General features: G+C 46.9%; 1 protein-coding gene across 11 annotated transcripts; it reads right to left on the minus strand.

The window, feature by feature from the left end:
• Positions 1-84,680: 84,680 nt before the first annotated feature.
• Positions 84,681-461,742, minus strand: USP19 (ubiquitin specific peptidase 19). Of its 11 annotated transcripts, none has more exons than XM_078661825.1 (26): positions 461,607-461,742; positions 426,917-427,193; positions 409,933-410,055; positions 408,211-408,344; positions 383,412-383,909; positions 376,824-377,190; positions 361,418-361,568; positions 339,855-339,926; positions 328,075-328,190; positions 327,071-327,279; positions 325,355-325,544; positions 325,140-325,273; positions 323,736-323,894; positions 292,483-292,593; positions 286,441-286,551; positions 284,760-284,861; positions 260,719-260,859; positions 260,030-260,148; positions 237,208-237,345; positions 209,393-209,733; positions 166,615-166,725; positions 166,110-166,326; positions 150,058-150,210; positions 142,816-142,979; positions 141,761-141,939; positions 84,681-86,259 (listed from the first exon to the last, which is right to left on the minus strand). In XM_078661825.1, exons 2-26 carry the CDS (start codon positions 427,056-427,058, stop codon positions 86,125-86,127), a joined length of 4,317 nt encoding a protein of 1,438 aa, XP_078517951.1. In that variant the 5' UTR covers positions 427,059-427,193; positions 461,607-461,742; the 3' UTR covers positions 84,681-86,124. The 11 variants fall into 11 exon arrangements, with proteins under 11 accessions (XP_078517951.1, XP_078517950.1, XP_078517949.1 ...); XM_078661824.1 differs by having other exon boundaries at positions 327,071-327,285; XM_078661823.1 differs by lacking the exon at positions 461,607-461,742 and adding an exon at positions 422,512-422,559 and having other exon boundaries at positions 327,071-327,285; positions 383,412-383,906; positions 426,917-427,189.
• Positions 461,743-489,271: the final 27,529 nt, after the last annotated feature.

The following is a 489,271-nucleotide window of genomic DNA, read 5'->3' on the forward strand; positions in this document are numbered from 1 at the left end:
CGAGTCATCCCAGGGAGATGTGGATTCACATACCTAACCTCTAATGAGGGAGAAAAGGTACCAATTGCATTCAAATCACACTTGTACACTAAGGCTGAAATGAAATTTAGCCCAACGGAAAAAATTCTTACAGCAACACAGACAGCTATAGCAAAAGAACGAGCCCTGGCACAAGGTAAACGAATAGTAATCGTGACACCAATACCAGCCTTAGAGGCGGTAACAAAGGCCAGCATTCCAAATGCTAAAGCACTCCATCCGAGATGGATACAATGGGCTAACTCTCTTGCTGCAACAGACGTGGTGTACGAATTTGATCCTTACTTAAAAACACAAGAATTTCTCCAATATGAATTTGAATGTCCTCCGCCAACCGAAATTCTGCCTCTAGATCACTACGGCTGTATAATATATACAGACGGATCAGCACAACCCGCAGTAGGGGGTAAACAAGCTTACAGTGCTGCGTGCGCGATTGTTAAAGGTCGTTGGCACGAAGGAAAATTTAAACCAACCCTCACTAAAACACAATCCCTAGGAGATTGTACAGCTCAGCGAGCTGAACTACTAGCATTCAAGATGGCGCTTGAAAATACCGATCGAGAATTCCCCACACTCATAGTGTGCGATTCGTATTATTGCGTTCAGTCTTATAATGAATACTTGCAGATCTGGCTTCAGAACGGTTTCAAGGATGCGAAAGGTGGCACAATCAAGCATAAAATGCTATGGGAACAAGTAGCTCTTTTACAAAAAGAACTACCAAAGACTCACGTGATACATACACTGAGTCATCAACGTGATGGCGTTCACGTTGCAGGGAATTCATTGGCTGATGAGGCCGCGAAGGCAGCTGTGCAAACGGCTTCCGTAGCCGCCGTCACCCGGTCAAAAACAAAAATAGACAGCGAAATATTACAGGCTGTTAGCGCTTCAGAAAAGGATTCAATAGAACCACTCCCTAAAGGCTTTCCAGTAAAATACTCATACATAACTGATGCAAACAATGTTCCTTTTGCTCGAATCCCTGGAGTGGGGGATAGGGCAATTCCAAACATGGAACATAGGTTAGGACTAATAATAGCGGCACACAAAGGGCTTGCTTCTATCCATGCTGGCGTCTCAGCCACAGTATCATTATTAAAACAGAGATACTGGTGGCCACAAATGCGAAGACAAACAAGGAACTATGTTCTAGGATGTGAAATATGTCAAAAAATGAAAGTATCAACGGTGAGACGTCCAGCTCAGACGCCCCTTCTAATCTCGGATAAACCATTAGCCTGTGTTTATCTAGACCACTGCGGTCCCTTACAAAGGGATGGTAACTATAAATATATCTTGGTTGCAGTGGACTCATGCACGAGATTCATATGGATGTGGCCCCAGCGAACGGCTGACGCCAGAACTGTTATAAAAGATTTGCGAGTCTTTATCGGCACATACGCAATTGGCATGCTGCATTCGGACAATGGTCCTGCTTTTAGCTCTCGGGCTTATAAGGAGGCCATGGTCAGCATGGGCGTGCAATTGCGGTACTCTTGTCCATTTCACCCTGAGGGGAACGGAATTGTTGAAAGAAAAAACCGTGACATAAAGCAATCTATAACGGCAAAGGTATTAGGTTCGGGAGCTGGGTGGGTCAAACATCTAATAAGTGTCCAACGTAGTCTAAATAACTTGCCAAGAAATTCTCTGAAGGGATTCAGTCCGTACGAATTATTATTTGGAACTAGAATGATTATCTCTGACCTCGACAGTCAGACTTCAGTGGTTAAAGAAAAAAGCTTTGATGTCAAAGACCGTTTGGCTATTTTGCAGGACTTAAACAAAACAAGAAAAGACCTGAGCAACATACAGTTGAAACAACAGCCAACAACCACTGAAGAATCACCACCTGTCCCAGCAAGACCTGTCTGGATTCCAAAAGTCGGGGATCTAGTCAGGGAGAAGATCGCGGTAAAGAAGGAATTTGGGCCTTCTTACAGAAAAGCAGTTCCTGTCTTGTCTGTCAACGGGACAAGATCAGTTGTACTACCGCCACTTGCTGGTAAAAAGGAGAACCGAGTTGTATCCATCGACCTGGTAAAACCACAACATGTGGCCGATAACAAACAGTAGGCCAAGTGGACTCCCAATAAGTAGCAGAACACCAAGGTTTGCTACCAGTACAGAGGTCCTATCAAAAAGGCTCATCACATTCGAAACGCCTACAGAAGAACAGCAAGGACTATGCAACAATGCAATAGAACTCAGACCTCTGAAAACCCAAATAAAAACATTTAGCAGAGACACACCAATCTATACTGAAGTACCAAGGGACAATGCAAGAAACAAAAATCCTGAACCAATTGGAACAATTGACAGAACTGCATCCGGTTACTTCATAAACTTCGATGATTCCTCTGAAGGCTTCAGTGAATCAAAGACACAGCCATCATCAAAATCCTTTAAAGACAAAGCGAAGGAACTTTTGAAACAACTGAAAGAAACATATCTGGTTTCTCCATGGATTGAATTTTGGGTGGGTTTTGGTGCATTTATCCTCATACTTTGGCTCATCATGGTATTTACTTTGGGACGCTTCATTGAGGGAAAATATGCTAAAATGGACACAGCAAGTCAGAACATCAACTTGATCCTCAAACCACACACATCTTCACACGTCGAGAAAAGAGAACTTTCTTCAGAACTTTCTTCAGCCAACTTCACAGCCAATCCGATACCTGGTGGGGTAGCCTGGGACAACACTGACTATGAAATTTATGGTCCGGTCGAGATCCTGAAATATCCACACCAAATCAAGATCTCCTTGAGTGACTTTGCAAAACCAAACTCATTTGCTGATGATTGGGACTTCGAAAGCATTAATAATATGATGTCTGATTTAGTAATGTCTGCTAAATTTACAAAACATGATTATTTGCAAGGTTCTACAAATTATGATAGTATGTACTGCTATAACCATTATGGTAACCATTTTTTACATAAATCTGCACAACCTAGAAATGTTTTAAATTATAATCAATGGGAACATTGTGCTACACCTCCAAAAGGGAGCTCAAGAACCGTTTATGACAAATATTCATATTTTTCAGGTTTTAACATAAGTAATGCTGAAACATTTTATTTTAAATTATCAAACAAGACAGGGATGAAAACCATGATAACCAACACAAAGTTGATATATTCAGATTCATTTTTCGAAAAAATGAATACTTTTGGATTTGATTATTGGGACAAAAATGTTGATTTGAAAAGTGTTTGGGGTACAAAAGAATGGCAAGTACAGGGTATAGAAGCTTTGTTTAGAGCCTGCATGATCCCAGAACAAATGATATTTTTAAATGACACTGTTCAACAAACCACCTGTCTTGGCTTAGCCAAAATCAAAGACTTAAATAAACCGTCTATTCCGAAGCCAACAATGTTTAGCAATAGCTCTGATACAGATGAAGAGATAGACGTAAACCATATATTAAACCAAAATAGAACACATCCTGATTGGAAACAGTGGTTGATCTGGCCAACAGATACAAATAACTGTCAAGACAGATTCCTGAATAAAACACAGGGGTTCAAAATGACCAGGCCAGACCCTAGATATCCCCAAAGACATCACCCAGGGATAATAACAACCTACAGTGTGGGCAAATTATGCCTTCAATGGCTTCAAACTTCCACACTGCCTGAAATTAAGCAACACCTAACTTTACTTACTGATGGTGCTGACTTGCGTGATTTCATTCTGGGACCACGCAAACAGCGTCAAAAGCGTTTCATAGCAGCCTCTGTATATGCAGCATACAATGAGGCCTGGAAGGTTACTCAAATTGAAACAGCAGAAAGAATACGGGAAATTGACCGTATCAATTTGGAAAAATCACTTTCTGTAGTGGACAATGGGTTAATGACTCTGTCCTCCAGAATTTTTTCATTGGACAGCATTGTGTCTTCAGCAATCGATATATTATCGCAAGACTTACTGTTATTACAACATGGTCAGTCACATTTGCGTTCTATTGTACAACTTGGCTGGACGTTACAAAATCTGCGTTCAGGCTATGTGCCTTGGCGTTTAATCAACACAACGTCACTATTCCAAATCTTTAACCTTACTGATAGACAAATCGGTATGGCGCAAAAGGGTGCTGATTATACAATCTTGAGCATTGAAAAACTTGAAAGATTACCAATGACAATGTCAGAACGACCGGTCAGTGAATGGATAATCCACGGAATCATAAATATTCCTATCTCAACCTTCAGGTTTCAATACTGCCAAAAATATATACAGGCTGGCATGTACGAGAAATTGGGAAAGGGGTACCTTAAAACAACTTGGAACCTGCCCTATTCACATGCATGTGTCAGTAATAAAGGACAGAAAGTGTTTCTTAGTGGCAACAATTGTGCTATGTCACTAAGCGGCACGCTTCTGTGTAACGGTATTAGTTTGCACGGAGCCTGTGAAGGGAATTCATACAACCTTTCATGTCACCAGCAAGGCGCACCTGCAACTGAAATAGAACCATTCTTTCAAAGACTCTATAATGGGAGTTACATTCTTATTGTAGACCGCAGATGTTGTAGTCTTATGCCCGGGACTCCTTATCTAGTCACTACGACGGCGAAGGTCAAGTGCTGTGGACGTTCTTTGTTCCCCAGCTCCTTTCCAGACAGGGAGGCAAGGGCATGGCCCAATTTGAAAATTACTTCTATTCGAATAGATACTTTAAGCAGAATGAAAACAGTGCTTCTTCAGACGCCTACAAGGCTCACGTCATCAAAAGAAACGTATGATCTACAAGTCGCAAGGACGACTGCAGAGATACATACATTATTATCAACTAATTCCCCCGTACATTTCGCGGAAATCCTGAGCGAAATCTTAAATATTTCTGATACCAATGGGATCTCAGGGGTATTTAAGACAGTATTTTCGATGGCATTAACACCATTCAAAGCCATACTGGGTATTTTTCCAGATTTCGTCCATTTGATTTTTGGCGGACTTCCCCTGATCCTGGGACTAATTGCAGGAATCCTATTCTTAGTCCTTATTTTTCGTTATGGCAACCCATGTCACAGATCAAACTCTCGCGACAATGGAAGATACGATCCTAGCCATTGGATACCGGGACCGGATATCAAAAATCCTGGGACTCTCCCGGCTTAGAGACCTGAGCATGACTTGGTTTCTATCATTTCGACCAATGTGGCAAAGGTGTGTTTTACCTGTACTAAGGTGTCTGCTATGCGGAGAAGAGTGCGTGTTAGACACCTGTCTGACACTACAATCGGATGCGCCAGTGGATGCAGATACACTGTTGGTTCCTACCAAGGTTCACGCTTTGTGCTGCCCTCAAAGGCTGCCAATCCTGATGACGGCATTCCTGGAATCTTCACCACTACGATTGAAGAGTAGTGAAGTTCAAGATGAAAGCAGCATCGAACAGGTACGACCTTCTGTCAGCAATGCGAATCAGAATGTCAATGGAGACAATCATGCACATGAATGCATGGTTACACCTATTTCCGACTTAGTGGAACTTTCCCATGAAGCTGTTGACAGTTTTTTCGAAAGCCTGAATGATATGATGTTCTCACCCGAACAGAAATAGAGACTTTTGAGTAAACTCGCACACGGCGTTCCCTGAATTCGGCCTTCAACTTTAAAAATAAAGTCACATGAACAATTACAATCCAGTTCACGGACAGCAACTTTTCAGCAACCCCTTAAAATATTTTCCCATATTTTTTCCGGGACACTGATCTTCTGCTTAAAGTAAGAAACTATTCCTAGAGAACTAAGATTTCTATTTTTTGGATACTTTTTAGACTTTAGCTGCCCGCTGGTATGTTCACAAATGTTTTGTTATGTGATGAAATGGTCTCGAACTTTCTTTCTGTATAGCCATATTAAGAGCCATTTCATGTGTATTTCTCAAATACCAAATTAGCAATAATGCATACAAATGCGTGTTTACTTTTGCATTTAATTCATAGCTTAAGTGCATACAATATATATGACTGCAATTTTTCAGTATATTTGAAAATTTCAAAATGCTTTTATGTATTTTGGGGTGGTAAGGTATACACTATACTCTATAGTATGTTGTACTATGTTATACTATGCATAGATTAGTAAATATGACCATAGTTAGCGTGGAGTGGGTGTCGTGTATTCCTATAGGTTCTGAATCAATCCCCCTGTTCCTGACCCTATTCTGGTTAAACTAACTATCAAGTTAACTAACAGTCAGCCCATGAGGCAAGACAAGCCCCCATGATGCAGATACCGTTATCTGACGCAGTCACACTACGGCACAGGAACGTGTTATCTGATTAGGTCATAACGCTTGAGATCTAATTAGACAAGCGACATTCCTCCAGCCCCTGATAAGGCATACGACGTTCTCATAACAAATCAAACCTATGACAACCTGGATAATCCGTGCGGCCATTGTTTTGATTTCACAGAGAACTTTAGTAAAGAATGTGCTAACGAGCAAGTCGTATGACCATCCTTACGTCAATCTCGGCACCTTTAAGGTATAAATATTGCCGATCTTGCCCTATGCAAACACACGCGTGGTGACAAGACGGAGCAGCCATACTTGCCGAAGCCGAGAGCAGAAGCAGACCCCGCTGGCAGCAGCCCCGCCTTCCTGACGCGCTGAGAGACGCGCTGCTATCTCAAGCCGAGAGACCCAGCACCGGCGCTTTCGGGCAGCCCTCGCAGGCGGCCTGGAATATCGAGAGCAGAGAAAGAGATACCATTCCTCATTCATCCTAAATTCCAGGTACAGAACTGAATAACCCCTCACAGAGAATTCTTTAGTTATTCACTTGGCAAAAACAAACTTAACTTAAACTGTAACTTTCTATTCCCGCCCACGCATTAGACTTAGGTCAGGTACACGGGGTAGGCGTATTTAGAAACACCAGTTGAGTACGTTTAGTCAAATGTATATGTGTATGTAAATATATTTTAATCATTTGAAACATCATATGGCTCAGAAACCATATCAATGTTTTTACAGTATTATTTTATACTATTGCTTTTAATGTATGCACTTTACTTAACTATAAGTATTGCAATAATATCGATCCATTTCTCATGTATGAGAAAAGAGACTGATCAATAAATAACACCTTTTTATTGAACACGCCCGTCTCTTCCTTTTCTCTACATTCTGATGAGACTAAGAATGCACGTACTGACTGAGTAAAATAATTGCCTTGTGCTCACACGACTCTGGAGATTGACTCTTGATTAGGGGAGAGCAAAGTTGTCATGTTCTATGGTTGTCAGAAACTAAATCCCTTCTTGTCTAATCAGGGAAGTTAATTCCTCCTTGAACATTCGAGAAAGTTTCTAGCGAACTCTGAGCTAAGCTGGCAAACCCAAAACTTAAGTCTAGTATCGACAGTATTAGACCTAGTTAACGTCTGGCCTAGGCCTTTACTGCTGTAGGTATTATTCCAATGCGCAGAGCCTATTGGGAAAATAGGAGCTACACTACAGTTTTTTAAATGCTAATTCCTAACTATATAAGGCCTGAAACCTATGTTTTTTTCAGTGAATATATATATATATATATATATATATATATATATATATATATATATATATATATATATATATATATATATATATATATACACACACCAAGGTGTATTGGTGAATCAGTCGGTGTATGAGTGACTGTATGGATGACTCAGTGGGTGCCTGACTGACTGACTGTATAAATTAGTGATTAAGTGTCTCAGTGAACGTATGGGTGAGTGACAATGTGTGCATCTGTCTGTCAGTTGATGTCTAATTGGGTGTATGAGTGTCTTAGTAGGTACGTGAACGGCTATATGGCTGATTAATTGGTTGTCTGACTACGTCTATGGTTTTACGTGTTTGTGGGTCAGAAGGTGTGTGACTTCTTGTATGGATCAGTGAGTGGTCGGATCAGTGAGTGGTTGGATCAGTGGCTGTATGGGGTACTGTTGCATGTGTGACTGAGTGTCTGTATGGCTGTGTCGGTGATTGAGTGCATGTGCCAGTATGGTTGAATAACGGAGTATGTGAAAGGCAGTATACGTGAGTATCTGATAGAGACTACTAGCTGCAGATTCCTTAACGTAGAATTATCCCCATGCGTGAGACTTGATCTGGAAACTTTTTGCCACAGCATCCCTGCGTGCCAGGGGGACGGCATCACGCGACTCCGCCCAGGCGTTGTCCGCGTACGTGACGTCAGCAAAGTCACATAAGTCCCACCCCGGCGCGCCTACGTCAGTTTTTTCCTTTTCTGTGTGCAACGCGGATCCAGTCTTTGCTCAGGCCTGTTTTAGGCCCTTTTTCCCTTCCTCATTGTGACTATTTTTGGTGGAACAGTGTGCGAATGCCTTCGGGCTTCAAGACTTGCACGTCGTGTGGGCGTTTTATGTCGGCGACGGGCCCTCACCTCATTTGTATGTGGTGTTTGGGGGAAGATCATAGCACCATTGATTGTGAGGCGTGCCAACAGTTGAAGGTGAAATCGCGGCAGGAGCGCCAGATGAAACTACTCTCAGCGCATCTTTCAAGATCAGCTTCATCCCCTCGATCTTCCTCGGCCGATGGCTTCAGAAGCGGCCGTTGTTGTCGTCCTCGCCCCTCTCCGATGTCCCCGGGGGCTGGTGTCCGGCATGCCGGAGGCGTGGACTCTCCCCGGGTGACACGGCCCAGCGTGTCGTCCTCCTATGCACTGTTTCCCGGTGAGGGGGCATCGAGAGTCCAGATGGAGACATATGCGGCGGCTTTGCAAGCCTCGCTGGCATCTCCTCCTCCTCCTCCTCTTTCCCCTCCTGGGGCATCAGCGGATCCCTTGCCTTGCGTTGGGCCCTCCGTGGTGCCGCCGGTGGCTCCAGCCCCAGAGCTGACTGGTTCGGATCCAGGCTTGGAGGATGTGGTGCTGTTGGGATGCAGCTCCTCTGGGGTCCCTCCTTCAGGCCTCGGCGCCTCTGCCTCGCCGTAAACTCCCATGGGAGTCCCTGTGGTGTCGCGGGGGGTCACTGGGGCTCGGTCGCATCCCCGAGCCCCGCTCAGCCCTGGGGCACTGACTGTGTTTAAATTTTATTATTATCTGTTAGACATTATACTATTGAATACATGTGCACATTGTGAATAAACAACAATGTAGCAGTACTCCTAAAGTTTGATGAAAAATTATTTAAATGATTGTTACATATTATCCTTGACTTTGTTCTGGGACCACTTTGTTTATACCACCCGCTCAGCCCTGGGCAGGTGGAGGCCTTGTCCACGACTGAGCTAACGGCGCCGGCACCTGATGGTCAGGGCGGTGCCACAGGGGTCAGTGGGCCCTCCCCGTCCTGCTCTGGGTCGAGGTGGGGCGGCGATGCCTCGTCCCCCTCCGGGGCCCTCTCGTCTCTCCCCGCAGGCGGCTGCCTCGTCAGAGGGCGAGTCGGAGGTTGAATCATCCCTGGTGCCGCGGCATGGGTCGCCGGGCCACTTCTGTTACATCCTGGACAGAGGCTGGCGGAGGGCTTCGTGTCACTCCCGGGGTCACTCTCGTTCCTCCATGAAGGCGGCAGCCTCGGCGGAGGTCGAGTTGGCGTCGTTCCGACGCCGCCCCTTAGCCACTTTGGCTCCACTCTGGTCCCCGGCGCGGTGTGACTTGGAGGAGCCCTATCTGGCGTCTCCCTCGGCGCCGGATGATGTTGATGTCCTGCCTCAGGCGGGGGACTCTACGGCTCCACACAGAGATCGTGCCGCGGATTCTTCTTCAGATGCCCTCTCTTCTCTAGAGGTTAGGTGACTCCTGGTTTCATCTTACCCGGAGACGGGCCGTTGCGTGGTGTCTTTTTCCCCACCCTTTCCGAGGTCGAGGTGTTCGCCGGAGGAGCGGCAGGTTCCCCATTTTTTGGTCCCTTCTGACTTCCAGGTCTGGGCTTTGCCCGCCACGATTGGCTTCGGGGACGGCCGCCTTAGTTTGCAGCCGTCACCCACGGAGGAGCTGCTTTCTCCACCGCGGGGCCCAAAGGAGGCGGGTGTAGCCTTTGCTCATGCAGTGTCCACGGCTGTGGGTATCCTGCGCATGGGTGACCCGGTTGCTCATTTTCCGGCAGACCATCTCTTGGAGGTTCTCCATCAGGGCTCTGGTGGGAGGGAGCTGTTGCTTCTCTTTGAGGGTTCGCTCCTTTCCGCCCCGATGGGGGCTTGGAGGCGCCCCACCTCAGGGGACCCGGTGCCCCAACACATTCTCCACCGGCACCTTTCAGCGCCGCGTGATCCGGGGGGGCTTTCTTTCCCCCCTCTGCCTCCACTCAACTTTTGTGGACTGCTTTTCCTTCCTTGCCGCCCCTGCTGACTCACAACACGGGAGGCCCGCTGGCTGGAATCTTGGGGGCACAACATGTTCGCCTCAACCAGCACTGCCCTGCGGGCCCTTAACACCTTATGCGTGTTGGCTAGGGCCTCCGCTTGTTTGTGGTACTCGGCGGAGTCCTCGGGATCCGCAGTGTCCCAGGAGTTTATTCTCCGCTCCGCTCTGGACATCTCGGAGGTGCTGGGCCGAGCCATGGCTTCCTCAGTCGCCCTCCGTCGCCATGCTTTGCTACGGGACGGAATGGTCCCTGAAAATGTGCAGAAGAGACTGATTGATCTTCCGTTCAATGGTAGCCTATTATTCCATGTCTCGGCTGACTCCACCATACAACGGTTCCTGGCAGGGCTCAGTCCTCCTCTTCCTCCGCCTTCCCCTCCTCAGTAAATGCTGAGTTGAGCTGGCTCTGGACTGTCTTTTGGGCCGGTTGCCATTGCTGGGAAGTGTGTTTTATAGCCATTTGACTGTTCCTTGCTAGGACTATGGCGTTGTTGGCTGCTGGACGGCCCTTTTGTTGCCTGTGCGTGTTTTCGCTGGAGTCTTCTACGCAGACTTGGCCCTGAGATTAGGCCTTCTGTTTTCTCTTGGGATGCTTGACAAGCCTTCTGCGGGGGCTTTTCCCCGTGGCTCTTTCATTTTTTTTCCTCTGCTGCGGAAGTTTCTTCCTAAGAGGGTTCCCAGGTCTTGGGACTTAACGTATCCTATGTTGGGTAGTGGTAGCTGTTGTATAGCTTACGCTCTACTAGGGATTTCTGGTTGCCTTTGGGCCTCTGCTCTCCGTGGTGTTTATGTATGTTGCTGATGCTTCTTTAGTGCGCGGACCTCTCGTAGTGGTGTGTCCGGGCATTTCCTCGCCTTCATGCTCCTGTCCTGGAGGCTGGATTGGTTCTGCGTTTCTCCCTTATTGCTGCTGGCGCCGCTCTGTCCGGTCTGTTGCCTCATTTCCTTGGGCCTCTAGGCTTTCTTCTTCTTCCTTGCTTGGCACTGGATGGAAGCTCTGTTGCCTTGTAGGAGCGTGGGGTGCTTTGGCCTCCCTGGCCTGGCCCTTGGTTACTCTGTTAAGAGTGAACAGGCTTTCTTTTTCTTTTTCCCCACACCACTCTTGGGGTCGGTGGTGTTCTGCTTGTGGAAACACCCTCCCCATTTTTTGCCTGGGAGGTCAGGGCTCTTCGCCCGGTCCATTGGACTAGTCCCCTGTTGGACCCTCTGCTATGTCCAGGCTGGTGGGGTCTTTCGTAGACCCTCCTTCCCCGTGGGTATCTATTCTACGTTAAGAAATCTGCAGCTAGTAGTCTCTATCAGATGTACGGGTTACTTACCTTCGCTAACGATTTATCTGGTAAAGACGATTCTAGCCGCAGATTCCTTCACAGCCCACCCTTCCTCCCCATTCTGCGAGGACCTTTGGCTTGGTCTCCTGCCCTTGCCTCCTGGGGGGATGGCTATTTCTTCTGTGGATGCATTCTTCACTATTTTGACAGGTGGATTGCCCTGTTCCTTTCCTCCTCTTGACACGTGGAGGGTGGGTCTTAGGGTATTCCTATGCCCCTCTGCCTGGTTGCTCCGGGATGGGGGCTTGCCTTCCCCTCGTTCCTCCCCTCCCTCCCTCTTGTTCTAAGGACCTGGCCCCTCTACTACTCTTTGGGTTGGGGTTACCTGACTGTGCCTTGCCTTTATTCCTCGGGGGATTGTTGTACCCTGTGTTAGGGTTGCCTTGGGGGGTTGTCGTTCCCTGTTTATCTTGGAACTAGTTCCCCTTCGCTGTTCTTGTTTGAGTTATCATCCTACTACAGGTTGTCATGACCTTTAGCCTGTGTTCTCTGTTTCAGGGGGGGGCTGTGTATATGGTGGCAGGATGGCAGTTCAGGGCTGTGCTTTATTCTTTCCCTGCCTTTGGGTACTGCAGAGTCTGGCACTGCTCCAGGTGATGGTATTCTCACCATCCCCTTTTCCCAATGTTCTGCTATTCGCACACCGTTCCCATGTCCCACAGTTTGTCTGGTGGCTCCGCATTGTGGCGCGGAAAAGTTCTCAAAAGAAAACTGACATAGGCGTGCCACGGTGTGACTTATGTGACCTCGCTGACGTCACATACGCGGAACACGCCTGGGCAGAGTCACATGGTGCTGCCCCCCCCGCCCCTCAGCACGCAGGGATGCTGTGCCAAAAAGTTTCCGGATCCAGTCTCACGCCTGGGGATAATTCTACTTTAAGGAATCTGCAGCTAGAATCGTCTCTACCAGATACATTGTTACCGAAGGTAAGTAACTCGTACAACGGGGTATATGAGTGACTGTATGCGTGAGTGAGTGAATGTGAGAGTGGCTATATAGATGAGTGCATGCTTCTGTCAGTGACTGAATAGCTGAGTATGTGCTACTATTTGTACGAGTAAGTGGGTGGGTGTATAACTGGGTGATTAAGTGGCTGTATGATTGACTGTATGGGGTGAGTGTCTAGGTGTGTTAGAAGTTCTATTGGTGACTCACTCTGTGTGTGCGCACCTCTATGAGTGGATATGTCAATGGCCTTATTAGTGAGTGGGTCTATGAGTGGCAGTATGGGTGAGTGAATGGATGTGTGTGTATAGAGCAATGAAACAGTGAGTGGGAGTGTAAGTACTGGTAAGGCTCTGTGAATGGTTGTGTGGGAGTGGCAGTATAAAAGATTCTATAGGGGTGTGAATAGGTGCATCGGAGATGCTGTGGATGATGTCATTACTGTTGTCATCAGTGGTGTAATTTGAGAGGTCATCAGTGATGTCACTGACCATGTCATGAGTGTTGTAATATGTGAGGTCATAAGCAATGCATTGCGGGGGCGCGAGTTATAGATAGCACAGCTACAGCTACATACCGGGCGTGAAATCTGATGCCATTTGTTGTCTGGAGGTGCATGTTGCAGCATCTCTATGTGATTGTCACCATATTTGTGCCTCCAGCACAACTAACTATAACAGCAGAATTTCTCTGGTTTTGTATGAGTGAAATGTCAGCCTAACCAGAACGTCCCTGTAACCTTTGTTTTTTAATGTGAATTTCTAAGGTTTTTTTAAATGCTAATTTCTAACTATAACATCCCTGAAACCTGTTGTTTTCAGTGAATTTATATGGTTTTTAAAATGTTAATTTCGAACTATAATGTCCCTGAAACCAGAGTTTTTTTCAGTGAATTTCTAATAATTTTTTTTCTTAACTAGCAGTCATGTTTGCGGAGCGGTGGAGAAAGGGGTCTTGGCCTCCGACCAACTCTCAGGAATTCTGATGCATAGGACTTATAGGAGGTGCCAGAAGGGCTTCCTGGCCCCCAAGGTCCCTCTGGAGTAAAGTGGACTTTATCTCCCCACCAGTAATGTGCCAGGAGGCACGTTTGCAAAGTGGTGGACAAAGAGGACGTGGCCTCCGAAGACCTCTTAAAATCCCACTGTGTGAAACTTACTGGAGGTAACAGAAGGGGTAGTTGGCCCCCAAAGACGTCCTTGGGGGCCAACTACCCCTCCTATTACCTCCAGTAAGCCCCACACAGCAGGATTGCTGATTTCTGATAGCAGGCCATGCCCCCTTTGTCCACCACTCTGCAGACTCGCTTCCTGAGATGCTCTTGGTTGGGGGATGAAGTCCCCTCCGCTGATGGGGACCGCAGCCGCCTCCCCGCCTCCTGCAGGACCCGGCGTTGCTTTCATGCAGACTCCCTCTGCCCAAAAGCAATTCTACTTCGCTTCATGGAAGCGAGAGCATTTTCAATGGAGTACCAGCAGCTGGTCAGGAAAAGACGGCGGCAGCAACGGCCGATCCGGGTAAGCTCGCATTGCCGGTGGCGGGGGAGGGCTCAATACCCTCAAGGCGGGAAAAGGTTGCACAGCACGTTCCCATGGCCACGAAAGAGTTAATATGGGGAGACAAGTATGTCAACATGTTTTCATTGTTAACTGACCATCGCGAGATGGAGTATGCTAAAACGCAGAAACGCAGAAAGATTTGTGGCACCCGAGCGTCTGGCGCGCCAAGATGGCCGAGTTCAGGGTGGACGAGACAGTGACGAACTGGGTTAAGGCCTTCTCTATATTTACCGCAGTTATGGGGGAACGTAAACCTGAGGTTATGACTGAGTTGATTTGCTATCAGAATCGCATTATGGATTTTTATTCAATGTATGAGGGAGAAGAATGGAAAGGCTATGACATGAAGTTCCGTAAAGCAAAAGAATATGATGCTTCTTTGTCTTGGGATTGTTTGGACTCGGTGTCCTGGCACAAGCAACTCCTGCCAGGGGCGACAGGTACGTCCTCGCCAGGCGGGAGCGGGTCCGGAGTGGTCCGCCAAAAGCCCGGGGTGCCCTTTCGAGCAGGCACAGGTGGGGGCTACCAGCCTAGAGTTGGCGGGAATGGCGGAAAAGGGGGGGTCTGTTGGGGCTTCAATCAAGGCAACTGTAACAGACCGCAGGGGACATGCAAGTTTAAGCATGTGTGTGCCGGCTGTGGGAATTCCTCACACCCAGAAAGTGCATGTAGATCAAAAAATAGCGGGACGGGGGGTAAAGGTGGGTCTAAGCAGGAGTGAGGTAGACTTTTGTGACCGATTGCCAACACCCGTTGATCTCATGGTTATGATTCCGTGGTTAAACAAATACCCTGATCATGTATCCGCTGGGGTGTTGAGGAAGGGATTCTTACATGGCTTCCACATCCCGGCGGGGGATTTTCGGGGGAACTCCTTTTGTAGAAACCAGTTATCGGTACAGCACAACCCAGGCGTGGCAGAAAAGAAAATAGCAAAAGAAGTCAGTTTAGGGCGAGTGGCTGGGCCCTTTCATCGCCCGCCGGTGGCTGAGTTCATCTGTTCCCCGTTGGGGGTTGTCCCGAAGAAAGACCCAGGGGAGTTTAGACTCATACATAACCTTTCTGCTCCTAGGGGTTCCTCGGTGAATGATGCCATTGACCCAGAAGTTTGTTCAGTACGATATGCATCGTTCGACGATGCCGTGGCCATGTTGAACCACCTAGGCCCTGGGACGCTGATGGCGAAATGTGATATCGAATCAGCGTTCCGGTTGCTTCCGGTGCGCCCGCAGGATCAGCGCCTGCTAGGTTTTGCATTTCAGGGAAGTTATTACATGGATAAATGCATGCCCATGGGTTGCTCCATTTCTTGTGCGTATTTTGAAATGTTTAGCTGTTTTTTGGAATGGGCATTCACCGAGGCTACAGGGCATAGACATGTTATGCATTATCTGGATGACTTCCTGTTCTTGGGGGCAGCCGGTGATACGAACTGCGCGCAGGCGCTGTATGATTTCTGCATCCTCATGAGTGAATTTGGGGTCCCATTGGCACCAGGTAAGACGGTTGGACCATCTACTTCACTGGAGTTTCTGGGAATTGAACTCGATTCTGTGGAGGGGTGTTTCCGATTACCGATGGAAAAAATGGTCAAGTTTCGGGCTTCCTTGATGCAATGCCTGGGTGGGGAGAAAGTGACCCTGCACCAGTTACAACAAACAGTGGGTCAGCTTAATTTTGCCTTGAGGGTGATGCCTATGGCCCGCCCCTTTTCGCACTCTATCGCGCAAGCTATGGTAGGTCTCAAAGAGGGTCACCACCGTACGAGACTGTCAGGGGAGGTTCGCCAGGATATGCGTATTTGGTTGGCATTTCTGGCGGACTTCAACGGTCGAGTCATGTGGAACTCCCCGCCAGAGTCTTCAGATGAACTAGGTCTATGGACCGACTCAGCAGGGTGCGTGGGTTTTGGCGCCATCTTAGGTAATCGATGGTCGGCACAAACATGGCCAACATGGTGGCACTCCAACGGTCTCACAGGTAACATTGGGTTCCTGGAGTTATTCCCCATCTGGGTTGCTCTGATGACATGGACCGACGACTTCAGGGACCGCTCAGTGGTGTTTTGGTCTGATAATATGACTGTGGTCGAGTGCATTAACCAACAGGCAGCACGCTGCAAATTGATCTTGAGATTGTTGAAAGAAATTGTGCTGCTTTGCATGAGATTGAATGTACAGTTCAGGGCGAAACATGTGCCAGGTGTACTGAATCATGCGGCTGATGCACTCTCTCGTTCACATATGCAGGCATTCAGGGGTTATGTACCCACAGCGGACCTAGAGGCAGCACCATTCCCCGAAGCAATATGGCTAATCGGTGCCCCGGATTACAAGACCTCGTGGCAGCGAGTTTAGCCCCCAGGACAAGGAAAGCATACGAAGGAGCGTTTCGTTCCTATTGCACATATTTGGGTCCCACAGAGAGTCAGAACTGGGGTCAGGAGGAATGCTTCCTGGGGTACCTGGTAGCGCTGCACAGAGAGGGCCGATCAGCGGCAACGGCCAGTAGGCATAGGGCGGCCATTTCCTTCATGGCCCAGGTACACGGCATAAAAGACCCTACAGGTTCCTTTTTGGTGAAGAAAGCCCTTCGCGGCTGGCAGTGCCTTGAGGGTTGCAAGCAAGATACGAGGCACCCGATTGGCTTAGACAGACTGTCTCTGCTTTTAGCAAAGCTGGATGAGACGTGTTCCTCCCATTTCGAAGCAGTTCTGTTCCGGTCAGCGTTCACATTGGCATTCCATGGGGCTATGAGGGTTAGCGAACTTGTCGCAAGGAACAAGAGAGATATGGAGGGAGGCTTGTGCAGGGATCACATCCAAATAAGGGGTGATTCGATGGTAATCGTGATAGCCAGGTCCAAGACTGACCAGGGGGCTATGGGAAATAGTGTTGTCGTGCAGCGCAAACATGGGTCCCCCATCTGCCCGTTGAAGTGTGTGGAAGACTATTTGGCGCTAAGAGCGGCTGCATGGGGGGGGGAGTTTGCTCCGACACAAGGATGGCACCCCACTGACGAGATTTCAGTTTCAGAGGGTACTAGCACTGTCAATCGCTGACGCGGGCATGGACCCGTGCGATTTTGGGACCCACTCCTTTAGGATAGGGGCTGCTACTGAGGCTACAGCCAGGGGTCAGAGTGCTGAGGAAGTGAAACAGTTGGGCCGTTGGTCCTCGAATTGCTTCAAGAGGTATGTGCGATTGCACATGTTGTGAGTGATCAATTGACGTGCACTCACGTTTTCTGTCTTTTGTTTACTTACAGTTTCGCGAGCCTGCCACGCGGGGCGGAATTTGAGGTCGACCCAGCATCAGGAGACCAGCGGTCAGAGGCCACCGACTGGAGAGAGGATGGTATGGGTCGCGGGCCACTCATACGTGAGGCGCGCCGGCGACGTATTCAAGGAAGGTGACGCGATTCACGCACCTGGGGAATACGGGTTCAGAGTGGCCTTCCATGGGAAGGATGGGCTCGTTTTTGACCACTTTGAGTCATTTTTCGAGGGGCTTCTAGGGCGGCATGGGTCACCGCCATCTGTAGTCATAGTACACCTGGGAGGCAACGACTTGGTGACACTGGGTAGACGAGTGTTACTTGAACGAATTTTGTCGGCTGTTAGCTGGTTGGCTAAAAGAGTCCCGGGGTGCACGATTGCCTGGTCCCACATGATTCCTAGAAAGATGTGGCGGGGGGGCCTTTCGGTGTCAGCACTGAACCATTCAGTTAAACGGGTCAATAATAAGATTGGTAGATTGTTCCGTTCTGCACAGTTGCATAACATTCCTCATGGGTGTATTCGGGGTGATCGAATGTATCTGAACGATGGGGTTCACCTGTCCAGGGAGGGGAATTACTTACTCATAGGAGACTTTGTTGCATGGCTAAGGGGTTTGAGGAAGCATGACCTTTAGGAGGAGTAGGGGGGACCGGATAGTCGGTCAACTATCCGGTCTGTGGCGGTAAGGTCATGATCGGTGAGCAGTAATTTCAAGGTCCCTAGAGTGGGGCGCCACCCACAATGGATGGGAGCGCCCGGGGGAAGACGGCCATTGGCCCCTTCCACGGGGAGGCGGCACCCACTAAGGATGGGGCGCCTATGGGGAGATGGCCATGGGCCCCTCCCAGGGGGGGAGGCGGTTAGATGCCCCTCCTACTAATTTCCCGGGGCCGGATATCCGCGACGGCGGATAGAGAGTGTGGGGATGGGGGGAGAGTCCACGCTGTCCTTCCTACAGAGACCTCATACGGGAACTCGGACGACCCTTAAGATGGCGTCGAGTAGAAAGGGGGCCCCCACCACGACAAGGGAAGTTACAGTTGGCAATGAGGGTAGAGTCCTCTGCGCATGCGCTGCTCACACCGTGAGGGCGGGAGTCTGGTAGTAGGGATCTGACACCGGTTAAGACCTTGCCGTTGGCCCTTAATGCTAGGATGTACAATTTGAGTTAGAGTGTATGCATTTTCAGGATGTTAGCCAAAAGTACATGACTGCATCGAAATGTGATAAATGACAAATTGTACATAATGCATAATGATGAAACTTTTATTTAATGTTTTAAATTTTGTTTCATATTTTAATAAATACGGCCGGGAGGGTGACTCCCTCACGCCTTCCAAAAGTTCAACCATTGTCCGACTTCCCATCCTTGGGGATATGTGTTGGGAGGGGGTGGCGGGCATCCCGGCCATATGGAAAGGGGCGACCACTCGGTCCCCCCGAACGTATGGATGGGTGCCCCGAACCTCCCGGGAAACCATTTTGGGCGGGGTGGGCGTAGCCCGGCTGGTATGCCCGAAGCGGCGTAGCCGGGGCGCGCCTTCCTCCGCCCAAGAGGGGTTGTCCTAGACACCTCAACGGAAGACCACGCCCCGTAGGCGTACCGGTGACGGGTACACGCCCTCCCGCAGAAGAATAAAGGAGCGGGAATCCAGAGGAGCGTCCTCTTGTTCCTCGGATCGGAAGGCTGCACCCACTCGTTGCTCGTGAGCCCTCGACGGAACAAGCAGCAATTTTGACCCACCCACCAGCCCCTTATGGCAAATGTTTGGGGAAATAAAGTTTTGCTGAGTGATGAAAGTATAGGCCTTTTTTTCCTTGGTGGAAAGAATGAAGGAACGTTGAGAATAAAGATTTGACTTTTTGCATTGCAGAAATGTCTTCTTGCAGGAAAGAGCAGTTGATAACACAGTAAGATGATGTGGAATTTTTTCTTTCCTTAGTAGGTAAACAACTGTCGTATTTATTTGTCGGGCGGTAAGGTCATGATCGGTGAGCAGTAATTTCAAGGTCCCTAGAGTGGGGCGCCACCCACAATGGATGGGAGCGCCCGGGGGAAGACGGCCATTGGCCCCTTCCACGGGGAGGCGGCACCCACTAAGGATGGGGCGCCTATGGGGAGATGGCCATGGGCCCCTCCCAGGGGGGGAGGCGGTTAGATGCCCCTCCTACTAATTTCCCAGGGCCGGATATCCGCGACGGCGGATAGAGAGTGTGGGGATGGGGGGAGAGTCCACGCTGTCCTTCCTACAGAGACCTCATACGGGAACTCGGACGATCCTTAAGATGGCGTCGAGTAGAAAGGGGGCCCCCACCACGACAAGGGAAGTTACAGTTGGCAATGAGGGTAGAGTCCTCTGCGCATGCGCCGCTCACACCGTGAGGGCGGGAGTCTGGTAGTAGGGATCTGACACCGGTTAAGACCTTGCCGTTGGCCCTTAATGCTAGGATGTACAATTTGAGTTAGAGTGTATGCATTTTCAGGATGTTAGCCAAAAGTACATGACTGCATCGAAATGTGATAAATGACAAATTGTACATAATGCATAATGATGAAACTTTTATTTAATGTTTAAAATTTTGTTTCATATTTTAATAAATACGGCCGGGAGGGTGACTCCCTCCCGCCTTCCAAAAGTTCAACAATTGTCCGACTTCCCATCCTTGGGGATATGTGTTGGGAGGGGGTGGCGGGCATCCCGGCCATAACTATGTTGCTGGCACCCATTACAGGATTGGAGACTTAGTCCCCTGTCCTAAAAAAATGAAAATAGTAAAAGGGGGAGGGCATGGTTACCCAGCCCCCCCCTAGACCCCATGGGGGGGAGGGTTGGGCTCTTGGGACTAAAAGAAAATTTTAAAAAAGGAAACAACAAAAGAAATTGTCAAAAAACGCAGCAATTATGTGAGACTCTGCAGGAACGAAAAACAAAACGGCAGCCAGGCCACATTTAATTATTATAAGCCCCATGGAGCTCACTTCCGGGGGCTGTATTCATGATGGGGTGGCCCAACACAGGCGCAGAGCCGCTTTATCCAGTGAGGGGGTGGGAGCACGCAGACCCCCTTTCCTGATCCTCAAAAGGACCTGAAGAACCAGTCAGAATTTTTTTAAATTGGGAAGGGAGTTGTGCAGCCCTTTTCCCTGAGACATTAAACACCTTGTGGAGCCCACCCCCGAGGCTAAAAATGTTTGAAAAATGGGGAGTGGGGCTGTGCGGCTCCCCTCTCTGAGTCATTAGAAGCCCCGGAAAGCCCACCCCAGGGGACGATCACTTTACGGGAGGGGGCGGCACTGCCCCCCTCGCTGAGCCATCAATGGCCCAAGGACTCAACCCCGCCCGCTTTCTCGCAATTCCCTCAAGGCTGGCTCAGTAGCTGTGCCCCGGGGAACCCACATAGTGGTTTCCCTGCCCACACCCGACCTGTGTTTTCTCTCATTTGGCGGGAGCATTTGTGAATTTCCTACCTAGCAGGAGCAAACACCAAGTCCGCTCCCAGCGGTTGGGAGCTTTGAAAATGCTCCCACTCCCTGGGTGCAGACATTTGAACTGCTTCCCTGCCCGTAATGATCCAGCCAAAGGAGGGGGGGCGCGTGCTCCCTCCTCCTGAAAAGAACATTGGGCTTGGGGGAAAATGTGCCCCTGGGCCAAAATCAACCCGGGGAGGGGTGTTGCATGCCCTCCGTTCCCCCGAAAAGAACGCCGGGCCCTGCGTGATGGGGTTTGCGGGACCTAAATCAGCTTGAGGAAGGGGGCCGGGTGCCGCACTTCCCCTAAAAAATCACAACGGACTTTGGGGAATGGGGTCCCTAGAGCCCAAATTGGCTCGGAAGGGGCCACATGCCCCCTCCCCTTGAAACTCACGAACGGCCCTGGGGGATGGGGTCTCTGGGCTCAAAATCAGCCTGAATATTACTTTAAGCTAAAACAACCCTCGAAATTCACTGATAAAACCAAAGGTTAAAGTAAAGTTATAGTTAGGTGAATTTGTCAGTGGCATTAACTGTTTGAACTAAAAAAAAAACAGAAATTCATCTATTATAGACAGCAGAGCTGGCTGCCCTGCTATGCACAGCCTATGACCTCACATATGGCATCACTCATAACATGTTCAATCCCATCATAAATGACATTACTGATGACATCTCCAATTACATAACGGAAGATATCATCCAATGAGTGTATTTGCAGAGCTAAAGACTAGTACATTTGTGTTTTTTTTTAGTTCAAAGTGTTAATCACTGATGACATTATCCAAGCTTCTTTTGTACACACTGCTCTTTAAACGAGTATATCAGTAGACCTATGAAAGTAAGAGCAAAATAACTCAGAAAAATATGAAGCGTCTTTACTGCTCCTCAGAGAATAGATGAAGCCAATAACTCCTCCCCCGAGATTTTTAGATTCGTCGAAGCTCTCACATACTTGGATGCTGTGTCCTCGGTTAGAGCTCCTACTGTCAGTAGCTGTAATCAGATCGCTCATTTTCTTCTGATAAGATATCGTCTCTTTATGCCTCTTTCCCGGAAAAGCGCTTAGACTTCTAGACATTCTCCTGCGAGAATGATTCCTCCTCCTTCATCACAAAGTCCTTCCACTTTATAGAACATCTCAGTGGGAAGAATGTGCCTCCTTGCTGCCAAAATTAAATCTGGCTCCCCTCTAGACCCAGCACGCCCCTGGCTATTCCAGTCCGAGGACTCAACGCCCTCACTCCTTCACGATGCGCTCTGCTTAATTCATCTTTCGAAGCAGATCAACTTCCTGCGGAATGGAAGCATGCTATGGTTGTTCCCTTTTTAAAGAAGCCTTCTGTGGACTACTCAAAACCAGGGAACTTTCGACCTATCTCTTTGCTTCCATTCCCTGCGAAAATTGCTGAAAAGCATGTAAATTCTCAACTTATGAAGTTCATTGATGAGAATAGCCTCAATCATTAGACACAATCTGGTTTATGGCCACTGCACGGAATCAGCACTCCTTATAGCTTCTGAGTCACTAAGATGAGTGGCTGATGAAGGCAAAACTGCTGCCCTTGTCATGTTAGACGTAAGTGCAGCATTTGACACTGTATTGCATGATTTGTTGCTAGAACGGCTGTGTTCAAAGGGCAAAAGGGGAAGAGCTCATGAATGGCTGATTGACTTCTTACACATGTGCTCTTTTCGGGTGTTTCAGAAGCCCTATAGCACAGAAATTATCTCCCTCCAGCAGGGAGTGCCACAGGGATCCGCTCAGAGCCCTGCCTTGTTTAACCTGTATCTCTGTCCCCTGGCAGACGTAATCGAACGCCATGGCGTTAGGTTCTTGTTGTACGCTGACGACACTCAACTGATCATCACTCTGGCACAAGATGATGGCAGTGCTGCAGCAAACTTAAAATTCTGTTCGGTAGACACTGGTTTTGTCTACTAAGCACAGTGAACACTCTTTACAAAACAAAATCTGTCCAAAGAACGACTATTCACTTCACCCCTTCCATGCTCATGACGGAACGGTTCCGTCATCAGCGTCGGTGCTCCGGTGCTGATGACGGAACATTTCCGTCAATGTGATTTATGACCCTTCAGCACTGCAGCGAAATTCGCGCAGCACTGAAGGGGTTAAAATAACAAAGGTCTGAAGGTGCTAAAGATCATACTGACCGCAACCTTCATACTGTGGTGAAAACTTTGCTGATAGCCCATCTTCTGATGCAAAATAAGTACATAGTACCTGTGGCACACAGTCTTCTATGTTAAGTAGAAATTGTCACGCTGAGACGATTCTGTCTAATAACTCAAGGCTTCTTACAATTCTTAGTATGTAGTGTGTAGCATCTTTGCCTTGCTGGAAACATTTTCTGCGGTACCCTAAAGCTTGTGTGGGACATAATGAACACAAAACAACTGTCACCTGCACACAGAGTTATTCTTCAATACAAAGATTTGACACGTTCAATACCTTTACACACCATGGTGCACTAGGAGCACATGCATTTTGTAAACACTTACACTGATTAGCTAAACACAGGCTGTACAAAATTAGGTAGAATAGTAATATGGTAGTTAATCACCACTATGGAGACTATAAAACAAACTAACACAATCATTGGATATCATTAGTGATATCATTTGAGATATCTTCAGTGAGCAGGGCCGGACTGGCCGTAGCGGGCACTGGGCATTTCCCCGGTGGGCTGCCATGGTGGGGGCCAGTTTTCGGGCCCTGAGGGGCCGTTTTTGTTATCGGGGTCGGCAATATCGGCCCACTGTAACAAAATCAGCCGAAACCGGCCCTAGCAAACAGCTCGGCTGCACCCCACCCCACCCCACCCTCCCCTCCCATGGGAGGGGCGAGCAGTTTGCGAGGGCCGGTTTCTGTTCCTAGTCCGGCCCAGTCAGTGAGGTCATAAATGATGGCATTGAGCATATCATGAGTGATACCATATGTGAGGTCATAAGCAGTGCATGGCAGGGCAGAAAGATATAGTTGGCTCTGCTGACTATAACTTGTGAATGTCTGTGTTTTGTTTGTAGTTCAAAACGTTAATGTTGTCACTGACAAATTCACCAAACAATAACGTTACGTTAACCTTTGTTTTTTTCAGAGGATTTCTAAGGTTTTCATAAAAAGAAAAGAAAATCAGATCTTATCACACCTAACTATAATGTTACTTTAAAAAAGTTTTAGTAGGGAAAAAAAATATATATGTATTCACTGAAAAAAACCAAAGGTTATAGGAACATCACAGCTAGGCTCAGATTTAACTCGTACAAAACCAGCGAAATTCAGAAGTTATAGTTAGCTGAGCTAACTAGAACGGCACTCCTGGAATGCACTGCTTATGACCTCACATATTACATCACTGATGACATGGTCAGTGACATCACTGATTACATCATCCAGTGACAACGTTTTTAAAAGGGGTGTGTGTGTGTAGATTTATGTGTGTATATTTATGTGTGTGTATATATATATATATATATATATATATATATACACACACACACACACACACACACCCACACACATATACACACACACACACACACACACCCCAAGGAGTATTGGTGAATCAGTGGGTGTATGAGTGACTGTATGGATGATTCAGTGGGTGCGTGAATGACTGTATAAGTAAATAATTAGGTGTTTCGGTGAATGTATGGGTGAGTGACTGGTTATGTGAATGTTTGTATCAGTCTGTCAGTTTGTGTCTAAGTGGCTGTATGAGTTTGTGAGTGGCTGCATAGGTGAGTGATTAGTTGTCTTGAGTATCCGTGTGGGTGGGTGAGGTTGTGTGTGTGACTGCCTATATGGATGAGTGAGTCAGAGGCTGCATGGGTGGGTGTGTGTGTGTGTGTGGCTGTATGGGTGAGTGTGTGTATATGGCTGTGTGGGTGAGTGAGAGGATGTGTCAGTGGTATATGGGTAAATAACTGGGTATGTGAAAGGCAATTTAGGTGAGTGATGGGGTACATGAGTGACTGTGTGAGCGAGTGAATATGAGAGTGGCTGTATGTGTGAGTGTGTGCTTGTGTCAGTGACTGTATAGGTGAGTGAGTACATGTATGATAAGTGGGCATGTGTAACTGTATGGGTCAGTGTGTAGGTGTGAGTAGCTCTATGGGTGACTGACTCAGTTTCTGAGTGGCTGTATGGGTGGATATGTCAGTGGCGTAATAGTGAGTGGGTGTATGAGTGGGTGTATGGGTGACTGACTGGATGTATTTAAGGTTCTATGGGGGTGTGAGTGTGTTGGTGATTTTGTGGATTATGTCAATGATGTCAATTGAGATGTTACCAGTGACGTCACTGAGCATGTCATGAGTGATGTAATATGTGAGGTTATAAGCAGTGCATTGTGGGGACGTAAGTTATAGTTTGCTCAGGTAACTATAACTGCTGAATCTCACTGGTTTTGTAAGAGTGAAACCTGAGCCTAACTATAACATCCCTGAAACCTTTGTTTTTTCAGTGAATTTCTACGTTTAAAAAAAAAAATTATTTCCTAACTGTAACGTCCCTGTAACCTTTGTTTTTTTACGTGAATTTCTATGGTTGTTTAACTAGTATTCACATTTGCAGAGTGGTGGGGAAAGGGGATGGAACCTCCACAAAGCTCTCATAAATCCAGCTATTGGGGACTTACTAGAGGTAACAGGAGTGCTTTTTGGTCCCAAAGGTCCCACGGCAGCCAAGGGGACTTCATCACCTAAGCAGTAGTGCATCGGAAGGTGCATTTGCAGAGTGGTGGAGAAAGGGGGCATGGCCTCCGAAGTCCTTACATCAATTGTGCTCTGTGGGACTTACTGGAGGTAACAGGAGGGGACGTTGACCTCCAAGGACCCTCCTGAACCAAGAGAACTTCATCCCACAACCAACAGTCAAATCAGGTGTTTGTTAAGCACGACTACTCACCCGTAAGGGTCTCAAGGCGCTGGGGGTGGGGGGGTTCGCAGGTTCCAGTCCATCAAGGAGGGGGTCTGTCGAAGAGCAAGGTTTTGAGGTTTCTTGCGAAGATGGGGAGCGATGTTATCTGTCTGAGGTGGAGCGGAAGGTCGTTCCAAGCACTGGCTGCGCGGAAGGAGGAAGAGCAGCCTCCCGATCTGGTCTTTCTGGTGCGGGGGACCACGGCGTAGGAGAGCTGGGCTGATCCTAGGGTCCTTCGGGGCGCATGGAATTTGAGTCGGCTGTTCAGGTCCGGTGTCGTGGAGGGCCTTGTGAGCATGGGTTAGCATCTTGCAGGTGACTCTAGTTTCGTTGGGGGAGCCAGTGGAGTGTGCGCAGGTGCTGGGAGATGTGGCAGTGTCTTGGCAAGTTGAGGACCAGTCTTCCGGTGACGTTTTGGATGTTCTGTTGCTTGTGGGTGAGGTTTTTGTTTATTCAGGCATAGAGTGCGTTGCCGTAGTCGAGCCTGCTGGTGACCAGGGCGTGAGTGACGGTCTTTCTGTGTTCGAGGGGGATCCATTTGAAGGTCTTACGTAGGAGGCTGAGGGTGCGGAAGCAGGAGGACGAGACGGAGTTGATCTGGCGGTCCATTTTGAGCACTGAGTCCAGGATGATTCCCAGGTTGCATGCGTGGTCCATGGGGGTGGGCGGGCTACCGAGGGCGGGGGGCCACCTGGTGTTGTTCCAGGCATCTGGGTTTGGGCCCATTATGAGTACTTCCGTTTTGTTGGTGTTTAGTTGTAGGCAGCTGTTTTTCATCCATTTGGCGACAGCTTCCATGCCTTCTCGAAAGTTGTGTCTGGCGGTGTTGGGTTCGTTGGATAGGGAGAGGATGAGTTGGGTGTCATCTGCGTATGACAATGTTGAGTTCGTAGGTTCTGAGGATGGGGGCGAGCGGAGCCATGGAGTGCGCCAGGAGGCGCTTTTGCAGAGTGGTGAAAAAAGGGGGCATTGCCCCCTATAATCTCTCAGCAATACCACAGCGTGGGAATTATTGAAGGTAACAGGAAGGCTTGTTGCCCCAAGGACCCTCTGAACCCAAGGGGACTTAATCACCCCAACCAGCAGTGTGTCTGGAGGCGCGTTTGCAGAGTGGTGGATAAAGGGGAAGACTCCCAGGTCTTTTTTTTCTTTATTCAGGGCGGGGACCACGTGGCCCCCTTTCCCTGGGCCAGTTTTTGTCTCTGGGACCCCATTCCCTGGGGCCAGACCTATTTTGAAAAGGGGAGGGGGGCCGCATGGCCCCTGAATCCAAGTGTATTTCATCCCTGAGGACCACATCCCCAGGCCTTTTCTTGAAAAAAAAAGAATAATAATAATTTAAAGGGAGGGGTGACCAAGCGGCTCCACTCCTGGACGATTTTATCAGAGTACCCTATCGCTGGGTCCCGGCTCTTTTTTTTCTCAATAGTGGGTGGGGGGCTAGGCCCTTTTCCTTGGCCGATTTCGGCTCCTGGGGCCCGGCCTCTGTTGTGTGTGTGCTCCAGCCCCACCCAGGGAACCTATTTTTTAGTATTGGGGACCATGGGGGAATCCTCAAGGCCCCCGCGGTCCCTGCCTGCTCCCCGCCTCTTACGGAAGCCAGCAATGCTTTTTTTTGTGTTGAAATTGTTTATTAAGAACATTTTAAATAAATCACAAATGCAGATATATATGCAGAGGAAGAAATGGAACAAAGTATAAATGAGGAAACCATTCATAAAATATAACAAAGGCATAAAACAACACATCCTCTAGTATTCATAAGGCGAAAATTGGGGTAAAAAAGAAAAGAAAAGAAAAAGAAGCGTAAGAAAGGAAAAAGAAAAAGAAAAGGGGTCCCAGACTAACAAACTAGTTGTGAAGAGAGATGGAAGCAAGAAGAATGATAAGGAGCGGAAAACACAGGAGGAAGAGAGAGTAAGCATGTTACGAGGAAGGTGAAATTAAGGAGGGAGAGTAGCCGTGAAAGAAGAACAGGGAGAGACAGAGTCATTATCCACTGTGGTTTCCAGGAATGGGGACCAAACTTGAAGAAAGATGGAAGCTTGGTCCTGCAGATTATAGATTACACGTTCATAAGAAGCTGTTTGTATCATTGCCACCAACCACTCCTCCTGAGAAGGAGGTAATGAAGACTTCCAATGACGCAATATACAAATTTTTGCCGTGGCTAAAGCAGTATGGAGGAGACGGGCCTGTGGCTTAGTAAACTTGGAAAGGCCACAAAAGTCATGTAAAATTATATTTGCAGAGGTAAAGGGTAAGGGCAATGACCCAAAGTGTTTCGTACAAAAAGCCAAAATGATCTGGTACGAGGGCACTCACATATAATGTGCGTTATATCACAGCCGGAAGCAGAACATCTCCAACACAAGGAATGCGAAAGTAACTTAGCATGATGTAATTTGACTGGGGACCAGTGCCATTCATGGAGAATTTTAAAAATACAAAATTTAAGGCGAGCTTCTCGAACACCCTTATGTAATCCTTCCAAAATGAGATCCCATTGAGTACCTGAGCATGTCACAGAGAGGCGTGTTTGCCATTTCAATTGAAGAGCTTTCGAAAGGGGTTGCGAAAATAGAGGGTGCAGAAAGGTCTTATAAAGACCAGAGGTGACACCCTTAAAAGTTCCCCATAAATTCAGATAAGATAAAATAGGAGAAGCGGACAACAATTCAGGTGGGGAACCTAGATGTTTTGTGATAGCTTGTTGAAGATGAGAATATTTACAGGATTGTGTGGGCGGTAGATGGAATTCCTCGCTTAATTGGGAAAAGGATTTAAAATTATCACCATGGAACAGCTGTTCTAGGGAATGAATACCAGCTTCCTGCCACAGAGGCCAGGACACAGTGCGACCTCGAACCCGAATAGGCGAATTAGACCATATAGGAGCATTAAAATGAAGCCGCGAGTTAGATTTAAGGAGACGTGACTTCGTTGCCAAGACTTAAACATGGCGGATAAAATAGGATTTTTGGGATCAAGAGAACTGGAACCCTTGCCATATAAAAGGGACAAACCAGGGCCGGAAGCCAATAAATGGCGTTCAAGTGGAACCCATTGAGGGATGTCCTTAGACTTAGGTAAAAAGAAAGAAAGATGGGAAAGATGAAGGGCAAGGGAGTAGTGCTCGATAGAGGGAAGACCCAAACCTCCCTGCAATTGGTGGGATTTTAATTTTGCAAAGGTGAGACGCGGCTTAGCTGTACCCCATATAAAAAGTTTAATTTTTGAATCATTGGACCGAAGAGTAGCCAGAGGAATAGTCAAAGGGAGCATACCCAGAACATAAAGAAAACACGGTAAGGTGACCATCTTAATCGCCTGAACCCATCCCCAAAGGGATAAACCCAGGGCCTTCCATTTATCGAAGTCCCTTTGCATTTGCGCAATCAAGGGAGTTAAATTGTCCATGACAACGTTATCCAATCCCCTATGGAGGAGTATCCCTAAGTATTTAAGCCGAGAAGGTTGCCAGTGAAATGGAAAACCAGAGATTGCATCCTTTGTAGTACCAAGAGACATAGGTAAGGCTTCGCTCTTGTCCCAGTTTATCTTATAGCCAGAAAAAGAAGAAAAATCATCAATGACACGGAGAAGAGCAGGGAGAGAGCGGGGAAGATTAGTAAGTGTAAGAAGAATATCATCCGCATATAGATACATTTTTGAATGACCAATTGGAAGAGGAACGCCCACCACAGCAGCCGATTGACGAATTGCAGCAGCCAGTGGTTCCATAGCCAAAAGGAAAAGAAGAGGGGAGAGTGGACAACCTTGACAGGTACTTCGCCGGATAGGAAATGGAGTAGAGAGAAAACCTCCACAGTTAACTTGGGCAGATGGGCTATCATAAAGTAGTCGTACTTTAGCTATGAACTGATCACCTAATCCAAATTTTTGCATTATGGTAAAAAGATATTCCCACTCAATACGATCAAATGCTTTTTTAGCATCTAAAGAAAGAAGGAGGGCATCATCGGTAAGATGTTTAGCGGACCATAGGGCATGGGAGAGAGTACGCAAATGATTGCAGGAGGAACGACCGGGAACAAAACCCACTTGGGAGTTATGGAATAAGGAAGGCAAAACCTTGCGGAGTCGTGATGCTAGAATGCTGGCAAGAATCTTAACATCAACATTTAAAAGAGATATAGGACGATAACTACCACACAATAGAGGAGAGATAGAACCAAGAGAAGACTCCTCCACGGCTTCCCCAAAGGCAGCATGAAGGGTATCAAGCATACTCTGACCAGCCCATTTAAAAAAATTCAGGAGGAAAACCATCATCTCCAGGAGCTTTATGGTACGGTAAGGCAGATATAGCTGAAGAAATTTCCTCCTTCATGATAGTTCCCTCAAGTAGTGCCCTGCCATCATCGGAGAGCCGCGGAAGATGAACTTCATCCAGAAATTTAGACATCGCTATCGTATCTACCCGAGTGCTTGGGGAGTATAGAGATCTATAAAATGAGGCAAATTCCTCAACTATCTCTTGTGGCCGAGTAAGGATATCACCACCACTCGATCTTATTGCTGGAATCGCCATAGCAGCCGCTCTTTGACGCAACTGTGCAGCCAATAACCGACCAGCTTTCTCTCCTTGTCCATAATGACGGCCTTTCATCCTTTGTAAGGCATATTCCGCCTTAGAAGTAAAGAGAGTATTGAGGGACATACGCCCCTGTTCTAATAAGTTTCGGTTTTGGAGAGATGGTTGCGAAATATATAATTGAGAGAATCGACGAATATCCTTTTCCAGATCAATTTGCTTGGCAGCATTCTTTTTATTATAAAGAGAAGCGTCCAGCATAAGTTGGCCTCTAATGGTTGCCTTAGCAGCTGCCCAAACTGTTCGTTTGGAGGAAACCGAATGTGCATTATTGAAAAGATATTCACGTAAGTGGGATTGCAAATGAAGTTTACCCGCTGGCGTTTTATATTTGTTGATATTCAAACGCCACGATTTGCGCCCCGGACTCCTAAGACTCAAATCTAGAGACAAAAGGACAGGAGAATGATCAGATATAGCTGCTTCTAAAATCTTGGAATCAGTAACCAGTCGGACTGAATCTTGCGAAAGAAGAAAGTAGTCAAGACGCGAAAACGTACCGTGAGTAGAAGAAAAAAACGTATATTCTTTATCCTGCGGATGACTTAGTCGCCAGTGATCAACAAGACCAGTGTCAGCAAGAATGTCACCGAAGATGGCTCTGTCCAAAGCGTTGAGAGTGTCAATGCAACCTGTTCTGTCAAGAGCAGGATCCAGTGCCAAATTCCAATCACCATCAATGAGAAATTGAGAAGCATTTATTTCCGTAAGAAGACGATTTAGTCGAAGAAAAAATTGCTTTTTGGAACCAAGCGGAGCGTATACAGAACCAAGACAAAGGAAGGAATTGCCAAGCTTCAATTTAACAAAAACATACCGACCTTCCGGATCCGACCATGACTTTAAAATTGTGAAAGGAAGTGACTTCCGAAAGAGGATGGCGACTCCGCATTTACGAATAGAGTTAGGATTGGTGGGATCAGGTTTAGAGACTGAACTATGGATGACTTTACCAACCCAGTCTCTGCCGAGCTTACTAGACTCAATATCATCCAAATGAGTCTCCTGCAATAGAGCAACGTCCACATGCTTAGAATGTAAATAGGAAAGAACTTTCTTACGTTTTATGTAATGGGTGAGGCCATGGACATTCCAAGGAACCACGGACAACGGATGGATAGAAGGCATGATAATAGGATTGAGTTAACTAGGAGTGAGGAAAAGCAGATTATGCCACTCTGGGAGGGAAAAGGAGAAGAAGAGAAGGAAACAGAAAATGAAAAGTGAGTAAGAACAGTAGGAGAGAAGAGCAACCTGAACTGTTAACTGCGGGTCTGGGCGCACTTAGAGCAACGCCAGGGGGAGCCGGACCCCCTTCGAGTAAAGAAGAATGGCGATCCAGAGGATAAATGATAACATGAAATGCATAATGCATAAGAGAATAAAATATCATCATCAAAGTCAGGACCAACTCCTGTACGTCTCCACAGGAGACTGTCACGAAATGTAATAAGAAGAGTAACCAACACATCAAAACCCCCTGCATCCTAAAGATTACATGAAAAAGACATGAGAAGAGTGAATAAAAGCAAGAAGGATAAAGCAAAAGGAAGATAGGATACAAAAAAGAAAGTGTAAAAGAGGTAGAGTAATAGACGCAGAAGAAAATATTAGAACCTATTTAAAGAAATATGTGAAACCATCCATATCAGAATAAAGGGAATAGATAATGTCACATTTAACAACAAATACAAAATCATAGGAAGGGGAATGCATTGGGAAAGGTACCGCCATAAAAGAGGTAAAAACTTTAAGGAAATGCTGCGATCAAATAAATACTCTGAGGAGTTCAATCGCCTAATACAAAAACGTAAAAGAACAAGGAGGCATAAGCCACAATATGAAACAGAGAACTAGAGTGATCACACCACAAAGAGGAACACACCGTTAGAATAAAACCTAGACGAGAATAATATGACAAGAAAAAAAGAGAAAAAACATAGCTGGTAAGAAGAAAACAGGAATGGGGAACATAGCAACATTGTCATATAAAAGGAGGGAAGGAGATATGAGGTATAAGAAGGAGGGAAAACCCTAAAGTCATACAACAGAGAAGAAACAGAAGAAAAATGATCAAACACAATTTAAACCAAGAAAACAGTAAAACAAAGAGACATCATATGTTCAAGTTCAAGTTCAGGGATTTGTATAGCGCACTGCTCACCCAGAGGGTCTCAAGGCGCTTGGGGAAGGGGGGTTCAGTTTTTGTCGAATAGCCAGGTTTTGAGTTCTTTTATGAAGGAGATGTGGTTTTGTGTAAGGCGGAGGTGAGTAGGGAGTGAGTTCCAGGTCTTGGCTGCAAGGAAGGAGAAGGACCTGCCACCCATGGTGGATTTTCGGATGCGCGGGACTACGGCGAGGGCTTGATAGGACGATCTAAGTTGGCGGGTGGGTGTGTCGAAGGACAGTCGGGTGTTGAGGCATTCGGGACCTAATTTGTAGAGGGCTTTGTGTGCGTGGGTGAGAAGACGGAATGCAATTCTCTTGTTGACGGGAAGCCAGTGGAGGTCTTTTAGGTGTCCGGTGATGTGATCTTGGCGGGGGATGTCCAGTATGAGTCTTGCTGATGCGTTTTGGATGCGTTGGAGTTTCTTCTGTAGTTTTGCTGCGATTCCGGCGTAAAGTGTGTTACCATAATCCAGTCGGCTCGTGACCAGTGCGTGGGTGACAGTCTTTCTTGTTTCGAGGGGGATCCAACGGAAGATCTTTTTGAGAATATGGAGTATGTTGAAGCAGGAGGATGAGACTGCGTTGACTTGTCTGGACATCGAGAGAGAGGAGTCTAGGATGAAGCCCAGATTGCGTGCGTGGTCAGTGGGTGTGGGTGCTGTGCCCAGAGCGGAAGGCCACCATGAGTCGTCCCAGGCAGAGGGGGATGATCCTAGGATGAGCACCTCCGTTTTGTCTGAGTTGAGTTTTAGGCGGCTATGTTTCATCCATTCGGCTACTTCTTTCATGCCTTCGTGAAGATTGGTTTTGGCGGTGTTAGGGTCTTTGGTGAGGGAAAGAATTAACTGGGTGTCGTCGGCGTAAGAGATGATGTTGAGGTTGTGTTGACGCGCAATGGAGGCGAGTGGACTCATGTAAACGTTGAAGAGGGTGGGACTGAGTGATGATCCTTGTGGTACTCCACAGATGACTTCAGTGGCATCAGAGTTGAATGGGGGAAGTCGGACTCTTTGAGTTCTCCCGGCGAGGAATGAGATGATCCAGTTCAAGGCTTTTCCTTGTATGCCGATGTTGCTGAGGCGTTGTATAAGGGTGTTGTGGCAGACTGTGTCGAATGCGGCGGAGAGGTCGAGGAGGATGAGGGCCACTGTTTCTCCGTTGTCCAGTAGTGTTCGGATGTCGTCTGTAGCTGCGATGAGGGCGGTTTCGGTGCTGTGTTTGGCTCGGAATCCGGACTGTGAGGGGTCGAGTGAGTTGTTGGATTCAAGGAAGGCGGCGAGTTGGCTGTTGACGACTTTCTCAATAACTTTGGCGGGGAAGGGGAGGAGGGATATGGGTCGGTAGTTTTTTAGTTCAGTGAGGTCTGCTGTGGGTTTCTTCAAGAGGGCGCTGAGTTCGGCGTGTTTCCAGCTTTCTGGGAAGGTGGCAGAGTTGAACGAACAGTTGATGACATCGCGGAGATGGGGTGCGATGATGGAGTCAGCTTTGTTGAAGATGTGGTGGGGGCAGGGGTCGGTTGGCGAGCCAGAGTGGATTGAGTTCATTAGGCGGCTGGTGTCTTCGGTGGTGATTGGGTTCCAGGCGCTGAGGGTGTTAGTTGGCGGTGTGGGATCTGAGGAGGATAAAACCGGAATAATCAATACATGAAACAATTGATGATAAACGTAGAAACAATGACAACACCATAGCTAGGGGAATGAACAGTAGGAGAGAAAGATCTCTTGTGGGATGGGGAACAGTCTTATAGTATACAATAGGCAAAACCTGAAAATAAATAACTGCAAACTGTAAATCACATAGTAGTAGTAAATATAGAAGAACAATAGAGCACAGAATACTATATAGAACACTAAGGAGAATGAATCTTATTGTACCATGCATTACAATCTCGGTGAGCTAAATGAGCAGTGAAAGCATTATGAACAATAAACACTGCTATACACTTATAGAATAAGAAAAAGTAATCAAACATTAAAGCATTGAGAAAAAAATTCAGTCAGCATCAGAAGGTGTCTTAAGAGGCGATCTGGACTTGTCCCTTTGCTGCGTATTAGTGTGAGAAGAGACAGAACGTAGAGCCGAATCCTTGCCATCCTGAGAGCGAGACAGACGAGTGAGATCTCTGCCACGTTGTCTAGATTCTGGAGAGGAATGTAATTGAGATGTTGAAAGATTCATAGATGAGGACTTGGACTGAGAAGATTGAGCATAGGAAGTGGACTGCGTTTCCATATCGTCGGACCTGATATCATTCAGAAACTGCTGTAGAAGTGCAGGATCATAAAAGTCTTTGGACTCTCCATTCCTAGTAATACGAAAACGTGCAGGCTCAAATAATCCATATTTGATGTCCATTTGACGTAATTGGGGTCGCATGGAAAGAAATGCCTTCCGTCGTTCATTCGTTTCTTTAGAGAAATCTGCAGCCATATGGATGGTATGACCCTGAAACAGAAAGGAACCACGGGTACGAGCCAATGATAGAACCTGTCTGGTTTGCTCATGTCGAAGGAAACAAGCAATGATTGGTCTAGGTCTTGCAGAAGAGCCAGGACGTGGTGGGCCCAATCTGTGAGCACGTTGGAGCTCAAGAGGAGGAGTAAAAGAAATTCCAGTCAAAGTGGGAAGGGCATCACAAAGAAAGGACTTCATGTCTTGCTTCTCAATATTTTCAGGAAGAAAAAAAACGGATATTGTCCCTACGACTGCGATCTTCCAAATTGATGATCTTACTGTGTAGGAAAAGAAAGTCTTGATCTGAACCCTGAACAGAATCCAGACGACCCTCTATGTCCATTATTTTAGAGTCAATGACATCAATACTGGAATGAAAAGTAGTAAGTTCTGCCCTGATAGACTTAGTTTCTGCAGTCAATGAAGTCATAGCAATATTCAGACCCTCTAACCGCCGGTTGACCCCAGAAAGTTCTTGCAAAATGCGTTGCATAGTGTCAGATAAGGATTTGTCGCTCTGAGGCAATGCAACTTGCGAAGGAGGTGACGTAGACCCATTACCTTTAACTGCCACAGGAGAGGGTTGTTTTACCACTCCATTGAGAAGTGGCTGTTTAGGCCCACGACCACCATTTCTATTGTTAGACATGTCCGTGCACCTTTTCAATGGGGGTCTGCAGTAGCGAATGGAGGAGATATTATAATATGAGGCAATGGTGAAGCCAGGAATATAGCAAATAACAATGAGGTAATAGGGTGTACGCAGTAAGAAAATAACCAATACTAACAGCAGACAAGTAACTCCTGAAATCGGAAAATTACTACAATATTGTCATAGAAAAGCGAATAATATGTCACGAAACCAATGAAATATCGGAGTAACCAATCTTGCGTACGTAAACTACCTCATAAGCAAAGCATGTAAATACAGTAAATGGCTGCAAAGAAAAACAAAGCACGAGCTCACAATAGAAAATAGTGATTGTAAATGAGAATTTAGCCGACAGTCTTTTCCGTCTGCCTCTCCTTGTAGTAGTGTAACTGGTAAGGTACCATATTGGGAGAATAAGACCGAGAACAGAAATAGTAAAACTGAGAAGGTCAAGTCAATCTGACACAAATATCACTTATGGCACATAAAGCAGCTAAGCAAAAGTGCCAAAACCAGTTGGTGAAAGTGAGAGGGAGAAATGGACCAGTACTCCTGCACGTGAATCTGCCAGTACCATTATTTCTGCCCTTTCAAATGATAGTCACTGTTTGCTTCCACATGCAATAACAAATATTAGAAGTGATAATTCAGGCAATATTAGTTCTGCCAGTACTAATAGAGCCACTGGGCACATGTGCATATTTAATTAAGTAGACATGTTTCCGTGGAAGAACAAGTGTGCCAGTCTGTTAGGTTTCCCTTCATTCCTGTTTAGGTGCCTTTCTTATTCAAAAAGCATTAATAGCAGCTTGTGAGGAAAACTAACATGAGAGTAGCCTGAGGAGGGCGCTGCTTACTGTTCACATTGGCATTGAGAAATATCGAGAGGCAACTTGCAGCGTTTATAAAGCGCGCCCCCACCTTCTGAGGAGGCGTGGCCCTGGTTTTGAGGAGGCGCGGCCCTGGTTTTAAGGAGGCGCGGCCCTGTAGTAGCGCAGGCGCCGCCTCGGCTGAAGAGAGGCGCGGCCACAGACGCGCGCGAATACCGAGGCGTACGCTGTGGAAGTCGTCCGCCTCACCGTCACTCCGCTGCCATGGGAGTTAGAGCCGCTGTCCAGGAAAGGAGAATACCGCCGCAACCCTCACAATTTCTGGAGCCCTGCCATCGCCAAAAAGACGTCCCACTCGAGCAGGTAAGTTGGAGAAGGTCGTCAGGGGTCCATCCCTCGGCGGAGCTCTCCTAGCAGGCGGCCATCTTCCTGCGTGGCCAGACCATGCCCCCCCCAGCATTGATTTTACACATAGGTGTAATAGCAATTGTGCACTGCTTTGAGCACGCAAAAGCAAAGTGCATAGCAGTTTGCTATGACTTGGCAGGAGCGGTAGAGCTTCCGCCGAGCCGCACAACCCCCACCCATTATTTCCAATTAAAGTCCCAAGGAGGTGGGTGCTCCCCGCATTCTTTTCAAGTAAAGTCCTGAGGAGGTGGCGTTCCCCGTGGCTAGGGGAGGTCCAAAAGGGTGCCCCCCATTTATAATATTATAAGCCCTGGGGAGGTGGTGTTCCATGGGGCAGCAGGACCCACATTTCTCTTAGAAAGCGTTGAATCCGCAGATTCTGTCGAAAAATAAAAAATGCTATTTTTGGCCCTGCTGGTCCCTCCCCCCCTCCCTCAAGCCCCAAGGAGGTCTAGTGAGTCAGAGTGTTTCTACCCTGCCCTCTTTTCTGGTTTTTAACCTTTTTTTTTGTGACTCGGTTCAACCGAGTCCCAAGACAGACCGCCCAGGATATTGCGGCATGGATTAGCAAATTTAGCGGCACAAATATGGAAATTCAGCAGCACAAATATGGAAATTTAGCGGCATTTTTGCGGCACTTTATTTCACTCAAAATCATCCATTTTCAGCCTGAAATCAATGGAAACTGTTTTAGCAGAGTATCCGACTTTGCAATAGGCATGTTTAAAGTATCTGCAGCCCTACAAAAGCACAGCTTTTTGTGGGAGGAAGCTGTATTTTCCCCTGGGATCTTCTAGTGCCCATGTATACACCACTGCCGGGACACCGCTGCCTCCCGGATCTGTGAGGCAGGACACCTCTTCCTCAAGCACCCTAGGGCGCAGGATTGTAGTGGCTGATCAAATAAGTGGGAGAGACTGCATAGGGAAGTCACCTCCTGCTTACCTGGTCCAGTCCTCATAGGTTGAGTTATGTAAATGTAAATGTCATGGTACTTATAGAGCACACTGTCACCAGACGGTCACCTTGCGGTGTCGCCTATGCGGTTTCCTGGTGCTGATATTCATACCGCTGTGGAACCCCTCCTGGCTTTCCCTGTGAAGTGTCCACTCCTGGGCACCTCCAAGGTGAGGCCAGGCATCCTTAGCGCTGTTGGGGCCGGTGTGGAGGTTAAGCAAGCTATTGCCCAGAGTTGCAGCGTGGGGCCCGTGATTAGAATAGGCACCGAGGCGAGAATTATCAGGTTCGAGGAGATTGAGCCGGAGACCCCACCGAGGCGGGAATCGAACCCTGGTCCCAGGCCAGAACTCTGCATCAGGGTCTGCCGCTCTAACCATTGAGCCACACTCCTCCATGCACCTAACACCCTGGTACTGTTCCTTGAGCATAAAACACAGAGGTATCTTAAAACCCAAGAGGATGTTGTCAGTGTTAAGCAGAATACCAAATTGCAATCAATTATAGTGTCTTGACTGTGTAGAAAGAATTAAAATCTACCCATTTACTGCACGAGATGCAGTGCAAGAAATTGGGACACAGGTCATATGGTCGGAGGTCCACAGGCACAGTTGTTTGAGCTGTTTCTGATTTATTTTGTTTCAGCAGCCTACATATTACACAGGAAACATGTACCCCTCTTTAGGATCCGAAGACTGAAGGTAAGGTGGGTCCAGGTTTTCAATTTCCGAGCTGTCACCTCATGATCAGTCAAATGATGTCAGTAGATTCACAACCCAACTAAAAAAATGGGTGGTTATTTTTGGGCCTTACCTTCTTAAGAACTGGATAGCAATGGGTATCAATTATTTTTTGCTCTTATGTTTTATTGCAACAGAGAAACGGCAATATGCAAATCTGTCTGGGCCATGTCCCAAAAAAGGATCCTGTCACCAACATAAGTAATGTCCCCACTACACGGAAACACAAGCAGCCTTGTAAATTCCTGCTGGATAAGAAGTGTATGCTGAAGCATTTCCATTCAATAATATTTCGATTTAATGCAGAGACAGAATCACTATTCCTGTCGGAATAGTGGGTTATTATAGGTAATCTGTTCTTTCCACAAATAATCCTATTAAAGTGTATATTATGTGGGTTTAATTAGTAAATGTAGCTGCCTGAAATCTCCTTACTAGTAACCGTGTTTACACAACTTCTATAGATTTGGAACCTCTTCCTCCATGCAAATTACTACAATAATATAGCGGTTTCTTTTTGCCCAGAGACACCAGCAAAGAGTCTGGCTGCGGCCAAGAATGGCCTGGCCCACCAGTCTGCTCATTTACTGTCTACACGTTGCAGACTGGACGTTTCCACCCATGTTAACCTGTCCATTGCAAGCACCAGCGACAACCACATGGGTCGAATAACAGTGCGAAGCAGCCTATGACACTCGGCGGAGCATCTTCTGGCGGGAGGGAGCTCGGCTCAATGTGTTTGTACCATGCAATTGGCAGGTCACATGTATGTAGCATACAGCATTACGCATGTTTATCTTTAGCGAGTCAGCTTTGTGAAATAATGGCTCACACATAAAATGGGCTTTATTAGACCAGACATTATTTAAATTTCATTACTGAAATGTAGGTGTGGATGGTTATTTTTTTAATTGGTACGGATTGTATTCCAGGAGCAGGTTGGAGGATTGTGCCTCACAGATGGGGAACCCCTTAAGAGAACAGCATCACAGGGAAAATACTGAAGGCAAAATAACATACTTTGCTTGCCATTGATTTTGGCTGCAAAGCTCTCGTAAATTCATCAAGGAGATAGAAATCAGTGATTGCTCTGCTGAAATCGCAAGCAGGGGAAACAAAAAAAAAGCAGCATGTGGTATGGAGGCAAGTACTAGGGGAAATCTCCCTCAAAAAGGTTAATTAAAGCACTAAATAGGCAATTTCCCGTTTCGATGAAATAACATGCAAAGAGCACCAACGTTTTTGTATGTGAAATTATCACACAGACAGGCCGACTGCCCCTGCGTCTGGTGTGCTTGCCATACACCCCTTGCCGAGTGCACGCTGCTCTCGATGCCTTTTCCCTACCTCCTTTGTCTTCGAGTCTAACTTCAGCAGTTTTCTCTTTGCTCCTGGGACCTGTTCTCTCTCAGGCTAGTGAAAGTTCCTGTTGTGACTCTCTCCTCTGTGGTTAGTAGGGAAAAAAAGATCGAATTTTCCGAATTTCGCGGGCAGTTATGTAAAAATCGCAGCCTTTTAACAAAACTGCCGATTTCGTGATTTTTTTGCAAATCGCGAAATCCTGGAGGGTCTGCCAAGATGGTTGCCAACACTTCCTGGTTGAAGTGTTGGAGGCCAATCAAATTACAGTAGGATCTCCAAGTCCAATGCAAGGACTCGCATCCTCAGATATCTATATTTTTTCAACTTAAATATCTCTGGACCTAATAAACAGATTTACACCAAATCACAACAAGCACACTTTCTGGACCAACAACTAGCTTTCTGCCAAATTTGGTGCAATTCCGTTCAGCAGTTCGGCTGTAGTATTGTTAAAAACGATACAGAAAAGGGGGTGGTGATGAACAGAGTGTCTGAATTAAGCAGACCACTCTTACCCAGTCCAAAGATCAGGGCTTGATCCATCACCGTTATTTATCTCACTGCCCCATCCCAGCTCAGAACCTGGCTATATGCAAATTAGTCTGTCCCTGGCCCAGTGCATCATGGGAACAGGGCAGACCAAACTACCAAGCCAATTCTTCACCAGAAAGGAGACAAGCTACCGGGGACCGGTTTCTGGCATTTCAGCCTCTTCGGCCCGGCTTGCTTGAATCCTGATGGAGCAGTGAGAAAGGGACTCATGTCTGAGTATACCCTGCCACACCTATAGTGGCCAAAAACGATACAGAAAAGGGGGTGGTGATGAACAGAGTGGTCTGCTTAATTCAGGCACTCTGTTCATCACCACCCCCTTTTCTGAATCATTTTGTCCACCATAAGCGTGGAAGGGTATACTCAGATGTGAGTCCCTTGCTCATTGCACCATCAGGATTCAAGCAAGCCGGGCCGACGAGGCTGAAATGCCAGAAACCGGTCCCCGGTAGCTTGTTTCCTTCCCAGTATAAGAATTGGCTTGGTAGTTTGGTTTGCCCTGTTCCCATCATGCACTGGGACAGGAACAGACTAATTTGCATATAGCCAAGTTCTGAGCTGGGATGGTGCAGTGAGCTAAAAAACGGTGATGGATCAAGCCCTGATCTTTGGACTGGGTAAGAGTGGTCTGCTTAATTCAGGCACTCTGTTCATCACCACCCCCTTTTCTGAATCGTAGTATTGTTAAAAACATTTTTTATATCAGTGTGACGGGGTGGGTCCGGGGAGGCCTGGCTTACCTGTCTCACCTCTCTCTGAACAGCATGCAGGAACGCAGAAGACACAGACGGTCCGGACCCCGAGGAGGCTGGAGAGTCCTGCTACTTTAATTGGGCGGAGCTGGACAGGGAATACGTCGCTGAACACGCCCCCTATGTGCAGGTAAAAGCCGCCCACGACTCCGCACAGGTGTGTTACACACCCGGAGGTGAAGAAGGAGAGTTGGCGAGGAGAGGACGAAGGCGAGAGGAGTACGAAGGTGGAGGAGAGCCGAAAGCTGAGGAGCGAGGGAGACAGAGGAGCGGAGTGGAGCCGGGAAACGAAGGAACATCGGAGGGCAGAGGCAAGAGCGGGAGAACGGCGAGGAAGCGAGGAGGCGGTCCCAGACGAGGAGAGTGAAAGAAGCACGGAGAGTCGACAGCGGAAGGGAGAAACCGACAAGCCAGGAGGCCACCAGGAAGGCGCTTCGCCCAGCCACACTTCATCGAGGGAAGTGTGGCTACCGGAGGTACGTTCACGGCTTCCAGGCTGGGTGGGCTTTAAGTGGATTAGACCACGAAAGTAGTTTGTCACTCACACCCTAATGCACTACCCCTCCCTCACCTACCACCACCGTAGTCCATAGAAGGAGTTGTGCACGTGTGAACCCTCACTCCCTTACCCGTGATTCAGACTCAAACAGTCAGCTGAAACGCTGTTCTTTTTTCTCCCCTGCACGGCGGACGGCTCGACATCGTGGAGGAGAGCTCCAGGACCCCCAGTCCCAGAACCCACCGGGACGTGTGAAGAGCAGCAGCGGAGAAACGCCTACAGAGACTCTCAGAAGAGGCGGAGACAGCATTACCGTACTACAGAAAGACAGTTCCCCGTAAAAGAACGTTTAAAGCAATAAAACCTGCATTACCCCGACTACCGGTCTCTGTCAGTCTGTTTGAAGGGACTGTAGTCCCGACCCCTGCCCCGCTAGACGTACATATCGACCCCGAGGCGCCACAAGTGGTGGAGAATGCGGGCAGTCCGATAGCCATCTGGGATCCAAAGATGGAAGAGCTGCTACAACGTCTAGTGAAAGGACAGGAGCAGCTGGGCTGGGCCGTGGAACAGCAGTTAGTCACCGCCCAGGCCGATAGGGTTGCACTCAGAGAAAGCGTGGTAAAGACAATTGAGGAACTGCAACCGCTAAGGACCGATCCAGCCGGTAACCCAGTGAGAGAAGTAGTAAGACAACACACCCCCACCCCATCCGGCATCTCCTTACAAAAATATGTGGCTGGGGACGATCCGGATGCCTTCCTGATAAACTTTGAAAGAGTTGCCCTGGCGTGTGGGTGGCCATTGGAGAAGTGGCCGTTCTTTTTTGCCCCGCTATTGACAGGAGAAGCCCAGGCCGCATATCAAGTGGCCAACGGAAATGGACAGACCCCGTACGCGCAGATAAAGACTATCATCCTTGATCACTTAGGGCTGGATGCAGAAGCCTATCGCGCCCGCTTCCGCAAGGAGAGAGGAGAGAGGAACCCCGGGCGAAAACCCTAAAACGCTGTTTTTCCGGCTGAAAGCGGCGGCTGACAAGTGGTTGACCCCAGCCCTGAGTACAAAGGAGGCCATAATGGACAAGATCTACCTAGAGCAATATCTGGAGGCTCTGCCGTTGGGGACCCAGCGCTGGTTACGACAGCACTCCAACCTGACCACAGCTCAGGCGATGGAGATGGCCTCCACCTATTCACGGGCCCAACCCAGGTTACACCCGACGGAACCCGAAAAACCCACAAGACCACCGGTTCGAGTAGACCGGAAACCCCGACCTCCTCCAGGGCTTCCTGCACCCAGACCTCTGAACCCAGATGTGTCTACTGCGAGAGGCCCTCAATGTTTCGATTGCGGCACATGGGGCCACATAGCCCGGTTTTGCCCAAAGAAGAGAATACAAGAAGAACCCATGGAGGTTGGCTACTTACCTCGTGCTGTTCTGTTTTCAGCGGAGCTTGGAGGCGCTTATCACGTGAGTGTCCTAGTAAATGGCAGGATGGTAAAAGCCCTGTTGGACTCTGGGTGCAAACAATCGGTGATACAGGGTAAGTTTGAGTGTGACTCCCAGGTAATGCCCAACTCCCTGGTACATATTAAGTGCGTGCATGGAGACGTAAAGAGCTACCAGGTCGCCAGCGTCCCTATAGAGATGGAGGGGGGGCGGCAGGTGGTTGTAAAGGTGGGGATAATGGACAACCTTCCAGAGGAGCTCCTACTGGGGACTGATAACCCCCACTTCCTAGACCTGTTTGCTGAGAAGCTGAACAGAGGGAGGGTGGACCCAAAAACAGTGCTCATAGCCCCTGACCCGTGGGAGGGCGACCGGAGTTTCCAATTTGCGCAAGCCAACGACTCAACGTTGTTCAATGCCTGGGAACAGGCCCATGCAGAGCAGGACAACCCGAGCCCCCGATACCCTCGGTTTTTGATACAGGAGGACCGGTTATACAGACAGGCGAAGGAAAACGAACCAAAACAACTTCTGGTCCCGGTATGCTTTAGGGATCAGATTCTGTTCTACGCCCACGCCCACACCCATCTCCTAGCAGGACACACCGGGAGCGAGAAAACCACCCAGAACATCCTGAGGAATTTCTACTGGCCAGGAGTCTACCAAGACATCAAGACTCACTGCCAGGTCTGTGACGTATGTCAGCGCAAAAACGTACACAGACCCCCAGCAGCCCCCCTACAGCCGCTACCGATCATCGGGACCCCCTTCGAGAGGGTGGCAATGGATCTCATCGGCCCGCTCCCAAAAACGACTAGGGGAAACCAATACGCCCTGGTCATTGTGGACTACGCCACCAGATATCCCGAGGCCTTTCCCCTGTAGTCCCCCACTTCCAAAGATATAGCCGAGAAGTTCCTGGAACTATTTTCCCGAGTCGGTTTCCCGAAGGAGGTGCTTACCGACCAAGGCACCCCCTTCATGTCACGAGTCATGAAAGAGGTGTGCCACCTGTTTAACATGCATCAGATCAAGACATCAATATATCACCCACAGACGGACGGTCTTGTGGAGCGATATAACGGGACCCTCAAGACCATCCTAAAGAAAATGCTGACAGCAAACCACAAGGACTGGGGCCGGTTACTTCCTCTTGCTCTCTATGTCATTAGAGGCCAAACCCAGAGCAGCCTGGGATGTTCTTCCTTTGAAATGCTGTACGGAAGACAGCCACGGAGTCTGTTAGACATGACAAAGGAGTATTGGGAGGCTGAGCCTACCAGAGACACGAAAACGCTCCTTGAGTATAGCCAAACCCTGAAAAACCAAATAGGGAAAATACGGGAGCTGGCTTATTCACAACTGGAGAAGAGTCAAACCAAACAAAAACACCACTACGACAAAGGAAAGAAATGGAGAAAGCTGGAAGCAAACGATTGGGCACTAGTGTTGTTACCCTTCACCTCGAAGAGGTTCCAAACGGAGTGGCAGGGACCTTATCAGGTCATCGAAAGCATTGGCAACACAACCTACCGGCTACGGTTATCGGGGAGGAGAAGCCAGGTTTTCCATATCAACGTCCTGAAGAAATGGCTCGGAGCCCCTCCCGTCATAGCCTATTCTCACCCCGCTAAAGACACCAAGAAGGAAAACACCGTACAACATCTTGTTATCAATGAAGAGCTATTCCCTGAGCAGCGAGAAGGGCTACAAAGTGTTCTTACACGACGGGCGACCATTTTTTCCGACCTCCCGGGATCCACGAACCTGGCCGAACACAGAATCGACACACCAAGGGGGACCATTGTCAAGCAGCGTCCTTATAGAATACCGGCCGCCAAATGAGAAGCCATAAGCAAAGAGGTGAAGGAAATGCTCCGCCTGGGAGTCATCCGCCCCTCGAGAAGTGAGTGGTCATCCCCGATCGTGATGGTACCCAAACCGGATGGGAGTAGCAGGTTCTGCATGGACTTCCGGGCCTTGAATGCTGTGTCTTCTTTTGACGCCTACCCAATCCCAAGGATAGACGAATTAATCGAAAAGTTGGGCGAAGCCAGATACATCAGCACCCTAGATCTCACCAAGGGATACTGGCAGGTGCCACTACGGGAAGAAGACCGCAAGAAAACAGCGTTCTCAACCCCGGACGGTTTATATGAGTTTACTGTCCTCCCGTTCGGGCTACATGGAGCGCCCGCAACATTCCAGCGGTTAATGAATGAGGTGCTACGAGAACACCAGGCATACAGTTCAGCTTACTTGGACGACATCATCATCTTCAGCCCGGACTGGGAAACACATCTCCGACACCTAGAAACCGTCCTGCTGCAGTTAACCAAAGCCGGGCTCCACATCAACGCAAAGAAATCGAGGATCGGATTCCAAAAGGTGAAATACCTGGGCTACGTGTTGGGACGGGGGCTCATCGAACCCCAAAACGAAAAAGTGCGTGCCATCGCAGACACCCCCTTTCCCACCAACCTCCGCGAGATGAGGGCCTTCCTGGGGTTGGTGGGATACTACCGGAGATTCATACCCGCCTTTTCAGACATTGCAGCCCCCCTCACAGACACCCTGAAGAAAACCCCGAAGTCGGACTTCCGGAATCCCACACCAGAGATGAGAAAAGCCTTTTTTACCCTCAAAAAGACAATCACTCCCGCCCAGTTCTCATATCCCCTGATTTCACCAGACCCTTCGTTCTGCACACGGACGCCTCCGATTTTGGGATCGGGGCTGTCCGGTCACAAATAACAGAGGAAGGACTTGAGCACCCTATCCTCTTTATCAGCAGGAAACTGTTCCCCAGGGAGGTGAGGTACCCCACCATCGAAAAAGAGTGTCTAGCGATAAAATGGGCAGTAGACAAGCTGAGGTATTACCTGGAGGGTCACACATTCAAACTGTACACAGATCACGCCCCGCTCCAATGGATGAGCCGCAACGCCTCCAACAACCCGAGAGTCATGAGGTGGTTCCTGTCGTTGCAACCTTTTTCCTTCCAAGTACTGCACCGTAAGGGGAAAGACAATGCCAATGCGGACTTTCTATCCCGGTTTCCTCTCCCCGATCGGGAGATTCTAAGGGGGGAGGGGTGTGACGGGGTGGGTCCGGGGAGGCCTGGCTTACCTGTCTCACCTCTCTCTGAACAGCATGCAGGCGCCTGGAGGAACGCAGAAGACACAGACGATCCGGACCCCGAGGAGGCTGGAGAGTCCTGCTACTTTAATTGGGCGGAGCTGGACAGGGAATACGTCGCTGAACACGCCCCCTATGTGCAGGTAAAATCCGCCCACGACTCCGCACAGGTGTGTTACACACCCGGAGGTGAAGAAGGAGAAACGGACGGTTGGCGAGGAGAGGACGAAGGGGAGAGGAGTACGAAGGTGGAGGAGAGCCGAGAGCTGAGGAGCGAGGGAGACAGAGGAGCGGAGTGGAGCCGGGAAACGAAGGAACATCGGAGGCCAGAGGCAGAGGCAAGAGCGGGAGAACGGCGAGGAAGCGGTCCCAGACGAGGAGAGTGAAAGAAGCACGGAGAGTCGACAGCGGAAGGGAGAAACCGACAAGCCAGGAGGCCACCAGGAAGGCGCTTCGCCCAGCCACACTTCATCGAGGGAAGTGTGGCTACCGGAGGTACGTTCACGGCTTCCAGGCTGGGTGGGCTTTAAGTGGATTAGACCACGAAAGTAGTTTGTCACTCACACCCTAATGCACTACCCCTCCCTCACCTACCACCACCGTAGTCCATAGAAGGAGTTGTGCACGTGTGAACCCTCACTCCCTTACCCGTGATTCGGACTCAAACAGTCAGCTGAAACGCTGTTCTTTTTTCTCCCCTGCACGGCGGACGGCTCGACATCGTGGAGGAGAGCTCCAGGACCCCCAGTGCCAGAACCCACCGGGACGTGCGAAGAGCAGCAGCGGAGAAACGCCTACAGAGACTCTCAGAAGAGGCGGAGACAGCATTACCGTACTACAGAAAGACAGTTCCCCGTAAAAGAACGTTTAAAGCAATAAAACCTGCGTTACCCCGACTACCGGTCTCTGTCAGTCTGTTTGAAGGGACTGTAGTCCCGACCCCTGCCCCGCTAGACGTACATATCGACCCCGAGGCGCCACAATCAGTATAGGCATAACAAGGGGAAAACGCATTGTGGGACCCCCTTTATCGGCCCCCACTTGACAGGTCACCCTGAAACTTAACACAGCAGCTGAACCAAACAAGCATTGAAAATGCAATAGGTCTCGCAATAGAAAAGTTTGAGCTTTTGGTGTGGTAAATGTAAATATTTTTTAATTTTTGTTTATGTTTTGCAAATTATAAAAGTATTAATTATGTTATTTGAAATGCCAATAGTTATAAATTTAGCAAATGTTATGATGCACAGCAGCTACGCTGCCATACACCATTGTTAAATTCATTGCCAAAGCTAATAGCCGAAATCCATTAAGAATCTGCGTTCAAGTTTCTGATAACAAAGTCAGCATTTTGGACACTAAGGTAAATGATAATCTATACCGGTGAGCAGTTTTTTTTGCACAAAGCGTACGACCTGTTATTGTGAACTTTACAGACAGACAACATAAGCAATATCTGCGTAACTATAAAACCTACTTTCGAAAGTTCAAGGACGCTAAAAAGCCTCATTCTGTCATCAACATTAAGAACAAGTACTAGAGGGGGCGGGAGAGTCGCGGGCACACGTGATGGCGTGCGTCAGTGTTCTGTGAAAGACGGACTACTTTTCCTGTCGCCAGCTGCAGGTGGGAACAGCCTCCCGGAAGTGCCTCTGTGTCTCGAGAAACTAAGTAGAGAGTGGCGCGCAGCAGGAGCGTCACGGGAGTTGGCGGGGTTTACATAATGACTGCTCACTGGACCCTCCCGCCTTCATTTACACTAATCTTCTTTTTAAAAGGATGAAAACGTTGCTCCAGTTACAAAACTTTCTCCGCTGAACTGCTGCTAATCGGTGTAATCGCAAACTAATCCTGCATCTGCATTCAATGCTTGCAACGTGTTATAAAAGCAAAAGGACGTTGCAATGCATATTCCCTGAGCGCGAAAAATGCTCTTGGTGTCAAATGTGTCTTGCTACCACCTAGCAAGTAAGTACACCTTCATTTTAAAAAGTAGTTGTTTACATTAATAAACAAAACAAGCTCTTGGCATTGCTGTGGGGAGGGGGGAAGGGGGAGGAGAAACGAGAGACCCGGCCTAGCGGCCGTGAAAGTACGGCCGGCCGTGAATAATTAGGGGAGGAGAAATGCATTGCTGTGGGGAGGGGGGAAGAGAAACGAGAGACACGGCCTGGCGGCCGTCCGTGAATAATTAGGGGAGGAGAATTGGCTTTGATGAGGCAGATGGCTTTGATGTGCATAGGGGAGGAGAAATGCATTGCTGTGGGGAGGGGGGAGGAGAAACGAGAGACACAGCCTGGCGGCCGTGAATAATTAGGGGAGGAGAAATCGCTTTAATGAGGAAGATGGCTTTGATGTGCACGCGCTTTGCTTTTCACGGGCACTGCATGGAATCGCCCGATAGTTAAGATCTGGATAAGCCCCTATATTCTCGCAAGCGCATTGACAGGCGAGACCTAAAAAGGGGAAGGTTTTTGAAGATTCGTCAAGCGCGCCAAAGTTATTGGCAAACAAAAACGCTTTTCCTATGGAAACTTTGGTCCCAACTATATCTACCTCCTGGCAACCACCAGTAGGAGGGAGGGGGGAGGGAGGGGGGGGGGGAGTGAGAGGGAGAGAGGGAGAGAGGGAGAGAGGGAGAGAGGGAGAGAGGGAGAGAGAGAGAGAGAGAGAGAGAGAGAGAGAGAGAGAGAGAGAGAGAGAGAGAGAGAGAGAGAGAGAGAGAGAGAGAGAGAGAGAGAGAGAGAATATATATATATATATATATATATATGTTAGGAAAAAAAAAAAAAACCTTAGATATTCACTGAAAAAAACAAAGGTTACAGGGACGTTATATATTTCTCCCCACCCAACCCCTTCTGTCTTCTCGCCACTTTGTAGCTCTTGCTTATTCACACTTCCCATTGAAAATACATTTTTTGATTTCCTACAGTGGATTGCTTTGCAGAGATTTAGCAGTCACTTACCTTTCTCAGCTAAGGTCCAAGATGCCAATTTTTGTGAAGATCCGTGAGTGTGAAAAAAAATGAAAGGGGAAGCGACAAAGGGTTTACCTATTTTGGCTCCATTAGGGCAATTTTCTCTGACCTACATTCCAAATCACTGAACAGATTTACACTAAACATGGCATGAAAGTAGAACTTTACCCAGAAATCGTTCTTTGGTGCCTCAGTAGTTTTTCAGTTACAAATCAGAATTTAAAGAGTTAACACTTGTATTTCTGGTTAAGAATCATGATTGCCTGGTACTGATAACTGGAGGTTGACTCTTGGCACTTACTATCCAAAAGTCAACAATCCTTAAAACTTGATTTACATTGAGTATATTGTCTTGTTAAAATTATTAGATGACGTGTAGGTAACTACACCAGCCAGGTCCCACTCTGAGCCAACAGCAGTGTGGAGAAGCAGCTGGCTTCCGCCGCGGTATACCAGAGACGAGCACCTAACGAAGAAGGATTTACTGAAGCATGCACCAGAGAGGAGTCCCATTTAGTTTCAATCAATGTTATTGACATTGATGTATTGAAGCACAAACAGAGTTCCAGCTGTATTTGTACTGTGTGTGTTAACAGCCGCTTACTCCAGACTCTGCCTGTCAGCCTGATTGTTTACTCAAGTTAGTCACCTCTCATGCCCACTTTAGCACCTTAGGAGTTCTCGATCTGAGGTCCCTCCTGATGGTCCTTTGGGATGTCCATCAGTCTCCCAAGCCCTGCAGATTCTCAAATTGTTTCTTTGTCCATATTTTCATAAACCAGCTTTTCCATGGCCGTATTCAACCATAATGTTTGTATCCACCAATTAAATGCTGGGCATTTCCTTTTTGCCACACATAAGAATCACTGGTTTTGATGTCACAGTAACAGATACAGTTTTCCCTTTCTTACCATGCAGCGGATAGATTTCTTCCGATGGAGACCACGAATGCTCCCAGATGGACGTCTGACCAGCTCTTTACCCATTATTAACCTTGCTTTGCCTCTCCGGGGCTGTGTGTGTGGTGCCACCTGTATGAGATTTCATATAGAGTTTCTTTCCTCTGTGCGTTTGCACCAATCGATCATCCTCAAGAGTTATCTTTTAATTCTTTTTCCCATTCACTCTGGTAATGGTGACACTTGGGAGTTCAGAATCCATCAACATTTGATACATTCGGGATATGGCCGGTATTTGGAGAAGTGCGCGTCTTAAGGTTTTCGAATGGAATGCCGAGCATGCAAGAGAAGATCAGGAACCACTACCAGCAGCTCATAGGCCGCAAGGGCCAACCCAGAAGACCACATTATGCTGCAACGTCTGTCCATCATACTACGGTAGAAGAGAATTAAAAAGCTAAGGTGGCCATGTAGGACCCAGTGGTCAGGATACCAAGGATGGGCTTAAGGAACTTGAAAAATGGAAGTGGCCATGACACCTAGCAAATGCAAAATGTATCTATCTGAGTTGATGTTGATATTGATATTGATATTGATATATATATATATTTTTTTTAGTGGAAGAGGTGTGGCGCCGCGGCCAGGGCGACTGACTCCGGAATCTGGGGATCACGGTTCGATCCCCGGCACCGGCGGCAGATTAGCCCAGCACCATGTGACTCTGGGCAATAGCTTGCTTAATCTTCCCGACGGCCCCCAGCGCCTAGAGACCCTTACGGGTGATTGTGCGCTTTACAAATGTGGATTTATTATTATTATTATCCTCTGACGACAGTTCTGAAATCTGTCTGCAGAGGAAAAGCTGTCCAGGTCTGAGTGTCCAGGATCACTCAGATAAATAGGAGTCTTGGAGTTATTATTAAGACTTCCCTTCGTTGACAGAGGATACTATCGCTTGCAAAAAGGTATTGGTAATGTGCGAGTGCGCTCGTGTCCGCTCTCGAAAGGAAGCCTTCACAAACCAGTCATCCAGACATAAATGGATTTCTTGCAGTGCAAATAGGCTTCCTCCATAACTGTTGTGAACACTGTGGAGGCCAACCGCAGACTGGCAATGTGCACCCCACACAACCTTCAGAAATTCTATGTGCTCCTCTGCAATTGGAGTAGGTATGCATCTTGGAGATCCCATGAACCAGCCTGTCTTGATTCTGAAGTGAGTGTATCTTAGAGTGCGATTTAGATTTTTGCTGACTTGAGAAACCTTAAATCCGGAAGCGGTCTTTAACCATTTCCATTCACTGAGAATAAACTATCTGGAGCAGAAACCCTCTGTCAAAACAAAGAACTTTCAGAACAGCCCTTTTCACCTATAGAGAGACAACCTCTTTCCTCAAGATGTTTTCATTGGATCAGAGAGATGGGTCATAGCCTTCCCAAAACATGAAGAAAACAACTATCTTAACACCTAGCATGGCAATTCCCATAACTCGAAGCAATACCTGAGACAGCTAGCACTGAGAGGGAACACCCAAACTGCACGAGGCTAAATCTTTGTTGCCCTTTGTGTCTAGTCACTTGGCTTCCTGATGGGTATACACTATCCTAAAGATAGGCAGGTAATGCCGAGCAACCAAACGCTGTGCAGAAGACCGTGCATAAAATAAAGATGGAACTGAACGGTCTTTCAGTTTCCTGGAGGCTGCTTGAAACATGGCTGGGCAAGAATTTGGCTCATTCCATGGCTGGTGGAAGGGGCAACTAAGCCCGCAGGAGGTTGCTTCTTAGCCAGGGTGTAGCATTTCTTTTAATGCAGATTAACAAAACAGTGCAAAATGATTTGCTTTTGCACTGCCCGACCTTTTTTTACCTCCCAAGTTACCCACAAGGAGTTGGGCGTCCACCGGAATTCTTTTGTGCAGTCAAGGTAGAACGACAACACTCATTTTGAGTCCAGACGATGGAGACGCCTCCTCTTCCTTAGAGGGATGAGGAGGAGCAAAAAAAGGTGGGCACTGTAACCGACTGACCCAGATGAAATGGGGTCACCACTTTTGGAAGGAATGAGGCACGGGTGCGAAGCACCACCTTATACAAGAATGCCATACAGTAGGGAGGACAACACCGCCTGCACCTCACCTACCCTGATGCGATTGCCACTGGGAAGGCTGTCTTGATGGTAAGCAACCGGAGGGGACAATTGTGTAAATGCTCAAAGGGAGCACACATGAGATATGTGAGAACCAGATGGAGATCCCAATGTGGCATGATAAAGGCCGTTGCACAAGTTACTACTTGTGTAACGATATATCTGTAAGAGACATTAGTTAGTATTAGATTCCTTACCTTAGAATATCACCAGGCGTACGACTGGATCCGGAAATTTTTGCGTAGCAGTACCCTTGCGCGTCGGTAGGCGTCGTCTGCGGCTCCGCGTCCGTCGTCGTCGGTGCCGTGATGACGTCGTCGGAGTACTTAGACGCCGCCTCCGCGTGCTGACGAACAAGTTACTTACCTTCGGTAACGATATATCTGTAAGAAACAGTAGTTAGTATTAGATTCCTTACCTTAGAATATCCCCAGGCGTCAGTCTGGATCCGGAAACTTTTGCGTAGCAGTACCCCTGCGCGTCGGTAGGCGTCGTCTGCAGGCGTCCCCTGCGGCTCCGCGTCATCGGCGTCGTGCGCCGTGATGACGTCGCTGGAGTATATAGACGCCGCCTCCGCGCGCTGACGTCAGTTCTTTGCACACAGCTTTTCCGCGCCAGAACACGCAGAGCCATGTGAGAACTAACACTGGTGCCATTTGAAACTAGGGCCCTGAAAGGGATGTCCTTAACCCTAGGTATCAGTTCGCAGAACGGGGAGGATGGGTGGGGCGGTAAGGAATCTAATACTAACTACTGTTTCTTACAGATATATCGTTACCGAAGGTAAGTAACTTGTTCATCTGAAAGAAACAGGTTAGTATTAGATTCCTTACCTTAGAATAGATACCCCAGCAATACCAACCCCGGTGGTGGGTCTGCGAACCAATACAACCTACACCAGAAAGTCCTGGAGGACCGAACGGCCAAAGAAGCCATCCCTCCGGACTTGACTGTCCAGGCAGTAGTGCCTCGCAAAGGTGTGCAGCGAGGCCCACGTAGCCGCCTGGCAAATGTCCTGCAAAGGGACTCCCCGGCCCAGGGCAGTAGTAGCCGCCGTAGCCCGAGTGGAATGGGCCCTCAGCCCAACAGGAGGCTCCTTCCGAGCCAAAGAGTAGCATGCTTTGATGCACAGGACGACCCACCGAGAGATGGTTCGTTTCTGTACCGCCCTTCCCTTCTTCTCACCCACGTAGCCAACAAACAGTTGGTCATCCACCCGGAACTGGCGTGTGCGATCCATGTAAAATGAAAGCGCACGTTTTGGGTCCAGACGATGGAGCCGCTCTTCATCCTTTGAAGGATGCGGAGGCGGGAAGAAGGAGGGCAAGGTGATGGATTGCCCAATGTGAAAAGCAGAGACTACCTTGGGCAGGAAAGAAGGTCTAGTCCTAAGAACCACCTTGTCAGGATGAACAGACAAGAAAGGAGGTTTAACAGAAAGGGCCTGGAGCTCACTCACTCTCCTGGCAGAGGTGATGGCAACCAGGAAGGCCGTCTTTAAAGTGAGAAGACGGAGAGGACAGGAATGAAGAGGCTCAAAGGGAGCACACATCAGGAAAGTCAGAACCAGGTTCAAGTCCCACTGAGGCATCACGAACGGAGCAGGTGGATACATGTGCGTGATGCCTTTTAAGAATCGTAATACAATAGGGGACTTGAATAAAGATGGCTGATCAGGTAGCCTTAAGAAGGCGGAAAGGGCAGAAAGATAGCCCTTGATAGTGCCCAGAGCAGAGCCCCGCTGGGCAAGGGAAAGAAGGAAGAGGAGAACCTCAGACAGAGGGGCAGAAAGGGGGTCCACAGCCTTTGCTGTGCACCATGCCACAAATCTGTTCCACCGGCAGGCGTATACCGACTTTGTGGAGGGACGCCTGGCTGCCAGAATAACATCACAGACTTCAGGAGGCAAGTCAAATGGCCTCAACTGTCGCCACTCAATCTCCAAGCATGGAGGTGGAGACTGGACAGGTTCGGGTGGAGGACCGTCCCCTGCTGCTGCGACAGAAGGTCCTCCTGAAGGGGCAGGCGGATCGAGGGACCGACTGTCATGCTGAGTAGCTCGGGATACCAGTACCTTCGAGCCCAGTCCGGAGCCACAAGGATAACTTGGGCCCGGTCGCGCCTGATCTTCTTCAGCACTCTGGGCAGAAGTGGTATAGGCGGAAAGGCGTACAACAGACCGCAACTCCACTCGCGCCGAAAGGCGTCGCCGAGCGAGTGCCGTCTTGGAAACTCCAACGCGCAGAACTGATGACATTGCGCGTTCTCTTCTGTGGCGAATAGATCTAACCAAGGATCTCCCCATTGCTGAAAGAGGCCTCTCGCCACGTCCGAGTTCAGACGCCATTCGTGATCCACCGAGCACCGACGGCTGAGTTCGTCCGCCCTGGCGTTCAGAGAACCTGCCAGGTGTTGAACCGTCAGAGTCACGCCCTGACGTTCCAGCCATTGCCAGAGACGCAGAGCCTCCTGGCAAAGGGTCCACGACCCCACACCGCCCTGTTTGTTGCAGTACCACATGGCGGTGGTGTTGTCCGTGAACACCTGCACTACACTCCCGTTGACAAAGGGGAGGAATGCCTTCAGTGCTAGGTGAATCGCCCGTAGCTCCAACATGTTGATATGGAGCCGGGACTCCGCCGGAGACCAGATGCCTCTGATCTCCGCCTCTCCCAAGTGGCCACCCCAGCCCTGGAGGGACGCGTCCGTCACAACCACGTGCTCCGGTTGGGGAAGGGAGAGGGATCTGCCTCTGACCCAATCGCGGTCCGGAAGCCACCACTGCAACTGTCTCGCAGTGCCCTCCGAGATCAGGACATGGTCGGATAGGTTGCCCTGATGCTGGGCCCACTGAAACTTCAGGTCCCACTGCAGAGCCCGCATCCGCCACCTGGCGTGATGCACCAGTAGGATGCAGGAGGCCATCAGCCCCAGAAGCCGCAGCGTCAACCTGACCGAAACCCGGGATAACGGCTGAAAGATGGGAATCAGAGCCTGAATATCCCGGACCCGCCGTTCCGGGGGATAAACCCGAAACTGCGCCGAGTCGAGAACCGCTCCGATGAAAAGGAGCTTTTGAGAGGGACACAGGTGTGATTTCGGCACATTGATGGAAAACCCCAGCTCGTGCAGGAGGTCTGCCGTCGTCTGAAGGTGGTGGACGACTGTCTGGGGCGAGCCCGCCTTCAACAACCAGTCGTCGAGGTAGGGGAAGACTGAAACCCCTAACCGGCGCAGATGAGCTGCGACCACCGCCATCACTTTCGTGAACACCCGTGGGGCGCTGGTAAGGCCGAATGGGAGCACGATAAACTGAAAGTGCTCGTGGCCTACCGTGAACCGCAGGTAACGCCGGTGGGCCGGCAGGACGGGGATGTGAAAATACGCATCCTGCAAGTCCAACGCTACCATCCAGTCTTGTGGGTCTAGAGCAGCCAAGACCTGAGCCAAAGTCAACATCTTGAACTTCTCCTTCCGGAGGAAGCCGTTGACGTTCCGCAGGTCCAAGATAGGACGCAGGCCTCCCTTGTCCTTCTTGGGTACCAGAAAGTAGTGGGAGTAGCAACCACACCCTACTTCTGGCCCAGGAACGCGCTCGATGGCCCCCTTGGCCAAGAGGGCCGTAACTTCCTCCTGCAGAAGTGTCAAGTGGTCCCCCGACACACGGTGGTTCTGCGGTGGCATGGCTGGAGGAGTGGACTCGAAGGGGAGGGCATAGCCCCTTCGAACGAGCTGCAGCACCCACCTGTCCAATGTTATCGCGCGCCAGCGGGAGTGGTGATGGCGAACCCTGCCACCCACTGGCGTCACGTGAGCCCGAAAGCTCGGACTAGGAAGGCTTGGATGCAGCAGCGGAGGGAGGCGTGGACTGACCACGCCGCTGGCCTCTACCGCCACCACGGCGGAAACCACGGCCGCCACCGCGCTGGGGAGCGTTCTGCGGCGCGTGGCTGGCAGCACGTGTGGGACCGCCCCTCCCTTGGCCACGAAAGGGGCGAAACGAACCCGTCTGCTGGCGCTGGGTCGAAAGACCCAAGGACTTGGCCGTGACCCTGGAGTCCTTGAAGCGCTCCAGCGCGTGGTCCGCTTTGTCACCAAACAGGCGACTGCCATCAAATGGCATGTCCATGAGTGTATTTTGGACGTCTGGCGAAAAGTTGGCAGATCTCAGCCAAGCATGGCGACGAATCGCCACCGTCGTGGACATGGCCCGTCCCAGGGAGTCGGTTGTGTCCAGACCACAACGGATCGAGTACCGCGCCGCATCCCGGCCTTCAACCAAGGCCCGGGTGAGCTTGTCCCGCACTTCCTGGGGGCATTGCGGCAAACACTCTTCGACCGTATCCCACAGGGAGTGGGTGTAGCGGCCCAAGAGGCACGCGGTATTACAAGACCGCAGTCCAGCGCTCAAAGAGGAAAAGACCTTTTTACCAAACTGGTCATACCGCTTTGATTCCCGATCGGGCAGAGCCGACGGAAATGCGGACTGCGAAGTGGAGGCCTGGATCACCAGACTCTCCGGGGAGGGATGGGTGGATAAAAAGGCAGGGTCGTCCGAGCATGGACGGTGACGCCTTGCCACATTCCGGTCAACCGGTGCACCGGAAGCGGGCCTGGACCAGGTGCCCAAAAGGACATCCGTCAGGGCCTCATTAAACGGCAGCAGAGGCTCCTGGGGGCATGACTGCGGTTTAAACACTTCGGTCAGAATGTTCGGTTTGACCTTCGCGACGGGGAGCTCAAGGTGTAAGGCCTTGGCAGCCCTCATCAGGACCACTGAATAGGCAGCACCTGCCTCAGACGCCACAGGGGACGGGGAGACAAACCCAGGGTTGGGCGACTCGTCCAGGCCACTGGCATCACCCAGATCACCTACCCAGTCCACATCATACTGGCAGGCACGGGATAAAGGGTCCTCAGACCCCTCCCAACCCTCTCCATACTCATCCTCATCATACCCATATTCTGGGTCGACGATATAGACATCGGGGTCAACGGGCCCCATCGGCGTCGGATCCGGCGTCGGCCGACGCCGGTCCGACTCCGTGTCCGGAGTCGGGGAGGGAATGGGGGTGGTGCCGCGCGGCGTCGGTGCCGGGGACCCGACGCCGGCCGGAGCCGACGGCGGAGTCGCTGCACCACGCGGAGGCGGTACCACGGGTTGGCCCAAAGGAACCGACGCCGGAGAGGCCGGGAGACCAGCCGGCGACGAACCTGAGGGACCCAGCGGCGCCGGGACCGGAGCCACCGGCGGCGTCGGGGCAGAAGCACCCGAACCGCTCAGGCCCCCAGACGGGACCGACGGCCCCGCAGGCGCCGTAGGCCCCGCCGGAGGAGACCTCGCCCTCATAGCAATGAGGAAGGCCTCGATCTCATAGCAATGAGGAAGGCCTCGATCTCCTCACGCGACGCGCCTTCCCCAGGGACCGACGGGTATGGGGTAGACGGCGTCGGTGACCCACGCGGGCCCGCGGGGGTGGGGCCACCCGAGCCCCCGGCCGCATCACGCGGGCGTCGGGGGGGAGTCGGGGGTGCGATGGCGATGCCCCGACTTCTTGTGCTTACCTGACGAACCGGAGGAATGGTGGCGACTCCCGGAGCGCCCATGGCGGCTCCGCGATCGTTCCCTCGACCGCTCCCTCGACCTCCGACCGGACCGGGACCGCTCTCGACGCGGGGCCGACACTCGGAGCTCGAGAAGCTTGCGGGACCGCTCCCGCCTAGCTTTTCCAGTCAAGGCCCGACAGTCGACGCAGGACTCCACGTCGTGGTCCGCGCCCAGACACCGGAGGCAGAGTCGATGGTGGTCGGTGACCGACATCATGCGGTCGCACTCGTCGCAGCTCTTAAACCCAGGCATCCTACCGGCACCGTAGAAAGATTAAGTTTTACAAACACTTGGTCAAAAGACCGGAGTACTGCTCTTCGGATCTGCGCTAACTGGCGCGGAAAAAAGAAGAACTGACGTCAGCGCGCGGAGGCGGCGTCTATATACTCCAGCGACGTCATCACGGCGCACGACGCCGACGACGCGGAGCCGCAGGGGACGCCTGCAGACGACGCCTACCGACGCGCAGGGGTACTGCTACGCAAAAGTTTCCGGATCCAGACTGACGCCTGGGGATATTCTAAGGTAAGGAATCTAATACTAACCTGTTTCTTTCAGATGTCAGTTCTTAGACACAGCTTTTCCGCGCCAGAAACGCAGAGCCATGTTAAAAACCAACACTGGTGCCATTGAAACTAGGGCCCTGAAAGGGGATAACCCTAACCCTAGATTTCGGTTCGCAGAACGGGGAGGATGGGTGGGTCGGTAAGGAATCTAATACTAACTAATGTCTCTTACAGATGGAGTAGTTTCTGTCCTGTAACTCCAGTTCTGTAGTAGGGGTATCTCTGTTATAGTCATAATCTAGTGAATAGTCCCGCCCATGTGCGTGGACCCCGGAGCAATCAAAAATAATCTCTTACAGTGTCAAAAAATGCAGAAAATGCATAGACACTTAAGAGAGAATTTAAAGACAGATAATGCAGCCAAAAGGCTACACTGTCCAGTACTTCAACTAGAAATTTCCACCATAAAATCCACAAAACAGCAAAGCCTGTACAGATTTCCCTTGCTTAACAGCAAAATCCCTCAGGAATGATAGAGAGAAGAACCTGGACAGACAAGCCCCATAGGCTGCCATTATGTGGCTTAATTAGGATACTGTGCCTTTAAGAGAACCTTCCAGAACCTTCTCTCAGTATCCCAGAATGCATAGCAGGTCCAACTTAGCCTCAGTTCTTTTCGAGGGCGTAGGAAACGCCAGACCTGTAGCATTATGATCATGAACAACACTCCACCGGGGAGGCGGGAGGGCGCTTATGACTATAACAGAGATACCCCTACTACAGAACTGGAGTTACAGGACAGAAACTACTCCTTCTGTAGTAGGGGATCTCTGTGTATAGTCATAATCTAGTGAATAGAATGGCAAGCCCATCCCCACACCAAGCGGCGGTGGAGAGTAAAATAACGCCACTACTGTGCGAACAGATTCCGCAGCGAAGCCTGCCCAACCTGAGCGTCTGCCCTGGCATCAGTGTCCAGGCAGTAATGCTTAGCAAAGGTATGGACCGACTTCCAAGTGGCCGCCTTGCAGATCTCTGCAATGGGAACATTACGGAGCATAGCTGTCGTAGCAGCTTTGCCCCTGGTGGAATGAGCCTTAGGCTTACCTCCTAAGGTCTTATTAGCTTTGTAGTAACACAACTGTATGCAGGACACAATCCACCTCGAGATGGACTGTTTAGAGGTAGCAAGACCTGTCCTGACTGAGCCATAATTGACGAACAATTGGTCTGACCTACGAATATCTTTAGTCTTATCAAGATAAAACTTCAGCACCCTCCGCACATCCAGGGAATGTAAAGACCTTTCCGCCGGAGATGAAGGATTCTGAAAGAACGTAGGCAAAGTGATAGTCTGATTGATATGAAAATCAGAAACAACCTTGGGAAGAAACTTAGGGTGAGTACGCATAACAACTTTAGCATTATGAAATACAGTATAAGGTTCTTGGCAACACAATGCCTGAATCTCACTCACCCTGCGGGCCGATGTAATGGCCACGAGGAACGCCGCCTTCCAGGACAGGTGCTGCAACGAAGCCTTATGAATGGGTTCAAAAGGCTCCTTCATCAATCTGGACAGCACCACATTCAAGTCCCATGAAGGCGAAGGAAGCCTGACAGGAGGGAACACTTTCTTCAAGCCTTCCAAAAAATCTTTGATCACAGGGATCTGGAAAAAGGAAGTCTGTGAAGGGCCTTTCCTGTAGGCAGTCAAAGCAGCCAGATGAACCTTAATGGAATGGACATTAAGGCCCGACTGCGCCAGATGAAGCAGATATGGAAGGATGACATCTTCCTTGCATGACGTAGGGTCATAGTTCTTAGACTTGCACCAGATGCAAAACCTCTTCCACTTGTAAGCATAGGAAGTCCTAGTGGAAGGCCGCTTAGCCTCCTTCAGTATGCCCATACAATCCTCTGGGAGATTCAGATGGCCATATTGCACTATTTCAGGAGCCATGCCGCCAAACTCAAAGACGAGAGGTTGGGGTGCACCATCCGCCCCCCGAACTTCGTGAGAAGGTCCGGCCTGCACGGCAGCTTCATGTGAGGAAGGAGAGATCGGTGAAGCAGGTCCGTGAACCACCACTGTCTGGGCCATTCCGGGGCAATCAGAATCATTCTCGCCCTGGATTGAGACAGCTTGATGAGAACCGCCGGAATCAGGGGAATTGGTGGAAAAGCGTACAGAAAGCTGTTCGACCAGTTGATCCATAACGCGTTCCCCAGCGTCCCTGGCTGGTAGTACCTGGAGGCGAAGCCTCGGCATTTGCTGTTTTCGGCGGTGGCAAACAGATCTACGTCTGGAGTTCCCCACCTTGCGAAGACTTCTCCTAGTACTTCGTCGTTTATGACCCATTCGTGGTTTTCCTGCACGATTCTGCTCAGCTCGTCTGCCTGAACATTCTGCACACCTGGCAGATGGGTGGCCGTTATCGACAGTCCTCGAGCCAGAAGCCAGTGCCAGAGCGCCTGCGCCTCCTGCGACAGAGTGCGCGATCTCGAGCCCCCCTGCTTGTTGAGGTAATACATCGTAGTCGTGTTGTCCGTCTGAACAAGCAGAGAGTTGGTCTGAAAGGACGGATGAAAGGCCTTCAGTGCCAAGTGAACAGCTCTCAGTTCCAGGAAATTGATGTGGTACGTGGACTCCGTCGGGGACCACGTCCCTTGAATTTGCAGATCTCCGGAATGCGCCCCCCAACCTAGGAGAGACGCATCCGTCACGATGGTCTGTGTGGGAATGTCCTTGTGGAAGGGAACGCCTCTGAGGAGATTCTCCTTCGAGCACCACCACTTCAGAGACTGAAGAGCATGTAGAGACAGTCGTATCCTGTCGTCCCAAGAACCTCTCCTCTGGTCCCACTGATCCTCCAAGCACTCCTGCAGAGGACGCATCTGTAGCCGTGCGTGAGGAGTGAGAAAAATGCAAGAGGCCATCGATCCCAGTAGAGAAGACACGGTCCTCACCGTCGTAGACGGAGTATTCATGAGAGCCTGAGCCTTCCGAACGAGTGATAAACGTCGCTCTTCCGAAGGAGACACGCTTGCTGACAGCGTATTGATGGAGGCCCCCAAGTACTGGATGCACTGCACCGGAATCGGGACCGACTTGGACATGTTGATGTGCAACCCCAGCCTGTTCAAGAGAACGCACGTCTTCTGGAAGTGTGCTCGAGCTTCCGAGAAGGAGGAGGCTTTGATCAACCAATCGTCCAGGTACGGGTAGACAAACACCTTGTTCTTCCTCAGGTGTGCCGCTACCACTGCCATACATTTTGAGAATGTCCTGGGTGCAGACTTCAGTCCGAAGGGTAGCACCGTGTACTGATAGTGATTGGTGCCGACTTGAAAGCGCAGAAATTTTCTGTGTTTGCATGCAATGGGCACGTGGAAGTATGCGTCCTGTAGATCTATGGCACACATCCAGTCTCCCCGTTGCAGCTGAGGGTAGATCTGATGCAACGACAGCATGCGAAACTTTTCTCTGCGAATCCACTTGTTTGCCTGCCTCAAATCCAGAATGGGCCTGAACTCGTTTTTGTCCTTCTTGCGGACAAGAAAGAACCGAGAGTACAGACCTCTTCCTCTTTGAGACAGAGGTACGTCTTCGATCGCCCTTTTCCTTAGCAGAACGTCCGCCTCCGTCTGAAGCTCGCGCAGTTGATACTGCGAGCTGACGGGAGGAATCGATGGAGGAGGGCTGGTGAAACGTAGACTGTATCCATTGCAAACAATATTCAGCACCCACTTGTCCTGAGTAATTTTTCTCCACTCTGCCAGAAAAAATTGAACGCTTCCCCCCACCGGAGCGGGTAACGGACGAGGGGGAAGTAACAGCTCAGGGACGGGACCCGGCCGGGCCCTTGGTCGCGGTAGAGGACTGTTGACGACCTCTACCACCCTGTCGCTTCTGGAAGGGCTGCCTGTACTGCTGCTGCTGCTGCCGCTGTTGATGTTGACCAGCAGACTGCCCCCTTCCACGACCCTGCGCCCCAAACCGACGCTGGTACTGTCGGAAGGGTTTCTTTTCCTTGGGCTTTTCCAGGCCCACTGCCGTCAGGGTCTCCGCTTCGGCCTTCATCCTGGCCATCTCATCATCCGCGTGCTTCCCGAAGAGGGTATCTCCGGAAAACGGGAGATTCGCCACGCGTTGCCGTGCCTCCGGTTTCAACGATGTCAACCTGAGCCAAGCATGGCGTCTCTGGTGAATCCCGTGGCAATATCCGTGCGCGGACAGCAACGATATGTCTGCCGCAGCGCCGATGGCCTGATTAGAGACCAACATCCCCTCCTTGACGATCTCCACAAAGTCCTCCTTGCGGTCTCGAGGGACGAGGTCTGCGAACTGCTCCATCGAGTCCCAAAGGGACCGGTCGTAACGTCCCAGCAAAGCCGAGTCACTGGCTGCCTTCATGGACGAGGCGGATGTCCCACACGCCTTGCGACCAGCAGAATCGATCCACCGGCTCTCCTTGTCCGGAGGCACCGTGGACGCAGGGGAGGTGGAATGAAGCTTCCGAGCAGCAGTCACGATGACTGAATCCGGTACCGGGTCTTTCCTCAAGAAGGCTGGGTCTGAGTCCGGAGCCCTGTACTTTTTCAGTATCCTGGAAGGGACAGATCTCACCGTCGCCGGCGTCAGGAATAGCTGTTCGGCGGGCTCAAGGAGCCCCGGCACCAGAGGTAACAGGGGGCGAGACAAGTGCCTCTTGTGTAGAGTCTCAAAGATTACCGAGGTAGAAGCCGTAGGCGCTTCAACCTCAATGCCCAACTTCGCCGCACCACGCAGGAGAACCTCCTGAAATGTGCTAATATCGTCTATCGGAGACACCCTAGTCTCCGGCGAATCGGACAGCGTGGGCGAGTAGGAACGGGTCCCAGAAGGAGAACGTGACCTGGACCGACGTCTCTTGTGATGATGCCTGGATCGTGATGAAGATCCGCGGCCACTCCTCGATCTGTCCCGTCTCCCCGAGCGAGACCTCGACCTCTTGGGCCTCGGACGCTCCTTCGGCCTCCCAGGGTCAGGAGCTCCAGGCTTCTTAGGAGTCTTCTTCGGAGGCGTCGGGAACTTAGGCATCGACACCTCCCTCGGTGGGATCGGGGGTGGAGGGGCAACCGGACGCGGGTCCCGCGGAGCCGGCTTCGGAGGCGGGGTAGGGGCCTTCGGAGGAGGACCCTTCGGCACAGCAGGCCGCGGAGGAGGCGTAGACGGCTTCATCGGAGTATCCACCCCGGAATGCGCCGGTCCCGGCGAGCCATCACCTCTACCAGAGAGTGGGGAGCCCCCCACAGTCCTGGGCCTGTCCTTAGGACCTACAGACGCTGAAGACCGGTGTCCAGACGACGACCGATGTCCCCTCGACGTCGAACGGGCCTTCGGCGTCGACCGAATCACACTCCTCGACGTCGAACCGTGTCTTCGTCTCGACGTCGACCCCGACCAGATCGACGAGCCACGAAACCTCGACGACGGGCGATGGTGCCTCGACGGCGACCTCGACCTCTTCGCCGGTCTCGACGTCGACTTCCTGGATCGCTTCGACGGCGACCCTTTGGATCTCCTCGACGTCGACCTCTCCGACCTTCTCGACGTCGATCTTCTCGACCGTCTCGACGTCGGCCTTTTTGAACGCTTCGACGTCGACCTCTTCGGCGCCGGAGACGCCTTTTGTCTCGACGGCGACCTTGACGACGAGGATCCCCTCGACGACGATGTCCTCGACGGCGAACGGCGGTGTCGCCTCGACGGCGAGCGCCGACGCCGGGCCCTCCGATGTCGATCACTCGACGCCGACAGCGACGACGAGGATATCGACACCGGCTTCGACGGCGGCCGGAACACGTTCCTCGACGTCGACGGGCGACGTTTTCTCGACCCAGAGCCCTGGGGAGACCTGGAACTGGCCGTTGACCGTCCCCTCGACGTCGTGGTCAGCGCAACTGACCCAGACGGAGACCTTGGGCGCGGGCTGGTCTTCCTGCCCCTGGGGAGCCCCCCAGAGGCCTCAGCATGGGTAGAAGGAGCCCCTCCTGACCCACCTCGTGCCTTCAGCTTCCTCTCCTCAAGCCCCTGAAGCCTGATCTTCTTCCTCTCCTTCAGGGTCCTTCCAGAGAAGCTTCTGCAGATCCTACACTCCTCAGGGATGTGGGAAGAGGGAAGGCAGAGAATACAGACCTCATGGGAGTCTGTCTTGGCCTTCTTTCTTGAGCACTCAGGGCACTTGTCGAATAATGCAGGCATTATTGGACAAAAAAGAGTGCAGAAACACAGAAAGAAAGTCACCAGAGTACTTTAAAAGTACCAAAAATCGAAATCAGTGTAAAACACCAACAAAAACCCTTGAAAGGGAGAGCTCAATGCTCCAGGGTCCTGCTTGCAGGAGCCGGAAAAAAGAACTGAGGCTAAGTTGGACCTGCTATGCATTCTGGGATACTGAGAGAAGGTTCTGGAAGGTTCTCTTAAAGGCACAGTATCCTAATTAAGCCACATAATGGCAGCCTATGGGGCTTGTCTGTCCAGGTTCTTCTCTCTATCATTCCTGAGGGATTTTGCTGTTAAGCAAGGGAAATCTGTACAGGCTTTGCTGTTTTGTGGATTTTATGGTGGAAATTTCTAGTTGAAGTACTGGACAGTGTAGCCTTTTGGCTGCATTATCTGTCTTTAAATTCTCTCTTAAGTGTCTATGCATTTTCTGCATTTTTTGACACTGTAAGAGATTATTTTTGATTGCTCCGGGGTCCACGCACATGGGCGGGACTATTCACTAGATTATGACTATACACAGAGATCCCCTACTACAGAAATATCGTTACACAAGTAGTAACTTGTGCATCTGAAAGAGACACGTTAGTATTAGATTCCTTACCTTAGAATAGATACCCCAGCAATACCAACCCCGGTGGTGGATCTGCGAACCAATAATCACACCAGAAAGTCCTGGAGGACGGAACGGCCAAAGAAGCCATCCCTCCGGACTTGGCTGTCCAGGCAGTAGTGTCTTGCAAACGTGTGCAGCGATGCCCACGTAGCTGCCTGACATATCTTGTAAGGGCACTCCCCTGCCCAGGGCAGAGGTAGTCGCCGTGGCTCGGGTAGAATGAGCCCGCAATCCAGCAGGGGGCTCCTTTCTAGCCAAGGAGTAGCATGCCTGGATACACAAGATGATCCACCGGGAAATGGTCCTCTTGTGCACCGCTTTCCCCTTCTTAGCGCCCACCTAACCAACAAAGAGTTGGTCATCCACCCGGAACTGGCGTGTGCGGTCCAAGTAAAATGAGAGCGCACGTTTTGGGTCCAGACGGTGGAGCCGCTCTTCCTCTTTAGAGGGATGCGGTGGCGGAAAGAAGGTAGGCAAGGTGATAGACTGCCCGATGTGGAAGGCCGTGACAACCTTGGGCAGGAAAGAAGTTTTGGTACGCAGCACCACTTTGTCCGGATGGACAGAAAGGAAAGGTGGAGTACAAGAAAGGGCCTGGAGCTCACTCACTCTCCTGGCAGAGGTGATGGCAACCAGGAAAGCAGTCTTCAAAGTCAGAAGGCGAAGAGGACAGTTATGAAGTGGCTCAAAGGGAGCGCACATCAGAAACGTAAGAACCAGGTTCAAGTCCCACTGAGGCATCACAAACGGAACAGGAGGAAACGTGTGCGTGATGCCCTTAAGAAATCTATTTACAATAGGGGACTTGAACAAAGAAGGTTGATCAGGTAGCCTGAGAAAGGCCGAAAGGGCAGAAAGGTAGCCCTTGATAGTGCCCAGAGCAGAGCCCTGCTGGGCAAGAGAAAGAAGGAAGAGAAGAACCTCAGAAAGAGGGGCAGCAAGAGGATCCACAGCCTTTGCTGTGCACCATGCCACAAATCTGTTCCACCTGCAGGCGTATACCGACTTTGTGGAGGGACGCCTGGCTGCCAGAATGACGTTACAGACTTCAGGAGGCAAGTCAAATGGCCTCAACTGTCGCCGCTCAATCTCCAAGCATGGAGGTGGAGACTGGACAGGTTCGGGTGGATGACCGTCCCCTGCTGCTGCGACAGAAGGTCCTCCTGAAGAGGCAGACGAACCGGGGGATCGACTGACATACTGAGTAGCTCTGGATACCAGTACCTTCTCGCCCAGTCCGGAGCCACAAGGATGACTTGGGCCCGGTCGCACTTGATCTTCTTCAGCACTCTGGGCAGAAGTGGTATAGGCAGAAAGGCGTACAACAGACCGCAACTCCACTCGCGACGAAAAGCGTCTCCGAGCGAGTGCCGCCTTGGAAATTCCAACGCGCAGAACAGATGACATTGCGCGTTCCCTTCGGTGGCGAATAGATCTAACCAAGGCTCTCCCCATCGCTGAAAGAGGCCTTGCGCCACGTCCGAGTTCAGACGCCATTCGTGATCCATCATGCACCGACGGCTGAGCTCGTCCGCCCTGGCGTTCAGTGAACCTGCCAGGTGTTGAGCCACCAGGGTCACGCCCTGGCGTTCCAGCCATTGCCAAAGGCGCAGAGCCTCCTGGCAAAGGGTCCACGACCCCACCCCGCCCTGTTTGTTGCAGTACCACATGGCGGTGGTGTTGTCCGTGAACACCTGCACTACACTCCCCCAGACAGAGGGGAGGAATGCCTTCAGTGCTTGACGAATCGCCCGTAACTCCAACAGGTTGATGTGGAGCCGGGCCTCCGCCGGAGACCAGAGTCCTCTGATCTCCGCCTCTCCCATGTGGCCTCCCCAGCCCTGGAGGGACGAATCTGTCACAACTACGTGCTCCAGTTGGGGAAGGAAGAACAATAGTTACTTACCTGTAATCTGTGGTTCTCCAGTATTGGTGTCTTTCATAGATTCACATGCCTGAATCATTCCCCGTCGTCGGAGTGGGAGTCCCACGGTATATAGAAAAGCAATAATATGCTATAACAACATTGGAAAAACCAGTAATTCCCAACCAGGAAGTAAAGTAGCTCAAGCTACAGTAGAAAAAACTTCCACACTCATGACTATCCTAGTCATTTTGTATAGTCCAAACTAGAGCCAATCAGGCGACAGCACCCACCAGAATGTTCTCCCCAGAGGCTCAGGCTCTCAGATTTTCTCGCACAGGAGTGTAGCTAACAACGTCCTAGCCTAAAGAGCCTCTGAGGGGAGGTGGGCGGGTTGCATGTGAATCTATGAAAGACACCAATACTGGAGAACCACAGATTACAGGTAAGTAACTATTGTTCTTCTCCAGTATTAGGGTGTCTTTCATAGATTCACATGCCTGAATCAGAGTAGATAGCAGTACCGAAATAATGCTTGGAAGACGCTTTTTGTAACATAAGTTTGTACATAGCAAGTATATACATTCACATAATAAAATGCCAACATTCACATATGCATGAAAAAACTTGCAATCACATGAGAATGCACCAAACTTAGGCATGGAATAAGCGTCTGGAGAGCAGTACAGAGGAGGAGGGAAAAAACAGAGGCTCATCTTATCTGAAAAGATTGCGTAGAACCGCTTGACCCACTGACGTATCAGCCTCGCTGGCAGTATCCGAACAATAATGCCTGGTGACAGTATGTCTGCTGGACCAAGTCGCTGCTCTGCAGATTTGCTGACGAGGAACTCCAGCGAAAAGAGCTGTAGAGGAAGAAACAGCTCTTGCAGAGTGAGCTCTTGGAATGGTCTGTAAAGGTCTTCTAGCTTGAAGATGGCAAAAGTCAATAGCTGCAGAAATCCATCCAGCTATGGTTTGTTTAGACACTGCTTGTCCTTGCCGTATCTTTCCATAGGCAATAAACAGTTGATCAGATTTGCGAATGGCAGAGGTCCTTTGCAAATAGAATTTTAAACATCTTCTGATGTCAAGGGTATGTAATGCCCTCTCCGCAGGGGATTGCGGATTAGGAAAAAACGTCTTTAAGATGACTGGTTTGTTCAGGTGAAAAAAACGAAGGCACCTTAGGCATAAACCTTGGGTTTGTACGTAGCACCACAGAATTGGACGTGAATTGCCAGAAAGGTGAATTGACGATGACAGCTTGAACATCACTGACTCTTCTAGATGAAGTTAATGCTACCAAAAAAGAAACGTTCCATGTTAGGAATTTGAAATACACCCTGTGAATTGGCTCAAATACAATAAAATGCCATGATGGAGGTTGACGGCGTACAGGAGGAAACATTCTGAATAGTCCTTTAAAGAACTGTTTTAGTCTTGAAGAATAAAGAGAGGTGGATCCATCCTGACGTTACCTTGAAATGGCTGCCAAAAAGACCTTCAACGTTGCATGAGATAAGCCTGATCTTGCCAAGTGCAAGAAAAAAGGTAATATCTGGTCCGGCGTTGCATGAAATGGGTGAAACCCAGCAGATTAACACCAAATGCAGATTCTTTACCAGTAAAGTCTGTATGACTTTATTTTAGCAGGTGCTTCCGCGTAAGACAGTACCTCCTTACAATCCGTCAAGATATTCAGATGAGCTAATTCAAGGTGCTCAGAACGCCAAGCTGCTAATTTTAGAGAAGCCGGATCCGGATGGCAAATCTGACCATTCTGAATGGAGGGGAGATTCGGTATTGGTTGAAACTGTATTGGATCGCACGCAGAGAGGAGAAGAAGTTCGGTGGACCAGAATTGGCGAAGCCACCTGGGGGCGAAGAGAAACAAGCGACACGGCTCTTTCTTCATCTTCCGGAGAACTCCCGGAACCAACGGTATCGGAGGAAAGGCGTAAGCATATATTTGAGACCAGTTTATCGAAAATGCCTTCCCTTGCGAGTCCCTGTGGGGAAGCCAGCTTGCAAAGAAACAGGCATTTACTGTTCTTTTTTGTCGCAAAGCGGTCCAGATCGGGATGACCCCACTGCTGGAAGATTCGATCCGCTGTTGGCTGATGCAATTCCTATTCGTTGTTGGACACCGTTGACCTGCTGATGGTGTCCACCAGCACATTTGTAACTCACGGCACATGAACAGCCAAGAGATTGATCCTGTGTCGTATCGCCCGAGCCCAGACCCCTGGGCTTCATGAGATAGAAGAACCAACCTCGTTCTTCCCGGTTTGTTTAAGTAATGCATACTTGAAGTATTGTCTGAGCGAACCAATACTGTGACACCTTGAATGATTGCACGAAAGGATTTGAGGGCTAAGAAGATGGCACCTAGCTCTAGCAGATTGATGTGACAAGCCTCTTGTTGAGGGTTCCAGATCCCGCTGACCTTCAGCCCTTGAAGATATGCTCCCCAACCTTCGAGGGATGCGTCTGTGGTGATTGTGTAATTTTGGCGCTGCTTGAAGGAAACGCACACATCTTCTACAAATTTCTTTCTTGGACCCACCAAACAAAAAGGCCTCTTGCATCCGAGGAGTGATTAGAATGAGATCTTCGATTGAACTGGAGACCTGCAACAACGTCTTGTCTAGCTCCTCTAGCAATTTTCTCATGTGTAATCTGTAGAAGCACCACCAAGTGGGAGCTGTAGGCCCGTCGTTCGTGTGAGACAAATACCTTTGCTAGGTGTGTATGGATTGATGCTCCGAGAAGCGTTCATTTCGGAGCTAGTACTAGCTGGGACTTGTCATGATTGATTGGAAACCAGGTTTTGAAACAGTGACTGACAAGTCTGGGTGTGCTGGACTGCTTGTTAATAAGAGCGAGCCCTTATTATGCAGTTGTCTCAGTAATGATGAATTTGTATGCCTTGCAGACGTAGCTAGGCTGCCACTGGTGCCAGGATCTACATAAAGACACGTGAAGCCGACCTAAGTCCAAAAGGTAGGACTTAAATTGAAAATGTTTTGTACGTATTGTAAAGCATAGCCACTTCCTGTGCTTAGGAAGAATTGACATATCAAAATAGACATCTTGGAGGTTGAATGTAGTTATAAAGTCGTTCTGGCATAAGAACTTTAGGACTTTCTTGAGGTACAACATTGGTAAAGTTTGCGCAAAGATCTAAAATCCTGCGCTACTTTTCCTGATTTGCTTGTTGAGGAGGAACTGAGAGTAAACCCTAACGCTGTTGGAGATTCGGAACCACTCCGACGGTCCCTGTTTGTATCCATATAGACACTTGTGCAAACGACTCCCATAGATGAGAAAGGTGGAGGTCCCCTTAGAGGTGTAGAAAAAAGGGAAATTTGACAAATTCTAGAGTGTGCCCTTGGGCATGACGTTTAAAAAACCAAACGGTCCTCTGTCACCCTTGACCAATTGGAATAAAAGTGAGATATTAGACCTCCAACGTTTTTGGAGGGAATAAAGGTGGGTTCAAGGTAATCCATTGTTTCTTAGAAGAGTTGCCTCGGCTGTACGATGATTTTCTATGTAGGAACTGTTGGTACTTTGCCCATATGACTGCGTTTGATTTGAGTAACGCAGTGGGTTCTGATTGTAGGAGCCAATACTGGATGGAACTCCCTTGAAAAAAAGGACGTGGATCTACGTCCTCGGCACCACTAAAAGGCTGCGATTGTATATCGAGAGGGTGCGGGCAGTATCTGTGTGCTGGCCAGAAGGGATCCTCAATCAAAAAGGCCAGTAAAGTATTGAAGTCTGAACCTCCTTGCGAAAGACGTAGCATTGAAGCAAAAATGTCTTCGCCAGACTGCCCCTCTTGCGAGCTATCGAAAACCTGTACACGCAATGTCCGCTGCACAGTGTATCATTTCTGATGCACTTCTCTCTCTCGTTCCTTCCTGCAGGATCTTGAAAGTGTGAGGCTTGGAGTATTCTGAAATAAGTTCTACTAGCGCCAACATGTCAGAGCACATCTGGCGGCATACCTGCCCACTGGCTTGCAAGATAATCGCTGTACCGCCCAAGTAATGACTGAGTCAGGGTAGGCTGAGAGATTAGAAAAGCAGGTGAATAGTGGGGAGCTTCACACGTCTTGTCAAGGCATGGAAAAAATGCCGGCACAGAGTTTGGCCCCTGCATGAGTTTAACACCTTCTTTCTGAATAAGGTCTATGATAGGAAGTGAACGAACTTGTTTCTGTGGTTTCCCCAGGACGAGGGGAAAGGGGAAAAACCGATTCGCCGCTCTCTTCATAAGGAGGGTAAAACCTCCAACATTCACCGAAGGTGAATGCAAAAGAACTCCAGTTGTAAGAGAAGTCGTAATCCCGCCATGGTACAGGCCGTGGCAGTCTTGCTGTCAGAAATACCTAATTCTGATCTGAAGAAAAAACATGCTCATACGGCTATGTGCTGTCCAAGAAGAATAATGGCGGAAGTAAAAAGCCATCACGTGGATGTAGCGGAAAGCTGCCGTCAAGGAAAGAAATCGTCTATAAAGGCACTGTGCATAAAAGTCAATAGTGTGTGAAACCAACTGTCAACGGGCTCAACCTTCGACGAATTCAACAGTTGACAGGGTCATCCGTTAACAAAGTCAACTGGCGTCGAAGCTGAATGTTGACAAAACTCACCGTCCACGGAGCTCACCGTCTACGGAGCTCACCGTCTACGGAGCTCACCGTCTACGGAGCTCACCGTCTACGGAGCTCACCGTCTACGGAGCTCACCGTCTACGGAGCTCACCGTCTACGGAGCCCACCGTCTACGGAGCCCACCGTCTACGGAGCCCACCGTCTACGGAGCCCACCGTCTACGGAGCCCACAGTCTACGGAGCCCACAGTCTACGGAGCCCACAGTCTACGGAGCTCACCATTTACAGAGCTCACCGTCTACGGAGCTCACCGTCTACGGAGCTCACCGTCTACGGAGCTCACCGTCTACGGAGGTCACCGTCTACGGAGCTCACCATCCACGGAGGTCACCGTATATGGACCAGCCTACCGTCGACGAGCCTACCGTCGACGAGCCTACCGTCGACGAGCCTACCGTCGACGAGCCTACCGTCGACGAGCCTACCGTCGACGAGGCCACCGTCGATGAGCCCACCGTCGACGAGACTACCGTCGACGAGACTACCGTCGACGAGACTACCGTCGACGAGGCCTACCGTCGACGAGCCTACCGTCGACGAGCCTACCGTCGACGAGCCTACCGTCGACGAGCCTACCGTCGACGAGGCCACTGTCGACGAGCCTATCGTCGACGAGCCTATCGTCGACGAGGCCAACTGTCAAAGACATTTACCATCGACAAAACTTCCAGAGGTCGACGAGCCTGCAGTCGACAAGAGGGCACTGTCCTCACTGTCGTCGACGAAAGCCTGGAGGCGCTGTCGTTGCAGAGCACCAGTGACGGCAGAGATTGTCCTTAGAGAGTACATCGACCGTAACGTCGACAAGCTGGCACATTTTCACGTAGAAAAGTGCGCAGAGTGAGTCTAGACGCCTGAGAGTAAATCTCGTGGGCGTAGATGTGGGAGGCACAGACTCAAAGAAGGCCAGAGACCCCTTTATAGTGATGTTACTTCAGCTGGTGAAGTAAAGGAGAAGCATCACTTAAATCCTTAATGTGCAGGACAAACAAAAAAATCCTCCCACATCAGAAGGGGGGTATAGTCTAAGCACAAGAACAACCCCTTCTCCTCCTACCATGTCAGAGACAGGCAGAGTGCTGGTCCATATACTCTTCATGAGGGTTCACAGGAAAAGGTCTCAGCTTTCCACAAGTGACGTCTGAAGGTAGACTTCATGTAAGAAGACATTACAAAACTGATATTATGAAGAAATATTGAAGAAAAAGTAAGAACATTGAAGAAAACTGAGGGGAGATTCCCTTCACACGACGTGCGGTAGAAAATCTGAGAGCCTGAGCCTCTGGGGAGAACATTCTGGTGGGTGCTGTCGCCTGATTGGCTCTAGTTTGGACTATACAAAATGACTAGGATAGTCATGAGTGTGGAAGTTTTTCTACTGTAGCTTGAGCTACTTTACTTCCTGGTTGGGAATTACTGGTTTTTCCAATGTTGTTATAGCATATTATTGCTTTTCTATATACCGTGGGACTCCCACTCCGACGACGGGGAATGATTCAGGCATGTGAATCTATGAAAGACACCCTAATACTGGAGAAGAGGGATCTGCCGCTGACCCAATCGCGGTCCGTGAGCCACCACTGCAGCTGTCTCGCAGTGCCCTCCGAGATCAGGACGTGGTCGGACAGGTTGCCCTGATGCTGGGCCCACTGAAACTTCAGGTCCCACTGCAGAGCCCGCATCCGCCTCCTGGCGTGATGCACCAGAAGGATGCAGGAGGCCATCAGCCCCAGAAGCAGCAGCGTCAACCTGACCGAGACCCGGGATAACGGCTGAAAGATGGGAATCAGAGCCTGAATATCCCGGACCCGCTGTTCGGGTGGATAAACCCGAAACTGCGCCGAGTCCAGAACCGCTCCGATGAAGAGGAGCTTCTGAGAGGGGCACAGGTGTGACTTTGGCACATTGATGGAGAACCCCAGCTGGTGCAGGAGATCTGCCGTAGTCTGGAGGTGGCTGACGACTGTCTGGGGCGAGCCCGCCTTCAACAACCAGTCGTCGAGATAGGGGAAGACTGAAACCCCTAACCTGCGCAGATGAGCTGCGACCACCGCCATCACCTTTGTGAACACCCGTGGGGCGCTGGTAAGGCTGAAGGGGAGCATGGTAAACTGAAAGTGCTCGTGGCCAACCGTGAACCGCAGGTAGCGCCGGTGGGCCGGCAGGACGGGGATGTGGAAATAAGCGTCCTGCAAGTCCAACGCTACCATCCAGTCTCCTGGGTCCAGGGTAGCTAAGACCTGAGCCAGTGTCAGCATCTTGAACTTCTCCTTTCGGAGGAAGCCGTTGACGTTCCGTAGATCCAAGATAGGGCGGAGGCCCCCCTTGCCCTTCTTGGGTACCAGAAAGTAGTGGGAGTAGCAACCACACCCTACTCCTGGCCCAGGAACGCGCTCGATGGCCCCCTTTGCCAAGAGGGCCGTAACGTCCTCCTGCAGAAGTCGCAAGTGATCCCCCGATACACGGTGGTTCTGCGGCGGCATGGCTGGAGGAGTCGCCTCGAAGGGGAGGGAGTAGCCCCTTCGGACGATCTGCAGCACCCACCTGTCCGAAGTGACAGTGCGCCAGTGGAGGTGGTGATGGTGAACCCTGCCCCCTACTGGCTTCACATGGGCCTGAAAGCACGGACTAGGAGGGTTTTGAGGCGGATGCTGCGGGGGAAGGTGTGGGCTGACCTCGCCGTTGACCCCTACCACCCGGACGGCGGTTCCCACGGCCGCCACTGCGATGGGTATTGCCCTGCGGAGCGTGGCTAGCGGCACGTGTGGGTGCACCCCTTCCGTGGCCACGAAAGGAGTGAAAAGCAGCCGATTGCTGGCGCGGGGCCGAGAGGCCCAAGGACTTGGCCGTAGCCCTGGAGTCCTTAAAGCGCTTGAGCGCATGGTCTGCTTTGTCGCCAAAGAGGCGACGGCCATCGAACGGCATGTCCATGAGTGTGTTCTGGACATCTGCCGAAAAGTTGGCGGACCTCAGCCAGGCGTGGCGTCTGACCGCCACCGTCGTTGCCATCGATCTACCTACCGAGTCGGTGGTATCCAGTCCACACCGGATGGAATACTTGGCTGCATCCCGGCCCTCCACAAGGGCTTGGCCGAGTTTGGCCCGTACCTCCAACGGACACTCTGGCAGCACTTCCGCGACCGTATCCCACAGAGAGTGGGTGTAACGGCCCAAGAGGCACGCGGTGTTAGAAGACCGCAGGCCCAGACTAAGGGATGAGAAGATCTTTTTACCATACTGCTCATACCTCTTGGATTCCCTGTCCGGCGGAGCCGACGGGAACGCGGTCTTGGAATTAGAGGCCTGGATAACCAGGCTCTCGGGGTAGGGTGGGTGGACAGAAAACATGGGTCGCCCGGGGCTGGGCGGTGGCGTCTGGCCACGTTCCTATCTACGGGCGAACCCGTAGCGGGCTTGGACCAAGTGCCCAGAAGAACGTCGGTCAAGGCCTCATTAAAAGGCAGCAGAGGCTCGGCCGAGCTTGACTGCGGTTTAAGGACCTCAGTGAGGAGGTTAGTCCTCACGGCCGCGACGGGGAGATCAAGGCCCAAGGCCTTGGCAGCCCTCATCAACACCACACTATATGTAGCCCCCTCCTCCGAAGCCACGGTAGGACGGGAGACAAAACCAGTGTCTGGAGAGGTGTCCAGACCACTGGCCTCCCCAAGGTCTCCTGCCCAGTCCTCATGAGACTGACACTCTCTGGTCAGAGGGTCCTCAGACCCCTCCCAGTCCTCTTCATCACCCATCTCCTGAAACTCAGGGTTCTCAACTAATGGGGCCTGTTCATAGAAGTGAAACTCACCAAACGATGTCTGGAGCGGCGCCCATCGGGGCCGTCCCGACGTCTGAACAGGAACGAAGGTGGAACCGGGGACGGCGCCGCCCGAAGACGGCGCCGGAGGCGACACCTGAGGGTCCGACGCCGGGGAGGTCGTAAGGTCCACCGGCGACGAACCAGATCCCGAAGGAGGGCCAGCGGCGTCCTGCGGCGCCGGGCCCGAAGGCGCCGACGGCGCTGAACCCTGCGGCGCCGGACCCGAAGGCGCCGGCGGCGTCGGGAGAGTGGGGCCTAGCGGCGCCGGGCCCGAAGGCGTCGGCGGCGTCGGGGCCGAAGCCCCCGACCCGCTAGAGGCCCCAGACGGGTCCGCTGGGCCCGAAGGAGCCGGGGAGCCCGTCGGAGGAGAGAGGTTCCTCATGGCCATGAGGAAGCGCTGGATCTCCTCCGGCGTCGCGTCAAGCCCAGGGACCGTAGGGTATGGGGCTCAACGCGGTGCCCGTGACTCCGACGGAGCCGCGTGGGTGGTGTCACCCGAACCCCCGGCCGCATCGCGCGAGCGTCGGGGGGAGTCCGAAGAGCGATGACGCCGCTTGGACTTCTTGTGCCTCTTACCTGACGACGACTTCGACCCGGAGGAGTGCGGCCTACTCTCGGAACTGTGGTGGCTCCGAGCCCGCGACCTGTCCCTCGACCTCCCATGGGATCGGGACCTCTCGCGCCGCGGGACCGACTGCCGGAGTTCGAGTCGCCTGCGGGACCGCTCCCGCCTGGCTTTCGAAGAGAGGGCCCGGCAGTCGGAGCAGGCCTTGTCGTCGTGGTCGACGCCTAGACAAGATAAACACACGCGGTGAGGATCCGTGACCGACATCAGGCAGTCGCAATCATCGCAGTGCTTAAAGCCGGGCATCCCTACGGCACCGTTCGGAGTCGAAGACTTTGAGAAACGATCAAAAGCGATCAAAAAAGTTAGTCACAAAATGACTAGGGTTACTGCTTTTTACAGATCTGCGCTTGCTGACGCGGAAAAAAGAAGGGGGTGACGTCAGCACGCGGAGGCGGCGTCTAAGTACTCCGACGACGTCATCACGGCGCCCACGACGGACGCAGAGCCGCAGACGACGCCTACCGACGCGCAAGGGTACTGCTACGCAAAAATTTCCGGATCCAGTCTGACGCCTGGGGATATTCTAAGGTAAGGAATCTAATACTAACGTGTCTCTTTCAGATAGTGGAAACATATGCAACCCTTTTAGAAACTTATTTACAACAAGGGATTCGAACAAGGTGGGTTGGTCTGAAAGCCGCAAAAAAGCAGACCGAGCATAAAGATAACCCTTGAGAGCACCCAAAGCAGAACCTTGCTGAGCAAGAGTAAGGATAAAAAGAAGAATAATAAATAGAGAAGCAGAAAAATGGTCTATAGACCTTTCTGTACAATATTTTACAAAGTTTTGCCAAGGGCAGGTGTATACAGCCTTAGTGGAGGGCCACCTGGCCGCCACGATAACATTACACACTTCGGGAGGAAGGTCAAAAGCTATCAACTGCCGCCACTCAAGCTCCATGCAGGGAGGCAGAGAGTTGACAGGTTCCTATGGAGGACCCTTTCCAGCTGCTGCGACAGAAGATCCTCCTGAAGGGGTAGCCTGATCGGAGGATCGATGCTCATTCCAAGAAGTTCTGGATACCAGAATCTTTGAAACCCAGCCTGGAGTCACAAGTATGACTTGGGCCCAGTCGTTCTTAATGTTCTTGAGAATTCTTGGCAGCAGTGGAGGCCTGAGTGCCACTCGCGATAAAAAGCGCCACCGAATGATAGCCACCTTGGAAACTGCAGCATGCAAAACTGCTTACGTTGCACGTTCTGTTAAGAGGTGAACAGATCTAACCAAGGCTCTCGCCACTGCTGAAAGAGACCTTGCGCCACCTCAGACTACAGACACCACTTGTGATCCGCTAGGCTTCGACAGCTGAGTTTGTCCTCCCTGGCATTCAGAGAACCTGCCAGTTGTTGAACCACCAGGGTCACACCCTGCTGTTCCAGCTATATTGAGAGGAGTAGAGCCTCTTGAAAAAGGGTCCAGGACCACACCGCCCCGCTTGTTACAGTATCACATGGCTGGTGTGTTGTCCGTAAACATCTGCACCAACTTCCCCTTGACAGAGGGAAGAAATGCCTTCTGTACTAGCCGGATCGGCTAAAGCTCCAACAAGTTGATGGGGAGCCACAACTCTACCTGACATCAGTGTCCCCTGACCTCCACCTCTCCCAATGTTATATTCCCGAGTTAGGCCCAAGTAGCGCAGCAGCTTATTCCTTACATTGTCCTAGAAAATAACATTTCAGCAGTGACCTCTTGCATAAATTTGCATGCACAACAATGTTGGATTAGTTTCTCTGAAACTACTTTGTTTTTACATCCAGCTACGCACATTATCACGATGCCTTGAACATCATGTATTAGGCCTCTCTACACACTAGCTACAAAAGAGTCCTATCTTCATCCACAAGGCGACAGCGCTATCTGCATATCCATAACATCACTAATCTAGTGCGCACATAGCGAAGGCTGCTTTTTATTATAAATAAGAGGCATCCCAATACATTGGTAGAGGAGGCAGTTCTGCTGACACCGAAGGTTCATGCCTGCTGAGAAATCCTCACGCACCGGTCTGACATTCCATAAGGGGTGTCCAACCCGAGAACAAGACCGAGTCCTTCACTCTCTCCCATCAGGTAATGGGGTTGGATCATCCCTTGGAGGGATTCTTGGCTCTACAACTACACACACTCTAGGTACGCAAGTAGGGTCTGCATCGTAGGAGTACGTTAGATTACCATATTGCAAATATGCCTGCATATATTCACTGCTGATGCACCATGGTAGAAATGCATCTACTGTTCACTCTTTTGGTGCTTGTAATCTCCTTTATCTGCTTCTGTCTTCTAATTATTGCAGCACAAGTATTTTATGCAAGAATAACACTGGTTCAATAAATATTATTGAAAACGTCCCAGTGTGTATTCTCTGTATATTTCTCCGAGGACAAGTGAGCACAAGTGACTGAGCGAAAGGTTCTGTAATGTTTCCACTATTCCTGAGGAATCAGGGTTGTCATGTTCAGTGGTTGCCAGAAACAGTTCGCTCCCTGGTAGGTAGGGGGGAGTGGGGGGGGGGGGGGGGGGGATGTGAGTACAGTGGCACTGGGAGCAAACTGATCTATAGGCCAACATATCCTGCAGGGGTGTCCGGAATCAGTCTTGGCACCAAGCCCTTAGTTTATGTTGTTCAAACAATGCACAGATTCTACAGATTAGTAGGAACTACATGACACCAGATGGCCACCTCATCCCTCGAGTGACACATCTGTCACTAATGAGCTATCTGGTTTGGGAAGAGAGATCTGGACCATATCTGAGAGATTCCCCTGATGCTGTGCCCGGGAAAATGGCAGTTTCATAGAATGCTTCGGATATGACTTCATTCTCAACAGGGTGGTGTAGGGTCCCAGAGGATTTCTGTCTGGAGCCCCAGGTACATTATGCACTATGCCATGACTGCCAAGAAAATTTGCATAGGCCCCACTCTGTTCAAGGATATTGAAATACTGAAGACAGAGAACGAAGTTAGGAAAGATGTAGAAAGAATGAGGAGAATACTAGGTGACGTTATGAAAGCCATATATCCATTCCCCAGCGACAGTTAAAGTTAGGACCATGTTTCCAGAGGAAATGTACTTTTTGGGTTGCTAATAACTTTGGCACAGTTTGACAAATCTTACCAAAACTTTCCAAAAAAAGAAAAGGCTCATCCACCCTACCTCCTTCCTGGAAACATTCGCAGGGACCTAGAAAAAGGAGGGGGGGAAAAAGTGTTTTCCACAGGAAATTTGCCATCGGGGAATTCAACAGTGATTCAGAAAAAAGCTGAATGACTCGCACCAAATTTAGCAGGAACCTAGACTTAACTCAGAAAAGTGATTTTTGTGTGTGATTTGTTGTGTGTGTGTGTTCGTTCTTGCCAGACACGGCCCACATGTAAATTGGCGGGGAAACCGCAGCTCTATGGCATCAAAGAAAAGAGGGGGGGGGGGGCGGCGGCAGGGGACTGCTCAGCCGTGGAGATTAGTTGCCCCATGGGGATGTTGGGCACAGGGCTGGGCCACAGGATAGACTCTACACCTGGCCCAAGGCCGTGTGTGGAGTTGTCTGCCCATAGGAGAGCATTAGGTAGAGGGCCAACCGCACTGTGGGGTTGGTATAGTAAGGTAATGTAATAAGCTATTACTTAGTTACAAAAACCCTACATATTCTTTAAAATCAACCCAAATGTTAAAGTGATGTTATAGGTAGGTAAAAATGTCACTTACAAAAACATTTTAAACTAAAAAAATAAAAAAAATAAAAACTGAAATTCAGCAGTTATAGTTAAATGAAGTACCTATAACTTGCACCATAAAGAAACTATAACTTGCCCCCTTGCAATGCACAGCTGTTACCCTTACAACACTCATGACATGTTCAATGACAGAATTGATAATTCAATCACTGGTGACGTCTGAAATTACATCATATAACACCACTTCAACCATTGTTTTTTTGTGAATATATTTATATACTTTTTTTTGGATGAAAGACCCAGAATAATTCTATTTCTGCTGATTTAGTTGTCTTTTGTTGTAACACACAGATACAGCACCAATGCAATACAGCACGGAGAACTAACCATTTTTGGCAGCTATTTTATAAAGTAGGGTAGAAACAGAATGCAGAACATGGTTGTACTAGGTGAAGGGCACCAAATCCTACCATCAGTTGTCTATACAATGGACACAGAAGCCCAATTTCAGTACACTTTCCTATTGCGTGGGTCGGGCATTCCTCCCTTTTAGTAAATATTTGAACCTATACACACCCTCCAACGCAGTTTTACTAGGCCACCAATTTGTTCACACACTGCCGCTGTATAGAAGGGATTTGTAGTAAATTTTCGAATCACACTTCTGCTGTGCTAACCAAATCGGATTTGTGCTGCAGCACAGGGCGCAAGAGCAGTTTTTGTAGCACAATATTAGGAAAGTCTCAATAGCTTTAGCACAAGTTCGCAATCAACCAGTGTTTTCAGGTTAGGCGGTACGGCAATTGCGCTGGAACTTCAAATGCTAATCAGGCATAAGAGAGCAGCACCATCACTGTTCACTTGTAGACCCACAGCACCTTAGTACTGTACTGGGGAATCTTTCATCAAAGTCAAAAGTGGGTGGGATTTGCATAATCTGAGATGGACACACCCTCATTCCAGGCAGTGCAATCCCCTTGAATCCTGACCCGGAAGTACATTACCTTCCATCATGCTCCTGCCTAGTCTTTTGCTAGATCCTGAAAACCACATCTGACTCATTAAGTGCCTGGCGTTAAAAACTACCTGAACAGTCGGTAATCGGTAGATTAGGGAAAAAGTTAAGAAGTAATTTATAATTACATTAGCTGCAATTTAGGATCATTTTAAAGGGTAAAAGGTTTAAACCCTTTCCTCTAGAGATGGCAAAATACAAAGAGTAGTGTATATTGGAGACCACCACAACCTAAACATACAACACAACCTACATATACTAGCACAATGATGCAAAGCAAAATCACAAACCTGCAGCAAATAGCATACGAGGAAGCGTGCTGACAAGGCAGACAACATGTGCATACATCACAATTAAAATTTATTTGTTATTAAATACATTTTAACAGCAGCAATCAACGACCCAGTTGCAACAAATTTTACACACAATGTAACAGAATTAAAAAAAAATTCATGTGACTTGCCGGCTCAGAGCCGAGTTGTTAAAGCACAACTAGAGCGCCGGGCCAACATCCCTTTTTGTGGTTATCGAATATAAAAAAGATCAGCAGTGCCTGAACATTCCCACACACCGCTATATTTCGTGGCCCACTGTTTACAGCTATATTTTCTACAGTTGATACTGCATGGAAATAGGCAGCTGATAATCAAAAGTGGGACCAAGTGCTGCCTATAAGCACTCACCAATGAGCCCTCTCCGATGAGGGAGGCGGCCGGGGAGATTTATTTCACTATACAGATCAGCAATTTCAGCTACCTCATATATACCAGGCATCAGCTTGCGTTTGCTCCATGTGCGCATTTTTCTGCACGGTCTACCATGGGTCAGAGATCAGGGTCTTGCATACTGAGGACTCAGTGAAGAAAGCCACATTTTATGCTACGTCGTGCAGCTTGCATAAGATTCTGTAGCTTCTAAATTCATATATATATATATATATATATCCTCTGTACTCTGAACCATACGCACAAGTGGAATGCTGCCTTCTGCGGCACGCAACTGTAGTCTTGTAGTCTGGTTATGAGTTTCTATGACTCAAAACATCAAACAAATGGCAAATTGAAAAAACCCATGGTCTTAGCTGAAATAAAGTGGCTACAACGGTGCTACCTTTTTAAAGCAATAATCTTTAGGATTTTTAAAGGGCAACATGAGGTCTCCAGTTGAAATATTCATTATGGAAAAAGGTCAGGCGTACATGGTCCTCTCTCTTCCCAATAAGGACTATTCCAAAATCTCCTGCTGCCACATCACGAAAACTTGTGCACATCAAAGTTGTATGCAGAGTGAATAGACACAGAGTGGCACACGTATGTACGGGAGCCCCTGACTTCACACTGCGGAAGCTACAAGTGATCCAAAATTGTGCAGCCCGGACTCTACTCCAAATCCCTCGTAGGTCCTCCGCTAAACCCGGATTGACAAGACTGCACTGGCTTCCTGTGAGAGACAGGATTGCTTTTAAATCCCTTTGTATTGCCCATCAGTCATTTTGGTCAACTGGCCCTTTGATCAGTCGTTCCCTAATCACTCCATATCTCCCTAGAAGACAGTTGCGCTCAGCTAGTGCCTTCCTGGCTACGGTGCCCAAAGTCAACCGGGCTAGATCAGGAGGCCGCTCTTTTTCCTTGAACGCTGCGAAGCTGTGGAACAGCTTACCCCTTCAACTAAGGTCCAACCCAGATCTGACTTCTTTCAGGAAACACCTGAAAACTTTTCTGTTTAATAAATAAAAAATTTTGTTTGTTGGTCTTATTTGGTTTTTTATTCTCTGTTTAAAACTTCCAGCAGTCTTAGCGCTTGGACGCCTCCGGGCAACTATTTCGCGCTTTATAAATCGCATTTTCATTTCATTTCATTTCATTTCATTTCATCCAAGCCGGGCCAAATCCTGTGGTTGAGCCATCAATTTTTCCAAAGACAGCAGGCAAGTATAGTTTACGTGATCACAATAAATTTACACTGCGGGTAACATAGACCTAGTGGATCACCAGAACATAGAAACCTGCAGACAATGCTAAGGAGGATTCATATGGCAAGGCTCAGGTGTGACTTGCCAAAAACATGTCAGTCAACACAACCCAATCTCTAATAGCTTTCGGAAAAACACACTGGATTATTTCTGCGAATCATAAATTCGATATCATAAAATTTTATAATGAAAACTAAGATCCATTTAAGATACACTCCTGCAGTTGACACAGCAATGCTGAATGGTTGGCCAGGAAATAAGCAGCAGATAAGCTGCAATAAAACATATCTCACCATTCAGTTTCTGAAAACAGGTTCAGTTGGCGGTCAAAGTGCAGGACCGCAGTCCCTGGTGAGAACAGTAAAAATAATTTAAAACTAATGGGATGCAGAGGAACACTGGCAAATGTTTTCCCTAAAGGCAGATGAATGGACTTAACAACACACAGGCCTGGAACACAGACACAAACATGCCACAGAATCCCGAAAGGCCAAGGACAAGTCATAATTTTGACTACACAACGCAGCAGTTTTTGCGCCAAGGATATATGTATAACTGAGCACTGCATTAAGTGGGCGAGGGGGTGTCTTCATGTTCTTTTTAAAAACGGGAAGCAGCTTCAACGCTGAAGGAACTGGGCGTAACAGGAATTGCTACATTTTGTGTAACACTTCGACTATCCAAGAAGAGCCAAGCACCATAGGAAGATTGCCCATATTATGTTTTGGAGAAGGGCGCTGGTTTCGGTCGGATCACAGCTACCGGAGAGTAGCCATAGACGAGGAATCAATTGAGTAAACACAGCAACAGAATCTCTCATTTCCTGAACTGTGAACCCCGGAAAGAAATTGCAGAGACGTAGCAGAACTGATTGCAAGAAACCGTTGAGATAAAATAATAATAATAATTTAAAAAGGTCTATTCCGTCAGACCACGCTGTGCGGAAACCCTGGCAATTACTCCCTATTGTATTTAATAAAGGCTGTGAATAGTGGGACTTTATTTTTTTTCCTGTTGAAGTCCAGAACTTGGTAACTTTATTGAAAGAGATCAATTGAGGATTGGTTGTGTCAGATTTCAGGTATTGGTAGCGACAACCACCCTGGCACAAGCTCCTTCCCCCCAGGAAGCTTACCACTGCAACTCATGGGTGTGATTATCAGCAAGAGATGTCCAACCAACGACAACTACCATCAATGAGATACCTAATCGCTTCTGCTTCAGATAATTGTCATTCTGAAGTAGTCATGACATCTGCAGTGTTGTAGGTAAGGTGTGCGCGGGCAAGTCATGCATCCATCAACATTGCAGCACTTAAGACCCCACACCTGTAAACGGTCTTCAAAATGGCAGCCTTTTTGAACGGGTTAAAAAAAAAATCTTACTCAAGTGGTGAATTGACCAACTACTAGAAGCGTGTTGCATGGAGAGTGCAAATTGGGAAAAAACATTTTTCTTAATTTAGATATGATTTAAGAATGGATCTTTGGCCATTTTCAGAATCTGACAACCATTTTATTACTTTAAAGTTAACTGGCGCGTCACAACCAGAGATGCACATTATCTGTAAGACAAAATGCATGCACATATCATCTGCGTCATACTCCTCCCCAGTGCCACATCATCGCCTTCCATGACACAATATACTATTTTGCTATCATTTCTTATCTGGAATTTTTGGGGCTTTTGCTAAACTCTTGCAGCTGGTACAAAGAACACACCATCATTGCCACTGGCCAAACGAGGACGAGGTCTTCAATGCTTGGCTGATGGTGCGCGCATCTGCTGTTGCCTCTTTACTCGTTCTCGTCCATGAAACCCAGCATGGTCCACAAGGCAAAAAAAACCTGGAACAGACCATCCACGTGGTGATGCATCATCCGTGCAGTATGCATGACCGGTGCAGCATGGTCGGACAGCACGCAATGAATCCATGGTTGGTTCACACCTCATTGACAGCGTCTTTCAGAAGGAAACACAAGAACATCACAAAGCATCACATCTTCCCCATAGTGCCAGGCTCCAAAAAGGAAAAATAAATCTCATCTTGCAGAAGGCAGGATACACTCCTAGCTTGCCCCACACTTACCACAACTAAGAAACAAGAAACTTTTGAGGTTATACCTCATCAATTAGCAACAGGTCCTTCAAGAAACCACCATCTCACCATATTTCATTAAACGCCAGTTGGTCTGCTGAATTCTGTAGTGCTTTCAATATAGTGCAATTGCCCTTCGCTCCATGCCATGATATCCCCCTCTTGTTCGGCTTTATTTCGACTGGTGAAAATGAATGCAGGGCAGATTGTTTGAAATCTGTCTCAGACACTCAGCGTTGTCCCTTTCAGTAGCACTCAACCTGGAGAGTGCAACCAGTAGGAACAGAAGTCCAGGAGCACCAAAAGGTCCGCGTAGTAGCGCTGTAGCATGGATTTGGTGACCTCTCACAAAGTCAGTCACACAATTTACTAAGTTGTGCTCTCTCCTAATACAGGTCACGCAGAAGCACCAATGGCAGAAGAGAACACAAATAAAAAAAAATGAGAAACAGCAATGCCACTGATTACATGGATACCGTGAAGCTTCCAATACAATGGTGACGGGTGGATGGGACGAAGGCATCGAGTGCTCTCTTGAGTGTATCCATGGGATAAAACGAGGAAGGTGAGGCAGAGACAAAGCAAACCATCCACGCCGAGTGGACAGCGAACAAGGTGCTTGGGTGCTCTTAATGACAAAGTATAGATCAATACATTTTTACAAAGCAGCGCCGTCCCAACTCTGAAATTGGACAGGTCTGTGTGCGTTGGAAACAGCTGAAGTCTTCGGAAGGAAAGAAAACAAAAATCAAACAGTCCAAACTTCTATGTACAACTGTCCTAGACTTAGCCACTTCGGATTAAAGCCCGATCATAACAACTCCATGCCCGCTGCCTTTTCAGTCTACTTCTTCCATGTTGCTGTAAGGGGGATCTTGGTCTGAAGTATGGGAGAAGGGCTCTGGGACAACCTCTTCCAGCTCAGGGGGTGCTTCGGGGTTCAAGCCTGGTACGAATGGCAGCTGCCCGACACCCTGCAACCAGAAGATGCCAGATATTAGTCAATAAATATCCACACGTTTTTCAATAAACTTACCTACTGCTAAATATGCACCTGAATTTTTACAGTTCTTCCAAACAAAGCTTCATAACAATCTAACAGAATAAAGGAAAAATGCAGAAAATACAAACTAAGGGAGAAGCAAAGATAAGTCAGGTTTGCAGAATCTCAATATAAGACGAATACCTGGTTTTTGAGGGGGCTTTCCATATGTCTGGAAAAACAATCAAATCTTCTCAGCTGCACGTGTTCAGGGGAAATCTCTAGGAGAGGCAATCAGCGACCCCTCCGAATGCAAGGAAGTCCTTCCTCCATGAACCATGGACTAACTATTACTTTAATAGGAATCCATTACTTATCTGGTCAAAACTTTATCTACTGACTTGACCCACAGAGATTGCTAATGCGATCACTCCCTTACTTATCTTGATAGAAACAATGCCATTGTCACAGACAGTGACAGGATGCAAAGCTTGATGTCCCTTTATCCAAAAGTACAGGGTGAAAATTGTGTACAAGGGATTTTATTTATACTCAATGTTCAAGTTATTTGTTGACTTTAATCACTAAGTTTGTCATATACGATCAAACTAGAAAGTGTCCACAGGACAACAGCATTGGATGTGGATTTTGAGTCAGAAAAGAAAGAGAAACACACGGAAAATCCTATTAGTATGAAAATATATACTGTATTTTATATATCAGAAATTAATTCAAGGGGATACAACAAATAAAATAACATAGGCAAACAATGTCATGAAAAAATGTATAAATCCCTTGTAGACAATTTTCACCCTGTTCTGTACACTGCCTAATTCTACAAGGGTTGATTGGGTTACCCAGATTTCCTAATCCTTTATCCAAAAGACATATTCGAACACTTGCCATTGAACGTTTTAGTCCGAGTACGAAGACATGTCTCCATATTGCATGTGGTCGTGTCCCACACCCACAACAGAGAATTTAATACAAAGCGTGCAATTTGCCATTAAAAGGGACAGGATGATCCAAGATGTGAGCAGAAGTGTTACCTAAGCACTCCTCAGGTGAAGCCAATTCACTTCAAGGGGGCAAACAACATAACTAGTTCATGGGGGAATGAAGCAGGGTTCTGAACAAGAAAAGCGAGTAATTGAATGTACTTTTAGATGAAGCTTCAACTACATTTAAATAATGGAGTTAATCATTATCCTACCCAGAAACTAATTTAATGGCAACCAATTTAATATTGTAAATATTGATTCAGTGGGAAAATAATATTGTTTGTGGAATAGGACTTCACTGTCAAAGAACACAGAGCTGCGTCCACCACTGACCAGGAATACCGCGTGCAGAGTTTTGTAGACAATAAAAGTCAATTTGTACCTGCTTTGGAACATGGATAGAGGCCAATGCAGATAGTTTGTGGCAGGTATGAAACGGGGGCTCTGGGCACAGAATGTTACTGTAGCGTAAACGCGTCAGGACGAAGGGGGTAGGTAGGCAATATATCCCAGGTGCTGACAAAATACACTGCCTCCTCCCCCTAGTGAAAAGGTAATAACCTCTTCCACACAAACCTCTTCCACACAGTCACCATCTGCCATAAATAAAGGAATACTTGGTAATAACTCGCTACTTGAGATGATTTAGGCTAACACGGACTCTAGAATTAAATATAATCAGCATTGTAGGGGTAACTGGAAAGATGGCATACAAGGGTGGTTGCAGGACTGTAACGGTAAAAAGGCTGCTTTTAGAACATTCAATAACCTTTCCCCCTGCACAGTCAAAGCAATTATAGAATTGTTTCTTTCTTCTTAAGTACTTTTGCTCCTCAGACTACCTAATAAAGCAGATCTAAAACTCCCTAGCAATTTTTAAACATGGCATACAGGAAGTAAACTATGATCTGCTACTTTTCGAAAAAAATATATTCGACCAAGAATTTCCATTGAATCTGTCCTTCAAAGGTTTGCACTATATACTTCGGTAAATCTTCCCAAGGGCATCATTCTCAATGCTTTGAAGTGGACACTGGGTGCACCCCTTATCCTGATAAGTTGCACTGGATGTTAGCGCCACTGTGATTCCTACCTAGGCACCTTCAGAATGGCCTCTATCAGAAAACTGTGGTAAAGCAAAAGAACAAGTTACTTACCTTCGGTAACGATATATCTGTAAGAAACAGTAGTTAGTATTAGATTCCTTACCTTAGAATATCCCCAGGCGTCAGTCTGGATCCGGAAACTTTTGCGTAGCAGTACCCCTGCGCGTCGGTAGGCGTCGTCTGCAGGCGTCCCCTGCGGCTCCGCGTCGTCGGCGTCGTGCGCCGTGATGACGTCGCTGGAGTATATAGACGCCGCCTCCGCGCGCTGACGTCAGTTCTTTGCACACAGCTTTTCCGCGCCAGAACACGCAGAGCCATGTGAGAACCAACACTGGTGCCATTTGAAACTAGGGCCCTGAAAGGGATGTCCCTAACCCTAGGTATCAGTTCGCAGAACGGGGAGGATGGGCGGGGCGGTAAGGAATCTAATACTAACTACTGTTTCTTACAGATATATCGTTACCGAAGGTAAGTAACTTGTTCATCTGAAAGAAACAGGTTAGTATTAGATTCCTTACCTTAGAATAGATACCCCAGCAATACCAACCCCGGTGGTGGGTCTGCGAACCAATACAACCTACACCAGAAAGTCCTGGAGGACCGAACGGCCAAAGAAGCCATCCCTCCGGACTTGACTGTCCAGGCAGTAGTGCCTCGCAAAGGTGTGCAGCGAGGCCCACGTGGCCGCCTGGCAAATGTCCTGCAAAGGGACTCCCCGGCCCAGGGCAGTAGTAGCCGCCGTGGCCCGAGTGGAATGGGCCCTCAGCCCAACAGGAGGCTCCTTCCGAGCCAAAGAGTAGCATGCTTTGATGCACAGGACGACCCACCGAGAGATGGTCCGTTTCTGTACCGCCCTTCCCTTCTTCTCACCCACGTAGCCAACAAACAGTTGGTCATCCACCCGGAACTGGCGTGTGCGATCCATATAGAATGAAAGCGCACGTTTTGGGTCCAGACGATGGAGCCGCTCTTCATCCTTTGAAGGATGCGGAGGCGGGAAGAAGGAGGGCAAGGTGATGGACTGCCCAATGTGAAAAGCAGAGACTACCTTGGGCAGGAAAGAAGGTCTGGTCCGAAGAACCACCTTATCAGGATGAACAGACAAGAAAGGAGGTTGAACAGAAAGAGCCTGGAGCTCACTCACTCTCCTGGCAGAGGTGATGGCTACCAGGAAGGCCGTCTTTAAGGTGAGAAGACGGAGAGGACAGGAATGAAGGGGCTCAAAGGGAGCGCACATCAGGAAAGTCAAAACCAGGTTCAAGTCCCACTGAGGCATCACGAACGGAGCTGGAGGATACATGTGCGTGATGCCCTTTAAGAATCTCAACACAACAGGGGACTTGAACAAAGATGGCTGATCAGGTAGCCTCAAGAAGGCGGAAAGGGCAGAAAGATAGCCCTTGATAGTGCCCAGAGCAGAGCCCTGCTGGGCAAGGGAAAGGAGGAAGAGGAGAACCTCAGATAGAGGGGCAGAAAGGGGATCCACAGCCTTTGCTGTGCACCATGCCACAAATCTGTTCCACCGGCAGGCGTATACCGACTTTGTGGAGGGACGCCTGGCTGCCAGAATGACATCACAGACTTCAGGAGGCAAGTCAAATGGCCTCAACTGTCGCCGCTCAATCTCCACGCATGGAGGTGGAGACTGGACAGGTTCGGGTGGAGGACCGTCCCCTGCTGCTGCGACAGAAGGTCCTCCTGAAGGGGCAGGCGGATCGAGGGACCGACTGTCATGCTGAGTAGCTCGGGATACCAGTACCTTCGAGCCCAGTCCGGAGCCACAAGGATAACTTGGGCCCGGTCGCGCCTGATCTTCTTCAGCACTCTGGGCAGAAGTGGTATAGGCGGAAAGGCGTACAACAGACCGCAACTCCACTCGCGCCGAAAGGCGTCGCCGAGCGAGTGCCGTCTTGGAAACTCCAACGCGCAGAACTGATGACATTGCGCGTTCTCTTCTGTGGCGAATAGATCTAACCAAGGCTCTCCCCATTGCTGAAAGAGGCCTCTCGCCACATCCGAGTTCAGACGCCATTCGTGATCCACCGAGCACCGACGGCTGAGTTCGTCCGCCCTGGCGTTCAGAGAACCTGCCAGGTGTTGAACCGTCAGAGTCACGCCCTGACGTTCCAGCCATTGCCAGAGGCGCAGAGCCTCTTGGCAAAGGGTCCACGACCCCACACCGCCCTGTTTGTTGCAGTACCACATGGCGGTGGTGTTGTCCGTGAACACCTGCACTACACTCCCGTTGACAAAGGGGAGGAATGCCTTCAGTGCCAGGCGAATCGCCCGCAGCTCCAACATGTTGATATGGAGCCGGGACTCCGCCGGAGACCAGAGGCCTCTGATCTCCGCCTCTCCCAAGTGGCCACCCCAGCCTTGGAGGGACGCGTCCGTCACAACCACGTGCTCCGGCTGGGGAAGGGAGAGGGATCTGCCCCTGACCCAATCGCGGTCTGTAAGCCACCACTGCAACTGTCTCGCAGTGCCCTCCGAGATCAGGACATGGTCGGATAGGTTGCCCTGATGCTGGGCCCACTGAAACTTCAGGTCCCACTGCAGAGCCCGCATCCGCCATCTGGCGTGATGCACCAGAAGGATGCAGGAGGCCATCAGCCCCAGAAGCCGCAGCGTCAACCTGACCGAAACCCGGGATAACGGCTGAAAGATGGGAATCAGAGCCTGAATATCCCGGACCCGCCGTTCCGGGGGATAAACCCGAAACTGCGCCGAGTCGAGAACCGCTCCGATGAAAAGGAGCTTTTGAGAGGGACACAGGTGTGATTTCGGCACATTGATGGAAAACCCCAACTCGTGCAGGAGGTCTGCCGTCATCTGAAGGTGGTGGACGACCGTCTGGGGCGAGCCCGCCTTCAACAGCCAGTCGTCGAGGTAGGGGAAGACTGAAACCCCTAACCGGCGCAGATGAGCTGCGACCACCGCCATCACTTTCGTGAACACCCGTGGGGCGCTGGTAAGGCCGAATGGGAGCACGATAAACTGAAAATGCTCGTGGCCTACCGTGAACCGCAGGTAACGCCGGTGGGCCGGCAGGACGGGGATGTGAAAGTACGCATCCTGCAAGTCCAACGCTACCATCCAGTCGTGTGGGTCTAGAGCAGCCAAGACCTGAGCCAAAGTCAACATCTTGAACTTCTCCTTCCGGAGGAAGCCGTTGACGTTCCGTAGATCCAAGATAGGACGCAGGCCTCCCTTGTCCTTCTTGGGTACCAGAAAGTAGTGGGAGTAGCAACCACACCCTACTTCTGGCCCAGGAACGCGCTCGATGGCCCCCTTGGCCAAGAGGGCCGTAACTTCCTCCTGCAGAAGTGTCAAGTGGTCCCCCGACACACGGTGGTTCTGCGGTGGCATGGCTGGAGGAGTGGACTCGAAGGGGAGGGCATAGCCCCTTCGGACAAGCTGCAGCACCCACCTGTCCGATGTTATCGCGCGCCAGCGGGAGTGGTGATGGCGAACCCTGCCACCCACTGGCGTCACGTGAGCCCGAAAGCTCGGACTAGGAAGGCTTGGATGCCGCAGCGGAGGGAGGCGTGGACTGACCACGACGCTGGCCTCTACCGCCACCACGGCGGAAACCACGGGCGCCACCGCGCTGGGGAGCGCTCTGCGCCGCGTGGCTGGCAGCACGTGTGGGACCTCCTCTCCCTTGGCCACGAAAGGGCCGAAACGAACCCGTCTGCTGGCGCTGGGTCTGGGTCGAGAGACCCAAGGACTTGGCCGTGACCCTGGAGTCCTTGAAGCGCTCCAGCGCGTGGTCCGCTTTGTCACCAAATAGGCGACTGCCATCAAATGGCATGTCCATAAGCGTATTTTGGACGTCTGGTGAGAAGTTGGCAGATCTCAGCCAGGCATGGCGACGAATCGCCACCGTAGTGGACATGGCCCGTCCCAGTGAGTCCGTGGTGTCCAGACCACAACGGATCGAGTACCGCGCCGCATCCCGGCCTTCAACAAAGGCCCGGGTGAGCTTGTCCCGCACTTCCTGGGGGCATTGCGGCAGACACTCCTCGACCGTATCCCACAGGGAGTGGGTGTAGCGGCCCAAGAGGCACGCGGTGTTACAAGACCGCAGCCCAGCACTCAAAGAGGAAAACACTTTCTTTCCGAATTGGTCGTACCTCTTTGATTCCCGGTCGGGCGGAGCCGACGGAAATGCGGACTGCGAAGTGGAGGCCTGGATCACCAGACTCTCCGGGGAGGGATGGGTGGACAGGAAGGCAGGGTCGTCCGCGCAGGGACGGTGACGCCTGGCAACGTTCCGGTCAACCGGCGCACCAGAGGCGGGCCTGGACCAGGTGCCCAGAAGGACATCCGTCAGGGCCTCATTAAACGGCAGCAGAGGCTCCTGGGGGCATGACTGCGGTTTAAAAACTTCCGTCAGGATATTCGGTTTGACCTTCGCGACGGGGAGCTCAAGGTGTAAGGCCTTGGCAGCCCTCATCAGGACCACCGAATAGGCAGCACCCGCCTCGGACGCCACAGGGGACGGAGAGACAAACCCAGGGTTGGGCGACTCGTCCAGGCCACTGGCATCACCCAGATCACCTACCCAGTCCACATCGTACTGGCAGGCACGGGATAGAGGGTCCTCAGACCCCTCCCAACCCTCTCCATACTCCTCCTCGTCATACCCATATTCTGGGTCGACGATATAGACATCGGGGTCAACGGGCCCCATCGGCGTCGGGTCCGGCGTCGGCCGACGCCGGTCCGGCTCCGAGTCCGGAGTCGGGGAGGAAAGGGGGGTGGCGCCGCGCGGCGTCGGTGCCGGGGACCCGACGCCGGCCGGAGCCGACGGCGGAGTCGCTGCACCACGCGGGGGCGGTACCATGGGCTGGCCCACAGGAACCGACGCCGGAGAGGCCGGGAGACCAGCCGGCGACGAACCAGAGGGAACCAGCGGCGCCGGGGCCGGAGCCACCGGCGGCGCCGGGGCAGGAGCACCCGAACCGCTCGGGCCCCCAGACGGGACCGACGGGCCCGCAGGCGCCGAAGGCCCCGCCGGAGAAGACCTCGCCCTCATAGCAATGAGGAAGGCCTCGATCTCCTCACGCGACGCGCCTTCCCCAGGGACCGACAGGTGTGGGGCAGACGGCGTCGGCGACCCATGCGGGACCGCGGGGGTGGGGTCACCCGAGCCCCCGGCCGCAGCACGCGGGCGTCGGGGGGAGTCGGGGGTGCGATGGCGACGCCCCGACTTCTTGTGCTTACCTGACGAGCCGGAGGAATGGTGGCGACTCCCGGAGCGCCCATGGCGGCTCCGCGACCGCTCCCTCGACCGCTCCCTCGACCTCCGACCGGACCGGGACCGCTCTCGACGCGGGGCCGACAACCGGAGTTCGAGAAGCTTGCGGGACCGCTCCCGCCTAGCTTTTCCAGTCAAGGCCCGACAGTCGACGCAGGACTCCACGTCGTGGTCCGCGCCCAGACACCGGAGGCAGAGTCGATGGTGGTCGGTGACCGACATCATGCGGTCGCACTCGTCACAACTCTTGAAACCGGGCATCCTACCGGCACCGTAAAGAAGTTAACAAAAAACTTGGTCAAAAGACCGGAGTACTGCTCTTCGGATCTGCGCTAACTGGCGCGGAAAAAAGAAGAACTGACGTCAGCGCGCGGAGGCGGCGTCTATATACTCCAGCGACGTCATCACGGCGCACGACGCCGACGACGCGGAGCCGCAGGGGACGCCTGCAGACGACGCCTACCGACGCGCAGGGGTACTGCTACGCAAAAGTTTCCGGATCCAGACTGACGCCTGGGGATATTCTAAGGTAAGGAATCTAATACTAACCTGTTTCTTTCAGATGGGACAAGTTGAGTTACTTCCTCTCTACACAATTATATACATATCTTAATTTTGCAACATACATGTTGGTATGCCATTGCACTCTAGATAAAGTGAAGAGCATTGTTACAAACCAGTCTCTCAAAAATGAGAACTAAATGTAAAGGCATGGAAAGAAAGAAACCTGGGGTCACTGGTGCCAGCACACCCTTGATGGTCTATGCTGACGTCATTATCGGAGTTTGAGTGGCCTTCATTATGTCAACTAGCATTACCTAGTACTCTGCTATCGCAGCAAAAAAAAAAATAAGGAAAAATGCGGGTGGAGCCTGGGCCTGGAAAGGCTCATGTAAGAAATCTGTGGGAGCAACCATTCATTAGAACAATTTATTTTTAAGGTTAAGGATACCAATATTTATATCAATAAACCAATCAAAGTTAAAAGCATTTCCACTTGTTATATCTGCACCCAACTCTCAATATAATTAAGAGTCCAACATTCACACCCAGAAAGATGTAGACCTGCCATTGGGAACATTACTCAATTACCATTGTTTCTGTTTCACCCCACACACACACACTTCATTCGTAACATTGCTACACGGCCAGTACATTTCAACGATATAAACGATAAGCGGTTCCGTTGGGTAGAACCAAAGATTTCTTTTATGAGCTCAATAATTCTTGAGAAAGATTCAAATGATAAATCAAGTACCATAGTCTGCACACAACAAGAATTCCCAGTAAATGAAAGTTCCTTATTGCCTTTTAGTCAAAAAAGATTTTTTATATATCAAATGTTCAAATCAGCTGTCAAACACAATTCAAGATATAACGTAACAATATAGCCCAGCAATTGGTGACTGCTGTGACAAGTGGTGAAACAGACCAGAATTATATCAAATTCATACAAAACAAGACAATAACAAACATAAAAGGTCTCGGTCCTATTTTTAATTTCAACAGTAACCCAAATTGTCTATAAATATTTGATTACAATGACTCAGGACATGAGAGAACACTCGGCACTATTTTGCACTTCCTTTCATAGCTCCAATGCTATCTCCATTTATATAGCAATGTGTACAAAAAAAGCTTGGATGATGTCATGAGTGATGTCACAAAACATGTCAAGGAGTGATGCAATATGCGAGGTCATAGGCACTGCATGGTGAACTGGGGAACTTCTGTGGTACTTTCAGTTCAAAACGTTAATGTTGTCACTGACATGTTCACCTAACTATAGCATTACTTTAACCTTTGTTTTGTTCAGTGAATTTGTATAATTTTTTTGTAAAGTAATATTTTACTACCATATGGAAAGACAACACCCCACCGCACAAGGGGGATGGGTCCTTGTCATCCCCCCCCCCCCCCCCCCCGCCACCCTTTTTAGGTCCTGGAAACCCCATCCCTCAGTTCTTTTTTTTTGGCCACCCTCTCCCAGACATGTTAGGTATTTATGAAAGTAGGGGGGAGGCCGCGAGGGCCCCCCCCCCCCTCCAAGCCTTATTAGGCCCTGGAGACCCACTTCCCAAGGCCTTTTTTTATTTTTTAGAAAGGGGAGGGCGGGCCTACTTACCCCCTCCCCCATTAGGCTCTGGTGGTCTCATGCCCAGGGCAATTTGCTTTTTTAATTAAAGGGGTGGGGAGTTGCGTGCCTGCACTGTTAAAGGTGGGTGTCTTGGTGCCCACGCCCTAGCGCTCCCCCGCATGCAGGCGGAGCTGGCTCTGTTCTCACCCACAGGGAGCAGCTACTAATGCTGCTCCCTCCGGGTGGGAACAATATTTTGATCTGTTTCCTTGCCTGCATCAGTGTGGGCAGAGAAACAGACCAAACGCTTGCTCTCAGGTGGCAGGAGTCTTTTCAAAGCTCCCGCCCGCTGAGAGCAGACTTTGTTTGCTCCTGCTTGACAGCAGATGAAAAAAATGCTCCTGCCAAGTTGGTGCAGACAGGGAAATCACCACTGTCCCAGGGTGGGCTCCCCAGGACATTTTATGTGAGCTGGCAATGCGGGAGATGGGGTACCCGGGGTCCTTAATGGCTCAGGGAGGGGGGGGGGGGGGGGCGCGCCAGCCCCCACCAGTTTCAGTAATTTTGGCCCAGGGGTGGGCTCCCCAGGCCTTTAGAGGCTCGGGGAGGGGGCCAGGCAGACCCGCTCCCCCTTTTTTCATTTTGTTTTTAGAAATGTCAGTTCCAGGGGTGGGCTACCATGGCCCCTGATAGCTTGGAGAGGGCCCTTCCACCTTATGCACCAATTTCAGTCCCAGGGTGGGCTCCCCGGAGCCTGTCTTGGCACGGGGAGGAGGGCGTTGTGGCCCCCTCCCCTCTATTATTGAAATTGGCCCCTGGGGATGGGTCCCCCGGGCCTCTGAAGGCTTGAGAAGTGGGGCCCAATACCCTTATATTAATTTTTAGTTTTTACTTCAGGACAGGAAACTAAATCCCTTAATTCTGTAATGATAGGCTGCACATTTTGAGCTCGCTCTCGCAGTAGTCGGACTCCTGCAGGAGCGAGATGGCTCATGGAAACAAATCTCAGTGAGCCAATCAGAACACTCTAGTTTTAAATTGCTGCTCCAGCAAGAGTCTCTCAAGCCTCTCTTGAACCTAACCGTCGAGACATACAATTTTGTTTGAACCTTAATTTCTCAAATACTAATGAACTGATTTAGATCAAATAGCAAAATCTGTGGACAAAGATCTAGCTGCCAGCCAAATTTAGTGCAGTTCTGTTTCGCAATTTCTGCTGTAGCACTGCTTAAAGAAGTCTATGGAAAATGCATGGGGATTTTCAATTTTAGTTTACCACCCTTTTTTCTGCCCTCTTTTGATGGATCACCCAGAAACATGCCAAGTTGAGACTAGTCAAAAAGTAGACTCTTTTTGGAAAGTTTAGTTGTGATTCGGCAAATGGGGACAAAGTTATTAGCAACATAAAAACACTTTTCCCATGGAACAGCCGACCTAACTATAACAACCCACATTCATTACCACCCACAGTGCAAAAGTCAAACGCAAATTTATTACTATAGTACGGCAAAACTTACATTAGAAAAACATGGATTAGTGCCTCAAAGATTGCACAAGACAATTGGATCATACAAGGAAACTACTCTTCTAGCAGCCAGGAGGCCTCTGCAATGAGGGTACACCGTATTTCACAAATTTAATTCTTTGAATCTTGGTTTTGGTCAAATATCTTTTGCTTAAACAAATACATATGAGAAAATGTCATGGCATTAACAATACATGGATATGCTCTAGATATAATATGCTATTTATTACCGTTGTTGAGGGAGGCGTGGGGTATCGTGACCCACTAAAGGCTTCCCCTCTTGCGAGTCATGGACCACCCCCACACAACAATGGTAACTGATTACATATTACACTTTGCACATCTGAATATCTACTATATAGGCTGATGCAAAGGGTATGAGGTGCTAATTACTACTATTAATGAGTGCGGAGAGGGGCAATACCTCGCGAGGCGCAAAGCCTTGAGTGGGCCGCGATGTCCCGCTCAACTCTCTATGATGGTAATAGCATAATATATGGTTTATGCCGTGGTATTTTCTTGGGTATTTAAGAGACTTATTCAACTGCAACAAAAATGCAAAGGCTACATCTCTGTAGTTAGGTAAAACCACAATGAAGAGGTTGTGTGTAATAGGAGAGTTGTGTCCCCAATTAAAGTAATTGTAAGATGCAATCTGTGCTGCAAGAAACAATGAATTTTCATGGCATTTTGTATTGCTACTGGGGTAATAAACTGGAATTTAAGCTTTGCACTGCAGTAATAATTAACAAATAACATTGCTGCTTCGCAGAATTCCTCAGCATTTCTTTAAGATCCAATATAAAAGGATGAGACACATTGACCAATGGAACATACTGATACAGGAACAGATAGCTACTGGCATCAGGCCCTCTTGATAGAATATTAACACAAAATAGGCCCACATCACTGTAGAAGAGTCGCAAGCTCCGTCATTTCTCATCCCGATTACACCATTTTGAATGTTGGCCACAGCAGTCTACGGTGGGTGCAAGAGGCCCATGCTTTAACTGAAGAGGATTTCGAGGACTGCCTGGCCACAGCAGGACATAACTGTGTGGTGATAATATACATTGAAACTTTCTGGACACATGCGCAGAAGGCACAAATACAAACTTTAATCCACTGGCTCCCTATGGAAGAATGAGGTAGATACCTTTCCCTTAGATGAAGGTGTCCTCAAGTCTCGACGGACGAGGACTCCGACAAACTCCTAGCGATGCACGGCAGGTAGCATTTAGAATGAGCATACACTTCAATTACATTAGGTACACAACCCGCATAACTTGAAGTGGACACAGGCAGTCCTTTTTATGTAAAGATTAAGTGCCCTAGGACAGGTGGTGATGTAGAAGATGATGTACTGTTGATCTGACGACAATATTTCTTACTTTATTAGATCACAAACTTGATTTCATAAGGCACTTGTGAACACCTAACATCCCCTCTACCCCCAAACAGTTTTTTTACGGTCTTAAACAGCTGGGTCAAAGAACAGGGAGGGTATAGCTGGGCCTATAGAATCAATATTCACAGTTTGTATTGGTGCTGATTAAATACAGCTGGCTGCATTCAACAGCAAGCGACTCCTTCAGCTGACCAACAGTAGGATTTAAAGTTGAGCACAAGAATTAGGATTTCTAAAAACAATATTACAACCTGAAGTTTGTGGTAATTTGCGATTTCTTTAACCAAAATCACACAACTTGGGGGCTTCCTACATTGCATTTAAGGAATCGAACATTGCGATTCCTTAACCCTTTGTGTGCTCGTGACGGAACCGTTCCGTCACGAGCCTCGGGTGGGCTGTGCTGGTGACGGAACAGTTCCGCCACGGCCCGCTCGCCGCGCCTGCTTGGCGCGAATTCCGCGCCTGCGCTGATGTTCTAAAGAGCGGGCGGGGCCGTGACGGAACAGTTCCGTCACAAGCACAGCTCACCCGAGGGCGGTGACGGAGCGGTTCCGTCATGAGTACGTGACCTCCGCGCGGCCCCGCCTCCCCCTTAGCGCTGCGGCGGAATAGCCGCCGCAGCTAAGGGGTTAAAAGCATTCGCACAATAGGGAATCGCAAATATTGTGATTCCCTATTTTGTGAGGGCTTTTTGAGATGATACATCCCAAAAGGCTTTTTCCCGTTCGTAAATGGGCCGATTCTGAAATTGGACCGTTTGCGAACGGGAAATGGGCTCGATACATATGCCCCAAAATGATTCTACTTGGTGTTCCCACTACATTCAATATAGTGGCCCACCACAGTGCAAGACCTCAGAGATTGGTATTGGCGATATTCTTCACCACGGATATTCATCCTTTTGTGAAAAGATTTTTAGTGCCCATACATGGCAGTCATTTTAAATCGAACACTGTTGTCTATTTAGAAGTTCCGTAAAGGTCTTCCTTAACCACACTGCTTTTCACATTTTTGTACTCCTACTTACCAAAATTAGTAGATCATTTGGATGTAAACGCTTTCATATGCGGATGAGCCCCAGGTCTTTATTAAGCGGAATAGTTAAGCACATCTTCCTCCACAACTGTCTGGTGGCCATACAACAGTTTATGAGGAACAACAAAAGCAATACACTGAATACTGGGCATGTGGGTTAACAGAAATGGAAGATTTCCCAGCTGCAGAAGGACCGCAGAAGATGTCTTGCCTACGTATAGGACTTAGGTCTACTAGCGGACAAACAGACCAGTTCTTCTATTCAGAATGATTAACACATTCTAAGCTAGGAGCTAGGAAACTGAAAGACATCACCCCACCCAGTAAAACATCAAATGCATCTTTTTATTTTATATGCACAAACAGATAATTTGACGCCTCCCCCATCAGTGAACAGGCTGCTAGCACTCCTGTGCACTAGAGGTCACCCAGGTAGGCATTAACATTAAAATAGCTGGTCACGCTATTTATTTTTACATGTATTTTCTATTTTAATTTGACAGAGTTCCTAGAGGTCCGTGAACTGGAATTTTAAGGTTCCATTTAAGGTCTGCTGCCCTTTTCATGGGATGAAGATGAAGAGAACCAAAATGGCAGCAGTCAATGAATTGACAGCTGCCAGCAGAACTGCAATGGCACAGACTGGCCTCCACTGACTGGGTGATGTGACAGTATGCTGCTCCAGCCCTGGAAGTTACAAAACGGTTCATTAACAGTCAGCCAATGTGGGTCATTCTCCGGAAGCACAAAAGCCACCTGTCAAAGAATTACTGGGACATTAGTCTGGATTCACCCGGATTCACCCAGACTCACCCGCCTTATATGGCTTACCATTTTCTGTGCAAGTATCTAAACGGAGTCGGTCGACTGTCTGTCTAAAAATAATCCCAATAACTGCAAAGGGCTGAAATTAAAAATAGTTTCTACTTTTGTTTCATACTTCTTGTTGTGATCATCTGTAGGCTCTACACAAAAAGGATGAAAACATGCTTACCTTTACCTCCATAGCCCTTTCATTGATAATCTTCTAGGCACCCACATCTTGAAAAGTTACACCTAATGTTGGAAAGTTCCCTGTACTCAGTTAAGACCATTAAAATGTCAAGATTGACTCCAATGTGGCTTTGCATGGAAAACAACATCAACAGTGCTTTAAATCAAACTTATTGTGGTAAAACAATAACCGAAAGAGCATAATAGATGGCGCAGTAAACTAGTCCAAAAAGCAAGAGCACAATCACTAGCAGCCCTTGGATATCAACAACTGCCAAGCAAGATCAGAGATTGGGTGGACATTTAAGAATGTTTTACCTGAAAAAGTAACAGAGGTACTGTAAAGCACACCTTCCTTCTTTTGTATAGAATTCAGAACCACTTCATACCATCAACATGGATTGCACAGCAGCCTCTATTTCATCGGAAGAACTACAGTGACATTTCAGAGGTAAAAACGCGTGTGACAAATACATTCTAAGCAATATCTGCTGAAGCCACAAACATTGTCATCAGTGCCAGTATAATAACAGTGCTTGAGACTAAGTCAGACTCTAGTCCTGCAATTATGAAACCCCTTCTACAACCAGATGAGCTCCAATTGGAGGCCAGTAACCAAATGAAAGACGGTCAATAAAGCAATTCCAATGCAGACACTTACAATATAGAAATCAAGAACACAGCCACCTTAAAAACGCGTGTTTTCCACTGCAAGGTCCTACACCCACAATTTAATGCCACTAGCAATCACTGTCCAGCCATCCTAAAGTCATGCTTTCAGAAGCAGAGCAATTGGAAATCAACTCAATACAAGAACCAATCTACATCAGAGCCTTTGTAGGGCTGAAAAATACAAAGGCAATGATCTATTCAGTCAAAATGTAACCGCCTGATACTGGCAAAAAGACAAGAAGAGTCTTCCAGACAACTTCACACTTACAAAAATGCAAATGCTGCTCTTCAGTTCTAAGAGCGGGCAGCAGGCCAACCCGGTTTGCAAACATGATAACGACAACAAAAGAAGAAAACTCTCGATGAGCGACTGACAAGTACTAGCCTTACCAGGATTGGTCAAATCTGTTCAACTGAAAAGACAAAAAGAAAAAACTGTCAGTTAGTGCCTATGGAGGTGGGGCTGTTATCAGCTTCAAACGTTGGGTAGCATGCCAGTTCCCTGGCTCTCCAAGCATTACCTAGAAAATGTTGAAGGACAGAAACCGTATCCGGTTTCCTTGAAGCCATTGTACTCCTGCTGAAGTTAAATTATGTTTGGTAGAATTTTCTTTGCAACAAGTGCAGAAGACAGCAGATAAGGCATGTAGCAAAGTGATTTTTCAAGAAGAAAGTGACCTGGTGCCTGCCAGCCAGATGGTAACGGTTATCACTTACCTGTTTCTATGGGCAATGTCTTTTTAAGACATTATGAGCTGCCATCTGCAAACACTTGTAAGGTAACAGGGTGCAGAGGTAAAGTCAGTCACCTTACCTTGATGTTCACTATAATCAAATGCTGAAAATGTGTCATTTAGAGTAAAGTGGCATAGGGCACAGTATAGTTTGGCGTCATCTGACCTTTTCTGTATTTCTCGAATTTAGTTCTACAACAAAGGACAATAACATAAGAAAACAGGGACAGCATTTAAATAGAACTTTACTTCCCCACAGATGTACTGTCATCACCAAAATTAACTTGGTAAAGACCCTTAGTAAGAATGTCACGCCAAGGATAGAGTGGCCAACGGGTAGTGCATTCCAGCCACAGTGCGCTGGAAGAATTGCTAGTAACCAGAGATATGACATTGGGCTTTCTGGAGTCAGCCCTGCATAGCCAAAGCTTGAATCACTTGAGCAAGGGTAGACAAATTATATGTCATTACCGAGGTCACAGACAATCTCTCATGGATCAAGAAACCTGCGAGATAGTAGCCAGTGCAAAATGGCTATTTACCTGTAGTTGCAGTTTGCAGCTTGAAGAATTTTCTAGACTCAAATTATGGTCAATATTCCATTATTTACTGGTTGGATCTGGAATTATCTTGGCAGTCCCTTTTGGTTGTCTTCTGGGCGGTGTCAACCATCTGGTGCCTTGCCCTTCCGTCTGTGACGTCTAACACTCAACTTAGAAGTCCCTTTGCGTGGTATGATCTTCACACTCTTTTTTTCCAGAGAGACTTTTATCCTTGCGGTGGCATCCCCATTTTTTCTCACTCCTCTTTGACCTTCTGTTCATTAACCTCTTCAGATGGGAGGGTCGCATATAAATTCAGAAAATTTCTTTAAGCAGCAAAACTACTCCTACAGGTAAGGAATATGCTACTTACCAGTATGCATCTGTTCTTGGCATAGAGGGCTGCAGAGTGGTACATTTATGAATAGATCGCCATCTGGTGTTGGGCTCGGATGATTGCACTTTGTTTTTCTTCTGGAGAAGTCTTTGTCGTCATAGATGACTCCTCCTCTCGGTGTTAGTGCGCATGGGCATCGGCTCCATCCTTAGATTGTTTTGCCATAGTAGGGTTAGATGGAGTAGTGTAGTATAGTACATAAAGATATGCCCATGTAAGTGTATCTAAATAAGATAATGTTGGGACAGACACAGGTTTCCGGGGAGGCCGGGAGGGCATGTACCACTCTGCAGCCCTCTATGCCAAGAACAGATGCATACTGGTAAGTAGCATATTCCGTTCGAGGCATATGGGCTGCAGATGGTACATTTATGAATAGATTGTAAAGCAGTTACCTCCCTAGCGGTGGTCACCAGTGTCTGTCGCAACTGTTTGAAATAGAGTTTTTAATACAGCTTGGCCCACTCTGGCTTGTTGTGCAGCCTGTACATCAACACAGTAGTGCTTTGTGAATGTATGTGGTGTAGACCAAGTTGCTGCTCTACATATGTCATCTAGGTGAATGTTCCCTAAGAATGCCTTAGATGCTCCTAGTTTTCGTGTAGAATGAGCTCTAGGAGGAACAGTTAATGTTCTCTTTGCTTTAATGTAACATATTTGTATACATCTTACAATCCATCTAGCGATGCCTGCTTTAGAGATAGGATTGCCCTTATGTGTTGGGGAAAATGCTACAAATAGTTGTTTAGTTTTCCTGAAGTTTTGTGTTCTTTCTATGTAGTACAAAATGGCTCTTTTGACATCTAGTGTATGTAGAGCCCTTTCTGCCACTGTCTGTGGCTTTGGAAAGAAGACTGGTAATTCCACTGGCTGATTGATGTGGAATGCTGAAATTACTTTAGGCAAGAACTTTGGGTTTGTTCTAAGAACCACTTTATTCTGGTGTAACTGTAGGAATGGTTCTTGTATTGTCAATGCCTGTAATTCACTTACTCTCCTGAGTGAGGTAATGGCTATAAGGAAAGCCACCTTCCATGTAAGGAATTGTATTTCGCACCTATGCATAGGTTCGAAGGGTGGCCCCATTAGTCTGGTGAGTACTACTTTGAGGTTCCAGGCTGGGGAAGGTGGTAATCTTGGTGGAATGACTCTTTTAAGGCCTTCCATGAATGCTTTTATCGCTGGTACTCTGAACAGTGATATGTGTTGCCTGTTTTGTAGGTACGCTGCTATAGCTGCTAGATGTACTCTGATAGATGTGTATGCTAGATTACATTGCTGTAAGTGTAATAAGTAGCAAATAATCTCCTTTGTTGATACGTCCAGAGGGTTGATATTGTTATTAGTACAGTGTATAGCAAACCTCTTCCACTTAGCTGCATAACATGCTCTGGTGGTTGGACGTCTCGCTTGTTTAATTATCTCCATGCAATTTGGGGGTAGATCTAAGTACCCAAATTCTAGGATTTCAGGAGCCAGATCGCTAAGTTCAATTGAGTTGGATCTGGGTGCATTATTTCTCCATGGTTCTGTGTAAGGTGCATGGGTAGAATTTGTAGCTTTTGATGTGGCACTTGTGAGAGTTGCAGGAGCGTGGTGAACCACGGCTGTCTTGCCCACGTGGGTGCTACTAGTATCATGGTCATTGAATGTTGTTGCAGCTTCCTGACCACTAATGGGATTAGTGGGAGAGGGGGAAAAGCGTATGCAAATTTGTTGGACCAATTTATCCATAACGCATTGCCCTGCGACAGGTGATGTGGATACCTGGACGCAAAGCTTTGGCATTTTGCGTTCTGATGAGTGGCAAAGAGGTCTATCTCTGGTTGTCCCCATCTTTGGAAGAATGGCTGCAGTATTTGTTGGTGCAGTTCCCATTCGTGTATTTGTTCCGACTGTCTGCTTAAGATGTCTGCTATCTGGTTTTGGACTCCTGGTAGGTGTTCGGCTAACAGATAGATGTTTTGAGGAATGGCCCATCTCCAAATTTCCTGTGCTAGTGTGGATAGTTGGAGAGAGTGCGTCCCCCCCTGTTTTTGAATATAATACATTGCTGTCATGTTGTCTGTTCTGATCAGGACTGCTTTGTTGGTAACATGTATTTGGAAGGCTTTCAATGCTAGAAACACTGCTAGTAGTTCTAGATGATTGATGTGCAGTCTTCTTTCCTGCACACTCCACCTTCCTTGTACTGTGTATTTGTCCATATGTGCTCCCCATCCGGTGAGCGATGCGTCTGCTGTTATTGTCACCTGTGGAATTGGTTCTAGGAACGACCGCCCCTTGGCAATGTTTGTTATGTTCCACCACTTCAGAGAGCGGTGTGTGCGGTCGTCTACCAACACCAGATCTGTAATCTGCCCTTGAGCCTGATTCCACTGTGTCGCTAAGCATTCTTGTAGCGGACGCATTTGTAGTTTGGCATATGGTATTAGCAGTATGCAGGATGACATCATCCCTAATAGCTGCATGAACACTCTTGCTGTTAGTGAGTGTTGTGGCTGAAATCTTTGAATGACTGTAAGCATTGTTTGGATCCTGACTGGGTTGGGGTACACTTTGGCTTTTTCTGTGTCTATAGTAGCCCCCAGATATTGTTGAACCTTGTTTGGTTGTAGGTGTGACTTTGTGTAGTTCACCGTGAACCCTAGCTGGTGTAGTAGCTGAATTGTCTTTTGTGTGTTTTGAAGACATTCCTCTTGTGACCTGGCCTTTATTAGCCAGTCGTCCAAGTATGGGAAGACATGAATTTGTTGTCTTCTTAGGTGAGCTGCCACCACTGCCAGGCATTTTGTGAACACCCTTGGTGCCGTTGTGACACCAAACGGAAGGACTTTGAACTGATAATATTGTCCTTCTACCACAAACCTGAGGTATTTCCTGTGGGCTTTGTGAATCGGGATATGAAAGTAAGCGTCTTTTAGATCCAGTGTAGAAAGAAAGTCCCCTTTCTTCAGTAAAGGAAGTACTTGTTGGAGCGTGACCATGTGGAAATGTTCCGAATTTATGTATGCGTTGAGAGGTCTTAGGTCCAGTATCGGCCTTAGAGACCCGTCCTTTTTGGGAATTAGGAAGTATAGGGAGTATACTCCTGTTCCTTGTTGGTGCTGTGGAACTTTCTCTATGGCATGCTTTTGTAAATGTAAATGTAGTTGAGCTTATATAGCGCACAGCTACCCGCAGTGGGTGTCCCGGCGCTTGCTTAGGGAACCCTTCCTGGTATTCCCCTGTGAGATAGCAGGGTATCCACAAGGTGAAAGTCAGGCATCCCGCCGCGAGGGGCCGTTGTGGAGATTAAGCAAGCTATTGCCCAGAGTCGCAGAGTGTGAACCCGTGAGTCGAGGAGGCACCGGGGCGAGAATTATCGAGTCCGTGGAATTTTTAGCCCAAGACCCCGCCGAGGCAGGGAATTGAACCCTGGTCCAGGACCGATCTCAGCTTCCGGGTCTGCTGCCTCTAACCCCTGAGCCACACTTCTCTCACTCTCTACATCTTTTCTAGCAGTGATAGTACTTCTAGTTTTAACAGTGTCAGGTGATCTTGTTTCATTGGACGCTGTTTGGGGGGGATGTTTGGTGGGGTAGCTGTGAGTTCTAGGCAATAACCATGTTGGATAATTTGTCTCACCCACCTGTCTGATGTGATGTTTTCCCAGACAGGTAGGAACTGTGATAGGCGTCCCCCGACCGGTGTTATATGGTCTGGGGGGAGCTGTATGAAGTCACTGTTTTGGGGTTGGAGAGTTGCGGTTGTTGTTGTTTCCGCGACCTCTACCCTTGTTGTTGTTACCCCTGTAGCCACCTCTAGAATTACCTCTGGGTGATGTAGGTGTAAAAGAGGTTTGCTGCTGGCTTGTACCTGTATTTTTGGATCCTCCTCTATAGGTGGATCTACGAAAGGAACCTCTTTGTGTCGGCTGTTGCAATGCTCCCATTGATTTAGCCGTTTCGGTATCCTTCTTCATCTTTTCTAGGGCCTCATCTGTCCCTGTGCCGAAAAGTGTTTTCCCATCAAAAGGTTGGTTCAGTAACGATGTTTGTACTTCTTGTTTGAACCCTGATACTCTGAGCCATGCATGTCTCCTTAACATGATGCTTGTGTTTGTAGACCTTGCTGCAGTGTCTGCCGCGTCTAGAGCGCACTTTATGGAAGTGTTAGTAATTAACTTCCCTTCTTGTATGAGTTGATCTGCCCTCTTTTGATGTTCTTTAGGGAGATGTGTGATGAGTTTTTCTAACTCATCATAATGCGCTCTGTCATACCTTGCAAGTAGTGCTTGCGTATTAGCTATGCGCCAGCTGTTTGCCGCTTGAGATGCCACTCTCTTGCCAGAGGCATCTATTAGTTTAGACTCTTTGTCAGGAGGTGGAGCTTCTCCTGTAGATAAAGAGTTTGCTCTCTTACGAGCGTTTGTGACCACTAGTGAGTCTAGAGGAATTTGCCCTTTAATGTATATTGGGTCTTTTGGAGCTGCCCTATATTTTTTATCGATTATTGGGTTCAATACCCTAGCCCTCACTGGGTCTTTGAATATCTCTGATGTATGACTGAGAAGGCCCTTAAGCATTGGTAGTGTTCCTGATGTTCTTTGTGCAGTAGGTAGTGTTTCTAATAAGAAGTCCTCTATTTGAGGTTCTGCATGTAGTTCTACCTTATGATATGTTGCTGCTCTATTAATGAGTTGTGCAAACCCAGTATTGTCATCAGGAGGTGAAGGTTTTGAGGGATACAATTCAGGGTCGTTATCATTACCTGACCCTACATTATACTCTTCCCATGGGTCTGCCTCCTCTGGGATTGTGTCTTCATCATCCCCAGGATGTTCCCCCTCCCCTGTGTCACTCTCTACATCTGTTGTAGGTGTAGATGGTCGTGTGGGAGGAATATTTGGCCTATTGTGAGGAAGAGGAGAAGATGGTGTGTGTCTAGGTTTGGGAGAAGAGGGAGGAGTTGTATTCGTCCCCATTGTTCTCTTCTTCGGATGAGTCTTGTCGTCCGAATGTTCATTCTTCCTCTTTTTAGGTAGTTCTGTGACTACCTTGCCAGTCTTTGGGTCAATAAACAGAGTCTTTTGTTTAGGATCATTCCCGTGTTCCTGTGTCGGTACCGCAGTTTTCGGGTCCGAAAGGTGTTTTTTCTTTTGAATGTCCATTTGTATTTTCGGTGCCGAGATTTTATTCGGATCTGATGTCTTCGGTATCGAAGATGTCCCCGGTGTCGAGGGTGTTTTCGACGCCGAAGCGTGCTTCGGTGTCGACATGGACTGCTTCGACTTCGAGCTTTCCTTGACTTGGAGCTTCGGTGTCGATGTGGTCCGTTTATCGGAACCGGAACCACTATGATGGGAGACCGAGTGTTTCGGTTTCTGTTTCGTTGCCGGGCTCGAAGGCGGGGCGTTGGAAACTTTTTTCGGTTGTCTGACCGGGCTCGAAGGCGGGGTCGATACCGTGGGGGGTCTGTTTTTTGGTAAAGGGACGTCGTCACTCACGGTTTGTTGGACGTCGATTTCCTCGACGTCAGACTCGTCCTCTTCAGACCCCGCCTCGTCTGCCTCTTCTTCCTCCTCTTCTGGGTGCTGGTCCTCAAACAGCTCCGGGATTGCTTGTGACTGCATTCTCGATACCTCGTGTCTTTGGGCTCGACGGTTTCTAATCGTCGATTTTGAAGAGAACGCTGCACAGGCCTCACAGTCCCTGGATTCGTGTTCAGGGGACAAGCAGAGGTTGCACACCTCGTGTAGGTCCTTGTGTGGGAACTTAGCACCACACGTTGGACATTTTTTGAATGGAGACCTTTCCATGGAACCCGGGCTGGACTACGTCGAGTTTCTCGTAGTCGTCGTCCTTCGAACCGCGTCGGTATGGAGTAAAGTCGCGTTCGATAACGATACCGTCGATTTGGAAAGGAATACGCGCCGGTTATAACCTTCTTTGTTGAAGTCGGTCCGGAGCGCTTCGATCCTCATCCGAACCCGATGGCGGAAAAAAACAATCTAAGGATGGAGCCGATGCCCATGCGCACTAACACCGAGAGGAGGAGTCATCTATGACGACAAAGACTTCTCCAGAAGAAAAACAAAGTGCAATCATCCGAGCCCAACACCAGATGGCGATCCATTCATAAATGTACCATCTGCAGCCCATATGCCTCGAACATAATCATTTCGTTTCGCAGTGTGAATCTTTTCTAGATTCACAGCTGTACAGATGTAGTAGTATTTCCCCCTCTGGGAGTTTGGGTTGAAATGTGTTTGAGGATGGGAACAGGTGCTTTAGTACTTTCTGTAACAGACGTGCCTTTTTTTTGCTTGTGTACTAAAGCACTGTTTAGTGAAGGTGTATGGAAGACCATGTGGCTGCAATACAAGTGTCTTTTTTGGAAACTTTCAATATGAATGCAAATGCGGCCCTTTTCTTCCTTGTATGGCGCACCCATGGTCTCTGTGCTAGAGATAAGTTGTTTTTTAGCCTGTCTGGACTGTTTGAGCCATCCACCTTGCAATCATCCCCTTGCAGGTAGGCCCTTGTTGGTTGCAGAGAATGAGATGATGAACTGGTTTGTTTTCTTCATGTAAGTAAAACAGGACTGCCCTGCTTAAATCCAGTGAGGCCGTGCATCACTTTTACGCCGCTGGTGCGTCACTTTTTGTGACACACCAGCAGCGTAAAAAATGTGCCTCGTTGCACCATATTTACAAAGTGACGCATCTAAGTAGATGCGTCACTTTGTAAACCCCTGCGCTACATTATACCTACGCCAGGTATAATGTATGAAGGGGGGGGCGTTCTGAGGCAAGAAAGGGTCATAGAAGTGACGCAGTGAAATGTATAAGATTTCACTGCGCCACTTCTAGGACGCAAATGCGTCAATTTCTTACGCCTGCCTCACAGCAGGCGTAAGACTGACGCAGGCCCTTTCACATGGGGCTTGCCCCATGTGAAAGGACACTTTGCTGGAGTTGCGTCACAAAAGTGACGCAACTCCAGCAATGTGTCACTTTTGCCCCATACAGATACGTCAGAAATACGGATGTATCTGTAACTCCTTGCGCAATGATGCATCATACTGTAAATATGACGTATCATTGGTGTCGCAAGGAGGGCGCAGTGAAAAGTGATGCATCGCTGTTTTCACGCAGCGATGCGTCACTTTTCATAAATGAGGCCCTGTGTGTTTAGGGCACCTGTGTTTTTTTAGCCTGGAAAAAGGCTGGCAGCCGTAATGCTTCATTAACATAGAAGTGTGAAATGACCGCTGGGAAAAACTGAGTTAGTCCTCATTACTACTCTTTCCTGGTGTATTTATAAGTAGGGTTCTTGCATTATGAGTTATTACAATTCACTAACATGACAGCTATTAAGAAGACCCTCTTGCGTGCCAGGCATTTGTGCATTGGGTCGAACGGGGTCTTCATGTGTTGTGTTAACACCAGGTTCAGATTGAAAAGCAGGACAGGCACTGCCCTTGGTGGGATGATCACCCCCTCCCCCGCTCTTCCAGGAACCTCTTATTTACTGGGGCTTTAAAGAAACGTCTTCCCAGGAACCCTCTAATGTGTGCTACTATGGCTCACAGGGGGACTCAAGATAGGTGTATGATAAATCCTCGACTAGAAGGTGGCTGAGGTAGTTGTCCTTTATACTTGGTCTGTTACATCAATGTATGAATGTGTTCCACTTTATAAATGCCTATACATACACTTTGCCATATTGACCTTTCATGAGCTCCCTCTTCTGGCTTCTTTGAGGATTCCCATGGTCCTCTCTAGGAGACCTAGGTTGGCAAACAAAATCCTCAGGAACCATGCTGCCAAGCTGCGGGGTGCAGGCTCTAGGTGGTATATCTAGGCTCTTTTCACGGTTAACAAATGTTGATGAGGCGGAAACATCATCACCCTGTCCTGTGCCATCTCCACCAGCTCTGAAAACCATGCCTGCCGGGCACACTTGAGCAGCGATGAGCATCAGCCTCTTGGGTCCTGTCTGCACTTGCTTAACACGAGGGGTAGGTTTGCACCGAGGGGAGGCGGGGGTGTTTTATAGTATTTACTGCTTTAGATCCCACTCGTGTGAGGAGCTTGTCAACAATGTGTCTGCTTCTGTGGTTTGAACCACCAGTAGAAGGGCTAGCGCGGTGTTATTCTGAAAGGACCATCTCCATATGTTCAGCATTAACTGAGACAGTATATATGACCTTGTGTCCCTGTTTTGTTAGGTAAAACATTGTGGTTGTGTTGTAGATTTGAATCTGGACTGTTCTTCCCTTAATATATTGTTGGAAGGCCTTCATTGCAAAAACAATGTCTTGAACCCAGGTATGTTTGTGTCTTTACTCCTTCTTCCAAGCTCTGTTGGCCACTGTCACTTAAATTCTCTAAGTGCCCTCCCCCCACCACACCCTGTGTGGAATGCATCTTTCGTGATGATCACTGAGGAAGTTGGATGTTAGAACAGCCTGCACACTGTGATATTTTTTGTGTTCCACCACTGTATTTTTAGTGACAACCGCTAGATCTTTCCAACTTCTGGCTCCCTGTAACCACTGACGGGGCAACCACCCCTGTAGCGGTCTCATGTGCAACCTTGAGTGTGGTAATAGGGCGATGCAGGATGCCATCATTACTATTATGTTCCTGACTGTCCTTACTGTCAGAAACAGTCCCATTGGTAAAGTTGAGTTTGCTCCATCAGTGCAAAAATTCTTTTACAGGCTGGGAAAGCTTTGCTTCATTTGAGTTTAGTCTTGCCCCCAAGAACGTCTTTTCTGTTTGTGGCATTGGTGATTTTGTCTAGGTTTAGGGAGAACTCCAATTTGTGGAGTGTTTGTATGACTGTATTTATACCTGACTGGCAGAGGGTGAACAATCTCGCCTTTACTAGCCAGTCATCTAAATAGGGGTAGACATGTAACCCCCATCTTTTCAAGTGTGCCGCAACAAAAGCGAGGCACTTTGTGAACACCCTTGGAGCCGAATCGATCCAAAAGGGTTTAACCCTGAACTGGTAATGTTGACTGTCCATGACGAAACTCTGGAACTTTTGGTGTTGTTAGACCTGGCATCATTGGCATGAGTCTCCCTTCCATTTTTACAGATTGCCTCCTTTGTTTTGATATGTTTTTGCTGGGTTTATGCTTTGGGCACTGTGCCACTGCTAATCAGTGCCACAGTGCAAGTGCTCCCTTGGTTAAATTGATGTACTAATTGGTTATTCCATGATTGGGTTATTTGATTTATCTGTCAGCCCCTAGTACAGTGCACCATGTGTGCCCAGGGCTTGTAAATCAAATGCTGCTGGTGGGCTTGCAGCACTGGTTGTGCCACCCACAGAAGCAGCTTGTAAAGTGTGTCTCAGGCCTGCCATTGCAAGGCCTGTGTGCAGTCTAGCACTGCCATGTCGACTTGGCCATGTGCACCCACTTGCCAGTCCCTAAACCTTTCCTTTGCTTCATATCAGACACCCCTATGGTAGGCCCAAGGGCAGGGTGCATTGTAAGTATAAGGTAGGACATGCTCTGATGTGTGTAGCAAGTTCTAGTAGTGAATTACAGCCATTTTCGTTTTTCACTATTGAACGCTACCTGTTCTCATAGGCCAGAATGGGCAGTTAGATTATTACATTCTTATAATCCTAACTGACTCTGGGGACATGGTAGAAATTCGAATTTAGTATGCCTGAACTCAGAATAATAAAAGACATCTTTTAGTAAAGGTGGTTTTAATATTCTGTGTTTGCAAATACCACTTTTAGAAAGTAGGTATTTTCTTGCCTAACTATCCAGGCCTGCCTCTGCTGGGTTGTGTATTCCTTCTCAGGGTTTGTGAGTGACAGGGCTGGGGGATTCCAGGAGACAGGCTGGGGCAGCCCAGTGGTGAATAGAGAGATCTGCATCTAGATGGGAGGGAGGAGTTGCACCTGGGACCTGAATAGGGCTGGGCCTTCCCTCTACAATGCTGGCTCCACCCCCTGTGGTTTGTCTGATGTCTCTGCCCTGCACTGTGAAAGGAGAAAAGGAATCATGTCAACAGAGTGCTCCAGAGCTGTATCTTCCCTCCCCTGTGCTGGCTCCACCTCCTGTGGGGCGGCTGATGTCTCTGCACAGTGAAAGGAAGAAGAGAGTCATGTAAACGAAGTGCTCAGGAATTGGTTTGGACTAGGCAGAGGCCTCTCTGCATTCAGAGAACAAATGATTTTGGGGTATAGATATTGGGATCCTGATCCCAAGAAATTAGATCACTTCTGGAATAAGAAACCTTTCTGCCAAGGAGAAGAACCAAGGAAGCTGCAGGAGTTTGGACTGCCCCTCTGCCAGTGTGCTGTTTGCTGGGTTGGCCTGCAGTGGTTGCTTCATTTGCCAAAGGGAAAGGAGAAGGAACTTTGTAAGGACTTTCATCCACAGAATATTCTCCAAGGGCTTGAACTGTGCGCTTGCCTCCTGCTGAAGTCTCAGGACAAAAGACTTCACCTCCAGCTCCCTCCTGAATTTCCTTGCTGGGAATTTTGGCTCCAGACACTGTTGTGCCGCTAAGAGCTGGAAGCACGACGCATCGAGAAGAAGCGTGTCGCAGCCGCATCTGAAATCGTCGCATCCCCGGAGGAAGCGTGTGTTCATTGAAGCTGCCTGCTGTTGCATCACCGGAGAAGCGTGATGCCTTCGTGAGAGCCGCCATCGCATCACCGGAGAAGCGTGTCGCAGGGCCTGTCGTGGCTCCAATGTACAGAGCCGTCGCAATGCTGCCAGGGCGTCATCGCATCGCCGCATCAAGGGCGCCATCTTCTCGCATCGCAACCGGACCATTGTATCGCATCAAGGCGCCATCTTGCGCACCGCAACGGGCCCGCAGGCCGAGAATCTACGCATCACCTCCGCACCGGTAAGGATCACAACGCATCCCCTACTCTGCGCAAGCATTTAGGCACGAAGCATCAACTCCCCCGGATCACAGAACCGATGCATCTCCCCTTTTGGGAGCCTTTTGTTTACTTTGCGTTACGCATCCAGGTACTTTGTTGAGAACTTTGTCGCATTCATCATCAGCATGAACTAAGCAACTTTAATCATCTTTTAAGTAATCTTAAGTGTAGTATTGTGGATTTTTGTCGTTTGTGTTCTTGTGTTTAAGTCTATATAAAGAATACTTATTTTTATAAAACCTGTGTTGTGTCCATTTGTAGTGTTTCCTCTGTATTACTATGTATATTCACAAATGTTTAACACACTGCCTCTGAGATAAGCCTGTCTGCTTGTGACAAGCTATCAAGGGGGTGAGCAGGGGTTATTAAGGAGTGTAATCCCCTTATCCTGAATTAGAAGTAAGGGTCCCTATTTGGACAAAGGTGAATACCATTGCCAACTAGAGACCTTCAGATCTAACAGGTGTCCATCGGCATGTTCACATAGGAGTCTTTGAAGTCTCGGTTTGCCTACAGTCTCCCTTTCACAGGCACAAAATGACCTCTTGCTGTGCTACCATCTCAAACGTTTGTGTCTTTATGAATTTGTTCAAGGTATGCAGAAACAGGATGGAAATGAGGGTCTGGTTTTAGCATCCGGAAGTAACCTGGGTGCTCCTTTTGGTTTTCATGTCCTTTTGGTATCGCTTGTTTGTTTACCAGTTCTTCGACCTCTAGCAATAGTGAAATGTTCTGGTCTCTGTTGCAAGATTTTATCTTTACTCTTACGTTTGGAGGTGTTCCTAACAATTCGCTATAATATGCCAGCTGTACTATATTTCGAATTGATTTGTCAGAAGAGGTTCTTTCCTATTTTTTTCCTAAAGAATCCTCCAATTGTGCCTCCTGTATCTGGGTAGGGAAAGTGAATTCTAATATAAATTATGATAGGTAATTGAAAGTAACCAGCAGACCTTGCTTTTACTTGTATAAGGGAGTTTTGAGAAGGAACCACAGGACTTCAGCTGGTCTGCTAAGCTCAAGAAAGAGTTTGCTGTGTTTGTGAATACAGGATTCTCGACCCCTACGATGTACTACGGAACATTTCTGCAATTGCATTGCTGGCTCCACATCATACGTAGGAGATGGAAGACATCGCTCCAAATACTATTAAATTATAGCGTTTCCAAGACGAATGGTTGATGTGCCGATGATAAAGGGGATTAGCAGGAGACACTTAGCTGGTTTAGAATGACAGATATTTTTTGATCTTTTCACTGAAACAAGTGCCACATGATAAAATTGATCCTCAATTTCTCAACATCAATCTGACAGGAAAGACAAGAGACGGTTGTGTTTTGAACACTTATTTAATTGACAAACCGAAGACAAGTGGCAGTTTCGTTAACAGATGATTCTCCTATGAAAAGGCGTAAATGTAGCCCTCTAAGCGGGACTATGCAGTGCCACACACAAGGGCATTATCATGTGCCAACAGCAAACCAACACGCACCGGAGGGCATTCATTTTAAGACTCCCTCAAAGACGAGTGTTGCTTTCCAGATGCCATAACTAAATTTAATTTTGCCCCTGCCACTGGAATTATCAACATAAGGCAAACTTGTGCTTTCAACGCGTTTTACACATAACACAAAGGCTCTGTATTAAATATCATAAAATAAATATCTTTTGAAATGTTAAAAAATATTATTGGAGTTGTAGTACTGACAAGTTTTAAATACATTTCTTTGAATATAATAGATTAAACATTACAATTGTATGCATATAGGTACAAATTTATAAGCATATATATATATATCTCCATATAAATATACACATTCTTTAAATTAATACAATAGACACTTTGAAAAATAACCGTCTGCTTTGCCTAGGTTTGTTATAAAACCACAGTGCAAATACAGTTGTTGTGTTGCAATACAACTAAATGTCGACAAGCGAGGGAATGAATGCAAACGGCAGTCATAGTGCATATCCAATTCACAAGTACAAAAAGTCAATGGAGCAATTAATCACGCGTCAACAGAAGATGGGACTTTTGCTACCCAAAGCTGCAGAACCACAGCCTCAGAGATCAAAGCCTCCTGGATGTGCCCTGACCTGGGCACTTCCTCTAGGCTGCAATTAGTGGCTCTGCTGTAACAGTATTTTATACAGGAAGGAGTGATATAATGTTCCATTGTAAGGTGCGCAGACTGCACCCAGTTGCTTCTCCAAGGTTGGAACAGGTCCTTGAGAACAACGTTCCAGCTTGGATGAAGTCAATGGAGCCTCTGGTACCCCATCACCGGGTAGTCGGTCTGCTGACCAAGCTAATTTGCCCAAACATGCTTCACTCTACCTAAATGACCCCTAGAGAGGGGAAGATCACATTGGCTATACTTCATCACTATGATCACATGGCTTTCAGGCACAGGTTTGAGGCACTCCTCTCTCATGGTTTCTATGAAGCAGAGTGTGAAGGTCTGATATGATCACAAAATGTTCACACTAAAAATGTCAAGATGAGTTACATATTTGGCTCTTTCAGAACCACATCGTCAGCTTCCGAGGTTACAGCTGGTCGAAGAACTCAAAACGCAACCCAGACCAAAGGTGGTCCAGGGTCATCAAGAGAGGACAAAGACAGGTTTGTGATAAAAGCAGGTTTATGATTGTGCGGAGCCATCTGGGATGAAAGAGAGAACCACCAATTGAGCAAGTGACATTCACATGCAAGATGGCTGGACAGTCTGCATACAGCTCATTTTAATTCACCACACTATTGTTGTACTGTAATCGTGGAGCACAACGTACCCAGGAGTGGCCTCTTGGTACTGGCATTTTAAAGATGCATAAAAAGGGGTAGATGCGCTTCTGAAAGACCGCAAGGCTCTTGACTAGTGATCATTTGGAGACTCTTGTGCCAAAATTGACCTCTCCTCAATCAGAAATGTGCATGTGAAGACCTCGGAGTATAGTCAACACGGCAGTGGTTTCCTAGAAATGACAATGTGTTCGGAGGGCTTTGAAGATAGTCCACACATCAATTTCCAGTGTCTGATGGCAGACCAACAAACAAACTCAGCCAGAATCACCTGCTGAATAAAAGGTAAAGCTAGCAAAAAAAAAGATAGACTAACAGTGGAAACTGAGACCGTCTCTAGGCTAACCGTAATCGCCTACTGAGGCCTCAATTCTTCACCCACCACTACGAACTCACTCCCTGTAATCTAGAATAGAGATAGTAGACTGGAACGCACTAAACCCTGCTCCAGTTGGTCTGATCCTATCGCCGGTGCTGAGGCACAATATGTGCAGCTAGTTTAACCCCTTTATGTGCTGAGACAACGGGCTGACTCACTTCTCCAAATAAGACAAACAAAAAAGTTTCACCGATCTTACCATGTCCTGCCAAAAAACAACCTACCTCTGCTGTTCGAAGCAATCGAGAAATTCTAGTTGTGGAACTGACACTATCCCACATCTTTCACTGACAAAGGATCACTTTCTCGTTACTATTTATGATTTTTTGACACCATCAAATCTGTGAGCTTCTGTAAATGCCTCAGCTCAGTGGCTTAAAAAACACAAAATGTTCAGGCCTTTTGTGTATTGCTGTTCCTGGCTGTTCGGCTTCACTGGGACTAGTAACTCCAAATGTAAGCTTACTGTGCAATGCCACCCATTCCAACCACATCCAAATATATGCAACACTTTTAGCGGCAGCCCCTCCCTCTGCCCCCCGCGCCAGCATCTAAAAAACGTAAAAAATAAAACGATAATAAAAATGGTTCGAAACCCGTTTTATTTTTCTTCTGAGTCTAGGTGGTGGGCCAGTGTGAGTACAGGCACTGAGGGGAGTGATAGGTGCACTGCCTTCACTGCGCATGTGGGTTTGGCCGGCCATCTCTGGCTGTCCAAACCCACATGCGCAGCGAAGCTCGCTCCAACCCCAGCTGCATTGTTTGGGTTGGAGAGAGCAGGCACAGGCTCCCAGTTGGTCCTAGAGCGCAAATCGTTGCCGCTTAGGCCAATCCTGAAGCTGCTCTCATGCATGAGAGGAGCTTCAAGATTGGCTGCAGGGCAGGCTGGGAGCCTGTGCTTTCCTGTATGAAGAGGAGAGGAGCAGAAGAACGCAACGTGATGTGATGTTGCAGGGCGTCGGGTACGTTTTTTTTTTTATTTGTCTCAGTCGTCGCCCCCTGACCCATCCCCTACCTCACCTCTCTTCCCTGACACACACTGGTCCTGAACACTTTATGTAGGACAGCTTTTACTCATAACCATAAAAAACAGACTACTTTTACCTGGCTTCACTAATCGACAAATTGTCTAGTTCCTCCTACTGTCTCGCAATTTGTGAGCAGCATCCATTTAATTTCTACCCCTCTCTGACTTTCCAGGTCCAGTCTCACAGTTCTTGTAACCTATCAAATTTAGATTTAGCTTTTGCTCTTATTTGAAAATGATGTTGCAAATTAATGCAGCAATGTGTCGGGCTTCTGTTAGATCCGCCAAAAGCAGGCTCACATGGGTTTCAATTAATGTGCTGATAACTAAATACAGATTTACTCAACTTATGTTCACCTTTAAAACTTCCCCACCTTCCTCCGGAGTATTCACAAAACAATGATTAGGCCTTTTCTGAATCTTCACCATGGCTCGGGGGGCTGTTTTCCTTTCTAGGAACCTGAAGGAGGCATGCATAAAGTCTAAAGGCTTATGCTTGACTGAAACGTGTAACAACAGCCAAGCTGAAGCTTATCCCTCTGAAACAATTTACAAGCAATCGCAGAGCTACTTATCTGGGCGCATCTTTCTGAGCATACCTTGTCCCTGGCGAGCAGTACTCTGGTCATTGAAAAACTCGATCAAAATGACACCCGTTCAGAGGTTAAGTGGACAGACCCTGCTCAGGACAGACCATGTGGAGGAAGTGGATCATGTCAAATAATGGTAAAAATGATGCTGCATCCTCCATACAAACTCATGGTAGAAGACGCTTTCGTCACTTGCAAGAACTTCAAGCAGGATGGACAAAAGAAGTTCAAAAGCAGCATGACATATGGCAACAGCATTTGGATTACTCTGCTCTTATATCACATAAGATGGCTTTCGTCATCTCAGCACGCAACTATCAAAGGTGACAGACTGGCAGAATATTCTGGCTTTTTCAGCCTGAGGCACCTACCGTCTTTGCAATTATCTGTAAAATATTTTAAATCACCAAAAGAAATGGCCCGACTGGACATGGAGACTTCGGTTTTAACTGTAAACAAGCCAGTCATACGCAGATATATTGCACATGTCTTGCATCTAATAGCAGAGCACTGTGGCAAACATCAGTCTTCCAGTTATTTCCAGTTGTTCTTATATACTTACAAACTAAGACTAGAAACAACCTCATCTCTAAAGTTTCCTTGAAATAAAACCTCCTGTCGGGCGTGAGACAGATAATAAGAGAATATTCTTTCAGCATTATGTGGCTGGCAGTGGTGGAAACTGAACCCTTCATGCCCCTATGGCACACGATGAAGGCGAGAAGAGCAGGATTATTCTTAGGCCAGAGTAAGATGTTTACTGCCCCGTCCCTTTGGGTACAGAGACAGAAGAGGCCACTCTTTTGGACTGGTCTCCAGGGAAGGAAATGATGGCGGCTGCTTTAATCTACAGAAGACTCCTCCAGCACATCTGCGAACACGTGGCGATAGAGGACGTTTGCAGAAGGGTACTTGTCCGTGGAGTTTCCCCCATTGTCCAGTAACACTCAAAGGATCCTGGTACTTTCTGTTTCCGTGGCTAGGGACAACCTTAATGTTGCAATGCATGGTAAAAGATGACCTCGCTGAAGCTTGACATTTGTTAGTTCCATGTAGCAAGGTTCCTTGTATATTGCTGCTGTGGCTACCGGGTTTTCCAAAGGCTTAGCAAATCCTTTTGTTCATGTTCAATGCGATCTCTAACAACCACTGTCCTTGTTATGGCTGCCTTTTGAGCTTCTCCACTCTCATCGATTAAAAGTGGTCATTACCCCCTTGTAACAATGCTGTCCTCCTTAGCAGTGTCCTCAGAAGTGCTGCTGGGAGTATCATCACCAAATATCTACTCGCTGGTCTCTAAGATGAATCCCCTGGCTCTTTCCCAGAATTTCCTGAGTTTCATTTGCTGCATAATGTGATGCAGCACCAAATACCAAATTAGGAGTAAGTATAGTGAACTACATTAAAAGACATCCCACAGGACTGAGAGGCCCTTTGGAGACACTGCAAAGCCAGGATTTCGTTAGAAATCACCCATCAACCATCTTGAAAACTGAGTGCAACCTGTGCACAGCGGAGGATGCTTAAGATGAGAAGCCTCAGAACCCGCGTACACCCACGGCTCCTACTGAAGGGAGCCTGAAGAATACTGCCATGGGACACCTTGTCCTGTGGCATGGCCCACAGAAGCAGATTCCAGATGAAATAGGTCTCGGTGTAACTCTACTAATAGACCAAGAAACCTCGGCCCAGAAAGACACACCAGCCGCCTTGAAATGGCACTCTCTGAACCCACTTGTGCCGGCCTGGCAGATCACTGCCCGGATGGCAGTGCCAGAAACTACACAAGCTGCCACTTAGTGCTGGTTCATACCATGCAGGCCCCATGTGTAGAGGCATGCAGCCTCCACTCAAGCCACGCGCGGACTCAAAGAGCAGGTTTTTGGAATGAATTCAATACTGAGGAGCATAGTAGGATTCTGGGACAGTGGACGGTCCGCTCCCAGATACGGATTCCAGGTGTTTGTGTGCGAACAGAAGCCTTGTATGATGAGTGACCTATGAGATTGTTCCATTAAGGGTCCAAGGTCTTGCGCCACTGCCCGAAATATGTTGCCCTTTTACAATGAGTATGGGGGAATCCTGCAATTGGAAAAATTATTTATATACTCAGTCTCACATGAGAGAATGCATGCCACTCTCTGGCCATGGAGATGTGTACAGACATTTCTCCTAGGCGAAACCTACTCTGTGGGGAAAATCAAAAGCGGTCTCTTGAAAAACTGGAAGATGAGGGTCACGGACTCAACTGCGACGCATCTGCTCCACCGCTCTGTCTTGGCTCAAGCCCAGCTCTCCTCACCCAGCGGCCCACTCAGAAAGCCTTGGCTGGTAAGTGCTACATAAATAATTGCATTACATTTTATCAAGGTCATAATTATTATTAACAGAGATGCTGTTTACATTTCGATTTACTTTCTACACGTCTGAAATTACACGTGCTAAGAACGTGCGGGGCTTCATTTATCTACCGGAACTTCATTTACTCTAGAAGTAGAAATTAGGAAAGCAGCAGATGACCAATCAGTCACATTAGGCTACGGAAACTAGTGCCATACAACAGAACTAAAGTGACAGGAGCTATCGGAGACAGCTCATCGTTATCAATTTAGCCTCCAGCACATTGCCGGCGTACAAGAAATAAATACCAATAAAAAGCCAACAGAAGGAGGCTATGAAGAGGGTGCAACCATCTATTACTAAACTGAAGCAGTTTATGCAATAAAGAAATACTTGGAATAAGCATGTGCCTCCAGATTTGCAATTATACATAAAAATATGGATGAAATTGTAGTTTTAAAGGCAAGCATGTCTGAGTCAGATGGCATATTCTTGTACCATACCATTCTATGTACAAATACTTCCATAATAAGGCTACAGAAAAACGATGAGTTCTAGGAGCATACAGCAATACGAGGATGAAGGCTGAGTGCTTTTAGAAGGTCATGAAAGTTGACCTGTGAGGTGTCCTGTAGCATCCTTCTACATGTTGAGTGTTATCCCACACAGTGAGAAGGATCTGAATGGTCCAATCAAGTAAATCTGGCCATAATCTGCTGCTGGGTCTTTACCGCATGCAGACAAGTCTGTCGATGGCATCACTGGCCACCTCCGCAGAGGTCAGCGGCACTTCGCTGATATATCGTCCACCTTTGGCCTGACATGGAGGCTGGCTCGCTCCCAGACACTGATCTGATCCAATTGCAGAGGTAACACTGACCTTACTCCATACCGGAGGCGGAGTGCAAGGGCATGTTAGTACTCATGATGAAACTAAGTGCGACTTATCCCCTCCCTCACTGGCTATAATCAGAGGGACGAGAAGCACCATATCTCAACAGTGGCAAAGATTCGGCGGCGTGGAAGTTCACGGGTGGCTTGCAATAAGTGATGTAATTTTCCAATTAGAAATGCATTAGGACTTAAGAGGGTTCAGTTAATGAGAACAATTACAGGATTTCATACAAGTATAATACATGTATTTAGTCTCTCACAGATCTATAAATTAATAAAACACGTACAAATTAATCCGAAGATGAAACCCAAAAGAGATGGGCAGCTAATACCTAGTCCTTCCTACTGCAGAAAGTTTATTCAGACACTTGTCCAACATGTTAAATGCATTTTTGTGTCTCACCTTTCTTAAAACTAACCCTCCTTTTCAATCGGGTGAGCAAACAAGTCAATCGGTGCACTGTGAATTGGGATTGCTGTTCTCAGGGCCAACACCTTTGGCAAGTCCTTAAATAAACACGGGTAGCATGGCTAGACTAATGAAAATAAGTTTTGTTGTGTGCTGTGTAATTAATGAGGCTAAGGTGTTTGTGTGACCTCACTAAAATGCAGAATTGAATTTTACGGTCATCTCATGCGCAAAGAATACGTGATCTACACAAGAAACCCAGGAATGCACTATCCTACAATAAACTCACTGTAGGGTATACACGTCACTGTCCAGGTCGATTAATATAGCAGCAACTATGAGCTACAAGTCGGTGCACAGTCTAGAGTCCCCATGGGTTTTTGGGATCCACTGTAAGTTACTCAAACTTGTATTTCCCATTATTTTGCCAACTACAGTAAAGGGACAACAGGGCAAAGAATTCCAAACCTGTATGGCAAACCCAGAAGACAAATTATTTTTTTTCAGATTACAGACCTATTTTTATCTGCCCATTCTTGTACCAGGATCCAATAGGCAGATCAAGGTTCTGACCAAAGGCACTTGTGGAATGTCTGTCCCCGAGGATAAGAAAGGGATCACTTTGCAAAGTCTGCCCAGTCTATGTCTCGCACCACCCCACCTACAGACATGCTCACCCACCAGCTTCCAAGCAACAAATCCTGCTCTCCATCCTAATCTCAAGGCAAAGGGCCACAGGGGTTAACAGGGTGGGTTCAATTGAAACAAAGGAACTACACTGTACTTATTGGAACTGCCAATTCTCCCTTCCTCGGTACTTGAGGAACAGAGAACCAAGAACCTCAAACACTTCCTGGAGAGGCAGACTACAATCTAGACCGAAAGGCCTTGAGCAACGCTCACCAAACCTCTGTGTATGGTTTAAGGTATCACAGAATGAGGTGTGATACCTCAGATGGTAGCCCTGCACTGAATGCCTGGAGTGACATGGCACAGAATCCACTGAGGTGACCATGAAAGATGCGTCAGAACGCTCCAAGACCAGGAAACCTCTCAGCGAGCCAAGAATATAGTAAACCACATAAAACAAGAGAAGGATGGCTCAGATGCCAGTTTCAAGGTAAAGTGCCTGCCTAGCTTACAAAGAGCTGCCTGTACCTTAGATGTATGCAGAGGGATCTATGTAGAAACCAAGAGCTTCACCGAGTCAGCAGCCACGTCTCCTGGCTGACATGGAAGCAGCAAAGAGGATCCCTAAGGAATGAAGGAGGTGTCTAACAAAAGATCACCCTCACTAAACCTCAGTGGGAAGAGGATTTGGTCACAAGAAAGTAGTTTTTCATTTCAATAGTTCTAGGTCACTGGAGGACACATGGAACAGCGGATTATGGGTCAGAACAGACATCACCATAGCAATAAGAAGGGAATAGAAAGCTGGGTACTACAATTGCTCCAGAAGATCCTGAAACGGATGCATTATGCATTAAATCTGGGGAAAACCGTCCGATTTCTCTGGAGCAGACAAACAAAGGGCTGGAGACCGGAAAGCAGAGGGCCCAGCTGGAGGCATTTCTGACAGTGGTATCCCAGCCTCGTGACTGAACAGCTCATTGATATGGGGAAGAGGGTCTAGAGGTAGGAGTAGTGCAAAGATCGAAAGTGCATGTGTGACCGAGTGGATCTTACTACCCCTGCCCAGAAATCCACCCCGCTAGACTGAATAGGAAATACATACGAGCCAAGGGGAATAACAGTACTTCTCCTTTGTGGAACCAAGCTCATTAGGTTTGCTCAAAGGACTCTCACTCACACAATTTTACATCTACCTTCCTCTGGGTTGGTACATCAGAGGGTACAAAACATTAAAAAACAAAGCTACAATTGCTGCCATAGTGCCAAGAATGAAATATCTGATGCGACCTTCATCCGAGTACTCAGAAATGTTCTGTTCTAAGATGCCGTCTGTAACCAGGGAGGAAGACACCCTGGAATTCCATGGACTCCGCCGATAGGCCAAGGGCTGCCGTACTGCATCTTCCTCTTCCAGTTCCTGCCAGATCAGAGAAGCCTGCGATGTGTGGAAACCTTTGTCAGAGCTCGGGAAGAATGGTGCACAACATACTTTCATAAAATACATAGATTTATAGCACTGGCTTATACGTCTCAACAGTATTGGCACCTGTAAACATCTCAACCAGCATGCCACCATCCCCTGCCACTCACAAGCTCTAGTACACACACACAAACACCCTCCCCCCGCCTCTGTAATGCCGACTGGCCTACAGGCCGCAGCCACATCAATGTCTAACAAACCTATGAGATAGCTCAATTTTGTCTTTCAATCGCCCATCAAAGTAATATTTACATTTCCTGCTTAGAATAGTAGTTGAAGCATTAAAAGATGTATTAAGTAGTTTGAACTGAATCCAGGAGGCTTCTATACCAACAAATGTTATTTTTCACAAGAAGGATGAGCACTTGAGGGCAACACAACAAACGCAATTCTGCATTCTTGCACCTTTTACTGTCATAAGGATTATGAGCGGTGCTACGAAATGCTAAACTTCTAAAACACAAGCTGCCACATGCATCAAACATGTAATTTGCGATTCCTTATTAGCGAAAAACAAGGATTCGCTTATATGGAATCGCAAAAGCCTATGCATGTAGGAATCGCTAAAAAAATAGCGATTCCTAAAAAATCCTTAATTGCGACTCGCAATTTGTGACTCGCAATTAAGGAATGGCTTCCCATTCATTCCTACAGGCCCATAGGATTGAATGGGAAATTGTATGCGCAATTTGCGAGTACCCAACAGGTACCCGCAAATTGCGCATGCAATTTCAAGAGTGCAAGGGTGTCAAAAAGACACCCTACTGCACCCCTGTAATTGATAGGTGCACCCATGTTACGCACACACATGCCCCAAGGGCTTGTGTGTGTGTGTAACATGGGACTTTGAAAAATGCACTTTGGTGCTTTTTTCAAAGAAATCGCAATTTACGATCACCTTTAATTTGATGGTAAATTGCGATTCTTAATTGCAAAATCGCAATTCTTTTTACTTTACTGCATTTAAGGAATCGCAAATTGCGATTCCTTAAATGCAATCACAATTTAAGAAATCGCAAAAAACTGATTTCTTAAATTGCGAGTGGCAAGTTGTTTCATGCATTGCAAAAGCTAATTTTGCGATCGCAAACGGCCGATTTTTGCGACTCGCACAGTTTGCCATTGCAAAAAGCTTTGATGCATGTGCCTGAAGGGCATTTACAAGTACAGAGACATTCCTTTTTACATTGATTTACTGATTTAGGAAGCTGGCTCTGAATGTGGTATACCACTAAGTGGTTTTACCTTGCACAGTATCTAGAGATTCCCCAGGAGGGCACAAGCTCAATCTAAACCGAAAGTACTCGATTAGTGGTACTATGGGCGAGCAGGCTGAGGCCTACAGAGGAGTGTACGACATGTATTGCACACACATAGACCAATAACTGACACGACTCAAAATGGAGATCCACATCCATTTTAGAAAAATAAGCTTTGTTTGAGTTTTATTGTAAGTCCAAGATCTTCGCAAAAAGGTTAGTACGTTTTTCAGGAAAAATACTTTTCACTTTCAAAAGTTGACTGTGCAATTTTTAAACAGTTCAGTGTCATACTATGGAAGAAAATAACAATGCAGGTTGACCGGTAAGTAACCAACTTGCAGTTCCAGTTTTCTGAACTTAAGATCAGCAGAGGACAGATAAGCACAAAGTCTGCACCACCAGCGGTACAGGGGTGTCCGGGTGAAGAGGTCAAATTCAGAGACAAGCCCAATGCGTTTCAATGGAGACTGGGGGCACCTGGAGCCACACTGCTTGCAGGTAGGTAAATCGGTTTCAGGGGGCCAAGCTTTGGGGGTAAGAGCAAGCAAACGGGGAGCGACAAGGCAGCTCCAAACATACACCACCAGTGGCACAGGGTGCAAATACAGCTTTTCAATGGAGAATCTCTGTTTGACAAACAGGATGTATGCGTCTAACCGGAGGCTGCAGAAAACCAGCAACAGCAGAGGTACGTTGAAGTGTTGAGGGTCATAGGGGCACTGTTGGTTCAGCTCACCAAGACCCAGGGCTTTGGGTGCAGGGGTGTCCTTTGACGTCAGATTCTTACTGGAGTCGGTCGGGGAGAGGCTCTGGATTCAGCCTGCAGGCGTCGTTGTGAAGTCCAGGAGGGGTCAGCCAATGCTGGACTTGGACTCAAGATCACTGGAGAACCTTTTCTGGATCCATGGGCCACCTGGACACAGGCCGGAAGCGTCGGTGCAGAATGGATCAAGGATCACGGACCCTGAGGGCACTAGAGTCCTTGGTGTTGTTTTCTTTGTGAACAGAGCTCCTGTCCTATGGTGTTTTGGTCTTCTTCAGAGGTAAGCAGTCCTGAAAGGGTTTGTGGAGGTCGCTGACTGTGGGAAATGCGTTGCGTCTTTGCAGGATTTTCGATGGCTGCAGACAGGCCGGTAGGGCTGGCGCCAAGGCAGAAGGTGTTTTCAGTCTTTTTCCGAACTGCGTCGTCTTCGTCCTTTTTTAGGTCTCGCCTGTCGATGCGCATGCGCATCGAGCAAGCGAGACTATAGGGGCTCATCGACTCTTTATCTAACTTGCAAGGAATCGTGGCGATTCCTTGCAGTGCCCGTGACTTTTAAGCTCAATGCGCATGTGCATTGAGCTTAAAAGCGCGTGCACAGCCGCCCGCATTCCTCCGACACCTTTGAAGTGAAGCTTAGCTTCACTTCAAAGGCCCGGCTTCTTCACACCCACATGCCGCTCTGCCCCGCTCCGCCCCCTCCCCTGAGTCATCCTGCCTGCACGTGCGTCTTGTTTTACCCGCTCCGCCCCCTCCCCTTCCCGCCGTGTCGCATTTCTCCTCCCCCCTCCCCTCTCTTCCCTCCGTCTTGTTTTGCATTCTGAGCTCATTACTCTGAGAATTGCAGCCTCTACCTATTTCTTTAGAGTGAGTTTATATTTCCGGACACTCTTATTTAAACAGCATTTGCCTCACTGCCAAAGTAACCTGCAGCTCGGCTTCCGTTAATAACCTTCTAGATTTCCTCCATTTCATGCTACCTCATTCCCTCATGTTACCCATGGTAACCTCCTACGTGCTTCACTTAAAATCCACCCTCTAAGAAGAAATGCACTCAGGCCCTCGGCTGCGTCTTGTGGTCTCCGCATCAATTTGTGCTACTTGCTGGTCTTGCTCATGTTATGTGATCCACGGCATGTCCTGATTGCACGAGCGGGACCCGAGGGCTCAGGAAGAGCTCGGCCGGCTCCATCCAGAGCGCGCGCATCCCACCCCCGCCCCCTCTGACATCTGCCCGCGAGCGGGACTCTGCTTGATTTCCTCCATTTCATGCTACCTCATTCCCTCATGTTACCCATGGTAACCTCCTACGTGCTTCACTTAAAATCCACCCTCTAAGAAGAAATGCACTCAGGCCCTCGGCTGCGTCTTGTGGTCTCCGCATCAATTTGTGCTACTTGCTGGTCTTGCTCATGTTATGTGATCCACGGCATGTCCTGATTGCACGAGCGGGACCCGAGGGCTCAGGAAGAGCTCGGCCGACTTCATCCAGAGCGCGCGCATCCCACCCCCGCCCCCTCTGACATCTGCCCGCGAGCGGGACTCTGCTTGATTTCCTCCATTTCATGCTACCTCATTCCCTCATGTTACCCATGGTAACCTCCTACGTGCTTCACTTAAAATCCACCCTCTAAGAAGAAATGCACTCAGGCCCTCGGCTGCGTCTTGTGGTCTCCGCATCAATTTGTGCTACTTGCTGGTCTTGCTCATGTTATGTGATCCACGGCATGTCCTGATTGCACGAGCGGGACCCGAGGGCTCAGGAAGAGCTCGGCCGACTTCATCCAGAGCGCGCGCATCCCACCCCCGCCCCCTCTGACATCTGCCCGCGAGCGGGACTCTGCTTGAATAATCCCCGCCGCACGAGGCATGGATCCCATTACCGTTTTATGGGTAGTTTAGTAAATTGAGATTTTTTGTCTAGTTGGCAGACTCAGCTGAGAGGCCAACAACTGAATGGGTGCGTGCGAAGAGTCCGGTAGCCTGTACTTCTGCCACGCACTTTTGTTTCTAATGCTTACAGAGCAGGCAGCGCTAGTATCTCACTCGCCTCTCGGCATTCATGCTTAGCTCCCTTTGTTAGTTTTTGGAGGGCAGTGTGATGACCCACTTTGTGGGATAGTTCAGAGTCAGGTAGCCTGCACTTCTGCCACGGTCTCACTAATTCAGAACGCATTTTTTTTTACTGCCTCATTAGTTAACCGCTCCACCTCCACTTTTTTGTCTAGTTGGCAGACTCAGCTGAGAGGCCAACAACTGAATGGGTGCATGCGAAGAGTCAGGTAGCCTGCACTTCTGCCACGGTCTCACTAATTCAGAACGCACTTTTTTTTTTACTGCCTCATTAGTTAACCGCCTCACCTCCACTTTGTTGTCTAGTTGGCAGACTCAGCTGAGAGGCCAACAACTGAATGGGTGCATGCGAAGAGTCAGGTAAGCCTGTACTTCTACCACTCTACCGCCCTCACTCTACCACCCTCACTCTACCACTTTACCGCCCTCACTCTACCACTCTACCACCCTCATGCTACAGCCCTCACTCTACCGCCCTCACACCCTCACTCTACCGCCCTCACTCTACCGCCCTCACTCTACCGCCCTCACTCGTTGCCACCACAACATCACTCAGCGCCACCACAGCATCAATCTGTGCAACCATTCAACAACAACTGGTTCAAATATGTTCTGTCAATGTTTCAAGCTTTATTACAAAATGTCATAAAAAGATGTTACATTTTTTCACTTCTGTTCTTGGATTTTTGTCACAATAAAATACACTGAACATAATCTTCACAAAAGTTATTTACAAAAGTTTAAGCTATTGCCATTATAAATTACAATACCTTTTATTTAAGTATTAATTATTTAAAAAATTAAAAGCCATTGTTATTTGTAATATCAATACATCTAAGTCACGTAAATACAACACATATTGCATTACAAATGCTATAGGTGTCACATTTGCGAAAGTTAAAACTATTGGCATTGTAAATGACAAAGCTATTAATTTTGCTATTTTCAAAACCAACACATAAATACAAAATGTGTCATTTACAATACCAATAGGTCAAACTTTCCTAATGCGAGACCTATTGCATTCACCCTCAACCCCTCACCCTCACACAGTGCAATAGGTCTCGGAGCATTTGAGTTAGAGCTTTTAGATTTGTTTATGGCTTTTTTTCTTTGTAATTCTTTAGCATTGCCTACAGGAAACAAAAATGCTAAAGATTTAAAAAAAAAAAACCATAAACAATTCTAAAAGCACAAACTCTAATGCTGCGAGACCTATTGCATTTCCAATGCTTGTCTTATTTAGTTGGTAGGAACTTGTTTCCGGGTCTGGAAGAGCCACCAAAATACTAAATTTAGGGGCATTTTAGAGGAGAGTAGCAGGTAGGCCAAATAGGCACCTTACCTGGGGTGACTACACCCTTAATTATGCCACCCTCCAGTGGGAGGGGGCATAGTCCTAGCCCTGATTGGAGGGGTCTCCCTATCTTTAAGGTGGAAGGGCCTGAACGATGTGCTTCACCTCTCCCGCCCCCACCCTTAGGAGGTGGAGTTGGCAGAGGTGGACACACCTCCTATTCTTCTAGGTTTTCCCACCCATAGTGGGGTGTTAACTGGAGGCTGCCATCTGCCGCTAGCAGAAGAGGCTGGGGGTCGCATTACAAAGGCGGCAGGACTTTGAAGCTTCTCCCTCTGAGGACTGGCTCATCCTGTGGGAGGAGGTGTGACATAGCTGCCCAGGATGTGCATGGTTTCCGGTCCCAGAGAGCAGGGGGCTCTCCACCCAGGTACCCAGAAACATGTCTGGTGGTGGCTGGCTGCCTGCAGCCGGTCATTGCCCTCACCAGGATTTCAAGGTTTTCAGGGGGCACCTCTGAGGTGCCCTCTGAGTACATATTACAATAAATTTCACCCTGGCATCATCAGCGTGGGTTTATTGAGAGGAGTTGTTTGGTACCAAACACTCCTAGGTTTCAGAAAAGCCATCATGGTACTAGGGAACTCGGGTTGTCAAGTTTCCAGCCCATGTACTCTTTATGGATTCCTTGGCACGTGCAATATTTAAGAATGGACTAAGATAGTGTAGGGGCAGATCCGCTTATGCAGATAAGCCCACACCTGAGATCTAGTACAACTTGTCTCAGGGCTGTAAGGCCTACTAGAGGGGCGAGGTACTTGTACCTTAGGCAGTGCTGGTTGGCATGGCACACAGGCAGTGCAAGACGCAGTAGCGGTTTGCATGGCCTTGGTGAGGGCCCCCTAGCGGACCCAATTCAGCTCCAATGCCCTAGGTACCAGGGTACCATTTAATAGGGACTTACAGGGGGGTCTGAAATGCCAATCGTCATACAGTTTTAGGGAAAGAACACTGGTACTGGGAACCTGGGCAGCAGGGAACCAGTACTCTACAGTTACAATTGCACCAGATACCAGGCAAAAAGTGTGGCTGGGAGATGGCGGCTGCGTTCTGCAATAAAACTCAATTTTCTCGCATTAATTGTCTCAAGGCTTTTTGGAAGGTAGCACAATGTAAGAAACAGCTTTACTTTTAATAACAGAACTGAGCGGTTCAACATGACAAAAAGGGTGATTTGTTTCAACAGGTTAAGTACGGCTTACAGTTCATTCTCCCAAGCAATCACAACTATCAAGCAGATCTGGTTTGCTGTAGCCAGAGAATACATGTGAATAAATGGTAAAACATCAAGAAATTGATCAAGCCAAAAACGTAGACTACCTTTCGAAAAACTCATAGAGGGGTGTGCTCTTTGTGACCACCTGCCCACATTTTAAATATACCACGTTTGCACTTAAGCCACTGCGGTTTTGGTTTGACAGATAATTCGCAAAAGAAATCTTTCAAATGCAGGTTACTCTTGACAAGGTTGACCATCAGACACTGACCCTCTCAAACTATGCAGATGAATCACAGCTCCATCTCGTCAAGTCAACTGTGAAGGCAGTGATCATGTTGCATACCTGAAGGTACAATCCAAGTTAAACTGTAACTTTTGACGTAGAAACAGGAGTGCAAAACGCGGGGTGTCGAGGAGTGATGTGACGAAAATGAATAACATGATTAGGTTCTGCAGAGACGCAAACAGGCCACAACCTGCTGCAGTCAAGCACAGATGAACATGTTTGACTTATTAAAGATTCCAGGCTGCCCGCTAGTTGAACAGGGCATGCACTGAACTTTGTGCTTCACCAGCCTGTGGAGGCGGCCAATGGTTTGTGAAAGGTTGCTTGACTTTCAATTGCAAAAATATGCAGGAAACACAGCAGGACTGTAGACCTGGGAGGGCAAGTTACTTTAATGCCTCTGGGCCATTAATATCAAAAGGCTGGGGGATGGATACTGGTGGGGCACTGAAGGATAATTAGCAGATCTTGGGAATCCATTCAGAAACATTACAATTATTTAGCAGGGAAGGCGCTTTTTAAATCCAGTGAGGTGGATTGTTAAAGCACATTCTCACGTGGGGAAAGTGAGCAACTATTTCCTTTTAAACAAGAGATTCAAATGTAATCTTATCTTTTCACAACTTGGTAAAGGGCTGTGCATTTCAGTATCATCAGCCTTTCTAAATTGTCCAACAAAGTTTCAGTTTCCTCAAAATATTGCACCTTCACTGAGTGTGTTGCAAGGTTTACCATTTTGGTGATGATGTAGTCGCACCACAATGGTGGTCCTCAGAAGGCCACCTAATTTGCATGCATACAGAATGTGGCTGCAAAACCTTATTTACTCACTTCTTAGTAGAAGTGGAAATGCAGAAAGATTAACACTGGGATAAGCAAACACAGTCCACGTACCACCGTAGTTAAAGGATACAGACCACACCACCACTAGAAAAGGAGGTGTTTCAACTATGAGACCAACACAACCTTCCAAGCAGAGCCCCAATGGTGAGAATGACTCCAGTCCAACCAGAAATCCTAAGAGGCTGGCTCCATGAACAACGAGGCTTCGGCCTCTTGATACAGGATGATGGCCTACATTCGAATCTTCAAGGCAGCGTAACACAAAACACACAAGGCCCATCAGATAAAGGAGATCTCTGGGAGAACAAATACGTCTAGGAAAGCACTAAATGCAATATTTTTTGTACAAAGTAATTTTCTGATTACTGGGAGCATCTTCACAGACCTGTCAAATATCTAGCTAGAGATATTTTGTACCCTCTGAACCAGGCAACTAAAGCAATGGACAAATTAGGTGCAGGCACTCTTTCTGGGCATCAACGGACCTGCTCCATGCTGGTAATAGATGAAGGTAGAGACCCAGTTGCCTCTACCGACCACACCAAGTCTGTTTGTTTTTTCGGGTATGTATGTTCGGAGATATGTTGGAGGCATGCTTCCGACACTGGCAAAAGCGGATCAGAAACAGTGGTACAGACGCTTTGCCACATTTGATCTGATATTGAAAGAAACACATTATTATTTATGTGCTTACAAATGGAGGAGGTAAATAATGAAACAGTGCTGGGACTTTTACATGAGCGTCTTTTTCATGTTTTAACTTGTGCTTATTCATGGAGGCACTATTGGCATGCGGAAAACGCACTGACACCTCGGAGGTAAAAGGGGGATTCAAGATGGAGTCCGGTGGCCAAACTGGTAATGGTAGAATCAGACTTTATTAAAAGACACACAAATTGATGGACGGAATGCAGAACAAATCAAAACATTCACCCCAGGTCAAGAGATCTGGATTAAATCCATCATTCTTTTGCTTACCATGCCACCGCAGTTTAGACCTGGCCATAGGATGCTTGTTTCCAGTCCAGGGAGGACCTGCCCTGGCAGTTCGGGCTGGACTGTTCCCATTGGACGCAGGGTCAAGACTGATTTGCATATGGCTGGGTCCAACCTGGAATGGCATGGTGAGCAAAAAAATTGTTCTTTTTGCAAGAATCAGACTTAATTTAAATCAACATAAATAATGTGAAATTCCAGGTAATTAATTTTATCTTTGCCCCTTTTACTGTATCCAACAAAATTAACTGTGCGTATTACTCGTCTGACACCACTGCTAGCACTAGATACACTGACGAATCAATCAATAGAGCTGTTTTAAAGATAGTTTTCCACACACTGAAGGAAATACGAGACACTCGGATCAGATATTCCATAAAGGTAAATAAGAATAACCAGGGAATGAAATATACAGGGAATGCATTTCCACTGGGCACCCTCACTTCTATAAAGTAAGTATCCACAAAGGCAGCTTCATCACATACATAGCATCTAATATTAAGGTAATAACTAGTAACCTTAGGAGGTCATGACACTGCACAAAGAAGACTCACCGCACGGATCTACGCAATTTGCAAGTAATTTAAAAAAATGGACTCCTACCGACGAAGTCCAGCTGTGGAAGACTGCGATCTCTAAGATATTAAGATTTTTTCTAACTCCTGGTCATTTCCCTGACTGGAAATGTATCTGTGTATTCAGCCAAACCTATAATGCAAGTGCAACAAAACCAACGAAAGATAAATGCAAAATGGTAAGAGGGACGGATTGCATGGATTGCGCCGATTAAGAGTAGGACGAAGTATAGAAATCATTAGATACGTACCCTACAAATTACCACTTAGTTTAGTTTTCTCACCACAGATCTCAATTCATGATTGAAAAGCAAAGCTTGGCCAAATAGTCAACAGTTTGTACATGAAGGAATCCCAACCCTCATCAGCCTAAAGTCATTGGTAGCTAAGCCACCAACCCCAAACTCAACTACCTCTACCTGCAATGGTCTGTCAGGTAAATCTGCCTTAAGTACTCCTGACTACATTACCCTTCCATTAAAGCTGCTTCAGAAGAAAAATCAAACCTATATCAACTCGCTACATTAATAGTTGGCCAAAGTTTGTAGCATCATGCAGCCTATGAATAATGCTGAATGTATTGAGAAACCCTACAGGCAAAAATATAGGAAAGCAATAAACCTAACACACAGCCTAATGGCCACACTATCCAGACAACATGAGATGACGCAAACTTCAGAGAGAAAAAATGCAGAGCTGGAGAAAGCATAAAACATTCAAAATGCTGGAGGAATATTTGCGACCGCAGGCTCTGATGAGAGTTCTGAATGAACATCGTATCATATGAAAAGATAACCCTAACAGACTGGAATGAGAATACTGCAGAGAAGTACAAAACAACAGAATAATGCCAAATTAACTGATACACCTGTCAAAGGGACCATCAACTCGCATCATGTTCCAATAGAGGACAACAGAAAAAGGGTAGAAGGGTAGTAAGATTGTGACTTGGGAGTAGAACATCCCATGAATGTTTCACTAATGACCTGTGAACTAACAAGTCCACAGACAAAAGAAGAGATGTACCTTGCACAATACTCGGAAACTGATTTTGGTTTTGTACTTCAAAGAGAAGTACACAATGGGATTCACTAGCTAAGTCCATCACTGTTTCCATCCTGCCCATCAATTGACATCAGTTTGAACAAAATGGAACCTTTAGGTCCCAGAAGTTTCCCATCACCTCTGGATCTCCCCAAGTTCTATATAGTCCCCGTCATCTTTAATCACTATATTCTTAGCCCTATAGGTCCCTACTCACAGATAAAAGCATCATAATTCACTGATATGCAGATGAGGCACAACTCTATTCAACAGTCTCTTCCGCTACAGAAAGACACAGTATGAAACACGGAATGAACATCACGGCTGGATATCCTACCATGGCAGGATTCACATGATTTGCCAAGAACAATAAGCAAACTATCCAAATCTGGTCAAATGACATTAATGTGAACGGTTTCGAACCTCACTTGGATTCACCCAGAGCGCCAATCTCACCTTCAAGGAACATATTGCCAAACAAATATTAAAGACAGCTGGGTGCCAGCTCTCTCTTGAAGAAAGTGAAACAATTTCTCGCTAGAGGAACTCGGAACTGCTGCTCAAGCTTTCATTCTCCCCATCAAGATAGATCAAACACACTGCTTGCTGGCTTCCCAGACTACCAAATGCGCCCCCCCCCCCCCACCTCCTTAAAGTAATCCTGCAAGCTGCAGGATGTCTTATCAATGGCATGAAAAAACCTAACCACATCACCCCCATCCTGAAGGAACTCCACTGGTTCCTTTGCTGGACTGCATCATCTTCAAAACGAGCTGCATTATTTATAAAGCCACCATGACCTGAACTCCTGCCCACCAGGATGACAAGCTCATCTCTGGTGGCCCTCAATACACCCGCAATCAGGACACCTCACAGGAGGCAAGAATGAGTGAAAAAGAAAAAACATAAAAGAAGAACAAGTTACTTATCTCCGGCAAAGCCTTATCTGGTAGAGACTATCTAGCCACAGATTCCTTACCACAGAATTATCTCCAGGCATCAGATTGGATACAGAATTTTGTTTGTGAACCGTACCCCTGTGCGCCGGTAGTTCGCTTCATTTGGCTCTACGTGGCGTAATCGGCATCATTCGCGCAGGGGAAGAGACTTACACTGTGTCTGTATAGGCACCCCATCATACTGATGTCAGATTCTTTTCATGACTTTCCACGCCAGGAGTGCGGCGCCATGAAGAACTTGCTACTTGTGTGGAAAACTAGTGCCCTGAAAGGGGAGCAGCCCTGTCCCTAGAAATCCGTTCACAGACCATGGTGGATGCGTCGGTCAGTAAGGAACATGCAGCAAGATAGAATCTCTAACAGATAAGGCATTACCAAAGGTAAGCAACTTGATCATCTGATGGGAATTCTAGGTGCAGATTCCTTACCTTAAAATAGGTACCCATGCAAAACTGATTCACACTAGAAAGTCCTGAAGGACCGAACAAGCAAAGTGCCCGTCCGGACGGACCGGACTGTCGAAGCCATAATGCTTTGTTAATGTGTGTAAAGGAGTCCACCTTGCTGTCTGGCAGCTATCCAGGACTGGAACTCCTTGTGCTGACGGAGTGTTCACAGCCTTGGCTCTGGTCGAATGAGCACGCAAAACCTCAGGGGGTGGTTTCTAGGCCAATGCATAGCAGATCTTAATGCAGAGCACAATCCATCGGGAGATGGTCCGCTTCTGCACGGCCTTTCCCTTCTTTGACATACTCCGCAAAGAGTTGGTCATCCACAAGGAACTCTTGCAAAGTGATGGACTGGCCTACATGAAAAGGAGTGACCACTTTTGGCAAAAATGAAGCTTAGTGCAAAGAACCAGTTTGTCTGGGTAGATGTTTAGGCATGGATGACAAAGCCGGAAGTTCACTGACCCTCCGTGTAGATGTTATGGCCACCAGCAAAGCCATCTTGATGGTACGGCGCCTGAGATGGCAGTTGTGCAATGGCTCAAAGGGAGAGTAGATCAGAGGCTGAGATGGCAGAAAAATAGCTCTTTAGTTTGCTCAGAGCAGAGCTCTGTTGGGTGAGGGAAAGTATAAAAAAAAGGACCCCATAGAGGCGTACACTTTCATAATGGAGGGACGCCTGGCTGCAAAGATAACATAACAGACTTTGGGCGGAAGGTCGAACGCTATCAACTGTCGCCACTGAATCTCAATGCATGAAGGCAAGCATTGGCAGGTTCGGGTGGAGAACCTGCCTGTGCTGTTGTGACAGCAGATCCTCCCGAAGAGGCAGTCTGATCGGAGGGCCGATGCCATGCTCAAGTGCTCGGGATACCAAACTCTCCGAGCACGGTTCGGAACCACAAGGATGACTTGGGCCCGGTTGTTCCTGATTTTCCTGAGAAGTCTGGGCAGAAGTGCTATGGGTGGAAAGGGGGAGAGGAGGCCTGAGCTCCACTCGAGACAAAAAGCGTCTCCAAACTAGAGTCGCCTTGGACACTCCTGTGCGCAAAACTGCCGACATTGCGTGTTCTCGGCAGTGACAAACCGATCTACCAAAGGTTCTCTCCACTGCTGTAAAAGATCTTACACCACCTCCGGATGGAGAGGCCATTTGTGATCCGCTAGGCATCTTTGGGTGAATTTGTACGCCCTGGCGTTCAAAGAGCCAGCCAGTTGTTGAACCACCAGATATGCCTGGACGTTACAGCAATGTCCAGAGACACAGGTTCTCTTGATAAAGGGTCCACAAGCCCACCCAGCCCTGTTTGCTGCAGTACCACATGGCGATGGTACGGTCCGTGAACACCTGCACTAGTCTTCCTTTGATGGAGGGTAGAAAAGCTTTTAATGTCAGCCGGATCGCCGGTGCTTCAGAATGATGATGTGGATGTGGGATTCTGCCGGAGACCAGAGGCCTCTAAACTCCACCTCTTCAAGATGGCAACCCCATACCAGGAGTGACACATCTGTCACCACTGTTAGATCTGGTTGGGGAAGGGACACGGGCTGCCACTGACCCAATCGAGGTTTGCAAACTACCATTGCAGATCTTTTGCAGTTCCCTCCAACCAAGTGCCCTGGACAATATCTGGGAGATTCCTCCTCATGCATCCCCCACTGGAACTTCAGGTACCACTGCTGAGCCCGCATATGCCAGCAGGCATGTGTCATATGATGCAAGAGTCCATGAGGCCCGGCAGCTTCAGAGTTAGTCTCACCGAAATCCAGAATAGAGGCTGAAACATCGGTATCATAGCTGGAATATCCTCAACTTGCCTCTTGGGTGGATAGGCCCGAAAGTGCCCAGTGTACAAAAAAAATCCAAAGAAAAGAAGCATCTGAGAGGGAGTCAGGTGTGACTTTGGCACGTTGTCAGTGAAGTTTCAGTTTCTTCTTTTAAAGACAAAAAATATCCTGGAACAATATCAGGATATGGGGGTAGCATTTTCTAAATCATAGGTGGCACTGATGGACTTCCCGAACAGACTGCAGCACATTCCATCTGCTTCTAACTGCAGGGAATCTAGGAAGGTTATTCAGCTCCCTAAAGTACACTGCAGACAGCTGGGATTGGCCACTGGAACAGTAGCGTAAGGTCGCTAGCTAAACAGCATGTACCAATGGTTATTACAACATCTGCTCATTGTTATTTCATGAACAGTTTATGTGTGTGCTTAGTATAACAGCAATACTTTTCTCTACATTATTGTAGCAATAATATCAATTTGGGGGTTACAAGGTTTAAAGTCTACGTAATAACTGCTGATAATGTTATTGGTGTCATCACATGTGATGTCAGCAGTGGTACAGGTAATGTGTAGTGCGAGGCAAAGCACAAGGTATAGCGCCGTTCAGAAGGAGCAAATCATGGTCAAGTACTTCACCATAACTGGAGAATTGCAGGGGTTTCTTGCTTTTGGATCATAACCATAATGTCCCTTGAAGTGAAGTTTTTCTGGGGATTTTCTCAGTTTTAATTATTGCAAAGTTACTCATCTTCATCTCTAACCATAACATTCTTACATAGAATTCTTATGGATTTTTTGTTCTGTAATTACATTCTATATACAACCATGTCTGTCCTCAGTGGTCACATGATGAGGCATTTAGCAACATCCTAAAGCCAATACCCAGCCAGCCGCCAGTAAGCGTGGGGCGACAGCCGTTGCTCATGTGCAGTGACTCCAGAGCACAATGCATTGTCGGCAATGGCCTGCACGTAACCATCAAACCGATAGTGAGTTCTCTTATGATATGACCTTGGGGCAAGTCATCCCCTGCAACTAATACCCCTTCTTTAGTACCAACTTAGCCATGCACCATAGGTCTTATTCCAACATTCAGTACCCACACAGCCTCAACGCCAAGAGAGCAAGTCGTTGGCCAATGTCCAACTCCGTAAAGATATAAATTCATTTTCTTTTTAGAAGTGTGAAGAAAAAAAACATTTGTACACCAAATTTGAGAAATTACAAAGAAGAAACCGATATCTATGCACATGCCAAATTTGTTCTCATTCTGTCCAGGAGTTTGTTTCTTTTCTGTAGCTCATCCGAAACTCACTATTGAAGTTAAAATGGAGAAATCACACTTTGGACTCCTGCTGCAGCTGCGGGAATCCTGTTTTCATGTATTCAATGTACACACTACTTTCAACAATAAACAGAGCTGAAGTTGGTTTATTATGGAAAGTTTTGCGCACATTCGTCCAACAGACAACATTATCACAGCAAAACCGCTTTCCTTCTTCGATTATGCATTCCATCGATGTGGGGTTGAATAAATTCAGAGCACCTAAATCGAAGTATCATTGAGTTCCGCCCCATGCACCTTAAGTGAATGCAGGCACACAATGCTGCTCTTTTTATCCTCTTTGTTGTGCCAGTCCTCACGCTTCTACTGTTTTATTGTTGGGTAATTACGGTTATGATTTGTTCCCCTCCAGAGACAGCTTAAAATGCTTTCAGAATGCTAGAGCCCAGTTTTTTAAGCCCTTTTAATGAAATCATTCCATTACCCAAATAATTTAGTAGTTCCACCGGTTGAAACTATTAAACAAAATCACATTTTCTACCTGACCCGAAAATCATTTATTCAACGTGGTCAATCTTTTTTCCTCCTCAATAAGTGCGATCTTCACCAAATGTTGCATCTCAACTTTTTAGCGTCTGGCTACAGCAAGATTTAGCTGTCTCTTGTGAATGCTGGTGAGAACAATAGATTACTATATAACAGATGGCTACACTGTGCCGTTATTTGCATTGCCGTTGGTGCTGTGGGCAGCCGTTTTTCCACAATAATTTCACGCTTGGAGCAATGGCCTCTATTGTATATTAAAATATAAAATGGTGTACTATAAAAGACAGGTGCATTGGCCTGCTCCAACTACATAACGGAGAGTAGTGAGTGTGTTTGCTTCCCAGGAAGCAAGACAAAGGAATTAAGTACCGGACAGTCTATGTTATATAGAAAACTCCGAAGATTATGCAAAACCTAAACACCAGCCCTTTCCGAGATGCCATAACAAGCTCAGCTGTTGTATCCTGTCCAGTCTTCCCCTGGGCTGCTGGCCTCTTCATATACCCGGATAACACCTATACACATATATATTCTTCAATGCAGATACATGTACTTAAGTAGCGGTGTACAGAGGAAACAAACGCCTCTCTCCAGCAAATCTTCCAAGACATAGCATTATGGATTTGTTTATAGTCCAGCTCCACACAGGTGCCCTGTTTAGTCACACCTGCAAAGTGCTTCATATTCCTGATGGAACTGCAAAGCACTCAGATTTGCAATGATAGGAGTGACAGAGTGTATGCCTTAGAGTTTGCTGGCTGTAAACTGTCCTCTATGCATCGTGCGGGTTGAGACAATTCACAAACATTGTGTGTGGTGATGTTTAAGCATGCAGCGTACCAGAGAGTATGGGGGCAGATGCAGCTGCACGTAACTACCCTCTGCATGATGCTTCAAGGGTGCTTTAGGGGTATAGGATATGTTACTGGAGAATGTGTGTGGCTCACTTTACAACAGAAGATGATGGGTTGCCTATTGCATTGGAAGAAATGGAAAAATATCAAATTGAAGATTTCAGCCTACAATCCACACCACAACTTGTGTTATATGATGGTGTGCCTCTGGTCACTTACAGCACATTAATCTGGAACACCACCCACCCATACCACAACATGTGGAGTAATGCGATATGTATCAACAGTACCGTGGTGCTGGTGCAAAGGTTCTCTTGAACAAAAACACACATCAGTGAAACTAGATGACCTGCTGGATACTGAAAACTGATATTTGAAGGAAACGAGTCATACCTTCAGAAAGAGTCGTAAAAATGGCAATGATTCGCAGTGAGAAACAAGAGCGTAAATGCAGCAAACCAATCATATGATCTTCAAGCAGACATATGCTTTTAGTGACCAGGGAACCACCATTGCATTGTGTTCACACTTGTTAAATGTTCATTTCATACACTTTCAGACATTTCCAAGGTATTACAGGAGTTTCAAGGCTGAAGCTGCCTGGTCATTCAACATCAAACATTGCACAGCATATTTTGAACAGACAATAATCCCCTTGTATTATGCGCTGTCGGCAGCACCTTTTGGTGAACCTTACCCTACTCTAAAACAGGGAGTAGAAATATCTGAAGGGGGTTTTCAAAGTTTTTAAGGGGCACAATCGGAAACAGGGGTTACAAAGACACTGGGATTCATCTTACAATTTGCAAAGAGCAGATTACAATAAGTAATTATGGAACTTCTTTCTCTTATTAACCGAAATATCTTTCTAAACTAGCACCTATGGTCTTGTAGGCACTTTTCCTACTACTTCTCTTTACCACAAACTACAGAGGTGTTAAAGGTGGAGACAAAATGTACGAGTTTCTCACCTGACTGGTTGCTCCTTCCGCAGATGTTGCGCTCTCTGATCGGTGTTCAGAAACGTGGTCCCGGCGGGGTCTCTCCACAGGAGAATTACGTCGCCGATAGAACAAGACATATGCGTACCTCGTCACCACCTGGCTCTCTTCAACAGTCGTAACTGTGCTGTCATCAAAAAGCCTCCAACCTGGAAACAGAACATTACTATTATTATTGCAGCCCACTTTTCATGGATATATGAAAGCCATTTTGTTACACCTTTTCACACCGGCCTAGTTGGGCCCTTCAAACATCTTTGTGAAAACACTTTCTTATCTCTACTCCACCCAGTAGCAAGATCCTGTTTGAGCGCCATCGTATCCTGTGTAAAACCCATTCATATCCCATGGGTAAACTTTTTGATACAGCATAGGTAAACCATTTCCCACCTTATGATTAAACTCTGCATTACCGGCATGGTTAAAGCTTCTTGCTGGCCAAACCCCTTAAAAAGTTACCTGACCTGTTAAACTTAATTTAACCATAAAATGACTTGTGAGCCTGACAGCAATCACGAACACAGACGGTGAAAAGTTGGAAAGACTAAAATCTTATAATAAATTATAACAGTCCAATCAATCACTTTCATAGGACACACTAAGAATTGCTGTTTGGTGTGGACTCTACAGTACCACTCAACTGCATCAAAATTATTGTCGTCTAATACATGAACCAAATCAGTGATCTGCAAGTAACACACAGATATCTAATGTTTGTACACTAAGCAATCGAGCCACCTCACAGGTACCCTTTGGAGGGCTGCACCGCTCACTCCAAATAAGAACTTGATCTTGCTTTTGCCGATGACACAGGGGGAAATCCCAAAGCTACCAAAAGGTACACTGAGGCAGAATGCCACAAGAGTGTTTTGTGTTTTTTACTTGTTCTTGCTGGAGAATCCAATATATGAAGAAACCACTGGCCCAAGGTAAGTCAACAGTAGCAGACAACAATGATATCCATGCATTGACAAAACACAGTTCATCCATCTCGGCTTCTCACTAATGTTACTGCTGCTGCTTACCCACATCACTGCGCTGACTGTTCTTCTCGTTTGGAAGCCTGGCATACGCCGTGTAATGCCCACCAATCATACCTCCATAGTGATTAATAACAGCATACAAATCATAAATCGGAAGCTGGTGGTCCTCCTTTTGGCCAATGCAAAATTTACTGAGGTCCAGGTTCCTGTTGGCACAGAAAACATTAGATTCAAACTTTGGAAAGTTCACAGACCCAAGATATAAACTAAGAAACAGCAATGACCAGTCAGTAAGGTAGACAATGGTGCAATAATCAAAGTCCATTTCACCTAAAATATTCTGATCAACAAGACAAAAGAACAAAATGAAGGCAGCGTGAGTCTTACTTTATATGGAATGTCGACACAAGAAGGATAAATCAAGAAAGGGATAGGAGATGTGCAGGATATGATTTTTAGAGCCTGTAAGGTGGACTCTTATGTGTAATGACTGTAGCATAACATTAACCAGTTAACTGCTCAGATCCCATATTCACCACTAAGGACTTTTCTGAACAAGCAATTCAAAATCACCCCTTACTATTCCTGAATACTAAAAATGTAAGGTTCTTTTCAGTACAATTGATGTGGAAAATGGCATCAAGGGTATGTCATTTTCTGTAGACCGGTTTTTCGGGAGAGGATGTGGCACAATGTTCAGAGCTGTTGACTTTGGAGCTGGGGATCCAGGTTGAAGTCTCTACGTCAGCTCAACATCCTGTAATTCTGGGCAAATCACCTCATTTCCCAGTGTCTATGGACAGCACCTAGATACCCTCATGGGTGATGAGCTGCACTCTACAAATCTGAGTATTTATTTATTTAAATACTGACAATACACTAAGTACATGGGCTGTATGCACTCCGTGTCCTTCCCGCAATTATTTTTGTGAACTGCACCAAATAGGATTTGGTATTTAGAAACCAGTATTTTCAAGCTTTTACAAACAGGTGGGGGGAGCAAAATATTCATAACTTTATCATTACTTCATAGCCGGCGGCTACGTTTTCAGTGTTATGTTACTGTACTCACCTGCACCTGTTTGGGGAAAAGGATAGGGGCACTTGTTGAGAACCTGTAAACTATGCATTCAAAACATTAGTCAATATTTTCTAAATATTTGATGTAAACATGACTTGTTCTGTCACATGTGGTCAAAGACACTTGAATTTCATAGTTTGTGTGAAGCAAAAGCAGTTGAGACACACAGAACGCATTCTGTCGTTTGAAAGGAGAGAAACAATTACAATCCAATCCAAAATGTTTGAAAGGGAGACACGATTGTGAGTTTCTAGATACGATTTAATTTGTAAAGTAATTCAGATAGGCGCCATGGAAGGTACCATGAGGTCGACCGGCACCGATCCGGATCAGGCCTGGATCCATGGGGGCCATGCGGCGACAGGGCCGCTGGCATCGAAGGCCCAGGGCCCCTGCCGAGTCTACGGGGCCCAACGGCGAGCCGGCGGAATCGGTCTGCCCAAAGATGCTGTGAAGCGCTTCGTAAAAAGCTTGAAGCTGGGCTGGGGATGTGAGGGAAGTGCAGCAGACTCCGTTGAAGGAGCCGGAGAGCGACGACACTCCGGGTCCCATGTTGCGTCGGCAGACAGACAGGAAGAAGGCAAGAGCGATGCTTCTTCGACTTACCCGAGGAGTGCAAAGACTTCGATGACGAGTGGCGACGGCCTTTCCCTCGACTGGTACCTTGAGTGGCTAGGAGCAGACTGCCGGGCCTCCAAAAGCTTTCGGGCCCGCGCCCGCAAAGACTTCGGGTTCAGGGCCTGGCAGTCTGAGCACAACTTTGGGTCGTACGCTCCCTCCAGACACCAAAGACACACAAAGTGCAGAATGGTGACCGACCTCAACTTGTGACAGGAGTCACAAGGCTTGAAACCAGGCCGACGACTGAACATTCCTTGTGCAGCAGTCGTAAGACTTCAAAAGACGTCGATAAAAAGTCAGAAAAGGTTAGTCAAGAAGCAACTACGGGGCACGCTCTCTCCGTATCTGCGCTGGCTGGCGTGGAAAAAGAAAGAACTGACGTCAGCGTGCAGGGGTGGTGTTTAAGTAGACACCGCAACGTCATCCAGGCGACCACGACGCCGAAGACGAACACGGATTCGACCGACACCACCTACCGACGCACCGCGGTACTGCTATGAAAAAATGTCTCCAGATCCAGTCTAACGCCTGGGGGTAATGGTCTCTTTCAGATAACAGAGATACTTCCCGTGGGATTATAAGACCAGAGTATATGTGTCCTGCAGGCCTGCAAAGCCTAAACAAATGTCATCCCTCTGAACTTTTGTTTTTTACGAAGGTCTGAGGTCTTTAACCGGATTAGACCCCAGTTGTTCTTGGTGAAAAGAAAGTACCAGGAGTAATATCCCAGAGTCCTTTCCCCACCTTTGGTACTAGCTCGACCACCCTTTTGGCAAGCAACATCGTCACTTCAACCGACAGATTTGAGGCATGATCTGCCGACGCCGGAGTCAACAGGGGCAATATGGAGAGGTGCATCCAGAAATGGAAGGGCATAGCCAAGCAGAATCATTTGTAGGTCCAAATAGTGAGATGCAGTGTGAAGTACCAGTAAGAAGGCAATGTTGGATTCTGACACGTCCCAAAGAGGAAGATTAGGAATGCTGCTGCTGGTATTGGCCTCATCTATACCCCTGCCAATACAAAAAGCCTTGGGAGTTGCTTTATATAATTGTTGCTGGTGACGAAAGGTACCCCTAGGACATACTCTGATATTCCTTTGTTGCTAATAAAAATGGCAAGGAGATTAGAGTAACCCAGTGAGCTGACCAGAGCTCTGCTTTTTTCTTTTTACCTTTCTCCAAGCCCTTGCCAGTCTTTTCAACAACGAGGCTAGATCCATCAAATAGCAGGTCTGTTAAGGAAGTCAGGATGCCCCCTTGGAATCCAGTGGAAAGGCGCCCGGAATGCTGATTAAGAATGACGCTGGTGCCTAGAGCACAAAATCCCTAGTGTCTATTCCAGACGTAGAACATAATTTGCAGCATCCTGATCATCATATAATGTATGAGCGAAGGAGTTGCACATATTCTCGAGAAAGGAAAACAAGAACTTGCATGCTCTGTCCCAAAGGGAGTTCATCAATCCAGGAAACAAACTCCTTTTAGGAAGCAGAACAGTAAACTGGTAGACAAAAATACTTTATATTACCCATAGCATTGATTCTTTCTGATTCTGTCAGCAGGACAAGTAGGAGAAGAATTCCGGTTTACTTTGCTCACTCATGCGTGCACTCAAGTTTTCCTGGGCTGGAACCTGGGTCAAACATTCGGATCATGTGGCACTGGCCTGTGACATCACGCAATAGAGCAATTCATGGCGGGTGCTAAAAATGGCTTTCATCAAGGACCCAAAATCGAGTCACTAGGCATAGATGAAATGAAGTAAGGGCTCAGAGGTCAACCTCCCTAGTAACAACATTTCTGTGAGGTTTGCCTTAACCTCTTTGTTGAGAGCAGCAATTCCCAGCTTTTCATACCCCCATGGACAACTACTGCAAAGAAGCACTTTGCTCATCAGTAGGCCTGAAAGGCAAACCCAGGTTGGAGTCCTGAGGCGTTTCCAAGCCACGGGTGTTTTGCAAATCCAGAATCTATGTACTGAGGCAGAACAAATCACCAGCATCGCTTATCATGCCCGGCATGCAGAAGGACTTATATGGTCGACAACTCAAATTAAAAAATTTCCTCCATCCTAGGGAAGCGCTGCTGCTGCTGACACATAGGGAATGAAGCCTCTCTTTCCAGATAATCATTTGATGCATTGAGAAGCAATTGTAGTAAGGCTTGAAGTCATGCCAAGGTGATATAGGCAGACATTGTGTGGGTAAGTCATCAACATCTGCTACTCACAGGTGCAGCACGGCTTCCAACATGTCACCGTGGGCACAAATACACTCCAGACACAGTGCCGAAGTTGAGAATTTTGAGATATTGCTGTTGATTCAAAATTAATAAGAGTAAAGCTCTGGTTTTGCATCTTTGGGCATGGAAAATCAGGTGTTGATGGCACCAGAAGGGGTGGTGCCTTAACAAGGCTCCATGTTGGATGTCAGCCAGAGTCGTAACGCAGGTCGATGGTGCCACCTGTAAGCACGCAGGAGCTATCGCAGGAGTTGGAGGAATCTGCAGTTAGAAGAATTCATCTGTAAAAACTCTACTTGAAGACATTGCTTTATTCAACGAGTAGTCATTGCAGAATAATCAGTATGGGGCGATGAGTTCAGAGCACCTAATTCCTGGGATTAAACTAGCTTCAGTATGCAGTGTGACATTGAGCAATGCCAGGGGATCTTGGGAACCCAGACGGTACTCAAACCCTCTAGGCAAATAGGTAAAGAACCTTGGTTTAACCCATTCCTAGAAGTCCAAATTTCTAAGGAATAATTGAACATGCCACACAAGATCATGCTGCACTGAGGGAAACAAGAAGGTGATGAGTGGAAAAGCTGTATTAATCTTTGCCACTGGTAATTACTCGGACCGCAATCCAGCCCATCTGTATTCGGACCACTATACCACTCTACACAGAGATCAGCCGTATTGTAATAAGCCTTGGCTCTGCTTCAACTGGCACAGTTCAGCCAGACCAGGTCCCTACCAAATGGGAACAGAAGCAACCTCAACTCTATTCATACCCTGCCTGTGCCTTAATGTGGGCTTGAACATTGGGTTTTATGTCCAGAATATTTCCTTGGGATTTTATTGCGTTCTAGGATATTCAATAAGTGAGGTCATGGTTGAACCAGAATGGAGGTGGCTGAGTGGGGATTGAGGGGGATTACAGAGAAAGATAGATTTAAGATGGTTCAGTTGGTATGGTGGATGGTCAACCAGCACTGGATGTACGCTACAATCCTAGTCAGGGTAGTAGATGCCGTGAAGAGAAGATATTTTAGACAGAACTGCCTGTTGTCCACATAGGTGACAAGAGATGTGGATGTGAATTATGACAGAGTTTAAGGATCTAATGTAAAGATTACAGTGAAGGAGAAACAACAGGTCCATGGGAACAGCTTGTTTTTCCAGTCAGGGGTTCGGACAAGGTTTTATTTACTTTCATTTGTTGAGTTCTATGCTCTAAGTAGGAGGTGTACCAATGAGTATTTTCCTGTTCAATCTCAAGCTTATTGTAGAAAGTTCATGAGATGTCTGCCATATCAAATGCGGTGTAGAGGTTAAGCAGGATGTTGAGGCAAGAGTCACAGTGTAACCTCAATCATTACTTATACGCAACATGGTTACCTAAGTACTATACCTCATTCTTAACGTGGCTGGAGGTTATTGAGTAAAGTCCTACACAAATAAATATCACAGCCCCTACATAACAAAACCAAGCAAAAGCACCCGCACCCGTAAGAAGGAATCAGTCTTTTTAGACAAATCCACAGTGGGCCAGAGAGAGGAGCGTCTTGATTCACAGCGGCACGATCAGTGAACCATATTCAGACTCTCTTTAGCCAAATCACACTGCCAATTCACTGACCTCGATAGAAAATAAACTACAACAATTTTTTTTTTCTCCCTAAAACCCGCTTTAGGCAATAATGCTATGAAACAGAACAAATATGGGCCATTAAATTGATTGTTGTAGCATGGGTGTAGCAGATCAATGTGGAGTGAACTCTCCTGCTTGCTCATGTTGGAATATTGACTTACTTTTCCTATATAATATATTTAGAGCTCCTGGTTTTATGGTATTTATTTTTTGGACATTTCTGTCAGTATTTATCCATATTTATTTTTTGCTAATTTAATCTGTATTTATCCACATTTTTGGGGGGTTTGTGGAAAAATTAAGCTTAAATTAGTAAATATTCACATTTATTTAACCAATAAATATGCACTCATGCTTGAATGTCTGCCAGGTTTCAGTGCTGTGAACACCTGCAGAAGATAAATCAATGCACTTATATGAAACAATGCTAATTTCAGTATCAACCTTGTGCATATCTACTGCTGTTTAAGACTGTTTATTAAAATTCCTTTCTTTTTTAACCCCCTACTCTATCAATCTACACATCTATTGGCCTGGCAGTCATGGCAGACAGTATTTAGAATTACTCAAAAAGCAACCCAATTGATCCTCATTTAAAAATAAATACAGTCAAGAAAATTCATGTTTTCGTTCTGTATTTATATGTACAAATCAGTAAAAACTGAAAACCGGGATCCTTAATTATATTTCCTTTAGAAGTCTGTAGTTTTTGTATCCATCAAGAGTAAAATGACTGGTGATCACGTGTTATTAAATCCCAATGCAAAAACAAGCACTCTGAAAAAACTCCAGAACTAATTAACAGAAACATTTAATCTGAGGTGTAGTCTGTGTGCTGTAAAAGCACAATTGGTTCTGCAGTTATTTCAGAGTGCTCTGTTGAGAAGATTCACAGGGAGCAGAACCCGAGACCAAAGACCAGAAAACTGAAGAGATAGAGCTGCAATCAACAGGGCACTGGGTCTCTGATCCCAAACATAGTTTTGAAAGTTCAGAGCACCATTTTCAGAGAGGTCACAAAAGAGAAACACACCTTTTAAACTCTGAGAAACTATAAGGTGTTGCACATGAAAGGACTATCAAAAGATAAGTAAAATCGGTTTCGTAGGTAAAATGCAGAGGACAAATAAGGCAATGAAAGACTTTGTGTGCACAATTCAGAACTGAAAAGAAAGGCAATTGGCACATTAGACAATGTAGTCCCAAGGATACGAACAAGTTGCCTGTGGATGCTACGGAGGAAGAGTGAAGAAGACACCAAACGTGGTAGGGAAGACTTACAATGGGGAAAATGCACTGCAAATGATGTGGATGAAGGGGACCAAAGCCAGTCAATTTTTATAGCACCAATACTCGAGAAATTCTACCTCCTGTCCCACAAAGCCTCAGTGCCCAATATATACTGTAAGCTTATCACATAGCTATAATTAGACTGCACCCAGAATCCAGACTTGCAAATCTATGGCTTGAAGAAGCTGAAAACTAAAACCATGATTTCAGCAGCAGCTCAAGAATCAACCACCTTTGATTTCATATGTTTTCATTCATATTGCAGAGAACGCTTCAATCAAGCACATTAAGCACATGGTTTCTAAGCTAGGATAAGCGAATGTTAGGCCTTGCACAGGGCTCTGTAAAGTATGAGCTCGTTAGCAACAATTAATGAAGACCGCACCTCCAGCAGAAATGTTCACACTGGGTCTCACCTCACTGGGAAGTCCACCATGTCATTAATTTTGTCCCTCCAGATAAAGCTGCGGAAGGAGAAACGCTTCAGCTGGATAATGAGGACGTTTGGAAGCCGCCACAGCATGAGCTGCTTGGAGGCTTCTCGGTGCTGCTTGCATTTAGGGCAGTACCTAGAGCGGAAAAGTAAAATGGGAAAAATGGCATGAAATTCAAACATTATAGCAGAAACGTATGGCTGTTCAAGTAAAAACACTGGATACAAATACTGCATTCCATTTGCAAGTACAGAGCAAAGGGAAACAGTTCATTCTCTATTTTGCTACATTTTGAATCGAATTGAAAGAAATCATTTTGGTGACATATTAATAGGTGAAGATGCACATAATCTTTATCAGTATAGTGAGATGCCCAGGACGTATTGGCCCTATATTCGATATATATCTGTACAGTTACAATCCCAGGACCTGGATTCACTCTTTTGCTATTCAGTTAAATGCTGGTGCTGGACGGACTGTCACAAGCCTGGGTTTATATTTATCTGAAAGCTTACATATCTGGAAGGGATACACCGCTGAAGACCGTAATTCACTATTTCCTTATTGTTGCGCGCCTAGGAGGGACACACAGTAATAGAACTCAGAAGAACATGCCATCTTGAACAGGACTTGTAATATCTGCATAGTAATAGGTCATGTATCTGTATGTTTGTAATGGAGATGCGACTGGGCCCCAGACTCAAGTGTTTGACTCAGCCTGCCCAGGATGACATAGCATGCTCAAACAGGTAAGTGGAATTTGAGCCCTCAATAGTTTCGGTGAGTAGTTTTCTCTGACTAGTCTCGACATCTAGGCTCAAAACCAGCGCAACCAAACATTCAGTAACAGACTGGCAGCACTTACTACACATAAGTTATACAGTTTTGACAACCAACCCATATGTGGGCTTTCATTGGACTTCAAACATTCTACACCCAACAATAAAACCACATACATCATTTCCAGTCTCATCTACAAAGGGTCATACTCGGACAGCGTCCACTACACAGAACAAATAGTTTCTTACCTGTCGGTGTAGTTTTGCAGCTTGAAGTTCTTTCTGGATTCACTATGCTGTACATTATTCTGCAGTCTAGTGGTTGGGTCCGGAATCGTAGTCTTTTCTTTGTGTTTTTTTTTCGTAGCCCAGGTGGGCGTCGACGTCCCACCTTTTGGTGTACTTCCTGTGACGTCGGCACGCCTCCTGCGGAAGCTCCCACCTTGGGGTGCCATCTTCTGATTCTTTTTTTCTCGTTTTGTGTTCTGTTTATGAATCCTTTGGCAATGTTCAAATACGTGATTTATACGCTATGTCCTTCAAGGTGTCTGTTTCTGTATTGTCCTTGTATTACCACCTGCTTCTCCAGCCTCATCTTTCTGGCGGAGGTGGGTGGGTTCGCTAATGAATCCAGAAAGATCTTCAAGCTGCAAAACTACATTGACAGGTAAGAAACTATTCGTTTTGCAGCGGGAATCTTTCTGGATTCACTATGCTGTGCATAGACTTTGTAGCGGTTTGTTATGTTTGTGGCGGCTGGGTGGAAGATGAGCGTTGGTTGTTGAATATATGTTGAAGCACCTTCTGTCCTACTTGTCCTTCCTTGTTCATTTGTATATCCACACAGTAGTGCTTAGTGAACGTGTGCACTGAAAACCATGTTGCCGCCAGGCATATGTCTTGAATGGGTGTGTTAGCCAGGAAGGCTATCGTTGCTCCTTTCTTCCTAGTAGAGTGGGCCTGCGCCCCTTCTGCTAGTTCTTGGTCTGCTTGCTTGTGGCAGAATTATATAGTTTGTGCGATCCATCGTGCGATGGCTCCCTTTGTTACTGGTTTACCCAGGAAACTGGTTGTGAAGGACACAAAGAACTGTTTTGTTTTTCTGTGCTCCTTGGTTCTTTCTCATGTAGTGCATTACCGCCCTTCTAGCGTCCAGAGTGAGCAGTGCCCTCTCTGCGCTTGTGGTCGGTTTCTGAAAGAAGCTTGGTATTTGTACCGTCTGGTTGATGTGAAACCTAGACACCACCTTTGGCATAAAGTGTGGGTAAGCTCTCATCACCACCCTATCATTGTGTATTTGGATGTAGGGTTCTTGCAGCGTCAGCACCTGTAGTTAGCTCACCCTGCGCAGCAAGGTGATTGCCACCAAGAAGGCTGTTTTCATTGTCAGCATTTGTAGGGAGGCCTTATGAATGGGCTCAAAAGAAGCTTTTATGAGCTCCGTTAGGACTAAGTTAAGGTTTCAGGCCGGTGGCGGCATCCTCTTTGATGGTGCGATCCTCTTTGCCCCTTCCAGGAATCTCTTTACTACCTGTGATGTAAAGAAACTCTTCCCTGTTTCTCCTCTCGTGTAGGTTACAATCGCTGCAAGTTGTACTCTCAGCGAGGATTAACATAGTTTTGCCTTCAGCAGGTGCGTGAGATACCTTAGCACAGTTGATTCTCTTGTCATCTTTTTGTGTAGCTTCTTCCTGCTGCACCATAGAGTAAACCTCTTCCATTTTGCCACATAGCACCTTCGTGTGCTAGGTCTCTTTGCCTCCCGTAGGGTGCTCTCAGGTAATTTCAGGTGCGCAAACTATGACTTCAGGAGCCACCCTGCTAGGCTGAGGTTTTCTGGTTCTGAGTGTAGTACTTCTCCGTTTTGTATGGAGAGTAAGTCTTTCCTCTTCCCGAACTTGTGGGGAGCACCTTGTGCCATTTCCATTATCTGTGAGTACCAGGTCTGCCTGGCCCACAATTGGTGCCACCAGGATCAGGGCCATGTTGCTGGTTCTCCACTTGTTGAGTACTCTGTGTATCAGGGGTTTTGGGGGGGGAAAGCGTAGGCAAATGTCTTTGACCAGCTTATCCAAAGGGCATTCCCAAGGGAGCCTTCCCCTGGCTGCCTGGATGCGAAGTTTCGGCATTTTGCATTGTGGCGTGTTGCAAACAGGTCTATTGTTGGTGTTCCCCACCTTCTGAATAGCTTTTGCGTTTCCTGTGTATTGAGCTCCCACTCGTGGGATGCCGATGTCTGTCTGCTGAGCCAGTCTGCTTCCACATTGTCCTTCCCTGGTAGGCGTATGGCTAGCAGGTCTATTTTTAGAGGGATGGCCCATCTCCAGATCTCCTGTGCTAGGTTCGATAGTGGGGCTGACTGTGCTCCTCCCTGCTTGTTGATGTAGAACATCGTTGTTGTATGTTTGGATCAACACTCTCTGGTTGTAGAGTTTTGTCTGGAAGGCTTTCAGGGCGAGGAACACTGTCTTTAGTTCCAAGTAGTTGATGTGTCTGACCGCATCCGCTGGAGTCCACAGACCCCTCACCCTGAGCTTGCTCATGTGTGCTCCCCATCCCTTCTGGGATGCGTCTGTGGTGATGGTCACCGTTGGGGTTGGTGGTGTTAAAGGTTTCCCCTCTGTTATGTTTTCCTTGTTCCACCACAACATCTCCTCCTGCACTGCGTACGTTACAACCACTAGATCTTCCCAACTTCCTGTAGCTTGTGACCATTGTTCTTGCAGCCATTCCTGGAATGGTCTCATGTGGAGCTGTACATTTGGGACCAGATGTATGCAGGAGGCCATCATGCCCATGACCTTGCTCGCTGTCCTCACTGTCAGAGCTCGCCCCTTCTGGTAGAGGCGAGTCTCCTTCAGCAGGGCCAGTGTTCTCTTCTCGCTGGGGAACACCTTGCTCTGTATGGTGTTGATCTGTGCTCCTAGGAAGATTTTTACTTGTTCTGGTTCCATAGAGGATTTCCCCCAGCGAATGGAGAATCCCAAGTCCACCAGCGTATCTGGCACGTGTTGTGTGTGCTCCTTGCATGTCCTGTGCGAACTTTCCCTTATTAGCCAGTTGTCTAGGTAAGGGTATACATGGATCCCTTCCCTCCTTAGGTGCGCAGCCACTGCTGCCAGGCACTTTGTGAAGACCCTTGGGGCGGATTTTAGTCCGAATGCTAGGGCTGTGAACTGGTAGTGATCTTTGTTGATGATAAATCTTAGTAGAGGTTTGTGCCGCCTGTTCATTGGGATGTGCAGGAAGGCATCTTTGAGGTCTATGGTGACCATGAAGTCTCCGTCCCTTATCTGAGGAATGACCTCTTGTAGAGACGTCATCTTGAACTTTTGTGTTTTTATGTACTTGTTTAGGAACCTTAGGTCTAGGATGGGCCGCAGTGTTTCGTCCACCTCTGGTACCAGGAAGTAGGTTGAGTACACCCCCTTGTTCCTTTCTCGGTAGGGTACTGGTTCGAGGACCTCCTTTTCGAGGAGTTCCTTCGCTTCCTTTTGAAGTAGCTCTAGCTCTATTCCTGACTTCATCTTCCTTTTTGGTTTCCTGTTTGGCGGCGTCTTTTCCAGTTCTATGCAGTATCCGAACTGTATAATGTTGAGTATCCAATTGTCTGTGGTTATCTTCTTCTACTCCTGGAAGAAATGACTTAGCCTCCCTCCTACTGGCGTTACATGTTCGACGATGTTCTGACCGTTTAATCCTGTTTTGGTCTTGTTGTGCTCCACCCCGGGAGGGTTTCTGTGCGTGGGCCCGTATTGCGTGATGGAGTCACTTAGAGGTGGGCTGTTGGCCCTCTCTCTTATTTTGTCCACGTCCGTTCCCTCTTCCGCGAAAGGACTGGCCCCTTTGCTGGTGGTGCCAAGTTTGTTTTTGGTGTCCCTGCTGTGTTCGGCTGTCGCCATGGTGTGACTGTTGGAATGTCTGGTGTGACGTTCCTGGTTGGTTTTCCCCTCTTCCGTTCGGTCTCCGTGATGGGGTACCCCTCTTCGCTCTCCTGAATTGTAAGGCCCCCATGGACCTTGCAGTTTCGTTCTCTTTTTTGAGCTGGGAGAGTTTTTCATCCACTGGTGCCCCAAACAGTGTCTCCCCATTGAATGGCGTGCTTAGGAAGTTGTGTTGTACCTCCGGCTTGAAGCCTGAGATCCTGAGCCAGGCTTGTCTTCTCTCAGTAATGCCCAACATCCTCAGTCTGCTGGACGTGTCCGCTCCATCCAAGGCTGTTTTGAGGCACGAATTTGCTACATTTTTCCCCTCTTCCACAAGGTGTGAGGCTCTTTGCTGGTACTCGTCAGGGAGGTGCTTGAGCAGCTGCCCGATCTCGTCCAGAATTTGGTATTGGTGCCTGTTCAGCAGTGCGTTTGAATTCGCCATGCACCAGTGCATTGCGGCATTTCTTTCAATCTTCCTTCCAGTTAGGTCCATCCTCTTGCTTTCCTTGTCAGGTGGTGGCCCAGATGTGGTTGGCACATTCGCCCTTTTCCTGGCGGTCGCCGCAATAATGGAGTCCGCCGTGACCGACCCTTGGATGTAGGGAGGGTCCTTGGAGGAGTGTTTGTACTTCTTCTCCGTCCTGGGTGACACGGATCTGCATGTTGCCGGCTCCTTGAACGTCTCCTTCCCCTGGGCCATGACACTCAAGCATGGGTAGGTACTGGCTCCTAGTTTGTGTGGGGAGCAGTGTTTCTAAGAGGAAGTCTGCTCTTGGTTTTTCCTCATCAAGCTTGACCCCAAAAGCTGTTGCCGCGTTCTTGATGACCATATTGTACACTCCAATGTCATCTGGCGGCGAAGGCCTTGAAGGGTACGTGTCCACGGCCTCTTCTGGGCTCTCGGTGTCGAGGTCCTCCACTCCAGGTCCTGTGTTCCCGAGGATGTCGAGCCGAGGATCGTTCTCTGATCGTCCTCGCCCTCCTCCTCGAAGTAGAAGGCTTCTTCCTCCGGATTTTCCAGAATCTCGGGGCTTTGACACGGTCCTTCGTCGTCGAAGTCCTCCTCTTCATCTATTTCGACGACCAGCGTCTTCGGTTTCGACGGAATTGAGAATTTCTTCATTTTCTCGTCAAACTCCTTTTTCCTCTGCAGGATGTTATCCATCTCGGCCTCGTGCCGTCTTTTCTTTCTCTCCATTTCGGCGGCCTGTTTGGCGTCGAAATGTTCATCCGTACTCTTCGACGTGTAAGTCAACGTCGAAGCGACCTACGGGTCCTTCTCTCTCGAAGCCGAACGTTCCTTTTCGGGGAAGTGCTTCGACGACCTTGGCTTTTCGCAGGTCTTCGCCGCCTTGGAGTCCTTGTCGAAGGATCCGCTGGGCTGTTTGTGCTTGGATGCAGCTGCGGCCGTCGAAATTTTTGGCGCCGGTGCTCCCTTTGAGGACTGATTTTCGAGAGTCTGGCTCAGACCTTCGAGTGTCTATCGGGGCTTTAGGGGCTGTCGAGTCTACTACCTCTTAAGAAGTCTTCTTATCGGTCTCTACGACCGAGTAGTCGTCATCTTCACCGGCGACGCTGTCTTCCTCGTCGGTCGAGAGCCCCAGGTCTCGAAGGGACGGTGGTTGGCCCTTGCCTTGCATGTTGTAGTTGGCCCTTCTTTGTCGCTCTCTAACCCGGAGAGTCTTCATTGTGAAGGCGGAGCAGGCGCAGCAGTCTTTGCTCTTGTGGTCGACCGGTAGGCAGAGGTTACAAACCGGGTGCTGGTCCTTCTGCGCGTATTTGCGGTGGCAGTTACGGCAGAATTTAAAAGGTGTCTTGTCCATTTCTCGCGCTCAGGGGGCCCCCTGTGTGCGCATTCTCCGTTGGACGTCTAAGTTTTCGAAGTTCTCCTTCTTCTTCGTCGTCCTGCTCGATGGTGTAGTTTCTCGTCGTCTTCTCAATGTTTTTCGTCCAAAAATGAATATGCTACTTACCAGTATGCATCTGTTCTTGGCATGTAGGGCTGCTAACATTCATATCTTAGCATTAGATCGCCGCCTAGTGTTGGGCTCGGATGATCGCACATTGTTGTCCTGGAAGAGTCTTCGAAGTATCCTGAGATAGGTGGCTCCTCCCCTGGACTACAGTGCGCATGGGCATCGGCTCCATCCCCAGATTGTTTTTCGCCATTGTGGCAGAAGATGGAGTGAAAAGTGTAAAGGATGTCCATGCTAATGAATAAATACAATAGTATATCTGCAGCTGCGACAGGCACCGGGGAGGAGGGCGGGCGATATGAATGTTAGCAGCCCTACATGCCAAGAACAGATGCATACTGGTAAGTAGCATATTCAGTTCGAGGCATGTGGGCTGCTAAATTCATATCTTAGCATAGAATACATAGCAGTCCCTCCATCAGCGGCGGTTGCCCGTGCCAGCTGCAGAAACCTGAAAAAGTGTCTTCAGAACAGCCTGTCCTACAGCAGCTTGCTGCTTGGAATGCACATCAACACAGTAGTGTTTTGTAAAGGTATGTGGTGTAACCCACGTGGCTGCTCTGCAAATATCCTCTAAAGGAATGTTCCCTAGGAAAGCCATGGACGCCCCCAGTTTGCGTGTGGAGTGCGCTCTGGGGGGTATTGTTAAAGTGCGCTTGGCCTTTTGATAACATATCTGGATGCACTTAACAATCCATCTGGCTATCCCTGCTTTGGAAATCGGGTTGCCTTTGTATTGTGGTGCGAAGGCAACAAAGAGTTGTTTTGTTTTTCTAAAGGGTTGTGTTCTGTCTATGTAGTACATCAACGCCCTCCGTACATCTAAGGTATGGAGCATTCTTTCCGCCACCGTTTGCGGGTTTTGAAAGAATGCTGGTAAGTCAATAGTTTGGTTTAGATGAAACTGTGACACCACCTTCGGAAGGAATTTGGGGTTAGTGCGTAGCACTACCCTATTTGGATGAATTTGAATGAATGGCTCTTGGATTGTGAGCGCCTGCAGCTCACTGACACGCCTCAGAGACGTAATAGCTACAAGGAAAGCTACTTTCCACGTAAGGAACTGGAGTTCACACGAGTGCAGTGGCTCAAATGGTGGTCCCATCAGTCTGGTGAGAACGACATTGAGGTTCCACACCGGAGCTGGCGGTGTTCTTGGGGGAATGACTCGTTTCAGACCTTCAAGGAAGGCTTTAATGGCGGGCACTCTGAAGACAGAGAGGTGCTGCCTATTCTGGAGATAAGCCGCTATGGCGGATAGATGTATCCGAATGGAAGTGTACGCTAGATTGCACTTGTAAAGATGCAACAGATAGCAGATGATGTTGGGGATAGATGCATCTAGCGGGTTGATGTCATTGGCTGTACAGTAAATGACAAAACGCTTCCACTTTGCAGCATAGCATGCTCTAGTAGTTGGTTTCCTCGCCTCCTTGATGATGTTCATGCATTCCGGAGGTAGGTTAAGGTATCCAAACTCTAGGACTTCAGGAGCCAGATCGCCAGGTTGAGCTGTTGCGGATCTGGATGCTGAATTTCTCCATGGTTCTGCGTCAAAAGACTGGGCGTGAGGCGCAGTCTTTGATGCGGCACCACTGAGAGTTCGAGGAACGTGGTGTACCAGGCCTGGCGCGCCCACGTTGGAGCAACTAGGATGAGAGTCATCTCGTGCTGCCTTAGCTTTCTTGCGACCAGCGGTATTAGAGGGGCTGGCGGAAAAGCGTACGCAAATTTGCCTGACCAGTTCATCCATATCGCATTCCCCTGCGACTGTGGGTGAGGGAACCTGGCGGCAAAGTGTTGGCATTTTGCGTTCTCTTTTGTGGCAAACAGGTCTATTTCCGGATGACCCCACTGCTGGAAGTACGGGTGGAGGACAGATGGGTGTAACTCCCACTCGTGCATTTGATGGCTGTACCTGCTGAGCAGATCCGCCATCTGATTGTCCTTTCCTGGGAGGTGTTCTGCCATGAGGAAAATGTTCCTCTGAATGGCCCACTTCCACATGCTCTGAGCCAGATGAGACAGCTGTGGCGAGTGGGTGCCTCCCTGCTTTTGAATGTAGTACATCGCGGTCATGTTGTCCGTCCGGACTAGCACGACTTTGTTGCACAGATGTACAATGAAGGACTTGAGCGCCATGAAGATTGCCATCAGTTCCAGATAGTTGATGTGCATCTTCTGTTGCTGCGTCGTCCATAGTCCCTGCACTGTGTAAGTGAGCACATGAGCTCCCCATCCCTGGAGAGATGCGTCCGTTGTCAGGACAATCTGCGGCACAGGCTCTTGGAACAGTCGGCCCTTGCAAAGGTTGTGTGGAGTCCACCAATGCAGAGAGTCGTATGCCCGACTGGTAACCAACACTAGGTCTGTCAATTGCCCACGAGCCTGTGTCCACTGATTCGCTAAGCACTCCTGGAGCGGGCGCATATGTAGCCGTGCGTGAGGGACTATGAAGATGCAGGAGGCCATCATGCCTATCAACTGCATGAACACTCTCGCTGGAAGCGAGTGTTGTGGCCTGAACCTTTGGATCAGAGCCTGCATGCTGTCTATCCTGACTTGGTTTGGCTGAGCCATGGCCGTCAGGGTGTTGATCGTCGCACCTAGGAACTGCCGGACATGTGCCGGCTGAAGATGCGATTTTGGGTAGTTCAGGGAGAAACCCAGATCGTGAAGAAGGTGAATTGTAGTCGACATGTCTGCGGCGCACTGTTGCTCTGACTTGGCTTGCACGAGCCAGTCGTCTAGGTAGGGGTAGACATGGATGTTCTGCCTCCTGAGGTGCGCCGCTACTGTCGCCAGACACTTGGTGAACACCCTCGGGGCTGTGGTGACTCCGAAGGGTAGGACCTTGAACTGGTAGTGCCTGCCTTGAATAGTGAACCTGAGGTATTTCCTGTGTGACGGGTGTAGTGGAATGTGGAAATAAGCATCCTTGAGATCTAAGGTTGCTAAGAAATCTCCCTGGTTTAGCAATGGAAGAATCTGTTGCAGTGTAAGCATGTGGAAATGTTCTGATAGTATGTACAGGTTGAGGGGACGTAGATCTAGAATGGGTCTGAGAGATCCGTCCTTCTTTGGAATAAGGAAGTACAGGGAATAAACCCCTGTGCCTTCCTCTCCCACCGGCACGAGCTCGATTGCTCCCTTTTGCAGCATCACCACTACTTCCTGCTGCAATAGGAGCAAGTGCTCTGCGGACATAGGCCTTTGCCTTGGCGGGATGTTGGGTGGAGTGGACCTCAACTCTAGGCAATAACCATACTGGACTAGTTGTCGCACCCACCTGTCTGTGGTGATGTTTCTCCAGACGGGCAGGAACTGCTGTAGTCTCCCCCCGACAGGTGTTAGGTGGTCGGGGGGCAGTGACAGAGAGTCACTGTTTGGCTGGAGCAGAGGAGCGGGAGCTGTTTTTTTCTCTGCCGCGACCTCTGTTGCTGTTATTTCTGTAACCTCCCTTGTTCTGTTTTGTGAACGAGGATTGTGCCCCACCTTTAGAGAACTGGGATTGTTGACCCATTTGTCCTCTGGTGACTCCACGTGCACCTGAGCGACGAAAATTGCTGCCACGAAACTGTTGTGACTGCAGGGCCCCCATGGACTTAGCAGTTTCTGTGTCCTTCTTTATTTTCTCTAGGGTGGTGTCAACATCTGGACCAAACAGACTATCAGGATTGACTGGCTGATTAAGGATTGTTGTCTGAATATCCGGTTTAAACCCTGAGATGCGGAGCCACGCTTGTCGTCTCAGCATAACGCTAGTGTTGATAGCTCTAGCAGCTGTGTCCGCAGCGTCAAGTGCACACTTGATGGCTGCGTTTGAGATTAGCTTTCCTTCCTCAATGAGCAGGTGGGTGGCTTCTTGGAACTGTGGAGGCAGGTGTTGTACAATCTGTTCTAGGGTGTCGTAGTGCGCCCTATCGTAACGCGCCAAGAGTGCCTGTGTATTGGCGATGCGCCAAAAGTTTGATGCCTGTGCAGCTACTCTTTTGCCCCCTGCCTCTAGCACTTTGGACTCCTTATCCGGGGGAGGAGCTTCACCCGTTGTCTGGGAGTTGGCACGTTTCCTGGCATTGGCGACCACAAGAGAGTCCAGTGGCAATTGTCCCCGGATGTATGCGGGGTCCGCAGACGCAGGTCTGTACTTTTTTTCAATGCGAGGGTTGACCACTCTCGCTCTAGTAGGCTCCTTAAATATGTCCCCAGCATGCTTGAGGACTCCTTTAAGCATAGGCAGTGTCTTTACTGTCCTTTCAGAGACTGAAAAAGTGTCGAAAAGGAAGTCTTCCTCAACCGGGTCGGCATGCATGTCCACATCATGATTGGCTGCCGCCCTTTCGAGTAGTGCATGAAAACCTGCTGAATCCTCAGTCGGGGATGCACGTGCATTAAAAAGCTGCGGGTCCTGCCCCACACCCTGGGTGTTCTGGTCACCAGTGTCATCATATGAATCCGGTTGTGCATCAGGTTCATTGATAGGGAAATTGTACTGCTCGTCTTCATCATACCCCTCACCCGCAGAGTGTTCTGGGGAGGGAGTAGGGCTCCGTCTCGGAGGAGGCTGGATTGGTTCCGTGAGGCCTGAGGCGTCAAGGGGCACCCTCTTCTTCTTTAGTGGGATGACATAGGAGTCCACTGGCTCCGAAGTGATTTTCCTCTTATAGAGGGTCAGTTTGCCTGTGGCAGCGTCGATGAAACGCTCTGAATCGTCCTCTGATTCGAGTACCCGACGTGGAAGTGGGCCAGTCGGTGAAGAAATCACCTGTTTCGGTGCCGATTTGGTTGAAAATGCTTTCGGCGCCTCCTTCGGCGGCAAAATAAAGAGAAGTTTCCCAGAAGGCTTCGCTGGAGTGTCCTTTTGCGGCTGCGGCGATGGTATCGGAGCCGACGGGGCAAAGGCCTTCTCCCTGATTCTTTGCAGTGATTCGGCTATGAGGGACGGCTCACTCACAGTTTGTTTCGGCGCTGACGAGGATGGTCTGATCTTTCCCTCGGATCCGACGTCCTTGTGGGCCTTGTGCACTTTGGGCGCGGATCCTGTCTTTACCGCCTCCGATTCCTGTGTTCGGGGCGCAGACTTCTTTCCGTGTGCCTGCGTAGCCTCCTTGGAGCCGACTTTGGCGGGCTTGGACGGCGTCGTAGCCGCTGACCCGTGCCGACCATCTTTTTTGGAGGACCCCTCCTCTGGCGTCGGTTTCGATTTTGCAGCATCGGAATCGACGGACTTCTTCGACTTCTGCGGACCGGAGGTCGACGGAGTCGATGGGGTAGCGGGCACCGTCGTTTTCACCGGCACGGCAGCCATCTTAGGGACACTCGAGTCCTTAAGTTTCGGTTTCGTTTTCGGGTCGGCCATTTTAGGTGTTGTCGATCCCGATGGTTTCGGTTTCGAAACAGTCTGCTCAGCAAGTAAGTCCGTGGCCGGGCCCGAAGGCGGGGCTGTGGCTTGCGGCAACGGGTCTTGGGTAAGGCCGACAGGCGATCCCGTGTCCCGGTCGATATCCTCGTAACCTTCGGGGCAGAGCTCGTCCCCCGAGCTGTCTGCCGCGGCCCCATAAATCTCATCGTCGTCTCCTACCTCGTCGACGTATTCAAGGCCTTGACCCGCGACTCCGTCGTCGTCTCTCGGATCCGCCTCGACCTCCGTCTCGGGTGGGGAGATTTGGAGATGATGACCCTGGTCCTCTTCGTCCTGGTCGCCGAAATGTTCTCCGGATACGGGGCCCCTTGTTTAGCTTCCATGCGCACCGCGCGCCGAAGCTTGAGAGTCTTCTTTGAGCGGAACTGTGCACACAACTTGCACTTGCCGTCGTCGTGGTCAGGCGAAAGGCATTTGTTACACACGGGGTGTAGATCGATGTGTGGGTACTTGGACCCACAGAGCGGGCAGTACTTAAACGGGCTCCGCTCCATGTCCGAAAAGTTTTGCAGTCGTGTCGCGATGAGAAGGCCTCAAAGTTCCGAGAGCGAAGAAAACTACGCTTATTCCGGCTCCAAGAGACGGAAGACTCGAGACCGTGCGCAGACAATACCGACGCAAGAAAATCGAGGCCTTTTGGCCGCTAAAAGTTAGTTTTTCTTGGTTCCGACAGTAAGACGTCGAGACCACATCCGAACCCAATGGCGGAAAAAAACAATCTGGGGATGGAGCCGATGCCCATGCGCACTGTAGTCCAGGGGAGGAGCCACCTATCTCAGGATACTTCGAAGACTCTTCCAGGACAACAATGTGCGATCATCCGAGCCCAACACTAGGCGGCGATCTAATGCTAAGATATGAATTTAGCAGCCCACATGCCTCGAACCCATATTTTCTGCATCTTCTTTCCCAAAACTCTGGAGCCCTTTCGGGAACGATCCAGACACAACGCCGGAAAAAAGAATCTGAAGATGGCACCCGAAGGTGGGATCTTCCGCAGGAAGCATGCCGATGTCACAGGAAGTGCACCGAAAGGTGGGACGTCGACGCCCAGCTGGGATACGGAAAAAAAAAATCCACAAAGAAAAGACTACGATTCCGGACCCAACTACTAGACCGCGGAATAATGCAAAGCATAGTGAATCCAGAAAGATTCATGCTGCAAAACTAAATCCCCATCAAATACTGCACCAGCATACAAGCTACACAAACACAAATAAGAATGGCTTAAACACAAGACACTCTTTTGTGCATAACACTACCTCAAAAGACATCAACGAAGGTTGACCAACCAATTTTGTTGGTTATTTATGGAGAGCTTGGTCATCAACCATCTTGGCGCTAAGGAATAGTAAAACCAAATATAAATCTAATCAAAGATTACCAAGTGAGGTTTTTACAGCCTTTTTGAATGCTCTTGATATACAAAAGTATGCTGTTCCAGAGTGGGAGTCTAAGAAGACTGAGAGCACAACCACTTAACTGAGACCAAGGATAGTAACTGTGAGGTTGAGCACAGGCTCCTCCCTGGATAGAACGACTCAATTGCTCGCCAAGGTGAGAAGATTCTTCACAAAAGACTCTGAGCACAAGAGAACATTTTTAAAAATAATGCTTTACAGGAAGCCAATGCAAACTCTTGCCTCTGCTACATGATCAAATTTGATTAAACTGCTCACCAATTGGACAGCAAAGTTCTGGATCCTGAGAAGGTTCGCGGAAAAAAGATTATGAGAGACCCAGGTACAGAAGGTTACAATAACCAATCCTAGAGAGGATAGTAATGGAAACAACCTAGGCGTGCAAATGAGGTAGAAATGGCAGTATCTGCCATAAGGGGCTAAGAATGTGGAAACATGAGGAGTAGACGTCAGTGATCTAGGCTTTAAAGAAAAGAGCTTCATACAGCAGGCCTCCTGAAGTTTTAATTACAAGGGAGGGGCTTCTCCCAGGTTTCTAGGCCATAGGGAGTTATGTCATCACTCAATGGTGTTTCCAAACAGCATTAGGTTGTATGCATTTAGTAAGAGCAGCACAGTGTGACTGAGCAATGGACATCTAACCCCCCCCCCACGCCCCTGGACTGAAAAACATTTAACTGAAAGCCTTTGGCACACTCATACACATAAAATAACTCGAAGACCAACCTACCAAACTTACTTTACGTTTATACTAAGTCACAAAAACAGTTTTGAAACCTAAGACTGGGCAAATTCTAATTTTAACTGCACACAAACACCAACAGAAGCGATGATTTACCAGTTTTGAATGATGGCCATTATTCTTGTAGGAGCAGGATAGTTTTTCCCTATACAGATTGCGTTACATAAAGACACCATTTTCAGTCCTTTCTATTTTTTATAGGTTGAATTGTTTTAAAGTGGTTTTCTCAAACAAATGTACTGTAAATAGACAGTTTTATTTGGCTAATAAAAAAAAAAGTAAACGTTGCTTTTACTGGGCACATTTTCTTTTCTTTTATTGGCTTGGGAAACATAAAATTTCTAAAACATCGTGTTCGGGGACCCAGGCATGTGAGGAGATTTCCTACCTTATATGAACATCAAACAGAATGCCATGACAAAGAAGCAGAGATTTCAACTAACTCGTGTTCTGGATCCACTGCAAAACATTATGACTGCGGTCAACCTACCTCACTTAGAAATCTCTTGCACGCTATCCCAGTGAAATGTTTTCCACTGTCCTCCTCGACTATCCCACTACATAATTTCAACTCAAGGCATAAGTATGAGCTTACAAACAAAACTCACTATGCAGTATAAGATTGTCCAGCTCAAAAACAGGGGGAGTAGGTACCAGAGAGTTTAAATCAAAAACAGTGTAACTGCAGCACTTTGGTTAATAGCGAATTACTATTGGGGAGCGGAGTGCATCCTTGTAGGAGAGCAGGACAAGCAAGTAAGGAAACCTGAGGAGACCAAAAGGTGAATGGCCATGAGATTTTTACTTAACCCCTTCGAGGCTGATGACGAGCTCAGCTCGTCATGAGTTTTACCTGCCGTGCGCTCATGACGAGCTGAGCTCGTCATGAACCGCGGGGTTTTTAAAACGTCAGCACGCAGCGGGAAAAACCGCCGCGCGCATGAGGTTAAGCAGGACATACACTTCCCACTGTGCTTACTGAATTCCTACTGTGGATTATACTGAAAATATAAAATGCTATAAATCTGCTGTGGTTCACAGATATAATGTGTTATAAAAGTATGGGCACTGCGCATGTTCTCCACGCATGCGATTCAATTACATCTCAGCAACCCCTGCTCCTGGTGCTATTACCTGCTGAGCTACCAATATTGAACTTAACACGCCTGCGACTTTGTAGTGTGTAGCCAAATTCGACAGCATCTAGAAACATTTTCCAGTAAGTTATCAAGTGTGAAATACAAAGGATACCTGACTGTGGTGATATAATGGGACTTCATAGTTTTGTGTACACTGTTGCTTCTGGTACTAAAGGGTGATACCACCCATTCAATTGACTTTTGTTCTCCTGCCAAACATGTGTGAATTCCTTTACAGAGCTCTATTCTCATCTTGTAATGAAGAATTGGGAAAAGCACCCATATCCACCATCAAATTAGCATAATGTTGAATCATGCTCTGAGAAAAAACTTTACTAGATTCATTTATTTTCTTCAATTGAGAAACTACTATATTCTACAATTCCGTCACACTATAGAAGTGTAGAATGGGGCTAGATCTTCAAAGGGAGCCTTACCAGTTAGAGAAGAACTAATGGAATATGTGGTGATCAGCGAAGCGGTAAAAGGCAGATCTGGCCAGGAATGTTTATAGTGTGAAAATCTAGGTATGCAATAGTTTGTCCAAAGCTGTGGCTGTTGAAGTCAGTAAGAAAAGCTGGAATCACATTTCCTTCTTTCAACTATATACCTTAAACCATTCTTACCAGGCTTCTTCAGGAGCCAGGACCTCTGGCTTTGTAAACAAATTGAGGCACTGCTCTAAGGTGAAGTGACCAGCCCGTGCAGCATCACTGGCAGATCCAGGGTCTTCCACACACTCTAGCTCCTTTGATTCGACCAACACAAACTCCTTCAAACGCTCGTTGTTCTTCCAGACTAAAGCAAGGGAGCTATCTTCGGCCAAATCCAATGGAGTATCACCTGCAGCGCAAGTACAAATACGCAAGAGATGAGGAAACTGCTAATGAAATTATGAAACGGAAAAAACATACTGAAACAACTATACACAGTGGCTTAAAAACCAAAGAGGACAGTCAGAGTGGAACGACGACACCGTACGAAAGAGTTCTCCCTCAGTGCTGCCAAATGTTATTCTGCTTTACTGCCACCCAGAGTAGTCTGTCTCACAAGTGTATCAACATCTGATTGGTCACCAGGAAACAAAGCACTAGGTTGCATGTATTGTCCAGTGGGAGGTTTGACACCTACCTTTGTCTTCTAGCCTGACCTCCTTGTTGGTGGAATCAATGGCATTGATATAAAACTGCGTTGCATGTAAGTTCAACATTTTGGTTGACTGCTGATATCCAGGAACAGCAGCTGAAAAACAGGAAATGCATTATGTGAGTACAGAAAACCAAACAAACCGAAGGAAGCTAAACAATAACTTATTTCATTTTCATTCATTTGTAAAAGATGAATCTCGACCTTGTGAATATCAGAGGAAGGGAGAAACATTTGTACATAGACAAACCCAGTGTCATAGTGTTGCAAATTCTGAACAAACTCTGATAACGCCAATAGTTTTTATTTTGCTTTTGTATATTGAAATTGTCTGCAAGCTTCATCAACAAATACAAAAGAGATAAAACAGGTCACAAGCAATACAAGCTAAACAAGAAAAAAAAAGCCATCTCACCCACACACACATCAAATCAGCCCTGTTGTACCCCTTGAAAGTTTCACTCGCATGATCATAAGGGTTTCCTTTTTAGGCTGGTAGGTACCCTGCACTAAATGCAGCTAAAAAGCATTCTATAGGTAACTAGCTGCATTTAGGTTGGTGACACAATCTGAAGTGACTAAACCTTCAGGTTAGATAGAGAAAGCTCTCTATCAGGTGCATTAACCCAATTTGCTATTTTATCCAATTTATAGATGCCTGAAGGTTATTGCTTCAGAAGGATTATATACCGAAGTTTCGAAAGCATGCATATTTTCTTTAGTATTAGGACAGTTTTGTGGTTTGTTTTGGGGGGTTTGTTGAGAATGGAATGGGTGTTTTGATACCCAGAGAAAACTGCACTTGTTTCAAACTTGTACTGTGACAGAACTGGAAGAGGGGACTGGAGCCCAGCAGATGGCGCTCCACTGATCCCCTTAGCTAGATGATGCTAGTTACAGAGGAACAGCTTACTTACCTTTGGTAATACTCTTTCCAGTGGATGCTCTTCATAGCTACACATTCTTCGACCTTAGAATATACCAGCTGCACCAGACTGGATCCAGACACCTTTCATAACAGTGCTCCAGTGTGCCGCTAGGTGGTGCAGTGAGAGTTTCCTCACCTTTAGAATAGATACCAAGGTAGAACCTCCCGAAGGTGGAGGGCCTGTGGAGTGGGTTCAGACCACAATATTTTATAGGACTAAACAGGCAAATTGCCCTCACTGTCCAATCTGGCTGCCAAGACTAGTACTTCGTGAGAGTATGATCTGACAAGAACGTTGCAGCCTGGCAGATGTCAGGGACAGGCATGCTATGTGCCAACGTAGTAGTGGTAGTCTTAGCCCTGGTGGAATGGGCTCTCAGACCTGGAGGACACTTTTTGGCTAACAGTTAGCAGATCTTAATGCAGAGGACTATCCACCTAAGAGTCCATTTCAGCACAGCCTTTCATTTCTTCGTCCCAGAGAACACCATGCCTAGCGGATTGTCCACCCGATGGTCCTTGGTACAATCAATATAAAAGCTTAAACCTATTTTATGTGTCCAAAAGATGTAGCCTGTCCTCATTTGAGCAGTGAGGCTTAGCAAATAATGTCGGAAGAGTGATAGATTGCCCAACATAGAAAGGAGTCATAACTTTTGGCAAGAATGCCATCTGCGTCCTCAGCACCGGTTTGTAAAACAAGATCTTTTTCTTTTAAAACCAGTGGTGTAGGGCGGTTGTGCCTGGAAGTTCTAAATGAGCAGTTGTGAATTGGCTTGAAGGGCGTACACATGAAAAACGTCAAGACCAAGGTTAGGTCCCACTGTGGCATCATAAACAGTTTGGGAGTGAATGTGGGCCAAACCTTAAATAAATTGCATCACAACAGGTGATTTAAGCAAGAATGTGTGGTGCAGCCAAAGCAAAATGGCTGAAGGGCTCGGAAAATAACCTTTAATAGTGCCCAAAGCAAGGTCTTGCTGGACCAAAGATATAACAAACAATAAATCATTCAACAGTTTATCTTGTACAGGACAGCTGGTAGCGAGGACTACATGCACAACATTAGGTAGTATACTGAATTCAGCCAAGTGCCTTTGCTTAATCTTCACGCATGGAGGTGCAGATTGCGAAGATTCGGAATCAGAATGTTCATAAGGTCTGGAAGCAGAATCCTGCCCTACTGCTGCGACAGAAGATCCTGCCAAAGAGGTAACCAGATCGAGGGGGCAGACGCTCATTCACAGAGGTTCGAGAAGCACACCCTTCTAACCCACTCCAATGCCACTGGGATGACTTGGATCCGGTTGTTCCTGAACGTCTTCTGGACTGAGGGCAGGACAAGCAGAGGTGGGAAGGCACACAGGAGTCCTGTGAGCCACTCCAGCCGGAATTAATCTCCTAGCAAGCGGTTTCACAGACACTCCAACCCGCAAAAGGTTTGAGTCTGCATATTGAATGGTGGCAAAAACATCTAGCCAAGGTGCCCTCTCTTGATGCATATACCATACATAATACATCACTTAATATTGTCTACCCTAGCATTCAAGGTTCATACAAGGTGGTTCACGATCAGGAAGATGCCCTGACACTCCAGCGAACTCTTGCACATAAACTCATCCCACCCTTCGCATTCCTGTTTCTTCCCCTGTTCCTTAAAGGGCTATTGCAACAACGTGCAGTGCATCACTGTTATTTTACATATGTTTCTCACGCTGACTACTATATTTTCAATAGGTTGCATCCTTGCTCTGCTTACACATCGTTCCACACGCATGTGATTGGCTGGGGTGGGAGCTCTTCTGGGTTAAGGGTAGGCCGTTGAGGTGTTGCGTGCCAGCCCATGGCTGCCACGGCTGTCAGTGGCGGCTGGTCATTTTATAAAGCAGTGGGTCTATTAATCAAATGAAAGGTCATAAAACAGTATAAAGGACACATACAAACACACACACACACATACAAACACACACACACACATAAAAACACACACACTGGTGCACGCTTGCAGACAGGCACATACACACCATAAACATATTCTCACTCAGACACAGAATGTGGAAACTTACCTGGGGTATTCCTCAGCACAGTTTCCTCTGCACATTGATTCCTGACTTTCAGAAAGCACAAACAAGGCGCCAGAAAAAGGCTCATACCCTTATGCCCAATCAGAAGCTCAGACAGGACAAAAGGATGTCCTTTTTCATTTATCATGGCTTCTGATAGGGCATAAGGGCGCATGACGTACAGGCCCCAATTCACCATTATCTGACATGCCACACTGAGATGCTGGGATCTGCCCACTGTATTACAAGGCCTTCATCGTCCCCTTTTGAGCCTTTGGTTGAAGCCGATTTTCTGCGGTTATCGGCTAAGTTGGCCTTCCAGTTGGCCATATCTTCAGCTTGGAGGTTAGGTGAGGTGGGGACCTTGCTTATTTCTTTTCCCTATTTGCAGTTCCTGCCTTACATTGTGGTGCTGCAGTTGGATCTGGCCTTTATCCCTAATAACTCCTTTAAGTTCCATCTACAGCAGGAGAATTTTCTTCCTGATCTCCCAGGGGAGGAGGGTACTCTTGTTCCTTCGGGCTTGATGTTCAGAGGGCCTTCAGATTTATCTGCCGTGTACTCAGGGCTTTCGTCTTTTCCCTGCTCCGTTTGTGGCCTGTGAGGGTGTTTCAAAGGGTAAGAGGGTGTCTACTTCCACCATCAGGGGGAGCTTGGCGGTTTGCCAGTCTTCTAAATCTGTGGGGTTGGCACCCCCTACTAATGTTCAGGGATGCTCCACTCAGTTGGTGTCTGCTTCCTGGGCTGAGGAGGCAGGTGTCTCTCTCCCTGAAATTTGTTGGGTGGCTCTACCTGGCAGTCGCATCACAGTTTTATCAAGCATTATCTTGATGTGTTACAATCTTCTGTGGACAATTTTGCTGCTAGTGTTATGAACACTGCTCTGTCTTGAATCTTGCTTTGATTAAACTTTGCGTTCAGCATGCCTCTTTGATGTCTTGCTTTCTTTTGTGTTTTGGGTGGTGAGATCCTCACTTGTCTAAGAACAGGGACAAGGAGGTTCTATGAGGGGGTAATGTGTCCCTACTTACCAGTAATCTTCATTACTCAGATTAAGGTCATCTTCATCCCAGTCTTGTTCCTCCTTCCTTTCCACCCTCCCTCCTGCTATTGTGTCTGGTCTTGCTACTAACCGGAATGGTGAGGGGTTGGAGCAGTTTATATGCTAGAAATAATCAAAAAGACTAGCGTTGTAAAGGCCTGTCACGAGGTGGGATGGCCTCACTTGTGTAAGGACTGGGACGAGGGGGACCTTAATTGGGTTAATGAAGATTACCGATAAGTAACAACAACATTTTCTCACAGTAACCCATGCCACTCAGTTTATCAGAGCCATCAAACTCTCCTGTGAGTGATGAAACAATATATTTATACTCATCAACACATCCACTTAAAATAATGAGCAACCACCATTTTGTGGGTGCAACATGTACACTTGTAGGCAATTTGATTACACTTTGCATGTCCTATTAACTAACTTCAGATATTTTGCACTTCAGATGAAAGAGTGTGCACATGCTTACATATATCCCATCCATAAGATCATGAAAATGATGCAGCACATCGCGGAAAAACCCTTATGTTCCGATCCCAACATGTGATAAAGCCAACTTGATTACATAAATACCTTCTGAGATTTAAGTCACCTCCATTTCAGGATATACACATGAATAGCAACCATTCTTTCAGATGTTTGAGCCACATCATGTATTCCCTAGTTGCAATACAACATAATATTGCTGTTTCAGAACAACATAATATTGCTATTTCTCAACAACAATTAAAGCTTCCTATCTGCCTCATCCCTGTAAGAGAGCACATAATTTAACATTTTCCATTCCACAATTGTCCACCCACAGTATCAGGATGCTGGCCCTCCCCTTTGGAGAACAAGGGTCTCCTTCTGTGGTAACATGGATTATAGAATTCAGGCTATAAGAGCAGTCAAGCTACATTCTCAACACTGAATAGTATCACTTGGTGCATTTTGGGACAGCAGAATAAAATTTCCAAGTTCAGCAATAGGGTAACATAAGCATATTAATGGGACTTCTATTCTCCTCTCCAAGTCATTTATATTAATTTAGTACTGTCTACAAGATCATGCACTGTTGTTCAGAAAAGAAAATATCACGCAACCTCAATACACCGCAACTAAAGAGTTTTAATCAATTAGTTAGCAATAGGCATGGGGTAAATATTCAGAATGAACAGTGGGGCTTTACAGCACTAAGATAAAAAGTTACTTAACTTCAGTAAGGATCTTTTTTGGGGGATAATCTTCCTACCTGCAAATTTCTTACCTATGAATATCCACATTCTTAAGACTGGATCCGGCCAATTTTAGCACAGCTCGACACGGACAGGGTGCGATTGATCCAGATCAATGTGAAACATAGCATCTCTGTGACACTATTGGTGCCTATAAAGTAGGGGTGGGCAGCAAACTCTGCTCCTCCGGCAGAGTCTGCAGAGTTTTTCCCACACGCAAGTTTCAGAAAAACTCTGCCAACCACTGCGTAGCGGAAATTTTTCTTGCGCACGGCTCGCCAATGGTAAGTTGGCGAGTGAGATAATCAAGTGCTAGACCGCTTTCCGGCGAGAATTCTCAACGCAGGCGGAAGTAGCCATGACGCTCCCGCTCACGTTGAGATAGCTGTCACACGAGTAGAAAATCTACTCGAGTGGCAGAAAGAAGCAGCGTATTCTGGAGCGCTGCGTGGTGTTGTTTGCACTGATTGTACAGTAAAAATCAGCACTAGCAAAGCGAAGGACCACAAATCCGCCGCTCAAGGAATCACGCTGAGTTTTTGGGTGACTCTGCAAAACTCCACGGAGTGAAACTTTGAGAGTTTTGCCCACCTCTACAATAAAGCACCCGACCTGGTGCCCCAACGGCAGTTCATGTTTATTTTCCTTCCATACCATCTGAGGCTGAGCGATACAGGACATGTTTTACAAAGTGCAGAGAAACCTAACTTGGGATCTTATTATTATTACTACTAATGCTGGACACACACGATCATTTTTCAGACCTAAATCTGAAGGTAGAGTATCCAACAGAAAGATCACTACTGAAGGCACAGTTTTCTTCTGATGGATAGATACGTCTACCTGCAGATGTATCACCTGTGAGCAGAATCCAAAGCAATACTAAATCTTGAAGCACAGACTGTGAAGAGTCAGTAGTGAAATACTTCAGAATCCAGACAATAATTTGTGGCACAGATAAGAAAAGTGGAACAAGTCGCTGCTCAACATATATCCATAACAGGGACACTCTGCTAGGAGGTAAGGTGGAATCCTTTGCCCTAGTGGAATGCATCTCCTACAAAAAGCTGGTCATCAATTCTGAAATTTTTCGTCCTTTCAATTTAAAACAGACTGCTTGTTTTGGATTGGGTCTATGTAATCTTTTCTCTGCTTTAGAAGGATGAGCAGTAGGATAAAAAGTATAAAGAAAGATAGTTTGCCCAAATGAAAAGATGAAACCACTTGGGAGAAAAAGTTTTAGTCCGAAGTTCTCACTTGTCTGGGAAGTAGCTTAAGTATGGAGGTTTGGTGCTCGTGGGTTGCAATTCACTGATACATGTAGTAGATGTAATAACAAAATAAATTACAGTTTGGAGAGTTAGGAGACAATTTGCAATTGTGAAGGGGTTCTGAAGGTGTCCCCATTAAAATGTTAAAACTACAATTTCAATCCTAATGAGGCAAAACAAAAGGAGTCGGAGGATAAAGATGAACTCTTTCCAATAAAAAAAACAAAGCGTGATTTACACAGGGAAGGTTGATTCGAAAGAAAACAAGTTACTTACCTGTAACTTTGGTTCCCCAGTATTGGTAACTTTCATAGATTCCCATGCTTTGTATCATTCCCCTGGTGGCCAAAATAATTACAAAAAGGGGGTGGTGATGGACAGAGTATCTGAGTTAATCAGAACACTCCTACCCAGTCAACAGATCAGGGCTTGATCCATCACCGTTTTTTAGCTCACTGCACCATCCCAGTTCAGAACCTGGCTATATGCAAATTAGTCTGTCCCTGGCCCAGTGCATCATGGGAACAGGGCAGACCAAACTACCAAGCCAATTCTTCACTGGAAAGGAAACAAGCTTCCGGGGACCGGTTTCTGGCATTACAGCCGTCTTCGGCCCGGCTTGCTTGAATCCTGATGGTGCAATGAGCAAGGGACTCATGTCTGAGCATACCCATCCACACTCATGGTGGCCAAAATAATTACAAAAAGGGGGTGGTGATGGACAGAGTATCTGAGTTAATCAGAACACTCCTACCCAGTCAACAGATCAGGGCTTGATCCATCACCGTTTTTTAGCTCACTGCACCATCCCAGTTCAGAACCTGGCTATATGCAAATTAGTCTGTCCCTGGCCCAGTGCATCATGGGAACAGGGCAGACCAAACTACCAAGCCAATTCTTCACTGGAAAGGAAACAAGCTTCCGGGGACCGGTTTCTGGCATTACAGCCGTCTTCGGCCCGGCTTGCTTGAATCCTGATGGTGCAATGAGCAAGGGACTCATGTCTGAGCATACCCATCCACACTCATGGTGGCCAAAATAATTACAAAAAGGGGGTGGTGATGGACAGAGTATCTGAGTTAATCAGAACACTCCTACCCAGTCAACAGATCAGGGCTTGATCCATCACCGTTTTTTAGCTCACTGCACCATCCCAGTTCAGAACCTGGCTATATGCAAATTAGTCTGTCCCTGGCCCAGTGCATCATGGGAACAGGGCAGACCAAACTACCAAGCCAATTCTTTACTGGAAAGGAAACAAGCTTCCGGGGACCGGTTTCTGGCATTACAGCCGTCTTCAGCCCGGTTTGCTTGAATCCTGATGGTGCAGTGAGCAAGGGACTCACATCTGAGCATACCCATCCACACTCATGGTGGCCAAAATAATTACAAAAAGGGGGTGGTGATGGACAGAGTATCTGAGTTAATCAGAACACTCCTACCCAGTCAACAGATCAGGGCTTGATCCATCACCGTTTTTTTAGCTCACTGCACCATCCCAGTTCAGAACCTGGCTATATGCAAATTAGTCTGTCCCTGGCCCAGTGCATCATGGGAACAGGGCAGACCAAACTACCAAGCCAATTCTTCACTGGAAAGGAAACAAGCTTCCGGGGACCGGTTTCTGGCATTACAGCCGTCTTCGGCCCGGCTTGCTTGAATCCTGATGGTGCAATGAGCAAGGGACTCATGTCTGAGCATACCCATCCACACTCATGGTGGCCAAAATAATTACAAAAAGGGGGTGGTGATGGACAGAGTATCTGAGTTAATCAGAACACTCCTACCCAGTCAACAGATCAGGGCTTGATCCATCACCGTTTTTTAGCTCACTGCACCATCCCAGTTCAGAACCTGGCTATATGCAAATTAGTCTGTCCCTGGCCCAGTGCATCATGGGAACAGGGCAGACCAAACTACCAAGCCAATTCTTCACTGGAAAGAAAACAAGCTTCCGGGGACCGGTTTCTGGCATTACAGCCGTCTTCGGCCCGGCTTGCTTGAATCCTGATGGTGCAATGAGCAAGGGACTCATGTCTGAGCATACCCATCCACACTCATGGTGGCCAAAATAATTACAAAAAGGGGGTGGTGATGGACAGAGTATCTGAGTTAATCAGAACACTCCTACCCAGTCAACAGATCAGGGCTTGATCCATCACCGTTTTTTAGCTCACTGCACCATCCCAGTTCAGAACCTGGCTATATGCAAATTAGTCTGTCCCTGGCCCAGTGCATCATGGGAACAGGGCAGACCAAACTACCAAGCCAATTCTTCACTGGAAAGGAAACAAGCTTCCGGGGACCGGTTTCTGGCATTACAGCCGTCTTCGGCCCGGCTTGCTTGAATCCTGATGGTGCAATGAGCAAGGGACTCATGTCTGAGCATACCCATCCACACTCATGGTGGCCAAAATAATTACAAAAAGGGGGTGGTGATGGACAGAGTATCTGAGTTAATCAGAACACTCCTACCCAGTCAACAGATCAGGGCTTGATCCATCACCGTTTTTTAGCTCACTGCACCATCCCAGTTCAGAACCTGGCTATATGCAAATTAGTCTGTCCCTGGCCCAGTGCATCATGGGAACAGGGCAGACCAAACTACCAAGCCAATTCTTCACTGGAAAGGAAACAAGCTTCCTGAATCGTTTTGGCCACCACAAGTGTGGAAGGGTATGCTCAGATGTGAGTCCCTTGCTCACTGCACCATCAGGATTCAAGCAAACCGGGCTGAAGACGGCTGTAATGCCAGAAACCGGTCCCCGGAAGCTTGTTTCCTTTCCAGTAAAGAATTGGCTTGGTAGTTTGGTCTGCCCTGTTCCCATGATGCACTGGGCCAGGGTCAGACTAATTTGCATGTAGCCAGGTTCTGAACTGGGATGATGCAGTGAGCTAAAAAACGGTGATGGATCAAGCTCTGATCTTTTGACTGGGTAGGAGTGTTCTGCTTAATTCAGATACTCTGTCCATCACCACCCCCTTTTGAATCGTTTTGGCCACCACAAGTGTGGAAGGGTATGCTCAGATGTGAGTCCCTTGCTCACTGCACCATCAGGATTCAAGCAAACCGGGCTGAAGACGGCTGTAATGCCAGAAACCGGTCCCCGGAAGCTTGTTTCCTTTCCAGTAAAGAATTGGCTTGGTAGTTTGGTCTGCCCTGTTCCCATGATGCACTGGGCCAGGGTCAGACTAATTTGCATGTAGCCAGGTTCTGAACTGGGATGGTGCAGTGAGCTAAAAAACGGTGATGGATCAAGCTCTGATCTTTTGACTGGGTAGGAGTGTTCTGCTTAATTCAGATACTCTGTCCATCACCACCCCCTTTTGAATCGTTTTGGCCACCACAAGTGTGGAAGGGTATGCTCAGATGTGAGTCCCTTGCTCACTGCACCATCAGGATTCAAGCAAACCGGGCTGAAGACGGCTGTAATGCCAGAAACCGGTCCCCGGAAGCTTGTTTCCTTTCCAGTAAAGAATTGGCTTGGTAGTTTGGTCTGCCCTGTTCCCATGATGCACTGGGCCAGGGTCAGACTAATTTGCATGTAGCCAGGTTCTGAACTGGGATGGTGCAGTGAGCTAAAAAACGGTGATGGATCAAGCTCTGATCTTTTGACTGGGTAGGAGTGTTCTGCTTAATTCAGATACTCTGTCCATCACCACCCCCTTTTGAATCGTTTTGGCCACCACAAGTGTGGAAGGGTATGCTCAGATGTGAGTCCCTTGCTCACTGCACCATCAGGATTCAAGCAAACCGGGCTGAAGACGGCTGTAATGCCAGAAACCGGTCCCCGGAAGCTTGTTTCCTTTCCAGTAAAGAATTGGCTTGGTAGTTTGGTCTGCCCTGTTCCCATGATGCACTGGGCCAGGGTCAGACTAATTTGCATGTAGCCAGGTTCTGAACTGAGATGGTGCAGTGAGCTAAAAAACGGTGATGGATCAAGCTCTGATCTTTTGACTGGGTAGGAGTGTTCTGCTTAATTCAGATACTCTGTCCATCACCACCCCCTTTTGAATCGTTTTGGCCACCACAAGTGTGGAAGGGTATGCTCAGATGTGAGTCCCTTGCTCACTGCACCATCAGGATTCAAGCAAACCGGGCTGAAGACGGCTGTAATGCCAGAAACCGGTCCCCGGAAGCTTGTTTCCTTTCCAGTAAAGAATTGGCTTGGTAGTTTGGTCTGCCCTGTTCCCATGATGCACTGGGCCAGGGTCAGACTAATTTGCATGTAGCCAGGTTCTGAACTGGGATGGTGCAGTGAGCTAAAAAACGGTGATGGATCAAGCTCTGATCTTTTGACTGGGTAGGAGTGTTCTGCTTAATTCAGATACTCTGTCCATCACCACCCCCTTTTGAATCGTTTTGGCCACCACAAGTGTGGAAGGGTATGCTCAGATGTGAGTCCCTTGCTCACTGCACCATCAGGATTCAAGCAAACCGGGCCGAAGACAGCTGTAATGCCAGAAACCGGTCCCCGGAAGCTTGTTTCCTTTCCAGTAAAGAATTGGCTTGGTAGTTTGGTCTGCCCTGTTCCCATGATGCACTGGGCCAGGGTCAGACTAATTTGCATGTAGCCAGGTTCTGAACTGGGATGGTGCAGTGAGCTAAAAAGCGGTGATGGATCAAGCTCTGATCTTTTGACTGGGTAGGAGTGTTCTGCTTAATTCAGATACTCTGTCCATCACCACCCCCTTTTGAATCGTTTTGGCCACCACAAGTGTGGAAGGGTATGCTCAGATGTGAGTCCCTTGCTCACTGCACCATCAGGATTCAAGCAAACCGGGCTGAAGACGGCTGTAATGCCAGAAACCGGTCCCCGGAAGCTTGTTTCCTTTCCAGTAAAGAATTGGCTTGGTAGTTTGGTCTGCCCTGTTCCCATGATGCACTGGGCCAGGGTCAGACTAATTTGCATGTAGCCAGGTTCTGAACTGGGATGGTGCAGTGAGCTAAAAAACGGTGATGGATCAAGCTCTGATCTTTTGACTGGGTAGGAGTGATCTGCTTAATTCAGATACTCTGTCCATCACCACCCCCTTTTGAATCGTTTTGGCCACCACAAGTGTGGAAGGGTATGCTCAGATGTGAGTCCCTTGCTCACTGCACCATCAGGATTCAAGCAAACCGGGCTGAAGACGGCTGTAATGCCAGAAAACGGTCCCCGGAAGCTTGTTTCCTTTCCAGTAAAGAATTGGCTTGGTAGTTTGGTCTGCCCTGTTCCCATGATGCACTGGGCCAGGGTCAGACTAATTTGCATGTAGCCAGGTTCTGAACTGGGATGGTGCAGTGAGCTAAAAAACGGTGATGGATCAAGCTCTGATCTTTTGACTGGGTAGGAGTGTTCTGCTTAATTCAGATACTCTGTCCATCACCACCCCCTTTTGAATCGTTTTGGCCACCACAAGTGTGGAAGGGTATGCTCAGATGTGAGTCCCTTGCTCACTGCACCATCAGGATTCAAGCAAACCGGGCTGAAGACGGCTGTAATGCCAGAAACCGGTCCCCGGAAGCTTGTTTCCTTTCCAGTAAAGAATTGGCTTGGTAGTTTGGTCTGCCCTGTTCCCATGATGCACTGGGCCAGGGTCAGACTAATTTGCATGTAGCCAGGTTCTGAACTGGGATGGTGCAGTGAGCTAAAAAACGGTGATGGATCAAGCTCTGATCTTTTGACTGGGTAGGAGTGTTCTGCTTAATTCAGATACTCTGTCCATCACCACCCCCTTTTGAATCGTTTTGGCCACCACAAGTGTGGAAGGGTATGCTCAGATGTGAGTCCCTTGCTCACTGCACCATCAGGATTCAAGCAAACCGGGCTGAAGACGGCTGTAATGCCAGAAACCGGTCCCCGGAAGCTTGTTTCCTTTCCAGTAAAGAATTGGCTTGGTAGTTTGGTCTGCCCTGTTCCCATGATGCACTGGGCCAGGGTCAGACTAATTTGCATGTAGCCAGGTTCTGAACTGGGATGGTGCAGTGAGCTAAAAAACGGTGATGGATCAAGCTCTGATCTTTTGACTGGGTAGGAGTGTTCTGCTTAATTCAGATACTCTGTCCATCACCACCCCCTTTTGAATCGTTTTGGCCACCACAAGTGTGGAAGGGTATGCTCAGATGTGAGTCCCTTGCTCACTGCACCATCAGGATTCAAGCAAACCGGGCTGAAGACGGCTGTAATGCCAGAAACCGGTCCCCGGAAGCTTGTTTCCTTTCCAGTAAAGAATTGGCTTGGTAGTTTGGTCTGCCCTGTTCCCATGATGCACTGGGCCAGGGTCAGACTAATTTGCATGTAGCCAGGTTCTGAACTGGGATGGTGCAGTGAGCTAAAAAACGGTGATGGATCAAGCTCTGATCTTTTGACTGGGTAGGAGTGTTCTGCTTAATTCAGATACTCTGTCCATCACCACCCCCTTTTGAATCGTTTTGGCCACCACAAGTGTGGAAGGGTATACTCAGATGTGAGTCCCTTGCTCACTGCACCATCAGGATTCAAGCAAACCGGGCCGAAGACGGCTGTAATGCCAGAAACCGGTCCCCGGAAGCTTGTTTCCTTTCCAGTAAAGAATTGGCTTGGTAGTTTGGTCTGCCCTGTTCCCATGATGCACTGGGCCAGGGTCAGACTAATTTGCATGTAGCCAGGTTCTGAACTGGGATGGTGCAGTGAGCTAAAAAGCGGTGATGGATCAAGCTCTGATCTTTTGACTGGGTAGGAGTGTTCTGCTTAATTCAGATACTCTGTCCATCACCACCCCCTTTTGAATCGTTTTGGCCACCACAAGTGTGGAAGGGTATGCTCAGATGTGAGTCCCTTGCTCACTGCACCATCAGGATTCAAGCAAACCGGGCTGAAGACGGCTGTAATGCCAGAAACCGGTCCCCGGAAGCTTGTTTCCTTTCCAGTAAAGAATTGGCTTGGTAGTTTGGTCTGCCCTGTTCCCATGATGCACTGGGCCAGGGTCAGACTAATTTGCATGTAGCCAGGTTCTGAACTGGGATGGTGCAGTGAGCTAAAAAACGGTGATGGATCAAGCTCTGATCTTTTGACTGGGTAGGAGTGATCTGCTTAATTCAGATACTCTGTCCATCACCACCCCCTTTTGAATCGTTTTGGCCACCACAAGTGTGGAAGGGTATGCTCAGATGTGAGTCCCTTGCTCACTGCACCATCAGGATTCAAGCAAACCGGGCTGAAGACGGCTGTAATGCCAGAAAACGGTCCCCGGAAGCTTGTTTCCTTTCCAGTAAAGAATTGGCTTGGTAGTTTGGTCTGCCCTGTTCCCATGATGCACTGGGCCAGGGTCAGACTAATTTGCATGTAGCCAGGTTCTGAACTGGGATGGTGCAGTGAGCTAAAAAACGGTGATGGATCAAGCTCTGATCTTTTGACTGGGTAGGAGTGTTCTGCTTAATTCAGATACTCTGTCCATCACCACCCCCTTTTGAATCGTTTTGGCCACCACAAGTGTGGAAGGGTATGCTCAGATGTGAGTCCCTTGCTCACTGCACCATCAGGATTCAAGCAAACCGGGCTGAAGACGGCTGTAATGCCAGAAACCGGTCCCCGGAAGCTTGTTTCCTTTCCAGTAAAGAATTGGCTTGGTAGTTTGGTCTGCCCTGTTCCCATGATGCACTGGGCCAGGGTCAGACTAATTTGCATGTAGCCAGGTTCTGAACTGGGATGGTGCAGTGAGCTAAAAAACGGTGATGGATCAAGCTCTGATCTTTTGACTGGGTAGGAGTGTTCTGCTTAATTCAGATACTCTGTCCATCACCACCCCCTTTTGAATCGTTTTGGCCACCACAAGTGTGGAAGGGTATGCTCAGATGTGAGTCCCTTGCTCACTGCACCATCAGGATTCAAGCAAACCGGGCTGAAGACGGCTGTAATGCCAGAAACCGGTCCCCGGAAGCTTGTTTCCTTTCCAGTAAAGAATTGGCTTGGTAGTTTGGTCTGCCCTGTTCCCATGATGCACTGGGCCAGGGTCAGACTAATTTGCATGTAGCCAGGTTCTGAACTGGGATGGTGCAGTGAGCTAAAAAACGGTGATGGATCAAGCTCTGATCTTTTGACTGGGTAGGAGTGTTCTGCTTAATTCAGATACTCTGTCCATCACCACCCCCTTTTGAATCGTTTTGGCCACCACAAGTGTGGAAGGGTATGCTCAGATGTGAGTCCCTTGCTCACTGCACCATCAGGATTCAAGCAAACCGGGCTGAAGACGGCTGTAATGCCAGAAACCGGTCCCCGGAAGCTTGTTTCCTTTCCAGTAAAGAATTGGCTTGGTAGTTTGGTCTGCCCTGTTCCCATGATGCACTGGGCCAGGGTCAGACTAATTTGCATGTAGCCAGGTTCTGAACTGGGATGGTGCAGTGAGCTAAAAAACGGTGATGGATCAAGCTCTGATCTTTTGACTGGGTAGGAGTGTTCTGCTTAATTCAGATACTCTGTCCATCACCACCCCCTTTTGAATCGTTTTGGCCACCACAAGTGTGGAAGGGTATGCTCAGATGTGAGTCCCTTGCTCACTGCACCATCAGGATTCAAGCAAACCGGGCTGAAGACGGCTGTAATGCCAGAAACCGGTCCCCGGAAGCTTGTTTCCTTTCCAGTAAAGAATTGGCTTGGTAGTTTGGTCTGCCCTGTTCCCATGATGCACTGGGCCAGGGTCAGACTAATTTGCATGTAGCCAGGTTCTGAACTGGGATGGTGCAGTGAGCTAAAAAACGGTGATGGATCAAGCTCTGATCTTTTGACTGGGTAGGAGTGTTCTGCTTAATTCAGATACTCTGTCCATCACCACCCCCTTTTGAATAGTTTTGGCCACCACAAGTGTGGAAGGGTATGCTCAGATGTGAGTCCCTTGCTCACTGCACCATCAGGATTCAAGCAAACCGGGCTGAAGACGGCTGTAATGCCAGAAACCGGTCCCCGGAAGCTTGTTTCCTTTCCAGTAAAGAATTGGCTTGGTAGTTTGGTCTGCCCTGTTCCCATGATGCACTGGGCCAGGGTCAGACTAATTTGCATGTAGCCAGGTTCTGAACTGGGATGGTGCAGTGAGCTAAAAAACGGTGATGGATCAAGCTCTGATCTTTTGACTGGGTAGGAGTGTTCTGCTTAATTCAGATACTCTGTCCATCACCACCCCCTTTTGAATTGTATCATTCCCCGTCGTCGGAATGGGAGCCTCGGTAGTATAAAAACCATAGAAACAAAAGAGAAACCTAGGCCTAGGCCTCATCTCATTTTGTATTCTATCCACCTCTTTTTGTGAAAAAGAGACCAAACTTCTGCCAGGACCAATCAGAGCAGCCTCACCCTCTAGAACCTTCCTGAGAGAGCTCAGAGCCTCAGATTTTCGTAGCCGTTGTGCAAACAGCCACTAACTCTGTAAAAGGATGAGCTTTCCCAGGGGAGGCGGGCGGGCGCATGGGAATCTATGAAAGTTACCAATACTGGGGAACCAAAGTTACAGGTAAGTAACTTGTTTTCTTGCCCCAGTATTGGAACTTTCATAGATTCCCATGCTTTGTATCAGAATAGCTAGCAGTAAAGAACCCAGAAACACATTTTGTAAATACATGGCACCACATAACCATAGAAGGAACACAGTAAGTATAGTAAGACAAACAAAATGTGCTCACCAGGATGGAGGGATCGTAGGGAAAGCTCACCTCTCAATGAAACAGATTCCGCAGGACTGCCTGACCAACAGCCGCATCATCTCGCCCTGCAGACTCCAGGCAGTAGTGTTTCGTGAAGGTATGAGTACTGCTCCACGTTGCTGCCCTGCAGATGTCCTTAATGGCAACTCCTGAAAAGAGAGCCACCGATGAAGCCATGGACCTTGTGGAATGTGCACGGACTCTGCCGTCCAGCGGCTTGCCCGCTTCCTGATGACAGAACTGAATCGCACTGGAGATCCAGCGTGAAATGCCACTCTTTGTCAAAGGCAACCCTTTACGAGGTGCGCTGTAGGACACAAACATCTGAGTCGACTTCCGAAAGGGACGTGTGCGCTCCAAGTAAAACTTTAAGCACCGTTGAACGTCCAAAGAATGGAGCGTACGCTCCGCCGGTGTAGAAGGATGTGGAAAGAAGGTTTTCAGAATCACAGGTTCGTTCAAGTGGAACTCAGATGGCACTTTCGGGATGAATTTTGGATTTGTCCGAAGAACCAGGCCTTGCTTTGTAAATTGAAGGAATGGATGTACAATGGATAGCGCCTGAAGTTCACCCACTCGCCTCGCTGACGTGAGGGCTAGAAGGAGGGCCAGCTTCCAAGATAGGAACTTCAAGTCCGCTTTGTGCACAGGCTCAAACGGAGCCTTCATGAGTTGCGCCAAGACTAGATTGAGCTGCCACACCGGAGGAGGAGGGCGGACTGGCGGATACATCCGGAATAAACCTTTTAAGAATTGTTTAACAACCCTAGAGGACCATAAGGAAGGACCTGAGGAATTGCGCCGATACCTTGATATGGCTGCCAGATGCACCTTGACCGATGAATTTGCCAAGCCAGACTTAGTCAGATACAGCAAATACGGCAACAGCTGATGAGGTTGGGAAGTGTAAGGATGGAGACCTTCCCGTTGACACCACAAGCAGAATCTCTTCCACTTCGCCTTGTAAGTCTTATTGGTACTTGGTGCCCGGGCATGAGCCAAGATCTCTCTGCATTCTTGAGACAATGCTAGATGACTGAATTCTCTGTGTTCAGGAGCCACGCTGTCAAGTGGAGGGATCTCGGATCCGGGTGGAAAACCTGCCCCTGACTCCTGGATAAGAGGGACGGAATGGGCTTCAACTGAATCGGAGGTGCCTGGGAGAGCCGCAGTAGTTCTGTGTACCAGAATTGCCTGGGCCACGCTGGAGCGATTAGAATCATCCTGCAGGGTTCCGCCTTCATTTTCTTGAGAACTCGAGGAATGAGGGGAATGGGCATTTTTTGGCCCGTCGACGGTCTCGTCGACGACGCCGTCGTCGTCGGTGGAATCGTCGACGGCAACCCAGCCTTCGTCGACACAATCTTCGTCGTCGACGGTCTCGTCAACGAACTCGTCGTCATGATCATCGTCGTCGACGTGGAAGCTGTCGTCGTCGTCGACGTAGTCTTCGTCGTCGTTGCGGCCGTCGACAGCGGCCTGCTAGTCGTCGTCGACGTGGAAGCCATCATCGTCGACGAGATCGGAACCTTGAACGTCGACGAAGTCGCCGTCGTGGACACCGCTACCGTCGACGAGCCCGTCGACGGTGCCACAGAAACAGCGGGAACTTTAGCCAAAGTCACAGTCGCCGACGTACCTGGTGTTTTCGTCGTCGACGGACGCTGTTTTTTCTCCGGACCAGATCCTGAAGAGCCAGTAGAATGTTTGTCACTGGACTTGATCTTTTTGGACGGAGGAGAAGGGATCACAACCTCCTTTTTGTCCTTTAAGGCTGTTACCACTGCCGTAGCCTGTCCCTGCCTCTCCTTTACACTTACGGAGGAGATTGAAGGGGACCAGCCCTCTCAGACCTGTCAGAGATCTTGTGAGGGGCTTGAAAAGGGGGCTCAGATGTCGAAGACCCAGGGGGAGACCTACCCCTCTTCTTTGATCTTTGCGAGGAAGCAGCAGACACGGAATCCTCCTCATCCGAAGAGAGCACCTTGCGTGTCTTCATCTTTTGAAGCCAGGTAAGAAGCCGGCCTTCTCTGTCCCGAAGAGTCTTGTTCGAAAAAGTCCTGCAGATCTTGCAGTCTGTGGCCTTGTGGTCAGGATATAAGCAATAAATGCAATTATCATGCTTGTCCTCCACAAAAAGACGTTTTTTGCCACAAGAGGCACAGGACCTGAATAAGGCCTTCTTCTCCTTGTCAGACATGATGATTTGAAGTAGAAACTTGAAGAAAGAAGTAGAAAAACAGTGAAAACTGAGCAGAGCTCAGTGGAGACTCCCTAGCACAACGTGCGGTAGAAAAATCTGAGGCTCTGAGCTCTCTCAGGAAGGTTCTAGAGGGTGAGGCTGCTCTGATTGGTCCTGGCAGAAGTTTGGTCTCTTTTTCACAAAAAGAGGTGGATAGAATACAAAATGAGATGAGGCCTAGGCCTAGGTTTCTCTTTTGTTTCTATGGTTTTTATACTACCGAGGCTCCCATTCCGACGACGGGGAATGATACAAAGCATGGGAATCTATGAAAGTTCCAATACTGGGGCAAAGCAAAGTAACAATGACAATAGAGCAATAGAACCATTTACCGTGCCCACTGCACAGCCTTACTCTGATTACAGGACTGTATTTTCCCCAATGAACAAGTTACTTACCTTCGGTAGCGATATATCTGTAAGAAACAGTAGTTAGTATTAGATTCCTTACCTTAGAATATCCCCAGGCGTCAGTCTGGATCCGGAAACTTTTGCGTAGCAGTACCCCTGCGCGTCGGTAGGCGTCGTCTGCAGGCGTCCCCTGCGGCTCCGCGTCGTCGGCGTCGTGCGCCGTGATGACGTCGCTGGAGTATATAGACGCCGCCTCCGCGCGCTGACGTCAGTTCTTTGCACACAGCTTTTCCGCGCCAGAACACGCAGAGCCATGTGAGAACCAACACTGGTGCCATGTGAAACTAGGGCCCTGAAAGGGATGTCCTTAACCCTAGGTATCAGTTCGCAGAACGGGGAGGATGGGTGGGGCAGTAAGGAATCTAATACTAACTACTGTTTCTTACAGATATATCGTTACCGAAGGTAAGTAACTTGTTCATCTGAAAGAAACAGGTTAGTATTAGATTCCTTACCTTAGAATAGATACCCCAGCAATACCAACCCCGGTGGTGGGTCTGCGAACCAATACAATCCTACACCAGAAAATCCTGGAGGACCGAACGGCCAAAGAAGCCATCCCTCCGGACTTGACTGTCCAGGCAGTAGTGCCTCGCAAAGGTGTGCAGCGAGGCCCACGTAGCCGCCTGGCAAATGTCCTGCAAAGGGACTCCCCGGCCCAGAGCAGTAGTAGCCGCCGTGGCCCGAGTGGAATGGGCTCTCAGCCCCGACAGGAGGCTCCTTCCGAGCCAAAGAGTAGCACGCTTTGATGCACAGGACGACCCACCGGGAGATGGTTCGTTTCTGTACCGCCCGTCCCTTCTTCTCACCCACGTAGCCAACAAACAGTTGGTCATCCACCCGGAACTGGCGTGTGCGATTCATGTAAAATGAAAGCGCACGTTTTGGGTCCAGACGATGGAGCCGCTCCTCATCTTTTGAAGGATGCGGAGGCGGGAAGAAGGAGGGTAAGGTGATGGACAGCCCGATGTGAAAAGCAGAAACTACTTTGGGCAGGAAAGAAGGTCTAGTTCTCAGAACCACCTTGTCTGGATGAATGGACATGAAAGGAGGTTTGACAGAAAGAGCCTGGAGCTCACTCACTCTCCTGGCAGAGGTGATGGCAACCAGGAAGGCCGTCTTTAAAGTGAGGAGACGGAGAGGACAGGAATGAAGCGGCTCAAAGGGAGCGCACATCAAGAAAGTCAGAACCAGGTTCAAGTCCCACTGAGGCATCACGAACGGAACAGGTGGATACATGTGCGTGATGCCCTTCAAGAATCTCGTTACAATAGGGGACTTGAACACAGATGGCTGATCAGGTAGCCTTAAGAAGGCGGAAAGGGCAGAAAGGTAGCCCTTGATAGTGCCCAGAGCAGAGCCCTGCTGGGCAAGAGAGAGAAGAAAGAGGAGAACCTCGGAGAGAGGGGCAGAAAGGGGATCCACAGCCTTTGCTGTGCACCATGCCACAAATCTGTTCCACCGGCAGGCGTACACCGACTTTGTGGAGGGACGCCTGGCTGCCAGAATCACATCACAGACTTCAGGAGGCAAGTCAAATGGCCTCAACTGTCGCCGATCAATCTCCAAGCATGGAGGTGGAGACTGGACAGGTTCGGGTGGAGGACCGTCCCCTGCTGCTGCGACAGAAGGTCCTCCTGAAGGGGCAGGCGGATCGAGGGACCGACTGACATGCTGAGTAGCTCGGGATACCAGTACCTTCGAGCCCAGTCCGGAGCCACAAGGATAACTTGGGCCCGGTCGCGCCTGATCTTCTTCAGCACTCTGGGCAGAAGTGGTATAGGCGGAAAGGCGTACAACAGACCGCAACTCCACTCGCGCCGAAAGGCGTCGCCAAGCGAGTGCCGTCTTGGAAACTCCAACGCGCAGAACTGATGACATTGCGCGTTCTCTTCTGTGGCGAATAGATCTAACCAAGGCTCTCCCCATTGCAGAAAGAGGCCTTTCGCCACGTCAGAGTTCAGACGCCATTCGTGATCCACCGAGCACCGACGGCTGAGTTCGTCCGCCCTGGCGTTCAGAGAACCTGCCAGGTGTTGAACCGTCAGAGTCACGCCCTGACGTTCCAGCCATTGCCAGAGGCGCAGGGCCTCCTGGCAAAGGGTCCACGACCCCACTCCGCCCTGCTTGTTGCAGTACCACATGGCGGTGGTGTTGTCCGTGAACACCTGCACTACACTCCCGTTGACAAAGGGGAGGAATGCCTTCAGTGCTAGGCGAATCGCCCGCAGCTCCAACATGTTGATATGGAGCCGGGACTCCGCCGGAGACCAGATGCCTCTGATCTCCGCCTCTCCCAAGTGGCCTCCCCAGCCCTGGAGGGACGCGTCCGTCACAACTACGTGCTCCGGTTGGGGAAGGGAGAGGGATCTGCCTCTGACCCAATCGCGGTCCGTAAGCCACCACTGCAACTGTCTCGCAGTGCCCTCCGAGATCAGGACATGGTCGGATAGGTTGCCTTGATGCTGGGCCCACTGAAACTTCAGGTCCCACTGCAGAGCCCGCATCCGCCACCGGGCGTGATGCACCAGAAGGATGCAGGAAGCCATCAGCCCCAGCAGCCGCAGCGTCAACCTGACCGAAACCCAGGATAACGGCTGAAAGATGGGAATCAAAGCCTGTATATCCCGGACCCGCCGTTCCGGAGGATAAACCCGAAACTTCGCAGAGTCGAGAACCGCTCCGATGAAAAGGAGCTTTTGAGAGGGACACAGGTGTGATTTCGGCACATTGATGGAAAACCCCAGCTCGTGCAGGAGGTCTGCCGTCATCTGAAGGTGGTGGACGACTGTGTGGGGCGAGCCCGCCTTCAACAACCAGTCGTCGAGGTAGGGGAAGACTGAAACCCCTAACCGGCGCAGATGAGCTGCGACCACCGCCATCACTTTCGTGAACACCCGTGGGGCGCTGGTAAGGCCGAATGGGAGCACGATAAACTGAAAGTGCTCGTGGCCTACCGTGAACCGCAGGTAGCGCCGGTGGGCCGGCAGGACGGGGATGTGAAAATACGCATCCTGCAAGTCCCAACGCCACCATCCAGTCTTGCGGGTCTAGAGCAGCCAAGACCTGAGCCAAAGTCAACATCTTGAACTTCTCCTTCCGGAGGAAGCCATTGACGTTCCGTAGATCCAAGATAGGACGCAGGCCCCCCCTTGTCCTTCTTGGGTACCAGAAAGTAGTGGGAATAGCAACCACACCCTACTTCTGGCCCAGGAACGCGCTCGATGGCCCCCTTGGCCAAGAGGGCCGTAACTTCCTCCTGCAGAAGTGTCAAGTGGTCCCCCGACACACTGTGGTTCTGCGGTGGCATGGCTGGAGGAGTGGTCTCGAAGGGGAGGGAGTAGCCCCTTCGGACGAGCTGCAGCACCCACCTGTCCGATGTGATAGTGCGCCAGCGGGAGAGGTGATGGCGAACCCTGCCACCCACTGGCGTCACATGGGCCTGAAAGCTCAGACTAGGAGGATTTGGAGGCTGCTGCGGGGGGAGGTGTGGTCTGACCTCGCCGCTGTCCCCGACCGCCTCCACGGCGGAATCCACGGCCGCCACCGCGTTGAGAAGTGTTCTGCGGTGCGTGGCTGGCAGCACGTGTGGGACCGCCCCTTCCTTGGCCACGAAAGGAGCGAAACGAACCCGTTTGCTGGCGCTGGGTCGAGAGACCCAAGGACTTGGCCGTTACCCTGGAGTCCTTGAAGCGCTCCAGCGTGTTGTCCGCTTTGTCGCCAAACAGGCGACTGCCATCGAACGGCATGTCCATCAAGGCATTTTGGACATCTGCCGAAAAATTGGCGGATCTCAGCCAGGCGTGGCGACGAATCGCCAGCGTCGTGGACATCGCTCTGCCCAGCGAGTCGGTCGTATCAAGACCACACCTGATGGAATACCTTGCCGCGTCTCGGCCTTCAATCATAGCCTGGCCGAGCTTGTCCCGTACCTCCTGCGGGCATTGCGGCAGACACTCCGCGACCGTATCCCACAGAGAGTGGGTGTAGCGGCCCAAGAGGCATGCGGTGTTGCAAGAACGCAGTCCCAGACTCAGGGACGAGAAGACCTTTTTGCCATACTGGTCGTACCTCTTAGATTCCCGGTCGGGCGGGGCCAACGGGAATGCGGATTGGGATGTTGAGGCCTGGATCACCAGACTCTCAGGGGTGGGATGGGTAGACAGGAACTGAGGGTCGTCCGAACACGGACGGTGGCGCCTGGCAACGTTCCTATCAACAGGCGAACCTGAAGCGGGCCTGGACCACGTGCCCAAAAGAACGTCCGTCAAGGCTTCATTGAATGGCAGCAGAGGCTCCTGTGGGCATGACTGCGGTTTGAAGACCACGGTGAGGATGTTAGGCTTCACTTTTGCGACGGGGAGCTCAAGGCTCAAGGCCTTGGCAGCCCTCATCAGCACCACAGAATAAGCAGCCCCAGCCTCCGACGCCACAGTGGGAGGCGAGACAAAACCAGGGTTAGGAGAGTCGTCCAGACCACTGGCATCACCCAAGTCACCTGTCCAGTCCACGTCGTACTGACACTCGCGTGACAGAGGGTCCTCAGACCCCTCCCAACCCTCTCCATAATCTTCATCATCACCATAGACTGATTCAACGATGTAGACCGGCTCCTCGGGGTCAATGGGCCCCATCGGCGCCGGACTCGGCGTCGGACGACGCCGGTCCGACTCCGCGTCCGGAATAGGAGAGGGAATGGGGGTGGCGCCGCCCGGAGCTGGCGCCGGAGCCCCGACGCTGGGCGGAACCGGCGTCGGAGTCACGGCGCCGCGCGGAGGCGGCACCACGAGTTGCCCCGATGGAATTGGTGCCGGAGAGGCCGGTTGACCAGCCGGCGACGACCCTGAAGGGCCCAGCGGCGCCGGGGCCGGAGCCGCCGGCGGCGTCGGAGCACCCGACGGCGTCGTGCAGGAGCACCCGAACCGCTCGGGCCCCCGGACGGGACCACCGGGCCCGCAGGCGCCGTAGGCCCCGTCGGAGGAGACAGCGCCCTCATGGCCATGAGGAACTCCTTTATCTCCTCGCGCGACGCGCCTTGCCCAGGGACCGACGGGTATGGAGCAGGCAGCGTCGGCGGGGCCGCGGGGGTGGGGCTACCCGAACCCCCGGCCGCATCGCGCGAGCGTCGGGGGGAGTCAGGGGTGCGATGACGACGCCCCGACTTCTTGTGTCGCTTACCTGAGGAACCGGAGGAATGGGGACTCTCGGAGCGCTCGTGGCGGCTCCGCGACCGTTCTCTCGACCGCTCCCTCGACCTCCGGCCGGACCGGGACCGCTCCCGGCGCGGGGCCGACAGCCGGAACTCGAGCAGCTTGCGGGACCGCTCCCGTCTAGCCTTACCCGTCAAGGCCCGGCAGTCTAAGCAGGACTCCACGTCGTGGTCGGCGCCCAGGCACCAGAGGCAGAGTCGATGGTGGTCGGTGACCGACATCAGGCGGTCGCACCCGTCACAATTTTTGAAACCGGGCATCCTACCGGCACCTAGTTAGAGTAATCAAAAAACTTTGGTCAAAAGACCGGAGTACTGCTCTTCGGATCTGCGCTAACTGGCGCGGAAAAAAGAAGAATTGACGTCAGCGCGCGGAGGCGGCGTCTATATACTCCAGCGACGTCATCACGGCGCACGACGCCGACGACGCGGAGCCGCAGGGGACGCCTGCAGACGACGCCTACCGACGCGCAGGGGTACTGCTACGCAAAAGTTTCCGGATCCAGACTGACGCCTGGGGATATTCTAAGGTAAGGAATCTAATACTAACCTGTTTCTTTCAGATGATTTAAATTAAAGCAGAGCACATTTAATACAGGAGACCACCAAAATAAAGCCATTTTTATCTTTAAAAATATATTCAGTCTCCCCTCTAATTCCAGTCTTTTAGCATGTATAGACTCATAATCTGATTGTATCTGATTATTTGAGAGGAAGGATAATCACAGAGGGATGTTGTATCCAGTACTGACCCTAAGAACAGAAGATGCGGTGAGGGCTCCAGGTGCAATTTGGGTTTGTAGGTGGGTAAACCGACACAGAACATTAGGGTTACTCTTGTGGGCAGTGGATAAGACACTATCTGTAGAGACTGGGCCATGAGCAGTCAGCTGTTCAAATATGTACACACTACGATTCCCGATCTTCTGAGTTGTGCCACTCCTACCACCCTCAACTGGGTGAAGACTGGAGGCTCCGATGTTAGTCCGAATGTAACTACTGCAAACTGGTGGTAAGCCTATCCCACCTCAAAAAGCAAATACCTTTTGCTTGCTTGCAGAATCGATATATGAAGTATGTGGCATGTAGGTCAAGAGATGCCACCCAGTCCTCTTCCTCCAGCACAAACAAAACCAGAGACAGTATCTTGATCTTTTTCCTCTTGAAGCTGAAGAACCTGGGATCTATAATAGGAGGAAGACTATTTTCTGTCCTGGCACCACCTCTTCTGCTCCCTTTTGCAGCAGGGCTTCAAAATAAATGGAAGGATCACTTTAACGACCCCACACACTGCTAACACTTCTTTGTGGTTTCAAAATAACATTAGGGAAAAGCTGCAAAAATACATCTCCATTAAGGAATACTGAAATGTCCTTGTTTACAGATAAAACCATAGCTTTATTCAACCCACTCTTAATTTATGATGTATGGTACAAAAACGGATTTCAGTCTTCTGAAACCTTCCGTTGCCAACCACACTAAAAAAACGAATTTAGAAAAACACATTTTAAAGGCAAGAATGAAATAATTCAATGCAAATCAGACAGACATCTGTTAGGATTAAGTCTATGTCTTAACAGTCAATTTTCCTCTCCCACCTTATTTCTTAGGAGATACTGACAAAAGCATCACACCCTTTACATTGAACTGGAAATGGGGTACGACTGGTTGGTACAGCTCCAAGAGCTCCCCCACCAGACCTTGGGGGTTTGAGATGTACGAGATCATAATTTCTGGCTAACGGGGTATGAAATAATGTTCTGGATTTGTGTTGTGTTCTTATTGTCACGTTTTGCAGTTACCTGTTCAGGCATATGAATGCATGGAAATCAAAATGTTGTGAATTTGCAGATAGCTTTTTAAAGAACTTTGTTACTAAACAGGTGTTGCCCATATGTGAAAGTCACACCTTATCCATTTTTCATCTTTGTGAAGTATTATGGTTCTTTAAAAGACATACAGAGGCAATATAAAACCGCACAAATGCAGGGGATGTGAAAACGTGTTATAGAAAAAATTCACATGCTCACTTTGAGACATCAGAAGAGGCCAATGTTGCTGGGATTCTGATAAGTGCAACAAATCCTTTCCATGGATCCTGGAAAGTGATAATCAATATCCTCAAATTGTGTTTTTGTTCCCGGCCAGGGGCCTTGTGACACTGGCTTTATTTTTGGTCCTTTTGGTCTTTTTTTAGATGAATAATAAGTGTGCTACATGGCTTCATTTCCAGTCTGTCGCCTAGGATTGATTTTTTTTGTTCTTTGATGAAGACACTTTTAACAAGGGAGCCGCATCCAAGCAGCTAAGTGCTCTAAGCAGCCCACCGCAGTCCACTTTACTTAATGAGCAGACATCCCCTGGAGAGTCCATGACATTCACAGCAACAACAGAACTACGGCAGATCTCAGAGCCCCACAATGTCCTGGTACCCGTTGCAAGCTTCACAAAGGCACATAAGCCTGAAATAAAGCACTGGATTTTCTATCTTAGGATCTTTTTCGCATCCCTGAATTAACTACGGCTTCTTTTTCTGTCCGTTATAATGCCAGGGTTTCAGATGAGGCGCAGCTGAGACACGACTAGTGCATTAAACTTGCAAAAATACAACACAATCTTAAGAAATACACCTCAATTTTTTGAGCCACTAAAAGAACTGTTGCACTCCAGAGAGCGGCCTGTATCTTGTAGCGGGTCAAAAGTCTACCTGTTGTTCAAACGCATTTGTTGTGCAACTCCATGTCTCGTCTCTACACTCAGAGTTACTAAGGGCCTATAGTATCTGGTTGGATTCACAACACTGCAATCAGAAGTTCTGCATCCCTTGCCAGGGCAAACCGGCGACACGGGCACCAAAAGAATCCCTGTACGTATTTGCAATGCCAGTCCCATGCACAAAATGACTCGCCAACTGCACACCACATCAATGGTAGCCCGAGGATGTTGCAGAAATTGTAGCTGCAGTGCAACACAAACAAAAAAACATTTTTTCTAAATGTTCTCTATAAAAAAAATCCCTGTGGAGAACCTTCCAGTTACCCCTGGAACTTCTTTTCTGAGGGCTTCACCTATATGCCCTTCAAGGACCTATACAAAATTTGCAGAGCTATCGATCAAGCTGTGAACACTTTGTTGACTAGTGGGTGATGAACATCCAATCAGAGACCTCAAGCCACGCCCAGCCCATTCATCTTCTTGTATGATGCCATGAACCATGTAGGTAACTCTCTAGGACAAAGCCCAGCAACAGCCTCCAGCATGTAGACTACTCCTCCCGTGGTTCTACACCATATAGCTTACTGTTGGTTGGCTTGTCAGCAGCCCTGCTACAGCAGTAATCCATCCCACCTTTGGACCTCCCACAATAGACCTTCAGCCACCGCGTGTGTGCCATGTTGGAAGAATACAAGGCCGCAATTATACAGGCTAAAGCTACCTACTACACTACCAAAATCCAAGAAGCCGCCAACTCCCCAAAATAATTATTTCAAACTGTCACGGCCTTGTTGAAATGCCCGCGTGATCAAATGTTCACACTTGACCAAAAATGTGTAGATAAATTATAGGTGTTTTCCAAAACAAGGTGCTATCTGTATACGACAGTCTGGATAAATCAACAAACAATATAGGAGTAGATTCCCTTGTTCAATCCGAATATAGGGTGGGGCATAAAGGTCTGCTATCTTTCCCACTAACTACAGAGGAAAAAGTAGCGGAATTGGTGCTAAATATTAAATCTGGATCCCCACTGGACCCTTGTCCATCGTACATACTTCATCTGACCCCAGAGGAGATCAGTATATCCTTATCTCCAGTAATAAATAAAACTCTATCTGTAGGAGCCTTTCCCAAGGCATGGAAAAAAGCCTGTATTCGTCCCCTTATAAAAAAGCCCAAGCTGGATCCACTGGACGAAAAGGACAATCGTCCTATCTCCTGTTTACCATTTGCAGCCAAAGTGTTGGAGAAAGTAATAAATCTAGAATTAACATCATATCTTGAGACAAATAACATCTTAGATACCTCACAACACGGTTTCCGCTCAAAACATTCTACGGAGACAGCCTTGATCATGGCAACAGAGGAGATCCGTAAGGTGATGGATGAAGGAGGAAGGGCTACACTGGTCGTGCTCGATCTTACAGCAGCCTTTGATACTGAAAGCCATACGGTATTATATCAAAGGCTACAGGATGCAGGTATCAGCGGTACAGCTCTCTCTCTCTCCTATCATCCTTTTTATCATCTAGAAAACAAATGATCCTTTGGGATGGATACCAATCGGAGGAATTTACACTTTCAGGTGGAGTCCCGCAAGGTTCGGCCTTATCACCAACACTTTTCAACATTTACGTAGCCCCTCTGGCCAGACTGGTAAAAAGCTATGGCTTTACATTGGTGTCTTATGCCAATGATACTCAGCTTATAGTTTCTGTAACTGAGTCTGCACAGGTTAGGGCAGCTGATTTCTGTAAATGTACCTCAGCTCTGATGAACTGGATGAGCGCGAATTTTTTTAAACTGAACGCTGAGAAAACGGAAGTCTTGGAATTTGGGTCGAAAGACTCAATCTGGAATCAGCGGGGGTGGCCTAGTACAGCTGGCACTTGCCCAGTGCCGGTCATAAAGGCAAGGAATCTTGGAGTTATGTTTGATAAAAATCTCACTTGGGCATCGCAGATTAATCAGGTCTCGTCCTCATGTTTCTTTATGCTAAGGGGCTTGAGAAAGATTCTCCCTTACATTCCTTTCTCCCTGCGGAAAACGGTCGTAGGAGCAACCATTTTATCCAGAATTGATTATTGAACGCTCTATATTTGGGAATGGGCATTGCTCAACTGGACAAACTTCAGTCTATCCAGAATGCGGCAGCCAGAGTTCTGCTTGTGCGGCCTAAACATCAGCCAACATCGAAAGCGATAAAGAATCTCCACTGGCTTCCAATACGACAACGCATTGAATTTAAATCACTCTGCCTGGTGCACAACGCTCTGTTTGGAGCTGGGGCAGAGGATGTGAAAGCCTTGTTTTCACATTATTTTCCTCCACGGATTTTAAGGTCATCCATCCGTGGCCTTGTACAAATCCCGAAGATAAAAAGAATACGCTGCGGAGGAAAGAGGTTCCCCTTTCTAGCATCCAAACTCTGGAATACTCTACCAGTACGTCTGAGAAGACTGCCTAATAGAGTGGCATTCAGGAAAGAAATTAAAACATGGCGTTTTTGCCAACGCTAAAGTTAGGCGTGCTATATCTCAGCTCATCTCTACCCCAGCGCCAAGATGCCTCTGGAGTAGTGCGCTTTACAAATACCGTCAGTCAGTCATGTTCCAGATGGGGAACGCTTAAGCCTATAGGCCTGCACTACGAGATCTCCGAAAAAAATGTTAAAAAAACTGGAACGTCTCCGGAGGAAAGATTGGAATCCTAACAACAAAGAAATCTATAAATCGGCCACTAAATACAAAACTCTCATCAAAAATACACAAGCCTCATACTACGAAGGGAAAATCATGGCTGCCTCCAACTCCTCCAGGGAGACTTACCGCATAGTAAAAAGCCTCCTGAAAATCCCTGAACCGCAGCCGGCTGCTGATCCCACTGGCGCCAGGTGTACCCAACTCGCTGAGTTTTTCTCAGCTAAAATCAAAAAAATCAAAATGACTTTCCCCAACACCTATCCCTCAATCGACCTCCCAGCTGGGACCATCGACCCAGACGCACCAACTCTGAAAGCCTTCCTCTCCATCTCCACCGCGAAGCTGCTGGACACGCTCAACCGCGTGAAGAGTGGTTCCCCAGATTACCCAGCTCCTATGAGTAAACTCAAATTAGTAGCCCCCACTATATCCCTCCATCTCACGAGGATGAAAAATGCCTCTCTCTCCAGAGGGATAGTTCCCGCCAGCTGGAAAAGTGCGATAGTTCGGGCTCTCAAAAAGAAACCTCACCTAGACCCACAGGACCCTTCAAACTTCAGACCCATCTCTCTCCTCCCAGGCATTAGCAAAGTGGCAGAGAGAATTGTAAATGAACAGCTCTCAACATTCCTAGAAACCAATAACCTCCTTCACCACTCACAGACAGGGTTCAGACCCGGACAGGGGACTGACACCGCCCTCCTGGCCGTAACAGAGGAGACAAGGTCCATTCTGGACGCAGGGGGATCAGTGGCAGTGATCCTCCTGGACCCGAGTGCTGCCTTCGACACGGTGGACCACACCATCCTGCTCCACCGCCTCCGAAAAACGGGCATCTCGGAGACCGCTCTGGCATGGCTAAAGTCATTCTTGGAACACAGGACCTTCCAAGTGGCCGATAGCCACGGTCACTCTAAATATCTCCCCCTGAACTGTAGAGTCCCTCAGGGCTCCTCCCTGAGCCCCACGCTTTTTAATGTTTACATGGCCCCTTTGGACGACATCGCCTCCTCATTTGGCATAAAGGTGGTCATGTACGCCGACGACACGCAACTAGTCGTCTCCATTAACCAGGCCGATCATTCAATGGAGAACCTAGTCTCCTGCCTGTACAACATATCTATATGGATGGGCAACTCCAGGCTCAAACTCAACGGAGAAAAATCTGAAATCCTGCTTCTAGGCAACCCTAACAAACTCCCCAAAACACCTGCCTGGCCAGCTAGCATGGGCACTCCCCCATACCTAAACAAGAAATCAAAAGTCTGGGCTTCTGGCTAGACCAAGACCTCAGCTTCAGAGCCCAAGCAAGAAAGACAGCAGGCACCTGCTTTGGGCTCATGCGAGCAGCCCGTAAGATCCTTCCGCTTATCCCTCCCCAGTCGAGGAAAATTTTGATTCAGGGTCTCAGTATATCAAGATTGGACTACGGAAACGCCTTATATCTAGGCGCACCTGTAGCTGTCATAAAAAAACTTCAGCACGCCCAGAACGCCGCAGCAAGACTACGGACGGGAACGAAATCTAGATGCTCAGCCAAGCCCTCCCTCAAGGCGCTCCACTGGCTTCCCATCCAAGAACGTATCTCTTTCAAAGCCTTGTGCATCTCCCATAAAATTCTACAAGGCAAGGGTCCTCCAATACTGAGACCTCTCATCAAGCCACACAAATCAGTCCGACAACTCAGGTCGGACAACCAGTTTCTGGCGAGCGTACCCAGAATAAGGAAAGCTCGCACTGGCGGCCGCCGCTTCTCTTATAACGCTCCCAAGCTTTGGAACAGCCTCCCCCTTAACATCCGCAAAGAAAACAATCTCCTCTCATTTCGCAGATTGTTGAAAACCTGGTTGTTCCCCCAATAATCCACCCCTAGGAGTACTGTCAAGCTTTACGTTAGCGCTGGGACGCCCGAGGGTAGCTACGCGCCCTAGAAATCCTGAATCAAATCAAAACAAACCATGTGCCGGTCTGCGAAGCTCCTTCCTAAGGGACCTGCACCATATAATGGACAGTTAATCTTCCTGTATATGTTCTGCAGCATCTCTCTGCCAGTAACTCCACGACTAAGATTCTCTACCACTGGCCCCAATTCCAACCTTAATACCTCAGGCGATGTGCAAAGTCCCGACACACGATTCTCTGTTCCCTTAACTTTGCATGTCTGTTGGGCGGAAGACCTAGCTCCCTGAAGCTCTGCTCCATTTATAGCCTGATTCTCCCATCTAGAGGCTTAGAGCCATCTGTTGGCTTGTAACCGCCTAAGACCTCATACAAGCTCATGACGTAGGGCATGGAGGAGGTCAGCCATGAGCGAGTTCTAAATCCTCACTGCCAAATGACAGTCTATAAATTCAGCTTATTTTGGATCCATAAAACATTTGCACACAAAACCAAAATGCAGGTAAAAACAAGGGATGGTACGGATACAACAAGAACCCAAAAATAGTAGAACAAACCTGCTTTCAGAAGCAAATGAATAAATGTCTAATGATCATTACTGCAATCCCTTTCATTACTTACAAGTAAAAAGGCCAACCACATAATAGATCGGGAAGGAAGCATAAAAAAAAAAAAGCAAAGTGTTTACGGTTAAAAGTAATATAAAACATACAACAAACTCCAGCACAACTAAACCTTCAATTATAGTACTTCAATGCAGGATTGGTAAAACAAATGAATGCATTACATACAAAATAAATAACCACAGTAAAAATCCCTCAGCATTAGGATGTATGTTATATATAGTTGCCCACCTCCACCACGTCTCTTTAGTAGTAGAAGACACAAAATGCAAACTGGAGAGGGTACGTAAGAAACAAGATGGCTTCACTAACGCACCTAAAAAAACTTTTTTTTTTTTTAACATAGGCTAAGCTAATTCGTTTTACATTCAGAACAGAAGAGGCCAAACAGAAGGAAAGGAAACATCCTACACAGCCAATGAATAAATTATGCCTAACAGTAGGAAATGAAGGTTTCTGCTCCTCTCTACCTGTGGACTGTGCCAAAATTTAGGGCAAGACACATTACCATCAGGTCCCAGTCTGCAAAAACAAGGAAACATGACACGACCCGATGCTTTACCAGTATTTTAAGAGTGTAGCAACCCCTGCAGGCCATCTCAAGGAAACTGATATGCCAAGTGAACTGTGGAACAAGACCTGAGCATGCCTCAGAAATGAGCAGGTCCCTCTCATGCAGACACCAAGCACTGCATGCTAGCTTGGAAACACTCAGCTGAGGGCACGCACAACATCAACTGGTTTAGAAATCAATGCCCACAGCTTTGACCATCTCTAGGCTTGATTCCTGCATGATACCAAAGAAATGTCAATGCACAAGCTTTATTTATTTGCAAACTAATCTACTCTGAAACAGAATATAAAGGCCCTATTGGTGCCATCCCTAACAAGACCAGTCCATCAGCAAAGCAACCTGCAGCCCTCAGAGGCAAGAACAATGGCAGATTAAGTGTAACCATTGAATACCTTGGACTAAATCGGCCTTGTGGAGCATGCATGCTACAGTGGTGTTTCTACAGTAAAGGACGGATGCCCAATGAATGAAAACCACCCTACGCATTCACATTTACCCATCTAGCAGGCCTTACACTGCCACTGAGAAAGCATAAGGTCCAGGACCTCAGCCGCCCTCCGCACCACAACTGTGAATGAGGCCCCCTCCTCTCTAGCCACTGTGGGAGAGGGGGGGGTGGTAAACCAGGCCAATGTCTGGGGAGGAGTCCAGTACACTGGCATCTGCAGGTTCTCATACCAGTTTTTAATGGGTTCTTCTAATGTCTGGTATGCATACGGTTTAGCAGACCCCTTCCACTCATCACCCAATCCAGGCTTGTCATATGAATAAAGCACTGGCTACGATATGGGGATCCTGCCCCCCACAGTCGGTGCCGGCATCTGATGATGCTGGTCTAGCTCTGTATTGGAGTTGGGAATGATGGGGGCGTTGCTTTCGTTGGGACAGGCAATGGAGCAGGAGCTGGGTATGGTTGAGGTCGCTTTGTCACATCTGCCAGTGACAGGTGCCACATGGTTTAAAACCTTCCTTTCTGCTGGACATCCTGGACACCAGGGGACAATTTCTCAAGAAATTTTCGACAAAAGGTAAAAAAAAAAGGTCAGCTAAGAAGTGACTGGGGGTAGCCCTTCTACGGATTGGTCATGACTGGCGCAGAAAGAAAAGTACTGACGTCAGCACACTGAGGTGGTGCTGATATGGGCACCGTGCACATCACTCGCAGCACGGAAGACGCAGAAGTCACCACGTAGTGCAGAATGACGGCACGCAGGGGAAAGGTTCAGCAAAAGTTTCTGGATCCAGTCTGGTGCCTAGGAAATATTCTAAGTAAGGAATCTGTGAGTAGAATTGTCTATCAAATAACTTTCCTCTCTCTGAAAGAGGCAGAGCTATGTGTTGTGATTAAAACCACTAGGCCATCATGCTGTGTAGGATCTAACTTAAAATGAAGCAGCAATAGGTACATCTGATTGTTTTCCTTTCCAAAGTAGGGGTGCAAACCAGGGGCTGCCATCTGCTAGCAGCAGAGGCTGGGGGTTGCATGACAAAGGTAGCAAGCCTTTGAAGTTTCTCTCGAGCAGCATCCCTCCCCTCAATCCTGGGGGAGGAGGGGTGACACCTCCGCCCAGGTTGTGCTTTGTTTGTGGTCCAAGAGAGCAGAGGCTCTCGAGCCGGGGGTCCAGAAACATGTCAGGTGGCGGCAGGTTGCCTAAAGCCAGTCTGTGCCCAAACACGGTTGGTAGGTTTTCAGGGGGCACCTTAGAGGTGCCCTCTGAGTACATGTTTCAATAAATTCCACACTGGGAGTAATGTGAGTTTATTGAGAGGAGTTGTGTGATACCAAACACTCCTGGGTTCAGAGAAGCCATCAGTGTGCCCTGAAACTTGAGTTGTCGAGTTTCCAGCCCATGTACTCTCTGTGGCTTCCCTGGCACTTACAATATCTAAGAATGGACTTAAATATTGTAGGGGCATTTCTGCTCATGCAGATATGAGTTTAAGTTTAAAATATTTCTTAAGCGCGCGTACGCCGAGCGGTTTCATGGCGCTGTGGGGTGCTACAGTTCCTGAGGAAAGAAAACGGGGTCACCTAAAGGATAGTTAAGAAGGGAAGGCTTGAGCGAAAAGAAAGGTTTTAAGAGCCTTGCGAAAGAGTGAGTACTGGGTGCAGGATCGCAGATGGACCGGGAGGGAGTTCCAAAAAGTATGAGCGATTGTGGAAAATTTGGAGCCGCCCCATTTTTTTCTTCTAAAACGGGGAACTGCGAGCAATTGATGAGTAGATGAGCGTAGCTCCCTAGAAGGGATATAGGGATGAATTTTGGAAGTGATATAAGCAGGGGCTGTCCCAGACCGGGAAATGAAAATAATGCAGCCCAGCTTAAACTGGGCTCGTTCCTGTATTGGGAGCCAGTGTAGAGCCTTGAGCAGGGGCGAGACATGATGAAATTTGGGTAGGTTGAAAACCAGGCGAGCCGCCTGGTTCTGAACCAGTTGAAGACGGCGCACACTGTACGCAGGCATGCCACAATACAGGGCATTGCCATAGTCCAGGCGGGAAGTAATCATCGCCAGGACTATAAGTTTGAGTGCGGAAGGAGAGAAGAACCGAGAGACTTTCCGGATGGTGCGAAGAGAAAGAAAAGATGAAGAAACGACAGAACTAACTTGGGAATGAAGAGTGAGTTGATCATTGAGTTTGAATCCGAGAGTTTTGACTGAGGAAGATGGAGAGGGGGGGGGCCTAAGGAGGGGGGCCAAAATCGAGAAGACCAAGGACTGGAGCAACCACCCGTCAGCACCAGCTCCGTTTTGTCGGGGTTTAGCTTCAGGTGGTTGTGATTCATCCAGTCTTGGATGAAGGTCATGACTGAGTGAAAATTTGATATTGACTCTGGGGAAGAAGATAGGGAAAAAATGACCTGGAGGTCATCCGCGTAGTTATAAACGGAGACCTCCAGCTGTTGAAGGGCAAAAATAAGTGGGGCGATGTATAAGTTAAATAGCAGAGGGGAAAGGGAGGATCCCTGGGGTACCCCGCATTGAACTGCACGGAAATCCGCAGAATAATCACCCAATTGCACTGCTTGGGAGCGGTCATGCAGGAAGGAGGACAGCCAGACCAGGACCGAGCCCTCGATTCCCGCCGCTCTGACACGGGAAAGTAAGATAGTATGATCAACCGTGTCAAAGGCGGCGGAGAGATCTAGGAGGACCAGGGCCTGAGGATGGCTGGTGTCCATGCCCTCTCTGAGATTGTCAAGGACCGAAATGACTACGGATTCCGTGAAGTGAGCGGGGCGGAACCCAGCCTGCCTAGGGGCCAATACATTGTTCATCTCCACAAAGTTGCTCAGTGTTCTGGTTACATGACGTTCCAGTACCTTCGCCAGAAATGGTAAGAGTGAAATTGGGCGGTAGTTGATCGACAGCGAGGGGTCAGCACCTGTTTTTTTTAGAATGGGTAGAATAACTGCCGATTTAAGAGGGGAGATGACGATGCCCTGTGACAGGGAGCTATTAAGAAAAGTGAGGGGTGGCAGAGGACAGGTAGAATAGATTTGTTTAAGGATGTGTGCTGGACAAGGATCCAGAGGGGACCCGGATTTAACCAACGGCAGAAGAGATAGAAAGGAATCTTCTGTGAGAAGCGGGATGGATTCAAGGCAGGCTGCAGCTGGGGGGCAGGGGGGACTAACAAATGAAGGGGAGGGAAGGGAAATGTTCGCTTTGATAGCGGCGATTTTATCAAGAAAAAAGAAACTGAGGGAATCACAGAGATGCTGTGATGGGGAAGGTTTGAGTGTGGCCCTGTCGGAGTATGCAAGGTCGTGCACAATGGTAAAAAATTCTCTGGATCGATTTTCGGCTGTATGGATTCTAGACGAGAAATAGGTCTTCTTAGTTGTCAAAATGGAGTTTTTGTAAAGGGCCAGAAGAGTGGTATACTGATTCCTGAGAATTGGGCAGTAGTTTCGCCGCCAAGAGCGCTCGGCCCGGCGGACGCTGAGTTTAAGAGCCTTAGTGGGGCTACTAAGGCGCAACCTGTACGGAGCCAAGCGTTGATGGAATCCGCTTGGCTGAGAGATGAAAGACCACGAAGGTCCGGGCTGGATGTGGAGAGTGTGGCAGCCAGGGAGGCCACATCCACACGGTTCCAAGAACGCAACCAGATATTTTTGGCAGAAGGGGGCTTGGAGGCCGAGGTAAGGGATAAGGAAAAGGAAATAAGGAAATGATCAGACCAAGTGCAGGGGGAAATAAGCAATGAAGTTACCGGGCAGTTGAGGGACCAGATCTGGTCAAGAATATGACCCTTGCTATGAGTTGCCCAACCTGTGGAATAGTGCACCCTCCCTTAGGGCTGAAGAGGGCCTGCTAGAGGGGTGACTTTCCTATACCTTAGGCAGTGCCAGTTAGCATAGCACACAGGCAGTGTGCCATGTCGACTTTGTTTTGTCTGCACCAGGTCAGGCATGCTGCAGTGGGAGTCTGCATGGCGTAGGTGAGGAGACCCTCTTCAGTCCCAGTGAGCCCTAGGTACCCAGGTACCAATTACTAGGGACTTTCAGGGGACCTTAAGGGCCAATTGTGGAACAGTTTTAGGGAAGGAACATTGGTACTGGGAACCGGGACAACAGGGACCCAGTATTCGCCAGTCAAATGTTGCATCATAAGCCAGGCAAAACGTGTGTGTGGGGGCGAGGGGGGTACCGCAATAGAACCCCATTTTCTCATACCAGGTCTGAGCTGGAGAACATTTACAACTGCTTTGGGTTCTTTTTCTCCACAATAGCTCTACGGGGGGCATGCAGACTACTGGTTAATCTTACACTTAATTTAAATCACAACAGAAATAGTTGATACTAGCTGTACCCGGCCACGCGTTGCTGTGGCTCAGTCTGGTTAAATGGAAGAGAAAGAAAAGAGTAAGCGCATTTTTGTAATATGTTTAATTTCACAATGCTTGTGGGTATACAATATGTTTTTTTGACTATTGTCTGTATGTGTCCCTTGAAGTTGTTGCGCAGCAAGCAAATTGATAGGGTCTGTTTGGCCTTATGATTAAAAACACGCGCGTATTGTACACACGCTTATTCGAATCCAACGTTGTGTATATATAAACACGCGCTAATGTTGCAAAGTGAACCAACTCCTCCCCCCTCCCTCCACCCACTTCCCGGTCTACCATCCTGACACCAACTGTCCATCCTAATATATGTAGACTATTGTTTCTATGCGTCCTTTCTTAATGTTGCAAAGTGAACCAACTCTACCCCCCTCCCTCCACCCACTTCCCCGTCTGCCATCCTGACACCAAGTGTCCATCCTAATATATGTAGACTATTGTCTCTATGCGTCCATTGTAGTTGTTGCGCTGCAACCCAATCGATAGGGTCTGTTCGGCCTTATTTATTTTGAAAGTTTTATATAGCGCAAACAAGATCTTTGCAGATATCAGAGAGCTTTACACAGAAGGGGTACATTAGGGAACATAGTCAAACCAGTAAATCAGAGGAGCTTACAGTATAAATAAATGAGGGCAAAGCCAATCATGTAAATCAGTAAATCAATAATACAAGTAATGCAAATATGCAGCGAGGTCAAACAAGTAATACAGATCGGTGCCTATTCTTAAGGAGATCTACTTAACAGTTCAGGTGTATTTTGCCATGAGGATAGCTTTCACTTCTTTCTTAAAGAGTGTAGTGGAAGAGATGAGCCTAGTTTCGGGGGGGAGTGAGTTCCAGATTCTGGGTGCCATTCCTGAGAAGGAGCGTTTATATGTTTTTTCCTTCCGGAATCTGCGGGGTTTCAGCAGAAGATTGTTTGTGCCTCTAGTGTTTCTAGCGCCGCCATAGATTGTCAACTTCTGAGTGAGGTAGCCGGGAGAGTTCAGGTGTATCGCCTTGTGAGTCATGCAGGCTATTTTCAGATGTATTCTGGCTTCAAAAGGCAGCCAGTTCAGGGATTTCAGGTCAGGGGAAATATGAGAGTGCTTTTTTGACCCAGTGATGAGCCTCGCTGCAGCATTTAGAGAGGCTCTTAGGGGTGCAGTAGTAGTTAGAGGGAGTCCGCAGAGGGCGGCGCTGCCATATTCTATTCGAGGGATGACTAGTGCTTGTACTGCGGTTTGGAAGTCATTGGCTGGTAGGAACGGTTTAAGTTTCCTCGGGTATTTATTTGGAAATTCGCTCCCTTAGTTGCCTTGCTGATGTGTTGCTGCATGTTTAGATTGGTGTCGAGAGTTATGCCTAGAGATTTTGCTGAATCCACTATGGTGGGTTGGACATTGAGTGCGGTTAGGTGTTTGAGCCAACTTTGAGTGGTGGAGATCTTCGCTGGAGGTGAGATCAGAAGGAACTCTGTTTTCAGAGCATTGAGTTTGAGATGATTATCGGCAAGCCAAGATTGGGTGCTTCTGATCGTTGAGTTCAGGAGCAAAATGTCTTTGGGGGATTGTAGTTTGAGATATAGTTGGGTGTCATCGGCGTACATGTGAAAGTGTAAATTGGATGCTTGTAGCAAGGCGGTGAGAGGTTCCATAACTAGGTTGAACAGAGTTGGGGATAGGGAGGATCCTTGGGGGACGCCCAGTGTTACAGGTATTGGCAAGGACATCAGGTTGTTGCTCTTGAATTTCTGCGACCTATTGTGTAGAAAGGAAGTGAACCACTTGAGAACAGTTCCAGATAAACCCATTCTTGTGCTTAGTAGTTCGAGTAAGTTCTCATGTTTAACGGTGTCGAATGCTGAAGAGAGATCAAGAAGGATGAGGAGGCAGGTGTCGTTTTGGTCTAGCATTTGAAGTGCGTCGTCAATTATGTGGGTCATAGCAGTTTCTGTACTGTGTCCTGCTCGGAAGCCTGATTGATGAGGATTGAGGAGATCAAATTGCTCAATGTGTTTAGTCAATTGTAGTTGTACGCATTTTTCCAGCAGTTTGGCGAGAGTGGGGATATTAGTGATGGGACGGTAATTGTTCAGATCAGAGGGGGTCGGCTGTAGGTTTCTTTAGTAAAGGTGTGACTTGCCCAACTTTGAGGGAGTCAGGTATGGTTCCTTGTTGAAGGGAGCCGTTGATAATTTTAGTCCAGAGTAGGAGAAGCAAAGGGGCAAAATCTTTTACAGCGTTAGCCGGAAGGGGGTCTGTGAGGTGATTGGATGGTTTCAAGGTGCTGAGCAGTTTACCAATTTCCTCTTCAGAGTATGTACCAAAGGATGACCATGTAGCATTGTTTTTAGGTTCAATGGGTGCTATGCAGTGGGGTTTGGAGTAGAGGCTTGCGTCAGTGAGGAGATCACTCTTTATGTTGTCAGTTTTTTGGATAAAGAAAGCGGAGAAGTCTTCACAGGAGGGAGCTTCGCGCACAGTGCTGAGTGGTTGGGGTTGTTCCTTGGATTGTGTTTTGATTAGCTCAAACAGTTTTCTCGGACGGTTTTTTGCTTGGTCGAGCTGGAGGCTGAAGAAGTCTAGTTTTGAGCGTTTTATTTTCCTGAAATAAGCGTTTCTCTTTTTCTTCAGAGTTTTTAGGTGCAGTGCAGAGGGAGCTGATCTCCAGGTGCGTTCTGCCAGTCGCATGTCTCGTCTATCCTCATTGAGACTTCCGTCATACCATGGGTTGGAGATTTTAGTGGAGACTCTTTTTAACTGCAAAGGTGCCGCCTCATTTATTATTGAGGTCATAGCGTTGAGGTAGTGGTCAGTCAGTGATTGAACGTCCTGAGCGCCGGGCGGTGGTATTAGGAGATTGCAGCTGTTAGGAGGCAAAGAGCTTAGGTTGAGTTTTTTCAGGTCTCTTTTCCAGACTTTGGGCTTGGCGGATTGAGTCGGGTTAGATTTAACTTTTACATTGATGAAGAATGTGACAATATGATGATCTGACCAGTCACAGGGTTGGATAGACTCGAGTTGGATAGAGTCCTCTTTGGAGATGATAAGGTCGAGGATAGAGCCTTTCTCGTGGGTCGGGCTGTTGCATATTTGGGTGAGGTCAAGGGCACTGAGGAAGCTTTTAAGACTATTTACCACCGCGTCATTGCGATCATTCCAGTGGAGGTTGAAGTCGCCAAGGTATATTTGGGTGAGCTGCCGTCCGGAGTTGGTTGAGATCATATCCATGATTTGTTGGGAAAAGATGAGGTTGTCTCTGGGTGGGTGGTAAATGCTGTGTAGAGAGCATATCGGTTTACCCTCACTGATAATGTCGAGGCAGATGTATTCACAGGATGTTGGGGATGATATGGAGGTGGACTTGCCTTTCAGAACGGATAGGTTGTTCCTGTAGATGCATGCGATTCCACCACCTATTTTGCCTGGCCTGTCAAGTCTAATTATGTGGTAATTGGGTGGAACCAGAATGTCCATTATAGGTGACGAGGCTTCAGTTAGCCATGTTTCAGTCAGAATGATTAGGTCAAGGTCCAGCGATAAGAGGAGATCAGCGATGGCGGCGGAATGTTTCGAGGCCGATCTGCAGTTGAGGAGAGTGCATTTGAGACGGGGTGCGTTGAGGGCGGTAGAGGGTTCTAGAGAGAGAGGGACTTTTCTAAGGTTATTGGGGTTGGAGATTCTGCTGTTTAGTGTGGGGTGTCTAAGGGAGTTTGAGTGTATCGTGGGAATGGTGAGGTGTGTGGTGGATGTGTGATTTTGGGGGGTTGGGTCATATGCACGGAGGAGAGTGAGTGTGTCGAGGTCAGAAAGAGGGTTGCAGGGGCGACGAGGGCGGTTGTTGCGATTACGAGCAGGGATTGAAGTCCGGTGGGTGGAGTGCTGAGTGAGAGGGTCAACCGGTAGGGTAGGGGGCATGTTTGGGGTGGAGGTGGAGGTGGGTGGGGGGTGTATGGGGTGTGTGGAGAGTAGTTCTTTGATGCTGTGCATGTCTCCTTTGATCTGGATGAGGGTGGCCATAATCATGTCCAATGTGGGGTAGGTGTTGGAGGTGGGGGTGGAGGTCGAAGGTGGATGACTGACCCGGGAGATGTCGTGCAGGTGGGGGAGTGGGCTGGTGTTGTTGCAGGATTCAGTTATGTTAGTGTACGAGATGATATTAGGGGGGAGAGAGTGTTTGGGCGGGTGTGGTGTGGATGAGGTAGGGAGGAGGTTGGTGGTATGGACACACATGTATTCAAATCCAACGTTGTGTATATATAAACACGCGCTTAATTGAATCCAACGTTGTGTCAAAATTTCAAAGCAATCGGTGAAGAATTTTCGGAGACTTAAGATTTTGAACAAACGAACATTGACTTTTTTTGTGTCTGTTCGGGCTTTCGATTAAAGACACGATTAAAGACACGCGCGTATTCGAATCCAACGTTGTGTATATAAAAACACGCGCGCATTCGAATCCAACGTTGTGTCAAAATTTCAAAGCAATCGGTGAAGAACTTTCGGAGATTTACAATTTTGAACAAATTAACATTTACATTTTTATTTATATAGATGATTAGTAAAGGCTCCTCCAAAATGAAAGACCTAATATCAACACCATGTTTAGTATCTGAACACTGCACAGGCCAATCAGAAGACTTAGAATACTAGCATTAACAACTATTATTGTGTTAGAGGTTTAGTGCATGTTTTATGCAAGGATGTGAAGCAGATTAGACCAGCTGGCTTGACAGTCTGCCAGTGAGAGAAACTGCAGAGAGGTAAAGTGTGGCATGGGAAGTTCATTTTGACCTTGTGGTTTTATGAGAAGACTTGTATTGCCTATATCCGGATCAATGTTAACGCCTAATAACAGAATTTTTCCTCGTTTCATGCCTTTGGCTTGGGTTCATAGGATCGAGACACATTGTTTAATGCCCTAAGCAGAGATCAAGAACACTTTTTTTTATTGGGCACAAAACAATCCAATTACTCTAAAAATATACTCATCTTATTTATGGGTCCAGTAGACATGCAAGGGGGCAGACTATAGGAAAGGATACTTAACAATATTAGCTGGCTTGAAGGATAATAATGCTAACACCACAATCAGTACTGTCTCACCATCTTTTCCCCCACAAAACAAATTTCCCTCTACACTCACAGTTTAGCCTATGTACACTACTAGCAGTTAAAAATACTTTTCATTTTTATAGATCCCATACCTTCTTGCACCATTTTCAACCCACTGTATTCAGAGGAATTTATATAACCGTGAGGCTGTCGATATTCTTATTCAAGTGCTAATATATGCAACAAGTATGTTAGTAGATGGCATCTAATCATAAAAAGATTAGAGAAATAATTATCAAGAGAATTTACCTTCCAATTTTACAGCTTTTTCATATGATGTCTCTTTTTCACAGCCGGAGTCACGTAGTCGGGAGTTTTCAGAGAATCCAGAGTCAGTACTTAAAGAGGAATTGCGATCCGAAAGCGTCTTGCATCCCGTCGGGCCACATTCCACCAACTCTGGATGATGTTCAGGGGTAGGCTGCAACATTGACGGGTCTGGTCTGTGCTGTAGGTCTTTATCTTCAGACGGAGTGCAACAGCTGCCTTTAACTGCCTTTTCCATTTTTTCTGGCGTTAAAGAATGACATATCTGCTCCGGCGACATCCTTCCAGCCTGGAAGGGAGGCTGGAAGACGCTTACAGAGTACCTTTAGGATTCAACAAATCAAAAGGGAGAGGCAAGGACATAGCGATACAGGCAAATGGGGGCAAGGAGAGAATAGCAGGAGAAAGCAAAAGAGTAGAATGTAAGAAACAAACAGGACACAGAACAGAGAATGAGACATGAAAGTATAAAATGGGAGGACAAAGAGGAAAAGACAGGAAAAAAACAGACAAATTAATATTAAAATTCTAAACAATTTTATTAGACAAATCAAATAAAATGTAAAGTTTGCTAAAAATACAAGTTACTCAAAATGTAATAAATACATTCTCTCAAAAAATGATTTTGGTTCATACCAGTCCAACATATCTTTGTAGGTTTAACTATTCAGATTAAGGAATTAAAAAAACTATATCACATTGGAGCAGGTCATTCCCAGTATGTGTGAACGTTCTAAAATTAAATTAGTCTATAAAACAAAGAGCTACTGGTCAAGTCTTTAGGGAATTGGGTTATCAAATGCATTGCTTCAGCATCTCCCACAATCTGCATCAGCAGTTCTATTAACTGTTCCAAAAAGGTATTGTTGACGTAAGAAGTATGGTGTTTGCTAAATTTCTGAAACGTATTCTAAAGGCCTTAAAGATGTATTAGGCTTATGGTGGCAAATGGCAATAAATGTACTCTAAATATTGACAACATAGTGGTTTCAAAGATGTACCTCTAAAGGGCATTTGGCAGTCAGCCATTCTATACTGCACTATCATTCCCCAGTGCAATTAGAATGCAAATATCCTTCCGAAGTTAAGTGAACAACTTTTCCAAGTAGCATTCGAAAGAATTTTTTTTTTTTTAGAGGGACTTGTACACTTAATCCTCAGTGTTTTACTGTGTGCAGCTTGCTAGGAACATACTTCTCTAAATACATGCAGCATACCTTTACAAATGTTTCTTTAAAATTTCAAAAACAATACCGTGATTCAAACACGCTAATCACTGGTTACAGTGATAAAATAAGGAGTGCATAAAATTGTCTGACTGTACAAAACCGCTACAATTCTAAGAACATCCCTACCCATTAATCACATACAGACCTCCTACATTAGAACATTTTCCGTAACTTTTCCTGAAAGGACCATTTTAGAAGAAATAAGAAGGAGCATGCAGACAAACCACACCAATCAAAACTGTAACTACTAATCTTTTGCCTTTAAATATCTGGATCATAGCAGAGATGGCGCTACAACCAGCTTCAATCCACCTCTTGGAAGGTGGATTAATGCGATATGCATCATCTGGGTCTCCCAGAAAGATGTTGCAGAGACTTCAAAGGTTGAAAACACTGATGCTACATCAGAGAGGAAACTGATACATTTGCTTCTACCCCATACCAACTTCATTGGCTTGATCAAGAGGTTGAGATCAAATTCAGAGTTGCCTTGTTAGATTTCCCACCCTTTTCATCCAACTTTTGCGTCTGCTTTAGAAATACAGCTGACAAGTGTATGAGTGGAGAAGTGGTGAAAAAGACAAATAACCGCAGATAAAAGCCAAATGAAAAAGTGGCATACTGATAATGTAAAGAAGTATGTAAGATGTAGGAAACAAGCTATTTACCTATAACTAAAGGGCTCCTGCGTTGGTATTTTTCATAGATTCACATGCTTGAATCCAAATAGCATAAGACTGCATGGCACACTGCTGATTCTCTTGTGTGTGCGTAAAACCAATAACGTCTTGTAAATGCATGGCAGCTCTTCCGCGTTGCTACTATGTATGTGTATGTTAGAGGGACTCCGGAGTACAGTGCCAATGTGGCCGCTTACTGTCCTCATGGAATGGACTCATGCTGTCCATCATAAGGGACGCCCAGCTTTCATGTGACAAAATGCAACTGTTGCCAAACTCCCTCTTGCCATCCCGTATTTCCAGAGTAGACAGCCTTTCTGTGGTTCGCTGAAGAGAACAAAAAGTTGATATGTCCAAGAGAAGGACTTGCTGTGGTCAATGTGGATCTTTAAGCATATGCACGCGTCAAGGAAGTGGAATGCTCTTTTCACAACCATGGATAGATTTTGGAAGAAGGCCTTGTAGTAAACTGGTTAATTTAGGTAACATGCTGCAGCCACCTTTGGAATATATTTCAGATTGGTGCACAACAGTACACAGTTTGACAACTGTTAAAGAAAGCTTGAATCACACTTCTTGACTAGAAGACAAGAATGCCTACTCTGTGTCCAGGACAAATGTAAGGTTTGGTTCAGTTTAAAAGCCTCCCTTTATTAGTTGGCTTCCCACTGTAGAGCTGGAAAGCATTGTGGCAGAAATGCTGTAAACAGCCCTTTTAGGAATCCAATAATTATCTGAATTGACAAGAGCGATGCACAATTTGTGGACAGTCTAACCCTAAATGTAAGTTCCAAATCAACTCTGATGGAAGCAAATTTCATGACTGACCGGGTCACTGCAGCAGGTAAAGTAAATACGATGAGGTTAAATGGTTTTAAGATGTGGATCTTTCTCATTAAATCAGATACAGAAGAGCTTCTTCTTGCCTAGTTTTAGTAGCGGATAGAGCCCTGGCTTGGGCTAGGATCTCTTCCCAGGAATGCACAGAAGAGCAAACCTCATGTGCTGAGGAGCACTACATATAAGCTCAGGAAGGTCGGGGTACAGAACATGACCGTTGCCTCTGGAAGGAAGATCCAGGCGTCTGCCTAGAGGTATAAGAGGAGTTTCTGATACATGCAGATCAGTGACTCACTTCTGGGGGTGCCAGAACGATACACTGGCGAGGTCTTCAACCTTGGAGGAACTACTACAATCTCTTTGGGACTGCCCTGAGTTCTAAAACACTGATGTGAATATCAATCTACTGGGTTAACCAGCGGCCTCCTGCTTGCAGCTCTTGAAGATGGACTCCTCAAGACCATAATGAAGCTTCCGTTGCGATGACAGCATGCCTTGTCAGAGATTACAAATATATTCATTCTTCAAGATTGATTAGTTGTAGCTGCCATGACAACTTTCTTGATCCTTTTTTAAACCTAAATGTGATTGGAGAATGATTCTGACACTTTGAACAGTGGACCACTCCAAGAAAGAAAAAAGCACCAATCCAAATATCACCAAGCAAATTTGTTTACAAAATCCAGCCTGCACTTTCCAAATGCTCCCTGTCCCAAGAGCAAAACCCAAAGGGTAAAAAGTCAATTTTTGTCCTGGAAGGAAAAGCACTGCTATGCAAGTTGGTCTCTTCTAATTAACAGAGACTATTCAACTTTTCAATTGTCCTCATATGTAAACGTTGAGTTGTGATGTATAGTTGCAATATTCATTTAATAATCCATTCAGTGAAAAAGTATCAGCCAACGCGTTTCGTTCTGAAACCACAACTTCTTCAGGGCGCAATAGTCATATCGAGGCGTGGTTGGTTTCCAAATTCGTTGTTTATCCCAATCAAAATAGAAGCTACGACTTATATGTATTTTCTCTCTTCTGATTGAATTTAAATTCCTTATATATATGTTTTCCAACCTTTTTAGACAATTCTAGGAAACGGCAAGACTTCGTTTTCTGACACGTTTTGGTATTTATTTCGTCTTGATCGAAAAGAAACCGTCCTGTGTAATTGTTCGCTTTCGTCTTGTTTTTTCAGAGATGTTAGATATCCTTATGGTAGTTACCTGGTAAGGTAATCCCAATAGATCAACCCTTCGGCGTCTCTACTATCCCGACACGCCGTCGTCTCCACCGCCTGAGGTGAAAAAACAAGAGACGAAAGCTAACAATTACACAGGACGGTTTCTTTTCGATCAAGACAAAATAAATAACAAAACGTGTCGGAAAACGAAGTCTTTCCGTTTCCTGGAATTGTCTAAAAAGGCTAAAAAGGTTGGAAAACATACATATAAGGAATTGAAATTCAATCAGAAGAGAGAAAAGACATATAAAGTCGTAGCTTCTATTTTGATTGGGATAAACAACAAATTTGGAAACCAACCACGCCTCGATATGACTATTGCGTCCTGAAGAAGTTCTGGTTTCAGAACGAAACGCGTTGGCTGATACTTTTTCACTGAATGGATTATTAAATGAATATTGCAACTATACATCACGACTCAGCGTTTACATATGAGGACAATTGAAAAGTTGAATAGTCTCTGTTAATTAGAAGAGACCAACTTGCATAGCAGTGCTTTTCCTTCCAGGACAAAAAATGATTCTGACACTTGGCACCACTGGACATCCAACTCTACCGCTATGGGGTGCAGACATAATTCGAAAGGAAGATAAGCAGTATGTAGGAAGAGATCATGCGAAGTGTAAGAAAATGACCTTTTTGCTTGGTGGCCCCCCACTTTTTGCCAAACTGTTGGTGCACTTGGATTGTGGCCTGGGATTCTTTAAGTGGCAGACACAACTGTTGGAAGTGATGTTTTTCCACTATGGTTTTTCCATAACAGGCAGACATCCTGCCTTCCACCAAGGCCCGGAGGGACATAAGGAGGAATTGAAGGAGGCTTGGAAAGCAGCAGGTCTCTGAAAACAAGTCTGGCCATGCTTTCAAATAGGAGTTGGAGGTAGCCTATTAGGTGGCGGTAGCTAATACTGTAATGGGATTGTTCTGGGAAACGTTTAGATTAGAACCACTAATGTAGGAGGGTACTACTCTTACACTTACGCCATGAACATGTTACTGAATCTACTGTCAAAGAACGAGCTATTTCTGATTTAATTGACTGCAAGGATTCATCCACATGTTTTCAGAAAAAGGTTCTCACTGCTGAAAGATGTTATACATTAGGCCTCAATTAAGGAGAATGTAGGCATCCATGCGATCTTTGGCATTTTGTGGAAACCGAAACTTGCTACATCCATAGATCTTTCACTTATAGCAGCTGACGCTCTTTCGCATTTCCGGGGAAATATCAGGACTTCTTCTTTCTTGCCATCTGTATAGGTTTGATGTATGTGGCTGCCTTCCCACATCAGTCATAACGGCAAACAATTGCCAGAGAGTTGGCAGTCCAGACAGATGCTGCCACTAAAGCAGAGGCTTTTCCTTAAATTACAGATTTTACGGCCTTTCCTATTGCGAGGGGCCACAGGATTCCGTTAGCAGTACTGTGCCTTGTGCCTAACCACAGTGTCAGCCCAAGGGTGACCAATCAAATGGGCTATGAATCTTCCTGAGCTCTATATGTTGAGCCTGGGAACTAAGACTCAGAGCAACGTGGTTGTTTGCATTATTTTGAATCCCTCTTTACAAGTGGTCAATAATGGGAAATACCAATCCGCTTTTTGGGGACTACCTTAAAATGGCAAATAAAACAATGCAGTTCCTGTATGGACAGAGGCAGTTCAATAATGAAGAGAAATGTGCTTTATCATCTGGGGGAGAATCTGAATGAAATGCAATATGAGCTCTAGTGGTTAGCAGCACAATGATCCCAATCAGTCATTTCCGATGTGCGCAATATAGAAGTTCCTCTTCCTCCAGAGAATAATTATCCTCAACATTTGAGTTGGTATCCATCTACAGACTATGACTTGGCTTTGGTAAAGGGGCATGGGAGGTGGTTACAGAACAGCGGGAAGCTGTAGTGTTGCAATCAACTGGAGCTGAGCCCATGTTCGGCTCCGAAGCGGTAGCAAATTATGATAATCCTGCATCATCTGATTAAGGTTGTCTATAAGATCGATAGGGACATTAACTATATGTTCTTCCTAACAGTATGATCGATCATAATTTATATCATGACTATCATAATGAAGATGTCCATAACTCCAGTGAGACTCCTCTCCCTCATTGGTCGCCCCGGTTGATGGCCCGGAGCATATTGGTGTATGAAGCTTGCTCTATATAGTGCACAAAGATCTTTGAGATTACGTAAGTGCTTTTCGAGTTAGCGATTTAAAAAAATACAGTAAAAAATACAGATGTCAAATTTGAGGCACGAGCCTTGAACTCAGTAATGTTATCAGACACTGCGTGGGTATACTTGCAATCGAGTTACAGGGTTGATCTTTTGGACTTAAGGTGCTTAGAGGCCAAGGTTCTTAGAACCACTAGCAGTTTCGGTTTACCTGCCCTGTTGTGTCTGGGTGCAGAGGTGCTGGTCACAAGTGTAGTCTTGAACGCTACAGTTGAAGTCAATGGAGAAACCTGTAACAAGAAAAAGGCTGCAAGTGGAGACTTGGGTTAAAGTCCGACAGAACCCAGAGAGAGGCTTGGCTCTTGTAGGTCTCTCGAGCTGGGGTGCACCGTCGGTTACTTGGGCTGTGGGGTTCGGGTGTTGAATATGCTACTTACCAGTATGCATCTGTTCTTGGCATGTAGGGCTGCTAACATTCATATCTTAGCATTAGATCGCCGCCTAGTGTTGGGCTCGGATGATCGCACATTGTTGTCCTGGAAGAGTCTTCGAAGTATCCTGAGATAGGTGGCTCCTCCCCTGGACTACAGTGCGCATGGGCATCGGCTCCATCCCCAGATTGTTTTTCGCCATTGTGGCAGAAGATGGAGTGAAAAGTGTAAAGGATGTCCATGCTAATGAATAAATACAATAGTATATCTGCACCTGCGACAGGCACCGGGGAGGAGGTCGGGCGATATGAATGTTAGCAGCCCTACATGCCAAGAACAGATGCATACTGGTAAGTAGCATATTCAGTTCGAGGCATGTGGGCTGCTAAATTCATATCTTAGCATAGAATACATAGCAGTCCCTCCATCAGCGGCGGTTGCCCGTGCCAGCTGCAGAAACCTGAAAAAGTGTCTTCAGAACAGCCTGTCCTACAGCAGCTTGCTGCTTGGAATGCACATCAACACAGTAGTGTTTTGTAAAGGTATGTGGTGTAACCCACGTGGCTGCTCTGCAAATATCCTCCAAAGGAATGTTCAATAGGAAAGCCATGGATGCCCCCAGTTTGCGTGTGGAGTGCGCTCTGGGGGGTATTGTTAAAGTGCGCTTGGCTTTTTGATAACATATCTGGATGCACTTAACAATCCATCTGGCTATCCCTGCTTTGGAAATTGGGTTGCCTTTGTGTTGTGGTGCGAAGGCAACAAAGAGTTGTTTTGTTTTTCTAAAGGGTTGTGTTCTGTCTATGTAGTACATCAACGCCCTCCGTACATCTAAGGTATGGAGCATTCTTTCCGCCACCGTTTGCGGGTTTTGAAAGAATGCCGGTAAGTCAATAGTTTGGTTTAGATGAAACTGTGACACCACCTTCGGAAGGAATTTGGGGTTAGTGCGTAGCACTACCCTATTTGGATGAATTTGAATGAATGGCTCTTGGATTGTGAGCGCCTGCAGCTCACTGACACGCCTCAGAGACGTAATAGCTACAAGGAAAGCTACTTTCCACGTAAGGAACTGGAGTTCACACGAGTGCAGTGGCTCAAATGGCGGTCCCATCAGTCTGGTGAGAACGACATTGAGGTTCCACACCGGAGCTGGCGGTGTTCTTGGGGGAATGACTCGTTTCAGACCTTCAAGGAAGGCTTTAATGGCGGGCACTCTGAAGACAGAGAGGTGCTGCCTGTTCTGGAGATAAGCCGCAATGGCGGATAGATGTATCCGAATGGAAGTGTACGCTAGATTGCACTTGGAAAGATGCAACAGATAGCAGATGATGTTGGGGATAGATGCATCTAGCGGGTTGATGTCATTGGCTGTACAGTAAATGACAAAACGCTTCCACTTTGCAGCATAGCATGCTCTAGTAGTTGGTTTCCTCGCCTCCTTGATGATGTTCATGCACTCTGGAGGTAGGTTAAGGTATCCAAACTCTAGGACTTCAGGAGCCAGATCGCCAGGTTGAGCTGTTGCGGATCCGGATGCTGAATGTCCCCATGGTTCTGCGTCAAAAGACTGGGCGTGAGGCGCAGTCTTTGATGCGGCACCACTGAGAGTTCGAGGAACGTGGTGTACCAAGCCTGGCGCGCCCACGTTGGAGCAACTAGGATGAGAGTCATCTCGTGCTGCCTTAGCTTTCTTGCGACCAGCGGTATGAGAGGGGCTGGCGGAAAAGCGTACGCAAATTTGCCTGACCAGTTCATCCATATCGCAATCCCCTGCGACTGTGGGTGAGGGAACCTGGCGGCAAAGAGTTGGCATTTTGCGTTCTCTTTTGTGGCAAACAGGTCTATCTCCGGATGACCCCACTGCCGGAAGTACGGGTGGAGGACAGATGGGTGTAACTCCCACTCGTGCATTTGATGGCTGTACCTGCTGAGCAGATCCGCCATCTGATTGTCCTTTCCTGGGAGGTGTTCTGCCATGAGGAAAATGTTCCTCTGAATGGCCCACTTCCACATGCTCTGAGCCAGATGAGACAGCTGTGGCGAGTGGGTGCCTCCCTGCTTTTGAATGTAGTACATCGCGGTCATGTTGTCCGTCCGGACTAGCACGACTTTGTTGCACAGATGTACAATGAAGGACTTGAGCGCCATGAAGATTGCCATCAGTTCCAGATAGTTGATGTGCATCTTCTGTTGCTGCGTCGTCCATAGTCCCTGCACTGTGTAGTGAGCACATGAGCTCCCCATCCCTGGAGAGATGCGTCCGTTGTCAGGACAATCTGCGGCACAGGCTCTTGGAACAGTCGGCCCTTGCAAAGGTTGTGTGGAGTCCACCAATGCAGAGAGTCGTATGCCCGACTGGTAACCAACACTAGGTCTGTCAATTGCCCACGAGCCTGTGTCCACTGATTCGCTAAGCACTCCTGGAGCGGGCGCATGTGTAGCCGTGCGTGAGGGACTATGAAGATGCAGGAGGCCATCATGCCTATCAACTGCATGAACACTCTCGCTGGAAGCGAGTGTTGTGGCCTGAACCTTTGGATCAGAGCCTGCATGCAGTCTATCCTGACTTGGTTTGGCTGAGCCATGGCCGTCAGGGTGTTGATCGTTGCACCTAGGAACTGCCGGACATGTGCCGGCTGAAGATGCGATTTTGGGTAGTTCAGGGAGAAACCCAGATCGTGAAGAAGGTGAATTGTAGTCGACATGTCTGCGGCGCACTGTTGCTCTGACTTGGCTTGCACGAGCCAGTCGTCTAGGTAGGGGTAGACATGGATGTTCTGCCTCCTGAGGTGCGCCGCTACTGTCGCCAGACACTTGGTGAACACCCTCGGGGCTGTTGTGACTCCGAAGGGTAGGACTTTGAACTGGTAGTGCCTGCCTTGAATAGTGAACCTGAGGTATTTCCTGTGTGACGGGTGTAGTGGAATGTGGAAATAAGCATCCTTGAGATCTAAGGTTGCTAAGAAGTCTCCCTGGTTTAGCAAGGGAAGAATCTGTTGCAGTGTAAGCATGTGGAAATGTTCTGATAGTATGTACAGGTTGAGGGGACGTAGATCTAGAATGGGCCTGAGAGATCCGTCCTTCTTTGGAATAAGGAAGTACAGGGAATATACCCCTGTGCCTTCCTCCCCCACCGGCACGAGCTCGATTGCTCCCTTTTGCAGCATCACTACTACTTCCTGCTGCAATAAGAGCAAGTGCTCTGCGGACATAGGCCTTTGCGGGATGTTGGGTGGAGTGGACTTCAACTCTAGGCAATAACCATACTGGACTAGTTGTCGCACCCACCTGTCTGTGGTGATGTTTCTCCAGACGGGCAGGAACTGCTGCAGTCTCCCCCCGACCGGTGTTAGGTGGTCGGGGGGCAGTGACAGAGAGTCACTGTTTGCTTGGAGTAGAGGAGCGGGAGCTGTTGTTTCCTCTGCCGCGACCTCTGTTGCTGTTATTTCTGTAACCTCCCTTGTTCTGTTTTGTGAACGAGGATTGTGCCCCACCTTTTGAGAACTGGGATTGTTGACCCATTTGTCCTCTGGTGACTCCACGCGCACCTGAGCGACGAAAATTGCTGCCACGAAACTGTTGTGACTGTAGGGCCCCCATAGACTTAGCAGTTTCTGTGTCTTTCTTTATTTTCTCTAGGGTGGTGTCAACATCCGGACCAAACAGACTATCAGGATTGACTGGCTGATTAAGAATTGTCGTCTGAATATCCGGTTTAAACCCTGAGATGCGGAGCCACGCTTGTCGTCTCAGCATAACGCTAGTGTTGATAGCTCTAGCAGCTGTGTCCGCAGCGTCAAGTGCACACTTGATGGCTGCGTTTGAGATCAGCTTTCCTTCCTCAATAAGCAGTTTGGTGCCCTCTTGGAACTGTGGAGGCAGGTGTTGTACAATCTGTTCTAGGGTGTCGTAGTGCGCCCTATCGTAACGCGCCAAGAGCGCCTGTGTATTGGCGATGCGCCAAAAGTTTGATGCCTGTGCAGCTACTCTTTTGCCCCCTGCCTCTAGCACTTTGGATTCCTTATCCGGGGGAGGAGCTTCACCCGTCGTCTGGGAGTTGGCACGTTTCCTGGCATTGGCGACCACAAGAGAGTCCAGTGGCAATTGTCCCCGAATGTATGCGGGGTCTGCAGGTGCAGGTCTGTACTTTTTTTCAATGCGAGGGTTGACCACTCTCGCTCTTGTAGGCTCCTTAAATATGTCCCCAGCATGCTTGAGGACTCCTTTAAGCATAGGCAGTGTCTTTACTGTCCTTTCAGAGACTGAAAAAGTGTCGAAAAGGAAGTCTTCCTCAACCGGGTCGGCATGCATGTCCACATCATGATTGGCTGCCGCCCTTTCGAGTAGTGCATGAAAACCTGCTGAATCCTCAGTCGGGGATGCCCGTGCATTAAAAAGCTGCGGGTCCTGCCCCGCACCTTGGGTGTTCTGGTCACCAGTGTCATCATATGAATCCGGTTGTGCATCAGGTTCATTGATTGGGAAATTGTACTGCTCGTCCTCATCATACCCCTCACCCGCAGAGTGTTCTGGGGAGGGAGTAGGGCTCCGTCTCGGAGGAGGCTGGATTGGTTCCGTGAGGCCTGAGGCGTCAAGGGGCACCCTCTTCTTCTTTAGTGGGATGACATAGGGGTCCACTGGCTCCGAAGTGATTTTCCTCTTATAGAGGGTCAGTTTGCCTGTGTCAGCGTCGAGGAAATGCTCTGAATCGTCCTCGGATTCGAGTACCCGACGTGGAAGTGGGCCAGTCGGTGAAGAAATCACCTGTTTCGGTGCCGCTTTGGTTGAAAATGCTTTCGGCGCCTCCTTCGGCGGCAAAATAAAGAGAAGTTTCCCAGATGGCTTCGCTGGAGTGTCCTTTTGCGGCTGCGGCGACGGTATCGGAGCCGACGGGGCAAAGGCCTTCTCCCTGATTCTTTGCAGTGATTCGGCTATGGGGGACGCCTCACTCACAGTTTGTTTCGGCGCTGACGAGGATGGTCTGATCTTTCCCTCGGATCCGACGTCCTTGTGGGCCTTGTGCGCTTTGGGCGCGGATCCTATCTTTACCGCCTCCGATTCCTGTGTTCGGGGCGCAGACTTCTTTCCGTGTGCCTGCGTAGCCTCCTTGGAGCCGACTTTGGCGGGCTTGGACGGCGTCGTAGCCGCTGACCCGTGCCGACCATCTTTCTTGGAGGACCCCTCCTCTGGCGTCGGTTTCGATTTTGCAGCATCGGAATCGACGGACTTCTTCGACTTCTGCGGACCGGAGGTCGACGGAGTCGATGGGGTAGCGGGCACCGTCGTTTTCACCGGCACGGCAGCCATCTTAGGGACACTCGAGTCCTTAAGTTTCGGTTTCGTTTTCGGGTCGGCCATTTTAGGTGTTGTCGATCCCGATGGTTTCGGTTTCGAAACAGTCTGCTCAGCAAGTAAGTCCGTGGCCGGGCCCGAAGGCGGGGCTGTGGCTTGCGGCAACGGGTCTTGGGTAAGGCCGACAGGCGATCCCGTGTCCCGGTCGGTCTCCTCGTAACCTTCGGGGCAGAGCTCGTCCCCCGAGCTGTCTGCCGCGGCCCCATAAATCTCATCGTCGTCTCCTACCTCGTCGACGTATTCAAGGCCTTGACCCGCGACTCCGTCGTCGTCTCCCGGATCCGCCTCGACCTCCGTCTCGGGTGGGGAGATTTGGAGATGATGACCCTGGTCCTCTTCGTCTTGGTCGCCGAAGATGTTCTCCGGATCCGGGGCCGCTTGTTTAGCTTCCATGCGCATCGCGCGCCGAAGCTTGAGAGTCTTCTTTGAGCGGAACTGTGCACACAACTTGCACTTGCCGTCGTCGTGGTCAGGCGAAAGGCATTTGTTACACACGGGGTGTAGATCGATGTGTGGGTACTTGGACCCACAGAGCGGGCAGTACTTAAACGGGCTCCGCTCCATGAAAAGTTTTGCAGTCGTGTCGCGATGAGAAGGCCTCAAAGTTCCGAGAGCGAAGAAAACTCCGCTTATTCCGGCTCCAAGAGACGGAAGACTCGAGACCGTGCGCAGACAATACCGACGCAAGAAAATCGAGGCCTTTTGGCCGCTAAAAGTTAGTTTTTCTTGGTTCCGACAGTAAGACGTCGAGACCACATCCGAACCCAATGGCGGAAAAAAACAATCTGGGGATGGAGCCGATGCCCATGCGCACTGTAGTCCAGGGGAGGAGCCACCTATCTCAGGATACTTCGAAGACTCTTCCAGGACAACAATGTGCGATCATCCGAGCCCAACACTAGGCGGCGATCTAATGCTAAGATATGAATTTAGCAGCCCACATGCCTCGAACAGAGGTGTTTAGTCCGGCGGGTCGCATGCATTGGAGGCTCTCAATTTTTAAGACAACCTGAAGATGGGGACAAAACAGGACAACAGTGCCACTTTCGACGATGGCCTCAATGATGCCAACGCCCCATGTCAGAAGATCTATCACCTGTTGCTGGACGGACCCCGTTACTATTGGCGTCCGTGTTTGACTGCGTTTTGGGCCGTGACTATCGCATTACGAGCCTGGTGGTTATGCCGGATGGGGTATTCCCACTTAACGGATAAGGCGATTTAAGGATAATACTATATTTAGGATCATTACACGCGGCTCTTTTGGGGTTCCGGTAATACTACCATTGGATCTACCTTTCAGGTTACTTGGCACTTGCCTTTTGATTTTCAATTTGGAATAGTGGCACCTGTAATACGCCAGACCCCTTGTGAAGTAACACTTCAGCAATTATTCTCAAAGATCTTATCTGTTCATGAGTTGTAACCAGTATATATCCTTCTCTTGAGATCTTCTCTTCATATATTTATTATTATTATTATTATGCGTTCTTATATAGCGCTTGATTACCCGTAGGCATCTCGGCGCTTGCCTTGGGAACCCGTCCTGGCTTTTTCCCTGTGAGATGCCCATACTGGGCAGCCCCAAGGTGAAAGCCAGGCATCCCGCCGCGGGGGGGCCGTAGCGGAGATTAAGCAGGCTAATGCCCAGAGCTGCAGAGTGTGAACCCATGATTCGAGTAGGCACCGAAACAAGAATTATCGAGTCCGTGGATATTTGGGCTCAAGACCCTGCCGTGTCGGGAATTGAACCCTGGTCCCGGGTCTGACCTCTGCTTCAGGGTCTGCCTCCTCTAACCAGTGAGCCACGCTTCTCCACATTGAGGAATCCATATTGAGGTAGAGCGTGCCGTTATTGCAGTCTCGTCCATCTACAGACATGACGTACCATCTATAAATCGCCCTGAAGAAGTCCCAAGTTGGGACGAAACGAGTCGGCTGTACTGTTTTTTCTACTACACATGGAATAAAGAAATCAAAACGGAGGATCGTTTCTCATGTTATTACTTGGATTTGAACTTGTTTTATTGTTGACTTTTTGTGGTGCACCTGTGCTTTTGTTTATATCTATCTTGGCAGTGTTAATGTCCGGGCTGGACACTTAACAAGCCTTGGCTGCTGCAAGGGCTCCGTTACACCCAGGTATTGGTACTGGAAGGCTCTTGGAGGGTCTAGTGTCTCAACTCTCTGGAGAGACGTGGCTGACATCTGGGAGCCTGAAAAACCTCTTCTGTGTTGCTGGTCCTGAACTGGTCTGCAGATCAGTGAACCGGACTTTGCCGTCTGTGACTGCAGGCAACTGGCTCCTCAACTTCAAGAGCGATGCTGGCTGGTTGTCCAAGTGCTGGCAGCCCTCCAAGGCTATAGTAGGAGGATGCACAGCTGCAGGGCAAGTTCGTTCCTTGCATTTGTTGGGATAGCAGCAGACCGGGATTGGCACCAATTCTGTGTGCTGGTCCACAGTTCTCGCATTTTCGGCTCTTCTTGGTCCTTCTTCTGTTCCCAGTAGACGAATCAGAGTTCCTGGTGACTGGGCGCCACCTAAAAACTGAATTTAGGGGCGTTAAGGGGAGTGTGAGGTAGGTGACAATCGGCTGCTTACCTCTGAACCATGGAAATTTGTAGTTGCATTTACAGCATGATTGTACAAAGGTCCTTCTTGAGAGGACCTCATTTCCATTTAACCTGCATATTTGGTTTGAAGCTGAATTACATGTGGTCACTGATGCAGTAGAGAGTTCTTCTGCTGTTGTAGTCAAGTTCTCGAAAACTGGCACTGAAGGTCTCGGAGAAGTTGTAGACGGTACCAGAGCTGGATCATCTGAATCCGGTGGAAGAAAAAACAATCTGAAGATTCGTCTTTGGCTTGGTGTATTGTGGGCTAAGGAAGAAGTCACAAGGCATCTAATGCCAAAGTTTCTTCAAAGAAACACAACATACACAAGTCTGTGTCCAAACTTAGATGCCGTGAGTATGTGGAGCATGTGTATCTACAATCACATATGCTGAGAACAGAAAATTACCAAAGGAAAGTAATTTTATACTTAAAATGGCTATTCACTACTGCATGTTCCTTACATGAACCCCTACCATAGCAAATATGAAAGGAGGAATATCAAGGGTAATGCAAATCAGCCCAGAAAATCTAGAATGGAGGCGTCCATTGTTACTGTTACTTGAGGCCATGATGCTACGGGTGGACTCGATTCTAAAAATATTTCTTGTAGAGGACCACCATTCAATCAAATCTTGAGGAAAGATCAGTTTCCTGTGACTGGCCAAACACATTTCTGAAGCAGGAGTCAAAGGTGTGCCTGCGGCATAAGAAAAAGCTCACAGACAGTGAAGCACAGTCTTGGCAGATTGACTTGGCACAAGTGTAAATATATTCACCATTTGATGTTTTTTTTTAAATCTATCTTGAGGAGGAGGGGGCATTGAAAACTTGAACACACTGGATTGTACCACTACACAGAAGCATTTAGTCAGGAGTAAGCATTGGCGGATTTTGCGAATTGGCAATCCGCGAACTTGCGTATTTACGGATTCGCAATCCGCAAAATCCGCGAACTCTCGCGAATTTGTGGATTTTTTTTTGTGTTCGCAAGGATTTCTGCCAGTTCGCGAGGGTTCTGTACCAGTTCGCAATTGCGAACTTAATTGTCGGCTCGCAACGGCCGCGACTATGTTGTTTCTACATCTGGTTCATCATCACAGGTTCACAGCACCCTCTGTTTCACCACTGCCACCCTCTGGTACACCCATGCCACCCTCTGGTACATCACTGCCACCCTCTGGTTGGTTTATCACTGTAGATTATGGGGGTGAAAAAAAGAAAGCACACCTGCCCTGCTTCAACTGACATGAATTAATTTGGGGTTGATTAATGTGCCACTGAATTTAAACTTCCAGTCTGGCTGACACCTGCTTCCTTATCTGTAATTTGCTTTCTGTTGCAGTGCAATTTTTTTTCACAGGACCTTTGTGGCCTATAGTTGCAAGTAGGCAACTGAACTCTGAAGGGGCCCCTCAGGAAGCACTACAGGGAATGGTTACTAATGATAAGATTGAACTTTTGCACCTGCTGAGTGCTTTCAGTTTTGTCTGTAATTGCTTTCTGTTGCAGTGTAATTTTTTTAACAGGACCTTTGTTGTATACTTGTAGCTATTCTCTGAGCCTGCTGTGAGGGTCAGAGCAGGGTCATAGAATAGTTGCAAGTAGGCAAATGAACTCTGAAGGGGCCCCTCAGGAAGCACTACAGGGAATGGTTACTAATGATAAGTTTGAACTTTTGCACCTGCTGAGTGCTTTCAGTTTTGCAAAAATCCAAATATCCAGCAGCATCCACAAAAAGTAATCCTTCCAGGTCAAGATCCAAATCAAAGTGACCAGCACATGAAGAAAGCACTGGGAGGAGCCTGGTGGACAGGAACAGGAAGTTGGAGACTGTGGGGCACTTCCTTCCTCCCACCCCCACCCCCCAAAATGGACTCCTTGCAAAGAAAAAGTGCAGGCAAATGTCAACCTGAGGAGTTATTCTGATAAAAATCATAATTTTCAAGGTTTATGCTGCCTGCTGGTGGATTTCTTGTGCGAAATTGCAAATTTTGCAATCTCGCAATTGCGAGATTGTCGCTGCCCGCCGCATCTACGTGTTCGCAAGTGTTTACTCCCGCGAAATTGTATAGTATTCTAGTTGGCAAGTGCGACCAAGCAAAAAATCCGCTTCGCACGGATTTTACGAATTTTCGGCAAGTTCGCGAGAGTTTGCGGATTGCGAATTTACCGAAAATCCGCAAAATCCGCGAGCGGAACGGATTTTACGCCCATGCTTAGTCAGGATAAGGGCAGACCTCCTACTTATCAGGAATACCAAAACTTGGAAAAGAGTGACCTTAATTGCCGGGTGTTTCCACACAGTTTTTCTGCAACTGAGATATGAAAACTGGCACCCTGGAGGTTTGCAGTCTTGGGCTGCAAAGCTTGCACAATCTGGGGAGGATTGTAAAAAGCATAACCAAGAACTTCAAGTCGAGGATAGGTCATAGGTCACCACGCTTCTTGGGGACAATAAAATACCGGCGTAGAAATTAGTGAAGAGGGACCTTTCATTATGAACCCATTATCAGAAAAGAGAAGGACCTAGCCAAGATTTCTGCATGGAGGCAAGGAAGACATGATTGAGGGTGGATGGGTCGCAGTTTAGTCAAAGTGAAAATACCCAACAAAGCTGGATATTGAGGAATAGTCATATGAAATGTATACACACTTGGGCTCATACGGATGTATATTTTAACAACTACTTCCTAAACCACGAATACCTTAACCACGAAGGCTTAACAACTACCAATGTCAAATCACTACATTTTTTACAACAAGTTCCTAAACCACGAATTAATCCACCTGGTGACTGGCCAATAGATGGCACTATTGTAATAACAATACTTCTGTGTGCGATTCAAAATTGTAGTATTTGATTTGTGCTAAGAGTTTTTTCATTTTCACTTTTCTCAGAACTGCGTTTAAATGTTTATACAGATATAGAAATAATGCCCTAATGATGTGATGTGTTCTGTAAAACATATGTTTTCATAATATATGATACAATCACTTTAAAACAATTTTTTTTTTTAAATTGAAACATTTAAATCAAAATGTAGGAGGGTTGTTTTGAAGATAACGTTTTATTAATGGAATATTTATTTAAATGTTACTTTGTAGTGTGTGCTCAAGAATTCAGTTCAAATATCTTTTTTACTCGTGTTATGGCACTGACCAGGGATGTATGGAAATATAAACTAGCTCTACCAATCAGCTTCTGCCAAAAGCATTCTTTTATTGCCTTGTTTTTCCGAAGAGCTTGGGATGAAATCTTCTCTCAAACAACAAGAATAAACTGACGCACATCCTTCTTTTGGCCCCCCTCAGACCATTTCTCACCGATTCATTTCTTTTTACGAAATGCGCCTTCCTCCTTTAAACACATAAAATTGACTTTGCTTTTCTGTGACCAAGCATAACCTCCGCATAACCCTGAAGCCCAAAGTTCATGGGATGATTTATGGGCAATGCCTCTGCAGATACGTGCCACTTATTACCAAGCTGGCAGGATGAAGGGGGTGAAGATCGTTTGGCAGAAGGAGCGGAGGGGAGAGACTCGTGCTTTAGGAAAGTCGTGCTTTAGGAAAGTCGTGCTTTAGGATTCGTTGTTCAGGTAAGTAGTGATAAACACTTCGTTGTTAAGGATGTTTCCCGGCTCATACTACACACAGGACTCCGTGTGCAGCCGTTTTTTGTTCCCCCGAGGTACTATGGTATTACAGAAGTCGCCGCCGATGCTTGAGCAGCCCTTCTGCAATTCAGCGTTATCTTAAGACTTCAGAGTACGTTCCATCATTTGAATGGGAGCATAGTCCCACACAAATGAGGAAATCACTTACAGACAAGGGAGCAGAGGCAAACATGCTGTTTGGAAGCACATGGAAAGTGCGCCACAAAATAACAGCACACTATCAGTGCGCCCCTCCAGGACAGCCCTCTGGAGGGAGACAAGGGGTGTTCCATGGACCCCCCCACTCCTATACAAATACTGCAGAGGCAACACTGATTCGAAAAGAGGGGTTTTTCTAAGCATAAACCTGGAAAAAAACTTCAGATTCCGCATTTAGTGGGTAGCGGAAGAAAATATTTACTTGGCTTTACTGGCTCGAATAGTGATGTAAACAGTGTAAATTCCAGGTCCAAACGGTCACCTTGAGTTTGGGTTCAAATCTGTAGCAACAAATAACCATTAAAAATTATGGTAGCTATTCATCTAAAGTAGATCCTATTGCATTGCAAATCTATCTGCATTTCTTGTTAGCGAACAGTGACCTATTAACTTGCCTTTAGCCATATATTCTTCCATAATCCCTTACTTTCCCCTATAAATACAATTTAAAATATTGAATGGGGCAAGGCAGATGCTGGAAAAAAGCAGCTTGAACAATACAAGCACTGTTGTGATCTGATTTCACCATCAATAATGGTTGGACCAAGACTATTTTGAGCTCAGATATGGAAAAACGCAGGCTCTTCCCTTGTTCAAGTCGAGCAAATGGAAATAGTTCCTTTTGTCAATGCTTTAAACAAAGGCTGAATAAGGAAGAGCTGAAAAGTTATTTCTGTGGTCTTGAACATTTGCATCTCCAAACAGATAATGTCTACCTGGAGCACATTCATACCTGCCCAAGCAATGGTGCTAATGTACAGCCACGCATCACACAAAGTGTCTGGTGAATGTCACATATATGCCTGTGCTGCCATAAGTGTTGAATATGTGAACCACAAACTGTCAGCCAGCGGACATTTACATGTGTGTACCAAATGTGAGGCTAGAGTAGATATGTGTACCACACACTGTCCGCTAGAGGACATAAAGGCATGGGTACCGGCAGTGGTGACGCGGGCGATGTCACGTGGAGCCGAAAGGAGCCACCCGGCAGAGTGCAGGGATACTGCTTACGCAAACGTTTCTGGATCCAGTCTGACGCCTGGGGAATTCAAAGGTAAGGAATCTGCAGCTACAAGTCTCTAACAGATGTGTCAGTCAGATGACATGTACATGTGTGTACCAACAGTGGCAACAGAGAAGTTCGTGTACTCTTAACACGAGTCCCTAGATATGTACAAGTGTATATCAACAATTGTAGTAAAGCAAATCGTGGCATCAGATGTCTGTCAAAGGACATGTGTACATGTGCCAGCAGTAGTGACAGGGTGTAGTTGCATGTACAAATAAACAGACACAGCAACTTTTTGCGATCTACACCCTTCCAGTCGGATAGGTTTGAACTTTGAGGAGGAAGGAATAAATTATTTATAAGCGGAAATAAGACGCTCATATTTAATAAAGTAGCTAGGGAAATAAATACCAGTCAGTTCTTCTATGTGGCAAATAGATCCAACAGTGCCTAGGTTCATGCTTTTTTCTGGACTAGCAGGTATTATAAAATGTGTCTAGTCCACTCTGAGGCAGACTCCAAAAGCCTACATAGTCTGAAACCAAACAGGTGTCACGTAAAGAGGTTTTTTTCTATCATACATGAATTACTCAACATTTTTGAAAGGAAACCACCACCCTAGCAAAGAAAATGCACTGTAACTTGCTAAACAGAAAATTATAAATTATCCATAAACATTAGAAACTGTGCCCTGAAATACTATTGAATAATGTAAGCTTATCGTATCCTGAAAAAGGCAACGAAATAACAGTGAGACCAAAATACTTTTGCTGCACGAAACCATTCAAAAGTGCTGCGTTCTCCCGTCACCTAGTAGTCTGCTGTGGAGCAGTCTTGAGAAAACAGCCCACTTGGTTCACACGGTGTAGCGTCTAAACCATGTGCCCCACGCAGGTCCACAACATCCCGATTCCTGACAGATTTTTAGGATATCCGTATAAATTGAATTTACATGGCCCTCATAAATTGAATTTATTAGTAGTATTTATACTGAAAATATGACATGGATCCGGGCCTCGTGTGCCTAGGTTAGACGCCCCAAATCTAAACAGACTATTGACCATAGCAGCACAGGTGCTGGAGAAGCTGGGTGAGCCGCGCTGATCCATGGAGAAAAACTGCAGCTTGAGTCTTTCGCAGATACACAAGCTTTGTACTGAGAAGTGAGCTGGGTTGAATGTGCAGAGGCGACAGAAGAAGAGGACTATAATTAGAGAAGCTCCTTCAAGCTGCCAAAGACTGCATTAGAATTTAGACAATAGGGCCTAATGAAATCATGTAAAGACGTTGAATTCTTGCATATTATCTACACTTGAAGCATTTGCTTTAACGTTTGCCAGTTGTCAACTGATTGGAGTCAATGTAGTACACTAATGTGAATTGACAGATTATAATTTCATTTTTAAATTCATACAGAGAAAAGATACATCTATGATTAATTTGTTCCCAAGAACAAATGTACTTAAAAGCAGAGGACTCTCATAAAATCAATACAGTACTGTTGGACTTTGGCCCTTAGGGCAGGTTCACCCCGAGACTTTTTGCTTGAAATGGTGACCTGGAGATGGTGATTTTTGGATTCTGCGCACTTTCACTGTGTCCCAGTGGAAAGTGCGTGCGCACTCTGAGTGCATGTGCTGAGCTAGGCCTGCCCGCCCATAGGAATGCATGGGGAATGTATGTGTCCCTGGTAGTTCCTGATGCGTGGGGTGTACAGGCTTGAGTCTGGTATGTGTGAGCTCGTGAGAGTGAATGCTGCGAGATGGTGTATGCAGCATGTATGTGTCTAGTAGCGAAGCGCCATTTCTAGACATGGCTGTACGTGTGCTGTGAGGGTGCTGGCGTGTGTTTGGCTGGAGCTGGCTGGCATGCCAGGCTCCAGGAAGTCTGGATGGGTCTGCCCGGTGGTGAGTGGGAGATTAGCATGAGTGATGTGTGGGAGGAGTGTACCTGTGTCCTGGATGGGCTGGGTTTTCCCCACACAATGCTGGCTCCGCCCCCCTGTGGTGTGTCTAATGACCCAAGCCCTGCCAGTGAATAGAGAGGGTGGTTGAGGTAAACAGAGTACTCAAGAACCAGCTGCGACTGGTTCCGCCCCCACTCTGCACCCTCAGACAGAGGAATGCACTGTATAAAAATGGGGCTGTGTCCCCACTGAGGTTGTTCTCTTCCAGGATCCTGAGGGGGCTGCTGCTGCTGCTGGGCCAGAGGACCGCCACTTGGGGTGTCTCCCTGCCTGGAGACCCAGTGAGCTGGCTCTGGGCCCAGCCTTGCCCCCCTGCCTACCAAGGACTTGCTGGAACTCTGCCCTGCTTGCTGAGGGCACCTGGGAGCGCTTTATCCTGTTTGTAGCGCTAGGAGCGCGCTTTATGCCCTCTAGCGCTTGGAAGCGCTTTGTTTGTGATTATAGCGCTTGGAGCGCTGTGATTACCCGCCTAGCGCCTGGGAGCGCTGTGGTTGCAGAGGCCGGTGCCCACCCGGCATTGTCCGCCCCAAGCGAGTGCCACCTCGCTTATTTTCGAGGGTTTTTGTCGCCTGGCAGGTGCCCACCCTGCCAGGGACCTTGCCGCCCGTTTTCCACTTTTTCTTCGAGGGTGCCGACCCCTCGGTAACTTCAGCCCCCGCCTAAAAGTGCCGGGAACGGGTCGCCGCGCTGCCCGCGACGACCCGGAAGTGGTTCGTCAGGCCGGCCAATCAGAGCGCGGCCCGACGGAAGTCCCGCCCCCGCAGCCGCGACCCGGAAGTCAGGCAGGCCGGGGGCAGGACAGAGAGGCAGGCGGAAGCTGCTGCCTGCCGGGGCTCCCATGTGAAGGGAGAGCCCCGGGGAGAGGAAGAGCCCCGCCGAGAAGGACCCCAACGCCTGCAGAGTCCCCCGAGGATAGCCCGGTGAGTGGAGAAGGGCTGGGGGACTCCCGCGGGGTATTTTGCTGTCTCGAGTCCGGGAGGGACTCCAAACAAGGCGGCATTTGTTGTGGGGGCCACGAGGCTCCGAGGCCATTGCTGGATGTTCTGAGCCCAGAGAGGCTCCAACGTCGTGGGGGCATTCTGGCTGCAGAGCCCTGAGAGGCTCTGGGAGGGCCATTGTTGCTTTGAGCCCGGAGAGGCTCGGGGGCATTTTCTGGTTGCGAGCCCCAAGGCTCAAGGGGGCATTTTTGAGAGCCCACGAGGGGCTCAGGCGCCCCCATTGTTGCAGGAGCCCAGAGAGGCTCAGGGGCCATTTGTTTCACGAGCCCAGAGAGGCTCAGGTTCCCACGTTGGCCCCATCCTCATCTCCAGCTGCCCAGCACTTCGTGGGCAGCTGCCACGTTTAGGACCCTGACATTGGGACACATGGACAGTCACAGGTGGTGACTTGTGAGATTGGCGCAATTTTTATTGTTACACCTCTGAATGTATTGTTGATGCATCATGTGTTTTCCTCTTTACACCTCTGAATGAATGTTATGCATTGCATCATGTGTTATGTTCTTACACCCCTACAGGTATTGTAATACATAGGTGGTTGTTTTCTCCCTAGTACAGGTGGTGCTAGTGAGGTCCTGTTACCAGTGATTACTGGTTGTGTGCTATTTTGTGCTATATTCTATGTACTAAGTGCTATTTCTTAAAGTGCTACTTCTGATTCCTGACAGTGGTCCAGGTGGCCCTGTCTTGTAAATATCCCCCCCGAAAATTCTGCCCGTGCCTCTGGCACATTGTAAAGTGTGTGTTTTATCTAATGTGTTTTGGTGTAATACAAAGGCTATTTTTATATACCCTTGTGTGGAGTTTCCTTTGTGGTGGGCCTTTGGTTGTTGTTGCTGGGGTGCGTGCGCAAATACTTAACTTACATCGCCTCCAAGTTTAGCCTTGCTGCTCGCGCCACGTTACCTAGAGGGTGAGTAGGGGTTATCTTGGCGTGTAACTCCCTTGCCCTGACTTGGGTGTGGTGGTCTCTGACTGACTTTGGCGAAAGCCCTGGCCAGCCGGGGATCCCATTTCCAACAAGTACCATCTATTTCGAGATCACTATTTGTTTTTCAGCAACATTTAACCTCATGTGCAGCTACCTATTTTGTATACTTTATTGCATGGCCCGGAATGGCTCTCACTAATTGTCTTGCAGATGTTTTTTTTAAGTTGTTTGTCTTTTGCAAATAGCAATTTTTTCCACTGTAAAGCAAGGGGCCAGGGCACAAGGTAAGAAAATTACAAATCTTTCCGCTCCAGACTGCATATACGGCGGCGTCAGTCCTGCCCTCCAGACGGCAGAATCATCTTGTAGCAGCCAGAAAGTTAAGTTGATACCTTTGAGAGAGAAGCAGGGCTGTAGTCCATCTCCATGGTGCTTGCGGTGCTCTGTCTTTGGTCAAATCCTGACATACACATGGCTGCCCATGCTAACAATCTTTTTAAATCTGGAATATCTGCTTAGATATGGTGGGAACATGCCATAATCTCAAGACCGCATTGTTCGTTAGAGATAGAGTAAGTGTGACAAACAAAATAACTGTCAGCATTATAGAGTACAACTGCGACCATATTACGCATGTATTTGAACCCCAGACACAACTGAGGTATGCCTGATCAGCCATCCTTGAAGCCGATACTGAACCTAGCTCGAACCTCAGGACAAGTTGCTTACCTTCGGTAACGCTCTTTCTGATGGATACTTCTAACCGCAGATTACTCACCTTCTGAATATTCCCAAGGCATCACACGGATTCTGTAAACTTTAAAGCAATGCGTCTGCGCATCACTAGGTTGCGCCACGGGACTCTGCGCTGGCTAGATACCACCCCGTAAATGACAGCGCAGAGCCTAGTGAAAGCACCACTGGTGTGCACTGATGTTAGATTTTTTTGCTCGACTCTTTCCGCGACCTCAGTTGGAAAGCAGGACACAATCCTCACTACCACAGAGCGATCTGTGCAGTGATTTATTCTTCTAATGGCTATTCACTACTATAGATTCCTTACATGGACCACTATTATGGCAAATATAAAAGAAGGCATGCCAAGTGTTCTGATAATAAGCACAGAAAATTAAGACTGTAATTCCAAATTACAAGTGATTCTGACCCGCTCTTTTAAGAAACGTTTGGTGAAGGTATGCAGTGAAGAGCAAGAAGCTGCTTGACTAATGGGCTGGATCGAAAAGGCACAAGAATCGAGTATCCACAGCAAAGAGCATTCATGAAGGTAAGTGACTTGCTCTTCTGATGGAAAATTCTGTTCGCAGAATCCGCCCCTTTAGAATGGATACTGAAGCAGTACCTCTCAAACATGGTGGATTTGTCGAGTATAAGCAGACTAAGAAATCCCCCAGGTCTGAATGGCAAAAAGGTCCTATCAAGCAGTAGCACCAACAAATGCTTTAAGCTCAAAGCTCACTCACAAGAAGAGCTGAAGTGATCACAATGAGGAAGAAAGTCTTTAAGGTCAGAAGACGCAACAATCAGATGTACCTCGGCTCAAAGAGCATACAAATGAGAATCATCAAGACTAAATTAAGGTCCCACTATGGCATAACAAACATGTTTTAAACATTTAATAAACTGCATCAAAACAGGTGATCTGAACAAAAATTGTTTGTTGGTCCAGCAGGTACAAAAAGGCAGAAAGGACAGACAACCAACCTTTAAATCATGCCCCGAGCAAGGCCTTGCTGGGACAAATCAAACACACCACCTAATAATTTAGCTTGAAAAGGGTCAGTCTTGCAGACTCCACAACAGGTCACAAATTTGACTGAGGGGCCTGGTGTAAATTGACTTCATACAAGGACACCTGCCTGCCAGGATGACATCTACCTCTCGGTTAGGCAGATCAAATGCAGTCAACTGTCCCGTATTGACCTGTGGATTGCACAGACTCGTCTGAAGGCCATGTCCTTCTGCTGTGGCAGGAGAGCCTCTAAAAGCGGAAGCCTGATCGAAGGGTAAATGCTTTTGGCCAGAAGTCCTGAATCCCACTCTCCTGGCCCAATCTCGAGACATTAGGATTATTTTGGACCAGTCGTTCCTGAGCTTTTCAAAACTTGGGGCAGGGACGGGAAGGCGTACATGAGTCCTGCGTTCCATTCCACCCATTATGCATTTCCTACCAAGTGTTCTTTCAGAAGATCCAATGTGCAAAACCAACACTGTGTTTGGCGGTGGCAAAAAGATATCGCCAGGGGTCCCCCGACCACCTGTGCCACTTCGGGATGCATGACCATTCATCATTCGCTAGGTGCTGCTAGATGAGCTTGTCTGCCCTGGCGTTGAAAGACGCTGCCATGTGATTCCCCATCAGGGTAGGGAGATAAATGCCTGGATTGTCCTGCCAACTCAAGACGCACAGAGTCCTCTTGGCATAGGGTCAAGATGCCTCAGAGCTGGACTGGTCCCAACAGGATGGGGTAATGGCTTCCCTTCTCCGCCCCTTAGATGTTCTCATGGTCTTCAGCGTTTTTTTAAATTTTTCAATCTGTTGTCTTCCTATTCTCTGTGATTCTTCGGAGCTCCTCCGTAGTGCTTCCAGTCCCAAGGGTGGAAAGAAGAATCTGAAGCTGGAGACCAGGAACAGGAACTGTAGGGGCACAGTCAGACATCACACAAAGGATGGACTTACCACCAAATGATGGTTGACGACGCCTACCCCAGAAAAATAAAAAACACAAGCACTGGGATAATTTCAGACCCAACCACTAGATGGCGGAATAATGCACAGCATGTGAATCCAGAAAATAAATTGTGCTGCAAAACCCCAGTTACAATGGACTTCCTTAACTGATCAATTTCCAGATCAGCATAGGGTTGAAAGACCACTAAGCTTGTAGAAATTCTTCTCATCTGGATCCTTAGTCCTTCTTCCTCTACTCTCTAATGTGCTCTTCAGAGCTCTGTAAAAGCCAAACAGTGAGGCGAATGGCAGAGTTAATACTATAAGAAAACATTACTAAGTAAAAGGATGCTTTTCAGTAAGCATACCTTTGTAGCATTCAGTGTCTAATTTGTGCTGCGGTTTGTCGGGCCGAGCTCCAGTATTTATATCCAACATCCGCCTGTGGCACTTGTTACAACTAATGGACTGTAACTCGAGGTAGTAAACTACCATCAGACCAAGGTGACTTGCTGCTTTATTTAAAGATAAATTCAATGTATGTGCACATCGAATGATGCTTGTGCTCTTCTTCGGAGTAACATTCAATAAAGGCATAATTAGTCTGCTTTGATTCAAATTTATCTAGGTTAGGGATGTTTTTACTACTATTTCAATCTTTTGTTGTTTAAAAAGTTGTAGATTCTGTGTTGGTTATTCACACACAACCTTTCCTGCAGCGCATGTAAAAATTACTCGCAGAACACGAAAGGCACAAAGGTACACTGCGATACAAGTCAACTTTTCTATTGCTCTCCACGACTAGCTCTTCAGCTGGTGGGATTTACGCTGTTACCGTGTGAATGGGCAGTCTTTGTGGAAGAAATGAGAGGTGCTCGCCTCCAAAAACAATTGTGTTCCAATATCTTACACAAATACGGAGATATCCTACCTTTTATCAATATCAGAGCAAATCCCATGGTGAACAACATTGTGTATTTGAGAGCAGAAAAGTCACCTGGGAGTAGGGGAGTCTCACCAAGTAAACGCATTCAGATTGTTCCACAGCTGGTGTTCATGCAGGAGTGCCAGGAAATAGTTCACGTAAATGAGGTAAACACACGCAGAGTTTTGGCTCTGTTGGTATTCAGAACATTTGAAATGAGTTCCTTCACATTTACACTTACGGCCAAGCTGTAAGTGGTGTAAGAAATGATGGAAAGTGCATATAAATGGCCCTGTTCATTACAGGTGAGAAAGAAGGGAACCCCTGCAAAGAGAAAAAAGGCTTTCCATGTGTAAAATCTACCAGTTGGGTTCAGAAAGTATTAGCAATATCCTAACCATACGCATGTACATTGGACAATATACACACTACGAGTGAAAAAACAGGGTACACAGTAAACGTTTATACATTTCCCCATAGACATTGAGAACAACTTTCAAGACTTAACTAGTCAAATCTCTTTCATGCGTAGGCATTGCACGTGGGGTGTATAATGTCTGAACCAAACTTTATCCTCAAAATGTGGCCTAACAGCTAGAGCGGTGGACATAGGATATGGGGAACCGGGTTAGTCTCGGCAGGGACGCTCAACATCCTGCGATTCCGGGCAAATCACTTAATCTCCCCGTACCTAACAAAAATTGATGCATCTGTCTGTAACGCAACTGGTGCTCATGTAAAGCGCTCTGATACCTTCAAGCATAGTTAGCGCTATATAAAACAAAACAAAAAACAAAAAAAAGCTAGAAAAAAGCAAACTTTAGGAAAAATATTACTAACCGTGCATAACCCTCCAAGAGCTGAGTAAGGCGAGAATATGTTAGCCGAGATTCTGGAACGCTGACGAGGAAGGGGTAACCAATATTTTCAGGACGACAAGAGGATTTGTGATCAGGCCAATGAGTTTTCTGGCAGATTCTGCAATAAAGCGGTCAAAGAACACAAATTAATGCCTCCACATTCCAGATTAAACACCTCAATAAAACATCAAATGAAGAGCCAATGCAAGCAGTTCTTACACAAAGGAACATAAATATATGACAATGGGCTCCTGTGACAGCTATACACTGAAAACTGCACCGACCAAATGTATTCCTCAAAACAGTGGGGGAGAAAAGAACAAGGAACTTGCCATCAGAATTCCATTTGCGGCTCCCACCTTTGACTTTCCCCAGGCATCAGACTGGATCCAGAAACTTGTTAGTAACTGCCACTGTGCACCAGTAGGTGTTGCCTTGTACTGTGCAACTGCCTTTTCCCTCCTCTGAAGAGATGGTGCGGGTCACAAAGAGGTGCCACACTTGTGCACAAGTTACTACTTGTGTAACGATATATCTGTAAGAGACATTAGTTAGTGATAGATTCCTTACCTTAGAATATCCCCAGGCGTCAGACTGGATCCGGACATTTTTGCGTAGCAATACCCCTGCGCGTCGGTAGGCGTCGGTAGGCGTCGTCTGCGGCTCCGCGTCCGTCGTCGGCAGCGCCGGAATGACGTCGGAGTACTTAGACGCCGCCCATGCGCGCTGACGTCAGTTCTGATACACAGCTTTTCCGCGCCAGATACGCAGAGCCATGATAGAACCAACACTGGTGCCAAGAAACTAGGGGCCCTGAAAGGGGATGACCTTAACCCTAGATATCGGTTTGCAGAACGGGGAGGATGGGTGGGTCGGTAAGGAATCTATCACTAACTAATGTCTCTTACAGATATATCGTTACACAAGTAGTAACTTGTGCATCTGAAAGAGACACGTTAGTGATAGATTCCTTACCTTAGAATAGATACCCCAGCAATACCAACCCCGGTGGTGGGTCTGCGAACCAATAATCACACCAGAAAGTCCTGGAGGACGGAACGGCCAAAGAAGCCATCCCTCCGGACTTGACTGTCCAGGCAGTAGTGTCGTGCGAACGTGTGCAGCGAGGCCCACGTAGCTGCCTGGCAAATGTCCTGCAAGGGCACTCCCCGACCCAGGGCAGTTGTAGTCGCCGTGGCCCGAGTGGAATGAGCCCTCAACCCAACAGGGGGCTCCTTCTTAGCCATGGAGTAACATGCCTGGATACACAAGATGATCCACCGGGAGATGGTCCTCTTGTGCACCGCTTTCCCCTTCTTAGCGCCCACGTAGCCAACAAAGAGTTGGTCATCCACCCGGAACTGGCGTGTGCGATCCAAATAGAAGGAGAGCGCACGTTTTGGGTCCAGACGGTGGAGCCGCTCTTCCTCTTTAGAGGGTTGCGGAGGCGGAAAGAAGGTAGGCAAGGTGATGGACTGCCCGATGTGGAAGGCTGAGACAACCTTGGGCAGGAAAGATGGTTTGGTACGCAACACAACCTTGTCCGGAAGGACAGAAAGGAAAGGTGGAGTACAGGAAAGGGCCTGGAGCTCACTCACTCTCCTGGCAGAGGTGATGGCAACCAGGAAAGCAGTCTTTAGAGTCAGAAGACGAAGAGGACAGTTGTGAAGCGGCTCAAAGGGAGCGCACATCAGGAAGGTAAGAACAAGGTTCAAGTCCCACTGGGGCATCACGAAGGGAACAGGAAGGAACATGTGCGTGATGCCCCTAAGAAATCGATTTACAATAGGGGACTTGAACAAAGAAGGCTGATCAGGGAGCCTTAAGAAAGCAGAAAGGGCAGAAAGGTAGCCCTTGACAGTGCCCAGAGCAGAGCCCTGCTGGGCAAGAGAAAGAAGGAAGAGGAGAACCTCAGAAAGGGGGGCAGAGAGTGGATCCACAGCCTTTGCTGTGCACCATGCCACAAATCTGTTCCACCTGCAGGCGTATACCGACTTTGTGGAGGGACGCCTGGCTGCCAGAATGACATTACAGACTTCGGGAGGCAAGTCAAGCGGCCTCAACTGTCGCCGCTCAATCTCCAAGCTTGTAGGTGGAGACTGGACAGGTTCGGGTGGAGGACCGTCCCCTGCTGCTGCGACAGAAGGTCCTCCCAAAGGGGCAGACGAATCGGGGGATCTACTGACATGCTGAGTAGCTCGGGATACCAGTATCTTCGTGCTCAGTCCGGAGCCACAAGGATGACTTGGGCCCGGTCGCGCTTGATCTTCTTCAGCACTCTGGGCAGAAGTGGTATAGGCGGAAAGGCGTACAATAGACCGCAACTCCACTCGCGACGAAAAGCGTCTCCGAGCGAGTGCCACCTTGGAAATTCCAACGCGCAGAACTGATGACATTGCGCGTTCTCTTCGGTGGCGAATAGATCTAACCAAGGCTCTCCCCATTGCTGAAAGAGGCCTTGCGCCACGTCCGAGTTCAGACGCCATTCGTGATCCATCAAGCACCGACGGCTGAGTTCGTCCGCCCTGGCATTCAGAGAACCTGCCAGGTGTTGAACCACCAGGGTCACGCCCTGATGTTCCAGCCACTGCCAGAGGCGCAGAGCCTCCTGGCATAGGGTCCACGACCCCCCCCGCCCTGTTTGTTGCAGTACCACATGGCGGTGGTGTTGTCCGTGAACACCTGCACTACACTCCCCTGGACAGAGGGGAGGAATGCCTTCAGCGCTAGACGAATCGCCCGTAACTACAACAGGTTGATGTGGAGCCGGGCCTCCGCCGGAGACCAGAGTCCTCTGATCTCCCCCTCTCCCATGTGGCCACCCCAGCCCTGGAGGGACGCGTCCGTCACAACTACATGCTCCGGGTGGGGTAGGGAGAGGGACCTGCCACTGACCCAATCGCGGTCCGTGTGCCACCACTGCAACTGTCTCGCAGTGCCCTCCGAGATCAAGACGTGATCGGACAAGTTGCCCTGATGCTGGGCCCACTGAAACTTGAGGTCCCACTGCAGAGCCCACATCCGCCACCGGGCGTGACGCACCAGTAGGATGCAGGAGGCCATCGGCCCTAGAAGCCGTAGCGTCAACCTGACCGAGACTCGGGATAAAGGCTGAAAGATGGGAATCAGAGCCTGAATATCCCGAACCCGCTGTTCGGGAGGGTAAACCCGAAACTGCGCCGAGTCGAGAACCGCTCCGATGAAGAGGAGCTTCTGAGAGGGACACAGGTGCGACTTCGGCACATTGATGGAGAACCCCAGCAAATGCAGGAGGTCGGCCGTAGTCTGGAGGTGGCTGACGACTGTCTGGGGCGAGCCTGCCTTCAACAACCAGTCGTCGAGGTAGGGGAAGACTGACACTCCTAACCTGCGCAGATGGGCTGCGACCACCGCCATCACTTTCGTGAACACCCGTGGGGCGCTGGTAAGGCCAAAGGGGAGCACGGTAAACTGAAAGTGCTCGTGGCCTACCGTGAACCGCAGGTAACGCCGGTGGGCCGGCAGGACGGGGATGTGAAAATAAGCGTCCTGCAAGTCCAACGCTACCATCCAGTCTCCGGGATCCAGGGCAGCCAAGACCTGAGCCAAAGTCAGCATCTTGAACTTCTCTTGACGGAGGAAGCCGTTGACGTTCCGTAGGTCCAAGATCGGGCGCAGGCCCCCCTTGCCCTTCTTGGGCACCAGAAAGTAGTGGGAGTAACATCCACACCCTACTTCTGGCCCAGGAACGCGCTCGATGGCCCCCTTGGCCAAGAGGGCAGTGACTTCCTCTTGCAGAAGTTGCAAGTGATCCCCCGACATGCGGTGGAATTGCGGTGGCATGGCTGGAGGGGTCGCCTCGAAGGGGAGGGAGTAGCCCCTTTGTACGATTTGCAGCACCCACCTGTCCGATGTGACAGTGCGCCAGTGGAAGTGGTGATGGCGAACCCTGCCTCCCACAGGCGTCACATGGGCCTGAAAGCTCGGACTAGGAAGGCTTGGAGGCAAGTGCTGCGGAGGGAGGTGTGGACTGGCCTCGCCGCTGACCCCGACCGCCGCCGCCACGGCGGTTTCCACGGCTGCCACCGCGCCGTGTATTCTGCGGTGCGTGGCTGGCAGCACGTGTGGGGACGCCCCTCCCGTGGCCACGAAAGGAGCGAAAGGCACCCGATTGCTGGCGCGTGGCCGAGAGGCCTAAGGACTTGGCCGTAGCCCTGGAGTCCTTAAAGCGCTCCAGCGCATGGTCTGCCTTGTCGCCAAAAAGGCGACGGCCATCGAACGGCATATCCAGGAGTGTGGCCTGGACATCGGCCGAGAAATTGGCGGACCTCAACCAGGCGTGGCGGCGAACCGCCACTGTCGTTCCCATCGCCCTGCCCAGTGAGTCCGTGGTATCCAGCCCACACCGGATAGAGTATCGCGCCGCATCTCGACCCTCCACAAGGGCTTGGGCGAGTTTAGCCCGGACCTCCTCCGGGCATTGTGGCAGCACGTCCGCGACAGTGTCCCACAGGGTGTGGGTGTAGCGGCCCAAGAGACACGCGGTATTGACAGACCGCAGTCCCAAACTCAGGGACGAGAAAACTTTCTTCCCGAACTGTTCGTATCTCTTGGATTCCCGATCGGGCGGGGCCGTCGGGAATGCGGTCTGGGAAGTGGAGGCCTGGATGACCAGGCTCTCGGGGGTGGCATGGGTGGACAAAAAGCAAGGGTCGCCCGGAGCCGGGCGGTAGCGTCTGGCCACGTTCCTATCCACAGGCGGACCCGTGGCGGGCTTGGACCAAGCGCCCACAAGAACGTCACATAAGGCTTCATTAAACGGCAGCAGAGGCTCACTGGAGCTTGCCTGCGGTTTAAGAACCTCAGTGAGGAGGTTAGTCCTCACGGCCGCAACGGGGAGCTGAAGGCCCAAGGCCTTGGCCGCCCTCGTTAACACTACACTATAAGCAGCCCCCTCCTCCGTAGCCACGGTGGGAGGGGAGACAAATCCAGTGTCTGGCGAAGTGTCAATACCACTGGCCTCCCCAAGCTCATATGTCCAGTCCTCTTGAGACTGGCACTCCTGTGCCAGAGGGTCCTCAGACCCCTCCCAATCACCTCCGTCACCAGTCTCCTGTAACTCAGGGTCAACAGACTGGGCCTCCTCATGGAAATAAAAATCTCCAAAGGCCGTCGGAAGCGGCGCCCAACGGCGCCGGTCCGGCGTCAGAGTCGGACCAGAGGGAAGATTGGGGACGGCGCCCGCAACTGGGCGCCGGGGACGACACCCTTGGGGCCGGCGCCGGTGAGGTCGTGAGGTCGACCGGCGACGACCCGGATCCGGAAACAGGTCCGGTGAGGTCCTGCGGCGCCGGGACCGAAGTCGCCGGCAGCGCCGGGGCCGAAGCACCCGGCGGCGTCGGGGCCGAAGCGCCCGACCCGCTAGGGCCTCCAGCCGGGACCGCTGGGCCCGAAGGCGCCGCGGGGCCCGGCCGAGGAGGGAGGGACTTCATGGCCATGAGGTACCGCTCGACCTCCTCCGGCGTCGCACCGTGCCCAGGGACCCGTAGGTGTGGGGCAGGCGGCGACGCTTGCGACTCTCTCGGAGCCACGTGGGCGGTGTCGCCCGAACCCCCGGCCGCATCGTGCAAGCGTCGGGGTGGGTCGGAGGAGCGATGATGCCGCTCCGACTTCTCATGCCTCTTACCTGAGGACTTGGATCCCAATGACCGATGTCCACTCCCGGACCTGCGAGGACTCCGACCCCTCGACCGGTCCCTCAAACTCCCGTGGGACCGGGACCTGGAACGGCGCGGGGCCGACTGCCGGAGCTCGAGCCGCTTGCGGGACCGCTTCCGCCTAGCCTTCGACGTCAGGGCCCGGCAGTCGGAGCAGGTGCGGTCGTCGTGGTCGAGGCCTAAGCACTTCAGGCACCGGCGATGGGGGTCCATGACCGACATCAGTTGGTCGCACTTCGAACAGGGCTTGAACCCGGGCATCCCTACCGGCACCGTTGGAGTCGAAGACTCGAGTAGAAAAATGATCAAAAAGATCAAAAGTTTTTGTCAAAAAATGACTAGGGGTAGAGCTTATCCGGATCTGGGCTAGCTGGCGCGGAAAAAAGAAGAACTGACGTCAGCGCGCATGGGCGGCGTCTAAGTACTCCGACTACGTCATTCCGGCGCTGACGACGGACGCGGAGCCGCAAACGTATTGCTACGCAAAAATTTCCGGATCCAGTCTGACGCCTGGGGATATTCTAAGGTAAGGAATCTATCACTAACGTGTCTCTTTCAGATATCAGTATACAACATAGGATTTCGTGCCCTTAGACAGTGCTTCACAAAGGTCCCCTCCACAGAATGGGAAGGCGAGAGGGCAGTGAGGAATCTACAGTTAGATAGAGTATTCACTAGAAGAATTGTGTTACTTACCCTGTAAGCATCTGTTCTTGGCATGCAGTGCTGTAAATTCACATTATTTGTATACTCCTGCCATCTAGTCTTGGGTCCATTCACTAGAAGAATTGTGTTACTTACCCTGTAAGCATCTGTTCTTGGCCTGCAGTGCTGTAAATTCACATGATTTGTATACTCCTGCCATCTAGTGTTGGGTCAGGTTGTGGGCAAGTAGTTAATCTTCGAAGAAGTCTTTCGAGTCACGAGACAGAGTGACACCTCCTCTTGGCAATAATACGAATGGGCATCAACTCCATTGTTAGATTGTGTTCCCACAGGTGGGTGAGGATGGAGTGTAAAGTAAGTTTAAGTTAAGAGATGTCCATGCATATGAAAAGGCAAAGGAACTGCGACGGCCACAGGTGTCCAAGGAGGAGGGAGTGGCACATGTGAATCTACAGCACTACATGCCAAGAACAGATGCTTACAGGATAAGTACCATAATCCATTCGAGGGAAGTGTTCCTGTGGATACATATGCTTTGCATAGACTGTATAGCTGTGCCCTCCAGAGCGGTGGTTAACCTGTGGGTGTTGCAGTGGTTTGAAAGAGTGTGCGTTGCACTGCCTGACCTACATTAGCTCCTATCTTGCGAGTAGAGTGAGCACTAGGAGGTGTAGGTAAAGCCCTTTCGCTTTAACATAAAAGGTCTGAATGTTTTTAACTATTCACCTGGCAATGCGGGGTTTGGATATGGGCTTTCCTTTATGTGGGGAAGAAAAAGCAACAAAGAGTGGTTTTGTTTTGCGAAAGTCTTTAGTTTTAGTCAATGGAGTACACAAGGGCTCTCTTAACATCTAATGTATGCAACTGAGTCTGGTGCGGAAAGAACACGAGTAACTCAACTGATTAAGGTGGAAATGAGAGACCACCTTTAGAAGGAATCTTGGGTTGTTGCAGAGGACAACTTTATCTCTGTGGAGCTGGAAGAAAGGCTCTTCTTAGGTTAGTGCCTGTAGCTCACTAACACGTCTGAATGAAGTGATGCCAATTAAAAAAGTGACCTTCCAAGACATAAATTGAAGGGAGCAGTTATGCAGTGGTTCAAATGGTGGACCCATAGGTCTTGTGAGAATAATGTTAATTCCAGGTAGGTGCAGGTAGAACCAAAGGGGGAATCACACTCTTAAGACCGTCCATAAAAGTTTGATGACTGGAACTTTGAACAAAGACAGGAGTGGTCGATTTTGCAGATAGGCAGCTACTGCAGTCAGATGTAACCGTGTGGATGTAACTGCAACGCAAGAGAGCAGTAGATGTAGAAGGTAACAAACAATGTTTTGTATTGTAGCATTAAACAGATTGATACTCTTATTAGGACAGTAACAGATAAACATTTTTCATTTAGCTGCATAGCATGCTCTAGTAGTAGGCCTGCCAGCTCCTTTGAGAATGGACATACATCCAGGTGGGAGATTTAGATAAGCAAATTCTATAATCTCACGAGGCCATTCGCTAGGTTGAGTTCTTTGGGATTTGGGTGCCTGATTGCTCCATGGTCTGATCGAGAAGGTTCGGGTGAAGGGAAAGCTTCTCGTGAGGAACTACTGATAGTTATAGTAGGGTTGTGAACCAGGGCTGTTGGGCCCATGTGGCCCATGTGTAAGAGGTTTGTCTGAGCTTCTGACCTAGAAACAGAAGAAGAGGGAAAGGCAGAAAAGCGTATGCAAATATACCTGGCCAATTTATCCACAGAGCATTGCCCTTAGATAGTGGGTGTGGCAACCTGGAGGTGAAGTTTGGGCATTTTGAGTTGCCTGCGCTTGCGAACAGATCTATTTGTGTGAATTCCCACTGTGGAAGTAAGGGAGGACGACTCCGGTGTTGAGTTCCCACTCGTGGAGTTTTTCCCACATCCTGCGGAGGTCAGCAAAATCGCGGTCTGTTCCTGGGAGGTGCTCCGCTAACAGATGAATATTGTGATGTAGAGCCCAATGTCAAATGGTCTGAGATAGACGTGATAACTGTTGAGAATGTTTCACCCGTTTTTGCATACAGTACATGGTTGTCATATTGTTAGTCCAAACTAATACAACCTTGCTGACCAGGTGCGGCAGGGCAGCTTTCAATGCTAGGTCAACAACTTGAAGCTGTAAGAAGTTGATGTGGAGACCCGGATGTGGAGAACCGGAGGAAGATAGTTCTTCTACCTGGCCGCCAAGACATGGAACTCCCTCCCCGCACACCGCCGACTGACCCAGGACCATCTCACCTTCAGGAAGCACCTCAAGACCTGGCTATTCGAGCAGTAACAGCACCCCCCTCCCGTCAGCGCTTTGAGACCCTCACGGGTGAGTAGCGCGCTCTATAAATGTTCTGATTGATTGATTGACTGACTGGTGTTTGGTGTTCCAGAGACCCTGGACTGTGAGATGCTGTAAGTGAGCACCACAGCCGGTCAGTGATGTGTCCGTTGTCAAGATGATTAGGGGAACAGGGTCGAGGAAAGGCTGCCATTTTAAGAGGCTGTTTGTGTTCAACCACTGCAGAGAGGGAGGAGTACGACTGTCTATCAACACTAGATCCTCTAATTGACCATGTGACTGAGACCACTGTTGTGCTAGACATTCCTGCAGTAGACACATGTGTAGCTGTGCCTTGTGACACCATCGCGATGTATGGCGCCATCATACCCAGGAGGCGCATGATAGTTTTGACTGGCAACTGTTGATTGACTTGGAAAATTCATAGTAGCGTTTGGAAATTTTGGATTCTTGCTGTATTGGGATAGGCTAATTCACCTGTGTGTTTAGGATAGCCCCTAGATTCGGTTGAACCTGTAAAAGTAGAAGATGAGATTTTTGTAAATTGATGGTGAAGCCTAGTTGATGTAGCAGGTCTAAGGTAGTTTGAGTGTGTTGCTGGCACAGTGGAAGGGTGCTGGCTTTGGTACGCCAGTAATCGAGATGCGGGAAGACCTTGATGTTTGGTCTGCGTAAATGTATTCCTATCACTGCCAGGCATTTGGTGAACACTCGAGGTGCAGTAGTCACTCCGAATGGGAAGACTTTCAACTGGCAATGTTTGCTTTCTATCATAAATCTTAGGTATTTACAATAAACGGATGTATTTGAATGTGAAAGTACGCGTCCTTTGAATCTAGAGCTGACAAAGTTGCCTTGCTGGAGTAGTGGAATTAAGCCTTGGAGAGTGACCGTATGGAAACCCTCCGACAGGATGTAATGATTCAAGGGCCGTAGATGGAGGATTGGCAGTAAAGATCCGCCCTTTTTGGGAATTAGGAAGTACAGGCGGCATACTCCTGACCCCTGATGTTGTAGAGGGACGGGTGTTATAGCTCCTTTGAGCGAAAGAGCTTAAAATTCCTATTTGATTAGTGTTCGGTGCTCCAGAGGGAGTCAGTGTGAGAGATGGCATGTTTGAAGGTGCGGTAATGAGCTTCTGAGAATAACCATGTTGGTTAATGTCCAACACCCACTAGTCGGATGTTATTGATTGCCACGCGGGTGGAAAGTCTTGTAATCGTGTTGAATGTTCAGGGGAAAAGATAGTGAAGTCATGCTTTGGTGGTGTGTGCAGCACCACTCGGGGAAGCACCTTTTCCTCTACCTCTGGCATTGTTGCCTTTGTAAGAGTCCCTATAGTGACCATGGAGAGAGGAGTGGTGACCATGGCCACGTTGGTACGAGGTGGAGACATCAGAGCAGGTAGTTTGAAACCTAGTTTGTAGGTGGAGCGGCAAAATGAGCTACAAGTTCTAGGTGTCTTAAATTCACCTATAGATTTTACAGTGTCTATCTTTCTTCATCTTTTTAGGGCGAGGTCTACTTGGTGACTGAAAAGCTGATCACTGTCAAAAAGGACATTTAACATTTGTTGGTGTTCTGGCTTAAATCCAGATATGCGAATGAGCAATGACATGCTAGTATTTATACCCCTAGCAGCAGTTCTAGCCAAATCCAAGACACACTATATTGATGTATTTGAGATGAGCTTGACTTCGTAGACAAGCTCTTGACCCCTTTTCCTTGCTCCCCTGGGAGATACTAGAGGAGTTCCTTCATCTCACCCCAGTGGGCACAGTCATACCCTGTAAGCAATACCAGTTGTTGGTAGATTGATCTACTACCCTTTTACCAGACCGTTAAGTATTATGGGGTTGCTATGTGTCCCTCAGAACCGGGGCATATCATTATGAACTTGTATCAGGAGGTAGTGCATCAGAAGCAGCTTGGGAATTAGTAAGCTTGTGAACTTTAGTGATGACAAGCGAGTCAGGTGGTATCTGTCCCTAGATGCAGATGGAGTCGGTTAGAGAGGCTTTAAAATGGTTATCCCCTGGTAGTTCTGATTCTGGCCCGAGCAGGGTCTTGAAAGATGCCTTCAGTATGGCGTAACATACCCTTAAGCATAGGGAGGTATTGGGTGGCCTATGTGTGGAAGAGAGTGTTTCAAAAAGCAAGTCCTTTTCTGGAGGTTCCTTGTATAGCTTGACTTCATGAAAAGTAGCTGCTCTACCTATGAGCTCCTGGTCAATTGTGGAATAATCAGGAGGAGATGGACGAGTGCGGTATAGTTCTGGATCTGTGGCCCCTGGAGTGTCTACATCATATGCGGTTCAGGGTTGGTTGGGGGTGGTGGTGTGCCAAAAGTGTCATTTCCTGCCTCATGTCCACCTGAGTAAGAATGTGGAGACCATTGAGGCGTTACATCCAAGGGATCTCCATCAGAGTGTGTTGTAGAGGGTGAATGTGGTGGTGGTGTAGGCAGTAACAGACTGGTGGCCTTGTCCGTCTTCTTCCGTTTGGACGGGATCGGTGTATCAATAGCCTCTTTGAAAAAGAGCTTTCTCTTCGATGGCTGTGGAGCTGGAACCAAAGGTTAGGCAAGAGTGCACCCTGTGTGGGGCTGGATGTGAATCTGCTTTTGGGAAGCATCCAGTTTTGTTGCAATTTGTGGAGAATAGGTTCCACAGGCTTGACAGAATCAGATTTCAGAGCCGGTTTCGGAACAGATGCGCATTTCTGTTTCGGTGACCAAAGTTCAGTCAAATCCGAAGATGGGGTTGGTCAGCCCTGTATCGAAGGTCGACTCAGCACAGAGGTGGACAATGTCAAAGGCTTTGGCTGGTGTTTCGGTGCCGAACCAGAGGGTGGGGTGTCCGAATCAGTCTTTCGGTGCAGACTATGTATCAAAGGCAGTGATGGTCTGATTGCTTTTTGTTAGGTAGAGACCAAATATCTCTTACATTTTTAGAGACTGGGCTGAGGGACAGAGGCTACCGTACTCACGGATTGAAGAGCCAGCAAAATGTCCTGCATCTCCATTTAGAGCTCAGGGTCGGAGCTGGACCTGCTCTCAATGGAGAACACCTTTTTATCCAAAATGGATGGTTTGGGGGAGTTCTTCCTCCTCTTCCTCAACATCTTGATATCTGCAGATATTGGGAGTGTCTCCAATACTGCTCCACTGCATTTCGCATCGACGTGCCAGACGGTCTCGAAGAGTCTTTTTAAGCAGAAAGATCAAGAGGTCTTGCAACCCTCCTCCCTGTGATCCGGTGACATACACAGGCTACAGACCTAATGGAGATGGGTCTGGGGGTATTTTGACTGGCAGTTCGGGCTGAAACGGAAAGGCGTCTGTTCCATCACCAGCAAGGCCCACTCTTGTGAACCAGGTGTAGAATGAAATGGAGGACCCAAAGGGCGAGGCCCTTGAAAGCCACGGTTGAAGCATCGATTTAAAAAGCGATAATGTTTTTTGTATTTCAATACATAAGATGGAATACTCGATCAAAACCAATACAGACAAGGGTGAGGGTAACCACAAACTGAACAGAGCACCGTAATCGTCTCGACCCAGAGTGCAGGGACACACGTCCAAATAACGGCAGAAATTAAAACAATCTAACACTGGAGTCAATGTTCATGCGCATTATCACAAAGAGGTAGCGTCAAGTATGCAAAGCATGGGTATCTACAGCCACACATGCCTCGAACGGAGTATTATAATAGTAAGCATCTAGTTCTTCCGATTACTAAATCCTACTACAAATTCCTAACTTTTCAAATAGTTACCAAAGCAGTACCATCCAAAGGTGGTGGGTCTGAGGAATGGACTATACATCAGGAAGACCTGAAGACCGACCAGGCAAAATGTCCCTCACCTGAATTGATACAATAGTGCCTGGTGAAAGTGTTGATGGATGACCACAAAGACTGGCAGATGTCCAGCACAGGAACACCCTAATCTAACCTTGAAATAACGACTTTGGCTCAGATGGGAATAAGCCAAAAGGCCCTCTGGAGGTTCCTTCTTGCCCAAAGCATAGTACAACTTGAACTTCCATTCCTTTCTTCACATCGACTAAGACACCAAAAAGTTGGACGCCCACCCAGTGCTCTATAGTCCATTGGTACTGAAAACAAGGGCTCTCCTGGACTCAACCGGTGAAGCCTCTCTTCCACCTGAGAGGTGTGGCGGCAAGAAAGTGGGGAGTGTGGCACACTGTACCACATGTAGTCGCAACACAGTCTATAGTAGAAATGAAGCCAGAATCCAAAGTTCCAATGGTCAAGAAAGAAAGTGGAAGGGTGCGGAGGCAGGAAGAAGGTGGGAAAAGTGATGGTCTGTCCTATGTGGAAAGAGATAACCACTTTGGGAAGGAAAGAAGGTCTAGTCCGAACGACAACCTTGTCCAGATGAACAGCAAGGAAAGGAGGTTAAGAAGAAAAAGCCTGAAGCTCGCTCACCCTGCGAGCAGAGGTGATGGCAACCAGAAAAGCAGTCTTTACGGTCAATAGTCAGAGAGTACAATTCTGTAGTGGCTCGAAAGGAGCACACATAAGGTAAGTTAAGACAAGATTCAAGTACCACTGTGGCGTTACGAAAGGAATAGGAGGAAAGAGGTGAATAATGCCCTTAAGAAATCTATTTACAATAGGGGACTTGAAAAGAGAAGGCTGATCAAGAAGACGAAGAAAGCCTTTAAGGCCCCGCTGACACAAAACAGTCCAGAATTGGTCACCTTGGGGCAGGGGGAGGCTCAGACCCAGGATGATGGGACACATGATGACCCACCATAGAGAGCAGATGGCATAGACCCTATTTTTATATATTTTTTGGGACCCGGCGGTAGGGGAGGGGGGAGTTTTAGGGGAGGGAGAGGGGTTGGGGGAGTGGGGAGGGGGAGTTCCTATACAGCTCAGTAAGGTCTTAAAGGACAATGCACCTATGTACGGGGCAGCCAGGGGCCCCCATCATCCTCGCTCCTGTTCTTTAGTCGGCCGATTGTTGGAAATGCTATGAGGATTTATATGTACAGGGCGAACAAGATGTATGGTTGTACCTTACTTGCTTTAATGTGCTGGCGGTGTAAATTGAAAAACATGACAAATAAAGTTTTAAAAAAAAAGATAGCCTTTAAGGGTGCCCAGAGCAGAACCCTGATGGGCCAAAGAAAGAATGAATAGGAGAACCTCTGAAAGAGGGGCAGAAAGGGGATCCACAGCCTTTGCTGTGCACCATGCAACAAATGTGTTCCGTCTACAGGTGTATACTGGTTTAGTGGAGGGAAGCCTGGCTGCCAAGATGACATTACAGACTTCAGGAGGAAGGTCGAAAGCAGTCAACTCTCACCACTCAACCTCCACGCAAGAAGGTGGAGGCTGGGCAGGTTCAGGTGGAGGACCGTCCCCTGCTGCTGCAACAGAAGATTCTCCTGAAGAGGCAGTCTGATCGGAGGATCGATAGCCATGTTCAAGGGCTCGGGATACCAGACTTCATGCCCAGTCCGAAGCCACAAGAATGACTTTAACCCTGCTGCGCTTGATCTTCTTCAGCACTCTGGGCAGAAGAGGTATAGGCAGAAAGGCATATAGAAGACCGATAATCCATCATGACAAAAAGTGTCGCTCAGCGAGTGCCACCTTGGAAATTCCACGCGCAGAACTGCAGTGCGTTCGGTGGCAAACAGATCTACCCGAGACACTCTCCCCACTGCTGAAAGAGACCTTGCACCACCTACGCATGAAGACGCCATTTGTGATCCATCATGCACTGGTGGCTGAGTTTGCCTGCCCTGGCGTTCAGTGAACCTGCCAGGTGTTGAACCATCAGGGATATGCCCTGATGTTCCAGCCATGTCCAGAGGCAAAGGGCCTCTTGACATAGGGTCCACAACCCCACCACACCCCGTTTGTTGCAGTACCACATGGGGGTGGTGGTGTCTGTGAAAACCTGCAATCCTCTTCCCTTGGCAGTAGGTAGGAATGCTTTAAATGTAAGACAAATCGCCCAGAGCTCCAAAAGGTTGATGTGGAGCCAGGACTCCACCTGAGTCCAGAGGCCTTTGGTGGAGTCCACCTCTCCCATGTGGCCACCCCATCCCAGAAGGGACGCATCTATCATCACTGTGAAGTCTGGTTGGGGAAGGGAGAGGAATCTGCAGTTGATCCAACCCTGGTTCGTTAGCCACCACTGCAATTGGTGTGCAGTGCCCTCCGAGATCTGGACGAAATCGGAAAGATTCCCCTGATGCTGTGACCTCTGGAACTTCAGGTCTCACTGCATAGCCCACATGTGCCACATGGCATGGTCCAAGAGCAGGAGGCCATGTGGCGCAGTAACGTCAAGGTCAATCGCACCGAAATCCAGGATAGAGGCTGAAACATCGTTATCATAGCCCGTATATCCCGGACACGCTGTTCTGGAGGATAAGCCAGAAACTGCGCTGTATCCAGAACTTCTCAGCTGAAAAGTAACTTCTGAGAAGGAATCCGGTGTGACTTTGGCATGCTGACAGTGAACCCCAGGGAATGCAGGAGGTCCGCAGTAGTCCGGAGGTGGGAGACTACCTTCAACAACCAGTCGCCGAGATAGGGAAAGACTGGAACCCCTGATCTGCGCAGATGAGCTGCGACCACCACCATCACTTTCATGAACACCAAAGGGGCGCAGAGTCGACTGACGCCACCTACCGACGCACAGGCATACTGCGGCGAGATGGCGATGAGCAAGAGCGGCGAGATGGCGATGAGCAAGAGCGGCGAGATGGCGATGAGCAAGAGCGGCGAGATGGCGATGAGCAAGAGCGGCGAGATGGCGATGAGCAAGAGCGGCGAGATGGCGATGAGCAAGAGCGGGAGATGGCGATGAGCAAGAGCGGGAGATGGCGATGAGCAAGAGCGGCGAGATGACGATGAGCAAGAGCGGCGAGATGACGATGAGCAAGAGCGGCGAGATGGCGATGAGCAAGAGCGGCGAGATGACGATGAGCAAGAGCGGCGAGATGGCGATGAGCAAGAGCGGCGAGATGGCGATGAGCAAGAGCGGCGAGATGGCGATGAGCAAGAGCGGCGAGATGGCGATGAGCGCGAGCGTCGAGATGGCGATGAGCGTCGAGATGGCAATGAGCGCGAGCGTCGAGATGGCAATGAGCGCGAGCGTCGAGATGGCAATGAGCGCGAGCGTCAAGATGGGAATGAGCGCGAGCGGCGAGATGGCAATCAGCAAGAGTAAACAAAGAATGCCCTTGCTGGTATAACAAAATATCAAAACAACTACAAAAACTTTGGCATTTAAAAGGTCAGTGTTTCAGGCACCACAACAGCCAACAAATGTATTCCTGGACAACAAATGCTCATTTTCAGGAGCTCTGGGTCCAAACACTTCTCGATCAGTCAGGGGCAATAAGAATGACTTGGGCCCAAGTCTGACTTGATTGCCATCTAATCAGAGGCGGGATTAGCCAGCAGTGTAAATGTGTACAGGAATCCATCATAGACAGCCTTTATCCTCCCACAGGAGGGACACATCTAAAAAAAAGAACGCTGTTATCAGGTGTACATTTGTCAGAAAACAGCAAAAAAACTTACTTCACTTAACAGAATGCTGTTGAAGACGTGAAGTGAAAAATGAAAAAGCAAATGTTTTGCTATCAAAAATAAGTAAAAAAAAAAAACTGTGTGAAACTTCACTTGCTTGGAGATTCTACTTACTGGAGCTGGGAAAAAACTTGGCACCGGCAAGTACGGAAAATCATGGGAAGGAGAAGCTCCTGGATTCTTAAAGAGACAGGATCCTTCTTCTCATCATCCAATTAAAGCCTATTAGGCGGAATTTTTTTCTTCCCTTTCATAAAGGTTCACACCTTTCTTGCGCATCAGATGCTGCAATGAAGGCTTGCTACTGCTCATTAAGATTCATCTGCATTTTTCCAGGAAAGTATTTAGCCCCAGATGGGCTATCACAGGATGTTATGCATCGCAAGGACAGATGGACACAGACACCCTGTGAGACACTAAATGGACAATGCATCAATGAAAAGTGATCTTGGCTCCACGCATGCAGTGGGGAACTATTGTATGGTTAGCCTTGAAGATCCTACAATGCAGAAAGGATGTGATCAGGGCAGGTGATGTTTTAATGGAGACTGCTAGTCATTAGTCAAAGTCAAAGTACTTTATTCGATTTCCAAATTCATAGAAAACCATAAAAGTTCATAGAAAGACAATGACAGTGTATACAGAATTTAAAAAAAATAGTTTTTAAGAACAATATAAAATACAGTTAAAAATTCACAGTTCATCAATATTTGCACAGACAAAACCCAGGTTCCAGTTCTCATTTCATCGGTTATGTTATCAAAGCAGGAATACTTTAAGTCTTGTTAACCAAGGTTTACTCTGTGCCTAACACACAATCTTAGAAAACGGGCAAGACTCTTTGTATAGGACACATCCTTGGCAAATTGTAGGGCTAAGAAGGCTGGGCGACAGGTACGCAGACCCATCATTCTTAAGATTGGAATAATCCAAATCTTTCTGGGGTCAATATAAAATTTACAAAATAACACAATGTGTATCGAGGACTGGGGAGAGACATCATCACATGGACAAAGTGGGAGATTCCTAGACCAATCATTGATATGTGGAAATGAGACTAATCGATGGAAAATATTAAACCTAAGACGAGTCAACAACAGTTTATCATAATTACTAATCTCAAATGTTAAATAAGGCTGAATACAGAGGGTAACCTGAGTATTCAGAGAATGCTGAACTGAGCTTCTTCCACTCTCCGTGGTTAGTCTTAACTCATCGAGGTGTGACATGCAAATCTTCTTTAGTGTAGATTTGGAGACTTCGGCGATAGACAGGGGAGACAGATAGTATTTCTCTAAACCCAAATCATAGAAGAAACTTTTCACATAGGCTAGCCAACTAATTTTATACCTGTTTTGTAACTGAAGACAGTCATTAAGGCTGTTGTTGCCCTGAGAAACATTAGTTTCCTTGCCTCTATCGCATACTTCCATGAGGATTTGTTGTCAATTAGGATCCCCAAGTATGGATATGTAGGTGTTCTTTCCAGTTTTGTGTCATCAATAAAAATATCCTTTGTTTTCTTGAGCCGAGTCCCTGGCTACAAATGTTTTTTTGTAGTTAATTCTAAGGTCCAGCCCCTTCATGAAATTCCTGTATCACCAAACATTACGTTGCAGCTCCACTGGGGTCTGGCTAATATTACGGCGTCATCGGCGTAGAGAAGAGCAGGTATTGGACGAGATCCGATACACGGCATGTCCTGGCTTTCCTTCAACATTGCTTTTTCCAACCCATTTGTATAAAGGATGAAAAGGAAGGGAGTCAGGACACACCCCTGTCTGACCCCCCCTCTCCACCCCAAATGACGCTGTGAGTTCACCTTTGAGCCCGTATCTCACTCTGGCTGTTGCGCCAGAGTAAAGTTCTCTGAGGAAATTGACCAATGACTGGTCAGTTCCCAAATCTAGAAGAATTGTCCATAATTTGGGATGGCTTACACAGTCGAAGGCGGCTGTGAGGTCAACATAGGTCATGTATAGTTGTCCTTCCTTAGCTCCAACATATTTCCCCATTAAGAGAGACAGATTGACTGCTTGCTCCACAGTACCCAAACCCTCTCTGAAACTGTACTGTATATCAGCAACTATATTGTTATTTTCAGCCCAAGATTGGAGTCTGCCAAGAAGAATTCGGCCTGCCACCTTGCCAAGGGAATCTAGGAGAGAGATCGGACAGTAACATGAGGGATTATGGCGGTTGCCTTTTTTAAAGATTGGCACAAGTATCGAGGCCGACCATGAGTCAATTAAACCTTTTGTACAGGCTGCTTCCAGCACATTGGTCAGAATAGGAGTCCATAAATCTAGGTTATGTTTAAAAAGATCCACCGGGACCCCATCCGGACCTGGTGCTTTCCCACCTTTACTAACAGTGCTTCATCTACCTCCTGCAGGGTAAACATGAGAGGGATAGGGAAGACAGAGATATTCCCGGCAGGGTCAGGTAGATCAGTGAGCTTGCTGGAATTATAGCCAAAGATCTCCGAATAATGTTTGACCCATGCAGTAGCATCGATCGCAACCTCGATTGATGGTTGTTCAGTTTCGCCCTGTAAAAAGGAGGTTTTTACAACCTTCCAAAAGTTGGTACCATCCTTCATGACGCAACTTTTATGGAGTTGATCCCACAAGTCATTTTTTAATTCCACCTTACGTGCTTTTAATGTTTTATTATAGATGTTTCTAAGGTTAATGATTTCTTCCCTGTCCCTTGGTGATTTATGCAGTGCAAATTTCAATGAAGAGTATGCTTTGGTGCAAGCCTTGTTAAACCATCCTCTCAGTGCTTGACCTTTCCCCTTCACTTTCCGGAATAGAACTTCTTGGATTACCTTGATGATGGTAACATAGCTATCGAGTATCACACTGGGCGGTGTATCAGGGTTAAGGCACTTCTCAATCTCTGGCATCGCTTTCCTGACTATTTTTATAGACGTCTCAACTGGGTTAATATTTAGCCATTTTAATGCAAAGCCGTTTAGTCTATCCAAACTTAGCATCTGTTGTCCCAAGTTGGTTAGTGAATCCTGAGTAGTTTGATTAATTGGGATGTCTATTGTTACAGTTATTGGATAGTGATCGCTTGTAGAATTATTTACCGTTACAAAGTCTCGGATGCTCGACGCTATGCCACTAGTTACCAGAATGTAATCGATTACCCTCTGTGAGCCCCTTCCATTAAAAGTTGCAGAAAAAGGAGTTGGGTTAGCCATTTGTTCATTTGCAAAACCCAACTCTAATGCGACCATGATTTCGTTCAAACGCATGCCACTAGGTGAATGAAAAAAATGGATCACTGCGTAGTTATGCTCATCAACTATTCCACAATTTCTATTGGTAGTGTTAGAGCAAAGAGATAGGTTAAAATTTCCCCCCCAAATTAATTTAAAAGTCTCTTTGGGATATTTGCTCTTTTGATCTAAGAGCGTAAACAGAATTTCGTTTGCGGCTGTTAATAGGTCCGGTGACGATAAATTATTGTAAAAATTGACCAGAAAGTAATTATTGGTCTTATTTATTTTCAAGATCAAAATTTTGAAATTAGGTTCTGTTCTTAAAATGTCAACTTTTTCAATTGGTACAGTATTTGCAAAAAAGATAGTTAGCCCACCACGTGGCCTACCTGAAGTTGATGGAAGGGCATAGGAACAATAAGTTTTATAGCCCTCAAGATGTAATTCTATTGTTGCCCATGTCTCCTGAAGGCATAAAATTGAATAATTCCTTGCTAGATCTAACCAGGCATCGTTAGTTAATTTTGATCGCAGGCCAGCCACGTTCCAGAAAATGATGTTAAGTTTCAAAGAGTCCAAATTACTGGAAATTTTTAAGGGAATACTGGATGGTGGGTCTAGTCCAATGTCATCAACTGCTACTGCTATAGGGAGCACCTCTTTTTGACCACCCCCCAAAATGACATTTGTGGTTTTATTTAGCAAGTTGGCAGCGGGACCAAAAGTTATTGAGGGATCTAGTGTAGTCAATTGATCCGGGACTTGTTGCTCTATGCCACAAACTATTTGTCCTTGGCCAGAGGTAGTTAAATGGCTGTCAATCAGTCAGTCATTATCTTCCAGACCTGAGAGGATATTAAATCTATTACTGGTCGGGACGAAGTAGCCGCCTTGGGTCATTAAGTGTGTGAAAACCAGGTTTCGGGGCGTTGTTGCTCGATACGGGGGGAGGGTGGGGGGGGGGGGAGGAAAAGCCCATAGGTAAAATATTTATTCCTATTGGGTCTAGAAAATGGTTCTCTCCACCCGCTAATATCTTTTTTACCAATGAGGGAGATGCAAAGGTTAAAACGATACAATCTCCGGTTAGTCTTTTTTCCGATCCACCCACCCACTGTACCCTTCTTACCATCTTAAAGTCGTAGAAGGGATCTATTTCTCAGGGATACCCATGATTCTTCCTCTATGGTCCCTATTTCAGGTACGTTGGCCAGGACCACGATATATGGGGTAGCTGCCGGAGGGAGGTCTAAGTGACTGGTCAAGTTCACCTGTGTGCCGTAGTGAAGGACTTTGGTCGGGGCCTGTCCTCTTAGTGTGTCGGTAGAGCTAGTTGGTTGGGCTAGGTCAGAGGGGCCTGTCTGACTCACAGTGGGGACAGCCGCTCCCTTCACTTGCCTGCTATCACGGGTGGCCGCGAGTTTAGTAGCTTGCCTACTTGTCATGTTCTCAGGGGGAGTTTGTTGTACAAAGATAATCTGTTTTCCGTTCTCGTCCCTTTCTTTACTATTACGAGACCCTGGAGGAGGGGGGTTTATCACACCCAAGATGTACATTCTCGACCAGGCTCTCTGGATGGTTAGATAACAAGCGACCATCTGCCACCTCCCCTTTAGTGCTTTTGTTTAGAATAAAATCCTCCACTATGGTGAGTCTAGATGATAGTTGATCCATCCTGACTCTCATATATAGATCTAATCGCTCCACCAGTGTTATCAGGTTCTTCATCTCATTGTGCATTTCCACATTGTCATTTGATATTAACTTGCCCTTCATTTGACCTTTATTTTGGCCCCCCCGTTTCTTCCCTTGTGGAGTCTGTTTGGCTAATTTTTGGATCTTATTCGCTGAATGAGTCCTAGCGGGGTTCTTTTTAATGGTTTGATTTTCTGTCATGCCAGGATTCTTTTGTCTCTTTTGCGGTGGTTGGGTGAGGAAATCATTATCAATAGAAACAATTTCCTCGGAGCTCAGATGGACGCATCCGTTAGACCGGGCTACTTTTGAGGTGCCCTGGCCTGGTTGAAGAGACTCGTCCAGCGGTGCGACCCCCGAGCTCCCCCTAGAGGATCCTGCTTCAATAGATTCCTCCACAGACAATATCTGTTTATCTAGGACCCCAACCGCCCCCGTCAGATAATTCAGTAGAGTCTGTTGGGAATCAAGCCCTGTCTTAGCAACATGTGTGCGTTTTGGGCTTGGTAGTTTGCTTTTGCCCATTACACTAAATAAATCAGTTGTTACCACAATGCAAGTAAATATATCGGGGGAAGCAACTATAATCGCTACTCAATGACAGGAGACGTAGTAACCATTAAATGTGGGGATACTTTACAATATAGCCAAAGAAGTAGGCCCAGCCCAGCCTCATTCGGACACAGGCGAGCCCGCGCGCGTCCCACGTCGCGTGAGCCCGCACGCAGATTTAAAGGTCCCAGGGGGCGGGGCAATGGCGAAGCACCTCATGCGAGACCACGGATGTCATGGGGCGCTTCAAGCAGGGAAGGAACACACCCTCAGAGGGACAGTCGGACCCCCAACGCTAGCGGGGATGGCAGGCAACAACACAGGCACAAACACTATTGCAAGGCACATGTTCCAAAGTTCATCCAAAGAGAGTCCCGCGTCGCGTGAGCACGCACGCAGATTTAAAGGTCCCAGGGTCCGGGGCAACTGCGAAGCACCTCACGCGAGACCGCTGGATGTCGTAGTTTGGGCAGCGCGTGGTCTGCGGATGTCACGGGGCGCTTCAAGCAGGGAAGGAACACACCCTCAGAGGGACAGTCGGACCCCCAACGCTAGCGGGGATGGCAGGCAACAACACAGGTACAAACACTATTGCAAGCTACCTGGTCCAAAGTTCATCCAAAGAGAGTCATTCGTAGCAGCAATGTTCTAAAGTTTCTGGGCCATGCACCAGCGAGCATTTGAAGGGGTTTCTGAAAATGTTCTCGATACATGGTTATTATTATTTTGCTGCCATGAAATACTACTAACTGAGGAATATGTTTGAACACATATCCACTAATTATAAAAATGGGAAAGAACAAAAACAGTATCTATATCCGTTAAGAAACCTTATCATGAAACAAAATTGATTCTCTCAGCCAAGAATGGCAAGTAACTTGTTAAGCCACTTGCATACAGACCCTGGTGGACTAGCGAAACACACTCCACGTGTCACTTATTTTACAAATGAGTTTTATTTCTAACCTGAAAGGAAGACAAGAGACAGAACTTGCAACATACAGTCTGCAAACCATGAACATCTGGGAAGGAATCTGGGTTGAAAAGCAAACTTACTGGTTGCAGTATCCAACCCGATAACATCTGGTGCAACGCTTTAGCTTGTCCTCCTCAGTAAGCTGCACCTTTTGACATGATGCACATTTGCTGATGGGGACACTGGGGACCTGTGGTCTCTGGAGGAGGAAAAGGAGGAACATTTGTTTACATTTTAAGTCTAAGGACATCAGGAAAAGAAGGCAACAAAAGTAAAAGGTGTTCATTTATGAATGAAAAAGAAACACAACAAACATCTTTGTTTTGTTGTGTTTATCATTATGCTCGAATATTAAAAATCAAGTATGATTTGCTACATTGCCAGAATCACAATTACATTTAGGATATGAAACAGCAGCATGTAGTGTAGACTTCCTCTCAACCTTTCCACAGAGCCAGCACCACACAAGACATCCAATTGAAAGTGCGTTTCTAAGAGGAATGTGTCACCTGATGTCAACACAGTGTGTGAAGAGCCCGATGGGAATTCTTTGTCCTATATAGAGGACCATATACATAACAAAAACACTTGGCCAAAGCAAAAGACAGCCCCACACTAGATATGTGGCTAAAAAGAGCACACAGTGTACTACTCTGCTACATCACTGTATGCACAATACAACAAAAGGCAACCCACCAGGATTAAAAGGTCACAGGTGAGTAGTGGGCACCATACACAATAATTTGTAAGGACATCATGTAGTACATACCTGCTGGACCTGCAAAACTACTACCCGTTCCTTTGCCAAATCAGGAGAAAGAACTTCAAAGCAGAAAAGCAAGTCTGCAGGGGATATGGTATCAAGAGAATGGGACGGCAGGAACAAGCGATGAAAACGATTCTTTATCACCTAAATAAAAAAAATGAAAAACCTTTACAAATATGATCACATTTCTAGTGACATAGGTCTTCATTTTCACAAAACACATTTAACATTGCAATTTGAGCTACATTTATTTTCTTATCCCTTAAATAACCTTTTATTGAAAGTTCAATTGTGGTCACGTTAGCTGAAGGACCCGGAGTGCAGCTGCACAAATACATATCTTAAAGATCTACAACTGGAAGAAACTAAGTAACTGTTTTGGAGTTTACTTTTTATTCTAAGCTATTGCCCAAGGAAAGTTTTTTATTGCTGCAGGTACTACACACATGGGACACAAAGGCACCTTATCAGAGCCAAAGGGTTTAGAAATTCAAATAAAATCTTTATTGAGCTTCCACATTTAAATAAAAGACACATTTGATCAATGTATGATGGACTGTATAAAGGATTAATTTCAACCTGGCCGAGTCGGTAGACGTTCATCACAAAAAGTGACAAGAACAACTCTCTTGGCAAATTATCTTCTCGAAAACACTTATATGTAGCAACATAGAGATCAGTGCATACTTTTTACAAGAATACTAACTCGAATTCCAGCAAAGACAAACTACAAAGAAAATTCCATTTGGGAAAAGAATATATCAGAACATTGTGTGTTAAATACAGCTTGTAGTCTAGGCATATGTGAAACATTAAATGCTGAAAAGCAACAGATTAATTAATGTACAATTAGTTTTCTAGCACTGTTATCTTTTAAAGATTCACGGTACCTGTCTTCCACTTGTGGATGTTTCTTCTCATCTAGGCCTTTAGGAATAATGAATATGCTACTTACCAGTATGCATCTGTTCTTGGCATGTAGGGCTGCTAACATTCATATCTAGTGCATAGATCGCCGCCTAGTGTTGGGTCTGGATGATTGCACATTGTTGTCCTGGAAGAGTCTTCGAAGTATCACGAGATAGGTGGCTCCTCCCCTGGACTACAGTGCGCATGGGCATTGACTCCATCCCCAGATTGTTTTTAGCCATTGTGGCAGAGATGGAGTGAAATAGTGTAAAGGATGTCCATGCTAATGATGAATGCAAGAGAGTGTCTGCAGCTGCTACGGGCACCGGGGAGGAGGGCGGGCGATATAAATGTTAGCAGCCCTACATGCCAACAACAGATGCATACTGGTAAGTAGCATATTCAGTTCGAGGCATGTGGGCTGCTAAATTCATATCTAGTGCATAGAATACACAGCAGTCCCTCCATTAAGGGTGGTTGCCCGTGCCAGCTGCAGAAGCTTGAAAAAGTGTCTTGAGAACAGCCTGTCCTACAGCTGCTTGCTGTTTGGAATGCACATCCACACAGTAATGTTTGGTAAATGTGTGTGGTGTAGACCATGTGGCTGCTCTACAAATGTCTTCCAAGGGAATGTTCCCCAGGAAAGCCATGGAGGCCCCCAATTTGCGTGTGCAGTGCGCCCTTGGGGGTATTGTTAAAGTGCGTTTAGCCTTTTGATAACAGATTTGAATGCACTTAACAATCCATCTGGCTATTCCTGCTTTGGAAATGGGGTTGCCTTTGTGCTGTGCTGAGAAGGCAACAAAAAGTTGTTGTGTCTTTCTAAAGTGTTGTGTTCTGTCAATGTAGTACATTAGCGCTCTCCTAACGTCTAATGTATGAAGCATTCTTTCTGCTACCGTTTGTGGGTTTTGGAAGAATGCAGGTAGGTCAATAGTTTGGTTGATATGAAATTGTGACACCACCTTAGGAAGGAATTTGGGGTTAGTGCGGAGCACCACCCTGTTAGCATGTATTTGGATTAATGGCTCTTGGATTGTGAGCGCTTGCAGCTCACTAACACGTCTGAGCGATGTGATAGCAATGAGAAAAGCCACTTTCCACGTTAGAAACTGAATTTCGCAGGAGTGCAGTGGCTCGAAAGGTGGGCCCATCAGCCTAGTGAGGACCACATTGAGGTTCCACACTGGAGCTGGTGGTGTTCTTGGAGGAATGACTCGCTTCAGTCCCTCTAGGAAGGCTTTAATGGCAGGCACTCTAAAAACAGAGAGGTGCTGCCTATTTTGGAGATAAGCCGCTATGGCGGATAAATGTATCCGAATGGAAGCGTACGCTAGATTGCATTTGTAAAGATGTAACAAATAGCAGATGATGTTAGGAATAGATGCATCTAGCGGGTTGATATTGTTGTCTGTACAGTAAATGACAAACCGCTTCCATTTTGCAGCATAGCAAGCTCTGGTCGTGGGCTTCCTTGCCTCCCGGATGATGTCCATGCATTCAGGAGGCAAGTTTAGGTAGCCAAATTCTAAGACTTCAGGAGCCAGATCGCCAGATTGAGCTGTTGCGGATCCGGATGCTGAATGTCACCATGGTTCTGCGTCAAGAGCCTGGATGTGAGATGCAGCCTTTGATGCGGTACCACGGAAAGTTCTAGAAACGTGGTGTACCATGGTTGGCGTGCCCATGTTGGAGCAACCAGGATGAGAGTCATCGAGTGTTGCTTTAGCTTTCTTGCCACCAGCGGAATGAGAGGCGCTGGGGGAAAAGCGTACGCAAATTTGCCTGACCAGTTCATCCATATCGCATTCCCCTGCGATTCCGGGTGAGGGAACCTGGCGGCAAAGCTTTGGCATTTTGCGTTTTCCCTTGTGGCAAACCGGTCTATCTCTGGATGACCCCACTGCCGGAAGTACGGGTGGAGTACTGATGGATGTATCTCCCACTCGTGCATTTGATGGCTGTACCTGCTGAGCAGATCCGCCATCTGATTGTCCTTGCCTGGGAGGTGTTCTGCCATGAGGAAAATGTTCCTCTGAATGGCCCACTTCCACATGCTCTGAGCCAGATGAGACAGCTGTGGTAAGTGAGTACCTCCCTGCTTTTGGATGTAGTACATGGCTGTCATGTTGTCCGTCCGGATCAACACGACCTTGTTGCACAAATGTACTTTGAAGGACTTTATCGCCATGAAGATTGCCATCAATTCCAGGTAGTTGATGTGCAACTTCTGTTGCCGGGTGGACCACAGTCCCTGCACAGTGTAGTGTAGCACATGAGCTCCCCACCCTTGGAGAGATGCGTCTGTTGTCAGGATAATCTGTGGCACTGGCTCTTGGAACGGTCGTCCCTTGCAAAGGTTGTGTGGATTCCACCAATGCAGAGAGTTGTATGCTCGACCGGTCACCAACACTAGGTCTGTCAGTTGTCCCCGAGCCTGTGTCCACTGATTTGCCAAGCATTCTTGGAGCGGACGCATGTGCAACCTCGCGTGCGGGACTATGAAGATGCAGGAGGCCATCATGCCTATCAACTGCATGAACACTCTCGCTGGCAGGGAGTGTTGCGGTCTGAACCTCTGGATTAGCGACTGAATGCTGCTGATTCTGACTGGGTTTGGCTGAGCCATAGCAGTCAGGGTGTTTATTGTCGCGCCCAGATACTGCCGCACATGGGCTGGTTGCAGGTGCGACTTTGGGTAGTTCAGCGAGAACCCCAGACTGTGAAGGAGTTGAATAGTGTGGGACATGTCCGCGGCGCACTGTCGTTCCGACTTTGCTTGAACAAGCCAGTCGTCTAGGTACGGGTAGACATGTATGTTTTGTCTCCTGAGGTGCGCCGCCACTGTCGCCAGACACTTTGTAAACACTCTGGGGGCAGTAGTCACCCCGAAGGGTAGGACTTTGACTTGATAGTGCCTGTTGTGAATGGTGAACCTGAGGTATTTTCTGTGGGATGGGTGGAGTGGGATGTGGAAATAAGCATCCTTGAGGTCCAAGGTGGCTAGGAAGTCCCCTTGATTTAGCAGGGGAAGAATTTGTTGCAGTGTCAGCATGTGAAAGTGTTCTGACAGTATGTACATGTTGAGGGGGCGTAGATCCAGAATAGGTCTGAGGGATCCGTCCTTTTTTGGGATGAGGACGTACAGGGAATAGACTCCTGTGCCTTCCTCTTCCACTGGTACGAGTTCGATTGCGCCTTTTTGCAGCATCACCAAGACTTCTTGCTGCAATAAGTGCAAGTGCTCTGCCGACATAGGACGGTGTCTTGGGGGAATGTTGGGAGGAGTGGATGTTAACTCCAAACAATAACCGTACTGGATAAGTTTTCTCACCCACCTGTCTGTGGTGATGGACGTCCAGACTGGCAGGAACTGCTGGAGTCTCCCCCCGACAGGTGTTGGATGGTCGGGGGCAGTGACAGAGAGTCACTGTTTATTGGCGGCAGAGGAACGGGAGTTGTTGTTCCCTCTGCCTCTGCCCTTGGCACTGTTACCTCTGTAACCCCCTGTACCCTGCTTGGGGTACGAGGATTGTGCACCACCCCTAGTGAATTGTGATTGTTGCCCCAAGTGTCCTCTGGTAACAGCACGTGCTCCTGAGCGACGAAAAGTTGTTCCCCTGAATTGTTGTGACTGAAGCGCCCCCATGGACTTAGCAGTTTCATTGTCCTTTTTAGGTTTTGCCTCGCCAAAAAGATGCGCTCTGCGCATCTTTTTCGCGCAGGCGAAAACCTGATGAGAATTGTAGTGTGCTTTGGGTCGGCCCTCCTCATTCATTGGCTGGCTCCGTAAATGGAGCCTTGCCATTGGACGAGGGGCCTGTCCGTCAATGCCGGACCAGACACAGGGGCGTTCCCGACATTCTTTGGCTTTTGCCGACGTCACGCGACGCCGGGAACGCCCCCGAGTCTGGTCCGGCATTGCCGGCACTGTAGGGAACGGGACGGACATGGAGCTCTCGGCTGTTGGGGAGCGAGTGTTTGCAGCGGAGGCACTGCTCAAGCGTCGGGTGCGGAAGGTGAGCGAAATGTTTGCCGGTTCCCTTTTAAAAGCCATTGGTGTGTGCGCCACACTTCCCGCCTCTTCCCGCCCTCCCTCCCCGCAGGAGCTGCTGCCGGGGATGAGCCGGCCATGGCAGCCAGCCACACGGGAGGTCACACGCTGCTGCTCTTAATATTTTCCAGGCGCCTCGCCCTCCTCCCTTCTGCCGCCGCCGCGGGCACATCAGCCCCTTCATCGCGCACAGATCCGCGGCTTCCGATCCCGGCCGCGCCATCTTAGAGGCAGCTGGAGAGGGGGTGGTGCAGCACGGGAGCGGGGCAGACGATTCACGGCAAACTTCTCTGGGCAAGGTCACTGCGTGCTTTCTCTGCCGTTCCACAACCGACACAAAACATACCGTCACACAGGTTTACCCTTCTGCAGATCCCATCAATGAAACCCGTAAGCCTCGGGTGGCACCGAATGTTATTATTCTTTGTCAAATTAGGCACCGAGTAACTTACAGAGCAGAATTAAACGTTGCTTGTATAGAGCGAGGTAAAAGCAGGCGACAATACAATCTTTTATTTAAAGACAGGGCGTTCGGGGTAGACGTGTCTAAAGACGAAAAGGAGGACACTTTAGGGCATTTTTAGAAAATGGAGAAAGAAAGAGCTGGGTTATCAGGGTTGTTGGTGCATTCAAATGTGGGTCAGGTTCTCGGCGCCATCACCAGTCAAGACGTCTCGCACACAGAATTAAAACTGAATGCGAAGAGAGCTCGCCAAGACTGCGGGAAACACTCGTGCGCTTTCCGAAAACAAAGCAACAAGCTCCCGGCGCAGCCTTTTCCGCGCCAGCCCCCTCCCCGCCCCTTTCTCATTTCACTGACAGGAAACTTCAAGTTGAAAAGAAAACCCCACACACGCTGCCCGGAGGCGGAAAAGAATCCACCAGCCTGTGTGCGCGAGCTGCCGGGCGGGCGGCGCTGCCTGCAGCCCACAGAGCCAGGGTCAGAGGCGGAGAAGCACCAGCGCCGGGAGTCAGGCACTGGCCCTCGTGGGCCGGCTTTAGGGCATTGCCACTGGTGCGGTCGCACTGTGCGATGTCCTGTGGAGGGGGCGCCGACCTCAGGGCTGGGCGCTGCGTTTAGCAGAAATGTATGATTGGAGAGATATGGGGCAGTTGTGCCCGGTCGTTGTGAGAGAATCTGAGGAGGCATTCATGTGGTGTGGGGGCCCCATTTAGGTGGTCGGACTCACTCCCAAGTCCGATATACTGGTTGAACTCTAGCTCCATGACACACACAAGGTTTTTTGTGCTAAAAGACGTTTGTGGGCTGGAAGTCCCCTTGGCCCAGTAGAAACAAAGTAAGGCCACAACTTTCATTAAGGGGGTGGGTGTTTCGGTATTAACGGAACGCCAGGCCCACATGTTTGTGGCGTGCGCCCCTTCACTGTGCTTTGCGCAGGGGTGGCGTTAGCCCGACTCTGGATTTGAAATGGCTTGCTACCTAACATTTTCAGAACAAAGAAAGGGGTGTGGCAGTTATTTTGATGAGGAGAAAAGATCATGGGCCAGAAGGTGTGTGTGTGGGGGGGCTCTGTGTGGGTGTGTGTGGGGGGCTTTGTGTGGCTGTGTGTGGGGGGGCTCTGTGTGGGTGTGTGTGTGGGGGGGGGGTTTGTGTGTGTTGGGGGGGCTCTCTGTGGGTGTTGGTGTGTGTCATTTGCGAGAGATAAAGCTAGTGGCATTGTAAATGACAATGCCATTTATTTATGTTAAAAAAAAACATAAATAAAAATAATGTCAAGAGCAATGCCAATCGCTCTAACTTTAACAAAGGCAAAACCATTGCATTGTAAATGCTTGTTAATCTTTTCAAGGGTGGTGTCTACCTCTGGACCAAACAGTCTGTCAGGATTGACGGGCTGGTTGAGGATCGTAGTTTGAATGTCAGGCTTAAAGCCAGATATACGAAGCCAAGCTTGTCGCCTCAACATGACGCTAGTGTTAATACCCCTAGCCGCTGTATCCGCAACATCAAGTGCACACTTTATTGCAGCGTTTGAGATAAGCTTTCCCTCTTGTATGAGCATTTCGGCTGCTTCCTTGTACTCATCAGGTAGGTGTTGAAGGAGCTGTTCTAGGGTGTCGTAATGCGCCCTATCGTATCTTGCCAATAGTGCCTGTGTGTTTGCTATACGCCATACATTGGCAGCCTGCGCAGCCACCCTTTTGCCGGATGCCTCAAGCACTTTCGACTCCTTGTCTGGGGGAGGAGCTTCACCCGTTGTTAGGGAGTTTGCCCTCTTGCGGGCATTTGCGACCACCAACGAGTCCAGAGGCAACTGTCCTCGAATATAATATATGCAGGATCCCCAGGTGCTGGGCTGTATTTTTTCTCGATACGTGGGTTAACCACTCTTGCCCTGGTAGGTTCCTTAAAGATCTCTGGGGCATGTTTAAGGACACCTTTGAGCATAGGAAGTATTTTAACTGTTCTTTCTGAGCCAGAAAAAGTGTCAAACAAAAAATCTTCTTCCACCGGGTCAGCATGCATGTCCACATCATGATTTGCTGCTGCCCGTTCTATTAAAGCATTAAATGCTGCAGAATCCTCCATTGGAGATGTACGTGCCCCAAAACCCTGTGGATCTTGTACCACCTGATGTCCACCCTGGTCCCCAGTGTCGCCATATGAGTCCTGCTGAACATCAGGGTCATTGTCAACTGGGAAATTGTATTGGTTATCTTGGTCATCATCCTCTCCTCCAGATTGGGTGGGGGAGGGTGTTGGACTCCTTCTTGGAGGAGGCTGAATAGGCTCAATAAGGGCAGGAATGTCCTGTGCTGGCCTCTTCTTCTTTAGTGGAATAACATAGGATTCCAGTGGTTGGGAAGTAATCTTCCTTTTGTAGAGGGTCAATTTCCCTGCTTGGGCATCGATGAAATGCTCAGATTGGTCTTCTGAGGCTTGATGTTGATCCGAGCGGATCTCTTGCGTCGAAGGATCCGACGTTTTCGGCACCGATTTTGGTGCAAATGCTTTCGGTGCCACCTTAGGTGGCAGAGTGTAAAGAAGCTTGGTCGAGGTCTTTGGAGTTGTGTCCAGCGACTTCGGATCCGATGGCGTGGAAGCCGTTGACGACAAAGTCTTCTCCCCAATACGTTTCAGGGAGTCGGTGACCTGCTTTGTAAAGGAGGTAGAGGGTTTTGTAACCGACGGCCGATGTTCGGTGGCGTCGGAGTCCCTTGGTGTCGACGGGATTTGCGTCGACGAATCTTCGGCTGCAGCGTGTCGCGGCTCAGTTGTAGTCTTTGGCGCCGACGCCGTTGCTGCAGATCCGGCATCCTTGTGCCGTTGCGTAGCGCCTGCGGCCTTCGGGTCGTGGCTTTTAGTCGACTTTGGTTCGACTGGGCGTTTAGTTGACGGCGCCGTAGGAGCGTCCGAAGGCGTGTCAACAGTTTTAGATGTCCGTGCCGGAGCCACTGTGGTCGACGCCTGATGGACGGCCTTTTTAGAGGACGGGTCCTTGGCCACCTTTTGCGGCGCTGTCGACTCAACAGCCTTCTTCGACTTCTGCGGGCCGGAGGGCGACGGAGCCGATGAAAGAGCAGGCATCGATACTTTTTGTGGGACGGCGGCCATTTTAGGTGTTGTCGAATCCGATGGTTTCGGTTTCGTTTTTGGCTGGACGTCGGCCATCTTTGGTGCCGTAGAATCCGAAGGTTTCGGTTTCGATACGTGCAATGGCGCCTCCGCTTGAGTGTCCGTGGCCGGACCAGAAGGCGGGGCCGGGGATAGCGGTGCAGGGTCGTGGGTAAGGCCGAGTGGCGATCCCGTGACCTGAGCCTGAGTAATGTAATTTCTTTGGTTGGGGAAACAGCCTAGGATTGCGCTTCACACTTTACAGCGCAATCAGTACAATGGGGGAATCTCCCTGCCGGATATAGAAGCCTACTGCTGGGCAGAGCACCCAACCCCTATTAATGAATGGATACATACACCAGAGACACACCCTACATATAGGCTAGAAAGGGCAACCCTGAACAGTCGCACGTTCCTGCATTATCTATATGGTCGTAGAGGTGTAGGAACGCTTCTCTCGGCCACTCAGGTCACAGTTGAAACCTGGGTGAGGGCCACGAAAGCTATTGGATAGGGCAACAAACCAACCAAAGAGATACCCTTGTGGCAATGCACCTGGTTGAATTGAATTGAAGGGATTTTGAGGTTGGAACGATATTGGTATTTCCAAATTAGGGGATATCCTTTGTAAAGGAACGCTGACAAGCTTAAGACCGAATACTCACTACACCCACCCCAATTCCTGAAATACGCACAGCTTAGACTAACCTGGTTGGCAGAGAAAATACACAACTCCCCGTTAACGGACTACGCACTGCTAGAGGGGAGACTGCTCCACGAATACATCTTAACTAAAGCTGTATCACTAAAGTATAAAACCCCGAATAAACGCTCCAGATAGACTGGGGAAGTTGAGGTCAACCTGGGAGGGTAATCTAGGTGCGCTGGAAAATATAGAATGGGGAGCTGCTTTGATGTTCCCTAGGTAGGTGGCGATCAAATCCAGACTGCGCCTCATACAGTACAACATACTGAAAAGAATATACTTCAATAGAGTCCGATTACACAGGGTGGGGCGATCAGAGGATTCCAGATGTCGGAGGTGTGGTTATAGCGAGTGCGACTTCTATCATACCATCTGGGACAGCGCACAGATACAAGTCTACTGGGAAAAGATAACGAGGGAATTAGGCAAAATATGGAACACTACGATACCCCAGATCCCAAACTTATACTGTTGGGTATTTCCTACGATGTGGACTTAGGCAGACTTCAGTCAATTTTCCTGGCACTAGCACTGGTAGTAGCCAAAAGAGAGGTGGCAAGGAAATGGGGAGCCACAGGCACGCCACGGCTGCGAGAATGGAAGGTGGGGATGGACATGTATATGGTCGCTGAAAGGGTCAATTACAAAGCCAGGAAATTTCGGAAGGTATGGGGCAAATGGAGACAATACTATGGTTTCTAACTACTAGGAGATGATACCCAACTGGATCGTCCAGGGCAAGCCCACCCAGACACTTTACCAGCTCATGAACCCTCCGAAGGCCTACGGGGGGAATGGTTCCAAGGCATTGTTTCCCATCAATGATTATTATGTTCTTGCGCTGCAGAGACAAAAACCTACTGTATGGTATGATGACTAATTGCACTAAAGACTGTACGACTGTACCTGTAACCAATGTTACTTCATTTCATTTCAAAATCTTTATTTCGGCATATATGCCATAAAAGAAAAACAGTGCACACATTACTTGCATTACATCAGATAAAAACATATCTCTACATTAAAACACTGATACGTAAACCCATTGATAAAAAGTACAATCATTAAAAGAAAAGTACAATCCATGTTGGAAAACAATAATAGGGGAACAGTACGTTCATATGTTATAGGATGGACCACTACATCGGATCAACAATTCAGATCAGTTACAATTGATGCCCCATCTTTTTCCTTTGATAAAAAATAGAAAGTAGAAATCTACTAACACTAAATATTATTTGTTGTGACGTATTAGTAGTTAGGATTCTCAGAGCCTGTGAACATGACCTCAAGCCTAATAAGAGGCATATTGGTTTGATCCATCTCTTCCTTGCCTGCACATACGATGGGCAGAAGAAAAGGATATGCTGTTCATTTTCAATCTGTTCATGTTCACACATGGGACAAATTTCGTCCAATGTTTGAGACGATGTATCACGACTCCTAGCCCAACGTGCCAAGGTTGTTTTGATTAAAAGGTTTCCATACCTAAATTTTAAAAATAATGTTTTGGCAAGTGGGGGCTCTATTTCATCCATAAAAATTTCATAAAGGGGTTCGTCCTTAAAACTTAAGAATTTTGAGATTATGGTCCCACTAGTTGAATTGCTTATAGTTCTATTCCCTATAAAGGTCCAGAATGCCCTTTTTAAAATTAGTTTGGGATTATCTGGTAGTTGCTCGGGATTCTCCCAGAAATGTTTTAATCCTATACAGCTCAACCAGGTCTTAACATGCCTTAGCCATGGGGTAGCACTTTGGGGGTCAAGCGCAATATTTCTTTTAACCCGTCTCTATAGTCTTGGAGTTCGGGGACGTGCCATAGTCTAACCCATAGCATTAGGGGTCGAATCAGGACTTGATGATCTGTTCTTTTAAAATTCAGGTCCAGTTCCAAGGGTACAAGTGGAGTACCTCTTGGGACCCTCACCAAACTTCGCATAAAGTTGTTATCTGATACTCTAAAGGTATCTTTGGCTCCGGGGCCCCATATTTCAGCTCCGTAAAGGACTGATGACTGAACCTTGAATTTAAATAGTTCCATAACTGGGGACACTGCTTTACTAGTACTTTGACTGTGTTCTTTAAGGATTGGTCTAACATTCTGAGCAAAGATTAATTTACTTTTGTCCATTTGCGCTTTCCAATTGAACTTGGAGTCTAGTGTCACCCCTAAATAAGAAAAATGGGGAACTGAATCCAACTTTGCTCCATTTAATGTTAAACAACCTTTCTCCCGTTTTATAGGGTTTAGAGACATACATTTAGTTTTCGTTCCATTAATCTCCAACCCCTTAGAACTGCAATATTCATTAAAAGTGTCCAGTAGGGACTGTAATCCATTTTTTGTTTGGGATATCAAAATTGTATCGTCTGCAAAAAGTAAGGAAGTTACCTTTTCGCCATTGAGCTTTGGTGAGTCATTTTTGCAACCTTTTAAAAAAGAGGGAATATCATTTACAAACAGTGAAAAAAGCGTGGGAGCCAGGACGCAGCCCTGACGGACTCCACGTTCGATGGGTATTTTTTGTGTTAACTCACCATTTGGACCCCATCTAATTCTAGCAAAATTCCCTTCATGCAGCTCTTTAATCTGAGTAACAAGGTTGTTTGGCATACCAGCTGCGCTCAAGGTTTTCCATAAGAGATTTCGGGGCACCAGATCAAACGCTGCCCTTAAATCAACAAAGGCAACATATAAGTGGCACCTTTTGATCTCTACGTACTTCCAATAGAGGCAGCAAAATCTAAAAATTTGGTCTATAGTGCTGACTTTTGATCTGAATCCAGCTTGGTATTTGGTTAAAATTTTATTTTCATCCAACCAATCACACACACGTAATAAAATGTGCCGTGAATAAATTTTCTGTAGGATGTCCATTAAGCTTATTGGCCGATAGTTACAAGGGTCCATCCTATCGCCTTTTTTAAAAATTAAGACAATTTCCGCTCCCTTCCAGCTTTCTGGAAATTCTAAAGAGCAAGATAATGTATTGCACAGATAGTTAATATAGGGTGCCCATATTCCTAGGTCATGCTTGTATAAGTCCCCCGGGATCTTACTTATGTTAGATTGGTTTTTAGAAAATGACAATAATTTTTTTTTTTTTTTAAAAACAGGCATCTGGAAAAAGATCGAAAGCTGTCAGCTGATGCCGCTCAATCTCCATGCATGAGGGTGGAGGGTGGGCAGGTTCTGGTGCAGGACCCTCCCCTGTTGCTGAGATTCACTCGAAGAGGCAGACTGACTGGAGGACCGTTGGTCATACTCAGCAGCTTAGGATACCAAATTCTCGGTGCCCAATCCTAAGAGTACGATCGGGACCTCGAGCGCCGCAGAGTCGACAGACTTCAGACGGCGAGGAGCTTGAGGGAGCGCTCCCTCAGCGCCTCTGGATGCCTGCTGTGGCAGCCTTCACCACTCTGGAGTCCTTTTGTCCCACTCCAAGCACCACAAACACACCTAGTGGGGATCTATCACGGACATTTGCCTGTGACAGGCTCCATATGATTTGAAACCAGACTGTTTCTTGGGCGACATTCATCACACCAGAAAGAATTTCTCAAAACAATTTGACAAAATGCATAAAAATGACTTGAGTGGTAGCTCAGACAGGATCAGCGCTATCTGGCACGGAAAGGAAAGTACGCGCTGAGGCTGGTGCCTATATAAGTAGCATGCACCTCACTTCAGGAGCGGACAACGCCACCTACCAGCATGCAGGGGTACTGCTCAAAAATAGTCTAGATCCAGTCTGATGTCTGGGGATATTCAAAGGTAAGGAATCTGTGGCTAGAAGTCTATCAGCTACATACTACGGCTGCTTCTTGATACCGCCGAATGACAATCAGATATGGAATGATAATAACTAATTCTATCCCAAAGAGCTCTACACCACTTCTTTCTTTAACCCATGCCTGCTGAGGACCATCAACTTTAAACAAAATATCTCAGAATGAACAACCCAGTACAATAACCGGTTAAGTGATCTATGAACATAACAAATACCATAAACAGACCTTCAGCAGCGTTTAAAGCGGACAGCTTATTGAAAACAAACTGTGCACCTAAGCGGACAACTTACTGAAAGCAAACTGTGCACCTATCCCTCACACTTTATCTATCACAGTGCTAAGCGCTGCACCTAATAAGAAAACCACACCTCCATGGTCCTCACGCACGACACAGAAACACTTACCACACAGGATCAAAAGAAAGCAATCAACCATCCAATCATACACCCAACACGGTGTAGCCTGCTACATACGCAGGCAAGCGCTTCAGCGTCTCACTTAGGGACAGTTTACATACAATTACAGTACAATACTCGCTTTTTCAAAGAAGGAAATAGTACAAAAGCACTCCGCAACATTCTCACAAAAAGTCACCACAATTCAATATCTGAAAGAGCATGCAGGTTTGGTGTGGGGAATATAGGAAAGGTTATTAAGTAATCTAAGAGAATCAAGGTGAAAAAAAGGTGATCACTTCATATAAGGCTTCTAAAAATGGACATAAAACCGGAGTGCCTCTTCAGTTTTTTTCGTTAACACAGCCGACTCCTGGTGAGCAGCAGGTAATCATTACTGGTGTGATTGATACACAATGGCAGGGTGATCCTTGACCATCTCCTTCGATGAAAGAGCTTATCCAAGTGCTCTCACCAACGCTACATGAGATTATTAATAGCTTGCTTCATGAAGAGCAAGTCCAACAGAAGCATTTGAAAGATTCTCCAGGTACCTTTTATCACAACAAAAAAATATGACAACAAATCAATGTCCCACTCAGAAACAACAAGCTATAGATCTAAGACAGAAACCTCATGAATGTCCTAGAGTAGATGATAACCAGGCAACTATGCAAGTAACTGGAGGATAAGGATTTAAGGAAACAACACAGTAGAAATAAGGAAGAGGCTGCTAGAAATTCTGGGGAGAGGAAAAGATGCACAGTTTGTGTTGATAGACCTAAGGATTACAACATTTTACTAAATCGTCTGAAACAAGTAAGTGCCCAATAGATGGTTTGAGTCTGTGGGGTTTTAAAATGTTTGCATTACTCCAACCGCTGAAGCCATCTTTCTGCTTAATGCTAACCATGCCTTTAATTTGTACTTGTCCATGACATTTAAAGCCCCTCTTGTTAAAAAAAGAGACATTTCTGATTGGCTTGCTTAGCAACAATAGGGTAGATTACTCTATTTGAAAGTTTGTGTATTTTTTCATGACCTGAGAATTCTCCAGCAGTGTAACTCCTTTATTTCAGCCTCATCAAATGATCTCAACTGGAGTCTAGTATATTAACAACCATAAATTTGCATATGTGTATTTGGGGTGCTGGGGATCCTGTTGTCATCTGTTTCTATGATTCACATTTATATTTTTCTTTTGTTAATGAGACTTTAAATTGACTTGTGGGCAGATTTTCTTCAAGTCCCTTATTACAGTTCGAGCACTCTAAATGCACGTGGCCGGAGAACCACCTGATGCTGTAGACTCTATATGTTGAGCTTCACTATGGTACCAAAACCTCTGTGTTGCTTAATATACACATGAAGCGACCACACATTCTGGCTAAAAAGGGAAGCTGGTTTCAAGATTTGGTTAATACACTAGTTGCTATTTACATGTTTAGAAACTGAAGCGGAGTCTTGTGCACTCTCTAGCTTGATGGACATAATCCAGAAATGGAAGTGAGAGGACGAAAACAAGTTACTTACCTGTAACTATAGTTATCCAGTATTGGTATCTTTCATAGATTCACATGCCTGAATCAGAATAGCAAGCAGTACCTGAATTGTACTGTCGTTAGTGGAAGGTGGGAGACGTGTAATTTTAAACTCCCAATAGTTATCCACTACCTTTACACAACGCATGCACTAAGCATTATACTCTATAGCAATATTGAAAAAGATAACATCAATATAACCATTAATGTATTCATATAGATACACATAGCTCCTAAATCAAAGTAAGAAAATCAATCGTGAAATACATTTGTACAATCACTGAATGCACTTAAAATCAGGCAACGCAAACAAAAGAGTGTTTCTTATAAAACTTAAAGAAACCGGACCTTAGTTAAAAAGATGACGCACCACAGCCTGTCCAACTGCTGCATCGTCCTTTTGCGCAGACTGGAGACAGTAGTGGCTTGTGAACGTGTGGACATTCTTCCATGTCGCAGCACGGCATGTCTTGTGCGATGTCACTCCAGCAAACAAAGCTGTAGACGCAGCAACAGTTCTTGTGGAGTGAGCTTTAGTTCTCAATGTTCGAGGTTTATTTGCCTTTTCGTAGCAGAATTGTATCGCAGAAGCCACCCATCTGTCGATCGTGGCTTTTGTTACTGCGGTTCCAAGTTTCCCTTGACCGTAAGCCACCAGAAGTTGATCTGTTTTCAGTATTTCCTTCGTTTTAAGAAGATAAAATTTTAAACATCTTTTGATATCCAATGTATGTACAGCCCATTCGGCTGGGCTAGATGGGTTTGGAAAGAAAGTTTGCAGTATTACCGGTGAAATTGCGATGGCAATTTCAGAATAAAATTTGGATTTGTCCAAAGGGCTACGTAGTTTCCTGTAAATTGTAAGAAAGGTTCTTTTATTGTAAATGCTTGTAAATTCACTCACTCTTCTCGCCGAAGTAAGAGCCAGCAAGAGAGAAACCTTCCATGTGAGAAATATAAGTTCTGCTTTATGAATTGGTTCGAATGGCCGTCTCATCAATTGTGTTACAACGGTGCACAGACATAATATCGACTCCAAAATATCGTTTGGACAGAATATCGAGTTGTAAATATCGTTTGGACAAAATATCGACAGGACAGAATATAGACAGCCAAAATATCGTTTTTAAGGTAAGTGAAGTAATATCGACTGTAAATAATATAGAAAGTGAAAATATCCAAGTATATAATCTAGATAGTAAAACATATCGTTTTTTAAATATTATTTATAGTGTTTTTATGTTATAATATGTGTGAAAAGTGTTATTTTATGTTATAATTATTTTTAATTAATGATTTTTTTTAATTATTGTGTAATTTTATTCTGTAGCGGGTTGTGGGTTTATAGGGAAATAGGGTGGGAAGTAATTTAATTATAATTAAATATGTAAATTTATTAATTGGTAGTAATTAATTGGTAATTAAATAATATTTGTTAATTATTTAAAATTTAATTGGTAATTAATTTAATTTAATTGATTAATTGTTAATTATGTAAATTAAAATAATTTATTTCCTGTAGCGGGTTGTGGGTTTATAGGGGAATAGGGTGGGAAGTAATTTAATTATAATTAATTAAATATGTAAATGTATTAATTGGTAGTAATATTTAATCAATTGTTAATTAAAAACTATTTTTTAATTAATTAAAATTTAATTGGTAATTAATTTAATTTAATTGATTAATTGTTAATTATGTAAATTAAAATAATTTATTTCCTGTAGCGGGTTTATAGGGGAATAGGGTGGGAAGTAATTTAATTATAATTAATTAAATATGTAAATGTATTAATTGGTAGTAATATTTAATTAATTGTTAATTAAAAAATATTTGTTAATTAATTAAAATGTAATTGGTAATTAATTAAATTTAATTGATTAATTGCTAATTATGTTAAATTAAAGGGGTATTTTTAGGGTTCAGGGTCAGTTTTTTGTTTTTGGGTAAAGGGGTATTTTTAGGGTTCAGGGTCAGTTTTTAGTTTTTGGGTAAAGGGGTATTTTTAGGGTTCAGGGTCCGTTTTTAGTTTTTGGGTAAAGGAGTATTTTTAGGGTTCAGGGTCAGTTTTTAGTTTTTGGGTAAAGGGGTATTTTTAGGGTTCAGGGTCAGTTTTTGGGTAAAGGGGTATTTTTAGGGTTCAGGGTCAGGGTTCAGGGTTTTTGGGGTACAGTGTAAAAATAAAGTAAAATTAAATTTACATTAATTTAATGAAATGAAATGAAATGAAATTATATTAAAATAATTTTAAATAATTTAAATTAAAAAAATTATTATATACTTACCAATACTTACGTTGTAATGGTAGTGCGTTGTAAAAGTTGCGTTGTAACGTCATATATCCACTGTTGCACTCTTTGGAGTGGGAATAGTAATTTTAAACCCTACGCTATCCAATGCTTTCCCTACTGTTGCACCCACTGGAGTGGGAATAGTAATTTTTACTCTTTTGTATTTGTACGTTAATAATATTGGCTATTATTTAATTAAATTTTGTTACTATATATATATATATATATATATATATATATATATATATATATATATATATATATTTTAAGAAATATGATAAAAAAAATATTTTTTTACTTTCATTAATTATTTAATTATTAAAAGTTATTTTAAGTATTGTTAAGTATATTTTAGTAATACATTTTTTATATTAATGTAATTAAACATTGTTTTTATTAAAGTCGATATTTTTTACAATTATATTTTTGTAAACGATATTTTTAACTCGATATTTTTGTACTTACCTGTTTGTAGATAGAAACTCGATATTTTGTCTCTCGATATTTTGTCAACTATATTTTTGTTAGTCGATATTCTGTCCCTCGATATTATTTCAGTGATCCGTTACAACCACATTGAGCTTCCACTCTGGAGGAGTTGCGCCTACTGGAGAAAAAGCGCGGAAAAGACCCCTCATGAATTGTTTTATGAGAGTAGATGAACAGAGAGAAAGAGTCTGAGGATATTTCTTGTACTGGGAAATTGCTGCCAGGTGAACCTTAATTGAAGAGAAAGTGAAGCCCGACTTCGCTAGTGACAGTAAGTAAGGCAAAATCTGCTCAGCAGGGGTTTGTACTGGATGAACTTTGTTCCTCTCGCACCAGCAACAAAATTCCATTTCTCTTCCATTTCAAACGATATGTTTTGATAGTGCTTTCAGCACATCATTTGGCCAGTATCTCTCTATAGACTTGTGAAATATTGAGATCCTTAAACTCTAGGAATTCAGGAGCCATGCGTGCAAATGAAGAGAATGTGGATGGATCACTTGTCCCTTGTTCCTCGATAACATCGCTGGTGATGGAAGATGATGAATGGGTTTGTCCTGCGACAACAGGAGTAGTTCCGGAAACCAATACTGTCTTGGCCAACGCAAAGCAATAAAGATTAGGCGACAGTCTCCTGCCTTCATCTTGATTCGAACCCTGGGGATCAATGGGATGGGAGGAAAGGCGTAGGCATAGATCACTGACCATTGCATTAAAAGGGTATTCCCCCTTGACCCCGGTAGTGAGAACCTGCTGGCGTAAAACTGGCATTTTGTGTTCTCTTTCGTTGCAAAAAGGTCCAGAGTTGGCTTCCCCATTTGAGAAAGTTCCTATTCACCTGCGTCTGTTCTAGCTCCTACTCATGGCAGCTGGACTGAGACCTGCGTAGTGTATCTGCCAGAGTATTGTGCCGACTTCTGACATGCTCGGCCCTTAAAGAAATTCAGTGGAAATTTGTCCAGTTCCATAATTCCTGGGCCTCTTGAGATAACGTTATGGATTTCGTTGCTCCTTGTTTTTTTTATATAGTACATACTGGTTGTATTGTCTATACGGACCAGCACTGAGGAACCCCTTATCCATGGAAGGCACGCCTGGAGAGAATACAGCCTTGAGTTCCAATCTGTTGATGTGTTGTCTTTTCTGCACCAACGACCACCTCCCCTGGATTTGTAAATCCTGCAGATGACCTCCCCATCCCTCCATGGAGGTGTCGGTCGTCAGAATGAAATCCGGGATACTTTGGAGAAAGGTTAAACCCTGAGCAAGGTTCGCCGTCTGAGACCACCATTGAAGTGCCTCCACCATCCTTGTTGTTATTCTAATGAAATCTTCGAAAGATCCTACAGTTTGTTGCCACTGTTTCTGCAGTTCCTCCTGCAAAGGTCTCATCTTTACCCTCGCTAAAGGTACTAAGTTTATCGCTGACGAACACATCCCTAGCAGTAATTTGAATATTTGAATAGAAACTGACCTTTTTGAAATGGACCTTGCCAGCCTTTGGAATCGTATAATCTCTCTTGAGACGAGAATGCTTTGCATAAGACGGTGTCCAGTGATGCCCCCAGAAATTAAATTACTTGGGTTGGATTCAATTTTGAGTTTTTCCTGTTTAAAGTGAGTCCCAATGTATTGAAAAGGTGGAGACAAGCTGCTGTTGTCCGATCGGCTTCCTGCTTTGATGCGGCTTTCAGCAGGCAATCGTCGAGGTATTGAAAAACTTGACACCCCTGAGATTGCAAGGCTGCACCTACTGGTACTAGGCACTTGGTGAAGATCCGTGGTGCTGACTTTAAGCTAAACAGGTGCACCTTGAATTGATAGTGGTACCAGCCACTGTGAACCGTAGATATTTCCAGTGTGTCGGGTGAATTGGGATATGAAAGTATGTGTCCTCCATAACGAGAGAAGTCATGAAATCTCCTTTGCTTAAGCATCCCAAAATATCGGAAAGTGTCACCATCCTCAACATCTGTTTTTTGAGAAACTTGTTGAGTTTTCATAGGTCCAGAATTGGTCGCCATTCTCCTGACTTCTCTTTTATTAGGAAGAAACAATAATAGAAACCTCTTCCTTTCTGATTGGATGGTACTTCCTCTATAGCTTCCTTGAGAAGCATAATCAAGACTTCTTTCCGTAGTAAGTGAAGATGAGGGGGTGGGGATCCCCATGAGGAGTAATAGGTGTTTTTTGAATAAATTCTAGGGTATGGCCCCTTGGTGACTAGGTCCAACACCCAGCGGTCTGAAGTGATCTTGCGCCACCACTGTGCGAAAGCAGGAATTCTTGCGCCCACGGGTAGAGAGGGATAAATGACTGGTACCCTGCTGTATTCACTTCTTTCTGTCAGAGTCTCTGTTGAGGTGTACACTTGCGACCTCCCTGGCGAGAGAAACCAGCTGTGGAGGATTGGCGATACGCTGGTGGGTTGTAAGATTGACGATATTGAGGTTGAAATTGATATTGTTGATTTCTTTGATATCCTCCCTTGTAGTAGGTGGTGAATCCTCGCCCTCTGGTGCCTCTAAATGGTACTCTTCTATACTGCAGAGCCCCTAATGGCTATGCGTTATCTGCATCGTTCTTTATAACCAGAAGAGAGTCATCAGTATGCTTACAAAAAAGTGACTCCATCATAAGCCATGTCTAGGGTTTTTTCCTGAATCTCAGGTCTGACGGTAGTAGCTTTCAGCCACCCCTGGTCCTGCCAACTGCCTAAAACTTGTGTTTGCTATGTCCAAGGCGCAATCAATAGTTTCAGAGGCAGCCCTTTCACTTTCCAATAAAATCTTTTGAGCGTCCCGTTTGTTTTCTTCCGGGATGAGAGCTATCATCCCTGCCATATCTGACCACATTTGACGGTCATACCGGCTGATAATGGCGAAGGCATTTGCTGCCCAAATTGATGCCGCTGCCATTGCCGAGAATTTCTTCCCCAGGAGGTCCATCCTACGTCCCTCTCTGTCCGGAGTAGTAAATGGTGTTGCCGGATTCTTCGACCGTCTCTGTGCGGCCTGAGATATAATGGAATCTGGCCTTGGATGACCAACAAGGCAAGATGGACTATCTTCAGGAGCTTTATATTTTTTCTCAACTCGTGGCAGCACCGATGGCATGGATGCGGACGTCTTCATGATCTTCACGCCCCTTGCCAAATATAGTCGATAATCGGAATCGACCGTACAATCCTTCTTATGTCCTCTTTAAAATCATGCAGAAAATCTGTCTGCTTCACTGTGATAGGCAAGTGGAAACTATTGGTTGCCCTCTGCATTAAATTAAGAAACCCCCCCGATGTCCTCTGGGGGAGAATCCGAAGGTAGGTGTGGAGGAGGGGACGGTGTCACAAATATATAATCATCCCAAGAATCCAGAACAACAGATGGATCCGGTAATTCTCCTTCCACTCCTCTTCCGAAGAGGAAGTGTTGTGAACTTCTGGGTCAGCTGGAATTGGACTTTTTGCATTCACCGGTGTACTGGGTATTTGAGGCTCAGGTACTGTCACCGGTACCGCCTGTGGAACCGGAGCTTATGGTGGAATTTGTTGAGGAAAGAATCTCTGCCGATAATCTGCCAACATGGCCTGCAGATCCTGAATCAGCGACGGAGGTAGATGAGCCATTTCTCTATGGAGTGCTTCCTGTTGAGGATTAAACTGATCAGCATGAGGTGGAGCCATGTATTGCTCCTGATAATGCGCCTCATGATAATCTTCCTCATCATCGTTCTTCTTTGCGTTTCACATGCAGCTCCGATGGACTATGAGCTACTCCATATAGACCATCCTCATCCTCCTCTTTATCATCATCCTCCTCAATATAACCTTCCAAAAGGTGAAATGGTAGCAAAGGTGACACCTTACTATAGTCTTGCAAAGGCGGAGAAAGAAAAGCCTTTGAAACCGTCATGGTGTGCGAAATCCTCGCCGACGGTGGCAACGACAGTCCAGAAATTACTATTGAAGGAATCCCCGTAGTCGACGGAACTGTTGTTGGCGGTGTTGGAATAGACATCTGAGAAGTTGTAGTAGACGGCGGTGTCTTCGTCGTTGGTGGTGCCTTAGTCAACAATATCTTTTCTGACGGTTTCTTCGTCGATGAGTCGTCGACGACGGGTGAAACTGTTGGAGGTCTTGTCACAATTGAGATCTTAGTCAATGAAATAGGAGACTGAATCGCCGTTGTCGAGACGGCAGCTGTCGACGATGGCGTCAACAAAGTCACACATCGTCGACGATGACAGGGAAATTGTCGCTGACACAGATTTCTTTACATGTTTCCTACTCACAGAGTCAGTAGAAGACTATCTTGGGACATTCTCTTTCTTTTTTGACACGTGTGAGGTGACAGATAGAGATGGCTCAGAGGAGTGTTTGGAGCTCCTTTCTTTACTCACAGGGTTTTCCTGTGAATACTTGAGATGTTTCCTTCCTTCACCTGAAGATCTTCCCTGTGATCTAGCCCTCTAGTGAGAAGTTGAAGACAATCATTCTTCCTCATCTGAAGAGCAAGCCTTTTCTTTTGTGGATTGAAGCCACAAAAGTGATCTTCCCTCTCTGTCCTTGAGGGTTTTATTAGAAAATGCGACAGATTTTACAGTCTACCACCTCATGCCTTGGATAAAGGCAATAAATACAATCTTTATGTAGATCATCTACATGGACCCTCTTCTTCCCCACAGGTCTTGCAAGGGCGGAAGAGGCCTCTTTTATCTGACATTTTCTTCAGAAGAGCTGAATATAAGGAAATAAATGAGTAGCACTCAGGGAGACACCCTTCCACATGACGTGCGTTGAAAATCTTAGGAGAACTTGCCTCTGCTGGGAGTGTTCTAGAGGGTGCTGGAAGCTTATTGGCAGGAACCAACATTTGATCTTTTTTTTAAAAAAGGACACGGATAGGCTTCTAAGATATGGCCTTGGCCTTTTAGCCTATTTATTACTTATGGCACTGCTTTTGTATTTTACCGTGGGACTCCCATCTCGGCGACGGGGAAGGATTGAGGCATGTGAATCTAGGAAAGATAACCCAATACTGGATAATTGTTAGTTCTTAACATCAACAAACATAATTCCTATTGGTTTGAAGTATGTCCTCGATCAGTAAACAAGTCAAATCTCAACTCCTGGTGGCTAGATCATTGAAGTATCAACTTATCCCACAAGGTCACAATACTTTAAATTAAGCTCGAGTGTGAGCTTAGCGTACAGAGAACCGACGTCATCATGTTCAAGTGAGGAGGAAATGGCATCACGTTCTTATCTAATAGTTAAAAGCCATGTTAGGTAGAGCCATTACAGTCTTCAGACTGGATGACCAAAGTATTCTTTTTGTAGGTGCTACAAACAAAAGTGCAGCGTTGCTTATAAAAGATTCAGAACATGGACAGTTTGTGGCAGGCCTGAGCCAGAAAAATGTTAGCCAAGCTCTGTTGGATTCAATGGCTTTCAGCAGATAAGTTACATTTGCATCTGCTTTCCATAATTGTTTAGATAATTTACCATAAGGGGCTGTCACAGTGGAAAGCGAAGCCTATATTTATAAACACTGATGAGCTTAAAGGTCTCTGGATTAAGAATGGCTTGAAAGAACAACATATATTAGTAGTACATGTGGCAGTACACTGTTGGAGGCATGAGCACACGGAGAGAATACTCTCCCTCTTGACATTAGAAAGTCCCCTAGTTTTGTGAAACTGAATATTTTGAAAATATCCTTGTGTTGAGGAGCCTTACAGTGTTACAGCTGGGACTGGAGGTAAATATGAACGGGTGACCATGGTCCGTCACGGCCACAGCATTAACTCCACACCAAAAAGATAAAACAGTTGCTCAACTCTCCACACGTTACATTCCTTCCATGTAGGCCACAGTATTCACAAATACAGTTGCATCATGGCATAGAGCAGGGCTTGAAGAACAGCAGTTTAAAAACCAAAAAGGGTATCAGAAGTGAAGTGTCTACAGAAGGGTTATCCAACGCAAGTCATTAATGGGCAGAGTTATGCCAGATTTTGAGAATAACCACAGACAACAGTAATCATTTTTTTAAAAAACATTTCGGGCTCTGTTTTGACCTTGGCTGTACTTCAAACTAACTCATTTCCTTCATCCCCTGAGTATGCACACAATAGTGAAATAAGAATAAAGAATATGTAACAGTGTTGCGCTGCTAGGATAAAAATGTAAATCAGACATGGAACTGAACATGCACAGAAATATGTTGCCTACCCGGCTAATGTTCCGATACAAGCACATACATTCTAGGTTAAACCATGGACGCATTACCTCAGCCAGGCGCAGATTTTCTGGAATCACTCTGGCGCTATGAGAGATGGAATCTAGAACTTCAGCTGCATTTGAGTTCTCCTTGCTGACGCTCACTAAGAACTGCAAAAAAGAAAAGAGTAAAGGAAATGGAAGGAATTCCAAGCTAACAAGTACACCAGCTTTAAATCAACCTTCTTCAAAAAATCGTGAACTTACATGAATGTGCAAGTTCAGTTTTTAAAGGTTGACTCTCCGAAAGGCGGGAGCTAGTCATCAAATGTAAGAAGCGTATTCGCATAGGGCTAGGTTTGATTGTAGCTTTAATATAGGTTAACCTTACTGCAGATAGTTGTGAATCAAGATAAGCATCAAAATACTGAGTGACCAAAGATCGCTAGACCAACTTAAAGATTATAAGTGTGGTAGGCAAAAGGCAATTTCAATTGCTTTCTCCAATTTGAACAATCAAATGTGTACACCTAACCCCCTTCAAATGTCCAAAATGCTTACTTAAAAACATACTAAACTAGCTAGTGACTTACGTTTGGTAAAACTGGTATTGACTACATGGCTGAAAAGGGAGTAAGATAGAGCGGAGCAATAAAAGAATATATTCAGTTTTTTCCCAAAACTTAACAGATTTGTGGGATGTGAGAAAGTGCCTCATTTGACATGGTTAGCCCCCTTTTTTGACTGGTACTTGATATAGTTTTGATTATAGTGCACAGGGTCCATGCCAACGAGGTCCCCTGTGAAAGCGCTTCTTCCCTAAAACATATCCACCATTGGTACGTCAGCCCTGTTTAAGTCCCTAGTAAGTGGTACACTGGGTACCTACGGCCTGGAAGCTTAAGAGGGTCCCCTGGGAGCCGCTCACTAGGACCATGTCACTGCCCTTGCAGCTTGCATTCCCTGTGAGATGAAATATGATAAAGGCGACATGGCATCCAGCCTGGGTGCAATGCCAGCCAGCGCTGCCCGTAGGTATAGGTATGTTACCCATCTAGCAGGCCTTACAGCCCACATTCAGGGTGCACTATGCCACAGGTGAGGGCATATCTATACGAGTAGATATCCCCAACAATATTTTTTTTTTATTTTTTTATTTCTTTATTGGCATTTTGTAATAACAAACTTACAACAACAACCAAAAGGCCAGTTGCTTCACATTTTCTCATGAACCAGCTTTGTACAACTTTGCATGGTGTAGCTTTTCAGGACTAATGTCCTGCTTATCTTGGTTTTTTTTTAAAGCAAACAAAGCATGTTAGATATTGTAGATTCAATACAAGGTTGGTATAGTCGAAATGTTTACAATGTCAAGTTCATTCAACACATGCCCTAAGAGAAAACAATGTAACTAAGCTGCGTCTTTCGACCTTGAACACACCCTCCCTTGATCTATGTTGAACAGTGGATACACTAGCTGGATTTACTGAATTTGCTGATCATATTCTGCAAGCTGCCATTGCACACACACTCCATCCACTCTCACAAGCCTTCAACATATAGCCAAGGAGAACATGCCTGCTTGGTGTGAAATATCTAGACACCGAGAAGATATCATTATAAACAGAGATTAACCTTTCAGTTGTAATTTGAACACGGTTTAAACATGAAGCTGACAAGTAGTAGAAACATAATTTAAACTATGGCCCAACAACAGCAGGTACTCAATCCATTACCAGATCATGCTTACCTTTACAGGATTTTTGTGAGGTTCTTTCGCAAAGAAGTAAACGGTAAGGACTTTCTGCTTCTGGGGCAAAGGTACTGGTAGGTAGAGGAAGGGATCAAATGTAATGGACACCTAAAAGCAGAAACAGTGATCATAGAAAAACTGAGGTTAGACTAGTAATGTCTGCAAAACACACCACACATCCACATAACATCCTGCCACTACTCATCTCAATAAATTAACCATGAAGATTATAAAGTTTGATGGGTCTCATTTGCTGCACACATTTATCATTGTTCTCAGGCAGTTTATGATCTGTGCAATCACAAAAGTTGAACCCTTATGACACACCAATTACCCATACTCAAATATGAACAATTTCCGAAGCATGCCCCGATACAACTATTCCTAAAGGAAAGTAGAAGTTTGCAGAAAAAAATTGACTTAGAAATGCATTCACTAAACTTCAACGTTGCTGAACTTCCATAATTGGTAGTTTTCGTGATGGAGCAGTCTGATTGGAGGATCACTGGCCATGCTCAGGAGCTCTGGGTGTCAGACTCTTTGTGCCCAGTCCGGAGCCACAAGAATAACTTGTGCCCGGTCACGCTTGATCTTATTGGTATCTTTCATAGATTCAAATGCTTGAATCATTCTCCGCTGTAGAGATGGGAGTCCCACAGTAATATAATCAAGCAGTAGTTAACAGATACCATAGGCTATAATGGACCTGGGCCACGTCTTTGATAGCCGATCAATGTTTTTTCAAAAAGGACCAAATGTTAAGTATAGCCAATCAGCTGTCAGCACCCGCTAGAGCACTCCTAGCAGAGGTACTTTCCCTCTGATTTTCAAAAGCACAATTAGGAACTAAGTATCCCATAAAACAATAGAGGGCATCTTCTACGGGGAGGAGAGTGGGATGCATGTTAATCTATGAAAGATACAAGTACTGGATAACCCCAGTTACAGGTAAGTAACGTATTTTCTTATCCAGTATTGTGGTATCTTTCATAGATTCACATGTTTGAATCAGAATAGCAAGCAGTAACATCAAAGATCATGTTGTCTGTAGCAGACGGTGGGAGCCATCTTAAGTATGCAAGCATAGCATTTAATAACACAACAGATACACCTGTAGATGGCCGTATGTTTTTGTAATGCAATAAGTGTTGCTATATATCCAGGCTGAAGAAGCCATAACCAATTTTACATATTCTAGAATAAAGTATATGAGACTATTTACATGAAGATTCAGAGAAGACACTAATTTCTTGCACAAATATCAATTTTACAAATGTACACATCTATCAATTCCCACAGCGCATTTAAAAAGATTTAGTTTTGCAGAATAGCAACGAAATGCAAGAAAAAACAACTCGATACATCTGTATACCTATGTATACGCATCAACATATATAAATTAGAATATATATACATACACAATATACATACATAACCATATCCTCAGAGGTGTATGTAACTAAAAAAAAGACCCTCTCTGATAGAAAGAGGCTCACCTTGGTTGAAGAGATGACATAGTACCGCGTGGCTGACAGCTGCGTCTCCACACTGTGCAGATTCCAGGCAGTAGTGCTGCATGAAGGTATGGGTACTTCTCCAGGTTGCAGCATGACAAATCTTCTCCAATGTCGCCGCAGCGAAGAGGGCTGCTGACATGGATACTGATCTTGTGGAATGAGCCTTAGTCCTTCTTAACAGCCTTAGCCTGACAAAACTGAATTGTCGCATAAACCCTTCTGGTGACCATAGCTTTCGTGACTGCAATTCCTTCCCTGCCTTGGCCGTAAGCTACAGGAATTTGATCAGTCTTCCGAATTTCTTTTATTCTTTGCAGGCAGAATTTGAGACATTGTTTGAAATCGAGCATTTGCAATGCCTGCTCTGCTGGTGCGGATGGGTTCGGGAGGAATAATCGGAGTATAACTGGCTCATCAAGGTGAAACGGAGATGGAACTTTAAGGATATAGGTAGGAATAGTTCTCAGAATCACAAAATCCTCCTTGAACTGGAGAAAGGGCTTTGTATTTCACTCACCCTTCTTACTGAACTGAGAGCCAGAAGGAGAGCTACCTTCCATGTCAAGAATTTTAATTCAAGTCTGTGAATCAGCTCAAATGGCTGTTTCACCAATTGTGCGAGAACCACGTTAATTTTGATGCTGATTCGAGGCCGAAAGGGAGGACCGTGAATTGGTAGTGGGTTTCAGCCACTGTAAACGTGAGAATTTTTCAATGTTTTCGATGGATGGGATTCTCCATCTTAAATGTTTGTTTCCTTAGGAACTTGTTGAGTTCCCGGAGATCCAGTATTGGACTGCACTCCCCCGGGAGTAGAAATCCCGTCCCCTTTGTAGAACTGGGACCTCTTAAATTGATCCTTTGGAAAGCAAGACTTTGGCCTCTTTGTGCAATAAATGAAGACATGGGGGAGGGGCACCACTGGGTGGCATTGTGGATGCTCTCTTCGTGAACTTCAGGGTATGACCAAAGGAGAAATTGGACATTTTTGCACCCATGAGAGGAGGAGACTGGGAAGCTGCAACCAGTTTGGATCATTTTTTATTATCTTCTGGCGTCTAGGGCATGGGCAGGTGTTCTTTTGCGGATCCCTTGGCGAGAGAAACCAGCTGTTGATGACTGGTGGTATGCAGGATGTGGATAGCTCGGTTTATATTGCGGCTGATAGACCGTTGGGTCCTCTGTATGTGCCGAAGCCACGTTTTTTGGCTCCTCTGAATGGCAATTTCCTGCACTGCAGGGTGCATAAAGCCTTTGCTGTATCAGTGTTGGTTTTAATAGTTAAAAGTGCCTCATCGATATGTTTTCCAAACAAAGAGTACCCATCGAAAGCCATGTCCAATATCTTTGTTTGGACCGCAGGCTAAAGGTAGTGGCTTTTACCCATCGTTGGCAACGCAATACTGCAGCGCCAGCTAGCTGCCGAAAACCTGTGTTAGCTATGTCCACTGCACAGTCGATAGTTTTTATGCTACTCCCTCTCCTCCCAATAGAGTCTTCTGGCTTCTTGCCTTTTGTCTTCCGGGATGAGGTCTAACAGAGGCCATGTCAGACCACATCTGATGGTCATGCCGGCAAATGATTGCTAAACCTCTGACCTCCCGGACTGTGATTGCTGTCACTCTGGAAAAAACATTTCTCCATAATATCCAATCTGCGTCCCTCCTTATCAGGCAGAGTTGTGATGGGAGTGACAGACTCTCAGATCTCCTCTATGCTGCCTGCAAAATTACTGAATCCAGCCTTGGATAACCTGTGAGGTAGGACAGAGAATCCTCTATAGCCCTGTATCTGTCAATCTGAGGGAGCACTGGCATCTTCATAATGTTCACTCCCTTCTACCAGATGTAGTCGATTATGGGAATAGAGGGTACAGATTTTCTTGTTTCCTCTTTGAAGTCATACAGGAAACAGTCTGTATGCTTTACCGTCATTGGCAGATGGAACCTGGTAGTTGCTCTCTCCATTAAATTGTGAAACTCTCCAATGTCTTCGGGAGGAGAGTCTGCTGGGTGATGTGGAGGAGGAGAGGGAGTGGGGATAATCTAGTTGTCCCAAGGATCCGTCGGAGGGAGCAGAACCGGGATCTTCCCTTCTTATCTATCCTCATCTGAGGAAGAAGCATCTTCTGTGGCAGGTGCCGCTATTAGTGGGCAAGATGTGATGCTAGGAGTCACCGGTGGTAGTAAAGTCTGTGTTCTTGGAGGTTGCGACTGTTCTGGTTGGTTAGCCTGAGGTGGAAACCTCTGCATGTAGTCAGCCAGCATTGTTTGAAGGTCCTGGATAAGAGAAGTTGGCAGATGTGATATTTCTCTAGGACGAGGCTCAGGAAGTAAGTCATAAGGTTGGTAATGATGTGGCAGAGCTATATATGGCCGATAATATAGCTCCTCATCCTCGTAACCTTCATCTTCCTCCTGGCACTTGATGTGCAACTCAGACGGGCTATGAGCTACACCATACCAGTCTTCCAAGTCCAACATATGCGAAGGAGGCAAAGGTGATATCTTACTAAGTGAAGTTACCTCTGGTCGTAGAAAGGTTTTTGTAACTTTAGTAATATTTACCATCATCGACAGTGGCATCGACCGTGCTGTAGTCGTCAAGGCAGGAATTGTGGTCATCGGCCCGGTCATCGTAGACCGCGGCGGCAGCGGCAGCAGCACGCTCACCGTCGATTGGCTCTTTACCTGGGAGATTCTCTTTAAGGGTATGGGACCAGTGCTAGCTACAGTTGTCGTCGTTCCTGCCATCGACGGCGCGGACGATGATACAGTGTTACTCGTAGTCGTTGACTAGTATGGTGTCGTCATCGATGTCGACAGCAGCTGTTTTGTCTGTTCTGTGCCTCAGGATTTAAGGAAGGGGCTCGAGGCGTAGTAGGTTAGGATAATGCAGGCTCGGAGGAGACTTTAAGGGATGATCTTTTTTGAGCTGTTTCCTGCCATATCCAGAGTTATCCCCTTGGGATCTGGCTTTTTTGGGAAGTCTAGAAGAGCATTCACTCTTCATCGGACGGCTTCTGCTGTTTAGTCATCTGGAGCCATACAAGTAGCCTCCCTTCTCTATCCCGAAGAGTCTTTGAGGGGAAAGTGAAAAAAATATGTGAACTGTCTTACCTCATTGGGGTGGAGGCAACATATGCGGTCCTTGTGTGGATCACCCACATGAACTCTTTTCCTGCCACAGGTCTTACTTGGGAGGTAAAGGCCTTTCTAAAAAAATCTGAAATGCTGGTAAAGTTGAGAGTTCAGGATAAAATCCAGATGAGATTGAAAAAAAGCTGAGTAGAACTCTGGGAAACTCCCTTCACACACAATGTGGGGTGAAAATCTGAGAGAAACTGCCTCTGCTAGGAGTGTTCTAGAGGGTGCCGACAGCTGATTGGCTATACATAACATGTGGTCGTTTTTTATTTTTTAAAGGACAACGATAGGCTATCAAAGCCATGGCCTAGGGCCATTATAGACTATGGCATTTGTCAACTACTGCTTGATTATATTACCGTGGGACTCCCATCTTGACTACGGGGGAATGATTACAGCATATGAATCTATGAAAGATACCCCAATACTGGATGAGGGTTGAAAAAGAACTAATATGCCAACTCAAATGATAAACAAATTAACCAAAAGAAACGTTAAGAAGCCAGGCAGGCTAGGAATGCAACAAAAGTAAACGTAAATGAAGCAAACATAAAAACAGCATCCGCCAGAGTCAGGCACCTCTCAGCAGGAGAGCCGACGCCGGACAAAATAAAATAAGGTTGGGCTCAGGTTTCAACATAGAGCACAATTCTGAATCGCCTTAACAGTGGCCATTGTTAAAAAGGTTGTTTCATCCCTTCAGCCAAAAATATGGCTGGTCTTTGTACTTAAAACATATTGATTGGCTTCAAAGCATTAAATCAGAATTGGAGGTATGGTAACTTCCTGGCCAAGGTAGACAGTTTTCTAATGTAGGAAGCGCAACACAGCTGTTGAAAAACAAAACAAGATTCTACATCTGCAGAGATACTGTAATATTTATGAACGTTAAAGAACATATCATGAAGGAGAATTTTAATTCAAACTCATTGGCTGAAGTTTGCACTGCTTTAAATAAGGCAGACGTGTTACTGAACAAACACTGATGTTGAGGCCAATGGCCATTATGAAACTATTTACTGCTAACCTAACATTACTGATAATTTTCAGCCTGATGAAGGGGAATAATTCAAGCATGTGATTGAATGAAACATCAACGCTGGAGTACTGGTCTTTTGTTATGCATGCGAAAAAAGAGACTTAGCAACATATGTGAATGGATATGCTTGGCTACAAAACAAGTTAGATCAACAATAGCTTCTATTATGCAATTTCAGGGAAAATGCTCTACAAAACGATCAAAACCTGATCTCCGTATAGGCTGCTGGAGAAGCAATCTTACTATTGTTCATCAAAAGATCTCACAAACCAATCTGAAAGCAATAATTAACACACCAATTATCAAGAAAATATGTCCGGCCAAGAATCTCACTGACCTTTGAACAAACTGGACACACCAACTTGGATTTATACTGGCCCTGAAACAGGTCCACAATGAAAGAATCATTTCTCATCTTATGGCGATGCCAAGCTTCATCTGCTACAACCTGGAAATTGATAAATAAATTGAAATTTAGGCTTACAAAACATCCATTGACAACCCATTTGCAACACAAAAATAAAGAGCAATTATATAATGCATGCAAGAGTTTCTACAACAGTTTCATTAAAATCCAGTGCAATGAGTCTGTGAGGAGTTGGAGGAGTCTGTATATGGGAGAGAAAAGCATCAGCATTTAAATACTCACAGAATAAAAAAACATGGTTACAACATTTTAATGAGATGGTGTCTGACTCCAGTCCATTTGCATGCAATGTTTGGGTCACCACCAGATTGTGGCGCTGTCAGACGGTCTTAGGTACACTTTCATATGTGGTGGAAATGTGATGTGAGCTGTATATTTTGGAAACATAGTAGATCAAATCAAATATGTCATGGGCCTTGCATTCAGGATGGACACTGATGTGTTGGTATTGGGTGACAGGGGAGAGGACTACTTATCAATTGTCTTCACCAATAGGAAAGCTTCTTACACACCTATGCATAGCAGCTAAGCTCACTAGTGCTCATTTTGTGTATTCCCAACGCCCCCGGATAGCGTTATGGTGGTAGAAGGTATTGGGAAATCAACGCAATAGAAAAGCTAACAGCAATAGTGAGGGATAGAGTTGTGCAGTTGGAGAGGATGAAAATAAGTTACTTACCTGTAACTACGGTTATCCAGTAATGGTAGCTTTCATAGATTAACATGCCTGAATCATTCCCCTTTGTCGAGATGGGAGTCCCATAGAACATAATCAAGCAGTATTTAAATAATGCTATAGGCTATAATGGCTTGAGCCATGTTTTACATAGCCTATCTATTTCTTTTCGTAAAAAGGACTAAATGTTGAATGCAGCCAATCAGCTGCTAGCCACCCTCAGAGGCAGTTCCCCGCACATTTTCCCTGCACAAGTGAGTAGTGAGTATCTTATTGAATAATATGGGAACAGCCTATACGGGGAGGAAGGTGGGTGCGTGTGAATCTATGAAAGATACCAATACTGGATAAGTAACTTTTGTTCTTATCCAGTTTTGGGGTATTTTTAATAGATTCATATGCCTGAATCAGAGTAGCAAGAAGTCACATATAATATTATCTTGTCTATTGAGGATGGTGGGTGACTTCTAAAACAAAGTGAACCCCACAAATTTGAGGTAATACCAGAGGCACCTTAAAGACTATACCTGTGCCTACTGCTTTTTTTGTTGATGTTTTGAATCAAGGGATGGAAGAAAATAAATGAATGGAACAATCATAAGAAAAAACGTAAGTTATTGCTTATATACTCGAATTTTCATATACAAAGCATTAGCGAGAGGCAAGGAAAAAAACAGCGTAATTTGTTAATACACCTTACCCAGTAATGTTTTACTTGATTAAGAACATGCAAGCATAAGAAATCACCCCAAGAACAAAAGACTCTTAGGGTTAGAACAAGGATTACATTAATGGAAGAGATGGCAAAGCACCGTCTGGGTCACTGCCGCATCTGCTACATGTGCGGACTCCTGGCAGTAGTGCTGCGTGAAGGTGTGAGTGGTCCTCCAGGTTACAGCACAACAGATTTTTTCCAGAGTCACTCCCGCGAAGAGGGCAGCTGATGTGGCAACTTCTCTGGTGGAGTGAGCCTTCGCTGTCCTTTTCAAAGGTTGGTAAGCTTTTACATGACAGAATTGTATCGCATCCGATATCCATCTTGCCATAGTGCAAAGTTCCCTTCTCTGCCTTGGCCAAAGGCAACTAACAACCAATTCCTTTTTAGAATGCCCTTCGTTCTCCGAAGGTAGAACTTAAGGCAACGTTTGACATACAGCGCATGTTGTGTCTGCTCTGCATGCGTTGATGGTTGCTCAAAAAAGGACCAGAGTATAACCAGCTCATTGAGGTGGAATTGTGACAACACTTTAGGAATACATGTAGGATTCGTCCTTAGAATCACAGCTTCTTCTTTAAATATTAAAAATGGTTTCTTAATGGGGAATGCTTGGATTTCGCTTATCCTTCTAGCCGAGGTGAGGGCCAGCAGAAGAGCAACTTTCCATGTTAGGAATTTCAATTCAGCTTTATGAATGGGTTCGAATGGCCTTTTCATGAGTTTTATTGGTACTTTCTGCCCTGGATTTTAAAGGATGTCTCTATATTCCTGCAAAATGTCCATGTCCCTAAATTCCAGGAACTCAGGAGCCAGGCATGCAAGTGTAGAGACTCCGAATTCGGATGGCACACCTGTACGCAGTCCCTGGTCAGAAGAAAGGGGGACCTCTGCAGGCGTATGGGTCTTCAGAAAGATGAAGTTCCAGGAACCAATGTTGCCTGGGCCACCTGGGCACAATGACAATCAGGCAACATCTCTACAGCTTCATTTTGGTCAGTACTCTGGGGATCAATAGTATGGGGGGGGAAAGGCGTTGGCATATATCCCTGACCATCGTATCGAAAGGGCATTGCCCTGAGCACCGGGAGGGTTAACCTGCTGGAATAGGACCAGCATTTGGCGTTTACACCTGTGGCAAACAGGTCCAGTGCTGGCTTTCCACATGGTGCAAATACTCCATCCAGTTGGAATTGGTTGAGTTCCCATTAGTGGCAAATGTCTGTAGCTCTGTTGAGAACATCTGCTAGCGTGCTGTGTAGGCCTGAAACATACTCGGCCCGAGAGAAATACCATGCACTGTTACCCAGCTCCATAGTTCTTCCTGAGAAAGCGTGAGAAATTTGGTTCCTCCTGGTTGCTTTATATAGAACATACTGTTCGTATTGTCCGTACGGACCAGTACGGAGGTGCCTGCTATTCTCGGTAGAAAGGCCTGTAAAGAGAGGAATATAGCCTTCAACTCCAGGCTGTTGATGGGACTTTGTTTTTGAGAATTAGACCATTTGCAGTGGATTTGGAGATCCTGTAAATTACCTCCCCAGCCTTCCATGGAGGCATCTGTTGTCAGTATGTAGTCTGGTATTTCTTGTAAAACAGTGAGGCCCTCGGAAAGCTGTGGGCTGTAACACCATCGCATTGCCATTTTCATTGCCGGGGTTATTAAAATGGTGTCTTCGAAGGATCCTGACGTTTGAAGCCACTGTTTCTGAAGCCCTTCCTGCAGAGGCTTAATTTTGAGCATGGCTATGGGTACCAGGTTGATTGCTGATGAACACATCCCTAGGAACGACTTGTACCCTCTCAATGAAATGGACTTTCTTCTTGAGATAGTCACAGCAAGCTGCTGTAGACGTGCCTGTCGCTCGTTCGATAGAAAGGCCTTGCATTGGATCGTGTCCAACCTGGCTCCCAGAAATGGTGGTATTTGACTGGGAAGAAATGAAGACTTTTTGATATTCACTGTCATCCCATGTCTGTTGAATATTTCGAGAGAAGCATCCGTGGTTCTGGCTGCGTGATCTTCTGTTGGTGTCTTCAGTAGCCAATCGTTCCAGAAGCAGAATAATTAGTGACCTTGAGAACGTAGGGCCACTGGTGCAAGGCATTTTGTAAATATTCTGGGTGCTGACTTGAGGCCAAAAGGGAGAACCTTGAATTGGTAGTGGGTAGTAGCTACTGTAAGCCTGAGGAATTTTCAGTGTTTCCGATGGATGGTGATGTGAAAGTATGAGTCTTCTAGATCAAGTGAGGTCATAAAGTCTCCTTTGTTGAGGCGACGTAGGATCTCGGCTAAGGTTACCATCCTGAACGTTTTTTTTTCAGGTACTTGTTGAGGTTCCAGAGATCCAGTATTGGTCTCCACTCCCCGGATTTCTTCATTATTTGGTAAAAAACTGGAGTAGAAACCCTAACCCCTTTTTAGAGGTGGAACTTCCTCAATTGCACCTTTTGAGAGCATTACCTTTACTTTGAGCAATAAATGAAGACGAGGGGGAAGGGTTTCTTTGGGTGCAGTAGTTGGAGATTGTAGGAGAGTGGGGTCTGCAATCCCATGGCCACCCCAGATTTTTGCTTTTTGCTTCACTGATTTACGACTTTCCCTGGCTGTGGACCTGCTAATCAGACCCACAGCCTAGCTGTTCTCTCTCTAAATTACAACCATGTACCTTAGGTGCATTTTACCAATTGGTACTGGGCCACCTTATCAGTCCCTGTACAGCATACCTTGGGTATCCAGGGCATAGGTGTACCCAGGGCCTACCAGGGGCTGAAGCATGTATTATGCCACCCCTGGCTGGCCACCCAAACAGACACAACTGGCTGCACAACAGCTGGGGCAAGGTGGTGTAATCACCCTTTGCTTTAGATATAGTATACCTATATCTAACCCTAAAATGGACACATATATTCCTATCAGTCACTCCTATGGAAGGCCTTATCGATCCTGAAGGCAGAGTGCTTGGAATTATGTGAGATGGTGCTCTGGCATGAGCTGAGCCCGTTTGCAGCTTGCGGAACCAAGTCCAAATAGCTGTTCCATGATATACTCTTAAGTGCATTATAATCCTCGCGGTTAAATGCTAACTTTGGTATAGCTTTATCAAAACATGTCGAGTAAGGTGTCATACGAATTGGAATACTAACCCCTCGCCAATTCTGGCGACGGGGTTAGCATTCCACCCTTCTAGAGGGACACGACATGTATGTAACTGTGAACCCCGGTTAAAGTCAGACATAGCCTCAGCTCCACAAAATGGATGCTGCCACCAAGACACAAGTCTGCCCTCCTGCTGCTGGGAGTCCTTCCAGCAACGGAGGCCTGGACAAAGGGTTTCCTGTCAGGGGCGGTGCTAGCACCATCCCAGACAGGATTTTGTGTATCCCAGGTAGGCAGGGCTGAAAGGAAGGTGACTGCAAAGTGGCACCCCGGTGCTCACTGTGCATAGGCCGGCTCAAACCAGTTCCTGGGGCACCCCAGCCCCTGAGCTGGGGAGAGACCGGACAAAGGAGAGGGGTGTAACCACCCCCCTCCTGGTCCCACCCATAGGGCAGGACCTAGTCGTGTGCCAGCCCCTTTTCTTAGAATAAAGGTAGGAGCAGGCCCCCTTCCCAAATTAGATAATTCTGAATCTTGACTACTTTCCACGAAAGGACTCTTGACTACTTCTGAAGACTCTCCCTTGTGGCTAAGGAGTAGCCACCCTGCACCAGCAGGCACCATCGAAGCTCTTGCGGTTTGCTGCACGTCCATCCTCCGGATCAAGACTGCCCAGCTCGGGGGGCGTGGCCAACAGCATGGCCGGTTAGGACGTGCAACTGCAGAGCTCCTAGACGGCTGCCTCATGATCCGACGTCGAAACCCATCCTGCACCCACCAAAATCGACTAATCTGTGGCTGAAGGTGTCCTGAGCCGGTACGAGGCAAGAAAACTGAGATCTCCGGCGCCACGGACCGAGAAAACGCTCCGGAGTCCCCTGCTCGCCCGCCCGACTACACCAACATGGCGGCTGTCGGCTCCCGAGTGCTCGGTGCGCTGTGAGCCTGGTTTCCTGCTCCAACCCCGATCGAGTGTGCCGAGGTGAGGGAAGCAGGGGAGAACAGCCGCGCCTAGGGCGAGCTCTAGCACCGACGCACCCCCCGCCCCCCCCCTGTCCGGTGGGGGACCGGGAATCAGAGGGGGACCTACACCAACATGGCGCCCGGAGCAAGGAATGCGAGCCGTCGGCTCTGAGAGGCACGGACTGGCCTACCGGCTGCTTGGCGAGAGGAGGCTAGTGCATACAGCGGACTGAGTGGAGCACCGCCGCGGGTCTGAGGCGGCCTACCCGCGCGGCGAGCGAAGTACCCTAGAGGTGAGGATCGGGACCCGCCCACAACCACGAATCTCGACCCTGATCCCCGGAGGCCTGGTGCGGACTACCTAAAGGGAGCGGTGCTCTTTGCAAAGCTCTTGGGCGGGAATCCCGGCTGAGGAGAGGCATCAACCGCCGCGGGTGCATCTAACTGCGGGTGCGCCCCCCCACACAACCGGACAACACCTACTGAGGGCGGGAGGCGTGACTGAGCCCGGAGACAGGCTTATCCCCACAGTAGAACCCCAGCGAGGTCCGGACCCCGGACCATGGAAGAGTGAGTGCGAGGGAGCTGTTTCCCCCCCCCCCCCTGAGCTGTTCGGTGCGTGGAGGTGGGCAGAGTCCGGCGAGGTCCCGAGACCTTCATAACCCGAAGGACATCCAGGCAGGAGTGTTCCCGTGGTCCGGAGGCAGTTGGAACCGCGGGGGCGCCGGTAAATCGACAGTGGCGGTGGCCCCCCTCCCGAGTGATCCAGACGCCACGGGCCAGACACTTGAAGCGGGGCGCCGGGACCCCCGGGGCAACCACGGACTGGGATCTGAGCAATACTCTTGAGGGGAGTTGGGCCTCCAACACCCGTGGGGAGCCCGGGAACAACTTTAGCCCATAGACCACCGACACGTGGGAAGAGAACGGCCCGGACGACCGCGACTCATCATGGGCAAGAGGGAGACGGTACCGAAAGGGCCAAAGCAAGGCCCAATGGATAACTTCGCTGCCCCGCGCCAGGCGGTGAGTGGACTCCCGACGGCCCCGGGTCCACACTTGGACACGGACCGGCTCATGGAGGCCATCCAGGCGTCACGTACCGATATACAGGAGTCGAGAGCGGCTCTGGAGACCAAGATCGGCGAGGTGGGTTCGGAAGTAACGCTTCTGCGACAGGATTTTCGGAATCTATCAGAAAGGGTCACCAATGCGGAGACGCGGATGGGTGAAGCGGAGGACTCTATCACTGCCCTGCGTAAAGACATGGCGGAACTACAGGCTTCGCATCGCCAACTCCTCTGGAAAGTAGAGGACGCCGAAAACAGGGCGCGTCGCAACAACCTGCGCTTCGTGGGTTTTAGAGAAGGATGCGAGAAGTCCGACATGGTGGCCTTTCTGAAAACATGGCTGGTGGACACTTTCCCGGAGACGCAATTCTCAAACTGTTTCGTAATAGAGAGGGCGCACAGGGCTCTCCTTGCCAAACCGCCTACAGGAGCAAGGCCACGTCCGATCATTGCACGCTTCCTGAACTTTGCCGACAGGGACTTGATCTTGAGAGAGGCTAGGAAGCTGGGAGAGATCCGCTTTGAAAACACACACATCATGATTTTCCCAGACTATAGCCAGGAGGTGCAGAAGCAGAGGCGATCATTTGATGCAGTGAAGGCGAAACTAAGAGACCAGAAAATCGCCTATATGCTACTGTTCCCGGCGAAACTCAAGGTGCTCTTTCATGGACAGACCCTCTTCCTCGCACACCCGGAGGATGCGTGGCAGTGGCTGGAGGAGCGACCGATCCTAAACAGCAGGGAGATAGCCAATCGAGAGTTGCTGGACAGGTCCGTGAGAAATGTCACCCAATGGGAAATCCCCAGGGCACAGAGACTGAAGGCCAGAAGATCCAAGAGGCGGACCCCAGTGACACCATATAGGGGTCAGGAAACAGGAATGATGCGAAGGGGGCGCTCGGCCTCACCAAACGGGGCGAATGGCTCAGGATCAAGATTTGCAGCACTGCACATCACGGCCCGCTCGGAGGGTGACGACGACGAGGTACTGGACAGTCGCACATCGGCCGGAGAAGAGGAGGAGGAGGAAGAGGGACATTCTGACCACCCACTGGTACAAGAGATTCGTGTACTGGAGCAGGACTTGTCAGGACAACATAGCGCACCAGAATCGGAGACTCCGGACTCTAAATCGTGAACAGATGTGGACCCGCAGTTACGATTATCCAGGCGCCCAATTGCATTGAGGTGTGGACAGACTCTTTGAGACCAAACAGTTCCGTGGGACGGGAATGGCAGCTCGTCGCAGGGAAGCACGCAAGTTGGCACCCCCATATGTTTTGTTTTGTACTTTTGTGGTGTTTTTGAGAGTTTGTAGGGGAGGGTATAGTGGGTGGGCGACAGGCCTACTCCTACTGAAAGTCATGTCCCGCGTAGGGGCACATCTGGAAGGGGAGGGAGGTGGGGAGGGGGAGTGGGGAAGGGGTTTTCTAGTTTGTTGGGGTGGGGGAGTGGGTAGGAACACAAGTTGGGGACATTGGGGGGGTTGTTGGATACGGGAACACTCATTGGGAAACAGTCAGATGCACGAGAATCAACGTTGTCGCTCACAGCTGCTATGGTCTCCTACTGACCTCCAGACGAGCAACACAGTATGGCGGACACACTAGCGACTACTGCAAATCCTCAGAGGGGGATTTCCATTCTGACATGGAATATTAATGGATTGGGGTCCAAAATAAAGAGAGGATTGGTAAATTCATACATCAAAAGGGTCGCCCCAGACCTTATCCTCCTACAGGAAACACACCTTAGGGCGGGACACTGTACATTCATAGCGAGGGGGAGATATAAAGTTCTGACACACACGGGTTATACGTCGGGAGCCAGGGGAGTCGCAATCCTAATTAACAAAACACATCCCTTTACTGTCACACGCGCATGGAGTGATCCACAGGGTACATACGTGGGCATACAGGGGACATGGAATAGACGGAACATGACAGTTATCTCAGTATACGCCCCGCCAAAACTCCAATCGCGCACACTCAAAGCAGTAGCATCCATCCTATTGGAAACGGCAGACACGATGCAAATAGTGGGGGGGGGGACTTCAATGACGTCATGTCGGAAGAATTAGACCGTTCAGGTACAACACGCAGAGGGGGGACGCAAACGGCATTGGCAAAATACATGACGGAGATGGGACTCACAGACACATGGCGATGGCGACACCCGACGCTGGAGGCATTCTCCTTTTACTCAGGGGCACATAAAGCCTTCTCCAGGTTAGACTACATTTTCATCGCAAGGCAATACCTGGCGGAGGGAGATGAGTTCACATACAAAGCAAGGGGGATATCAGATCACTCACCTCTGTATGCACATTTAGGGAAGAACACGGTGAGGCGGGAGACGGAGTGGCGCTTGGCAGCATGGGATCTACAAACCCCCGAGATAACACGAGGACTGAGGGCAGATATAAAGGTGTATGTGGCGGAGAACAAGGGTTCTGTGGATTCCAATATTATCTTCTGGGAGGCCATGAAACCGGTGTTGAGGGATAGAATTAGAGGGAGACTAAGGGACGAACGCAATAAAAAGCACAGGGAGGCTACAGGGCTAGAAACTGAAATCCTAGCGCTAGAAAGGGAATACCTTGTACACAAAGGGGAGGGCATACTGAGGCAGTTGCAGGACAAACAAAGGGAATATAGACAACTGGTCTCTAACGAGGCACAGACACAATCGCTAGCAACGTTGCACCGCCTATATGATGTAGGGGACAAGTCAGGCAAACTTCTGGCATGGCTTAGCAGGAAAGAACGCGCAGCACGGTGGGTGGAAAAAATCAGGAGGGACGGGGGAGACATGGAAACTACAGACAAGGGCATAGCAGAGGCATTCGCTATCCACTATGAGACTTTCTATAGAGGCAGGGACCTTGGAACAGTGGACGAGGCCTTCCAATATATGGAAACTGTGGACATCCCATTACTAGATGCAGAACTGAGCACCCCACTAGAGGCGGATATCACAGTGGAGGAGATTAGTATAGCCATAAATAAGTTAAAAACGGGGAAAACACCGGGACCCAACGGGTTTCCGGCGGAATTCTTTAAAAGAACGGCAGACTTGCTAACGCGTCACCTGTTGGCCATGTATGTGGAAGCTTACGAGATAGGGACACTCCCACGGGACCTAACATTGGCGACCATAGTACCGATACACAAACAGGGCAAGCCAGAGGAGGACTGTGCCTCGTACCGCCCCATCTCACTGCTGAACATGGAGGTGAAAGTGCTGGCCACGATTCTAGCGGCACGTCTCCGGACTGTCGTTCCAGACCTTATACACACGGACCAATCAGGGTTTCTGCCGGATAGAGCGACAAATCTCAACCTCCGACGGACACACAACTGGCTTCAAGAAGTGAAAGATAGGACGGAACCGCACTGGTTCCTGTCCTTAGACGCTGAAAAAGCGTTCGACGCAGTACACTGGCCCTTTCTCATGGCGGTGTTGAGGCGGTTCGGTTTTGGTCCACGTTTCCAGAAATGGATCGGGCTGCTGTACACGACACCGAGAGCACGGGTACGAGTAAATGGATGGTTATCACGTGAATTCCATGTAGAGAGGGGCACCAGACAAGGATGCCCGCTGTCCCCGCTACTCTTTACACTCACGATAGAAATATTGGCGGCCAAAATTCGGCAAAACCCAGAGATACATGGTTTCACGTGGAGTGATTCGGGGGAAACACAGGAAAAAGTTTCATTATATGCCGATGATGTATTACTGTACATTACGAAACCAGAGGTCTCAATAGGGACATTGTTCAGAGAGTTAGAGGGCTTTGGGGCGATGGCAGGCCATACCATCAACTGGCACAAATCTGTCCTGTATACGCCGCGGGGACCAGTGACGGAAGTGACGCTACCGGACCGTTTACTCACTACCGCGGAGGGGTTCCAGTACCTTGGGGTCTATATCACTCTGGACAAGAACCTCTCGTTTCAGAATAATGTGGAACGAATAATGAAAGAGGCAGTGGAAGATATGACGAGATGGAGGCAGCTACCGCTCACCCTACTGGGTAGGGCGGCGATGTACAAAATGATCACCCTACCCAAATTCCTCTATGCACTTCAGAATGAATACTACCCGCTCCCGACCAACACGATCACCAAAATCCATGCAGACCTGCGATCGTTCCTATGGCTAGGCAAACAACCGCGCATTGCACTCCAGACACTCCAAAGACACCAATATAGTGGAGGGATCTCGCTGCCGAACCTGGAGGCATACTACTGGGCGGAACACTTAACCCCTATAAACGACTGGTTACATACACCAGCGGACCACCCGACGTATGCATTAGAGAGACATAAATTGTCTACACACAATATACTCCACTTCTTGTACGGGGGGAGGGCGGGGAGAAAGCTCCTACCCGCTACCATGATCACGATTCGAGCATGGACACGGGCCACGAGATCCACGGGGTGGGAGGAGAAACCTACGCGTCAGACACCACTGTGGCACTGCAACTGGTTCACGGAACTTCAACAATTGAAAGGCTTCCAAAGGTGGGACGACATAGGGATATCTACTATTGGGGACGTGATTAGGCAAGGTGAGCTGAAGACATTCGCAATGTTGCAGGCAGAGTTTGGGTTACATCACACACAACAGTACAAACACTTGCAGCTGGCACATGCTTGGAAAGCACAAAAGATATCACTACAAGATATACCGGAATATTCACCCCTAGAAGGCAGACTCTTACAGGAACAAATAATACACCAGGCAGTGTCCCTCACATACAAAACACTCACAAATAATATGTTCGGAAATTTGGCGAAACTCAGGGGAGTGTGGGAGGCGGAAGTGGGGCAATTCGAAGATTTAGACTGGGAGCTGATCCTGATGCACCCCCGAGAAGTGGCCATTAAGTCACGGCTACGGCTAATTCAATTGAATGTACTGCACAGGACTTACTTTGATAGGAAACGTCTCCTCAAGATGGGTAGGATAACAGACGACACATGTCTTCGATGCAGTGTCGGTCAAGGGGACTTCTACCACACTATCTGGTCCTGTGCGGAGATTCAAACGTACTGGTCCCACATCTTCACGGAGCTGGGGGAGGTACTGGGAGTAGAGCTGACACTGGACCAGAAACTGGCACTATTGGGAATGGTGACCGAAGTAGACCTGCCGCGCCCACATATTATTTTCCTGGTACTGGCATTAGTAGTGGCAAAAAGGGACATTGCAAAATACTGGGGGGTAGCGGAAAGGCCGGAAGTAGAAGAGTGGAGGAGAGGGTTGGACCTCTATATGGCTGCAGAACGAGTGACGTACAAAGCGAGAGGCTGTCCCAAAAAATTCCGAAAGGTATGGGGTAAATGGAGACAATACCATGGCCTAGAAGCCGGGCACTTGGGAGGCGACTCATAGACAAACAGGAAACAGACACAGAAGGGGGAGGCCACTCGATCACGATCTAGGCCCGGTAGCAGACTGAGACACTGGGAACTTAGATACACCACACGGGTAAGGTGATATACTGTAACATGGGGAGGGAGACAAGCGTCAGTAGAGTAGGCACACACGACACTGATGGGCTAGTGGCATTAAGTTTGATAAACATGTGATCGGACTGTTACCACGTTGAGGGTTGCAACCAACCAGTTTTGTAGATAGGGGGGGGTGGGAGTTGTGGGAGAAAAAAATTTAACACAAAAGCAGGTTTGGGGAGGGACGTGAATAGCTCGCTCGTCATAGAACAACCACACATTACTTAACGAAAATTATGTCGCCGCCCGGCCTCCGGGTTGTGGGCATGAAGGCTGTGGATATAGAAATATTATGTAAGTTCCCCCATGCTGAATTTGAACCTGATGCGACTGTATTCTTTTATACCTGCACAAAAATAAAAAAAAAATTAAAAAAAAGACTGCCCAGCTCGACGAGACCCGGTTTTCCCGCCATCTCTGACCTCTACCTACATCATCCAGCCCAGCTGAGATTCGTGGGTGTGACGAGACCCGTGGGACCGGCCATCTCCAAGACCTGCACGACGCTTCACCAGCACGACTCCCGAGAGACCCTCGAGTAAGTGCACTGGGGTTTGAGAAGCCCTAACCCTGAGCAGCTCCAGCACCGAAGTCCAGCCCCCCAGCATCCACGAGATCTGCGTGGGGCCCTTCTGCTCTTTGCTGCTCACCGCGTTGTCCGGCTTGTGGCCCTCCTGACGACGAACCACGACACTTCCATCGCTGGTCTGGTTGCTCCAGACTGCCCCTTGCTCCCCTCCAACAGAGGAGCACCCCGGACCCTCCTGGTCCACTCCAGACGCCATCTTAAGTCCACCGCGTGGGCTTGACTTTGCTAAGGCTTGTTGCTCCAATCCTGGTTTCAGCAGCACCGACAGCAGACACCTTCGTGGGACAGCTCGCCCCTCCATCCTGGTCGCCGACAACGCCTCCTGGTCCGAGAGACTGCAGAGCCCAGTGTCGCCCACTCACCTGGTCGAGGTGACTTCATCCGGTGCCATCCTGGTGCCCACCTGATCACTGGCTAGTGATCAAGAACTGAGTCCCCTCTGCTTTCAGGTCATCTTCAACTCCGATCCAGGCTTGGATCCCATCGAACTTCATCACTGGTCGCCTGCTAGCAACTTCTTCTTTCAGGCTCCATAGACTGTAACGAGGATTCCCGACGTCTTTTGAACCCTATGCAGCCGCAGCCCCTGGGCTAGGTAACTCTAGCATTTCGGTGCTCCAACGTAGGTTCACTATCTAAGTGTCCAGATCATTTTTCTTTTTCAGCCTAACTAGTCGGATTCGTCCGATAACACTAACTTTACGAAATCTAGCATCCATAGACTTCTTCCCGCATCCCGCGTGAGAGTGCACACTCTGCACCCGATCTCCCTAGGCCTCCTGCTCCTAACCTTAGGGTTCAGTAGTGTAGTCATAGCGATCCTGAAGCCTCTGGATCTTGTTACTTACCTGCTAGTATTTCGCATTCCACTTTTTGTGTATATGGTTTTTCGTGCCCCTCGGGCATTTGTGTATATTGTGCAACTTAAAGTATTTTCGTAAGAGTTTTGTATTGTGCTTAGCTCCCTGACTCATAAAGAGTTCAGGGTAGACCTGTTATAAATAAATATCCTTTATTTTCATAACAACTTGTGTTGTGTCCTTTCACTTGGTGTTCAAGGGGTATATGTGATGGTAAAACAGCTGGCTTAACACGCCCTCTAGAGTTTAGCCTAAAGACTGCTCTTGTCCACGCTACTAGGATAGCTGGTCGAATAAGGTTGACTTACAACCAATCATCAATAAGGGTTGTTTGGTATGATACAAAGTGATCACTAGAATAGTGAACACTATATATCAGGCCAACTTCTCACAGAGATTTGCTTGTGAATTCTAGAGTATGATCAAAGTCAATTAGATCAACACCCATTGGTCTGATATTATGCTCTCCCACTGTTGGTGGGGGTTGAAAGGTTTTCCGCCCTTGGGACTGTGTTCTCTTGCAGGCCCCTTCACAGGAGAAACCAGCTGTCACAGATTGATGGTAGGTGGAGGGTTGATAGTTCTGCCTGTATTGAGCCTGATCGGGATGGTATTCCTGTTGCCTCTGAAAAACTCCTCTGTATGCGGGGAACACATGTCCTTTCGCTCCCTTGAAGGGCATTTTTCTATATTGGAGGGTGGTTAACTATTTTGCTGTGTCAGTGTCCGTTTTTATGGATATCAGCGCATCATCGATAAGCTTGCCGAATAAAGAATCTCCATCGAATGCCATGTCCAAGATTTTTGTTTGAACTTCAGACCTGAAGGTGGGGGCCTTCAACCACTCCTGACGTCTCAACACTGCTGCGCTTGCCCGTTGTCGGAAACTTTTGTTAGCTATATCCATATCCAGATAAGGATCTTTATCGCCTCTTGTTTCTTATCTTCAGGGATGAGGTCCAATAAGGTTGCCATATCCAGCCACATCTGTCTGTCGTAAAGGTCGATTCTGTCAGAGCGTTGGCTGTCCAAATGGTAACAACAGCGATGGTTGAAAAACGTTTACCCATGATGTCCAAATTGCGTCCCTCCTTTTCCGGTGGTGTCGAAATTGGGGTAGCCGGATTATTTGATCTCCTTTGCACGTCTGTGAAATGACTGAATAAGGGTTAGTGTGACCAGTCAGGCAAGAATGTGAATCTCCAGGGGTCCTGTACTTGTCTATTCGAGGGAGAACCGATGTTGAGGCCGGCGTTTTTGTTATTTTTACTCACTCCTGCCAGATATAATCTATAATGGGGATCGTACGAATAGATTTCTTGGCTTCCTCCTTAAAATCATACAGAAAGCAATCTGTGAGTTTAACAGCCATGGGGAGATAGAACCTGTTGGACACTCTCGCCATCAAGTTGTGTAACCCCCCCCCCCCCCCGATGTCTTTTGTAGTTGAGTCCACTGGATGATGTGCCGGAAGGTAGGGTGTAGGGTTGATATAGTCATCCCGGGGGTCCACCGGTTGGACGCTCTCGCCATCAAGTTGTGGAACCCCCCCCGATGTCTTTTGTAGGTGAGTCCACTGGATGATGTGCCGGACGGGAGGGTTTAGGGTTGATATAGTAATCCCGGGGGTCCACCGGTTAATGTGGTTCCGGGATCTCTCCTTCTCTCTAATCTTCTGACGATGAGTTTTCTTAATCAGGCGCCTGTGTTGGAGGGCGCAGTATCGTTGGTGCTGTTGGTCGGGGTAAGGCAGGTGCTGTTGGGAGCTGTGGCTGATGTGGCGGTGGCTCAATCTGGACATCTTGGGGGAGGAAATCTCTGCCTATAGTCCGCCAACATGGTTTGAAGGTCTTGGATTAAAAACTGTGGTAAATGCACCATTTCCCTAGGACGAGGCTCAAGGGGATAGCCATAAGTTTGAAAATGGCATGGAGAACCAGATATGGCTAGTAATATTGCTCATCCTCATAAACATCCTCTGCATCCTGGCATTTCACATGCAACTCGGACGGGCTATGTGCCATTCCATATAACCCATCATCATCCTGCTCCTCGTCTTCTGATTGTTGGAAGTCCAATAGGTGCGAGGGAGGCAATGGGGAGATTTTGAAGAGGGATGAAAAATCTGGGTGGAGAAAGGTCTTTGTTACTCTGGTTATATTGACAGTTGTCGACTGGCGTTGAGGGCATCAACAACTTTGAAGAAGGAATATTAGTCATCGGCGGTGCTGTCTCTGGTGCTACCGTTGATGGTGTTGTCTGTTCGCTCATAGACGACCGGGTTGCCGACGGGATGGTCGGCGGCGGGGCGCTAGTCGATGGCACCTTCATCGACTAACTGTTCGTCGATGAGTCGGACATCAACAGGATAGATGTCCAGGAGTTATCATTATCAACGATGATGTTTTAGTCTTTTTTCCTTGAAGAGTCTGTGGATGAGGCTCTATGACGTTCTTTCTCCTTTCTCAGAGAGAGGTGGGAACAGATTTTGTAGGCTCTTAGGAGGCTTTATGGTGCTTCTCCTTTCTATAGCCTTTGCCCTCCTGGGAGGGTTTTAGGTGTTTCCTGCCATCACCAGGGGTATTATCTTGAGACCTGTATCTTTTGTGTGGTCTGGATGAGCCATCACTGTCCTCTTCAGAAGACTTTTGTTGCTAGGTGGATTGGAGCCACAAAAGCATCCTCCCCTCTCTATCCCTCCGAGTTTTAGAAGAAACGGTCTGACAGATCTTGCACTGTCTTAAATCAGAGAAGGTTGAAGGCAGTAAATACAATCTTTATGTGGATCATCTACATGGACTCTCTTCCTGCCACAGGTCTTACATGGGCTGGAGGGGCCTTTTTTATCTGACATGCTGAAAGGACTAATCTTCATGAAAATTCCAAAAAGAAACCGAGTAGAACTTAAGGGGGACTCCCTTCACACATGACGTGCGGTAAAAATCTGAGGGAAATTGCCTCTGCTAGGAGAGTTCTAGAGGCTGCTAACACCGGATTGGCTGCATTCAACATTTAGTCCTTTTATTTAAAAAAAGGACACGGATCAGGGCCATTATAGCCTATGCCGTTATTTAAATACTGCTTGATTATGTTACCGTGGGACTCCCATCTGGACGACGGGGAATGATTCAACCAGGTGCTGTTGCTGCATACGGAGATTGTGTCAAGACCCATTCGGATTCCCTGCTCTTTGCTGTCCCACGCCTCGTGGCCCCCGCTTCGCGGGAGCCGCTCGAGGCATTTATTCTGCCCGATTACCTGAACTAACGAGGTGACCGCCGAGGGACGCCAACACCTTTCGGGACTGCGAGGACCAGCGGGCGCTGCGTTATCTGACTCGCCGCAGCTGGTCCTCTTCCCGCCCCCTCCCGCCTGGATTTGAAGAGTGGAGGGCTGGGTGTGCTCTGTGCTGTTGCTGCATACGGAGATTGTGTCAAGACCCATTCGGATTCCCTGCTCTTTGCTGTCCCACGCCTCGTGGCCCCCGCTTCGCGGGAGCCGCTCGAGGCATTTATTCTGCCGGATTACCTGAACTAACGAGGTGACCGCCGAGGGACGCCAACACCTTTCGGGACTGCGAGGACCAGCGGGCACTGCGTTATCTGACTTGCCGCAGCTGGTCCTCTTCCCGCCCCCTCCCGCTATTTACAGATAGCCCTGGACGCGTGCGGAGCTAAGCCCGGGCAAAGGGCGGGCTCTCTGAGGCCCTCAGAGGCCTGCAGAGACTGGACTGGGCACTAGACACTGGTGCTCTTGGGACTTGGGACTCTTGATAGCCAGGTACTCTTATCGACAACTTTTGTTATATTTACTTAGGACAAAGGCGCGGACATTGAGTGTTGTACCCGAGCTGTTTTGTTTTAATATTATTTATTTTAACTACTTGCAATATTGTTTCAGAATCTGTATAAATTTAAGCTAGTAAAATGTATAAGGAGAAATTAGATAAAGGGCATATGGATAATTATTTAATCCAAAAAATTACCCAAATTAACTCTAATAGACGTGCCTCTCTTGGCCAGGGGAATCTTTCTATGACCCAGGAGGAGGCGTTCCTAATTGATGTATCTTCGCCTAAAAAACTTCCTATTCCGTGGTAAGGTAGTTACTGCGACTGCACAGGTCCATGTTATAAAACTTTCCGATTATCTAGACATCGTGGAAAAACAAAACCATACCCCACCTGTAAGAATATTCAAAAAGGCAAAAACACGAAAGAGAAGGGGGAAGCAAATGCACAAAGTACAAGTACCTAGAAAAAGCTCACAAGTGGTAGTAAAAGTACTTGTGTGGGCAATATAGGGACAGCCCCATTGGGATCACATGTACATAGTGTGGAAGAAACTAGGTCTCCCAATTTAGGAGAAAGGGAGGATAAAATTGGTGTATCTGATTATTCCACAACCGAGATCTCTATATTAACAACTCTGGTTAGTTTGAAACCACACCACATGAGCTTATGTAGTACCTATGTTGACGAAGGGCTATCAGACTCCCCTAGATTTTCTCCTGCTCCACTTACTAATTTAACCCAGATGTCACCACTGAAAACCACTACTAATATTGCTAAAAAAAGAGGGGGTTGCCCCATGCCGACTAGGGAAGCTAAAGTACAGAAGAGGAGTTCGACTCCAGTTGTGACTGACGCGGCGACCTTACCATCCCTCCCAGTTTTACCTCAATCGATAACCGATTCCTGTTCTTGGGGTGAGACTGGTCTTTTAGTAAAATTAGAAAGTCTGTTAAAAGGCCTAATTCAGCCACTGTTGGAAAAAATGAATTTGTGTAATATCAGATTTGATCAGCTAGATAAAAAACTAGGGAGAAATACACAATTACTAGCTGATCTGATACAGGAGGTGAATCGCATGAAATCTAGTGGTTTACCAATGTCAATGGCGACTGCTCCTAAATTAGCATCACCTTGCCCAGTCCCCCCCACAAAAATTGCTCACGAAGGGATAAAATTGACTGGCCCTATATCCAAAAGCGTTCCACCTGTAACTCTGTTAAAAAAGAAGCCTGACATTAAACCTGCGAGTAGTGTAGGCGGCCAAGGTGAGGGAAAAATGTTGGTAGAAGAAAGACCACAGATATCCCAATCTAAGGCCATTAAGGAGAATGGCACCACAAATCCTTATAATAGGAAACGGTACCAAAAGAGAACGGTTGACCTACCGCCTGAAGTTGCCCCCTACACTATAGTCATGGCAGGTGTCCCCGAGTTACTTATGGATGCCAGGGAAGATTACCATGCATTAAGAAATAAAGTAACACATTGGTTATATAATAACAGACCCCTGCCAGCGCATATCAATGGAGAAATCCTGACTGTGAGGCGATCAGTCTGGGTGGGTTCTAGACCCAAAGACAAGAAAGGGAACGTTATTATTGTAAATTTTAAAGACCACAGAGCGGTCCGCCATATAGGAGATTGGTATGAGTCAAAAGGCAGTGACTATCTCTACTCACTATCTTAGTTATTTCTATCCGTATTGTCCAGAACAAAACCCTGGAGACAGGGATAGAGTAAGACATCCTGTAGATTGGTTTTCCTCAAACCAACGTGGATATGGTACGAACCCATTATCCCAACCTGGGGGACAGTTTGGTATTAACCGGAGGCAATTCTTCCCAATTACGCCTGGAATGGATTATAGGAATAACAACCTTTTCTGGGAGAATAGAGATTTTTCGCAACCAGCCTATAATTTTCCAACCCACAATAGATTCGATGTATTTTCGGGCCTTGATTATGTCGATTGACATGAAAAGGTTGCCGATCGGACAAACACTCGGACTCCAGAAGAGGTCGCTGCTCCTAAAAAGAATTTTATAATGTCCACCTTAGGGGAGGGATGCCAAATAACTTTATTTTCAGAACCTACCCTTAATATAAATTCTGGCGCGGGTGATGAGCCTCCTTCTAATACTGCCATCGCCCAGAAGGTAGAGGCCGGGGTTAATAGTGGAAGAGTAAGCCCCCCATGTAAGGAGATAACTTGTGATACCTCCACGGTAGAAGAGGAAGGAAGTAACAATAAAGGGAATTCCTGTACATTCCTATCTTGGAATGTAGCAGGCTTAAAAAAGAAGATAAATAATCCATCCCTGGAGATAATCCTAAATGAGCGGGATGTCGTGGTCCTTCAAGAAACTTGGACCACAGAACCTGTGTATTTAAGCGGGTACAGAAAGAACCTTCTTTACTTCAGCTGAGGGTGGTCAATATGGCCGTGCGAAGGGAGGCCTAATAACATTCCTTTCGAATAAGCTTAAATATGAGAAAGTATGATTTAAATCTAATTCAAATTACTACCAACTTATAACCATATGCACAAAGGGATTTATTGTAATGTTGATTAATTTTTACAATAATATTCCGAAAGATGAAATATTGAATACCTTAAGAACACTTAGGGAAAACATACAACATGAAACAGATACATTAAATAAGGAAATGGTAATTTTATGGGGGGTGATTTTAACTGTCCACTCTGTATAAGGGGAAAAAAGGGGATTGTGGCCTAATGTTAGAACAAGATCTAGATCTAACACATTTTGAACATTCCTTGATCGGGGATTTACTTAATGAACTAGTATTTATGTAGGACTTGGGTTTTGTAAACGAAATAGCTCAGAACCCTAATCCTTTTCAACCGACATTTATTGGCAGAGGAGCCATGTCCACTATTGATTTTATTCTTGTATCAAATAGTTATAGTCATAGGATCAATAGTTTAAAGATCTTAGAGTTACCCCTAAGTGATCATCTGCCCTTATCATTAGAGGTTTAGAATCATTTTTATAATCATTCTGAACATATTCGCACCCCAGATATAGCCTCTGATTTGATTCTGGGCAGGCAAAATGGGTATACACTAAAATGGGGCAAGGTCACGCCAGAAAAGTTTTTGGCAAAGCTGATAAATACCTGTTCAGATAGTTTTTCTATTTGCCTAGGGGAGACGTCCTGCTCCATTAAGATTTTAGAGCATTTTGATAAAATAGCCCTTGAAATTAAGAAAAGTCTGTGGGTGGAGCAAAGAAATAAGACTAGGCGTACTAAAAGCTGGTTTGATACCGCTTGTACCAGGGCACTAAGTGATTTGAAATATGCTATCCACAGGTCTCCCCGGGATCACTTAGTAATAAGAGGGTAAAGGAATAGTTATTATAAAGCCGTGAAAAGTAGGAAAAATGCCATAAAAAAGGAGGCCCTGGAAGAACTCTGCGAGGCTGCACAGTCTAAAGATGCATCCGCTTTTTGGAGGGCAGTTAATGCCCCTTTCCTCTTTGATAGTCATAAGGCTCGCATTGAGACGGTGATCACCGAAGAAGAATGGGTGGAACACTTCTCAACCTTATATAGCTCGCAGGATGCTCCTTGCTCTACAAATGTTTTTAAATATGTGAACAGTGCTATGGGTGAGGAAAAGTTGGTGATATCCCTGGAGGAAGTTTTTATCGGGCTGAATGCAACTAAGGGTGGAAAGGCTGCTGGCCCAGATGGGATCCCTGCAGATTTATATAAAGCAAACATAGAGATTTGGGGTCCCATGTTGGTACAGCTCTTTAATGCCGCTCTTGCTAATGGCCTGCATTCATCCTGGTTTACCTCGATAATTGTGCCGATTTACAAGAAGGGTGAGAGACAAAATTGTGCATGTTATAGGCCAATCTCCCTTCTTGATTCATCTGTAAAAATTCTCGGTAGAATAATTTTGGCAAGACTCCAGAACTGGGCTGAGGAAAATGAAATTTTGAGTGACCTACAGTACGGTTTCCAGAAAGGTTTGGGTACCATCGAACAATGTTTAAACTTAATGATTATCCAACAAAAATATACTAGGGTTAAAGGGGAACGGTTATATCTTACGTTCGTTGATTTGTCTTCGGCATTTGATTGTGTATCGCATTCTAAATTGTGGGTTATTTTGAAAGGGTTAGGCGTCGACGATGCCATAATTTGTTTCCTGAGAGATTTATACTCAGGTGCCACCGCATCAGTTCGATATGGCCGTGTGGGAGAATGTACTAGAAGATTTGGAGTGGGACGCAGAGAACGCCAGGGCTGTGTTCTGGCCCCGTTCCTATTTCTTCTTTTGTTTCATGAACGAGGGGGATGGTCAAGTGCTATAAAGGCAAGAACTCTTTTGTTCCAAAAAAACCATAATGGCCGTTAAGACTTTCTTGAAAAAGCTGGGAAAAAAAAACAATAAAAGAAATCTTGACCATATATAATGCCACATGTACATCCGTAGCCCTCTATGGTGCGGGACTCTGGGCTTTTCTAATATTGACCCACTACAAATTGCTGAAAACAAATTTATGCGGGATGTTTTATCTGTACCGCAGAGTGTTTCAACTTATATTTGCCATATGGAGCTGGGTCAACCTCACTTATCAGATTTAATTAGAATACAGCCCATTCTCTTGTGGCACAGGGTATGGACAACTAATGAATGTGTAGTTAACCGGGCTGTGATACAGGATATTTTGAACATGGAAAATACGGCCAATGTTGAATGGTTAGCATACATTAAGCAATTTATGTTTGATATTGGACACTGCGAATATTATGAGGATCCATCATCTATGGGAACTATACCCAGAAGATCTTTGAAAAAACTGAGCCTGGAATACCTCAAGGATAAAAGAAAAAGAGCAGAAGCCAGTAAAAAGACAGTTGCTTTGCATAACTTGATATTGACTGGAGTAAAAGTACAGCCCTATTTGACCCTGTTGATGTCAAATCACGATCGATTTCTTTTAACCGGCTTTAGATTGAATCTTGTTTTTAGACTTCTGTCCTTCCCAAAAATGAATTTATGGTCGCAGACTTTATCAACCTGCCCCTGTGATGATTCCTCGTCCCAATCCGACATTCACATTTTATTCTTTTGTAAATTCTATATTATTCCTCGCCGAAAATTTTTAATCCCCTTTCTTGAAGACATGAATTTAAAAAGATGTTGTCCAGCGTTCCTAGAATGTCAGAGAATGGATACTGTTTTTACTGTTGTGGTTCTTTTAAGCTATTTTAAGCATGTTTTGAAATTAAGGAAAACTATTACTGTAAATTAAATATAATGATAATGTGTATTTTAAGTTAGCTTCTTTATATAGTGTGTTGTTCATGTTGTTACTTTCATGGTTAATGATTTTAACCGAATAAAGTACTTTCTGATTCTGATTCAACCATGTGAATCCATGAAAGATACCTCAATACTGCATAAGTGGTCCCCTTTTCGCATTTATCTAATAAGTCAGGGATGGCTAGGTCTAGGCTGAATCAAGATCCCCCGGTTTTGCATGAATCCGGCATATTCAATCCAAGCTCCTCTGGGACTCATCTTCAGATGCTGATGGCGCTACTCCTTAAATATTACATAGGAGGAATGGCGTTTGAGAGGCATGCATTGCCGGTGTACAGAAGGGTGAGGTCTCAGTGGTAGGGAGACATGTGGGGCAGAATGGTCAATCGGTGGAAACGGAAATTCTTAGTAAATAGAACGGCCAAATAAAGAGACAAAAAACAGCTTGTACTTTATTTTAATAAATGCACTGTTCTTTTTTTGAAATCTCATTGTTATATTGATTTCATCTTGATCCAACAGCATAACTGATGTTGATATTAGACTATGTATATCTTTTTTTTTTTTATATAAAAACCTTTATTCAACAATTAAGGCGATACATGCATCGGCCCACAACCATCATGGCCGGCCGCAAAAACAGTCAAGAAGAAACAGGAGCAAAACAGATCATTCGGCAAGCATGATACGATACAAATAACAGAAGCAATTACGAGGCCTGCAGCACTAAATTGAAGGTTTTCATTTTTAAATTGAAGAAGAGGGGGAGGTTGCAACAACAAGGACACAGCACCTCACATTAAGTACACAAAGAGACAAAAGGGACATACCCCAGTTGAAGTTTGAGGCAGGCTAGGAGTGTAGGAACTAAATAATCAAGGCAACCAAGCTGGTAATACTAAACAATAGGCCCCAATACAATAATCAATGTTCCCAATTATCACCCCAAAGTGCCCGCTCCAGGGAGGTGGGAAACCGGGGCTTTGGAGATGTCCAAAGAAGGACAAGGTGCAAGACCAAGAGACAACCAACCCTACGAAAGAGGAAAGAACCCTCCCAAAGCCAGAAAAGAGCGATAGAGACCATAAAACGAAACAAGCTAAAACAACAAACCCCCCCCACACCCTCCACCCTGCACCCCTGTAATGGCTACGGCCAACCCACTAACAGCGTGCCTGTCGCCCAGAAACGACCCCACAGAAAGGAAAAAGTACAAGAAGTGGAGTAGGGGAAAATGAGTAACAAAGGAGGCAATATAAAGTCGTTGAAGCGACATATAGTCAGACCCAACAGCCGAGAGGGGGAGCCATACGAAGGATTATCCACAAATGGAACGGCAACAGGCGGGACTTCAACGCGAGCTATCACAAGAGGACACACAAACGCGGAATTGTATAACGCACCAGTTAGTGCCACGCCCAAGCGGAATATCGCTGTAGGCGCCACAAATCAGTCTGTCCATGCATAGCAGGATGTGAGAGGGTCAGCCTATGTTGTAGGGAAAGGGATCTAGTGACATGTAATAAAGCAAGCCTCACGTGGAGCAAACCATATAACAAACAATTCGCCCCCAAACAAGGATAGAAGTGGAAAATGGAAACAGGATAAATAGGCATCCAACAGCTATGTACTAGAGGTAACAACCTATCCAGAGAATCAATAAACAATGCGAAAGAACAGGGACACAAGATGCAAAATCCCTCCCGGAAAGGATAAGACCTGACCCACAACAGAACCCCGTTAACCCAACCAAGCACAGGGCAGGACAAATGCCTTCAAATGAGCGTGCTATAGGGAGAACAACAGGAAGACATACGTCCGAAATACAGTCCCACGAAACCATAGTGACCCGCCCACTAAGCAAGCTATGTTAACACATTTTTAAAAATAAAGATATAAGCAATGACCCCCCCAAGGAACCCAAACCCCTACTCCCAAGAGAAATAAAACCGGAGGAGGGCCATAATTATATGTCTGAAACATCAGTCAGGATATTCCCAGCCTCCCCACCCCCGACCCCGAGGCAAAGCATAACCAATTCCTAGCTCCCCCGGCCACCCATCCCAGAAACAGCAGCGCAAACAATAGAAAGCAAAAAGAGAAGCCCTTTCAGCCTTGTCCCTTTCGATCCAGCGGGCCAACAAAGTGTAATGAAAAAACAGCTTTCCGAAACAACGTATACAGCCGCAGGGCCCACCACAGAGCGAGGTACCGTCCACCAATGTCCGTCCAGAATAAAGTCATACAGCCAACAGATGAATAAAGAAGGGTAGCACGCATCCGCCATCCTATAAAGTTAAACAGTCGAAGTAAAAGCAGCAAGCCCAGGACTCCATGGTAAGAGGCGCCGACAGGATCCAAAGTGGTTGAAAGACATGGCGCCCAGAGGTGATCGCCCGGCCGCCGCATCCGTCCGGGAGTCCCACACCTATCAACAGGAACTGCAGACAGGGTCGCAGCGGCAACCAGCCCCCGCACCTCCAGCGCCTCCATGCAACTCTGGACAGGCAGCACACAATGCTCGTACCCGGGGTGTGGCGAAGCGCACTGCAGTAGGACGCCATCTCGGGCAGTAGAGGATAGTGTGGTCAAAATGGCCTCCAATCGACCCCCAAGGTCCCGGGCATGATCGCACAGAACGGCTCGCAGGGCAGCCAGAGCGTCCAAAACGTCGCAAGTCTGCAAAGGCATCACAGACACTTCACCCAGTGGCAGTGCAGCGCCGGCCGTTGTAGATACCCTCAGCAGAAGGGCAGGCCATCAAAAGCAACCGCAGAACGCTGGACTCAGAATGGACCCCCACACAGCTCCGGAGAACGGAAAGTTAAAGGAGTCGGCCAGGGCGAAGGATACAAATGTATCTCTGGCAGCTGCAGTGGGAAAGAGGAGATAAGGCGCTCTGCTGCGGAAAACTGGATCGACCGCCGCTCACCGCCGGCCGGGACTGTGCAGCTCGTGGTGTCCGTCGTTGTCGTAGGCGGGGCCGGCCAGCTCCAGGAACAAAGACCCAGTCGCCGCCATTACACACCGGAGTGGAGACAAGGGCGCTCTACCATTTTTGCCACAGGAATTACGCCGGGGAGCACATCGGCGGATTCAGCAGCACTTCCCACATCCAATACCGCGACGTGAGTACAGAATGAAGAACAGGATAGGCAGCGGCACGGAAGGAAGACGAGCTGGACAGCGGAGCCGAGGGTTCAGGCGGCCATCATGGTTGCAAGCTAGGCTCCTCCCCGACTATGTATATCTTGAAGTTGTAATGTAAAGACACAGACTGTGAACTAAGGATACACTTAAGCTTGATAGATAGGAAGTGGCTGTAATTGTGCGGAGGACATTAAAAAAATATTTTAAGGCTAAGGAGAAGCTTTTTTTAGCTAGACAATGTAGAACTAAAGTGTTTTTAATGATGTTTTGTGTGTAGTATGACAAAAATATTAAAATTAGTTTGAAAACAAAATTCAATTCAACACAGAGTGGGTTTAAGTTGTCTCACAGCCAAGTAGTGGGACCTCAGATTTTACAGTTTGTCCATGCAACTACAGGTTCACAACTCAGATCAAGTACGCAACAAAGTTGGTCAGAAGTTGTTCGCACTTTTCGGCAACCAAGTTCATCTAGAAAAAAAACTGAGATCTGGCCACAATTACAGTTGGATAGAGACAACAGAATCCTAGAGATTAACTATCAATCGTGCAGAAAGGGTATGAAATAGCTCAAAAGACCAGGCAAAATTAACTAACAAAGTTCTTTCTTAGGATCAGTGCTTGCAATATGGGTCAGAATAATGATCACCACATATAACATCTTTCAAACAAGAAGAATCAAGTGCAGACATGCATGGGCTGTAAACTAACGGTATCAGGTGGCTCTATCTAAGGTTACCAGATTTCGGCACAATAAATGTAAATGTAAATGTAAATGTGTGGGACTTGTAAAGCGCACAGCTGCCCGTAAGCGTCCCGGCGCTGAAGACCGCTGGGGAACCCGTCCTGGCTTTCCCTGTGAGATGGTCCCTTCTGGGTATCTCCAAGGTGAAACCAGGCATCCCCGGCGTCTGTGGGGGGTCGTTGTAGAGATGAGGCAAGCTTAATTCCCAGAGTTGCCGAGTGTGATCCCTGGTTAGAGTAGGCACCGAGGCGAGAATTGTCGATTCCCTGACCCTGGTCCACTACCCTGCCGCGTCGGGAATTGAACCCTGGTCCCGGGACGTTCTCTGCTTCCGGGTCTGCCGCCTCTAACCAGTGAGCCACACCACTCCACTGTAAGGACACATTGCTCCTGCCCTCGGCATTGGGTTTAAAAATCAATCTTTTGAGGTGTGACGGCCGAAGTGACCCAGAACTACAACTTACAGATTGCATTCAGTTGTGAAACAACAACTGAGGGCTGAAACACCAAGTCCTTGGTGACATGCTGTGAACTGTTAACCTAATAGCTCAAGTGGGTCAAAAGCCTACTCAGATTCCACTTGGATGGATTACTGATGACTTCAATAAATCAAATGAAGGAAACAAAAATGGACATAAAAGAAACAAGATAATGGTCTGTAACAATAGTTAACCCATTAAGTGTATTCTGTATAGTCTAAAGCGCTTTACATTCTTAACATTCTCTCCACCTCATTGGCAGGAGATTAAAAGAGGAAATGGGGATATAGCATCACTTTTCACCTATCAACGGCTTTTGTAAAGATAGTTGGAAACCCATAAGTAGGTGGTGAAAACAGTCCCAGTACCTGGCCATCATTTGAGGTGGAAGAGCTGACTCCATACCAAGGAAGAAGGGAAAAGAGGGGTTGGACGAGCACCCATAGAGCACATCCCACACTGGATATTTTGTGTATTTAATTTATTGGGCTCTTCATGCTAAAAGCTCAAAACCAAGAAAAATTCCAGTACAAGAACTTTAAACTTATTATACAAGCAAACAATCGCACCACAGTCAATTATAATTAATACTGTGGTGAAAAGCTGACGGGAAAGCTTCAGAAAGACAGTGGCACATCAGAAGAATGTAACAGATGTAAAATTGGGGAACAGTCTATCACAATGGGAGCGAGTTCCAAAATTTGTGGTCAAGAAGAGAAACCAAATTACACCAAGAAGGAAGTACAATGTGGGGAAAAAAGCCCGACAGCAACAAGAGGTGACTTTGTTGGATGAACAAGATAAATTGACTCCAAAAATCGCTTAATTTTGTTACTCCTTTCAGATCTGCAAGTCTTACTGTAAAGACTAGTACTGTGCAAATCTCATGTAATTACTCCATTGGTAACAATGAACCCCCAAAGTTATGACAATCTTAATGTCAGGTACTACCTGGCCACTGGCAAATACAGCACATCACCAGACACCTGCAGACTTCTACCAGTTGCACTTGATTTACTTCGCAATCAAACTTTGCTGCACCCTGGCAGGGACCCCTGACCTAAGGGCATGATCGAGCAAAGGTGTGTCATCCTTCTATGCGATTAACCAGTCAGGATGGCCGCAAAGGATGGCAGCAAAGGAATGAGTGCCATTAGCTGCAGGTTGGTGCTGGAGAGTTACTTTCTCTCACTAATGTCTGGTGCACTAGTCTCAATCTTTATGATCTCAGTGGGGACCACCTATTAGATGTTTTGACCTCTAAACTAGCCTCCCTAAATATCCTTGCTTTAGAGGGCCATACTGTTACTATTACTCTCCTTGCATCTCACCGCTCTCCTTAAAATGTCTCCAACACTTGGCCACAGTCATACACCAGCAGAATTACAAACCATATATTAATAGAACCATCTGACCTTTGCTGCCTGAGAGAATCCATCTCAAACGTTGCCCTTGCAGGTTACTTCCTGTTTAGCCAAGATACACAAATTGCTAGAGGATTGATAGAAGAGTGCTACGTTTCTAGCTCCCAATTTATCAACAGGCAGTCCATACCTCATTTGTAAACTGACTAGATCCCCAAAATATTGCCTGGATAGTCTACCTGCACTTAAATGAGCGCTATATAAACACACTATTTATCTGGTAGAGTACTGGTCAGTCAAGTCCACACCAATTCTAGGAACCATCAATATATGGTTTGATGAACTCTCCGGCACTACAATGTCATATTTAGTCATCTTGTGCGCAGAAATGGGCCTGCTTCAGACAATTACCACTCCCATATACAATAAGGGACATATTATAATGTATTTTCTAATGAAATAGTAGACATCAAGCAATATCGAGCCTGTGACATGGTCACATGCCAAGATTAACTTTCTTTTATGCTTTTCACAAATCGCCTCTCACCAAGCTCACCCAAACCCCCTGTTGAAAAACAAGACTGTCGGGTTGAGGTTTCCTTCTTTGCACAGAAGATCACTAACCTTGGCCCCAGAATTAAAAAAAGAGATAACTATTCTATGAAAGTATTTGATGTCTTCACATCAAACACAAATGACTTTCTGATCTCCTCAGATGCACCACTGGTATGATAACATGAGACTCAATTAATGAACAGCCAAACAAATAGCCTGCTGACAAAACTGTAATTGCTAAGACAGCTTGTCAAACTAGTCGCCTTCTTAAATTATTTGTTTCAGCCACAATCCCCTTGCATTGCTACCCAAGGGTGCATATATCCTTCCAGCTATGTGATAGTTCAAAGATGTTCTTCAATAAGGAAAGAGATCATGGGATGCTAAATAGCCAGCACTTAGGTCCACTTTGACCCAAACCACCTCAATATGTTCCCTTTAAAATCTCCTGCTCCTGAGAAGATCAAGTCAATTCAAAGGTCACTCAAACCCAATGATTCTCCAGCAGATGTAGCACCGGCACTGTCAACGAAGAACTTTCCTCCTTAGTTTGCCCAAATCATTTGCCACCTGGTAAATTACTCTAACTTAGAAGAGTTTAGCCTTGACCCGCTGAAAAAAGGTTTGCATTCAGAACACAGTACCAATCTCCAAAGAATGGCTAAATTTATGGAGAAAACAGATGCTCAACTCCAGCATTGCCAAGAAGAGAAACAATGACTCATCTCTCCAATCTGGTCGCTGCCCTAAACAAGGCGTTGAAAGTGCTGCTACTGGATTCAGGGATGATGCCCTTAGATTTCCAAACAATGGGATTTGTTGTCTACTGGTTAGGTATTCAATTACGTAATTTAGAATGTCGTCAGTGAAGACATTGATGAGATCAGTGATATGAAGTCAAAAGCAGAACCTGCTGGGTCACGAGTTATAGTTTGAGTAGCAGACCATCTGGTGAATTTCGGGTATTGTTTGTAAAATGTATAACCATACAATTTTTAGTGCTAATGTAACCATAGCTTATAAAACCAATTTTTCGAGATCCTTTATTTGATATACTACAAGGCAGTTATTGTGATAAATGTTAATATTTAAGAAATTTCAATCATTGTGTGTTTTTTATTGTAAGTAACAATTGTGTTATACAATTAAATGACTGTGTTGAATTCAATTGAACTGTACAATGCCTCAGAAGACCGAGCTTGCAAATGCCTAGGTAACTAATTTATTACAACAGTAAAAGGCCCCCTGAGGAAGAGCTCAAATCGCTCAAAATGCATAACAACCCAAAGCCAATTAGATAACCAAATAAGTTACCCTTTGGTAATATAATTTAAAAAAATGAAGACAATCAAAATAGAATGGTAAACATACAGCAAAAACAAATATTTACTTATGAACATTAAGTACTGGATCATTATCATTCATTAACTATTGACATTTATTGCAGGTGGTGCCTTGCAAGACTGTTTGAGTCATAGCGTGCATATGATTCTTCCAAGAAGCACCTACGACCGGAGGTACATAATAACAAAGACGGATTTTCGAGGGTGTTCCTGGCGTGAGTAGCATACTGAATACAGCACTTACATTGATACAGTGTGCTCAAAAGTAGAGCCAGCCATTCAGTGGGCTCTGAGCACAGGGCGTGGCTTGTTGCCAGGCTCAGCATCAGCCCCCACCCTGATTCATTGGCCAACTCTGTAAGGAGCACAGCTGTGCAGAGTCGGGTCAAGAGCACAGGGCATGGCCTGTAGCCAGGGAGTGAAACACCTGGCCACTGTGTAGCAGGTTCTGTGCTCAGGAACTGCACCAGCACCCATTCCAAGGGACCCGCTGAGCACTTTGTTTGCCCTCATGCAGCAGATTAAGTAATTTAGCCGACAATTATCACAAGCGCTACGAGGCCTTAGGGTAGCAACGCGCTATATAAAATTATTTCATTCATTCATTTATTAAGCCCTGCTCTGGAATCTTTTATTGAGATTCATCAAATGGAGCATATGTTATTTTGATTCCCTTTAACTTGCTCATCTCACCCTCTGCTCCCATTTTAACAACAGTCAATCAACCAAAATGCGTGAGTGTGATTCGCAGCGTTCATAAATGTAAATGTGATATATGCCAAGTCTAGAAGTAGAACTTGACTTTAGATTAGGACCACCAGTACTGTTCAGTCTGCCCAATCCCATGATTGTTGTTACACCAACTATTTAGTCCACTTCTGTATTTATGGTCTTAAACTATAGTTACTGTCCTGTATCTCTTAACACGTTACCTTATCAGGACGCCCGTCTGAGTCGACAGTCTCAGTATATGGTTTGTTCTGGATCCTGTTCAAATCTTCATGGAGACCATCCAGCAAGAAAGCCATGAACTCTTGGGCATCGTGCTGGGCGTAGCCAGTGAACTGACTGGCTTTGCTTGCCACAATCGCCTACAGACAAGGAAGCACATTAGAAAGTCTGATTACAGAGCTGACAGATCCCCAGGTGGGTGTTACTTCTATGTCTAACATAAGCAAAATTACTAAGCACTGCTTTATGTATTTTGATTACTTTATCATAATTCTGCAAAGAAAAACATAACAATACCTTCCAAACACACTATTTCAGAGCTGCAAGCTTTATATTTAAAAATATAACTTCTTAATAATTAAAGTGAAAACTGATTTCCACTCTTGAACTGATGTTCACCTCTTCACCCTCTGGGAGGTAAAAGTCAAGTAGGAAGGGTACTGGACAAGGTGGGGAAAGAAGACACCAGAACCACAAAAAACGATCTTAGATACATTTTAAAAAGCTCAGTATATTTTTGTCTTTCCTTGCCCTTTCTCAAAGCAGCAATCCAATGCAACCAGTGACCACCAGGTGAATCAAGCTAATTCTACAGTGGGGGTTATGACCACACACTTCCCATACTTAAATGTTTTTTGGCTTTATTAAATTCCTCTACAAAACCAGCAGCTGCATCTACTAGAGTAGCATACTCGGGCAAGAGCATTCTCAATTTGAACGTCTGCAAGACCGAGACACACTTATGACTCTAATCAGAGAAGTGCTCTATCCTTGACAATCACTACAAAATAAATATATTTTTCATCAGCAGGTGCGGTTAACTGTTATGTCTACTGTGCTGTTTACCTTGATTATTAACACTTCCTGAATGTTAACTACTGTGCATTTTTTTGGTACCTTATATGCTTGGGGGCATCTTCCCCAACAGTATCTCAGTCATCTAAGAGGGTTGCAAGAAAATTTCCATAAAGGACTTAAAGTTTTTGCACCTTCATTAACTGAGATGCCCAGGAACCATAAATTGGGGGCTCACAAGCTGAATATTGTTTTTGTCTATCGCTCCAGTCAGACAATATTTGTAGATGCACATTAATGAAAATGTATTAATATTTTCAGCGTCTCCTCAATTTTCCCCGTGACAGTTCTCCATTAGGACAATTTTCCAGGCAGCCTCTTTGAAGAATTGCTCAAACTCCAAACCTTTGGTGTGAGGTCTCCCAATACTGTCTCCACAGTAATTATTGTGGCTTCAATTGTGTTACTTTTAGATGCAGCATGTAAAGATACCATTGAAATGTGGTTAGCATCACAATTCTTTCATCAGTTGACAAATCTCGGCTTTGTATCGGAATAAATCATCACAAGATAGAGAAAAGTCTCTTTACCTTCAGCTTTGATGGCTGGAAGGCATGATCAGTTCCTTTCCAGAGTGCACGCAGCAACACCGCAAACCCAATAGCCAGGCGTCCTCCAGTCCCCAATGGGTTTCCATGATTGATTTCAGATTCAAATGCACAGTCTGCAAAAAATGAGATTTATTATGATCAAAATTCAGAAAATCAAACATCACTATAGAAGCAGGGAAATGCAGAACACTCACCATGAAAAAAATCCCTCAGCTCACGGGTGTTGGAAAGCGACTGGATGACGCTGTTCATGAAGCAGGTGTTGCCCAAATTCACTAGTCCAGTAAAGCCTGGCACACAAATCTTCTTCTCCTCTTCCTCCACCATGTTCTCGCAGGTCAAAGGGCTGTGGGTCATAGGAGTCACCATACATGTTGGCTTGGCCTAGGAAACAAAAAGAGGTGATTTGTGTTGGCTGGAAATACCAGAACTGCGTTAGAATGAGTAGAAACAGTGGGTTATGTGTAAAGGAAAAAGACATGTTTACACAAAAAAATAAATGTGTCTTTATTGTCAGGAAAGTAGCACAAGGCTGCTTTTATTTCAGAAGAATAAACGGCTCAGGCAAAGTAATGGGGTTGGCCTTTCTTTATAGAGACATAAACAAGCAGGCAATAGAAAGCTACTAAGGCATAGGCAGCCTTGTTTCACAAGAGTAAATAACGCTACTCTTGCTACCGCTTGGAATGAGTTAAGTTAATTGAAACGGTTGGAAGCAGTACTATACAGAGGTAGCTAACTCATCATTGTCCAGCAAAGAATCCACACCCCAGATATTCACTCACGTACAAGGCTTCATTTACCTTGTGCCAGTATGCTTAAAATGGCAAGAAAATACTTAATAAGAGCCATCAGTATTATCTATACTATCAGGAACGACTACATGTTTCAATCTGCTTTTTTCTATTTTGTTTTGAGTTGAGTTGAGTTACTAAAGTCTTAGATCTTGGTGTAAAAGAAGACTGTCAGTTTTGATGTCCACACCGATCAGCGAGTGCATTGCAGTTCCATTAAGAAGGAGTTCTTGAATCACATCTTTAATTTGTGTACACCAACTTATAGTGCTAGGTTCGTTTTTTGCTACTACGTTAACAGGCTATTACTATACGATCTCAATGCATAAGTTCTTTACCTTGCATGTTACCGGCCCAAGGTTTGATATAAAAGATGCACTATCACGAAAGCCTGCTTGTGGTGGAAGATGTACTAATAACTTTTTAACTTCGGACAGTGCAAGACGCGCAACGTTTACCTTGCACACATGCACGTTTGGAGTTTCCCTTGCGGGAGCGAGCAGCTGCACAATCTGTTTTGAAAGTGCGATCAAGATAATTAATAACAGATGGCGCCGCTGCTCGCTCCCGCAAGGGAAACGCCAAACGTGCACGAGTGGCAATACAAACCAATGCAAAACATGCAAACGTTTAAGCAAAAGTCCTGAGTGATGGCAAAAGGTCCCCTCCTAAGCAGCGCTTGCGCGCTGCGTAGGCGAGACCTAAAAATACTTAAATGAAAGAAACTGAATACTCACGACAAAAACATGTTTTGGGAGCTCAGTGGAAGCCTCCCACATCGGAATGGCAGACAAATTCTAGCACAGAGCCTCTGCTTTTGTGCAGAAAAAGACTGTTTAAATTTTTCTGTAAATATTTCTTATGTGGTGCGTCTGAGTATGCTCAACCTGCTGGGATTTTTCTACTTTTCTAAATTGGAGACAATAATGGAGAACCAATGCATTCAGTGTTCAGCGCCTGGAATACTTTCACATACCATCGGCCTCAGCTGGTTAAAAAAAAAAAGAGAACTAACACTATTGGCAATTTCAATAGATCACAATCAAAAGCCTCATACATCTGCCTAGGAGTGTACCTAAAGAGACATACAATTGGTCAAAAGGTCCAAACACTTACCGAAGTTACGTGGGGTTCCTGCTTAACTAAAACAGGTTCTGGTGTTGTCCTGGCAGTCACATTATCTAGCCCGCCATCTTGTAGGTTAGCTTTTTCTATTTCTCCTTTTCGGACCTCATCCTTGCTAGAAAGAGAATGCTGGTTACTTCCGGGTTGGGTCTTATCATGTGGTGTAGGACCGGCGGGCATGGCAACCTTTGCACCACCCACTGCACCTTAAAAAGGGGGACGGATGAGCTTGTGTTTAGCAGCATATCACATGGACCATGGTGGATGATGCTCGTGTGATCAAAACTAATTTTTTGCAACACACTTACCAAAAGCAAAATGCTAACTCATGGAACAACGTGGAAAACTGCAGCAAGCAAGAACTACTTGCATATTATATGTTGCAAAAATAAATATTTCAATTTTAATAAACTTTAGAAAAATTAGGGGGTTGGAATCAAGCAGCCCGTTAGACTGCAGGGCTATAAGGTAGTGGACCACAACACGTCAAACAAAGGGCTAATACGGGTGAAATACCTTCTGAAACATTCTGTTAAAACATTTTCCCATAAATAATTTCATAACAGTTCCTCCTATATATTGGAAAAATCAATTGCTCTTAACTCAAAAATATTTAGTGATTTAACAGTCATAAAAACAACCATACAACAAGCCAGAAAATGTGCTGAATAAAATTAAGCAAAGGTTTTCATACCTTTTAGTACTGGAAAAATCTAATCATTGAGTTACAAAATAAAAAAGTAACTATCGCATCAAGGTAATGGCAGAGTAACATCAGGGAGAACCCTGGAGATCCACTGAAGGTATTTGCCTATGTACTGCTTTATTTTCTTTGCACTGTACAGGCCAAGATTACATGTTCATTTGCTACAATCCAGCATGCTGATTCACATAAAGCAAAAGCGATCCGCTTAACACTAGATGACCTGCTGTTGTATTTTCTTAGACGATGCTCACAAGAAAAATATGGAGCAATGAGAAATCAGGGTTCAGACCTTGTGGTGAAGTCGCTTCTAAACCACCCCACCGTAGACTCTGGCGTTTCTTCAAGGAGATGACTATTAGAGATCCAGTGAAGCGGTAGGTACAGCGGTCTGGTTCGATAAGATTCCTGAAATCATAAGAAACAAGACAATAACTAAACCAGGAAAACAACTGCAATTTCAAAAAAGGTGAAAAACCGATTCTACATATCTTATCAAAGGACAATCTCATGTAAACATACTATATGCCAGTAGAGAGGACCCTCGCAAAATAAGTTATTACTGCATGCTGTCACAACACACACTGCATGGCTAGGTTTAAATCGGTTCTAATCACGAGAGGGAAAGCTGTCCCCGTGCAGCTGAAACCAGAAGCTGCATCACTTCTAAAGCGAGGTGAACGATGGCATTATGTACTCTACACCTGCCCCACATAGTGGGTGCCTTCCCGTGGAGTTACTTGACTTTTCACCATCAAGTCAGATCATGTTGTGTGGGATGAAAGAATATATCAATTTGCATGAGGGGCAGAAGGTATTGCATTAGTGAACATGGTTTTGAAGATCATCTGTCCAAACTCTGTATCTGAAGAATTGTACAAAAAATGCAAGAAGTGGGGTGGCTGTTTTACAGGTTTACTGATTATTACATTAGATAAAAACAACACAACAAGCATGGGTTGAGTGGAGTTACCAGGTGCAACATTCAGATGGGAAGTCTGCTTGGTGTTGCATTATCCTGTTATGAAGTATTATAATGAATATCAGACACCTTGGAAGCCTGAACGCCAGAGGCACTGCCAACAGATTAAAAATCAGGGCAATTGCTGGTGTCTTTTCCTTATGCAGAGAAAAGTTCAAACTCTATATGGCATCCAAGAAGTACACCGTTTTTGGACTTTGCATCTGATGCCATGACACATATACACCCTTCTGACTTAATTTAACATCTCCATATACTCTGGGAAATTGAACTAGGTGGACTCTGGGTCCTACCTAGAGCTATTAACAATTAATATTCACTTTCTCTTTTGAGAAATTAAAGCTAAAAATTGATCTTCCATCTAGCATGTTTCCTGTAACTAAGCACCATATTCAAAGAGCCCTGAGAAGCAAGTTGCATCACTAGAGTTAACAACTGAATCAGAAGGTTGACAACTGAATAGCTTTTTGTGTGACCGAAGAAGATCCTGCCTTTATAGAATTTTTATAGACCCTAAACATAAATGCCCGACGGCCCGCTTGCCACTTGCACTTTGAGCCCAGACATTTTTACGCCAAGGCAAAAGGTTAGTCAACACAAGACGTTAATAGATCAGATCGGACCACTGACGTGATTAAGGAGTCAAACTAAATATTGAGGTAATCCTATTAACACATAATGACAGAACAGAGACACCAGTGCCTTCTTTTATAACTGCCCTTCTTATTCACTATTTTCTCATTCGCCAGCTCTCTCGACACTATAATAGATTAGGACGTGCTAAGAATATACTGATGCTAAATGCTGTGACATGACAAAGTAAAGTACTAACTTTAGCATTATCTAAAATAGATGCACTTAAAAATTAAACACAATAAACACAAAGAACACTTTAACAATAGGAACATGCTACAAATACAGCTTCACCAGTTTAAACACACATACAACACGCAAATAGTTGTAAAGGTAGAATTGACTTTTGCTGTGAATCCACCAGTTGGGCTTCAACACGTCAGATAAAATATGAATAGATGTTTTCGTTATCTTACATTTTTTCACATTTGCATGCTTGAGATAGCACACAGTCCAATTTGCTAAAGCATGAAATATGTTGGCAACATAAATGCTAATTAAATCGAATTCTTACTGGATTGAAAATATAGAGCATTACAAAAGAAAGGACCAACTGAAGAGCAAAGGATATGTTTCTCTCTTTTGTAATATCTGGCTTGATGTAAAAAGAGAAATAATCTTTAAGTAATGAAGGTGTCTTCCCCCAATCAAACTCATAGGATATGCAGATTAAAACCAATACTACCAAAGCAAGCACACAACCACTTCTACAATCTGAATGCACTTACCATGTGATACAAATATGAAAAGCATTCATGTACTAACTTGAATGCCTTCACATCCTGGGTAATGCATAAAAGAGGGACCTTATCAACGCAGAAGGGAAACAGGGTACCCTGCTTTCAAATGGTTGAATTTCCAAACACAGATTTGCTAGCCAGGGATCAAACTCTGTAATTCTTTGATGTGAGTGGACCTTGAAAGCTGGTACTGGACATGCTTAAGTCTCAGAACCAGTTTCACAAATCACTTTGGCATGGTCAGTAACTGAGTGAAGAAGGAGGAAGTAGAGCAAAATTCCATTTCACTTAGGAAAAGAGGTCTTTTTGAGAATTTGTTCAATCCTTCTCCTGAATTCGGAGGAAGCCCGACCCTTCACACATTCACAGTTCGTACTTTGAGCATCTCTAATTGCGTGGGACCATCCGTAACACATCCAATTAAGCCAAACTAAGATAAAAGCCACATCAATTAGTGGCGAAATGGAATCTGTCTAGCTGTCTGCTTTCATGTTTGAGACTTTGGGTACATGGACAACAACCAGTCAGATACACAGGATCACCATCTTGACTTTGAAGTAGACTGCAAGCTAGAACCAGTGGATGGAAACATCACAGTGGCAATGTCAGAATAAACCAACACTATGCTACCAGGCTCTCAGGTTGATTATATTACTCTTCATAGTCAGGCATGTTCGGGCTAGACTGTTCATACAAGGACACGAGCCAAGGCTTATTTGTATATTGTTGCTCCATGTCTACAGAGGCACAGTGAGCAGAAAAATTATGGACTGGAATAAGATACACAGTAATTACCCGTGGCTGTGTTCAATGCAAGCATTCCACCTACTGTTTTGCTTTTCTCAGTAGGACACCCTCAGTGTGATGGCTGTCCCAGACATGGATTGTCTATTTGCTGGGCCACAGGACTCAATCAATCAATCAATCAATCAATCACGGCATTTTTAGAGCGCACTACTCACCCGTAGGGTCTCAAGGCGCTGGGGGCGGGGGGGGCCGTTACTGCTCGAACAGCCAGGTTTTGAGCTTCTTCCTGAAGGCGAGGTGGTCTTGGGTCAGGCGCAGGTCAGTCGGGAGGGAGTTCCAGGTCTTGGCGGCCAGGTGGGAGAAGGACCTTCCTCCTGTTGTCGCTCTTCGAATGCGGGGGACGGCGGCGAGGGCGAGGCTGGTTGATCTGAGGTGGCGCTTGGGAACGTAGAAGTTGATTCGGTTGTTGAGGTAGCTCGGGCCTTGGTCGTGAAGGGCTTTGTGTGCGTGGGTGAGGAGACGGAATGTGATTCTTTTCTTGACGGGGAGCCAGTGCAGGTCTCTCAGATGTCCGGAGATGTGGCTGTTTCGTGGGAGGTCGAGGATGAGTCTGGCTGAGGCGTTCTGGACCCGCTGGAGTCTCTTCTGGAGCTTGGCGGTGGTTCCGGCGTAGAGAGCGTTGCCGTAGTCCAGTCGGCTGGTGACGAGGGCCTGGGTGACGGTCTTCCTGGTCTCGGTGGGGATCCACCAGAAGATCTTCCGTAGCATGCGTAGGATGTCGAAGCATGATGAGGAGACGGCGTTGACTTGTCTGGTCATGGAGAGGGAGGAGTCCAGGATGAAGCCCAGGTTGCGTGCGTGGTCAGTCGGTTTGGGTGCGGTGCCCAGGGCGGGGGGCCACCAGGAGTCGTCCCAGGCGGAGGGCGAGGAGCCCAGGATGAGGACCTCCGTCTTGTCCGAGTTCAGTTTCAGGCGGCTGGTCGTCATCCACTCGGCTACGTCTCTCATCCCTTCGTGCAGGTTGGTTCTGGCGGCGGCGGGGTTGTTGGTCAGGGAGAGGATCAGCTGGGTGTCGTCGGCGTAGGAGATTATGCTGAGGTTGTGTTTGCGTGCGATGGCCGCGAGGGGGCTCATGTAGACGTTGAAGAGGGTGGGACTCAGCGAGGATCCTTGGGGGACGCCGCAGATGACTTCGGTGGCCTCTGACTTGTACGGTGGTAGGCGGACTCTCTGTGTTCTTCCGTCGAGGAAGGAGGTGATCCATTCCAGTGCCTTCTCCTGGATTCCGATGTTGCCGAGGCGCTGTATTAGGGTGCGGTGGCAGACAGTGTCGAACGCCGCGGAGAGGTCAAGGAGGATGAGGGCCGCTGTTTCTCCGTTGTCCATCAGGGTTCGGATGTCGTCGGTGGCAGCGATGAGGGCGGTCTCGGTGCTGTGGTTGGCTCGGAAGCCAGACTGTGAGGGGTCGAGGGATCCATTCGTCTCGAGGAAGGCGGCCAGCTGTTTGTTGACGGTCTTTTCGATGACTTTGGCCGGGAACGGGAGGAGCGAGATGGGACGGTAATTCTTGAGTTCGGTGGGGTCCGCTGTGGGTTTCTTGAGTAGAGCGCTGAGTTCTGCGTGCTTCCAGCTCTCCGGGAAGGTGGCGGTGTCGAAGGAGGTGTTGATAATGTCCCGCAGGTGGGATGCGATGACCGCGTCGGCCTTGTTGAAGACGTGGTGAGGGACTCAAATGCACTACACTTATGAAGCCCGATTCCGCTGAAACTGGTCTGGGGCTTCTACTGTCCTCATTCAAAGGAGAGACGTGCATGGTAGTTTGGACATAAATGTTCCTTTTTGAGCAAAAGCAAGAAAGCATACGTGGTCTGGAGCAGCGTAGGTAGTTATAAAAGAAATATTTAAAAAAGACAATGGACTGGAATGTGGCCCACAGAAATTGCTGGACTAATTTCACCACTGCATCAAACACATTTATTTATCTTGTTATATATAGGTTTGAATTTAGTCACTAATAACCACAACTTATACTATCAGTCCTTGCTACATTCGGTCATGACTAGAAGCAACAAAGCTCAGTCAGTAATATGGCTCAACAATGACTTTTAGGCAATGTAGGTTGGCCATATGGTTGCGGCAAGGGTGGGGGAGATATAGTCTGGTCACTAGTTTATGAACTGTGGATGCATGGAATAGAAGCACTAATCAATGCACAACACGGCATTTGCATCCCCTGGGGCGCTCTGTTCAACTCAATGCCATTTAGGCTGTATTTCTGTAAGATTAGGAATACTCAGAAAAAGGTCCAAACAAGGAAAGTAAGAATATACAAATAAATACACATTTACCCCCCCTTGTCTGAGGCATCAAAACTCAGCCAGCCTCTTACCAAGGATCAGCCCCATCATACCATGCATTCATGGAGCCATGGTAATATTCATGCCATGCCTCTGAGGCATCCCACAGAATACTGGATTGCTTGGCCATGCAGATAAATTTATATCAAAAAACTGACCTGGCCACTACCTGGCTGCTACTTTTCACTAGAAGCTTTGATCGTTTTAGCCATGCGCAGCCCAAATATTTTGCTACACCACAGACCAAGGTGAGGGAGTCGGTATCAGTTTTTAAAAAACGTAGTGCCACCCGGTAATTCTTAGAACCAAGCTTTTTGCAAACAGGTTTAAGCCATTTGGTTCTAGCAGCCCTGTAAGCTGGACACGCGAAGAGGAAGTGGGCGGTAGACTCATTGGGAGCTGCGCAGCCAGGACAAGAAGCAGATGATGGATTGCGCCGCTTCCAGGCTGCTGTCGTTTCATTTAACGTAAGGGTCCCAAATTTCAACTTCATATAGAGCCCCTTGGAATTTGGATAAAATCAAGAAAAGGTTCCAGTTTCCGGACAGGTTTGTGTTCCAAGAACCTCTCGGTGAGATTCCCCAATTTGGGATTACGCATCTCTTCTACCTGTACCCATTTCCAGTATGCACTTTTTAAATCTTGTTTTGATGGCGGAATCGGATTTGCCCAAGCCTCCCCAAACCCTATATCGGATACAAGCTGCCTAAGGTTAAAAATCCATTTGATCTTATTGCCTGTATATGCTGCTATTAGTTCGCTAAAGGCAGCAGCATAATTGGCCAGCTCAGGGGTCCTTCTTATACCGGTCCAGAATAGTAATAGGCGGAGGCGTGCAATATCCTTAGTAGAGCGTCTTCCCATGTCCTGATATAGGGGCTTCAATGGAGTAGAGGTTGGGAGAGAAACCAAACCTCTAAAATACTTGTTTTCAGATCTTGCGAGATCGATGGTATTCTCGAAGCCCCATATTTCAGACCCATAGAGGGCAGAGGGAAGCGCTTTGCCATCATAGACCACAAGGGCTACTTACAGAGAGTTGTTGTTCTCTTAGAATAGCCCCAGACACCCGTTTATGGTTTAGGAGCATCTTGGTCATGTGGGAACTCCACTTCATGGAATTGGTGACCCGGATCCCTAGATAGTCAAAAGACTCTACTGTATCAAGCGTGGTGCCATTAAGCTTGATGCCATTTCTGAAGCGTTTCGATGGGCAAAGTGTCATTAGCTTTGTTTTGCTGGTGTTGATTGACAGCCCCCAAGATACGCAAAACAGGCTAAACCGGTCTAGGAGTTTTTGCAGAGCACCCGGACTTTTGGATATCAGGAGGGTGTCGTCGGCGAAAAGGAGGGTAGGAGTTCTCACCGGCCAAGGTAGGGGCATCGGCTGGATCCTCTCTTAGATGGTCTACCACCCCATTCACAAAGAGAGAAAACCAGGTCGGGGCCAACTCACAACCCTGGTGTACCCCCTATTCACCGCAACCCTCTCCATCAACTGCCTGTGAGCCCCACCTGATTCTGGCATAATTACCCGCGTGGAGGCGTTTAATAAAATCGAGTTGTATTCTCCATTTGCGCTCCCCATCCTGTGAGTGCCAAGTCTGTAGCGATGGTTACCTGCAGCTGAGGGTCCAGAAATGGTCTGCCCAGTGACACATTTTTGTTGTACCACCATGCTCGACAGTACTGAACTCAGGACTTCACTAACACCAGATCTTCCCATTAACGTGCTGCTTCTGATCATTGCCCAGCCACATCCTCTTGTTGGCAGTGCGTCTGCACTCATGCATGTGGTACTGTGGATATGCATAAAGGTATCATCCCCAACAGGTTCATTACTGTTCTCACAGTTAAGGGACGGGTCTGAAAAGAGGAATCAGCCTTTGTCACTACGCTTGGGTAAGCTTTTTTTCTGGAACAGAGTTCAATAATGCTCTTCAGAATGCCTGTACTTGTTGTGGATGCAAATGGGACTTTTTGGCAGTTCCGGTGAAACCTAACCAGAGTAGTAGCAACACTGCTGCTTTGGATGCAGCTTTTTATCACTTAGTTCGATATTTTGTGAATACTTTTGGGGCTGTTGCGATCCAGAATGGCAGCACCTTGAACCGGTATGGTTGTCTACTTACCACAAATGTAGGTAGTAGTGATGTGCCGAATGATTGGGGATGTGGAAGTAGCTGACATGAAGTCAAAAGTCTCCATGTGGTCTCCTTTGCAGAGATGACATCTTCCAGGGTTGTCATTCTGATGTGCTCCAACAAGACGTAGCAATTTGGAGGCTCAAGGTCACGGCTGGAGGCTACCATCCTTTGTGGGAATAAGGAAATGCAGCTGAGTGCACACCCTGTCTGTACAGGCCAGACAGCTTTATTGTTGAGAAGTGCTCCCCATTGAGTGGCTGATGCTCATCCGGCCAGATTGAGCAGTCCTTGCAGTATGTTTGTTGGTGTGGAACTCCAAGCAGTATGATTGTTGTGCTACGGAAAGGACCCACTTGCGTGAAATTATTTCTTCAGATTGTGAAAGGAATAATCCCATCTTTCTCGCGAGACGTTTAATGATGTGGGTGGTAAGGGCTGAAGTCAGTCATGCACTCATTCTCTGAAAGGAATTCCGGCTTTGAGTCTCTTGGTAAGACCGGTGCTGCTGATAGCTTGAGCGCTGCAGTCATGTGGCATATTTGGTGTTCCTTGAGTTTAGTGACATCAAAACCCAGTGTTCACAGGTTGGATCTGGAGTGCTCCCATCGCATTGGCGGAATCCATGTCCTTTTTCATGTTCTACAGTGTGGAGTCACCCTGTGGGTAAAACATTTTTCTCATTCAAATGGGACATTGATTAGTTTTGTTTGCACCCCTGGGCAGGATGCAGATACTTAAAGTCAAGCATACCTGTTGAGGACAGCGGTGGTATTGACCACTTTGGAGGCACAATTGGCGGAGTCTACGGCACACAAGAAGTTTGCATTTAAGGTGTTGGTTCTCCAACTTATCTGTTCTCTTATTTTTTCTTTCTTTTCTTTCGTTTTTTTTATAACGATATGTGCAACTGTACGGGATCCACTTCTGTCATTTGGCTGTTATTTTTGTGCTTCTAGCCGGACTCCCAACCGCCGCAGACCCACTATGAGAGAACAGAAAGACATGTTCTCTCATAGCAGGTCTGCGGCGGTCGGGAGTCCGGCTAGAAGCACAAAAATAACAGCAAAATGACAGACATGGATCCCGTACAGTTGCACATATCATCCATATAATTAATGTGACGTAATAAAAAAATAAGAAAGAAATTAAAGATAAATAAGAGAACAGATACATTGGAGAACCAACAACAAATGGACACCTAATGACCAATAGGACACGTCTGAAGGATATATGGGTTTGCTCTTGAGCTAAGGAAATTACCCAGACATATATCAATTGATTCGCCAATCAACCTCCGCTGCATTAACTAAAAGAAAGCAAGCGGTCCTAAAGAAGGTGGATTGAATGATAGGAATCCACTGAAACGTGCGTTGGCCTGTTTCTTTGCCAGCTGGCGGCATTATCATGGATACTAAAGAAGATTTCTCACCATGAGTTTTTTCTGTTGCAAGCCATTTTTTAAGCCTTTTCTAGTGTTTTTGAACTGATTAAATTGAACTTGGAAGATAGCGGGGTGGGAGAAAAATCTAAGATTGTGGGCAGATGCTAGAGTGCTGGTAAACTGCTGTAAGAATGTTGACTGAATGGGGGTTTTCCAGAAATTAAGGGCTTGTCAGCTCTGCTGACTGCACACATTATTTTGGGGAGCACCCTGATCAATAGGCAACCTAGTGCATGTGGACCATTTCATGCAGTCTCTTGCTTGACCGTTGTTAATGTTACACAGTATTCCAACACCATTGATGTTTGACAGGGAACAGGGGAAATGGGTGGGGGAATAGCTGGAATAAGAAACCTGCATATGCCACCTGCCTGGCACCCCATCTTAAGAACTGTTAAATGTTGCAAGGCTACAATACTCACAAAATGGTACACACTCAGTAGTAGTTACATTAATGAGGTACTTTGCAACCGTCCTCGTACATCACGGAGGATAGAAAAAAATTAAAGGCAAGGGAAAGAGGCTGCACATACTGTATGCGCCGAGACAGAAAGTGTCAGACACTTATTCCTCTATGTCTGAACTCTCTGTAACTTTTCCCTAAGACTAACATCATAATGAAAGAGATGGTTTTCTCATACTTTGTAAGTGCGGGTGCAAATACATAAACACAATCATGGCTGTCCAATTCTCATAGTTTGCAGGAGTAGTACAAGACAAAGGCAAGGGTTACAATTGACAAATGGCTAGGTCTACATTTCTGACCTCCAACAAAGTGATTTCACTGACACAAATATTGCATGCAAATCCTCCTATGGCGGTGTGGTGCAGCGGCCAGGGCAGCTGACCTCGGAGCACAGTGTTCACGGTTCGATCCGCGGTGGCAGCTCAGCATTCATGGAATAAAAAGGATTCGCTACTTCACATGCATTGATGAGGTCAAACGCATTAATTACATTAAAGGGTGCTTAGCTTTATGACCGAAACACTGGGATGTATATCCAGAGCTAACCTTATCAAAGATGGTTGAAACACTGTATCTGCTGCATGGATCCTAGTTGAATACACCACCAACCACAATTTGAAATTCCAGATGCAAATAGGCAAGATCAATCCTTACAATAAAATGTAGCAACCTATTGATACCGAGACTCAAATCAGTTCCAAAATAACCATTATAACAATGAATGAAAACAATGTTCAAACCAGCAGGCCAAGTAGATAAAAAGGATTGAGCTGAGGAACTCCCAGTGCATATCACACTAATTTTGCTCTCCAGGGTTACTCAAAAATATGACAGTAAGCCTCCCCATGCCCTGCCAGAGGGGGAAGGGATCGCCTAAACCATATGGGCAACAAATCCATCAAGGATAACAACTTCCACAGCCCCGGTCTCTTGAAAGAATATAATGTCATAATTCTGAACAAAAGTGACACTTTTCATCATCAACTTTACTGGCTAGCCCAGCAATATTCCAGTAAAGTAATTTCACCTGATGGGTAGTGTCTGTAGTACTGACAGGGCCCCCCCCCTACGATATCTATACCACCATCTTCAAAAGGAGAGGGGGTAGAGGGAATGAAATTTGCAGGATCCACCCTAATATCAGACCCTTTTACATGCTGTCCTGGACACTGACAAGTTTCATGGGAACACCAAAATGCTTTGTCTGACCAGCACTTAGTCAATTAATATCAGCCAGATTCCGCAGGGGCACAAAGAGATTCTGCATGTGGATTTTGTTAAATTGTGACAGAGCAAAATTAGCATCACGGGGGCCTTTCCACTTTAATGAATTAATTTAATTAGTAGCCAGTGGTCTATAAAAATAGATAAGAGAAGAGGCTGTGACTTGACATTGCCAGGCTTATGCTGGCCTTGAAAAAAGGCCCTAATCACGTTCTCTGCTATTCTCAGGTTTCTAAAAGTAAAGATGACACTATCAACCAAACATTTGTTACATGTCTTCCCCATTCAGCCCACCCTTCTTGCCATGAACACTTCATTGAATAACATTTCCGGACACTAAACATTTCCATAGATCTCAGGGATCGATTTGTGGATTAGATCCTCCCTAGTTTCAACTGACTCTGGTTGTAGGGTTGGCATATTGGCAAGCACAATAACAAAAGGGCAAGCCGCTGGTGGAAGGTCACACCTGCAGGGGGTGCAGGATGTCCAGCCCAAGTCACTGCTGGGTATGACAGGATGGCCTCGTGAACTAGATGCCCCACACAGTGCCCTTGCAGATCATGAGATGGCCATAGACGTGTTGCAACGGAGTCAATATCACTAACACCTGTTGCTTCGTCAATCAGGCAGTCGCCCCATGCCATTTTCATCCTAAAATCTGCTTTCACATTCTGGGTGCAGATTTTTTTTATCTAGTTGAATCTTTGGTGAAAACATGAGGCACAACAAAATGTGATGCAGTGAGCTGAAGTATATATGCAGCGTGGCAGTCTGTTACCAAGATCTCTCAGAATATTTCGTTTAATACTTTCAAATGAAAGGTGCACATAATTTGGAGGCATGCCAGCAATGGTATTAAGAAAGGAGACTGAAGGGTTTGAAAAGAGGTGAGGCGCATTTGTACTAGACCATGTGAGCTAACACTACAACTACATAAGAGCCACACTATGATAGTTTTAGACTAATAACCACAGAAAACAAAGATACACGTACAGATGTCTCTCTCCGGGGGTCATAAGACAGTGCCTCTTTATCCCTTCTAGACCCACTTCCTATTTTTATCTAGTCTCCCCTTACCAAGTCGTGTCACTATCTGTCCTCTACAACATACTTTGTAACAGTTCTCTTTACAATAAGCTTTCTCCACCAATCCGCCTCCCAAATAACACATGTTCCTACATAAATACAAAACACACTCCATTAAACAAAAGTCAAAACTTTGTCAACATGCAACTACTTTAGTAGCGCTTTTAAAAATGCTCTGGAATGGGTTGAATTAAGCAAGGTTAACCTTTAATCACAGTTATTTAGCAATTCAACTAAAATTTCTACCTGAGCTTGATCTGCCACCTGAAAACGGTGTGCGGTCCACATTCTGGGTGAAGCCTCAAGAAATTGGAGTCACTAAAAAATAAAAACCTTGTATTAGAAACACAAACATAGATACACGTATTGAATCTATAACAGTTGTTTTGCATTTTTACCTTGTACAGATTCATTTTCACCAGTGAAGTGAATGCAAATCTAATAGGAGTGGGTGTGGACCACCCCGACATGGGGCCTCGCCCCAAACCCCAAAAGAAGGAAAGAATCCACTGCACAACAAAAGAGAAGGACTGCCCCAGCTGGGCATAGGGTCACACCCCACACCCAAACAAGGGAGAGAAAAGCCCACTAGACACCAGGGAATTAAAATGAAAACAAAAAAAGGAATACGAGCAGCTCGCCCTACATTAGGTGCATGACCCCATTCCAAAGGGTACAGAACTCTTTCTGACTCACCTGCAAAAGAGATTGCAGGGATGCTCACTGCCATCCTTCCAAAACAAAAGATGGTGGAGGCCCACCCAGGCACACAGTCTTGCTCTTACTCCGAAAGGCGGCAATACAGTATTTCTAGCCCCCTGGGTGGTAGATAGGTGGTTTGCCTCGGTTGGGGGTGGGGTGCACCAGACAGAAGGGATTTCAAAACGATGCATGAACAAACTTACCCTGGCATCGTGACACAGCCCTCGGAGGGACAGAATGCTCACGTGGTAAAAAAGCCTACGCCCCTTACAAAACATGAAGCAGAAGCGGTGGGGGCTGCCCTGCCCCCTAAAACAAACACAACTGTCTTTCTGATATAGCCCCATCCACCCAAACACGAAACAAAGGCATCCCAGTGGCAAGTGAGGACATTTTGACTCTTTTCACATGTGAGCCAGCAGAGTGGATATAAATCTTAATGTCCTCTCAAATGCCATACTCAACAGCTTCAATATTCGGGCACAGACTCAGCTGGCAACCAGAAAAAACAACAAATCCAGAAAGTTTTAAAAGCTAGACACCAAAGGGAGTTCTGGGAGCTATGCCTTGTGTGAATCCCACTGTTTTCTTATCCACAATGTCCTGCAAAATTCTAATTTTGCCAAACTCACATTTCCATGAGGGAAAGTTCCAGAATTTGTGTAGATCCACGAAATGCTTACGACTAGCGTTTCCCTATAAAATTATTTCTTAATTTGTGAGGCTGGTCCTAGAGCCCCTGACCTGAATGGATCAAATCAGGGACCATGCTAAGTCAGTATGGTCTTTGCTTTGACCTGTTCAAGGCCCTAGGCCTAGCTACACAAGAGAGATACTGTTTTTATTAGGAGACGCAAGGGATCACTGGGTGGTAGCAAATCTGTGAATCCCTGCAGATTCTGGGATATTGTCTCGCAGATTCCGGGATATTGTCTCTCAGAAATAAGAGGGAAGAACAAGTTACTTACCTTCGGTAACGCTTTTTCTGGTAGATACTATATCTGCCTGTGGATTCCTCACCTTGTGAATACCCCCTTGCGTCAGCAACATTCGGAAATTCTTTTTTCGTAGCCTCGCGCCGACGTGGACTCCTGACGTCATAGAGACACGACCTCGCTCGCGACTCCGCTGACGTCACCGACGCCTATAATAGGCCCACGCCGGCGTGATGACATCAGTTCCGCCCTTTTTTCCGTGCCATCGAGGCACACGGACGGACCAATGACAGTAGAAATATACAAGTATACACAGTACACAGTACTCAAGGCAAAACACACAGTGTTAAGCAAAAGCAGGAAAGCAACTGAAACATTTCCTTGACAATAAAATATATATATATATTACACTACAGTAACTCTGGCATAGAAGAGTGGACAACGGGGAGGCGGGTGGGTCGGTGAGGAATCCACAGGCAGATATAGTATCTACCAGAAAAAGCGTTACCGAAGGTAAGTAACTTGTTCTTCTGATAGATACATCTGCCGTGTGGATTCCTCACCTTGTGAATAGAGTCCCACAGCAGTCCCCACTCCCGGAGGAGGGTGTCCACTCTTCTAAACCAGGAAATCCTGAAGGACAGAGCGCGCAAAATGGCCGTCCCTCCTCACTTCGGAATCCAAGCAGTAATGCTTCGCGAAAGTGTGGAGGGAAGACCAAGTCGCCGCCCTACAAATATCCTCCACAGGCACACCTCTAGCCAATGCTGAGGTTGAAGACTTAGCTCTAGTTGAATGAGCCCTTATACCCTCTGGTGGTTCCTTACCGGCCAAAGAGTAGCAGATCTTTATGCAGAGGACGATCCATCTCGATAAAGTCCTTTTATGGACCGCCCTTCCTTTCTTGCAGCCAGCAAATCCAACGAAGAGCTGGTCTTCCAAGCGAAAGTCCTTGGATCTGTCCAAGTAAAAGGACACCGCCCTCTTAGGGTCCAGACGGTGCAGTCTCTCCTCCTCCTTGGAAGGGTGAGGGGGAGGATAGAAGGTAGGTAGGGTAATGGACTGTCCTAGATGGAAGGGAGTTACCACCTTAGGCAGAAAAGCAGCCCTGGTCCTAAGAACCATTCTATCAACATGAATGGTCAGGAATGGGGGCTTGGAGCTAAGAGCTTGAAGCTCACTAACCCTCCTTGCCGAGGTTATTGCCACCAAGAAGACTGTCTTAAGGGTAAGAAGCCTCATGGGACATTTGTGGAGAGGCTCAAAGGGAGCCCCCATCAAAAAGGTCAATACAAGATTTAAATCCCACTGAGGCACAATGAAAGGTGAAGGAGGGAACATATTAGTAAGACCCTTCAAAAACCTTAAGACCACAGGAGACTTAAAAAGAGAGGGCTGGTCAGGCAAGCAGAGAAAAGCCGACAGCGCCGACAGGTAACCCTTTACCGTGGCAACCGCCAGACCCTGCCGCGCCAAAGAAAGAGCAAATTGTAGAACATTAGACAAATGGGCCCTCAAAGGATCAACAGACCTTTCCCCACACCACGTGACAAATTTCGCCCATCTATAAGAATAGATGGACTTAGTGGAGTCACGCCTGGCTGACAAGATGACATCCACAACGTCAGGCGGGAGGGAAAAGGAATTCAGGTTGCCCCGCTCAATCTCCAGGCATGAAGGTGCAATGTCTGGAGGTGGGGGTGTAAAACCTGCCCCTCCATCAGAGAGAGGAGGTCTGCCCTGAGAGGGAGACGGAGCGGCGGGTGAGAGGAGAGGTGGAGTAGATCTGTATACCACACCCTTCTTGGCCAATCCGGAGCGACCAATATGACTTGGGCCCGGTCTTGGCGAATCTTCCTCAGAACCCGAGGAATCAAGGGTATGGGGGGAAACGCGTAAAGGAGTTGATCTTTCCAACTCAACTGAAACGCGTCCCCCAAGGCTCCTTGCATCGGATACTGGAGACTGCAGAACGACAGGCAGTGCGCATTCTCGCGAGTGGCAAACAGGTCCACCCGAGGAGTCCCCCACATCTGAAAGATGTCGTGAACCACCTCCGGGTGCAGCCTCCACTCGTGGTCGGCAGAGAACTGCCGACTGAGACTGTCTGCACGAACGTTCAGAACACCGGCCAGATGATTTGCCATCAGACAAATCTGATGGTCCTGAACCCAGGACCAGAGACGCAGAGCCTCTCTGCAGAGACACTGCGACCCTACTCCTCCCTGCTTGTTGATGTACCACATCGCAGTCGTGTTGTCCGTCAGGACTTGAACAGACTGACTGCGAAGGGAAGGGAGGAAGGCCTTGAGCGCCAAACGTATCGCCCGCAATTCTAGAAGGTTGATGTGAAGCAACCTTTCCTCTGGAGACCAAAGGCCTTTGACCTCCAGATGAGCACCCCACCCGAGAGTGGATGCATCCGTTATCACCGTGGCCACCGATGGGGGAAGTTGAAAAGGCTTTCCTTGGGACAGATTGCCTTCCACGCCCCACCAAGACAGATCCGCTGCAGCTTCTCTGGAGATCCTCACTGACTCCCTGAGGTCTCCGCTGTGCTGATACCACTGCCTGCGGAGACACCACTGGAGCGCCCTCATGTGCCAGCGTGCATGGTTGACCAACAGAATGCATGAAGCCATCAGACCGAGCAGGCGAAGGACCTTCAGGACTGGAACGACCGCTCCATTGTAAAACAAAGGAATCATCTCCCGTATGTCGCGAATCCTTTGAGGGGGAGGGAATGCACGACATACGGTTGTGTCCAGTACCGCACCTATGAACAGGTTGCGCTGGGAGGGCACCAGGTGAGACTTGGGTACATTTATTGAAAAACCCAACCTGTACAACAACTGGGTTGTCTCCCGCAAATGATGGAGCACTCTCTCTGACGACTCCGCTTTGATCAGCCAGTCGTCTAAATAAGGGAATACCGGAATCCCTGACCTTCTGAGATGTGCCGCCACCACTGCCATCACCTTGGTGAAGACTCGAGGCGCAGTAGTAAGTCCAAACGGAAGGACCGCAAACTGGTAGTGCTGCGATCCCACCGTAAAACGGAGATACCTCCTGTGCGACTTCAGGATTGGGATGTGAAAGTAAGCATCCTGCAAGTCGAGTGACACCATCCAGTCTTCTTCTTGCAGCGCTTGAAGAACCTGAGCAAGGGTGAGCATCTTGAATTTCTCCTGTTTCAGATAGAGATTCAAGATCCTGAGATCCAGGATTGGACGAAGCCTGCCATCCTTCTTCGGAATCAGGAAATACCGGGAGTAGCATCCCTGACCCCTTTCCTGCTCTGGGACCACCTCTATCGCACCCTTTCTTATCAGAGTTAAAACTTCCTCTTGCAGAAGAGACAGATGCTCCTCGGAGCAATACCCTTGGCAAGGAGGGAAATTGGGAGGGAATTCCCGAAAGGGAAGGGCATACCCATTTTCTACAAGATTGAGAACCCAAAGATCTGACGTAACCGATTCCCAATCCTGTAGAAAATGGGTAAGCCGGCCCCCAACCGGACCCACATGATCCTGAATGTCGGATCTAGGGCTGCTTCTCAGGGGCAGGAGGGTTGGAGGAAGTGGAGGAGGAAGAGACCTGACGTCCACGAGGACGCACTCTTTGCTTTCCCCTGTAGGACCTGTATAAGGAGTTTTGCTGCTGCTGTTGTTGCTGCTGCTGCTGCTGGCCTTGCCGGAAATTCCGAAAGGCAGGACGGCCAAAACCTCTGAGTCTTCTGCCAGTTGAAGAACCTCTCATTTGTAGACCCAGGGATTTAGCAGTCGCCTTGCAATCTTTAAACCTCTCAAGGGCCGCATCAGCCTTCTTCCCAAAAAGGCCTGAACCATCGAAAGGAAGATCTAATAATGTCGCCTGAACATCAGCCGAAAAGTCAGAAGATTTCAACCAGGCAGACCTCCTAGTAGCGACAGCAGTGCCCATAATGCGCGCCACAGAGTCTACAGTATCCAAACCGCTCTGAATGACCTGGCGAGCCGCTGCCTGAGCGTCAGAGATGACTTCCTCAAAATCCTTCCTGCTGTCATCAGGAACTTTTGGAACCAGAACATGTAAAGAGTCCATCAGAGCGTGTAAATATCTCCCCATCAAGCAAGTGGCATTTGATGACTTCAATGCCATACTGGCAGAGGAGAAGGACTTCTTTGCCACCTGATCCTGCTTCTTTGCTTCCTTCTCAAAAGGAACCTGAGGGAAAGCACTAATGTTCTTTTTGGAGCATGCAGCCTGAATGATCAAACTCTCCGGTGAAGGGTGAGAGGTTAAAAAGGCAGGATCATCAGGGGCAACCCTGTATCTTCTGGCTACACTTTTAGAGACAGCTGGAGCAGACAAAGGTTTTTTCCACACCTCCAGAATGGGCTCTGTTAGAGCTTCATTGAAAGGAAGAAGAGGTTCCACCACTGAACTCGGAGAATGGAGTACTTCAGTCAGAATATTAGATTTGAATTCTGCTGTAGGCAAAGTCAACTTAAGCAGACTGGCAGCCTTTCTCATAATCAAATGATAGGGTTGAATGTCCTTAGAAGGAGTACTAGAACCTGATGGTAACTCCCACTCTGGAGAGAAATCCAGGCTTCCTGCTTCTGCCAAATCTTCAAAAGTATCTTCATCCAACTCACCCTCCTCGAGATCAGATTGTGAGTCCAAAAACCTCCTTTCCTCCAGAAGGAACTGAGCCTCTCTTCTGGATCTCATCTTGACCCGTTTTGCCCTCGGATCCACCATCGGCTCCGACGGATTCGGAATCGACGTCGGGATCGAATCCGCAGGTTCAGAGGAATGTGTTCTAAGTCGACCCGGAGCTGGCGAAGCCGGAACCGGCGTCGACGGCTTCGGTGGAGCCGGAAAATGCCACGGCGGCGTCGGAGCCGGCATGTAAGGCATAAACGGAGCCGGAGGGTAGGAGTGAGGGACTCCTAAGTTAAACGCCAAAGGACCCATGGGACCCGAAGGTGCACCAGAGGGGTACCACGACCTCGAAAAGACTCCATACATCGCGTTGAGAAACGCAGAAGGGTCCTGGCCTGGGGCAGGAAATGGTGGATGAAAACCTTCAGGCCTGTCCCGAGGAGCATTCGGATTCGGCTCACCTAAGGGCTCGGAATCCTCATCCTCACGAGGCTCCTCCTCATCTCGGACCGGGGACGGCGCCGGAGATGGATTCGGAGCCGGATTCGGAGTCGGAGACGGAGCCGGAGACGGCGCCCGTGACTCAGAAGGGGAAGCCTCACCTTCAGGTTCTGGATCCGAAACTTCAATGGTCACCACCTTCGAACGAACCTTCGGTGACCTCGACCCCGACTCCTTACCAGAACGACGTCGGGACTCATGTCTCCTCTTCTTATGTTTCCTCTTCTTCGAAACATGGTCCGAAGCCGACTTCGAAGACGACCTTCCTCTAGATCTAGACCTGGACCTCGATCTCGACTTCGACCTCGCCCTTCGAGAACGAGACTTCGACGATTTTCCTTTTCCAGCTTTCATTTTAGCCACCAGGAGCTTCGCCTCTCTCTCTCTCAGGGCCTTCGGGTTCATTTTCTTACACGAAGAGCAGTCCTCCACATCATGGTCCGAGCTCAAGCACCAGATGCAGTCGCTGTGTGGGTCGGTAATGGACATCATTTTGCCGCATTCTCTGCAGGGCTTGAAGCCGGTCTTTTTTGAAGACATTGTCGAAGAGACAGGATACAGAGACGCAGAAAATGTTAATAATAAAGACAATAAAGTATCCGTTGGCTACAGAGATTCCCGATAACCGTTAGCGTCGACGGCGCGGAAAAAAGGGAACTGATGTCATCACGCCGGCGTGGGCCTATTATAGGCGTCGGTGACGTCAGCGGAGTCGCGAGCGAGGTCGTGTCTCTATGACGTCAGGAGTCCACGTCGGCGCGAGGCTACGAAAAAAGAATTTCCGAATGTTGCTGACGCAAGGGGGTATTCACAAGGTGAGGAATCCACACGGCAGATGTATCTATCAGAAAATACATGTTTTTAGCCAAAGTTTGAGCTTTGCCAGGCTTTCTGGACAACAAAAACAACTTATGGGAACCACGCAAAGCAAACTACCAGCTTGTTTTCAGAAATGTCAGAGTTTGAGGGGCTTTCCTGAATAGCGGTCAAGCCTAGGTCTAGAATCCACAGCTACCCGGAAGGAAAAAAATGGTACACTTAGAGCGGAAAATTTTGATCTGTCCATGCTGTGTTTTGAGGCTGTTTGTCTATCGGTGCTAAGCTCACCCACACAAGTGGAGTACCGTTTTTATCGGGAAAAGTGTGGGAATGATGTGTGGTAGGAATTGTGTGCATCTCCATAACTTCCATAACTGTGACAGAAATGGGAATTTTTAGCCCAAATTTGTGTTTCGCAAGGCCTTCTAGATAAAAAAAAAAAAAACTAAAACAAAAAAGGTTGTGGGATCAACACAAGTCACACCACCATGAACTCCTTTGGGTGTCTAGTTTTTAGTGATGTCAGAGTTTGGTATGTTTCCGAGGGAGGCAGCAAAGCTGGGGTTGAAACTCTGCAGCTGCCGACATTGTACACAAATAATAATAATAAAAGCATTGATTTTTCATTTTTGGGTACTTGGTGTCGCAGGCGCTAGGCCCAGCCACAGACGCGGGGTACCGTTAGTATCAGGAGACGCGCGGAAACACAGAATAGTGGAACATTTGTCAACTGGATTTTTTTTGCATTGTTGGCTTCCTAATGTAAGCCAGCATGCATGAAGAACAAGTTACTTACCTTCGGTAACACTGTTTCTGTTAGAGACTCCTTCCGGCTGCAGATTCCTGATCTTTTGAATATTTCCCAGACGTCAGTATGGATCCAGAAATATTTCAGCATTGCCTCTGCCTATTGGTAGGTGGCGCCGTGTGGGGTGGCACCTATATATAGGTGCCACTCCCCCACGTGGATGTCAGTTGCTTTCGAGACCGTTCACGCCCTAGGAAGCAGAACCCCAAGAGCAAATTGGTGTGACCAGTGCGCCAAATCCTAGACTTGGGATCTCATGAAAGGACAGAGTCCAGTCACGGAATGGGGAATGTTAGACCGGACACCTTTTGGCGTGGTTCTTCCCCCATCTTTTTGCCTCTGACTCATGTGTTTTGATGCTGTGCTGGATTTCGTTTTTGCTGATTTAGATGCTTTGGACACTCTGCCACTGCTGATCAGTGCCAGAGTGTAAGTGCTCCCTCTGTGAATTGTGATATTGATTGAATATACCTGATTGGCATATTTGTATCACCACGAAGTCCCTAGGAAAGTGCACTGTGTGTGCCAGGGCTGGTGATGACAGATGCTACTAGTGGGCCTGCAGCGCAGATTGCGCCAACCACATGAGTAGCTTTAAAATAGTGACTCAGGCCTGCCAGCGCAGGGCCTGTGTGCAGTCAGTGGACTGCCCTGTCCCCCTGGCCAGTGTCTCCACTGGCTGGGCCTAACCCTTCCCTGTCTGTGCACATCAGCCACCCCTATGGAAAGCTCAAGGTACCCCCCTGGGCAGGGTGCAGTGTATAGCTAAGGTAGAGCATGTACTAGTGCAGGTCACATGCTCTGGTAGTGGGCTGCAGCCATTTTATGTGCTCACTGCTGTAAGGCTATCTTGCTCCATAGAGTAACATGGAGGAGGCTGGGCCCATGTGATACCAGCCTATCTCCCCATAGGAACAAGATGGGACATAAATGAAAGATATCCCTGAACTCAGAATTTAATGACACATCTTTTAGTGAAGGGTGTTTTTAAATCCTGTGTTGGAGAATAGATCTTTTAGAAAGTGGCTGTTCTCTTGTCTGAACCTTTCTGTGTGCCTGGGTTTGTGGAATGCTTGGGTGTGACAGGGGGGCTGCAGAGCCCCGGAGGAGAGGGTCGGAGCCAGCCCGGGGATGAAAGGGCACATCTGCCTCCCTGGGAGGTGGGAGGAAGGAATGCCTGATAAGTACTGGGCTGTGCCGGCCACCTCCCCCATGCTAGCTCCCTCCTGATGGTCAACTGACACCTCTGGCCCTGAAGCTGACAGGGAGAAGAAAACCGGAGACACCTCAGTGCTCCGCAACCCCCAGAACTGGTTTAGACTGGACCCAGGGCCTCCATGCACAAAGACTTCAAAAGGACTTCAAAGACATTGAGGGGTATAAGGAAAGGACCCCTGACTACAGAAGATTAGATTCTGAAACTCTGCAACCAAGAAGGAACCTCGGCTGGAAGGAGGACGGCTAGAGAACCAAAGGAAGATTGCCTTGCTGTGTGCTCCAAGGGCTGACCTGTTCTACTGTCTACCTGGAAGCTGAGGAGGAGAAAGGGACTTTGCTGTGTGCTGTGACCCTGCCTGCTTGCAACTGCCAAGACTTTGCTGTGTGCTGTGTCTACAATACTGAATCTCAAAGGGCCTGAGAAGAGCTGGCCTCCTGCTGGGAACCCAGGGTTAAAGGTTCCTAAAACTTTGCCAAGGACTGCTGAGAGATCGTGCTGTGGTCCGCTCCAACGTGTGATTATTACTTGCCAGCCGTGAGGATTAATCGCTGTGCTCTTCGGCACAGATTCAGGGGGTGAGGAGGGACCCGGAGTGGTTTTCGGCGTCCTACGCTCCCCCTGTTGATCCACAGGTGGAGAATCCGGCTGACCGTGATCAGCGGCCCCGAAAACACCTTTGCCGCCAAATCACCACCGCGGCCCGGGGCCAGCAAACCCCCCGTAACCTGCTTCGAGGTCTGGGAGTTGCCGCGGCGAAGAACGAAGCCGCCGTGCTCCCATTGGTGGAGGGAGTCGAGCCCCCTCACTAACGCCGCGACGGGATTGGCCCGTGCGGCGCAGCGTCATCAGTGGTGGTGGGCCGTGATTGGTTGACGGCCCCGCATCGTCAGAGCCGAGTCCCGGGAGCCGCTCTGCCATTGGCTGACTCCCGGGTACTGCAGGGGCTCGTCTGAAGGGCCGCGACCTGATTGGTCCGCAGCGTGGAGCAGCCTTCAAGCCGCCGAAGAAGCCGTGATCAGGTGACCCCCCAGCGAGGAGCCGACCGCCGGAGCAGCGGCCTGACCTGTCCTCGCCGAGGGAGTGAGTCCGCGTGTGTTCCCCACCCCGGGCCGGTCGTCCCCCGAGGTGTGCTGCATCCCCCGCCGCTCGTTGGATTGTCGAGAGCGGGCGGGAGAGCACGAGGGCACTGGCCGGGGCAAGGAGCGAGTGTGCTCTACGGGGCGCGAGGCGCCTGAGACCATCCGGCGCACGTAGCAGCCCCGAACACCAGGAAAGGAGCCCCCCTTCCCCCAGCATCCGGGTGAGACGCGCAGGAAGCGCTTAGAGTCCCTGACACCAGGGGCTCGTTGTAGGGGCCTATCTTTCTTTGACGCTGGCATTGTTTACCCTGCTCTTGGGAGAGCGGATTGAATAGAAATCAGGGGCAATATTTTTAGACCCCTGATTAAAGAGACTAGAGACTATTTGCTTTTTATAAGAACTTCCTACTAAGCGCAGCCATTAAGAATTAAGTGCAACATTTTTCTAATGAAGTGTTTATCGTGCAACTGCTTGATTTACCTTGCTGAAACTAGATAGTTATATTTTATATATTCTTACCTGTGTGGTCTCAGTTTGTGGTGGATTGGGGATTATTGTTGTGTTCAGTGCAAATGTTATCCACATTGCCTCTGTTTAGCCTAGACTGCTCGCGCCATGCTACCTAGAGGGTGAGCAGGGGTTATCTCAGAGGGTTATTCCGTCGCCCTGACTGGAAGCAAGGGTCCCTACTTGGTCTAAGGTACTTACCTCTGCCAACCAGAGACCCCGGGTTCTAACATTGGTGGCTCGCGGTGGGGATTTTTGAACTAATAATTGCACTTGACCGGCAGTGATCTCTTGTACATCACTAGTCTAGTTTAGCGGCACAGGTTGCACAAGATTTTTTTTCTTTTTGGTGAAACCTTTTTAGTTGAAAAGGTTAGGAAGCATCATGTCTCGGAAAGCGCCAAGCGTGAATGGAGAAGCGGAAGTGGAATTTGAAATCCAGGAGTTGTTAAACTATAACAAGGAGCAACTGAGAAAAGTCTGCAGACAGCTTGAATGCCCAGTAAGGGGCGGCGCAAATAAGGAAGAGCTACGGACAGCTCTGAGGGCCTGGTGGGAGGCCAAACATGGTGACCCAGAGGTTACTACTGGAGAGGGAGACACACAGGAGAATGGGTTTTTGCCCAGTGAATTGCCAGTGAGGAAGCCAGGGTCTAGGACCGGCAGCGACCACTCCAGTAGGGTTATGTCTCCAGAGGAAATAGAGGAGAATAAGCGAGTTAGGGCCCATGAGATTGAGCTTTTGAAGCTCAGAGCGGAAGCCGATGAGAAGAGACTGCGCCTGGAAGTTGAGAAAGAGGCGCAGGAGAGAGCGGCGCAGGAGAGAAGACATACTCTCGCTTTGGAGGAAAAGAAGCTCCAATTGGCTCATGAGAGGAGCATGAAGGAGTTGGACTTCAAATATAAAGAGAGGGTGTCCAGTTCTAATGGTGGCAGCGCACAACCAGTACAGGCGGGTAAGGTATACATAACAAAGGATCTAGTACAGAATTATCAGAGGGGTGAGGATATTTATGCGTGGTTCAGAGCGTATGAACTTGCCTTAAAAATGAATGAGGTGCCTGAGAAGAATTGGGGAGCAGGATTGTGGAAGCATTTTGAGGCCTCTGGGAGGGATGTTTTGGCACCCTTAGAAGCAAAGGATGCTTTGTCCTACTCCGCCATGAAGGAGGCTTTGTGCCTCAGGTATGGGCTCACTGCTGAACAGTACCGCCAGAAGTTTAGGAACTTCAAGAAGCTTGATTCAAGTACTTGGGTGGAGTGTGTGAGTATGTACACGCGTGCACTGGAAGGTTGGATGAAGGGCAGCAAAGTTACTGATTATGTGGGGTTGTGTCACTTGATTAGTAGGGAGCACTTAAGTAGTTTATGTGTCCCAGAGCTGCGCCAGCATCTTTTGGATAGCAAGTTAACTGATCCCAGTGAGCTTGCTAAAGAGGCGGACCAGTGGACGAGCACCAGGGTCCACAAGGGGGTGGTAAGTACCCCAGCCAAAGGTGGACAGGGTCCCCAGCAGAAGAGTGGGGGGGACACGGGTAATCAAAAGGAGTGTTCTAAAGGGCCCCAAAGTAGTTCCCAGGAGAAGGTGTCTCAACCCCCCAAGCCTAAGAAGTCCTGGCCCCATAAGGGCCCGCAGGACAAAAAGACCCTTACTTGCTATTCATGCAGGGAGGTGGGGCACATTGCTCCAAACTGTCCAAAGAAGAAATCAGCACCCACTGGTGCTCCAGCTCCAGCTCCGGCGTTAGCCAGTGTAGCTTTGGGAGGGGATTTGATTTCTAGTGGGGAGGAGGGGTTAGCCTTGATGACCCTTGTCTCTCTAGGAGACCAAGAGATGGTCCAGGAAACCTTGCTGCCCCAAAATACTAAGAAATACGGGCAGAAGGTGACCATCAATGGACAGGTGGTGGAGGCTCTGAGAGACACAGGGGCCAGCGTGACATCTGTTAGGTGTCGGTGGGTGTCTGAAGAGCAAATTGTTCCCCAGGTACTCCGGCCTGTGGTGGCAGCTGACAGTTCAGTGTGCTACTGCAAGTTGGCGAAAGTTCCATTCGAATGGGGAGGAGTCTCCGGTATTCTGGAGATTGTTGTAAGTGATGCCTTGCCTGTAGATTGTCTATTAGGTAATGACCTGGAGAGCTCCCCCTGGAAAGAGGTGGAGCACAGGACTCACTTGGAGATGTTGGGTTTGCCTGCGTGGATCTGTGTGTCCACCCGTGCAATGACAGCCAGAGAGGGCGGTCTAGCAGAACTGGAGCCTGGAACAATGGCCCAGGGACCTGCCAAGAGAGGAAGGGGTAGAGGGCGCGGGAAACCGGCCTCCACTGTTCCCACGGTCCAGGAGGAAGCAGACCCGGAAGGGGATGCCCTGGAACCTACAGGGGAGCAGGTGGCCGAACTAGGGGAATTGCCTGAGCTGTCCCAGTGGCAGCAAGAGGGTGGTCCCTCCAGGGAGGAATACTGCCAGGCTCAGAAGGAGTGCCCTTCTCTCATTGGTGTGCGGCAGCAGGCTGCCGACCAGGCCGCAGGCCTGGGGTCCAAGGAGCATTTGATCTACTGGGAGGATGACTTACTTTATAGTGAGCCTAAGTTCGCTGAGCCCGGTGCAGCCCGTGTGCTGGTAGTCCCGGAGCGCTTCAGGAACTTCCTACTGGGTCTGGCTCATGACGTGCCTCTCGCAGGACATCTGGGGCAAGACAAGACCTATCACAGTCTTGTCACCCATTTCTACTGGCCCCAGATGAAGAAGCACGTTGCTGCCTTTTGTAAGTCTTGTCAGACTTGTCAGGCCAGTGGCAAGAGTGGAGGGAAGTGCGTGGCACCCCTCCAACCCTTTCCCGTGGTGAGCACCCCTTTTGAGCGGGTGGGCATTGACATCGTGGGGCCCCTGGATCCCAAGACAGCCCTAGGCAACAGGTTTATCCTGGTCTTGGTGGACCATGCCACTCGGTACCCGGAAGCCATCCCGCTCAGGACAGTCACCGCCCCGGTGGTGGGCCGTGCCCTGATGGGGATCTTTTCCCGGGTGGGATTTCTCAGGGAGGTCGTCTCAGACCGCGGGACAAACTTCATTTCTAAGTATATGAAGTCCCTGTGGAGTGAGTGTGGGGTGACATACAAATTCACCACTCCTTACCACCCTCAAGGAAATGGTTTGGTTGAGAGATTCAACCGCACATTGAAGGGCATGATTATGGGCCTGGAAGAGCCCATGAGGCGGAAATGGGATGTCTTGTTGCCATGCCTGTTGTTTGCCTACAGGGAGGTGCCTCAGAAATCCTTAGGGTTCAGTCCCTTTGAGTTGCTGTATGGCCACCCTGTCAGAGGGCCTCTGACTCTGGTGAAAGAGGGGTGGGAGAAATCCAGTGGGAAAACCCCTCAGGATGTGTTCAGCTATGTGCTGGCCATTCGCAACCAGACCAAGCGCTTCAGGAAGCTCGCTCAAGAGAACCTGGAGGCTAGCCAGGAGGAAATGAAGAGGTGGTATGACCAGAACACTTCTCTGGTTGAGTTCCAACCTGGTCAGAAAGTGTGGGTGATGGCGCCAGTGGAGCCTTGTGCGCTCCGTGACAAGTGGTCTGGGCCATATGAGGTGGTGGAGCGCAAGAGCGAGGTTACCTATTTGGTTAACCTGAAGACTCCCAGGCAGCCCCTGAGAGTGCTGCATGTGAACCGCCTCAAACCCCACTTTGAGAGGACTGAAGTAACTATGCTCATGGCTACAGATGCTGGAGGGGAGGAGGATAGTGATCCTCTCCCTGACCTCCTGGCAGTCAAGGAGCAAGATGGGTCAGTGGATGGTGTGGTCCTCTCCCCCACCCTGACTCCAGAGCAGCAGGAGGACTGTCGCCAAGTCTTGGGTCAGTTCGCCCCCCTGTTCTCCCTGACCCCAGGTGTCACCAAGTGGTGCGTCCACGACGTGGACACTGGAGACAGTCTGCCTGTGAAACAGAAGTTTTACAGAGTGGCTGACAAGGTCAGAGCCAGCATCAAGGAAGAGGTTTCCAAGATGTTGACGCTAGGGGTTATTGAGCCCTCCAGCAGCCCCAGGGCTAGCCCAGTGGTCTTAGTGCCTAAGAAAGCTGCTACCCCCGGTGGCACCCCAGAACTTCGGTTCTGCGTGGACTACCGTGGGCTCAATGCGGTCACCAAGACTGACGCGCACCCCATCCCCAGAGCGGATGAACTGGTGGATCGGTTGGGAGCTGCCCAGTACCTGAGTACTTTTGATTTGACTTCAGGGTACTGGCAGATTGCCTTAACTGACGGGGCAAAGGAGAGGTCAGCATTTTTAACACCAGAGGGGCACTTCCAGTTCCGTGTCATGCCCTTCGGGTTGAAAAATGCCCCGCCACATTTCAGAGATTGGTCAACCAGGTACTGGCGGGGCTGGAGCAATTCAGCGCAGCCTACCTGGATGACATTGCTGTGTTCAGCTCCACTTGGGAGGAACACCTGCAACACCTCACTGAAGTGTTGAAGGCTCTGCAGAAGGCAGGCCTCACTATCAAGGCCAGTAAATGCCAGATAGGGCAGGGATCGGTGGTGTACTTGGGACACCAGGTGGGGAGCGGCAAGGTGGCACCCCTACAGGCAAAAATTGATACCATTCTGGCTTGGGAACCCCCCCCAAGACCCAGAGTGAGGTGAGAGCCTTTTTAGGTCTCACAGGGTATTACAGACGGTTTGTCAAAGGCTATGGCACCATCGTGGCCCCTTTGACAAAGCTGACATCTAGAAATCAGCCCAGAAAAGTGAATTGGACGGAGGCCTGTCAAACTGCTTTTGACACCCTCAAAACTGCCATGTGCACAGCACCGGTGCTTAAGGCACCTGACTTTTCCAGTGAGTTCATTGTGCAAACTGACGCTTCAGAGCAAGGCGTGGGAGCAGTGCTCTCACAGATCAATGAGGAGGGAGGAGATCAACCAGTGGCTTTCATTAGCCGGAGGCTAATCCCCAGAGAACAGAAATGGAGTGCCATTGAAAGAGAAGCTTTCGCCGTGGTCTGGGCTCTGAAGAAGCTGAGGCCCTACCTGTTTGGGACTCACTTCCGTGTTCAGACCGACCACAGGCCCCTCAGATGGTTAATGCAGATGAGGGGTGAGAATCCAAAATTGTTGAGGTGGTCCATTTCCCTACAGGGGATGGACTTTACGGTGGAGCACCGCCCTGGTACAGAACACGCCAATGCTGACGGTCTGTCCAGATTCTTCCGCCTTAGTGATGAGGACTCCCAAGAGGTTGGGTAGTTCTCCCCACTTTCAGCTGGAGGGGACACGTGTTAGACCTGACACCTTTTGGCGTGGTTCTTCCCCCATCTTTTTGCCTCGGACTCATGTGTTTTGATGCTGTGCTGGATTTCGTTTTTGCTGATTTAGATGCTTTGGACACTCTGCCACTGCTGATCAGTGCCAGAGTGTAAGTGCTCCCTCTGTGAATTGTGATATTGATTGAATATACCTGATTGGCATATTTGTATCACCACGAAGTCCCTAGGAAAGTGCACTGTGTGCGCCAGGGCTGGTGATGACAGATGCTACTAGTGGGCCTGCAGCGCAGATTGCGCCACCCACATGAGTAGCTTTAAAATAGTGACTCAGGCCTGCCAGCGCAGGGCCTGTGTGCAGTCAGTGGACTGCCCTGTCCCCCTGGCCAGTGTCTCCACTGGCTGGGCCTAACCCTTCCCTGTCTGTGCACATCAGCCACCCCTATGGAAAGCTCAAGGTACCCCCCTGGGCAGGGTGCAGTGTATAGCTAAGGTAGAGCATGTACTAGTGCAGGTCACATGCTCTGGTAGTGGGCTGCAGCCATTTTATGTGCTCACTGCTGTAAGGCTATCTTGCTCCATAGAGTAACATGGAGGAGGCTGGGCCCATGTGATGCCAGCCTATCTTCCCATAGGAACAAGATGGGACATAAATGAAAGATATCCCTGAACTCAGAATTTAATGACACATCTTTTAGTGAAGGGTGTTTTTAAATCCTGTGTTGGAGAATAGCACTTTTAGAAAGTGGCTGTTCTCTTGTCTGAACCTTTCTGTGTGCCTGGGTTTGTGGAATGCTTGGGTGTGACAGGGGGGCTGCAGAGCCCCGGAGGAGAGGGTCGGAGCCAGCCCGGGGATGAAAGGGCACATCTGCCTGCCTGGGAGGTGGGAGGAAGGAATGCCTGATAAGTACTGGGCTGTGCCGGCCACCTCCCCCATGCTAGCTCCCTCCTGATGGTCAACTGACACCTCTGGCCCTGAAGCTGACAGGGAGAAGAAAACCGGAGACACCTCAGTGCTCCGCAACCCCCAGAACTGGTTTAGACTGGACCCAGGGTCTCCATGCACAAAGACTTCAAAAGGACTTCAAAGACATTGAGGGGTATAAGGAAAGGACCCCTGACTACAGAAGATTAGATTCTGAAACTCTGCAACCAAGAAGGAACCTCGGCTGGAAAGAGGACGGCTAGAGAACCAAAGGAAGATTGCCTTGCTGTGTGCTCCAAGGGCTGACCTGTTCTACGGTCTACCTGGAAGCTGAGGAGGAGAAAGGGACTTTGCTGTGTGCTGTGACCCTGCCTGCCTGCAACTGCCAAGACTTTGCTGTGTGCTGTGTCTACAATACTGAATCTCCAAGGGCCTGAGAAGAGCTGGCCTCCTGCTGGGAACCCAGGGTTAAAGGTTCCTAAAACTTTGCCAAGGACTGCTGAGAGATCGTGCTGTGGTCCGCTCCAACGTGTGATTATTACTTGCCAGCCGTGAGGATTAATCGCTGTGCTCTTCGGCACAGATTCAGGGGGTGAGGAGGGACCCGGAGCGGTTTTCGGCGTCCTACGCTCCCCCCCTGTTGATCCACAGGTGGAGAATCCGGCTGACCGTGATCAGCGGCCCCGAAAACCCCTTTGCCGCCAAATCACCACCGCGGCCCGGGGCCAGCAAACCCCCCGTAACCTGCTTCGAGGTCTGGGAGTTGCCGCGGCGAAGAACGAAGCCGCCGTGCTCCCATTGGTGGAGGGAGCCGAGCCCCCTCACTAACGCCGCGACGGGATTGGCCCGTGCGGAGCAGGGTCATCAGTGGTGGTGGGCCGTGATTGGTTGACGGCCCAGCATCGTCAGAGCCGAGTCCCGGGAGCCGCTCTGCCATTGGCTGACTCCCGGGTACTGCAGGGGCTCGTCTGAAGGGCCGCGACCTGATTGGTCCGCAGCGTGGAGCAGCCTTCAAGCCGCCTTAGAAGCCGTGATCGGGTGACCCCCCAGCGAGGAGCCGACCGCCGGAGCAGCGGCCTGACCTGTCCTCGCCGAGGGAGTGAGTCCGCGTGTGTTCCCCACCCCGGGCCGGTCGTCCCCCGAGGTGTGCTGCATCCCCTGCCGCTCGTTGGATTGTCGAGAGCGGGCGGGAGAGCACGAGGGGACCGGCCGGGGCAAGGAGCGAGTGTGCTCTACGGGGCGCGAGGCGCCTGAGACCATCCGGCGCACGTAGCAGCCCCGAACACCAGGAAAGGAGCCCCCCTTCCCCCAGCATCCGGGTGAGACGCGCAGGAAGCGCTTAGAGTCCCTGACACCAGGGGCTCGTTGTAGGGGCCTATCTTTCTTTGACGCTGGCATTGTTTACCCTGCTCTTGGGAGAGCGGATTGAATAGAAATCAGGGGCAATATTTTTAGACCCCTGATTAAAGAGACTAGAGACTATTTGCTTTTTATAAGAACTTCCTACTAAGCGCAGCCATTAAGAATTAAGTGCAACATTTTTCTAATGAAGTGTTTATCGTGCAACTGCTTGATTTACCTTGCTGAAACTAGATTAAGTTATATTTTATATATACTTACCTGTGTGGTCTCAGTTTGTGGTGGATTGGGGATTATTGTTGTGTTCAGTGCAAATGTTATCCACATTGCCTCTGTTTAGCCTAGACTGCTCGTGCCATGCTACCTAGAGGGTGAGCAGGGGTTATCTCAGAGGGTTATTCCGTCGCCCTGACTGGAAGCAAGGGTCCCTACTTGGTCTAAGGTACTTACCTCTGCCAACCAGAGACCCCGGGTTCTAACAGGGAAGATGGGAGGGTCTGTAAGGAATCTGCAGCTACACAGAGCTAGGATCTCAAACAGGTAGCCCGGGAGCTAGTGGTAGCTCACCAGTACCCTGGAAGTAAATCCCTGAAGTTGCAGCCCAGCACAGTATGTAATTCAGACGGTCTAGCCACATTGAATAAGGCAGCATTATACATCTCCTGACTGCCAGTGTGACAACCTGCGGGACTTGAAATACAACTACCCGTCTCCTCTCTATATGTATAAAAGTCACACACAGGTTTGTGATTTTAAAAGCTCCACTCTATCAGTCATATACTGTGTGAAAAAGACAAGATGTTCTTGGGGTGTTTTCACTTGAAATGAAAAGGGTACATTTGATAGAAAAATGTGTAGTTTGAGACCGCGATATGTTGATGTTTGAATAAAAACAAAAAACAAAAATCAAAAACATGTTTACATTTAAAGCTGCTCCGTGAATGAGAATTCATGAATGTTTGGGAGATTTATAGCTGTTAGTATGTCCTTCATGCCAGTGGGCACTTGTTGCTGTGGCGGTTACTTCATTAGTCACCTGGATGCATGTTAAATTGACAACCCTTTTCCCAACATTGCTGTTGGTAACCCCAACTTAGCGTGGGGTGGGTAGAAGTTCTATCATATTGTTGATTGAAAAAAAATTCTATTCAGAATAATGACAAACACATCATCATAAAGGAAAATATATATAGTCTAGTTTAGTTTTATTTGTGACATATATCTCAGAGGTCACTACTATAAGCCTGCAAGGTATGGTCACTATTGTGGTCGTATGTGATGAGCATAGAACAGCAGCAGGGGATAGTATTTCTGACGTGCAATGGCATCACAACTTTTGTCAAAAAGGATGCTTGCATCCGTAGAACCAGCGTATCCAGAATAAACAGTGGTGTAAGGCCGATTGACACAGAAAGCTTGAAATTCACTCAGCTGCTGTGCAGATATAATGGCGATGAGGAACACTGTCTTAACAGTGAAAAGCTGGAAAAAGAAGCTTTGAAGCGCATCAGGAATGTAAGGACCAAGTTAAGGTCCCACTGAAATGCAAAGAGGGGGGAAACAGATGGTGCATCCCTTTTAAAAGAAAATGCATAACTGGAGGCTGAAACAACAAAGGCTGATTCTGCAACTTCAAAAAAAGTCTTAGGGTACCCTGGGCTGGAGGTGGGGCTGGATCGGAGTCGGAAGCGTTGTAATATTAATTTCATATTTCCCTATACTAATTCACCACTAATCCTCTTTGGGTTCCAGAGTAGCATGCTACTTGCCGAAAAGCACTTTGACACCACGTCAGAGGTAGTAAGCGTCCTATAAATGCAATTACAATTACTAGGTATCTTTATAAATTCCTTTCAGAAACCAAGAGAGATGTTCCGTAGAGATATTCTCCTATGCGTGCAGACAGACAGTTTTCATTGAGACTATTAATCAATGCAGTCTATAAAGCGGGCTAAAGTTCAGCCACATAAATGGCCTAATCGTGCTATTGCCAGAAGACAACTAACCACATCTACACTAAGAGTTGAGGACCCATTTACTTACAATTTTACTTATTATATGTAATAGCTATTCTGTCATTTACTGGGACTAGATATTCTAACTTTGAAATATTAATAAATTAGACTTCTTCAATTTGGTAAATACTGTTTATTTATTCCACCTATTTGGCATTAGAAGATTCTCCAAAACTGAGTTCTGCTACATTGCATCTCTCCAAGATTGGTACAACTGTTATCACAAGGATGCAATGCTACAGGTTTAAATAGAAAACTTCTCTGGTGCTTGCCACCAGAAGAAGACACTAAAAATACTTTGCTACATAGAGTTCCCCAAACATGGAAACATCCATTTGCCAGATCAAAGAAAACCTACACCGTCAAGATTGAAGCTAGGTGGAGATGGATGATTCTACACCAAAGGAACTCCTTCTTGCCCCATTTCCCCATTTACTGGACATAAACTAGCTTTTCATAAAAAAGAGCATCCCACCAAGTTAACCAGTCATTCAAAATCTAAAGGTGGCTTTAGTTCTCGCCTATCCCCCCCAACCTACCCCCAATAGCCAATATTCCTTACTTTGTGACATTGGTTTCTCTTCCGATTGTGAGTGAACCTATACAAATTCAATTTGTCTTAAGGCCATCATACAACAAGAGATGAGAACAAAACACTCCCAGGGACTCACATGTTTGACGGTGCATGTCGGTCCCTGCTAAAAAGTGTTATATGTGCTTAAGCAATATAACTGAAGTCACCTCAGTTAAGTTCAACTTCCATGAATGCAAACGACAGCTTCTTCCATACTCCGGCATTGCACATAGGTAATATGGTAAAACGGCTAAGGAAAGAATGTAGAGTGATTCTCTTCACATTTTAATACAGCTTAAAGCAGCACTAGACAAACAGAATACAGTGATGGTAAAGCAGCCATCACAAAGTATTTAAACTCCTACCATCTCAAATGTGGAAGAACAGTCTAATGGAGAACAAACACGTAAAATACAGGAGATATTACTTTTTTACTCGTTTCTTACCTTGTTTGAAACAATAATGTGAAGTCCTGCTCCCGGAAATGCACCTTGGAAGTCAGCTTGCAAATCTCCTTGACATAGACATGGACTACAACCTCATCAGTTCCCTTCTCATAGTGGTCATTTTTCACTTGAGTCAGGTTTACAATGGGATCTGCAAACAAAAAAAAATAAATTAGGGGAGAAACTACGCATCATCAAGTGAATAACATTGTTCATACAAGGGTAGGTTACTTACTTGTAATTCCAGTTCTCCATCACGAGAATTGTTTGGATGAAAGTCATGCCTTTACACGTTATCTGTGTTTCTTACAGAGTAACTCGTATGCGAGTGGCTTCTGAGCTTTCTAAAGGCACAGGTCTTTTAACTGTGCCTTTGGTGTTTGCTGCCTGCTGGCGTGAGTTTTTTATGCTCAAGGTGAGCTTGCAAATCCAAAACACCTGTCTCTCTCCATGAAACTGAGGTGTACTTGCTATGTGGGTGAACTAACCGGCAAATTATTGTATGGTGTCCCCTGTTAAATCCAACATCTACTTTGCTTTGGCTATCTCCCTATAAAAGGGGAGCTTCCAGACACCAGAATACACATTACCATATAAACGAGTCCCATATTAACGGCAAGGAAGAAATCCCACAAAATATGGACAACAGGAGCATGCTCTCCTGGAATGATGGAGAACTTTAACTTTTAGAATCTGCAGAATCCCTAGTCGGCTAAATGCATGCTACCATGGCAACCAAATGAGTAAAGTACTGGCCCTCTCAGCCAAAATGTTGTTCATCGTTTGACTAGACACCTAGGAGGCCTGTCAACCAGGACCAAGAAAAAAGGTAAAGCCAGGAGTGAAAGCACTGTGTGATTGCTGCTCTACCACCAGGCACAGCCAGAGAGTACATTTGCCTTACTGCTTGCGCTTTGAAGCACAGGACGGTCTATCTGTTTGCAAGAGGCACCTGACATGAGTGTAAAGAAGATCTTGCTGAAACTCGATGTCCCTACCCCTTGTTCTTTGTAACTTTTAGATATGGTCATAAGCCATCCCTTTAGCCTAAGCTCTCCTGATTCCTATTGTAGTTGGATCAAAGACTCAGTATCGTCTTATATTATCGTTTACCTGATTGGTTATTGATATTTTATCAGCACATGTCTGCTATCTGATCTTGATATTGAACCTTATACTGCACCCAATATTATGTTGCGTCACCCTCCTGCTATCCTCACCCTTGTTTCTGTAAAGCGCTCTGATATCTGTAAAGATCTTGTTCGCGCTATATAAAACTCTGAATAAATAAATAAATCAACAAGGAGAAGAGAAGTCAAAGCCTCCCTCTATACTGCTTTCAAAACTCTTAGGGAGATTACTTTAAGAACTGGCACACATCCATGCTGTCAAGCTAGACCTAAAAACGAGGGTGATAAGATAATTGTAAACACAATAGCTTCAAATAACCCTTTTAAAATATTAGATTAGTTAAGCTAAAAATGTACATAGCATGCCTTTAGATAATCATAGTTCCTGCACTTATGTGGAGTAATTCAGTGTTTGTGAACTTTAAGATTTTACACATACGCACAAAATACACAGCTCCATTTCAATCCAAATATTTGATATCAAGAGTAGCATCTTGTCTATAGTCACAATGTTTGCATGTTGAGTGGTGTATAAATCACTTTTGGCATTCCAGATGTAGAAGTGGGCCTTATAAGACTATTTTAAACTTCTGGAGTATACTGAAGGGCTCGCTTGAAATGTGAGTTATAATGAGTGCTCATGGAAAGGCCACTAAGGGTTTAAGGCTCAGAACCTAGACGTGGCGCAAAGTTGTTTCAGAAGGACTACGAGGTTTTGTTTTGCTGATCTTAAATTCACACTTGAAGTGTAGAGCGACAAGAAGTCAGTGAGGTAATGAGGGCTACACCATTCATTGCTTTATAAATCGGCATTAGAAGTCTGTATAGGCCCTGCTGTTATACACACAACCAGCCATTGTGGTGGCCTTTGGGTGAGGAAGGACAGCACCCATTGGGGAGAGTGAGTACTGGGGGAGAGTGAGTACTGGGGTAGGCCGAGAGGTAGTAGACCAGTTTGCTAGGTCTTAGTCATTTGACTGTGTTAAATGGAATATGCCAGCGGATCCTTCACATGATACATGCTTACTGGTAACATTCTGCAGTCGCTTTTGCCTTTACGAAAGAAAATGTTTTGGGAGCCGGAAACGGGCACTTGATTTTAACCAGTCACAACATGAATGTTTGGTGACCAATGTTCCCTCCAATTTTTTTTTTTTTTTTTTTTGTGGCATTGAAGGTCCTTTCTGCACTGCAGCCAAGGCCATGTGCGCCTGCATCTCCCTCGTGTTGCTTGCCCACCTCCCGCTGTATTGTATATATATATATATATATATATATATATATATATATATATATATATATATATATATATATATCTCAGAGAAAACAAACATTGCGCCCACGGTTCCAAAATTCCGCACAAACCAAAGGAGGAACGCAAGACGACGACGACAACGCCGCAAGTGCACCCAAGCCAAAATGAAGACAACAAAAGAAGAAGTTCTGGCAGAACAAGAAACAATAAGAGAAAACACTATAATCAACTTAACCAACACACAATTAGACCGAGCAGAAGAGCAGTTACTTTCACTGGGCTTATCATACTGTCCAGAAAGTAATTTTAACTATTGCAATGCCAGAATAGACATCTTTAAGTTCATTCGCAAAATAAAATTGAGAAAATACTATGCCATCAAAACGGGTATAGCTGCAAAGAGAGACACTGGAATCAGCCGACCTTAAAAAAAAAAGTGTACTTCAAGTAAAGATGTATGTCTGATGCGATCAATGTACCAACTGCACACGGAAGATGAGAACACCATCAGCACACAATCTATTGCTGACACCGAAGATATCGAGATCAATCGCACATGTAATAGTCCCTTTAAATCTCCATCTACGTTTAATCCCAGTATGCCTAGGGATGCCATAGACATTCATGCTGACCGGATAACAGAGGAACTTAAACATTTTCAAATAAAAACAATGAAGCAGCACAAACCACCCAATGCAAAACTGAGGCCGTACAACAACTTGATGTGGAAGTTAAAAAATGACCATAAGATCGTCATAAATCAATCGGACAAGGGAGGTAATATTGTGCTTTGGGGGAAGCAAGAATACATTGACAAAGCTTACCGTCACCTCAATGATGAACTCTGTTATGCCATAATAGATCTGAAAGCTGCCAAACATATACAGGAATCATATGCAAAAGACCTATATCAATGGAAACGCGATGGATTGATTTCCAAGGACGAGCTAAAATTTCTGCATAAAGATTATCCAGTGCTGCCAAATATATATTTTATTCCGAAGGTGCACAAGCAACAGACTCCAGTGCCAGGCCGGCCTATTGTGTCAGCAACAAATAGCGTTTGAGAATACTTCCAAGTACATAGACTTTTGCTTACAAGAATTTGTTGTCTCATTACCAGCCTACATTAAAGACACTACGGAGTTTCTGCATCTTTTAAATCAATGTACCTGGTCTGACAACCTTTTGCTCATGACAATGGACATAGCCACGCTGTATACGAGTATCGCACATGCTGATGGCATTAGAGCAGTCAAGTATTACCTAGACCAACGCCCCATTGAACTATATCAGCACAACAAAATGCTTATTGCAATGATCGACAAATGTTTGAATAACAATGTTTTTTTATTTAACAACACTGTTTTTAAACAATTGAGAGGGGTGGCCATGGGGGCATGTTTTTCTCCGACCTACGCGGGGCTCCACGTGGGGTGGTGGGAAGAACATGTCCTCAGGGTGCAGCATGCAACCAGCTGGGCTAACCATATCATGAACTATTGAAGATACATCGATGATGTCTTTATTATTTGGCGAGGCACAATGCAACAAGCAAGGGATTTTGTGAATGATATCAATAATAATCAATTGAATCTAAAATTCACAGCCAGCATTAGTGACCATGAGGCAACTTTCCTAGATGTACAGATTAACATAGTGGAGAATAGAATAACTACTAGCCTGTTCAGGAAGTTGACTGCAGGCAACGCTATTCTGCACGCTAGGAGTTTCCACCCTCAACACACCATCGCAGCTATCCCGTATGGGGAATTTCTAAGGATCCACAGGTCTTGCAGTACCCCTGAGCTCAGAGACAAACATCAACAAGACTGCAAAAAGAGATGAATAGCCAGGGGTTACAATGAGAAAAGATTAGCTGCGAGTATGGCGAAAGCGAACCGCATAAACCGTCAAGATCTGTTAGACCCCACTAGGAGAAATCCATTAACACCAGAAGTGAGCAATGATAATAACACCATACGCCTCATTACGGGATATAGCCGCCAAATCACCAAACTGGTTAAGCAGCAATGGCCCATTATCCTTACAGACCACGTACTAAAGGAAGTTATGCCCAAAACTCCCACTATCACATACAGACGGGCTTATGCGATGCGCAACGACCTGGTATCTAGCAGCCCAGAAACACTCAAAGAGGACAATTGGCTGTCTCCACGTAAGGAGTTTTTACGTTGCAGCTCATGTAGGGCATGCAAGTTTGGGGTAAACATGACCACCTATCTTACCCCATTTGACAATAGGCCCATTACTTTGAGGGCACATTATACGTGCCGCTCAGAGCTAGCGGTATACGTATTGAAATGTAGCTGTGAACTCACCTACGTTGGCAGCACGAAACTACCCGTCCACCTGCGCATCCTACAGCACCTAAGGGCAATAGTGAATGCCAATCAAAGCTACCCAGTAGCACAGCATTTCTAGAATGTACATGGGCAAAATCTGATCCATCTTAGGTATTTTGTGATCAATGCTGTCATCCCAAGTACAAGCATTTGCAATGCAATGGTCTCGGCATCATTAAAGGTAGAGCTATTGGGATTGCTCATGACATTTCTTTTTTTTTCTTTAAATCATAAATAAATGGCATTGTCATTTACATTGCCAATACACAGCACTCTGCACTCAACAGCACACACTGCTCTGCACTCACTGCTCTGCACTCACTGCTCTGCACTCACTGCTCTGCACTCACTGCTCTGCACTCACTACTCTGCACTCACTACTGTGCACTCACTACTCACTACTCTGCACTCACTACTCACTATTGTGCACTCACTACTCACTACTCTGCACTCACTACTCACTACACTGCACTCACTACTCACTACACTGCACTCACTACTCACTACTCTGCACTCACTACTCTGCACTCACTACTCTGCACTCACTACTCACTACTCTGCACTCACTACTCTGCACTCACTACTCTGCACTCACTACTCACTACTCTGCACTCACTACTCACTACTCTGCACTCACTACTCACTACTCTGCACTCACTACTCACTACTCTGCACTCACTACTCACTACTCTGCACTCACTACTCACTACTCTGCACTCACTACTCACTGTGCACTCACTACTCACTACTCTGCACTCACTACTCACTACTCTGCACTCACTACTCACTACTCTGCACTCACTACTCACTACTCTGCACTCACTACTCACTACTCTGCACTCACTACTCACTACTCTGCACTCACTACTCACTACTCTGCACTCACTACTCTGCACTCACTACTCACTACTCTGCACTCACTACTCACTACTCTGCACTCACTACACTGCACTCACTACACTGCACTCACTACTCACTACACTGCACTCACTACTCACTACACTGCACTCACTACTCACTACTCTGCACTCACTACACTGCACTCACTACTCACTACTCTGCACTCACTACTCACTACTCTGCACTCACTACTCACTACTCTGCACTCACTACTCACTACTGTGCACTCACTACACTGCACTCACTACACTGCACTCACTACTCTGCACTCACTACTCTGCACTCACTACTCTGCACTCACTACTCTGCACTCACTACTCTGCACTCACTACTCTGCACTCACTACTCTGCACTCACTACTCACTACTCTGCACTCACTACTCACTACTCTGCACTCACTACACTGCACTCACTACTCACTACTCTGCACTCACTACTCACTACTCTGCACTCACTACTCACTACTCTGCACTCACTACTCACTACTGTGCACTCACTACACTGCACTCACTACACTGCACTCACTACTCTGCACTCACTACTCTGCACTCACTACTCTGCACTCACTACTCTGCACTCACTACTCTGCACTCACTACTCACTACTCTGCACTCACTACTCACTACTCTGCACTCACTACTCACTACTCTGCACTCACTACTCACTACTCTGCACTCACTACTCTGCACTCACTACTCACTACTCTGCACTCACTACTCTGCACTCACTACTCTGCACTCACTACTCTGCACTCACTACTCTGCACTCACTACTCTGCACTCACTACTCTGCACTCACTACTCTGCACTCACTACTCTGCACTCACTACTCTGCACTCACTACTCTGCACTCACTACACTGCACTCACTACACTGCACTCACTACTCTGCACTCACTACTCTGCACTCACTACTCTGCACTCACTACTCACTACTCTGCACTCACTACTCACTACTCTGCACTCACTACTCACTACTCTGCACTCACTACTCACTACTCTGCACTCACTACTCACTACTCTGCACTCACTACTCACTACTCTGCACTCACTACTCACTACTCTGCACTCACTACTCACTACTCTGCACTCACTACTCACTACTCTGCACTCACTACTCACTACTCTGCACTCACTACTCTGCACTCACTACTCTGCACTCACTACTCTGCACTCACTACTCACTACTCTGCACTCACTACTCTGCACTCACTACTCACTACTCTGCACTCACTACTCACTACTCTGCACTCACTACTCACTACTCTGCACTCACTACTCACTACTCTGCACTCACTACTCACTACTCTGCACTCACTACTCACTACTCTGCACTCACTACTCACTACTCTGCACTCACTACTCACTACTCTGCACTCACTACTCACTACTCTGCACTCACTACTCTGCACTCACTACTCTGCACTCACTACTCTGCACTCACTACTCACTACTCTGCACTCACTACTCTGCACTCACTACTCTGCACTCACTACTCACTACTCTGCACTCACTACTCACTACTCTGCACTCACTACTCACTACTCTGCACTCACTACTCTGCACTCACTACTCACTACTCTGCACTCACTACTCACTACTCTGCACTCACTACTCTGCACTCACTACTCACTACTCTGCACTCACTACTCACTACTCTGCACTCACTACTCTGCACTCACTACTCACTACTCTGCACTCACTACTCTGCACTCACTACTCACTACTCTGCACTCACTACTCACTACTCTGCACTCACTACTCTGCACTCACTACTCACTACTCTGCACTCACTACTCACTACTCTGCACTCACTACTCTGCACTCACTACTCACTACTCTGCACTCACTACTCACTACTCTGCACTCACTACTCACTACTCTGCACTCACTACTCACTACTCTGCACTCACTACTCACTACTCTGCACTCACTACTCTGCACTCACTACTCACTACTCTGCACTCACTACTCTGCACTCACTACTCTGCACTCACTACTCTGCACTCACTACTCACTACTCTGCACTCACTACTCTGCACTCACTACTCACTACTCTGCACTCACTACTCACTACTCTGCACTCACTACTCACTACTCTGCACTCACTACTCTGCACTCACTACTCACTACTCTGCACTCACTACTCACTACTCTGCACTCACTACTCACTACTCTGCACTCACTACTCACTACTCTGCACTCACTACTCTGCACTCACTACTCTGCACTCACTACTCTGCACTCACTACTCTGCACTCACTACTCTGCACTCACTACTCTGCACTCACTACTCTGCACTCACTACTCTGCACTCACTACTCTGCACTCACTACTCTGCACTCACTACTCTGCACTCACTACTCTGCACTCACTACTCACTACTCTGCACTCACTACTCACTACTCTGCACTCACTACTCACTACTCTGCACTCACTACTCTGCACTCACTACTCTGCACTCACTACTCTGCACTCACTACTCTGCACTCACTACTCTGCACTCACTACTCTGCACTCACTACTCTGCACTCACTACTCTGCACTCACTACTCTGCACTCACTACTCTGCACTCACTACTCACTACTCTGCACTCACTACTCACTACTCTGCACTCACTACTCACTACTCTGCACTCACTACTCACTACTCAGCACTCACTACTCACTACTCTGCACTCACTACTCTGCACTCACTACTCTGCACTCACTACTCTGCACTCACTACTCTGCACTCACTACTCTGCACTCACTACTCTGCACTCACTACTCTGCACTCACTACTCTGCACTCACTACTCTGCACTCACTACTCTGCACTCACTACTCTGCACTCACTACTCTGCACTCACTACTCTGCACTCACTACTCTGCACTCACTACTCTGCACTCACTACTCTGCACTCACTACTCTGCACTCACTACTCTGCACTCACTACTCTGCACTCACTACTCTGCACTCACTACTCTGCACTCACTACTCTGCACTCACTACTCACTACTCACTACTCACTACTCACTACTCACTACTCTACACTCTGCACTCACTACTCTGCACTCACTACTCTGCACTCACTACTCTGCACTCACTACTCTGCACTCACTACTCTGCACTCACTACTCTGCACTCACTACTCTGCACTCACTACCCACTACTCTGCACTCACTACTCACTACTCTGCACTCACTACTCACTACTCTGCACTCACTACTCACTACTCTGCACTCACTACTCACTACTCTGCACTCACTACTCACTACTCTGCACTCACTACTCTGCACTCACTACTCTGCACTCACTACTCTGCACTCACTACTCTGCACTCACTACTCTGCACTCACTACTCTGCACTCACTACTCTGCACTCACTACTCTGCACTCACTACTCTGCACTCACTACTCTGCACTCACTACTCTGCACTCACTACTCTGCACTCACTACTCTGCACTCACTACTCTGCACTCACTACTCTGCACTCACTACTCTGCACTCACTACTCTGCACTCACTACTCTGCACTCACTACTCTGCACTCACTACTCTGCACTCACTACTCTGCACTCACTACTCACTACTCACTACTCACTACTCACTACTCACTACTCACTACTCACTACTCACTACTCTACACTCTGCACTCACTACTCTGCACTCACTACTCTGCACTCACTACTCTGCACTCACTACTCTGCACTCACTACTCACTACTCTGCACTCACTACTCACTACTCTGCACTCACTACTCACTACTCTGCACTCACTACTCACTACTCTGCACTCACTACTCACTACTCTGCACTCACTACTCACTACTCTGCACTCACTACTCACTACTCTGCACTCACTACTCACTACTCTGCACTCACTACTCACTACTCTGCACTCACTACTCTGCACTCACTACTCACTACTCTGCACTCACTACTCTGCACTCACTACTCTGCACTCACTACTCTGCACTCACTACTCTGCACTCACTACTCTGCACTCACTACTCTGCACTCACTACTCTGCACTCACTACTCTGCACTCACTACTCTGCACTCACTACTCTGCACTCACTACTCTGCACTCACTACTCTGCACTCACTACTCTGCACTCACTACTCTGCACTCACTACTCTGCACTCACTACTCTGCACTCACTACTCTGCACTCACTACTCTGCACTCACTACTCTGCACTCACTACTCTGCACTCACTACTCTGCACTCACTACTCTGCACTCACTACTCTGCACTCACTACTCTGCACTCACTACTCTGCACTCACTACTCTGCACTCACTACTCTGCACTCACTACTCTGCACTCACTACTCTGCACTCACTACTCTGCACTCACTACTCTGCACTCACTACTCTGCACTCACTACTCTGCACTCACTACTCTGCACTCACTACTCACTACTCTGCACTCACTACTCACTACTCTGCACTCACTACTCACTACTCTGCACTCACTACTCACTACTCTGCACTCACTTGAGTCTTGAGTGGAATTTAGTGCACCAGGAAGTGCAAACGGGATTCTTGTGTGTCGATGGCTGTGTGATTCACTTTTTCATAATAAGCAGTTTTTTCGCAGCGCGATGAGAACAGCTGGGGGTTTGCCATTTAGTTTACAAAAACTCCTTTGCCAAAGTTAAGAAGTCGCCGATCTCTTCAATCAAGATTGCAGATATCCATGGCATTGCAGATAAAAAAAAGTAGACTGAGTGGTTAAAACACATAACTGTTGAATTGGAGAAGATGGTATTTGTCATAAGTGGAATAAGTCATCGCTCACTCTATTCTCTGCACTTCATAACAAGTAGAAGTGGAGAAATACGTGTTCTTTACAAAAGATGTGATTATGTGGAAAGAAAATCAATGTATTCGTCGATTATTTATTATTTGAAAGGCTAAGGATCGGCTGTGATTTATTATTAATTACTGTTCATTAAAATTTCCCATTGGCTATGTATGTTCTACACATGGTTTCACCTTCCATATTTCAGGAACACAAAAGGTTTCTTGGAATTGGAACAAGATCGGGTTACTGGTGTTATAAAGTCAACAGAGTGCGGGAGGTTTGCACTGGTGCTTTAAAAAAAAATTGCATAAGTTTCTTCATTTTGGAGCACGATGCCTTTGTTAATTCTATTTTTAAACAATAATACATTTGCTTACATATACACCTGTCCCTTTAGTCTAACTAAATATAATCTCTGATACCAATATGCCCGTGGTTATTATATATGTTTAAAGCCGCATTGCGTGTTGCTTGTCGGTCCATTAAACCAGCACGGCACTCCACTCTCTGCAATGGCCATGGCTGCGCTCGACAAACTTTTAAAATCAACTGTTTTACCATTTTAAAAAAAAAGTAATATTACTGCCAGTTTGGTCGTGATTGGGAAAACAAAAGCCGGTGCGCCCCCGACCCGCAGCAAGCGGCGTGACGTGAGTCTGATAAATACACTGCAAAACACATTCTCCTTTTCAGCAAGTAAAAATATGTGATAAAATATGTGTTTAGCTCCATAATGCTGACGGGTGCACTATTAACAAACAAGCTTTCCCTTTTGCAGTAAGTAAAACATTTATGATAAAAAATGTGTTTAGTACGAGGATACAAACCGAGCCGACACCGGCCCAGCAGACAGACGAGCTGCATGCGAAACCTATCGTGGGGCGGGACTGACAAAACGAAACCTATCGTGGGGCGGGACTTCCGTTTTGTGAAGCCCGCGCCCACGGACTGCCTGGAGGAGCACCGAGGGAGAGCCCCGCGGTCGGAGGCTGCACAAGTCCGGAGGGCCTTTGACCGGTGAGCGGGGCGGGGGGGGGGGGGGCGGGGGGGGGGGGGGAGAGAGAATGCCTGTATGTCTGCGTGTCCGGAGGGCCTTTGACCGGTGAGCGGGGCGGGGGGGGGGGGGGGGAGAGAATGCCTGTATGTCTGCGTGTGTGTGTGCGACGGCGGAGGCGACGGTGACGGCGGGGGAGGGGGGGGCCTCGGTGCACTTGTGTGTGTGCGTATGTGTCAGGGGGGGAGTCTCTGTATGTATGTATGTATGTATGTATGTGCGTGCATGGGCGCTTGTGTGTGTGTATGCGCATGCGTGTGTGGTGCTTGAGCTTCCCAGGAGACAGCGCCTGGCCACAGCGCGCGTTCCCGTTTCAAATCGGCTCCAGGGATGCGCGCGCCCCAAACTGTCTCCTGGGAAGCACACTCCCTAACATAAGATCTCGGCGGAGACGCGCTTCCGCGCGTCTTTAGCCGAGACCTAAAAAAAGGGGGAGACAATGAAAAACGTCTCAGACAGCTTGAATCCAAGTACATTGTGCTTCTGAACAGTAAGACCCCGGGAGGTCTGAACATGGGGGAAGATCTTCATAATTTTTTGTAATGAGACTCTTGAATAATCCACTGGATTGGTCTGATAATAGCAATCTTGACATTTCTGTACCCCCTTCAGACAGTAAAGGCAGCTTCCTTCCTTAACACCAGTGGCTACGCAGCAGCTCCGATTCACAGTGTCTTTTGCAATGAAATATATCATTTAAACTAACCTTGACACTTTCAGGCAGATCAGAGTTGATAATCTTTTTAAAGAAAGGTATGTACTTACCATTCATTCACTAATTCACAATATTGTGATTCACGAACTCTGCACTTATGTTTAGGGTTCTCATTGATGTTAATGAGTCCCTATCATTGCACCGATCACTTTAGAGCACCGTTTTGGATATACGTTAACACACACACTTTGCAATTTTGCCTGGATTAGCAAGAATACATAAGAGGACACTATTTTTGAGCATTTGCGCTCAGGATTGTATTGATGCCTTCATCAGGCAGTTGTCTGAATGAATTGTTATTAGGATATCACACTAATCATAGTACAAGTGCATAGGTTTATAACGCTTTTTTACGTGCATGGCTATATTAATCGGATGACAAAGTTGACTATAAGGTGTAAAACTCGATATTTGCTTAAGGGGTTTACAAATAATGTGGCTAGATTTGTAATGTTGCTCTGATGCGCATTATGCTCATGTCAAATCAATGGTATTTGTACAGGTTACGATATATGCCTCATTGCACCCTATCCAGCCTAAACCCTACAGTAAGGACTTATTTCACCTTTTTCATTCGAATAGGTTGTCGGACACAAGCATTGCATGTCCGATTCTTTAACACGCACGTATATGTATGAAATTTGAACATGTATTGGTTGTTTTAAAATGAAGTAATGCACATTGCACTTTTTCATTTGAGTATTAGGCATGTATATATGGTCATAAATGAACTTTGCACATGAAATATTAATGTGGCATGTTCCAATGTTAGAGGTTAAATTTAACATTGTTTTCCACGGCAAATTCATGTTTCAAAATGGCGCCTCCTTTAACATTACCCCAAGGACTATATGTGGTATCACAGTCCTCTGTTCATGTTGATTTGAGGTTAAGGAATGGCGCGCTTTTGTGTGTGAAGATCCTATATCATAGCGGTAGCTCATTCACTCCCCATCAGTGAGCAAGGACATTAAGTCCGAAACACGTCTGATGGCTTGTACCACGATGAAATAAAAACTTTGGAATTTGAAGACTGACTCTGGCGTATTTTTGCAGTCTGCATACCTGTCAGTGCAGCGAAGCACATCGAAGACAAGTTGGATGTTTATATATATACCCATACACATATACACACACACACATAGAAAAATCCCATTTTTAAAGTATTCATGGAAGTGCAAAAAAGGATTATCCTACCTACAGTACTCCATATGCCTAGGAAGGATTTCAACGTTGTTCTAACAGGCATTAAGGGTCTGCATTCTAGTTCACTACAGGCATCAACATGGAAAGTGGCTTTTCTGGTTGCAATCACATCCTTTCAAACTCCAAGTACTGTATGTGGAAGAATCTGTCATTCAAGTTCATAAAGACAAGGTGGTCTTACGCACACATGCACAATTCATTCCAAAGGTTACAACACCTTTTCATCTTGACCAAATCACTGAACGCCCAATATTTTTCCAAAACACTAAGTAGGGTAGAAAGGGCCCTTTACTCGTTAGATGTCAAGCAAGCACACGTACTACATACACAAAACCAAATCTTTATGCATAACGAAACAGTTGTGTCTTTTGTTCATACACATCTTTGCTTATCCATTTCTAAAGTGGGCACAGCAAAATGGATTTGTGGTACCTTCAGATTTGCTAAGCATTTGCAGATAACACACTGCCCCTCCAAAAACATAAAGATGCAAAAAAGGAAGCGTTCGGACTTTCTTTTGTGACATTTCACTTACGGATATTTGCAGAGCACCAATGTGGTTATCTGATCATATAAAACATGTTGACATTCATGAGAAGAAAGAGGACTAAGTGGACCAAAGAGTTTTAAACATTATTTACTTTTGCTACAAATACTCTCCCATCCAATTCATCCTTAGCTTGTCGCATTGTCGATTAACATGCCAAACCCACCTCCCCATATGGGTGGGAAATAAGTGATTGACAGCGCCTTTACTAAGCATTTCAAGCACTATACATGCAGAAGTAAATAACAATATGTCTTTGACGCAAAAATCTAAACTAATCTAAGGTGAGAGTCTTGAGTCCGGTAATGTGGATTTCAGTTATGTTGTCACGAGCCACTCTAGAAACGGAAACAAACTCTAGAAGTAAACAACTTTTATTATTCCAAACGAAGCACTAGAGGCTGACTGAACATGTTGCAAACACAGAGGAGCTAGGGAGAGAAGAGTTTTACAGTTTTAAGAAGAGGATTGACAGTTTGTATGCAGAAGCTGGGCATAACTGATTAGCAGATTTAATTGTAGAAATTAGCTCTTTGGGTGATGTTATAGTAAAGTGTGAGACAAGTAGAGGGCAATTCAAAGTTTGAGTGATGGTTCTGGACCAGCATGTAATGTTAAAATATCTCAAATGATAGAGGTTTTTGTGGAGACATTGGCTGGTATGCAATGAAAACTGAAGTAATGCATAAGGGTATCACTACATTTAATGAAAAATGTGGTGATTTATAGAGGTGTGAGATTGTTGGGTATCAAAGTTAAGAATGCTGGAGGCAGGGGGGGGTTACAAGGGCCAGGGTCGTAACTACAGTGTCCAGTGCATCAAAGGAATGGTCAAATTTGAGGATAGAGTGATAAATGGCCAAAACACCATCTTTGAATCGGGCAATTACCAAGATCAAGAGGTATTAAAATAATGGGGGAAGCATTCGCTGCTGAAACTGGAGAGGTAGACAATTGTTAGCTTTCAATACATACACTTTCTAAGGTATTTTCCACAATGTGCAAAAATGATGAGTGAGTTTCTAAGTCTTTGCGACTGATCCCGGTCTCAGGGATAGCTGTGAAATATAGTTAAGAACCGTAAGTGCAATTCAAGCATTGCATAGGCACAAATATTGAAAAGTGTTAGGTGTAGAATAAAGAACCATTAACAGTAAACAAAGGGAAGGCATTAGTACTAAAAAAAGGGCTGGATTCGGAGGAGAAACGCGGTGAGAAAAGCGCTCCCTGCCTCTTAGATAAGGACAGGCCCAACTTCTAAAGGTTACGATGGGGAAGAAGTACATTTGAAATAATGAAAATAAATTAACTGAATAAATTCTGCACGTCTGACAACAGAAGGGTATTTTATAAATCCAGTGCTCATTTTTGTTTTAGGAACAGAAATATTGCTGTGCAGAACCATGGCCATCAGCACCACTGTGATAAGAATAACAACATTACCTTCTGTGATGTCATCTGAACAGCTATCCTCCTTCGACTGGTCGCTCTTTTCATCTCTGCTGTCCTGGACACTAGAAGTTCCCTCAGGTGCGGGAAATCTTGGAAACAAACGTTCGCTGTCCCTGGTCTCGTTTGGTGGGCCTGCGGGGCAAGGACCAGGAGGACAGCCATCAGTGAGGGAATCCAAGGCAGCTGGAGCGTCCAGATCGCATTCCACAGTGGCTTCGGTCTCCATTGGTCCTGGCAATACAATTTCTTGCAACTCTACATCATCCAGGGAGGACGACTCAGCAGGGAGAGGGATGGGCATCTCGGAGCGGGGAAGGATCGGCTGTAAAGAAGGCCTTCTCTGTTCCATATCTTCAGCCTTTCACAAACAAATAAAAAAGGGAAACACAGGTACTTTTTAAAGGTTCTTAACATATGACACCACCTGAAAAAATAAGTAATTATCAGCTCCAACAGTGAACTTCTCATTACCCCTTTCTTAGTGCTTTCTACAGTGTCCTTTCGCATCGTGACTTCGCCTCCAATATCCCTAGATTCTGAATTTTCTTTGATCGTTTTACAGCCAACACCTCCTCCCTCACTTTTTACTGTATATTGCATCATTTGAATGTATACAGCATGGTTTTGTCTAACCACTGACACTCATGTCTCCGTGCACAAACCTCCCACAAACGTCCCTTTTTTCTCACATTTTTATTACAACTCCTTCTCGGTCTCCCTGCCTTCCGTTGCTCTCCATAAATCTTTCTAAAATATTATACCTTTGCTTTTTATCAACTCTGCTGCCCTCAATGTTTCTTTTTTTTGTCAACTACAATGGAGACTTACTTGCCAAACAATGTGCTTTAAATATATATATATCCATCACTTCCAAATCTATCTGCAACCTTGCTTCATACTTGCTTTGGCAGTCCATGTCACCGCTTGTTATTCACCATTTCATGTTGTTTGCATCCCCTCTGAAAATATGCTCATCTGTACACCCTTTCGACTGCATTATAACAGTCTGTAAAAATACATCACTTTGCTTTTCTCAAGTTGACATTTTCTATGCCAGTGGTTTCAAAGCTTTTTAGAACCATGACCCAATTGATGTAACAACAAACATTTGCGACCCACCTAACTTTAATGGACATGAGGCAGGCGATACCTTAATCTAACTAAAGCATTCTGTAGAAGCGCACTGTCATTTACAGACAGCACATGTTCCATTGGAATAGCCACTACATTTGCACACAGATACCAATTTTAATAACACTATTCTGCAAACAAACTGATGTGTAGAAAATTGGTTTCAGTGAATATTATTCTTTTGTGCACCAACAAGTAAAGTGCCTTGATTTGTTTTGATCCTATTAATCTTTGTTTCCATCATACCTCAAAAATACAAAAATTGTGCTTACTTTTTGCTTTCCTTTAACTGCTGAATGTGGACAGTTCTTTATAGGTATTTACAAGTTGTTGTGTCTTACAAAAAATTACATCATACCGGCTTTCCATTCACACACCTGTAACCAAGCAAGATTGTCACAGAATTCACGTTACCTTTCTTTCTCGGACTGCAAAGTGAGAGGAGTTTGTAAACATCAATTCCCATGTTAAAAAATAAGCAACAAATCGTCAGAAGCCATAGCCTGACATTTGACATATGTCTTTCAAGCGCAGCATATGTGACAAGGTATTGTTGCAGAATTTAAAGGCATCTTTATTTATATATTGGACTTAAGAGACCAACCAAAAATCAGCATGCGGCCCATTGTTTGGGAAACACTGGCCTATGCGGTTGGTTACAGGGTTTGTATATTTTTTGTAAAAAGTCTTGAAAAATTAATAAAATGATGGGTTATGATCTAGTCTGCAAAGCCTCTACCCATTACAATCAGGAAATGTCTAACTGTAGCCTCCTGAATCAAACATTGTGGGCCTCCCTGAATGCAGAAAATTGTATTTCCTACAACAGGCTCCATTTTGTTAACTTTAGGTTGGGATGTGAAAAGTCCAGCGTAGGACCAGAAATTAGCCAACCATTCATTTTTTTCAGGTTAGACATACAATTACACCCACATTTGCACACATCCCGTCTCTTTTCCTCCATCGTGATAAGTAATACCAGCTCTCTCGGACACCAAATCCCTCAACCAAAATAGTGACTCACGAAAGCTCACCAACTGATGTATTTGTACTCTCCAGATGAAAACATTTCTTACCACTAACAATAGTTCTCCTGCATCGGATTATTAATTGAAGTCAAACACTTAAAGGTCCTGTCCACAGAGAGGCACTTTTACCACAGAAGCTCACTTTACTGTAAAACAATGATCATTTAAAAAGCACGCCCAATTTAATTAGTTTCCACCAATCAGAAACAGCTGATTCAGATTTACAAATATGGATAGTGGAACATAGGTTTTACAAATGTATTTTAAGGGAGAACAGTCAAGAAAATAAACGATCGCCTGAAGGGACGGTACTAGAGTTATAATAGTGAACTGCACCCTTAGGAAATCCAGTAGCTTCGGAACTCCATCACTGACAGTTGTTTTTTTATTTTTCACCAGTCCCTTTGCTGTGTCTTTTAAAAAAAATTCTCTGAGAAATCTGAAATTTGTTTGTGTTCGTTTTGATTCAAGAATGGACACTGTTAAACCTTTTTCAGCAGTACCTCACAGAAATACTTTCAATTTTTGAGACTAACCACTCCTGTGAGATTAAGTACACAGTGCAAGGCTATCATACAATACGGCCTGCCTAATGTACTCACACAACGGTGGAAAGTGGAGTTTGTCGGAACACTGCACTGCCCTTTATTCTTTACCTTTGTCCTTTCAAAGGGATTCACACAAATAATATCAACCTCCTAGTAGCACTTCTTTCTTTTATTGGCTATTTTTAAATGAAAATTCAAAACAGAACTACAAAAACCACTACTCCTGACTGACCACTGACAAATATCGGATCAAATTAATGTGCTGACCACTGTCTCTTCACCTTCCCTGACCAAAATTCTTCATATCACCTGCACATTCACAGCTACCCAACAGAAGAAAAAGGTTACTTACTTGCAAAGGGCTGACAAATACCAAAAGAGTAAGTGGAAGCATTGTTGTCCCAGACAAAACCATCCAACTTTACCGTACAGAATGCTATTTGTTCTCCAGGCTGTCAACTTTAATGTCTCAGATTTTGTTTCATTGTGCTGTATCTCATCGCCCCCATGAGAACTGGAATGAGTACCCAGATAGAGGCAGATGAAGAATCTTCTGCCGCATTGCACCTGAGGAGTGTCTCGAAGAAAGACCATGACATGGGTCACGGGCAGCAGGGCAGCCGAATACTTGGCTGTACTGAGTGTTTGATGAGAAGATATTATTTCTTCTAACAGGCTGTCTTAAAATTCCTCTACAACAACCTCTCGGCAAACTAGCAAAAATGTCATCTAAATGGTTCCGCAGAGCTCTACTGCATTACCCCAGACAAATTAGAATCTCTCAATGACACAGCTTAAGTTGATCAGACTAGGTCTTCACTGCATCCATCTTTTACCTTTCCTTTTTAGTAAACTGAAGGTTGAGCTCGATGTATTGTAACTTTTTCTCACTGTAGACTCCACAAAAAGTTCAGGAGGCAGCATATTCCACAAGAAGAAAAGATCATAATCTGAGAGTCTATATTTCTTCTCTTTACAACATTCCTGTTTTTACATAAGACGTTGATATGGAATGTGTGCATCATGGCTTCCAGCAACATGGGAATCAGAGCACCTAGGGGTCTAGCCTCTGGTTTGGCAAAAATAGGGATATCTAGCACAAAACTTCAATGTTAAGACTTCTGGCTGCTCTGTTTCAGGTCATGAAAAATGACATTGTCACCCACTAGAAGTATTCAATGAGGAGAATTGCAGCATTATAAGTGCTCATGTCTAATAAAGAGGTGTGAGAGATGGATCTGCAAGATCTCTTACATTACTTCTCTCAAGCAGAGAGAGTGCCCTTCCTGCTGCTTCTCCTTCAAAGACAGTCAGCCATCCCACCTTTAGAAAACACCCTGGAGTCGCAAGTTGGATTAGCTGCCAATGTCCTTCAGTGGTTCTCCTCATTCTTTCCAGCAGAAACCAGATTGTTCACATGGGCACCACCAGCCTCAGAAACATCCCCATCCCCTGCCAAGTCACCCAGAGTTTCATTCTGCCCCATGTGATCTTCAACCGCTACATGGAACCTTCTTGGGGCTCTACTCACAGCCAACAGCATCAAAATTCACCAATATGCAAATAATACACAGCTCTACTTTTTTTTTCGCGCAGAGTTCTTTATAGTGCAAACTTGACCCGAAATGGGTATCAGAGCGCTTTACATAGCACCAGTTACGTTACATGAGGACACATTCATTTTTGTTAGGCACGGGGAGATTAAGTGATTTGCCCAGAATCACAGGATGTTTGGTGTTGTTACCGAGACTCGAACCCAGATCCCAAGGTCCGAGGTCGAGCTCCCTAACCGTTAAGTCTTTTTCTTCACTGAAGACATCCAATGCCTCAAACATTGTCTACAAGTCATCCAGACTAGGATGCCCAGCACAAACCTCAAGCTCAATACCGTCAAGATGGAAATCCTGTCATTTGCCAGGAACAGCAAATGAGAAATTGTACAAACCTGGCTCAGTGACATAAACCATGACCGCTTCGAATTCCAAGTTTCACTCAAAGCCGATTCACCCAGGACACTAATTGATGCACTGGTGTGCACTGCATACCCCTCGGTGTCCTTACATAAGCATGTAAGGGCACCAATAGGTCTCCACTGCCCTGGAGTGCACTGCCTACCCCTTGGTGTCCTTACATAAGCATGCAAGGGCACCAATAGGTATCCACTGCACTGGAGTGCACTGCATACCCCTCGGTGTCCTTACATAAGCATGTAAGGGCACCAATAGGTATCCACTGCACTGGAGTGCACTGCATACCCCTCGGTGTCCTTACATAAGCATGTAAGGGCACCAATAGGTATCCACTGCACTGGAGTGCACTGCATACCCCTCGGTGTCCTTACATAAGCATGTAAGGGCACCAATAGGTATCCACTGCACTGGAGTGCAGTGCCTACCCCTCGGTGTCCTTACATAAGCATGTAAGGGCACCAATAGGTATCCACTGCCCTGGAGTGCACTGCCTACCCCTAGGTGTCCTTACATAAGCATGTAAGGGCACCAATAGGTATCCACTGCCCTGGAGTGCACTGCCTACCCCTCGGTGTCCTTACATAAGCATGCAAGGGCACCAATAGGTATCCACTGCACTGGAGTGCACTGCATACCCCTCGGTGTCCTTACATAAGCATGTAAGGGCACCAATAGGTATCCACTGCCCTGGAGTGCACTGCCTACCCCTCGGTGTCCTTACACAAGCATGTAAGGGCACCAATAGGTATCCACTGCACTGGAGTGCACTGCATACCCCTCGGTGTCCTTACATAAGCATGTAAGGGCACCAATAGGTATCCACTGCCCTGGAGTGCACTGCCTACCCCTCGGTGTCCTTACATAAGCATGTAAGGGCACCAATAGGTATCCACTGCACTGGAGCGCACTGCCTACCCCTCGGTGTCCTTACATAGTATTTAAGAGCACCAAGGAGTATGCACTAGAGTGGGTACCCCTCAGTGACCTTACATACTTATGTAAGTGCAACAAGAGGTATGTGCTGTACTGGAATACACTGCATACCCCTCGGTGCCCTTACATACTTATGTAAGGGTACAAGGGGTAAACAATGCACTCCAGATGTTATCACTCAGTTGCCCATCACAAGAGGAGCTATGTCTGGCGAGTCTGGGGTTTCTGTAAGCCTACTTCTTTGCATGAGGGCGCAAACTTCATCTAGCGCTTTATGGCCTAGGAAGCCCATCTCTTGCTGTTTTAGGCCCCTCACTGCTGTTAACATTCTCCTTTGTGGCATCACAAAAGATGAAAATGGGACTCTAAAGAGGAGTGCTTTGCGGGAAGAGTGCATTTTGATATTGCAAGCTGGTTGAGAAGTGCGGATTAATGTTTGTCATTCCCATAAAAATTCGAGACAACTGAACCAAGACAACTACGTAAACCCAGAGAGGCTTTTCTTGACCAACACTTTCTCAATGTACATCATCCGAGTAGAACATGGAGCACGTAGGAGGGAAGAGTGCTCAGCTGAATGACACTTGAATTTTTCGGAAAACTGTTAATATCTGGGAAATTCTTTATGCATCACAGCAGTTTTATCTATTGCTGAAGGATGTTCCTCCTGGTTACTAGACGTGTGTATGTGTGCTTTGCACTGACTGACTGATTCACTGACTGACTGACACACACAAAAATAAGCATGTGAATCTTATCTTTGCTCATCACCTAATGTTAGACATGGTTCTACTACAATAAAAAGGTGATGGAACAAAACTGTCTCCACTAAAATGATTGGCACCAAAATGGACACCTACTTATTACCATTTTTTTGTAAATTCTGAAAACAGAGGTTAAGGCCCACTGCAATTCACGAAAAGACACCAAAAGCAGGAAACCCTCATCGTAAAACATGAAACCACTCACTTCCTCTTTTGAAACCTCTGCTGTTTGACCAGACCGCAATTCCAAGACACTAGAAACACAGCTGGCTATTTCAGGAACCGCTGCTTCTGCTGGAGTGATCCTGTCATTCAGCTGGCCTCCATCTTTTCCACTATGACCGCTGAAGGGCTCCTCCGAGCACATAGGCTTCATGCTACTGGAACCAGGCGCCTCGTCTCTGCTAACCAATGTGGGAAGCAATGACCGCTTCGCAGCCAGACCAGTGGGCATTACTGACTCTGCATTAGTCAGTTGCTGGAGAACAGTGTGTCCCACTGCATCCCCTGCAGCCTCTTTCCGCGCGTGCCCACGTTTGAGGTTCTTATCTTGCTTAGTCCTTCGCGATGAAGTGGCTACTGGAGGTGGTAAAGATCCTAGCTCCTCACTCAGGGCCATGTGTTCGGAAGAGGTTTCCTTTCCATTTTGCTTATGTACATGTCCCTTGATCGGTTGTTTTGAAACTTCCTTTTTCTTTTTCTGCTGGATAAAAAACACAAAAATAGAATTAGAACACACACACACACACACACACCACAGTAACAAATGAATGTCAACCACAAGAAACTTCAGTGGGGTATTTACAACAAAGCTAAAAGAATAACCCAGAAGACTCAAATAAAAAGTATTTCTGTTTTACATTAGTTCACAGTCTGTTATGTTTTATAGATGCTTAAGTTCAGCCTACTATGCAAGTCAGGGAGATAAACTGGAACAGCTGAAAGGTAGTTTTCAAAAGCAAATGGTGGGTTTTCAAAGACAGAGTGGCAACAATGACCTCAATAATATTTAGAAAACACAAATTTTCAGTGGTTGGAGACCACACTAAGGTTATTTAATCAAGTTGTCATAATTGGTCTGGAAATCTGACTCATCATATCACTCCAGCTCAAAGAAAAAAAACTCTGTACCTCAAAGTTGGCTTAGATGTCATTTTACAAACATACCGAATGGACAGTTCATATAATTTACATTTTGATCACTACACGGCGGCGCTGGAAAACTATGGCACAGACATAGCAGACCCAAAAGTCTGTCAAATAAGAACTAGTGAGAGCATCTTTAAGGGCTTAAAAATAAACAACAAAATTATGTAGAGTCAAGCTTCCACCACAGAACAGAGCCCTCTGATCTCCACCTCTGCTAGGCGGCCCCCACAACCCAGAAGTGGTGCATCTGTCACCACTGTCCCGTCTGGGTGGGGTAAGGAGAGGGGTCTGCCACTGACCCAGCAGCCACCACCGCAGGTCTTTTACAGTCTCCTCTAAAATCTGGAAAATCTGGATGTTTACAAATACATTTGCCTGGTGCTATGCCCACTAGGACCTCAGATCTCATTAGCATGTTTGACCAGCAGGAGGAAAGAATGCAGCGGGCCAACAATCTCAGGGTCATCTGCACTGATAACCAGGTCAGAAGCTGAAACATTAGGATCACATAGTAAAATGTATGGACGAGTGAGAGCAGGGTTGTGCACAACAATGTGGCTTTTACGGCACAGCCACATGAGTAGAACAGTGTGTACTTACTAAGACATACATATATACACCCACTGGTTGATGTGCAGTGACCTTGATTATCTTCAGGGGATGCGTGGCTAAAAAGGTGTGAGTGAGTACGTGAGATGACAGCAATCACCTGGTAAATATGTTACCTCCACAGGCTTGCATGCGTTGACCTTCTGGTGAAGCTGCAAGTCATTGATTTTTATGTGTTTTCAATGGTTGGCACCATTTTTCTTTTATCATTTGTCAATCACCACAGGCTAAGCTTAAAATACCAGTAAGGTGAAGATTGATCCGCGAGCCCTGATGAAGTTGCCGCAAATAGATTGGCAACAAAACATGTCAGCCTTTCCAGATTGAAATGGTCAAATACATGCAGTTCTTTTAATCTGAGGGAACTCACGGCACCCAATAAAGGATGTTCGTTTGCAAGTGAGTTACACCTCATTTTTAGCTTGGAAATGCAAATTTCTTTCTTTCTTTACACGACGGGGTCCAGTTGGTACAAAATGACACAAGCACTTACAGTGCATTCTTATACACACCACTTCTTTCTTTTCTTCACATCTTAAAATCTGGACACTTTCCTTTTTTTCTTTATGGTTCTGAAAGTTACCAATGAAGATAGCGTGGACAAACTGGTGAGTACCAACCAGCAGCTCTCTTGGTGATGCTTACGTGAGGTACTTTCTGACCTTTCACATATTTTTCTTGCTATTCACAAGATGAAATGCCGTCTGGTGTTTTGACAAATAATAGAAATTGAACACTCAGATCGGGGGTGAAGGGCAATAATTGTAAAAGCAGCCCGCGAGCAGAGATAGTGTTTAAACTGATCCTGACATCCGTTAATTAATTAATGTCAGTGAATACTCAGGTTCTGTGGATTTACACTCTATTAGCACTCAGCTTGTAGTAAGCGTGAGGCCTGTGTAGCATCCTACTACTTTTGAACTCAGTTATACATGTGTTTGGTAGAGTATTATATAGCCTTATACCTTTTTTTTTTTGGGATGTGTGGTCAAATTCAACCACCGCTACCAGCTAGGAAGTAGTTCCACTTGGGTTAACTGCCCCAGGACAGCACACAAGCTGACCTTGTACTTATTCAGTGTTTCCATTTCTTTTAAAAAAGCTTTGCAGACCTGTATAGAGAAGGTATGTACCATAGGTAGAATCAGTGGCTGCTTACCTTTGAGAGGGTAAGGAACATACCGTTAGAACTGAGGACAGGATTTTGGTGGTGGATTCATGCTGAAGGAGGTAGACAGGCTGGTGCACAGAAGACCTGAAAGCCCAGCAGCAGAACCTGAGATCCAGTCACTCCCTTCTGTGAGGTACTTAACAATGCTAAGCCAGCAGAACAACAGATTATCTGCAACACTGCCAAGGACAACCTGAAGAAGTTGATAATACTGAGCAGAGCAGGCATGAGGCCAGAGAGTGTGGCTTGCTGCAGATCCTTTATCACCAAGATGCTGATAATACACAACTCTACTTTAAAGTTTCCTCAACTTCACACATCCAACACCTCAAACACTACTTGCACATAATCCAGACTTGGATGTCCAGAGTCCACCTCAAGCTCAGCCCAATCAAGACATAATTCCTGTAATTTGCCAAGAACAACAAACACGATGCAGTGCAAACCTGTATCAATCACATGAACCTTGACAGCTTCAACTCCCAACATTCATCTAATGCCGAGTCACTTGGATTCACCCTGGACATCAACCTCATTCTCAAAGAACACATTCCCAAAAAACAAACAAAAAAAAAATGGCCTCCCACTGTAGGAAGGTGGATACCTGACTATGGTTACCCCAGATTGTTTGCCTTGTGTTTAGCTGGTTTTCGACTTAGTTGACCTGGGACCCTGCTAATTAGGGCCCCAGGCTATCTGCTCTCTCTATAAAATTGACTCCATGTACCTTAGATACATACCTGATTGGATGTTGGGTCACTCTTGTGAGTCCCTGTATAGTGTACCATAGGTACCCAGGGCATAGGTGCACCCAAGGCCTACCAGGGGCTGCAGCATATCTTTTGCCACCCCTGGCTGGCCATCCAAACTGACACAACTGGCTGATCACTCAGCTGGGGCAAGGTCGTGTAATCACCCCTTGCTTAGGTATAGTATTCCTAAATCTAACCTTATATCTAGACACATATACACCTATATGTCACTCCTATGGCAGGTCTTAACAATCCTGGAGGCAGAGTGCTTGGTTTTATGTGAGAGGGTGCTCTAGCATGAGCTGAGCCGGTCTGCAGCTTTCGGAACCATGTCCTTATAGCTGTTCTAGGATAATGCCATACCATACCATATACTCTTAAGTGCATTATGAACCTCGCGGTCAGATGCTAACTTTGGTTTGGTTTTATCAAAACATGTCATGTAAGGTGTCATCCGCTTTGGAATACTACCCCCTCGCCAGTTCTGGCGTCGGGGGTAGCATTCCACCCTTCTAGAGGGAGAAGAACAATAGTTACTTACCTGTAATCTGTGGTTCTCCAGTATTGGTGTCTTTCATAGATTCACATGCCTGAATCATTCCCCGTCGTCAGAGTGGGAGTCCCACGGTATATATAAAAGCAATAATATGCCTGTAATAACTAAAAAACCGTGGTAATAACTAACCAGGAAGTAAAGTAGCCCTAGCTACAGGAGCAAAAAGCTCCCACACTCATGACTATCCTAGTCATTTTGTATAGACCAAACTGCAGCCAATCAGGCGACAGCACCCACCAGAATGTTCTCCCCAGAGGCTCAGGCTCTCAGATTTTCTCGCATAGGAGTGTAACCAACATAATCGCCTGAGGGAGCCTCTGAGTGGAGGTGGGCGGGTTGCATGTGAATCTATGAAAGACACCAATACTGGAGAACCACAGATTACAGGTAAGTAACTATTGTTCTTCTCCAGTATTTGGGGTGTCTTTCATAGATTCACATGCCTGAATCAGAATAGATAGCAGTACTCATAACCTAATGCTCATAGACGCTAATTGTATCATAGTATACATGCAGAAAGATAAAATACAAAAGACATTGTAAAGCATTTAAAAGAGCATAGAGGAGGCGGGAGAACAGAGGCTCACCTTATTGGAAAAGATTGCGAAGAACTGCTCTTCCCACCGAAGCATCTGCATCACTTGCCGAGTCCAAACAGTAGTGCCTCGTAAAGGTGAGTCTGTTGGACCACGTTGCAGCTCTGCAGATTTGCAAAAGAGGCAGCCCAGCAAACAAAGCAGTGGAAGAGGAAACTGCCCTTGTAGAATGCGCTCTTGGTAAGGCCTGTAAGGGTCTTCCTGCCTGTTGATGACAGAGTCCAATTGTTGAGGAGACCCATCTGGCGATAGTCTGTTTGGATACTGCACAGCCTTGGCGCAGTCTGCCATAGGCCACAAACAATTGATCTGTCTTGCGTACAGCTGCTGTTCTAGAAAGATAAAACTTAAGACATCTCCTGATGTCCAAGGAGTGTAACGCTCGTTCAGCCGGTGATTGTGGATTTTGAAAAAATGTCTTGAGGATTACCGGCTCATTCAAATGAAAGTCCGAAGGGACCTTGGGCATGTACCTTGGATTGGTCCGCAGCACCACCGAATCAGTGGTAAATTGTAAAAAAGGTGGTTTAGACGTGAATGCTTGAATGTCACTGACCCTTCTGGTAGAGGTTAAAGCCAATAACAAGGAGACTTTCCAAGTAATAAACTTAAGGTCAACCTTATGGATCGGTTCAAAGGGGTGACGCATTAGCTGGGCTAGCACCACGTTTAAATGCCAAACAGGAGGTGGTCGTCGAATCGGAGGAAACATACGAAATAACCCCTTGAAAAACTGCTGGATAATTCTTGAAGAAAACAGAGTTTGATCCATCCTGACGGAAACGGGAAATTCCTGCTAGAAACACCTTTAGGGTTGAATGCGCCAAACCCGATCTAGCCAGCTGCAGGAAGAACGGCAATATCTGTTGTGGTGTAGCCTGAATGGGATGCAGATCAACAGTTTGGCACCAGGCACAGAAACGCTTCCACTTGAGATTGTAGGTCTTGATGGTGCCCTGGCGTTAGCTAGAACCTCCTGACAATCCTGAGGAATGTCTAAGTGGGCGAATTCATTGTGCTGAGGAGCCAAGCTGATAATTTCAGAGAAAATGGGTCCGGGTGGTACACCTTGCCTCTCTGAATTGTCAGGAGATTCGGTATTCGAGGCAGTTGCATTGGCCTGCACTCCGAGAGGAGGAGAAGTTCGGTGAACCAATATTGCCGGGGCCACCTTGGAGCAATTAGGATAAGGCGACATGGTTGATTCTTCATCTTCCTGATGATCTTGGGAATTAACGGAATTGGCGGAAAAGAGTATGCAAATATTCGACACCAATTCATCGAAAGGGCATCCCCGCACGAGTCCCTGTGGGGAACCCAGCTTGCAAAGCGTCGGCATTTTCGGTTCTGAGCTGTTGCGAACAAATCCAGGTCGGGATGACCCCACTCTCGGAATATCTGATCCAGGGATGGTTGATGTAGCTCCCATTCGTGATTGCTTCCGGAGGATCTGCTGAGTGAGTCCGCTAGGGCATTTGGTGGTCCATTTGGGGGAGAATTTGGAGGGGTTTTGACGAATTAGAGAATGTGACCCCTGGAAACCACGTCCAGGACCCATCTGTCCGTGGTAATCTTGGACCAGTTTGAATAGTATCGGGATATTCTTCCTCCAATTTGCTTCAGGCTGGGACAAAGTAGTGGCAGGATGTGTTTCTCACTTGCTCTTGTTGTCTCTTCCTCGATAAGAGGGGTTTCCTCTTGATTGACAATAATTATTTCTCCTTTGGCCATATGTTTGTTGACGGTATGGCTGGTATCTTTGATTTCCTTGGGTGGTATTGTAGGAGCGTTGTTGTGAATAGTTTCCTCTGTTAGGAAAATTACCTCTTCCTCTTGCGCCACGAAAGGACGACTTTCGAAATTGTAGAGAGCCCAGCGACCGTGCCGTCTCAGTATCCTTTTTAATGGCTTGCAGAGCCTCGTCAACATGTTGTCCGAAAAGGAACTCCCCATCATAGGCCATGTCCATGATCTTGGTCTGGACCTCTAGACGAAAGGATGTAGCCTTTAACCAGCCTTGCCTCCGGAGAACAGCTGCTCCCGCCAGCTGTCTGAAACCCGTCGCTGCTACGTCCACAGCAGCATCAATTATTTCAGACGAAACGCTCTCTCCCTCTAGCAGGATCTTTTTTGCTTCAGCTCTATCTGGTTCCGCAAGTTTTTCGATGAAAGGCGATATGTCAGACCACATCTGCCTAACATATCTTCCAAGTATTGTTAGTGAATTTGCGGCTCGAACCGTGGTTGCCGCAATAGTTGACACCTTCTTCCCTATCGAGTCAAGACGTCTACCGTCTTTATCAGGGGGAGCAGAGACCTGTGAAGATGGATTCTTGGCCCTTCTTTGAGCTGCTTGCGTAACTACAGAATCCGTCTTAGCCTGACCAACGAGGCATGCCGGTGACGTAGCAGGTGCTCTATACTTCTTATCTACCCGAGGTAGAACTGCGGGTAGTGAATTTGGTGTAGCCATTATTTTTATACCTTCCTTCCATATAAAGTCAATGATTGGAATAGACCAACTCTGTCTCTGCGGCAAATCCTTAAAATCATATAGGAAGCATTCGTCTTGTTTAGCTTCCATGGTGATGAGGAACCTCTTTGTAGCCCTTTCCATAATCTTGTGGAAACTGGCAATGTCCACCGGTGGAGAATCCGCCTTAGGCGGGCCCGCTGGAGAGAGGGTTTGTGCCTGATAGTCGTCCCACTCCGACGACACGGACTTGTCGTCCAATTCACCGTCCTCTCGTTCGTCTTCCGAAGAATTCTCACCCCCTGCTTGATGAGATGGTACCGGTGAAGAAGTTACTGCGGGTCCTGCCTCATCAGTTGCCACTTGAGACTCAAATTCTTGCGGTTGTAAAGTTGTCGTAGATGTCCTTGGTCTAGGCGTAGAGAGTTGAGAATCACCCGATTCTGAAGGCGGAAACATGCGATAATAATCGCTCAACATATATTGGAGATTCTGGAATAACTCCATAGGCATTTGCATGTTAGGCGCCGACACAGTTTCCTGATTAGAGTGCTCCTGGAAAAGGTATTCCTCCTCCTGATCCATATCCTGAACCTTTATGAGCAGGTCAGAAGGGCTCCTGGCAGCACGGAAATTGTCATCCTCATAGGACTCTTCTTCTTCAGAATCCCGTAATCTATCTGGAAGCTTTAAAGGAGACAAAGCTGTGGAGGATGAACCACGCTTCTGTAGGAGCGCAGCGGTGGTAGCCGGCGATGGCAAAGGTATAGTGGATGTCTTGGCTGACCAGACTTGCATCGCCGTACAGGTTGACAGTGGAGGCGTCGAAGGAACCACTGGTGCCGATGACAAGCCTGATCTCCCTTGTGTAGTCAGATCGGTCGTCAACGGAGCGGCCGTCAACGGTAACGTCTTCGTCGACGGTGAACTTGTCGACGGGATTGTTTTCTTCTTCGTCGACGGTGTCGACGGAAGCGTTAGCTTCGTCGACGAGGATTTCGTCGACGGGATCATTTTCTTCGTCGACGGTAACTTCGTCGACGACGGGACTTTCGTCGACACGGGCGTCGTCAACGGAAACTTCGTCGACGAGGATGTCAACGGTAAGGCCTTCTTCGTCAACAGCGGGATGTTCGGCGACAGCTGAATCGACGACGAAGAACTCGTCGACGGTACCTTCAGGATTCCCGTCGACGGAGGAGCGTCGATGATCGATGAAATTATCTTCGTCGACGGGATAGGTCTAATCTGAACCTGAACTATTGTCGACGGTGAGGAGGCTGAGGACATCACCATAGCAGATTTTGGTGAGGAAAAAGTCACTGTTGAAGTGGAAGAAGTAGCCACATGAAAAGATGGCGACGAAGAGGCTGTACTTGACTCTGTTATGGGTAGAGGTGTAATCTGAGGTGAAATTTTCTGAGAAGGGACTTTGAAAACTGTAGTTTTCCCAGATTTCCCTGAGGGCACAGATTTCACAGGTGGGGACACCTTCTTGGAAGTAGTAGGCACACCAGAATCCTGAGAAGATTGGGACTTCTTCAACACCTTCGCCCTGGGAGAAGTCACCTCAACCTCAGTTTTCCTCTTCTTAGAGGAAATAGAAGACCCCGAAGGCAATGCTCCCTACCTCTGAAACAGGGTGATCCTAGTCCTTTATCCTTTGAAGCCACAGGAGAAGACTACCTTTTCTGTCCCTGAGAGTCTTTTGAGGGAAGGTTCTGCTGATTTTACATTCCTTTGCCTCATGATCCGGATACAAACAGTATATACATTTCTTGTGAGGATCCTCCTTGAACAGCCTTAACTTTCCACAGGAATCCCAAGCCCTAAAGAGGGATTTAGAAGTAGACATCCTTTGAAGGTAAAAGCACCAACCAAAGTAAGAAGAAACTGAGCAGAGCTCAGGGAGACTCCCTTCACACAACGTGCGATAGAAAATCTGAGAGCCTGAGCCTCTGGGGAGAACATTCTGGTGGGTGCTGTCGCCTGATTGGCTGCAGTTTGGTCTATACAAAATGACTAGGATAGTCATGAGTGTGGGAGCTTTTTTCTCCTGTAGCTAGGGCTACTTTACTTCCTGGTTGGTTATTACCAAGGTTTTTTAGTTATTACAGGCATATTATTGCTTTTTTATATACCGTGGGACTCCCACTCCGACGACGGGGAATGATCCAGGCATGTGAATCTATGAAAGACACCCCAAATACTGGATAAGACATGTTACTTCCATTAATCCCGGTTAAAGTTAACCAGAGCCTCAGCATCACAAAATGGATGCTGCTGCCACAGACACAAGTCTGACCTCCTGCTGCTGGGAGTCCTTCCAGCGAGGGAGGCTTGGACAATAGGTTTCCTGTCACAGGGAGGTGCTAGCACCACCCCAGACAGGCTATAGTGTATTGGGGCAGTGAGGGCTCAATGAAATGAGACACTGCCTGGGGCACACAAGGTGTCCCATGCATAGTCCAGTTCAAACCGGTGCTGGGGCACTCCAGCCCCAGCTCTGGTGCGAAACTGGACAAAGGGAAAGGGGTGTAACCACCCCCTCCCTGGGTCCCACCCATAGGAGGGACCTAGCAGGTAATCCAGCCCCTAAATTTGGTATATAGGTAGGAGCTGAGTCCCAAGAATTTAGATTTATCCTGACAAACTCTGATACGAAACTCTGGACCTTTGACATCCTACTCGACATAAAAGACTGAAGAATCTCCCTTGTGGTCAAGGAGTGACCACCCTGCACAAGCAGGCACCATCAAGCGGTCAACGGTTTACTTTGGCGACGCTCCTGCCGGAGCCCGAGCACAGAGCCCGACAAGACCCGGACTTCCAGACTTCCTTCTGCCCGATCCACAGCCACAGCAAAGCTGAGACCAGTGGAGGCGACGCGAGACGTGGGACCGGCCATCTTGGAAAGCCAGCGAATTGCTTTCCGTGCAACTTCTGAGGCACCCTCGAAGTTGTGCAGTGGGGATTGAGAAGCCCCAGCCCCGAGCACCACCTGCACCGAAGATCAGCCCTCCACACTCCACAAGGTCTGCGTGGGGCCCTTCTGCATTTTCCTGCTCGACGCGTCTGTCCGGTCACTTGCCCGTTGGCTAGTGGCCTCTGTGACGACGAACCTTTGAATTTCCAACGCTGGTCTGGTTACTCCAGACTGTCCCTTGCTCCTGGTCCACGTGGCTGCAGAGACAAGCTTCACGACATCACCCGATTGCTTCGCGACATCGCCTGGTTCCTTCCTGGTTCCATCCTGGTCACTGGCTAGTGACCGAGACTCTGTCCCCTCTGCTTTCAGGTACTCTTCATCCTCGATCCGCCCTTGGATCCAACCGGACACGTCTCTCCTGGTTGCCTGCAGCCTCTTTCTCCAAGGCTTCATAGGAATCAGCGACGAAACCCGACACACTTTGACACCTATGCACCCGCTTCCTGTGGGTGAGGTAACGCGAGTATTTCGGTACTCCTGTGGGTATTGACTATCCTAGTGTCCTAGTTTCAAGTAGCTTTTCCCTAGTCCATCCGGAAGTGCCCTAAAAGAACTAGTTTGTAATTCTTTCGTTCCCATTCTAACTCTATGGTAACTTGCGTGCGTGTAAAGACACTGCACACGCATCCCGTGGGCCTCCTGCTCCCTAACCTTTGGTAGTACAGCGTAGCCCCAGCGATTCCCTAGACCCTAGGCCTATCCTTTGTTTGTGACGTGGTTCTTATACCACTATTTTAGTATATGGTTCGAAGTGTCCCTAGGGCATTACTGTATTTTGTGCAACTTATTGTATTATAATTAAGTATCTTGTTATGTGCTGGTGCCTCTGACCTCATAAAGAGTTCAGAGGATTGCTTTAGAAATAAATACATATATATGTTGATATACAACCTGTGTGGTGTCCTTTCATTTGGTATTAAAAGGTTTGCATATGGTAAAACAGCTGGCTTCACATGCCCTCTTGAGTTTAGCCTAAGACTGCTTTGTCCATGCTACCACTAGGATAGCTGGTCTATAAGGTTGACTTTACAACCATCACCATAAGGGTTGTTTGGACGGTTGCAAGGTGCTCACTAGAATAGTGGACATCATATACCAGGCCAACTTCTCACAACCACCAGCTCTCTCTTCTAAACAAGGTCAAATCATTTCTTCTAGAAAGCTCCTTCAGAACTGCTGTTCAAGCCTACCTACTCTCGCATCGAAATGGTAGCAATGCCCTACTACTCCACGGCCTCATAGACTCCGAACTGGCATCCCACAGTCATCCTACATGCCGGAGCACATCTCATTCATGGCTAGAAGAAATATGAACACATAATCCCCATCCTGATGCAACTCCATTGGCTTCCCTTGCTGGCCCAGACCATCTTCAAAACCAAGTGCATTATTTGCAAAGTTATCACGGACAGAACCCTTCCTTGCTGATCTTGTAGACAAGCTCACCATCTCTGGATAATCTCGGCACACCTGCAGCCAGGCCCCCATGAGACTGCAGACGATTAAGTGTGAAACAGAAAAAAAGAAGACAGGAGCCATTTCAGTCTATGCACTTAGGAGCTGAAACAAACCCCCCGTATTCCTCAGGACATTCCAAATGCTGTGCCAATTTTGAAGAGTTGAAGACTGGGCACTACAGCATGATGCATTAACAGCACACGACCCAGCTTCCTCCTACCACTCTCTGACTTTATACTTGCCTTTAACCATGTACTGTACTGGACTGCCTCTTGCCTAGGTTTGAGCTATAGGAATAGCTTAAAAACACACACACACACACACGTTGAGTGTCCATGCAAGGGCTTTAGAATACTTCTGTCATTTTGCACTGTTCCACAACGAGGGCTTTCATAAAATTATTTTAGAATACAAGAGAAACCTGTTGCAACAAAAATACAGATAATTGCCAACTGTAGAAATTCAGTAAGTGGGAGTAAAAGCAAGGGAACGAAAAAAAGACTTTGCGTTGCAGTTAGCTGGGTCTGCCCACCCATAAGCTATTTTCAGATAAGGATGAATCACCAGTCTGTCAATCAGATTTCATAATGAAACGGTAAGCAGGATAGCTCGACTGCTAAAATTAATGTTAAAGGAAAACGCCGCCCACAAGCTTTGTAACCCACAGGCCAATGACTTTGTGACTGGCAGTATGAATTAGGATGATCTATGAATTTCTTATTAAAGTACAAAAGGAAAAATTAATGGGAAACTTTTAATTACTGGTAGGCAAATCTCTGAACAGCTGATGAAAGAGTTGAGACCGAATTAGAGATGAGAGTATCTGTTTTAACCATACTGAAACATCAAGTCCAATGCTCTAAAGAAGCAGATGGTAGTAGGAAAGTTATAGAGCAGCATCATTGGGCTCTAAAAACTGGTCTGAAAATAGGTCAGTGTCGAATGCCCATTACCCTGCCATCTTTGTTTGGGAGACTGAGAGTGATGGAAATAGACATTCAACACATTCAAGGAACTCTTGGGAGTGTTAACAGGTCTGACTTACTTTACGCCGGTTGAGGTTGGCAATGAGATGGGGAGTAGGGGGGAAATGGTTAGCGAAAAGGGCAGAGCAAAGGAAAAAAAACAATTGAGTGAAGTGTGGATTCAAATGTTTCATTATTAATCTCACCAGTTAGATTCTATATGGGCCTATTGATGTGCATAAAAAAACTCTACAAGGGCAAATATTTTAAAGGAAAAGGCAGCTATTTAAATGAAGAATGCTGCATTAGACACTTCTCTGGGTGGCTTATTGTTAAATTAAAAACCAATAAAGAAGCATGTAGTCGAGGACAGGTAGGGAGTGAAGTACAATTTCACGAAATACTCTCCAAGCATGTCCAGCTAAATTCCTCATGTATATGGAACCATCTGACAACAAGCAGACCCTTTTTGGGTGAGCTTTGACATCGTGGTCAGATTCTTGCTGATGCTATTACAAAGTTACTTACTGCCTCTGTAATCTGTTCCCAGGGGCTTGTGTGTACATAGTTGCTTAGTATGCAAGCAGCAGCCTATGAGGACATTTGCACTAAGTACAGAGAGCACAAACATGGATATTTTAATCAAGTAGTGGCAGGCCCATAATTCATTAATGCATAGAATGGAGATTAGTGCCCATCTGAAGGTTATTTGATATTTTTGATTTGATCACCTCCCTTTATTTCTACTCCCTCTACACTAAATAAAGTTTGTACTCAAACTGGAAATCTGTGCTATAGGAAAGTATCTATTTGTGAGGCTCTTCCATTTCTTGACTGAATTTGCAAGTATTTTGGATTCCAATATTCAGGCAACTGCTAAACATGCTCTACCGCATTTGTTCTGAACACCAAAAACATGCCTAATAGGTGGGTATTTCATCCACAGTTGAATTCTTGTAATGAATATGCTGGTGACATAAGAGCGTAGGAGAATCTTTTATATGCATCATATAAATGTGACCAGGAAGATGAAATGGATGGCGAACTCAATGACTGAGTCTTGCAGAGCGAGCTGCTAGTCCCCTTCACTCAGTGGAGGGCGCGGAATATGATCAGTTTGAAGTTCTTGAGCAGTCCATGGCATCCTCCATATGTGTGACAAAGGTTGGACATGAAACCCTTCTTGAAGATAAGGGAAAGGGTCAGAGGCCTTAGGGGAGTCTGTATTTGGCCTTCCGTAAGTATGATAAATTTGCCAGACCCCAAAGATCGAAATAATTGCTTCTTTTCAAGTGCCAGTCTTTGTGTTTTCTTAGAATTTGGCAGCATGAACTCTTAATGTTGGTCTGGCCAACATCGAGAAGTGGTGCAATAGTGACTGGCGACATTGAACGGCCAGTTTGTATTCACACAGTATATTGTGATGAAATTCTCAGTTTATGATTTCATAACAATAGGTCATATACAGCACACACATGCCTACGTTGCTAATGGCTGGGTGAGAGAAACAGACTAAATTTAGTAATACGTAGCCCTACTCAATACATAGCTAATGTTGGACAGAATCTCAATCGAGAGGCCAAACTAATAAACATACTCAATCTGAGCGAATCACAAAAACCTGATAACTTCGATCTAGCACGTCCATCTGGTAAGGCAACAACTAGAACGCTTCAAAGTATTCCATCATTTTTTAAGTGAAACGGGAGATATAACAAAACTAATCCTGACTTTAGTTTGAGTCAGCACGTTAAAATCATTATATGGGAGCAAAATCAGATTTTTTTTCTTCTTTAAAAATATTCTTTATTGCATTTCAGTGAAACTGTATAAAACTTCAGAAGACAGCGAGTCACCCATTCTGCTCCACCAAAGAGCAAAATCACACTTAATCAGATTAATTACCACAGTGAAAGAACTCCCTGGTGACACATAACAATTGTATTGTACCAATATGTCGGCCCTATGGAGGATGGAAAACATGGGGGGGGGGGGGGGACGATAGAGGCTGGAAAACAGAGTATAGTGATGACCGGTATTTAAAGTGAGATGAGGTACATCATAACAATTGCCATTTTCAGCTCGAAGGAACAGAGTGGAATACTTGGAGACGGAATACATCACATAGCATGTTTAACTGCAGTTTTTCTTTCCAGAAAAGTTTAATTAAAGCAATCCCTGCTCTCTCTGCCTTTTAAGTTCTGATAGAACAGTTGTTTTACCACAACAAAAACAGGAACAACATTGAGCCATGTACAGATGGACTACTGAACCTTATAAGGTGGTTTGCAGTGTACATACAATATTATTAGAAAATATTTGCAATAAACAAAAACAGAAATCATTGGCAAAGCAAAAACAGAAATTTTTGAAAAAACTGAATCTAACCAAAAATTTGGTTTATTTTTCATATGAGAGTTTCAATGGAAACCAGGTAATCCTTAGATTTCTGAATTGAAGGTAGATCCTATAAGATGGTTAAAGCGTGCCACTTAACACAGATATTAAGACCTTTTTTGACACAGTCTAATTTCCAAAGCCAATGGATCTTTTTAATTGCTAGAATGCGAGCTATATTGGCAGATCTTAAAGGGTTTTACAACATCTATAACGCACTACGTAAAGTCCTTCTCTGTATGTTTAAGCTGCACAGAGTGTCTACCAACGGGGCATGTTCTACTTTACATCTTATGCAGGACTGATGTTGCATGATTTTCTTACTGGTGGAGTTGTTCTTCCCACATAGAGCAGCCCACAGGGACATACACTGTGGTAAATTACATTTTGGGTGTTGCAGTTAGAAAAGTTTTTGATGACACAGTGAAGATCATTCATGTCAAACTTCATAACTGTTTTAGTAATGTCACTACTTCCACACTCCAACAAATGAAATACTTGACACCAGTTATTGGCCACTGTAAGTGTAACAACTGTGTGGCTAGTAACAATAATTTTCAAGCATGATAGTTTGGCCTCTAGATTCTGTCCCACATTAGCTATTTATTGAGAAGGGCTCCGGTTTACTCAAGTCAAATTCTCTCACCCAGCTATAAACAACATAGGTGTGCCTATGCTGTATATTACCCTTCCAGCATTATTCTTGTTTGCCGAGTCAGCTATGGGCGGCCCGCCATATCACAGGAAGGTTGAATACTTTATAAGACATGGCACCCGGGCCATGGATGATATTATCACCTGGTCTTTCATACTTTTATACTCTAACATCTTGATTTAGGTACAATCCTTATTTCGACACTGCTTACATACTGGTGTCCCAATCCGCTAATCCAAGAATTGGCAGGACATGGGCTGACTCAGTCCGTTGACATTTTTCACATTATTATCCCTAGGTTGGATTTATTTCAAGCAGGAGCCTGGATCCTAATCCGAGCCCATAACCCAATGCACAATGATGCAAATCTTTACCTGTCTGCAAGATTGTGCTCTCTGGCCTCCATAGTAAGTGCATCTGCTGGCTGGCACACTTCTATTTTGGAGTCCTATTCAAGCACCCACTATTTAATGCAGGATGGATTTTTCCTTTTTTCTTTTTTTTTCACTTGCCAGTCTTGAACAGCAGAAGCCAGTTTCTTTCACCCATTCACGGTGGTGGCCCTTACTTTGAGAGCAACCCACTTTGGGATTCTTTGTCTTTTTCAAGTGAATTCAGGTGTATCCTTATTTTTTTTATTTATTATGGAGAGGGGACTTTTTGATTTCACATGAATGACGCAGTGCTGAGGATGGTCTTGGGGATGAAAACCTTGTAAGACTAAAACGTTGTCACATTTCCCATCTTTCTTTTGATAATATCCAGTAGAATTGGCTGGTAATGTCCACCATACATACGCCTGCAAAACACACACCGAAAGTGGGCATCCAATACATTGTTTGTTCAAGAACATTATTCCAACTGATGTAATAGACTATACAGTATCGATTTATTTGAAATGTTCCTACAGAAAACCGCTGGATAATATCTTTATAAATGATGAATTAAAAAATGCTCTTTGGATATTGTATGTTTAATACAAATTTCAAATGATACATCTTCGTTAATTTGTTTTTCCGATTATGAATGCGTTATGTTAATTGCCTTGATATTGAATTAGACTCAGATGCAAGTGACAGGCATCACTGACTAGGAGAAAATCATAAGCAGAGTATTTCATAACAATATACCTGGTTGGCACCTTTATCTGCGTAGATTGGGCTGCCCATTTATGCAATTGCAGTTTGTATTCATAGCGGTGAAGATGCCGCCAAGCGCATGGGGCACTTTAATGTAGACTGTGAAGTGGTCCTTATCGGTCTGAAATTACTCCGATAACTTTGAAGACCAGTAATTGTGTTATCAAGCCAACATTGGATGGGCAGCAGGTGAAGACTAAAGTCTTCAATCGCGACTGTGTGCTCTTTGATGGAGATTGCGTCATTGAAAATGGAGATGAATAGGTCTCTTCTAGCCTGTTCTAGATCTCCTATCTCTGGATATCCCTCTGGGAAAGTCCTTATGATCTGGTGACTCCTCTTCTGCAGAGGCTGCATGGTCACTGGAGGATTTTTCATGTCGGTTTATTTCTCCTTCACAATAAGATCCTTTAGCTTGCCTCAGAGTTTTAATGTCGGTCTTTCAAGATTTTTCTAGGAATATTAATGCAGAACTGAATGGGAGGAAGGAAAGACTTACTACATACTTTTTGTGCGTCAGAGGCAGTCGTTCTTTTTCTCTAGAGGGAAATGTGATAAAAGGGGGAGGCATTCTGTAAAAAGGGCTTCAATCATCAAGTCGATGAGAAGAGGTCGGGTAAAAGCAAAAAACAAGAAATTTGAAATCCTGAGAAAAAATTCTTCGAAAATGGATATCTGAATCCACTAATATGTTCTAGGATCCTTTTCCACACAAGTCAGAAAAACAAACTGACACTGTGAGGCAACTACTAGTAGAAGGGGATCATGGTTAGTGGAAGCTCCATGGCTTTTAAAGTCACAGGGTGCTTTTTTTCTTAACTCAATGTAAGTCTATGAAGCAAAGCATTTCTCTCTCAACATTAGACATGTAGACAGCAGTCTGTGCATTAGATGATTCAATACAGTTTTGAGAAAGGATTCTTTGGAGTAAAAGTGAATTGATTTCTGAAACTTCTGTCTTTAGGCTCCTGAAGGGTGCTTCACAGCATATGGGCATGTTGGACTATTCACACTAACGGTTGTGGGGTCCAGGCACACAAATAGGAATTATTCTAACATTTATGAATATCAGTTTCAAAGCTTTATTCGAGCAAATACTCATAAAAGCACAACATACATTTAAAAAAAATACAACACTTAAAATTGGTCATTATTATACATCAATAGTTAAAAACCGTTGTGACAGCTTTGACACTAAAGAATAAAAGCAATTAAATGCACAATTACACACAGAAAAATAATTTTTCGTTAAGAGAAATACCCTTCCGCCTAATTGACCATGCCCACCCCAAGTATTTTGCTGTTCCAAGAACAATAGGCAGATCAGCAGACGTGCAGATCACTCTTAGCGCCTCAACTCCACTGGATGTCCCTAGATTCCTACAGATTGGTACCAGCCATACTCTTCGGGGGTTTACGTATGTCTTACAGAGAAATAAAAAATGACCTATGGTTTCCTTGGCTGCTCCACACACCGGGCAGCTCGAAGTGGTCGCACTCCTCCACCTACCCGTCAGAGACCTCAAGGGGAGGGAACCAGATCTCAACTGGAACATTAGTTTCCTGTCTCCTGGGACGGTAGTTGTGTCCCAATAAAGTTCTAACAGTGGACTCTGTTTAAATTCCAGGAAACGCCCCATCGTATCGGCTCTCGTTCTGCTCGAGTCTATTATCAATCCTACCCCAATATAAACTTTTGATGGTATTTTTGGTGGGGAAGACTTCCTCCGAGGGGTTGTTCCAAAGATTAGAGAGGCCAAGTTCACCTAAAGCAGCCCTAAGGTGTTTAAGCCAAGCTATTTTATGGAAAACATCCATTTTTATTACTGCTAGGAATCCCTCAGCATAATGCCGTATCTCTGGAGTGGTCCAAAGGCGACACCAATAAAGGATAGGACGCAGTCTTACTCGGTCACTGACCGATCTTCTCCCTAAGTCAAGACCAAGCGGGATTAATGGGGCGCTCTGGGGGAGACCCGTTATGCCCCGAATAAACCTATTCTCTGATAGCTGCAAGGAAGAAACATTATTATAGCCCCATAGCTCCGCCCCATATAGGGCAGACCCTATGGCCTTAGCATCATAAACAGCCAAGACAGGTTTAATAGGTTTTGTTTTTGATTTTTTTATGTTCCGCCCTTATTGCTCCCGCGATCTGTTGGTGTTTAAGGGTCGCCTTGTCTAAATGTTGGGACCACTTTGAGTCATTAGAGATCTGGACCCCAAGGTAGGTAAATACGCTAACTACCTCCAACACAGTATTGTTCAGGATTATTTTTGGGCTGGCTCTACGCTTGTGCGAAAAGACCATCAGCTTGGTTTTACCAACGTTTACTTCCAAGCCACGTTCTCCGCAAAAGTGGTCAAAAATGTGGAGGGCGCGCTGCAGGCCTCCAGGTATCTTGGACAAAATCAATGTGTCGGCGAACATCAGGATCGGAATCCTGAGGCCCGCCAACGAGGGTGCATCCACGGGGACATCCAACATCCGAGCCACAATTCCGTTAACAAATAGCGAAAAGAGCAAGGGTGCCATCGCGCATCCCTGTCGAACACCACGTTCGACTGGGAAATCGGTGGAAGATTCTCCACGTGTGCCCCATTGGACCCTGGCAAAATTGGCCTCATGGAGCCTCATAAACAGAGTGAGCAACTCAGCCGGGAGGCCAACTTCACACAGGACTTCCCAGAGCTTTCCCCTTGGGACCAGGTCGAAGGCAGCCCGCAAGTCGACAAAGGCGACATACAGGCTGCCCTCGCCTAACACCACCGTTCCCCATTGAAGTAAAGCAAACCGAAACACCTGGTCTATCGTACTTGTAGCCCGTCTGAAACCTGCCTGGTAAGGGGACAATGCACTATTCTCCTCAACCCAATCCATCAGCTTGTTTACCACCATTCTTCCTACCACCTTTTAAATGGTGGCAATCAAGCTTATTGGCCTGTAATTGGCCGGGAGGGACCTGTCCCCTTTTTTATATATAGGTACAATGATCGCCCCCTTCCATACTTCAGGGACTTCAGCTCCTTTGGCGATGGAGTTTCCCAAAAGGGAAACATAACTAACCCACCGAACCATGTCATTTTTAAAGACATCAGATGGAATCCCATCAAGACCCGGGGCCCTTCCCCCTTTGGCAGCACATATTGCAACTTCTGATTCTTTAAGGGAGAATAAATCATCCCTTGCGAATACTGCTGGGATAATTCTTGCGGACCCATCCTCCGTGGACTCTGCATATTGGGGTTTGAAATATTCTACCCAGGCGCCCTCTGCGACATTATTGTCTGGTTTGTCTGGATTCCCACCTCTTCCCCACTTTAGTAGCCTCCAAAATAACCTGGAGTCCTTGGCCCCTGATGCTTCCTTCAATTCTACCCAGTACTCTTCATCCCATCGTTTTTTCGCAAGCAGTATGCTGGCCTTATAATGCTTCCTAGCCTTACTTATGGCTTCCCTGTCCCTATTCCTGATAGCGTTGCCCAGGGCTAGCCTTGCTGTCCTACACTGCTGGTTAAACCACTTGGCTAATCTGGGAGGATTTTTCCTATTGGGCTTGCGGGCTCTCAAAAAATGAGGTCTTATATGGGCAAAAAATTCATTGTGTATATCCGTTATTTCCCTGGACCCTGGGTTAACAGAATTTACGGATTCCATTGCAGCAATTGCAACATCCAGCTCAGAGTTTATATAATCCATAGAATCCGCATTCGCCATGACACTTGGCCAGTGAAGTCTACGCATGTCATTCGTCATTATGGGCATTAGTTCTTCATTCCCCTGCTGACTGCCAGACTCAACTGACCACCAGTTATGGGTCACGCAGAGGGGATTGTGGTCGCTTTCCAATCTACCCTTAACTTTCATGTCTCCAACCCACTGCCATAGACTAAGGCTGCAGATGACAGTCTATACTGCTATGGTTTAGGCCATTATCAAAAATGCACGCGCCCTCCCTATCGCCTTTCGTTCTTCAATTGAGAGCTCTCAACCCATGTTCCAAGCAAATGGCGTTCATTAGCAGAATGTCTTTCGTCCATCGTTTGACGGGAACCAGGGTCAAGGTCGGGACGCCCCAGTGTGAGTCCTCATCCTGCCCCACGGGATCATCTGTAGTATCAAGTGGCTCGTAGGTCCTATTCAGGTCTCCCGCTATTATAATCTTGTTCCCCAGAGACTGTGAGTCTAGGAAGGTGGACAGGGCTTCTAGAGTTGGAGAACTTCCTATATTAGTACCCCTAGCATATATGTTATAGATATCTACCCCCCCCCCCCCTTTTCTGGGGTTAATCTTAACATTAAGATATCCTTACAACCCAAATTGAACATTTTTACTTTGATATGTGAGCATTGTTTCACCCAAATAGTGAGGCCACCCTTCGGACGACCCCTTGCACCTTTACTTGCCGGGATTGAAAAATTCAAATAGCCATGGTGAAAGATAGGGTCACATGCCCATGTCTCCTGGAATAAACAAACTTCATAACCATCAATAAAATCAATCCAATCCTGAGACATCACTTTACCGGCCAGCAATATTCCATGAGAGAAACTTCCCTACACTTGTGCCATCCATGGACACTAGTCCTACGGGTTCTAATTTATTAATCTCAACCGGTAGATCATCATGGGTATTTAAAGTGTTTTGCTCCTTACTCCCTGATGTTTCATTACATTCCCCACTTATATGCTCCAGAGCCACTAACCCTGAATAGATGTTCATACTATTTGGTTCCACATTTGAGTCTGTAACAGTTTTATTGGAACCACCACCTTTGGTTTCATTGTTGTTACCAACTTCTACATTTGCACAGTTATCAAACATTTGTCAATACTCCCTCCCCATGTTCCTCAAGAGTCCGAAACAATTAATATTTGTACCACCATGATGGCAACTCAGTTGAAGTGGTACAGCAGGGGGAACAAACCCTAGTTGGGGGACACTAGTTAAGGGTTTTGGATGCATTGTCATAATAGATTCAACACCTGGTGGTCTTGGATAAAAAAAGGTTAAATCTACAATACCAATTCCCCCACAACCAGTACCCCCATCCTGTTTCGTTGTCAAATTTACCACCCTAGGATCTTGGAAATTAATAACTATACAATCACCCCCCACTTTCTTAGAAGTGCGACCGATCCACTCAGTCCTTCGTACTCCGATGATCAAACCATCCACTCCCCCTGGTTATGGTCTATTGACCATTAGCCAATGCATAACCTTGTTTTTTAGCATTTGAAACGTTTCCCTTTGTTCCGCTGGCAGTGATGGAACATTTATAAGGACAGCTACGTAGGGAAAAGAGTCAGGGGTGAGATTCATGTGTGGTATCCTGCGTGGCCCCTTCGCTAATGGTTGTTTGGGCATGCTATTGGCAGATCTAGAGGGGGAAGTGGGAGGGTGAGGGATATCGTGTGATGATAGTGTTTGAGGTTTTTTTATTCTCCAAGATGTTTCTACTACTGCTAACTGCGGTAGTATGACAAGATCTTGGGTTGTTAGATGAGACTTGGGGGGTATTGGGTCGGGGATTCACTATGCTAGAAGGGTCTTTTGAACCCGTGGCAACCAAAACAGGAAGATTTCCCTCTATAGCAATCTTGCTACTAGGTTTGTTAATTGTCTCTGCATTAGCTTTTTTCGTTTTTCCTTTTGCCTGTGGCCTTGTTGGGGTACTGTCCGCCAATGTGGGAGATACAACAACCGAAGCGTCTTTCACTTGCCCACCAAATTGATGATGATTAGTGGACTCCCCCGTCTTTTTGTGGGACTTGATCAGTGCTTTCGTAGAGAAAAAATTATCCAGGGTTACCTGCTCAAAATGATCTAGCCTATCTGTTAATTTTTTTACTTGATCCTCGAGCGGGGTCAGTAAAGACCTCATCAGCTTCTCCAACTCGAGTAACAAAGTAGGGGTAATAAGTGTGAACTCACCATGTCCTATTTGGGTTCTAGGACTAGGGTCATCTGGGGCAGTACCCTCCACAAGAGGCAGAACCAATGGTGCGGGTGGGAGCTCTAGCAATCCCATAACTGGTGGGTGGGTATTAGTCGAGGGAGGGCTAACCACCTCAAGAGCGGCCCCCTCCTTATATGTTATGTTCCCACTGGGACCAGCTCCATTAGGTTCCTGCAGGGTGCATGCCACCACTTTCTTTGATTTTTTTGAAGGTTTGGGCTGATAACACTTTCTAGGAGGAGGGCACCTCTTCCTCTTAGATGATGATTTACTCCTACCACTTGATCTGACACGCAGTATCGAGTCGGATCTAAATATTCTATTGGATCGGTAAGTGAGGGAAGTGCACTTGCAGGAGAAGAGCAGAGATTAGTAATCTCAAGCGGGTCAGGGAGCAAGACTGTGGTTAGGGGAAAAGGGTAGGGCGTTTCGTCAGCCATTGGCAGATTTACAGATGACCGGGGAGGAACCAATGCCGGAAATGTCTGTGGTTGTCTTTTATCCATGGGTATTTTAAGAAGTTCAATGGACAGCCTACGCTCAGCGCGTCTCTCCGCCAGGGCAATTTCCTTATCGATGTCATTAGAAACCCGACAAAAATATTTATCCAAAGGGCCCAGGGTGGCTGCCCCGACCTCGACCGGATAAGGGGTACCGGGGGTGCCGGCTATAGATGTTGTCATATTTGGCAATCTTAGTATACAGTATTTGTACTAATGTTATACAGTTGATAATACCTACAATCATTACAAGAGTAACCCTAGTACCACAATTGCAAGATGACAGAGGGGGGGCCGACCCGGCTTCAGTCGGCCCCTGACGGCCACAAACGGTCCCGCCCTTGTCCCGGGCTTGTCCCGGGCTTCTCCCGGTCGCTCCCGTGCGCTCCCGTGCAGCAGGCCTACAGGACGGACCTACAGTTTATAGGTCCGTCGTAAAGGGGAGGGGCCAGCTGGGAGAGCAGCCCAGGTGCTGTAAATCTGGGCGGCGGGCGCTTCTGGGAAAGGTAGTCCCAGACCCACGCTCCGCTCGCAGCCCTGCAGCTCCCACCTCACAGATGACAAGCAGTAGTCCTTAGGTGACAGCAGCCAATCCCAGCGATGCAGGACCCGCGGAGTGGGTTCCGCAAGGAGTAGGCAGAAGGCAGGAGAGTTCCCTGTACACACAGCCCGGCACACTCCAAGTGTTCACAGCGCAGCGTCCCACAGGTGAACCGAAGGCAAGGGCTTTTCAAACAGATGGGGAGGGGCCAGCAGGGAGAGCAGCCCAGGTGCTGTAAATCTGGGCGGCGGGCGCTTCTGGGAAAGGTAGTCCCAGACCCGCGCTCTGCTCGCAGCCCTGCAGCTCCCACCTCACAGATGACAAGCAGTAGTCCTTAGGTGACAGCAGCCAATCCCAGCGATGCGGGACCCGCGGAGCGGGTTCCGCGAGGAGTAGGCAGAAGGCAGGAGAGTTCCCTGTACACACAGCCCGGCACACTCCAAGTGTTCATAGCGCATGAATATCAATGAAGGGTCTATTAGGCAGCAGGTTAGGGTTTAATTAGTTTATACTGCAGTAAATTCACATCTTACTTTTGTGGTTTATTAAAACACAGACAATTCAGAACTAGGAGCATTCTACTTCAGAGATTGATAACTGGGCTGACTTAATGTCTTTTGACAGTTAACTTACAGCAGGTCAGTCATTTATGTCGGTACACATTTAGTTTTAGGATAGTGTTCTGCACTTCAGCCAGAACAGGCAAAGGTTCAGCAAGCAATACAATTTCAGGAGAAGGGGTTACAAGAGGTGAGTCGTAGCCAAGATATAAATTGATGGACTTGGGTAACAGCAGTAGCAAAGCAATTGTGGGCAGAGTGCAGCACTTGAACTGAACTGTGGATGAAATTGTTAAGCAATACGATTGTTTCTGATTGTTTACCAATGTATACACTATATAATGCACTTTGGGGCTACAGAAATACTCACACGTGTAAAAATACAAGGATAAGCCGAATTTAAAAATGATAAATGAATGACAAGTAAACAATTGACATTGACTTCTTAGAAATAACTGTATGCCTTAACGAGAGACACTTAGAATAGGAGGGAAAAACATTAAGGTAAAGAGTGATCTAATAGGATGACTTACCAGGTCTGGCCAACTGTACATTGGAATTTTCTTTTGGAGGGTGAGCTGAAGGAAGTTCCCTTTCTCCTTATACAGAACCTTGCTGCAGGAAGCCTCTATCTCTTCGCAGAACTGGCAGTTCCACTGACGACCATCTGCAAATAAACCAGAGCAACAATAAACGAATAGGCGAATTTATGGCTCATATTCAGACATGCCAGGTCCAATTCACATCACGCATCTATTTGATTGTAGCAGCATCAAAAAACAAAAGTGAACCTAGAACCAAAAGCTGCACAGTAACTCTTTCATTGCCTGCAGAGATTATATACTTGTAAAGTTGCTTTTCCAGATACTGGAGACAGCAATTCTTTGCATTTCACTTAATTGATCAGCATCTATTCGACCTTGGGTTTCCTTACCAAATCTCTACCAGCAACAAGCAAAGACTAAAAGTTACATTAAAGTTATAATGGGACAAGGCATCCTTGGCGCATTTAGAGAAAGTAAAATAAAATAAAAAATAAACTAAACCTACTCTTTTACAATACAATGGAAATCATAACTATAACTCACGGCTGTAGCGAACTTTGATTTTTAAATCTAGAAAAGGGGGGTGTCTCTGTTTGAATGCCAGAGCTTCATAAAAGCGAATAGAATTTATTTTCCCAGTGTCATGTATCTTAGTTAGGCCCACGTAGAAACAATGCTATCTTTCACCATGAACACATTTAAGTTGCCTTCCCTTTGACACAATAACCTTTTACACACCCTTGAGTGCGTGACAACGCTTCGCTTTAAGATTCCACTTCGCAAGACCATCATCACGACTGCTTGAACACCATGTCCAAGGGCTCGACACACATTGTGCAAATGTTGTTCGACTGTTCATCCACGAGGCGACATAGCTATCTATACACCATAACAATGCTGGCTTCCCCAGGACTCTCAAGGATGCTGTTCATTATAAATAAACAAGCATTTCCAGGTTTAGGTAGAGGAGCGCTTTGCTGCTATTGGCAAGGTCTCTATACACTGAAGCTTCGGCCCAGCAGCTTGCCGATATCTCTGAGAAGGGTGTCCAGCTAGTGACCAAGACGGGGACTTACATTCTTTCCCTGCAGGTAACCGGGGTTCGATCATCCAGTACGAGGATTCTTGGCAGAACACACACACCCTAGACACATCGGTTAGGGAATGCATAGGAGTATGTAAGATTTTCTATATTGTTCTATATGCTTGCATATATACATTGATTTAGCAAGATGGTGGAAGTTTTTATTGTGTTAACTGCCCTGGTACTTTTAATCACTTTTATCTGCTTCTGTCTATTGATCATTGCAGCACATATACTTTATAGAAGAATCAAATTGGTTAAATAAACATTGAATGTCCCACTGTGTATCCCCTGCATATTTCTCTGAGAATAAGAGAGCACGAGTGACTGAGCAAAAGCATTCTAGAGTGGTTACCATGAGTCCTGGGGGATCAGGGTTGTCATGTTCAGTGGTTGCATCTGCTACCCACCGAGGTTGAGGGGTACTCATGGTGGCACTGTGAGCAAGCTGGCCTATAGGACAACATACCCTGAGGGGTGCATAGAATCAGTCTGGCACCAGCCCAACGGTTATGCCGCCCACAAACGTACAGTTCCTACCGTAGGGTGGCAAACTACACAAAACCAGCCGAGTAGAAGGCAGAAGCTATGATCTTGCCATCAGGGAAAAGTAAATGTAACTGTACCTGGTAATCTGATAATACAATCTGTGTCAGTGAAGGCTGCATCCACCTCGTCTATCTTCAGAGTCCCAGTATTCAGCTTCACAATCACCGTGTCGGAGCTCTGCTTCCAATCCATCTGCAGGTCTGAAAAGAACACAAAGTATGAGAACCCTTACAGATGCAGAGAATCTAAGAAGCGGGGACCATGAAGCGCAGGGAAATTAATTGCATCTTAGAAGCGGTCATTATGCACCCTTCACCATTCAAAGAAACATCAAGACAAACACAAAGTACATAAAATGCGTTGCTAAACAGAGAAAGAGAAAGTACAAACAAGATTAGTATTGCAAGTAATTTATAATTATTTGAAAAGAGTGACTATAGCAAAGGAAATCTCCAGGAAGACAGTACACTAGTCTTCCTAAAACGGTGCATACATCGAAAAAAACGTTTAAATCGCCAATGACCAAACATTCACTGTCAAATATATTGGTTAGAGAATGGAACATGAGGAGCAGTCAGTTAAGCGTTCAATTTAGAAATCACCACAACATGCAGGTCAGTTTCAATAACCAGCAGGTCCAACTTGTATTCATTCCAGGTCAATGGAGTACTACGGAATTGGAGAATAGGCATTGGGCGTCAACATATCATTTATTAATTGGTCTTTACAGCTCTGTAACAAAAAAAAATTATCTTGCTACTTAACAAAAGAGTATAACATTGAGCGTAGAGCCTAACATTATGCTCTTTATTTATTTATTTTATTTTAAGAGTTTTATATAGCGCTGGCTAGACCCGGAGGTATCAGAGCGCTTTACATGAGGTTCCACAAGGTTACAAGATTACATCAGTTCCAATTTACATCAGTTGCTAGACAAACAATTACAAGAGCATAGAAAACGAGATAGGTGAAGTGTAGAGGGGAAGGGTAAAGGGGTGGGAGGGAGATACGGCAGAAAGACGAAGGAAAGTCTGCCCAAAGTCCGGCTTGGTAGGTGACGGTCGAGGGGGAAGTCCCAAAACCCATCTCCTCTATAGCTATCAGGTAGCTCCATCGGGCTTTGGCCAAATAGCTAGGTCTCCAAGGGAAACATTTAAAGAACATGGAGGGCAAAATAAAAGGAGCGTAGAGGGGAGGGGACAGGGAAGGTGAGAAAGGGAGGATAGGGGAAGAGACCACAAGGAGAGACGAAATTAAGTCTGTCTAAAGGCCGACTGGGTAGGTGACGACCAAGGAGGGAGTCCACGGCCCATCTCCCCTATAGCTAAACCAGGTAGCTCAATCGGGCATCAGACAAAATAGTTCAGTCTCAATATATTGAGAGAGGAGAGAAAGAGAGACATAAATAGAGGGAGGATGCGGGAAGAGACGACAGGAGAGACGAAAGGATGTCTGGCTAAAGACCGACTGGGTAGGTAACGTCCAAGGAGGGAATCCCCGACCTGTCTCCCCTATAGCTAAACCAGGTAGCTCCATCGGGCATCAGACAAATTAGCTAGATCTCAAATGAAGAGGGAAAATTCGCAGGTAAACAGGGTGGGGACTAGGGCCAGGACAGGTGAGGGCAGAGGTCAGTAGCAGGAAAGTGGAGAGGAGTAGAGCGGGGAGGGGTAGGTAGTTCGGTAAAAGTTACATGGTTACAAACAGTTACTGGAGCATGGTGATGCATACTCAAGACAAACGCAATGTTACACAGGTACATGTTACTAGATGAATGTGGCATGGGCGGGAGAGGGGTGAGGTTAGGGATCAGAGATAGGGGTAGAGACGAGGAGAAATATGCCCAAGGTCCGGCTGGGTAGGTGACGGCCAAGGGGGTGACCCATAGTCGATCTCCTCTATAGCGGTCTAGGCAGCTGCACCGGACAACGACCTAGTTGATCAGTCTCTTTGCGCTTAGGAGTTTGTGTAAAATTTCGTTTGTGAGGGAGGTTCAGGCTCACTTATTTCTTGCATTCTCTGCTGTGTGATTGGGTAGTGAGTTGATTATTCAAAGTTTGCCGAGGCCACTAAGCTGATCCCCATATTAGGTCTTTGCTTAAGAGGTCTGCCGACAGCAAACCGTGTTATGTGTCTTTGTGTCTGCACACGTCAGACCTCAGTCTTCACCATCCCTAATAAATGCAGCAAGACTCTAAACGTCTGTGGCTGGAGCGACAGGGCTAGCAGTCTAGAATATACAAAGCTCAATAGGCACTTTGTGTAGCAGCCCAGTGTAATTTAGGGTCAATTTGTTTTGAGTGACAGTAGCTCACTAACCTCTTCTACTGGGCTGTATAGCAAGCACAGGTAGTCGGTCTGCAGAGTTCCATGCAAATGCTTATGCATTCAGGTGGAAGATTAGGCTACTCAAATTGTAGGACCTCAGGAGCCAAATCGCTAAGCTGACAGATCTGGGGTCTGAATACATACATATATATATGTATTTAGCTATGGAGCACATTAGCCTGGGTGCTGAAACATATACTGTTCTTTAACATGGAGTTAAAGTAAGCATCAAACTGCGTGACACGGCAAGTATGGAAACACATGGAGAGAAATATTGCCTTTCCGCGGGAAATGGTATAGTCCAAAGCTCTGTTTTTAATATAAAATCAGGGCCTTCAGTGGTCACATCACTGAAAATATAAGATTTGAAATAAATACTATTATCCACGGGTGCTCGTGGAAGACAATTTCTATGGGCTGGAATCTAGAGAATGCTAAAGTGATTCTGGTATTTTACTGACCTCTGCTGGTCGATTTCTATCAAGAAAGTTAAATGGAGGCAGTTGCCTGAATTTTTTTTAAAAGAAAGATCCTCAGCAGAAAGCAATTCTGGTATTTTACTGACATCTACTGGTCGTTTTCTATCAAGACAGTTAAATAAAGGCAGTTAAACAGAAAAGAAAAGCCCCTAAGCGGAAGCAGACAAGCCCTAGGGCTGATCGCCAGAGCACATCTAAGTATATACTAAAGTATATACAAGAGGTCTCGAATGCTCGACCTAAAAAGGGTATACTTTATATAGATATGGTCTTTGTGAAAGAGCAGAATGTCATCATTCATAGTAGTGCTAGCCAGTGGCTGAGCCAATGCCCCATGCAGAAAGCATAAGTGGGCCCACAGTGCTGTGTGTCCAAAAGATGGAACAGAATGAGAGGAGGCTCACAGGTGTTGGAATAGTGATGAACAGCCAGTAAGGAGGTAGGCACTGCTGCTGTTGGCCATGCTCTTTCTCCTCCTCTTCCTCTACCATGCATGTTCCTGCATCAAAACGTACTGTTGAAATATATTGGTGACTCAAAGGACTAGGAAGGGCAGTTTGCCTGGCTCCTGCAACCCCCACTGAAGGTGCCCCAGTAACAGACCCAGTCTCTAAAGCTCCCATACGAGATACACTACCTCGAGACCAACAACCCTGGGTCCCTCAACAGCTTGAGAGTCTGATTTCAAACAGCTCCGGCCTCGGACGGCAGGGGTACCTCTCTGGTTTACCCAACACAAACCCTCTGAACATACCTGCAGGTGCGAGGGGAAAGAGGGGTCGTGGGCACTGCGCCCCCCATGAAAGAAGTATTAACAACCCCCGTTAGAAGTGCAGTGAAGCCAGCGGGAGCCTGATCCACACAGAAATGGTGAGATTTCCCAACAGGCAAGAGCCACGAAAAGGCAAGGGGCTGGGAAGGAGCTAATCTCCTTTACTCGGCGCTACAGGCCTTCGAGGCACTGGACCGACAATTCATCTTATGATTTCCCTACTCGAATCTGCAACACGCTGGCTAGAAGTGTTACACAAATGTATTTAATCTGGTACCACAGGCGTCAAGGTGTTAAAAAATACAGATGGCAAAGACCTTACCTGAGCCACACAGCTTCGAAACTAGATTTAAGACGGACTAAAGAGTGGCCTTTTGGGGTTGCAGGGGTCACAGAAACACGACAGCTTGCCTTGTGAGCCCGGGGCGTTGGTGCACATAACACCACCAGCAGGCCACAGGTTGTTAGCATTGCTTTGAACAAGGATTTCAAAATACATTACCGGCTTTGCATTATCGCTATTAAGTATTCACTTGTTCGCAATCAAGTGCTTTTTTGGTACATGTTCCATGATTTATAGGATGTTTTGTGCAGGATCAAAATGATTTATGCAAAAAGCAGGGTGTGTATTAACGTGGTTTATGTTTGCATGATTACAGGTGGGATAGAACATTCTAGTGTGAAAATAACACATCGTAAAGGACCTTTTGCTTGTTTAGCCGCTCCGATTTTGCTTACTTCTGCACATTAATGTGTATATTGTTAACCCAGATTACCATACTATATGTCAGGAACACCATGTTACATAACATACCATACTACAGCATATTATACTATACAATGAGAGGTCATACCGTACCACGTCACATCATAGCATACTATGCAATGAAAGGCCATACCATTCAATACCATACTATAGAATGACATACCGTACCATACAACCGGTCATACTTTACCATACCACACAATAACAGGCAAAACCTTACCATTCAATAAAATACCATACCATGAGAAGCCATACCTTACCATACACGATAGGCCATACCATTCCATACTATACAATGGCAGGTTGTGCAATACTATACAATGACAGGCCATACCATATTACGCAATGACAGGCCTTACCTCACATACCATGACAAAATATACCGGGTCATACCATACCATACTATACGATACGACATACCATACCATCCAATGACAGGCCATAGCGTAGCATACCATTCCATCCAGTGACAGGCCATACCATACCATACCATACCATACCATACCATCCAGTGACAGGCCACAGCATAGCATACCATACCATTCAATGACAGGCCATAGCGCAGCATACCATTCCATCCAGTGACAGGCCATAGCATACCATAGCATCCAATGACAAAGCATAACATACCATCCAATGACAGACCATAGCGCAGCATACCATCCAGTGACAGGCCACAGCATACCATCCAATGACAGGCCGTAGCGCAGCATACCATCCAATGACAGGCCATAGCGCAGCATACCATCCAATGACAGGCCATAGCGCAGCATACCATCCAATGACAGGCCATAGCGCAGCATACCATCCAATGACAGGCCATAGCGCAGCATACCATCCAATGACAGGCCATAGCGCAGCATACCATCCCATCCAGTGACAGGCCATAGCGCAGCCTACCATCCAGTGACAGGCCATAGCGCAGCATACCATCCAATGACAGGCCATAGCGCAGCATTCCATCCAGTGACAGGCCATAGCGCAGCATACCATCCCATCCAGTGACCGGCCATAGCGCAGCATACCATCCAATGACAGACCATAGCGCAGCATACCATCCAATGACAGGCCATAGGGCAGCATACCATCCAATGACAGACCATAGCGCAGCATACCATCCAATGACAGGCCATAGCGCAGCATACCATCCAGTGACAGGCCACAGCATACCATCCAATGACAAAGCATAACATACCATCCAATGACAGGCCATAGCGCAGCATACCATCCAGTGACAGGCCATAGCGCAGCCTACCATCCAATGACAGGCCATAGCGCAGCATACCATCCAATGACAGGCCATAGCGCAGCATACCATCCAATGACAGGCCATAGTGCAGCATACCATCCAATGACAGGCCATAGCGCAGCATACCATCCAATGACAGGCCATAGCGCAGCATACCATCCAATGACAGGCCATAGCGCAGCATACCATCCAATGACAGGCCATAGCGCAGCATACCATCCAGTGACAGGCCACAGCATACCATCCAATGACAGGCCATAGCGCAGCCTACCATCCAATGACAGGCCATAGCGCAGCATACCATCCAATGACAGGCCATAGCGCAGCCTACCATCCAATGACAGGCCATAGCGCAGCATACCATCCAGTGACAGGCCACAGCATACCATCCAATGACAAAGCATAACATACCATCCACTGACAGGCCATAGCGCAGCATACCATCCAGTGACAGGCCATAGCGCAGCCTACCATCCAATGACAGGCCATAGCGCAGCATACCATCCAGTGACAGGCCATAGCGCAGCCTACCATCCAATGACAGGCCATAGCGCAGCCTACCATCCAATGACAGGCCATAGCGCAGCATACCATTCCATCCAGTGACAGGCCATACCATACCATCCAATTACAAAGCATAACATACCATCCAATGACAGGCCATAGCGCAGCATACCATCCAATGACAGGCCATAGCGCAGCATACCATCCAATGACAGGCCATAGCGCAGCATACCATCCAATGACAGGCCATAGCGCAGCATACCATCCAATGACAGGCCATAGCGCAGCCTACCATCCAATGACAGGCCATAGCGCAGCATACCATCCAGTGACAGGCCACAGCATACCATCCAATGACAAAGCATAACATACCATCCAATGACAGGCCATAGCGCAGCATACCATCCAGTGACAGGCCATAGCGCAGCCTACCATCCAATGACAGGCCATAGCGCAGCATACCATCCAGTGACAGGCCATAGCGCAGCCTACCATCCAATGACAGGCCATAGCGCAGCATACCATCCAATGACAGGCCACAGCATACCATCCAATGACAAAGCATAACATACCATCCAATGACAGGCCATAGCGCAGCATACCATCCAGTGACAGGCCATAGCGCAGCCTACCATCCAATGACAGGCCATAGCGCAGCATACCATCCAGTGACAGGCCATAGCGCAGCCTACCATCCAATGACAGGCCATAGCGCAGCATACCATCCAGTGACAGGCCACAGCATACCATCCAATGACAAAGCATAACATACCATCCAATGACAGGCCATAGCGCAGCATACCATCCAATGACAGGCCATAGCGCAGCATACCATCCAGTGACAGGCCATAGCGCAGCCTACCATCCAGTGACAGGCCATAGCATACCATCCAATGACAAAGCATAACATACCATCCAATGACAGGCCATAGCATAGCATACCATCCAATGACAGGCCATAGCGCAGCATACCATCCAATGACAGGCCATAGCGCAGCATACCATCCAGTGACAGGCCATAGGGCAGCATACCATTCCATCCAGTGACAGGCCACAGCATACCATACCATCCAATGACAAAGCATAACATACCATCCAATGACAGGCCATAGCATAGCATAGCATAGCATACCATCCAATGACAAAGCATACCATTCCATCCAGTGACAGGCCATAGCATAGCATACCATACCATACCATCCAATGACAAAGCATAACATACCATCCAATGACAGGCCATAGCATAGCATACCATCCAATGACAAAGCATACCATTCCATCCAGTGACAGGCCATAGCATAGCATACCATACCATACCATCCAATCCAATGACAAAGCATAACATACCATCCAATGACAGGCCATAGCATAGCATACCATCCAATGACAGGCCATAGCGCAGCATACCATCCAATGACAGGCCATAGCGCAGCATACCATCCAATGACAGGCCATAGCGCAGCATACCATCCAATGACAGGCCATAGCGCAGCATACCATCCAGTGACAGGCCACAGCATACCATCCAATGACAGGCCATAGCGCAGCCTACCATCCAATGACAGGCCATAGCGCAGCATACCATCCAGTGACAGGCCATAGCGCAGCCTACCATCCAATGACAGGCCATAGCGCAGCATACCATTCCATCCAGTGACAGGCCATAGCATAGCATACCATACCATTCCATCCAGTGACAGGCCATAGCATAGCATACCATACCATACCATCCAATGACAAAGCATAACATACCATCCAATGACAGGCCATAGCATAGCATACCATCCAATGACAGGCCATAGGGCAGCATACCATTCCATCCAGTGACAAAGCATAACATACCATCCAATGACAGGCCATAGCGCAGCATACCATCCAATGACAGGCCATAGCGCAGCATACCATCCAATGACAGGCCATAGCGCAGCATACCATTCCATCCAGTGACAGGCCATAGCATACCATACCATACCATACCATGCCATACCATCCAATGACAAAGCATAACATACCATCCAATGACAGGCCATAGCATAGCATACCATCCAATGACAGGCCATAGCGCAGCATACCATCCAATGACAGGCCATAGCGCAGCATACCATCCAATGACAGGCCGTAGGGCAGCATACCATTCCATCCAGTGACAGGCCACAGCATACCATAGCATACCATCCAATGACAAAGCATAACATACCATCCAATGACAGGCCATAGCATAGCATAGCATACCATCCAATGACAAAGCATACCATTCCATCCAGTGACAGGCCATAGCATAGCATACCATACCATACCATCCAATGACAAAGCATAACATACCATCCAATGACAGGCCATAGCATAGCATAGCATAGCATACCATCCAATGACAAAGCATACCATTCCATCCAGTGACAGGCCATAGCATAGCATGCCATACCATACCATCCAATGACAAAGCATAACATACCATCCAATGACAGGCCATAGCATAGCATACCATCCAATGACAGGCCATAGGGCAGCATACCATTCCATCCAGTGACAGGCCATAGCATAGCATACCATACCATACCATACCATCCAATGACAAAGCATAACATACCATCCAATGACAGGCCATAGGGCAGCATACCATTCCATCCAGTGACAAAGCATAACATACCATCCAATGACAGGGCATAGCATAGCATAGCATAGCATAGCATAGCATAGCATACCATCCAATGACAAAGCATACCATTCCATCCAGTGACAGGCCATAGCATAGCATACCATACCATACCATCCAATGACAAAGCATAACATACCATCCAATGACATTCCATAGCATAGCATAGCATAGCATACCATACCATACCATCCAATGCCAAAGCATAGCTTAGCATAGCATAGCATACCATCCAATGTCAGGCCATAGCATAGCATACCATCCAGTGACAGAGCATAGTATACCATCCAATGACAGACCATAGCATACTATCCAATGACAGACCATACCATGCAATGACAGTCCATACCATTCTATACTACACTATACCATGCATACTATGCAATGAAATGACACGCCATAACATACAGTACAAGATGACATACAATAACAGACCGTACTAAAGTGACTAAGCATATTATTATTATGCGATATACAACAATAATATACACACAGATGTAGATTTAAATATATTTGATATATTATAGCGTAATAGTACTTTTGTGCAAAAGTTGTACAACGCAACGAAAATAAATTTTGACAAAGCCAAGATCTTGCATAGGGGATCTGTTGGCTTTGCCAGTGTTAGTCAATACGTGCTTTTAATGCAGTTGAAATGCGAATACAGAGTATCTTGTAGCCTAACTACCCATCAGGGAAAGGAGAAAGCTGGAGTCAGGTTTTCGAACCCCTAGACTACAGCAACATCTCTGTGGCTGACGCCCAACCCCTCTAGCCATCCTCTTGGCTAATAAGGTGTGCAGGGTAATAGTTTCCATCCAAACCCACCTAAGTGAGTCTGCCATTGAAACAAGGGAAAGGGATGTTTGGCTGGGGAGAAAGAACCTAAGAGAAACTAACTCTGAACGGGGCAGGGGAAAGCACACAAGACAAGTAGCTGGAGCGCCAGGCAGGGTTGTTTTGCAAGGGGGCGCGATCAACTCCGAGCATGGGTGTGGAGAGGCAGGGATTGGGGGGGCAAGCAAACGAGAGTAACATGGGGTGGGGTTGTACGGGCAAAAGCACAGAAGGGATAAAGCAACACATGACAAGGGGAAAGGGATGTGGGGGCAAGCACACAAGAGAACAACATGGAGCGTAGGGGATGGTTAGCAGAGGGGGCAGAGAGGTGTAAATCACAGGCACTTTCATGTAGTGCATAATAACAAAGAAAATAAGAAGTTCCCTAAAAGTGAGCAGTGAAAGAATACAAGTAAAAAAGTTCCAAGGGAGAAAAATAAAAACACACGAAAGACAAGGCATGCCATCAAATAAGAAGCAAGCAAAGGAGTGACAATAATGCCAACTAATGGTAAGGAGTTGGCGGTCTCTAAGCCAGAGAGTGACAATAAAGCCAACCAATGGTAAGGAGTGGGCGGGCTTTAGCCCACTAAATGATCTTGGTAAACCGACAAGAGGTATTTTTCTACCAGACAACGTTGTCGGGTAGGCTCGACCTAAAAAACAAGACCATCCTTCATGCAGCTACAAAAACGGAACTGGACCAGTTACAGACAACTGCCAGCCCAAGTGACTTTATGCCAGAGAACTTATCCACGTCCTCCAAAAGGCCATGCTCAGAAACACCACACTTATTTCTCATGCTGAACAACAACACATGTCAATTTATTAAAGATGTTTTCCATAAATGTGCCACATGCAAGTCAGTGTTTATTTCACGGTGCCGGCCCGAATTTTCATTGCATATGCAGATTCAGGATATAATTTTATTTTTAAAAAACTAACTGCCTCCTCTACTCTTTCCTTGCCCCATTCCTAACTAAATAAACGTTTCCACTTACTTCAACGCAATCATCCATTTCCAAAGCTGTGGTCTACTACTACAAAAAGAAAGAGTAAAACCCTCCCATAATTCCCATCTCTGCCGAAACCTCTTCCTGTTGAATTTTTGTGCCCCTCTCCTTACTAGGCCTGTTTAGGTTGGAAGGGCTCCTCCCGGATTTGTTCCACTGCTTTCTAGGAAGGTGCTGGGGCCCTTCACAGCATTTGCAGGACTCTTTTTCCGAGGCAAGGTGGTTTGGGTTATTTCTTCCCCCTGTGACTGTACCCTGCGGAGAATTTAGGTTTTGTTTTAACGTTGTCCCATGGTGCAGGAGGGCCAACGGGATATTCACGCTTGGAAAAAACTTCTGGTTCCCCACCCTTTCCCCAATGCCCAGGAGACTTCAATTCCACCTCCCTGTTGTTCCTTACAATGGCAGGCCCAATCCTGCTCCGTTTGCTGAACGTGGGGCAGACAGTCTCGCGTGTTTTCATTAGAAACTTGTACGAGGGCCCGCTGATGTTCTCGTTTATGGTGCTAGGGCCCACATTTTAAACAAGGCTGTTTAGAAGCTCTTTTTCAAATGCGACATACCCACAAGACACTACTTGGGGCGGTTTCTGTCAAACAATACTTCCTTTTTCTTCTCTCCATTAGGCTACTCAGCCTTATAGAGGCAGGGAGGTGCTCTCCTAAAAACAAGGGAAGGGAGGGGTGCGTTAGGGCTTTTAGATTGCCTTGGGATCATTTCTCGTCAATACAGCCTCTAGTTTCAACAGTGTTTAGGGGTTTGCACCAGTTATGAATGAGGGTTAAGAGTGTCTTCCTTTCATGTTTCTACCTACGGTCTGACCCTTTTTGCACAAAACTTATTTTGAAGATTTGGAGAAGGTTTCTGACAGATTCCTTACGTTCAAAGGTTTCTTATTTGTTGTTGCAACTACAAGAAGAAGAAGAATGGCGCAGCTGGGTGCCCTGGATCCCAAATTCCTTAAGTTTTCCATAAGGATCAACAAGACACACTTCCTGCTCTACAAACAGATTCCTCTGATTCGAGTGCTGTAAAATGTACCTGAAGAGATCAGCGGAACACAGAAAATAAGACAGTCCCTGCACGAATTTCGATCGAGTTTAAAGTGAAAAAACATCTACTTCCACCTTAGGGTGATGGGTAAAAATGATCATGTTCCTAGCCTACCAGGACTGTGGGAAAGAGATTCCTGGTGCAGTGAAGTCTCATTCTACCGAGGGAATGGCAGCGCCATGGGCAGAGCACGAAGGGGTTTCTACTGCAGATATCTGCGGAGCTGCCACCTGGACCTCCCCTTCCACTTCTTATTATAGATTGCAAGTTGCTCCGCGTGCCAAATTGACAACCAGATCAGAGCTCATTCAGAAGTCCATTTCGCTTGATTATTCCTGCCTTTCCTTTTTCTGCGGCTAAATGAGTATTTTTGTTTCTGTTTTTGTTGGGCATCCTTCTTAGGGAAAAAAGGATCAGAGGATAACAGAAGAGAGGAATAAATGAGAATAAATTATTTTCTTTCTGAATTCCTGCAATCTGGTTGTGTTTATTGGTTCACAACTACTAACGTAAGTTATCAGCTGATGAAGGATTCTTAGCTTGGGCAATTCTCACTTAGTAATGAATGGGACGAGGAAGGAGAAGAGGAGGTAATGCCTGGATTACTTATTAGTAATCTTCATTACTTCAATACTTTCTCACTCGTCCCAGTACTTTCGGTTCTCTGCCCCGCTCACCCAACTTCCTTCGTTATCCTTATTTTTGAAGGGTTTGCTACCTACAGGAAGAGGTTTTGGGAAGGATGGGATTTCTGGGAGGGGTTTATTCTCTTATTTTTTTTAAAGTAGAAATGGATGAGCGCTTTGGGAAAGGGTGACTGCATTGAAGTAAATGGAGACATTTAGTCAGTCTGTAACTACTGGGACGTGTAAGAAAGAGCTGGAGTCATACAGATTACAGGTAAGTAAGCCACACTTTTCATGAGACATTTAAAACAAACAGTTAGTCATTGTTATACGTCATCTGAGAGGTCAGCACTCAGTCGTGTGGTGCACTTACCGTCTACGTCCTGATCTGAACCAATGAATTCCTCAGATGGGGAACACTCTGCGGATCAAGTGAAAGTCACCACAGTATAAACACAGAAGCATAAATAAACTGTAAAACGCGGCTCTTATTGAAAGATGCCAAATAAACTGGTTTCATTTTGTTTTATCTGAAGGTTTTGGGAAAAGTATATGTTTACGCCAGAATAGTGGAAGCACTGCTAACAAATGTACACACAATGGATGCTTTTCGGTCATGTACTGTACAGATTAACTAAAGAAGGTGATGTCTAGATACCTCTAATGCCTGGTTAAAGTGAAAATACAGCTCAAAACATTTCCACTAAAAATAACTGTGTCAGAGTAAAAGGTTTCAGTTACAAGAGGATATTTTGCAGTCAGACCGATGGGGTGGGGGGGGGGGGGGAGAATCTCATCTATGCTAGCAGGGTTTGCTTCAAGCAGAGTACTTGAAGCACTGCAGAGACCTCTGCTGCAGAGGTCCCTGGGTATTTATGCTAATTAGGGAAAATGCAGACAAACGAGAGGCCTTTACCAGCAAACAAAACATTTCTAGTGCTCAAGGAGATCTTTTTGACAGAACCCATTTATCACAAACAAGGAATGGGTTCATAATCGGATTCTGTTATCTCTTAATTGCCCTCTGTGATTTAACTGCTGAAGCACTTCTGGTTACTCAAAATCTAACAAACACGGTGAAGGCAGTCACTGCTTGTGTGGCTTAGATTTCATTCATGAGCACAAAGGTGCAATGCTGAGCAGGGATCCCTTCATTCTAGCCCAGGCATCTCAACAATCAAGGCCCTCGAGAATGCGGTCTCCCAACGCAGCCAAGTCCCTCGAAGAAGGGATTTGGAGCCATGTTTGAGAACTTTTTTCTGGGGCTGAGGGAGTGCTTTTCTGTTATTCTTTGATGTATGATTTACAGGACTGCTGGACTACCTAGAAGCTGCAAAAACATTCACTATCTCAAAGAAAAGACGTATGCATTGGCACTCACCCGCAGAACTGTGCACCAAGCACCTTACATAGGTTTTCTGCTGGAGAACGCAAATATAGGTCCCTCATGTCCAGACAAAGCACGTCTGAGAACCAGACTTGGCAAACTCAAACCAGAGGCATCTGCATGTCCTAGCAGCCCAGTCTATGATCGGTATCAGAGCGGGATAAAAGACACAAAAGAACACACCCGACCTGTCCAACATCAGGCCAATCATTAGCGAGCGAGTCTCCGTAACCATTCAGCAAGTGAACTGGTTGCATCTGGTGTTCAGGAAAAGGGAAGAAAGAGTCGTTTGATGCACAATCCCAGGCCTTGAAAATCGTGAAAAGGACTTCTAAAGAATATCCCATTTGTGTGCCCAGAGAGAATACTCATTCTAGCTGTCCTTTATTATGGTTTTATATGGGGTTTATTGCACAATTTACGTGCCAAACCTTTTCAGGGCTCAGCTCATGCATGGGCTTTTAAGAGCTCAGCCAAACGCTCTGGCTCGGCTCTCCCTATTAATTTGTTGGCTCGTCCACCTCTAATGCGTAGGATACATTTTCCTTAGCTCTGCAAGGCTTAAGTCTGAATATTTTTATGGAGCTAAACACTTGTAAAGAGATTCATGGTTACTGTGTGCCTGCAAAAATGTAAACAAAAAAAGTCATTACATTTGCCCAAGCTTTTACTGTGTGGTTCCCTCGGGAGGGCACCATAATAGGTGTGCACCGTAGGGCCCCATGCCTATCCTGGACAGTGCCCAGCTGAAAGATCACCCACCAGACATTCCCTGCGGCTGGTAGAAGTACTTTGTTTGGGCCGAAGCACCAGCTTGGTATTTGGAGTTAGGAAGCCTACACCTCACCACCTAACCCCTTATTGGAGCCCCGACTGGACTGTTCCCATGAGGCACTGGGTAAAGATGGATTTGCTTATAGCTGTGCCTGGACTGGGGTGGCAGAGTGAGCTAAAGAATGATGATGCATTCAACCCAGATCTGTGACTGGGGCGGAGTGTTTGAAAATTTTCAACACTACGTCCATCATCTCCTTCTGTTTGCTTTGTAGCCCCCAGATGTGACACATGGGTACAAGACGTTAAGTCCAGGGCAGAAGTGGAGGAGAGAGCTCTCCACAGGGAGGAGCCAGAGGGATCCGGAAGATGCCCGTTAGGCCTCAGAACGCAATCCTAGGGAGCTGGGAGCAGTCGGTAAATGCCTCTGAGTCAGACCGAGAAGCTTCTGATGATCCCGGAGATATAACCAGAGGAGAGGAGATGGATGGGGAGAGTGGCGGGGAGATGCCGGCTGTCGCTCCGTAGAGTTACCCAGATTAGGGCCCTCATTCATCTCTTGATTTGAGGGGTCAGACCAGTCGCTCCTTACCTGCACCTGGACTCGGGGATTCATACTTCAGACATTATTAGGTACAGTTAAGACTCCAATGCTTATTGATGAACAGCCCACCCAGGCAAACTAGTTTATGGACTTAGATAATGGCCCTCAAACAGTTTTGTTCGCATTGCACTTTTTTCTTTCTGCGTTGTAGTTTATTTTTCAACTGGACTACTACATTATGCGACACCCACCTTTTGTGACTCAATCAGACAGCCCCCTTCCTTTAATGCTCCTGTCACAGAGCTAACTGGGATATGACACTCAATCCACGACTAATCGATATAAGTTGAGATCCTGTCACGATGAGATAAAAGCAGACTGTCAAATACATAGCAGACCACTATGCTTGTATGGGGAAAATGTCAAGGATATGAAATGGTCAATATAGGGATCTTTACACATATCACGGTTTGCTCTGTTGATGTTGTAATGGAACGTATAACAAAATGTATCAGATGTTTAAGGGAAAAAAACACTTGCCAAGGCTTTAAAGAAATGTAGAAAAGCCTTCAAGCACTGGAAGGCCACCAACTATTTCTGGATTCCGTAAACAAATAGTTGCTGCATTTGAAGAGAACGGAAATTGAGACAGTGTGCAACCAACAGCAAAGGTTACTTAGTTTGGGAATGAATAAAAAATGGATTGTAATAGAGTAGCATTTTGTTACAGGACAGGCTTCTGCTGCTAAAGATATTACTATCAAGATACAGGTAATTGTTTGTTAGCTGTTTTAATGAAAAAGATAACTTGTGCAATGCGTTATGCATTTTACAACCTGTTTTCTTTGTGGTCATTTGCCAAGGCCACGCAAATGAACAAATAAAATGGCAGATGAACAAGCAGTCTTATTTATAACTGGGTCACAGTGATCACCTATAACATTACAAAGGCTCTTACTTCTGCAAGGAAGCTTTTTAAGGAGTACCATAGACCTGGACGGTTTCATGATATTATGTCAAATTGTACATAGAGCTGAAACAGATGAGCACGGCATGACAGCACCAACTTCCTAGGTTCCTTCCATGCACTGGCAGTCTTCAGCATTAGGGACACCAACGCACCTTGAATTTCTCTAGTCTGCGATAGGCTACCGGTATCATAGTTCCTGGACTTGTGTGTCTTTCTTTCTCTCCCCTCAACTCCCTGTCCCAGCCTGCTCACTGTTTGGCTAACGTGCCTGTTCTCTGCCACCCTGCTTAAGATCCTGCTTTTCCTACAGTCCTGCAACTAACCACCAAATGGATGAATTTCCAGCCTGACTGCAGGGGCATCTCACAATATCAACTGTAAAAGTGGTAACCGGATTGGATGGCAAAATCCTTGTCTCGTCTACAAAACCATCAGCTCTCAAAAAAGGCAATGCCAACACCTACAGTAAAACAAAAGTTACAGGGTTCATAATATCACAAGGGACGTCTTTGAGAAACACTCCATGTAACTCATTCAGAGTAGGAATATGAGAAGTTTTCGGACTGCAGCAAAACGGAAGCAACAAATTTATATCACAAAAGTAATTCCTTGTAAAATATGGTTCCTCTCCATTTTGACTTCAGTCTATCCCAGAAAGGGACAGAAATTTCTGAAACAGTTTGTAAACTCAGGCATCAAATCCTATTCAGGTAGCCAAATGTTGCTAGAGACCACTTTCTAAGCTGGGCCAGAACTGGCACTTTCTCCTCCCAGTTGCTCAAAAATGCTCCACTACAAGATTGATAAAAAGCAGATATAACAAATTGCATTAAACAGACCTGTGTGGAGTAGAGACTTGCATCTGAAGGGAATATATCAATATACATTGCACAAGTCTGAGAACAGGCTGCGATGCAAGCAACAGAAGAACTTCTGAGAAAACATGGGGGACTGCATGTCACTGAAGTGGACAGAATTTGCTGACGTTTAATAAAGAGCATAGATATTTTTTAGGCTGTAACCTCTCCAGCAAAGCTTGAAAAGAGATTTGAGCATTTATAACTATTTATATATGGAGCAGTGAAATGTCTCGCAAGTCGTACCTCTCTTCGAATCACCGCTGCACAACCTCTTTCCTTCTTTACTCTCTAGGTTAGCCCGGTCTTTCAGTTTCTTCTTGTTGGACGCATCATCGACCCCACGAGAGGTTCTTCTCTGCCCAGTGGCACCTGCACTGCTGGACATTTTTACCCGTTTGATCGGCACAAACGGCTCAGTGGGGTCGGTGATGGAGTCTGGGTTAGGGGTTGGACGTTTTCTACCTGGCCCGGCTATCTTGGCGACTCTGCGTGGTCAAATTCTCCAACAATGAATAAATGGCTGGAAAATAAGAGAAAGAAACTAAAATTAAGAAACATCATGTAATAATAAAAACATTAAGAGTCTAGGAAAATTTAAGAGGACGATTTAGTGATCAACAAGAATAGCTGCTGCGCGCTTGTTATGGTATTACTATTTGTAGAGCGCACGTTTACTAATGGTTTCTTGGTACTTGAAAATAAAGGGAAAAGGTCTTCTGCTCAAAATTCCAGAAACTATGCAAACACATATCAAAGATGGTTCTTTCTCACCACACAAACATTAGGAATGCAAAACAAGTGTTTAAACTTCAACCGTGCACAGTCCTTTTGCAAATGTGGATGTGCAATACATGGCATTGCGTGAAAAAGTACACATCTTCAAGTTGGCCTGTGAGCTTTGTCAGCCAAGGTGCCATGTTCTTACCCGGGTACAGCCTGTTTGGCACTCGGTGGGAGGGTGAGATGCGTGTTCTGGCATGCAAAAGAATACTCAAAAACGCAACCAATCTGTTACTTTCTCCCACTGTGTGTGGTGTTTACAGTAAAGGGGTGGTTCCAAAATCTCAAGATAAGAACTCTCACATATGAACAAAATACCATGCTCTATGTAGTAACACTGCATAAAGTTCCACATGTAGTTTTTACTGAACAAGACCAGCAGAAGGAAGGAGCAACGAAAATGCAGTTGTACAGTAAAGGATCAACCAAATGACATCTCAAAGACTAACCCCGCCCGAACTCCATACAAGAACAGTGGGGTTCAGAGATTCACCTTCTAGACCTTACCCAACCTGATGCAACCTAACATACTCCACTATGAAAACAGGTTTCTGGAGAAAAGCTTTGTTGCAGGGAAGGACACCACACACATTGCTCTGTGAGGCTGCACTGCATGAATTACTTCAGAAAAGTTAATCATGTCACAACACCTTGCCCTTTAACCCAATGCAGTCGACTGAAAGCTAAATGATGCTCTTTTGAGCCTATTGCTTTCAATCTCATCAACTTCATGCACTGAAAGTGTTCACCTCTTACAATGTGATTTATTTTTTTCTTCTTCTCAAATCTCTCCCTTTAGGTCATCGCCAAAGTGTCAGTAATACAGATAATTATCCCATGAAGCGAAGCTTTGCTGATGAACAGTGATGAACAGTGGTGCTAAGACGACCCGCTCCCACTCAGTCATCACTCTGCGTTCACTCTCAACACTCTACTTGAGCGGATCAAAGCATTGTCACATTGTTGAATCACTCAGAGGTTCATCAGAAAATAGAAATACTTCTGTACACTCTGCCTCAAACCATATCAATAGACATAGGAGGCAGAAATGGACAAAAGAGCTAAATGAAAATAGCCAATGTGACATACCAAAATCACTGGCTTCACCTCAGGCTGGGCGAGCCAGAAACACAAACTAAAGTTCAGCTCTGATGAACCAAACAACATCCGATGTGACTAGAAATGATACTTAAGCTCTGAAGACGGTCATTGGATCACAAACGTAAAATACATTACAAAATGTACAGAGACCACAGAATTACATGAATATATTCCACTAAACACCCATCCTTTGAGCACGCAGCTTTCAAACGTTTGCAGCCTCTTTCTACTGCTGTGAGATATGGTGGTTTAAAGAAGAGGCTTGCATCAATTTCCACCTGTCCATGGAAAGCGTTGGGTATAGAGGGATATATCGTGGCTGCTCCTCACCTGTGAATTTTGGCTGTAAATGGCTGTCCATACGACAGAGACCCAAAAATGTGTTCCTCGGAGTGAATATACCATGTTTTTTGCTGTAATCCCAACACCAATAGTTCCTCTTTTCACTAGTAGACTCTGGAATGCAGTTGGAGTTCCAACTCTTTCCCCCCTTAACTTTGCCGAGCACGTGTCACCATGCCACTGAGTCCCAGCAGCCCTGTTAACTGAGATTATATTTTCTTTGAAAAACAAAAAAGTTGGCACACAGAATAAATCATTTTACTGCGATTGCATCCAGGTTCATTTTTGGATGTTGTATTTTTGAGCGTTTAAACTCTTTTTGGATTTCATCACAGTTTTAGCACATAGTGAGCAGCTTGCGCTTAAACCTGTTAATATTCACTCAGGTGTAGAAAGAGCCACTTAGAAACCAAGGCAAATGAAAGACCTATGACAGCATATGTGACGTACTGTAACATCTAACATGTTTGTCCCCCCTGTCTACGTACTAGAAAACATTTCCTAGCGATCTGAGTACTGAAGATTTTCCTTTGTAGGAGATAATTCACAGAACTGCCCACATGGGATAACAATGTTCAAAGATGCCAATCTTTTTGTGTTCTTTGGTCTTCCCATGTAAGCACTACAGAACTCTCAGGGTTGTATCTCGACCCTAAGAAAATGTTAGAGCCTTCGCATTTAATTTGTGGCCCACTAGATTTATTACCCTGATTTCTAAAGAAGCACATTTAACTGGGATTTCAAAATCCAAGTTGGCCCCCATAAAGAACTTACTGAAGCAGTGCTTCATTGAACCACTAGACTCCTGCTCTCCACACGAAAGCTTATGCTCATCCTCGAAGAACTACATAGGCTGCCCTTCTCTTTAGGGATCAAATTCAAAACAGGACGTCTTACCTACAAAGTCATCCATTTAAATCACCACATTCATTCTTAACTCCTCAACATCTTAGGAGTATATAGAGGTCTGAGGAGTAGATTCACAGAACTCATTTCAACACTCAAATGTAAACAATTACAAGAGTAAAAACAGAGCCTTCTCTTGTCCAGTTCCGTCTGGACCTCTCTTCTGCTCATCTTCGAACAGCACAAACCTTCAAGACACTAGGAAACAACTGAAGGATGCACCTGATGAAGCAACACAAACAATCTAAACCAAGAAACAGAATTCCAAATTAATGAAAATCTCGAACCCACTGTTGCCACCGACATGTCCAGGTCCCACTTGACCTATACATTGTTAACAGTTTTCAGGTCTCGCCTGAGCCAGCGCATGCGCTGCTCTGGCGAGACATTTAGCGGGTGGGCTTTAAAAAGCTGAGCACAGCTTTTTGTGTGGCCTCGAGCATACGGTTACGCACCGTTACGAGCAGAGGCGCCATCTGGCTTTCCTCTGTCATCATGGCTCATTCACTTTCACGGCTGTGCGGCCGCGTCACTTTCACAGCCGCGCGGCACGCCCCTTCACTTCTTAGTCATCCTCCCCGTCGCCTTCTGCTCCCTGTGTGCTCCCTCTGGATGCATACCCCCATGTTCTGTGTACTTCTCACCCACCTTCCTTCACGCTGTGTTGTACTTGCCCATGTGTTCTTTTCCCCTGCTTCCCGTGTTGCTGTCACCTTCATGTGCTGCTCGCTGTCATGCATGCTTTTCCCCTGCGCGCTTTTCTCTCTCCCGCTCCCTGCCCCCGTTCTGTGTTCTTCTTTCACGGTCATGCGTGCTTTTCCCCTGCGCTGCATGCTTTTCTCTCTCCCGCTCCCTGCCCCCGTTCTGTGTTCTTCTTTCAATGTCCGCTTTTCCAGTGCTGCTGGCTGTCATGCGTGCTTTTCCCCTTTTCTCTCTCCCACAGCGCGCGATCACTTTCACTTTCGCGGCCGCGTCACTTTCACGGCCGCGAGGCCAATGCTCGTTTAGTAAAGGCATTCTTAATGCAGCTAAACAATGACTGGGAGCACGTACCCGGGTATGCAGTGTGTGCACAGGTAGCATTTATTCATCTCTAGTATTAATTGACACCATTGAATAAATAGAATGAAAACTGCACCGAAATGTTACTGTGCCTGTGAGCCTGTCGCTACAGCACTTCCTTCTCGTTAATGCATCCAATAGGGCTAAGGCGGCTGCAAGGTGCTCTCAGTCCTCTGATCTGTATAAGCTTTAGGGTCAATAGCTTCTGTACAACCTCCAACGTGGTTTCAAGGCAACAGTTGGGTGGTCACTTTTTAGTGCCGCCCATTCCAGGTCTCCCTCCATGCTCAGTATGGCAGACGATCTGGACGAGCTCCAGGATGAAGTAGAGTCTCGCATCTGCAGCTCTACTAACAATGCTGACACCAGACGAGTGGCGAAGACCAGATCCCAGACCAACAGGTTGGCACTGTGCACCAGTCTTTTTTAGGATCCTATTAGTATTTTAGGGTAATTGCTAGCCCAGTGTAACGTTATTAGTGCTTCTGTTATGTAATTCGTTTAGGTCCACGGTCTGCCCGCCTTGGGCAAGGAGAATTTGGTTTTAGGACAAATTTGTTTGGTTTGTCCTCACCTAACATGGCCGCCACTGGGCGCTTAATTCTTTTATTTTTAATATCACCTTTGCTAAGGTTGCTCAATAACTTCTTAACACCTAGGACGCAGGGATAAACTCATGTGGCTCAATTTAGCGCCAAAACGGATTCTGGGCTTCGTAGTCAGGGGGCACTTAATTTGTTCCTGTTTCACGAATTCTCCTGAAATTAGCGGGTTGTGAGTTGTAAAAGAAAAGCCTAGAACTGGAGCACTGGCTACTCTGCGACATCAAGCCATCTGGTAACGTGACCTGAAGCTACCTGGTAACGTGGCACTGCATGAAGTAAGAATGTCTGTTTACAGTAACTTGAAGTAGTAATTGAGTAGGATGCAGGACGTTTTCCTGTACATGCGTGTTTGACAAACGTTTTTGCTTTCCAGTTGCCTCAAAGTTCTCTACATGGACCTACTTTATGGAGACTTTCTTGGGTGCAGAATTACACCCTTATCGTCCACTATTCCGTGCCACTGTCTGTATAATTAAAGTATAACCCTTGCATACAGGTGTCTAACATTGGATACTAACAGAAAACTCTACACCACACCTAATGGATTTAAGAGAGACTTTCTAGTGTAACACAGAAATACATAGTCTGACACGTAGGGCGTGAGTCAAGAAATATTGAACTTTTGTTTGGGCCGAATGTTTGGCTCTAGCTCGGTCCTTGGCCATAAGAACTTGCTCGTTCAAAAGAGATAGGCAGGCATCCCAGCCATTACGTTTTTCCATCCTTTAATGACTCTTTTAAAATCGGTATCTGCCAAACGAGGTACGGAAGAGCGCATTTTAGCTTATTTTTTTGCCGTAGAGCTTTGCACTTCCACGCGGTAGCGCTGGAACAATTTTCAGAGTGGGATGCTCCCATCAATGTTATATCACAGAAGTCATAGGAATTATGAAAACTGTAGTGTCACACTAAGGACAAGTGTAACAAACTATGCCCATTTAGCAGGAGAGGGGTAAGGGTGTGGTATATAGCTGGTGGTGCACTTTGGAGCACTCGGTCTCTCACACATTACTAAAGAATGGTGGGATAGCACACACTATAGACTGCACATTAACCTTTGAAATGGTCACTAAATTCGCACAGTCCGGCAGCTTTACTGATAAAACTATACAGCACAGAAACAATAATGTATGGGAACCCTGCTTCACAAATAAGTATCGTTTGCAAAGCACCAAGTAAAGTGCCTGGATTTGTTTTGATCATCTTAAAATCTGTTAACATCATTTGTTCAAAATTAAAATAAAAAAAATGCGATTTCAGCTTTCCTAACTACTCGTAATATATATGAAATTTGTACAGGTCATTGACAGGTATTTACATTTTGTTGTGTTAGAAAAAATGGCATCCTACAACCTTTCCTTTTACACTATCTCTACCCGAGCAAGTTTGTCACAATAGTCACTTTACAAAATGCTTTCCCTTCACAGTTAGAGAAAGAAAAGTAAATACCAATCTCCATGTTGAAAGAATTAGTAGCAATTTGTCAGCTCAGCACCACTTAAGCACAATCACAACACAATTTCACCACACACTTCCACACCTAATAATTTCAATCCAAGTCACAATTTCCACTCCACCCCACATACATCCACTCGACTCCAAAACAAAACACATTGGTTAAACAAGCATTGGCATAGCCAATAGGTCTCGCCTTTGGGACCTTCTAAGTGTTTAGCCATGCAACAGTTGATGTTGTTGCACCAAGGATATTGTGCTGCATAACTAAATACTTACAAGGTCCCAAAGCGAGACCTATTGGCTATGCCAATGCTTGTTAATACTTCGTCTGTATATGCACTGTGTTCTCTCTGAAACACACTAAAGCCTCACAATGAAGACATGCTATTAAAAAGAAGAAATACTGAATTCCAAACATAAGTCCACCTTCTGGAGAAAACCAGAACGTCCTGGCCTTGCTACCTCTGTAAAGTCAAGTGAACAGGAGCAGTAGTTTTGTTACCGAATGGCAGTGAAATAGTGTTTAAGGCCATGGGACAAAAGTGGTAAAAGAGAAGCCCAGGGAGAGATGGCTCAAGGGAACCAACGGCCACCCAGGACCCAGAGAAAAGGCCTCACCGACGCTTTACCAGTGTTTTTTTTACTACGGAGGTCTGTCTCTACATCAGCAACAGGAACAGATGTAACAGCAAGGTAGGGCACTAGGCCAAATAAATCACTGCAGAAACTTCGGTGCAAACGGTCTTTTTGATGCAGTCTGACAGACCAATCTTGCAGCATTACTAAAGCTGTGTGCAGACGCAGTGCGTCCATTAGGGCGTGGGGGCGTAGCCCCCCCCCGCCCGCAGCCGCCCGCAGCTCCGACGTTTCTGAACTTAAGTAAACTGAATAGTTTACTTAAGTTCAAAGACCGACGCCGAGGGAGAACTGACAATGCATGCCAGCCTGCATGACGTCAGCCCGCCCACCCCCTGGGCGGTCTGGCATCATGTTGACTGACATGCATTGTCAGACATGGGGGCAGCTGGCAGCAGCACAACACAAGTGCGCATGAGTGGGGACGGAGGGTGAATTTTCGCACCGTGCCCACTCATGCGCACTTGTGTTTTAACTTGTTAGCGCATGCCCATTAGGAGCCCCTCGGACTCCTAATGGGTGTGCTGCGGGCGCGGATTAACTGTGCCCTGGCGCTGCAGATTAGCTTAGGGGTTGCCACTCGGTGCTGCTGTTCCTGGTCCGGTTTGAAGATGAGGCGCCAACGCGGACCAGGAGCAGAGGCGGTCAGGTAAGTGTTCTTAATGTTATTCTCCCTTGGCGCACCTCCACCGCGACCCCCTCCCCCCGCAAACCCCCGCCACCCCCCTCGCGAGTACTGCATTGATTTGTCAGTTTGTTAAAGAAGATGAAGATAAGGCGTGTAACCACTGTTCAGGAGACCGCTTCCAGGCACCGAGGGAAGATCAGTGCTTAGTTGAGTCTGTGTGTGAGAGACTACAGGCCTCAACACTCACTGTCACTCCCACATGTTATTGAGGCTTTTGGATACAATGCAAGGGTGGGCAAAGGTGGAGTGGAGAAGTGTGGCTCAATGGTTAGAGTGGCAGACCCTGATGCAGAGGTCTATCCCGGGACCAGGGTTCAATTCCCCGCCTCGGCGGGTCTTGGGCTCAAAAATTCCACGGCCCTGATAATTCTCGCCTCGGTGCCTATTCCAATCATGGAGTCCCACTCTGCAACTCTGGGCAATAGCTTGCTTAATCTCCACAACGGCCCCCACAACGCTAAGGATGCCTGGCCTCCACCTTGGGGGTGCCCAGGAGTGGACACCTCACAGGGAAAGCCAGGATGGGTTCCACAGCGGTATTCGTACAAGCGCCTTGAGACCCTTGTGGGGGAGTAGTGCGCTATACAAGTATCAATTTAAATTTTTTTACATTTTACAAAGGGACTAAAGTGATGAGCTCAAGAAAAAGGCCAGATACCAAGGAACAGGAAAAAGTGGCTGAATGCCAGCACAGTCCCATTTTCCTTTGCAGCGTAGGCTGTTGCAGTGACGAACCGCCTACAATAACACCAGTGTCTGTGGGGGGGGGGGGCTGCTTGCATTCTTGGGTCTGTGCTGAGCACCCCCAGCTGCTCAGAGGCCCCAGCTGACGTGGTGTTATGTACTGGAGTCTGTCACCAGGCAATGTCGGGTCTAGACAGGTTGAAAGACATGAAACCTATTGAGTGCAGTGCATTGAAGGGTGAGTGATGTCTGTGTGAGTGCAGGGTGAGCAGTGTGCCTGTGTGAGTCCAGGGTGAGTGATGTCTGTGTGAGTATAGGGTGAGCAGTGTGCCTGTGTGAGTCCTGGGTGAGTGATGTCTGTGAGAGCGCAGGGTCAGCAGTGTGCCTGTGTGAGTGATGTCTGTGACAGTGCAGGGTCGGTGATGTCTGTGTGAGCGCAGGGTGAGCAGTGTGCCTGTGTGAATCCAGGGCGAGTGATGTCTGTGACAGTGCAGGGTTGGTGATGTCTGTGTAAGCGCAGGGTGAGCAGTGTGCCTGTGTGAGTCCAGGGTGAGTGATGTCTGTGTGAGTGCAGGTGGAGCAGTGTGCCTGTGTGAGTCCAGAGTGAGTGATGTGGATGGGTGAATGCTGGCTTAGTGATGTGTCAGGGAAGGGTGAGTAATGGGTCTATGAGTGCAGGGTGACTGTGCCTATGCGAATGCAGGGAGAGAGATGTATCTGTGCAAGTGCAAAGAGACTTGTCTGGCTACTCCCAGAGATGTATTGGCCAAGATACCTCTTTCTCAAATGTACTTAAGAATGCACCATTTGCCCACTCTTTTTTCAAAATGTTCTCGTTGGAGAACCCCCGAATCCCCCATAGGTGGTTGGGCCTCGCGCGCTCAGTGCAGTATTTACGCCCCACCACTTTCAAATGTCACCAGCCGCCCCTGGCTGTGTGTGGAAACACGTGAGGCCAGGCGAATTAGTGGCAGCAACTTCTCTCTTATTTGAGCCCCGCAGCAGGAGGAAGTGGCAACGAAAATCCTTTGGTAACCACAGTTCACAAATGTCAACAAAGGCAGAAAAGCGGATTGTCAGCTTACAGAATATATAAGTCACCAAGCAATGCAAAAGATAACCATGCAAATCCTAGCAACTGAAGGGGAAACAAAAACCTAGCAAGTGTCCAGACCTATTTTTTATTTATTCATAAAGTTTTATATAGAGCAAACATGACCCAAGATGGTATCAGAGCGCTTTACATTTAGGATCGTTGCATTACAAGTTACATCAGATACCAGAGCATAGTAAGGTACAGTACACAAACAATGTTTCAATAATTCGTAGGAGGGAGGGGAGGGAGGAGTAATAGCAGGGAGACGAGGAGGAACTATGCCCAATGTCTGGTTAGGTGACGGTCAAGGGGGAAACCAGGGTCAATCTCCTCATTAGCTGTCAAGCAGCTCCACCAGTTATCAGCCATGTTGCTCAGGTCTCAGCGTTCAGGAAAACCAGTTTTTAATTTATTTGATTTGCGACGGTTATACGGCGCTCTCTAGACCCGGAGGTATCAGAGTGCTTAACCAGGGGAACGTTGCATTAGAAGGTACATTAAAATGATTATAAAGCGCTGGCTAGACCCGTAGGTATCAGAGCGCCATAACAGAGGAACATTGCGTTACAAATTACATCAGTTGCAATAATGTAATAATGTACAGTAAACAAACAGCGAGATTGAGACAATTTATGGGAAAGGAGGGGAGGAAGGAGCCATAGCAGGGAGACGAGGAAGAACTGTGTCCAATGTCCGGCTGGGTAGGTGACGGTCGAGGGGGAAACCAGGGCCAATCTCCTCATTAGTTGTTTAACAACTCCATCGGGCATCAGCCATGTTGCTATGAATTACTCATTTGTCCCTTCTGACATTTTGGTCCTCAGAGCTGTTTAAACCATGTCGGACTCCAATTGTAGTGTCTGCCCTAAGATCCCTCCTTTTCTGTTGGACGAGCAGCTCTCCGTCGTAGTGCCTGACCTAAGCTCCCTCCTTTTCGGTTGGATGTGCAGTTCTCCGTCTTAGTGCCTGCCCTAAGATCCCTCCTTTTCTGTTGGACGAGCAGCTCTCCGTCATAGTGCCTACCCTAAGATCCCTCCTTTTCTGTTGGACGAGCAGCTTTCCGTCGTAGTGCCTGCCCTAAGATCCCTCCTTTTCTGTTGGACGAGCAGCTCTCCGTCGTAGTGCCTGCCCTAAGATCCCTCCTTTTCTGTTGGACGAGCAGCTCTCCATTGTAGTGCCTGCCCCAAGATCCCTCCTTTTCGGTTGGATGTTCAGCTCTCCATCGTAGTGCCTGCCCTAAGATCCATCCTTTTCTGTTGGACGAGCAGCTCTCCACTGTAGTGCCTGCCCTAAGATCCATCCTTTTCTGTTGGACGAACAGCTCTCCATCGTAGTGCCTGCCCTAAGATCCCTCCTTTTCTGTTGGACAAGCAGCTCTCCATTGTAGTGCCTGCCCTAAGATCCATCCTTTTCTGTTGGACGAACAGCTCTCCATCGTAGTGCCTGCTCTAAGATCCCTCCTTTTCTATTGGACGAGCAGCTCTCCATCGTAGTGTCTGCCCTAAGATCCCTCCTTTTCTGTTGGATGTGCAGCTTTCCATTGTTGTCTGCCCTAAGATCCCTCCTTTTCTGTTGGACGAGCAGCTCTCCATTGTAGTGGTTGCCCTAATACAATCCTGGCTGGGCTACTGTAATAGCGTGTATCTGCTCTAGTGGAGGTAAGTCACTTAGTACTGCTACTGACGCGGCCACCTATTCTCTATCTCCCGTTTTGCTTCCACTCCACACTGGCATCATGGCCAACCAGGCGTTCCTATGACTTCTCTGCATCCTAGAATGCACCATCGCACTATTGGACTGAGCAGGAGGACAAAGCGCTTAGAAGAAAGCATGCCGCATCATCTTGGTTGCACATTTGAAATGAGAGATCGTCTTTTGCAATGGATTGTTAACTGGTTCATTCGTTGTTTCTCACTAATGCTGTTTCAAAGATACACCAGCATGGATACAAGCTGTTGAATTGTCGTTGTTGATAGTGACTCCTACAGCCATAGCATTAGAAGAGAGCCCTGTGCAGATGGGAAGAGTAAATTGTCCCAGCAAACAGTGGTTGAAAGGAGCAAAAAAGAAGTCTGGCGGAAGTAATTTTTTTTTTTTTTTTTAATGGGGTTCATCCACAATTACATGATTGACAGTCCATCTGCATAAACGCAGATTTCGGGGCCTGATTATCTAGTGCAGTGCTTCCTAAACTTTTAAGAACCATGACCCATTTTACGATCGACAAACCTATGCGACCCACAAGCTTTAATAGACTAATAACAATAACAACAATTGCTTTTACACTTCATAACCTTGAGCATGTCCATAAATATTACAATGAGGCCATGATATCGATCTACCAATAATAATGGCAGATGGTAACCTGCACTGGAGTCTAGAGATGGAATATTTTCAAAGTTTGGGGGGGAAGGGGGGGGGGGGGGGGCCTGTGACATCCGAGACACTAAATTCACAAGACTTCTTAAAAATCCTGATGTTGGCATCAGTGATTTAGCAAATTTGAGAACTCTCTTCTATTGCAGAGTATCGATTAAAGCCTCATATCATTTTTGGAGTTAAAAATAAAAAAAATGTCCAGTTGTGGACCTTCGGAAAATAAATCTATATTTGCCAGTCGGTAGTTAATAGTTGGGACCAAAGCTTCCATAGGAAAAGCGTGTTTTTTGCCTATGACTTTGGCACTGCTTGACAAATCTTCACAAACATTTCACAAAACGTCCCCCCCTTTTTTTTTTTCAGCTGCTGTGTTGAAAGTTTTGGGGTGATCAATCAAGCGGAGGCCAAGAAAAAAGGGAGGACCCAAAACGCGTATCCCCCATTTTATGTCGGTCATTTTTTTAACCCTACTACAGCCCAAACCGCTGAACGAAATTACACCAAATGTAGCAGAATGGTAGATGTTGGTCCAGAAAGCGTGCTTTTGTGATTTGGTGTTAATCTGTTCAGTAGTTTCAGAGATATTTAAGTTTAAAAAATATCGATATTTGGGAGACCAACAGCCTACTGAAATCGATTGGCTGCCAACACTTCAACCAGGAAGTACTGGCAGCCAACTTGGTACTCAGTTGAACCAAGTCCCACAAAAAATATTAAAAAAAGAAAAGGGGGCATGGTAGAAACACCCTGACCCCCTAGACCTGCACCTGCCTTTGCCCAATTGCGTGCTGTCTTTCTTAGAAAGACGCACGCAAAGTCCAATAGCCTGCGAGGAAAACAAAACCACACGCACAAGCATGTGGTGAGCTTTCTGAAGCCCCCTTACTAAAAGTCTCGCACAGCAGCGCATGCGCGCTGCTCTAGGCTCGACCTAAAAAGTGGGTGCTATGGGTGGGACTAGGGCACTCACACTACAGGCCAGGCCCCGGGGCCAAATATCGGCACAAAAGGGGAGCCACCTTCCACTTTAAAAACAAAAAAGGGGCATGCCCGGGTGAGGGATGGGGTCCTAGAGGCCGAAAATGGCCCATATGCCGGGAGGGGGAATGCGGGGGGGTGGGGGCTTACTGGAGGTAACAGGAGGGATCATTGACTTCCAAGGACCCTCTGGAGCCAAGGTGATATCATCCCCAGACAGCAGTGTGCCAGGAAGAGTATTTGTAGAGTGATGGCGAAAGGGTGCATGGCCGCCAAAGACCTCTAAACAATTGCTACCTCTCCAGTTAACATCAGTAAGTCCCACACTGCGGGATTGCTGAGAGGTCTTTGAGGCCCACCCCCTTTCTCTACCACTCTGCAAACACGTCTCCTGGTGCACTACTAATTAGCAGATTAAGTCCCCTTGGCTGCAGAAGGTTCTCGGGGGATGAACAAACCTCCTGTCACATCCAGTATGGTCTGGTTGAGGAAGGAAGTCCTCTTGGACGGTGAGGTACTTTGGGGGCCAGGAAGCCCTCATGGTACTTTCTCTAGTCCTATAGAGCAGGATTCCTGAGAGCTGGTCAGAGCACCCACCCCCTTTCTCCATCACTCTGCAAACGCCATTACTACTTTAAAAAAACATAGAAATTCACTGAAAAAGCCAAAGGTTACAGGGACGCTATAGATAGGCTTACGTTTCACTAGTACAAAACCAGTGAAATTCAGCAGTTATAGTTAGTTGAGCGAACTATAACTAACTCACGTCACTGCAATGCAATGCTTATGACCTCACATATTACGTCACTGATGACATGGTCAGCACACCAATCAATCATAGCTAAAATCATTTTATGTGATTAAAGAATTGTATAGGTCTAACTTTAAGAAAATGTTCACAAGCTCTGAGTCCATCATGATGTCGAATGCTAGTGTAAAGAGATGTAATATCCAATTACATCAATATGGATTCACCTTCTTCAGAAAATCTCCTGTGTCCTTTGAATTTGAAGGTCATTTAACCATAAACTCTTGAAGGAAATAATTAACATACTGGAAATTTTCTCAAATAAGCATTCCTTGAAGACATAATTGGACTGCTGGGTGTTGGTGTTGTTCCTTTGTGTATCATGGGAATACAGTACAGTACTGGCATCATAGGAAAATCATTGTTTACAAATTGGAATTCTCCCTTAAACAATAATCCATCATGCTTCCATTTTGTTAAATCAAGTTTCAAATTGTTTTTAATCCTCTTCACTTCTTTCAGATGAGATCTTCTGTAACAGGTATGTTCATTCAGATGTCTGTATGCTTCATCGTGATACTCTGATCTTGGCTACAATACGATGTTTCCACCTTTATCAGATTTATTTATGACCACCTGGTTATTCTTCTGTAGTTTCTGTATTAAATCTAAGTATTGTCCCTCTTGGTATTTGTATTTTTTCATTTTGTCTTAAGTTGTAGCGACTATATTTCTTCTACCACTACATCATTGAAAATATCAATTGCATCATGCGGCAACATTGGTGTGAAGGTAGAGTGAGGTTTGAAAGGGCTTCTGATGGTGTCCGATATAACAATACCTTGTTCTTTCAATATCTGTTGAGTTTATTTTGGTGTTGCCGAGATATCCGTTTCAGCTTGTAAGTCATGCAGGGTGCATGTAGTTTGAATATCTGATTCTTGTAGATTGATAGTATCTGCTTCATTCTCAGATGGTGTTCTACTGGGTAAGTTGTTCATTTTTGTTTGAAATATTTAATCAGTTTGAGTTTCCTAATAAACTTAAATATATCGATACACTGTAGGCTGTCATTCAAACTGCTCTCTGGACACTACGTCAGACCCATGGATAGTAATTGAGTCTCTGTATGGCTCAGTGTGATATCAGATAGACTGACCACTGTATTGTTGATGTTCTCTACTTGCCTTGATGTTTCTTGTTGTTTACGCTGGTTGCAGTTTCTCCTTTCCCGTCGTTCCTTCTTTTGTCTCTACGTTGCTTCTGATTGGGTTGTCGTGGACGAAGCGTTTGCCCTTGATCGCAGTGTAAATAATGAAGTTCTTCAGCTAATGTTTGCCTGATGCCACTTAACTGTGACCAGCTACACATCTATCGTCTTCAGAGTTCATTTCACACTCCAAGGCTGAACTCCGATCGGACATAGATGCAGTGTTGGTGGTTTGAGTGTTTATTTGGTCGTTCTGACCGGCTATATTACAGCTCATGAAATGTTGTCTCTTGAATTAATCAAATTTCTTTGAAAGTGTAAAAATCTGTCCTGTTTCATAGTCGGTCTCATCTCGGGGAAATTTATAGGTTTTTCTGGTGTTTATTGTTTCTTCAATTTCACCACGACTTTTAAAAATTGAAACACTGAAACTGAAACACACACACACACACACACACACACACACACACACACACACACACACACACACACACACACACACACACACACACACACACACACACACACACACACACACACACACACACACACACACACACACACACACACACACACACACACACACACACACACACACACACACACACACACACACACACACACACACACACACACACACACACACACACACACACACACACACACACACACACACACACACACACACACACACACACACACACACACACACACACACACACACACACACACACACACACACACACACACACACACACACACACACACACACACACACACACACACACACACACACACACACACACACACACACACACACACACACACACACACACACACACACACACACACACACACTTATATACACACACACATTATGTATACTGTAGTTCTATATAGCACCAACATGGTGTAAAGGCACTGGAGCACTTTACATGAGCACCAGATTATGTTACAGGGTTGGATTCATTTTATTAAAAGGATGTGGGATGGCGTGATTTGCTCGGGATCAAAGGATGTTGAGCCAACGCTTGGACTCAAACCTGATTCTCCAAATCTAAGGTCAGCAGCTCTGATCATTGGGCCACATCCACATTTCTCACATTTTGTGTGAAAGTCAAACACAACTGTTATGGTTGTGTATGATCACATAGTGAGCACATTCTCAGTTGAAATACACAAAAGCAACACGTACTGCAAATTCACCTGCAAATGTTTGTTTTAAAACTAGATTCAGGGTCTGGTGGCTTAGTGAACTAATTAGGTAACTATGGGGTCCTGTGTTTGACTCCATTGTCACAGGTTCAAATCCCAGATTGTCCGCTCAGCCTTTCAACCTTCTGAGGTCTATAAAATGAGTACCATTGAATTGGGTAACAATAAACATCGGTTATTCAGTGCGCTTTAAACATCCGTGGTAGGTTACTCCACTCTCCAATACTCTACTCGCAGAGCCGGAGTGTTGCAGAATGAAGTGCTGTAAAGTAGAGGTGCAGAGCAGATTGCCATAGAGTGCAGTGAAGTAGAGCAAATTGGTTTTGAGTAAAGTGGTGCATTGGTGTAGGGTGCAGTGACGTAGAAGAGGGGCGTAGAGTGCAGTAGAGGAGAGTGGTGCAGAGTAGAGTGTAATGGCCCAGCATAGATTGCAGTGGCATAGAGTGCAATGGTGTAAAGAAGAGTGGTGTAGAGCAGCATAATGGACTGATGCAGACTGGAGTAGAGAGCAGTGGCACAGAGCGCAGTAGAGTTGAGTGGTGCGCAGAGTAGAGCAGCAAAGAGTGGCGCAGAGCGGCGCAGAACACAATGATGTAGAGTGGACTGATCCAGCGTGGAGTATAGTGGTGTAGAATGCAGTGACGCAGAGTAGATGGTGCAGAAAGGACTGGTTTGGAGTAAAGTGGTGTAGAGTCCATTGGAGTACAGTGCAGTGGTTTAGAGTAGAGTGGCGTAGAGTGCAGTTCAGTACAGTGGAAGAGGGTAGAGTGACGTAGAGCGGCGCAGCATAGATTGCAGTGGTAAAGAGTGCAGTCGTATAGAGTAGATTGTTTCAGAGCAAGGTGAAGTGGCGTAGAGTGGAATGGTGCAGGGTAGAGTGCAGTGGCATAGAGTACTGGCGTAGAGTGGAGAGATATAGAGTCAAATATCTTGATGTGAAATGCAGTGGCATAGAGTGACGTGTTGTAGAGTAGAGGGGCATAAAGTGGAGTGGCGTAGAGTGCACTGGCATAGAGTAGAGCGGAGTGGCCTAGACTGCAGTTGCAAAGAGGAACGTGGTGCATAGCAGAGTGGGGTAGAATGCACTGGCATAGAGCAGAGTGGTGCAGAATAGAGAGGCATAGAGTGTAGTGTCAGAGTGAAGTCGTGAACAGTACATTAGAGTTAAGTGGTGCAGAGTGGAGTGCAGTGACAGAGTGGAGTAGAGCGGTGCAGAGTAAAGTGTTGTAGCATGCAGTGGAGTAGAATAGAGTAACGTAGAGTTCAGTGGAGTAGAGTGCAATGGTGTAAAGTGGCACAGAGTGTTGTAGGGAAGATTGGCATAGAGTGCAGTGGCGTAGAGTAGATTGGCGTAGAATGCAGTTGCGTAGAGTGCTTTGTTTTGAATAAATTGGTGTAGAGTGGTGGTGTAGCATGCAGCGGAGTTGAATAAAGTGGCAAAGAGCAGAGTGGCGTGGCACAGTAATTGCAGTGACGTGGAGTGGCATAGTGCAGATGAGTACAGTAGAGTGGGGCAGTGGCATAGAGGGTGTAAGGTGCAGAGTAGATTGGCGTGGAGTGGCGTAGAATGCCTTGGTTTTGAGTAAAGTGGTGAATAGTGCATTTGCGTAGAGTGCAGCAGCATATAATAAAGTGGCATAAAAGAGTGCATTGTAGATTAGGGTAAATTGGCACAAGGTGCAATGGCGTAGGGTGGAGTCATGCAGAGAAGAGTGGCGGACATGATCAATTTTGATTTCAACTTCTAGGGTGGTTATGTATAGATGCAATGTAGACACCTAGCTTTCAAACAATTTTAGAAACTGGTCTCAATTTTATTGCTCCAATATTATGCTACAAAATATCAATAACTTTTAAATCTATTTATCACTAAAGAAAGCACAACAACCAGACATACAACACATCAAGTACCCTGCTCTTAAAGCACACATAATGTTGTAAAGAAAAGACCCACACCTGCCACTAATTTTAAAAGCTCCTATTAAAACCAACAACTCCATTATATTAATTTAATGTTCTTCTATATATCTCCACGTACCCCTCCACCATGTTCCATTATCATAAGAGATAACAATGGGAAAAAAAGAAACTACTTCAAAATAGAAAACAAAGAACAAATGACTGCAATAGAACAAACAGGGACAGAGAATTGTAATTAACCTATTCCAATTGCGGGTGCGGTCATGGCGGCAGGGAGCCTTCATCAGCACACGAGCACTGTGTCAGCATGGAAGGGGTTAAGTTTTAGAATCAATGTATTGACAAGTGAATGTATACAAACCAAACAACAATACGGATTACAGCATGACGTGGAGATTTATACCAAGAAAATACATGGAAGTACTTCGGATAAGCAGATGTTGTACAAATCCAACAGGAAGCCAAACCTGCAAGTAAAAAGGTGGCCTAAAGGCAGGCACTGAGAAGGATTAGTCATACCAGCCACACGCAGGTGAAGCCAAACCCCGCACACCAAATGCACAGCAGGAAAACAGGTTATCTAGAGGTTTGCAATAAGCAGACAAATTCAACTGCTAATGCACTCGGGCTGCAGAAGATGGTGAACACCATTACACACTGTACGGGAACAGAAGAACCAGGAACTACTCAACCAGCAACTAACAGTGATCGCTTTATTTACAATTAACTACAGTTATTTTGAAAGTTGTACCTTTAGCCCTTTCGCTGCTAGGCCTTCCCTTACCCCACCTCCCCCCTTTACCCTCTGTGCTAAGCCTGTTTTTTGGCTATTTGGGGTAATTCGCGCTTAGGCCCCTGTAACTTTTTGTCTACATAAGGTATCTACGCCAAATTTGCATCCTTTTCTTCCAACATCATGGGTATTTCAAAGGCACCCAGGGTTTGTGGATTCCCCTGGAAGGGACCCTGAAATTATCCAAAATACAGGAAAATCTTTGTCTTTTTGGGAAAAATGGGGACAAAGTGCTGCAGAAGAAAGATTCTGTTTTTTCCCTACAAATGGTATCAACAAAGGGTCTGTGGTGCTGAGATCACCATCTTCCCAGCTTTCAGGGACAGGCAGACTTTTGTCAGAAAGCCAACCTTTTTTTCTACACAGTTTAGGCATTTTACTGAGACGTAGCCTATTTTTGCTAGACTTTTGTCAGAATACCAACCTTCTTTACAAAGTTTTGTCATTTTACCAGGACATAGCCTATTTTTGCTACTTTTTGTGCTTTCAACCTCCTTCCAGTTAGTGGTAGAAATGGGTGTGAAAGCAATAATGGATCCCAGAACGCTATACATTTCTGAAAAGTACACAAAATTCTGAATTCAGCAAGGGGTCATTTGTGTAGATCCTTCAAGGTCTTTTTATTGAAACTGACAGTTGAAAATAAGAAATATTGAAAATGAGTTGAAAAAAACAGCCACTTGTGCCAACGTTTTCACCGGTTACTTCTAATTAGGATAGATTTTTTAAAGCATTATACTGTTACATCCGCTGGACCCTTCTGGTTGTGGGGATATAGAAGACTTGTAGGTTCACCAAGAACCTGAGGAACCTAGAGCCAAAAACTGAGCGGCGTCTGCAATGGTTCTTCATTGTGCCCCGGGTATATAGCAAATCATTTGGTAAAATATAGAGAGTGAAAAATAGGTATCAAGGACGCCTGTGTATTTCCGAAATGGGAACAAATTATAGAGTTGAGAAGCAGTAGTTGTTTGCACATCTCCGAAATTGTGGGTACCCATACTAGCATGTGAATTATAGGACATTTTTCAACGTGCCTTCTTTTTTATACATTATCTTGAAGGCAGAAATGCATAGAAAGTCAATAGGTAATAACAGTTGCTCTACAATTCGGTGTTCCCATAAATTTCCTGATAAAAATGGTACCTCACTTGTGTCGGTAGGCCTCGTGCCCGCGACAGGAAACGGGCCAAATCGCAACATGGACACACCACATTTTTACAGTGAAAACTGACCCTTTTTTTTGCAAAGTGCCTAGCTGTGGATTTTGAACCCTAGCTCAGCTGGCACCTAGGGAAACCTAGCAAACTTATACATTTTTGACAACTAGACACCCAGGGGAATCCAGGATGGGGTGACTTGTATGGCTCTCACCAGGATCTGTTACCCTGAAATCCCTGGAAACCTCAAACTTTCTAAAAAATAATATTCTGTGATGGAAAGTTCTGGAATCTGCGTGGATCCACAAGCTTCCACCTACGCCACATACTCGAAAGTCTCCCGATAAAAATGGTACCTCACTTGTGTGAATGGACCAAGTGCAGGGAAGGGCTCAAAACGTATTGTGGAGATATCAAAATTACCAATCACAAAACGACCTGGTTTTGCAAGGGGGGCACCTGCGTTTTTGGCCCCAGGCTCGGCAGCCATCTAGGGAAACCTACCAAACCGAGACGTTTCTGAAAACTAGACATCCTGGGGAGTCCACGGAGGTATGGCTTGCATGGATCCACCACCGTTTTCCTACCCAGAATCTCCTGCAAACCTCAAATTTAGCTTGGAAAAATAACTTTTTCCACACATTTTCGTGTGGGATCCCCACGCTGACACAAATGTCCTACCTTGGTCTTCAAAGTAAAATTATAGCTCTCTAGTGTGGCTATCCAATACAGAATCGGCTAAAAACCTATTTTTTAAAAAAATGTAGTGCTTAGAATTCACTGTGCTATACCCTTAATCCCTATGTTTTTGGCCCTTTACAGGCCCTTGGCCCACCCACACAAGTGAGGTGTCATTTAACTCGGGAGACTGAGGGGAACGCTGTGTGGTAGGACATTTGTGCCGGCACGGAGATCCCACAAAAAAGTGAGGAAAAAGATTTTTTTTCAGCTAAATTTGAGGATTGCGGGGGGATTTTGGATAGGAAAATGTTGGGGGGGGTCCACGCCAGCCATATCTCCCCTGCCTCCCCAGGGTGTCTAGTTTTCAGAAATGTGTGGGTTTTGTAAGTTTCTCGTGTCAGCTCAATGATCCCACAACTTTCCCACACGAAAATTTGATATTTTCAGTGAAATTTGAGGTTTGTCGGGGATTCTGGGTAGGAAAACATTGGGGGAGCCACACAACCCATACCTCCCTAGACTCCTCAGGGTGTCTAGTTTTCATAAATGTCTGGGTTTGGTAGGTTTCCCTAGATGTCCGCTGAGCCCATGACCAAAAACGCTGGCGTCACCCTTGATAAACCTAGTCGTTTTGTGATAGATTGGGGGGCATCTGTGTTTTTGGTCCTGGGTTTGCAGACATCTAGGGGAACCTAAAAAAAACAGATATTTCCGAAAGCTAGACACCCGTGGGAGTCCCGGGAGGTGCGGCTTGCGTTGATCGCCCAACATTTTCCTCCCAAGAATCCACTGCAAACCTCAAATTTAGCTAAAAAGTCATATTTTCCTCTAATATCTGTGTGGGAAAGTTGTGGGATCAAGCACAGCACAAATTTCCTACCACTCAGAGTTCCCCTCAGTCTCCCGATAAAAATTGTACCTTACTTGTGTGGATGGACCAAGTGCCTATGACATGAAAGGGCCAAAATCGTGTAGAGAAAGGCGGTGGGTGAAGGGTGGGGGTCAATGCGGGTCCAAAAGGGCAGTTTGTTTATACGTTTTTCGGCTGACGCTACTTTGGGCACCCACACAAGTGAGGTATCATTTTTCTCGGGAGACCAAGGGGAATGCTGGGTGGTAGGAGATTTGTGACTTCACGGTGATTCTAAACTTGCCCACACAGAAATGTGAGGAAAATGTGACTTTGTAAGTAAATTGGAGGTTTGCGGGGGATTCTGGGTAAGAAAACGCTGGGGGATCCATGCAAGCCACACCGGCAGCCAAGTCAGTACACGCACACCACCAGCCAAGTTCTATCCAGCACACCGCCAGCCAAGTGCCATCCACACACACGCCGCCAGCCAAGCACCATTCACACACCGCCAGCCAACCGCCATCATCCATGCACACCACCAGCCAAGCATATCCACGTTCACTAGCAGCCAAATGCTATCAATACACAGTCAGCCAAGCAATATCCATGCACACTGCCAGCCAAGCACCACCCACGCACTCCGCCAGCCAAGCGACATCCCCGCACTCTGCCAGCCAAGCACGGCCGGACTAGTAACAGCAACCAGCCCGGGCAGATTGCTGCATGACCGGCGTGGCCCGGGCTGGGGGGGGTCATGCTAGTGAAAAGCACAGCTCCCGATTTTGTTACTGGGGCCCGATATTGTAGCACAGCGGCAGAACTGGCCCCCAGTGACAACACCACCCCCAACGGCCAGAAAACCGGTCCACCGGGGAAATGCCTGTTGCCTGCTACGGCCAGTCCGGCCCTGCAGCCAAGCACCATCCATGCACACAACCAGCAAGGCACCAGTCCACGTACACCCCCAGCCAATCACCACTCCATGCCCACCACCAGGCAAGCGGCAATCTACATACATCGTCATCAAGAGAGAGTCCACCCACACAATTAGCCAAGTGCAAGGCAACACACACACACACACTGCCAGTAAAACGCCAGCCAAAGGTCAGTACACGCAGACTGTCAGTCAAACTCCAGTTTACACACACATAGACTCTCCCTGGTTTCTAATGGTTTTCTGTCCCCGCTTGGGTGCAGATGAGAATAAAAATATTACGGAAACAGCCAAAATGTGTACCTGAAAAAATTGGAGCGACCTCTGCCCATGGGGCTGCTCACTGGCATGGCCATAAACATATCCATGGTGCCTAGTGAGCTTTTTCCCCCCCGGGAGGGACAGATAAGGGGCTATTGCCACAATCTGCCTTCGGGGGGGGGGGGGCAAGAAAGCCTTTTTTGGTAGTGGGGGCATTAGCATGCCCATTCTCGGCAGCCCTCACCCCTACATAAAAAAAAAAAAAACAACAATCCCTGATGCCTAATGGGTTTTCTGCGCTCTCGCGCGGGCAGAAAGACTAAAATATTGCGGGAGGGGCATTGGCATGGCCATCTCAGGCAGCCCCCACCACTAAATAAAATATAAAAAAGAATCCCTGGCATCCAGTGGGCTTTCTACCCCCCGGGGGGGCAGATTGGAGGCTACTGCCCCCATCTGCCTCCCAGCGGGGCAAAAGACTGTAAAATATTGCACGGTGTGGGGCACTGGCTAACCCATCTCGGGCAGCCCCCACCTCTAATTAAAATGTAAAAAGTAATCCCTGGCATGTAGTGGGCTAACCGCGTGAGGGGGGTCAGAAATACTCAAAATGCCTAAATACAATTCCGGTGTGCAAAGGCCCTTGCCCACTCTCCTCCCTGGTGTCCAGTGGGTGGATACCGGGTTGGGGTACTATTGAAAAGGGGAGATTCTCCCCTTTTCAATGATACCTCTCCCTTCTTTCTACGTGCTCGGAGGCTAGGATAGCCCCCTCAATGCGTACAAAGTGAAAATGAAATGAGCCTGAAACTGAAATGAGTCGATCAGCTCATTTCGATTTTGGTTTCTATGAAATGACGTCAGCGCGCAAGTCGCGCTGATCGTCATTTCACAGAAACCCAAGAGACATCCTCGGGACCTGGGGAAGCCCTTCCCCAGCTCCCGGAGCTGTTAGGAGGGAAAAGGAAATCGATTTCCAGTGCCATGTGTGAGGACGGCCGAGAGCCGTCCTGCACACGAGCACAGTGGCACAGAATGACTCCCGGCCGTCCTGCGCATGGAAGGGGTTAGGAAAAAACACCTCTTCTTAAGGTGAACCTGTGATCAAAAATTTAAATGTTCATCATTTTCAACATTATATATGTGTTTTCTCTCTGGGTTTGAGACATTTCAAATACCCATAAAAAGATTTTTAAAAACCGGTTTCGAAATCACTGCAAATACTGTAAAAGCCAACATAATGACATGGCTGAATGCGCTCGGCATGTCAAAGGTAAACAATATATATGTTTATATATTACGCAATATGTCCGTGTTTGCATAAGAGACATGTGGGCATTGTGTACAATGATACGGTTTACAGAGGATTTTAGTGCAATCAGGCTCTGGTGCACTCCACACCCCCACCCATTCGCACACCACTTATCCCACCTATAATACCACTGATTCAGCTTCTACAGATTACAATGCAATATGCAGCCTGACCATATGTTGCAGAAATGTTATTTAACCACTCTGCTCACACATCCACATCGAAATCCACCAACATTAAAGCGTCATCTTCACCCCTATTTTTTTACAATTATTCGAAAATAATACGAGGTTGAAAGAGGTTGGGCTAAAAGAACAGGGACCTGCCCAGACAATGAGAAGGGAATTTTTTTTTTCAATGACACTTTTGTGAAGATATCCTTTACAAATAGCTGATTGAGACATATTAAACCTGTGGCACCAGAGTAAATTTAAAGACAGGTGGTGAGACGTCGCCTACATTTTTGTTTCAATCTATGGTAGCAGCAGTTGGGGGGAGGGAGGGGGTCCCTCAGCTCGATTGGGAACTATGCATGCCTCCAAATTTAGTTGCAACAAAATTATAAAAATGTGATATCTTCAAGTTGTACATGCAGCTTTTTAGGATAGAACAGAGAGCACTTTTGTTTTGGTCTTCTAAGGATTCCTGCCCCTGCCCTGATGACAATGCGGTTAATGAATTAAGAGGCAAATCAGCAGTCATGTGTATCCTATATGTGGCTAGATTTGCATTATGTATGAAGCAATGGTTTAGTCTATATACTCAAACAAAAATGCTTTATGTACAGCAGACATGCTGATTTCATTTATTTGAAGGTGCTCTCATATGTTATAACGAGTAAATGGTGGCTCAGTGAATTAAAATATTTGCTTGGGATTACATAATTTGAAACCAGTTTCTGGGTCAATTGGATCAAGCAGATTTTTTAAGTTACTAGACCTGCAGGTCTAGTAACGTTTTTATGATTTTTCAAGGCCTGCCATGGAATAATATTTTCCATGGCCTAACGGCTATAGCCGTCGACCACGAAGCCAGGGAACCGGGTTCGAGTCTCGGCAGAGACGTTCAACATCTTGTGATTCTGGGCCAATCACCTAATCTCCCTGTGCCTAACAAAAAAATAATAATAGGTTTGTCTGTAACGCATCTGGTGCTCGTGTAAAGCGCTTGGATACCTTCGGGTCAAGTTCACGCTATTTAAAACTCAAAAAAGAAAGAAATAAAAGAATCTCCATGAATGACTAAGAGACAGACTAAACTGAAGATACAAAATCCAGGAAAATCACAACTGTAGAGGTTCGATATGACCATTCCCTTTATAGCCAATTTACGGATTCTATAACAGGGTCTCAAACTCTGCTCGGTTTGGTCAATATGACTTGGGATGTTAAACTCAGAGCAGAGCTTAGCCCAAGGCACGTACACACATTATCAATAACAAAAGATTTTGTTCCTACCTGCCAGATACCAATATGAGTTTTTAAAAAAGTCTTCCATGTTCCTGCTTCTAGTCAAAACAAACATGTAATTGCATCTTGACTACAAAATCCTTCATCTTATCTTGCACTTGAATTGCAATTTATTCCAACTTTATGGAGGATGCCACATTGGTAGTTTTGTCCTAAAATTGTGAAATATGCTGCTCTGTCTGATCCAAATAACAAGAGTTTGTGAAGTGAGGAATGAATATGGTGACCTTTAAAAGTAAGGTCATCAAGCTTGGAATCATGAACTTCAATGCTAGACTCTGCAAATATTCTTTTAACATTAGTTCATCGATCCTTTGAGGTCTGTGAAGACAACTATTTGGTGCGACGTGCACATCTGACTGAAAATTGTGGTACACACACTGAAGTTTAGTTGTTTCCCTTATTGTGTCACTGATAGTTTGCAACAGCAAAACAAAAACTGTTCTTTATGGAAAACAAAATGGAAAGAAAAACAAAAAAAAGTATTTAATCAATAGTTGAACCGAATTGTGTTATGTTATTTTAATTTATTATGCGCACAAATCACCCCCAGTGGGGAATCTCGGCAGAGGGCCAGGACGACGGACAGTTGGCAAAGGAGGCAATAATTAAAGTAAGTGGATTTTTAATGCTTTCCTGAAATGGACATGGTTTTCACAGGTGTGCAATTGCACTGGCAGTTTGTTACTGAGGTGAGGGGCAAGGAAGGAGAACGATTTGAAGCTTCACCTGGCCTTTCTGAACCTGGGTACCTTGAGCAAGGCCTTGTCACAAGATCTTAGGAGTCTGTGGGGGGAGAAGAGGGGTGGGGGAGGAAGTAAGGCACAAGCTTGGAGGCTAGATATGTGGGTCCTTGTCCATGGAGGGTGTTCTGGCCTAAGCAGCAAATCTTAAAAATATTTATTTTCTCTCCGGTAACCAATGTAGGGACTGGAAAAGAGGGGCAGTTACCGAACCCAGGGGAGGATACAGACCAGACGGGCAGCAATGTTCTGGACTACCTGAAGTATGTAGAGTAGTATTCTTGTTAATGGAAGCAAAAGTGAGTTACCGTAGTCCAGATGACTAATGACGAGCGCCTGGACAAGAGTTTATCTTGAGAAGAGGGGTAATAATGGAAATACCCTTCTCAGCAACCGCAACATATAGAAGCTGGAACCAGTAATAGCTAAGGTGTGTTTTGTCATTGAGAGGGGTTGGTCCAAACTGACTCAAAAGGTATTTTACCACTGGTTTATGAAGCGGGCTAGACCCAGGTCTGAAGGCCACCAGTCCAGAGACCAAAGAAGTTGGGCCTAGTCAAACAAAAGGACTTCAGTTTTAGCGGGATTGAGTTGGAGTCTGCTGTCTGACATCCAAGTTGCAATAGCCTTCATCCAGGCCGAAAACAATGCTTTTGAATTGGACGGATTGTTTTCAAGGGAGAAAAGCAACTGTGTTTTGTTAGCGTATGAGACATCTCAAAGCCAAAATCTTTGACAATCTTGGCAATAATTAGACACTATATTAAAATTTGAAATTCACACCAGGTTAAAAACAAATCTCAAATATTCTACTTCACAGTGATAGTATGTTATTAATCCTTTTAATCTAAGCCTTCAAGCAAGGCAGTGGACAAACCCCTCTCCCATCAAACATCCACACTTTTCCTAAAGTGGATAGCACTCCTAGATGTAAAGTTCACGCCATAGAATTAGTTTAGGGGAACATTACAGCAGAAAACATTCACTCTTCATATACACAGTTGTTATGGAATGTGGCAGTCTGGTGACAAACAGAAGCATCATAAGTGTAGTGCACTACACAACAAGTGGCAGTCCGCACCCCATTGCTGCCAAGGCAACACTTGTACCTCCAACCTGGCAAGAAGATGCGACTCATGAACTGACTTGTGTGCAGAGGAAGGTGGGATGGTGGGTATGGGGAGAAATATAGCTCTCCACTAGCAAGTCACAGACTGCGGATCCTGAGATACAAGAGATCCAAAAAGACCTAAAGTGGCTTATTCGGAGGGCTCCACATGCTCTCAGCTGGAGTCTACTGTACCTTCTATCAACTAAGTTTGCAGAAGCAGCTTCCTAAGCACTGCTAAGGCTTCAACTAAATAACTGTAAGTAACAGTGCCAAAAGACTTGCACATGCCTCGGTGATTGAGAGCCTTCACAGGAGGAGGTGGCTTGCGACTGAGCAGAGAGCAGGACAGACAGCTGCTATAGGTTTTAATCACCATTATTCAACGTCTACTTTCATATTCAAACTGGGCTGCAGGAATTCCTAAGGAGGCCCACAAAAAGATTTGGTCAAGCCACGAAGCTCCTTGAGGAGTGCCAATCTCGGTATCCGCAAAAACAACAAGTGATGGACTGAATGTGGATCAATGTCACACACTCCCCCAGTCAAAAGATCTGGGCCCAAATCCATCGTTTTTTTGCACTCCACACCACCCTGGGTTAGACAATGGCGATATGCAAATCAGCTCTGACCCTGTTGCCCCATGGGAACAGTCCAGTCCGAACTACAAAAGCCATGTCCTTCCCAGAACGGAATCAAGCATCCGAGGACCGGACCGGTTTCGAGGTAACACCTCTCTTCAGCCCGGCTAGCTTGACTCCAAGTGGTGTGGAGTGCCTGGGACCCACGTCTGGGCATCCCCAGCGCACTTAGGGCGGCAATTGCAAAAACAACAAGTGATGGACTGAATGTGGATCAATGTCACACACTCCCCCAGTCAAAAGATCTGGGCCCAAATCCATCGGTTTTTTTGCACTCCACACCACCCTGGGTTAGACAATGGCGATATGCAAATCAGCTCTGACCCTGTTGCCCCATGGGAACAGTCCAGTCCGAACTACAAAAGCCATGTCCTTCCCAGAACGGAATCAAGCATCCGAGGACCGGACCGGTTTCGAGGTAACACCTCTCTTCAGCCCGGCTAGCTTGACTCCAAGTGGTGTGGAGTGCCTGGGACCCACGTCTGGGCATCCCCAGCGCACTTAGGGCGGCAATTGCAAAAACAACAAGTGATGGACTGAATGTGGATCAATGTCACACACTCCCCCAGTCAAAAGATCTGGGCCCAAATCCATCGTTTTTTTGCACTCCACACCACCCTGGGTTAGACAATGGCGATATGCAAATCAGCTCTGACCCTGTTGCCCCATGGAAACAGTCCAGTCCGAACTACAAAAGCCATGTCCTTCCCAGAACGGAATCAAGCATCCGAGGACCGGACCGGTTTCGAGGTAACACCTCTCTTCAGCCCGGCTAGCTTGACTCCAAGTGGTGTGGAGTGCCTGGGACCCACGTCTGGGCATCCCCAGCGCACTTAGGGCGGCAATTGCAAAAACAACAAGTGATGGACTGAATGTGGATCAATGTCACACACTCCCCCAGTCAAAAGATCTGGGCCCAAATCCATCGTTTTTTTGCACTCCACACCACCCTGGGTTAGACAATGGCGATATGCAAATACCATCACCACCCCCTTTTGAATCGTTTTGGCCACCACAAGTGTGGAAGGGTATGCTCAGACATGAGTCCCTTGCTCACTGCACCATCAGGATTCAAGCAAGCTGGGCCGAAGACGGCTGTAATGCCAGAAACCGGTCCCCGGAAGCTTGTTTCCTTTCCAGTAAAGAATTGGCTTGGTAGTTTAGTCTGCCCTGTTCCCATGATGCACTGGGCCAGGGTCAGACTAATTTGCATGTAGCCAGGTTCTGAACTGGGATGGTGCAGTGAGCTAAAAAACGGTGATGGATCAAGCCCTGATCTTTTGACTGGGTAGGAGTGTTCTGCTTAATGCAGATACTCTGTCCATCACCACCCCCTTTTGAATCGTTAATCTCGGTATCCAGCTTCACGACAAAGTATTCCCATACCCAAATAGGGCTATACATTTCATTCTTGGGTCCACCAGTAAGCAGTGGAGTTCTTTTAATGGGAGCTTGGTAGGGGTCCTGGTTTTTGGCAATTTAGGACCAGTCTTACAGTATGTGTTGCAGTCTGCGAAAGACAATTTAAACTAGCCTGTTATGTCATGTATGCTCTGTAGTTTGCACATCATATAATGGGTCACACAAAGATCCAACAACCATTGCTAACAAGAACAGGTCTGGATTATAAAGGAAAGTGCCTCTACTATCAGTAATGGGTGTAGGCAGTCTCTGCCCGCATGTCTGAACTCGGACATCCATTCACTCACCAACTGGCTCATTCTTGCATTCGCCCACTTACGGACTCACAAACAAAATACAGCAGCATCTGCAAATAAATTAAAGGTAACAAAAAAAAATACACATACCTCCACCAAAAACATAGCGGACATATGCTTGCAACAGCAAACAAAATTAAACATAGCAGTAGGTGGGCAGCTTGCAATGGTATTGTACATAGCATTATCATTGTTTTAAAGTTCCTGCATGGCCACCAAATTTAGAACCAACATGTTGCCCATCTTTAAATGGTAAAACTGATACACTATTTTTTTCTTTGAGTTTTATTTAGCGCGAACTCGACCCAAAGGTATCAGATCGCTTTATTTACATGAGCACCAGTTGCGTTACAAACAGACACATAAATTTGTTTTCGTTCAGCATGGGGAGATTAGGTGAATTGCCCAGAAGAACAGGATGTTGAGCGTCCCTGCCGAGACTCGAACCCAGTTCCCTGGCTTCGAGGTCGACCGCTTTAGCCGTTAGGCCATGGAAAATATTATTCCATGGTATGCCTGGAAAAATCATTAAAATATTACTAGATCCGCAAGTCTAGTAATTTAAATAACCTACTTGACCTAATGGACCCATAAACTGGTTTCAAAGTATGTGATCCTAGGCAAATATTTTAATTCACTGAGCCACAATTTACTCATCATAACATTTGAGGACATGTTCAAAAACGCGATATCAGCAAGTCTGCTGTACAAAAAACACTTTTGTTTGATTTACCCAAGCTCCATATAGAACACAAATCTAGCACATGTGGGACACACAAGACCCCAGACTTGCCTCTTAGTTCATTTAACCGCATTGTCATCAGGGCAGGAATGTTTCTCAAATCACTATCAAAAAGTATCACTTTTTTATAAAAAACATACCTGAAGCATGAAGTGGTAACACATTTATTTACAATCACTTATTTACAATCAGCAGATTTTGCATTGAAATGGCCATAACTTCCCACTCAGTGTATTTATACTGATTAAACTATATAGTGTTTAATGTTTGAAAATCCAGTTTCTGCAAATATGTGCCATATGAAAGTGTTATGATTTGTTTTTCTCCAATTTAAATCTTCTGAATCACAAAAAAAAGTTATTTTGTGATTCTGGATATAGTTTGAATGGCTTCTACTATTCGTTTACACGTTATTTAAATGTTGTGTTAGAAAAAACTGACATCTTACATCCCTTTGTTTCACAATGATTGTCAGGTAGCTCAGGTGACCAAAATCTCTTAGTTGTAATAAGAGAAAGAAAAGTAAACACCATTTCCCAGGATCAGATAAGAAACAATTAGTAAAAAAGACAAACTGACATCTGACCTCTGTCCTTGAACAGATAGCAAATGTGTCAACATAAAAACAAGATTTGAAGGTGTCTTTATTGCTCATTCACTTTCCGAAAGAACACAACACCTGTTCCTCCCAGCTTAAGTTCACTGCCAGAAGGGACACGAGTAGGTGCTAAAAATAGTTCGACCTGATAAAATCTGACTCGCCATAGGCCAGTAGATTTTTTGAGGCCCACATGAGGGTCAACTAATTTGGGAGGCAGTGGTTCTGCGCAATGCAGCACACTGCAGATTAAATGATACAAGAGACCTGTTGGCACTGTCTTGGAAGCTATAATATGCTCTAAAGGTGAAAATAAAAAGAAGGAACGAATGAAAGTCAAACTACAAAAGGAGAAAATGGAAAACTAAAGAACTTGTCCAGCTGCAGTGACACTGAAGTGCACTCATTTTCAGTTGGATGTACAAATGCCAACACACATGGCGATAGAGCAAAAGGGCGGAGAGAGAACACGTTTTTTTCCTTAGAATTTACATTTTATTCCAAGATCTTGCCAGACAACTAAGATTGCCAGGCCTCCCAGAGAGTTTCTAGGTCGAATTATTATATTTCAAATCTTCTACACATACCCTTTGTCAAAGAGGGTAAACACCACCAAATTCTTGATTACAAAGGTAATATGTGAGATTTGGTGTAAGAAAATGCCTGTCTGCATCTTTCATGAGGAGCAAAAACAATATACCTTTAAAGGCCTATTGGCCGGTATATACATGCTTTATAATAAATACATGAGACCTACTAAATTTGTCTTGACTTTTCCTAACAAACCGATATCTATAGAATCTGAAATAACGTTTCCCAATGAACAAATAAGGCAGATAGCCTTTGGCTTGAAAACATAACCAACACAGACCTTCTAAACCTCACAAATCACGCACAGTTCTCAAATTACAAACTTACAAAACTTCAGTTGACAAAACAATATGCAACTACACTCAAAAGGCCTTACAAGAATTATCACTGTGAGAATCTACTCCAGGTTTTCTTAGAGAGGGGGACCACCACCAAATCCTTTGCCTAATTTGGCAATCTGTGATGTTTCATGCAGCAAAATACATGTCTACGGGCTCTGACAAAGTGTGATGACCATCCACTTCAAAAGGCCAATAAGCTTTAGCAAAAGCCTTTTTATCATAAATAACCCTGGCCTACTGCCTTTGTTATAGATTTTCCTGGTATACAACCAGGCCTTGTCACGAGTATGTCACCATAACCAAATCATGCCTACTGTTCTAAGTGTACGCTTTCCCACAAAGTAACCATCAGGCTTATATTTTTTACATTAGAAATTTAAAGAAAAGTAAGAGTTTACAAAGCAAAATACTATTCCGCCTGAGAGAGTCTAAAAAGGATTATCAAAATGCATATATTCTATCCCCATGGTTTGTTAAAAGAGACTGCATATACCGTAATATTCATTGATAAGTGCAATACTTTGGAACGTTGTTACGTATTATAGAATGTTCGGTTTAGATAAAGCCTTCAGTTGTAGGATGTTAGAGTTCAATTCAGGGTTCAGTTACACGCAGCTGTCACCACAGAGGTCTTGTGGGATTGTCGTACTTCAGAGTAAACAGGATTTACTTAATTAATTTTGCAATGGCATTTCTTAACCGATTATCTTTATTACAGAAGGGTAACCAACACCAAACCCCTTGCTAACCCAATAGTTTGTTAGAATCCGTTTAAAAAATACCCTCTACAGGCTTAAATACAGACTAGTAACAATCCACTATAAAAGGCCTATTGATTTAACAAAGTTTTGCACAGTAAATATGTCAAACATACCATCTTTACAGTAAATGTTCATAATACACACATCAAGCCTATAGCCTTGATCAGTGGACCACTGTAGCCAAACGAGTCCTTTTATATGGAGAATAAGCTTTCCCACAAGCCAAGAGGTGCAATTCAAGCACTGTTTTCAGTGGAAGCATACACTCCTACCTCTGTAGTACTTCTGAGAGCTCTTTTTGGATTGGTCACGTAAGATGTCGCGACAGCGCTGTAAAGCCAGACCTAAAAATGTAAACTGAATAACCAAAATGTATACATTCTAAGAGTGGCAAGTTTAAAAATAGACAACACTTGAAAAGCGACGATCACTGGAATAAAATGTAAATTAAGTTAAAATAGGTAACTACACCAAACATCACAAGAGTCTTTTGAGAGAGGAAAAAGAAAAGCAACAACAGTTGCAGCAAGACAAAAAGTGCAAAAATAAAATAGCTCAAAAGAAAAGATACAACTAATGGAGCATAAGTGAGTTTGAAAAGGGGTCAATTTACAGAATTACAAGGGACACTACATGCCAATTAATTATGCCCAGTGGTAAAATAACGGAGAACTGAACCATGACAGAGATCAGAAATGGCAATACAGTATATTGGGCAACTTACCAAATGGTTTAACAAAAAAATGCAAAAAGGAGTTGCATCAGAAAAATATGATTCTTAACTACAGCTAAGGAGGCAGTTCACAAGATACAAAAGTTGCTAAATGTTTAGAAATAAATGTAAATACACGATTTCAATAAAGGAGGCCTCTGTGACAGTTTAATAGTAAAACGAAAGACCAAGACCTAGCTGTGAGCACCTGGTGCACCACAATCACTCTGAAACAGATGTCAAAACAAGGCATTGTAAAACAACAAGCATTGACAAAGCGGATAGGCCTGACTCCCATTTTGAGACTTGACTATTTTTTCGAGAAAAAAAAAAAACCTGCTACATTGGTAAAACAACTGTTTTCACTATCCAATACGTGTATGAAATCACCATGGCTGGAAGAGATGGCAGACAGTAAGACCAAGAGAGTGGGCAGTCTACGGATGGAGGGGCAGACAACAAGGACCTGAAAGAGCAATCTACATGCTTCCAGAGCAGAGGCCAGTTTAATGACCCTGGGAAAGGGCAATAGCGTAGAATAAACTGAGGTTGCATCCCTGCAGAATAGTAGGAGGGTCCCCGAGTCTCTTGTATCTCATAGATATGTATTAACTTTGACATTGACAGAGTACATGATCCGGCAGGGTGGGCTTTTGGCACGAGGTACCCGTGTCCAGGGCCCCAATTTTCAGACAGGGACACGGCACTGTCTGCGTTAAAGTCCTGCAGACAGGAGTGTCCCTCTTATCTTCAATACCTTTAATTGATATATATATATATATATATATATATATATATATATATATATATATATATATATGTGTAAAATACAGGAAAACAGGCGAGCGCCAGGAAACACAGTTAACAGTCCCAGGGCACAGCTAACAACTGACCCAATGGACTGGAATACTCAACACTAAGCTTCCATTCTATAGCTCGCTCGGTCACGCGTCTTAAAGGTACAATGTAACATGTAATATTATAAGTAAACTACAAGTTAATCACAATATAACAGTCTCTCGTACTTGATTCCAATGATTCGTACCGAACTGCTTTTAATCCTTTTACTCGCTGCATGTGCTGTGTAAACCCCAATAACCCCTTTCCTTCCTCTCACTTCTCTGCCAACACACACACAACACCACCAACTTGGCTCTAGCGTGATCGAGCTACGCAGTGAGTAAATCAGAATATTTGAAGAGGTACCGAGGAAGGTGTGTTCAGGTGTCAATGACTGCTCTGATGTATGAATGACCTGTTAACACAACATGGGCCCCTGCTGCCTTATTGTATTCACCATCTGCAGGGAGGGGGCACATTTCTTTCCGCCCAGGGCGCTTTCTGAGCAAGGGGCGGCTCTGTGATCCGGGGAGGGAGAGAGGACAGTCTACATGGCCAGGAGAGAGGGCAGGATACATGACCGGGAAGGACAGTACACATGCCCTGGAGAGGCCAGATTAAATGACCAGGGGGCGCGGTACACATGACCCCGGCAGACGCCCCACACTGCAGGTCAGGGCTCACTGTGCACCGCCAGGGTGGCCCCAGCAGGCCGGCCTCTGTCCCCCTACAGACAGTCAGTCAGTCTCTGGGTGCCGGGCTCTCGGACACCCCCATGCCCCCCCAGGATGGAGGGAGCCCGCCTCCTCTTCCCTGCGCACCGCCCGCCCACCCTGGCACCTTCAGCCTCCTCCCCCCGGCCCTCACCTCTCTCGGGCCGCGGCGCCTGCTCCGCTAGGCCGGTATCTCCCTGTCACTTTCACCGAGGACCTTCTCGCCCCCGCCGACACTTCCGCTTCCGGGGCGCTCGCGGTTTGTTTTGTTTCGGCTCCTCCTGCCCGGCGCCCAGTGCGCATGCGGAGTGCGCGCGAGCGGCTGGACCCGCGCGCCCGCGAGGCTCGCGGCACAGCGCGCGTGCACGCACGGGAATAACGAAACAATGCCAAGGAAAGAGGAGTGACGATACCTCAGATTTTTGTGATATTTTTTTTCAAAATTACAAACACATAAACCACCTCCCACGCCGTTCTTTCGGCACCCGTTTTATTTTTATTAAATTATTTTCTGTGGTTACTGGACGGCGTTACTTAAAGTGTGAGATGTACGGCGTATAGGGGCCGTTGCCTTTTGTGTCGTTACTCCTCAGATTTCTTTTGAGGGGGCGGGGCGTGGGTGCGTGCACGCGAACGGTTCACAAGGAGCGCTGGGAGCGAAATCAGCCGCTCCCGCGATGATCACCGCGATGTGCGCATGCGCGCTGCACGCGCGGACCAAATCTGACAGATCGAAAGCGAACAAATGAAATCGACTCGCGGGTCTACTTCCTGGAGTGACGTAATTGCGTCACGTGACGCGTCTGTTTACTACTAGGGACCCCTTTATTTATTTATTTATTTATTTATTTATTTATTTATTTATGCATTTTTATATAGCGCGGACTTTACCCGAAGGTGTCAGAGCGCTTCACAAAAGGACCAATAGTGATATACAGGAACAAAATACAAAAGCGAACAATAAGTTACATGGATCAAAGTGACACTAGTGAGCAACCAAAATACATGAGGTAGCAATCGGTGCATTATAGGAGAGAAAAGTGATAAGGGTGCAGGTTACAAAAAACGTACAAAATACAAGTAGAGGTATAATACTGCAATAGAAGGCAGATACTCCAGCACAATAACAAACGTTACGTAGGCAAAGGTGGCACTTGTGCAAGTATCTAAAACAAACAAAGTGTGTGAGGTAGCAAACAGGGTGTTACAAACAAAAGTGACGTGTGCAAGTTCCAAAAGGGTACCATACACAGGTATTGGGAGATTACTAAACATTTAGACTACCAGAACACCCTGGGGAGGAAGTACCATAAACCTGGCCAATAGACTTTCCAGTAATGGGAGGTCTTCCTTCAGATGAAGGCAAGGGTGTGAATTAGACTTGGAGGTGTCTTTGGAGGAGGAGAACTTTAAGGTCCCGTTTGAAGGCCTGGGAGGAGGCGGTGGTCCGCAGCTGAGGCGGAAGTGAGTTCCAGATTCTCACTGCGTTGCCTGAGAAGGATTGGGCCATCGATCTTTCCTTCTTGAAAGTGGGGGGTTCAAGCAGCAGATTTTCCGCATTCCGAGAGGGTCTAGAGCCTCCAGAGAGTTTCAGTTTATTCGACAGGTAGCGAGGAGAGGAGGAGTGCAAGGCTTTGTGGGTGATACAGGCAGTCTTGTAAATAGCTCTAGCCTCGATGGGAAGCCAACGAAGGGAGGATAGCAGTGGTGTGATGTGGTCGCTTCTTTTAGCCCCATAGATGAAACGGGCTGCTGAGTGTAAGACCGATTTCAGGGGGAATAGATGGGATTTGGGGAGGCCAGTAAGAAGGGAATTGCAGTAGTCAAGTCTGGAGAGGACTAGCGATTGCACCAGTGTTTTAAGGTCATGCTCAGGGAAAAAGCGACGGATTCCCCAAAGAAGTCGCAATTGGTAACGTGCAGACTTTGCCATGGAATTGATGTGAGAGATTAGATTGAGATTGTTGCCGAGTAAGACACCAAGGAATTTTGCGCTTTCAACAATGATATGCTTATTGTTAAGTAGATTCGTCTGATCCATCCAAGATTGAACCGGGGGAGGAGAAAGTGAGGAGGAGAGGAGGAGGAATTCAGTTTTGGAGGGATTCAGAATCAGTTGATGAGTTGACATCCAGTTTTGAATGGAGTCGAGAGTTGAGCTAAGGATAGAGAGATCGTGGGTGGAGGCAACCTTGAGATAGATTTGAGTGTCATCTGCGTAGAGATGATAGTGGATCCCAGATTTACTTAGGAGATTTCCCTGGGGTTCTAGGTAGAGGTTGAACAAAGTAGGTGCAAGTATAGAGCCTTGAGGAACACCTTGACCTACCGCCAGAGGAGGTGAAAGGCTGTTCGCTATTTTGATCATTTGGGATCTATCAGAGAGGAAGGAAGCAAACCATTTAAGCACATTACCCTCCATGCCCATTCTCTGTTGCAGAGTATTGAGGAGTGTGTCGTGGTTGACAGTGTCAAAGGCTGCAGAGAGGTCAAGGAGAATAAGAAGACAGGACCCCCGAGTCGAGTATCCTCAGCGCGTCATCGATCACTTGCAATAGGGCTGTTTCAGTGCTGCAGTTTTGGATGAAGCCGGACTGACATTTGTCAAGAAGATCATTGTCCTTGATATAACGAGAGAGTTGTTTCGCTACACATCTTTCTGTGATCTTCGCAAGAAAGGGAAGGTTAGTGATGGGGCGGTAGTTGTTGAGGTCATTCGCATCAGCAGAGGGTTTTTTAAGCAGAGGGGTGACCTGCCCTGTTTTGAACGAGACAGGAAGGGAGCCTTGGCAGAGGGAGAGGTTGACCAGAGTGGTCCAATAGGACAGTGAATGGGAATAGAAGTCGATAGCAATGGCACTAGGGATGGGGTCAAGAGAATGGTTGGAAGGCTTTGTTTCGAGGATGCATTTGAGGAGGGCATCTTCAGTAATGGGGTCAAAGTTCTGCCAAATCGCTACAGATTTGCGCTCCTCAGGAGGGGTAGGGTGAGCGACCTGAGCCACAAGGGATTTCACTTTTTTGTCAAAGAATAGAGCAAAATCCGTTGCTTTCTTTGTAGAGTCCTCCAGCTTGGAAGTTGGGGGAGAGTGGTTAGGAATTTTGATGAGATCGAATAGTTTTTTGGGTCTATTTTTGGCAGAGTCAAGGAGGGTTCTGAAGTGCGACGCTTTCCCAAGGAAGATGTTCTTATGGTATTTGGATCTTGCAGAACGAAGCGTGGCTAAGTTATCAGTAGAGGGCGCTTGCCTCCATTGTTTCTCCAGGTATCTTAGCTGCTTCCTCTCTTCATAGAGGGATTTGTTGTACCAAGGTGCTGAAGGAGTGGGTCTAACCTTTTTGCTTTGGAGAGGAGCGACCTTATTGATTTCGACTGCCAGGACTGTGAGGCATTGGGAGGTGAGTTCGTCAACATCTAGGCTCGGGTCTAGCTTTGGAAGTGATAACAAGGATGATTCACAGAAGGAACCAATGTCAATATTTTTAGCATCATGGAACCAGGAGGTAGCCCTCTTAGGTTGGCCAAGAGTTATAGAGTGTGAAAGGTGAAGAGAGAATGGGATGAGGAGGTGGTCAGACCAGTCTACATGAATAGGGGTAGTGATAGAAAGCCTGTCTGCTTTGGAGATAACAATGTCCAGGATTGAGCCCTTAGAGTGTGTTGACTGTGTGCAGTGTTGTATAAGATTGTTTGCAGAGAGGAAGGTGGCAAGCGAGTTCGCAGAGGAGTCTTGCGGTGAGCCCCAAAGGAGATTGAAGTCCCCCACAAAGGTCTGATTGTCACTTTCCGAGTGTTGGTCGCTGATGAAGTCAATGAGTTCTTCCAAAAACGAAGGGTCGCTCCCCGGTGGACGGTAAATGACATGGAATCTGAGGGGTGAGCTATGGTGCAATTGGAGCTCAAGAGAAAGGCCTTCAAAAGTGCGGAAAGAGCTGAAGGGAAGAGCCTTCAATTGAAGGGAGTTTCTAAAGATGACTGCAACACCTCCCCCAACGCCGTCGGTTCTGTCTTTTTTGAGTGTAGAATAGCCTGTGGGTAGTAGGAGATCAAATATAGAGTGTGAGGTATCGTTGAACCAGGTCTCTGTGAGGAAGAGCATGTCAACCTTGTGTAGGGTGATGGTATCGGAGATTTGAAGATTATGTTTTACTGCTGATCTGCAATTGTGGAGCAGACAGCGCAGCTCTGTCAAGACTGTTTTGGTGATGGGGGTACTTGGGCTCTGCAGGGTGATTGGGATGTTGTACTTATACAGGGGTGCTCGGGAGGGTTTAGGTGGGTGCTTGGTTCCGACAGAGGAAATGGTCGGAATAGAGTAGACAATAGGGTAATCGGGAGGTGCAGGTTGAAGAAGGGTGGCATTCGAAGGCTCATGTGAGATAACCACGTTCGCCGATGAGGGGTTGGGCTTAGTTATAGTGGGGTGAGGGGGCGAGGTGCATCTCGTGGGGTGGTGAGGGTTATCCACAGGAATGGGGGTGTATGGAAAGGAGGGAAACTTGGAGCTTAAAAGTGAGATGGCACTTACAAGCTGGGAAATCAAGGTGATCAGGGAGTCTAGCTTATTTTCCAGGGAGAGTAGGGTAAAGCACGGGTTGTTGGGTGGTTGTAGGGAGACAGGAGGGGGTGGAATTGGTGGGGGTAGGCAGGGAGAGGTTGCGGTGGAGGAGGGGAGTTGGGGTGTGGGGTTCAAAAGTGGGGAAAGGTGGAGGTTGAGGGTAGGAGTAGGTGCGTCAGAGGCGGAGGGGGAGTTGTCTTTGTTGGGGTTGCAGGAAGGAAAGGAATTAAGGACAAATTTAGGAGAAGATCGGTACGGATCCGGGCGGTATGGTAGAAGGAGAGGGGAGGATTGAGTGGAGACATGGGATTGTGGGAGATTAGGGAGGAAAAGAGAGGAGGTGGTCAAAGGGGTCCTGCCATCAATAGGGGGTTGCTGTGGGGAAACGGGCATCTGGCCGAGAGAGGGGGGTTGGGAGAAAGGGAGATTGAGGAAGGGGAGTGGTTCTGCTGTGCCCGAGGGAGGGAAGAGGAGAGGGATACCAAAGGGGGAAAGGGGGTAGCACCGCATAGCTGGAGGTGAGGGTGGGAGGAGAGAGATGCAGTGAGTATGAGGGGAAATCGGGGAGAAAACCGGGGGGAGGAGGGGGAAGAGGAGAGGGGGGGATGGAGGAATAAGCTGAGCATAGGGAGAGTTAGCCTGGGTAGAGGGTTGGAGAAGAGATGGACTCAGAAGTGGTGCAGCAATGAGTGGGGGGTCCTAAAAAGCAGAGTATGAGAGTATATACATACATTTTTAGCTGCATCAAAGAACTTGGGATAGGCAAAAAAGACAAACATGCCCGCAAGGCGCTTTTCTTTTTAAAATTTTAAAAGGTCACAAATACGTTGCATTTGACATCATATTATGGGTTAGGGCCTGAATCTAGGCAGCCACCTGCCCGTTTTTGTATCTGCATGACCAGTATTTTAATATCCTAGCCAATGCAAAAGTACTGAAAATCATTTAAAGTTGGTACTTTTTTAGGTCGAGCCCAGGCAGCGAGCATGCAGTCTCTAGATATGCTGTATCTACTGGGAGCTTTAACCTCGCCCATCACTTTTCAATGGTTCCTTGGTCTGCCTTTCAAAATTCCTTTTTTACATTTATTTTATGCCGATTTATGTTGCGCAAACTCGACCCGAAGGTATTGGAGCGCTTTACATGAGCACCGGTTACGTTACAAAGGACACATTCAGGCACAGGGAGATTAAGTGAATTGCCCAGAATCACAGGATGTGGACGCGGCCCCGAGGCTCGAACTTTGCTTTCCAGCACCAAAGTTGGCCGTCTAGCCGATGGACCACATCCCTCTCTTCTTTGGTGCATTCTTAGCATTTGTCTGTTGGCTTTTTTGTTTCCACCTTGGAGGCTGCCCTTGTCTCATGAATCAGTTCACACCTACAATGTTAGATGCTTTAATGGACTGCCATATAGATTTGCAAATCCGTTGCAAACTTACACAGGGCAGCACCGAGCATCACAACAGATTAATGAATCCCACACAGACAATGCCAGATTAGACGTTTAAACAAAAGTATAAACAAGCATTTACAATGCAACGGTCTCGCCTTTGCAAAAGTTAGAGCTATTGGCATTGTAAATGACAACATCGTTATTTATGTTTTGGTTTTTAAAACAGATAAATAAATGGCATTGTTATTTACAATGCCAATAGCTTAATCGCTCGCAAATGCAAGACCTATTGCATTTGCACCCTCACACACACGCAGAGCCACATAGAGCCACACACACACACACACACACACACACGCACACACACAGAGTCACACACACAGAGCCACACACACACAGAGCCACACACACACAGAGCCACACACACACAGAGCCACACACACAGAGCCACACACAGACAGAGCCACACACAGACAGAGCCACACACAGACAGAGCCACAGACACACAGCGCCACACACAGACACAGAGTGCCACACACACAGTGCCACACACAGCGCCACACACACACACAGCGCTACACACACACCCACAGCGCCACACACACACACAGCGACACACTCACACAGTGCCACACACACAGAGCGCCAGGTGTGAGGGTGAGGGGATGTGAGGGTGAGGGTGTGTGAGGGTGAGTGAGGATGTGTGAGGTGAGAGGGTGAGTGAAGGTGAGAGGGTGTGTGAGGGTGAAAGGGTGTGTGAGGGTGAGTGAGGGTGGGTGAGGGGATATGTGAGGGTGAGAGGGTTGTGAGGGTTAGGGGGTATGAGGGTGAGGGGGGTGAGGGTGTGTGAGGGTGAGGGGGTGTGAGGGTTAGGCGGTGTGAGGGTGAGTGTGTGTGAGGGGGTGTGAGGGTGAGTGGGTGTGAGGGTGAGGGTGTGAGGGGGTGTGAGGGTGAGGGGGTGTGAGGGTGGGGGGTGAGGGGGTGTGAGGGGGAGGGGGAGGGAGGGTGAGGGGGTGAGGGGGTGACAGAGGGTGGGGGTGTGAGGGGGTATGAGGGTGAGTTTGTGTGAGGGTGAGGGGGTGTGAGGGTGAGTGGGTGTGAGGGGGTGTGTGAGGGTGAGGGGGTGTGAGGGTGAGGGGTTGTGAGGGTGTGAATGTGAGGGGGTGTGAGGGTGAGGGTGTGTGAGGGTCGGGGTGAGGGTGAGTGGGGGTGAGGGTGAGGGTGTGAGGGTGAGGGTGTGTGAAGGTGGGGTGTGATGGGGTGGGAGGGTGAGAGGGTGGGGAGTGGGCTCTTGGAAAATGGGAGGCCTGTCCCAGGCTTAAAAAGCCTGTGCTTACCTCTTCCATCTAAAGGGAAAGCTGAAAAATAAACACAAAATATATAAAAATGTTCAAAGCTAAAGCCGACGCAGAAGCAAAGCCCTGTCATAAAAGGGCAACAGAGAGGCCGGCAGACATCCAGTGTGGCGGAAAGGGCGGTCGCCTACCACTGGCGCTATAAAAACAGCCCCCAGACTTGAAGTGGGAAAGCAGCAGCGGGGCTTTGACATTTGAACTTCGGTGTGACATTTAGGCGGATCGTGCATTGTACCCTGTGTAAAGCACCTTCTGGTGCATTTAGCCGGCAGCACCCCAAGAGGGGCCGGGCCAGGGCTGCGTCAGCCACCTTTGAGGGCACTTCCAGCGGGAGGGATTTACTGCATGGGAGCAGGGCTTCCACACAAGCGGCGCTTTCTTGTGCGGTGCCACAATGCCAAGATGCGGAGAGAGGCCCTCTCGGTGAACACAAACTTTTATTCAAGCACACAGTTCGCTAATTAGCAGCAGCTCTTTGAGCGAAAAATCCTCATACCGCAGTGCGCTGCCCTCCCATCTTCTTAGGGAGCAACAACCTCAAAGACACTGAAAGAGAGCAAGCAGCAAAGGGAAACAGGCATCCAATGTCCAACTTTGGCACTGCTTGACGAGTGATGACTTAATTCGCTTCACGGGAGAAGTGTCTCCCCCTTATGGTCGGGAAAGCAGGCCTTTGAGAGAGTTCTCATGGTTTGTGACGTTAAGAGAACGATTCAAAAGTGCAGAGAAATGGTATTCCAGTTTAGAAATGTATTAAACAAGCGCTCGCCATTTGTCTTTAAGCCCCGTCCTTTTCAGACTGGGGGGTGTGTTTTTCTTTCTACCCTCTTCCCCATTGGCTGGAATGTAAACAACTGGCGTGTTTTTGACTGTTGTTTACATTCCAGCCAATGGAAATGAGGGGAGAAAGAAACTAAAAAACACGCCCCCCAATCCGAAAAAGGACGGGGCTTAGATCGAGAGAATGTCGTCACTGGGACCTCTTCTCCAATGGCTGGCTGTTGTTTAGGAGGCCAGCCAATGGAGAAGAGGGGCGGGGCTTAACCTCGCTACTCAGAGACATTAAATATCGCCAGCGAGACTGCGCATGTGCGCATGAGGTTCCGTGGTTTTCGGGACCGGACTCCATTTTGTTTGCGTTGCTCGAGACGCCATTTTATGTTGCCCTCACGTAGGCCTTGGAAGTAAACGAACGAACAAAGTTGCATGGGCTTCGTTGTCCATGTACATATTAACTTGCCCTTTCTGACTTGTGAGTGAACTGCAGGACGCTGACCTCTTCACCTGAAACTGACCCTTCACAAAGCCAATTTCCCTTGGTTTGATTCTTGTCTGTAATTGCCAATCAATGTTCAGGACCTCGTTAACTTTTAGTTTCCTTGCACATATCTTATCCTAATCAGCATCTGAATTGCTTCTTTCCTTTACGACTTTTCATTACATGGGTAGTGCTTTCAATTATGGGTTTGTCCGGCTTGTGGAAATTGAATTTGGGACATTCCTAATAATTAACTTTTAAGTTGGATTACTGTAAATTTGGTTTTTGTTAATGTGATACTCAGTTAGAAAATGTGTCCTATTGGTCAGAATTTTGCGCAGTGGGTGTACATTTATAATGAGAATATTGTGTATAAATACTGATGTCTTGCTCTATGAAAATTGAACAGTTTCTTGAGTTGTACACCGTGTTGTATTGCTGGGATTACTGTTACTAGCTGCAGCTAATAAATTTGATCTCTGACGCCACCTAGAAGTATTCCTTGTCTCTGTTTGCCAAGACAGGAGAACCCGAAGACTTTGGGCGTGTCCCTGGCGCCGCTGGGTTCTAAAACCCGGTTCTTCAGTTGGCGCCCAACGGTGGGGCGACTTCAGCGGTACCAGTCCAAGCCCGAGGATCGTGAGGAGCCACGTGAGGAAATTCTGGAGGAAGGCCGCCACTTCATTGACCCCTGCATGTCGACGTGGACCGAAGGTCTTTTCTGCGAGGCTTCCCGCTTTCCAACGGCTACGAAGGACTGCTGCCCTGACTGTCGCCCTGTCTTGGACCCTTGATTGATCCTTTGTAGAGCGAGACGATAGACGGTCTTCTGGTGGCGTGACAGATATTTGGTTAAGTATAAGTGGGTCGCTCCCACGACTTTGTTTTGGTTCTTGGTTTTGATTTGATTTTTGCAAAAATCGAAGCAGAGGGGCTCATATATTTACGAGTGTATCGATAGTTGATAACCCCTTGAAGTTTGAAGCTAGATTAGTGAGCTATAAGATGCCTGGTCTTAGCAAAATTAGGAAATGGTTTAGTTGTGGTTGCAACAGGGATTCCCGATTGGAGGATTTGTGTCCGATACCTCCGGTTGGAACTCCGACTTATGAGCTCTATTCAAAACACGGAGTGGGTCCTATTACTTATAATGAAGTTTGGGTCCGCTACACTAGGAAGGATGGTGTTTTACGATGGCCCCAACATGGAAGTTTTGAATTAAATATTTTAGTTAATCTGGAAGTTGCGCTATTTAAGAAGAAAGCCCGTCCGGCAATGTTTGACTCTTTCTGCCATTGGCGAAAGGAAGCCAAACAGCGAGAAATTAAGCAAGCAAAGAGAGATAGGAAAGGTAAGAATATGTCAGTACTACAAGCTGCTAGGCAGTTTAAGATAGATGAGGAAGATCGAGTGTGTGAAGTTTTAGATAGACAGCGTTGCATGGCCATAGATAAATGTTATCCGGCCTTGCCGTCTTCTCCTCCAAAAGTGACTGAAGACCCTGAAAAAGATCCTTTGATGTCTCATTTACTGAGATTGCCACCCCCTTATGTGCAGGGTGCTACTGCGCCTCCATTACCCCCGGTTGTTCTACCCTTTGTTGTTCAACCTCCTGCTGTCGTTCAGCCACCCGGTGCTCCACAGATGGTTTTGCCTCCTACTGTGCAACCCACTCTAGGGTCGCCAGCTTTGCTACCAGCTTTGCCTCAAACTCCTTTGCCTTCTACTTCTGCATCTTTGACTTCTACTGTTCTTGTCCCTACACCTCTTTTGCCTCAAAATACTTATTCTCCTGTTCTTATGTCTGCTTCTTCTCCTTCTGCTAGAAAACGAATGACTGAGACTGTTGCTAATCTGTTGTCTCCATTGTTTGGGCCACGGAATATGACCCCTGTTTCGGAACGTAAGCAGAGTCGTAGTCAGCTTCCTAGTTCCGAAGAGCGAGCAGTGTTGGATTTGTTGGCTCGTAGATGGATTTTAAATGCTTCCAGGTATAATTTGCCAGCAGTTATGGATGTTTTCTTTCAGTGGAGCCGCCTAAGCAAAGGTATGTTTTTGATGTAATGTGTGCTTTTCTGCGGCAGAAATGGGAAGATAATGAGTTGGGTCCGATTCCGCAGGAAGTGCTTGATGCTCAGTCAGAGTTTGCCACAGGGGCGATAGTGGAATCTGATGTTACAGATGCTGTGGAGACGATACTTGCCTTCAGGTCTAGGTTACCGCCTCAGCCATTGTACGAACCTGATCCTTCTGTTAGGAGGAAAATGAAGCAGTATCCTATGAGAGAAGTCCCCCTTGTATGGAGAGAGGCAGTTGCTGCTAATGTTAATCAGGGTATTCAGGCTGTAGAGGCCCATTTTCAGATGCCCCTTGGAAGAGAGCAGAGGTCTTGGCTCTTAAGCAGACCTTACCTGACCCCCGTAAGAATCCTGCCGGTTATTACAAGGAGTTGTCTCAGACAGTTGAAGCGTGTATTATGAATTTAGCTGACATAGATATGTTAATGGGTAATGTAGTTCCTCAACCTTTGTGGGCGAAGATTCGTCATGAGAATCATGCGCAAGAATTAGGAGATAAGTGGGCTAATATTGTTGCTGCAGATGGTCGACAGGTTGGAGGTGCCAAACCTGAGCCCTTAGTTGCAGAGTTACCTGGTAGGATTATTAATCTAATGAAAACTATGATGCCTGCTTTTGAGTTAATTAGGACAAGTTGGCAGCATGCAAACAAAAGAAAGACGAGAGTGTGTCTGATTTCTTCACTAGGTTTGAAGAAACGTTTATCGATCATAGTGGTTAGGACATGAGTACGGAAGGTGGTCAAAGGTTGTTCGTGGACAAATTTGTCTTTAATTTGCTTCCCGAACTTTCTAATAAGTTAAAGGACTCTGAGAGTTCATGGGCTGTTTCTTCGTCGGCCCAGATATTGGCTACTTCACAATATTATGAGAATAGGGATAAAGATGAGAAGGATAAAGCAGAGAAGAAGACTAAAGATTTAAAGACGAAAGTTCTTTTGCAGCAAGCTTATCCGCCTCGTCAGAATCAGCCTCAGTTTCAGCAACCTCCACAGTTTCAGAGATTGTTACAGAAACCTTAGCCTTATGCTCCACGATTCTTTCCTGGTCCTAATCAGTGTGCTTATTGCAGAGAGGAAGGTCATTTTAAGAATAGTTGCCCGGCTTTGTTACAGCGTGCGAATGGCGTATCTGGTCAGAGAGGTCGTGGTGGTTTCCAGCAAGCTCCTAGGGGTAGGGGGCGTGGTGTGTTACCCCAGAATGAGCGTTCCTCTTCCCTTCAGAATTCTGCGAATTATTTTGACAGACAGAATGTTCCGAGTGGTCAGTCTGCACAGTACTATGTTGATGATTATTATGTCGAGAGTGAGAGTGCTGGTTATAATGATAGTTAGGACAGCCATGGGCAAAGAGAGGGAGTAGTGTCAGTTCCAGTAGACCAGAGTGGACCTTATGTTGAAGTGACTACATCAGGTGTGACAGTACCTTTTCTTTTGGATACTGGTGCAACAAAGAGTTCTATTATGCACTCTAAAATTCCTGGCGCACCTTTGTCTGGCTTGACCAATGTTTCCGCAGGATTTTCAGGCGCCCCAGTTTGTAACCCGATTACTAATCCTTTGCCCCTTTCTATTGGCCCAAGTGAATTGGAAGCTCCTCTTATTTTGACGACTGGTTGTAATGAGAATCTGTTGGGTTTGGACTTGCTGAAAAGATTGTTTGCGACATTACATTGTTCTCCTTCGGGAGTACATCTTACCCTAGGTAAGAAAGTGATTTCTCCGATGTATGTGTATAAAGATTGTCTTCCACTGGAATTGCGTTCTCTTCCTGATACACTTTGGGCTACAGGTCCTAATGATGTTGGTCTTTTGCAGATTCCACCTTATGTTGTCACCCTCAAATCGGATGCTAGGCTACCTCGTATTCCCCAATATAAAATCTCTAGCGATGGCGAGAGAGCTCTATTAGCGATTGTCTATGATCTGGTTGAGAAGGGTGTAGTTGAAGAAACGAGAGGTAACGTGTGTAACAGTCCTGTTTTGCCTGTCCTTAAGTGTACTGATGCTTCTCAGCCACCTGTGTACCGGTTTGTGATCGACCTTCGAGAGGTAAACAAGATTGTGGTGCCACAGTTTCCTGTTGTTCCCGATATCACTGCTTTGTTGACTCTGATTCCTGCTTCGGCAGCCTGGTTTTCTGTCATCGACTTGAAGAATGCTTTCTTTAGCATTCCGATTGCTGAGGAGAGTAGGGATATTTTTGGCTTCTCATTAGGAGGACGAAGCTTCCGCTTTAAGAGAGCTCCCCGAGGTTATTGTGAAAGTCCCTCCATCTATAGTCAGGCATTGAAAACTCAGCTTGATAGCTTTGTGTTGCCTACTGGTGCTACTCTTATCCAGTACGTTGATGATTTGTTGATTACTGCTGATGACGAAAAGATTTGTAAAGAGGCTACTCTTTCTTTGTTACGATATTTGTCTGACCTCCATCATAAAGTGTCGCCTTCAAAGTTACAGTATTGCCGACAAGAAGTAACCTACTTAGGTCATCTCTTGTCGAAGGAGGGAAGAAGGTTGACCCCAGAACGAATTCAAACGATTGCGCAAATGAGTGTACCATCCACACAGAGAGAAGTGCGCGCTTTCTTGGGTATCACCTCGTATTGTAGACAATGGATCCCTAATTTTTCTCTGCTAGCGAAACCTTTGTTGGCACTGACTCTTAAAGATACTCTGTATCCTCTCCCTTGGTCTGATGAGTGTCAGAAAAGTTTTTCTGAGTTACGCGATGCATTGTGTTCGGCTCCTGTGTTGGGTACTCCAGACTATAGCAAGCCTTTCACGTTGTACGTGCACGAGAGAGGAGGTTGTGCGTTGTCAGTGCTGACACAGAGATTCGGGGACAAGCAACGTCCATGTGCGTATTTTTCAGCTACGTTAGATCCGGTAGCTAAAGCGTTGCCGAGCTGTTTGAGAGCTACAGCGGCAGCGGCTATTTCTATCCGACAGTCTGCTGGTTTAGTATTGGATAATATGTTGATTGTGATGGTCCCACATGCAGTGGATACTTTATTGAAAAGGACCAAGACACAGCACCTTATTAGTGCACGTCTGTCAGGTTATGAGTTGACTCTTTTGGCTAGCCATGTTCACATTAAAAGATGTAATGTATTGAATCCAGCTACGTTGTTGCCGATCTCTACAGAGACGGATGCTCAAGAACAGCATGATTGTTTTCTTCGTACAGAGGAAGAAACGAAAGCTAGAGTTGATCTGAAGGATACTCCTCTTGAGAATGTTGATGGTATACTATGGGTAGATGGTTCGTGTTTTAAGCTTCCGAATGGTAAAACGACTGCAGCATATGCCATCACAACTTTACATACAGTTGTTGAGACAGCACGCATAGCACAGAATTCTGCGCAAGCAGCAGAGATGATTGCATTGACACGAGCGTGTGTATTGTCAGAGGGAAAGCGAGTGAATGTATATACCGATAGCCAGTATGCGTTTGGTGTTGCCCATAGTTTTGGATGTTTGTGGAGAGAAAGAGGATTCCTTACTTCCCATGGCACAAAAATTCAGCATGGGCAGTTAATGAATGAACTTTTGGAATCTCTTGCTCTCCCAAAGCAGATTGCAATTGTGAAGTGTAGAGCGCATAAGAAAGTTGTGGATGATGTAGGTCGAGGGAATGCGTTTGCGGATGAAGTTGCGAAGGAAACAGCGAGAGACATGATGAGCCGTATGTATGTGGCAGGTCCTTCAAGATGGGTTGTGGAAAGTGGAATGTGTGAAGACACAATAGAAAGTGTGAAGATGATTCAGGCTGAAGCTACGGAGAAAGAAGTGAGTACGTGGAGAGAGAGTACGGGTATGTTGGATTCGACAGGTTGTTGGGTTGAGTTGTCGGAGCACCAGCGATGGTTGTTGCCTGATGCGTATGTGCTCCCAGTGGTTACTATGGCGCATGGAATGGCTCACATCAGTTCGAAAGGGATATGTAAGTTCTTGGTTCCAGTATGGTAGAATGCTGGAATTCCGAAATGTGCTGAGAATGTTGTGAAGCATTGCATGATTTGTCTGAAGTATAATCCTGGCAAGGGAACTCCAACTCCAGCTGGTCATTTTGCTCCTCCGACGTATCCATTTGAAGTGATACAGCTAGATTACATTCACATGGAGAGATGCAATAATCTGAAGTATGTCCTTGTGGTTGTTTGCGCCTTTTCCAGATGGATAGAGGTCTACCCCCTAAAGGAAAATACTGCCTTGTCTACAGCCAAGGTTTTGCTCAAAGAGTATTTCCCTAGATTTGGTTTGCCGAGAATTGTATGGTCGGACAATGGGAGTGAATTTGTGGGCCGAGTCATGAAGAAAGTGTGTGCGGAATTAGGGATAAATCAGAAGTTCCATGCTGCGAATCACCCCCAGTCAGCAGGTCTTGTCGAATGCTATAACGGCACATTAAAGCTGAAACTCGCTAAGATTCAAGCGAACACTGGTCTTACATGGCCGGATGCCTTGCCGTTGGCTCTTTTGTCAACAAGGACGACAGTGCATTCTCGTGTGGGACTTAGCCCATACTAAATAGTTTTTGGTCGTCCAGCGAATGTTTGGGGTGTGCCTCGTCCTAAAAAATACAGTGACCTTGAGTACCCTACGTTGGTGGATTACTTACATGACTTGACTGCTAAATTACGTGTTCTCCACCAACAGGTCTATGACAGTTTGCCGGCAGCTACTGCAGATCCAGGACACACGATCTAACCTGGTCACTACATCCTGGTCAAGAACTTTCAGCGTACCAAGAATTTGGAACCGAGATGGACTGGTCCTTATTTAGTCCTTTTGGTTACTAGAACTGCTGTTAGAGTAGCTGGTAAAAAGAACTGGGTGCATGCCACCCATACGAAAAAAGTTCCTTTGCCTTTACCGTATGATCAGTGGGTGAGGGATGGTATAGCTGACACAGATTGTGAAAAAGTCCCTAGATTCGTGCCTTTTAGTGATGCTCATTTGACATGGACTCAGTCGGAACGCGAGGATGATGATGTTCTGCAAGCTGCTGTGCCTCCGTCTCTGAGACTCGGCATGACGAATCCGGAACTCCTCTTTAAGGATCAGACTGTGCCTGGCAAAGAGCGCTACAATCTGAGATTGAAAAAGGACATTTGAAATGGACAAATAAATCTAAATTTTTTATGTAGTGAATTACACCTTGTCAGATCAAGAGAGTTTTTTTTACTTTTTCTTTTTCGTGTCACCATCTGGACTGCGCTGCAGGGTCACGGTATAAGTTCTTAAGGGGTGAGCCGCGTATTGACACAAGGTCTGTGGTTTAGGGTCGTTAGTACGATCTTGACGCACACTTAAGTGAAGAAGGAAAATTGCTGTGAACAGCACGTTAGAGGATGGAGTCTTTTGAGTCCGACAATGATGTTAAAAGAGTTGCTTTCAGTGTGCAAATGTGTTTATTGGTTCGTAGCAAATGTTTTTTAATAATGTGTTTTCTTATGCTTTTGAACATTACGTTGGTTTGTGTGGGTTGGATTTTCTATGCATCACAACAGACATTTGCATCTACCTCCCAACCTACTCTTTCTTTTCCTACTGTTTCCCCACATGAGTTTCATACGTTGCCTGAACATGAACAGACACGAAGATTAGAATTTGTGAACAATTCGTTTATACAGATGTTACATCAGCATCAGCTAGTTGTAAATACCACAAATTGTTGGGTGTGTGGTCTTATGCCACATACGACTGATAAGGGAATGCCGTATTTGGTTTTGCCTTTTTCGCCTAATGGGTCAGTATGGGCACTCCAGTCAATGTTTATCTATGCGAATGAAGCATCTCCTGTACGTTCTGTCAAAGATAATGCGAATAATAATGCCTTGATACAGGGAATAGTAGATATGGTCAGAGATATTGATGCATATAATGCTATCCCTAAAGATGAGGTACGAGCATATATTGGTTGGAACAAGACTGAATATAGCATTAGTTTGACTGAGAAGGAGAGACGAAAAAGGTCTCCCCCGACTTGGATTGTACCCCACCGAGGTCATTTTTGTCTGCAAGGTAATGGTCAGAATCCAAGAGCTCAGCTTGGTAAGAGTGTGTGTGCTCACACCTATGTCTATACATCCCAGAAATCTCCACCGTTCGTGCCAGCTAAAGGCACGTATTTTGTTTGTTATGATAGAGCATATACATGGTTGCCTTCTGATTTTTCAGGCACATGTTATGTGGCATTTTTGCTTTCCCCTACATACACAGCTGTTTTTAATTACCATAAGACAAGATATGGTAGAGGTGTTATCGATGAGAAAGATACTGCAGGACAAGAAGTTGGAGACTTCTTTAAGGGTTTCCTGCCCTTTTGGGGTCCTATGGCTAATGGTAGGACTATTCGTCAGCTTACGAGAGTGGTCGAGGCCACTATAAATGAGACTGCAGGTCCCCTTAGCAATATTACAGCCGAGCTTCAAGCGGATCGCCTTATGACATTACAGAACCGCTTTGCTTTAGACATTATACTTGCAGATAGAGGTGGACTATGTAAACTGATCGGGTCTAGTTGCTGCGTTTTCATACCAGATAACGCCCCGACAGTGTACCAAACCATCTTGAGGTTACATAAGTCCGCTGAGTCCATACATGTAGACGAAGGGAACTGGTCATTGATGGGATGGTTTTGGGAAATGCTGTCCAAATGGGGATGGAAGATTCTGATGTTTCTTGGTATGGCTTTAGCAATCCTTTTCTCGTGTTGCCTATGCATCCAGTGTGGTCCCGCCATTTGTAGTCTTTGTGCTACAATCTGTGTGAGAAGACCAGTCCCGAGAGAAGCGAAGGATAATAAGATGATGTTACAGCAACACCTTGACGACCTGATGAGAATAGATATAGACCTGGATTCAGATTGACATGAGTTTAGGTCATTGCCTACGTAATGGCAAAAGGAGGGGGCTGAGGTTCCGAGGTTTTCGGGACCGGACTCCATTTTGTTTGCGTTGCTCGAGACGCCATTTTATGTTGCCCTCACGTAGGCCTTGGAAGTAACGAACGAACAAAGTTGCATGGGCTTCGTTGTCCATGTACCTATTAACTTGCCCTTTCTGACTTGTGAGTGAACTGCAGGACGCTGACCTCTTCACCTGAAACTGACCCTTCACGAAGCCAATTTCCCTTGGTTTGATTCTTGTCTGTAATTGCCAATCAATGTTCAGGACCTCGTTAACTTTTAGTTTCCTTGCACATATCTTATCCTAATCAGCATCTGAATTGTTTCTTTCCTTTATGACTTTTCATTACATGGGTATTGCTTTCAATTATGGGTTTGTCCGGCTTGTGGAAATTGAATTTGGGACATTCCTAATAATGAACTTTTAAGTTGCATTACTGTAAATTGGGTTTTTGTTAATGTGATACTCAGTTAGAAAATGTGTCCTATTGGTCTGAATTTTGCGCAGTGGGTGTACATTTATAATGAGAATATTGTGTATAAATACTGATGTCTTGCTCTATGAAAATTGAACAGTTTCTTGAGTTGTACACCGTGTTGTATTGCTGGGATTACTGTTACTAGCTGCAGCTAATAAATTTGATCTCTGACGCCACCTAGAAGTATTCCGTGTCTCTGTTTGCCAAGACAGGAGAACCTGAAGACTTTGGGCTGGTTCTTCACGCAGCCTACGCTAGCCCAGACCTAAAAACGACCGACTCCCCACCCAGAGCCCTAAATTCAGCCTTTATGGGTTCTGAAGTAGCTTGCTACTCACCGAAAAAGTGCATTGTCGCCTCGTCAGAGGTAGTAAGCACTATATATGCAATTAAAATACAATACAATCACAGAGAAAAACAGGACTCTGAGCAGGGCCAGCATTTAGCATGGGTGAGCTGGGCCGAGGGTGCCAATTTTCTGAGGTGCACTCAGAGCTTGTGCATTAAGGTTATGCCAACAGCAGCACCCTTCTCGTCATGCTCCAGCCTTGTCCTTTCCAGTTTCAGGGGGGTTTAGTCCTCCATTATCCTATGGCAGGCAATGTTTTTAAAACCCTTTTATCCCCCTTCTTTCCCTGCCTTCACCCTATGACCCCTCCTGGCACACATCAACAAAATCACCATCTGCTGTGAGGCAGCTAAGCTATAGGGGATTTAGGTGGGCTGGGGGAGGTCTGGGGATGTTTGTGCTCAGGGGCCAGTCAGTGCTCACCCAGGTAATGACCAGTGGACACAAAAGGGATCCTTTGATGCCTCATTTAGTTCAGTGCTATCAACACAGGTGCCAAATTTCTGTCCGCCCAGGGCGCTATCTTCGCAAAGGTTAGCTCTGGCTCTGAGAGCCGTCTTTATGTTGTTTTTGTGCCACCATTTTCATGAACCCTAAAACCTGGGGTACCAAGTGACATGCAGGAGTATAAAAATATAAGCCAAGGGTAGCAGCTGTAAAACCAGGCTACACCCAACTGGCATCCATACAAGTTCTTCCAGAAAAGAGTTTCCGCACCTCACTCTGTACCAGCACATGCTTAATTGGTTTTATTTGTGATTGCTGGACTCAAGCATGCCTTACTTTAGGTAGACTACACTCCTCAGGCAATAGTCAGGTTTTGGTGGAGGTAGGTGGTTGATGGGGGTGAACCCAGTCTTAGATGAGCTTTGAATCCTGGTTTGACAATCAACAGCAGCCAGTGTAGGCGAGGCAGCATTGGGGAGATACAACTGAATTTCAATGCTCCTGATACTAGTCTTGCAGTGGTACGCAAGACTCCTTTGAATTGAGCCAGGGTGTTTTGGGAAGGCCTGGCAATGTAATCCTACTAGAAATTAGCCAAACTACTGAAAGCCTGCCTAGCAGATGGCTGTTTGACTTTGCAGTCCTTGTTGTTTTTAGCATGTCTGAGACTTGTATTGTTCTCGACACCGTTCATAAGAGTGGATAGATTTTCTGTTTTCGCCATCGTATTACGTTTTCAACACATATGGGTCTAGCTTATCCTTGGTGGGATACAAATAGATGTAAATGTGCATCCAACAGAGAGGGGTCGGGGAGGGGGGGGGTAAGCAAAGAATTCGAATTTCAAAAGTCTACCAGGTTAAAAAACGGTAATATTTGGAGATACTCGGGTAAAGATGGAGACCAACTAAAGACTTTTTGCGCTGCAGCATGTGGGGAAACCAGAGAGGGCCCCTAAAGGCCCCAGCATGCACGACTTCATTTTACCACCATATTGTTTTTCAGGGCTCTACATTACAATCCAGCTGCTGTATACCTAGAAGTTTCCATTGTCTCTCGTCGTATGCGTATTTTGTCTATCTTTATGAAAGAGGGAAATTTGTTCCGGGTGGAAAAAATTGCTTGGCGACCTATGTGGCTGAAAGAATAGACTGTGACACGCCTGTGCACTTTCCAGAACGCAGGCATTTCGTTGCAACCTTTCCCCTGCCAGTCTCTCCATATGTCGGCCTAATGAAGCCAGGCCGGTACCGCAGAAATACCAAAGAGCATCACAGACTAAGGGCCAGCGCGAGCCGAACATCACCACTGAGGGCCAGCGCGAGCCGACCAGCACCGACCGAGGGCCAGCGCGAGTCGAGCATCACCACTGAGGGCCAGCGCGAGCCGCTAGAAAGCAGCGCTTTGACGATATTTCTCTTGATAAGCACGAAGGGTTTGTGTGTGATGAGCTCCTTCGAGGCAGCACGGTAATGGTCACTTTGCTGACGGAGAAAGCTCTCACTGGCAGAAATCATTCCCCACCTTTAAGGGGCAGAGGGTCACGTGTGGAGTGCAGGTCCATGGGCAGCCGCAACACAAAGACTGCCCGGGCCCCTCGCCTCCACAGAAATAGCTTTTAACAACCTCGGGATTGGTGACATCTTTGTGAGTAAAGGAATATGGTGGAAATGGACCAACTGGTGGAGAATAAATACGCATCTTGTGTGGTCGCAGGCTGCGTGCTCCAAAAAGGCGATGCACATATGTATGTGAAAGATGACCTTATTTATCAGAACGTGCCTTGAAGTGGTGCAGTTAAACACTGGAATGGAAATTAAACAAGGCACACATCCACCCGCCGGACCTCAATCATCCCACCCGCCCTAGCTCCATGAAAAAAAAATGGCGGCCGCAAACATCCGGGAAAAAAAAAAAGTAAACACCCACATGTTCATGACGGCAAAAAAAGGGGTGGAGCTTAAAAAAACAGCGGAACGCCCACGAATCTGCTCCGACAATTATTGACACATCTCTCTTCCAATGGCTAGCCTCCATTTATGGAGCTAGCCAATGGAAGAGAGAGGCGGGTTAAAGCCCCGTACTGAAGATCAAAAAATTTCGCCGGTGCGACACTGCTTGCGCAGTGAATGCCAGGCGAAACCTAAAAAAGTTTCATCAACACTGTCCATTGAGAAGTCGAATAACAAAATTAAAATATGAAACACAGGGTCTGATTTGCTAACTACAACAGTATCACTGCGAGCACAGTGGTAAAGGCTGCCATTATTGGCTCATTTGCACTGAGAGTGGTATATCATCCTTGAACCATAGACTTCAGAATTTGGCTTCTCATAACCAATCTGAAAACTTGACAACTAACTATACAGCCACTCACAGACCTATACAGCCACTCACACACCCACTCTTAAAAGTTATAGGAATGTCATAGTTAGGAAATAAAATAAACACAACCTTAGAAGTTCTCTAAAAAAAGCAAACATTACAGGGACATTGCAGTTTGGAAATAACATTAAAAAAACATAGTAATTCACTGAAAAAGATAACAGGGACATTACAGCTAGGAAATAGAACCAAAAAGGCCATAGAAATTCACTGAAATAAACAAAGGTTAAAGGGAATTTATTGTTAGGCTTTGATTTAACAAGCACAAAATCATAGAAATTCAGCAGTGATTGTTACCTGAGCAAACTAGAACTTATGCCCCTAGAATGCACTGTTATGATCTCGCATATTACTTCACTCATTACATGGTCAGCGGCATCCCTGGTGCTAAAATAGAACCAAGGAGTATTTTTATACATACAGTGTCACTCGCGATCCACCAGTTTGTTAATAAGTACTTTATGCAGACTCAAACTTCACAAACATTATGGAATGTTTTTGAAACTATCTTGGTGGGGCAACATTGAATTCACAATGGACCCGATTCACAGAACTAATTTAAGACAAAATCATAAACTTACTACTTTTGGTATTCAGAGAAGTTAGGATTTTGTCTTAAGTTTGTCTTAAGACAGACTTAAGACAGACTTAAGAAAAAATCCTAACTTAAGTCTGTCTTAAGTCTGTTTTAAGACAAACTTAAGACAAAATCCTAACTTCTGTGAATACCAAAAGTAGTATGTTTAGGATTTTGTCTTAAGTTAGTTCTGTGAATCGGGCCCAATGAGTTCACTGGGCGTGACAGCTGTTGTTTTACCGGGCTCCAATCTACAATCCAAGTTCATCAACTAAGACAGACCATTTTTGTGTGATTCATACTTCAAAGGAGAGTTGGTATTTCCATTTTTTGGGTTTGAAATACGTACCTCCTAGTCCGTCCAAAAGGTCAGAGTTTAAGGTGTCAAAAGGATGAACAGACTAAGGAGTGGGTGCAAAAGGTTGCAGTCCTGAGTATCAGGAGGCAGGGTGTGACTGCAATCCAAGGAAAGGGCACATATTTGAAGGGACATTGTATGTGTCTATCTACCCAGCTATTGCCATTGTCAAAAATTCCTTCCATTATCTTTTGTGAATTTCAGTATAGACCCTGTTGATTGAATGCTGTCGACTACTCGAAACTGAAGCGGACATCCCAGGACTGCTGCAAGCCAATGCAGTGATGGGGGGTGGGGGGAGGAGTCAGTTGAACATTATGTTTTGGCAGGGGCAAATGCATACTTTCAGTCCTCATTCCCAGAACATGAACTTCCAGTAACTGCCTGACTACCTATTCCGTTTTAACCACTGCAGTATTTTCATACTACCTCCCAGAATATGAATTGTCAGTAGTTGGCAGATGACACATAAACCCTTATCCAGTGTGCTTGAGAGTAAACTAGATTAAAACAAGAACCACAAACTCCAAGGTTATAGTGGTTCTAAATAAAATATTTTTACTAAATTAAAAAAGATTAAACATGTATTAAAATATTTTATAATTAAATTAAAAACATACTATTTTTTAATAAATATATGTATAATAAATGATATGTATTCATCTTTTTTACTATTTTGAATAATTTAATTTAATATTATTTTCTATGTTTTTTTAAATTCTTAACTCCATTATTTTTGAAAGGAGAACTGTGCACTATCACTGGTTGACCATGTGTAGTGCTGGACGTAGTACCAATTTTTTTTTTTTTCGGTAGTATTTTAAACTCGTAAAACCTTTCCCATCCCGTTTTTCAGGGTATGTAGAGGTGCAAATCTACACCTTTGAGTAACTTTACACTCAGATTTTGTGAATAGACAAAAGTCGGAAAGTTACTCAAAAGCATAAGAGTAAATTGTCAAGACCCATATCTTTGTGAGTAGCTCTGGGTGTGAGCACATCTAATCTACTTGTCCTTCATTGATGGCACAAATGCCTTTAGGGCCAATGCTAAGGCATGCCGCTTTGACAAATTTATGTGACATTGCTGTTCTAATATGGGCCTGAGTCCCGGAACTCTACCTCGTTCAGGCAGCTCCCAAATGGAGAGATGATGCATCAGTTACCATTGTAACTACTGGCAGGGGAATTCAGGAGTGCATGCCACAAGTCAGATTACTGTCTCTCATTCTCCACTGCAACATCACTGGGCCCATTGCAGGCACACGTTCAACTGTACAGCCCGCATGTACCACTGAGTGAAATGCACCAATAGGATGCTATCACGCCTAGCCACCTAATAACTGCAGTCGCTTCAAGAACAGCTTTTGTCTGAAACAATGGAATCATATCCTGAATGTCCCTGTCATCTTGCAGGGGCTGAAAGGCTTTCAAGGCGACTGTGTTCAAGATGGAACTAATGAAGGGTAGTCTCTGGGCTGTTTGGTGCTGAGATTTAGGCTGGTTGTTGGAGAATCTCGAGTTAAACTGTAGTAACATTGTGCTCTGCAGATGGTTTGAAACTTGTTGAGGTGAGCCCAGTACCAACAGCCACTTGTCGAGGTATAGGGTAATGTGTATCTTTGCCCTGTGAACATGGGCCGCAGCCACCAACAAGGCCTTCATAAAGTAGTAGTAGTAGTAATAGTAGTAGTAATACATATTTATTAAGCGCAGCTGTCACCCAAAAGGGTATCCTGGCGCTGTGACCAAAACATTACCGACAGATGTTACGCATTACACTACTCTTGGGAAGAGATAGCTTTTTAAACCCTTTTTAAAAGCCGCCAAGTCCTGGCAGCTCCGAAGGGGCAGAGATAAGGAGTTCCAAAGTTTTGCAGCTGCACAACTGAACGACCGGCCACCCATCCTCAACCTTTTAATCCTGGGGACAACTACCAGGAAGGCTGAGGAAGACCTCAGCGGTCTTGCGGCTGAGTACCAGGAGAAGAGATCTTGTAACATCACTGGCCCCAGCCTATGTAAGGCCCTAAAAACAAGGCAAGAGGCCTTGAAATGAATCCGTTGCTGAACAGGCAGCCAGTGAAGGTCCGAAAGCGCCAAAGACGATGACGCTGAGCGTGGCGAAAGAGGGCTAGCTTGGCAGCCATGTTCTGAATCCTCTGCAGCTTAGAAATCAAGATGTTAGGGGCTCCTAGAAGCAGTGCGTTGCAGTAGTCTAACCTACTGAGAATGGTACTACGCACCACTTCTGTCCTGGCCGCAGTTGGAAGTAACGGAAGAATCTTCCGTAAAGTGCGGAGCAGGAGCATACAGGTCGCCGTGGTTTTATTAACAAAAGCGTCAAGCTGCAGGCTAGGCCCGAACATGACGCCAAGATTACGGGCCGAGTCAGCAGCAGTCACTGTGCCCAAGATTGAAGAAGGCCAGAACCCATCAGGTAGAGGGCGAGGCAACTGGTCCAGGGAGCAGTGGAGCACCTCGGTCTTTCTTCGCTCCATTGAATTGGAGTGAGTTGTGGCGTAACCAATCTGCCGTTGCAGTCATGCAGCGGTGAAAGGTTTCCCTCGAAACCGCATCACCTCCTTCAAATGAAAAAATAAGTTGAGTTTCATCGGCATAGTTAATAACAGATATGCCGAATGACCTAATCAAACTTATTAGTGGACGAAGATATAGATTGAAAAGGATCGGGCTAATTGCCGATCCCTGAGGCACGCCCTGCTTTACATTCTTCACTGCTGACCGAAAAGGTGGAAGTGCCACAGCCTGCTGCCTGTTGCAAAGATAGGAAGTCAGCCAGTCCAAGGCCAGACCTGTCACCCCGGCCTTCTGAAGCCTGCCCAATAACACCGCGTGGTCAACCGTGTCGAACGCGGCCGACATGTCGAGCAGCACCAAAAATGCCGCTCTGCCCATGTCGACACACGAGCACAGGTCATCCAACACGGCCACCAGGACAGACTCCGTACCGTGGGCCGGCTTGAAGCCAAACTGGGCCGCGTCCAGGCAGGCATTGGTTTCCAGAAAGTTAGACAGGGCCCTTGTAATCAATTTCTCCAAGATTTTTATAGAAAATGGCAAAAGCGAAATTGGCCTATAATTGGCCGGATTCGAAGGGTCAAAGGTGGCTTTTTTTAGCAGGGCTGAAACCACTGCCAGCTTCCAACTATCTGGAACCGTAGCTGTGGCAAGTGACTGACAGCAGATGGAGTGGAGCGGTGGAAAAAGCTCAGCCTGAAACACCTTCCAAAACCTGTGGGGCATAGGATCAAGTGGGGAGCCAGAAGAGACACCATTTGCCACCAAACAGAAGTCCTCCAAGGAAGGAATAGGAAAACAGGTCAACAAGGACTGTTCTGCCTCTGCCCCAGAAACTTCTGGGGTCGTTGTACTGGCCGATTCTGCAGAGGAAGGCGCCAACGGTGTGGTCTGACCAGAGTCCGAAAGGGCAAGTAAAATGTTCCTCATTTTTTCCTCAAAGGCGACGGCCAAGGAGTCACATAGCTCCTGAGACGCCGGAATAGCTGACGCAGCGCAAGAAGGATTGGATAGGTTGTTGACAAATTTGAACAATGCCTGGGACTTGTTCGTGGCCTTAGCCAAGGTATCCTCCAGGAACTTTGCTTTGGCCACCCGTATCTGCGCTTTATATTCTTGAAGAGCTTCCTTGTAAACCAGTTTATCAGATTCCAGATAGTGTCTTCTCCAAGCACGCTCCGCCCGTTTACAGCAGAGTTTCTGCTTAAGGAGCTCACCAGAAAACCAAGGAGAGACTCTCATAGGCTTGTCCTTTGCCTTACGCAAAGGGATCAACTTATCTAAAGATTCCAGGATCTGCTGGCATAGGACGGAGTAGCTCTCCTCCACGCTCTTCCCCCAAGGAGAAAATCCCAGGCAGTAGCACTGGCAAACTCGTGCCCTTCTAGAAGCGCGACCATTGCCTGCTGAACTTATACCTACCAGGGCCGCTAATGTTCAGCGAGCCTGCTGGCGTAAGAATGGTGAAAAGGACCAATGCATGGTCTGTCCAGCATTCGACTGCAACCTCCTGGACTGAAACCGCAGAGCTATCCGCAAAGACCAAGTCCAGTGTGTGGCCCTTTGCATGAGTAGAGGAAGGCACAAGCTGGTCAAGATGTAAATTGCTACAAGCTTGGCAAAGCTCTCTACAAGCAAGGTCTTGAGGGCCATTGGGCCACAGATTAAAATCACCCAGGATTAGAAATCTAGCATGCGAATTGGATAGATCATAAACCAGATCAATTAGCTGCTGGAGAGACGAAGCTGGAGAGACGGTGGTCTATAGCACAGGAGACCAGCCAATAGTACACCACCCTGGTTCGTTAAAGAGAAGCCCATGAGCTCAAACCCCAATACCTCTCTAACAACGAGCTGTGATAAGGCGAGTGAGTCTCTAAAAATAAAGCCCACTCCTCTCCCTGTGACTCGCGGGATATGCTTAATCGTGTACCCCGGGGGACAGGCCCACCCGAGCTCCACTCCACTGTCCGCCCTGGTCCAAGTCTCGGTCATAAATAAGACATCCAGCCTTGATGATTCGACTAAAAGGGCGATCTCTGCATGGTGTTTGCAGAGTGAGCGGACATTAAGCAGCCCACATAAACGAGTCCCCTGAGAAGGAGTAGGGGTGGTTAGCCGTCTACCCATGCCAGAATGGGAATCCAACAGACATAGCTCTTCCCTGGAATACACCAAGGTATTTGTGGCAATAAGGGCAGCATGGCTAGCGCTAGACGCATCCGGAGCGCGAACGGGCACAAACGGGCTTACCTCTGGCGCGTCTACGGTGCGCCCGCTGCGCGCCCACGCTGTGTGCTTGGTCGTCCATCCCCTTTTATAATATGCAGCGCGGGAGTCCTGTTAGTCGAGCCTCTAGACCCGCTCGAAGATGGCGCCTGAAACTGGCCCAAGGCAGGATAACCCCTACCCAAGATGGCGGCCAAAGACGCCGCGAGCAGTTCCCAATGTCCCCCTACCTAAGCCCCGCAAAGTGCGGGTGATCCAACAATTAAGGTGCAGGTAAGAACCTCGCTATGAGTCCCCCAATGTCCAGCGGAGAAAGCGCCTGCAGACTAGGTAGCAGCGCGAACTATGTAGCAGCGCAAGAGAAGTAAAACAAATTAAAAGTTAAAATCACTGGCAGCTACCGCTGAGAGAGGCATGCGCGCAGTAAGTGTCGATCTGACTGGGATCCCTAAAGGAGCCGCTTAAATACACTCTCTAGTGCGCGAGAGTCCTGTTAGTCGAGCCTCTAGACCTGCTCGAAGATGGCGCCTGAAACTGGCCCAAAGCAAAATAACCACTACCCAAGATGGCGGCCAAAGACGCCGCGAGCAGTTCCCAATGTCTCCCTACCTAAGCCCCGCAAAGTGCGGGTGATCCAACAATTAAGGTGCAGGTAAGAACCTCGCTATGAGTCCCCCCAATGTCCAGCGGAGAAAGCGCCTGCAGACTAGGTAGCAGCTCGAACTATGTAGCAGTGCGAGAGAAGTAAAACGAATTAACAGTTAAAATCACTGGCATCTACCGCTGAGAGAGGCATGCGCGCAATAAGTGTCTATCTGACTGGGATCCCTAAAGGAGCCGCTTAAATACACTCTCCAGTGCACGGGAGTCCTGTTAGTTGAGCCTCTAGACCCGTT

This window comes from Lissotriton helveticus, chromosome 9, assembly GCF_964261635.1.
Source record: "Lissotriton helveticus chromosome 9, aLisHel1.1, whole genome shotgun sequence".
NCBI classification, from domain to species: domain Eukaryota; kingdom Metazoa; phylum Chordata; class Amphibia; order Caudata; family Salamandridae; genus Lissotriton; species Lissotriton helveticus.

What these genes read in the sequence shown, in the direction of transcription:
- USP19 (XM_078661815.1), bottom strand. Translation starts at nt 427,058, where the DNA reads ATGTCCAGCAGTGCAGGTGCCACTGGGCAGAGAAGAACCTCTCGTGGG. An exon ending in AAAATCTGCGCCTGGCTGAG is followed by an intron (nt 260,860 to 284,759) that starts GTAATGCGTCCA and finishes TTTTTTATTTAG; the next exon opens with GTGATAAAGAATCGTTTTCA. An exon ending in ATGGTGGACTTCCCAGTGAG is followed by an intron (nt 142,980 to 150,057) that starts GTGAGACCCAGT and finishes CTGTGCCAACAG; the next exon opens with GAACCTGGACCTCAGTAAAT.